General features: G+C 51.4%; 34 protein-coding genes and 2 pseudogenes across 61 annotated transcripts in view; 17 read left to right on the top strand and 19 right to left on the bottom strand.

Annotated features, from left to right (window-relative positions):
* Positions 1-479: 479 nt before the first annotated feature.
* Positions 480-9,512, bottom strand: LOC121167720 (enhancer of mRNA-decapping protein 4-like). Its single transcript, XM_040997291.1, has 22 exons — positions 9,275-9,512; positions 6,129-6,285; positions 5,657-5,768; positions 5,280-5,379; positions 4,858-5,047; positions 4,621-4,768; positions 4,428-4,532; positions 4,043-4,152; positions 3,876-3,959; positions 3,697-3,792; positions 3,500-3,602; positions 3,212-3,392; positions 3,045-3,117; positions 2,853-2,944; positions 2,587-2,774; positions 2,381-2,511; positions 2,139-2,292; positions 1,411-1,844; positions 1,229-1,333; positions 992-1,144; positions 873-909; positions 480-749 (listed from the first exon to the last, which is right to left on the bottom strand). The coding sequence occupies exons 1-22, from the start codon at positions 9,354-9,356 to the stop codon at positions 540-542; spliced, it is 3,045 nt and encodes a 1,014-aa protein (XP_040853225.1). The 5' UTR covers positions 9,357-9,512; the 3' UTR covers positions 480-539.
* Positions 9,513-11,163: 1,651 nt separating this feature from the next.
* Positions 11,164-32,855, bottom strand: LOC121167707 (nuclear transport factor 2). Its single transcript, XM_040997272.1, has 5 exons — positions 32,601-32,855; positions 15,274-15,401; positions 13,426-13,497; positions 13,236-13,334; positions 11,164-11,679 (listed from the first exon to the last, which is right to left on the bottom strand). The coding sequence occupies exons 2-5, from the start codon at positions 15,370-15,372 to the stop codon at positions 11,566-11,568; spliced, it is 384 nt and encodes a 127-aa protein (XP_040853206.1). The 5' UTR covers positions 15,373-15,401; positions 32,601-32,855; the 3' UTR covers positions 11,164-11,565.
* Positions 32,856-36,386: 3,531 nt separating this feature from the next.
* LOC121167728 (THAP domain-containing protein 11) lies at positions 36,387-38,186 on the bottom strand. The gene has a single exon (XM_040997305.1). The coding sequence runs from the start codon at positions 37,961-37,963 to the stop codon at positions 37,049-37,051; it is 915 nt and encodes a 304-aa protein (XP_040853239.1). The 5' UTR covers positions 37,964-38,186; the 3' UTR covers positions 36,387-37,048.
* A 1,435-nt stretch (positions 38,187-39,621) lies between these two features.
* LOC121167755 lies at positions 39,622-39,751 on the top strand (annotated as a pseudogene).
* Positions 39,752-46,169: 6,418 nt separating this feature from the next.
* On the top strand, positions 46,170-50,985 carry LOC121167731 (centromere protein T-like). The gene is made up of 13 exons (XM_040997309.1): positions 46,170-46,282; positions 47,315-47,405; positions 47,531-47,618; positions 47,751-47,847; positions 47,948-48,084; positions 48,211-48,247; positions 48,439-48,581; positions 49,002-49,202; positions 49,437-49,556; positions 49,781-49,866; positions 50,274-50,518; positions 50,598-50,702; positions 50,790-50,985. The coding sequence occupies exons 1-13, from the start codon at positions 46,170-46,172 to the stop codon at positions 50,911-50,913; spliced, it is 1,587 nt and encodes a 528-aa protein (XP_040853243.1). The 3' UTR covers positions 50,914-50,985.
* A 120-nt stretch (positions 50,986-51,105) lies between these two features.
* On the bottom strand, positions 51,106-61,811 carry LOC121167741 (translin-associated factor X-interacting protein 1-like). Of its 2 annotated transcripts, none has more exons than XM_040997319.1 (16): positions 61,557-61,811; positions 58,426-58,525; positions 56,686-56,801; positions 56,435-56,558; positions 55,728-55,821; positions 54,412-54,608; positions 53,890-54,025; positions 53,359-53,528; positions 53,117-53,276; positions 52,910-53,040; positions 52,615-52,740; positions 52,350-52,502; positions 52,152-52,261; positions 51,830-51,956; positions 51,628-51,734; positions 51,106-51,452 (listed from the first exon to the last, which is right to left on the bottom strand). In XM_040997319.1, exons 1-16 carry the CDS (start codon positions 61,598-61,600, stop codon positions 51,212-51,214), a joined length of 2,136 nt encoding a protein of 711 aa, XP_040853253.1. In that variant the 5' UTR covers positions 61,601-61,811; the 3' UTR covers positions 51,106-51,211. The 2 variants fall into 2 exon arrangements, with proteins under 2 accessions (XP_040853253.1, XP_040853252.1); XM_040997318.1 differs by having other exon boundaries at positions 58,396-58,525.
* A 156-nt stretch (positions 61,812-61,967) lies between these two features.
* LOC121167742 (ran-binding protein 10) lies at positions 61,968-121,315 on the top strand. The gene is made up of 14 exons (XM_040997320.1): positions 61,968-62,460; positions 63,202-63,313; positions 84,401-84,453; positions 99,730-99,897; positions 106,309-106,331; positions 107,843-108,027; positions 113,112-113,224; positions 114,559-114,667; positions 114,769-114,917; positions 115,092-115,296; positions 116,395-116,516; positions 117,000-117,145; positions 117,432-117,543; positions 117,986-121,315. Exons 1-14 carry the CDS (start codon positions 62,226-62,228, stop codon positions 118,114-118,116), a joined length of 1,863 nt encoding a protein of 620 aa, XP_040853254.1. The 5' UTR covers positions 61,968-62,225; the 3' UTR covers positions 118,117-121,315.
* Positions 121,316-122,554: 1,239 nt separating this feature from the next.
* On the top strand, positions 122,555-162,798 carry LOC121167703 (glucose-fructose oxidoreductase domain-containing protein 2). Of its 2 annotated transcripts, none has more exons than XM_040997263.1 (3): positions 122,555-122,635; positions 152,673-153,015; positions 161,294-162,798. In XM_040997263.1, the coding sequence occupies exons 2-3, from the start codon at positions 152,757-152,759 to the stop codon at positions 162,190-162,192; spliced, it is 1,158 nt and encodes a 385-aa protein (XP_040853197.1). In that variant the 5' UTR covers positions 122,555-122,635; positions 152,673-152,756; the 3' UTR covers positions 162,193-162,798. The 2 variants fall into 2 exon arrangements, with proteins under 2 accessions (XP_040853197.1, XP_040853198.1); XM_040997264.1 differs by lacking the exon at positions 122,555-122,635 and adding an exon at positions 144,017-144,104.
* LOC121167701 (renin receptor-like) lies at positions 122,557-131,706 on the top strand. Of its 2 annotated transcripts, none has more exons than XM_040997261.1 (2): positions 122,557-122,635; positions 129,681-131,706. In XM_040997261.1, the coding sequence occupies exons 1-2, from the start codon at positions 122,592-122,594 to the stop codon at positions 130,876-130,878; spliced, it is 1,242 nt and encodes a 413-aa protein (XP_040853195.1). In that variant the 5' UTR covers positions 122,557-122,591; the 3' UTR covers positions 130,879-131,706. The 2 variants fall into 2 exon arrangements, with proteins under 2 accessions (XP_040853195.1, XP_040853196.1); XM_040997262.1 differs by lacking the exon at positions 122,557-122,635 and adding an exon at positions 128,054-128,828.
* Positions 162,799-166,979: 4,181 nt separating the features above from the next.
* LOC121167732 (uncharacterized protein C16orf86-like) lies at positions 166,980-168,268 on the bottom strand. Its single transcript, XM_040997310.1, has 4 exons — positions 168,179-168,268; positions 167,869-168,068; positions 167,489-167,667; positions 166,980-167,398 (listed from the first exon to the last, which is right to left on the bottom strand). Exons 1-4 carry the CDS (start codon positions 168,266-168,268, stop codon positions 166,980-166,982), a joined length of 888 nt encoding a protein of 295 aa, XP_040853244.1.
* Positions 168,269-168,778: 510 nt separating this feature from the next.
* Positions 168,779-173,644, top strand: LOC121167721 (enkurin domain-containing protein 1-like). The gene is made up of 7 exons (XM_040997292.1): positions 168,779-168,872; positions 168,962-169,156; positions 169,965-170,137; positions 172,571-172,696; positions 172,818-172,984; positions 173,064-173,200; positions 173,291-173,644. The coding sequence occupies exons 1-7, from the start codon at positions 168,788-168,790 to the stop codon at positions 173,449-173,451; spliced, it is 1,044 nt and encodes a 347-aa protein (XP_040853226.1). The 5' UTR covers positions 168,779-168,787; the 3' UTR covers positions 173,452-173,644.
* A 152-nt stretch (positions 173,645-173,796) lies between these two features.
* Positions 173,797-175,516, bottom strand: LOC121167706 (partitioning defective 6 homolog alpha). Of its 3 annotated transcripts, none has more exons than XM_040997271.1 (3): positions 175,454-175,516; positions 174,959-175,091; positions 173,797-174,682 (listed from the first exon to the last, which is right to left on the bottom strand). In XM_040997271.1, exons 1-3 carry the CDS (start codon positions 175,514-175,516, stop codon positions 173,925-173,927), a joined length of 954 nt encoding a protein of 317 aa, XP_040853205.1. In that variant the 3' UTR covers positions 173,797-173,924. The 3 variants fall into 3 exon arrangements, with proteins under 3 accessions (XP_040853205.1, XP_040853204.1, XP_040853203.1); XM_040997270.1 differs by having other exon boundaries at positions 173,797-174,679; positions 174,869-175,091; XM_040997269.1 differs by having other exon boundaries at positions 174,869-175,091.
* A 630-nt stretch (positions 175,517-176,146) lies between these two features.
* Positions 176,147-179,244, top strand: LOC121167705 (adrenocortical dysplasia protein homolog). 2 transcript variants are annotated; one of them, XM_040997267.1, is made up of 13 exons: positions 176,147-176,299; positions 176,379-176,515; positions 176,615-176,708; positions 176,801-176,877; positions 177,006-177,050; positions 177,166-177,200; positions 177,310-177,461; positions 177,558-177,654; positions 177,757-177,828; positions 177,935-178,278; positions 178,393-178,484; positions 178,561-178,633; positions 179,077-179,244. In XM_040997267.1, the coding sequence occupies exons 1-13, from the start codon at positions 176,201-176,203 to the stop codon at positions 179,161-179,163; spliced, it is 1,404 nt and encodes a 467-aa protein (XP_040853201.1). In that variant the 5' UTR covers positions 176,147-176,200; the 3' UTR covers positions 179,164-179,244. The 2 variants fall into 2 exon arrangements, with proteins under 2 accessions (XP_040853201.1, XP_040853202.1); XM_040997268.1 differs by lacking the exon at positions 179,077-179,244 and having other exon boundaries at positions 178,561-178,714.
* Positions 178,555-191,323, bottom strand: LOC121167704 (capping protein, Arp2/3 and myosin-I linker protein 2). Of its 2 annotated transcripts, XM_040997265.1 has the most exons (39): positions 191,183-191,323; positions 190,839-190,930; positions 190,683-190,733; positions 190,508-190,570; positions 190,277-190,401; positions 190,096-190,187; positions 189,847-189,917; positions 189,644-189,717; positions 189,443-189,518; positions 189,266-189,354; positions 189,080-189,174; positions 188,917-189,003; positions 188,710-188,822; positions 188,545-188,622; positions 188,374-188,450; positions 188,175-188,279; positions 188,009-188,078; positions 187,772-187,853; positions 187,584-187,680; positions 187,431-187,488; positions 187,138-187,310; positions 186,833-186,995; positions 186,647-186,748; positions 184,218-184,346; positions 184,014-184,127; positions 183,725-183,885; positions 183,559-183,646; positions 183,223-183,363; positions 183,055-183,121; positions 182,379-182,614; positions 181,538-181,638; positions 181,082-181,451; positions 180,890-181,012; positions 180,015-180,051; positions 179,801-179,872; positions 179,459-179,680; positions 179,228-179,308; positions 178,923-179,000; positions 178,555-178,841 (listed from the first exon to the last, which is right to left on the bottom strand). In XM_040997265.1, the coding sequence occupies exons 1-39, from the start codon at positions 191,220-191,222 to the stop codon at positions 178,726-178,728; spliced, it is 4,209 nt and encodes a 1,402-aa protein (XP_040853199.1). In that variant the 5' UTR covers positions 191,223-191,323; the 3' UTR covers positions 178,555-178,725. The 2 variants fall into 2 exon arrangements, with proteins under 2 accessions (XP_040853199.1, XP_040853200.1); XM_040997266.1 differs by lacking the exon at positions 179,228-179,308.
* Positions 191,324-196,231: 4,908 nt separating this feature from the next.
* LOC121167745 (transcriptional repressor CTCF-like) lies at positions 196,232-246,438 on the bottom strand. Of its 5 annotated transcripts, XM_040997323.1 has the most exons (13): positions 246,403-246,438; positions 240,838-240,951; positions 238,322-238,464; positions 217,263-218,052; positions 216,761-216,931; positions 210,834-210,967; positions 207,452-207,572; positions 206,857-207,006; positions 203,274-203,434; positions 202,616-202,798; positions 201,242-201,377; positions 198,775-198,939; positions 196,232-197,714 (listed from the first exon to the last, which is right to left on the bottom strand). In XM_040997323.1, exons 3-13 carry the CDS (start codon positions 238,325-238,327, stop codon positions 197,530-197,532), a joined length of 2,202 nt encoding a protein of 733 aa, XP_040853257.1. In that variant the 5' UTR covers positions 238,328-238,464; positions 240,838-240,951; positions 246,403-246,438; the 3' UTR covers positions 196,232-197,529. The 5 variants fall into 5 exon arrangements, with proteins under 5 accessions (XP_040853257.1, XP_040853256.1, XP_040853262.1 ...); XM_040997322.1 differs by lacking the exon at positions 246,403-246,438 and having other exon boundaries at positions 240,838-241,033; XM_040997328.1 differs by lacking the exons at positions 238,322-238,464; positions 246,403-246,438 and having other exon boundaries at positions 240,838-241,033.
* Positions 246,439-256,772: 10,334 nt separating this feature from the next.
* Positions 256,773-274,911, bottom strand: LOC121167713 (rho family-interacting cell polarization regulator 1-like). 2 transcript variants are annotated; one of them, XM_040997283.1, is made up of 22 exons: positions 265,848-265,866; positions 264,850-264,976; positions 264,583-264,735; positions 264,390-264,468; positions 263,743-263,766; positions 263,597-263,650; positions 263,308-263,460; positions 263,140-263,203; positions 263,005-263,048; positions 262,800-262,925; positions 262,210-262,358; positions 261,993-262,122; positions 260,136-261,908; positions 259,915-260,036; positions 258,952-259,084; positions 258,611-258,746; positions 258,357-258,518; positions 258,005-258,163; positions 257,696-257,892; positions 257,512-257,595; positions 257,304-257,394; positions 256,773-257,206 (listed from the first exon to the last, which is right to left on the bottom strand). In XM_040997283.1, exons 1-22 carry the CDS (start codon positions 265,864-265,866, stop codon positions 257,109-257,111), a joined length of 4,077 nt encoding a protein of 1,358 aa, XP_040853217.1. In that variant the 3' UTR covers positions 256,773-257,108. The 2 variants fall into 2 exon arrangements, with proteins under 2 accessions (XP_040853217.1, XP_040853218.1); XM_040997284.1 differs by lacking the exon at positions 265,848-265,866 and adding an exon at positions 274,870-274,911 and having other exon boundaries at positions 256,912-257,206.
* Positions 269,840-269,953, top strand: LOC121167756 (annotated as a pseudogene).
* A 14,959-nt stretch (positions 274,912-289,870) lies between the features above and the next one.
* LOC121167733 (60S acidic ribosomal protein P1-like) lies at positions 289,871-291,831 on the bottom strand. The gene is made up of 2 exons (XM_040997311.1): positions 291,820-291,831; positions 289,871-290,215 (listed from the first exon to the last, which is right to left on the bottom strand). Exons 1-2 carry the CDS (start codon positions 291,829-291,831, stop codon positions 289,871-289,873), a joined length of 357 nt encoding a protein of 118 aa, XP_040853245.1.
* A 10,851-nt stretch (positions 291,832-302,682) lies between these two features.
* LOC121167743 (agouti-related protein-like) lies at positions 302,683-303,420 on the top strand. Its single transcript, XM_040997321.1, has 3 exons — positions 302,683-302,812; positions 302,972-303,057; positions 303,238-303,420. Exons 1-3 carry the CDS (start codon positions 302,683-302,685, stop codon positions 303,418-303,420), a joined length of 399 nt encoding a protein of 132 aa, XP_040853255.1.
* Positions 303,421-304,140: 720 nt separating this feature from the next.
* LOC121167691 (V-type proton ATPase subunit d 1) lies at positions 304,141-339,054 on the top strand. Its single transcript, XM_040997246.1, has 8 exons — positions 304,141-304,336; positions 323,870-324,041; positions 333,047-333,225; positions 334,586-334,665; positions 337,786-337,863; positions 337,982-338,158; positions 338,251-338,328; positions 338,445-339,054. Exons 1-8 carry the CDS (start codon positions 304,207-304,209, stop codon positions 338,604-338,606), a joined length of 1,056 nt encoding a protein of 351 aa, XP_040853180.1. The 5' UTR covers positions 304,141-304,206; the 3' UTR covers positions 338,607-339,054.
* Positions 339,055-339,981: 927 nt separating this feature from the next.
* LOC121167692 (corticosteroid 11-beta-dehydrogenase isozyme 2) lies at positions 339,982-345,130 on the bottom strand. Its single transcript, XM_040997247.1, has 5 exons — positions 344,866-345,130; positions 341,160-341,372; positions 340,882-341,067; positions 340,649-340,786; positions 339,982-340,480 (listed from the first exon to the last, which is right to left on the bottom strand). The coding sequence occupies exons 1-5, from the start codon at positions 345,128-345,130 to the stop codon at positions 340,071-340,073; spliced, it is 1,212 nt and encodes a 403-aa protein (XP_040853181.1). The 3' UTR covers positions 339,982-340,070.
* Positions 345,131-361,393: 16,263 nt separating this feature from the next.
* Positions 361,394-371,955, top strand: LOC121167711 (palmitoyltransferase ZDHHC1-like). The gene is made up of 11 exons (XM_040997278.1): positions 361,394-361,440; positions 362,659-362,892; positions 365,657-365,832; positions 367,276-367,377; positions 367,675-367,799; positions 367,895-368,053; positions 368,265-368,377; positions 370,876-370,958; positions 371,180-371,273; positions 371,405-371,486; positions 371,596-371,955. Exons 2-11 carry the CDS (start codon positions 362,659-362,661, stop codon positions 371,877-371,879), a joined length of 1,452 nt encoding a protein of 483 aa, XP_040853212.1. The 5' UTR covers positions 361,394-361,440; the 3' UTR covers positions 371,880-371,955.
* Positions 371,956-374,311: 2,356 nt separating this feature from the next.
* LOC121167693 (tubulin polymerization-promoting protein family member 3) lies at positions 374,312-377,893 on the top strand. Of its 2 annotated transcripts, none has more exons than XM_040997249.1 (4): positions 374,312-374,437; positions 376,788-376,981; positions 377,097-377,250; positions 377,358-377,893. In XM_040997249.1, exons 2-4 carry the CDS (start codon positions 376,794-376,796, stop codon positions 377,544-377,546), a joined length of 531 nt encoding a protein of 176 aa, XP_040853183.1. In that variant the 5' UTR covers positions 374,312-374,437; positions 376,788-376,793; the 3' UTR covers positions 377,547-377,893. The 2 variants fall into 2 exon arrangements, with proteins under 2 accessions (XP_040853183.1, XP_040853182.1); XM_040997248.1 differs by having other exon boundaries at positions 374,313-374,427.
* A 1,557-nt stretch (positions 377,894-379,450) lies between these two features.
* LOC121167718 (leucine-rich repeat-containing protein 36-like) lies at positions 379,451-421,461 on the bottom strand. Of its 2 annotated transcripts, XM_040997289.1 has the most exons (15): positions 421,392-421,461; positions 413,729-413,856; positions 410,606-410,798; positions 409,721-409,817; positions 406,398-406,486; positions 398,692-398,817; positions 396,395-396,448; positions 396,306-396,311; positions 392,657-393,094; positions 390,813-391,114; positions 386,056-386,221; positions 385,053-385,198; positions 384,164-384,287; positions 382,068-382,182; positions 379,451-379,762 (listed from the first exon to the last, which is right to left on the bottom strand). In XM_040997289.1, exons 1-15 carry the CDS (start codon positions 421,459-421,461, stop codon positions 379,537-379,539), a joined length of 2,280 nt encoding a protein of 759 aa, XP_040853223.1. In that variant the 3' UTR covers positions 379,451-379,536. The 2 variants fall into 2 exon arrangements, with proteins under 2 accessions (XP_040853223.1, XP_040853222.1); XM_040997288.1 differs by lacking the exon at positions 396,306-396,311 and having other exon boundaries at positions 390,819-391,114; positions 396,395-396,440; positions 398,690-398,817.
* A 403-nt stretch (positions 421,462-421,864) lies between these two features.
* On the top strand, positions 421,865-448,370 carry LOC121167734 (BTB/POZ domain-containing protein KCTD19). The gene is made up of 16 exons (XM_040997312.1): positions 421,865-421,876; positions 423,305-423,601; positions 437,359-437,509; positions 438,076-438,267; positions 438,863-438,994; positions 441,084-441,294; positions 442,415-442,575; positions 443,549-443,652; positions 444,133-444,275; positions 444,445-444,528; positions 444,777-444,891; positions 445,204-445,831; positions 446,429-446,620; positions 446,780-446,934; positions 447,254-447,355; positions 448,110-448,370. Exons 1-16 carry the CDS (start codon positions 421,865-421,867, stop codon positions 448,221-448,223), a joined length of 2,793 nt encoding a protein of 930 aa, XP_040853246.1. The 3' UTR covers positions 448,224-448,370.
* Positions 448,371-449,100: 730 nt separating this feature from the next.
* Positions 449,101-456,583, bottom strand: LOC121167735 (puratrophin-1-like). Its single transcript, XM_040997313.1, has 20 exons — positions 456,136-456,583; positions 455,880-455,975; positions 455,681-455,804; positions 455,504-455,597; positions 455,322-455,396; positions 455,124-455,240; positions 454,866-454,964; positions 454,621-454,769; positions 454,336-454,474; positions 454,134-454,250; positions 452,585-452,767; positions 451,881-452,386; positions 451,560-451,806; positions 450,982-451,071; positions 450,680-450,901; positions 450,418-450,588; positions 450,147-450,324; positions 449,648-449,764; positions 449,319-449,555; positions 449,101-449,237 (listed from the first exon to the last, which is right to left on the bottom strand). The coding sequence occupies exons 1-20, from the start codon at positions 456,581-456,583 to the stop codon at positions 449,101-449,103; spliced, it is 3,546 nt and encodes a 1,181-aa protein (XP_040853247.1).
* A 3,755-nt stretch (positions 456,584-460,338) lies between these two features.
* LOC121167712 (sodium/hydrogen exchanger 5-like) lies at positions 460,339-478,898 on the bottom strand. 4 transcript variants are annotated; one of them, XM_040997280.1, is made up of 16 exons: positions 478,671-478,863; positions 475,996-476,298; positions 473,438-473,601; positions 473,259-473,337; positions 472,806-472,983; positions 472,031-472,251; positions 471,605-471,807; positions 471,293-471,382; positions 471,126-471,196; positions 470,345-470,474; positions 469,866-469,954; positions 469,588-469,714; positions 466,022-466,192; positions 465,456-465,522; positions 464,735-464,869; positions 460,357-460,838 (listed from the first exon to the last, which is right to left on the bottom strand). In XM_040997280.1, the coding sequence occupies exons 1-16, from the start codon at positions 478,861-478,863 to the stop codon at positions 460,357-460,359; spliced, it is 2,703 nt and encodes a 900-aa protein (XP_040853214.1). The 4 variants fall into 4 exon arrangements, with proteins under 4 accessions (XP_040853216.1, XP_040853214.1, XP_040853213.1 ...); XM_040997279.1 differs by having other exon boundaries at positions 465,456-465,525; XM_040997281.1 differs by lacking the exon at positions 475,996-476,298 and having other exon boundaries at positions 465,456-465,525.
* Positions 478,899-480,576: 1,678 nt separating this feature from the next.
* LOC121167698 (FH1/FH2 domain-containing protein 1) lies at positions 480,577-495,191 on the top strand. 4 transcript variants are annotated; one of them, XM_040997255.1, is made up of 24 exons: positions 480,577-480,842; positions 487,365-487,471; positions 487,822-487,886; positions 488,157-488,224; positions 488,297-488,402; positions 488,478-488,572; positions 488,784-488,895; positions 488,982-489,076; positions 489,169-489,312; positions 489,446-489,603; positions 489,798-489,977; positions 490,099-490,122; positions 490,498-490,551; positions 491,307-491,422; positions 491,517-492,145; positions 492,456-492,611; positions 492,823-493,005; positions 493,091-493,210; positions 493,289-493,450; positions 493,828-494,018; positions 494,109-494,301; positions 494,381-494,543; positions 494,631-494,822; positions 494,903-495,191. In XM_040997255.1, exons 1-24 carry the CDS (start codon positions 480,642-480,644, stop codon positions 494,983-494,985), a joined length of 3,597 nt encoding a protein of 1,198 aa, XP_040853189.1. In that variant the 5' UTR covers positions 480,577-480,641; the 3' UTR covers positions 494,986-495,191. The 4 variants fall into 4 exon arrangements, with proteins under 4 accessions (XP_040853189.1, XP_040853188.1, XP_040853190.1 ...); XM_040997254.1 differs by lacking the exons at positions 490,099-490,122; positions 490,498-490,551 and having other exon boundaries at positions 489,684-489,977; XM_040997256.1 differs by lacking the exons at positions 490,099-490,122; positions 490,498-490,551 and having other exon boundaries at positions 480,578-480,842.
* Positions 495,192-495,428: 237 nt separating this feature from the next.
* LOC121167699 (transmembrane protein 208) lies at positions 495,429-497,925 on the bottom strand. Of its 2 annotated transcripts, none has more exons than XM_040997258.1 (6): positions 497,796-497,925; positions 497,162-497,257; positions 496,169-496,228; positions 495,943-496,079; positions 495,698-495,782; positions 495,429-495,580 (listed from the first exon to the last, which is right to left on the bottom strand). In XM_040997258.1, the coding sequence occupies exons 1-6, from the start codon at positions 497,799-497,801 to the stop codon at positions 495,443-495,445; spliced, it is 522 nt and encodes a 173-aa protein (XP_040853192.1). In that variant the 5' UTR covers positions 497,802-497,925; the 3' UTR covers positions 495,429-495,442. The 2 variants fall into 2 exon arrangements, 1 of the variants encoding a protein (XP_040853192.1); XR_005885628.1 differs by having other exon boundaries at positions 495,462-495,580; positions 495,917-496,079; positions 497,796-497,901.
* Positions 497,926-498,001: 76 nt separating this feature from the next.
* Positions 498,002-509,786, top strand: LOC121167710 (F-box/LRR-repeat protein 20-like). 3 transcript variants are annotated; one of them, XM_040997275.1, is made up of 7 exons: positions 498,002-498,046; positions 500,862-500,963; positions 506,259-507,251; positions 508,199-508,414; positions 508,545-508,688; positions 508,860-509,074; positions 509,157-509,786. In XM_040997275.1, the coding sequence occupies exons 1-7, from the start codon at positions 498,023-498,025 to the stop codon at positions 509,323-509,325; spliced, it is 1,863 nt and encodes a 620-aa protein (XP_040853209.1). In that variant the 5' UTR covers positions 498,002-498,022; the 3' UTR covers positions 509,326-509,786. The 3 variants fall into 3 exon arrangements, 2 of the variants coding, with proteins under 2 accessions (XP_040853209.1, XP_040853210.1); XM_040997276.1 differs by lacking the exons at positions 508,199-508,414; positions 508,545-508,688 and having other exon boundaries at positions 498,018-498,046; XR_005885629.1 differs by lacking the exons at positions 498,002-498,046; positions 506,259-507,251; positions 508,199-508,414; ... (1 more) ...; positions 508,860-509,074; positions 509,157-509,786 and adding an exon at positions 498,070-498,198 and having other exon boundaries at positions 500,862-501,858.
* A 681-nt stretch (positions 509,787-510,467) lies between these two features.
* Positions 510,468-516,141, bottom strand: LOC121167708 (engulfment and cell motility protein 3-like). Of its 2 annotated transcripts, XM_040997273.1 has the most exons (20): positions 515,903-516,141; positions 515,730-515,770; positions 515,559-515,631; positions 515,312-515,362; positions 514,987-515,156; positions 514,800-514,899; positions 514,567-514,718; positions 514,408-514,486; positions 514,271-514,321; positions 514,060-514,182; positions 513,844-513,963; positions 513,657-513,758; positions 513,441-513,549; positions 513,196-513,332; positions 512,961-513,124; positions 512,747-512,859; positions 512,542-512,646; positions 512,360-512,442; positions 512,188-512,274; positions 510,468-512,103 (listed from the first exon to the last, which is right to left on the bottom strand). In XM_040997273.1, exons 1-20 carry the CDS (start codon positions 515,978-515,980, stop codon positions 511,891-511,893), a joined length of 2,151 nt encoding a protein of 716 aa, XP_040853207.1. In that variant the 5' UTR covers positions 515,981-516,141; the 3' UTR covers positions 510,468-511,890. The 2 variants fall into 2 exon arrangements, with proteins under 2 accessions (XP_040853207.1, XP_040853208.1); XM_040997274.1 differs by lacking the exons at positions 513,441-513,549; positions 513,657-513,758; positions 513,844-513,963; ... (7 more) ...; positions 515,730-515,770; positions 515,903-516,141 and having other exon boundaries at positions 514,408-514,464.
* Positions 516,142-516,911: 770 nt separating this feature from the next.
* LOC121167719 (transcription factor E2F4) lies at positions 516,912-521,854 on the bottom strand. Its single transcript, XM_040997290.1, has 10 exons — positions 521,716-521,854; positions 521,197-521,306; positions 520,917-521,078; positions 520,645-520,688; positions 519,962-520,023; positions 519,428-519,725; positions 519,092-519,298; positions 517,584-517,631; positions 517,381-517,425; positions 516,912-517,270 (listed from the first exon to the last, which is right to left on the bottom strand). The coding sequence occupies exons 1-10, from the start codon at positions 521,848-521,850 to the stop codon at positions 517,155-517,157; spliced, it is 1,227 nt and encodes a 408-aa protein (XP_040853224.1). The 5' UTR covers positions 521,851-521,854; the 3' UTR covers positions 516,912-517,154.
* A 3,043-nt stretch (positions 521,855-524,897) lies between these two features.
* Positions 524,898-530,195, top strand: LOC121167714 (exocyst complex component 3-like protein). 2 transcript variants are annotated; one of them, XM_040997285.1, is made up of 13 exons: positions 524,898-524,979; positions 525,184-525,359; positions 525,438-525,657; positions 526,799-527,411; positions 527,485-527,602; positions 527,703-527,828; positions 527,908-528,008; positions 528,218-528,328; positions 528,998-529,127; positions 529,266-529,388; positions 529,483-529,638; positions 529,735-529,859; positions 529,942-530,195. In XM_040997285.1, exons 1-13 carry the CDS (start codon positions 524,934-524,936, stop codon positions 530,132-530,134), a joined length of 2,238 nt encoding a protein of 745 aa, XP_040853219.1. In that variant the 5' UTR covers positions 524,898-524,933; the 3' UTR covers positions 530,135-530,195. The 2 variants fall into 2 exon arrangements, with proteins under 2 accessions (XP_040853219.1, XP_040853220.1); XM_040997286.1 differs by having other exon boundaries at positions 524,934-524,979; positions 525,199-525,359.
* Positions 530,196-534,026: 3,831 nt separating this feature from the next.
* Positions 534,027-537,364, top strand: LOC121167740 (uncharacterized protein KIAA0895-like). Its single transcript, XM_040997317.1, has 6 exons — positions 534,027-534,599; positions 534,684-534,827; positions 535,080-535,212; positions 535,939-536,244; positions 536,347-536,444; positions 537,200-537,364. The coding sequence occupies exons 1-6, from the start codon at positions 534,027-534,029 to the stop codon at positions 537,362-537,364; spliced, it is 1,419 nt and encodes a 472-aa protein (XP_040853251.1).
* A 1,516-nt stretch (positions 537,365-538,880) lies between these two features.
* LOC121167722 (nucleolar protein 3-like) lies at positions 538,881-540,012 on the bottom strand. 2 transcript variants are annotated; one of them, XM_040997293.1, is made up of 3 exons: positions 539,596-540,012; positions 539,116-539,430; positions 538,881-539,010 (listed from the first exon to the last, which is right to left on the bottom strand). In XM_040997293.1, exons 1-3 carry the CDS (start codon positions 539,878-539,880, stop codon positions 538,909-538,911), a joined length of 702 nt encoding a protein of 233 aa, XP_040853227.1. In that variant the 5' UTR covers positions 539,881-540,012; the 3' UTR covers positions 538,881-538,908. The 2 variants fall into 2 exon arrangements, with proteins under 2 accessions (XP_040853227.1, XP_040853228.1); XM_040997294.1 differs by having other exon boundaries at positions 538,925-539,010; positions 539,586-540,012.
* Positions 540,013-542,459: 2,447 nt separating this feature from the next.
* The window catches only part of LOC121167725 (heat shock factor protein 4), a 4,708-nt gene continuing 57 nt past the window's right edge, over positions 542,460-547,110 (bottom strand). Inside the window, exons 1-13 of one of the 2 annotated variants that reach the window (XM_040997297.1) lie at positions 546,982-547,110; positions 546,331-546,439; positions 546,115-546,242; positions 545,885-546,009; positions 545,572-545,647; positions 545,386-545,450; positions 544,783-544,885; positions 544,411-544,535; positions 544,047-544,274; positions 543,414-543,519; positions 543,240-543,305; positions 543,029-543,098; positions 542,460-542,784 (exon numbers count right to left, since the gene is read on the bottom strand). The exon at positions 546,982-547,110 is cut by the window's right edge and continues 57 nt beyond it. In XM_040997297.1, coding sequence (XP_040853231.1) covers positions 542,633-542,784; positions 543,029-543,098; positions 543,240-543,305; positions 543,414-543,519; positions 544,047-544,274; positions 544,411-544,535; positions 544,783-544,885; positions 545,386-545,450; positions 545,572-545,647; positions 545,885-546,009; positions 546,115-546,242; positions 546,331-546,439; positions 546,982-547,104 — 1,476 coding nt within the window. In that variant the 5' untranslated portion in view covers positions 547,105-547,110 and the 3' untranslated portion in view covers positions 542,460-542,632. Of the gene's footprint in view, positions 542,785-543,028; positions 543,099-543,239; positions 543,306-543,413; positions 543,520-544,046; positions 544,275-544,410; positions 544,550-544,782; positions 544,886-545,385; positions 545,451-545,571; positions 545,648-545,884; positions 546,010-546,114; positions 546,243-546,330; positions 546,440-546,981 lie in introns of both variants that reach the window. The other variant, XM_040997299.1, reaches the window with a different exon arrangement.

A 547,110-nucleotide genomic window follows, 5' to 3' on the forward strand; every position in this document is an offset into this window, starting at 1 on the left:
TGTGGCCACTTAGGGAGTGAACCAGGTAGAAGATCTTTTCTGTGTCTCCTCTTATTTCTGTAAAATCTACCTTCCTAATTGAAATAAAATCTTAAAAAATAAATAAATAGGGCCCGGCGCGGTGGCGCAAGTGGTTAAGGGCCTCGCCTTGCACGCCCGGGATCCCATATGGACGGCGGTTCTAATCCCGGCAGCCCCGCTTCCCTTCCAGCTCCCTGCCTGTGGCCTGGGAAAGCAGTCGAGGACAGCCCAAAGCTTTGGGAACCTGCACCCGCGTGGGAGACCCGGAAGAGGCTCCTGGCTTCGGATCGGCATAGTATGGGCCCGTTGCGCTCACTTGGGGAGTGAATCATCAGACGGAAGATCTTCCTCTCTGTCTCTCCTCTCTGTATATCCGCCTTTCCAATAAAAAATAATAAAAATAAATCTGTAAAAAAAATAAATAAATAGAAAGAAACAAAAAAACACACACCTGGAGTAGGTACCAGGTGCCATACTCCTCCCTGGACCTGGGGGGCTACCTCTCCCTCTGTCTGCCTTCACTGCACCGTGCTACCGCCCTCAAGGATACGTTCTTGCTCATGTCGAGTCTCCAGAGCTCGTTCCACAAGACCCGTGACCGTGTTCTGTAGGCCTTCGAGCTGGGCACACAGGCGCTGCAGCAGCTCTTCCTGGCTGTGCCGCAGCTCTGCCAGCTCTCTCTGCTGTTGCCAAATCAGTGCTGGCCAGTCCTCAGGGGGCTCTACCACCTGCCAGCAGTACTGACAGTTATGCGATGCCTGCCTCCCCCATTCCTACCAGGGAATGTTGCAGAGCCCTTCCCTACCCTTACGGGACGGGATCCCACAAGTAGAATGGGTGTTCACTCTCACCTGGTGTTCCGTAAGCCGCGGCCCCACAGCTAAATTCCTGCCATGGGTGAGAAGTATCTCAGGCCACGTCAGGGAGCCAGAAGACCACCCCACTCTCTGGCCCCTGGCTCCCTGCATACCCATCATCCTTCTTGTTTTTCCGCTTGAGCTTAGGTGAGGTCCGAGGGGACCCCTTGGTTTTCCAGTCCTTGACGGGGAGCCGTGGAGGGGGAACTTTGGTCCCAAAGCCTCCTGAGGCAGAAGCCAGGCTGGCCACCTCATCATCGTGATCACTGGAGGAAGCAGAGAGAGGTGTTGAATGTCTGCTCACTTGCTGGCCCTCCCTTGCAAGGGGAATGGTGTTGAGGGGTGCCCACCTTTGCTCAGCACTGGTGTCCTGGCTATCATGTTGCTGTAGCAGGTGGTAAGGTGGTCGGTGGAAGGCCAGGCTCTTGTGCTTTTCCTGGAGGCCATTCCTGGGGCTGGGGAAAGGGCCAGCTTAGCAGTGAGTAACTACCTGAAGCCCCTCCCACCACCTTCCCCCTTCTGCACTCCTCACCTCTCTGCCAGGGTGCTACAGGTCTCACGAGTAATATCAGGTGCTGTAGGCCAAACCTGACTGTCAGCAGTCACAACTTCCTGGCTCAAGGCTGCCTCCAGCAGGGAAGGAGTACTGTGCCGATCCCCATCCCCTGGGCCTCCATCGAGGCCAAGCTGGGGGCCAAGCTCGGGCCCTGGACGGGGCCGTGGAGAGAGCAGGTGTAGTGCTGAGGCAGCTGAGGCCATACTGTCTGGCTCAAGGGCTTCAGGGGCAGAGGAGCCAAAGCCACGGGACAGGGCCTCGGACGCAATCTCAGGAATGTCCTGGGACAAGGCAGTGGAAGCCGAGGAGATAACATCAGGGGAGCGGGTGCGGCTGGGAGAAGCCTGGGGAAGTCCCAGAGGTTCTACTTCCTGCAGCTCCAGGGACAGTGCAGAGGCAGCAGTAGGTACCTGAGATGGGCCAAAGACAGGGTATTAAGTGATGGGAGGTGCTGTGGTGAAGCACAGAGCTAAAACACCAGTGCTGGTATTGACAGGAGACAGCAGGGAAGGGGTACAGGTTAAACAGAGGGCCACAGTCCAGGAGGGCAGGGTGTGGGGAGGCTGGTATGACCTCAGAGGAAGTGGGCAGTACTGGAGGCAGAGTAGGGCCAGCAGACAAAGCAGAAAGGATGCAGCAAAGCCAACTGCTGCTACCTTTCCATGCTGCCATCCACCTGCTACCCTGCATTCACACAAACACACCTGCCCAGGTCCTTTGGGAGTCAGTTTGTCAGCTGGGCCTTGGAGAAGGCCAGGCAGGAGGCTGCGTGGGCTTGCCTGCAGACTGTTGCTGCCACTCACTGTCAGGCTGCCATCCAGCTGCAGCTTGGGGCTCAAGGTCAGCTCCTCAGGTGGCCTGGTGGCAAGGAGGCTGAGGTATTAGCTGCCACAGCTTGCTGTAAAATCAGCTCCTCCCATACTCCACCTCTGACCCTTCACCTTACCTGGCCAAGGAGGGGTCCATAGCTGAGGTGCCACTCATGGCAGACACGGCTGTGAGAGAGCTGCTGCTGCTGCTACTGCTGCTAGTGCTGCTGCTGCTGCTGCTATTGCTACTGCCAGGGGATGCAGCAATCTAGGGAGATGCAGAGAATAAGGGCTGTAGCCTGTGGGTGTGGCATTCCCATGTCCCCCAACCCTGGGGAAGTACCTGCTGCAGGGAGGCAGTGGGTGTCATGAAGGCGTCAGGTGTCATCAGCTTGGGCTTGGTCTCACTGCTCAGACTGAGGAAGTCAGCAGGTGCAGGCAGCTCCACAATGCGTCGGAGGTCAGGCTGGGAGCCATGAGAGGCTGACCCCAGGCCCTCAGAGCCTAATTCAGATCTAGATTCTCCAAATGCTGTGGGGAAAGCTGACATGAGAGTCCAATCTCTAGCCCCAGGAAGTTCAACTGGCTTCCCTCTTGCCCTTCACTTACCAAACTCCTCATGGGGAGTGTGTGTGGGGAGCGGGGCTATCACATCAGGGTTCAGCTGTGGCTGGAAGCGGATCTGCACATCTTGTAGAGCCCTGCAGAAAGAGAGCAAGCTTGACTGCTCAAACAAGACAGAGCAAGTAGGGGCAGAGAGGGACACAGACAAACAGCTGGTGGGTCTCCCAACACACTTACTTAGTATGCACACAGAAGAGCTTGATGAGTACACCGGCTGCAGACTCCATGGCACCAGCTCCGTGGGCACCATCTGAAAGGACAGCATGGATGATTCAACCCCTGGCCTTCTCTGTGCCTTGTCACCTCACAAGTCAACATACAGTCCCCAGCCCATGGCAGCTCACCAGCCCCCAGACTGTCATTCTCCTCCTCGGCAGGCAGCACCTCAGTGTGTCGCAACCGGCAGCGGCTCACAACCTGGATCCCAAAGCTCAGCACGGGATGGGTGAGGAGGAACTCGGAGATGGAGCTGAAGCAGGCGCGGCCCTCCTCCTGGTTCTGTAGCAGCTCCATCACGTAGAGGACCTGCACAGGTGACACATTCCCAGGTGAGCTCAGAGGCTGTGAGGGCAGCCTATGTGCCATGCCCCGTGCCCCTAGTGCTGATACTGGCTCTGCCCTCGGTAGTATACCTTCCGTTGCACATCGCTGAGAATCAGGTATTCTGCTGAAAGGTCCAAACAAACCTTGAGGCTTGGGGGAACACTCACTGAGCTGAAGATATCTGGGGAGAAGCTAGGGAGCCACAAAGCAGAGGAAATGATGCCATGCGTTCTGAGAGGCCACATCCCCAACCCTTGGATCCACACCCAGCAAGCAGTCTGCTCACCGGATAGTCTGCAGGCAGGTCCAGGACACTGTGCACCACATCTTCAGTTCCCGATTCTGGTCAGCTCCAGTAATGAGGAACCTCCAAAAAGGGACCCTGCAAAGTAGCAAGTGACTGGCTGGGTGCTCTGCTGGGAGCCCTGGCCAGCCCATCAGCCACTCGCCTGCCCACTCACTCACTCAGGATCCTGCTTCTTATGGTTGTCACAGAACAGCAGGCAGGAGAGAGGCCGCCCATCATGTGGCTTCCACTCATGCAGACACCTGTGTGCAGGCAAAGGAGGGGCTTGGGTGAGCAACTGGCTCTCCTGTCTCAAGGGGTTCTGGACCCTTCAGCCCTTTCTTACCTTGGCTCATCCTGCCCTTCAATGTAGATCTGCCAGAACTTGACATAGCCATCATGGCTCGCAGTAGCCAGGACAGTCCCATCAGGGGAGAGGGCACCTTCGCTGAGGCACTGGGAAGAACCCATTGAGTTTGGCTTTGCCATCTCACCAGAGGTAGGAATGAGCCCTCCCACAGAGGATTTGCACATCTCTGTGGCTGACTGAAATGGGGGAGCTTTAGACAGGACCAGATCCACAGGAAATAGCAGGGTTAGGAGGAAGTACCACAGGTGAGGGCTCCTCTGGGCTCAACAGCCCCAAGGGCGGAGGGCTGGTCAAACTGCCTAGGCAGCTGTGGATGCGGGGAAGAGACAAGGGCAGGGAGGAAGGTTAGCTGCAGACATACCGTGCTGTGGCCTTTCACCACAATGTAGCCCTGCTTGATGTGGCCAACATCCACAGGCCAGGTGCTGTAGCTGGAGCGGAGCATGTCCAGGTCCCACACCTCAGCCTGGAGCAAACAGGGAGGGGAGAGCTCAGCCCACACCTGCAAGATAGCTGCTCAGTCACCTCCCTGCCGTGGGGTCCAGTTCCCGCACCCGGTCTTCATGCAGCAGGGCCACGGTTGGGCTGCTCTCCTCGCAGCAGTCCTCACTCTCCTCAGGGATGAAGGGGCACCAGATGATCCTGCGGAAATGGTTCAGTGGCGTGCCCTCTGGCTGCCGGATATGGATCAAGATCTCTTCTCTGAGCAGGGTGTTAAGGGCTTGATAGGTAAGATGATGGAATGTATCCAAAAAGCCCTGCCCCCATGCCCCATGCCCAGAAATGGATACTGGATCTTGCCATTGACCAAAGCTAAACGCCAAACAAACAGGTTGCCTGCCTCATCTAGGCATGCCAGCTGTGGAGAGTTGAGGTGTGCGAAGGCCAGGTCAGCCACGCTGCCTGTGAAGCCTTTCAGCAGAGTTCGCTCTGAAGTGCTGACGCTGATCACTCTCACCATCGCTGAACCATTGTTGGCAGCTGCAATCAGGACAGCAGTGGGGCTTGACAGTGGACCCAGGCTTGGGCAGCACACACAGCCTTACCCTCACCTACTTTGCTGTCAATACCATGGCACGACCCCACTCCTAAGGCCTGGGTGGTCCAGACAAGTCTTCTAATGTGATCCCTGAGGTCTGAGTAGGCTGACACTGGCTCTAGATCTCTGGGCTTCAAGCAAAATCCTTTCTGCTCTGCCCTACCCCCTACTCACCCCGAATGGCATAGGCCAAAAAGGAGTTCGATACAGCGATCAGGTTGCCGTAGTAGTACTTCTGCTCCCAGTCATATTTGGCGACAGGCTGTATTTTCACCTGGGAACCCAAAATGAGGGAGGACACAGAAGTTGAGGACCAGGGAAGCTTCCCTTAGAACTGAAGGTGTTTCCAGCAACTCTGGGGATGGGAGAGGTTACAAGCACAAGCCATGCAACCCAGATTCTAAGAAGAGATTCCCATAGCATCTAGGTAGCCAACTCTGGCTTCCTGAAACTGGAGCACACGATCTATTTTCCAAGGTGCTCCTCATAAGAACTGGCACCACAGGCCCAATGGATAGGCTGGATGTATGTCACAAAACCCTGACACCTACCTTGTTGCTTCCCCGTGCCTTGCTCGAAATGCTTGAGTCGCTGCTGGCCACAATCTCCACCTCTTTGGCCAAAATCCCAATGCAGGTAGAGCTGTCATCCCCTGACAGGCAGCTGGGGGGAGGGGAAGCACAAATCTTGTCTCTTGTTCACCCAAAGGTTCAAGGGGTAGAGTTGAGAGGAGGAAAAGACACAACCACCCCAAGGCAGGTAGGTCTAGTCTCAGCTGCCAGCCCCCCTAGCTTGCCTCCTTCATTGAGAAGAAGCTTCCTTTTACCCTAACGCAGGTGTCCAGGTCAAACCTCTGAGCTTGTCCTCAGTCCTAACCCTAGTACAAGTTCAGGGTGGTTTAGGTCATGCAGGCAAACAAGCAGCCAAAGCTGCTGGTCCTTCCGGCCTCCCCATCTCATGCCTTCAAGTTAGCAGATGCCCCAAAGACACCCTCATTACCACTGCCACCTCCCAGGCACTCACATGACCTGTTTCTCCTGCAGGTTAATGGGCGGCAAGGTCCGGAGACCAGACTTGCTTGCTGCAGTACCATCACCTGAGCAGAGAGGATCTGGGACCAGAAGCCCATTGAGATCCCCATTGTAGGTGCTGGATGGTCGCTGGTTCTCTGGACTGGGGCCTACGGACAGAGAGGACCATGCTGATAAGGCTGTTTCGTTTGCCTATTAGCTCATCAGAGTTTCTTCCCAACACCAGGAAGTGCTTGGAAGCATTCAGCTACGCAAGGCGTTCTTATGGGAAAGAGGGCCTTTCCTCATCTCCTGTTTCACAGGCACCGATGTATGCCAGGAGCAAGGCTGAGCAAGAGACTTCTCTACTGGAAGAGTACAAACCATCAAGGACACGCAGAGGTCAATACACCAAACTCTAGGTACTCGAGGAATGGCATGGAAAGGGTCTGGAAAAGCTTCATGAGGAAGACACCATCAGTGCCAATGTGACCAGAATGCCAACGTGGGGAGGGCAGAGGGGAAACAAACTGCAGGGACCTCAGTTAATGATGTTGGGCTTTTGAGTTCCTTCCCATGAGCAATGAAAATCCCAAAAGAGGTTTAAAGGGAAAGATGTCATGGCTAGCTCTCTCCAGTGGGCTGACTGCTCTAAGGCAGCAAATTCAATGTTTGAGAATCCAATGACTGATAACTGAGCTTGAACCAAGGTAACAGCAAGGCTTAGAGAGGAGATGAGCACTCAAGGCCCAGAAGGAATATGTTCAGATGAGGAGATAAGAAAGGAAGGAGGGAACCCAGTGCAATAGCCACAACTGGCTGGTCCTCTGCCTGCAACGCCAGTACCCCGTAAGGGTGCCGGTTTGTGTCCCAGCTGCTCTACTTCCTGCTCCTTGCTTGTGGCCCAGGAAGGCAGCAGAAGGTGGCCAAAGGCCTTGGGCCCCTGCAACCACTTGGGAGACTTCGAAGAAGCTCCTGGCTTCAAATCGGCTTTAGCTCGAGCTGTTGCAGCCACTTGGGAAGTGAATCAATGGATGGAAGATCTTCCTCCCTGTCTTTCCTTCTCTCTGTAAATCTGGCCTTTCCAATAAAAATAAATCCTTCAGAAAGAGTGAGCCTGCCCCACACAGAAATAATTCAGAACAATCGACCACAGATGGAACAGATACAAAGGAGCTGGATAAAGAGGAGAGAAACAGCCTGGTGCTGTAGTTCAACAAACTAATCCTCCATCTATTAGCACCAGCATCCCATATGGGTGCCTGTTCATGTCCTAGCTGCTCCATTTCCCATCTGATTCCCTGCTTATGGCCTAAGAAAGCTGTAGAGGGTGGCTCAGGTCCTTGGGTCCCTGCATTCGTGTGGAAGTCTCAGAAGAAGCTTCTGGCTCTGAATTGGCCCAGCTCTGGCCATTGTGGTCATCTGGGGCATGAACCAGCAGATGGAAGATTCTCTCCCTCTATAAATCTATCTTTTGAATAATAAAAAAAAAATTTAAAGAGAGAGAGAAACTCAGAAGTAGGCATGGAGTCAGAAAAGACAACATTCCAGTTGTGGGCACCGGCTTGGTCTTGAAACACTCTCACAGGCTCAGTCATGACTGCCATCATCTTTCCCAAGTAGCAAGAAAACCACGGTTCCACACTCAGGATCTCTGTGAATTTCCAGTCACCCAACAGTCTGATGTGTGACTTGGTCCTACAGCCAGAGGAGATAAGCAGGCGCTCCAACAGTGAGACAGAGCATAAATCAAGAACCACCTTAGCGGCTCAGGAACAAGATGATACTCTCCTTCCCGGCCTACTACCACAAGGATAAAGCAGCAGCAGTCCCAGGCTGTTGGGGGTTGGCTGTGCCAGGCTGTACTGAATCTCAGCAGAGCCTGGTCTGCTCAGCACCTGATAAGCTCGAAAGCCTCAGGACAAGTGTGAAAGCTCCAAGACACACTTGCAGAAGAGGGAGCCCGCACTCCAGGCTTGGGGTGAAAGGCTCAGTGTTCTCTGACAGCAGACAGATTTACTCAGGCAGTAGTATAAGGGTAAGCCAAATGCACTCAGAGGGTGCAGCAGCACCTGCTTCCAGAAGCAGTCAGGCTGAACCTTTGTTCTTTCACCTGCTGGAAAGCTCAGCCTGACTGCTTCTGGAAGCAGGTGCTACTGCACCCTCTGAGTGTATTTGGCTTACCCTTATACTACTGCCTGAGTAAATCTGTCTGCTGTCAGAACAAGATCTGAGGAAACACAGGTTCTTAGCTGTGGCCACTGCACACCCATACCACCAACAGCATTCAGTCCCTCCAGCCAGCACAGATCCCAGAGCCTGCCAGAAAACTCTGGTCCCTTCCTGCTGATTCCCTTTTCCTAATGGGTAGCCTCTACTGGCTTGGATGTGTTAAGACTTCCAGCCTACACAGCCTCCACGGTCAGATCTGCTCTCTGAACCCTCTAACGCCCATTCAAACCCTAGTCACACCAATATCCCAAAACACTGCTCTTTCCATGACAACAGGAGATCACAACCCTTCCCCTCTCTGTGTCCTGGCACTCATTTGTAGAGCCAAAGGATTACTAAGAGCCCAAGTTAAACTGGAACGCATGAGAACAAATCAAGAGCTTGCAGATGCTTTAGCCTATTCCAATCGGGGCAGCTGTCTTCATCCCAGGAAGAAGGCCAACTGGGGGGAGCTGGTCACCTTTCTTCTTGGAACTCAGTTTTTTAATTAGCATTCCCAGAGAGAAAGGCACGCTGCCGAGGGGAACCAGCATCTCTTTCAGAGCATAGTTGGAATTGAGGCCCAGAACTCGGTACAGAGATCCCGAGCCATGCGAGAGTTCCCGACCAAAGCAGTTTCAGAAATAGCCGAGACCTTGAGGCCGGAAAACCAGAGGGACTCGGTGGCTCAGGAGAAGGGTACTTCATTCTCAGTCAAAACGCAGCAGGACGAGTCAGGAAGGCCTGGCGCGGGGATGGAGAGGAGTCCCCCACTCAGAGCCCTTCGCGCGCTAAGTTGAAAGATCGAGACTCCGACTCCCACTCACCCTCACCAGCCCCGAGGATACAGACTTGGCCTGTAGAAGTTTGCGGCCTGGAAGGGCGGTTCAAACCCACGTAGCCCTTTCGCCTGCTGGCCGTGGGCCCACACCTGCTCACCCCGCTCACCCGCAGCGGGCCGGTCCAGCTTGAGGATGTCCCTCAGGTGCTGCGTGGCGTCCTCGATGTCGATGCTCGCGCAGGAGGCCATGGGCCCAGCCGCGGGCGCCCCGCCCGCACGACGTTCGTTCTACTACCGCCGCGCACTGCCCGGCCTCGCCCCGCCGCGAACGGGCGAGACACCCGAACACAGGTCACTTCTCCGTCCACCCGCAGCTAGCAAACCGCCGCCCGCGCTGCGTCCGGAGCTCCGCCAACCCCACCAACCGCCTCCACTTCCGGTCGCTGTGAACCTACGCTCCCGGAACCTGAGAGGACTAGAGAAGAAAGGTTCCGGGCTGGGGAGGAAACCGTCGCCATTCCGCAATCCGTCTGGGAACGCCGCCTTCCCAGCTCTCTCGGTGCCAACGGGATCAGGGAAGTTTTTTACAGGGCGAATGCCCACGTATTGGGCCACCCTAAACCATCAGGTCCATGGTCACTCGTTTCTATGACAGTCAAGTCTACCGTTTAGAATGCAGCTGCTCAGCCCCAAAGGTATTCACTTTATTGACATTTGGGTTTAGGAAATGGTTCCAGGTAGCCTAAGGTCTGGGGGAACCTGCAAGACTATAAAGCCCGGGAATTATTGACAGGATAGAAGGTCTCACTTCAATGGTCTCAATTACTCCCTCTGTCCACCAGCCGTCCCTGGTCCCACCTGGCACTCATGTAGCAAGAAAGAAACCATGGTTTACAAACACCTTTTTATTGCAGACAATTCAGGCACAGGTACATGGAGGAAGCTGTATTGCAGATTTTATACAGGGTGGCTTCAGAGGTAGCAGGCATCTACCTCTCCCTCACCCCCACATACACAGCAACGTAAGAGATCAAGCCCCACTGACATCTCCTAAAGATGGCCTAGGCAGTGCAGTTTGCCCAGGGTAGCCAGGCAAGCTGTGGGGTCAGAGTCCTCAGTTTCCACCCAGAGTGCGGATGAAGAAAGGGTATCCACTTGCAGGCCAAGCTTGGCTGTGGTGCCCTCACTGACCCCAAGACCCTATCAGGACATTAATCCAAATTCTGGTTTTGGTTTACTGGCCTGCAATTGCTATCTTGCCCTTAGGTTTATACCTTACAGAGGTCTCAGGGCTAAATGTGCGCTGGGCAAGGCCTCTGTCCCCAAAACTAAGGAGCAGAACTACCCTAATAGTTAAGACTTGTGTGGTTTTCCAGACAGTGTGACTGTGTATGAGAGAAGAACAAGGAGGACTAGAATTCCCTGCAGGGGTTTGAGGAGTGATGGCATGAGCGCCCTCACACTCAGACTGCCGTCTTCCACAGCTCCATGTCTCTGCTCCAACCAAACGGGGTCTGTCTTGGTCAGTATGAAGGCTGCCTGTCAGGACAGATGGCACATGATCTGAGCTGCCCTTGGCTTGGAGGATGTGGGGTATTCAGGACATGATCAATGACCTTTGTGGAGAACAGAGTAGGTCCCTTCTTTGATCTTGTGGAGGCATTAGTCTGGAGGGTCCAAACAAGATGGCCCTTTTTGCCAAGGCCTCAGTGGCTTCAGCAAGGATACAGGGTCCTGTCTCTCATAAACCTGTCAAGCACAGAGGTCACAACTATCAAGCATCAGGGGTCACAACTGCCTGCAGAAGCTTCAGTGCAGGGGCCACTTCAGGCCAGACCTGAGCTCTCCCCATCTGCACTCCCAGGACCAGGTAGGCTGAGAATTCTGCCCCACAGGGCTTTGGAAAGAAGGAAGATGGGAGTGCTGCTTCAGTAGATTTTCTCCTAGCAACAGGTTTTTGCTGAGTCGCAGGCAGAGGTGGGAGAGAAATGAGACCATGGGGCAGGGTAGTTACTGATGCCCAGCCATCTAGTCAACTAATTAAAACAATTTGAACTGTTAAGAAAATTTTGTGGTTTTATTGTATCATGAGGCATTGAAACATCTGAACAAATCAAAATCTGGGCGGTGAGGCAGCTGCTTTCTCCTTCACTTCTTTGGGTTACTAGAGCAACTTGTCAGTAGATAAAAAAAAAAAAAAAAAAAAAAAAGACAACCTTTTGCATTATTTAAGTCTTTCCAAGGCATGCGCTGGTAAACACAAACTTCTCCTGTCAGATGCGACTAGTCTAGAGTCCAAACATCATGCACAACACGCCGGTGGCAGCAGCGCACTGTGCCCACTCCCACCACGGCCCTGCTCGTTTGTGTATGATATTTGGAGCATCTGGAGGAGTGTGAATAGTATCAGGAAGAGGAGAGAGGAGGAAACAGCGATGAGTGCCTTGCTGGGAGGAGGTCAGCCGAAGTTGTGCAGGGCAAGCCTGAACATGTCATTGGTGCAAACCCAAGCATCATTGATGTTCTTTAGTAGGAACATCTGGTGGAATCCCATGATAGGATCTTCATCAGCCTGTTGAGAAGAGAAAATGATTCAGTGAGGTGTCAGAGGAACAGAAAGGGAGCTTGTAGTAGGGGAATGAGACAAAGAATACCAACCTTGGGATCAGGCCCTATGGAATACTGTTCTCAAATCCTAGTACAGGGGAAGGGCACTGGTGACTGTGAACTACTGTAATACATAAACACCACACCAGGATACAGTAACCATGAAACAGCAGCTCATATTGCCATGTATGCTTCAAGCACAAAATAAATCACCACGCTAACAGGTGATGACACAGCTGCTTCAAGCCCATGTTTCCAGGCACAAGTGACCCAAGTTTTGAAAGAATCCCATAATACTTAGTACAGAATTTAGGAATATCAAAATGCTGTTAACAGGCTCAAAACACAGCATCTATAATGTAATCATAGCTCTATAGGAAAAAAGAAAGCTACAATCTCACCATCAGGTGATCTGTTTCCTGTCATCATACAACATCTGCAGTGGAAACAGAATGGTGAAAAACTAGCCAAGCCGTAGAAAATCATTATGAGGTACAGTCTGAAGCAGGTTGTGAGCTAACCTCTACTCTCTTAAGTCACCCATCTAGAATTAACATCAGTAAGGAAGAAACTAGTCACCTGGGGGATCCAAGCTCGACAGCAACACCAGGAAGAAACTGAAGCCTGGTGAGAAGGGACAGCACTTCTCACATCAGCTTTACCAATCTAAGTTGGTACTGAGTTCCCAGGAGACTGTCTGAATCCTGTGGCCTAGGTGGGAAAGGGATCTTGGACAACCAAGAGAAATGGACAGGCAAGTCCAGGCCCAAGGGAAGATCTTTCTGGATCCACTGCAGAGGCCTAAATCCTCCTCCCTCCACAACCACATTGATTCAGGAGGCCCTGCCCCAGCTTGCCCAGTGAGTCTCTCTAGGATACACTCACAAAAAGCTGAGACTGGGCCACTGAGACAAAGCAGCTTCTTGGAAACAGGCACTGAACAGTGGGTTTTGGAAGGGAGGGTATGAGGATCTACAGAAAGATTCTGAAGATGACATGTCATGAGAAAGGGAAGGGAGAAAATGCAAAAAGAAGCAGGAATTCCAGAAATCTGGTTGGTAGGTCAGGAGCCAATCTAGGGAACAGCAGCATGAGCTCCAGGAGCACTGAGCTGGGCCACCTGTGTATCAGACTGTGTGAGCACTCAGAGTCTTGGTACCACAACTTGTTTATACCTCTTGTCCCTTTTCCAAAAAGGCTCTAGAGCTACTGTTCTCCAGAACTTTCTGTAATCACAGAAATGGTCTCTACTAACACTGAATAATAGGTTGTTCCATGTGGCTTATTACAAACACTTAAAATGCTGTAACACAACTGAGAAACTACATTTTGGTTTTGTTTAATTTTAATTAATGCAGTGTAATAATTGCTCCATGTGGCCAACAGGTATTATAATGAACAATACAGCTTGACAGTTCCTCTGTGCTCCTGGATAATTGGGTCATACATGCAGCAAAGTCTGAGGCCCAGGGCTCTCCTCCATTTGCCCACCCCTTCCTAGGAATGCAGTAGCACTATTACCTTGAGCTGGCCCACAACCATGCTAATGATGCAGCTATCTGGCGTGGGCTGATGATCCTGTGCCGTGATGCTGTGCTGGATTTTTTGGAAGGGAAGGCTCTACAAGAGAAAGAGAGGTCAGTGGACTCCATGAGGCCAGAAAGGCTGGGGGGAGAAAGTCTCCTGCCTTGCAGCTCTGGCCCTTACTTACAGACAACTTCTCCACAATGGCAGCTTTCCCTTGGAACTGCTGTCCTTCCCATGTAAGGCATGATGCATCAATCTGAAAAAGACACGGCAAAGATCTCTAAGGCCAGCAAAAAGGGTCTTCCTTGGGAGAAATGAGTACCCACCTCAGTTTCCCTGTCTGAACTGAAAAACTGAGAGTAATTCACAAACTATATGCTGTCAATGCCTTCTTTAACTACAAACCTTTGTTCCAGGGTACACACTCTGAAAAGACTATACCAAAATATACCTACTGGGTTCATTTACTATTTTTATTCAAGAAGTCACATGGCCTCTAATATGCTTGTGTCTCAAAAATGCCAAAGTAGTGTGGGTTCAGACAAAAGTCAATCTACTATGTGGTAAACAAGCATCAATCCTTGAGAAATCTTCAGGACTAACTTGGAAATATTTCCATTCATTACCATCACCAGGGCCATTACCAAGTTCTACTGTGGGCCTTCCAGCTAGCCTTCAGGGTACTCACAGGTCCAGGGCAGATAGAGGCTGACCAGGCCAGCTGATACTCCTTGCTTGTACCAGACAAAATCCTACATGCAACCCACTAGGTAAGCTGTCCCTACCCCTCCAAATCTTCGCTTTCACAACCTTCAGGGTAGAACTCAAAAGGACATCGGTTGCTAACTAGTTGTGACATTATGTAAGTTACTTATTTTTCTGAGTCTCAGTTTCCTAATCTTCAAAGAGGAAACATGAAGTCTATGAAGCAATATACATACATGCAGTGTTCTAATTTTAGGATTTTGCTAACCCTCCTCGCTGGGTCAGGCCTGCTTTAATTCATAGACACTGAAGCAGATGTGCAGGGTATCAGTTGGATCAGTTCCAGTTTTTCAAAACACTCTGTTGAGGCAGCGTTAGCCACAGCAACTTAGGATGGCCACATCCTGCATTGGGAGTGCCTGCTTCAATCCCCAGCTCCCCTCCTTCCCATCCTGGAAGGCAGCAGATGATGACTCAAATACCTCGATCCCTGTTACCCACATGGGAGACCCAGACTGAGTTCTAGGCTTCTGGCTTTGGCCTGACCCAGCCCTGGCTATTTGAGGAATGAACTAGTGATTAAAAGATCTCTCTCTGTCTCATTAAAATATCAATTTTTAAAAATCCTCTACAAATGATCTTCAAACATTTTCTTTCCAAAAATTCTGAATGGATCCGTCCAGTCATGGGGTTGGGATCACATCTAGAAAGATCTATCACCCCCATTTTGGGCAGACCTGCTGGGCAGTCACCTATCAATGACATTCCTGTATCTAGACTTTGGGTAAGGGTCATGTTTCAGTAGTACTTGGTATAAAACAGCAAACAATGTCTGCATAGAGGAGTTTCTGAAAGGACACACTAGTGTCCCTAAGCTCATCTCATTTGTTTCCCATGATAATTCAAGAGCTTCTGAACCCAAAAGGAAACTGAACTTGGGACCTCTTGGAAAGCTGAGCTTTGCGCCAAAGATGCTCTTCTGCCTCCAGGGGGCACCATTATCCTATTTCTGCCTGCTGCTGTCTAACCTGAACAGAAGCCCGAAAGGAACGACAAAGATCCTTGACCAGCTGCTGACCACATGGAATGACAACTCTACAATATTCAGCTCAAGATACCAGATCTTCTCTCTTGTAGACCATAACAGCAGGAAATGTATGAACCAGGAGGCTGGGTCAGGCCTTGGCAACTTATTCTATGGACGGAAATTCAGAGATATGGGCAGTCCTGCAAGTGCTGCCAAAAGCACAAGTGAACTCTGTACACTGGTTCAATGTCGGAGTTGCCCTCCTGGAGTCTTGTTCTGGCCCTGGAGCTGGATACTTACGTAAATGGCGCCTAGCTGGGTTCTGTCATTATCAAATAACTGGTAGTAATGTTGAATGAAGCTGGATCCAATCTGCTCCCAAATTGGCTTGTCTCCCATTCTGGAGCGTCACCAGGCCTCGCCGAGACCTGAAAGACCAGAGTAACAGGGAAGGAAGCATTGGTAACCAGGTGCTGACCTCTTCCCTCTGGGTCCTCTGTTGGGGAGTCCTTTGCTGTGGTTTATCCCTCTGGGGATGTGTACGGGCCCTGGGGAATGGAAAGGAGACCCCATCCTAAGCCAGACCAGTGTGAGAAGCCCAGATTCACACCACATTCAGTCCCTTCTCTTGAGGAGCTCCTGGATGAGAAAAAGAGGTTCAGAGGGGCTGGGTGCAGGGCACACATGAGAGGTGCTTGGTCAGGCCCTTCAATGCCAAGAGGAATCATTATGGAAGAGCTAAGCACCTGCCCTCTATCTCTTCTTTCAATAACCTGAAAGATTCAATACTACTTTATTCCAACTTCACATTGCCATCTATGTGTGGAGTGTTTTTTGTCAGAGCCCTCATGACCCCAACTGTTGTAAGGCTTGATTGAGAGTGATAGCAAGGGGGAGATGGCTTCTAAAGGTCTCATTTCGGGAAAATGTGTCATGTGCAGGTTAAGCTATAGCTTGGTATGCCCTCACCCCATATTATAGTGCCTGGCTCTCTTATTGGAGCAATTCCTCATCAGCAGGGGAAGAGCTATCTGACTGGATAGGGTGGAACACGAGTTCAGAGGATCAGTAACAACTGAGGTACATGGAAAAGGGAAACAGAGGCTATGAGGAGGAACATAATACCTCTTAACATGCCCCCATACTGCTGTTGCCCTCATCACAACAGGCTGTCTCTTGTCTCTGAGACAGAGTGAAGCCCTACTCCCAGAGATATGGCTGCAAGAATGCTGGATGTAGAGCCAGCAAAGTTGTACGGACGGATAAGTTGTCAACTACAAACACCAGCATCCCACCTAATCCCTAGGTTCAAGTTCTAGCTGTTCCACCTTTTTCTTTTTTAAAGATTTTTTCCCCTGGAGATTTATTATATTTTAATTTAAAGGTAGATTTATGGGCCTGGCGCAATAGCCTAGTGGCTAAATCGTCGCCTTGCACACACCAGGATTCCATATGGGAGCCAGTTTGTGTCCCAGAGGCCCCACTTCCCACCCAGCTCCCTACTTGTGGCCTGGGAAAGCAGTCAAGGACAGCCCAAATCCTTGGGACCCTGCAACCATGTGGGAGACCCAAAAGAAGCTCCTGGCTCCTGGCTTCGGATCAGCTCAGCCCCCGCTTTTATGGCCACTTGGGGCGTAACCAGCAGATGGAAGATCTTCCTCTCTGTCTCTCCTCCTCTCTGTTTATCTGACTTTTCAATGAAGATAAAATCTTAAAGAGAATCAAGATGGCAGAATAGGGTAAGGACATGTTTAAACGGATGGAGAAACATTAACCGTAAGAAGGAGAGGGCACATTCCAGGAAACAAAAGTGGACAGAGCAACAGCAGAGGAGCACCTGGAGACTGACAGACACAGGAAAACAGCGAAAACAACGGTGTGATGCTGCAGTGACTGATACCCCAGCAGCATTCAGCAAGCGGCGATCTGAACTTCACTGGCAGCTCCACCAGTAAACAGGTAGGAAGGGACTTTCACTGGGAGCTTGGGAGATGAATCCAGACAAAGAACTACCCGTCCTGCTAGTTTGTTTGATTTGACCAGGAGCAGAGACAGAGCAGCAGGTACTACACAGGCGGTGTGGATTTCTCAGCCCAGCCCACCCTCCGAGGGCCGAATCAGACACCATTTTGTTTAAAGAGGCAAAGGAAAGGACTGAGCATACGCTGAGCTGGAAGTGAACTGCAACCACGTGGCATCGTACAGATTCCACTCAAGATAGGTCCAGGTAGTCCTCAGACCTGACAGCCAGCAGATTAAGAACTCTAGTAGTGGGCCCGGTGCGGTGGCGCAGTGGTTAAGGTCCTCGCCTTGCACGCCCGGGATCCCATATGGGCGCTGGTTCTAATCCCAGCAGCCCCGCTTCCCATCCAGCTCCCTGCCTGTGGCCCGGGAAAGCAGTTGAGGACGGCCCAAATCTTTGGGACCCTGCACCCGTGTGGGAGACCCGGAAGAGTCTCCTGGCTTTGGATCTTTGGATCGGCATAGCATCGGGCGTTGCGCTCACTTGGGGAGTGAATCCTCGGACGGAGGATCTTCGTCTCTGTCTCTCCTCTCTGTATACCTACCTTTCCAATAAAAAAAAATAATAATAAAAATAAATCTTTAAAAAAAAAAACTCTAGTAGTGGCACGTCAGGTGCCATTTTGTACAGTGTGGCAAAAGTTTTAGGACTGCAGGGACAACAGTGAGCTGCGCATGTGCTGAGCTCATGAGAACTCACTGAGCTCATGAATACTCACTGAGCTCAGTACATTGTACTGGTCCCACAAGAAAATAATACCAACTATGGCATCATACAGGTCAAAATAGGTCCGTGTGGCCCTCAGACCTAACAGCCAACAGGTTCCTGCAAGATTACCACCACCAACAATCTAGTTATATAGGACTCCTGGTATCTCCCTAATCCTGGGACCTGCTCCAGCCAGAAGTGGGAGAAAGGTTGTACAGACAATGGTGCAGCCTCAGCACAATATCACAGGAGGTGGAGAGTGGTGAACCAGGAGCTGGGGCTACTGGAAATCTAACATAAGAACCCAGACCTGGAACTCACTGGAGGGAGTGACACAATTGGCTGCAAAGAGCCGTGTACCAACTGCAATAAGTAAAACTGAACTGTAGACCTATGGGTGACAACAGAGCTTAGAAACCTGCCCCAAGGAGAAAATTCTGCTAACCAGAAGTACAATGACCAAAAAAAGCAGAAGAGACAAAAGCACAATGAATATTACTGAAGACTCCCCTGCAAAAGAGCAAAACCCTTTGCCAACCTCAGAGTTCACTGAGGAAGACATTGAGAAAATGGGGGATACAGAATTCAAAACACTTGTTATAAAGCTTCTTATCAACAACGAGAAGCATGTAAAGCAGGTGTTCAAGAATTTAAGGAATATGTCACATTGGAAATTAATCAAATGAAAGCTGATACATTAGAAATAAAAAATACAGTGGAACAAACTAAAAGTACAGTGGAGAGTCTCCAAAATAGAATGAAGCAAGCAGAAGAAAGAATCTCAGTATTAGAAAGGACCAAATTACCACCCATACAAATTACCCTTGAATGTAAATGGCTTAAGCTCAATCAAACATCATAGATTAGTAGACTGGATTAAAAAACAAAACCTATCTATTTGTTGCCTACAGAAAACACATTTCACCAACAAAAATCAGCGGAAACTGTATCTCATAGATTTTGATTTTTTTGTTGTTGTTGGTTTCATCTCTTCAAAACACTTTCTTCTGATTAAATTCTTCAATGACTCACAGATCATACAGAAGCATCATTTTCTTCAAGAAGGTTCTTGATTTTCTTTTTCATTTCTTCAGCGACACATTAGTCATTCAGTAGCATGTTATTTAACTTCATGGTGTTGTTAATTTCTTTTTTCTTCCTGTTGTTGATTTTGTTTTGTGGCTTTTCATTTAAGGGGATGTATAGTAACTGTGTAATGGAGACTCTCATATCTAGTAACATGTTATTTAACTTCATGGCATTGTAAATTTCTATTTTTCTTCCTATTGTTGATTTTGTATTGTGGCTTTTCATTTAAGGGGATGTACAGTAACTGTGAAATGGAGACTAACATATCCAGATGTGAGGATACAATGTAGTATGCATCTCTACTTCCAGACTAAAGATGGACTCCCAATGAAACTGTTTACTATATGACAATAGGATGATGGACTCTCTGCCATTGTCCATGCCCACAATAATGGACATATGACTGTGTATGAAGAGTTATACTATAGTAATGATATAGGGGAACTCAATTGGGCGGGGGAGAAAATTGGGGAGGGGATAAGGGAAATCCCAGGGGCCTATGGAACTGTATCTAAAATGATAATAATAGTAATAAGAAGTAAAAGATTGGTGTGGGTCTCAGGACGGGGCGTCTCATGCCTGGATCCCGGACGGCCGCCATGGGCACATGGTGAGCCGTCCTCCCCGGGCCTGCTGGGTTTCGGGGGCCGCTTCCTTCGGGGTGAGTAGACCGAGGGGGGAGGCCTCCGGGACTGGGCAGGTCCGGGGCCCACCCGCCGCCTTCATGGGGCGGTGAATGGGATTTGGGAGGGGCGCGACCTTGGGCCTGGGTTATTTAAACCTCCAGCTGCCTCCTGGCAGCTGGTGGGTCTCAGGACGGGGCGTCTCATGCCTGGATCCCGGACGGCCGCCATGGGCACATGGTGAAGTGCGCCATTGGTGCCAGGCTCCGCCTGCTGGCCGCCCGGCTGGGGAGCTCTGGGGATTTGGTTCTTTGAGTTGCTGCTTAATTAGCTCCAGGTTGAACCCATTGTGCTTCTTGGACCTGAAAGAGGCAGTAACTCTTCCTTAGCAAAACTTGTAATCACTAATAATTCTGAGCACCAAATACCAGTCATGCAGAAGCTATGGCTTGGGGCTTGCCCTGCACAAGTAGCTCCAACAGTTGGCCAATGTGTCAACTGGTAATGGAACAGAGTAGATTAGGCACGACTGAGCAAACCTTAGCCCACAAGTAAAACTAGAAACCAGGAGGAGCAGAGGTCATGCCAAGCTAGGCTCTTGTACCTGCTGGTCTGTGGGAGGCAGGGACGCTAAGCCACAGTGTCTAAGGCAGCGTTCGGGACAGGGGAGGGGTGTGCCAAGCTGAGTCAGAGCATCCATTGGCAGGCATGTGATCTATGGCTGGGAACGGACCCGGTTGGGGAGCAAAGGGGACAACCCTAGCTGGGCTGAGGTTCCCACCAAGAGGCGCGTGGCCTGGAAGGGGGCTGCGTTCTGATCTGGAAACAGTTGTAATCTCCCTTGGCACAAGTGTGGACTGGGATTGGATGCACCGAACTGGGCCGGACCCCGACTCCCCCTGGTGTTCTGGAGGACCAGGGCAGATGTGGGATGGACTAGGCAGGGTCTCAAACCCCTACTGAGCCATGTGTGAGCCATACGTGGGTATGGACAAACCATGGCTGGGCTGGAACATCCAACAGCAAGAACCAGATTGGGTTGAAGGCCAGTCAGGAAAAGCCACAGTTCCTGCTATGACAGGAGGTGGACTGAGTAGGGTTGGCTCATGGACCCACTGGTAAGCGTAAACCTGGCATTGGGAGAGGTTCTGATGGAGGAGCCTGGGCAACTCCTCTGGCAGGACACAGACCCAGCAGGTAAACGCAAGAAACATGATAGGAAACAGCCCAGAAAAGGCCATGGAAACCTACCCACTGGCATACAGTTGGCAGACGTGGGGGCAAGACCAGGCTGAATCTGTCCACATCATCCCCTGGCAAATCCAGGCACCAGTGTGGGTCGACCCAGGGTCGGTCGCAACAAAGACTAGTGCACATTATGGAATGCCGAGGTGAGGTTGCCTGTACCAGAAGGGACCGCAGCGCCCAACCAGCCTGAGAACAAGCAAGGAAGTGGGCAGAGCTGGCAGGGGAATAAGGGAGGGTTCCTTTGCTGGACAGCTACTTCCGCAGGAGAGCATGGGCTGGGATGGGGGCAGACCAGACTAGGCAGAGCTACCACACCTGTGCGCCTCATGTGGACTAGATCAGGGAAAAGCCAGGCTGGGCGGATTATTCCTACTGGTGCAAACAAAATTAAAGTGGGCGAGGTTTGTTTGGGCAGCATCAACTGGAATCTGGGAGTGGGAGAGGCCTGGGAGGGAAATAGTGGGCTCATCCCTCTTGGGTTACCACTTCCACAGGAGGACATAAAACTAAGACAGCGGCTGGGGTGGAATGGGATGTGGGACAGACTGGATTACTGCTACACTTACTGGCAAACCAGGGTAGGGGGTGGGCCTGGTTGGGGTTATTGTGGGTCGCTCCAACCTAGGCTACAGCTCCCGCTGGTTTATGTGAGGGCCAAGTGTGTGCTGGGCAGAACCAGACTGGACTGCAACACCCATTGGCTCCAGTGGAAGACGGGAGTGAAAACAGAACCAACCCAGGAATTGCAACCACCAGCTGATTGGAGCGATGGACGGTGCCAGGCCCGGTACTTGTTAGCACATACAAGAAGTTTCTTTGGAGATCTTCCTAATCTAAATGCTGGACTCAGAACCATAACAAAGAAAAGAGAGAAGACAGAACGGGTCAACCAACCATCTAAGCTATGATGGACTATGTCAATCAGTGGATTTTTCAAAGACCTCATAGTGCTTGGAGCGGCAAGATTGACAGCGATTCATAACTGTTGCAATATCAAAACCACTTGAGCAAGAACCTCAGAGCATGCCCTACACTTGGGGAGGGTGGGAAATTGGGTGGGCCTTCTCCCTTAATACCCCCCTTTTAAACATGAAGGTAACAATATGGAAAACATATTAGTATTATCCACTTTCCTGTAGCCCTCGAACCTTCTTACCCTAATTAACTATGTAAAGAATGTCAAAATAAAATTTATTAATAAAAAAAAAAAACTTAAAAAAAAAAAAAAAAGAAGTAAAAGATTTTTTAAAAAATGGTAAAAAAAATCACAAATGTTTTTATGTGAATATGTGTACAACTATGCATGGATAATTAAGAGATCAAAACTGCATAGAGGATAGTGTTTGGGATATTCATGATTTGAGATATTTTTAAAAACTTCCTTCCTTATACTTTGGATAAAAGTGTTTAATGGCATAAAATTTTAAGAATTCCCAAATAAAGCATTACAGAGTAAGTTAAGAAAATTTTAAAAATAATAATAAAAAAAGAAAATCTTAAAAAAAAAAGTAGTAGTTGCAAGGAAGTGAGAGACAAGAGCTCTTCCATCTGCTAGTCACTCCCCAAATGGCTAGGTGAAAAACAAGAGCTTCCTCTGAGTCTCGCACACAGGTGCAAGGCCCAAGTTGGGCCACCCTCCCATGCTTTCCCAGGCCATAGCAGAGAGTTAGATTGGAAGCGGGGCAACTGGAAAGTTGCCATTTCAGGCATTTGGGTAGTGAACCAGTGGATGGAAGATCTTTGTCTCCCCTTCTCTCTGTAATTCTGCCTTTCCAATTAAAAATAAGTAAATCTTGGGCCCAGCACGGTAGCCTAGTAAATACAGTCCTCACCTTGCATGCACAAGAATCCCATATGAGGACTGGTTCTAATCCCGGCTGCTCCACTTTCCTTCCAGCTCCCTGCTTGCTCTGGCCTAGGAAAGCAGTTAAGGATGGCCCAAAGTCTTGGAACACTGTACCTGACTTCAGATCAGTTCAGCTCTGGACGTTACAGACACTTGGGGAATGAACCAGAGGACAAAGATCTTTCTCTCAGTCTCTTCTCTCTTTGTAAACCTGACTTCCCAATAAAAATAAATAAGTCTTTTAAAAAAATAAATAAATCTTAAAAGAAAAAAATGAAAAAGAAAATAGGGGGATTCCTCCCAGCAACCTGACTTAGGGTCTGATACCTCTGCTATAAAATTGAGCTAGCAACCATACTGCTGCTGCCACTGGCTGAGGCTTCTCCAAGGCAATGGCAAAGCTCTCAACTTGACAAGGTAACTGCTAGCTTGCTTCAGACTCTGTGGCCTCATTCAAGCCCAGAAGGGAGTGACGGGAGCAATGCAGCCAATCCCACAGCCTATGACCAACACTCCAGCCAATGAGGATCCAAGAAGCTAAGCCAGTTTATTTTAAGTTACCTAGGAAGCAGTGAAACTAAAAATAGAAGTGCAGCACAGGGATGACTAAGAAATGTTCCGGAAAGCCTAAAACAGGCAGGGAAGGTTTGGAACCAGCCTTGCCTGCTACACAGGAGCATAAGGTGTTTCTCAGTTCACAACCTGCCACAAAGCCAATCAACAAGTGGGAAAAACATAGACTCAACAGCTGTTATGTTGGTCACCTCCCCGTGGGTCAGGCTGTGGTCATGCCCACACACAAACTGGCAGAACCTCCAGGAGACACAGCCTCCACTGCTGCTGTCTGCCCTGCCACAGCTCAAAGTGTCCAGACCTACACTGTCCCCCAAGACGTCCTGTGCAGCCCGAGAGCTCTGTGGGTATTAGGATAAGGGCCATCTTTCCCTTTAACCTGGGCAGACAGCAAGCCTAGGCAGCTGACGAAAACAGCAACATTAGTAAGAGCGCCCCTTTGAAGGATACCTAGTGGAAGTCTTTGACTCCTGGCTTCACCTCTGGTCTTGGTTATTGAGACTATTTGGGAAGTGAATCAATGGATAAAAAATCTCTCTCTAGGTCTCTCTCCATAACTCTGCCTTTCAAAAAAAGAAAAAAAAAATACTGTTCCTTTCAAAAAGAAAAATTTCTGGCCCAGCACGGTAGCCTAGTGGCTAAAGTCCTTGCCTTGAACGCACAGGGATCCCGTATGGGTGCCAGTTCTAATCCCAGCAGCACTGGTTCCCATCCAGCTCCCTGCTTGTGGGCCTGGGAAAGCAGTCGAGGACAACCCAAAGCCTTGGGATCTTACATCCTACAAGGGAGACTCAGAAGAGGCTCTGGGCCCCTGGCTTCAGATCGGCTCAGCTCTGGCTGTTGCAGCCACTTGGGGTGTGAATCAGTAGATGGAAGACATTCCTCTCTATCTCTCCTCTTTCTATATCTGACTTTCCAATCAAAATGAAGTAAATATTAAAAAAAAATTTCCAAAAAGAAAATTTCTAGTTCTCCCACATCAGTGGCAGTGGCCAGGTACTTGAGTTACCTTTTACTGCTCTTTCTGATTCTGTGCCTCTCTCCTTTTCAGATAAACAAAAAAAAAATTTTTTTTTAAAGATTTATTTATTATTATTATTATCTTTTTTAATTGGAAAGGTGGATATACAGAGAGGAGAGACAGAGAGGAAGATCTTCCGTCCGATGATTCACTCCCTAAGTGAGCACAACGGCCGATGCTATGCTGATCCGAAGCCAGGAGCCTCTTCTGGGTCTCCCACGCGGGTGCAGGGTCCCAAAGCCTTGGGCCGTCCTTGACTGCTTTCCCGGGCCACAGGCAGGGAGCTGGAAGGGAAGCGGGGCTGCTGGGATAGAACCGGCGCCCATATGGGATCCCGGGCGTGCAAGGTGAGGACCTTAACCACTGTGCCACCGTGCCGGGCCCAACAAAAAATTTTTTGACAAATTAAATTTAAAAATTGGGGACAGCACTGCGGTGTACCATGTTAAACATAGAAGTGGCACCTATATATGATATAGGCACCATTTCAAGTCCCAGCTGCTCCACTTCTGTTCCAACTCCCTGCTGATAGCCTGGGAAAAGTGAAAGATAACCAAAGGCCTTGGACACCTGCACACATGTGAGAGACTTGGAGGAAGCTCCTGGGCCATGGCTTTGGATTGGTCTAGTGGCTTTGGGCAGTGAACCAGCAGATGAAAGATCTCCTATTCTCTGTAACTCTGCCTTTCAAATAAAAATTATTTTAATTAAAATAAAGTAGCTGTCTGATTATTAATTCCAGTCCCAGTATTGTTTGTTAGAACTTATTACTGCACAAGGTTATCACACACATACATACTTATTTACAGCCTGTCTAACTGACTAGGGCACCCCTATTTTCCAATGGTACCTAGCCAAGCCCTCAATAACCACTTGTTGACTAACTGCATAAACATGTGGGAGCCAGGCCAAGAGGCCAGCCCTTCCTCTCTGGAGGAGGAGTGAGTTCTGGGCAAGCCCAGCTCAATTTAAGTGGCCCAGTGACCCACTTCCACTCTACCCATACTTCCATTCAAGCTGTTAGGAAACAATCTCTCATTCCAAAAGGAATGGTCACCTACTGGGCAGCTCTGGCTAAATAGCAGACCCACAGACACACCCTCAAAGACCTTGTCTGGTGGCCTGGTCCAGCCCTCCCTGTGATATAACCCTGTGACCTGCCTCCTCATCACTAATTGTGGGGATATCAGCAGGAAACCAACTGAAAGCTTCAGGCAAGAGCCCACTGTGCAGAGTTATCAGTTCCTGCATTAGCACTAAGTCAATAGTCAGGCAGAAGGAGAACAATTTCCCTCTGTGGAAGGTCTGATATACCTGTCAGACCTTGAACCAGGAATGGTAACTGCCTATCACTCCCCTGCCTCACCTTGGTAGCCACGTTGGCCAATGTCTGGGGTGTAGACAGCTGAGCAGCACATATTTCTTTCTTGAGGCTGACACCCAAGGTCTAGATGTCCCCAGCAGTGCAAAGACCCCTTCCATCCCTTCTTCCTTCATGGGCTGCACTGATCCAGAAGCTAAATCCTGAGACCCACATTCTGGCTTCTTTGCTCTGCATTCACCAAACAGCCCCTCCCCATTCCAGTCTGATTAAGGAGACCTCCAAGCCTAGTCCTAAAAACCTCCCATCTGATGTTGAGCCCCTGAGACATCGGACAGAAGATCTTCCTCTCCGCCTCTCCTCCTCTCTGTACATCTGACTTTCCAATTAAAAAAAAAAAGTTAAAAACAAACAAACAAACACACCTCATAAATTTGGCTAGGATTGAGTAGCAGAAAGCACATGAAGGCAAATTCACAAAGGGGAAGATTGGAGCCGTTTTTCCCCTTTCTTGAATCAACAAGCTCACAGGTTGGGAAACACCTAAGTAGGTCTAAACAGCTTTGTACCGTAAGAATGACAGAGGACTTAATTCTCCTGGCTTGAAACCACCTGCAAGCAGAACCTGTGGCTTCCCACACATCTCTGCAGAGGGCAGCAGACTATCCAGTATCTACTCTGGCTCTGGCAAGACCCTATCTAGGGCCTCGTAAGCATCTAATACCTTAAGAAACAAGCATTATGGGCCCGGCACTGTAGCCTACTAGTCTTCGCTTTGCATGCGCCAGGATCCAAAATGGGTACAAGTTCTAATCCTAGCTGCTCCACTTCCAATCCAGCTCCCTTCATGGAACCTAAAAAAGCAGTGGAGAATGGCTCCAAGCTTTGGGGCCTTGCACCTCGCAAGAGAGATTAGGAAGAAGCTCCAGGCTCCTGGCTTCAGATCAACTCAGCTCTGGCCATTGCAGCAATTTGGGGAGTAAATCAGAGGATGGAAGATCTTTCTGTATCTCCTCTCTGCATATCTGCCTTTCCAATAAAAATAAATCAATCTTGAAAGAAAAAAAAAAAAAAAAAGAACCAAGCATTCCAGTGCCAGCACGATGGCTCAACTAGTTAATCTTCCACCTACGAACGCCAGCATCCCATAAGGAAACCGATTCATGTCTCAGCTGCTCCACTTTCCATCTAGTTCCCTGCTTACAGCCTGGGAAAAAACAGAGGATGGCCAACTCCTTATGCCCCTGATCTATGTGGGAGACGCAGAAGCTCCTGGCTCCTACATTCAGATTAGCTTAGCTCTGGCTGCTGCAGATATTTGGAAAGTGAACAAGAAGATGCAAGATCTTTCTTTATCTCCTTCTCTGTGCAAAATTTGCCTTTCCAAAAAAGAATAAATCAGGAAAAAAAAAACAAGCAAGATTTCCAGAATCCCCCAGTTTATTGAAGCAAACAACACTCAGGTACCTGCAGACACACCTCTCTCAAGAAGAGGGGTTCTTCAGGCCCAGTGCTGTATCTCAGTGGCTAAAGTCACCACCTTGAATGCACCAGGATCCCATATGAGCACTGGTTCTAATGCTGGCAGCCCTGCTTCCCTTCCAGCTCCCTGCTTGTGGCCTGGGAAAGCAGTTGAGGACAGCCCAAAGCTTTGGGACCCTGCACCTATGTGAGAGACCTGGAGGAGCCTCTGGGTTCCTGGCTTTGGGTCTGCAAAGATGGAAGTTTGTAGAAGGACATTCAGAATCTTTGCTACAGTGGGAGACAACAGCCAGTTGAATCCCCCGGGGAAGGTACCAGGAGCAACTGATAAGGTTTAGATAAAGAATCTGGAGCCTGGCAGTGTGGCCTAGCAGTTAAGTCCTCGCCTTGAACGCGCCGGGATCCCATATGGGCGCTGGTTCTAATCCCAGCAGCTCCACTTCCCATCCAGCTCCCTGCTTATAGCCTGGGAAAGCAGTCGAGAACAGCCCAAAGCTTTGGGACCCTGCACCCGTGTGGGAGACCCGGAAGAAGTTCCTGGATCCTGGCTTCGGATCGGCATAGCACCGGCCGTTGCGCTCACTTGGGGAGTGAATCATCGGACGGAAGATCTTCCTCTCTGTCTCTCCTCCCCTCTGTATATCTGACTTTCCAATAAACAGATAAATCTTTAAAAAAAAAAAAAAAAGTCTGGTGCTGTTAGTAAGCTTTGGCTATTGACCATCAGTCAGTGCTCCTCCGTGCATCAAGTCCATCGCAGCAGGACAGCTGGACAGCGATAGAAGTTCTTCTCTGTCTCCCCTCCTCTCTGTATATCTGACTTTACAACAAAAAATAAATAAAATCTCAAAAAAAAAAAAAGGGGGTGGGGGGGTTCTTCATCTCTAGCCAGCACACAGCAACAAACAAGTATGGTTCATAGAGCTGATACTGTGGCAGAGCAGGTTAAGCTAGCTGGTATCCCCTATGGGCAACAGTTAAGGTACCAGCTGGTCCACTTCCGCTCTCTGCTATGTGCCACTAAGAAAGGAGCAGAGGATGGCCCAAGTACTTGAGCTCAGTACTTGGACTCCTACATCTACATAAAGACTAGGATGAAGCTCCTAGGTCCTGACTTTGATCTGGCCAAGCCCTGGTGGTTGCACCTATTTAAGAAGTGAATCAGCAGATGGAAGATCTCTCTTTCTCTCTGTAACTATTTCTTTCAAATAACAACAAAAAAAAAAAACGGAAACAGAAAAAGAAGGAAAGAAACCAGGCTCAACAAAGTGAAAAATTCTTGGTCACAGGTCATGGATGGCAGAAGCCCTGGAGCTCCATGAAAAGGACCCCTTTTGATCTTATATCTCTCTTCCACTTGACAAGGTAAGAGGGTGTCACACAGGCCCGTTGGCTAGGGCACTGACTAGAATGATCATGTGGTTGCTCAGCACTAACCCACACATTGCCATCTTTTTCAGGGAAGGATTCAAGTACTCCTACTGCCCACAAAGAATCACAGATTTCAAAGTTGGTAATGGAGCAACCAAATCAAGCCACAAATACACCAATGTCATTCTCAAATGAATGGTCTTTGGCAGTAGCTTATGTATATGAAAGTCCAGAAAAAAGTTTAGCTGGAAAAGCTGAAATTGAAATTTGAAAGAGACCAGCCAACATTATGGCATCGTATTTATAATGCTTCTGCTTACAACCTCAGCTTCCTATTTGAGTGCTGGCTGCTCTACTTCCAATCAAGTTCCCTGCTAATGTGCCAGGCTAAAACACCAATGATGGTCCAACTACCTAGGTCCCTGCCGCTGACCACCTATATGGCAGACCCAAAGCTCCAGGCTCCTGAATTGAACCTGGCTGAGCAACGATATTGTAGCCATCCAGGGAGTGAACCAGTGGATAGAAGTGTTCTCTTGTTTCCTCTTAACCACTACACACACACACACACACACACACACACACACACGTGTGTAACCAATATATATATATATATTACTGTTACATATTACATGCATAATATCTACATATGCATTACATATATGTAATGTATATTTTTGAAAGGCAGCAGTGTTTTTTTTCCTTTAAAAGATTGATTTTTACTGGAAAGTCAGATATACAGAGAGGCGAAGAGACAGAGAGGAAGATCTTCCATCCATTGATTCACTCCCTAAGTGGCTGCAACTACTGGAGCTGTGTCAATCCAAGCCAGGAATCCAGAGCCAGTTTCGAGTCTCCCACACAGTTGCAGGATGTCAAGGCTTTGAGGCTTCCTCGTCTGCCCTCTCAGACTACAAACAGGAAGCTGGATGGGAAGCAGGGCTGCCGGGATTAGAACTGGCACCCATGGCCCGGGGGCTGCGGCCTAGCAGCTAAAGTCCTTGCCTTCAATGTGCTGGGATCCCATATGGACCTGGTTCTAATCCTGGCAGCTCCACTTCCCATCCAGCTACCTGCTAGTGGCCTGGGAAAGCAGTCGAGGACAGCCCAAACCCTTGGGTTCCTGCACCCACATTGGAGACCAGGAGGAAGTTCCTGGCTCCTGGCTTCGGGCTGACTCAGCTCCAGCCGCTGCAACCACTTGAGGAGTGAACCAGAGGATGGAAGATCTTTATATCTTTCTCTCCTATCCTCTGTAAATTTAAAATAGGAGATAAAAAAATAATTTTTTAAAAAGCAAATAAACCATATTCTGACTACCCTACATCAGGCTCCACTCCCTAGATCAGCATTCCCTGAACAGAAGGCACACAAAGATCCCTTAGAACCCTATGGTTCTCATTCTTGAGAGGTCAATGGCCTGCCAAGTTCCAGAAATATCAGACTCCTTAAGGTGGCTAGCAAATTTCAAACAAGTTACAAGAAATTTACAGATTGGAGTAGGAGGAAGAAATCTGGTAGCCGGTGGGATGGCTCAACTGGCTAATCCTCTGTCTCCCAGCAATGCCTCCCATTTTGGTGCTGGCTTGTCTCTTGACTGCTCTACTTCCTATCCAGCTTCCTGCTTGAGGCCTGGGAAAGAAGCAGTAGAGGATGGCAAAGGTTTGGGACCCTGCACCCACATGGGACACCCATAAGATGCTCCTGGCTTTGGATCAGCTCAGCTTCAACCACTGCAGCCATCTGTGGAGTAAGCCAGTGGATGGAAGATCTTTCTGTACATCCGCCTTTCCAATAAAAGCAAAACAAATCCTTAAAAATTAAAAATCCAAACTAATTCACAGCCATGTCTAGTTAACCTGAAAGTTGTGTTGTGCAAAGCACCAACCCAGACAGACTAAAGAGGGTCCTAAAATAACTACTTCTTGTTCTAACAGATGTGAGCCGTATCATTTTTTAGCTAAGAACAAGTTTAGAGATCTGACCTCAGTGACTACGTGAGCTGTGGGTAGTCCTTCCTTACTGCCCAATCCTACCTGCAAAGGGGTCCTGATGTTGTCCTCCTAGGCCGGGAGGTGGACTACAGAAGTTGAACAGGCCCTGTGCAGCATCCGGGCCTGTTCTGGACCAGAGAGAATGCCGAGGCAGAGCAATTCAACTGCAGGGAAACTAACCAGGAGAAAGCACGAACGAGAACATTCCCACCTGGAGAAATGCTCAGGGAGGGTGCCAGCCTAGGTCGGTCCCCCTGAGACCTGCCCCAACAAGCTGCGAAGACCAGGTCTACAGTGACTCGGCTGTTTTAGTTCCCTCCAAGAAATGAGGCTCAGAGGACCCAACATCTGACAAGGAATTCATCCCCCCAAGTCCCAGTCTCTTTTCTGGGATAGTTCCTTAATGTACTAATCAAGCATGCCTTTAGAAAAGAAAGTGCTGGGCCCGGGGCCATGGCCTAGCAGTTAACGTCCTTGCCTTGAACGTGCTGGGATCCCATATGGGCCTCGGTTCTAATCCCGGCAGCCCCACTTCCCATCCAGCTTCCTGCTTGTGGCCTGGAAAAGCAGTTGAGGATGGCCCAAAGCCTTGGGTTCCTGCACCCACGTGGGAAACCCAGAGGAAGTTCCTGGCTCCTGGCTTTGGATCAGCGTAGCACCAGCCATTGCAGTCACTTGGGAAATAAATAATCGGACTGAAGATCTTCCTCTCCGCCTCTCCTCCTCTCTGTATATCTGACTTTCCAATAAAAATAAATAAAGCTTAAAAAATAAGTAAAAGAGTGCTACGGGCCTGGCAAGGTAGGCTAATGGATAAAGTCCTCGCTTTGCACAAGCCTTGGATCCCATGGGCACCGATTGGTATCCTGGCTGCTTCACTTTCCATCCAGCTCTCTTCTTGAAGCCTGAGAGAGAAGTAGAGAAGGGCACAAGACCTTGGGTCCCTGCACCTGCGTGGGAGACCTGAAAGAAGCTCCTGGCTTGGGATCAGCTCTGCTCCTGCCACAAGGGGCCACTGCGAAACAGACTAGCAGATAGAAGATCTGTCTCTCCTCTGTGTGTATCTGAATTTCCAATAAACAACTAATCAATCTTAAACAAACAAAAAAAACGTGCTCTCTGGCCAGATACAATCCTTTTCCAAGAACTTGGGCGGTGAGTGTCTGTGGTGTTAATTATCCAAAGCCCAACCAACTCCTTGCCTGTTCACAGGTAAGTGAAGGAACCAGAGAGAGGAAGATTGACTTCCTGCAGCTCCCAGCTCTAGGTCCACCATCTAGAGTCATAATCTGCTGCCTGCAGCTCCAAAGTGCCACACCCTAAGGTCCCCCCTTCGAGTTCAATCTCTTCTAGCACTAGGTTCATGAACCTCGGGCCTGGATTCTTTTTATTTTCTTCTGTGTATGAAACCCCACCTTATCAGCCCCATTTTTACGGAGTCATCCTCTCCTATAAAGAAATTTTACGTTGACTCCAGGAAGGGCACAGATGAGAATGGTGCTGTGCCTGAAACGTCTCATAAGGGCCTCAGAAACTCCCACACGCAACCTCACACCTCCCTGCTTTCCTCCCCGGCTTCCTCCATTAACAGCCAACCTCGAGGGACCTGGTCACTGATAGGGCAGGGCGGGGTTGGGCCGACCAGCCCAAAGCAGCCTCATCAAGTTCAAGTCTTCCAAGGTTGGCCAAGGGTGGAACCCCTGGCCTAGTGGAACCCTCTCTCCTGCCTCAAACGTCCTGACCTGCCCTCCATGTAGATAAAGCTATGCATGGGTTCTACAAAGAAAGCAGGTGCACCCCCAGCGGACAGCCAAGCTGGACAGTGTGCACATAGACTATTAGGATCGGCACCCGGGTAAGGACCCAAAGGTCCAGCTATGCCAAGTAGGAACCCTTACTTAGGCGGACTCCGGAGCGGGCCAGGAGGTGCCGCCCATCCCCCCGGGTGCTTCGCCGGCGATGGAGGAACACGGGACTGCCTGCAAGAGCTTGCGGGACTAAGAGGCCGAGCCAGGCTGGACCGGGGGGGGGGCACTGGGAGCCCCATCCGGAAGCGCCCTGCCACGGCGTTGCAACAAGCCACCGGGACGGAACGGTCCGGATAAGCTCCTGTCTGGCTCCCTGCGTTCCCCCGAGGCCGCCGCCTCAGAAGACCGGCGGGAGGCGGAGCCGCGCGCGACACATGGCCCGGGCCCCGCGCGGCTTCGGGCCGCCGGGAGGAGGGACGGGGAGGGGCCTCCCGGGGCCTCGCCGTGGAGGCCCCGGGCGGCCGAGAGCCCGGCTTCTGCGGCCCAGCTCCATTCCCGGGACGCGAGCCCCGACACTCACCCGAGGGGCTGGCACGATGGCGGCAGCGGCGGCGGCGGCAACCCAGCGCGGTCTGCGACCGACTGTCCCTTCCCCCCTGCCTTCCCTTGCTCGCCTCGCTGCACTCTGGGAAACGTAGTACCACCGCTTCCCTTTCCGGCCTAATTACGCCACTAGAAAACTACAGTTCCCGCGGTGCTAAGCGCAGAGGCCCTGCTACGGGCCGCAGCGCGGGAGGTGAGGCTTAAGTCTGGGAGGGAGGCTGTCCGGGCGAGTCCCTGAGAATTGTGGTCTAGCGGAAGCCTCTGGAACACTGGAGGTTGGCGCCAGGCAAGGCTTAGGACTTTGTTGCTGCCTGCTCCCAGCTGGCCAGGCCCCGCCTCGGCTGCAAGGCTGATAGAGAGCTGACCCCGCCTCCCTGGGAGCCCGGCCAGCCCCCAGCTGGCCCGGCCACACGTTCCTGGGCCTCTGAGTTGTTTTCTCTCCCCAAACTCCCTCCCTTTCGGGTGTCTGGCCTCCCTTTTGGCTCTTGGAAGCTGGCGGCTTTAGCCCACCCGGGTCAAACCAACAACTTCTGCTGCCCCAACATTGGTGTGCTCGGTACCGGGGCTCCTAGAGCCTCCCAAACTGGTTACTAGCTGGTGGGGCATGGCTGAAAAATGATTACCTTCAAACTTGGAGAAGTTCAGAAAGTTCGTAAGAAATAGAATGAAGGGCCCTGCGCCATAACCTAGCGGCTAAAGTCCTCACCTTGCACGCCCCGGGATCCCATATGGACACTGGTTCTACTCCCAGCAGCCCCACTTCCCATCCAGCTCCCCGCTGGCCTGGGAAAGCAATTGCGGATGGCCCAAATCTTTGGAACCCTACACCTGCATGGGAGACCTATTGTTCAGTTAGCTGCAAGCTACATGCCTTCCCAGAGATCTTAGCATTCTTGCTGTACTCGCCCCTACTCTGTCTCCTGAGAATCACTGGAAAAACCAGACCAAATTTCTACTTATTAAAGCCCCAGTCTGTTCATACTATGGATTGCCTGACTAGATCCTGCTCTGATTACTAAGATGATCATATTTGTAGTGTATCCATATCTGGGAACTCCCTTCCTGTGTGCTGGCTCCTCTTAAGCCAAAACACTGGACAGCTTGCAGTTACATAATATGCAGATCAGAGAGGACCCAGGAAGTGCTACTGGGAGCCACACTTCCCACCAGCTCCCTGCTTGTGGCTTGAGAAAGCAATGAATGAAAGCCCAAAGCCTGAGGACCCTACACTCACATGGGAAACCCAGAAGAGGCTTCTGGCTCCTGGCTTCAGATCGGCACAACTCTGGCCATTTTGGCTGCTTCGGAAGTGAATCAACGGATGGAAGATCTTCCTCGCTGTCTCTCCTGTGTATCTGACTTTCCAATTAAAAAAAAATTCTATATAAAAAAATGTTTTTTAATCAGGAGCTCTAGGCCTAGCACAGTAGCCTAATGGCTGAAGTCCTTGCCTTGCATGCACCAGGATGCCATATGTGTGCCGGATTGTGTCCAAGATACTCCACTTCCTATCCAGCTCGCTACATGAGCCCTAGGAAAGTGGTTGAGGACAGCCCAGGACCCTGAACCTAGAGCAGCTCCTGGATATTGGCTTCAGATCAGCTCAGGTCCAGCTGTATGGCTATATCGGGAATGAATCAGGAGACAGAAGGTATCTCTGTCTCTCTTTCTCTCTGTAGATCTGTCTTTCCAATAATAATAAATAAATCTTAAAAAAAAGAGAGAGGGGTCCAGGATGGCAGCCTAGTGGCTTAAGTCCTTACCTTGAACATGCCAGGATCCCATATGGGTGCTGGTTCTAATTCTGGCTGCCCTGCTTCCTGTCCAGCTCCCTGCTTGTGGCCTGGAAAAGCAGTTGAGGATGGCCCAAAGCCTTGGGACCCTGCATCCGAGTGGGAGACCTAGAGGAAGTTCCTGGCTCCTGGCTTCAGATCGGTGCAGCGCCAAACATTGTGGTCACTTGGGGAGTGAGTCATCACATAAGATCTCCACCTCTCCGTATATCTGACTTTGCAATAAAAAAATAACATAAATCTTTAAAGAAGAAAACAAGGACCCAGTACAGTAGTCTAGCAGCTGAAGTCCTTACCTTGAATGCACCTGGTAGCCTGGGAAAGCAGTCGAGGATGGTGCCAAGCCATGGGGCCTGCATGCACAAGGGAGACCCGAAAGAGCCTCGGGGCTCTGGGTTTCCAATTGGCTCAGCTCTGGCCATTGCAGCTGCTTGGGCAGTGATTCAGTGGACGAAGGTCTTCCTTTCTGTCTCTCCTCTGTGTATCTGACTTTCCAATATAAATTAAAAAAAAAAAAATCAGGTCTGAGCCATTTGTGCAGCACAGCTGGACACTGCTTACTATACTGCTGCATCCCATATCAGAGTGCCAATTTTCACCCATCCTTGCTGCTCTGCTTGTAATACAGCTGTCTGCAGAAGTGTCAGGGAAAGCGGCAAATAATGACAGTCTGGGCCCCTGCCACCCTCACGGGAGATCTAGGTAAAGTTCTGGGCTTATGGCTTTGACCTGGTCCAGTCTCAGCTGCTGGAGCCATTTGAGCAGTGAGCCAGTAGTTGGAAGATCTGTCTCTACGTCTCCCTGTCATTCTTTCAACAAACAGGAGCTTGGGTACCTCTCAGAAGGAGAGTATGGCCTTCCGTTTTCCACTCGAGAGGCACCCCAACTCCTGGATTTCTCTCAGGAGGTTCTTTCCCCTTCCCTCTTCTCCTCGTTCACCTGGTCACTTTTCAAATATACTTCTGTTTGCAAAAATAGAGACAGGAGCTCACACTGAAGATCATGGAGTCTAGGAAAAGCTTCATCTCAAAGGAAACAGAGTAGGGATATGTGATTGGCCTGATTTGGGCATGAAAAGCTGACCTCTGCTTCTGCCACCTATTTACTAGCTAGAACTAACTATAAGAAGGCAAAGACTGACTCCACTCTCAAGCAGGGTCAAAACTAGCCCTACTAAGATTGAATCCACTGCCCACCAAGCACCTGTACAACCTATGCTACACCCTCACTTCCCCCGCCAAACTTGTTTTGCAGCACAGTGTCAAGGGAAAGGAAGGAAAGCAGACACTAGTTTGGGAGCCATTCCTCCTTGAAGCCATAGGACAAGTTCCTAGGTATTTTGTCTACATAACAGCAAATAATTTTCTGGAGCTCAAGAAATGTCCATTTCTGTCTCAACACTATGGTAAACAGGTCTTGCTTTGAAGGCATACACTTCTTACTGCCTTTGAGCTACATTACTCAAAGCTATGTCATCCTCACCCCTCCTAGACCCAATCTGAAGAAAAGGAACAGCAGCCAAGATCGATCAAGAGCCACAAATCTCAACCCCTTAACACGCTCTGTGTAGAGCTCCTTCACACTGCAGAATCTTTGTATATTAAAGATCCATGGCTGGATATGGATGCGGTCTTTTCCAGGTTAGGTGCCCCAGCCACCGAGCTAAGCCCTCAGGGTGGAAATGCTGAGCAAATGTCAACTCCAGCTGAGAATTCAAAATCCTCAGCGATGGCTGTGAATTCAGCTTAGCTCACAATCACACCTCCTGGTTAAAAGATACAGGGATATGTGCCTCGGACAGGCTGGGACTGCTTGGTTTCATTTCCTGTCTCTTACTGGAATGAGCTGGGCCCACGAGGCTAGCAGCCAACATTAAACCGATCATGAAACCATGTGCACTCGCAGCATCAACCTTTGAAGCCTATTTCCCTAGGTTTCCCAGATAGTTAAATAAAATGGCAAAACCCAAATAAAAACCTTACTTTTTGTTTAATTTGTCTTGCCAAACAAACACAGTGAAAACTTTAGTCTAATTGTACAGAAAATAGAATTTGTAACCAGTAGCAAACATAACAGGATAAACCTAAGTCCCTGGCAAGCTGGATCTCCGTCTGCAGGTCCCCCAGTTCCCATGGTCAACGGCCTCCTGGAGAGGGAGGTCCTAGAAGACCCTGAGATCCACCAATCCCCAATAGAGTCACAGGCTGCACCCCAGAAGGAAAAAGTAATACGGGAACTCAGGTTCCTTGGAACTGTTATCACTACACACAGAAGAATCGTTTCCGGTTGCTGTCCAGCCTTAAGGAGAGGTTTTCCCAAACCCAAAGTCTCTGGAGCATCCCACCTGCAACCCTCAGGGGTTTAAGTTTCAAGTTCTATGGTTCTGAGGCCTCTGCTTAGCCAGAATCTGCAACACAACATGGGGAGGGAGGTTAAACCAAGTCACAAATGCTGGTGTCTCCGGCGCAGAGCTGGAGGCCGCAGACTCCTACTTTTAGAAGGAAAACAAGTGAGACTATCAGATCACCAGCCAGAATCCAGCTGCCCTAATCATCAGTACGGTGCCCCTAGTGCCCGAGGAGGCCATAGGAGGCAAGGGGTCCAGGAATCCCGCAGGCCAGATGGCTCACATTCACATTCCGTGCTTCTTGCGGATCACAGCCATGGCCAGGAGACGATCCTTCTCGCGCAGTTCTTCACGCAACTTGGCCTCGGTGAGCCGCAGGTGACGGATGCTGCCCTTCATTTCTTTCATCTTCACTTCCATCAACGCCAGGATATCCCGCTGCTCATTCAGCTTGCGCAGCAGCTCCTCCTCCGTGGTGCCTGACGACAGCGAGTACGAGTGGTCGGAGCCGGTATCAGGGAAGCCTTCCTCCCCAACCACCACCAACTGGGGACCCATAGGGCACTCGGCGGCCTCCAGCCCTGCCGTAGCAGCCTCGAGCTCTGTTGCAGCAGCCGCGGCAGCCGCGCCCTCTGCAAACTCCACTTGCACCGTAAGGTCAATGGGCTTCACATCTTCTCCATTTGGAGTGCTGGGCGCCTGCGGACCGGACCCCGGAGCCTGGTTACCGTCGACAGCGGCCTGAAGGGTGAGGAGCACGGCGGCAGAGGCCGACACCAGGTTGGGCTGCAGCTGGGAGGACTGGGCCGTGGAGGCCGTGGAGGACGACGCCTGCTGCTGCTGCTGCTGCTGTTGTTGTTGCTGTTGCTGCTGCTGCTGCTGCTGCTGCTGCCGGCGGCGAGCAGCCGCAGCTCCTGCAGGCCTGCGCGCTACTTTGCGCTCATTGACGCCGCGCAGCGGGAAGATGGTGGGGACTCGCACTGTGTAGGTCTTGCGGCCGCCCTGGAAGTGAACGCTGCAGAGACGGTGGCCCGTGGTGGGCTGGAAGGTGGAGAAGCACCCGCTGACGCCAGCCCGGGACACATTCTTCAGCCACAGGCGCCGTAGCTCAGCGTCCTTGGGAAACGTGTAGAAATGCAGCGCCTTGTCCCGGTGCGAGTTATTGTAGCAGCCCGGTACGCAGCACGTAAAGCCAGGCATGGCTGCGCCGCGCCGCCCCGCACGGCCCCTCCGGCCTTCTGCGCCCTTCGACGGTCAGGTCGGTCCCGCCGCTGCCCGGCAGCCCGACCCTCCGTCGGGCGGCGCCGCACGAGACTTTAAGACGGCCTCCCACTCGCGCCGCCTGCCACACCTGCCCGGCGGCCCGTGCCCACAAGACGCTTCCAGCCGGCCCGCGCTGCGCCGCTCGCCCAGCCGCCCGCCTGCGCTCGGGAGTCGGCCCCGGGGACGCCGCCAAGGACCGCCTGAGAAGAAGGACTACGCCCCCCACAATGCACCGCGCCACGCGGTGCTCACTTCCGGAGAAGGGGTGCGCTTCCTACCGCTTTTCAGAATTCCTCCGACAAATCTTTGCAAAGCAGTGTCGTCTTTCCCAGTCAGACTTGTCCCTGGAGGATGAGAGAGGAGTATCTGATTGGAACGCTGTCGCACGGACTGTCCCCGACAAGGACCCGGAATCCTGATGAGGTGGGGGTTGGGGAACGCTACCCTCTGCACTGCGCAAGCGCGTTCGGTGTGTGGCTATGGAGACTACAATTCCCGTGGTACCGCGCGTTGAGCAAGGTGGGAGGGGGACCAGAATTGGGCGAGGTTGTTCTCCCTGCCCTGAGCAGGTCTCCAAACCGGTACCTTTGAATCAGTGATATTCCTGTGGAAGTGTAGGGAGGGGAAACCTGGGCCCTTTTCACTACCTTGAAGACTCCCGAGTCAGCCACTACCTGCATCTATTTACTTCACTAATGTGAATCAAAACACCGATAAGCACCACGTAGTCTCAGAAAGCAATGAAGAGATTCTTCATTGAAAATGGGCGCCAGGGATCCAGAAAAGTCCTGGAAAGTCTAGGGTAGGAAGGAGACCTACTGAAAGAGGGGTTCAGCGACCTGAGGTGGGTGGGAACTATATGGAACGCAACCATATTAAAGGAATTGAGATTTTATCATACAGACAGCTGGACATCATTCTAAAGTGCCCTCCTCCCCACCCCCCACCCCCCCGCACTTTAAAAATAATTTATTTGGGCACAGCATGGTAGCTTAGCCGCTAGAGTCCTCCCCTTGTACGCACCCAGATCCCATATGGGCATTGGTTTAATCCCAGCAGCCCCTGCTTCCCATCTACCTCCCTGCCTGTGGCCTGGGAAAACAGTCAAGGATGACCCTAAGCCTTGGGATCCTGCACCCGCATGGGAGACCCAGAAGAAGCTCCTGGCTTCTGCTTTCCATTCAGCTCAGTTCCAGCCATTTTGATCAACTGGGGAGTAAATCAATGGACAGACAATAAATATTTTTTAAAAATTATTTGAGGCCCAGCATGATAGCCTAGTGGCTAAAGTCCTCACTTTGCACGCCCCAGGATCCCATGTGGGTGCCGGTTCATGTCCGGGCTGCCCCGCTTCCCATCCAGCTACCTGCTTGTGGCCTAGGAAAACAGCGGATGATGGCCCAAATCCTTGGGACCCTGCTCTCATGTGGGAAACTCGAGGCTTCTGGCTTCAGATTGGCTCAACTCCAGCTGTTGCAGTCATTTGGGGAGTGAATCAATGGACAAAAGATCTTTCTCTGTCTCTCCTCCTCTCTGTATATTTGACTTTCCAATACAAATAAATCTATAAAAAATTATTTGAAATCTGAGTGACAAGCTTTGCGCAATGGCAGTATTGTAGCCAATGAGGTTTATCCGAGGCACAATTATTGCTAATTGAAAACTTTTCCCAATACCCCACTGTGATGACTTGAAATATAGTCGGCATTGGCGAAAAAAAAAAAAAAAAAAAAAAGAAAGAAAAAGAAAGCTGAATGACAGAGGTTTTTCACTCCCAAAATGGCCCCCACATGCTGGAGACAAGACTCCAAGCTCTATCTGGATCCTCAGCTGCCATAGGCGCCTTTGCATAAAGTTGGATTGGAAGCTGCTTCCCACATGGCTTTAGGGATTGGCCAACTGCAGCTGTACCTGCCCCTTTGTGTAGTTCTTTGGCCTTCCTTAGGGGAAAATGATGCCTGAGGCTGTGAAAGGTGTGGGAAGAGTTGCAGGGCGCTACAGAAGCTGCTCAGGAGTGCTCCTTCTCCTGAGGCCTGCTGCCACCCACCTGCCTTTTTTTGGATCCTCTTCACCCATCCTCTTAAAAGTTCTCTCATTTTTCCTCCTGATAACAGATTATGAAAATGAACTCTTGCATATTTGTATTATTTTTATTGATATGAAAATTTAAAAAATATTGGGGCTGGTCCCTTGGAGGAAGGAGTAAGCAAGCTAAGCCTTGATTTGCAGTGCCAGCATCCCATGTGGACTCTGATTGGAGTCCTGGCTGTTTCACTTCCTGCCTAGCTCCCTGCTAAATGGCCTAAGAAAGAAGCAGAAGATGGCCTAAGTCTTTGAATCTCTGCATACATGTGGAAAGGTGTAGAGGAAGTTCCTAGCTCCTAGCTGCAGATCAACACAGCTCTAGCCTTTCCTGCAATTTGGGAGTGAATCAGTGGATGCAAGTGTTGTGCCCCGATTTTGAGATAACCAAGAGTCTGAAGTAAATCCAAGTGCACAAAAATGGTTTATTGAAGCTCAGCACATCCAAGCCTGGGATCTTAGTTGAGAGCAGGCAGCCAGCAGGGACCAACTTCCTTACCTGGAGTGTGGCCCGGAACAGCACATTCACAGGGTTTTTATAGGGGCAGTCCACAATAGCTTGAAAAGGGGCAATTCACAATAGCCTGCAAGGTGAGGAGAAATACCATACATTCCCTACCTATCTCTGCTGGACAGCTTGTGCCTCCAGCAACTACGGGAAGCACCCACTTCATTACTTGGAGCCACCTGTGAGATAACCAGATTTAGGTGGGCCTTGATTCATAAGAATTGGGACCCATCAGTGCTAAAGGTCACATAGGCTGCTAAAGGTTACATAGGCCTTTTAGCTTGCAAGCTCATACAGTTTCTTAGTAGCAATGAGCCATGAACAAATGGTTGGGATTTTGATACTGAGGTTCATCACAAGCTTTTTCTGTTTGTCTTTCTTCTCTCCAAAAACTCTGCCTTTCCAATAGCTAGATAATCTTTTCAAAAAAATTTTAAAGTGTGGGGTGACAAATTCCATGAGTGCCTTTGGAAGTCCCAGCTGCTCTACTTCTGAACTGGTCCTGTTAATGTACCTGGGAAAATAGTGAAGGATGGCCCGTCAACCATGTGAGAGACTTGGATAGAATCCCAAGCTCCTGGGTTCAAGTCTTTGCAGCCATTTGGACAGTGAAACCGCAGATGGCACATCACTGTCCCTCTCTCTCTGTAATGCTTCCTTTCTTTTATTATTCATGTTAGATGATGACCACCTCCCGCCCACCCGCTGGTGGAATATCGGCAAGTTGTTCAGAGTTGTAATGGAAGCTTTATTGGAAAATCTGCTCCTGGGCCCCCTTCGCACAGAGGGGAAGGAAGAGGGAGGCGAAAAGGGCAGCTGAGATACCTGTTGAGCAGTTTTATACCCCTCTAGACACGTGGGCAGGCAAAGGGGCTGTCTGTGCCCCAACTATGTAAGGAATGTCCATTCAGGTGTGCCATTGGTCAACTGGAATCCCTCCAGGTTGGTGACATAACTGGCTCCTGTGGCCCCTCCTGTTCTAGGCTGAAGCCTGGAACTTGTGCCGGGTCTGGAGCAGACCAGCCCCTTGTCTCCAGTGCCCTGGGCAGCCATCAATTTATTTTTTAAGATTTTTATGATAAAGTTCCATAGACTCAGGGAACCTCTAGTAACTGCCTTTCAAACAAATTAATATTTCAGTAAATAATAGCTTTCAAAAGAAAATAAAATGCTCCATGTTGTCATTATTATTAGTTTATGTTTTATCAGAAAGGTAACCAATGCTTTAAAAGCTTTAGAAAAATTACAGGACAATAGGGAAGGTATATTTTCTGGATCCAACACCCAGACAGTACCACTGGATTCTGTACTGACAATGTAGTTCTTGGTTACCGTGTGTTTTACTAATGGCCCTTTCCTGCACTCAGGTGTTGCTGAGGACCACAATCTAGACTGCAAATTCAGAACTGTGGGATCTAGTGTCTGGCTCACAGTGAAAAATGGGTTTTCATTTGGGGAATTATTTTGACAATAGTATGAATGCATGCAATGATACATGTCTATATTTTTATAAAACATATGTATACAGAAAAGTCAGCAAAAAAATCCTTGTATTTTCTATTGTGTATTTTCATTGTCATTACTGATATCATTCAACTTATATTCACCTTGCTTAAAATACGGTAGGTGGGAGGCCAGTGTTGTGGTGTAGCTAATAAAGCTGCTGCCTCTTATACCAGCATCCCATATGGGCATCAGTTTATGTCCTGGCTGTTCTGCTTCCAATTTGTCTCCCTGCTAATGACTGAGCAGAGCAACAGAAGATAACTTAGTGGTTGGGGCCCGCCATCCAGGAAAATCTGGATGAAGCTCCTGGCTCTTGGCTCCTAGCTTTTCCCTGGCTCAGCCTTGGGATTTGCAGGTATCTGGGGAAGTAAACTAACAGATGAATAATCTCTCAATTTGTAGCTCTTGATATAAATTTTTTTTAAATCTTTGAAAAAAAAGAGGTTGGACCCTGAGTGTGATGGCTCAGTGGCCAAATCCTTGTTTTGCCCACATTAGGATCCCAAAACCTTGGGACTCTGTACCCACATAGGAGACCCAGAAGAAGCTCCTGGCTCCTGGCTTCAGGTTGACTCAGTTCCAGATGTTGTTGTGGCCATTTGGGGAATGAACTGAGGATGGAAGAACTTTCTCTTCTCTTCCTATTTCTCCTGCTTGTAGATCTCTTTCCAAAAAAAAAAAAATTAACAATCTTAAAAGAGAGAGAAGAAAAAATTAACAATCTTAAAAGAGAGAGAGAAGAAAGAAAAGAAAAGAAAAGAGTGCCCGGTGCCGTGGCCTAGCTGCTAAAGTCTTCCTCGCCTTGAAAATGCCGGGATCCCATATGGCTGATGGTTCTAATCCTGGCTGCTCCACTTCCCATCCAGTTCCTAGCCTGTGGCCTGGGAAAGCAGTCAAGGACAGCCCAAAGCCTTGGGACCCTGCACCCGCATGGGAGCCCTGGAGGAGGTTCCTAGCTCCTGGCTTCAGATTAGCGCAGCACTAATTGTGCGGTCACTAGGGAAGTGAATCATTGGATGGAAGATCTCTTTGTCGTTCCTCTTCTGTATATCTGACTTTGCAATAAAATATAAATGTATCTTAAAGAAAAAATACATCTTAAAAAACGAGAAAACTATTCTCAGTAAAACTCTAATATATAAGATTTGTTTTAATCTCCGACATTCAAAGCATATCCAGACTGCATGGTTTTCTCCCCTCCCCACGCCCAGCTCACTCTATTTTGTCACCTTCCAAGAAAGACCAGAATCTTATCACACGCCTCACGGCTTTCCCTGTTGCCACCCTTTCAATCTTTTCTTGACATGACTGCTGAAGAAAATCTGATTTTGATATACTGTTGTTGAACTCCCCAGTGAATGCCTACAACATTTAGAACAAGGGTGAGCCAACAGCATTGTGCCATGGCAAGCTAAGTCTCTCTGAATTTGCCAGTTCAAGTCCTGGAAACTGTACTTTTGATATAGCTCTTCACTGATGTTCCTGGGAACACAGCAGAGATGGCCTAAGACTTGGGCCCCTGCACCCACATAGGAGTCCTGGAGGAAGCTCGTGACTCCGGGCTTCAGCCTGGCTCAGCCCTGGATGTGACAGCCATTTAGAGAATGAATCTTTAGATGGAAGATCTTACTTTTCTCCCTCTTTAACCCTTCCTTTCAAATAATAAAACTGAGCCCAGGGCTCAGCACAATAGCATAGCAGTTAAAGCACTGGAATCCCTATAGGCCACGTTTTTTTTTTGTTGTTGTTGTTGTTGTTTTTAAGACTTATTTATTGGGCCTGGCGGCATGGCCTAGTGGCTAAAGTCCTCACCTTGAATGCGCCTGGATCCCATATGGGTGCCAGTTCTAATCCTGGCAGCTCCACTTCCCATCCAGCTCCCTGCCTGTGACCTGGGAAAGCAGTAAAGGATGGCCCAAAGCTTTGGGATCCTGCACCTGTATGAGAGACCCAGAAGAAGCTCTTGGCTCCTGGCTTTGGCTTGGCTCAGCTTCAGCCATTGTGGCTGCTTTGGGAGTAAACCATTGGACAGAAGACCTTGCTCTCTGTCTCTCTTCCTCTCTGTATCTGCCTTACCAGTGAAAATAGATAAATCTTAAAAAAAAAAACAAAAAAAAACTGAGCCCAGTGTGATGGCTCAACTGCTTATCCTTCCTCTCCAACTATCAGCATCCTAGTTTGTGTCGTGGCTATTCCACTTCCCATCTAGTTCCATGCTTAGGACTTGGAAAAGTAGTAGAGGATGTTCCAATGTACCCATGTGGGAGAATCGGAAGAAGTTCATGGCTTCAGATGGCCTCAATTCCAGCCCTTGCAGCCATTTGCGGAGTACAACAGCAGATGAAAAATCATTCTCCCTATATTTTCTTCTCCACGTAAATCTGATCTGCCTTTCTAACTAAAATTAAGTACATATTCAAAAATTAATGAAAAATTTTTAAAAGATGAAAGCAAATATTTGCTTAAAAAACAGTAATACTGGGCCTGGTGTGGTGGCCTATCAGCTAAAGACCTTGCCTTGAATACACTGGGATCCCATTTAGGCTCTGATTCTAATCTTTGATCCAATGATTCATTTCCTAAGTGGCCGCAGTGGCTGGTGCTGCGCTAATCTGAAGCCAGGAGTTAGAAGCCTCTTCCAGGTCTCCTATGCGGGTGCAGGGTCCCAAGGCTTTGGGCTGTCCTTGACTGCTTTCCCAGGCTACAAGTAGGGAGCTGAATGGGAAGCAGGGCCTCTGGAATCAGAACCAGTGCCCATATAGAATCCTGGCATGTTCAAGGCGAGGAAGATTTTAGCTGAAAGGCTATTGCACTGGGCCCTTTCCAGTTCTTTTTGAGAAACATTAATACAATTTTTTTTTATTTGCTACATTTTAAAAAAGCAAAGATCTATCTATTTATTAGAGAAACAGTGAAGTACCCACTGGTTCAATTCCTAAATGGCTACACCAGCAGGTCTGGGCTGAAGCCAGGTACCGGGAACCCCATTCTGATCTCCCATGGGAGTGGTGGGAGCACGAGTGCTGTGGCCATCTTCTACTCCCTTCTCAGGCACAATAGCGTAGAGTAGCACGGGAAGGGAACAACCAGACTTGAACTACTGCTCTGACGAGGGAAGCAGGACCGTGGCGTGACACTGGCCCCTTTGCTCCTTTATTTTATTGGAAAGTCAGAATTACAGAGAGAGAAGGAGAGATAGGGAAAGAGATCTTTCCATGCGCTGGTCCATTCCCCAAATGGCTGCAATGATGGGAACTGGGCCAATTCCAAGTCAGGAAGCAGGAGCTTCCATTTTTTTTTAACAGGCACAAGTATGTCCGTGCCTGTAGAGTATCTGATACATGTGGCCTGGGAGCAAATTCTGTGAAGAATTCCATGAGAGACTCAGAATCCAAGTTCTGGTTCAGTTGCCAGGAAAACCGAAGACAGAAGTTCAGGAAAATGTGGTGAGCATCAACAGTACTTGCAGAGGTGAAATTCATTCCAAAATTGCCTTGTTGAGATTCCAACACTGGTTCTCGATCACCAGTGCCTCAATCACTAAAGCTGGAACCTGCCACGTAGTCTCTTCTGATAGATAACAGAACTGTTTTACTTTGCCAATCTGGCCAGGTCACACACAGAACGCAAGCGTCTTTCCAAGCCCAAGTGCCGCCCCTTTTCCCGAGCGAGGGAGATGGGAAGGAGTGATATTCTAAGAGCGACTTGCTGTTAATTGAATTGAATCTCTGCTTGTGCAAGAGCGAATGATGTATAATACATTAAATCATTACAAGCTCCTTTTTAGGTTTCTTTTTACTTTAAATTGTCACAAGAGAAAACCAAGACTTAGATCGCTTGCAAGCGCCGACTCAGTAGGACTCCTCCCTCCCCCTGCCAGTTTGTCACCACTACCCACCTCGCATTGTGCCGCGGTAGAGCGAGAACTACGATTCCCGTGAGGCTGTGCGGCCTTTGTCGCGAGAGTTATCTAAACCTGGGTGGCGGGAAGGCGGCGGCGGCGGCGTCAGCTGCCTGGACAGTTGGACGGCTAGTCGGTGTGAGAGGATGGCTGACGGCTACAGTCCGAACAGCGAGCCTACGACGCGCACTCTGCTGCGGCGCGTGTTGGATACAGCCGACTCGCGCTCCCCGCGGCGTCGCTCGAGTGTTCGGGCTGGGTACTGGAGGGCGCTGCTTGAGCTTCGGGCCAGGAGACTGGGTGGGATGGGGTTGGGGTAGGTTTCAGTGCCGCCTCTGCACTGAGTCTTGGGGAGCAGTCCTGGCCCGTGAGAGTGACTTCACTGCCCTCCCCGCCTCCGGGGCTTCCGGGCCGCCGAGCTATGCGGGAAGTCTTCATTCAGACTCTGGAGGGAAGGTGGGAAAGCAGCCGGGAGAGCCCATGCTTCGCGGGGCGGCAGTGGGTGAGGGCTTTGGCGAGCTGGTGGTGCAGAGGTCGGCCTCTGTCAGCCTTTAAAGGGAGGAGGCCGTTCCTGGTAGATTTTAGACCTCTAAGAGATGAGAAGCTGCTGAATCCGGCATTCTCTGGTTCTGGAATCTGAGAACTGGACTGAGTGCGACCCAGGTGGACCTTGGCATATCCTGACAAAGTACTCAGATCCCCTGAAACTGCTTAGATGTTTACCTTGGTTGTTTTTTTATATATAAAATATATACACAAAACAGCACACACATATATAAACATATGTTTATAATATATATATATGTAAAATATTTTCTAAAGGACAGGTAGTAATTAACCCCTGGCCTGTCTAGCCTTCACCCACTGACCCCTTTGCCCCCAGGCCCTACCTGACTCGCAGAGTCACTGATCTTTTTTTTTTAACTGATCTTTTTTTGTTTTTTAAGATTTATTTTTATTGGAAAGTGAGATTTACAGAGAGAAGGAGAGACAGAAAGATCTTCCATCCAATGGTTCACTCCCCAAATGGCTGCAACAGCTAGAGCTGAGCCAATCTGAAGCCAGGAATCAGGAGCTTCTTCTGGGTCTCCCACACAGGTGCAGGGCCCCAAGGCTTTGGGCTATCCTTTTCTGCTTTTCCAGGCCACAAGCAGAAAAGGATAGCCCAAGCAGGCCACACCTGGATGGGAAGTGGAGCAGCCAGGATTAAAACTGGCATCCATATGGGATCCCAGTGCATGCAAGGGGAGGACTTTAGCCACTAGGTTACTGTGCCATGTTCTTTACACAGGACCCAGAGAACCCTGCCTAAAACCCCTTTGTCTTGGAGGCTGCGCAGCCAAACCAAACCAACAACCAAAAGACGCTCCCATGGAACTAAGGTGAGTGACCAGCCTGCTGGCTGTTCTAGGGCCCTGGGATCCCACAAATCTAGCTTTACTCTGAGGCCTGCCTTGGGAAGAATTCCAAGGCCAACGGATAGATTGGTTGGTGCCTTCATTCACAGTCCGTGGGCAGGCCAGTTCATAGCCAAGCCAGGAGACACCTGGAGGAACAGACACCCCGGACTCTGTTCCAGAATATCTTGCGGACAGGTGAGCATGTGCGCAGGCAGCAGCCTGTGGTCATGCGGTCAGAGGCAGCAGCCAGGTCCACCCTGGTCCCCTGGGGTCTGTCCTGCTGGAAAGCCTGCTCTGTGGGCCCTACTCTCTTGGTGTGTTTTGCAGCCCCAGAATCCTCTATCCTGAAGCCAGAGTCAACAGGGAAGCCTGTGCCGGCACCCACAGCCGCCCAGCCCTCAAGACGGGAAAGCAGTCGGGGCAGGTAAAGAGTGATCTCCTGGTGGGCAGATCTGTATCAGGAGATTCTTGGGAACCTCAAAAGCCAGAGTTATGCTTCTTTGAGATCAGCTCCATCTTCCTAGCCTGGAACTGCAACTTCCGGAGCTTGAGCCCTCTACCAGTCCGGCTCCGGCTCTGCTGGCTCCTGGCAGGAGGAAGCAAAGGGTGCGGCTGTCCATGTTTGAACGACAAGTGGACCAAGGTCAGCCTGTTGCCCAAGGTGAGCCCTAAGCCTGGCTGATGCTGCCCTGTTGCTCCTCTCCTCCAGTCAGGCTGAGGCGGCCCGAGACAGGCCCCTGATGGGCCTGGGAACTTACTGGGGTTTCTTGTTTTACATCCTCTGCAGAGCCTCAGGAGACTGCAGATGCGTCCTCCCTCACCAGGTGATGTTCCTTGTTCTGGGCTTTGGTGAAGGAGACATTTGGGGAGAGAGGTGCTGACTGAGTTGCTTCTCTGCCAGGTTCAGCCTCCCAGCCCAGGGGCTGCATTGCAGTGACTGAGAACCGTGGGCACAGGTTCTGGGGAAAGCACCTCAGGAACCTGACTTCTTCTTGTGCCTCCTCCCTTCCACCAGCTCCCTGAACCTGACCTTTGCCACCCCTCTTCAGCCGCAGTCTGTGAAGAGACCGGGCCTCGCCCGCAAGCCTCCGCCACGCCGTGCTGTGGATGTGGGGCTCCTTTTGCAGGATCTGCAAGATGCCTCCTTTGCTCCTACAGGTAACCTTGAGCTTTCCCTGCCCTGGCTTTTGGGGACGCTTTCCTGTGACCTAGAGCAGGTTTTGCTGAGTCCAGGGCTGGAAAACACTGGGTGTAGAGATGAGCTAGCCTGTGGCAGCAGGTGCAGGAGCCTAATGTTAGCTTAAATTCCCCATTAAGAGGGTCCTGGCTAGAGGAGAGGCATGGGTGAGTGGCTCAGGGCTTAGGGAGCAGCTCTGGAGGCCTGTGAATGCCAGGCAAAGAGCAGGCAGGTGAGCAGGAAGCAGGAGAGCTGTGGAAGGGAGGTAAGAATTGGGTTGGAGTCATCTTTCCTCTTCTCTGGGCAGATCCTGGGGGTCGATAGCCCATGCCCTGGTCATCCTGGCAGCAGCAGGTAGGCCTTGAGGATACTGAGTGTCCGCCGGCCCTTGCTCTCTCTAGGTAACAGCCTCAGAACCTCTGTGACCACTGTGCCGACAGACATTGTGTTGGAGGACACCCAACCCTTCTCCCAGCCCTTGGCTGGCCATTCCCCTGGTGTGCCTCACTTCCTTCCCCATCCCTCTCACAATGAGAATGAAGATGCTGAGAGGACTACGTCCCACCGGACACAGAGCAGTCGGCTCGGGCTGCAGAGTGATGGTGAGTGTTTCGGGTGCAGATGGCCTGGTGCCAAGCTTAGCTCCATTAAGATCGGCACTTCTGGTTTTCCATCCTGAAGCCGTCATGGGTACTCTCTGGTTGTGGTCCCACCCTCTTCTAAGAGCAGAATCAATGTTGGACTAGGAGATTCCACACTGGTGCCCTGGTATTGCTCTGGACTGTCTTTCCTCAGTGGTTAGGTCTGGCTCTGCTATCCATCTTTACCCTTTCAAGAACTTCAGCCTTGGCCTGCTGCTACTCCAGAGGTGACAGAAGCAGTGGGATCCCAAGATGCAGCAGAAGCCGAGGAGCTGGATGTGTCTTCAGGAGAGGAGGACCCCTCCAATAGCACAGGTGAGGCCCCGTGCAGTGGTCAAGGCGAACGTGGGCAAGAACACTGTGTTCCAGCCCTGACATTGCAGGAGCTTTCCTGGTCCTGGGATGCATTTCTGGGCACTGGAGATGTTAGATGGACAAAAAGATGTTACAGGTCCCTTGTGGCACCAGAGCTGGGTGGGACCCTCAAGAGATAGGGCCTTATGGTCTTGAGCCTCCTGTGACCTGCCCTTCCTCTGCAGCAGGTCCAGAGATGGCCTCCAGCAGTCCCAGGTCTTTCCAAGCTGAGCAGCCTCCTCGGTTTGCTGAGCCACCGCGACTGCCTGATGCTACCCTGTAAGATCCCAGGACCCCACCTCCTGGTCCTTATGGAAAACGCCCTGGGCCAGGGAAGGACACTCCCTGGAGTGTGTCTGTCATCCTGGAGGGGCCTGAAAGGAACGTGGGTGAAGGGAGGTGCCAGGGCAGTGTGTAGAGACAGCTGCTGGAGATGGCCTGGGCAGGCAGCTGTGGACTAATGGGAGACAATGTCTGTTCTGAGGCCTGGGGGTCACAGCCTGAAGAAGCCCCAGAATAAATGATGAGCTAGACTAGGACATTGGGTCAAGACTGCAGGAACAGGACGCAGGGAGAGACCAGAGCCATAGGTGACCCCTTGACATCCCTGCCCCCCATATATGGTTGCAGTTGCTAATTTAGGTTGACCAAGGGGCACATGGTCCCCAGCCATAGCAGGAGCCAGCAAAGCTTGCCTTTGAATCAGGGCCTTTGCAGACAGCATTTCAGCCAGCTCTATCCACTCCTGCTCCCAGCAGACCTTCCCAGGCTGTGCCAGCCAGGCCTCCTCCCAGGCTCCGAGCTGCTGGCCACAGGCCCCGTCCAGATCCATACAAGACTGGATTGAAACATTACATAAAACTCTTCAACTTCTACGCTAAGATGCCCATGGAGAAGGCAGCCCTTGGAATGGTAGAGAAATGGTGAGCTCTGGACATCTGGGGTTGAGGGAGGAGCCCTCAGGTTGGTGACAGACTGTCTCTCCCCTGCTAACCTTGGCAGCCTAGACAAATATTTTCAGCACCTCTGCGATGACCTGGAGGTATTTGCTGCTCATGCTGGCCGCAAGACGGTGAAGCCAGAGGATTTGGAGCTGCTGATGCGACGGTGAGTGTGAGGAGGTGGAGGAGGGTGGGTGCTGGGTGAGAGAGGGCTGGCATGGTACCATCTGTCCCTTCTCTCCCTCTGCTGCAGGCAGGGCCTGGTCACTGACCGAGTCTCACTGCACGTGCTTGTGGAGCGGCACCTGCCCCTGGAGTACCGGCAGCTGCTCATCCCCTGTGCATTCAGTGGCAATTCTGTCTTCCCAGCCCAGTAGCACCGGGCCATAACACTTGTCCCCTTCCCCCATCTATTCTTCCAGGCCTCCTGGTATTCTTGCCTGCCCCCTAGCATCAATAAAGTATCACAAACGGAATGTTTCGTGTTTTGATGTATGTGCTGGGATAGCCAGGCAGGGACTGCCCCCAATCCGGATCCCTAACTTCTCCCCCGTCCCCATGCCCCACCCCTGATCCCTCGGGCACAGCCTGCAGAAAGGCTTGGGTCAGACAAACAGCATAATACTAAAACCTGGTTTTCTTCAGCCCTGGGGCACTCAGCCACCCATGCGGGCCCTAGCTGGCAGTCTCTTGCTCTCGAGGTCCCATGCGCTTGATGTCAGCTGCTTGCAGTTGTTCCAGGGCCTCTTTGAGCCCTGTCACGATGCTGTGCTCCTTCTCATTGCCCTCCTCTGGTAGCTCTGCCAGCGGCCGCTGGAAGGCCTGGCTTAGGTATGCTCTCAAGGTCTGCTTGTCCAGGCTGGGGTCGATGTTCATAAGGGCTACACGCAGCTTGTATAGGGTCACTTCATCACGGCTGGTCCCCAGGAAGAGAGGCAGGCCTTAACCCCAGATGCCAAGGTGCCTCCCTTTCTGCTGGGCTGCAGCCGTGTAGGGCATAGGGAGGTTCTAGGGCTTCCCATGCCGCCCTAAGGGACCAGCCCAGCCCATGGGACTTGCTGAGTGGGCCTGACAGCCCTACAGTCACTCACAGTTCCATGCCCAGCTCCTGCTTTAGTTCTTGCAGGTATGCATCCTTCTCATCCATGTACTGTTCCCACAGCTTTTGTACAAAGGGCTCACTGTGGCCCTCCTCATCCTGCAAGGGGTCACAAGGCAAGGGGAAGGGCACGCTGGCCAGGGTGCAGCCAAGGTAGGGGGTGGCAGGGCGGGTTTCTGGTCCCAGCCACCGACCTCTATAAATAAAGAGCGGTAGTTGAGCAAGTCTGCATTGCTGCTGTTGGGATGCCAGCCGCCTGTCTCCATCAGCTCCAGAATATGCTCTCCCGTCTTGAAGGGAAAGGTGCTCTTGAGGATGGAGCTGTGGGGAGACATGAAGGCCAACAGGGCCATGGCTGAGGCCTGCCCACCTGTTGCCCTGCACCCTCCTCTGCCAGCCACACAAGGGTTCAGAAGGCAGCAAACACACCAAGTGGCCCTTCCGCCGGCTCCCCTCATCCCTGAATATGCCAGAGCCTGGCCTGGGAGTCTGAACTGGTCTGGTCTGGCTTCTCACCTAAACTGCTCCATGGTTATGAGTCCTTCATTCTGACTGTCAGCATTTGTCATCTCCTTCAGCAAGTAGGCAAGGAGCTCCTTCTGATTGATGTACACACTCTCTTTCCTCTACGGGGAGGGAGGTGTTCACAAGCACAGAGCTGGGCTGTGCTGGTGGATCCCCAGCAGTGCAGGCTGGGATGAAGCTGAAGCTTACCTTTCCCATCAGAACTGCGTAGAACTGACTCATGACCTCATTGGAGCGGAAGAGCTTGATGTTTTCAAAAAGGGTGTAAGCCCAGGCTACAGCATCCTGGGGTCCAAACCGACGCTCCAGGAAACTGAAGAAGAAGTCTGGGAATTTCTCTTTCTGTAGCACGAAGGAAATTCCTGGTCAGGCTGTTCCAGGGTTGGTCGGCCCTTAAGGGGAGCTCCTGGATGACTCTGAAAGCCCACATGCCAGCAGGCTGGTGAACTCTGACCTTATCCCCCGCCATACGCTCCTTCCAGACATCCTTAAGAAGGCTAACCACGTCCTTCTTGGCTGGCTTCTTGTTTGGCACGGGGCCATCACATCGCAGGAAGGCGGGGATGGATTCTCCAAAGCCCTGAAAGGAGATAGATGGAGGGGTCAGCTTGTCTCCAGGGCCATCTGTGGCCTACTCCCAGGCTGGGAAGAGACCCGGATGACTCCTTTATGGAAGCTCAGCTCTCCTTAGCAACAAGGCCTGGCTGCTGCAATTTCACTCCAAGCTGTCTGCCCAGGGACTCTCCTACCAGCCCAGGAAAGAAGTCCTTCTCCCGGAGTAGGCCCTCGCCGATCTCCTCCAGGAGTATGTCCACCAGCTGGTCGCTGTTCTTGCCCTCGGCCAGCATCTGCCAGCGCTCTGGGCCCCCAGCCACCACATCTGCAGGTGAGGAAAAGAAGCTGAAACCTGGCCCATCCCCTTCAGTGGTCCCCAGGTTCCCTGAGGCCGACAGCACCTTCACACTTGGTCCAGTCAGGCCGGGGCGTGGAGGTGCGCTGGATCTCCTGCAGCTCCAAGGAGAACTGGTCACGTTCCCTGAGCGTGCTCATGTGCAGCTGCAACAGCATCTCATGCTCCTTGCGCACCTCCTCATAGTCAGCTTTCAGGCCATCCAGCTGCAGACAAGGTCTATGGTTCTGTCTCCCCGACCCGTTCAGCCCAGCCCGGCCCTGCCTGTCCCAGCCCGTGTTCCAGCACCTGCTCCTGAATATCCTTGTTGTTCTTTTCCTGCATCTCAAAGTCCCTCCTGGGTACCACATCACCAAAGTTGGCCTTCATGGTGTTGAGCTCCATCTGGGCCCGGGTCAGGTCTTGCCGTGCCATCTTCAGAGCCAATGAGAGCATCATGGGGTCCTCCCCCCAGACATCTGCAGGAAGCCCCACAGCCCATGTCACCCTGGTTCTGGGGCTCAGAGCCCAGGGCAAGGGGGGAACACCCTTGGGCCCTTCTGTCTTCCCTAGGACTCATTATCAGCTGGGACAACATTATCAGCTGAAAGGGGTTCAGGATACAGTGTATCTCCTAGACAGACTGTCCTTGGCAGTCTAGGTGGCCTAAGCCATTGGCAGTGTTCCTGCCTAACTTGGTCGCCAGGTGGTGGCAGAGGAAGTTCCCAAACAATTGTGGCCTGAACAGACTAGGAATGCTGTATGTAGATGGACAGTGGAAAGCTGCCTTCCCCATTCCCCAGTCCCTCAGGGCCAGAGAGCCACCTGGCTCCAGCTCACCTGGGGACTGGGCCAGGGACATGTCTTCCCGCTGGTAGCGCAGCTCGTTCATATCTGCGATCAGAATTTTGCGGGCATCTCGCTCAGTGAGGTAACGCAGGTACTCTTCAGCCAAGTTCTTCCTCAGTTTGGTCACCTGGAGGGAAGATGGCTGTGTGCAGGGGACTCCTGCATATGATTAGTCATCATAGGGGATGGGAGGGGTGTGGGGTGGTCCCCTCAGAGCCTGGCAACAGGAAGGCTTGGAGGAATCTTGCTTTTCCTGAGATCCCAGCAAGGTGCCAATGCCTCCTCCCATGGAGTCTGTGGCACTCGCCTCCCCCGCCCCTGGCTGGTGCTGAGTGAAGCTCTGGGGGTGGGGTGGAGGTGGCGGTTCTGTGTGTCATTCCAGATGCAAGGGGAGGGCAGGTTTGCAGGTTATGTGTCACCTCCGTGCCCATGGCCTCAGGGTTCCCTCCAACTACTCTGGGCATCTGTGGGGCAGGAGAACAGGGACAGGGTTGCCACACTGCTTGCGCTGACCTCACTCTGTAAGGAGATCTTTTCTTCATTCTTTTTGTCGATGAGTTTTAGCAGGTGCATCTTTTCTGTCTTGAGTGTGGAGAGTTCGTTCCGCTCTTCAGCCCTCATGGCCAGAATCTTCTCATCGCAACCCTCATTCACTGTGACGAGTTTGGCCTTCAGTGGCTCCAGAGCCCGGATCTTCTCCCTTTGGTGGGCTAAGCAGGGGCAGGTGGGAGAACTCTTTGGGGGCAGTAGAGAACAGCCAGGTGATAGGGCCCAAGGTCACACTCAGGTGAGTGGTTGTTTTGGTCTGTGTACTCAAGGGGCCTACATTGCCCTGAACTTGCTTCTAAGCCAGGGCCAGAGCCTGGCTGGAGACCAGGGTCTCTCCTATGCTCTTTCCTCTGTAACTGCTGGTGTTGCAGCTTGCCTGCAACTGGGCACCTCCTCACTTCCCAGAGGTACTCACTGTCTTCTGGGTTCACTGTGTTTCATGTGGAAACTGTCCCACCATGCTTCTCTCTATTTGGAAGAGTTACAGAGAGATCTCCCTCCACTGATTCACTCCTCAAATGCTTATAATGGCTCAGGTTGGGTCAGGCTGAAGGCATGAACTTGGAATTGTATTCAGAGCTCCCATGGAGATGGCAGAGGCCCAAATATTTGCTGCTTTTTCAGGTGCATTAGCAGGGAATGGGAGCAGAAGTGAAGCAGCCAGGACTTGAATGGGGGTGCTGAAGTCACAGGTGGCGGCTCAATCCTGTTCCAGCACACTGGCCCTCCTACTGTGCCTCTCAAGAACAGGAGGTGATTAAGTGTCTCGGATTCTTTATCACAGCACAGTGATGCAGAAAGACTCGGGGTGGGGGTTTGGTGGCCTCAAAGCCCAGTTAATAGCTGCTCTGGTCTTGCCCTGGAGCCTTGGATCAAGAGAGCAGGACCCTTGCAGGTTTTTTTTAAACATTTATTTATTTTTATTACAAAGTCAGATATACACAAAGGAGGAGAGACAGAGAGGAAGATCCTCTGCCCAATGATTCACTCCCCAAGTGACCGCAACAGCCAGAGCTGAACTGATTTGAAGCCAGGAGCCAGGAGCCACCTCCTCAGGTCTCCCATGCGGGCGCAGGGCCCCAAGGCCCTGGGCCATCCCCACCTGCTTTTCCAGGCCACAAACAGGAAGCTGGACGAGAAGCAGGGCTGCCGGGACCAGAATCGGCACCCATATGGGATCCCGGCACTTTTAAGGTGAGGACCCCAGTTGCTAGGACACCGCGCCATGTCTGACTCTTGCATTTTCTTAGCCCAGCCCAGAGAAGTAGATGCATTCTTACCCAGCATCTCCTCATAGGCATTCTTGATGGAAGACAGCAATGGCTTGTATGTTTTGAAGTCCTCTATGAAGAACTCAAAGATTTCTCTGTAAGGCTAGGAAGAAAAGGAATTTTTCTTGTTACCTTGCTGGGGACCTGTGTTTTTCCCTGCTGAGCTCACAAGTGTTCCAGCTTGCAGCTGCTAGGGAACCCTTACTATTGGACCCGGTCACTGCCAAGGTCTCTGTGCCACGGTGTTGGGCATAGCTGTCTAGAAGCCTCTGCTGGTGTCTGCCCAGAGGCTTTCTAGGCCAGTGAGAGCCAGACTTTGCACTCTGTGCCTGGGTCACCCTCTGGCTCTCAGGTCTGCGTCTTTGGCTTCCTGCCTTTCATACCCTGCGTCTCACAGCCCTGGGCAAGCAGGAGGCCACAAAAGGTTCTTGCAGCACATTGTGATCCATAGACACACCTGAGCCACCCGGGCCACACGTTCTGCGTTCTGTTTCTGGAGGCAACATAGCTCTCTGCAGTGACCTGGAGCTCTGGAGTCAGCCGTTTATGCAAATTCTAGCCTCCTTCCTGCTAAGGGGTGCCCTGCTAACTGGTCTTGTCACAAGATTTCCTTCAGAAAAGGGGACCCAGAGGAAAAAGGAGAAGTCTGGCTGCATGCCAGGTCCTGGTGGGTGGGGTTTCTCCCTGCCCCCCTTTCACTCTGTGGCTCGTCCGACCTGCAGCCTCAGCTCCTGGGAGTTGTCGGTGCCTAGGTCCAGCAGGAGGAGTTCCTTGCGGAGGTAGTTCTCTAGCTGCTCCAGGTACCTGGGCTTGACTGTGCTCAGCGGCTGCTGCTGGCTCCTACAGGGAACGCCAGGCTGAGCGGCATGTCCCCAGCCTAGCGCAGCAATCACCCCATTGCCCTGTCTCCTGCTCCAGCACCCCTCCATGCCTGCCCCACATGCACTGTTGGGCAGACCTGGCTTACCCTGATCGCCTCTGGTGGTCATCGGAAGAACAGGGCTTTCTATTCTGCAGAATTGTCTGCCCAGTGGCATGTGTGGGCCATGGGGACAGGTAGCTGCCCATGGAGAAGTGAAGGGGCTGCAGAGAAGGACAGGTGGGGTAACCATGACAACAGTGCTTTCCCTCTTAATGTCTGTCTCCATCCTTTCTCTATCCATCCAGATGCTTTTTTTTTTTTGTACCAGTGTGGCAGACTAGGAGGAGGTTCCAGGCTCCAGGCTTCGGATTGGCGTAGTTCCAGCCATTGCGGCCACTTGGGGAGTGAATCAATGCACGGAAGATCATTCTCTGCATCCTCTCTGTCTCTCTTCCTTTCTGTATATCTGATTTTCTAATAAAAATAAGATGAATCTTTAAAAAAAGAAATACACAAACAGGAAAATGGAGAAATCAAACAGAATCATCATGGGGGCAAATATATTTAGGCAGAAAAATTATCTTCTTGAATATTATCAAACTGTGATTTTTTTTGTAACCATGCAAAATAACCCTAACCCTAGTGAGTGAGTTATGTAGGTCACACTTGGGGAAGGCCAGTCCTTGTGTCCTGCCAGCTGTGTCTGCTGCAAGGAAACATGTCAGCCCTACTTTGATAGCATGGGGAGTGGAAACTTGGCAGGGCAGGGGCGCAGCTGGGAGGGCCTCTGGCCTCTCGCGCCTGAAGCTCTTTGCTCTCTGCTGCCCCCTGCAGGTGAAAACAGAGAGGCGGCCCCAAGAGGGAACAACAGGAGAGTACACCGCCTCCTGCTGGTTGCAGGTTGAGTTGTCACCACTGAACTTGAAAAATGATGGTCTAGAGGTCCACGTGATATAGCTCAATTGCTTAAATCCTCCCCTTGTAAGCACCTGGATCCCACATGGTCACCGATTTGTGTCCCATCTACTCCACTTCCCATTAAGCTCCCTGTTTGTGACCAGGGAAAGCAGTTGAGGACAGCCTAAAGCCTTGGGACCTTGCATCCATGTGGGAAAACTAGAAGAGGCTCCTGGCTTTCGATCAGCTCAGTTCTAGCCATTGTCGTCAATGGGGAGTGAATCATAAGATGGAAGTTCTTTCTGTTTCTCATTCTCTCTGTAAATATGCCTTTCCAATGAAAATAAATAAATTAGGAAAATCTGAACAATGACTGTCTTCTGATAAAATCATAACAATCCTTTGATCCTGTCAGGAAAAGCCTGGAAGCCCTTACTAAGACAAAGTGCCTTTTTGTGTAAAACATTACAGAAATAGAGGGCATCATGAGAGTCAACATTGCTGTTCTGTTCTCACACACCAAGTCCTAAGTAGTTATGGCATCCTCTGTGAGGCCTGGCCATTCGAGCCTTCTAGCAATCCACAGAGTGGTGGGAAGGACCGGGGCAGATTTGCCGTGGTCATCCCAGCTCCTAGCACAGCGTTTGGTACACAGCCGGCTAGATGAAGAGATGAGGTCCTTTCCAGAATGCCAACTGCAGCACAGGGCACGGTGGGCAGAGGCTCAGGCTGCCAAGAGACAGCTGGGAAGGTTTCTAGATGCAGAACAGCCCATGGCACCCCCCTCCCCAAGCCAGGTGGACCTGGGCCCTGCCAGCCACCGGCCCCTAACTGGGAAGAAGCTACTCTTGGTGGAGGTGCTTCTGCTGAGTGGATGGTGTACTTCAGGATACAGAGATGGGGAACGGGGGTTCTTACTTGAGGTTGCGGAAAGACTGTGCCACTCACCAGTGTCTTCTGTTTCTGAGAAAGTCTGTGCTTCTGGGTGCTCTTGGAGTCAGAGACAGAAGAGTCTTTCATGGCTGCCCCCGAAGGCTGTGGGCGTGTTCTGCGCACAGAAGGGCAAGCTGTGGGGGTGGGGAACAGCACCGAGTGCGGAGAGCCCCCTCCTTTCGATCCACAAGGCACAGTTTCCTCCAGCAGGGCTCTGGGTCCCTCTGGTGCCTGATGACACCCAGCAGGTCTGGGCCCAGACCCTTTCCTTACATTCCCAGAGCCTTTACACTCCTAGAGTCAAACAAATAAAACTTTCAAAACAGAAATGGAGACAATCTGAGTTTTGCTTTGCCTTTCTGACTAAAGTTGTTATGAAGCTTAAGAATAAAAAGCATTGGGGCCCGGTGTGACAGCCTAGTAGCTTAAGTCCTTGCTTTGCATGCACTGGGATGCAAAAAAGGAGCTGGATGTGAAGATGCTGGAACTGACAAGTGACCGATGGGGGATGTCGGCGTCACAGCTGGCCGGTAGCTTTATACACTTGTTCTGAAAGCTTGGGGTGTCACTTTGGTATTACAACAGATGTTTGACACCAGTCTTCTCATGGGAATGAGAAACACTTCTATTTATGCCTTTTACTGCTGGCAGGCACTGGATGTAGAAGCATAACAGGTGGTGGATTTAACACAATGTGCCCCAACAATGGCTCTGTTTTCAGTTTTGATGTCATAGAGAAAATAGTAAAAACAAAACAAAAGGGCCCGGCGCGGTGGCGCAAGTGGTTAAGGTCCTTGCCTTGCACGCCCGGGATCCCATATGGGCGCCGGTTCTATCCCGGAAGCTCCGCTTCCCTTCCAGCTCCCTGCCTGTGGCCCGGGAAAGCAGTTGAGGACAACCCAAAACTTTGGGACACTGCACCCGCGTGGGAGACCCGGAAGAGGCTCCTGGCTTCGGATCGGCATAGCATCGGCCGCTCACTTGGGGAGTGAATCATCGGACGGAAGATCTTCCTCTCTGTCTCTCCTCTCTGTACATCTGCCTTTCCAATAAAAATAAAACAAATCTTAAAAAAAAGAACAGGATACCTAGTGGAGCCCACACACTTGTTCAGAAAGCTTAGGGTGTCAGCCTCAGCTGTTACATTGTGCTTTCCTTCTTTTTTTCTTTTAAAGATTTATTTCTTTTTATTGGAAAGGCAGATATACAGAGAGGAGGAGAGACAGAAAGGAAGATCTTCAGTGATCTTCAGTGATCCTAAGTGACCACAATGGTTGGCACTGCACTGATCTGAAGTCAGGAGTTAGGAGCTTCTTCCAGGTCTCCCATGTAAGTGCAGGGTCCCAAAGCTTTGGGCCATCCTTAACTGCTTTCCCAGGCCACCAGCAGGGGCCTCCGGGGTTAGAACCAATGCCCATATGGGATCCTGGCATGTGCAAAGTGAGAACTTTAGTTGCTAGACTACTGCGCTGGGCCCTGCACTTTCCTTGTTAAAATGGATTGGGATCCTCTTTATTTTTTTTTTTTTTTAAGACTTGTTTTAAATTGGAAAGTCAGATTTACAGAGAGAAGGAAACACAGAGTAAAAAATCCTCTGTCTGGGGTTCACTTCCCAAGTGGCCGTAACAGCCAGAGCTGAGCTGATCTGAAGCCAGGAGCCAGGAGCCTCTTCTGGGTCTCCAACACAAGGAAGTGGAACAGCCAGGATACGAGCTGGTACCCATATGGGATCCCAGCGGATGCAAAGTGAGGATTTAGTCACCAGGCTATTGCGCCAGGCCTAAGAATTTCTTTCTTTCTTAGTTTCGTGGAGAATTGCAATTTCTTCAATCATGGCTCTGCCACATAACTATTCTTTCTTCACTCTACTGCTTGGTTCTCATAGACTAATTTTAGCTCTGGCCAAGATCATTAAATTGGCATTTCCTTCTCTAGGATAATTTTGCAGGCTTTATCTGTCACAGTAGCAGATCCTGGAAATTAGAATTTAGGGGTAGTCAGGTGTGTGTGTGTGTTGACTTACAAGAGGGAAAATGTATTCAGTTATAGCTTCCTGAATGCCTATGTGGTGAGAACTTACAGCCTCACTAAACGTGTGACACATAGGTATCCCGATGTTTGAGTTACAGGAATCTGTGCCTATAACTGTAAAGGCTTTTCTTGAGGCTACAACATGAAAAAGGTTGTAAAAGGTTTATCTAAAATTGTTGTCTAAACCCACACAGCTGACTTTCTTGATCAACGGGACTTAGGCAGTGCATTGTTCAGGCCCTGGAGGCTGCATCCTGCCCCTGCAGCTACCCTGAGGCTGCTTAGTGTTGGCCCAGAACTTCATCAAAACATGCTTATCTGGTGGTGGCGGTGGTGGCCTAGCAGCTAAAGTCCTCACTTTGAACCCCGGTTCTAGTCCCGGCTCCTCCACTTCCCATTCAGCTCCCTGCTTGTGGCCTGGGAAAGTAGTGGAGGACAGCCCAAAGCCTTGGGACCCTGCACTCGAGTGGGAGACCTGGAGGAGGTTCCTGGTTCCTGGCTTCTCGCTTCGGATCGGCACAGTTCCAGCCATTTCGCTCACTTGGGGAGTGAATAATCAGACTGAAGATCTTCCTCTGTCTTTCTTCCTCTCTATATATCTATATAATAAAAATAAATAAATCTTAAAAAAAAAAAGAAGCAACCAACAAACAAAAACATGCTTATCATTAACCTAGCTCGGGGGTGAAGGGTTCGAGTTCAGAAAGTTGACATCGCTGGGTTCAGATCTCAACTCCACTACTTACCAGCATATGCAGGTTAAAAACCCTTATCTTTCCAGACTCATAATCCCCTTCTCCCCGTGGTACAATGATGACGTTATTTATTCATTGAGTTGTGAGGGTTAACCGTGGCTTACAACACACTTGGTATGTAAGCATCCTCCGCACCAGCTGGAAGCAACTACTAACAGCAAAGTGCGTCTACCCTAGAGCTAGCAGGGCCAGGTCAGCCAGGCTCCAGGACACACAGTGTCAGCAGCGCTGATTCCGTCTGGGCCCGCGGCCTGACAGAGGTATCTCACTGGTAGGTAACAAGGGTCGGTCTCAGGTGCCATTTCCTTTCTGGACGTATTTTAAATCCTGTTATATATCCTCAGACCGACCAACGCCTACCTCGACACAGAGAAGCTGCAGCACCGCGCCTGCGAGGAGTCCATTCCTGCCTGACCCGGGCAGGCTGGCCACCAGCAACCCGCCGCCACGGTATCTCTAGTAGTGTACAGCCCGTTGTCGTGGCGACCAGGCCCCGGCGGCCCCTGCGGCGGGGGCGGGATCAGGGTCGCGTCACGCCTCCGAACTCAGCGCCCGCCTGTTGGGAGAGGGGCCAGGTAGCAGAGAGGCACTTTGACACGGGAACAGAGCGCTCCGAGACCCCTTCACTTACGGGGCCTTTGGGCCCCGGCCACCAGAACTGAAGCCGAACACGAATAGAAGCCTTGGAGGAGGGAGGGACGCTGAGGGGGCCGGATCCGCGTCGTTGACGGGAAGTGTAGTTTTTGGTGCCCCCAAAGTCTCAGCTGACCTAGTTCTCGACTGAGCAGGCTGTACCACATCTCCCGTCGTCCTCTACCATCCCCGCCTGGGCCGGCCTCCGCAGAGCTCTGCGTTGTGGGATATGAAGTCCCAAACGTGGCTCAAGAAGGGGCAGTGTCCAAAAAGAGGTGCCGGACTCGGACTCGGTTTCCCTGCGGCCCCGGGAGGCTCGCGAACCATTGGCTGAGCGGGGCGGATCTGGTCCTGTTCTTCCCCGCCCCCAGTGACACAATAGCAGCTCCCTCCAAGATGGCGGCGGCGACGGCGGACCCGGGAGCTGGGAATCCGCAGCCTGGAGATTCCTCGGGTGGGGGCACTGGGGGCGGGCTGCCGTCCCCCGGGGAGCAGGAGCTGAGCCGGCGCCTGCAGCGTCTGTACCCCGCGGTCAACCAGCACGAGACGCCCCTGCCGCGTTCCTGGAGCCCCAAGGACAAGTACAACTACATCGGCCTTTCCCAAGGCAATCTCCGTGTCCACTACAAAGGTATGGTCTTTGTGGCCACGGAGTGGGGATCCGGCCAGAGCATCTGCAGGACGGCTGTGACGATGCCGCCTGCCCCTGCCCCGTCGCGACCCTTTTGTTGCGGGGGTGCTCTGGGATAGGCCTTAGGCTCTGTGGGATGTCCGGTGCGGTGGGGCTGATCAGGTGGGCGAGTGAGGGGGCAGTCTGATTGTCTGCTCTGCCCTGAGACTCCCCCTTCCTTCTCCATGCCAAGAGAACTGCAACAGGTGCCCAGGCGCAGTGCTGGGCTGGACTTTCCACTTCAGGGCCTCCTGGCTAGTTTTGGGCTGCCTCCAACTTCAGCCCTGCCCTTTATCACTGTTGAGTTGTGGGAGTCTGACGAAAGGGCTGGTCACATCTTCACCGTTAGCTAGAAGTTCTTGGGCTTGCCCACTTGCCATTTCGTCCAGACTAGGTCAGGTCGAAGTTGAGTGGAGGGTCAGGGGGCATGTCTTCCAGACCTGCCCTCGACTTTCCATGGTTCTCCACGCGGACTGCCTGAATTCTAGAGAGATAGGCAGCAGCGCTGGGATGTCCCTCATATGCTCCCATATGACCCCTCCTTGTAGGTATGGGGGAATGGTGTCTTAGGCAGGGCTGCTGTTGTTAGGAGGAGGGTATGCCCAAGGCAGGAGCTGTGTGTGTTGGAGACTCTATACATTTCCTAGGGCTGCCATTTGCACTTCTTCCCCTTGACAGTTCTTCCTTGCCCTTTCCTGTTAGGTCATGGCAAAAATCACAAAGATGCAGCCTCAGTACGTGCCACTCACCCCATCCCTGCAGCCTGTGGCATTTATTACTTTGAGGTGAAGATCGTCAGCAAAGGAAGAGATGGGTAAGCCGATCGGTATACCACTCCCCCTTTCCCAACACTGAGGTGTTCCTGGTGGTGGTCAGGGTTCGAGGTCTGATAGCTGACATTGTGAGGCGCCGAGTCATGTGTGTTTGGGCTGCTGTGGTTCCTTGATGACTGTGGCTGGTCTCAGCATTAGGGCTTGAGAGCAGGTGGGTGTATTGTTGGCAAGGCAAAGTGGGGGACTTGAAATAATGATGTCATTAAAAGCTCAGAGATCAAGAAAACCAGTAGCAAGTTTGGATGAGCTATGAAGCATCCAGAGTTGGGTTTTTCCCCCAGGAGGTAGGATGTGTGTGTGGTTTCCCTTCTTTTCCACTCCTTTTTTATGGCAATTAGTCATGGAGAGGCCCCAGTTGGCTTCAAAGGAGTAGTAGAGTCTTTGCAGCTTTCATCAGAGCAGAGCTGGCCACCAGCCTGTCATCTCAGGGTAAACAGCACACACATGGTCAGCAGCAGGTGACCTGGCTGCCCATAAACTTGTTTTTCAGTCCAGGAACTTGAACACCAGTTGGACCAGCTTTAGGAAGGTCCTCATTAAAGTCAGCATCAGGGAGACACCCTGTTGTGGGGTGATGTAAGCAGACACAGGAAATCAGAAGGGAGGTTCTTAATTTTCGTTCCTCTTTTTCCTTCTCCTAGTCTCCTCCTTTCTTTTTTCTTTCCGGTGATGATGACCCAGCAGGTGTGTAGCTGCTTTGGAAAACACTTGGTTCACCAGAGATCTTTGTCCCAATCCTGTTTTTGTGCTTCTGCACATTAAGAATGATGCTTCTTTCCTAGGGATTATCCCCCTTGTGGTGCGTGTAGAATGCTCGGCCAAGGGACCATGCCATAGGCAGGATGGCTGGAGTCACAGGGTTTCCTCCTTGGGAAGCTTCATCTTGGGTAAATCCTGGGACTTCAGTCTCCTCCATGTTACAGGGAACTTGGCTAGCACCTAAGCTGCCTTAAGCTTAAAATTCTCTGATCCTGAAATTCCTGTTGTGGGAAAGTACTGCATCTTTCACTTTTATTTTCATATACAGCATTCAAAGGTAGGAAATTTATATTTATTGGAGGGATTTTTTTTTTTTCCAAGAAAAAAAGGCAGAGTGACAGTGAGAGGGAGCTAGGAGAAGGAAAAGGTGAGAGAGCAGGTGGGCACACATGCATAAGAGTGTTGTTTTCTGCTGGTCACTGCCCAGATGCCCAGAACAGCCTTTGTTAGGCTAGGCTAAGTGAAGCCAGGAGCTCCATCTGGCTCTCTCATTGAGTGGCAGGAACCCAAGCACTTGGGCTGTCATCCACTGCTCCCAGGTGTGTGGGTAGGAAGCTGGGTAGGAAACTCAAGAGCAGCTAGGAGTCAACCCAACACTCTGAAATGGAATGTGGCTCAACCTACTATACCTTCACCACTCCTGAAGGGCTTTTAAAAGCCGTTTATACCTTTTCATTTTATTTGGAAGGCAGACAAAGAGCTGTCTTCTGCCTACTAGGTCATTCCTCCAATGCTTGCTACAGCCAGGGCTGGGCCAGGCCAAAGTCAGAAAAAAAAACAAAAACCAAAACTATTCAGTTCTCTCCAGTGGGTTGCTGGGACCCAGGTACTTGAGCCTTCTTTATTGCCTTCCAGGATGCCCATTACCAGGAAACTGAGGAACCTGAAGCAGAAGTAGAGGGGCTGAGAGATGAACCTGACCCTTTGTGCCAAACACCTGACCTTACCAGAGGGTTTTGCAGCCCTTGTTTGGCCCTCCCACCTGATAAATGCACTTGGTGTCGTATGTGGCTTAGTGACGATGACATGTTCTGAGAAGTGTGCCATTAGGCAATTTCATCATCGAGTAAACATTGGAGTGTAGTTATGTGGACCTGGTGGTACAGTGCACACACACGTGTACCCTCTCTTGAGGCTGTCATCACACTTGCATATGCAGTCCTTCATTGACTAAAATGAACCAGTGTGAATGACAAAAGCCTCTTAAACACGTCAAAAATATTGATAGTGGTGATAGTGGTGACTGAAAGATTGATCCCAGAGTTTATTCTTCCCGCTGACATGGCGGGGAAGACATTTGTTAAACTGTAGGGGAGAGAAGTGAATGGCTTTCTCTGCAGTTTTTTTTTTTTTTTTTAAGATTTATTTATTTGTATTGGAAAGTCAGATATACAGAGAGAAGGAGAGACAGAGAGGAAGATCTTCCATCCGATGATTCATTCCCCAAGTGACCACAATGGCCGGAGCTGAGCCAATCCAAAGCCAGGAGACAGGAGCTTCTTCTGGGTCTCCCATGTGGGTGCAGGGTCCCAAGGCTTTGGGCCGTCTTCAACTGCTTTTCCAGGGCACAAGCAGGGAGCTGGGTGAGAAGCTGGGCTGCCGGGATTAGAACTGGTGCCAATATGGGATCCTAGCGCATTCAAGGTGAGGACTTTAGCTGCTAAGTTAATTGTGCCCGGCCACTTCTCTGCCGGGAATAACATAACATGAGCTAGTGAGACAAGATGTCTTCTCAGAAGGGGAGTGTTTAGACCAAGAGGCCTGCCTGGTGTCCTTCAGCAAGCTTTTGGCATTCACATTCTAAGTGGCTCTTGCTGGAAAAGGTCCTGTACCAGGTGAGATTGCCTTATGACAGAGGCTGTGTCCACAAGTCTGAAGAAAGGCGGGCCGACTTTCCTGGCCTCCATGGCCAGCATTTTATTTATTGGAGATGCAGAGAGCCAGAGAAAGTGAGCTCCCATCCTCTGGTTCATTTCTCAAATGTCTTCAATGGCCAAGGCTGGTCTGGGCCAATGAGAGGAGCCGAAAATTCAACCAGGGTTGGCTGTAGGAGCCCAGTTATTTGAGTGGTCACTGGGTGCCTCCCACTGGTCACGTTGGTAGGAAGCTGGAGTCAACTGGAGCTGCAGATGGAACCAGGGCCTCTGATGTGAGAGGCACCTGGGCATCTTAACGAGCATCTTAATTGCCAGGTTGAGCTCCCACCTCCATTCCTAGAGATTCTACACAGCGTGGCTACTGAGCTGATTTGGAAATCTTCATGTGTGATAATCTGTTTTATTGATGATAGACTGAGTGGCTGTCTCCCTGTGAAGGACTTTTGAAAGCCTTCTCATGACTGGTGTGGAGCCAGGGGCTGCTGTGGTTCACCTGTGGTTTTGGGGCGGCCAAGGGCGGTTACAGGACAGGCAGTTTGGCTGGCTGTGTCCCTCCCTCCCAGACTGCTGGGGGTGTATTCCTGCCCTCGTTTGACATGCACTGTAGCATTAGGCAGTTGTGTAGCTTTGCTATGTGACTGAGTTAGAGGGGGCTTGAAGCAGATGACAGTGTTCTCATTTCATGGGGGAGCCCTGACTTGTTGGGTACCTTTTCCTGATCCCAGTCACAGTGTCTGTGCTGCTGCTGCCCTTTCTCACTGGGGTGCTGGGGCACTCCTTCCTGGAAAGAGTGAAGAAGTCCCTGGCGGTGTGAGGGGGACAGGGCTGCAAGGGGCTTAGTGCTCAGAGGGGCCAGAGAAGAGTAACATGGCCTAGCAGGGCTTGAGCCACTTCCAGTCTGTTGAATCCACAAACCCGTTTTACTATAGTTTGGAGTACACCTTAGTAAAAGATGTTCTGGTTTTTAGTGTCATTTTTCTCCACAAAGGTTTTTGTTAGGGTTGCTGTCTTTTTTTTATAATGATTTCTGTTATTTGAGGGGCTGGTGTTGAGGTGTAGTGCATTAAGCTACTGCCTAGATTACCAGCATCCTTTATAGATTCAAGTACTAACAGCTCTACTTCATTTTTTTAAAAGATTTATTTATTTTTTATTGGAAAAGCTGATATACAGAGAGGAGGACAGACAGAAAGGAAGATCTTCCGTCTGATGATTCACTCCCCAAGTGACCACAACGGCTGGTGCTGTGCCGATCTGAAGCCAGGAGCCAGGAAATTTTTCCAGGTCTCCCACATGGGTGCAGAGTTCCAAGGCTTTGGGCTGTCCTCGACTGCTTTCCCAGGCCACAAGCAGGGAGCTTGATGGGAAGTGAAGCTGCTGGGATTAGAACTGGTGCTCATATAGGAACTTGGTGCGTTCAAGGCAAGGACTTCAGCTGTTAGGCCACGGTGCTGGGCCTGACAGCTCTACTTCTAATCCAGCTCTCCTGGGAATGCAGTGGAGGAAGGCCGAAATGCTTGGGTTCCTGCATTCATGTGGTAGATCTGGATGTGGCTCCTGGTTCCTGGCATCAGCCTTGCCAAATCCTGGCTCTTGTGGATATTTAGGGAAGGAATCCATGCATGGAAGCTCTCTCCCCCTCCCCACCTGCCTCCCTCTCTGTGAAACTTTGTCTTGTAAATATTTTGGAGCCTACATTGTAGTATAGTGGGTTGAACCACTGCCAATGATGCCAGCATCCCCCATGGTCACTAGCTTGAGTCCTGTCTGCTCCACTTTTGCTTCAGTTTCCTGCTAATTGACCTGGGAAAAGCAATGGAGATGGCCCAAGTAGTTGGGTCTCTGCTCCTACACGGGAGACCTGCAAGAAGCTCCTGCTTTGGTCTGGCTTCAGTCTGGCTCAACCCTGGCCATTACTGTCTTTTATGGAGTGAGGCAACGAATGGAAGATCTGTTTCTCTGTCCGTTCTGTCTTTCAAATAAATAAAAATGAATCTTTTCAAATTTTATTTTTAACATTGTTTACATAGTTGTAGGGATACATCTCCATGTGGGCTTCTGATTATAGTAGGGAGGGTCAGATATGGAGGAAGGTGGGTGGGATGATTTTTTTTTTAAAGATTTTTTTTTTACAAAGTCAGATATACAGAGAGGAGGAGAGACAGAGAGGAAGATCTTCCGTCCGATGATTCACTCCCCAAGTGGCTGCATGGCTGATGCTAAGACAATCTGAAGCCAGGAGCCTCTTCTAGGTCTTCCATATGGGTGCAGGGTTCCAAAGTTTTGGGCTGTCCTCGACTGCTTTCCTAGGCCACAAGCAGGGAGCTGGATGGGAAGTGGAGCTGCCGGGATTAGAACCGGCACCCATATGGGATCCACGCGCATTCAAGGCGAGGACTTTAACCACTATGCTATGCGCTGGGCCCAAGGGATGATTTTTTTTTTTTAATTCTCCTGTGTCTGCTGGGGAGGAGGGAAATGCAAATAAATCATTTTTTTTTAACGATTTATTGATTTTTTTAAATTTTGAATTTTATGGTACAATTCCATAGGGTCTGGGATTTCCGCCACCTCCTCCCCCCCGATTTCTTGATTTTTATTGGAAAGTCAAATTTGCAGAGAGAAGAAGAGGCAGAAAGATCTCCCATCCACTGGTTCACTCCCCAAGTGGCCGCAATGGCCAGAGCTGAGCCAGTCCAAAGCCAAGAGCCAGGAAGTACTTCTAGGCCTCTCACATGGATGAAGGATCCCAAGGCCTTGGGCCGTCTTTGACTGCTTTCCCAGGCCACAGGCAGGGAGCTGGATAGGAGTGGGGCTGCTGGGATATGGACCAGCACCCATATGGGATCCCAGTGCATGCAAGGTGAGGACTTTAACCACTAGGCTGTGTGCCCGCCCCGCCCCCCAATCTTTTTTTATTTTGAAACATCTTTGTTTTGACAGAGTATCTTTTGTGGAACACAGACTACTGTAATCAAAAAGGTTCTGCTTCAAAAGGTTTATCGAGTATTTGTTCATGCCTACTATGTGCTAGGTCCTGTGCTAGGTCCAGGGAAGAGTGTTAAGTAATCATAGGCTAGACTTACCCTCAGGGAGATGTAGGAAGGGCATTGTAAGGTTCTTGGCAAGAGAAGGCGCGGCCATGCCTGAGTGTGGGTGTGGAGGAGTTTCCCAGTAAATGAGACCCTTGGGACTCCTGAGTATGATTGGGAAGTAGCCGGGTCTCAGCGTGCTGGGTCTCCTGACTGCTCCCTGTGTGGGTCCGCTGGGGAGCAGGAGGGGCCAAGCTGGGGCTCAGAGATGGGTGCAGACTGATGTGCTTTAGCCACATTTTGCTGAGTCACCGGAGCTGAACCCAGTCCCTGCCAGTGGCACCAGGAGATAAGGGGCATTTGAGTTGATCTTGTCAAGAAGCCAGAGAGGTCCTCAGACTGAGGGTCTCCATTGGGCAGCAGCTTTCTTTGGCAGAGCCCATGGACCTGTGTGGGCGTCTCCAGTTCTTAGGGCTGATACATGGAGGGTGTGGCTGGCCTGGCTGACAGATGCTCCAGTGTGACCCTCAAAATAGACTGTAACATCATCGCAAGCAGTGGCGGCCTCCTGCCATGTGACTGTGGCTCTGCCCATGAACAAGCCTGGGCCGGAGTGCTGGATGGTGTGCAGTTGTGCTGTGAAGGGTTCTGGCTCTCACTGCTCTGCTGAGAGTGGTTGGGGAAGAGGAGACGGCTGCTCTGTGGAGAGCCCCACCAGGATGGGCTCGGTGGCGTTAGGTCTTTGGTGCCAGACACTGGATTCTCCCAGCAGTTGTCTCTCCTCTCTCAAGCCTGGCCTTTGCCTGGATACTGAGTTTTGGGAGAGAGATGGTGAAGGCTGGTAGTCAGGGAAGCTAGGATAGGAAAGGGACTGTGCTTGGACTGCACTTCTCTGGTATCTCGATTTTACCAGCGTCCACCCGAGGCAACACTGCCCTTTGGGTTATACCCAGGTGGCCCCTCTTGTGAGTCGGTCACCTGCTGCCTTCCTGGTTTGGAGAGCTGCCTGAGAGTAGGTCCTTGCAGCCACGAGACAGCCTGTGTCTAAGCTCTCATGCTGGCCCCTCCTCCCCCATTCTGGTCTCTGTGTACTTCACCTGCTGTTTAATTGTTTGGGGCTCCTCTGTGTTCTTGGAGGAGGTCTTGTCCTGCTTGCCCTGAGAAATGGGTGCTGTCTTTGCCCAGTGCAGATATAAGTGTTTAGTTGTGCCTTGCATTTCTTGCTAGATGCCTCCCAGGCAGTGCTCTGGGCTGTGGCTCTCCCCACGTACCACATTATGCTGTTAGTGGACACAGCAACTGTTTGGGAGCATCCTACAGTATTGCATGGCTTTCCTGTGTGGGCGGTTTAAGCTCCGGTCTAGTTGGGCACCTTAGGGCACAGCTTTACACAAGAGTGAGAACTGGAGTGTGTATGGTATCCACTCGTAGGTACAACCTTCTTGGTCGCTGAAGGCTGTGAACTGTGTAGGGTGTGGCTGCCTGTTTATAGGCGGGGCCTGCCTTAGTTGGGTGCTGCCTCCAGAGAAATCCCTAAATTTATAGCTCTTTTGCTTACATTGGGATTTCATTCTCTGGAATGCTTAGTTTTCCACAAAGGAGTTGCCCGCTAAGGGAGCTTATCTATCAGAGGGAAATGGCAGCTCACTGGACTGGGACACAGTAGGATGAATTTAGCAGCCCCAGTGGCAGCTACCCTGGACTGTTCATTCTTAGGATGGAACCATTGGGAAGGAGGGAAGGACCAAGTGGGTCTGTGTGCCAGTGGTCAAGTTGGAAAGAAGGCGCTTATCTCTGAGAGAAGGATGGACAATTATGTCTAAGTGCAAGAGTGTTCTGCCCCTGCAGAAATTTCAGAATCCATTTAAAGCTTCTTTGTGACGTTTTCTTCCTTCTTTCCTTTTTTATGCTTTTTATTAAAGGTTTCTTAATTTGCTTGAAAGGCAGAGTTACAAAGTGAGAAGAGACCGAGAAGAGATCTTCCATCTGCTGGTTTACTCCCCAAATGACTGCAATGGGGAGGGTTAGGTTGATCTAAAACCAGGAGCCTGAAGTTTCTTCCAGCTCTCCCATGTAGGTGCGGAGGCCTAAGCACTTGGGTCATCCTTCACTGCTTTCCCAGGGGATTACTATGGAGCTGGATTGGCAGTGGAGCAGCTCTGACTTAAACTGGTGCCCACATAGGATGCTGGTGCTGCCGGCCCCTTTAGGCCACAGTGCCACCTTCAGCATTATTTTTTTGTGACTGAAATGTGAAATTGTGACTGTTGTCAGAAACGAATCTTAGAGGACCTAGACAAGATCTTGTGTCTTGAAGAGGCCAGAAGAAGGAGGCGGGCTGAGAAACCCTTTGCCCTCTTCTTATGCTTCTCTCTCTTAACCACTACCTTGGGCTTGGAGATGCTTGGGGTCACAGGGGAGGGGGTTAGTGATGGCAGGTGTCCAGGGGCCAGGGTCAGATCAATAGCAGTGTTTGTTCTTTTCCAACGGGAACCCAGAGGAGCCTTGTGAAGGCCCAGCAGCAGCCTGGGCAGCTATCAGTTTTTGGTTGGGCTTTCCTCCTGAGGTGAAGGCGAGCAGTCCTCAGGGTAGAGGTGGCTGGAAGATGAGATGAAACCGACAGAGGAGAAGGGAAGCATGCCCAGATGGCCCCAGGGCTCAGCTTGCATCCTTGTGTGGGACAGTGCCAGGACAGAGCTGAAGCTATAGCAAAGGAAAAGGGTTGCTTCCCTGAGTCAGGCTGGCTTCCTCAGCCAAGTCTGATATCTGCATGGGCTAGTTTTTGTTTATTTTGTTTTGTTAAATTGAATCCTGTTTTAATAATAACTTTTTTTTAAGCCTTATTTATTTTTATTGCAAAGTCAGATATACAGAGAGGAAGGTCTTCATCCACTGATTCACTCCCCAAGTAGCTGCAATGGCTTTAACTGAGCCAATCCAAAGCCAGGAGTCTGGAGCCTCTTCTAGGTCTCCCATGTGGGTGCAAGGTCCAAGGCTTTGGGCCATCCTTGACTGCTTACCCAGGCCACAAGCAGGGAGCAACATGGGAAGCGGGGCTGCCAGGGCTGGAACTTGGCGCCCATATGGGACTGCAGCATGTGCAAGGCGAAAACTTTAGCTGCTAGCCTACTGTGCCAGGCCCTTAATAATAAATGTTATGCCATAAGTTAATAGTGGTTTTATTTGCTTTTTAAATTATCAAAATGTATTTTTATTCTCTCTGTAGATAATATCTTCATCCCTCAAAGCATACATAGGTTTTTTCAGCACCTGACACATTGTACACTTTATGGATAGAAAATAAAGACACGCAGGCGCAGGTTTAAACAAATACAAGGCTATTGTACATATGTTTTACAAGTATTAGTAGAGGTAAATGAAGGAAACAGAAACCTTTACAGATACTTCAGGCAGAAAATGGCTAATACATTAATGTTAATACATTAATGATGGACTTAGATGCTTGCAAAATTGTTGGGACTTAGAGTGTCCATGTGATGGTAGGGTGGCCCAGGTAACATAAAATAATGAAAGAGACCAGATAAAACGTGACAGAATGGCAAATTTAAGATTAGTTTCTGGATGAGGACCTGTAGCACTAGGATTAAGGAGATTGAGTAAAGCCATTGAGTGTGGCCATATCCAGTTGTGCTTCAGTTCTGTAATTACACAAGGCCAGAGAGGTGAAGGGTAGGGCCCAGAGCCTGCCACTTGTGGGCTCTGGATGGCATGATGAGAAACCTTGCTCGGTGGTTAAGAGCAGTGGTTTTGGTTTTTGAATGTGGCTTCTCTGGAAAATCCAGGTTTAGTACTTGGGACTCTGTCAGCCTTTTAGAAAAGGAGCCCAGATTGCAGGGCGTGAGTAACCTACCTCAGACCACCTCCATGGCTCTTCTCTCTGCTTCAGGTTGGTGAACTCTGGCCGCTTTGTTGGTGCTGGTAGCACTGGGTACGTAAGGGTCTCTGGACCCATGCTCAGAAGGATCTCTTGACCCTGTTTTCACTTTAGCACGTCATGAAGGCTTTGCCATATTGCTAGTTTTTCTATGCATAGTGCTAGGACCATGTCAGTTTGTCTCTGAAAAGACCCTGCTTTCTGGGTCCGGCATGAGGGCCTAGTGGCTAGGGGCCTTGCCTTAAAAGTGCCGGGATCCCATATGGGTACCGGTTCTAATCCTGGTGGCTTCACTTCCCATCTAGCTCCCTGCTAGTGGCCTGGGAAAGCAGTCGAGGACGACCCAAAGCCTTGGGATCCTGCACCCGTGTGGGAGACCTGGAGGAGGTTCCTGGCTCCTGGCTTCAGATAGGCGCAGCACCGGCCGTTGTGGTCACTTGAAAAGTGAACCATCAGGTGGAAGATCTTCCTCTCTGTCTCTCCTCCTTTCTGTATATCTGACTTTGCAATAAAGATGCATAAATCTTAAAAAAAAAAAAAAGGCCCTGCTCCCTGAGGGGCCAGTACAAAAGTGGGCCGAGTATTTGACTACATGATTTCTGGCAGAAGGGTTAGGGCTAGGGGATATGGTAGACTGGTAGCCTTGAGTAGACTCATCAGACTGTGAAAACAGTCTCCAATTGAGGGGCCAGCATTGTTGTGTAGCAAGTTAAGCTTTCACCTGTTATGCCAGCATTTCATATTAGCACAAGTTCAAGTCCTGGCTGCTCTGCTCCCAATGCAGCTCCCTGCTGATGGGCTTGCTCAGGCAATGGTTGATGTTTATGGTAGTTGGGTCCCTGTTATCTGTATTGAAGACCTGGATGAGTTACAGTTACAGGCTCCTAACTTTGGCCTGATTAGCCCTAGCCCAAACCATTGTAGCTATTTATGGGGGTGAATGAGCAGGTGAAAGATTCTCTTTGTCTCTCCCTTACTCTTACTCTTTCAAATAGAATTTTAAGATTTATTTATTTTTTTACAAAGTCAGATATGCAGAGAGGAGAAGAGACAGAGAGGAAGATATTCCATTTGATGATTCACTCTTCAAGTGACCACAACGGCCGGTGCTGTGCTGATCTGGAGCCAGGATCCAGGAATTTCCTCCAGGTCTCCCACACAGGTGTAGGGTCCCAAGGCTTTGGGCTGTCTTCAACTGTTTTCTCAGGCCACAAGCAGGGAGCTAGATGGGAAGTGGAGCTGCCGGGATTAGAACCAGTGTCTATATGGGATCCTGGAGCGTTCAAGGTGAGGATTTTAGCTGCTAGGCCTCTGCGCCATGCCCATAATAAATAAATATTTTCAGAAATCCCAATGGGAATATTAGCTTTTGCTTCAGACTTAAATGTCAGTGATTTTTCTGTACTGTCTCTCAAGGACCATTTTGTATCCCCTGTCCCAAAGATGCCCTGTTTTATAGAGGCTGTTGATTTCTTTATATGGGGCAGGTTCTGATAGGAGGAAGGTTGCCAGCATCCTGAGCTGTGGCTAAGGTGTTAGATGTCAAGATCAAGCTTCAGGTGAGATTCTATGGGTTCTGTTGAGGTCTGGGGTAGCTGATGACTAGCCCTTTTGCAGATAGGGTGGGCCTGCAAGTGGGTGTTTTCATCCAATCCCAACAGCTGTCTCAGTCCTGATCCTGAGTGCCTGATTTCTTCTCTGTGTCACTTCCCACCAAAGTTCTGTGGGTCTGGACAAATCCTGTTGATGGAGCTTAAGTTGAAAGTATTCAGGGCCAGCATTATTGCAAAGTGGGTAAAGCCATCACCTGCAATACACGGCATCCCTTATGGGTGCTGGTTTGTGTATCAACTGCTCAACTTGCAATCTTGCTCCCTGCTAATGGCCTGGGGAAAGCAGTAGGAAATTGTGTAAATACTTGGGTTCCTGCCACCTGCACAGGAGACCTGGAGGAAACTCTTGGCTCTTGGCTTTGGACTGGCCCAGCTGCAGCCACTGTGACCATTTGGAATGTGAATCATCAGAGGAAAGATCTCTCTGTTTCTGTCTCTCATCTCTCTTTCTCTGTAATTCTGCCTTTTAAATTAATAATAAAATATTTTTAAAAACATTTGAGTCTCATAGTCATTAGTTCATGTATTTTTTTAAGACTTCTATTTTAATTGGAAAGGTGGAACTACAGAGAGAAAGAACAGAAAGATCTCCCATTTGCTGGCTTACTGCCCAAGTGGTCACAATGGCTGTGGCTGAGCCAATCCGAACCAGGGACAAGGAGCCTCTTCTGAATCTCCCATGCAGGTGCAGGGTCCCAAGGCTGTGGGCCGTCCTCAACTGCTTTCCCAGGCCATAAACAGGGAAGTGAATGGGAAGTGGAGCATCTGGGACACGACCCGGTGCCCATATGAGATCTCAGGTATGCAAGGTGAGGTTTTAACCACTAGACTATTGCACAGGGCCTGGGTCATGTATTTTTTAAGAAAAGATTAATTTCTCTGATTTATTTTTTCCCAGAAAGGAGGATAATAAGAGACTTACTGTGCAACCCACTGTGTCATTGGTTGGAGTGCCAGGGAGCAGGAAGTCATACTGTAAATAAAAAAAGAAAAGATTAATCTATCTATCTATCTATCTATCTATCTATCTATCTATCTATCTATCTATTTTTTTAGGAGAGATAGAGCAATCTGTCTTTAATCCTCTGGTTCATTACTCTATAGCACAATAACCAGGAACTCCATCCTGGTTTCCAGCAGAAATTGGCCCAAATACTTGGACCCCTACCATCTGATGTGAGACCAGAGCACACTCAGAGTGTGTTCCCACTGGGCTCCATGCCAGGGCCCTACCTGTTTTGTTGGGAGAAGTCAGATATGACTCAGGCTGCCATGCATGGCTGTCAGGGTTTTCTTGGTGACTTTGGATGTATGCCAAAATATTTACAACAAAAAATATACCTTTTTAATCCCCTTCCTTCCTTCTTTCCTTCCTTCCTTCCTTCCTTCCTTCCTTCTCTTCTTTCTTTCTTTCTTTCTTTCTTTCTTTCTTTCTTTCTTTCTTTCTTTCTTTCTTTCTTTCTTTCTTTCTTAAAGATTTGTTTATTTTGATTGGAAAGGCAGATATACAGAGAGGAGTAGAGACAGAGAGGAAGATTTTCTGTCCAATGGTTTACTCGCCAAGTGGCCGCAACGGCTGGAGCTGAGCCAGTCCAAAGCTAGGAGCCTCCTCCAGGTCTCCCACATGGGTACAGGTCCCAAGGCTTTGGGCTATCCTTGACTGCATTCCCAGGTTAGAGGCAGGGAGCTGGATGGGAGGCGGGCTGCTGGGATTAGAACCGGTGCCCATATGGGATCCTGGATGTGTTCAAGACTTTAGCCACTACTCTATCGTGTTGGGTACATCCATTTAAAAATGGAGTTTAGCAGTATTATTTTTTTAAAAATTTTAACGTTTTTAAAAGATTGATTTATTTTTATTGGAAACGCAAATACACAGAGAGGAAGATCTTCTGTCTGTTGATTCACTCCTCAAGTGGCTGTAACACTCAGTGCTGAGCTGATCTGAAACTGGAGCAGGAGCCTCTTTCTGGTCTCCCATGCGGGTTCAGGGTCCCAAGGCTTTGGTTCGTCCTTGACTGTTTTTCCAGGCCACAAGCAGGGAATTAGCTTGGAAGCAGGGCTACTGGGACACGAACTGGCACATGTGGGGTCCTGGTGCGTGCAAGGTGAGGATTTAGGTACTAGGCTACTGTGCTGGGTTCTTTCTGTTTTGTTGTGTAGTTTTGAGTTTACCAATCTTTTACTTACTTGATTAAATTTTTTGAAAGTTTATTTTGTTTTTGTTTTGATTTGAAAGAGTTTTGGAGAGGAGAAATAAAGAGAGTTGCATTCCCTGTTGCTCTCTCACATGCATTAGCAGGGAGCTGGATTAGCAGTGCAGCAGCCTGGACACAAAGTGGAGCCAGTATGGGATGCCAGTGTTGCAGGTGGTGGCTTTACTTGTTACTCTGATGTGTCAGCTCTGGTTTGCTGCCACATTGAGTATTTTTACATCTGTATTTGTTAAGTGATATTGGTTTGTCATTTTCTTTTCTCTTGATGCCCTCTTGGTGACTTGAAAAAAATTTTATTTATTTTAATCAAAAGATGGAGTTGCAGAGAGCGAGGAGAGAGAGATCTTCCTTCTGCTGGTTCATGCCCCAAATGGCCGCAGTTATTGAGACTGGCCAAAACCTGTAGCCAGGAGCTTCATCCAGGTCTCCCATGTGAGTGCAGGGCCCCACGGCTTTGGGGCATCTTCTACTGCTTTCTGAAGTGCATTAGAAGGGAGCTAGATTGGAAATGGAGCAGCTGGGACTTGAACCAGTGCCGATATGGCAAGGCAGTACTACAGGAGACAGCTTAACTCACTGATCCTCAGTGGTGGCCCCATCTTGGGGATATTTTGATAACAGTGCAGGGTCACATCCACTTTCATTCGGCATTGTTTTGCCAATAGCTGAAATCTGTAAGTCAGAGCTGGGCAGCAGCTTGGACACTCTTTGGTTCAGCCTCTCCTTTTCTGATAGGGAACCTGAGATGTGGGTTGATATCTATGGCTCAGGTTCCTGAAATAGGCTGGAGTGCCTGGGACCGCCTGTCCAGTCCAGGTCAAGGGTTGTCTGTAGCATCCTGTGATTCACCCTGTGATGAATCGTTTCTATCCCTTTAAAACTCTTTTGAGAGTTTCCGTTCAGGTGGCTGGGAGCAATCTCCAGGTTTGTTGCTAAGGGATTCCCTGTGTGGGCGCTCTCAGCTCTTTGTTGAGACTGGATGAGAGTGCATAGAGCACAGCAAAGGGTGGGCTCTCCTTCTTTCTCCTTGCCCCAGCCTTATATGTATTTGGAGAGGTGAGAGTCAAGAACTCCTGGTCTCCGAGGTCTCGTTGCCAGGGCCCTACCAGGCAGTTTCAGTGAAGGGAGTTCTGCAGAGGCGGAGCCAGGTTCATCACACTGCAGGGCTGCTGAGCACGTGTGCCGTGTCTTGCTGTGTGAACTGGGGCTCGGTAGGGGATAGAACTGTTTCTACTTTCTGGAAATGTCTTCTTCCCATGCAGCCTCTGCCCTACTGGTAGCGCTCAGGGAGCTTGGTATACTGAGGAGCCGAGCAGAAAAGCCAGGTTCCCCAGTGTGTCCCACTGTCGCAGTCCTGAGCTGACACAGGGAGACGGATGGGTGAGAGGCAGCACCTTAGGATGTAGCCCTCTGATAACTCTTCTTCAAAGGGACTTTTTTTCCCTCTTTCTCTTTTCTTTTTTCTTTCTCTCTTTTTCTTCCTTTTTTTTTCAAGATTTATTAATTTTTATTGCTAAGTCAGATATACAGAGAGGAGGAGAGACAGATGATTCACTTCGCAAGTGACCACAACGGCTGGCACTGATCCAAACCCAGGAGCCAGGAACCTCCTCCAGGTCTCCCATGCAGGTGCAGGATCCCAAGGTTTTGGACCATCCTTGACTGTTTTCCCAGGCCACGAGCAGGGAGCTGGATGGGAAGCAGGGCTGCCAGGATTAGAATCAGTGCCCACATGGGATCCCAGTATGTTCAAGATGAGGATTTTGGCTGCTAGGCCATGCTGCTGGCCTGCCTGTCTGCCTGCCTTCCTTCCTTCCTTCTTTCCTTCCTTCTCCCTATCTCCCTCCTTTCCTCCCTCTTTCCCTCCTCCCTCCCTTCCCTTCTCTCCCTCGCTCCATCCCTCCCTCCTTCCTTCCTCACTCTCTTTCTCTTTGTTTGTCCGTCTGTCAAGATTTTTAGCATTTTTTATTGGGAAAAGGCAGATTTACACAGAGAAGGAGAGAGAGATTGTTTGCTGGTTCACTCTCTAAGTGACTACAAAGGCCAAAGCTGAGTCAATCTGAAGCCAGGAACTTCCTCCAAGTCCCCTCTGCTGGTGCAGGGTCCCAAGGCTTTTAGCTGTCCTCCACTGCTTTCCCAGGCCACAAGCAGGAAACTGGAAGGGATGTGGAGTAGCCAGGACATGAACTGGGACCCATATGGGATCCTGGCATGTGCAAGGTGAGGATTTAGTCACTGAGCCATTGTGCTGGGTTTAAAAGTGACTTTCTGTGATTTAAAAAAGTAATTGGTATTAGGGCTGGTACTGTGATACAGTGGTTGAAGCTGTTCCCTGCATTACAGACATCCTTGTGGGCACCAGTTCAAGTCTTGGCTGCCCCACTTCTGATTGAGCTCCCTGCTAGTGTACCTGGGGGAGCAGCAGGAGAAGATCTAAGTACGTGGACCCCTACCAGCCAAGTGGGAGACCTGGATGAAGCTTCTGGCTTCTGGGGACACAGCATCTATATGTCAACACATGGAAGATCTCTTTCTCCATGTTTATAACTGTGCTTTTCAAGTAAATAAATCAAAATTTTAAATGAGTATTTTGTGTCAATTATAGAAACTCTGAAGTTGAAAGACTCCAGACCAACCAAAGCGTGCTTCCTCCTCTCCACCAGCAGGATTTCAGCAGATTGCTGTTGTGGGCAGGACGGGCCCCTGCAGCTGCCAGTCCGTTCTCAGACAGTCTCTTTTCAGGACTCCCTTTGCTCCCCTGCCTCTTGCGGAGAATGGTGGGTGTTTCTGGGTGGCATTGCTGTGTGATAAGCTGCGTTTTTGTGGGTATGCTTAACTGGGAGCCCTTGCTGCTCACTTGGCAGTGCAGCTGCTCCTCCATTTTGCTCTGAGGTGGTCCAACAGTGCCCACTTTCTGTGCTCTTCTCTCCAAATCCTGGCAGGAGGGTGGAGTGACTTCTTGTAGCTGCACTTTCTACCATTATTCTGATAGTGAAGGATAGGAACTGGGAAGTGAGGCCAGCTTATGACCCTCCTGTCATGAGAGCTTGCCTCTTGTCCCTCTGCCCTTAACAGGCTGTGTGACCCCTCTGGCCAGTGATATTTCTACAGTAGCCATTTTCCTGCTGTAAAAAAGGAAGGAACAAATCCTTTCTTTCTTAATCCAGGGTAACTTTCTCCCCAAGTTCCTCAAATGTATCTTGCTGCCTGTAAGGAAAGCCCCAGGGAATGGACATGTTGGAATGCTCAGCTGTTCTGTGGATTCTGTCACCAGGCTGAGGAGTGGGAGTCCTTATTGTATTCCTCTAGGCAGCCTGTCAGGGTTCTAGCATAGCCTGACCCGTTATCAGCAGGGGGACAGATGCTCATCTTTTTTCTCATCCACAAAGCCAAGTGAACAGGCACTTTTATGCCTTCAGGAATGGCCTGTTTTGTTTCACCTGAGCTTGAAGAGCCTCCAGTGCATGAGTTAGTGGACAGAGCCAAGTTCAACAGCAATCGTCCACCATCAGCCCTGTCAGCCCTGTGCCCAGGTGTTTCTCATCTGATCCTGGTGATTGCTTGTCTTCAGGGCTATCCAGACTTGTGACAGTAGCTGACAGAGCAGACTCTGAGTGCCATGTGACGTGCCCTTGGGCACATGGTGAGCTCAGGGGCAGAGGTGAGATTTGTCCATGCAGGTATGTTTGTGTGACCTAAATGCCAGGGCTAGAGCAGGATAGGAGAGTGCTTGCTGCTGACTGGCTCCAGCATTTCCAACTGGGTCTCAGAAACTTGAGTCTCCTTTGTTGACTGGTTGTGCTGAATTAATTAATTAATTAATTTTAAATTTTAATTTATTTGAAAGGCAGAGGGATAGATGTCCAGAGCTTGGTTCACTTTCCACTTGCCCTTAACAGCCAAGTTTGGGCCAAAGCTCAGAGTCTTGAGCTCAGTCTGGGTCTTCTATGTTGATGAGAAGGATCCAGCCATTTAAGCTGTCAGCTGCTTTCTCCAAGGATGTGCATTAGCAGGAAACTAGAATCTATAGTGGAGCCAGGACTTCACCCAGGCACTTGGGATGTGACTATCCTAAGTGGCATTTTATGCAGTATATTCACCTCTTACTGTGTTATAAAAAGTATTGGTGGGTCTGGGCTGTAGCACCCAAAAGTAAGAACCACTTGGGTGTGGGCTGGTTGGGCAGGGTAGTGCTACTCCACCTGCCAGGACAGGAGGTGGGCCAAGTCAGGCTAGGCCAAGAACCCACCATTGTGCGTGAGATCTGCCACTGGAAGATGACCTAGTAGAGGAGCTCTTGGGGAACTCCTCTGTCATGACGCTGTCATGTGAGTGCAAGAACCAAGTCTGGGAGCAAACCAGACCAGGCCAGGTTATACCTGCTGATGTACATGAGTGTCAGGGTAGGCTAGGCTGCAGCACCCACCAGCATAAGCTGGGACTGGTGATAGACTGGGCCAAGCCAGGCTATAGCACATGTAAGACCCGGAGGGGTGGCAAGCCAGGTAGATGGTCTGCAAGGACTCCATTGCTGGGCCACTGCTGCCAATGGTAAGCGTGAGAGCTGGGGCTGGGTTGTTGGTTTGCATGTGAGCAGGTTTAGGGGGACAGCCAGGTTGGACTAAGCAACCATATCCACTGGTACATGCATGAGCCAAAGTAAGTAAGGGTTGATTGGGCTTTGCTGCAGCATCGGCTAGCAGGTGTTGGGACTGGGGGCATGTCCTGACAGGCTAGACCACAGAACCACCTGGAGAGTCTTGGACCTGGAGAGTCCAAGAGGGCTAGGAGTGCACGTAGTAGGGATATTGTGGGTACTCCTCTGATGGACTGCAGCTCCCACTGGTGAGCATGGGAACCAGGGTTGAGGGTGGGTCTGGCTGGACAGGCAGTGGCACCTGCCAGCATGAGTGTGGGCTGGATAGTGGAGTTGGTCAGGCTGAGCTAGGCTCCAAAATCCATTGATGTGTGTGAGAGCTGAATGGGATGCAGGACAGACTGGACCAATCTGCAGGAACTGGGGCTGGGGGAGGATCTGGTGGGAGTTATTTGGGATCACTCTGACTAGGCTTTAGTTCCCACTTGTGTGTGCATGGGCTGAGTGTGTGGTGGGCAGGGATGGTCTGGGCTACAAGCATCAAGATGGAGCTGGGCGCAGAACTGACCAAATTGCAACCACCAATGCGTGTGTAGTTTGATGTGGGTGAGTGACTGAGCTGGATCCTGCACTGGTTGGGACACTCAGGAATCAGGTCTGGAGTCACCTTTAGGGACCTTCCAACTGGACCACTGAACTTAAAACTCCAGCCACCGGAAAAAAAATCATAGGATCTGTGGTCTGTTTATGGAGTGCATGTGTCAAAACTGGGTCTCCTCGATTGTTAGAATCTGTGTAGTGGACAGCATGCCCAGTTTTTTTTAAATATATTTTTGACAATCTTTATATAGTTAATTTGGGTAAAAAGTTCAAGGGCTATAGGAAAGTGGGTAAGACTTATTTCCATATTGTTTCCTTCATTTTGTGTGAGGTAAAGGGGGATTTTAAGGGAGAAGTCCCACCCAGTCTCCCACCCACCCCAGGTCCCTGATGTGGGGCATGCTCCGAGATTCTTGCTCAAGTGGTTTTGATAGTTCAACAGTTATGAATTGCTGCCAGTCTCGCCACTCCAAGCACGATGAGGTCATTGAAGAATCCACTGATTGACATAGTCCATCATAGAGTCTCCGTTTGCCCAGTATTTCACTGCCAACATATAGCTGAGGTGGTTGATTGACTTGTTCTGTCTTCTGTCTTTTCTTGGTTAGGGTTCTGAGTCAAGCACTTCGGTTATGGAGATCCCCAAAGAAACTTAGTCTGAGGTGTTCCCAGACCAGATTCTTGTATGTACTAGCAAGCACAGGGCCCAGCACAATCTGTCGCCCCAATCAGCTGGTGTTTGCAATTGCTGGGTTGGTTCTGTTTTCAGCCCCAACTTCCACTGGAACCACTGGGTATTGTAGTCCAGCCTGGTTCTGCCCAGCACATACTCGACCCTCACATAAACCAGTGGGAGCTGCAGCCTAGTTGGAGCGACCCATAATAACCCCCATCAGGCCCCCTACCCTGGTTTGCCAGTATGTGTAGCAGACTAGTCCAGTCTGTCCCACATCCCATTCGGCTCTCGTACATGTCAATGGGTATTAAAGCCTAGTTCCATCTAACCAGCTCAACTATCCAGCCCTCACGGATGTTGTTGGGTGTCTTTCTGTCTAGCCACCCCAGCCCCATCCTAGTTTTCATGCCCTCCTGTGAGAGTGGTAACCCAAGAGGGAGGAATTTTATTTATTTTTATTGCAAAGTCAGGAATACAGAGAGGAAGATCTTCCATCTGGTGATTCACTCCCCAAGTGACTGCAATAGCCGGTGCTGCACCGATCTGAAGCTAGGAGCCAGAAGCTTCCTCCAGGTCTCCCACACAGGTGCAGGGTCCCAAGGCTTTGGACCGTTCTCTACTGCTTTCTCAGGCCACAGGCAGGGAGATAGATGGGAAATGGAGCTGCCGGCATTAGAACAGGTGCCGATATGGGATCCCAGCGCTTTCAAGGCGATGACTTTGCTGCTAGGCCATGGCGCTGGGCCCCAGCATGCCCAGTTGTTCATGAGGAACATGACATCCAGTTCATTGAGGGCTGCAGAGGATGTCTAGTGCCAGAGAGGGCAGAACAAATTGGACAGCTCTCCTGGCTAAGCTTTAACAGTGAGTGTCTGGATGCATGGAGACTCTAAGGTGAACTATGTCAGCTAATGGACCTTGGGAAGATTTCCTGAACCTTGGAGCAGTGAAATCAACAGCAACTCAGGACTATTGAAATCACCTAAGCAGTGCCCTTGGAACATACTCCGCTTCGGGGATTCTGGGATGACACTGGGCAGCCATCCCTCATCCCTAGGTACTGATGCAGTTGGACTGCTGGGAACGGCCTTCTCCCCTTTTCTCCCCACTTTCCCCAGATACAGGAAGAAAAAAAGAGATTGGAAACAGTTGTCTCATCTACTTTCCCCCATTCCTTAACCTTCTCCACCTTAATTGGTGGTCCTCAAGGGCATGCATCCCTCTTAATTATGTAAACATCATCAAAAATAGAATATGTTTAGTATTAGAAAAAAAAGTGTGGGATTTGTGCCATGGGAAAGCATTCTAAGCTTTTGCCTGTGGTGCCAGCATCCCATAAGGGTCTGGGTCAAGTTCCAGCTGCTCTACTTCCCATCCAGCTCCCTGTTTATTGTCTGGGAAAGCAGCAGAAGATGACTCAAGTCTACCCATGTAGGTTCACTCCCCAAGTGACTGTAATGCCTGGAGCTGAATTGATCTGAAGCCAGGAGCCAGGAGCTTCTGCTGCCTTCATTGGAGCCACGGAACCAACACAGCAGAAGCCGGGATTTCAGGTCACTTTCTGAGGAGCTAAGGCCCAGATTCATAGTTCCATACACAATTTTTCTTGGTTTCTCCAGCTATACGAGATAGTAAGGTGTTTTTATAAGGAAATAAAATGTAAAGATTCTCTAGCCAATTCTAATATGTTGAAAGTGCTCTTTATTCATTGCTTTCTGTCATCCTGTTTCATGTCAGTAACTACTAAAGAAAGGGAGCTGAGTAATCATTTGCTAACATTTTGTATGTGTGCTTGTTTTGAAGGTACATGGGAATAGGACTCTCGGCTCAAGGCGTCAACATGAACAGACTTCCTGGTGAGTCACTGTTCAAGCGAGCATTTGTTTTGCTCTGCTCCATTGGAGTCACAGTGGCAGCTGAGAGGCTGGGGAGGACTGTTTTGACTTTCCGTCTGCCTCAGGCCCATTGAATGGAAGATCCTGAGAGGTGGCCATTGGGCTGCGTGGTGTGGGTTTCTATTTCAAAAATTAATTGACAGATGATTGTTCCTCATGGAATTTGAACTATTTGCCAACAAAACCAGGTGACCCGAGCCTGCTCCCACTGGTGTTACACCTAGGTACTTCTCTCTCCTATTGGCTTTTGCTGGCTGGCTGGGGACTCAAGATGTTACCAAAAGGCGTGCACTGGCAGCCTGGACTCATTTGTTACTTCACCAAGTTAAAGATCAGACTCAGCATGGTTGAGGTGATTCCTTCCTTCCATTTTATTATTATTATTTTTTTTATTGGAAAGGCGGATATACAGAGAGGAGAGACAGAGAGGAAGATCTTCCGTCCGATGATTCACTCCCCAAGTGATCGATACTATGCCGATCCGATGATTCAAAGCTCCCTCAACTGCCTTTGGAATGGCCGGCGCCCATATGGGATCTGCATGCGCCACCGATCGGATATACAGAGAGGAGAGACAGAGAGGAAGATCTTCCGTCCGATGATTCACTCCCCAAGTGAGCGCAATGGCCGATGCTATGCCGATCCGAAGCCAGGAGCCTCTTCCGGGTCTCCCACGCGGGTGCAGGGTCCCAAAGCTTTGGGCCGTCCTCGACTGCCTTCCCGGGCCACAGGCAGGGAGCTGGAAGGGAAGCGGGGCTTCCGGGATTAGAACCGGCGCCCATATGGGATCCCGGGTGTGCAAGGCGAAGACCTTAACCACTGCGCCATCACGCCGGGCCCTGTTTTTATTTATTTGAAAGGCAATATGACAGAAAGAGAAGGAAGAAGGAAGAGATAAAAGAGAGAAAGAGAATATTCTATGTATTTCCCATTTACCTGTGAGAATCAGAGTTAAGTTCAAGGAGCCAGCTGCTTGAGACATTATTTCCTTGTAGAGTAGCTTAAAATTACATGTATGAAATCTGTTCCCTTTATATAAATACATAAGTAATTAAAAAGAAAAAAAGAAGAAGCCCAGACTAGCTGGGACTGCACCCAAGCCCCTCCAGCATGGAATGCAGGTGTCCCAAGAGTGATTTAACCTTTGTGCCTAATGTCCGTCCTGCATCCCTTCCTTTGCCTTGTGACTGTATTTTCCTCATAGTCTAGGTGTGATTATATCATTTTTGCTAATTAAAGTAGGTGCTTATTTTTAGAAATTTGTTCTAAGTTTTATTTACCTCTCACAGATTTTGATAAGTTCTTTTGGTTTTTCATTTTAAGGTGCTTGTATTTTATGCTGAATTAGGTTTACTGATTCAGGTTGTATTGACAGTGGAGGGCTGCTGTATAATTTTACATGATTGATTGAACACTATTTAATTGTGTTTAATTGTCTGAGTCTGGCAGCATTCTACCATAATTAGGAAATTAACAGAGAAAATTTTAAAAGTTAGTGCTGAATTATGTAATCAAGTTTGCTAAAATATATAGATACAAAGTTTGTTCCTGATCCATCATACAGTTTCCCAGACATGTATTTCTTATTGATTTATAGTTTTATAGTTTATTAAGAATAGAAAAATTTCAGAAATTATGTCACCTGGGGTCTCCTGCTGAGCCAGGAGCTTTAGATTAGAGATATGAACAGATATGACTGATAGCTGGGGTGCTGGGCAGGAAAGACAATAGGTGGGATTGTTCGTCCTTTCTTTCTTTCTTTCTTTCTTTTTCTCTCTCTCTCTTTTTCTTTCCCTCCCTCCCTCCCTTGCTTCCTTCCTTCCTTCTTTCTCCTTCCTCCCTCCCTCCCTCTCTCTCTTTCTTTCTTTCTTTTTTTTTTTTTTGGTAAGTTGCATTTATTTTGGGCCTGACACAATGGTTTAATGGCTAAATCCTTCCTGCAAATGCCAGGATCCCCTAAGGGCACCATCATGTCCTGGCTGCTCCACTTTGCATCTAGTTCCCAGATTTTGACCTGGGAAAGCAGTAGAGGATGTCCTTAAGCCTTGGGACTCTGTATCTGCATGGGAGATCGGAAGAAGCTCCTGGCTCTTGGCTTTGGATCAGCTCAGATCCAGCCATTGCAGTGAACTACAAATGGAAGAGCTTACTCTCTCTCTTCTCCATAAATCTGATCTACCTTTCCAATTAAATTCCCAAAAAAAGGTATTTTGGTTGGAAAGGCAAAATTACAGAGAGAAGGATAGAGATAGAGAGGTTTTGTATTTGCTGGTTCACTTCCCAAATGGCCACAATGGCTGGAGCTGAGCTGATTCCAAAGTCAGGAGTCACAAGCTTCTTCTGAATCTCCCTTATGGGTGCAGGAGTGCAAAACTTGAGCCGCCATCTTCTGCTTTTCCAGGCCATAAGCAAGGGTGCTGGATCAGAAGTGAGCAGCGGTACATAAAATGTCGTCCATATGGGATGCTGGTGTCACACAGGTTGAGATTAGGCTGCTACAAGGTGGCAGCCGCAATAGGTAGGATCTTTTTTCTTTCTAAATGTGTATTTATTTTTATTGGAAAAGTAGATTTAGAGAGAGAAGGAGAGACAGAGAGAGAGAGAGATTTCCATCCACTGGTTCACTCCCCAAGTGGCCGCAATGGCTGGAACCGAGCCGATCTGAAACCAGGAGCTAGGAGCTTCTGGGTCTCCTATGTGGGTACAGGGACTCAAGGCTCTAGGCTGTCCTCGACTGCTTTCCCAGGTCACAGCAGGGAGCTTAATGGGCAGTGGGGCCACCGGGACATGAACTGGTACCTATGTGGGATCCCGGTGGATGCAAGGTGAGGATTTAGCCACTAGACTATTATGCCGGGCTCAATAGGTGGGATCTTAATATTGGATAGGCCAAAACAAAGTGCAAGAATCAGGACCTAGGGAAGGTGGTGCTGCTGAGTGTGGGTACCTCGGGACAGGAAGTGGAAGTTCCTCTCTTGCCCACTACCTGCAGACATGGACGTGGAATGTTGGCCTGGCTGGTTCCACCTTTCCCATAGAGAATGGGGCTAGAGACTTGTCAAAAGTAGCGGAGTGCCTGAGGGATAGCTAGGAGGACAGTGTGGGTGCCAGCTGAGCTCTTTCCTGACCTCACCATACCTGGGCAGCAGGAATGGAGCTTTTGTTCTAATGGCCCTGGAAGGCTAGAAGCCTGTGCGTTCAACTTGACTTCACAGGACATGGGTCCTGCTGTGCCTGTTGAATTGTAACACTGTCTTGCTAGCCCCAGGCAGGCATCTGGCAATCTGGATTGTGTTTGATGGAAGCTGAGGAATCAAAGCCATGCTTTGGTTGGTGTTTGTGAAAGACAAGTTTGCACACCTGTATCAACAGGTACATAGTAGTGGTGCATGTCTGTTGCTAGTAGCTGGAGTACACGCTGATTTTTCTTGTTGTTTTTCCTTGCCTGCTGCGTTTGTTTCTCTGGATTTTTGGGGCTGCATGTTGCAGTGTTGAGTGTTCAGTGCTTGCCTTGTTGGCCTCCCACAAAGAAAATTTTAGAAGAAAAAAATGAACTAGTACTTGATCGATAAATCGATTGATCGATTGATCTTTTTCTTTTTTTCAGATTTATTTCTTTTTATTTGAAAGAGATACAAAAAGAGGGGGAAAGATGAAGAGAAAAATCTTCCACCCACTGGTTCACTTCCCAAGTGGCCTCAATGGGCAGAGCTAAGCTAGTCCAAAGCCAAGATCTAAGACCTTCTTGTTCTTTCCTGTAGTGCAGGGGCCTGAGGACTTGAGCCATCCCCGACTGCTTTCTCAGTGCATAAGCAGGGATCTGGATCAGAAGTGGGATGCTGCTGTTGCAGGCAGAATATTAACCTGTTGAGCCATGGTGATGGGCCCTTTCCTTGTGTTTTTGTTTTGCTAAGAATATGAGCATATCATTGTAGCTAGAACGTGGGTGTCAGTTGGGCCAGAGATAGGGAGGAGTGGGAGGATCAGCAGACCTTTTAGGAGGTAAGCCAGTGGAGTTGGTGTCCTCAGAGCAGTGAGTGATGGGGCTGCAAGCCCCTGGCGCTGTGCTTCTAGAGTGGTGGTGACTGTTTAATAAAGCAGCCTGGCGCTGGCGCTGGCACTGGCCTTTTTGGTGCTGAGTCTCAGAGTCATCAGGAGCAGGAAGGAGAGCATGAGTTGAGCAGGCTTCATCTCAGTCAGCCCAAGCAAAGAGGTTCATGCAGAAAGTCCAGCATGGCCTGCTCCTGCTGGGCCCTTTCAGCTCTGACCCCACACCTGTAGTGGCACTGACTACACTGCCTGCCTGCTACCCAGCTGTGTCCTTGGGTTCGGAGCTCCTTGGGGCTCAGAGCATATCTCTCTGTTAGCACTCGCCTGAGGCAAGCTCAGGGCTTGGCGTGATGCACATGGGATGCAGGATGAGGCTGGTTCCTGCTCCCCTGTGAAGGGCTTGTGTAATCCATGTGTGTTCCAGAACCAGTCAGGAGTGACATCCCGTTGGCCTGCAGACTGTCTTCAGCTTGAAGGAGCCTGCACGTAGAGCTTAGCTTCCCCTACTGATAGTGTTTGTGGGGGCTTTGGAGTGATCTGTTCTTGCTGTATGTTAGGGCTCAATGTCATTGAATCAGCTGTTGGCTTACATTTGGTCATATGCGGAAATGGGCCTTGAGGGCTCTGAACAGCCTGTGAAATAGTGTTGCTCACTGTTTAAAAATGTAAAATGGAGCCATGCAGTCTGCATTTGCATCCTGGTGGCTGTTTACCTTGAGTAGATTATTTAATTGCCCATGCCTCAGTTTCCCCATCTGGAAATGACACTTTGTAGCTTACTCATGGCTAGGGTGGCTAACAGAAGTAAAGGAGTTAATTCCTATGAATATTCCCTGACACAAAAATGAGGTACATAAATAATAGCTTGATTTTTTTTTCTCTCCCTGAAGAAGGAAGTACCTGAACATATTTAAAATTTTTATAATTTTTATGAATATTTGTGTATCATTGTGGAGTTAGCTGTAATCAGAATGACACATTCTCTCAAGTGCTTATATTTTCTGAGTTTGATGGACATGTTTAGTATATGTTAGCTGGAGTGGAATTGTGGGAGAAGATGGTACCACTCTTAAGATTTCCAGTGTTTTCTTGTCAGTTGCAGTGGCTCAGCAAAGACATCTTGGCCTCCAGGGCTGTCAGGGGCAGACTGGCAGGCACTCTGAGGCTTCACTTGGTCCCCAGGGCAAATGAAAGCAGAGAGCCCCGGAAGTGAGGCTGTGGTGCTCAGACTTTCCTAGGAGTGTATGGGTTTGTCTGAGCTTGCATGTCTGAGGTTTCTGTTGGAAGATAAGGATTTTTGATGTTTACCTCTCATGAGGTGTTTTTGGCCTCCTTAAGTGTAAAGGAACAGGTGTGGCACTCAACCAAGGATTTCTGAACCCTTAGCTGAATGGCTTGGTGGTAGGGCAGGGCGATCTGAGGCAGGTGAGTGTGCTGACAACCCCACCCTAACTTTGGTGAGCTGGCAGGGAGGGGCTGAGGCCAGGATCCCTGGATGGGAGCAGCAGTGAGAGAAAGGCAGGGCTGTGGCTACAGGGAGAGGTTTGGGTTTCTTCCAAACCTCAGTACTTTGAGGACGTGTTGATGCTGTGTCTCATACCTCAGAGCCAGCAAGATTCAGGCTGTGTTGGTAGGAAGCCCAAATACATACATCAGAGTCAGGGAGATTCTGGCTTCCACCTGGCCTCTTCTGTGGCAGAAGCAGCTGCTGGCACAGCTCCTTGGAGGAGAACCCAGGCCCACTGAAGCATCCCTGCTTTGGTTGTAACTGTTATATCAGACCACAGCTGAGGGTTAGGGGTGAGGAATGTGCCTCCTGAAGCAAGAAGTAACCTGCAACCAGGCCCTGGCCTATGGACTAAGGGATACAGGGTGGAGTTGGACTGTCTGCTTTCCTTTGGCGGGATCTTCATGAGTGATTATCTTTTTTTTTTTAAAAAGATTTATTTATTTTTATTGGAAAGTCAGATATACAGAGAGGAGGAGAAACAGAGAGGAAGATCTCCCATCCGATGATTCACTCTCCAAGTGACCACAACGGCCGGTGCTGTGCTGATCCAGAGCCAGGATCCAGGAACTCCTTCCGGGTCTCCCACATGGGTGCAGGGTCCCAAGGCTTTGGGCCGTCCTCGACTGCTTTCCCAGGCCACAAGCAGGAAGCTGGATGGGAAGCAGGGCTGCTGGGATTAGAATAGTGCCCATATGAGATCTTGGCACATTCAAGGCAAGGACTTTAGCAGCTAGGCCACAGTGTTGGGACCAAGTATTTTTTCTTCCAGAGCTTACCAAGCCTGTTGTGAGTGGTAGTCAAGTGCGTAAGCCCAGTTGGAAGCCACTTCTGGTTGGGATACAGTCTGCAAGCAGCTGATATTTTACATCTGCACATGCCATGGGAGAGGGACTGCTGATAGCAGGCATCAGGGAGAACTCTAGGGGTACATGCCAGGTTTACTGGAGGCATAAGATAGGCCCTGCTGGTGTGGCAAGCACTGATGACTAATAATAGGGTGTCCTCTGGCCTTCCTCCCTCTTTTCTTAGGGCTACTGCACAAGCACTGAAAAATGCTCATGTGCAGCAAATCCACTAACAGGTGGCTTGTGTGTTGAATGTCTCAGAGATTATTGGTACCCAGATGTGTTTCACCCGCTTGGTCATTGGGATGGATATGCTGTTGTTCTATCCTTGCCAAGCAAGGAGTACTCGGTCCCATTGCATGTAGGCTGGGCCCCTTGCTCTTTACATCTGATGAGCTCACATTGTGTCCACTATGAACTACGACACTTTTAGGAGCATCTTTCACTCCAGAACCTACAGTGTTTCCCAGGGTTGGCTGTAGTGTTGCACTGACCTGAGGGGGAATGTGTGTGTGTCTCTAGCTAGGTGAGTTTGGCATTCAGGCTGCTCAGTTTCTGGGTGTATCTGCCTCAGCCCTGTTAGAACACCTTGCAACAAGCCTGAGCTCACATGTCTGGACCATAAGGTAGTACAGCCTTTCCTAATCAATGTCCTGTCCCAGAACCTGGGAGAAGGAAGAAGCCATCTTGCTGTCACCTTAGTTTTAGCCTTTGGATACCTTGATGTGGCCTTGCTTAGAAATAGGATCAGGGTCCAGCATGATAGTGTAGTGGCTGAAGTCCTCACCTTGAATGTGCTGGGATTCCATATGAGCGCCACTTCTAATCCTGGCAGCCCCACTTCCTGCTTGTGGCCTGGGAAAGCAGTTGAGGACAGCCCAAAGCTTTGGGACCCTGCACCTGCTTGGGTGAAGAAGAAGCTTCTTCTTCCTGAAAGAAGCTCTGGGATCCTGGCTTCCGATCTGCTTAGCTCCAGCCGTTGTGGCCACTTGGGGAGTGAATCATCGGACAGAAGATCTTTCTGTCTCTCCTCCTCTCTGTATATCTCACTTGCCAATAAAAATAAATTTAAAAATCTTAAAAAAAAAACACCCAAATATCATCAGCCAGGAGATTTTTCTGAAGCCACTGGACCACTGCCCAACCCTGCACTGCATCTCCTGTTCTTTCTTCATTTGAGCTATCCTTGGAAGATAGCTGGAGCAGAGGAATACATGTTTAGAGGCCCTGTAGCTCTGGCAGGCAGTCCAGAATGGAGGCAGGCAGTCAAGAATGGAGGCTGTTTGACTGATGAGGCCCTAGGGCTGGGAGCTGGTCAAACCCCTTGGTAGTCCAAGCAGTGGTTGTTGGTGTCAGTGCCACCCGACCCACTGTAGTCCCTGTGCATGAGCTTATTTCATGTCTGAGGCTTCTGCTTCCTTGAATCTCCATCCTGGGTGCTGTGTCCCAGGTCCTGGGGCCAACCAAGCTTCTGTTTCTTTTGTGGTAGCCTCTTTGCTCACCTCCAGGAGGCCCTGTGTGGTCACAGCACACTGGGGCTGCTCCTCAGCCTTGTGAAGTTAGGAACTCAGATGGGAAATTACTATACTACAATTTATTACTATACAATAATAGAAATTACTATTTCTAGTCAATGGGGACTCCTTGGCTATAATGACTGTTTTCTTATTCAAAATACCTGTTCCCATCTCTGTTAAGCAAGGTAAAAAAATTCTGGACTTGACATTGTTTTTCAGGGCAAGTTAATACTTTTGAGATAAGAGGCTTCATCGATAGCAGAAGGGTCAGTTCTGAAACCTGAGTTTGTTGGTCTCTGACAACAGTGTCAGGTGTCCTGGTGAGGTGGTGGAGTGGGGACTAGCTACTGCCTTGGCCTTCTTAGTGCTGGGCAGAAGATCCCAAATTCACTGGGATATCACTCATGGGCCTCCTCTGGAGAAGGCTTTTGTGCAGACACATCTCTGAGAATCCTGTGAGGTATGCAGAGTCCCAGGCTCATATATTATTATGGTTGCCTGTCTTCTGTCTTTCCCCAGAGGTTTAAAAAGACCACAGAGGAAAGGGAAGAAAAGCTAAACCCAACTCTAAGAGATCCCAAGTCATGAGAGCTGAGATTGTACCTGTTTTCTTAGACTAACTGAGGTGAATGAGTCCTGGCTTGTCCAGTGGAGGAAAGCCTGCCAGATATGGATGCCATTTGAACCATGCTGTAGGCAGAACTACCTGGACCCATTTGGCTGCCCCAGGGACTCTTGTGGCCATTAGGAGTGACACAGGTATGAATCTGTGAGTGGCCCTTTCCCATGCAGGTGCTGGCTGTTGAATCACTTGCCCTGCCTGTAGCTGCTGACATTCGAGCTCTGTCTCAGTACAGGGCCTGGGTACCCATGGGAGGCTGTGCCTACCTGGTGTCAGCTCATGGGGTCATCCTGCAGAGATGGCCTCCTCTTTTAATGCCTGCTACGATAAAAAGAAGACCTGTACCCAGGGCACTACCTGCCCCTTGTACCTGCAGCTGCCAGAGGCATTACCCTAGGGTCATACGATTGTATTCCTTGATGCCAGGATTCTGGAAGCTCAGGGTAACAGTCATGGGAGTGCCATGGCAAAATGTGTTCTGATGCCAGCCACTGTTTGCTGAATGAAAAAAATCTCTTTGGGACAGGCATTGTGATATAGTGGTTAAAGCTGCCACCTGTGATGCCAGCATCCCATATCTAGTCTGTCTACTGTACTTCTGATGTGGCTGCTTATTGGTGGCCTGGAAAAGCAGCAGAAGATGACCCAAATGCTTGGGCCCCTGCCATCCATGTGGGAAACACATGGAAGCTCTTGGCTTCTTGTTTCAGTCTGTCCTAACCCTGCCCATTGGAGCCATGTAGAGATATCTCTATGTCTCTCCCTCTCTCTCCTTTGCCCCTCCCCTTCTTCTTTTTTTAAGGGTTTATTTATGTTTATTGGAAAGTCAGATATACAGAGAGGAGGAGAGATAGAAAGATCTTCCGTCCATTGATTTATTCCCTAAGTAGCCACAATGGCTGGAGCTGAGCCAGTCTGAAGCCAGGAACCTGGAGCTTCTTCTGGGTCTCCCATGTGGATATAGGGTCCCAAGGCTTTGGGCCATCCTCTACTGTTTTCCCAGGCTACAAGCAGGGAGCTGGATGGGAAGTGGGGCCACTAGGACACGAACTGGCACTCACATGGGATCCCAGTGCATGCAAGGTGAGGACGTTAGCTGCTAGCCACTGAGCCTGCCTTTAGCTCTGACATCTGACATTCAAAGCAATCAATCAATCTTTAAAAAGGGAAAGAATCTCTTTGCTCTTCTTTTTTCCTGATACCCTTTAAAAAAAAAAGATTTCGTTTTATTAGAAAGTCAGATATACAGAGAGCAGTAGAGACAGAGAGGAAGTCTTTGCATCTGTTGATTGACTCCCCGAGTGCCTGCAACAGCTGGAGCTGTGCAGATCCGAAGCCAGGAGTCAGGAGCCTCTTTTAGGTCTCCCACTCAGGTGCAGGGTCCCAGAGCTTTGGGCCATCCTCGACTGCTTTCCCAGGCCACATGTAGGGAGCTGGATGGGAAGTGGGGCTGCTGGGATTAGAACCGGTGCCCATATGGGAACCTGGTGCTTCCAAGGAGAGGACTTCATCTGCTAGGCTACCCTGCTGGGCCCTTCCTGTCATCCTTTGTAGAGCTGCATCAGGCAGTGGGTCTGTTAGAGTTATGATTTTTGAATCCTGGCTCTTGGCTTCAGCCAGGCCCAACTGTTAGCATCCCAGCCATTTGGAGAATGAGCTGTGGGTGGAAAATCTGTTTTCTCCCTCTTTGTCCATCTGCCTTTTGAATAAACAAAATAAATCTTAAAAAACAAAACAAGGCAAAACAAACCAGCATAGCTGAGACTTGAACCAGCACTCCTATATTCAGTGTGAGTGTGCCCCAAGTCACAGCTTAATCTGCACCACAATACCCACCACTCTGTTTTTACTTGTTGACATTCTGGGGAGAGTATCTGTGTGCCAGATTTTTGGGAGAGAGTGATTCTGTGTGAGTGACACCCCTCCCCACACCCATCATAGAGCAGCCCTGCCATGATGCCCACCATGGCACAGGAACTGTCTTCACAGCAACCCCTTGCTCAGGAAGCACCTTGGACAACATGGCCCAGCACCTTTCTCCTAGAGCCAGTGTGAAAGCCAGTGAGCATGGCTGTTGAACTGTGCCAAGTGCTGCCTCCCCAGGAAACTAGAGAAAAACCAGAGTAGAACAGGTCTGTGGCTGTCACTGGCAGGCCATATTCAAGCTGCTGATTGGGACAGGTGGGTATTGGCCAGCTCCAGCCACGCAGATTCTCATTTAGTCCTCCTGTGAGCCCTCAAAAGTTTCTCCAAGAGAGCTTGGCAGGTGTCTGTGATGTGATGGGATCAAACCCTTCTCTACATCTCTAAAGTTCCAAGGCTTTGGGCTGTCCTCTACTGCTTTGTCCTGTGACAAGCAGGGAGCTGGTTGGAGCATCTAGAATATGAACTGGTGCCCATATGGGATCTCGGCACATGCAAGGGGAGAATTTAACCATTAGGCTATTGTGCTAGGCCCTGCCTGAGTTCTCTCTGGAGATTCTTAGACATCGTCTGTTTCTGAGTGTGTATGTATGTGTTTTCCAGTTTCTGGAAGCAGCTTGCCTTGACTTATAGCCCTTCTGCTACTTCAAAGCCAGCAGTGTAGCAGCTTCTGTTTTAAGATGACCTTATGATTGCTTTGGGCCCATCTGTCAGATAATCCAGGATAATCTCCTAGATAATTTTCAGAGTTCTAATTTATCCACTTTTTAAAACTCCCTTTCATTGTGGAAAGTAACATTTCCCTAGACTCTGGGGATTAGGTCACAGACTTCCTTGGATGCTTTATTCAGCCTGCCCCATGTTCTGTGCATTTTTCTTCTTTTGTTTAAATCTGTATGGGTAGATAAATTCTATGGGAATTAGCAAAAAATTTCAGTGTTTTCTTTTTTTAAGATTTATTTATTCTTATTGGAAAGGTTGATTTACACAGAGAAGGAGAGACAGAAAGATCTTCCATCCACTGGTTCATTTTCCAAGTGGCCGTAATGGTTGGAGCTAAGCTGATCCAGAGTCAGGAGCCAGAAGCCTCTTCTGGATTTCCCATGTGGCTTCAGGAACCCAAGGCTCTGGCCCATCCTTAACTGCTTTCCCAGGCCACAAGCAGGGAGCTGGATGGGAAGAGGGGCCTCTGGGATTAGAACTGGACCCGTATGGGATTCCAGCACATGAAGGTGAGGACTTCAGCTGCTACCCCCACTGGGCCCTATTTATTTATTTTTTATTGCAAAGTCAAATGTACAGAGAGGAGGAGAAACAGAGAAGAAGATTTTCCATTTGATGATTCACTCCCCAAGTGGCTTCAACAGTTAGAGATCAGCCGATTTGAAGCCAGGAGGTGGAGCCTTTTCCGGGTCTCCTGTGTGGATGCAGGGTCCCAAGGCTTTGGGGCATCCATGACTGCCTTCCCAGGCCACAAGCAGGGAGCTGGATGGAAGTGGAGCCACCAGGATTAGAACCGGCACTCATATAGGATCCTGGTGTGTGCAAGGCAAGGACTTTAGTTGCTAGGTTACTGTATCGGGCCCAAAAATTAGTAAATCTTTAAAAAAGAAAGGAAAAGGAACCTTGGTTATGATAGCTTCATCTGCCTTGTATGCTTCTGTACTTTTGTGCCCCAGAAAAGCTTTTCCCACAAGAGCAAATGGAGTGGCATCTCCACCAGCAAAGAAAGGCCTCTGAATCACTGGGGCTGCCCAGCTTAGGAGTTATGTTCTCAGAGCAGAATCCTGCCCATGAGCTGCACAATTCCTGTGCCTCTGGGAAGTGGAAAAGGTGAGAACAGAACCTCCTTGTAGTGGCAGGCCTTGCCTCCCTGAAGCCAGTCCTGAGCAGTTCTTTTGCTAAATTTTAAATTGCAGTTGGGAGTTACCAGGGTTGGTGGGATGGGGAGACTACCTGGGCTCTGTGCCCTACCCACATCACCTAAAGCTGTTCAGCTTTGGTCTGTTCCCCTTGGTGGGCTCTGGAGAATCCTTTTTTACCCAAAGTTATCCTGACTGAAAGATGTGAAAACAGGGTACATGTAAGACTTGGGGCAGGTGTTGGGATCACGAGACCAGCTTGGCCTAGAGCTCACTGGACTAAAGCAGCCAAGTTTAGGGTCCAGGGTCTGGTATGTCCCACCTCCTTAGTCATGCCCTTCCTTTCCCTTGTCCGTCCTCACCACCAGACCCTGGCTCATAGCTTGCACCACCCTGTGCCCTGTCTGACCTGTACATGTAGTCTGTGAATGTTCCGTTCTGGCCATGGCCTTGACCCTGGGAGAGCTCCTACCCCCACCCATCTGTCATGGGGGAAGGGAGGTGCCGAAGAAGTTCCCAAGAGCCTGCTGAGGAGCTCTAGAGGGAGTAGATTTGCTCTTTGGGAGTAGATTTGCCTATCACGCCTATCCCGCCTGCCTTCATGCTTTTCCCGTGTGCCCCAGCTGGCCTGACCGCCTGCACTCGTCCCTGCTCTGTTAAGTCAGAGTACGTTTCAGAGTTCTCACTTCTGTGTCATCATTTATGCTCAGCTTTGAATTAAGGGGGCCTGGTCAGTGCAGCAAGGCATGACAAAGCGATGAAAACCAGCCGCACATGGTTATGTGCTATCCAATATACAGTAGTCTGTAGATTTAGATCCCTCCTCCCCCAGCCTTCTCTCCTGTCTCTGTCTCAGATAAAGCAAGAAAAATATTATTGAGGGCCCCATGAGTTAGTCTAGTGGCAAAAGTCCTTATTTTATTTGTTTTTATTGGAAAGTCAGATATACAGAGAGGAGGAGAGGCAGAGAGGATGATCTTCCGTCTGATGGTTCACTCACTAAGCCACCGCAACGGCTGGAGCTGAGCCAATCAGAAGCCAGAATCCAGGAGCTTCTTCTGGGTCTCTGACGCAGGTGCCGGGTCCCAAAATCCTGGGCTGTCCTCGACTGTTTCCCCAGGCTACTAGCAAGGAGCTGAATGGGAAGTAGAGCAGTCAGGACATAAATTGGCACCCATAATATGGGATCCTGGCACATGCAAGGTGAGGAGTTTAGCTGCTAGGGTACTGCACCGGGCCCTATTATTATGAGTGATATTTTAAAAAATTTGATATCTAATTTTTGCTATTGGATCTAAATATAATTGATTTGGGGGCTAGGGAATTAGGCCAGGCTTTCCTTTTGAGGTCTTGAAAGTGTTCCAAAATCATAATGATGGTTGCATAACTCTATAAATATGCTAAAAACTCCTGGCTTGTACATTGCTAAGTGGATGAAAGATTATTTGTGTATGTATGTAAACAAACAGGCATTTTATTTTTCATATTCTTGGTATTGCTGATCTTACCAGTTGGTAATGGTGAAAATTCTTTTTCAGATTCTTTGGGATTTTTATTAGTCTATCAATGATTTTATGATAAAGAAATGGCAGATAAGTTTATGAAAAAAATGGTTGTTGGGGAAATGCAAATTAAAGCCACGGTGAAAAACAGAGGTTTAACTTGGCAGTTAAGATGCCTGTACCTCCCATCAGAGCTCCAGAGTTCAGTTTCGTGATTGGACTCTCTTCCCTCCAGCTTCCCACAGTGATGGCTGCTCTCAAGGGAAAGTTGAGTTGAATTCTCAACTCCTGGCTTGGCCCCAGCTCAGCATCAGCCATTCCCGACCAGTTGTACAGTTAACCAGTGGTAGCTGGGAAATCTTTGTTTCTGGCTTGGTGATGATGGTGATAATATAGTAATAACCATAAGGATATTAAAACTGCCATGTGCATACTATAAAAACTGAAAAAGAAACACTGAGTATCTGAGAATATCAACTACTGGTGAGGATGTGAAACTCCTACATTGTTGATTGGAATGCAAAATAGCACAACCACTTTGAAAAAACAGTCTGACAGTTACTTATCAAGTTAAACATACACTTATCTTTTGACCCAGCAGTACCACTTCTGAGCACAGTGTTTACCCAAGAGAAATGAAGATCTATGTTTACACAAAGACCTCTATATAGATATTTGTTCGCTTTGTTTATAATAACCAAAAGTTAGAAGTAGCTTAAATGCTATTAGTATTAGTAAATGACTGAACCAACTGTTGTGTAAGATAGAATACTGCTCAGCACTAAATAATAATGGACTACCAGAACTCTTAACAAGGATTAATCTCAAATACTAGGAACAGGAAGCCAGATCCAGGATACTCCTTAGTTCAAGGTTTTTCATTCTGGAAAAGGCAAAATCAGAGAAACAAATCACATCAGTGTTGCCAGGGACTGCGAATTGGGAGGATGGATTGATTGCAAAGAGGCAGGAGGGAGCTTTTTTGAGAAATAAAAGTAATCTGGTAATTATAATAGTGGTGATAACACAGCTGTATACATTTGCTAAGATTTGTTTGAATCAGATGATCAAAAGGATAATCTATGTAAACCATCCCTCAGTTTACAAACGTTCCAAACAGTCCATCATGAAGCCTGCTCTCATTCTCAGGATTTCTCTTGTGATGAATTCTCTCCAGGTCCTTGATGGGCTGGAGTTCCTGCTAACCAGAGCTTTGGCTCAAGTCAGGGCTCACTGGCAGGCTATGGGTTTGTTGCAATCAGACCCTGCCAGCAGCTGGTTCTCTGAGAGGTCGTGAATAACTGAAGGGGGCGGGTTGGGGAGAGGGGCAGAGACCTGGGGGCTTTTGTGACTGGCTTCTCTCTCAAGTACTTCTGTTCATCTGTTGCTACTCTTTTCCCCCACAGGTTGGGACAAGCATTCCTATGGTTACCATGGTGATGATGGGCACTCTTTCTGTTCCTCGGGGACTGGGCAGCCCTATGGTCCCACGTTCACCACAGGAGATGTGATCGGCTGTTGTGTCAATCTCATCAATGGCACCTGCTTCTACACCAAGAATGGCCATAGCCTTGGTATGTACATGAGAGAGCTTGGAGAGTCTGCCCTGTGGAACCGCTTTGGTTGACAAATGGCTTGAGGGAAGAAATCAGACAGTGCCACAAACCCTCTTAGGAGCTCAGGGGTACTTCAGCCTTTCAGAAGCTGGAGCCTCTTAGGTATTGGGGGCGCAATTTTTATTAATGCATCCCTTCAGTAGCATTGAACGAGCCCTGGGTGCGTGGCAAAAGCACAGCAGTTGTCTCAGTTGTGATCCTGGCCTTTGTGTCATTTGTTGGAGGGAGGTGTGGTATTGAATAATTTTCAGGGGTCCAAGTACATGATTGCCTGTAGTGGCAGCAGTGGCAGCTTATACGTGTATGACCTGGCCAAGACTTTGGTCAGCTCTTGTGATGATCGTTTGGCTGGTTGCTATGGAGCAATGAAGAGGTTGTGCCACTACAACAGGTTAACAGGCTGGAGCTGGATGGAGCTGTAGCTCCTCTGACATGTTCCTGGATCATGGGCAGCAGTTGGGCGGAGTTCCATTGATAAGGGCTCTTCAGTGAACCTACAGAGGATGGACTGAACTAAAGGCCAAAAGAAGAGATAAATGGCCTGAGATGATTCATTGGTGATGGATGCAGAAGTGCATTCAAGCCTGGCAAGGCAGGGCTTGGTGACAAGGAAGTGGATTTGCAAGAAGGAAGAATGGGCAAGTGACTGGACTAGTTTTGCTATTAATCAACATAAGGGACCCATGGGTATGGACAGTCCTGGGTGGATGAGGGAGGTCTGTAGAATCCCATGGAGAACCAGTCCTGGACTTGTGTAGACATTTAGAATCCCATATCAGAATGTCAGTTCAAGTCCTGGTCACTCTTGTTTCCATGCAGCCTCTTGCTAATGCATTCTGAGAGGCAGTAGGTGATTGCTCAAGGGCTTGAGCTCCTGCTATCTGTGTGGTAGAACCAGGTAGAGTTCTGGGATCCTGGCTTCAGTATGGCCCACTCTGGGTGTTGTCAGCATTTGGGGACTGAATCAGCAGATACAAGATCTCTTTTTGTCATTTTTTATTTATTAAACAAATTTTTTAAAAAAGATTTTAATATTTTTAATTGGAAGAGTAGATTTACAGAGAGAAGGAGAGACAGAGAAAAAGATCTTCTATCTGCTGATTCAGTCCCCAAGTGGCTGAAATGGCCAGAACTGAACAGATATGAGGCAAGGAGCCAGGAGTTTCTTCTGTCGGGTCTCCCATGTAGACTCGAGCTCAAGGCTTTGAGGCATCCTCAACTGCTTTCTCAGGCAGGGAGCTGGATGGGAAGTGGAGCAACCAGGACATGAACCAGTGCCCATGTGGGATCCCGGCAAATACAAGGTGAGAATTTAGCCACTGAGCCATCATGCCAGGCTTTTTATTATATTTTTGTTTTTTCGCTTTTTATTATTTTTTTTCCCCTCACACACTCTGTTGCTCTGCCTTTAGGGAATGGATCAGCAGATGGAGACTGTCTCTGAAAAAATTTTTTTTTTGGATAGGAAATTTAGGATTAGAATTTCAGAGAAAGAAAGAGCACGAGAGAGAGAGAGGGAGAGAGAGAGAGAGGCAGGTCATGGCTAAACTGATGCCTTCCCCTACCTACTGGATTATTACAGTATCTGACTACCCAGGCCCTAAGGTGGTACCTAAGTGTTGGTTTGGCTATGTGAGTTGGTAGAAGTTTTTCATTTGGGTACACCTTAGTTCTCCCAGAATGGTATGTTAAGAAGAAGGCTTGGCAGAATCCTACCAGCAGGGCTGCCACATGCTTTATTTTAGCAGGAGAGAAGGCTGAGTGTTCCACTTTGAACCTGACTCCTAAGAGGCCTGCTTCCCTTGGCTTGAGGGGCAGTAAAAAAGGCTGGTGTCAGTATTTGGTATGGCAGTTAAACCTCTTGAGATGTCCACATCCCATATTGGAGTCCTTGAATATGCATCCTTGCTCTGCTCTGTATTTCAGTTTCTGCTGATGTGTACCCTGGAAGGCAGCCAACTGATGGCCCAAATACTTGGATTTCTCCTGTCCACATGTGAGAGCCAAATTGCTTTCCCAGCAGCCTCAGCTGTTTGTGAACATTTGAGGATTGTACTAACAGAGACAGATCAGTCTTTCTCTGCCCTTTCAAATAGAAATGTTCCAAAAGAATCTCTATTCTAGATAATAAAAATCTACTGGTCTTTGAAGGGTTGTTGCCACTTCCCATTATTCCCTCCATGATTTCTCTAGAGATGGAATCAGGGGAAACGCATGGGACTGGAGTGTGCCTGGTTCTTTGTCCAAGTGACAGAAGCAGTGTTAGTCAATGGAGGTCGTAGCCCAGAGTAGGCAGGAAAGCCTGGGGAGCTGAGTGGCTATGACCATTGATTGCTCAGACACTGCAGTGCCGGTGTCGGTGGGCATTCAGCAAGTGGGCATCCAGCAGCTGGAAGACAAGTCCAGAGTCTCAAGAGTGCTGCCCCCTCTGTTCTCCAACTCCAGTTACTTTCTTCTGCTCTCAGGGTGTCGGGCCACATCGTGGGTTCTCACTCTGTTCCCCCAATACTCATTTCTTTGGAACCACACTCAGTCTTGCCTCTCTTGGATACCTGTCCTCCCTGTCCTCTTCACCTCTCTGCAGGTTGTACACTTCTTGCTCAGAGCATGCCATAGCACCTGCTGGGAAATGCTAGGTATAGAGCAAACTTGACTGTCGCTTCGTACCTGCACTTCCCTTCTCTGGGCCCTAGCTGTGTGCTGTGAACTCTTTGTCAGTTAGGTCCCCAGCTCTACAGGAAGCTCCTGGCCGCATTAATGTCAGTCCAAACCCACAGACTATTTTTGAAAAATTCACCTCCCAGTGGGTCTTTTTTTTTTTTTAAAGGACTTATTTATTTGAAAGAGTTACAGGAAGCTAGGCAGAGACACAAACAGAGATCTTCAATCCACTGGTTCACTCCCCAAATGTGCACTACAGTCATGGCTAGACCAGGTGGAAGCCAGGAGCCAGGAACTTCATCCTAGTCTCCCACATGTCTGCAGGGTCCCAAGCACTTGGACCAATTTTTACTGCTTTTTCCCGACCATTAGCAGGAAGCTGGATGAGAAAAGGAGTAGTCAGGTCATGAACTGGTGTTCATATGGAATGCCAACATTGCAGGCAACAGCTTTAAGTGTTATACCGCAACACTGGCCCAAATCATGTAATTCATGCAAGACCTTGTAATTAAATTTCATTTAAGAATAAATTGTGTGATTCTTTTTAGCTTGTCTAGTCTTCTGTGGTCTTGCTTATTTTATCCCAAATATTTAGCATCCTTTTTTATGGTATATAGCACTAACCTGAAATTGGATGGAAACACTAATGTCTGTTTGTATGACGACATTGATGAAGTGAATTGGAAGAAGACAAGACTGAAATATGAGCCCTTCAGTGTTCAGTTGAGCTGGCCCAGGGAGTTCCAGCCTTTTAAAAATCACTGAAACTCAGGGTTCCATCTTATCTACAACTTACTAAAAAGTGGATTTGGCCTATCTTTTTTGTGGATCACAAACTACAGTGGAAAGACAGTGAAACTGGAATGAGAGACTGCCTAGTGAATCCTCTAAGGTCCCTGATTCCTGTTTTTTTTTCTTTAACTTCTATTTTATTCATCTGAAAGACAGAAATCTTTCATCCACTGGTTCACTCACTGCCTCATGGGCTGACCCAGGCCAAAGCCACGAGCTGGGAACTCAGTCTGCATCTCTCACATGGCAACAGAAACCCACCTAGAGCCATCACCTTCGCATTGCTAGTATGCACATTAACAGGCATCCAGAGTGAGGAATAGAATTGGGACTCGAATCCAGGTGCTACAGTGTGGATATGGGCAACCTGGGCAGCATCTCAACTGCTGTATAGCACGCCATTTCCTTTCACTGATATGCATCCTTCCTCTTTGGAGAAACAGAAGGATGTCTGTCACAGCACCATCCCCGTGTGCCATCAGTCATCTGTGTAGTTAGTCGCCTGCCATCTTTCTTGCTGCTGCTCAGTGCACTTTGAAGGAAGGCTTGGCTACTGGAAGGCCTTAGTAGATACTTGGTAGGAGGAAAGAGCAAGTGAAAGAAGATGGGAGGCTAGTCTTCTCTGCAAGGGCTGGATTTCCTTGCTGAGTCATCTTTACACAGCTCTGTGGGTCTCCCAGGCCTCACATTCTTAATTTCAGTAACTCCTGGCCATGTCTATTTAGTTTGAGATACTTCTTGTCAACAAGTTTGGCTATCCTATTTCCATCCTGGAGTTTTGCTTAGCCCTCAATCCCAAGGACCTACTCAAATTTTGTCCCTGTGGCCTTGCAGAGGCTTAGGGAGGAGGTGGAGTAACTTCTTCATTCCCTTGGAAGCATCTCCAGGCCTCATCCATCCTGGGTGCTAATTGTGAGGCAAAACCAGACCGTTGTGGTTAGATCCTCCCCTCCCTCACCCTGGGGACCAGTTACAGGCAGCCTGTGCCTAGAACTCAGTTTCTGAGTTAGCTTTTAGAGAATGCCTCATTTTCTCCTTCTTTGGGTTGAGGGGTTGATATTACCTTTTTTATTTATTTTTCTTTTTCCCAGATGGCCTCAAAGAGGTTGGGTAACTTGTAAAAGGTCACACTGCAAATAACTAATGGATCCTGTACTTTCCCTTTCCCTGGATGTTCAGGCCCTTTCCTTGAGCCCAGGAATGAACAGCATCTCAACAATTTCTGGATATAGATCTGTGGAGCCATCTGGGGAGTGAACCAGCAGATGAAAGACTTCTTCTTCTTCTTCTTCTTTTTTTTTTTAAACAAAGACCTTTATTGCAGCATTGTTTGAAAGGGGTTGAGAGAGGAATCCTGGGAAGAATGATCTGAATTTGTAAAAAAAATTTGTGACTGACTGAGTAAACAATGTATGCATTGGAAGGACTAGAATATAAGTATAAAAAAGTAAGTCATAAGCCTGGCATGGTAGCCTAGCAGCTAGAGTCCTGGCCTTGAACATGCTGGGATCCCATGTGGGCACTGGTTCTAGTCCTAGCGGCCCCGCTTCCCATCCAGCTCCCTACTTGTGGCCTGGGAAAGCAGTCAAGGATAGCCCAACTCCTTGGGACCCTGCACCTGCACAGGAGACCTGGAAGAGGCTCCTGGATTCAGGCTTCGGATCAGCTCAGCTCCAACCATTGCGTTTGCTTGGGGAGTGAATTGTAGGATGGAAAATCTTCCTCTCTGTCTCTTCTCTCTTTATATCTGACTTTGCAGTAAAAATAGATCTTTTTAAAAAAAGTCACATATGTGCATTTTTCTAGAAAGATATCTGTGATAAATTGTGCAGTGGAAGGAATCTGAATTAAATACAGTGGTTTTGTTTTTGATTTACAAAGATATTTATTACAGCATTGTTTGAAGTTAAAAAAAAGAGTCTTGGTCAACTCTGACAGCCAAAAATATAAATAAATCTTAGGGAAAAGAAACAAACAAACGAAATATCTAGCCCTAATTTCAGCAGCTCTTATGATTCTCTGTCTAATAAATTGGGAGGACTGAGGCCTTAGATCTCTACTGGCCCATTTTCTTCATCTTAGAGCTTGGGTGTCTGGTAGTTATACAGAGGCCACTTACAGTACTGAGGGTCTTGTTTCCCTCCAGTCTCACTTCAAGTTCAGGGCTGAGGTCTCTGGAGATACAGCCTCTTCTAATATTTATTTGAAAGAGTTACGGAAAGAGATTTTTTCATCGGCTAGCTTACTCCCAGATAGCTGCAATAGCTAGTGCTGGGCCATGCTGAAGCCAGGGGCTCCATCCCATCTGCAGATGGATAACAGGGCCTAATCATTTTGGCTGTCCTCCCTGGCTTTCCCAAGACATTGGCAAGGATCTGGATTGGAACTAGAACAGGCAGGACATGAACCAGTGCCCATATGAGATGTCAGCATCATAGGCATCAGCTTTACCTGCTATGCTGCAGTGCCAGCCTCCACCCCCTTCTCAAGGCAGGAAGGTTTGGAGGGGGCATGAACTTTGCCAACTAGGAGCCTCTGAGAGACTCAGAACAAGTCTACTCTCATCATCTGTGAAGTGGGATAAGAAAACCTATTCAGAGTTGGTGTGAGATCAACTCAGTTTCTGGCACACACTAATTCCCTTGACTACTAGCTGAACCACAGGAAGATCAGATCTGAATGGCCTTGGAATATAGATCAACAGGCTATCTGTCCCTGAGAAAGACAATTAACTTGAAAGGATGGAAGAGCCCTGGACAAATTCCTGAATATCTGATTTCACTGCTAGCCAGGCCATCCAGTAGAGGGAAAGCCAGGGTCTAAACTAGGCCCTATCATGTGCTTGGCTACTACCTCCACAGGAAACATGGGGCTGGTCCTATCTTTGGTCTGATGACTGTTCCTTTTCCCCCACAGGTATAGCCTTCACAGACCTCCCGGTGAGTACTTCCTTTGGGGTTTCCCCCTCCTGGGCTGTTGGGATCTGCCTGGGGTGGGGCGTGGTGGTCCCTGCACGGGCAGGGTGTAGAGTCTGGCCCTCTCCCCAACCAGGGATGTGTGCTGTGCTGTCAGCTTGGGGGTGCCACTAGGGGATACCTGCTGGTCTCCTCTCTCTCCAGCAGCGAGGCCTGGTCTTCTTCCACGACTCTTAGCAGGTGACACAATTTGTGGCATTTCCAATGGCAGTGGTGGGGGGCTGGGCAGTTGTGTAAAGAGGGTAGCTCCATGGCTAAGCTGCTCTATGCCTTCAGGGACCCAGTCTGCTGCCACTCAGGGTACCCCATGCCAGAGAAATAAGCTTTGTGCAGTTTTCTCTTCTTGGAAAAGGATGGAGTTTGCTTTGGGCTCAGTTAGGGCTCATCTTCATCTTATGTACCCCAGCCTTTCTTATCATGAGCCATCACAGGCTTTAGCACACAGAGGCCTGCACCCAGAATGCTGGGAGCCTGGCTTTACACTGCTGTGACTGGTTCTGGAAGGAAGGTATGCCTACTCTGGTGGCTGCTTTAGGATTTTGGACCCTCCTGGATTGCCCTAGGAAAATGCCCTGGTGTTCTGAGGGGCCCCTGAAGCCCAAACTACAGTGCTAGGGTCCTGTGTGAACCTCCTAAAGGATCAGAATCCTTTGCTTCTTGCTGGAGGCCTCAGAGAAGGGTTGGGGTAGAGCCTTGGGAGAGTCGGCCCTGGCTGGAGAACAGCCTGGTTGGGAGACATGACATAAAGTGACCAGGTATATGTGTGGACAGTGTCCCACCACATGCAAGAAAGAATGGAGGTGTCCCTGTGGGCAGTGAGGATCAGGAAAAGTTGTTGGCAGGGATGGCCTTGTCTGTGATACAGAGGATGGCAGCAGTTGGTCATGCAGGAGGCCCCCTGCCTCACTGGCCATGAAGACCTCCTTTGGAAGAGCCTGGGACAGAAAGTGGAACAGCCTGTCCTGCTTGTTCAGAGTCAGGGTGTTCAACCCACTTAATTCCTTTGCCAAGCTCCTCTGCCTGCTGCTTTCCTGGGTCACCTTATCCCTTCCTGCTGCCATAGGTAGCTCTATCTTGTGGCAAAGGGATCCTTGGCCCTGCATCTTTTCAAGAGGAGCCATTATCTGCCCCCACAGTTGACCTCCATGGGCATGCCCACAGGGTTATAGTGCCCAGCCCACCTCTGTGTGTCCTGACCGAATTGCAGAAGGGAGGCTGGGCACTTAGACCCCACCAGCCTCTGATGCAGGGCAGGAGACTCTCCACACTGAGCTGTGCTTGCTTCAGCTTTGTCCCACAAGTTCCGGGTTAGCATCTCTGGCGGGGGGATGGGCCAAACTCAGCTTTCTCCACCACCTCCTGCATTGCTGTGCCTCTCTCAGCCCTAGCTTTGGCTCGCAGGAGCTAGGGAGGTGAGGTGAGGCCCTGCTGTCCGCTGCTTCAGGCCTTGACTGACATTTCATTCTCCTCCTCAGGCCAACCTCTACCCCACCGTAGGCCTGCAGACACCTGGGGAGATTGTGGACGCCAACTTTGGGCAGCAGCCCTTCCTGTTTGACATTGAGGACTACATGCGAGAGTGGCGTGCCAAGGTCCAGGGCACTGTCCACTGCTTCCCTATCAGCGCCCGGCTTGGCGAGTGGCAGGCGGTACTGCAGAAGTGAGTGCCGTGCCCCAGCTCTTCCCAGGGACCTCACTCTCCATACACCCCTGCAGGCTGCCAGCTGCTCTTATGGATTGGATTCCAGCTGGGAATCCCCTTCTGGGAAGCACTCCCAGAGGGAGTCTACCCACTGCTCTGCACCCCGGTCATCCCCTGGACAGTTCTCGCTAACTTCTTCCCAGCTGTTCCCGCTGAAAACCTCTTGCCTCTTAGCCAGTTACTGAAGGCTTTTTTTCTTCCCTGGGTCATTTTGCAGAGAATGTGCTGGGATACCCCATGGCTGCTTCTTCTGTGGACTTCTTTCTACCATAGGAAGTGTCCATCCATCCTGCCATGACTGTGGCCTGAGGTCACCTCCTGGGGCTCAGCATGTAGCCAGGTCCCATGTGTCTGTGGCAGTGGTGCTGGGAAGCTTCCTCCCTAGGACTAGCCTTGATGGCTGCTTGACTCATCATCAGCTCCCAGGCTTTCCTAGAAGTGGGGGTTGCTCAGATTCCCAAGGGAGGCAGGTTTGGGTCTTGGCTAGCTTGCTAGCAGGAGGTTTATTAAGACAGTTACCAGTATCTGCTCTGCTGGGCATTGAATTGGCTCCAGAGGATGGGCAGATGGCTATAGAGGAAGAACTGGGTTACTGTCAACCCTGAGCACCGATGGCCAGGAGCCTTTGGGTGGGGTTAAAGTACATGCTGGGTTCTTTGTGCAGACTCCTTTTCGTGAGGGATTGGTCTCAAGGCAGGTTCCAAGGGAAACTGAGTCAGGAGCGAGGTGGTCAGACCCTCTGCAGGAAGAATAGTATTGCCTCCTCTTGTTTCCAGGCCCTTGAGCAGGTAAGTAAAGTGTGCTTTCTCAGAGTTAAAACAGGGCCACTTCCCAGCAGGCTTACAGGGATGGGCAAAAGAGTCACATGGGAAGGGATAGATGCTGCCAGTGTTCAGGGCCTTGTATCAGCACATGGGTGCTTTGTTTACATGTGTATATCCATGTGCTTATATGTGTTCATTTGTAGTTAGTTCTTAAGGCCTGCATTTAGTTTGTGTTCCATAGTCCTGTGTAACTATGAATATGGGAGATAGACTGTCCATAGACACTTTGGCTGCCTTCTTGTGATGGGGAATTCAGGTTATTTCCTCTTTTTGTTTGTATAGGAAGCCTTTTGCACTTAAAGAATTTTCTTTCTCTTCTGTTTTTTAGAATGCTATGTCATTCATTTTTGTTTTGTTTTGTTTTGTTTGTTTCTTTTCCAAAAGACCGCACGTATTTATTACTGAACCAACCCACTAGTCAGAGCCCTAGTCAAACGTGTCTGGCTGTCTAGACTATGGTGATGTCTTCAGCTTGATATAGTTAAGAATATAGTGATTTTTTTTTAAAGATTTATTTATTTTTTTTTGAAGATTTATTTTTATTATTTTTTTATTGGAAAGGCGGATATACAGAGAGGAGAGACAGAGAGGAAGATCTTCCGTCCGATGATTCACTCCCCAAGTGAGCAGCCGATGCTATGCCGATCCGAAGCCAGGAGCCTCTTCCGGGTCTCCCACGTGGGTGCAGGGTCCCAAAGCTTTGGGCCGTCCTCAACTGCCTTCCCGGGCCACAGGCAGGGAGCTGGAAGGGAAGCGGGGCTACCGGGATTAGAACCGGCACCCATATGGGATCCCAGGCGTGCAAGGCGAGGACTTTAACCACTGCACCACCACGCCGGGCCCAAGATTTATTTATTTTTAATGGAAAATCATATATACAGAAAGGAGGTGAGACAGAGAGGAAGATCTTCCGTCCGTTGGTTCACTCTCCAAGCAGCCACAATGGCTGGAGCTGAGCCAGTCCGAAGCCAGGAGCCTCTTCTGGGTCTCCCACATGGGTGCAGGGTCCCAAAGACTTAGGCTGTCCTCGACTGCTTTCCCAGGCCACAAGCAGGGAGCTGGATGGGAAGTGGGGCTGCTAGTACTAGAACCAGTCAGTGCCTATATGGGATCCCAGCACATTCAAGGCAAGGACTTTAGCTGCTATGCTATCGTGCTGGACTCGAATATAGTGATCTTAATATAAGATAAATATGTGTGCCACTCATTTCAAATACAATTCTTTATAGACCCATCTTGGTTCTTTCCCATTGTCTTCTTTTGGAGTTGGAGCTGTTTTTATTGCCACCTTTCATCCAAACGTCCAAGGAGGAATGGCACTATTTTATTTTTGTCTTTTGGCTAGGAATCTCTTGATTCTGAAGGTCATGTGAAAATGCATGGCAAAGAAGAGTCAGGTCTGCTCACCATGAGAAAGGAATGAAGAAGCAAGCTGCTTCCATTTGAAAGACAGAGCTACATGGGAGGCGTGGGAAAGCAGAAATCTTCCATGTGCTGATTAATTCTTCACATGGCCACAGCAGCTGGGTCTTGACCAAGCCAAAGCCAGGAACCAGGATCTCCAGTCTTCCTTCATGGGTGACAGGGGTCCAAGTGTCTTGCTGTACACATTAGCAAGAAATTGGATTGGATATGGAGCAGCCAGGACTTGAACTGGCACTTAAATATGACATATGGGTATTTCAAGCTGCAGCTTACTCTATTGTACTGCAATGCTGTCCCCTAGAGAATTTTTCATGTTTAAGATTATTTCAGGGTACGGTGCTGTGGAATAGCTGGTAAAGCCTCTGCCTTCAACACCAACATCCCATATGGGCACTGATTGAAGTCCCAGCTGTTTCACTTCCCATCCAGCTCCCTGCTGGTGACTTGGGGAAAGCAGTGGAGGAGGACCCAAATCTTTGTGCCCCCATGAGTATGTTGAGAAACCCAGAAACTTCTGTCTCTTGGCATTGGACCAGCTCAACTGTGGCAGTATGGGCATTTGGGGAGTGAACCAGCGTATAGATTTCCTCTTTCTGTTTTCCAAATAAATAAATATTTTTCAAAGAAAAGATTGGCATATGATAAGCTACATATAAAGGCAAACTTACAAAGAGAAGGAGAGACAAAGAAAGATCTTCCAAGGAGGAAGCTGGATGAGAAGTGAAGCACCTGGGACACAAACCTATATAGGATCCTGGTGCTTGGAAGTAGAAGATTAGCCAGTTGAGCCATAGCATCGGCCCTTAATTTGCTTCATTTTAACAGCAAACTACTTAGCAGGAATACCACAGAAGACAGGCAACATTGAGAACCTATATGTAGAACAAGTCAGAATATCCACTGTATGATACAAGTGGTATCCTTGAAAGAAGTGAAATTAATGGGCCCTGGCACAGTAGCCTAGTGGTTAAAGTCCCTGCCTTACATCTGCTGTGATCACATATGGGCATGGTTCTAATCCTGGCTGCTCCACTTCCCATCCAGATCTCTGCTTGTGGCTTGGGCAAGCAGTAGAGGACAGCCCAAAGCCTTGGGACCCTGCACCCATGTGGGAGACCTGGAAGAGGCTTCTTGCTCCTGTCTTTGGATTGGCTCAGCTTTGGCTGTTGCATTCACTTGGGGAATGAACCAGTGGATGGAAGATTTTTCCTCTCTGTCTGTCCTTCTCTCTATAAATATGAGTTTCCAATAAAAATAAAATAAAGTAAAAGTATTTTTAAAAAGTGAAAATTGGGGCTGGTATTGTGGCATAGCTAGTTAAGTTGCCATCTGGAGTGCTGGCATCCCATGTGGATGCATGATCAAAACTCAGCTATTCTACTTGCATCCAAGTGCCGGAACCTCTGCCACCCATGTGGGAGACCTGGAAGAGGCTCTTGACTTTGACCTTGCCCATCCCTGGTCCTTGTTGCCATTTGGGGAATAGACCTGTGGATGGAATCGCTCTTTGTCTTGCAAATAAAATAAGTAAATCCTTTTAAAAAAAAGATTTAGTTATTTATTATTGGTAGGTCAGATTTACAGAGAGAAGGAGAGACAGAGAAAGATCTTTCATCCACTGGTTCACTCCCCAAGAGGCCACAGTGGCCAGAGCTGAGCTGATCCAAAGCCAGGAGTCAGAAGCTTCTTTTGGGTCTCCTACGTGGGTACAGGATCCCAAGGCTTTGGGCTGTCCTCGACTGCCTTCCCAGTCCACAAGCAGAGAGCTGGAAGGGGAGTGGAACAGGGTACAAACCAGCACCCATATGGGATCCCAGTGTGTGCAAGGCGAGGACCTTAGCCACTAGGCTACCATGCTGGTCCAGTAAATCCTTTTAAAAAAAAAGAGTGAAAGTGAGTCACAGACACTATGCATTTTAATGACATGTGACACAGGAGTTCATCTGAACCAAGTTGTGTCAAAAATTTTTGCCTTCATGTTTTTAATACCTAATTCTGCAATGAAAAGTTTTATTTCTTAATTTCTTTGTCCCCTATACTTTGTGTGTATCATCTCACTTGCCCTTCAAATGTGGTGGGACACACTGGGACTCCTGTGCCTTCCATGTTTGGCAGTTAAAATACTGACATCAGATATTCTTTATTGTACACATTACATACAAAGCTTACCCTGTATACACATGTACACATGTGTATATGTGTGTGTGCGCACACATAGGCCACAGGGCACCAGGCTTCTCCAGGCTGTTTCCCAAAGGTAGTTTTTCCACTGGTTCTTCTAGTTGTGCCTGTTTCTTCCTGGCAATATCAGCCTGATATCATAGCTGCTCTGCCCTGATTTGTGATAGGTCATGGAGTACGCTCCAAGGGATGTGGGCACACCTCGGACCAATGCCCAGGGCAGCCAGCGGAGCTGTTGCTGCATTTCCAGAAGGTTTGGGAGGCTGCCACCCTTTCCTTCTGTTGGCTGAAAAGCCCATCAGCCATCTCTGGGCTTCTGCAGTTCACAAGGAGACAGCTGCTTCTGAGAGCTTGTGAACAGCCTGTCAGAGAAACTGCAGCTGCTTCTCCAGGCTGTGGGACAGCTTTGGGGACCAGCTAAGCCCCAGCCTGAGGGCATCAGCATGAGAAGCATTGTTTTGATGCAGCTCCTTTATTCTCATCCTGTGCAGGTTACACCTCCAAACTGTGTTTGGGATCAACCCATGGGGAGGTAGGCTGTCCCACTAGGTAGTCAGAGTGAGCAGTGAGTGCAGTTCTTGAGTGTCACCTTAAGTTCTTCCTTTCTTCTAGCATGGTCTCATCTTACCTGGTGCATCATGGCTATTGTGCTACAGCCACAGCTTTTGCACGAATGACTGAAACCCCGATTCAGGAAGAACAGGCGTCCATAAAGAACAGACAAAGTAAGGTTTATTCTCTTTTCCCTTTTCCCTTCCTTACCCGTTCCTAACTCTGCTCTATGGCTCATGCCAGGCCTGGATAAGCTTTTACAGACTCATTGAGCCAGCCCTAGTTGCATTGCTCTCTCTCGTTGCCCAGGTGGACAGTTGGCAGCCTGGGAACATCTCAGAGCATCCTGCCCCATACAGCTGCTGAAGGCCAGGCCCTGGTGTGGCTAGATCATACTCCGTGCCTTATGTCCTCCTCCCTGAATCCCATTCAACCTACTGTTCATGTTCCTCTTGATAGAAAATACCTACCTTTCCCACTGTTGACTCACTCTTAGTAGTTCTGCCAGACTGAGGCCTGAAGTGGTCAGACAAGACAAAGCTCATGCTTAGCAGCTGTATGGTAGTCCTTCTCTCTCTGTTCCCCAACCCTAATCTTGTCCTTTGTACTCAGCCTAGGAAGCTCTCCTACCCAGAGTCTGTGATAGCCTCTGTGTTCTGTGTTTGGGTTCTTTCGTGGCAGAAGGGTGTTGGGTAAAAAGAGAAGATCCCAAAAGGGAGCTAGAAGAGTATAGGCAAGTGTGTGTGTGGACATGTGTGTTTGTGTGTGCCTGCTTGCATCTCTGAGCTGGTGTCTTTGTGTATGTGCATGTGTCTGTGTCTCCCAGAGAAACTGTGTCCAGCTACACACACCGACAGGGATCCCAGAGTTGGGATCTGCAAATGAGAGAACCTCACATGCAAGACTCTCTCTCCCAGCAAGATGCACCAGGCCCCAGGACAAGAGGAAGCAAGCAACCACAAGATGCTGATGACCGGAGTGATGTCCACATCGTAGGTGCCAGTGCAAGGAGGATGACCTCTCTCCCAGCAAGGGAACATGCTACAGCTGCTGAAGATTGCCAAGATGTGGGCCTCTGCCCAGACAGTAGTGTGTTCCTGTTGCCACCTCCCTGTGAGGCCTAGGAAGAGAAGTCTGTCTGAAGAGGAATCCCTCAATCCACCAGCTGCCTGGGTGCCTATTTCTGGATCACTCTATAGCCATCCCTCCCAAGGGCCTTGGTGACCTGCATCCCATCACTGCCGGCCTTGAGCCTACCCTCCCATTGCTGGGATAGAAGTTCCCCTTCTCTGCCAGTCTTATTCTTAAGGACTATGGATATTTGGCCAAAAACAGATGGGTCACAGGGCTAGATGGTCAGGCTTTCCCTTTAATTTCTTCTGTGATTATCTCCAGCTGGACAGATGCTCTGAGGCAGCCCATCTGTCTCTTGGCTGGCCCCTGCTTCAAGGCATGTGGCTGTGAGCAGCATCTGCAGCCTTCTCACTGCCATATTCTTGCTTTCCAGAGATCCAGAGGCTGGTGTTGGAGGGCCGCGTGGGTGAGGCCATTGAAACCACCCAGCACTTCTACCCAGGGCTTCTGGAGCACAATCCCAACCTGCTCTTCATGCTCAAGTAAGTATTTGGTACTACCAGCCTTGGTAGAATTTCAGATGGTGGTGGGGCCAGATAGCCCGGGCCGAGCCTAGAGCATTGTTGCTCTGCTCCCTCTGCAGGTGCCGACAGTTTGTGGAGATGGTGAATGGGACCGACAGTGAGGTCCGCAGCTTGTGCTCCCGAAGCCCCAAGTCCCAGGACAGCTACCCTGACTCCCCCAGCCTCAGCCCCCGCCATGGCCCCAGTAGTTCCCACATGCACAACACAGGTCAGCCACTCTCCACAGGGCTCTGGGACGAAAAAAAGCTATCCCTTGTGCCCACCTGAGCCTGTCTGAGGGCCCACTGCCAGATTTGGGGGAATGGAAATGGGATTGCTGGGGTTATTCCCTAGACCTCACTTGATGGCAAGTTGCCCTCTTCTGGTTGTTCCCGGCTTCTAGGAGCAGACAGTCCCAGCTGCAGCAATGGCATCGCATCCACCAAGAGCAAACAGAATCACAGTAAATATCCTGCACCCAGCTCCTCGTCCTCATCTTCCTCGTCCTCATCTTCCTCATCCCCATCCTCTGTCAATTACTCCGAGTCCAACTCAACAGACTCCACCAAGTCCCAGCCCCACAGCAGTACCAGTAACCAGGAGACCAGGTGACTGTCCTGCTTGACTTTGTCCTGCAGCAACCAGGCCCTCATTAGTTTGTTGTTTGAAGCTGTCCTCTGCCCTTTATTCCCCTGCCCCCTCTCAGGCCTGTGCCTGGACTACAAGCATTGGCTCAGGCTTCCATCCCTACTCAGATTTAGCTGCCACTTCCCTTGACCTTGACTTTTTCCAGGGTTGTTAGTACTGCCAGGCTGAAAATGTGGCACCTCCCTGGGGTGGGCATTGTAGTACAGTTAGGTAAGCTGCCACTGGAGACGCCAGCATGTTATATCAGAGTTGTGGTTCAAGTTCTGGCTGTTCCACTTACAATTTATCTTCTGCTAATGTACTTGGAAATGCATCAAAGGATACTTCAAGTTCTTGAGTCCCTGCCACTCACATGGAAAACTCAAAAGAGTTTCTGGATTCTGGCTTCAGCCTGGCCTAGCTCTGCTCTTTGCAGGCAAACCATGGAATGGAAGAATCTCTGTCTCTTGTTCTTTTTCTCACTCCTTCTCACTTCCTCCATCCCTGTCTCTCTCTTAGTCCCTCCCTTCTGCCTTTCAAATGAACAAATTAAACAGAACAGAACAGAACATGATATCTTCCAAGGAGGCCTCCATTTTTGAACAGGCTGGGTCTGTCAGAACTCCCAGGGTCTATAATGAAGAAACTTTATTCTGTATTGGGCTGTGGGAGGCCAGTTTGGGTGGGCAGGTGTCTAGGCTGGAGGCTGCAGTCCCAAATAGCTGTCAGTGATCCCCAGGCATGTCTCAAGGCTGACCCAGTTGGGCTCCCAGTCAGGACCAGAGGGGTACCCACTGAGGACCGTGGGACCCAGACACGAGATGAGGGAGATTGTAGACGACAGGTGTCAACTCAGAGGAGGGACAGGGAGAGGAGAAGTGTGGAGGCCATCCCAGGACAAGAGTGGGAATCAGAAGGCTGGCCTTTGTATGTAGCTAGTGTCACACAGGGCCAGGTGTTGGAGCCTGGGAATCTTGGGCTGTCCCTTCATGTTTCCGGAGACCTTTGGTTTACAGAACACTTTGTAAAACTTGATTATTGGCTCCTTGGCCAACTCCTACCTTAATCCTTCTCCACAGCGACAGTGAGATGGAGATGGAGGCAGAGCATTATCCCAATGGTGTGCTGGAAAGCATGGCCACGCGCATTGTCAATGGTGCCTACAAGCATGAAGACCTGCAGACAGATGAATCCAGCATGGGTGAGGGCTGTGCCCTAGTGTAACCCAGCATCAAGGCCCTGTTGGGTCTTGATGCCCTGTTTCCCCTGGGAGGGAGCTAGGATGGGCATGCTGTGGCAATTTGAGAAGCTCTAACCAGGGCCCATGGCTTCCTCAGCCAGCTGGGGGATGTGTCCTTGAGGAAACTCCAAATAAGTAGGAAAGCATAGGTGTCCTGCCAGGGCTCCTGTCCTTACACTGGGGCCTAGAGAGAGTTTGAGAGTATGGGCACTCTTAGGAATGCCATGCTCCTGTGCACGCTCTTGATAAGGGAACTTGTGAGCCCTGCTTGATCCCTGTGTGTGAGGAGGAAAGATACTGAGAGCAGTCCCATTATGCTGCTCAACCAGGTCCTCCTAGCAAAAGTTGCAGCTCACCTAGGTCCTGCCCATTCCACCCTGGTCCTGCCCTTCTTATCCTTCTCTTCTCCCTCCTGACATGTTCTTTGCTGCACTCTGGGTGCAGATGATGGCCATCCACGGAGGCAACTGTGTGGGGGCAACCAGGCTGCCACAGAAAAGATTATCCTGTTTGGCCGAGAGTTGCAGGCTCTGAGTGAGCAGCTGGGCCGGGAATATGGCAAGAATTTGGCACACAAAGAGATGCTACAGGTATGGGACAAGTCAAGTTCTTCCACAGAACAGGGCCCCATGGTGCTGGGAGTAGGGTGGCTCTGGGTTGGTCCAAGGGACAGCAAGAACAAGTAGAGGTTTCTAATTGTGGGAAGTAGCTCCCTCGAGGAGACTGCCTTCTCCACATCCTAGAGTGGACACGTCCTTGCCTGATCCCACTTTCCAAGTATGTTGAGCTCTGGTGTGCGCGACACAGGGTCCTGTGATTTCTGGAGCCATGTGGACAAGTGTGCTATAGTCCTCTCAAAAGTGCCTTGTCCCGTAGGATGCCTTCAGCCTCCTGGCGTACTCAGACCCCTGGAATTGCCCAGTTGGCCAGCAGCTTGACCCCATCCAGAGGGAACCTGTGTGTGCTGCCCTCAACAGCGCCATTTTAGGTGAGTGGCTCTAACCAAACTGAGGGTGGGTCCATGAGTGCCTGAGGAGGTCCCCTCTGTGCTCTCCCTAAGGAGAGCTGGTGTTGGGCCAGTCAGAGCAGCAAGTTCTGCACAGTTTTTGTCTGCTGACTCATAAGACTACTGGATGCCAGGGGCTGAACCTAAACCCTGACCTCCCTCTGCTCACCTAAGTTGGCTGCTGGAGCATGTCAGGTTTTGGGCCATGACCATGAACTTGGGCTAGCCCAACTGCTGTGAAGAAAGCCAATGTCCTTGGGTTTCTGGCATAACTGCAAGGGCTGTGGCCTGGTGGCTGCGACATCCACCAAGACTAAACACTGTAACCCAAGAGAGTCCATTCCCTCCATTTTCCACCCCTAAGGGAAATTTGACCTATGCCAAAGCACTGAGCATGGCATGACAGCCTTGTCTCTCCCTACAGAGTCTCAGAATCTGCCAAAGCAGCCCCCTCTGATGCTCGCCCTGGGCCAAGCATCTGAATGTCTACGGCTTATGGCCCGAGCAGGCCTGGGATCTTGCTCCTTTGCCAGAGTCGACGACTACTTGCACTAGCTGACCGTGCTGGCTGCCCCACCTGGCCTTCCATGGGCCCCAGGACTGGAGCAGCCCTGCCCTCCATAGGCACCTGGCACAGGGACCTGGAAGCCATGGGCAGAGTCCACTCCTCCTGCCTGGCCTTTTCCTTCTACCTTTCTCTCCTTTCCCCCTCCCAGCCTCTTTTCTCCTCTGCTCCTCTTTCTTCCTTTCTTTTCCCCACTCTATTTCTTTTCCCCCAATCCTTTCACATGCAGCAGCCCATGACATAGTATTGGCTGGTTACTGTTGTGTAGCGCCTTTACTTGGAAAGAGGGTTTTGTTTTGAGGAGGGGTTGGGGGTTTTTTAATCTTTTTTTTTTTTTCCCTCCTGACTGAGCCACCAGTATTTATCTCTGGAGAGTTTGTGCTGAGCTGGTTTCTGCTAATTTAGTAAGGAAGCCTATCCAAATTGGTGATAGCTTATTATTTTCATAAGTAAAAAAATGAGATTATATATAAAAATATATATATTGAAAGAAAAAAGACACAGTATTTATCATAGTGTTAGTGGTCCAGCACCTCTTAGGTGAGGCTGTCCAGACGCCATATGTTTTTATTTGAGTCCAACTCGTTAAAAAGGAATTATCTTTGTTCCCTCAGCCAAGTGATCTGTTTATTTTAGGCTCCCCCTGTGTTGAGCTGCACGTCCATCTGCAGTCCAGGGAAGCCGCATGGTTTTTGGGGTGAGCCATTTGGTAAGCAGGGTCAGGCTAAGCTGGTTTGCAGCATGCCATGACATATATGTTCATAGACCCCTAAGAGCTGAACTGAGCTGAGAACTGCAGGCCGAGAGTCCAGCAAAGGGGTGAGTTGGCCCAAGGCCACACAGCAAAGCAAAGGCGCAGAGGGTCCTCGGCCAGCATGCTGTCTGCCACTCCACCCTCTCTCTGCCTGCTTTGCCCCTATCTCTTCTCCTCTCGGCGCCCTGCCTTCCTTTTTTTCGATGGCCAAATAATTCATTTACTTAATTGACTGCCTGGAAGCTACCTGCCTTTGACCTGGGAGCTGCTGTATGCAAGCTGCTGGAAGACTCCACTCTCAGGATGGAGGCCCTGGAGGACAGGGGCTGCTTTCTCCCTGCCTGAATCTTCATGTGCACACAACTCCGTTGGGATTGATGTTTTCTGTGGAGAAACTGGTTCCTCGTTGAGGCAGGTTTGTTGGCTAGCTGGAATGAGTTCAGCCTTTTGACATCCCTGGACCAGGAGTCACTGCAGCTGCGCCCCAGGCACTCACAGGAAACACTGTTAGGAGCATTGCCGACCAGACAGAGGGACTCCTTGGGCCTAACAGGTGGATCCTCAAGCTGGTGGAGTAAAGCAGTCTTCCTACTACAAGGGAATCAGGAGAGGAAGGGCTGGAATGGCTGTGCCCAAGAGAAGGAAGGGGCAGAGCTGCACCACAATGTGAGCAAGCCCAAACAGCCCCTGCCAAGAGCCAGGTCACCTATGCTGGGCCAGAAGGTACACATGCAGTCCCCACCTGGATCTGAGCTCCATGTCACAGGACATAGGAATGGTTAGTGTGGCCTGAAATCAGTCCCTGCCCAGCAACCTGAACTGGGCCCATTGTACAAATTTCCTGAGCAAGAAAAATGATCAAGTTGGACCAACTCCTGGTGATGGGGCCAGATCAATGGCCTGTGCTCATCCTGAGTTTTGCCCTGGGAGGTGATCCTGAGGCTGTTGCTTTTCCTTGGTCCCTGCTAGGATCTGCCTGGCAGCCCACAGATGTTGCCTGACAGGAGTTATTGTTTGTCTATAAAGGAGATGCATTCTTCTTCACAGGGCTGAGCTCCAATACCCAGAAGTTGGAAACATTAGGCTGTTCAAACGCTAATCATGTAACAATCCTGTTAAAACCAGTGGTGTTCACTGCTGCATTGGGGTTCTGGAAACATCTCCATCCATCTTTACCTTTTACAGTAAGGAAACAAGCCCCAGAGATGAAATTGTTTGGCTAAAGTTACACAGCAAATTAGTGGCAGAGCCAAGACTAACTTTGTATCTGTGCTTTTGGCACACTGTTTAGTCTTGAAGCTGAATGGCAGAGGAGGGTTTAAGTTGATGTAGCCTCTCACAGCATCTGAGTAACTGATCCCTTTAGGAGTTCGTTAGGGATGGGGATGGGTGCCTGGGTTTGGATTATGGAGTAGCTGAGAGAGGGTCCAGAAGGGCTCAAGACATTTGTGTGCTATATGGAATTGAGTGTCCCCCTGGTTCGTTCTTGGTACCTGTGGCCACCTCCCCACTTTCTGTGCCTTATCTCACTGTTTCAGCTGAGTTCAAGTTGTTTACTCTGTTCCTCTCCCAAGGGGCTCTCTGTCCCAGTTGGACCGTTCATCTTGGGGACATAAGCCTTTGCCTCACATACCGTGGAGAGGGCCAACACCAAGCTGCTGAGCCCGCTGCCTTGCTGTTAGGCCTGGTTGGCCTGCCAGCCCAGGGGCCCCCCAGATGCACACCTGGCCCCACCTGCCCACCTCCAGGCTGGATCTGACCCATGGGAGCTGAGAAAGACTTGGTCCTATTAGACTATCCAGCCCTTGCGGAGCAGCCTTCCCTACTCACCTTCCCTGTGTGGCACCATGTGGTTTCTTTGAAAGTGGAAACTGGCAGACCACTCAAAGCCAGAACCTCTTCTCTTGGCCCAAATGGGTCAGTTAGTGATGGGTATAGATGTCAGAACAGGGACACCATGTGGCAGAGAAGTAGTGACTTGCTGGCAACCCAGCGCCTTCATATCCCTTAAGCAAGCACAAAGGTGAGGCAGAGGACTGTTGGAGCTGAAAGTTCCTTTGATTGCTCACAACTCAGGTATGTATGCTGTGTGGCAGCTGGTCAGCAGAGGCCTGCCTAATGCCAGTCCCGGGCATCTGGACATGTGGCCAGACTGGTTCCTGTGGCTGTCTGTGGCACCCACCTCTTTGCGTGGGCTTCTTCTCTATTAATAACTACAGTTGAAACAGGCATCTTCCACATTGTGCACACTGGTTCTGCCTTTGTCCTTGCAAGTTGATAACTTGGCATTAGCATGAAATTTGTGGGCATGGGAGGGTTGAGAGAATTCTAACATAAAACATCCTATTAAAGTTGTACTTGAGAGATGAGAAAAAAAAAAAACTCCTGTTGTATTTTGACAGAATTATTTTTATTAAAATACACATCCATGAGCAGTCCTGTGTGTCTGGTCTTTGAGTTTTTCTGCAGCATTGTGCAACATGTCCTGTCCTAGAGGATTTGGATGCTCCCTGGTTCATCTCTTGAATGTGTAGGACCCTTTAGGTCTCCTCATGGAACACTCCTTAAAGCCAGATGTTTGCAAGATGTTTACTGTAAAAATTTAATTGAAAGGCAGAATGGGGCCTGGTGCAATATCTCAGTGGCTAAATCCTCACCTTCCAAGCACCAGGATGCCATATGGGTGCTGGTTCCTGTCCCAGCTGCTCCACTTCCCATCTAGCTCCCTGCTTGTGGCCTGGGAAAGCAGTGGAGGACGGCCCAAAGCCTTGGGACCCTGCACCCATGTGGGAGACCTGAAGAGAACCTCCTGGCTCCTGCCTTCAGATCGGCTCAGCTCTGGGTATTGCAGCCACTTCAGGAGTGAAGATCTTTCTCTAGCTCTGGCCTCTGTAAATCTACCTTTCCAATAAAAATCTTGAAAAAGCTACACAGTTTTTTTTCTCTTCTTTTAAAATATAATTGCATTTATTTTTGTTGGGAAGGCAGACTCAGAGGCGAGAGAGTCCACACAGGAACCTGAGAAGACAGGCCAATCATTCAGAGCTAGCAGTTTGGAAGTATAAGAGTTCATGAACTCTTCTTGAAAAGCAGAGATCTTACACCTGATGGCTCACTGTTTGCATGTCCCTAACAGCCAGGGCCGACCCAGGCCAAAGCCAGGTGCTTGGAGCTCCACCCAGGATCCCAATTGCCTGGCAAGGAACTGGATCCCAGATGAGGCAGCTCAAAGTCCACCAGACCCTCATATGGGATGCGGGCGTTACCTGCCCTGAGAACTGGTCTACAAAAACAGGTCATTGCTTAACGTTACATGCCGATGACGGCCAAGCACAATGCCCAGATGCTTCTCTTGATGCCAGTTGGTGGACTCTGCAGATAAGTAGCTGAGAAACCTCGGATCACCACAGTCAAAACCGCCAGGGTCGTCGGAATCCAAGGACCAACGCCTCTCAACAAGTCCAATTAGGCTCCGCCCCCAATAGCGAGCATGCGCAACTCCTGCTCTAGGCCCCTCCCACCACGGGCTCGCCCCTTGTCACCGAACATGCGCAGTTCTTCCTCCGGCCCGCCCCTCCCTTTTCCAGAACCCCCTGTTCCTTAGAAACGAGGTGGCGTGTTCCCGACGGCGGCGAGCTCGACCTCGGTGCCCGCATATCCTGCCAGCTTCTTTCAAGGCAGACAGGTGGTCCCCGAGGTCCGTCCGGACCCATGGTCTCCCGTACGGCGCAGGGTGAGCGATGCCAGCGTGCCAGGTGAGAGGCCGCCCGAGGCGGCGGGTGAGGGCGAAGGAGGGCATGGCGCGGCCGCCGGCTCGGCCTCCTGCGCCGCCGCCGGCACCCTGGGTCGCAGCCGTGGAAATGTTGGGCGGGAGGCTGGAGGGGACTTTTCTGACTGCTGGCGCCCGCGCTCCGTTTGAGTCTCCCTCCCGGTCCCAGAAATAACAGCTGTCCGTTTGCTCGGAGAACTGGAGGATTTCGGATCCCCTGAGGACCTCGGGCATGAACTTTTCCCTGTAGAAACAGGGCAGCCTAGGTTCCCCCGCCCGGTACGGAACAGACACCCTACCTGTGTGTGGAGGAAGATGTCGAAGATGCGGAAGCCTCAAACAAAGGGCTCGTACGGTAGCGGGTCCAACCTCAGGATGAGACGGGAGTGTGAGGGGGTGCATCTTTGTGTGAGACGCTGATGTTCAAGTGACAGGTGGGCGGTCGCCTCTGCCGGCCTCTAAGTGCCCTCGTGGCGCGTTTCCGTGGTCCTTGCCTGATTTTGAAGCTGAGAGAGGCAGCAGGTGGACTGGAGACAAAAGGTGAGGAAAGGTATACTCTTCGAGGCCTTAATCCATTTTGAATGAGAAGGGAGGAGGGGGCCCAGGAGATGAGGGGGTCACCGACCCTCCAACTATGGCAGGGTGGGAAAAAGGGGAGAGACTAGCCAAGTTTACCGCAGCATTGGGTGGTGCCAGAAAGGTTAGAAACCCGTGTGTGGATGCTCATTGTTCTGAGTATCCTGCCAGTTAGGATAGAAGGTAGTGCCCTCCTCAGAAAGGCCACAGCCAGGGCCAGCCCTCCCTGTGGGATCATCTGTGAAGGGGCACAAGGACAGCCCCCAGAAGCCGAGTGTGGTCTTTCAGCGCTTACAACCCGAAAGGGGAGATGCTTAAAGTGCTGGGAGTTAGAAGAGATGGTTGTCTTTGAGGCAGGAAAGCTAGATTCAGTCTTGATAAAGTCATTTCCTTCTGAAAAGCTACACCGGAAAACAGAAGAGTTTGAAGGCCATTCATTTTAGGGAAGCCTGGAAAACTCAGCCTGCTTTTAAGCTGGGAGAATCTGGCTGGACTCTGGTGGCCCTTTTCAGCAAGCCTGTTACAGATGTAGATCCTGTTGTGGGAGACATTCTCTTCTCACCTGGTTGTCTCATTGCCTCTGGAGAGTGACTGATCTATGGCTATTTTGATTTTCTAGGAAAATTCAGATTTAGTTTGATTTCTATAGCAGTATTAGAACCTATGAGTCAAGTTGTGGGCTTGATGGGACTCATTTTCAGGGTATAATTAATTTGGCAACAGGATATTTTTCTTCCTGCTACAGAGGAATAGAGAAGAGTGAAAGTATGATCATGTGAATAAGTCACATCACTCTAGGGAAGATAGCTCAGTCTTAGGCTCATAAATCACTGCCAGCCCAGAAGTGAAGATAACCACGGCTGTACATTTTACTGACTTGCATGTCTGAAGTCATTTTGTGTAAATACTGGAAGGGGCATAATAGGACGTTATCGAAAGTGTCATGTAATCTGTGGTGGAAATGTCAGTACGTTAAGTAAATTGTCAGGAAATCTTTATGACAAGTGTCACATTCTTTGTAGAAATCCTCTTTAGTGTCAAACTAAAGGGCAGTAAGACAAGTAGGCCCAAATCAAGGTCCGGTGAACAGGGAAGCAATTGCTGTCTATAGAACTTGATGAGATGCAGGAAGGTACCTTGAACGTAGGCTGAATCTGAGCTGTTGCAGAAGACATTGTTTAAATGGGGCAGCAGTATGTCCCATGGAGTTGTTTGTGTTTTGTGAGATGGGACAGCTAGAAAGATACTCTCAGAGAAGAAAGGTGGACTTAGAGAGAACTCTCAAAGTGTTTAGTTGCTATGTCAGTGAAACCTTTGACAAATAATTACTTAACATCCACTCCATTTTCTGGGTCAGTGGAAGATAACAAATCTGTCCTATAATGAAATATTCAACAGTATTTGATAAGGTCAGCCATGAGGAAGCTTTACCAGATAAACCGGTAATGCTCACAGGATCTGCTTTCACTGAACTGATTATGTAGTTTTACCATGAGAGAAGAAATTAGATAAGGATGCATTATCTTCTGATGAATCTGAAACACAGAGGTTAGTGTTAGAAAGCATGAGACATTGGGAAGACTACTAACTTTGAGAAGCAAGAAAAAAGTATCTTTCTGATGCTTGAGAACCCATTTGTACGTGTTTACAGTAGGGAATCTGCTTCTCCTAGAAAAAAAGTCAATGGGAAGTTTGTTGTGTGTGAGAATTTGTATATGATATATAATAGAGGGGTTGGCATTATGAGCTAGCAGATTGAGCTATTACACCAGCATCCCATTTGGGTGCTTGTTTGAGTCCTGACTGTTCCAGTTCCAGTCCAGCTCCCTCCTAATGCACCTGGGAGAGCAGAAGAGGATGGCCCAAGTTCTTGGCACCCCGCACCTATACCAGATGAAGCTCCTGACTCCTGTATTCATCGAGTATCAGCTCTGGCCATCATGGCCATTTGGGGAGTGAACCAGCAGGTGGAACATTCTCTGTCTTGCTCTCTGTCTCTCCTATTTCTGTAACCTGAATTCCAAATAACTAAATAAATCTATAAAATATAGAATGAAATATTTTTCTGACGCACAAAGCTGATACTTTTTTAAACAAAATAGGTATCTAGTAAACTTGAGTTTAAATGTCCAGATTACTTAAAAATTAGAAGTCGGGGTTTTAAAAAGTGAAAATGAGAACTACCTGAAGTACACTTAAGTTCACAGAATAGGATGCTGAGACAGACCTGCAAGTGATAAGACTTCCCCACACTCTGACGGCCCGCTTATGGATTAGGATTAGGTCAAGAATGAGCTCACTGAAGTATCTTCTCTTCCAGACAAAGGAAATGAAAAATTTCTGTCTCATGATGATGAGACTAAACAATTAGAAAATAAGGATTCAACATTAAGAAGAAAGACATAAAGGCTTCTGTCTAAATATACTTGAACCTTGCCTTTAAGCACTTGTCCTCTTTTTAAGATTTATTTGTTTAAAAGGCAGAGTGACAGAAAAAGGGAGAATAGACCTTGTATTCCCAAATAGCTATAACAGCCAGAGCTGGGCCAGGCCAAAGCCTGTATCCAGGTCACCTGTATGGAGAGCAAAAACCAAGCACTTTTTTTTTTTTTAAATCAAGCACTGCCTTCCCAGGGAGGCAGGCTCATTAAGAGGAAGCTGGATCAGAAGTAGAGGAAACAGGACTTGAACTGGCACTCCAGTATAGGATGCAGGCATTCCAAACTGCAGCTTAACTGGCTTTGCCACCATAGCCCCAAGCATTAGTTGTTTAGTTCCTGCTCTGTTGGTTCTCAGTGTGGCTTGGTAGTGTTTAGTTCTGTCCTAAATACTGTTGGTTCTAAGTGTAGCCATTGCTAACATGCATCCTGTTTGAGACACAGGCTAGTCTTGGGATTGTTGGGAGGCTAGCTCATTCTGCCACGCCACCTATCAGAGCTGTTCCCAAAAACTGTTTGTCTGAGTTTTGTGCTCTATAGTGAAGGATTAAGAGTAAAGGCTTTGGGGCCCGGCACAATGGCGCAAGTGGTTAAGGTCCTCGCCTTGCACACCCGGGATCCCATATGGGCGCCGGTTCTAATCCCGGAAGCCCCGCTTCCCTTCCAGCTCCCTGCCTGTGGCCTGGGAAAGCAGTCGAGGATGGCCCAAAGCTTTGGGACCCTGCACCCACGTGGGAGACCCGGAAGAGGCTCCTGGCTTCGGATTGGCACAGCACCGGCCATTGTGCTCACTTGGGGAGTGAATCATCGGACGGAAGATCTTCCTCTCTGTCTCTCCTCCTCTCTGTATATCTGCCTTTCCAATGAAAATAAAATAAATCTTTAAAAAATAAAAAGGAGTAAAGGCTTTGAAAAAATGGAGCTGAGTACTGAATGCAGTCTTCTTTCCTGGGCTAATACAGCTGTGCTACTTTCAGACTGGCAGTGTTCAATTTCTCATAAGCATAGATAACTGTAAAAATAGAGAAATCCAAAACATTTCTACTTGGCATTACTGTATCACTTTAAACTCAAAAACTTTTATTTTTTTTTTTCCCACATAGTTTACTTAGATGATACCTTGGGGAAATCATAGTTTTCTGAATCTTTTTTTTTTTTTTCAAAGGGAAAGAGAAAGAACTTTTATCCACGGTTTCACTCCCCAGATGGCCACAACAGCCAGGACTGAGCCAGGCCAAACCCAGGAGCCTTATCTGGGTGTCAGGGACCCAAGCATTTGTGTCATCATTCCATTGCTTTCCTAGGCCATTAACATGGAGTTGGATTAGAAGTGGAGGAGCTGGAATATGAGCTGGCACCCATGTGGGATACTGGCATTGCTTTATTCATTACGCCTCAATGCTGGCCCTGACTATGATTTCTTAGCCTGTATAATTTACAACAGAAAACAAAGTAAAAAGAATATAAGCATGTAATCTTAGAAAAATGAAAAGATGGCGACAGATGTTCATATATATATATATGTATATATATATACCTTTTTAAGAATTATTTATTTTTATTGGAAAGGAAGATCAGATTTATAGAGAGTGAGAAACAAGGATTTCCCATGTGCTGATTCACTGCTCAAATGGCCTGCAGTGGCCAAAGCTGAGCCAATCCAAAGCCAAGAGCCAGGAGCTTCTTCCAGGCCTCCCATATGGGTTCAGGGTCCCAAGGGTTTGGGCCATCCTCAGCTGCTTTTTCTGTCCACAAGCAGTGGAGCAGCTGGGACCTGAATCAGTGCTCATGTAGGATCCTGGTGCTTGCAAGGTGACGTGGTGGTCGTGGAGCCATTGTGCCAGATTCATAAATCTTCCTTTAAAAAAATAAGGGGGTGGGGAGTGTTAACTCAGCATACAAAATTGTGTATAAAATTTTGTCACAAATATCAAATAAATGTAAAAGCAAAACTAAAAATTTTAAAAATACTTTTTCTATAATGTGTGGATATTGTAAAAATAAACACCTTTAGAAGTTTCTCGCTGGTAATAAGTGATATTGAAGTGATGTTGAATCCTTCTTTTTGAGGATTTTCAGTTCACCTTTTCTTAGTCTAGTAGACTTGGTTTGTTAGTGGGGAAAACTATGGCAGGGACTATGTAGCACCAGTGTTTCCTGTCTCAGGTACAGAGAAGCACGCAGAAATAAAGTTACCTGGATAATGAATTTCTAAGTGTATAATTAAAAGGTGACTTACATATTTTATGCTGCTTAAGAAACTGCATTTTGTTTGGTGCTTTATGGCATTTTTTGTAAACTTCTGTTTGTTCTCATTTTATTTGAAAAGCAGAAGGAGACGAGGATAGAGATCTTCCATATACTAGTTCACTCCTCAGATGCCCGTAACATCCAGGGCTAGGACAAACCAAAGCCAGGAGTTTAGAACTCAATTGAGATCTTAAAATACTGGAGGTATAACCTGCTACATTAGCTGGAAGCTGGATCAGAAGTGGAGGCAGAATTAGAACCAGGGAGTCTGAAATGGGAAGCAGGTAGTGACTTAATTGTTGAGTCAGTACCTTTTGCCAACAGGTGGTTTTGATCCTGAGAGTCCCTTTGGTGCTGGTTAGTAGATAGCATCTCAGAGTATATTGAAATAAATATAGGATGTTTCATGTGTAAGTGGCTTCTGCAAGCTATGGTGCCTCTTGCCAGGCCATGTTTCATCCCTGTGGGTGCTCCTCTGCAGTGGCTCTGGGAGCATGTGAGGTGATGTTTTCCGGTCTGGCATCTTCTGATTGTCAGGGAGTGGGAGGATGCTAGAACAGTCATACCTCTTGTTAATTCTTGACCGTTCTACAAACTAAGGTGTCAGGGAACCCAACTTCTGTTTTGGAGCATTGGGGAAAATAATTTTATATAGCCTTCCCTATCTGTTGGTGTGTTCAGAATAAGTCAGTATACTTCACTTTAAGAGTTATTTGCAAGAAAAAGCACTCCCATTCTCTGATTTCACTCCCCTAATGCCTGCAAGCTGGGAACTCAATCTAGATCCACATATGGATTTCAGGGCCCCAACTATGTGAGCCATCACCACTGTCTCCAAGGGTCTGAGTTACTAGGAACCTGGACTCAGAAGCTGAAGCCAAGGATTGAATGCAGATGCTCCAGTGTGGGATGCAGGTATGCTAATTGGCATCTTAGTTGTGCTACACTACATGCCTGCCCCTAAATCTTACTTATTCATTAAAGATTTAGTTGTTGTTATTACAAAGGCTGATTTACAGAAACGAGAAACAGAGAAAAATCCTCCTTCCACTGGTTCATTCGCCAAGCTGCTGCAGCAGCCAGAGCTGAGCCAATCTGAAGCCAAGAGCCAGGAACTAGGATACAGGGCCCAAAGGTTTTGGGCCATCCTCTATTGCTTTCCCAGGCCACAAGCAGGGAGCTGGATGGGAACAGGAGTGGCCAGGATTAGAACTGGCACCCATTGGGATCCTGGTACTTGTGAGGTGATGATTTAGCCACTGAGATATCGCACCCCCACTCCCCATCATAATTAAATGGCCATTTTGGTTCCCTATCCCTGGGCTTGCTCCTGGTCATGTTAATTTCAGTTATGATTTTTTGTTTCTCCTTCCTTCAGTGCTTAAATTCTTATATTGTTAGTCAAAGAATTTTTTTGTTTTTTAATTTATCTTAGATTATATAAAAGGCAAAGGGAGAGATCTTCCATCTGCTAGTTCACTACCCAAATTCCTGCAACAGCTGCAGCTGGATCAGGTAGAAGCCAGGTGTTCAGAATTTAGCTGGGTCTTCCACATGGGTGGCAGGGACCCAAGCACTTGAGCTCACACCTTCTGCCTCCCAAGATGTGTATTAACAGGAATCTGGATTGGAAGTGGGGTAACTGGGGCTTAAACATTTACTCTTATGTGGAATGTGGCTGCCCCTAATAGTAGCTTATCGTGCTATGCCACCTGTCTGTCTCCAAAGAACATTTAAATAAATTTAAGTAATTTCTAAATTATATAGGAGAGCTGTCCCCGTGGAAGCGACGAAGGGACTGGCTCTGAGAGTTGGAACGAACTGGAGCGTGTCACCCCTTCATGCAGCAGTGGTCACTCGTGTCTCGTGGGCTTGCTGTGTTGCTCTGCACCGCTGCAGCTGCCGCAGCACCATGACTGTGCTCATCGTGCTCCTGTCCATGCTGGTCGCAGGTGTCGTGGGGAATGAGTTTAGTGTCTTAAGATCACCAGAGTCTGTTGTTTTCCGCAACGGAGGCTGGCCGATACCAGGAGAGCGAATCCCAGATGTGGCTGCACTGTCCATGGGCTTCTCTGTAGAAGACGACCTTTCTTGGCCGGGACTGGCAGTGGGTAGCCTGTTCCACCGGCCTCAGGCTACTGTTATAGTGACGGTGAAAGGAGTGAACAAACTTGCTCTGCCTCTGGACAGTGCTATCTCATACCCATTGGAGAATGCAGTACCTTTTAGTCTTGACAGTCTTGCAGATTCCATTCATTCTTTGTTTTCAGAAGAAACTCCTATAGTTTTGGAGTTGGCTCCCAGTGAAGAAAGAGTGTATATGGTGGGGAAGGCAAACTCAGTGTTTGAAGACCTCTCAGTAACGTTGGGACAGCTCCACAATCGCCTGTTACACAATAACTCCATCCTCAGTTCTCTTCCCCTCAATTCTCTGAGTAGGAACAATGAAGTTGACCTACTCTTTCTTTCTGAACTGCAAATGTTGCATGACATTTCAAGTCTGTTGTCTCAGCAGCAGCATCTAGCCAAGGATCCTTCTCCGGATTTGTATTCCCTGGAACTGGCAGGTTTGGCTGAAGTTGGGAAACATTATGGGGAAGACTCTGAGCAATTCCAAGACGCTTCCAGGATCCTTGTGGACACACTGCAGAAGTTTGCAGATGATATGTATAATCTTTATGGTGGGAATGCTGTGGTAGAGTTAGTGACGGTCAAATCATTTGACACAGCCCTTGTGAGGAAGACAAGAGCAATCCTGGAGACAAGACAAGAGAACCCAGCAACTCCCTACAACCTTGCATATAAATATAATTTTGAATATCCAGTGGTTTTCAACATGATACTTTGGATCATGATCGCCTTGGCCTTGGCTGTGATTGTCACCTCTTACAATATGTGGAACATGGATCCTGGATATGATAGCATCATTTATAGGATGACAAACCAGAAGATTCGAGTGGATTGAACTTGGCTTATTTGAAACTTTAAAAGGTTTAGAAATTGGTTGTTTTATTAAAATACACCTTTTAGTGTGGTTTAAAGTGGATAGTGTACTTTAAATTTATATATAAAAAAGCAAATTTTGTTTTGTGTGTGCCTGTGGGTTTTCTTAGAATAATAGTATTGGTATGAATTTAATTGTGTAATATAGATTCCATAATATGCTCAAATACTGTGACATAGCCACCTAAAATAGCTTTCTCCTTTAATAAAGTCTGAAATACACATTGAATGAAATGTGAAAGAGTGACCTTTATTATTTATGTTAGAAAATGCACTGAATTTATTAGAGAAGCTGAATTTATTAGAGAAACTTATCAGTGTTTAACTTCCACAGAAGATAGAGAAATTTCATGTTTAGGTGATTAAAACTGTGAGCCATTTGTACATGTCTTAGTTTTATGTAAATACTCCTGAAATGAGAGAAAAGGGTTTTAACTTAGTGCAGTCCCATAATATGGATGTGATTGTACAGTCTCTTTGTTCTGGAACTGTCTCTGATGGACAAGGTAGCTGGTTTTTAACTTTTGCATCTGTGATGAGACCAACTTTGTGGTGTTTAGATGATTGTAGTTACACACACAGAAACAGATCTTTGGGAGACAGCTTGAGGCATGAATATAAAATGTTTTCAGTAATTATTCACTTGTAATATTCCTGTGATTTGTGGCAGTTTCATTCTATAGAGTACTAAGTGGAAGTGAATGATTTCTACTTCTCCTATGAAAGTGAACCAGTTTCTGGTAAGAGTGACAAAGAATGATTCCAAAAATCAACAATATAGGACTGTTTCAAAAATATTTTGAAGTGTGAGTTCTTTATGTTGTAGCAGATTTCCCTGTTGCACATTAGTGAAAGCAAAAGCGTAGTGTGGCAAAGGCTGTGCTGAGACCAGATCATTTTACATGACACATTTAGCAACCAGAAGATTGCTAAGTCACAGCTGGTGGTGTGGTATATAGCCCTAATGGTAAGCAGTTTTCTGTGTACTTGTTTGCAGAAAGAAGGTATGCAGATGGAAGACTCTAGACAAAACCAGTTCCTGGGGAGGTGTTTAACCTCTCCAGTAGTGCCCAAAGGCCATGTGACAGAGAATTAGAGAATACTGATGGGCACCCTCAGAATACCATACCCTGGGCAGATATTTCACCTAGGGATTAGATGCTGGTTAGGATGCCCGCGTACCCAGGTCAGGGTATCTGACTTTGGCCCTCCCCCAGCCCTGGCTGTTGCAGGCATTTGGGAAGTGAACCAGTGAGTGGATCCCCACTCTCCCTCACTGTCTCCCTTGTTTCTTTAAAGAAAAAAAAATGAACAAATATCTTGCCTTAAATCCAGGAGGAAGGTAAATAGGTGACCCAGAGTGTTTTTTGCTGGGTTCAACATAGTGCTGAACTTTAAGGTGCCATTTGTGGTGCTGGCATTCAATATCAGTTTATCAGAGCCCCAGCTGTTCTGCTTCCAATAGAGCTTCCTGCTGATGCACCTAGGTAAGCTCAAGTGCTTGGGTCCCTTGGCACCCATGTAGGCAAACTGGATGAGGTTCTTGACCCAACGTTGGCCTCATTTAGCTCTGGTTGTTGAACTATTTGGAGACTAACCCAATGGATGGGAGATTTCACTTTGCTCCACTCCCCTCCGCTCCCCTCCCCTGTCCTCTGCTTCTGTTCCCTCTGCTCCCCTCCCCTCCGCTCTCCTCCTCTTCCTTCCCCTCCCCTCTTTTCCTCTTCTTCCCTTCCGCTCCCCTCCCTTCCTTTCCTCTCCCCCCCCTCCTCTCCTCTCCTCTTAATCTTTCCTTCTTATTCTTTGTGTTATTCTACTTTTAAAATAAGTAAATAGACCCAGCTGTCCCACTCTTAGGAATATGCCCAAAAGAAATTAAAACTACATATATGAGAAGGGGATCTGTAACCCTATGATTATAGCAGCAAAATCTACAATAGCAAAGACATGGAAAGATGCCAGGTGCCGATCCAAAGAGGAGTGGCTAAAGAAACTGTGGTACTCTACTCCATGGAATATTATTCAGCCATTAAAAAGAAGGAAATTATGCAATTTGGAACTAGATGGTCCCAACTAGAGACCATTATGCTCAGTGAAATAAATCAGAGAAAGAGAAATACCATATGTTCTCTGTAATGTAAGGAATCGATCATGCAGATTGGAATGTATAGTGGTGGAGTAATGGAGAGTATCATATCCAGATCTGAAGATACAATGCAGCATGCGTCTGTACTTCCAAACAAAAGATGGACTCCTGCTGAAAGTGTTGGATATATCTAGACAATGGAATGGATAATAGACTGTCTGACATTGTCTGTACCAGCAATGTTGGGGCACACTTAAATAACACACTGTTGGAATTGTAACTCCTTATGAAGAGTTGTGACATTATGGGAAAAATCAGTTGGGGGATGGAAATCAGGGGAAGGGGAATCCCAGACTATACATTATATATGCATTGTATATATTGTACAATAAATTTCAAAAATAAAAATTAAAAAATAAATAAGTCTTAAAAAAAAAGACGTAAATAAGCAGTGGCTAAGTCTTTGCCTTGCAAGTGCGAGAATTCTATATGGGTGCCAGCTTGTGTCCCAGCTGCCTGCAGCCGGGACGAACTGGCACATGTAAGGTGAGGACTTTAGCCACTAGGGTACAGCTCCAGGCCCCAGTAAATAATTCTTAAAAACAGAAACAAGGTGTCTTATTCTGCTAAGAAATGACTTTTTATTTTCTTTGGTAAAGATTTATTAGTTATTTGGGGTTTTTGTTTTTAAATCAAGAACCTTCTTTTTTTTAAGATTTATTTTATTTTTATTACAAAGTCAGATATATAGAGAGGAGGAGAGACAGAGAGGAATATCTTCCATTCACTAATTCACTCCCCAAGTGAGCATAACGGCCGGTGCTGTGCCAGTCCGGAGCCAGGAGCCAGGAACTTCCTCCAGGTCTCCCACACAGGTGCAGGATCCCAAAGCATTGGGCTGTCCTCAACTGCTTTCCCAGGCCACAAGCAGGGAGCTGGATGGGAAGTGGAGCCGCCGGGATTAGAACTGGCGCCCATATGGGATCCCAGCACGTTCAGGGCAATGACTTTGCTGCTAGGCCACTGTGCCGGGCCCAAGATTTATTAGTTATTTGAAAGGCAGAGTTATAAAGAGAGAGGTAGAGACACAGAGGTCTTCCATGCACTGATTCACATGCTAAATGGCTGCAATGGCCAGATTAGGGCCAAGAGCTTTTTCTGGGTTTTCCACATGATTGCAGCGTTCATCCTCCATTGCATTCCCAGGCACATTAGCATGGAACTGGATCAAAAGTGAAGCAACTGGAACTTGACTAATGCCCGTGTGGGATGCTGCAGGTGATAACTTCACTTCCTACATCACAGCACCAACCCCTAGGAGCAGAGCACTTACAACCATACCATAGGTGGGAAGTGCCTCCAGTCAAATAGGTTTGCCCACTGAAAATTGTTTCTCATCATAATAGCAACTCACTGTCTTCTTGGGACCACAGGTGAAGTCAAAATCTGTCACACAGCTCTCTCTAGAGGTAGCCACTTTCCCATGTGTCAGGGACTGGTGTGGTTTACCTTGTGAATGAAAGGCAAAGTAGAGTCTCTTCACCACTTGCCACCGTGAAGGATCGCAGAGCTCCATGTTCCCGTGTTAAAGCAGTCCTTGGTGTTCAGCCACAGGTGTGGCAAGAAGTGGAGACTGTCCACTCCATGGACCTCGTCTGTTTGGATTACTCCTGTGTGCCCCAGCTCCTGGCCTAATGCCTGGCTCATTGTGGCATTAAAAATACTGGGGAATGAACGAGGAAAGAACTCTGGGGACTGGATATTGTGCCATAAAAAGGATTGGAGGAGCACAGCAGGAGGTTCATGTTTAAAGAGTTCAGGTTGGGAGGAGCTGGTAAGTCACCCAGAGAAGAATTTCCAGGAAAGTGTGGAGCAGGGTGTGGGGACTGCAGGCAGGAGTTGGGAACTGCTGGCATGGAAGACGTGGTGAGGTTGACAAATGAGACAACATCACATAGGAAGTGTGTAGGGTTGAGACCAGAGTTCTCAGCTTGGTGTCACTGGTTAAGCAATATTAGAAAAATAAAATGTTGTTATTGTCATATTTTAAGGAACAGTAGACCTAATATAGTTTCCCCCATTACAATAATCAGCTAAAGCTTTTAAATAGGTACTTCTCTGGGTGTTAAATTTGCTTCTCTTTTATGACCCGATTTAGCTGGCTCTTTGGTAGATTGGCAGTTACGCTTCATGGAACAGGTCATTAGGCCTGTCATTAGTGTTCCTCATGGGACACTGTGTGGAGAGGTGGATGGATTGGGGGGGGGGGTGGAGCCTGTGTCTCTGCTGAGTCCATGGTGGCTACCTCACAGTTCACTGCCATGTCAGCTTGGAAAGATGGTGGTCAGCCTGTCTTTCATTGGTTTTGTATCTGTTTTTGTTCTCAGTGGGATGTTGTAAATCTGTAACCCTGTCATAGAGTTAGTGTAGAGACAATCAAAGTAAAGACATATTAGCAAAGAGCCAGATTGGAAGTGGGGCAGCTGAGATTGGCACAAATGCCCATATGGGATGCCAGTGTCATAGGCAACCTGAGGTTAGAATCCAGGAGCTTCATCCAGGTCTTGCACTTGGGTACAGGATCCCAAGGCTTTGGAACAACATCTATTGCCTTCCCAGGCCACAAGCAGGGCGCTGGGGGGAAGGGAGGTGGCCAGGATACAAACTGGCGCCTATATAGGATCACGGCGCATGAAAGGCAAGGACTTCAGCTGCCAGGCTACTGAGCCAGACCCCACAAACTGGTTTTTAAAGACATTGGGCAGCTGTGGTTTTTGTTACTCAAACTACCACTGTCAGAATTTTTATCATTATTCAATCCTAGAGTGTGTTTAGGGCCTTTCTCGCAAGCCTTACTAAGAAAATTTATTTATTTATGTATTTGAAAAGCATAATTACGGGGGGGGGGATGAATAGAAGGGAGGATTTACTCCCTAATGGTCACAACAGCCATGACTAGATCTCCTGCATGTGCAGGGGCTGAACACTTGGGCTATCTTTTTGCTTTCCTAGGTGCATTAATAGGGAGCTGAATTGCAAGTGGAGCAGGTGGGACTCAAACCACTGTACATATGGGAAGCCCACGGTACAGGCAGAAGCTTTACCTGCTATACCCCAGTGCTTCCCCACAAGGAACTTAATTTAAAAATATTACAGCTATGTCATTTTTAAAGAGATTTATTTATTTTTATTGCAAAGTCAGAGATACAGAGAGGAGGAGAGACAGAGAGGAGGAGAGATAGAAAGATCTTCCGTCCTAGGATTCACTCCCCAAGTGAGCGCAACAGCCGGTGCTGTGCCAATCCAGAGCCAGGAGCCAGGAACCTCCTCCAGGTCTCCCACGCAGGTGCAGGGTCCCAAGGCTTTAGGTCGTCCTCGACTGCTTTCCCAGGCCACAAGCAGGGAGCTGGATGGGAAGTAGAGCAGCCAGGATTAGAACCAGTGCCCATATGGGATCCTGGTGTGTTCAAGGTGAGGACTTTAGCCGCTAGGCCACCATGCCAGGCCCCAGAATATCATTTAACACAGCTATAAATAAAACTGATTTTATCCTGTTTCCTGTCCTTTACCTTTATAACATTTATCTTGGGTTGTAAAACTGCATGTAGAAGTGTTTATTTGATGGTCTTATCTCTCCTGGTAACTATACTCCATGCAAGCAGAACCTTACCAAAGTAGCCTATCTTTTGTCTATGTCTTTCCAAGTTGTATTTTTAAAACTTATTAATGAATCAATTTGCATGAAACATAGATATCATTTTTAAAGGATTATTTATTTTATTGGAAAGGCAGATTTACAGAGAGAAGGAGAAACAAAGATCTGGTTGGTTCATTTCCCAAGTGGCCACAACAGCTGGAGCTAAGCTGATCCAAAGACAGGAGCTTCTTCTGGGTCTCCCACATGGGTGCAGGGTCCCAAGGTTTTAGGTCATAAGCAGGCCGTAAGCAGGGAGTTGGATGAGAATTGTAGCAGCCAGGATATGAACTCATGGCTGTATGGAATCCCAGTGCATGCAAGGCAAGGATTTTAGGCACTAGGCTACTACACCAAGCCCAGATGTCATTTTAAAATTACATTGAGATGGAGCAGGCATTTGGCCTAACAGTTTAAATGCATACATCCCTCATTGGAGCACCTAGAGTTTATAGCTGGCTCCAGATCTTCGTTTTAAACATTTATTTGTTTATTATTTGAAATGCAGAATGACAGAAAAAGAGTGAGATAAAGAACTCTTCTGGGGCCCGGCGCAATGGCGTGGTGGTTAGAGGTCCTCGCCTTGCACGCCCGGGATCCCATATGGGCGCTGGTTCTGATCCCGGAAGCCCCGCTTCCCATCCAGCTCCCTGCCTGTGGCCCGGGAAAGCAGTTGAGGATGACCCAAAACTTTGGGACCCTGCACCTGCGCGGAAGACCCAGAAGAGGCTCCTGGCTTCAGATTGGCATAGCATCGGTCGCTCACTTGGGGAGTGAATCATCGGACGGAAGATCTTCTTCTCTGTCTCTCCTCTCTGTATATCCGCTTTTCCAATAAAAATAAAAAAATAAATCTTTTAAAAAAAAAAAAGAGCTCTTCTGTCCCCTGGGTCACTCCTCAAACGCCTGCAACAGCCAGGGCTGAACCGCACTAAAGCCAGGAGCCTGGATCTCCCGAGCACTTGGACCCCCTTCCCTGCCTTTCCAGGCCTGTTAGCAGGGATGCTGTCATTGCAAGTGGTGGCTTAATGTGCTGTACCATAACAAGGGCCCCTTGCTTCAGCTGCTGACTCCAGCTTCTTGTTGATGCTTATCCTGGGAGGCAGCTCTGATGACTAAAGTGATTGGGCTTCTCCCACCCAAACAAGAGACTTATGCCGAGTCCCAAGCTCTGCTGGGCCCAGCCTTAGTCCCTGGGCCTAGCCTTAGTCCTTATGAGCATCTGAAGAATAAGCTGGTGGATAGGAACTCTGTCCCTCTCTGTCTCTCCGATTTCTTTGCCTCTCAAAAAAATTAACAAATTTGAAAGAAAATTTAGCAGTTATTACAAATAGTAAGGTAAAATGTAATGAAGGACCTGAGTCACTAACTAGGGACCTGACCTCAACTCTGACCACAGTGTTGTATTTTAGCATCTCTTCTATTAGGATAGAATTCCTGGGGTGGAAGGGGGAAATTACCCACAGAAAAATGTTATTCCCAAACAAATATCTGCCTCTTGGTGAAAGATTTATTTATTTTTATTTTAAATGTTGAGTGACAGAGAAAGGGAAGAGTCTTTATCTGCTATTTCAGACCCCAAATGTCCTTAACAACCAGAGCTACACCAGGCTAAAACCAGAAACCTGAGGCTGCACTCACCCACATGGAGCTCCCAGGTGGGTGGCAGGGCCCTAGGCATTTTAGCCATCATTTGCTACTTCCCAGGCTTATTAGTAGAAAGCTGGATCAAAGACAGAATAGTTCAACTCAAACTGGCACTGCAGTATGGGATGTGAGCATTCCAAATGGCATTTTAATCTGTCGCATTACAGTGTCCAACCCCTAGACACTTCTTTTGATGCTGGCCTCTGCATATGTTCAAGGGGGCAGACAGACCTGATGGCACCTAAGAGGCAGGAGGGCTGCCCTGAGGAGTCAGTGACCTTGTAGGCTGCTGCTGCTGGGAACCAGGGCTAAGGGACAGGGCCTGTGGCTAGCCTCATAGAGAGAGGCCTTTGGGGTACTGTAGGGACTGGACCTTGTGTGCCAATCCTCATGCCTTCCTCCCCCATATCTGGATTCCCATCATATCTTGACTTAGAGCCACCATGTAATTTGCCAGCATAAGGTGATAGATAAGTCCTCCATGAACTCTGCCTTCCTCAGTATGAGTTGTTCATATGCAGTCAGAACTTTGTAACCCAACTAGTCACCCGAGGTGACATTGGTTAGGGAATTGCACCACAATCACATACCCTCAGTGAGTGGCAAAACTGCCTGTCCAGGCCACCACACCCTCACTCAAAGTTCCTTCCTCCAAAACTTACTTGATATCAGTCATTGTCTCTATGTTGACAATATTCCCAAGAGTAAGCTCAAATAATTTTTGTTTTGTTTTAAAACAAAAACTTCTGAAAATGAGACCTTACTAACATCTTTCTGAAACTGTTATTATTATTATTAAGATTTATTTATTTTTATTGGAAAGTCAGATATACAGAGAGGAGGAGAGACAGAGAGGAAGATCTTCCATCCAATGATTCACTCCCCAAGTGACCACAATGGCCGGTGCTGCACCAATCTGAAGCCAGGAGCCAGGAACCTCTTCCAGGTCTCCCACATGGGTGCAGGATCCCAAGACTTTGGCCCATCCTCGACTGCTTTCCCAGGCCACAAGCAGGGAGCTGGATGGGAAGTGGAGCTGCCAGGATTAGAACCGGTGCTCATACGGGATCCTGGTGTGTACAAGGCGAGGACTTTAGCCACTAGGCCACCATGTCAGACCCTAAAACGGTTTTTTTTTAAAGGTTTATTTTGTTTTGTTTGAAAAGCAGAGTTACAGAGAGAAGGGAAGAGAGATTTCATCTATTGCTGACTCACTCTCCAAATAACTGCAGTGACCAGGACTGGACCAGGCTAAAGCCAGGAGCCAGGAACTCCATATTGGTCTCCCAAATGAATGGCAGGAACCTAAGTATTACCTCTCGAGGCATGTTAGCAGAAACTGGATCAGAAGCAGAGCAGTCAGGATTCAAACTGACAGACATGGGGTGCCAGCATCATAGGTAGTATCTTTAACCACTATACTATAGCGCTGGTCCTTAAAACAAGAAACCTTTTGGGCTGGCATGATGGCATATCAGGCTAATCCTCTGCCTGAAGTGCTGGCATCCCCCATGGGTGCCAGTTTGTGTCCTATCTACTCCACTTCCAATCTAGCTGCCTGCTTATGACCTGGGAAAGCATGGAGGGATGGCCCAGGTTCTTGGCCTGTACACACAAGGGAAGCCTGGAGGGGATTTTCGGTTCCTGGATTCAGATTGGCCCAGCTCTGGCCTTTGTAGCCATTTGGGGAGTAAACCAGCAGATGGAAGATCTCTCTCATCTCCCTCCTCTTTCCTCTGTAAATCTGCCCTTCAAATAAAAACAAAAACTTGTCACATAACCATTTGGTTTGATTATAAGACTGAATTTGCAAGTTATGAATGGATTTTTTTGCCCTTGTGTATAACTCACTGTGATTAAAAACTGTAGTGTAATTTACATGTAATTATTTTATTATACCAATAATTAATGTATATCCAAATAAATGCACAGATGCTAAGTATTCCATTCAATGAGCTGTGACAGTTGTGTCAGCGTGTAGTCGTGGTGCCCTACGAGTCACTCTGGAATGTTTCCCTGGGCCCTTGCTGGTCAGTTTCTTCACCACCACAGGTCCTCCACCTTCTGACTGCCTCTCTGTTCATGTCTGCTTCAAGAAATAGAATCTTACCATATGGATTTGTTTATTTTTTTAGGATTTATTTATCTCTCTTATTTGAAAGGTAGATTTTTACAGTGAGAGGAGATATTAAGAGTGCAGGCACCCAGCTAACTCAACCCATGGCCATATGCCCATGCCAATAGCTAATTCACTTGTATTGTTTTACAATATTCTGTTGTATAATGGTACCATAATGGATTTATTCATGATGAACATTTGAGTTTGTATATTGATATATATTGACTTATTTATTTGAAAGTCAGTATGATAGAGAAAGTTAGTCCATCTACTAGTTCACTCACCAAATAGCTGCAGCAGCCAGGGCAAAACACCATCCAGATACCGCTCACGAGGGGCAGGGTTCCAGGCATCTACACCGTCTGCTGCTTTCCCAGCACATTAGCAGGAAGCTAAAGTCAGAAGTGAAGTAGTTGGGACTTGAACTACCTCAGCCCCATGCACCTAAAACTAGTTCCTAATAAGGTATTTTAATGAACAGAAATTCTTTTACATGTTGAAATCCAGTTTATTGGGGAATTAGGTTGTTTTTCTTGTGTGTGTTTTTGTTTGTTTGTTTTTGTTTGATCCAAGAAATCTTTACTTACTCCATGGCCTCAGAACTATTGTTTATGGTTCTGGCTTTTACATTTAGGCCTTTGATGCATCTCAAACTGATTTCTATACATACAGTATTAAACAGTTGTCCAGGTTCCAAGGTTGCCATATGGATATTCAGTTATTACAGAACCAATTCCTAAATTGAAATGGAAACTCCTTGGATTTGAGTGTCCACAAGTACATAAATTAACCAACAACTGCTTCCCTGCAAAATGTAATTATATCCCGGTGATAATTTCTACTGAAATGTAAAAGTTTATTGGCAAATAATTTTAAATGTTAAATTATCATTCATTGTTAACATTAAAATATTTTAAATATATTTTTTAAATTCCTGGGGTTGGCATTGTGGCATCAGGTTAAGTTATTGCTTGTTATTTCCGTGTCTCATGATACAGTCCTGCATGCTCCTGGGAGAGCAATGGGTAATGCCATCCATGGGGCAGATCCAGGTGGAGCTCCTGGCTTTAGCCTTGCCCATCCCTGGCTGTTGCAGGCATTTGTGGAGAGAGACAATGATGAAAGATCTCTCTGCCTTTTAGATAAATAAAGTCTTTTAAAAACTGAGCCAATCCGAAACCAGGATCCAGTTGGTTCTTTGAGGTCTGCCACATGGGTGCGTGATTTTAAGGCTTTGGGCCATCTTCCACTGTTTCCCAAGCCATAAATAGGAAGCTGGGGGAAGTGAAGTAGCTGGGGCATGAATCAGTACCCAATTGGGATCCCAGCACATATAAAGTGAGAGTTTAGCCGCTAGGCTGCTGTGCTGAGCCCAAATAAATCTTTTTTTAAAAAGATAATGTTAACATGTAACTTTACATCCAAAAATGAATAAATAATCATTATACGAAATACATTAAAAAGAGAGACTGAGGTTAGTGGGCAAGAGTAAGTACAGAAAAGTAGAATGGTCAGTTCTTACTGAGTTGTGTGCCCCTGGTTTGTTTGAATTGCTTTTCTAGGGCCTGAGAACCAGCAGGTGACCATGCTGTATTCCGTAAGCTCTAAGGTAATTGTAAGGTGTTGTGGAGCAGGGGAAAATGCCAGATGATACACTGTGCAACATTTCTAAAATCAGCTTATCTTACTTGTTTGAAAGAGAGAGAAAGAGAGATGTGTCTGCAGTTTTACTCCCTGAACACCTGCAGCAGTCAGGGGTAGGCCAGGCAGAAAGGCCAGCAGCTGGGGTCAGGTACTTGAACCTACTGTCTCTCAGTTGTGCGTTAGTAGGATGCTGTGGCCAGGAGCAGGGACCTGAACCTAAACATTAGAATAATGATACAGGTGTCATCAGCAACATCTTTTTTATAATTTGGTTATTTTTATCTGAAATGCAGATTTTTACAGAAAGGAGAGAGAGAAGGATCTTTTATCAACTGATTCACTCCCCAAATGGCTGTAATGGCCAGAGCTGGGCCAATCCAAAGCTGGAACCTAGAACTTCTTCTGGCTCTCACGTGGATGCAGGGCATCAAGGACTTGGACCACCGCTTCTCTGCTTTCGCAGTCACATTAGCAGGATGCTAGACCAAAATTGGAGCAGCTGAAAGTTCAACCAGCACCCATATGGGATCCGGTATCACAGGCAAAAGCTTAACTTACTATGCCACAGCATTGGCTCACAAGCAAGATTTTTTTTTAAGTTTATTTATCTTTATTGTAACGGCAGGTTTACAGAGAGAAGGAGACACACAGTAAGATCTTCCATCTGGTGGTTCACTCCCTAGATAGCCACAATAGCCAGAGCTGAGCCATTCTGATGCCAGGAGCTGCTTCTTCTGGGTCTCCCATGTAGGTGCAGGATCCCAAAGCTTTGAGCTATCCTCTGCTGCTTTCCCAGGCCACAGGGAGGGAGCTGAATGAGAAGTGGAGCCGTCAGGACCTGAATCGGTACTCATATGTAATCCTGGCACTTTGCGAGCAGAATGTTAGCAAATTGAGGCACTGCACCAAGCCTCACAAGCAGCATTATTAACAGCTGGGAAAAAACTCTCTGCTCCTGTACATTTTTATTCCAGTTTTTAGAAGGTGAGTAAAAATACACTAGCAGTGTTTGCGCCCTGATGCTAATAATTAGAAAACAGTAGAACATTTTGTCAAACAAATGATCCTTGAGCCCTTAAAAAATTGGTAAACATTGAGAAGAATATGGGTTTATAAAGGACATGATCTCACAAATATTTATTAAGATATAAATCTATTCTAAGTGCTAAAAACTATAAATATTTTGTTGTTGGCCTTGAGGAAGATAATGGTTATTTCTGGCTCTGTGTGTTAACAGTATGCCTTTGTTTTTGCCTAAGCTTGCTTACTTTTTCTTTCTTTCTTTCTTTTCTTTTTTTTTTTCCTTTGAGAGAGAGAGAGTGAGAGAGGTCCAGACCAGACAGAGAGATCATTCATCCCCTGATTCACTCAGCAAATGCCTGTGGAAACAAGCTGGGAATGGGCCAGGCCAAAGCCAGGAGGCCAAAACTTCATCTAGGTCGTTCATGTGGGTGACAGGACACAGCTATTTGAATAATCAGACTGCTGCCTCCATTGTGCACACTGGCAGGAGGCTAGGATCACAAGCAGGCCTGGTACTGCAGTCCAAGCATGTGGGCTGCATGTGCCCAAGTTCTGCCTTAAATACTACGCCAAACACCTACCCCATATTCAGCATGTTTTTAGTATGTATTTTTTAAGTTGGTTGTTCCAGAAAAGTGTCAAATATAGATGCCATTTATTCAGTTGTGAGTTGTGCATTTTTCAAATATTTATTTATTTACTTACTTACTTTTTATTGCAAAGTCAAATACACATAGTAGAGGAAGAAACATGGAGGAAGTTCTGTCCAATGATTCACTCCCCAGGTAGCCAAAATGGCCTTGAGCTAAGCTGATCCGAAGCCAGGAGCTTCTTCCGGGCCTCCCACCTGGGAGCAGGTTCCCAATTGCTTGGCAGTCCTCAATTGCTTTCCCAGGCCACAAGCAGGGAGCTGGATGGGAAGCAGGACAACCATGATCAGAACCGGCGCACGTATGGGATCCTGACATATGCAAGGTGAGGACTTTAGCCACCAGCCTACTGCACTGGGTCCGAGTTGTACATTTTTTTTAGAAGATTTATTTTTATTATTTTTTCATTGGAAAGGTGGATATACAGAGAGGAGAGACAGAGAGGAACATCTTCCGTCCGATGATTCACTCCCCAAGTGAGCACAACGGGCCGATGCTATGCCAGTCCGAAGCCAGGAGCCTCTTCCGGGTCTCCCACGCAGGTGTAGGGTCCCAAAGCTTTGGGCTGTCCTCGACTGCCTTCCCGGGCCACAGGCAGGGAGCTGGAAGGGAAGCAAGGCTGCCGGGATTAGAACCGGCGCCCATATGGGATCCCGGGTGTGCAAGGCGAGGACCTTTAACCACTTGCACCACCGCGCCGGGCCCGAGTTGTACATTTTTTAAAAAAGATTTATTTATTCATTTATCTATCTATCTATTTATTTATTTATTTACTTTTATTGCAAAGTCAGATATACAGAGAGGAGAAGAAACAGAGGAAGATCTTCTATCCAATGATTCATTCCCCAAGTGACTACAATGGCTGGTGCTACGCTGATGTGAAGCCAGGAGCCAGGAACCTCCTCCAGGTCTCCCACGCAGGTGCAAGATCCCAAGGCTTTGGGCTGTCCTCAACTGCTTTCCCAGGCCACAAGCAGGGAGCTGGATGGGAAGTGGAGCTGCTGGGATTAGAACCAGTGCCCATATGGGATCCTGGCGTGTACAAGGCAAGGACTTTAGCTGCTAGGCCACAGCACCAGGTCCCCAAGTTGAACATTTTTAAGAAATGATTTATTTATTCAGAAAGTAAAGTGACAGAGAAAGATTCCCACAGTAGTTACCCTATGTCAGACCAAGACCAAAAATTTGAAACTCAAGTATTCTGTGTGAGTGGCAGGGACTTGAGTACTTGGTATGTCTTCTGCTGCCTTCTTAAGGACGTTATCAGGAAACTGAATTGTAAGTGGAATAATCAGGACTTGACATGACATTCCAACATGGCACGTATGTGTCCCAAGTAGCAACTTAATCCACCATGCCATGACACTCACACCAAGTTGTGCATGTTATGTAGCCTGTCATCCTGTTGGGCAAGGGCAAGTAGGAACCAGGAAAGCTCTGTGAAACTGCAGTTACTTGAAATATTTAGTTCAGAAAATTTTGATGAGGGCCTATTTCCTCATCTAGAACATGAAGGTAATGTTACCTGCTTCAGAACTTTATAATAATTTAGAATTACACCTATAAAGCACTTGACATACAATGTATATTCAAAAATATGTGTATTAACTGTTAAAAAAAAAAAAAAAAACAAGGAAAATCCTGGGGCAGGAATTGTGATGTAGTAATGGTAAACTATTACCTGCAATGGTGATTTCCCAGATGATTGACAGTTCAAGCCCAGCTGTTCAATACTCTGAATCCAGCTCCCTGCTAATGCATCTGGAAAAGCAAGAGGGCAGCCCAATTGCTTGGATCTCTGACCCCCAGGTAGGAGACCTGCGTGAAGAATCTGGCTCCTGGCTGTGGCCTGACCCAGCCTGGTCATTGCAGCCATTTGCGGAATGAATTAGCAAATGAAAGATCTTTTTCTGTCTCTTTGCAACTCTGTCTTCCAAATAAATCATTAACTATAGATAAATAAATAAATGAAATACAAATCCCGACAATATGCCTGGAGATCTCTTTACAAAATCCCAGTATTGGGCCTGGCGCGGTGGCGCAGTGGTTAAGTCCTCACCTTGCACGCCAGGACCCTAGCTTTGGGACCCTGTACCTGTGTGGGATACCTGGAAGAGGCTCCTGGCTTCGGACTGGCATAGCGTCAGCCATTGCACTCACTTGGGGAGTGAATCATCGGACGGAAGATCTTCCTCTCTGTCTCTCCTCTCTGTATATCCGCCTTTCCAATAAAAATAAAATTAAAAATCAAAAAATATATATATAATTTTATTTTTTTAATAATATTTACATAGTTGATTATGGTGGGAAAGGTCAAGGATTAGGGGAAAATGGGTGAGACCATTGTTTCCACACCTTCCTCCTCTTCTCCCTGTGTGTGAGGGAAGAAGGAAGACAAGGGAAGAAGCCACACCAAAGCTGCCCAACCACCTCAGTACCTGGAAATGTTGAAGAGCCACCTGATGTCATTCCAGAGTCCCACTGTAGAGCATATTCTGAGGGTTCTGCTGAAGTGATTTTGATACTTCAAACATGCTGTCAATCTCGCAGATCCAGGAATGAGGAAATTCTGCCAAGGTCTGTTGATTGACATAGTCCACCTTAGAGTCTCCATTTACCCAGAAATTTGCTGTTGAGCTTCGCTGGGGTAGTTGACCAAATTGTTCTTCTGCCCTCCTTCCTGTCATTGTACCAGATGTCTTCTGCAGGCTCCAGTGGGCTGCCAAATCCTCCCCGTGCATCTGGGTATGCACTCGACTGCTCTATCTTACAGCTACTCTGCTTCTTATCCATCTCCCTTATGACTTAGGAAGGCAGCAGAAGGTGGCACAAGTGCTTCGGCCCCTGGCATCCATGTGGGACTCTGAGTTGAGTTCCTGGCTTCTGGCTTTGTCCTGGCCCATCCCCAGCCATTATGGCCAGCTGGCAATCAAACTAACAGATGGAAGATAATTCTCTGTCACTGTGCTTTTCCAATAAACAAATTTTTAATGAAGGGATTATTTATACTGGAGTGAGCAGTAAAGATAATCTAAAAGGGATGGTGAATCACCTAGGGACTGATGACAACAGCTGGTAGTGTAACCACTCCTAGCATAGTGGGGGAAGGGCAGGCCTTACTGGACTTAACAGCTATGGCTGTGGGACAGGGTTCCTTGATAAGAGATATGCCCGTGGTAAAGGAACATGCTTCTATCAGAACCACATCCTGGCAGAGAGAGAGAGAGCAAAGAGTAACCTTCTTCCGGCACTCAGATCTCTTCCTGTGCCTTTCTGTTTGAATCCAGAGGAAAGCCAGATGGCTGCAGTCCAGGCCCCCAGGGATTGATTTGTTGACTCCTGAGACATAGAGCAGGTCATAGAAGCAGGCAGGGAAGATGGTACAGACATGAGGACTGAGCCCACACACCTGTCTAAGTCCCGATCCCCTAGATTAGCACATGGTGCTATGAGCTCTGGCTCCTACAAGCCTTTGCAGCTTATCACCCTCTAAGTTAGGGCCCAACATCTCTTTTTATGTCCTATAGCCACTTGTTTATTTTTTTCTAATTTTTTTTTTTTAAAGATTTTATTTTTATTATTTTTTCATTGGAAAGGCGGATGTACAGAGAGAGGAGAGAGAGAGGAAGATCTTCCGTCCGATGATTCACTCCCCAAGTGAGCGCAACGGGCCGATACTATGCCGATCCGAAGCCAGGAGCCTCTTCCGGGTCTCCCGCACGGGTGCAGGTTCCCAAAGCTTTGGGCCGTCCTCCACTGCCTTCCCAGGCCACAAGCAGGGAGCTGGAAGGGAAGCGGGGCTGCCGGGATTAGAACCGGCGCCCATATGGGATCCCGGGGTTGCAAGGCGAGGACTTAACCACTTGCGCCACCGCGCCGGGCCCTCCTATAGCCACTTGTTAGGACCTCATTAAAGGCTGACATCTGAACAAGTCAATGTTGGGTTAGTGTAGGACCTGAGACAAGCGGTTTTAACAAACCAGAATGCAAGAGGAACTTTCCTGACTCACGTTTGTCACCAAGAGTGAAGGAAAAGCTGCTTCTACATGCACGTGTTCAAAATGATTGCTTTTATAGAGGCTCAAAGAAATGGAGTAACCTGCTCTAGGTTTCTTTCTCTCTCTTAAATATGTATTTATTTTTATTGGAAAGGCAGATCTGCAGAGAGTAGGAGAGACAGAAAAAACTTGTTTGCTGATTCACTCCCCAACTGGTTGCAATGGCCAAAGCTGAGCCAATCCAAAGCTAGGAACCTCTTCTAGGTCTCCCATGTGGGTTCAAGATCCCAAGGCTTTGAACCATCCTCTACTGCTTTCCTAGGCTACAAGCAGGAAGCTGGCTGGGAAGTGGGGTAGCTGGGACATGAACCGAAACCTATCTGGGATCCCAGAACATTCAAAGCAAGGATGTAGCCACAGAGCCATCACCCTGGCCTCTTGCTCTAGGTTTCCTACTGGTTGTGGCAGGTCTTCATCACACACTATCTGTGGAACCCTGGAGAAGTCCTCAAGCGTGTCTAAACTCTCATTTTCTCATCTCTAATGCAGAGTTACATGGAGACAGTCTGAATGTTGCCTGGCCTGTTACATTCACTTTGTGATAGCGCAGAACAGTAGCCCAGTACTCTAGTCATGGATAATATGTTTCTTTAGTTATTCCATTTTAGATGCTTACTGTTAGTTTTCCTACTTACTTCTGGTATTTGGTAGTGTTTTTTGTGAGTTAAGTAACCTTCCTTAAAATTATTTTCAGTAAAATAGAGTATGAAGAAACACACTGGGGCCAGTGTCATTTTGGCAGGTAGAAGTGCTGCCTGCAATGTTGGCATCCAATATGGGCATGATTCATGTTCCATTTGCTCCACTTCTGAGCCAGCTCCTACCCATAGCCTGGGCAAATCAGTGAAAGACAGCCCAAGGATCTGGGCCCTTGCCAGCCGTGCTGAAGACCTTGATGAAGCTCTTGGCTCTTCGTTAAGCCAAACCTACCCCAACATCATTGTAGCCACTTGAATGAATGAGCAAGTAGAAGATCTCTTTCTCTCTCTCTTTCTCTCTCTCTCTGTAACTCTGCCTTTCAAATAAATAAATAAACCTGGGGGAAAAAAGGATGACCTAGTAGTGACTGACTATGTGCCAGGCCCTATAATTCCTGCTTTGCAGATACCAACTTGTTTATTTCTCAAGCCCTTTATGAAATAGGTACAACTATCGTCATTTTAATGAGGAAATAAGTGGAAGCCTAGAATGATAGAAACTTGCCTGAGGTCACCCAGCCAATAAGCAGCAGAGCTGGGATTTGAACCCTGAGCAAAGTAGTCCAAGATTCCACGTGGTTCTCACTTCTTTGTTATCTTCACAATAACTTGTGGCCTTGTCAAATCATGAGTATCCAGTCCTACCTAGCCTCTCCCACCCTTCACCTTGACTGTGGTGTGTGTAGTTTTTTAGAATGCCCATAACCTCGGCAGGCTGGGTCTGGGGAGTTCTTTATAGGCATAGGCGGGATGTATGCAAAGATGTTAAGGACAAAGAGTGTACAAAGGTTTCAGGGATGAGAAAAGGTGACCTCTGAAATAAACAAGGACATGCAGCTTGAGCAAGAAGTGTGGTGACTGAGCCTGCCTAGCTTCATGCCATCTGGCTGTCTCAGAAGCAGCTGATGCCCCTTTGTGAGTGTTGATGAAGCCACCCTCTGAGTCAGTGGCAGGGAAAAGGATGTTATGAACAATTCCTCTAATGATCCTGCTGTTTCATGCCTCTGGTGCTTAACTATACAAACACCCAGGTATAACTAGGTTGAGAAGGAATGCAAAGTGATTTAAGAGGAAATGTGTTCTGGGCATGAAGTTGGAGAGGCTAAGGAAATTCTTGCTTAGGGTGCCCATGTCTCAGGCCCCTGGCCTGCACAGCTGTTCATAGTGAGTGATACACAAAACTTCACAGGATCTCACTTCTCTAAAGGAGACAGATTTGAGACTGTCAAGTTCCCAGAATAGCTATGACCTGCACATTGCCCAAAAAAATCCTATGAAAGCAGGAAGTCCTAAAAATAGCTGTGAAGGGAGTCTAGGACATGAAAATTACAGAAGGTGCTGTGACTGACATGTGCTCTCACCAGAAAGGAATCCTGTAAGGGCAAGAGAATTAGCAACGAGGAGAAAGAAGGATAGAGCCTCATGTGTTTCAGGCTGACGGTGTTTTATGGACTGATATGGCCGTCAGAGGCCAGTGATCCTTATGAGTGAAGGCAGCCAGAGGACACTGGGCCGACAGGGAGGTCGTTTGTCATGGAGGGCCCAGAGGATACAGACAGGAATGCTTTAGCATTGTGAGGGGTGCCGTGCAGGGAGTTCCTCAGTGTGAGTGCTGAAGGTCTGGAGGGATTCCCAGTAACAAGGTTTCATTCAGCCAGGAAGCAGTGGTGTGAGTATTTGAACCCAGAAACTGCTGAGGCCTTCAGCAGAGCAGTGGCACGGTGGTTTTCTCTCTCACTCTCTCTCAGATTTATTTTATTTTTATTGAAATGTCAGATTTATAGAGAAAAGGAGAGACGGGAAAAGATCTTCTATCTGCTGGTTTACTCCCCAAATAACTGGAACAGCTAGTTAGAGCTGAGCTGATCTGAAGCCAGGAGCCAGGAGCTTCTTCCAGGTCTCTCACATAGGTGTAGGATCCTAAAGCTTTGGGCCATTTTCTACTGCCTTCCCAAGCCAAAAGCAGGGATCTGGATGGGAAGTAGAACAGTCAGGACATGAACTGGCATCCATATAGGATCCTGGTGCTTGTAAGAAGAGGATTAGCCAATTGAACCATCATAGCTGCCCAAGTGGCTGCTCTCTTTAACGTTCATACTCTGCTGCTTCTGTTCAGATTTGGTCTTGATGGTTTTCTGGAGCTGTAGAACAATAAAGCAGAGATCATCATGGGGAAGGCGAATCCTCATGGGAGAGTGAAGCCCCAGAGAGAGAGAGCTGGGCTTGTTGCATATCTAGACACTGGTTGGTGTGTGTGTGTGTTGGGGTGGAGACAGGGGTGGAGATTGCTCATGTAGAAGGAGGGAAGAAGACACCAGTGACAAACCTCAGCGTTGAAGGATCCAGAGCAAGAGCAGAGATGCCTGAGGGTCACATTCAGAAGTGGACAAAGAGAAAAGGATGCAGTATGTGGCATTTAAAAAATTATGTTGGGGCCCGGCGCGGTGGCGCAAGTGGTTAAGGTCCTCGCCTTGCATGCCCGGGATCCCATATGGGCGCTGGTTCTATCCCGGCAGCCCCGCTTCCCTTCCAGCTCCCTGCCTGTGGCCTGGGAAAGCAGTCGAGGACGGCCCAAAGCTTTGGGACCCTGCACCCGCACGGGAGACCCGGAAGAGGCTCCTGGCTTCGGACTGGCATAGCATCAGCCGTTGCGCTCACTTAGGGAGTGAATCATCGGATGGAAGATCTTCCTCTCTGTCTCTCCTCTCTGTATATCCACCTTTCCAATAAAAAAAATAATAAAAATAAATCTTTAAAAAAATTATGTTGCAACCTTTTTTTCCTCTTTTTGTTGTTGTACCTTTTTGAAGATTGATCTGCTTATTTGAAAGGTAGAGAGGCAGAGAGGATGGGGTGGGTAGAGTGAGAGATCCTCCATCTACTTACTCCTTCTCAAAGTGCTTTCAACAACTAAAATTGAGCCAGTCTGAAGCCAGGAGTCAGGATTCAATTCAGGCATCCCTCATGGGCATCAGGGACTCCACAACGTGATCCATCATCTGCTTCTCCCAGCATGTACACTTTAGCAGGAAATAAGGATTGCAGAGGACCTGGCGCTGTAGCCTAGTGCCTTATGTCCTCTCCTTGCATGCACCAGGATACTCATTTGCATCGTGATTGCTCCAGTCCCTTCCAGCTCCCTGCTTGTAGCATGGGAAAGCAGTAGAGGATAGTGCAAAGCCTTGGGACCTTGTACCTGCAAGAGAGACCCGGAGAAAATTCCTGGCTCCTGACTTCCTATTGGTTCAGCTCCAGCTGTTGCAGCCACTTGGGGAGTGAACCAACAGATGGAAGATCTCCTTCTCTCTGTAGATCTGCTTTTCCAATAAAAATAAACAAATCTTAAAAAAAAAAAAAATGAACTGGAGGGCCCAGCAGCATGGCCTAGCGTCTGAACTCCTTGCCTTGAATGCGCTGAGATCCCATATGGGCACCGGTTCTAATCCTGGCAGCCCCACTTCCCATCCAGCTCCCTGCTTGTGGCCTGGGAAAGCAGTCAAGGACGGCCCAAAACCTTGGGACCCTACACCTGTGTGGGAGACCTTGAGGAAGTTCCTGGCTCCTGGCTTCAGATCAGTGCAGCACCGGCCATTGTAGTCGCTTGGGGAGTGAATCAGCAGATGGAAGATCTTCCTCTCTATCTCTCTTCCTCTCTATATATCTGACTTTGAAATAAAAATAAATAAATATTTTTAAAATTAAATTAAGATTAATTTGTATGGAAATTAGGTGGTTTATGTTTCATTTTTTATCTTTTTCTCCTGGGCATACACTCATGGTTAGAACCAAGGGATTTTAAATGCAAGAGCTTTGCATATCATTCACTCCTTATTTTACTGTTGCAGTCCTCAGGGTTGAATGATTTGACCCAGGTTCCAGAACAAATGAAGTTGCGGAATAGGAATTTGAACTCAACTTTAGCCACTTCATGTTGTTCTTTCTTCCCTGAGCTCCAGTCTATGGATGCTGCTGCTCTCTCTCAGCTCTCCTGGAAGATGACTCCTCAGCATTTCATTTCTGAGCAGTTCATTTATGCTCTGTTTCGGTAGGGGAGAACTTGTTGCTTCCAGTAGTCCAACAGTGTAGCTTCGACCAAGTTTGCCCAGCATTGCTAACCTGTGTGGTTTGCTATTCCAGGAGCTCTGTGTGACCAGGCCTTTGGGACCTCAGATCTGCGCTGGAGGCTCTTGTGAGGAGATGAGGTGGTGAGCAGAGGCCGGCATGAAGATGCTGCCAGGAGTGGGAGTGTTTGGGACTGGCAGCTCTGCCCGGGTCCTGGTGCCCCTGCTGAGGGCAGAAGGCTTCACTGTGGAGGCTCTGTGGGGGAAGACCGAGGAGGAGGCCAAGCAGCTGGCAGAGGAGATGAACATTACCTTCTACACCAGCCGTACCGATGACGTTCTGCTGCATCAAGACGTGGACCTGGTGTGCATCAATATCCCGCCGCCACTCACTCGGCAGATCTCTGTGAAGGCACTAGGTACGGGATGTCCCCAAGGGTCAGTGCTTTCCTCTGGGTCCGGGTGTTCATCCTTGGGTCTGTGTCTGCAGCTGGAAGCTCTTTGGGGCATCCCTCACCCCTAGAGCAGGACTGGGGAATATTGTTCAGTCTCATAGCACAGCCTTCACTACCTGCTGGTAGTAAAAGCCTGGGTCAAAATTAAGGAAACATGCTTACAGGCTTCCAGTGGAGAGGCTGAATATTCTGTTTGGGTTGTGGATACACAGTTTACACATGTGAGGTCTGTGTTCAGGGTCAGTATTACCCAGGCCCTGGGAAGTTGGCTGTGGTTGATGCTTTTGTTCTCCCATGCTGTGGTACACAGCCCCACAGGAAGAACAGGGGCTGAGTACAAGGCCCGGGTTCCCTGTGTGTGTCCACACCCTTCCTGCTGTGCTGGGCACTCCTGGGAGGATCCAGGAGACAGCCTGTTCAGGTCTACACCCCTCAGGAAGCTGTGGGCTCAAGCAGCTCCTATCCCTGACTGGGCATGGCCTGGCGAGCTGTTCTGTACTTCCTGTCGAGCCTCTCCTTACTGACAACTATAGACACATTCTGCTCGTTAGCCAATAGAATCAGAATCTAATTTAGTGTGAATGTGAGCCAGTCAACAACCCTACAGCAGTTCCTTTCTAAGCCTCCTGGATGCCAGGCATTGTCCGGACAGCATCGTGGAATTAGGGAATGGGTGAGATCACAGCCCTCCATGGCTGCAGATTTAACAGTCCAGTAGAGGAGGGAGAAAGCCACACACAGTATGAATGACTGAAGACTTCAGTGGCAGCTCAAGTAGCATATAAATGACTGACAGTCGTTCTGTAAGTAAGATGACAGGAGCCAGGAGTATCTGTAGTTAGAGATGTCTTGGTCAAGAAATTGAACTACCATTCAACCATGGCAAAGGACCTGGTGTTCCATGGGGGCTGAAGAAGATGCCTGTCCCTGCTGGGCCAGTGGATTGTGAAGGGTAAATGTTCAGTAAAGCGAGCAAGAAGAGGAGTCTGTCTGGTCGTTAATTTGGAGCATGATGTAAATTCTGGACAAAGCTGTAGGTGATTGCTCCTGCCACATGTTCTGCAGATGTGAGACATTGGTGACCGTACACTGTTGGCAGGGTAGATGGGGTTCCTAGGTCGAATCTATTTGTTCATGTTGAAACATGTAATTTAATTTGAAAGAGTAAGGACAAAAGAGATAAGAATGGAGACTGGACTCAATCCCAGGCACTCTAATATGAGATGCAGACTGTCCCAAGCGGCAGTTTAACTCACTGTACCACAGTGCCTCCCTCTCAGGTTGAATTTAGAACTAAATGTAGAGTGTCAGTGTAAGGGGAATCACTGGACTCCTTTCTACTTGCTGTGCCATGAAGGGGAAGACTGGTGGTGCCAGCTGGGACCAGCTAAGCAGAGCAAGGCTGTCAGTTTTTTCTTTCTATAGATTTTTTGCTGCAGGTATGTGACCCCAGGACTAAGTTGACCAAACCTGTCTTCAGGCACTGCCCACTCAGGCCCCTACTGCAACCAGGAAGTTCATTCCCCATGTGCTTTTACTTTTCTAGTGGGAATTTGAACTTGACTTCAGTACTAGGAGAAGTCCTCCAGTTTTCTCCAGGCCTGGTTGTGAGTGCATGAACTGGTGTAAGCAGAGCACCAGACTGACCTTGACAGCACCAGACTGACCTTGACGTCGGCCCTGGTATAGTTTTTGTTCTGTCACTCTTAGCATCTATGAGCCCCTGTGGGGGAAAGAAAAAAAAGCAAGTACCAATTCCTGCCCCATTCAGCCTTTTCTGTGTGTAGATGACTGCCCTGCAAGTGCTGACTAGGAAGGTCACTGGGCTCACAATGCAAGGGCAGGCTTGGCTTTCCTGTTTTACCAAGAGGAAGAGCAGATTTGTCCGTTTATGTTTAAAAATGAATGAACTGGGATTCCCCTCTGGATCACTGGGTAAACATTCACTTAGTTGAGCACATAGCCTGGAAATGAACCTAAGCAGTCTGATGGAATAAGGTATTGTTCCTGTGTAGCCCAGCCTGCTGATGGAAGCCAGGGGGTCTAGCATGGACTTGCAGCCCAGCGGAAATGGGTCTTGGGCAGTAGGCAGAAGTGTGCATCTACTGGATTTTCAACTCAGCCTTTTAGTAGCAGAAGCTTTTTATTTGTTTATTTATTCTTGAATGTTTGTTTATTTATTTGAAAGGCGAAAGTTACTGAGAAAAAAGAGCTCTTGCAACTGCTGACCCACTCCTCAAAGGGCCACAGCAACCAGACCTGGGCCAATTGTGAGCCAGGAGCTTCCTCAGGGTCTCCCACGTGGGTACAGGGACCCAAGTATTCAAGTCATTCTCCTCTGTACTCCCACGTGCATTAGCAGGTAGCTGGACTGGAAGTTGAGCAGCTGGGATACAAATAGGTACTGATCTGGGATACTGGCACCTAAGGTGACCACTTTACCCACCATACCACGGTGCCAGTTCCAAACGCCATTTATTTAAAGAGAGAAGGAAATTGGACTCACTGACTTCTGTGAAACAGAGTGACACCCTTCCGGGGCTACTTTCTTTCCCTGAAGTTTGGAATCATTTATCCCGTGTCAGAGAACCAGGGTGTGCGTACGCCCAAAGCCATGAACCTGCTCCCTGGGGGTGTGTGAAGTAGGGAAAACTACTAAGAAGCCTGCAGCTAGTAATAAAGTTCTGAGTTTAGAAAGACTTTTTACATTTTTCATTTATTAGTTCTCTGAGAAGAAAACCAACACTGCCAACTCCAAAGAATATATACTCAGCTCATATACACCATATACTTGTGCTAAAACTGGCTTTTTGGTAAGAGAAGAAACACTTTCTAACAGATGTGTAAAAATAACAAAATGACAACGTGGAAGAGTTTTTTAAAAGGAGAGAGAAGAAGTAGCCTGCAGCAGCAGTTAGCTTCCCCAGGCCAGGTTCCAGGTTCAAGGGCGCGTCACTGCTGGGTGTTCTGGGAGCATGAACTGACAAGGGACTACAGCTTGAGTTTGTTCATCCTGCAGAAAACTGACCTGAGAAAGCACTTGGCAAGTTTGGCATTCACTTCCTGGAAGCAAAAACTAGTTTCAGCATCTGTAATCTGTCTCTGGACTTCCTTGTGGGAAAGCTACCGAAGCTCCCATAAACATAGCTCAAGGCCACCCCAGTCTCTCTCTCTAAGACCTTGTGCAGCTGGCCTGCGGAATCCTGTTTAACTCTTAGTAATTCCCACCCTGTGAGATAACTGGGCCTTCAGTTCGGAGGCTCTCTTCCACTGTAGGCTCAAGGAGAGACGTCTCTTCCTGTCCCCTCACCTCTCATGGGATACAATGGGGATTTCTCATCCTATTTTTTTTTTCATCATCAAACTTTCAGAAGTTAAAAATCTTTTTCAGGGGCCTAGCACGGTGGCCTAGCAGCTAAAATCCTCGCCTTGAATGAGCCGGGATCCCGTATGGGCACCGGCTCTAATCCTGGCAGCTCCACTTCCCATTCAACTCCCTGCTTGTGGCCTTGGGGAAAGCAGTCAAGGACAGCCCGAAGCCTTGGAACCCTGCACCTGCGTGGGAGACCCGGAGGAAATTCCTGGCTCCTGATCTGCGCAGTACCAGCCATTGGGGTCACTTGAGGAGTGAATCATCGGATGGAAGATCTTCCTCTCTGTCTCTATCTCTCTGTGTGTCTGACTTTACTATAAAAATAAATAAATCTTTAAAAACAATATTTTTCAGAGGCCCGGCAAGGTAGGATCCTCACCTTGCATGCGCTAGCATCCCATATGGGCGCTGGTTCATGTCCCAGCTGCTATACTTCCCATCCAGCTTCCTGATTGTGGCCTGGGAAAGCAGTAAATGAAGGCCCAAAGCCTTGGATCTTTGCACCTGCGTGGGAGACCTGGAAGAAGCTTCTGGCTCCTAGCTTTGGATCGGCACAGCTCTAGCAGTTGTAGCCGCTGGGGAGTGAATCTTCCTCTTTCTCTCTCTTTTTCTCTGTATATCTGCCTTTCCAATTAAAATTAAAAAAAAAAAAAAAACCTTAAAAAGAAAAGTCTTTTTCAGGGCAGGCAGTGTGGTATTTCAGGTTAAGCCCCTGCCTGTAACACTGAGATTCCATGGATATATTTCAAGTCCAAGTCCACTTCCAATCCAGCTTCCTGCTAATATGACTTGGAAAGCAACAGATGATGGCCCAAGTGTTTGGGCTCCTGCACCCACGTAGAAGACCTGAAACAAGTTCCTGGTGCCTCGTTTTGGCCTGTTCCAGCCCTGGTTCTTGTGGCCATTTGAGAGTGAACCAATGGGCAGAAGATTTCTCTTTCTCAGCCTCTCTCTCTAATTTTACTTTCAAGTATATAAGTAAAACTTGAAATAAGTTAAAAATAAAAGTTCTTTTCCTTCTACAATGTACTTCCAACCCGTAAATTAAGCAGCTTCTGAGCCAGTGTAGCTGCAGCTGTCAGATGGAGTGCTTATCTTAAAGAACCTGATTTCCTCATTTCCTCTCTAGACAGCCACATGAGTTAAGCAGTCACACACCAGAATTCTTTCCCCGTGTTGTGATTCTCCTGTCCTTAATCCTAAAGTCCCACACAACCAGGAAAGTACTGGGAACCTTCCAGAAGCGTAGGTGACAACATTGGAGCTGTTTTTCTCTCTGGGCACCTGTGCCAAGGCCTGGCCTTCCTCTCCTACCCTCACTGTTCCCTGCCCTGGGTGTGACATCTGGCTAGCCAGTGTCCTATCATCTTGCCCTTACTGTTGTCAATATTCTGTTGTTTTTTAGAGAAAAGCAGGAGGTTTAATTATGTCATAGGCTGTTGACCCACCTGCTTGCTATAGTTTACAGTTCATTATCCTATAGGACTCACCTATGTATAGATAGCAAATGCTCTGTGGGGTTCTTGAGAGTCTGGGTAGTACTGAGCTAGGATGGAAAGTTAGGGGAGCTGGAGCTGGGTTTTGGTGCAGTAGCTAATAGATTAGAATGCCAATATTAGAATGCAATAGATGAGAATGCCCATACTCCATATCTGAATGCCTGGGTTCAAGTTCTGACTCTTGATTTTGCTCCTGATCCCATCTGCCTACCAGTGCACACTCTGGAAAACAGTATAGCTCAAGTTCTTGGGTCCCAGGTTAGACATTGTGGCATAGCAGGCTAAGCCACTACTTGGATTGCCTGCATCCCATATTGGAGTGTCTGGGATTGAGCCCTGCCTTGCTTTCCATCTGACTCTGCTGATATGCCTGGAGACAACAGATGGTGACTGAAGTATTTTGAGTTTCTGCTATCCACACAGGAGACCTGGGTACAGTTCTGGCTCCTGTTCCAGCCCTGGCTATTGTGGGCATTTAGAGAGTAAGCCAGAGACTAAGAGGTCTTCCTTTTTCCCTCTTCATCTGTCTCTCCACCCCATCACTCTACCTCTCAAATGGAAACAAAAAATCAAAATGGGTGGATCTCTGCCACCCTTGTGGATGGCCCACATGGAGGTCCTGGCTCCTAGCTACAGCCTGGCCCAGCCTCAGCTGTTGCAGACATTTGACAAGTCCCCATCTCTCTACCTATTCGCCCTTCCCTCTCTCCCTGTCTCTCAGAACAAAATAAGGTAGTGAGTGGAAAGGATTGGGAAGGGCTGAAAGGATTGTCAGAGGCCCCACATTATATCCTGTGGGCTCCCAAAGGGCAGGGCTGGGCCTAACAAGAGGCCCCAAGGAGCAGCGATTATCATAGGAAAATTCAGCCATGGCCACAATGGTTTTAAAAGGTCTTTTTAAAATACCACATTTTCCAAACACTGAACATAAAAATTGTAGCTGACAGGATTCTGGATGTGGTTTGAAGGCAAGGCCAGCAGGATTTGCTGAGGTGGGAAGTATGATGTGAGAGGTAACTGCCATGTTGGTGCCTTCAGAAGCTGAGTGAACAGAGTTGCTAAGAGCTGAGATGATGGCAAGCGGAAGCTCCACTTGGCATTTCACTCTCAACCTTCCCCTTCGTCTCTGCTGACTTTGTGAGGCCACAGATGACCTTGTGCCACTCCCCACATTACTCCTGAGCCCTGTGAAGTCACTCCAGTCCCCTTTCCTGCATGTGCCTGGGCCCCTGGGGCTCCCCCGACTCAGCCCTTCCCTGCCTTAGTGTCCTTGCACGTGCAATGCCCCTGCACTCCCTGTGATACCTGCTCCCTTCAGGAAGCCCCAGTGTCAGTTCACTGGGAGCCTTCGCCAATGCCACCGTCTCAGAGCAGAGTCACTCCGTGCTCACTAGCCTTGACCTAGTTCCCTAAAGAAGCCCAGCATGTCCTGGGAGACTCAGAGCAGAGGGGTTGGAGTTGCCCGCCATGGCAGGGTTTGTAGAGTGAGCACTAGCATTCCTGGGTGTCTTCGCTCTTACTGCTTCCTGAGCTGAGTTTTCTAGTAAACATCTTAGCACTGCAGGAATGCCTCAGGAGTTAGTGTCTCAGGGCGGTGCAGCCCCTCGCCTGGGAACTTTAATCTGGAGGCCCAGAGCATTGTTCACCCTTCCTTTCCATCTTACCAGGTGGAAACGGCTCAGGCCTCTCTCTCTGTGCTTTGCCTAGCTCTATTTTGCTCCCTTTTTTATTGTTAATTAAATGAGTGTGTGTGTGTGTGTTACTTAACACCAGAGACAGGTACATGGAGAAAGAGAAAGAGGGAGAGCTCCTACTTGACCATTCATGCCCCAAATACCCACAATAGCCAGGATTAGAGTGAAGCCGAAGCCAGGAGCACAGAACTCAATGCAGGTCTCCCACGTGGGTGGCAGGGACCCAAATGCCTGATCCGATGGCTCCTGCCTCCAAAGCTGTGTGTTATCAGGAAGCTGGAATTGAAAACAGAGCCCTAACAGAAACCCAGTACCCCTGGTACTGGTGGGAGTGTCCCAGATGGCATCTGAGCTGGCCCCCACCCAGGCTGTGCTGTCCCCGGTGCATTCCTGCTGCAGCGTTCCCAGAGTGTGCTGAAGGTGGAAAGGGTGCCTTCACCCCAGAGCGAAGTATTTCCTGGCCTCCCGAGCGCTTTTAACATGAGAGAACAATGTGCTGGGCCTCGAGGAGCCTCACGGAGCTCATGGAGCCGGCTCTGGAGTTGGGACTAGGAGGACACAACCCATCCCCTAGAGTATAGGTCAGTCTCTCGCCCCAAGCTGATAAATGGTGTCATAAATGCCTAGCCGTGCAGAGATGCATCAACGATCCACGTCCACCTTTGCAGACCAGCTCATCCATGTTCATCAGTGGTCACCAGATAAACAGAACTGATGAGGTGTTGAGGGAGATTTATTTTAAGGAATCGGCTTGTGCTTTGTGCAGGCTAACAGACCAGAAATTCCAACAGGAATTATGCTGCAGTCTTGCAACTGACGGCTGGCTGGGACTGAATCCCGTTTTGGAAGGACTGGGGTCTTGTAAGGTATTCCGCTGTCTGAATGCAGTCCACCAGCGTTAGGGAAGGCAGTCCGGTCTCCTCACAGTGTGCTGACATAAATGTTAATCACGTCTCACAAGCATCTTCACTGCAGCATCGGGGATGGGTCCTGATGAGTCAATGAATTTAGCTAAGTGGGCAATAAAATTAGCCTTCATACTGTCACGCTACTTGCAGCCATGATTTGTAGTTTTTGGCCTTTGCTCTTTTCATTCCATCTGGAGAACCTGCTCTCAGGCCAGCACAATGGCGCAATTGGCTAATGCACCCCCTTCGGGCTCTGGTATCCTATATAGGCACAGGTTCATGTCCTGGCTGCTTCACTTACTATACAGCTCCCTGCTTATGGCCTGAGAAAGCAGTAGAGGACAACCCAAAACCTTGGGACCCTGCACCCGTGTGGGAGACCCAGACGAACCTCCTGGTTCCTGGCTTCAGATCAGATCAGCTCTAGCCATTGTGGCCACTTGGGGAGTGAACCAGTGGTTGGAAGACCTTTCTCTTTGTTTCTTCCTCTCTCTGTAGATCTGCATTTCCAATTAAAGTAAATAAATCTTTTTTTAAAGAAGAAGTAGAATAAACAAAATACAAACCTGCACCCATTTGGGATGCCAGCACCACCAGCAGAGGATTAGTGTGCTATACCAACAGCAGCCACTCACTAACCCACATTTTCAGTCTAAGCTGAGTCTGTCTCCCTCTCATCCTTGGCCACCTTTTTGTCCCGTTGGAGGCTTTTCTGGGTCTGTGTGTTACAGAGAGACTTTGAGGTTTTCTGTTGTCTTATATTTGCAGGTATTGGCAAGAATGTAGTTTGTGAGAAGGCAGCAACCTCGGTGGATGCCTTCCGCATGGTGACAGCCTCCCGCTACTACCCGCAGTTGATGAGCCTGGTGGGGAACGTGCTGCGCTTCCTGCCCGCTTTCGTGCGCATGAAGCAGCTGATAGCCGAGCACTACGTGGGCGCCGTGATGATCTGCGACGCCCGCGTCTACTCAGGCAGCCTGCTCAGCCCCAGCTACGGCTGGATCTGTGATGAGCTCATGGGCGGCGGGGGCCTGCACACCATGGGCACCTACATCGTGGACCTGCTGACGCACCTCACTGGCCAGAGAGCCGAGAAGGTGCACGGGCTGCTCAAGACCTTCGTGAGGCAGAACGCCGCCATCCGCGGCATCCGCCACGTCACCAGCGATGACTTCTGTTTCTTCCAGATGCTCATGGGCGGGGGAGTGTGCAGCACAGTGACGCTCAACTTCAACATGCCAGGCGCCTTTGTGCACGAGGTCATGGTGGTGGGCTCAGCGGGGCGCCTTGTGGCCCGGGGCGCCGACCTGTACGGGCAGAAGAACTCGGCCTCGCAAGAGGAACTGCTGCTGAGGGACTCGCTGTCGGTGGGTGCAGGGCTGCCTGAGCCGGGGCCCCAGGATGTCCCCCTGCTCTACCTGAAGGGCATGGTCTACATGGTGCAGGCGCTGCGCCAGTCCTTCCAGGGGCAGGGGGACCGTCGCACCTGGGACCACACCCCTGTCGCCATGGCCGCGTCCTTTGAGGATGGGCTCTACATGCAGAGCGTGGTGGATGCCATCAAAAGGTCCAGCCGCTCTGGGGAGTGGGAGAGCGTGGAGGTGCTGACTGAAGAGCCGGATACCAACCAGAACCTTTGTGAGGCGCTGCAGCGGAATAACCTGTGAGCCAGCGTGTGCATGATCCTCCCTGGCATGGCAGGGGCCTGGGAGGGACCAGGGAACTGTGATGGGAGTGCAGCTGCACCCAAGACTGCCCCATTGGATGAGTCAGCCTAGCCAGGGTTGAATGAAGCCACAGCCGCGGAGGTCCCGTCAGCAGCTTTTTCACCCCTCGGACTTGCAGGGCACCTACCCTGCTCAGGGCTGGCCCAAGCCCCCTGCAGGCCTCTTTATGGTTATCCTAGTGAGCCCGGGCCAGCACGAGCCCGCCCTGTGGGCTCCTCTACCTGGTCTCTGGTCCCACCTGGCTGAGAACGCACAGCCAGGAGCCCACAGGGCTGCCTCCTGAAGCCTGAGGAGAAGCAACAGAAGCAGGCAACCAGGCCCTTCTTGGCTGCGGCGACATTCTCAGGCATGGCGAGGGCAGCCAGTCATCACTCAGGGAGCCACCCTGCCCTCCCATGCAGCGGCCCCACGGGCTCTCCCTCTTCTCCACAGAGACACCATGTTTTGTAGCTCTGTACTCCTTAGGAAGATAGCCTCTGATATGGCAGAAAGGAGACAAGGGAGTGCTCTAGAATGTTAGGAAATACCAATAAATCAGAAAATGCAGCCTCCTGGCATGTGAGGTGGTTTATTTCAATCATTATATCTTTTCTAATCAAAGCCTTCTTCATTACTGTAGATGATTTTCTCTTTCCTCGTGGCTGCACAGGGGTCCATCCAGATGTGGTGGGTCACACAGGTCCCCACCACTGCCCACCACCAGCTTCTCTCTGAACCTTGGTTCATCTCCAAGGGCCAAATCCCAGGAGCCCTCCACAGCAAAGGGTTTCTCTGGAGGACGAGACTCCAGGCTGGCGCGTGGCTCTTTGAGGCCTGTGGCAGACAGATGCAATGAGAGCTGAGGACAGGAGGGGTTCTGTTCCTAAACTGTGGTCTTGGCTCCGGGGGAGCCCCCCAGAAGGTAGGTGGGGTCAATCCTGGGAGCCTCTGGCTCCCCTAGCCTGCCCAGCTGGTCAGTCAGCTGCTATACTTACTGCTACCTGTGTTCCAGCCAGAGGTCACCTCCCAGCTCTGGCAGGGGAAGTGGGTGGGTGCCAGGAAAGGGTATGTCCACTTTTGTTTGTTATCCCAGGCAACCAGCCTTACTAAGCCGGGACCTGCCTCTACAGCCTTCTCTTACCCTCCTCCTTGCCCTGCCCTGGCTTCCTGTTCCTCCTGACACCCCTGCCAGAGCTACCAGGTTTCTGTGGTATCCTGGTTTCAGATGGCATCATCCTTGTGCATTAAGATGCCCAGGGTCAGCATTGCATGAGCTGTGCTGTGTGCTGAGCCTCTGGACAGACACTGCATATGTGTTCATCTTCATGCCACTCTGGGCAGAGACTGCTGTTGCTATATGCCCATTGCTCAGCTCAGAAAGCTCAGGCATGGAGGAACCAAGTTGTCTCCTGTCAGTCTGGAAACCCAGGAGCCTGGTCAGACCCGTCTGACAGCAAAGCCTGACCTTAAACCATGGGTTATCCAGCAGTGGGGCACTCCCTGCTCTTGAGGGCTCTGGCATTGCCTCTCCTTATAGCAGGAATCCCAGCCCTGCCTGAACTAAGGAGAGACTGCCAAGCAGGACATGGCTGCCAGCCTGCTGTCCCTGCCATAATAAGGCCAAGTCAGTCCAGCTCCAGGCCTCCTACTTGTGTTCACTGGGAAGTCAAAGTTTCCCCTACATTGGACAGTTGACTGGAAATACACCAGGTTTCTTGGACTGCTGCTATGGAGAATGCACTTGTGTTCTGGGGAGCTCTGTTTACTGAGTCACCAAAGGAGCTGGGGCAGGTGGCAGTAGGCCTAATGCAGAGCCATTTGATGAGGACCTCAAGTCGCGTCCATTGCCATGGGGTGCACCACTCATTATCCCTTAGATACCCCTATCATTCCGTCTCCTGGCCATGGGATGAGGAGGAAATATGGCCCTTTGATGCCCTTGGCAAAGGGGAGCCCAGAAGATTCTAGCCCGCAGCTGGTTCCAGGCTTGTCCTGTGGCGCCCCCTCCTGGAGGAAATCAGCATCGTCTCCCAGGACCTGATTTTCAAATCTGAGGATTCTACCCAGTTCTTCCTTGGGTCAAAGTTTTCTGTTGTTGTTTAAGATTTATTTTATTTATTTGAAAGGCATTAATTATTAGCGGGAGAGGGGAATACAGCTCTTTCATCTGCTTATTCATTCTTCAAATGACTGCAACGGCCAGTGTTGAGCCAGGCTAAAGCTGACCCAGCTGGAGCCAGGATCTTCTTCCAGGTCTTCCAAATGGGCACAGGGGCCAAGCACTCGGGCTTCTTTCCCAGGCCATTACCAGGGAACTGGGTTACAGGTGGAGCAGCTGGAAGCAGTGCCCATATGGGGATACTGGTGGCGGTATACTATACCACAGCACCAGCACTACAAGGTCAGAGTTGTTGTAAGCCAGTGCAAATTCCTCTCCATTTCTCTCCTGATACAGCAAGCAGAACTGAATCTACAATAACCAGGGACTTATCCAGTTTACAGTGAAATTTAGACCTTGTACCTAACCAGGGCACCTGTTCCACAGCTCCCTGGCCTGCTTTGCTCTCCCCACTCCTCTTCACCCTGCTGCCTGAACAACTGCTCCAAAAAGTCAGGCCAGCGTCACTACTTGTCCACACCTCTCATCACCCCAACTTTGCCCAGTCTGAGATCCTGCCAGCAGTGTCCTCTGTCTTAGCTATGCCATCTTTCTCCTCCTGGAAGTAACTGGAGGGCTGCCTCGTCACCACTTGTCACTTTGGCAAAGTGGTGGCCTTTCCCATCATCTGTGGCCCTACATACTGCCTTTGTTCCTAGTTGCATGTGTCTCCTTCAATCTGCCACTTCAGCATTCTCATGGAGTGAGATTCTGGGAGCCCCTCTGGAGCTCCAAGGGCCTACAGGCTAACAGGCCTCAGGACATGCACACCAGTTGTTTCTTGGACTTGTTTTCGCCTTCGGTTATGGGGAGAGCGGAAGCAGAGCTTCCCCAGCGAGGCTAGCCTCGTCCACACCTGCAGCCCCAGAGAGCACAAAGAAAGTAGGCGCTCTAGCCAGGCCTCAACCAGAGAGCCCCGGGCACCCAGACACTGCAGAACTTGGGAGAAGGGGGTCCTCCTGGCCCCAAGTGTAAAGGTGCCATCTCTCTCAAGGTCACTTGGCTGTGCTTCCTCAGCCAGAAGGTCGAAGGTTAAGTTCAGTTTCTACCCTGAAACGCTCTTAGATTATGTGTGCCAGGTTCTGTGGCCTGGATCTGATCCACCTGATCTCCTCCCAGGGACATCTGCAGACAGGAAAAGAGTGAGTGTCCTGAGCCTGGGGCTTGTCCTGGAGCCTGAAACCACCCGGGGAACCCCCAGGCAGAGGACGCAGCCCTGCTCACCTTACCCTGCGGCCTCTGGATGGACCTGCCTGTTCTCCCTCCAGCAGCTTCTTGCCAGGCTGCTATTCTAGAGCCCTACACATACATGGTCATGGACTTCTAGGATCCCAGCCTTTCCGATTGTGGCTGCTCCTCTTGCAGCTTCCTCCAGCCCTCATCATGGTCTCCTTATCTTTGTGGCACTTCATGGAGACCCTGAGCTGGATGAGTGCCATGCTGTGCTGTTTTCTGTCCAGTGTCATCAACAGATGCAGCCATGGTAACAGTGACAGGCAGATGCTGTAGCATAGGGTGCAGGAAGTCGAGCACCCTGTGGAGGAGTGAGGGAATGAATGCAGACCACACAGGGAAGATACTGGTGTGGGAATTATAGGGAATTATAGGCAGGCAGTTTGGATTTTTGTTGTTGTTGTTGTTGTTTACACTGAGTCACTCCCCAAATGCCCGCAACAGCCCAGACTGGACCAAACTGAAGCTACGAGCCCAGAATTATATGGGCCTCCCCTGTGGGTGACAGGAAACTACCTACTGGAGCTTCAAGTGCTGCCTCCCAAGGTGTGTGCATTAATAGGAAGCTGGAATCAGAACTGGGACTGGGACACAGGCATGCTGCCATGGGTATTCCAGACAACACCTTTACTGCACCGAGTGCTCAAGTGAGAGTGACACCATCAGGGAGCACCTGGGAGGGAAACAGGGTGTAGGAGTCTGGGCAAAGGGCAGGATGGGGGTCTGGCTTGATGGACAGATTTTAGGCCTGAACATGTGTAAGAACAAACTCAAGAACAGCAGGTTAGAGAAAGGCACTCTGTCTCAGCATTCCTTCTGAGGTGGCAGAACCATCAGCTAGCCTATCCCTGGGAAGCAGCGAACAGGACCAAACACCTGCTCCCCGGGCCACAACAGACTGTCTTTTCTTCTCCCCACACCCACCTTCCTCTTTAGCATCCACATAAGCAGAGGTAAAGTGGGGGTGGACAATGCTGGGGATACCTGGGTTGGCTGTTTGTGCTGCCAGTACCCTAAGACACAGCAAGGTGATGGCTCAAGTAGTGGGGTCTCTGCTACACACCAGATCGAGTTTCCAGCTCCTTCCTAGCTTTGGCTCCTGGCTTCGGATTGCGTCAGTTCCAGCCGTTGTGGTCTTGAGGAGTGAACCATTGGATGGAAGATCTTCCTCTCTGTTTCTCCTCCTCTGTGTGTATCTGCTTTTCAATAAAGATAAATAAGTCTTTTTTTTTTTTTAAAGGAAAGATGTTTATTTCCAAGGAACATGGCTGGGCAGGGCAGAGCTATCCTCCCCTTTCCACCAGGGCCTGGGCCCACAGGCTGCTGCCCCAGCTCTGGCCCCTGCACAACAGGACAGTCACTTGTACTGTGGAGAGAGTGGGGGCACTAGAGGAGCTGTGCAGACGCTCAGCATCTTGTCAACGTCTGCCTCGGCTGCCTTGTCCACCTCAGTCTTGAGGCAGTCACTCAAGTCTGCATCAGGTGAACCCCCAGGCTCCTCACCAGGAGGCAGCACGTGCATGGGGGTCAGCAGCACACTGATGCAGGGCATGGCGAGGCCAGAGCCCAGCTCTGCTGCTGCTGTTGCAGGTAGCAGGGCCTGCAGTGGCTCCACCCCTGCCTCCTCTGGGACCAGGCCCGGCTCAGAGTCTGGCTCAGCCTCAGCCTTGGTCTTGACCTCGGCCTTGGTTTCCACATCCTCTTCACTGGCCTGATTCAATTCAGGATTGCAGTAGTTGATATACTGGTACAGTGGCCGTAGGCGCTGGGCCTTCCCTGCAAGGACCCAGAGCAGCAACTGGAGTGCCAGGCCACAGGGAGCCAGCAGACAGGGAGACAAGGGAAAGCCCCAAGGCTGCCACTCACGCTCTGGTCCCAAGACCTCTGATGGAGCAGGTGCTGCGGAGGCAAGGAGCCCAGAAGCCCCCAGGCTCTTGCGCTTCTTTGCTTTCTTGTGCTGTTTGGGGGATGGCGAGGGCTCACTCTGGCTTCCCTCCGACTCCTCCCTCTGCAGTGACAGCCCTGGGGATAGCTCAACTTCGACCCTAGGATGAGCATGGAAACTAGCAGCCTGTCCCACAGCCAGGGACCGAAGCCCTGAGCCCAGGGACTAGCCCTGCCAGCCTGCCTGCCCTACCCTACCCCCTGCCCCAGCAGGTGACCCGTGGCAGGAGATGGGAGCCACCCTGGGAATCCACCAGGCCTCAGCCTGCAGCTCCTTCCCCAAGTCCCCTCACTTGACCGGCTTCCTTTTGGGCCCATGACCAGGCCTCACGGGAGTGACTATAAGCCTGGGGCCTCTCTCCTCTGGCACCTCCACCTCCAGCTTGGGCTCTTGCTCCTGGGTCTCAGGCTCCGAGGCAGGTCCTCTTGGACAATTGTCTTCCCCTGTGGTCCTGAAGACCTCGGGGGCTGGCACCAGGCTCTGAGCTTCCAGCACTGGACACTACAAGTGACATACAGGCAACCAGTGACAGAGTCTACCACAGAGCCCTCCAGGGGGTCCTCCTGGGTGCCATGGCCAGGGTGTGAAGAATACAAAACGTTGGTCATCACCTCATAGAGGTTACTGGACGCCAGTGTGAGCTGCGCCGGCTCCACGGCCACCTCCTCCTGGGCTTCAGGAGGCCTCCCGGCTGAGGTCATGGCTGTGCAGAGTCCACCCGTCCCCACCTGGCGAGCGGAAAGAGAGAGCCCCGAGGGGCTGCACAGTTTGGGACCCTGCGTTGACCCCAGAGACTGGCTGGGAGGCAAGCTGCGAAGATTAACTGGTGGTGTCCCCACCCACCCTCGGCTGGAACTACACGCCCCAGGAGGCTTTGCGGCGGGGTCACTGGCCCCTGACCTCAGGAACGAAATCCAAGTGTTGCTTGGCAACAACAACTCCCTCCTGAGCGCTGCTGCTGGCGGCAAACCTGCTGAAGTGAGCCGGGCTCGAGGAGTTACCGGGAAGTGGGCCGCGAACCCGGAAGGGACGTGGAGTAGCCTCGGGGTCGCAGAGGCCGCCAATGCGGGTCGGAGCTGGGAGGCGTGACGGGGGACTGGGAAGGGGCGCAGGACCGGGAGTGAGGCCCGGGTCTGTGTGTGGGTGGAGGGAGGGCTGGGCAGGGGGTCCCGGGCCGGAGGTGCACAACCTGGCCACCGTTGCAGGGCGTCGAGGACAGCATGTGCGAGGGCCCGTCCCGCATCTCGGGGCCCATCCCCCCGGACCCCACGCTCTGCCCCGACTACTACCGGCGCCCGGCATCAGGTGAGTTGGGGGCAATGCGGTGGAGCCAGGCCGGGGGTCTTCCTCCCCACCGCTGAGCTCCGCGCTTGGGGCCCTTTCCCGTGCTTCAGCCCAAGGGCGTCTTGAGGGAAACGCACTGAAGCTGGGCCTGCTGACCACCGACTGCAGCCTGGACGCCACACCTCCCCGAGGACCCCGCATCAGGCCCGGAGGCCGAGAGAACTTGGAGCGGGGCCGACTCGGCGTGGGTGACGTGCTGCTGCAACTTCAGGGCATCTCCCTCAGGCCCGGAGTCTCCCCCAAGAGTAAGTCCCCGCAGAAGGAAATCCAGTCCGAAGCTGCTGTGCCTTCCCTGCTCCCGGCCCAGGCTTTGGTCCATCCATAGAAGGAGGTGGACTTGCAGGAGGGGCCTGAGTGAGGTAGTGGCCAGGACGCATCAGCCTCATATATTCTTGTATCCAATGGCACCCTGGTCTTGCTGTGTGCCAGGCCCTAGCCATGCCAGGAAAACAGGGTTGAAGGCAAGGTGGGAAACAACAGGTGAAGTAAGTGGAACATAGGAGATGATTCATGGTATTATTATTATTATTATTTTAAGGTTTTTATTTATTTTTGTATTCAAAAGGCAGAGTTACAGAGAACAAAGGAAAGAAGCTTCCATGCGGTGGTTCACTTTTCAAATGGCCACTAGTTGGGTTGGTTGGGAGCCAGACACTTCTTCCACATGCCACACAGGATACAGGGTCCCCAGAACTCAGGCCCTGCTCCTCTGCCTACCCAGGCACGTAAGCAGGGAGTTCATGGGAAGTGGAGCAGTCAGAACTTGAACTGGCATCCATATGGGTTGCTGGCACCACAGGCAGGGGGTTAGCTTACTGTGCTGTGGTGTCAGCCCCTCATATTTCTTTATTGCTGTAGAAATAGACGATAACCAGGAGGTATTTATGTGTAGGGAAGGCAGCAAGGTGAGAAGATCCAGTGTGTGCAAAGGGCTAACATGCTTAACTCAGGCACAGGAAGATGTCAAGGACAGGAAGGGCCCTGTGTGTGAGCTAACGGAAGCCAACTGCATGGGCCCAAACAGGGCAAAGCCTGGGAGCATCTTTTCCCCAGGGAAAGACCCTAAAGACCACGAGAAGGAGAATTTGCGGCGAATCAAGGAGATCCAGCGACGCTGGCGGGAGCAGGAGCAGGGCCGGGAGCGAGGCCAGCCGCACCCCCTGAAGGCTCTGTGGCGCTCACCTAAGTATGACAAGGTGGAGTCTCGAGTCAAGGCCCTGCTACAGGTACCTCCCTCCAGGAGTCCTGTTTGTCTTTTTGGTGATTTGGTGGGGTGGGTGGGGCAAGTCCTAGGGAACCAAGGGACACCAGGTTCTGCCTCAGGATGGAGCTGCGGACGCTTCTGCCAAGTGGCCATAGCTATGCTGATCCTGAGTGGCAAGCAGGGATTGGCAGAGGGAAAGTAGGAGAAGGGAATATTCCAGAAAGAGGGCGGGCGTTTGGCCTGGTGGTGGAATCACTGATGAGGAAGTGTGTGTCTCAGCCAGGTTTGAGCCAGCTCCAGCTCTCACCTCCAGCTTCGACTGGTGCCTTTCTGGGGATGCAGTGGCCACAGTTCAAGGAGTGGGTTCCTGTCACCCCATGGGACACCTGGATTGAGTCCCAGCCTCCCAGCTTCAGCCAGTACAGCCATCTGGGAGATGAGCCAGCAGACAGGAGCTCTATCTGCATGCCTCCCAGGAAAGAAAGGGGAACAAGTGAGGTTTAATGAGAAGAAAACATTCTACAGGGTGGAACCATGCAGGTGGAAGTAGGGTGACCTGAGAGCAGAGTGACCGTAGGCAAGGAGATGCTGGGCACTCTGCCGCCAGTGTGGCTTCTGCTACAGGGAGAAGGCAGCTGGACCCGCATCGCCAGGCCCCTCAGACCACCTTTCTGCTTCCTTCGTTCTCTTTTCCCCTCCTTCTCCCTTCCTACTTTCTGAACCCGTTCAGTTTTCCCCCACAGAAGTGGCGGGAGCCCAAGTATTGGGGCTGTCACCACTGCCTCTCCATGTTGTCTGTGTCACCAGGAAATGAGGCAGGAAATGAGGGTTAGGAGCCAGAGCTGGGATTGGAACCTGGACATTTTGGTGTGGGACGTCTCTCTAACAGGCATCTTAATGTGTTAAGCCACCTTCTGAAAGCACACCAGATCTTTTTTTTTTTTTTTTAATTTTTATTATTTTTTTATTGGAAAGGCGGATATACAGAGAGGAGAGAGAGAGAGAGGAAGATCTTCCATCCGATGATTCACTCCCCAAGTGAGCGCAACGGCTGATGCTATGCCGATCCAAAGCCAGGAGCCTCTTCCGGGTCTCCCACGCGGGTGCAGGGTCCCAAGGCCTTGGGCCGTCCTCGACTGCCTTCCCGGGCCACAAGCAGGGAGCTGGAAGGGAAGCGGGGCTGCCGGGATTAGAACTGGCGCCCATATGGGATCCTGGGCGTGCAAGGCGAGGACCTTTAACCACTTGCGCCACCGTGCCGGGCCCAGCACACCAGATCTTTCATCCACTGATCCATTCCACAAATGCCTGCAACACCTGAGGTTGCACCAGGCTGAAGCCAGAAAACCACAGTTAAGTCCCATGTGGGTGGCAGAAACTCAAATGCTTGAGCCATCATCTATACCCTTCATAATGAATGTGAAGTAACAGGGAGCTACAATCAAGGGGAGCCATGTGACTGACACCATGGCACAGTAGATTTAGCCTCTGCCTTAACCTCTGCATGGGCTCTGGTTCAAGTTGCTGCTGCTCCACTTCTTGTCTAGCTCCCTGCTAATGGCCTGATAAAGCAGCAGAAAATGAGCCCTGCACACATTGGGAAAAAACTCCAAGCCTCATTCTGGGCAGTAGTCTGGATGAACACTTAGTGAGTCTTACTCGGAAGTGCCCCCTGGTGGCTGTAAGCGCCCACTGCCCAGAATGAGGCTTTATCACACAATATCCTGCCTCTCCCCTGGGGCCTTTCTTACCTCTGTCCATAGTCACATGTCACATCTGGAGGAACTGCCAGTGCCCCACCATCAGTGTCTTTGTTGCTATGCCTAATGCCTACCCCAAACCACTTTTGAAACCTTTATTTTAGGACAGTGGAAGGGCAGGCCTAGGAGTATCATGGTGGGAGTCTATCTTGGGTGGATAGTGGCTCCATTTTTCCATCCAAGAATTCAGAAGGATGAGCCAGCTTGTGAGAGAAGACAAGGTCACATGTGGGCGGATAGGAGCTGAAGCATGTGTGGGCCCGCCAGGGGGTGGGACCGCGTCCAGGGAGCAGATGGGCATTCAGGTTTGGATCCCAAATGAGACCCAGGCAGGACCAATAGTCAAGTCGAGGACAATGAGACCGAGGCAATGCCCTTCTGGATTTCAGGGCCTGGAGGCCAGTCGTCAGTGACCTTGGCGGGACCACAGCCAGGAAGCACAGCTAGGAAGGAGAGCAGTGATAGCTGGACCAGGACTGAGGTAGAAGGAGAGGCGATTATGTGTTCATGAAGCCGTGAGAGACTCTGTCCCCGTGCCCATTAGGAGCCATGCCCCTCTTCTCCCTCCCCCTGCCAAGGGAATGGGCTCACAGGCATGGGGCGAGAGAAGTCCCCGAGCGGCTGGTGGGACAATGCTTGGTGGCTTGGATCCTGTCCTTAGCCTGTCTGTCCTGTCTGCTGTGCCCTGCCTCCAGGAGCCAGGCCGTGCCTCTGGGACAAAGCCGGCCAACTTCCTGCGGGCGCACTCCCGCTGTGGCCCTGGACTTCCACCAACTCGGGCCCCCAGCCCCCAGCTGAGCCCACGAGATCCCCAAACTAAGGTGAGCACCATGCATAGGAACTGGGAGGTGACACGGACAGGGACCCCAAAGACAAGAGGGGATGGGGCGTAGGAGCACAGCACAGAGTCGACAGCCATGTCAGCCTGGCCATGTTCTACAGGGGCCCAGCCTGGCTGTGGACTTCATCAGTCACAATGCACAAGCTGCTACCAAGGCCCCCCGGCGGCGGCATTCCCGCTCACTGCAGGTCCTGAACCAGGAGCTGGAACGGCAGCAGCAAGCCCAGGAGCACTACAATGCCACGCAGAAGGGTCATGTGCCCCATTAGTAGGTCCTGAAGTCCGAATGGGGGTGGGAGCCAGCCGCTGTCCTGGGGGTTGCCCACCCAGAGCCTATTTGTCCACAGCTTGCTGCAGCGTAAGGACCTGTGGCGGCAGGAGGCTGAGGCCCGCCAGCGGAGCCAGCCAGACCCCAGCATCCCTGCTGGGCACACTCTCATGCCTGAGAGCCAGCGGCTGGAGACCCTGGACAGTCTGCTCCAGAGTGAGTACCCATGTGCACTGTGCCAGGGCAGGCAGCCCATGAGGAACCATGCACCTCTGCCCAGCACCCCCCTTCTCGGCTCCCCTGTAGGCCAGAGGCAGCTGCTGCGAGAGCTCATACTGCTGCCTGCGGGGGCCGACTCACTGAGAGCCCGCGGCCACCGTGCTGAGCTGGAACAGAAGCTTGTGCAGGTAGAGGAAGCCATTAAGATCTTCTCCCAGGCCAAAGTCTTTGTGAAGATGGATTCCTGAGCCCTTCTGCAGGGTAGTGGCCAGGAAGTCTGTGCTAAGGCTGGCAACATGGGTCCCCCCTGGCAGAGTGGAGGGCTGAGCACAGGGTAGGGAGTGGGCAGCAGCTCCAGGCATCAGTGACTGTGAAAGGGCTCCTTGGCCTTGGCACCTGTTTCTTGTTTCTTGAGATTAAACCTTTTGTACCTGGTGGAAACTTTTCCCTAAGAGCTCTCCTCACCAAGCGCATGTCAAGCCTGGCGGCCCTCCTGCTGCTCTTATCAGCCCCGCCTCACGTCTGGGAGCAAAAGCAAGCTTGTGGGACAAGGGAAAAGGCTGGCATCAGGACACAGAAGGACCAGGATGGCATCTGTAGAAAATTTTTAATGTCCCCTAGGCCAAGGGATCACCGTGAGCAAACCAAACACCCTGGTGGATGGGAAGTCCCTGCCCGGTCTCAAAAGCTGTGCCAGCCAAGAGATGGCACCATTGGCCTGTCACAGGCTGAAGCCGCTCCCATCTCCGCGCATGCGACTTCCCCAGCCCAAGCCAGCCTGCTGCTGGCCATCTAGGGAGGGCAAAGAGCTGTGGGCACCAGGAAGTAGGCAGCTGGCATGCAGGTCCCAGCCCGCAGGCCCCCGAGTCAGCCCATTGGAACAGGGAGGCTGGCGGTTCTCAATGACCAGGTCATTGCTGTCATCATCACTGTCTGGCTCAGCAGGCCCAGGCCCCACGGAGGAGGAGGGCCCCACTGGGCGCTTTGACACTCCCCGCACCACGTTGTTGCGCTGGTTGGCGGGTTTGACAGTGACCACGAGGTTGTGGCTGTTGGCGACCATCATGTCCGTCACTTGGTCCAAGGTCTTCCCAGCCACCTCGATGCCATTGACCTCAAGGATCTCATCACTGACAGCCAGCAGCCCCGTACTCTCGGCCAGGCCCCCGCGGACCAAGCGCGAGATGAAGATACCGGGGACCCGCTCCAGGCCCTGCGGGGCCACCCGGACGCTCACACCATCTCTGATGTAGAAGCCAAGGGGCCGGTCGGAGCCGTGCTTGTGCAGCCGCACCCGCCGGTGGGTCTCGGGCAGGAGATCCACGTCGATGACTGAGGAAATCTGGCGGAAGTCCTGGGGGAGGCTGATGAGCAAGGGGGGCCGGGCGCGCAGGGATGTCGCCGGCCGCAGTAGCAGCCCTTTCTTGCGCCGCTGCAGGGAGTTGGAGGCAAAAGCTAAGCCACTGGAGTCGGCTTCTGCTGCAGGAGAGAGGGGGTGTTGTGATCAGAGACCCCATCTCCCGCACGGGCCCTTGACAGGAAACAATGGCCACTTCCTACCACTTGGAGGTCAGGCCAAGGGCAGGCTGCCCTGGATATGGACTAACCCTTACACACCTGCGCTGCCCTGCCCCAAAGAGACCGCCCACCCTTCCCCAACCTCACCCCGCTTCTGCACCAGTAGGCGCAGCGGCGGCGGCCCACTGGCCAGGGCCCGGTGCAGGCTGTCATCGTTGGTGAGGGGTAGTAGATCACCGTGGGCATCCGTGTAGCCGAGCAGTACGTCCAGACCCGGAATCTGGTGCACCATACGCAGCAGCCGGGAGAACTCTTGGAAGCAGCTCACGGAAGCCCGGGGCAATGCGAAGCGTCGGAACTCGGCGTCAAACTGGAGGGCGGGGGTGGGGAGAGAGGAGGGGTCATCAAGGCGGAGAAGCAGGTGCCCTTTCCTCCCCAAGAGGCTGAGGGTGCAAATGAGGGGCGAGAAAGGACTGCCGCAAAAGCTGCCTGAAGCCCAGATCTCCTGCTCCAGTGGAGAGCCGCTGTCCAAGGTCTTTGCCGCCCGGTACTGCAGGTACCAGGGTCACAGAAGGGCTCTGAAGCCCGGCAGTGGAAGGGAGAAGGATGGATGGAGGAAGGAGAGGATGGGGATGGAGAAAGAAAGGTGATGGAGCGGGGGAGAGCGAGGCGGGGGAGGGACCTAGGAGCGCCTGGGGTCGAGGCCGCAGCCGGTACCTAAGAAGCCCTTACTTTGCTCTTCACCTCGACGATGCTGTCGGGGCTGCGCGCCGGGGTCCTCTGCGGCCTGGCCATGGCGGGGCCGGGCGGGCCGGGGACCGAGCCCCAAGCGGCCCCGCCGCGGCGCAGGTGCACAGTCCGGCCGGCCCGCCCGCGCCGCCCCGCCTCGCCCTCCCACCCGGGCCATGACGTCAAGTGGGCAGCGACGGAGAGGGGAAACGCGGAGTCCACGTTTCCTTGGAAACGAAGGGAGGGGGTGGCGGAGAGAAGAGGCTTCCTCGGCTGTTACGTCACGACGCTGGAGTCCGCGCGGCCGGGGAGCGAGAGGGAGCGAGGGGAATGACAGTATCGAGCGTTGTCCGTGTCCCCGCTTCCTCTGGCCTCACAGGACCGAGCATTTGGTAGATGAGGAGACTATTAGTAAATACTTGTTGAATCGCTCAGAGTTACACGGCAGAAGCCGCCGGGCCCCCGCGCTCCTTTCCCATCTGGTCCCTCCCTTCCCGGCCCCCACGGAAGTTTTGACGAGCAGCCCCAACGCCAGGCCGCTCCGAGGAACGTCCCCGTTAAGAACAAGCGGGCCAGCCCCCCTCAGACGTCCGAGCTGGCGAGCGGGGCCCTCGTGCGCACGCGCGGGGGCGGGGCCACGGCCTCAGGACCCGCCCAGCCACACGCGCTTCCTCTTCCGCCGGGAGGCGGGGCCGCGGCGCCCGCGGGAAGCGCAGATCGGTGCCTGCCGGGCCGGCCGTGTTCACGGGGATGGCCGGTGGTGGTGCCTTGGTCCTGAAGCCGTGGATTCGAGAGCTGATCCTGGGGGCAGAGTTTCTCTCGAGTCCGCGGGCCGGGCAGCTGCTCAAGGTGAGCCATAACTCGGGGAGGCCTGGCGGGCGAAGCGGGAGCTCGGGACGGTTGGTTTGATGCCGGTGGGCGCCGTTAGGTATTGCAAGACGCCGAGACCCCGGGCCCATCCCGTGCTCCCAACGCGTCCTACTCGGAGGCCATGCTGCTCGTGTCCGACGGGACCCACAGTGTCCGGTGCCTGGTGACGCGGGAGGCCCTGGACGCCTCGGACTGGTGAGCGACAGCCCAATTTGGGGAGCGCGCGAGATAAAGAGCCCCAGGTGGGTGGGTGGGTCCCGGCGGGCCGGGCCATGACAGTCACGCTCGCGATAGGGAAGAGAAGGAGTTCGGGTTCCTTGGAACCGAGGGCCGACTGCTGCTACTCCAGGACTGCCAAGTCTGTGTCCAGGTGTCTGAAGGCACCGCGGTGAGTCTGAAGGCCTGCTCGGGGTGGGCATAGAGGGTCTGGGCCGGGCTCTCCACAACGCCTGAGGTCCAGCCCAAAACTCCTTCTTGCAGCCCTCGGAGTTCTACCTCCAGGTGAATCGCTTTAGCCTCCTGCCCTTGGAGCAGCCCCGGGCCCCAGTGATTGATTGGTAGGTAACGCCTCCACCCTGCACCTGCCAGCACAGCTCTACCGCCCACCTTCTGGGCTCTTCTAGGTGGGAGGGTTCGGGCCTCTGGAGCAATTGGCTGCCTTTCACCTTCCTTTTTCTCTTTCCAGTAACCAGGACTCTGCTGTGCAGAGAAAGCTCTGTGACTGCCTCGCGTGAGTCTGGGGCTCAGGTCAGGGCTGAAGGGGTTCTGTTTAGGGGACGGCAGACACGAATGGATGGGGACTGAGGATGGGCCGGGCCCTGAGGCCATCCATTCTGTTCTTCTAGGGACCACCTCTCAGAGTCCACTCCCTCGAGCACAGGTGCGAACATGGGTTGAGCCATTATCCCACGGGATCCTTTCCCCAGCCCTCACCCCTTTCTGCCCACCTTCCCTTCTCTGAGTTTCTGCCCAACCTGCCATGCCCCAAGGCCTGACCCTGACCCAGCTGCTGGAGGAGGTGCAAGAGGACCAGGAGCATCGGGTGGGTTTGGTTCGCCTGGCTGAGAGCTGCCTGGTGTTGGCAGACCCCTGCCCAACTCCGCCTCTGAGCCACTGGGCCGCTGCCCGCTGCGGGGCCACGGTCAGTCTTGGGGGCGGGGGAAGAGGGCCCCGTGGAGGCAGAATCAGGGTGGTGGGGGATTGAGTTAGGGCCAGACTGAGAATTCACCACCCACAGGAAGGAGTTGTGTACAGTGTCCCCAGCCATCTGCTGCACATCTCTGAGAATGACCTGCAAATGCTAAAACTTTTGGGCCTGGGTCAGAGGCCACAAGGTAAGAAGGACTGGAGAGAAGTCAGCAAGGGGGATCTGGTGATTGGGGAAGGAACTGGAACTCAGAGCCCCCAGAGCTGCTAAGCTTCCCTTGTATCCCCAGACCCTGAGCTGCCCCCATCAGAGCCGGCTCCACTGGACACATCTCCAAGCCTGCTCTCCTGTGCTGCCCCAGGTGAGGCTTGCTGGGCTGCACCTGCTCCCTGTCAGACTCCTGCTGGAAGTGGGAGAGGATGCACGGTGAGCAGGGCGGAGCCTACGGTCAGTTCCCCCTTTGCCAGGGACACCTGTGTTACCTGGCCCTACGCTGCTGTCCCAGGAAATTGAGGCCGGCCCCAGCCTTCAGCCTGCTATGTCAACTCCAGACTCAGCACAGGGCATCAGCTGCCAACTTTCGCCAGCCCCCTGCTCGGCCCTCTCTAACTATACACCCAGCCCGATCCCCTTGAATTCTATTCCCAGTCTCTCACCCCTTAGCCGTGGCCCCCACCTACATCAGGCCCATGCAACCAAGGCCCGGAAACCTAGCCTGGAGTTTAAGGAGTTAGGTTTGTCCTGCAAAAACCAGCAGCCTTCTCTCAGGGCTGAAGCCAGCACAGGTACCCAGGAGGTCCATCCTGCGTGGGTGAGTACAATGCATCACAGCCAAAGGGGCAAATGGGGTAGGGGTGGAGGCTGTGGCGGTAGACCAGGTAGGGGATACCTGATGGACCCTCTGCAGACACTGTGCCCCTTGTAGGACCCACCAACAAAGCATCGTGATGGTTCCAGCTTCCAGTATAAGTACCAGCTGCCCTGTACCTCCCTCTGCACCCAGCTCCAGGCAATCAGGTAAGTCCTGCACCTGCCTCTCTCCTCCAGGGCGGCCATCCAAGGCCACCTGACCCACAGTCCACTCTCCTTCCAGGCTCCCCCCGCAGCTCATAGCCTGGGCTTTGCATCTTGTCATGGAGTCGCACACGGAGTCAGAGCTAACCCAGGTGTGACGGGGGCTTCCGGGCACACAAAGTGCTACACTGTGCTTCCATCGAGTTTTTTAATAAAATAATCTCATGCGGCAAGAGAGGAGGGGTCAGAGGGTGGGGCCGCCGCCTCTTTGGTCTGTGGCTGGGGAGGGGGGACTTGGCTCAGGGCTGGGGGAAGGCTCCGGGGATGGTGGGGGCCGAGGCTCCGTTCCGAGACTGGGTCCTGAAGGAGAAAAGGGAGAGAAGTGGGGTCAGGGCTGCCCAAGGCAGTCAGCACTCGTGTCTCACCCCGGCCCCCTCTCACCTAGGCTTGGGGATGGGGGTGCCTCCAGCTTCGGCCTGCGCTTGAGGACAGGAGAGCGCTGCAGCCGCAGGGGCCGGTCTGAGGGGCCACAGGAAGGCTCGCTTGCTGGCCGTGCCCATCCCTTCTCCCCACCTCTGCCCCACATGTTCCTTAGGAGGTACAGCCAGGACAAGCCCACCCAGCTCTTGTCCCCAGCCTCCCAGCTCCCTGGAGCCCACGCTCTGCTGGTGAGGCCTTCTAGAAGCAGAGGCACCCAGCACCTTCCCTCTCCCGTGTTCCACCCTGCACGGAGGCATCTCCCTCACCAGCAGGGGCCTGGAGCTGGTCCTCATGCACAGACACTGCTCGCCGCCCTGGCGACAGAGGCCGCGGTCTCAGCTGGCCATCTGGGGGAGGCCACAGGGTCAGAGTGTGTGCTCAGCAGGCCCCCCACCCTGCCCTGGGCTTTGGCCTTCCCCCCTTCTTTCAGGGTGCCCAGCAAGGCCTCCTGCAGTGCCTGACCCAAGATTAGAATGGAGGCTAGAGTGTCTGCTGACCTTCATTCCTGGGGCCCAGACAGGGGTCCTCTGGGAGGCCTAGGCTGTCAGGAGAGGGGCTGGCTCTGCGGGGGCTTAGGCTGGGGCAGGGGGATGGGGGTCCTGGGCCATCCTGTTGGCCCCAGCCGCGGCCCCTGAGCTCTGCGTTCAGCTGCTGCCCCAGTGTCTTCCAGGAGGCGGCCTCAGGCCCCTGGCCCCCTGGGCTGGGTCTGCACGAGGGGTCTGCCAGGAGAAAAGTGTGAGCGAGTGCCTGGGTGAGGCTTCAGAGCAGAGTGAGCAGGGTCTGATGCCCACCACACTCCCGCCTGTCCCCATATCACCTCCACAGTGGACCTCGCTCACCTGCAGACACCGAGTGGGTGCGGGACTTGATGGAGATGGGAGGGGCTTCTGTGGAACTGTCCATTATGTCACCTGCAAGGCAGGGCTGGGCGCTCAGGGGACAAAGAAAAACCTGCCCTTTCCTACCCCTCCCCCAGGCCAGCTAGCACCTTGGGGACTTGGAGGATAACCTCCTCCCCATGAAAACAGGGTCCTACTGCAGCTCTCCCCTTACCGTCTGAGCCAGCCTTCTTGATCTCGCCATCTTTGCTCTGTAGGAGGGAGATAGAGGAGTCAGACCCCAGCCCAGCTCCCCTTTATGCCAGCCTTGGCCTTTTGTTCCCTCTTGTCCTTTAGAAGACAGAACTCCCATCAACTGGTTCACTTGCAGACATTGTACTGGTTGGAGACAGGACATCAAGCCAGCCAGGTCCCTTGCTGCCTCCCGGGGTGTGCAACAGCTGGAAGCTGTTCCTGGACCCAAAGCCAGCATTGTGCTATAGAATGGGGTTGTCCTACAGTACCAAATGCTTTCCCCACTCTTGTTCTCAGTCCAGCCCCAGGATGGCCACCATGGGGTGAAGTGAGAGCATGGCAGAGAGTTCCCGGTGCAGAGGTGGGGAGTTGGCTGCACACAGCAGTCGCATGCACAGATGACATGATCTCCACCTCAGGATCCACCTCCCGCACTATCACATTTGTGAATCTGAGCCAAGTCTTACTCTGTATGTTTCTTCCTGAAAATTATTAAACTCTAGTTCTTAACAGTGATCATGGTAGGGGCTCAAGGGGCGGGGAGGGCGGAGGCAGCACTGGGCAGAATTGAACAGCACAGGGCTGAGGCCTGCCCCCGCTTCTGAAACACTCCAAGGAAGCCCCTGAGGGCCTGCTCTTTGAGGCACAGGTGACCTGCTCTTGGGTTGCATCTGCAGAGAAGGAATTTCCTAGGTACAAGGAGATCCCTGTGGCCTGGTCAGACCCACCCTAAGCAGGACAAAAATCTGACGAGTAGCAAGAGGAAGGGGCAAAGTAGGTTAATGAGGCCTGCTATTTCCTAGTTGCCTCCACCTGGTTTTAGTCACCCAAACTGCCCAGTGTCCCCCAGCTCACCTGCTTCCTCTTGCCTTCTGCACCCCCGCTGCTACGGCTCACACCAATCCTCTGTAACATCACTTGCACACGCTGTTCAAAGGAAGGGGCCAGCTCTGTTTCCCCCCGCTCCAGGGGCCGCCTCTGGGGACAGAGATGCCTGTATCACACACAGTCCAGCAAAATCCCTGTTCCCCACATACCAGGCCTCACCTTGTCAGGCCTGGCACTCAGTGCAGCCTCCTCCTCTTCCTCCTCAGCAGGCAGTAGGATCATGGAGTAGGCCTTGCTATCCCTTGTGTATCGGGGCCTGCTTCTGCGGGCAGGGTCAGGGCTACTGGTACCCCCCTCAGCCCCAGCAGGCTCCTCCCCACGGCCAGGACGGGCTGGTGGCCGGAGCAAGTCCCCAAGTGTGGTCTTTCGGAGACGAGGGGCTGCCCCAGGGCTGGTCTCTGGATCAGGCCGTGGACCCCTCGTTGAGCGAGGCTTCTTGAAGGCAAAAAGGGTGCCCAGCTTCTTTCTCAGTGTTCGGGGAACAGGAGTAGTTCCCCCCTCTGCGGCCAGGTCCTCCCCAGGGGCCCAGCTGTAGGAACAAGCAGCAGTGAGTGGAGAGCCCTCGGCCTGGGCCATCCCTGTCCCGCCTGACCCCAGCAGCTTCCCCTTGCTCACAGACGCTCCTGCTGGATCAGCCTCTTGGAGAAGAACTCCTCTACACCTTCATCCACGCGGGCGCTGAGCCCATTCCCTTCCTGCGGCAGGGCTGGGGGCACCTGGGCGACACCACAGGATCAGCCTGAGCCCAGCTGGCTTCTCCCCACCCCCACCTGTCCAGCAGCATGCCCCAGCCCCACCAGCTGTCCAGCTCCTGGGTGAGCAGACACACCTTGGCCCCCATCTCTTCCGGTCCCAGGGTGCACTCTGTGCCTTGCACCATCCGGTCACCAGCAGGCTTGCACCCACGCACCCCTGGGTCACACTGCCACTTGCCACTTCCCCTGTTCCAAACAGTTCCCTGCAGTACCCCCGCCCCCACCCCACCCGGTCTGCTGCCGCCTCAACGACGCCAGCTGCTGCGTCAGACCCTCTGGGGGGCCTCAAGCCAGCTCCTCCCTCCCTCGGTCTTGGGCCGGTGCCCACTGCCCTTCCCAGTACCCAGCCCACGCACATCCCTCCACACAGACACCCCCAGTCATGCAGCAGATACAGTAGTGCACCCCCCAACTGCCCAACATCTTTCAGAGGGAGGATGAAACGGACACCCTTGACCGCACATCCACCGCAGGCAGGGTGGACATCAACATTCAACATCCAGGGTCCTGCATGGGCACGGCCTGGGGTGAGGGGTGGCCGGGAAGAAACCAGGACGCAAACGTGGCCATGAACACACAACCAAGAGAACCTAGGCTCCTTACATCCTACCTCCCTGTCTGCCAGCACTTGCGAGGAGCGACAAGGCCACCCACGACCCCCCTGATTCCGCTGGAGTTGTGGGGGGGCAGAGAGCGCTCACCTGGGGGCCCCCCGGTGGCGGACGGTGGTGGTGCTGCCGGCGAGGCCGCGGCCGGGCCCGGGTCGGATGGCGCAGGGGCTGCCCGGAGGGTGGCAGGTCCATGCGAGGAAGTGGACCAGCTGAGGGGCCGGGGGCCGCGGGGCTCGGAGAGCCGCGCGCGGACGACCCCGCCTGCGGCTCTGCATCTTCCCCTGGAGCCGCCAGCTCGGGCTCTGGCTTCGCTTCCTCAGCAGCACCTGAGGGGAGAGCACCAGAGCAGCACTGAGCGCCGAACCCGAGGAGGTGGTAGCAGAGGCGCTAGGGCGGCGGGGACCCGCCCAGGGCGTGGGGAGGGGCCCGGCTGCGCCGCCCCCCCCGCTGCTGTCCGTGGTGCTGAGCGCGTTCCCGAGCAGCGCGCCGCCGCCAAGCATGCGCATCCTGGAGGAGGGGGTTAGACGGGGGTGGAGGCAGCGACTTGAGCTTGGTGACCTGGCTCTGGTCTGGCCAGGTCCCCTCCCATGCTGACCACAGCAGACCTCAGCTTTGCAGGCGGCATGAGGGGCCTGGCCCTGCCCAGCCTTTTGTCAGGAAGCACCAGGGAGAGGGCTGAATGAATGTGCCTGGCACCTCTGTCCCCAGATCAAAAGGTGCTTCAGTCTACCTGGGCAGACTCCCTTCCCTCAAGACCCCGCCTCACCCCGAGTGGTGGGAAGCAGGTGAAGGCAGTGGCTGGGATCCGGCCATTTCCGTAGGGTACTGGCATCCTGGGGGGAGGAGGGTGTGTGAAACTCAGCAAGGATTCAGGGAGCATAGCCCAGGAAGAGGGGCTCCTCCTCCCACACTCCAGAGGAAGGAGGGCACTCACCTCTTCCTCCACCTCCTCATCATTATCAGGGAAGAAAAGATCATTCAACTCCCTGGGCCCAAAGGGGCTGGGCACATCTCCATCCAGTGCCGGCAGGGCAGGGGCCATGACCACTGGGGCAGTCTGAGCCAGACTCTCCATCTGCAGGATCCAGCAGTCCAGGGATGGAGCAGATGGGGCTTCAGCCACACGATCCCATCATGCTAAGCCCCCAACCTCCTGAAATAGCCCTGGTATACATGACCCGAGAAGACCTTGCAAGGTAGACGTCCAGGCCACCCTGCGTGTGTGCATGTGTGTGCGTGTGCAGGCAGAGGTGTGCCCAGTACCCCTCACCAGCCGATCCCGGGCAGCACTCAGACCCGCCACAGCCTGAGCCACAATGCTCTCTGCCAAGGTCCTCGTGACAGACAGCCGCATGTCCCTGAGAACAGGAGAGGGTGGGGATTAGAAGGCTGGCCCTGCCCTGCCCCAGGCACCCCACCTGACCCACCCAGCTTACCTGAGCCTGGTGAAGGCGTCCTGCAGCAGCTGCTCCGGGAGCAGCTCCGGGAGGCCCCGGGACCCCACCAGGATGCCCTCGAGCTGCTCCTTCCAGCCAGGTGCCTGCAGCATCTGCAGGCAGAGGCTCCTCGTTGTGTCCAACGTGGCCTGTGTGAAGTCCTGGGCACAAAGGTGACAGTGCACCCAGACCGCTAGGTTTGAGGGTCCAGCCTTCCCCAATCCCCTTCCTCCCCAAACATGGACTTAGCAGGCCACAGCTGGGGTCTGGCACAGGAGCCGCGGCTCACCTGGACGTCCTGGCGGCAGACCTCTCCCACCTGTCCCAGCAGGCCCTGCAGCTTCTGCCGGAGCTGCCAAGGATGGCTGGGGGAGCTCCCAGCCTCATAGAGAATGGGCAGGATCTGGGACCAAGAAGGAAGTGAGAACTGCAAGTGGATGCCCAGCCAGGGAGGGGCAGACCCTCAAGAAGGGGGGAGCAGGTGGGCACTCACACTCAGAGAGAAGTTGGCATTCTGCACAGCATCCTCTGCCTGGCGCACAGCAGCTTCTGCCTGGGGCCCAGCCCCGCAGCCCAGCAGCTCCACATGCTCCTGTACTGACTGGCACAGCTCATTCACCTCCTGTGGGGATAGGAGGAAGTCAGGCCCAGCCAAGCCTCCTCCCAGACTCTCCCCCAGCGTCTCTCCAATGGCCAGTCAGTCACAAGAGACCCCTAATCTTTTCAAAGATGAATAGCAGCATCTTTCCTGTCCCTCCCAAATAGCCAGGAGAGACTGTGTGCGCTCGTGAGAGACAGAGTAACAGGAGCCAGAGTTAGATGAGGACAAGAGAGGTGACAGGATTTTGGGGGGGGGGCATCTAGAGTATGAATGAGGAGGATGGTGACTTGACTGTGGGCATGAGTCTGGGCTGGCTGCAATAGGACCACAGGTTTCTGGAACAAGATGTAATCGCCAGAAGGTGTGCAGAGCGCTAAGCTCCTATACCATGTCTGCATCAAGGTGCCAGGCCTTCAGGATGGGGCTGGGGGCTCAACAGGCCAATCTTCCACCTGGAAGCCCCAGCATCCCATACGGGTATCAGTTTGTGCCCCGGCTGCTCCACTTCCCATCCAGCTCCCTGCTTGTGGCCTGGGAAAGCAATGAAGGAGAGCCCAAATCCTACATCCATGTGGGAGACCCGGAAGAAATTCCTGGTTTTAGATTAGTTCAGCTTTCAGCTCGCTTCAGCAGCACATATACTAGATTAGTTCAGCTTTCATCTTGTGGCCATTTGAGGAGTGAATGAGCACATGGAAGATCTGTCCTTCTCTCTATAAAATATACTCTTCTAATAAAAATAAATCTTTAAAAACAACAACAAAAGGCCTAGCACAGAATCCTAGTGGCTAAAGTCCTTGCCTTGCATGTAGCAGGATCCCATATGGGCGTTGGGTTGTGTCTTGGTTGCTCCACCTCCCTTCCAGCTCTCTGCCTGTGGCCTGGGAAAGAAGTGGAGGACGGCCCAAAAGCCTTGGGACCCTGCATCCGTGTGGGAGACCTGGAGGAGGTTCCTGGATCCTGGCTTCGGATTGGCACAGCACCAGCCGTTGCGCTCATTTGGGGAGTGAATCAGCAGATGGAAGATCTTCCTCTCTGTCTCTCCTCCTCTCTGTATGTCTGACTTTGTAATAAAAATAAATCTTTAAAAAAAGTTTTTTTTTTTATTTATTAAAAAGACAGATATCCAGAGAGGAGGAGGAACAGAGATGAAGATCTTTTATCCACTGATTTCACTCAACAAGTGGCTGCAATGGCCAGAGCTGAGCCAATCCGAAGCCAGGAGCCAGGAGCTTCTTCTGGGTTTCCCACACAGGTGCAGGGTCCCAAGGCTTTGGGCCATCCTCAACTGTTTTCCCAGGTCAAAATCAGGGAGCTGGATGGGAAGCAAGACCATCAGGATACAAACTGGTGCCCTTATGGGATCCCAGTACATACAAGGCCACAAGGTTACTGTGCTGGGCCCCAGAATAGCTCTTTCTATCTTTTCTCTGTGTAAATCTGACTTTCCAATAAAAATAAATCTTTAAACAACAAAAGATGCTTGGCCTTAGGAACAACTCCATGGAGCAACAGGCTAAGCTGCCACCTGCAGCACCAGCATCTCATATGGGTGCCCGTTAAGATTCTGGCTGCTCCATTTTCCATCCAGCTCCCTGCTAATGCTTCTAGAAAAATAGCACAGGATGGCCCATGTTCTTGGGCCCATGGACCCACATGGGAAACACGGAGGAAACTCCTGACTCCTGGCTTTGGTCTGGTCAAGCTTCATTTGGTGTAGCCATTTGGGGAGTGAACTAGCAGACGGAAGATTGCTTCCTCTCTCTGTAAATCTGGCTTTCAAATACATAAAATAAGTAAAAAAAAAAAAAAAAAAAAAAAAAAAGTGGGCTCTGCAGGGCCAGTATTGTGCCTCAGCAGGTGAAACCACAGCTCACAGCACCAGCACCACATTCTGAGCGTGGAGCCCCAGCTGCATCACATTCCCATCCCATTCCCTGCTCATCTTACCACCTGAGAAAGCCGTGACAAACAGCGGAGGACTTGGAGAGAGAACCAGAGGATGCAGATAGGAGAGTGGAGAGGAAGCAACATCTTAAATAAAGAAAGACAGTTGGAGGGAGATAAAGGTGGAGAAAGGGCTGCTGGGTTTGAAGGTACAAAGGTCAGTGTGAGCGGGCCAGGGGTCCTGTGAAGCCAAGGAAAGTCAGGGAAACTGTAAGACACGCTTAAAGGAACCCAGCTCCTACCCCGGGTGCCGTTTCAGGAGCGGCTGGCTGTCTCCATTCCCAGTAGTGGGACTTGCTTGGCCCGCCCCTGCCCCGGAGGCTCCCGGGCGCTCCCTATCCCCTACCTCCCAGGGTTGGGGAGGAAACCAGGACCTGCTCCGAGGGCAGGGAGACCAGAGTCGGCGGCTGACGACGGGACGCGCGGTCGGAAGAGCCGGGGTCCGCGCGGTTGTTCCTCAGAAGGCAGGCTTGTATCTGCAGGCGAGGGCTCGTGAGACAAGCGAGGGCAGGTGGACCTAGGCGCGGCCGAGAGCGAGGGTCGGGGAATCGGCAGCCCACCTGGTGGACCGCACGGGCCGTCAGTTCCGGGCGGCTGCGCTGCGCCTGGGCCACGTCGCTCAGCGGCAGAGGCATGTCCTTCAGGCTGTGGTTCTGCTCCAGGGCCTGCGCCACGTCCAGCAGGCCCAGAGCAGACGTGTGGTTCCGGTCCCAGACCACCGACCTGGGTCGGGCAAGACTTCGGTCCCGAGCCGAACCCCGCAAGGCCCCAGCTGCCCACCGGCCTGGCCCGCCAGCTGTCCCATCATGGCAAGCTCCTCCCACACCACGCCCCTCCCCGTCGGCCCCACCCTGGCCCCGCCCACCGGAGTCTGGTGTTGACCCGCAGCGCCTTGGCCAGCATCTTGGCCCCCACGTCTCCCATGGCGTTGCCACTGATATCCAGCGCCGTCAGGTTAGGGTTGGTGCCCAGGGCCCGGAGTAGGACGCTGGCGCCCAGCTTCAGGCGCGACTCAGCCACGGACAGGGACTGCAGAGGCTGAGATTCAGAGAAAGCCCCTGATGGATGGGGTCAGGGAGGAGGACAGGTCCCCGGGTAAGAGAGGCCAAGGGGCTGTGCTGTCCAGCCCCAAACACACACAAGGGCCCGGGAACTTACACAGTCGTCGTCCTGTACGAGCTGGACAATCCGGTGCAGGACATCATCCAGGGTCTCCCTGTGGGTGGGCGGGGCCGCGTTTGGAGCAGGGTGGGGCGCACAGGGAGGAAGGGCGCTGGTTGGGAAGTTGGGAGGCCGGGCAGTGGGGCTCACTTGCAGCGGACGTTGAAGTTCCTTCCGAGCGCCACGTGTCTCAGGGAACGACTTCTCCCGATGGCTAGCACCAGCGTCACCATGTCTGAGCCGAAACCTGGGTCACGGAGAACCGGGATCACGCACGAGGCGAGGCTCTGGTGTGGCCTGGATGATGCGAGGAAGAAAGGGTCCCTAGTGGGTCTCACCATTATCCGCCAGATCCAAGGAGCTCACGGCGCCTGCGTCGCACACCAAGTCTTGTATCACCTGGGCTCCCGCGGAGCGCAGCTGCAAGTGGAAGGTGGGGGCACACTCAGAACCCCCAGCCCTCCCATGTTGGGGTGGCGGGGATGGAAGGAGCAGGCGCTCCAAGGCCCGGTTCACCTGATCTCCCAGCCCAAAGGCCACCGACAAGCTCACAGCTCTGCTCGGAGCTGCCTCACCTCGCAAGCACTCAAGTCCAGGTGCAAGTCGTGGAGGTGAGTGTTGAGCGCAAGGCCATCCCAAAGCGCCCTGGGAGGGGATGTCATAGGGGGCGTCAGGAGCTGGCTGAGGAGGCCAGGGGTAGGGGGGTGGGGAGGCTGTGGGTGCGACAGGGGCGACCCTGACCTGAGCGCGTCTGGCGGCAGCTTGCAGCCGGCCAAGCGCAGGTCCTGCAGCGTCCCCGCGCGGCTGAGGAAGAGCTGCAGCGCGGCCGGAGCGGCCCGGGCCTTCCTGAGGTAGCGAGCAATGGGAGAGGTGGACATTGGGGCTCATGGACGAGCCCCACAGTTTCCCTGCTCCCCATTCCTCACCCTGCCTCTCTTACGAGCGGGAGAAGACGTTCCTGGAGGCGTCCAGGTGAGATAGGTGGGAGCAGCAGCCTCGGGCCAGAGCAGCGAAGAGCTGTGGCAAGGAAGGAGAGGAGGTTGGCCGCCATGACCCAACCTGGGGCGGCCCGAGCCTGACCCGCCCCGCGCCGAGCCACGCGCCCCCTCACAGTGTCCAGGGCCAAGTCAGTCCCTGCGAGATTGAGGAAGACCAGAACATTGGGACGGCTCAAGAAAGCGTAGAGGCCCTGGTGGGAGGATGGCAAGAGGGGGTGTCACTAGGAATGCTTACCTAGCACACCCCCCAGCCTGGAAGTCTGAACACAGCCACTCACCCCACTGTCCTCGGACGCCCCCAGCGCCCCAGGGTTCCCAGACAGGTCGAGGTGGGTCAGAGCAGAGTCGAAGGCGGTATTTGCGGCCAGCGCCCGGCCCAGAGTTCTCATTCCTGGTAGTGGTGGTCGTGGCAGGGGAACCCGGCTGAGCAAGGAGGCCCAAGGCCAAGCCACCTGCCGCCCCTTCCCCGCCTCCGCCAGGCCCACCTCTCGGAGTCATCCCTGTCTGTGCCAGGCTGAGTCTCCGCAGGGCTCCCTGCCGGTGCTCCAGGTGTCTGCTGAGCGCAGCTATGCCTGAGGGGTTCTCCACCATGAGGCTTCCTACCTCCAGCCCCCAGCCCCAGGGTTGCCCAGGTGTGGCCGGCCATACCTCTATCATCCAACAGGTTCCCTGCCAGGCTGAGCTTGCGAAGCCCAGATTTGCCATGTCCTGCCAGTGCCTGGGCCAGCCGTCGGACAAAATCTCTGGGGTGACCAGAAACACAGCTATGAGATAGGGATCTGCATGCCCAGGCCTCCTCTGGCCACAGACTCCCATTTCCTGGCTCAGCCTCACCCTTTCAAGCCACAGCTCTCCAGTACCAGCTCCTCCAGATGGGACGACTGACTCATCATATGCAGAATCTGCTCTGAGACCTCAAGGCTCTGGCGGACCACAGGGTGGGGGGCAGCTCAGAGAACGTGGGACCCTCTCCCTGATACCCATGGTCTCTCCCCGCCACTCCCCTCTCACCAGCTTCATGTCCACACAGGACAGGCACTGGAACCACAGGTTGTAGGACAGGGCAGCCACACTTAAGGCCAGGTCCCTAGGTGGGGAAGACTGAATGGGTGGAGCTCTGCGCCTGCCCCCCTCCCTTATGGCCAATCCCAGGCCCAGCTGAGGCCCAGGAAGGCACACACTGGAACCTCCCACCTCTCGCAGGCCACTCACCGACTGCCAAGGTGGGTAAAGTCTCCCAGGCGGAAATGGCGGCAGCCCTGTTGGTGATAGATGGTGTCCACGTCCTGGATGGAGCAAAGTGTAGACCAGGGGCTCAGAGCTCATAAGGGGCCGGGAAGGGTGTGGTCAGTGCATGAGGGTGACCAGATGTCCATCTCGAGAGCACTCCACCCTACCCAGGGCCCTGCTCTTACCCACTGAATCTCCTCTCGGAAGGGGAAACCATTGTAGTCACACAGAGCCTCGTAAGTCTCCAAGAAGCCTCCTGGGGGTGTGGGGTGGGTGCCAGGGGTATGGCAGAGGGGAGCAAAGAGACTACATATCAGAGGCAGGAAGAGGACCAAGGGGAACCCAGGCTCGGCTTGGGCGCCCCACAGCCCCAGGGTTTGGGAGCTACCAGTTGCAGGGGTAGCAAGGAGAGGCTTTGGCTCTGCCCGACTCACCACAGGGGCCGCCCTGGGCAGTGGGCTCCACAGGGCTGTTCCTCTCCAGTCGTGCCAGCATGGAGGGAGGAGTGGGCTTCCGGAACAGCTTCCTAAGGAAGGCAGAAAGGAGAAGGAAGCAAGGGTCTCCCCTCCATGTGAGGGGAGCCCCTAGCCGCCCCTTCAGGCTACCAGGCCTCACCCCAGGGTAGAGCGAGGGAACACCTTCTTGATGGCTGTGGCTACATGCTGTGCCAGCTCTTCCAGGGCAGCCACCCCAGGCAGCTCCAAGACCAGCTCGGGCAGAGACTCCAGCTCAAAGATGACCTGGGAAGGGAGGGAGGAGGGCTGGGCTGGCTGTGTTAGGCCTGGGCTCCAGGGATGGGGAGGCAGAACAGGCTGCAGGCCCTGGGAGCAGGGGACCACATCTCACCTGTGGGGGTGTCTCCTGTAATGCCATGGCCTGGACCTCCAGGTAGCTGAATGTACAGTCCACCTGGGAAGGCGCTGGGGTCAGCTGGAGCCAAGTCTCATCCCTAGGTATCTGCCCAGGAGTTGCCACCGCCCTGGATGGTGGGGGCAGAGGGTGACCCAGCCCTGAGACTCACCCTCAGCGGGAGGGAGGTGTGCAGCAGGTAGGCCCTCCACCGCAGCAGCACCTGGGATGGGGGAGGGAGGAGACAGTGGCACTCTGGGCTGGGCACAAGGCTCTGCCTTGCTGGATCCCTGTGGTTCTCCTGGCCTTGGCCCCTTCCCCACCATACCAAGACATGGCTTCGCTCAGCACCCTGGCTGGGTAACCAGGCTTTCAGCAGCAGCTCTGCCTCCTTGGGCCACAGGAACCTTGTGATTTCACCTGTGGAAGGCAATTGCTTGGGTTTTAATGGGGCCTACTCGTGCCCACGATGTGTAGCAGCCTGGGCGCCTGGGCTCAGCTCTGGGTCGGCCAGGAAGGAAGGGTGATCCAGGGCGTGGTGGTGCGCCAGAGGAGCAGAGAGAACCTCCGGCGATACCTTCTGGGCGCTGGGTGTGGGGTGGGAGGGGTGTCTGGTTTAGGGGCCCGCTCTACTTCCTCCCCGCCAGGTGGAAGGGAAGGACTAGCGCTTACCTCGCAGCTCACAGGATATACCGTCGGGGGTCTGGGCCATGGGGCCGGTCAAGGCCGGCCCAGGGGGCCCAACCAGCTCTGGCGGGAAACCGTAGCGGGCGGGCGCGCACACAGGAAGCCTGGGGCCCAGTCCCGTACAGCAGCCACCTGCTCCTCCTGCAGCGGAAGGTACGTGCCGCTTCCTGGCAGGCCGCCCCCGGCCCGGCTCCTCCCCACCCCGGAGCCTCGCCTGAGGACAGGGTGTGAGTGTATCCGGGTGGTGGGCAAGCGAATTCTAGCTGTTCGGTCCGTTATGCGGGAGCACCTTCGCCAGGGTACACCAGCGATGTGGGGGACTGGTGCAGCATACAGGGTCGCGTGCTTTTAGCGGTCCTAGTCCCCAACTTCCACACCCCCGTGCCGCAGTGCCCGCTGCAAACACCAGGGGGCGCTGCCCGTCAGGGCATCCCTGTGGTCCACCCCGTGCCAGCCCCTCCCAAGCCCAGCCTGGGGAGGAGGGCCAACCAGTCACTCCCCATATCTGAAAATATTCAGATCTGGGGTCCGTGATCCTTTAAGGGTCCAAGTAAGTTTTGGAGTGGCGGGGCAACAAACGCCTGATGAGCCCAAAACCCTTCCCTGGCAGAGGGATCCTTAGCTTCATTGGGTTGGGGCTGGGTCAGGGCCAGAAGGTAGGGGGGCCACGAAGGACCTTTCAGGGATGGGCCTAGTGTGCTAAGACTTGAACCCCAAAGACTCCAGGTTAGGGTGACTTATGAGCAAAGGGAAGACATTACTGCGAAGTTTAGGGGGTGGGAGAACCTGCCCGCCCGACAGAAACAGCAGTCTCTTCCAGGCAATCAAATTAAACTCCACTTAGGAAATGCAGCTGGGCCCAAGAGGACATGACCACACCTCCTCACATACAGGTAATGGTCCCTTGGAGCCCATCCTGCATCCTGTCCCCCTCTGCATCCTGGTTCACTTACACAATAGGCACAGATATGACAACTACGGGCTCACGGAGTGGGATAGAATGCTGTTGACAGAGGGAAGCAAGGGCCTGGCTGGGGCTCAGCAAGATAGCCTAGTGGCTAAATTCTTGCCTTGTATCTACAGGAGCCCATATGGGTGCTGGTTCATGTCCCCGGCTGCTCCACTTCCCATCCAGTTCCCTGCTTGTGGCCTGGGAAAGCAGTTGAGGGCAGGCCCACAGCTTTGGGACCCTGCAGCTGCATGGGAGACCCAGGGGAAGCTCCTGGCTTCAGCTCAGTTCAGCTCTTGCTGTTGCAGCCGGTTAAGGAGTGAACTAGAGGATGGAAGATCTGTCTTTCCTCCCTGTAAATCTGACTTAATGATTAAAAAAAAAAAAAAAAAAAAAGGCCGGCTGTCTGCCAGATGGAACCTTCTGGAGTTCCAAAGAACTGTCACAAACTTGAGGGTGACACTTCAGTACATCTCATACTTAGAATGACTGAGTGTCCTAGAAGCCAGAATTTTCTCACCCAACCTCTTTTTAGCCTCTCTGGTCTTGCAGTTTCTCTTTTTGTAAATTGGAGCTATTAACCCACCTGGCAATGCTCCTTTCTCAAGATTAAGAGCTTATTAGCAGCCCTGCACACAACAGTGACTGGCATTTCAGGCACATTCAGGCTTGCCAAGTTTACCATGGCAACCCAGGACAGCAGAGTGACAGAAAACTCTCTTCCCTGCGTTTTTCTGTTTAGAATGACAAGGAGCAGGGACTGGTTTTATGGTGCACTGGGCTAGGCAGCCTGCAATGCTGTGTTGCTCTTCCAAGCACATGTTCAAGCAGCTGCTCAGCTTCTACCCCAGCTTCCTGGCAGCAGGGAACAGTAGCCCTAGCATTTGGACTCCTGCCACCTGAACACCAGGATGGAGTTCCTGCCTTGTGAACTAGCCCTGGCTGTTGTGGGTGTTTGGGGAGTGAAATTAGTAGATGGAAGACATGTTTGAAGCACCATTAAACAAAACAAAACCCAAAACACCAAGAACAAAGCACGGGAAGGAAGGATGCCCAAGGGCTGGAGCTGCTCAAGTGGAGGGCCCCAGCAGGCTGGCACAGCGTTGGAAGGGGCACTGTCGGTACCTAGAGCTCATGGGGGGGGGGGGAGGTAGGGCTGGCTGAGGGAGTGATGATCTGCACCAAGCTGAGGACAGCCATGCAGGGCTGGCCAGCAAACTTTCTTGTGTACAGGGCTGTGACAACAAAACAAGCCCAACTGGGATGCAGGGAGCACCTGCCATGGACGACTCAGCAAGATGCCTTCAGCTTACTGCAGTTTGGGCCGGACAGCATGCCACCCTGTACGTGCTTGGGAAATGCTAATGCTCACAAAGGGGACCAGAGGCTGGCTGGCTGGAGCCAGGTGCCAGGGCTGGGGATCAATCCAGGCATAGCCATGTATGAAAGTGCTAAACATTCACCACCAGGTGGTTTTACACTTGACCTTAGCTGAAGGGCCAAGAAGTGATCACCTCCAGGTGGTTTTAAAGATAAGATCCTCACCCAAACACAGAAGGCGTATGCACTTGGTGAGCTGGGTGGCAGCAGACAAGAGGGGATGCCAATGCAGGAAGGGTCAAAGGAGTTGATAACTTTACTCCAGTGTCACTTGCAGCCGAAACCGGAAGCACCGCTGGGACAGCCCACAGGTTTTCAGTACAAACAATGGGTGAAAAGTGGCTGTGGTAGCCACTTACTTGGTGTTTAATAGAGCCGAGCAGGGTGCCTGGCAGGTCTCTACTCAGCCAGCCCCAACACAGCCGAAGCCTCCTTTCCCTTCCCAAGCCAAAACAAATACACTTGCATATCATACAGATATGACCAGTTATGTGGAAGAGACAGGTAAACTCAGTCTCATTTTTCTGTGAAGATTTTCTATTATATCCACCAATTTACTAAAGTTGGGTGCACACATAAACCAATTTTTATTATTTATCTAAAAGGCAGAGTTTGAAGAGTGAGATCACCCATCCCGATTCACTCCCCAACAGGCCACAACGGTCAGAGCTGGGCCAGGCCATTGGCAGGCAGCTGGATCAGAACCGGAGCAGCTAGGATACAGACCAGCGAGATGTCAGTTCGCAGGCAGCAGCCTGCTGCACCAACACTGGCTTAACGTAAACACTTCTCGCGGAGTGGCTAACCCATGGTTGGGATGGAGACCTCATGCATCTGACCACTGCCTTTCAACCCAAGCAGTGGGCTGCCAGGCTCACAATTTTGCAGTCCAAGAAGGCCATGGATTTCCTGGAACCCCAGATGGCGTGGACAGCTTAAGCAAGATGAAGCCCACAAACAACTGGAGCTAGTGTGATGGTGTGGTTAAGCTGTTGGGTGCAATGTCAACATCCCATATGGGCACCAGTTCATGTCCTGGCTGCTCCACTTCAATCCAGCTCCATGCTGGGAAAACAGTGGAAGATCAAGTCCTTGGGCTGCTTCACCCACATGGGACACAGCAGCTCTTGGCTCTGGATTGGCTCAGGCAAGGCAATTTATGGCCATCTGAGGAGTGAACCACTGAATGGAAAATCTGCCTGCCTTTAAAAAAACACCACAGAGCTTGTTTTTTGTTACTTCTCATTGAAAACTAGAAACTGGGGCCATAATATGACTTAACAGATCACACGGCTACCTACAATGCTAACGTTTCATGAGTGCTGGTTTGTCATCCAGCTCCTTGTTGATGTGTTAGGGAAAGAAGATAGCTGTGCACATCCCAGGCTCCTGCTTCCGGATGTCCCAGTTCTGGCTGTTGCGGCCATTTGGGGATGGAAGTGGATGGAAGCTCTGTGTTTCTCTCTCAGCCTCTCCGTTCCTGCCTTCCAAATAAATCTTTTTTTTTTTTTTAAAGATTTATTTATTTATTGGAAAGTCAGATATACAGAGAGGAGGAGAGACAGAGAGGAAGATCTTCCGTCCAATGATTCACTCCCCAAGTGAGCACAACGGCCGATGCTATGCCGATCCAAAGCCAGGATCCAGGAACTTCTTCCGGGTATCCCACATGGGTGCAGGGTCTCAAGGCTTTGGGCCATCCTCGACTGCTTTCCCAGGCCACAAGCAGGGAGCAGGATGGGAAGTGGAGCTGCTGGGATTAGAACCAGCACCCATATGGGATCCTGGCACGTTGAAGGCGAGGACTTTAGCAGCTAGGCCACGCCACCAGGCCCTTCCAAATAAATCTTAAACAAAAACAAAAAGCAACCAAAAACACCAACCTAGAGAGTGGCTTTCCTGTTAAGCCCTCTTTGATGTGGGGTTGGTATCTGCTTGTGCAGTGCAGACACTGCTTGGGATGCTGGGGCAGAGCCTTAGCTCTGCTCCTGACCCCTATGTGCACCCGGGAAGCAGCAGATGGCTCAAGGAATTGGGTCCCTGTCACATGAGAAGACTTGGATTAAGCTCTCAAGTGCCGGCTTCAGCCTGGCCCAACCCTGGCCAGCTGTCCTGGGCATCTGGATTTTGAGTTAGTGGAAAGATCTGTCGGCTTTGCCTTTCAAACTGTTAAAAATTTTAAGAAAACTCCAAAACCGTACCATCAGTGGCTGAAGCTTCCACCTGACACGGCTTGCCAGAGCAGTCAATGCAGATGCAGCCAGCAGCTGCCAACTCACTGCACCCTGCTTTCCGTGTGCTCGCCAGCAGCCACATGTCCAAATGGGCAGTCTGTCTCTTCAGATGAGCTCTCAGGGGACAGGTTGGGCCCAGTTTTTCTGTTTACTGTGCCTGCCTAAGCCTCAGGGTTGGCCCCAGGACCCCAAAGATAGGGCTTCCCTTAGCTCCTCCTCGAGGCAGCTCTGTGTACCAGGCACCACTTACGAAGATCTCAGAGGCCAACCACTGCCCACCCCCTTGCTTCTCACTCACGCTCACTCTGGGGATACACACTCTTTGCTGACATCTGTCAACACCATCTTCTTCTGCCAGAGAAAAAGCTCTAGGGACACAGGCTGCTTCCAACGCACAGCCTGCCTGGCCTGGAGCTCCAGGACAGCCCCTTGGGCCCCCAGCAGACAGGAACCACACCTGAGTCTTGCAGCCCGTGTTAATCCGTTATGATTTATTAGCTGTACAGCAGTAGATCCTCCTCCCAGCTTTCAACCCCATTACAGATTTTATTACAGGTCTCATGTTGGCGTCCTAAAATAATGAAAAATATCACACAGTACAGCTAAGTACAAAATGCATCAACCTAGAGTCTGACAGCTAACTGATGGCTCTCTTAAAAAGCAATACACAGAAGAAAAAAAGGGCTTGAAATCAGCGAGACTGAGGCCTTCTAAAAAATGCATTTTAAACATGTGACAGTTCATGTGCAAGAATCATTTTTGAGTTGGTTTTGTTTCACATTATTAATTGTTTTTGAAGACCCAAAGTCTAAATTACTGACCTAGTGATCATTTCTGGCCCAGCCTGTGGGGACTGCTGTGACCCACTCCGAGTCAGCCTCTGGCTCGGATGGGGATTCATTATAAAATGCAGCACTTTGCTACAAACACAGTAAAGAAAATGTTGATGGGAAATCATAACTGGAGGTTAATTGTACGAAGTTCAAATGCTGGCTCCGTGGGCTGGGAATCCTGATCTTCCACGTGGAGGTCCGTCACTAGCGGTGGCAGTTTGGGTGCCAATCTGCTACATGATTGTGATCCAATTCCTTCAATAATTACACACTACCAAGTCTCTGGTAACTTAATTTGCAAGTAATTAAAATGCTGGGTTTTCTCACACTGCACTTCTTTTCAACCTCTTAATTAATGGAAAAGATTAAAATGTAAAAAAAGTTATTTACAAGCTTGACCATACCAGAAACTCTGCCAGAAAGAGGCAAAGCGTTCCGGACAGGAACCGATAGTAGCATGCCGGACTACTGGTGTGCAGCTGGCTCCGCGCAAAGGGAGCCAGGAAAAAGCAAAAGCAAAAAACAGGTTAAAAGTCTAAGGCCTCCCCAAGTCTGCATTTACAATTAAAAACTCTCTTGGGAAGAAGACCAGAGAACTCTGGGAAAGCCGGCGGCCATTCGGGAGCGGGTCACCGTCCTGCGAGGGTCAGTGTGTCTCTGTTCCCATCCAGGAGAAGCAGGCAGGCGTCGGCATGCTCCTCCGCACTTCCCAGGAAACCCTCAGGGACTCTGAACATTCCATGATTGGTTAACATCAAACAGCAAGTTCTAGTTAAATCACATTTTTCTAACATCATCCTTGAAGTTTTTGTTCTCTGTTTGGTAAAATGGTGTAAAAATGATGCTTTTCCCAAAGCCAAAAGGAGAAAAGAGAGAGAAATTGTGGGCCGTTTAAACACAGCCCAGAGCAGTCCTGTGCCCAGCACGGCCCTGCCATCACCGGTCCATCATGCTGAGGATCATCTCAGGCGTGAGGTCACCGTTAGGGGCGTCTGTGGCAGCAGGCTGTGCCTCTTCTTCCTCCCCCTCTGCAGGTTCAGCATCTGGCTCTTTCTTTACTTCCACTATAATATTTTCAATTGCACCTGTATTCTGATCTTCAACCTGGATGATCGCTGTTGCTAGCAAAAAGGAGCACAAACAGAAGAAAAGGTACATTAAAGCCCTCTGGCATACAGGGCTTGTGGCCCGGCCGGCTGCCAGTGCAAGGCAGGACAAACGGAAGCCGTCACAGTGACACAGAGGCCAGAAAACAGACTCAGACATTGAGCATGCACGTACACAGAATCGCAATTCTCTAGAAAGCAGCTGAGCACAAAAGGCTGACATTCAGGCTCACACATCTCCCAGGTGACACATTAATATCCGTGGTTGAGATCAAAACTGCAGGCTTTCTGACGGCACAAGAGGCCAGTAAGATGCAGGCAGCACATGACTAAGGATACTTCACGAATAGATGACACAGGTGACATGCCTACAGCAAGGGGACATGTTTGATTTGCAGTTCTCTCATACCACTGCCTCCCACCAGATTGTTCTCTACTGTGTGTATTGGCAAAACAAGAGGGCTGCCTCCAAAATCCACAGTTAACTTCTTTTCTCTAGCAGAACTATTTCTGGGACTTAAGGAGAACTTTTAAAGTAACAACAATCAAATTGAAACCTGCAATTTTCAGGGGCTGCGTTCTAAGCATTGGGGGGAGGCCTATGGGTGACAGAGGAAGAACCTGTGCACCCCTGCCCAGGCCCGAGCCCCTGGGACTGCTTTCCCGTGGCATGTTCTGTGGGAGCGGCCAGCCTATAGCACAGAAATCCATTCCCTCTATGCCAAAAACCCTGGCTCTCCTACATCTGTCATCCTATCAACTTGGCCAGCTGACTGACACTGGTTGTTTTGTGAGGCCACCCCAACAGCAGCACCCATCTTGTGGAATACAAGTATCTTTCTCCTCTAGGCTGTACTGCTTGAGGAAGGCTTCCTCAGTAAAAACACCTCAAAAATCCCTTCCTGAAGAATCTCTTCCCAGTGTGATGTGACCTAACTGGTTCTTGTGGCTTTGTTCCTATCTCCTCAAAAAAAAAAAAAAACAAAAAAAAAAAAAATCAAAAAACAAGAACCCATCTGGCTCCCTCACACGCGGGGGAAGATGGCAGCCTGCCTAGCGGAGACCAGGAACTTACGCTGGTTTTGTTTGGACTGGTTGGTTCTGCCTGGGGGCCGTCCTCTCCGCTTCTTGGCAGGTGGCGGGGCTGGGGTCACAGGCTGAGGCTCTGGCTCTGGCTCAATCTCCACAGCAGGTTCCTCTTCATCCTCATTGTCATCCAGATCAGGCTCAGCATTTTCTGCTCAGACACAAGAAGCATAACACAGGCGGTAAGGCAGGGAGAAAAAGCAAATAAAAAACTACATATTATGTAGTCTTTGTTTTTTAAAAAGTTTTTAAAATTTTTATTGGAAAGGCAGATTTACAGCAAGAAGGAGAGACAAAAATATCTTTCATTTGTTGGTCTCCAGAAGAAAGAATGTATTCCAGGACTCCCAAACAGGTATAGAATCCCAAGGTTTTGGGACATCCTTGACTGCTTTCCCAGGCCATAAGCAGAGGGATGGATGGGAACTGCAGCAGCTGGGATACGAACTGGTGCCATTACGTGCTCTGGCGCATGCAAGGTGAGGATTTAGCCATGCGGCTATTGCACTGGGCCAGTATAGGTTATTAACAGTTTCGTTTTCTCTCCTTCTCCCTTCCTCTCTGCAAAAATAAGTCTTACAGTTCTGTGGATAAATGCCTGATCTTAAGAACCAAATGCTGTATTTTTCAAATGACTGAATTCCCAAAACAAAGTCTAGAGAATACCTTGGTGGGTGGCACTGTCTCAAGAACAAGATTTTTCCCCCTGTTGAGTTTATACAAGCCCCCTATTGCCTGCATTGGCTCAATGCCTAGAGAACTAAAACAGGGGAAGAAAGCACATAAAAGTTAATAGGGTCGAAGGCTTATTATTAACTTGCTGAGATTTTGGCAAAGACTGTGTACACAGCAGAACACTGCTGAAACTCGGCATGCGGAGAGGGCCACCAGGCAGTGCTCTAGGGGCCAGGGAAAAGGACTGAGTGGCTGCTGTCAGTGGGATACTGCCCACACTCAGCTCCTGAGGGCTCACAGAGAAATAAAGTCCAGAACCAAAGTTCTACTAACCAGTGGTGCAGGAAACAAAAAGAACTACAGACTGTACTAGGAATCATCTACAATCTCTAGCCTAAATGTATTTCTGTAGGCTGGTACAATAGCATAACCCTCAACCCTGTGGCGCAGGTATCCTACATGGGCACTGTTTTGTATCTCAGCTCCTCCATGTGATCCAGCTCCCTGCTTGTGGCCTGGGAAACCAGTGGAGTATGGCCCAAAGTCTAGGGATCTTCCACCTGTGTGGCAGACCTGAAAGAAACTGCTGGCTTCCCTTCCAGCTTTGGATTAGCTTAGAGCTGGTTGTGGCCATGTGGGGAAGGAACTAGCAGATGGAAGACCTTTTTCTCCATCTTTCCACTCTGCAAAATTTGCCTTTCAAATAAAAATAAATAAATTTAAACAAAACGAAACAAAACAAAAAAAAACCCCTGTTTGGAAACTGGTCTTGTTAGAGATGAACCACAGACATGAATGGGGTTGATCAGGAGCTTATATGGAATCCTGGAGCACGCAAGGTGAGGATTAGCCATTAGGCCATCATGCCGAGCCCCCTCCCAGCCAGGTAGGCAGGTATGCAGCTGAAGAGCATTGCCCAAACTCATTTGGAGCCCTCCCATTTAAGCTCTGCACATTCACAGTCCAAGGTGCCTTCTCACCAGGAGGACAGCAGGCTAGCTACCTGCACTCAATACTCCCACTTACAGCTGTGCCTGTGGAATCCAACATGGCTTCCCATTTACAAGACCCATTCTCTCTTACATGTTGGTAGACAAGCTGCTGCTTTTTTTTTTTTTTTTCATTTTCTTATTTTTATTGCAAAGTCAGATATACAGAAAGGAGCGACAGAGAGAAAGCTCTTCCACCTGCTGATTCACTCCTCAAGTGGTCACAACGGAGAGAGCTAAGCCAACCCAAAGCCAGGAGCTCGGAGCCTCCCTATGGGAGACCCCGAAGAAGCTCATGGCTTCACTTTGTATTTAATTGAACACTGCATGTAAGCTACTGTAAGCACTGGAATGCCTTGTAAAAAAAAAAAGAAAATTTGCTAAGAAAATACTAACTGCTGGGGTTGACATGATGACTCAATTAGCTAATCCTGTCTAGCAAGCACTGGCATTCCAAATGAAGGCTGACTCATGTCCCAGGTGCTCCAATTCCCATCCAGCTCCCTGCTGTGGGCTGGGAAAGAAGGAAAGGATGGCCAAGTCCTTGGGACTCTGCACCCACATGTAAGACCCAAAGGAAGTTCCTGGCTCCTGGCTTTAGATCAGCTCTGCCCTGGCCATTGTGTTCATTTGGATAGTGAAACAGTGGATGGACGATACTTCTGTCTCTCCTTTCTATAAATCTACCTAATAAGTAAATCTGAAAAACTACTAACTGCTGCTATAAACATCCATCATGGACCCAAAATAAGTCAAATCAAATGGAAACAAATCATGAAGTCTGTCACTTACCACTGTCAGAGGAATCCTCTTTTTTCGACCGCATCTTCCTTTTCCTGCCACGTTTACTTTTCTTTGTCTCTCCTCCATTCTCCCCTTCTACACCATCTGGACCAGCACAATTATCAGCATGCCTTGCCATGGTATTCTATAAAAGGAATAAAATCCTCTTTACACTACTAAAAAAGCTTAGACCAGACTGCAAGTTTTTGTATTTTAGTTAAATTTGAGGTGTCCATATTATTCCTAAAAGTTCTGCAAGAAAAAGCCAAAAGATAGAAAGGACAAAGAAAGGCGACACCAGCTGCTTGTCTTGTGCAAACAGGACAAATGTCAGCACCCTGAGCAGAGACTCAGGATGCAGTCAAGCAAGCCGCGGGACAGACCCAGGTCATACACACTACAGCAACTGCCTCCCATTAGCACACTCCTTCAGGAGACTCTCTTTCCCAGCAGAGATGTGTTGATGCATGGGCAGAGAGCCTCTAGAAGGGAATCAAGGCAGGAGGAAAGGAAAAAAATGAAAAACATTTGTCCTATCCTTCTTCCTTCATACCTCCATCCTTTCCACTCTAATCAGTGACCCACACAGGACCTTCTGAATTATGTGGACATTAAAAATAAAATAAATTTATTGGCCTGGTGCCGTGGCCTAGTGGGTAAAGTTCTCGCCTTGAACGCGCCTGGGATCCCATATGGGAGCCAGTTCCAATCCCGGCAACTCCACTTCCCATCCAGCTCCCTGCTTGTGGCCTGGAAAGGCAGCTGAGGACAGCCCAAATCATGGGACCCTGCACCACCCACCTGGGAGACCTGGAAGAAATTCCTGCTTCCTGGCTTCGGACCAGCACAGCACCGGCCATTACAGTCACTTGGGGAGTGAATCATCGGATGGAGAATCTTCCTCTCTGTCTCTCCTCCTCTCTGTATATATCTGACTTTCCAATAAAAATAAATAAATCTTTAAAAAAATTTTCTATTTATAGAGAAAGTATGGTAATCAAGAATTTGATAAGAATTCTAAAAGGAAAGTTTGCTTTTTCTTAAAAAGTTCTGAAGATCAACTTACTTATCTGAAAGGCAGAATTAAAGACAGAATCCTTCCATTCTCTAGTTCACTCTCCAAATGGCTGCAACTGGCTCAGGCTGGGGCGAGGCCAACCTTAGGAATCTCAAACTCCATCCAGGTCTCTCCCACATAGATAGTATGGGCACAAGCATTTTGACCATCTTTTGCTACTTTCCCAGGCACATCAGCCGGGAGCTGGGCCAGAAGTGAAGCAGCTGAGACTTGAACCCACACTCATACAAGAGGCCAGCATGGCAGACAGTGGCTTAACCCACTATACCACAAAGCTAGCCGCAAAATTGAAGCTCAAGCCTTACCCGTCGTGTAAATGTTTTCCCACACTTAGAACAGACGAAGGCCGCAGGGACAAAGTTGGGGTCGTGATAGCGCTTGAAGTGCATGTCGAGCAGCTGCTTCTGGCGGAAGGTCTTGTCGCAGTGGCTGCAGGCATAAGGCTTCTCTCCAGTGTGGGTGCGTTTGTGCATGATCATGTGCCTCTCCTACAACACATCCGAGGGAGGGGAAAGTCCTTAAGAGTGCGGGGTCACAGGCACATGCAGGCCACCCTCAACGCTAAGGATGCTAACAGCATTTCCACCAGGGTGCAGAACCATGTCCCCCAATTCTAACACAGGTAAGGTTGCTAATGTCTAGCAGATGATCTCTCTATCTTCTTACCTACGTATCATGTCCCAGGACCAGAGCCTTCTGTCTTAAGGCCTGGACTTAATTCCTACAGTTTTAAGAAGGTGGCAGTCTGTGTTAGGGGAAGGTAAGCTGCAACTCAAGTAAGCTGTAACTAGAGGCTGAAATGATACAACGCACAAACAGCATCACCCCTGAATTTGGTGACTCCCCTCATAAGCCATTGGATGTTATCTCTGGAAATGGCTCCCACAGTAGGTATAGAAACCCCTTTGCTAATAGGTCACACTAAAGGGGCATCAACTGCTTTTTACCTATGGTGGCCCCTACCTGTCTACAAGCGTAATCACACTGGTCACACTTAAAGCGCTTCTCATTCTTGTGTGACTTCTGATGCTGGATAAGGGCATAGCGCTCGTGAAACACCGCATCGCAGTACCGGCACTTCTTGCCTTGTTCAATATAGGAATGCTGCTTTCGCAAGTGGACACCTGACAGCAAAAGACAAAGCCCAGTCTGACTCATGAAAACACAAACAAGCAATACAATAAGAACACATTTCTTCTGTTGCTTAAAAAACTATTTGGCTGCTATACAGAAAGTTAATTCGAAAGAGGAACAATATCCACATGAAGACCAGGTAAGATTCATGGGAGAAGACAGTGGCTTGGACAAGGAGGGGCAGCAATGGGTATGAAAGAAAGGGAAACTGATGTGAAATGTTAGACAGCATCTGATGGCTGACTCACAATGAGGAAAAGAAGTGGCTGTCAGGAATGGCTTCCAGATTTTTGTCTTGGAAAACTAGGTGGGTAGTGGGGCTGATCACTGAGACAACGTAAGGGCAGGAGAGGGCGACTACTAAGCTGTATGTTAACTTAAGGAACTGTGAAGGGGAGTTTCTGATCTTCAGTTATGAACTTACTTACTTTGGATGCTTAAAACATGAGAAGAGGAACAGGGAGGGCAAAAAACAGACATTTATATAAGTTTAGCCCCCCAAGAAAGGTGTGTGATAGAGAAGGCAAATCTGGGAGTTAATGAGATTTGTGAGTCCTTGGGAGCTGATGAGATCTTCAAAGTAAAGTATAGAGAGACTGGCATTGTGACACAGGGGGTTAAACTTTTGTCAACAGTGCTGGAATCCCATTTGGACCCCACATTGAGTCCTGCTTGCTCCAGTTCCAATTGGGCTCTTAGCTCTGGACTAGCTGTTGTGGCCATTTAGGGAGTGAATCAACGAGTAGAAGCCCACTCTGTCTCTCCTCCCTTACCTTTCTCTGTAACTCTGCCTTTAAAAAGTAAATAAATACATTCAATGATCTTGGTAAGAGCCCAATTACCTGAGCAATGTAGAAACCAGACGAGAGGGAAATCAGAAGAAAGGAAGATCAAGAGGGCTGTCACTCCTCATGAAAGCCGTCTGGGAAGGAGATAGAGTGGAATTCTGAGGAAACTTTCTTCTTTTTTTAAAAAAAGATTTATTTGTATTGGAAAGGCAGATTTACAGAGAGAAGGAGAGATGGAAAGATATTCTGTCGCTGGTTCACTCAAGTGGCCGCAACAGCTGAAGCTGAGATGATGGAAGCCAGGAGCCTCCTTCCGGGTCTCCCATGCGGGTGCAGGGCTCTGGACCGTCCTCAACTGCTTTTCCAGGCCACAGGAAAGGAGTTAAATGGGAAGCCAGACCTCCAGGATTAGAATCGCTGCCCATATGGGATCCTGGAGCTTGTGGACAGAGGCCTGGCCAACTGAGCCATCGCTCTGGCCCCAGGAAAAGACACTTTCTAAAAGAAGAGACAAGTGCCATGTTTTGTGAAAGACCAAGGAGAACGTGGAAATGAAGATAAAGATGGTGTAAAGACTGCATAGAAGACAACAGAATGGGATTCAGGGCCAAAGCGAACAGATGGTTGCACATGGGAACATCGCTCCAAAAGCTGAAGGGCAAACAGACATGAATGCAAGTGTAAGCAGGCTAATAGGTTTGACAGCAAAGTTTAGTTTCAGTTTGTTGTATGTATTATCTGTTTTACTGTGAAGGAGGAACAAAAGTCATTCATTTACACAGGAAAGAAGAAACAGAAAGGAAGATTAGCAAGTAAAAGATAGCAAAAGGGGCAGTACTGTGGCACGGCAGGTAGTGCCATCCCACATAGGCATCGCTTTGAGTCGTTGATGCTCTACTTCTAATCTGGCTCCCTGTTGGTGGCCTGGAAAGTGAAGTGGAAGATGGTCCAACTGTTTCCATCCCTGTTACCCACATAGGAAACTCAGAGGAATATCTTGGCTCCTGGCTTTGGTCTGGCAAGCCTAGCTATTGTAGCCATATGCATGTGACCAGTGAATGGAAGACCTCTCTCTCTCTCTCTCTCTCTGGAACTCTTTTAATTAATAAATAAATGTTAAAAAAGAAAAGCGGGGGTGGGAGGGTAGGGGTAGAAGTGATTTGCCCAATTCTGTTAGCTCACAGTGCCTCCCTCACAGCTTGCATCTAAACCTTTTCCTCGCCAGGAAAATGGGTACACGTCTGACACATCTAACATAAAGGGCCAGACTGCCCAGTCACAAGTAAGGCATTTGGGATCATGAATTTATGGTGCTCTATCTCTGCATCATTAACATGGTATCTCACCAAACTGAATGAGGGTTGGTTCTGAGGAATGGAAATGTGGAAAGGGGATGGAGGACTCTGCTTTTTACCTTTAACAGACTTATTTATTTATCAGACTAAAACTAGGCCTGCTTTTAAAGAGAGAGGAAATGTATACTTCACTTGGATTGGTTTAGGGAACTTATTATTGGATATTAAAGAGACTCATACTGAGCTTGCTATGCAGGGTCTAAGAGGCATCACGTGTGTAATAAGCGGCATGCTTATTTACAATATTTTTAAAAAGGGATCATCCAGGTAGTGGCCATATGGCTCATACTGCTCATAAGACATGACTGGAATTAAAGTATAATTACTATTAAAAAAAAAAAAAAGAAACTCCCCCAACAAAATCACTTCATTTATCTGGACACTGCTTCTTCAATCTTTCTGAAATGAGCATTTGAGCCTGTGGGTCTTGTGTGAAACCCAAATCCAGTTTGCATTCTAGTCAATTCAGTCATAGTAACACAAAAATGTTTTAAGATACCAGATAAACTGCATAATTTCCCTCAAAACCTTTTGAGTAAAAACAATGCTGCAAAAAGGCAGGCCACGCTTACCCTGTGGCTGGGTGCACAGCTGCTATGGCCTGGCACTTAAACACCCCAGGGGAGAAACCGCTAGAGAGGACTCGAGGGCTTAAGTCCAGCTTTGACCTCCTAAGCAGCATTGTATGGTTTGGGAAAGACACCCCTCTGGGTCTCAGGGTCATCACCTATAAAGTCAGAATAACATAAGACTTGATTTCTTCATCAGGTTGTTGTGAAGATCAAATGAGCAAAAAATTCAAACACAAGAAATTTTGTGAGTTATAACAATGTAAGTAAATATAAAAGTGAGGATAGGGTTCAGGCAGCAGTGTATTTTGGACAGCAAACAGAATGTGTAATACTGATACTTACCAATAAGATAGTCCAATTACTTACAGACAGTACAAATGTTATGAAAAAAATTGATATGGACTGACCTTAATTTGAATCATATTATGTTACTTCCCTATTTGAGAAATGAAGGCTACTAATTAAAGACACATTTTGTTTTCTTCAATTAGAGCTCCAATTAATTTAAAGATGAGCTCTGTTTAGATTATTACCTGGCTGCAGGAACAGAAGAGCTAAGGGAGAACAAAGCAGGTTAGCAATGCTTTTGTTAAGTGACAGACCATTCACATACACTGAACAGAAGAGCTGGAAGGAACTCCTGATTTCAAAATACATCAAAATATGGTGTTCATGTGCCTCTGGTAAATCTACTTACCCAAATCACTTTTTCGGGCTATTACAGTGTCACAGTGGGGACAGTGAAATTTGGCCACATTTTCTGTGTGCTTTTGTAAAATGTGCATCTTCATGGTACCACTCTGGGTAAACCGAGCATGACAAATATAACATTCATAAGGTTTTTCTCCTTAAAAAGAAATACAGAATGAACAAATTAGATAAAGTGAGCGAATGGTGTAATTTAATTGGAGTGCATCTGAGGGGAGAGAGGTCAGGCTATAGCCTCTCCTCTAGCTCATGGAGGCTGAGGCTGGCTAAGTCCTAAACCACTGCCAGCCACCTCTCGGCTTCAGGGAAAGTAGTTCTTTTAACCATGCTTACCTGTGCAGGAAGAGTATGTGGAGTTTTTGTTAGTTTTTCTTCTTAGGAAAAGACTGAACTTAAAAAAAGCTTGTTCAAGTTAAGACAAAAGTACTAATATGTCTTTAAACAATGAATTCAGAGAATTCAAAGAGTACTGTCAAATAAGTACTACTTTCATGCCAGTCTTCCATTCAGGTAAGGAATGGGAGTAACTGGTGGTCCGTGGGTCCTATGGGATATAATCCCATGAATATGAGGGGAGGTCTTACCTGAATGGGTTCTCATGTGCCTTTTCAACTTGTATGTGTCTCTGCTGGCATAACTGCACAAGCTGCACTGGAACGGCCGCTCTCCAGTATGAGAACGGATGTGACGTTTTAATTTGCTAACCTGAAACATGAAAGCATACGATCCTCTTATGTTTTCATTTATGTGCACTTAACACAGCATCTAAATCTAAAAGCTTAGATTTAGTGCAAAAAAGTCTAGAATCTAGAAACAAGGTCTGGAGGCTGGCACTGTGGCACGTCAAGCTGCTGCCTGCCATGGCATCATTTCATGAGTGCTTGTTGCAGTCCCAGTTACTCCATTTCCCATCCAGCTCCTGCTAAGGTACCTGAGAATGCAGCAGAGATGGCCCAGCTGCTTGGGACCTTCATATGGGAGACTATGATGGACATGCAGCCTCCTAGCACTGGCTAGGACAGCCCCAACTGCGGCTAACTGGGGAAGAGAATCAGCAGAGAGGGAGAATAAAAATTTAGACAGCACAGAAAAGTTGAAAAGATTTCCCCCCCTTTCCTTTATTTACAAACCTTGCTTTTCTAATCTTTATAATCCAAGAAAAGCAGGTAAACTGATAAGGGATAGATGAGTCAAGATCTTTCATTATTTTCATCATTAAAAAACATATATTTATATATAACATATATTTATTTATTTATTTATTGGAGGCAGATTAACAGAGAAGGAGAGACACAGAAAAATGTTCCATCTGCTAGTTTTCTCTCCAAAAAGCCTCAATGGCTGAAGTAGAGCTGATCTGAAACCAGAAGCCAGGAGCTCCTTCTGGGTCTCCTATGCAGGTGCAGTCTCAAGTCTATGGACCGCTCTCTACGACTTTCTCAAGCCATAAGCAGGGGGTGGGATAAGTGGAGCAGAGGGACATGAACCACTGCCCATGCAGGATGCTGGTGCTTGCAGGCAGAGGATTAGACAGTTGGGCCATCACACTGGGACCAATAAAATTTACTTAAAAGTTAATTCATTGTATATAAATGGAAGTAGAGCTTAACAATTAGGAAGTTACAGGTGTATGTTATATTGAGTGAATAAAGAAAAGTTTTATGAAACTATAATCCAATAATGAACTCTGAATAAAATCCTGTCAACTTGAGAACATCTTTATAGCAGAAAATAATAAATGGATTCGCTCTGAAAAATTAGAATTATTCACAAAAAATTATATGACAAGAGATCTATGAGTAGTATTGCTTAAATGATCAGCTTCTAGATATCCTAGCTAACAGAATACTAAATAAACTAAATTGGTTTCTTGAAGGCACAATGAATACCAGCTAAAACACAAAGCAGTGAAAATTCATTTGGTAGTCAGATGCTAAGTCTATAGAAATCTGTCACTTTCATGGTGTGTCGCAATGGCCAAAGCTTCCTACCTGTGAAGATGCCAGCATCTTATACTGAAGCCCAGGTTAAGTTCCTGCATTCTGCTTCTAACCCGCTGTCACTGTGCCTGGGAAAGCAGCAGATGTCCCATGCACTCAGGCCCCTATCACCCATCAGAGACCAGGACGGAGACTTTGGCCCTTGCCCTGGACCACCCCTAAGCAATGAGGCTATTTGGGTAGCAGAGGCCCAAGCATTTGACTTGACTTCTGTTGTATTTTCAGGCACATTAGCAGGGAGGTGGCCTGGAAAAAGAACAGCCCCCATGGTAAGCTGGTGTCACAGGCAGCACCTTAACTATGAGCCACAGCCCAGCCCCAGTAAAATCAGTAACTATACTGTACAGATTGAATTTACATATTGAAAAGCGCTTGGAACCAGAGTGTGTTTTTGTTCTTTTTTTTTAATTTAAGATTTATTTATTTTTATTGGATAGGCAGATACACAGAGGAGGAGAGAAAGAAAGGAAGGTCTTCCATGCGACAGTTCATTCCCCCAAGTGGCCGCAATGGCTGGAGCTGAGCCAATCTGAAGACAGGAGCCAGGAGCTTCTTCCGGGTCTCCCAATCGGGTGCAGGGTCCCAAGGATTTGGGCTGTCTTCTAATTCCCCAGGCCTTAAGCAGGGAGCTGGATGGGAAGCTGTGCCACCAGGATTAGAACCAGTGCCCATACAAGATCCTAGCATGTTCAAGATCAGTATGTTAGCTACTAGGCTACTGTGCTGGGCCCGAGGCACAATTATATTGCATTTTAAGATATCTGTGTATGTATATATATGAAAAGAAATACTTTTTTTTAAGGTTTATTTTATTTTTATTGGTAAGTCAAGATATACAAAGAGGAGGAGAGACAGAGAAGATCTTCCATCTGTTGATTCACTCCCTAAGCAGCCGCAACAGCCGGAGCTGTGCCGATCCAAAGCCAGGAGCCCGGAGCCATTTCCACATCTTGCATGCGGGTGCAGGGTCCCAGGGCTGTGGGCCATCCTCAACTACTTTCCCAGGCCAAAAGCAGGAGCTGGATGGGAAGCAGGGCCTCTGGGATTAGAACCGGCGAGCATAACGGATCCCTGCACTTTCAAGGCCAGGACTTTAGCCACTAGGCCATCACGCTAGGCCCTAAAATGAAATACTTTGAGGATGGGACTTAACCCTAACCACAGGATTCCTTTGTTTCTTATGAAATCTTACAAAGCCTGAAGATGGTTTTATACAATAGTCTTTGTTTACATGTTTCCGTGTTGTTTTTTATAAGATTTGATTATCTGGGACCTGGTGGTGTGGCCTAGCGGCTAAAGTCCTCGCCTTCAACGTGCCAGGATCCCATATGGGCGCTGGCTCTAATCCCGGCAGTGTCCACTTCCCATCCACTGGCTTATGGCTTAACTGTTCACAACAGCCAAGGCTGAAGTAGGTTCTCAGAAGTCAGTGAGTCTCCCATGTGGGTGAGAGGGACCTAATATTTGAAATATCACTTGCTGCCTCACGGGGTGAACATCTTGGAGTCAACAAAGTTCAGGTAGGACTCAAACCCAGACATTCCAATATGGGATGCAGGTGTTTCAAACTGTACGTTAATCACTGTGTCCAATGCCATCCTTAGACCTGTGTTTTGTGGGATTTTATTATTTAGACTTACAGTCGATTTTATTTATGTTAATATCCATATCCAGATTTTGTATTAAGATAGCTTCAAATAATGAAGCTGATGAGTCTTTAATTTTTAAATGTACTGGATACAGTTATTGCTTCCAAGTTGGTAGGACTTGCTGGTAGTAACCTGTGGAATTGGCACTTGTCCAACATATAAATGTCTCATGCTTGTTACTTTTCTTGAGAGAAGGTGTGTTGGTGAGGAGTTAATAATCTAATTAAGTTTCTCCACTTAAGAGTCTGGGTAGTTAGACGCTTCACTGGAATCATGATCTTCCTCACAAAGATACTCTGAAGGAAGCGAACACTTACTTCCACACTGGCGTAATCACACATGGAACACTTAAATGGCTTCTCGTGGGTATGTTTGTAACGACGGTGCCGCACCAATTCTCCACTGGTCACAAAGGCCATGTCGCAGTCTGGGCACTTGTGAGGACGAGTACCTAAAGAAAGGAGGACATAACAAAAGAAAGAACAAGATAAAGTACATAGATATTGACAGAAAGTCCAGTGTGTAACAGCACTGTAGCATGGTACTGGATCTTCGTCAATTCATTAAGTTTGCAGAGAGTAGCTCAAAAACTTACAGGAAAGTCCAACTAGATTTACAACAGTAATCCTAGGATACAACATGTGTCAAATATTCAGCTTCTGTTAATTATGCATTTGGACCTATTGCCTTTGATTATGAAATTATTCTATTTTCTGAATACCTTTTTTTTTTTTTTAATTTATTTATTTGAAAGTCAGATATACAGAGAGGAGGAGAGACAGAGAGGAAGATCTTCCATTCAATGATTCACTCCCCAAGTGAGCACAATGGCCGATGCTATGCCGATCCGAAGCCAGGAGCCAGGAACCTCGTCCAGGTCTCCCACACGGGTGCAGGGTCCCAAAGCTTTGGGCCGTCCTCGACTGTTTTCGCAGGCCACAAGCAGGGAGCTGGATGGGAAGTGGAGCTGACGAGACTAGAACCGGCACCCATATGGGATCCCGGTGTGTTCAAGGCAAGGACTTTAGCCACTAGGCCACGCCGCCGGGCCCTGAATATCTTGGTTATCATGCATTAAAAGAAATTTCAAGGCCCAGCGCAACAGTGTAGTGGTTGAAGTCCTCACCTTGAATGCATCGGGATCCCATATGGGCACCAGTTTTAATCCTGGCAGCCTAGCTTCCCATCCTGCTCCCTGCTTGTGGCCTGGAAAAGCAGTTGAGGATGGCCCAAAGCCTTGGGACCCTGCACTCACGTAGGAGACCCAGAAGAAGCTCCTAGCTCCTGGCTTCAGATTGATTCAGTTCCAACCATTGCGGCCACTTGGGGAGTGAACCTGCGGATGGAAGATTTCTCTTCCTGTCTGTATATCTGCCTTTCCAATACAAATAAATAAATCTTTAAAAAAAAAAAAAAGAAATTTCAGTATTTCAGCTTTTGCTAAAATTAGAATACCTTTCATTCCCTGATGCTTTATCAAGTTCAAGCCACAGAATTTCACTCTAGATCTCTCTGTTTCTCTAACACTTTGCTTTTTTTTTTTTTTAAAGATTTATTTTTATTATTTTTTCATTGGAAAGGCAGATATACAGAGAGGAGAGACAGAGAGGAAGAGCTTCCGTCTGATGATTCACTCCCCAAGTGAGCGCAACGGGCCCATACTATGCCGATCCGAAGCCAGGAGCCTCTTCCGGGTCTCCCACGCAGGTGCAGGGTCCCAAAGCCTTGGGCCGTCCTCGACTGCTTTCCCAGGCCACAGGCAGGGAGCTGGAAGCTAAGCGAGGCTGCCGGGATTAGAACCGGCGCCCATATGGGATCCCGGGGTGCTAGGCGAGGACCTTTAACCACTTGCGCCACCGCGCCGGGCCCCACTTTGCTTTTAAAACAAATAAATCGGGGCCCGGCACGGTGGCGCAGTGGTTAAGGTCCTCGCCTTGCACGCCCGGGATCCCACGTGGGCGCCGGTTCTAATCCCGGCAGCCCCGCTTCCCTTCCAGCTCCCTGCCTGTGGCCTGGGAAAGCAGTCGAGGACGGCCCAAAGCTTTGGGACCCTGCTCCTGCGTGGGAAACCTCAAGGAAGTTCCTGGTTCCTGGCTCTGGATCAGCAGAGCAGACCGTTGCGCTCACTTGGGGAGTGAATCATCAGACAGAAGATCTTCCTCTCTATCTCTCCTCCTCTCTGTATATCTGACTTTGTAATAATAAATAAATAAATATTAAAATTAAAAAAGGTGTTTTTTAATATACTCTCACATAGCATCTCCAGAACTTTTTTTTTAAATTGAGAGGCAGAAAAAAGAACAAGCTCTCCCACATAATGGCCTCACATGCCCCAATAGCTAGGGCCAAAGTCAAGAGCTGGGAACTCAATCTAGGTCTCCATGTGAGTGGCTTGAACCCAATCACCTGAGCTGTCACAACATCCCAGGGTTTGCAATGAAAGGATACTAGAGTTGGAACTAGGAACTGAACTCAGGCACTCTCATGTAGGATTCAGGCATTGTTTCTTAAGCAGCTTCACTTTATATACTATAAAATTCATTTATTTCAAGTGTACAGTAGGTTTCAGTAAATGTATAGGGCAACCATTTCTATAACTGAATTTTGGAATATTTCCACACCACTGAAAAGATCCTTACGTCCACTTGCTATCAACTGCAGGCCTGTTCCCAGGTTTGCTCAGACCAGGTTTGTCTAATTATTGTAATCCACTAAAGCCTTAGAAACCCAAGGCAACTCCCAAATGAAAGCCAGAACTAGGCTTGAAATCAATTTGAGCTGTCTATGTTCATGTATGTCATCCGGGACTCTAGGGTAGGAATTCCTACATCCCAAGCAAGTCAAAGGACATGTTATTTACACAGGCCAAAGCAGTAAGTGCTCTGTATCTGCCATCATGCATCTGTCTGTGTAGGAGGAGAGTGTGCCGCAAGGGCTGAGACCTGATGAGTAATGTGTATCCCAGACAGAAGGCCAGTTGGTTCATCTTTATGCAGCTTTACCAGCACCTAGAAAGTTACTGAAATCTCCAGCTTCACACAGCTATCCATGACAGCACCATCACCAAGTTCTCATTGCCCTGCTCATAAGGACAAGCAAGATGTTGGCATTTTAACCAGAAAGCTAACCATTCACTCTTCTGTATTAGAAACATCATGCACAGGTAATAATGTCAACACTATAAAGAGATACAGCTCACAACTCATACAGTACTGTTTTCACAGACCTATTCAGTAACTATAGATGGGGGCCCGGTGTGATGGCTCAAATGGGTAATGCTCCATTTCAAAATGCAGAGATCCCATATGGTGCTGGTTTATGTCCTAGCTGCTGCACTTCCCACCTGGCTCTGATTGTGGCCTGGGAAAGTAGTAGAAAATGGCTCAAGGACTTGGGACCCTGTATCCATGTGGAAGATCCAGAAGAGGCTCCTGGGTTTGAATTGGCTCAGCTCTGGCCATTGTAGTCATGTAGGGAATGAATCAAAGGATGGAAGATCTTTCTGGATCTCCTGTCTGTGAACTTTCCTTTCAAATAAAAATTTAAAAAATCTGGGCCTGGTGCGATATCATAGTGGTTAAAATCCTTGCCTTGAATGCGTGCCTGGGATCCTATATGGGCACCAGTTCTAATCCTCGCGCCCCACTTCCCATCCAGCTCCCTGCTTGTGGCCTGGGAATGCAGTCAAGGACAGCACAAGACTTTGTGAACCTGCACCTGCGTGGGAGACCTGAAGAGGCTCCTGCATCGGATTGGCTTAGCTCCAGCCATTGTGGCCGCTTGGGGAGTGAACCATCGGACGGAAGATCTTCCTCTCTGTCTCTCCTCTCTGTATATCTGCCTTTCCAATAAAAATAAATAAAATCTTAAAAAAAAAAAGCTTTTTTTTCCCCCCTTTTAAGGGGTGAGTGCCTTGAGAATGGATTCACAATATAGCAAAGGGACAAGTCTACTGCACAATGATTCTGTTAGAAGAAAAAGATTTCTGGAGAGACACAGGACTAGAATTATTAGTACCTAAGAAATTCAATGGATATGAATTTTCTCAATTTGCTATTTCAGTACCCCTAAGAATACCCTTTATGAAAAGTATATAGATTCTTGTGCTACAGAAAAGTGCAACAGTAAAGAGAAGGAAATCAGCATACAATTAATTCTGTTAGGACAAAATAGTTGGGAAGTAACTAGTGATGTAGGGGAGAAAAGGGAGCCAGCATGTGGTAAACAGCAAAGCGGCCATTCCTATGAGGCAGGAATGTCCATGAGGCTGTACCACATGACGTTCCACATCCCTCTGCTCAAGGCCCACGTTCACTGTGTCACCTTGCACTTGCTACATCTTGACATAGGCAAGGACACTTTCTAGAATGCAATTTTATGACCACATTTAGAAAATAAATCATTCAAGAATGTTTTTTAATTTCACAGATGTGACTAGTATGAAATCAATCCTGTCAAACCAGCCCTGGATAAGCATACAGACATAACTCTACATTTTCAAAACTAAGGACTAGGGGCCGGTGTTGAGGCATAACAGGTAAAAAAAAACACTGCTTGCCATACTGAGATCCTATTTGGGGGCCAACCAGTTCAAGCCCAGTGAGGCTCCCTCTAGTTAGTTGTTTCTTTTTTTTGGAGGGGATTAGGGAGCTTTATTTATGATCCAGCTCCCTGCTAATGACCTGGCAAAAGCAATGGAAGATGGTCCAAATGCTTGGGCCTCTGCATCCATGTGAAAAACTGGCTTTGTAACCATTTCGGGAGTCAATCAGCAGGTGCAAGATCTGTTTCTTCCTCTCTTTCACATACAGCAATCTTTAGAACAAAACAAAACTGAAAGGCACAGCACAATCGCCTAGCAGCTAAAGTCCTTGCCTTGCATGTGACAGGATCCCACACAGCTGCCCATTCTAATCTTGGAGGCCTACTTCCCGACCAGCTCTCTACTTGTGGCTTGGGAAAGCAGTCGAGGACAGCCCAAAGCCTTGGCACCCTGCACCTATGAGGGAGACCAGAAAGAAGCTGCTGGCTCCTGGCTTTGAACTGGCTCAGTTCCGGTTGTTGTGGTCATTTGGGAGTGAAACATTGGATGAAAGGTCTTCCTCTCTTCTCTCTGTATATCTAACTTTCCAAATAAAAATAAATAAATCTTAAAAAACAAAACTGAAAACTAGACCAGCACATTGAGTGCCCACAGGAAAGCATACTTACCTTGCAAAGTCCTATCATGGAACCAGCTTTTGTTACTTGGTTCTATGTTCTTGCAATAGCATCTTTAAAGCACCAACTAAAGCATATTACCAAGTGTCTCCGTAGAAACTAGAGGCCATAGGCTGGCTAAGTCACACCAGCAAAGAATACAAATGCACAAGTAGCCAACAGCTACCTGAACATGTTTATCTGAACTAGTACATCAAGTCAATTCAAGAGTTGGGGTCAGCACTGTGGTGTATCAGCTAAAGCTACCACTTGTGGTACTGGCATCCCATGTGGATGATAGTTAAAGTCCTGGCTGCTCTACTTCTGATCCAGCTCACTCCCTGCTAATGTACTGGGGAAAGCAGTTGAAAATGGCTGAAGTGCTTGGGCCCTGAACCCACACAGGAGACCAGGAACTTCCTGGTTTCTGACTGTGAGCTAGCACGATTCATGTTATTAACACTATTTTGTGTGTGAATTAGGAGGTGAAAGATCTACAATTTCCCCTCTCCCTGTGTTAAACTCTGCCTTTCAAATAAATGAATCAATAAATAAAATTTTAACTCAAAGACTAACATAATAAAGTTTTCAAGAATTCTCCCAGGCTAAGCATCACAGACTGACCTTTTCTGGATCTATAGCCTAAATTTGGATTATTTCCTCTCAATTTTCTTTCTTCTTCCTTTTTTTATTTTTGATAATCTTTACATAGTTAATTAGGACACAAAGGTTCAAGGGCTACAGGAAAGTGGGTAAGACTATTATTTCCTCATCATTTTTTTCCTGTATCTGGGGTAAAGGGAGAGATAAAGGGAGAAGCCCCACCCAGTCTCCCTCCCATTCCAGATCCCTGATGTGGGGCATGCGCCAAGGCCTTTTTTCTTTATATTTGCCTGTATTGGTGGATCTGCTTCCAATAAATGCCAACATTACAAAAAGTATACTGTTAGGAAACAAAATATCTAACTTCTTGCTGTAGTCAGCTTGGATGATACTTCAAATCCAAATTTGAACATTTGCAGCCCCCACCATTCTTATCCAGCACCTGTGTGTGTGTTAAGGTGATTCCTCAGGAGGGTGACTGTTCTGAACGCTCTACCACAGAGATGGCACTTGTGTGGTCTCTCATCAGTGTGGCTTTTCATGTGACGATCCAAATTTGAGCGCCGTGGACACGTGTAACTGCAAAGCTCACACTGGAATGTCTTCTTTACACCTATATGCAAAATAAAACACTTTCTGAACAGTTTCAAAGTGTTAAAATATTAATCCTGATCTTACATTTTCACAAATATTTCAAGTTTTTCCCAATGAAACTGAATATAAGTCATATTATGTCCTAATTATCTCACATCATAATAGATTTATTTCTTCTTTTTTAAGAGATACTAATTCTAGAAAAATCTTCCCTTAGGCAAGTTAAAATAAAGGTAACCTCATTAACATTTAAAAATCTATATATTTAATACAAAATAATATAGTATATACATTATATTTTTTGCTTTATCACAAAAGTTTTATGAGATAGTACAGGCAGACTCATTTACCTTTCTTTTTAATTTTTGTTGGCTTTGGAGGCTTCATGTTACCAACCACTTTCTCGGCATTAACCTCTGACAGCAGCCCCTCCTGCTGTTCTTCCTCAAAATCGTAGACAGACACGTCCACATCTTTGCCCTCTTCTGTGTAACGCAATTTGCTCTTTTTGGTTTTCTTTGTTTTTTTGGCTGGTGGCTGATAGTCTGGGTCTTTTTGCCAGCTAGGATCTTCCTGAGGCGGAAGTTCCCCTTGCTCTAGTGTCTCCACCTCTCCATTGGCCCCCACTTTCACGACCTGAAACCCTTCAGGCAAAGGTAAGGTGTGACATATCATGGGTTCACTCTCTGTAAGGCCTTCTTTAGACACTTCATTTTCATAAGCCCCCTGGAGTTCTTCCACTGAAGTGGTAGCAACAGGTACAGTTACAGGAACAGGTACTTGAACAAGCTGAAGTTCTCCTATGTTTATGGGCTGCTCCTCCATATTTACAACTTGCAAGGTTATGATCTGGGTATCGTCCACAGCAGTCTCTGCTTCTGGAGCCACTGCACCCTCCATTACTTCAGTCTTCATTTGAAGAAGGGTAGGATCCAGCTGCTCCATCATTACCATCTGCACACTGCTATTGACATCCTGGACCACCTCACCCCCATCAGTCTGGTTCTGGGGTAGGTGGCATGCATCTTCGTCCTGGCCCCCTTCCCGGCGTCTCTGGTAAGTCTTTCTTTCCTTTCCTTTAATGAAAGTTTCAGACTCTTCCACAATGCCTTCGACTGCCTCACCTTCCATTTCCTTTTCCTTTATTAAAGGAGAACAGAGACTGTTACTTAAAGTAAAATTTGTGTAAGTGAAAACACATTTTGAAATAAGACTGTTAGTGAATTAGTGTCAGTGGTTAGTATCAAAAATAAATAAATAAATAGACACGACAGACAGTACAAACCTGCGCAATAGCAGCAAAAACATACCAAACAGGAACCAAACCATCTTCCCTGAACCCCCTCCATTCTAAAGCAAATCAAGCCTCTGGCTCCAACAACCAATTAACAGGAAACTGGTGAAAGACGATGTTAAATAACATATTACAAGGAATGACATCAATGAAGTTTAGAAAGATAAAAATATTGCAGGATTAACTGATTTTTCTCTGGAAATAAACCTGAATGGGGAGGGAGGTGGTGGATAAATGGGAAAGATGGAGACTAAAGGTCAGTGATTCTCAATCTGAGTGTCTTTGCCAAGATATCTACTAAGGTATGCAAACATTTTTGGTTATTGCTACAAGTTGGGAGGTACTACTGGTATCTATTGGGCAGAAGCTGTGAGAGATAATATCCAGGTCAGTACTCTACCACAAAGAATTGATCAAGAATCAAGACAGAAACATTTCACCCAGAGATTAAGATGCTGCCACTCCCTACCGAAAGGGCCCAGCTCTGCTCGACTCCAGATTCTTGCTAAAACAGGACCTAGGAGGCAGTGATGATGGCTCAGCTCACTGTTCCTGCTACAAAGTGGGAGACCAAAACTGTGCTCTTAGCTCTTTGTATCAGCCCCAGCCAGGGCTGCTGAAGGTATTTGGAGAGCAAATTAGAAAACTTATCTTCCTTGGATATTGATTCAAACCAATAAATGGCTTGAGAATATGATGAGACAACTGTAGATCTCATATCTGGATATTCGATTTTTAAAAAAATGTTTTATTTATTTGAATGGTAGAGTTACAGAAATCTTCCATTCACTGGTTCACTCCCTAAGTGGCCACAACACCCGGTAGCAGAGAGGGAGAGCAGACTGAATCCAGGTTTCAAAGTGTTAAAGCACTCAGCTTATGTTTTGCTATTTCTTCAGGTGTAATAGCAGGGAGCTGGATCACAAGTGAGACTCAAACCAGTCTCCATATGAGATGCCTGCACATGGGCAGGGCTTTTATCTGCCTGTGATACCACAAAGTCAGATCCTGAATACTTAGTAATATTTTTTTTAAATATTTAAAAAACAAACTAGGTTAAGTCTATACATTTCATGATGGAGAAGTCTAATACAAAATTTACCTAGGTAGGAAAAGTTCAAAAGCTCAACAGTATATAACAAAGGAAGAACAGCTAATGATGTATACTTGAACATCCCTGAGAACAGATTTTACTTATTCAGTTGAAAGGCAGAGTTACAGAGAATGGCGGAGAGAAAGATAAACAGATCTTCCATCCTTTGAATCACTCCCCAAATGGCTATAATGATAGGGGCTAAGCCAAACTAAAACCAGAAGTCAGAAACACCATCCAGACCTCCCGCATGGGTTGCAGAGGTCCAAATAAGTGGCTCATTTTCTGCTGCCGACATAGGTATATTAGCTGGGAGCTGGACAGAAGGTGGAGCAGCTGGGACTCAAACTGGCACCATAATGAGTCACATTCTGTTGCCTCAGGGACTAACTAGCAGGAAACTCAGTTTGAAGTAGAGCAACAAGAGCTCCAACTGACACTAACATGGGATTTAGGTACCCTGAGCAACAGGTTCCTACTGCACCAGGTATAGCACATAATTGTGGATGCTTACTACTTCTTTTTAAATACTTATTTTTAAAAAAATTTATTTTATTTTATGTTTATTGGAAAGTCAGATATATAGAGAGGAGGAGAGACAGAGAGGAAAATCTTCCATTCAATGATTCACTCCCCAAGTGAGCGCAATGGCCGGTGCTATGCCAATCTGAAGCCAGGAGCCAGGAGATCTTCCAGGTCTCCCACACGGGTGCAGGGTCCCAAGGCTTTGGGCTGTCCTCGACTGCTTTCCCAGGCCACAAACAGGGAGCTGGATGGGAAGTGGAGCTGCCAGGATTAGAACCGGTGCCCATATGGGATCCCAGCGTGTTCAAGGTAAGGACTTTAGCTGCTAGCCTACACTGCTGGGCCCAGATTTACCTATTTTTATTGCAAAGTAAGATATACAGAGAGGAGGACAGACAGAGAGGAAGATCTTCCATCCATTGATTCATTCCCCAAGCGGCTGCAATGGCTGGAGCTAAGCTAATCCGAAGACAGGAGCCTGGAGCTTCTTCCAGATTTCCCACATGGGTGCAGGGTGTGAAAGCTTTGGACTGTCTTCAACTGCCTTCCCAAGCCACAGGAAGAGAGCTGGATGGGAAGCAGGGCTGCTGGGACACAAACTGGTGCCAATAGGGGATCCCGGTCCATGCAAGGTGAGGACTTTAGCAATTAGACTACCATGCTGGACCCAGATTCTAAGCGTTTTCACCATAAGAAAAAAACAAAACAAAACAAAAAAACCCTGTGCTCTCTTGATTGCATGAATCTGTTGCTCTCACACTCCGACTCGTGGCCTCCCCAGTAACCTACTTGCTCTCTGGCTTCCCACAGACAGACTGCAAGGAGAGGTAGCCCTTGAACATGGACCCTGTATGTTTATATTCCTCCTCTGTTCACTGGGCCTGTAGGCGAAGAAGCAAATGCTAAGATGCTTTGTATTTCAGGACAGATGAGGCCTAGCAATAATGCAATGGGGACAGAGAAGCCAGGAAAAGGTGAATGTTTATAACTTTGTACGCCCAGGTTGTTATTTGTCTCTTAGGGCAACTTATATTGCTGGGGAAGCTGGAACACAGATCTTCAGTTTAATGGAAGAATTTCACAGTAATGATCATTTATCCCTCTCAAGGTTTTGATCGACTAGATTCCAACAGTGACTTTTCATTTGCTAATTTCAAGTGGGCACTGTTATCACCAAGCTTACTTAACATACTTAACATACTTAACAACCACAAAAACCTGCGGGAGTATGTAATCAGTATGATTTAGACATTTAACAATGTGCACATATTCAAAACATGTACTATAGATAAAGATTTTTGTCAACAGACCCAAACCACTGTGCAAATGTCTATCTCAAGTCTTACTATGCATAAACTAAATTCTACTTTTAAAAACATGCTTTATTGGGCCCAGCACAGTAGCCTAGCTGCTGAAGTTCTCACCTTGCATGCACAGGAATTCCACATAAGCACTGGTCGGTATCTCAGCTCCACTTCCCATTCAGCTCCCTGCTTATGCCCTGGAAGAGTAGTTGAGGACGGTCCAAAACCTTGGGACCCTGCAACCTCATGGAGACCCAGAAGAAGCTCCTGGCTTGAGATCAGTTCAGCCCTGGCTGTTATGGCTACCTGAAGAGTGAGCCAGCAGATGGAACATCTTTCTCTCTGTAACTCTGACTTAACAGTAAACATAAATAACTCTAAAAAATATGCTTTATTAATATTGTTTAAAAGTGTTTTTATTTAATGGAGCCAGCATCCCACATAGAGGGTTACTTTCGGGATTGGTTGCTCCACTTTCTATTTAGCTCCCTCCTTATGTGCCTGGGAAAAGCAGCAGAAGAGGACCCAACCAAATATGTGGGCCCACTTCTTACAGGGAGACCCAGACAGGGTTCTAAAGCTCCTAGGTTGGGCCAGACCAATCTTGGCCTCAGCAGTTGAGGCCATGTGGGGAGTGAACCAGTAGATGAAAAAGCTCTTTCTCACTGCCTTTTCCTGTGCTACTCTTTCAAATAACCAAAAAATCTTTAAAAATTTTGTGCTAAAATTGCATATACTAAGTTATACGTTTTGATGAGTTTTGACATGTTTATGTCCTTAATACTATATGCATCATGGCAGTTAGAAAAGGTTTCTTAAATGAGACTGTAAGGAAGTATAAAGATCACAGAGATAGGCAAAGCCTGGTTCTGCATTTCAGATTTTATTAACAAAAAGGACAAAATAGGTACACTGTTCAAGGTAAAATTATACAGATTTAGAAAAGGATGACTAAATGGTTGTGTTGGTGATATTTCTTTAATGTGGAGTTTGAATAGAACACTGAAACATATCAAGACATTTAAAAACAGTGTGTGTGTGTGTGTGTGTGTGTGTGTGTGTGGAAGGGCAAAGGTTGAATCAGTAAAATAAATACATTTGGGAATTAATTATAAGAAACAATAAGAATCAGTGTAGAGCACAGGACCAAGGGTGTTTGTGCTATAGCTCGAATGGTCTTAAATGACACAGTATAAAGACTGCATCTCATCAAGTTAGTTGTAAAAAACTACTTATGCTTTCTGAGAGAAGAAATTAAGATTCACTTAATGGCTTGATTTCTTCAACAAGGTATATCTTTGCTTTTGCAACAAGTTTTTTTTTTTTTTTTTTTTTTTTTTTAAAAAAAAGCCAAGAACCTTTCTGGCTTCTAAGCCTGTGACAAAGAGAACATTCAGTTTCTGTCTTGCTGGTTTTCCACTTGCCCACTTAGTCAAGCTATCTGGTCTTTCATGAGAACACAGCTGTCCTTACTAGCATCTCAGCATTCTGCTCTTTATTTTAAGTCCTACCTGCATCTCTCAGATCCTGCTGATCCTAAGCACAACAAAGCCTTCTTAAGTTCTTTGGCCTTTAACTTGCTCTGAATGTGTTTGCTGATAAAAATAACCACACAATTTCACACTTAAATTTTTCTCAAAGTGATCTAACTTCCTAGCTGGAAAATAAATGTAAATATTAAGAGCAAAAATGAGGATTGACACAATCTACACTTTGGGACAGGATCTGTACACCCTACCATTTGCATGAACAAAAACAAAAAGTCCTAGGTTGCTCACCAGATTGATTTGTTCTGTCATTAACTACTTTCCTTAGTCTCCTATTCTCAACAACCCCAAAAAAGCTGTATCATGCAGCCCAAGGCTTCCTACTAGCTGCTCAACAGTGCAGGCAAGCACAACAAAGTATCACTGCAAAAGGCTGGGCGAAAAGGACACTTGCACAGAACTTTGTGACTTGCCCATCAACTTAAAATGTCTGAATATTTACCTGCTAGTAATTTTTCACAAGACATCACATTTCTTATTCTGAAAAAGTACTTTAAGCATGATCCTAAACCTAGTTACTTTTGTATAGCCAAATACTGTTCAGATGGCCCATTTTGGGGATACAAATGCTTTATGCTATGCTATCAATTCAAAATACAATGTAGGACAGGCATTGACACCAGCATCCCATAGCCAAATCACTACATTCCAATCCTGGCTCTGCTCTAATTCCAGCTTCCTGAAAATGCATGCCCTGGGAGGTGGCAGTTGATGGCAATATACTTGGTACCTAGCACCTACAGGAGAGACCTGGCTTGAGATCTTGACCCTTGGTGCTGATCTGATCCAGGCATAACAGCTACTTGCAGGCATTTTGGAGTGAACCAGTGGATAGAAGATGTCTGTCTCCTTCAACCTTTCAAATAAAATACATTATATACTATATACTATATAGACACGTACATATATGCTACATATGTATTTTAGATTTACTATATTTAAATAACTTTATATATTAAAAATGTAAAATGAAACAGGTGAAGTTAATTTTAGAATCCATTTTACTTAACCCATTATGTCCAAAACACTATTCAAGATGTTTTATACCTTAGTTGCTAAAAGTATGGTCTGAAAGCCAGCAGCACTGGTATGCCCTTGCAGCTTGACAGAAACATAAAACGTTACACCCCTCATCTACAGAATTAAAATTTGCAAGTTAATATTACTCATCATCTTTTTTTTAAGTCTATCTAATAATTTATTTATTTATTAGAGAATGACAGAAACATACAGATCTTACATCTGAGCTGGGGCCAGGGTGCTACCAGAAGCCAGAAACTCCATTCAGACCTCTCATGTGAATGGCATGGACCCAACTACTTGAGACATCATGTGCTGCTTCCTACGTGTCTGTTAGCAGAGATGGGTCAGAGGCAGGGATGGCACTTGATCTGAGCCTCTCAGATATGAGCTGTGGATGTCCCAAATGGTGACTGAACTCACTGCACAACAATGCTGGCCACTCACTGTTTTGTTTTCCAACCACAAAGATTCCGAAGGTAGTATACTGGAAAAGAGGATGATAATCTCAATGCATGAGATTATCTGATAGAGACGAGAGAAAAAGCCTTTAACTCTGACACATTCTCAGAAAAAAACACCAAAGAAGAAAAATGTTACTGTTACAAATGCTAATAATGGCCTTGTCATAAAATTACTGCCCAATCCCAGATTCCTGCAACCCAAATTCCTTAAGATGCTGGTTCAAGTGTCCAAAGTTGTGGCTTAAATGTTTCCTATTCAATTTCCTGCTTAAGTATATCCCGTGAAGCAGCAAATGATGGCACAAATGTATGAATTCCAGGTGGCAACATTACAGCACAGGAGGCTAAGCAGCTACTTCCAAGCTGGCATCCTATTACAGAGTACCATTCAAAGTTACAGCTGCTCCATTTCCAATCCAGCTCCTTACTAATATGCCTGGGAAAGCACTTGGAGCTTGGCTACCTACATGAGACCTAGCTAGAATTCAAGGCTTCCAACTTTAGCTTCAACCAAATCTATCCCCAGCTACTGAGGCCATTTGAAGAATACAACAGTAGATGGCCATTTGAAGAGTACAACAGTAGATGGAAGACATCATTCTCTCTGCTTGTTTTAAAATTTAGTTCTTATTTATTTGAAAGTTACAGAGAAAGCAGGTGAGAGAAAGAGAGACAATCATCCATCCGCTGTTAATTCTCCAAATGGTGGGGACTGGACCAAACTGATGCCAGGAGCCTAAAGCGTCTTCTAGGTCTCACCTGTGAGTGTAGAGGTCCAAGCACTTGGATCATCCTCCACTCTTTTCCCTGAAGCATTAGTACAGAGCTAGATCACAAGTGGAGCAGCTGGGTCTTGAACCCCCAACGCAGGAAGAGGCTTAGTTCACGATGCCCCAGTGCCCTCTCTCTTTATCCCTCCCCTCTCCCTGCTTCTTCTTCTTCTTTTTTTTTTTTTTTTGTTCTTCTTTAAAGATTTATTTAGGGCCCGGCGTGGTGGCGCAAGTGGTTAAAGGTCCTCGCCTTGCACGCCCGGAAACCAGTAACTGAATTCCTGTCACCCACATGGAAGACTGATATCAACTTCATGGTTTTGGCAAGGTCCAGGCTTGCTGTTGCTAACATCTGGAGTAAATTAGGGGGAAAGCACATGTTCAATTTGCTCTTTTTGCCTCTTAAATAATATTTTTAAAAACAGGATGGAGAGGTACTCGCTCAGTAGCCTAGTGGCTAAAACCCTCAGTTTGTACACACCGGGATCCCATATGGGCGCAGGTATTTATCCTGGCAGCCACACTTCCCACCCATCTCCCTGCTTGTGGTCTGGGAAAGCAGTGGAAGACGGTCAAAAGCCTTGGGACCCTACACCGGCGTGGGAGACCCAGAAGAGGATCCTGGTTCCTGGTTTCAGACTGGTGTAGCTCTGGCAGTTGCGGCTGCTTGGGGAGTGAATCATAGGATGGAGGATCTTCCTGTCTGTCTCTCCTCTCCATGTATCTGACTTTTCAATAAAAATTTAAAAAAATAAACCTTACACAAACAAACAGGATGGATGGTCCAGTGGGATAGCCTAGTACCTAAATCCTTGCCTTGCACGCACCAGGATCCCATATAGGTGCTGGTTTGTATCCTGGCTGTGCCACTTCCCATCCAGCTCCTTGCTTGTGACTTGGGAAAGCAGTCAAGGATGGCCCAAAGCCTTCGGACCCTGCACCCACATGGGGAGACTTAAAAGAAACCCCTGGCTCCCAGATTTGGATTGGCTCAGCTCCGGCTATTGCAGTCACTTGGGGAGTGACCCAGCAGATAGATCTCTCTGTCTCTTCTTCTCGGTGAATCTACCTTTCAAATAAAAAAAAAAAAATTAAAAAAAAAAAAAAGATGGACCTCTAGAGCTTTTACAGAACAGACCATGCTGGTCTTTCTCATACTGCCCAGCATACTGATGCCAGACTAAATTTTCCTAAGTAAAGTTCAAAAAGTTGATGCTTACTGAATCAGTTACAAACTCCCTGGCTTAACTCTCAGAGCTCTGTACAGTGTGTTTCCATTCCTTTCACCAACCAACCTCACCTCTGGATACTTCCTGTTAGGCCTCTTGCACACCAGAATCAACAGTCTTGCTGCCCCCTTCCTCATGTTCAAGCCATGTTTTATAACAAAACCACCTTGACCACAAGATGCATACCAATCTCAAGTTCTAACTACAAAATAACTTTCTATGTTTTGTTTCCCCAAATAGAAAACAGCGTTTATTTAAAATTCTGTGTTCGGATTACCAATGTGGTGGTGTAGCTTGTGATAATCCTACACCTGTGGAGTCAATTCATGTCCTGGCTGCTCCACTTCTGATCCAGCTTCCCGTTGAAGGCTTGGAAAAGCAGAGATGCCAAATCCCTGAACCCCTGCACCCACATGGGAGACCAGGACTGGAAGAAGCTCCTGGCTCCCATTTCAGACTGGCCCAGCTCTGGCCACTGTGGACATATGGGTAGTGAACCAAAGATTTGTTTTTCCTTCTCTCTCTTTTTAAAGATTTATTTATTTTTACTGGAAAGGCAGATGTACACAGAGGAAAGATAAGAAAGATCTGTCTGCTGGTTCACTCCCCAAGTGGTCACACGATGGCTGGATTTTAGCAGACCTAAAACCAGGAGCCAGGAGCTTTTTCTGGGTCTCATATGAGCGCAAGGTCCCAAGGCTATGGGCCATCCTTGACTACTTTCACAGGCCACAAGCAGGGAACTGGATGAGAAGTGGAGCAGCCAGGACATGAACTGGCACTCATATGGGATTCTGGCACTTGCCAGTTGAGCCATAGTGATGAGCCCATAAATTTTTAATTGTTTAAGAAGCAGCTTTGTGGCATAGCAAGCTAAGTCATTGCTTATGTGTTAACACCACACAGCAGAGTGATGGTTGGAATCCGAGTGGTTTTGTTTCCTCTCCAGCTCCCTGCTTAATGTGCTTGGAAAGGCAGCAGGTAACAGCCCAAATATTGCATACCTGTCACTCACATGGGAGACCAGGATAGAGTTCCTGGCTTTTGTCTGGTCCAGACCTGGCTGTTGTGACCATTTGGGGAGGGAATCAGCAAATGGTAATTTGTCACTTTGCATTTCAAGTAAATAAATTTTTAAAGTTCCGTGATTGAGTGGGTAACAGCTTTTTAAAACTGTCACTTTTGGTGATTAATTTTAGAACCAGAGACAAAAAAAGAAACGGGTAAGGAAGGGGGAGGAGGAAAGAAGAGAGGAGCAGGAATGACAACATCAATTTCCTATGAGCCATCCATTCTGTTTCTGCCCATATCAGCTAAGACATGGCCCGTCCATGTGAGTGCCAAGAATCCCATTATCTGAGCTATCACTATTGCCTTTCTAGGTCTGCAGTAGCAAGAAGCTGGAACCAGGAGCTAGAACAGGGTATGAAATCCACATACAGGACACATACACCATCAGCCAATGTCTTAATCCAAGAACCTAAATAGCCTCCTTTGATATAGCTTTATTTATTTTGAAATCAAGTTACAGAGAGGGAGGGAGGGATACACAGAAACCTTCCATCTGCTGCTTTGCTCCCCAAATGGCTGCAATGGCCAATGCTGGGCCAGATCAAACCCAGAAGACTTATCTAAGTTTCCCATGTGGGTGGCAGGGCCCCACTTATTTTCCCAGGCATTGCCTTTCCCAGGCATCCTCGGTTTCCCAGAATCTGGACTGGGAACCAATCAGCCAGGACATGCTCACCACCACATTGGATGCCAGTAGGATGACTTTGATTAATTAGCCTTTTAAAGGCAGGAACTATACCTGGTACTTCTATAGCCTCTATAGCAATAAATACAAAACGTTGTCATCTAAGCAGATGATACTCTAATATCAATGTCATTTTAATGTGAAATAGACATAAATGATTCCCACATAAGGCAAAATTGGGATGGGGACACTAAAAGATAAAGTATATTTATATATATGAAGTGAAAATTCAACTGTATGAATTTACTTTTTTGTATTGCTTTTTAAAGAAACAAACAAAAAAGAATCCTAACAAGCTAATTACAGGCTGGCATTAAAAACCATTAGTGGTAACTGCTACAATGGTTAAGACAGCACTTGGGATACCTGCAATCCTCAGAGTGCCTGGCTTCAAATCCCAACTCTGCTTCCAATTCCAGTTTCCTGGAATGGAATGTACTCTGGAAGTCAGCAAGTAATGACGCAAGGTCTTGGGTCTCTGCTACTAAAGGGGACCCTAAGTTCTGGGCTCCCAGCTTCAACCTGGCTAAGCACAGGCTGTGGCAGGAGTCTGTGGAGTAAACTAATCGATGGAAGATCTATCCATCCGCCTCTGTGTTTCAAATAAATAAAAATTAAAAATGAGGGCAGACAATTGGCACAGTGGAGGTCAGGAAGTGATGATGGCTCAAGCATCCATGTGGCAGATCTGGATTGAGTTCCTGGCTTTTGCCTGGCACAGTCCCAGCTCTGGCTTTCAGGAAGTGAACCAGTGGATGCCAAGATCTGTCTCTTTCAAGTGAGTACATATTTTAAATTAAATAAATTAATAATTAAAACATAGTACTAAGAAGATAAAAACAATTCGCCATATAAATATAGAAGAACATGCTAATTTTTCAAGATGTTAAAATTATATGGGTATATAGTATGTAGATCAGAAAATTCAAGGGAAAACAACCAAAATAACCTTTTACACGCAATACTGCTGAGTTTATTAATGTAGGGAAACTGGTTACTATAAAATATACACGTAGTAGTCAACATGTTCCTAAGAATAATACAGTAGAGATAGACAATTTCCCGGGGTTTGGTTTATAAGTAATGCCACAACATATTTAATTTCACATACTGTTGCCCTCTATAAGGGAACACTGATTGCTAAAAGCCAATTTATTTCCTGGAGATGGAACTGTCTACATTTATCTTGACAAGAAACAGAACCGCCACAAGCCTACCTATGCTTTCAGAAAGGATAGTAATTCCAAAACACCCTATCATGAAGGTCACCTAACACCTAATCAACATTGTGCTAATCAACATTAACCATTAGCCATCATTCTATGACAAAGAGGAACCAGTGAAATAGCTCAATTTGCTAATCTCCAGCCTTCAAGCGTCAACATCTCCCTACAGGCACTGGTTCCTATGCTGGTTGCTCCACTTCTCATTCAGCTCCCTGCTATGGGCTCGGAAAACAGTGGAAGATCATTCAAAGCTTTGGGACCCTGAACACACACGGAAAACCCCAAGGGGCCTTCTGGCTCCTGATCAGCTCAGCTTCAGGCAGTGAATCAGTAGATGGAAGATTGGGGAAATTTGCTTTAGCCACTGAACAATGGGATGGAAATCCTTTGTATCTTCTTCTGTCAATCTCTTTCCAATAAAAATAAATAAATCTTAAAAAAACAACAACAACAAAAAAAAAAACAAAGAAAAAAAGTTAACCAAAAAGCATCATCCAATGTATTTTTTTTTTAAGTCTTGTTTCTTTTTATTAGAAAGGCAGATACAGAGAGAGGAGAGACAAAGAGAAAAATCGTCCATCCACTAGTTCACTCCCCAAATAGACGCAACAGCCAGAGCTGAACCAATTTGAAGCCAGGAGCCTCCTCTAGGTTTATCACGTGGGTGCAGGGTCCCAAGGCTTTGTGCTGTCCTGACTGCGCTCCCAAGCCACAAGCAGGGAGCTGGGTGAGAAGCAGAGCATCAGGGACAAGAACTGGCATCCATCTGAAATCCCAGCACATGCAAAGTGAGGACTTTAGTCGCTAGGCTACCGTGCCAGGGTCCTTCATCTAATATTCTGAATACAGACTGATAGCTGTTATAACAAGGAGAAAAATGGAATTAAAAATAATCAGAGGCCAGCATTGTAGTGCAATGGTTGTTAGGTTGCCATCTACAACCCAAGCAGCTTATATTAGAGTGCTGGTTCAAATTTCAATTGCTCTGGGACCGGCGCAGTGGCGCAAGTGGTTAAGGTCCTCACCTTGCACACCCGGGATCCCATATGGGCGCCGGTTCTAGTCCTGGCGGCCCCGCTTCCCTTCCAGCTCCCTGCCTGTGGCCTGGGAAAGCAGTCGAGGACGGCCCGAGGCTTTGGGACCCTGCACCAGCGTGGGAGACCCGGAAGAGATTCCTAGCTTCAGATCGGCATAGCATCGGCCGTTGCGGCTCACTTAGGGAGTGAATCATCGGACAGAAGATCTTCCTCTCTGTCTCTCCTCTCTGTATATCCGCCTTTCCAATGAAAAAATAAAAAAAAAAAAAAAAAAGAAAAGAAATACAAATTTCAATTGCTCCACTTGTGATCCAGCCCCCTTTTATAATATTCTTGAAAAGGCAGTGGAAGCTGGCCCAAGTGCTTTGGTCCCTGCCCCCATGTGGGAGCCAGGTTGGAGTTTCAGGATTCTGGCTTCAGCCAGCCACTGTAACTACTTGGGGAGTGAATCAACAGATAAAAAAAGCTTGCTGCCTTTAAAATAAATAAGTAAATCCTTAAAAATAATCATCAGAGATGGGTTTAGTGGCACAGGGTATTAACCTGCCATTCCCAACACCAAAATCCTATACAACAGTGCCAATTTGAGTCCTTGCTCTCTGCTTCTGATCCAACTTCATGCTGATGAAACTGAGAAAGTAGCTGAAAACACCACACAAGCACTTGAGCCCTGACAGCCACAAGATACCTACACGGAAGTCCTGGGTCCTGGCTTTGCCTGCCTGTGGACAGAATTACGAAGTCAATCAGTGTTCTAGCTGTCTCTTCCTCCATTACTCTTTCAACAAAAAACAAAACCCACCTAGAATATATGAGTCATCAATTTCTCCTGAGAAAAAAAGGAAAAATTTTTACTAGATGTAGGACACTAGCTAAAATGAATACTACTTATTCACTTATCTAGGACAAAAGCTAGGGTTTTTTTACTCAAAAGGCAGATGCAGAGGGAGAGGAGAAAAAAGGGAAGGGGGAGAGATCTTTCATCTGTTGGTTCACTCCTCAAATTACTGCAATTGTCAGGGCTGGACCAGGCCAGAGCCAAGAACCTAGAACTCCATTTGAGTCTCTCTTGCAGATGGCAGGGGCCCAAGTATTTGGACCATCTCCACTGCTCTCTCAAATGCATTAGCAGAGAACTGGATCAGAAGAGGGCAGCTGGAACTCTCACTGATGCTCACATAGGATCCCAACATCACAGATGGTAGCTGCAGCACAATATCAGCTCTAAAAGGAGGTTTAAGAATCAATCAGGCGGGCCCGGCGCGGTGGCGCAGTGGTTAGAGGTCCTCACCTTGCACGCGCCAGGATCCCATGTGGGTGCCAGTTCTATCCCAGCGGCCCCGCTTCCCTTCCAGCTCCCTGCCTGTGGCCTGGGAAAGCAGTCGAGGACGGCCCGAGGCTTTGGGACCCTGCACCTGCATGGGAGACCCAGAAGAGGCTCCTGGCTTCAGATCAGCATAGCATCAGCCGTTGTGCTCACTTGGGGAGTGAATCATCGGACGGAAGATCTTCCTCCCTGTCTCTCCTCTCTGTATATCTGCCTTTCCAATAAAAAAATAATAATAAAAATAAATCTTTAAAAAAAAAAAAAGAATCAATCAGGGAGGTCCGGCACGCTGGCTTAGCAGCTAAAGACCTCGCCTTGAGCGCGCCGGGATCCCATATGAGCATTGGCTCTAATCCCAGCAGCTCCACTTCCCATCCAGCTCTCTGCTTGTGGCCTGGGAAGGCAGCCGAGGACGGGCCAAAGCCTTGGGACCCTGCACCCACATGGGAGACCCGGAGGAGGTTCCTGGCTCCCGGCTTCGGATTGGCGCAGCACCGGCCATTGCAGTCACTTGGGGAGTGAATCATCGGAAGGAAGATCTTCCTCTCCGTATATCTGACTTTGTAATAAAAATAAATAAATCTTAAAAAAAAAAAAAAGAGCTGGGGGTCCAGAACTGTGGTACAGCATATTATACCATTGATATGGGTGGTACTTCTAGTCCTGGCTGTTCCACTTCCAATCCAGCTTTCTGGTAATCTGCCTGAGAAATAAATGCAGAATGGCCCAACTGCTTGGGCCTTTGCACACCCCTGAGACCCAGAAAAATTCCTGCCTCCTGGCTTCAGCCTGGCCCTGCCCTGGATATTACGGCTCTTTGGTGAGTGAACCTGTAGATAAAAGACCTCTCCCTAATTCCATATATTAGAAAAATCAAATAAATTAAAACATACACAAAAACAAAATAACCACATTTTTCTGCTCTTTCTAAAAGCACACATATCACAGTACTGGACTAAGTAGAAAAATATCAGTGACTATCTTGGTTTTCAGGAACAAAAGGCGAATGCACCTAACGTGATACATTCTTAGTCACTGGTACAGCTCTAATTTTTCTCTTCTTTGATATTAACTTGAAAAAAATCAACCAGGACTTTTTTTTTTTTAAAAGCAAGTGGGATCAGGAGTTACAAAGGCAAATAGGATTACCTCTCTTAATGTAAAAAAGAAAAAAAAAAGAACATATAGTGCACAATATGAGTATACTATTGTCCATTTTCAAAATGGACAAGATGGGGGGGGTCACTGCCTGAGATGACTGTAACCCAACCCAACCCAACCCAACCCAATCCATATTGGAACATCAGGTTTCTAGCTCCAGATGCAACAAGTATTTTGTTAACAATTCCATTACCCATTCATTAACACTAAAGAGTCCAGGAAGCTATAGTTGTCTAATGACTACTTGAAACAAATACTGTTCAAGCAGCTTTGAAATTAGGAAATATATACTAATAAAATGCTGGTAATGGCAACAGCAAATCTACTACAAGTGTGTGAAATGCCCAATGATGTATAAGAGATCTCAGTGGGATGTGGTTAAGGTCAGACATACTTCTAGTGGGGACATTGGACCGAGCTGGAGATCTCAGTGGGCAGACTGTGTACTGCACATGTGAGGGGTGGGGCGCTGGTCCAGTGGGGGTTACTGGGAGTTGATCTGACTGGGCTGTAGCTCCCACTGTGGTATGTGAGGTCTTAGTGTTTGTTGGGGAGGGCTGGGTTGGGCTGCAGCACCCATTGGTTTACTGAGGATGGAGGGCAGAACAAACTGATCAACTACCCCAGTGAAGCTTGACAGCAAATTTCTGGGCCAATGGAGACTCGGAGGTGGACTATAACAGCCAATTGACCTTGAAAGGATTTCCTCATCCTTGGAGCAGCAACATCATTAGCATCTCTGAACTAGGGAAACCACATAAGTCAAACTCTCAGAAAATGCTCTACAATGGGGGACCCTGGGATGAAATCGGGTGGCAGCTCCCCATCCCCCAGGTCAAATGCAGCGGTTGGCAGGCTGGACGTGGTTTCTCCTCTTGCATACCCCCTCCCCCATACACAAGAAGAAAAAGAAAATATGTAACCAATGTTTCACTCACTATCTTCTGATCCTCAACCTTTTCCACCTTGATCAACTATGTAAACGTCATCGAAAACAAAATTTAAAAAAAAGAGTAGGTGAAAGAATTCCATTTGTTACAATGTAAGTGCAAAGCTAGTAATTCTTTCATTAAAAGGTGTCTCATGCTGGCCATAGAAATAATTTACTTCCCTAAAAAAAAAGTTCTAACTGCTTTCTTTCAAGTTAATGGGTGTAATAGGATATTAGGTTGCTGTACACGAATGAGCACAGCGGACTGTGAGAGAACAAAAAAGCATGAATATACAAGAGGCATTTTCCTGTCGACAGTGGCAGAGCACCCGCTCTCAGGGAAGCTTTATTTCCTGCCCAAGGCTCAGATCTGAGAGCAAAGATGGACAGAACAGCAAACAGTAGCTAGGAAAGTGTGATGTGCTGTAACGGGGTCACCAGACATGAGTGAAGAAGGGTTTCAAGGAAAGAAACTATGTTGGATCTTAAAAGATGAGATGGACACTGGCAGGCAAATTATGAGAGAATAATACATGAAGAAAACTTAAGACACCGGTAAAATTAAAGACAAATTGTGTACAGAAGAGAATCAATGTAAAGCAGAATGGCTGTGTTCTAGCCCTTCCTTACAGGTAGCCTGTTTATTTCACTTATCAAACATTCAAAATGGAAAATAAAACAAGAGAAATGCATTTCAACGAGAAACAAAAGCAATGCTTATCTGGGAGTCAACGCTGATGTCACAGAATCAACCAGACAGGCTCACAGCCCATGTCTTCTCTCCACTCTCCCAAGCCTGAAGGGCACACATCCTAGCAGGGCACTCATTGCCTCACTGCACCCTGCTCTCCCACAGGTAGCTACTACAGGGACCCCAAGACATCTCCTTGCCCCAATCCTGGAAGCAGTTCAGACCCACCTTGCACTTAGAGCAGTCCTAGTCTTCAATACTTAGAATTTCTGAGAAAGACTGAGGAATGAATAGGTAGGAGGAAGAAACCATCTCAACACTTGACACTCAAGATTCTCCCCCAGGCTTGTAGCAGCCACCACCTTACTGGTGTTTCCCAAATCTAGTTTTGTATCAGAATCACCTGGTGAGCTCTACAAAGAGTAGGCTCCACAGATTCTGATTCAGCAGACTTGGAGTGCTGGACCCTGTACTTTAAAAGGCCTCCAGGAGGGCAGGGAATCTAGCAGTGCCCGGGTCGGTCTCCTGGCCTAGGTTCTTGGCCCTTACTTGTCCAGCCCTGAATGTTGAATCCACTTGGGGAATAAACCAATGGATGGAAAATCTCTTTCAGTCTCTCCTTATCTGTAACTTTCAAATAAGTAAGTCTTTATACAAAAGCCACTCAGTAGAACCAAGACCACTTTTATATGGTAAAGAGAACATCCTATACAATTAACACTAAATCAGAAGCTAACAAAGGCTGAAGCAATGCATATCTGTACCAAACAGGGTAATGGTAACAATAAACAGTATCTTTGACAAAACGAAAAGTTGCCAAAAACAACGGGGGGGGGGGGGGGGGACGGAAGGGACAAATAAGTTACCTTGAGTGAGTAAATAGAATAGTGGAGTACAGATGACAGCTAAAGCATTATTCAACAGAACAAATAGTTAAAAAACAGCAAAAAAGATAGACATGTAGAGTACACAGTAAATGTGGAAGTTTAAACAAAAGAAACAAAATGCTACTTTGGACTAAGATTGTTTTTACAAATAGTCTGTCAAATTGGTTACTTCATAATCAAATGGATACAAATACTGAAAGGCAGACAGTGGAAAAAAATTAACCAAGATACTGGAGGAGGGCAGAACACATTTACAAACCCCAAAAGCACAAGAACAAAAGGGAAGGAGCAAAAATCTTGTCTGCAAGGAAAAAAAAAATTAAAATGTTTTTGAAAAGGAAACAAAGAATCACTACTCTTTTATAGTCAACCTACATTTGCAAAATTCCAACTGGGAATAGAAAATTTACAAGATACAAATCAAGGCATCAACATGGTGGCCCAGAAGGTTAAGCTGCCACCTATGACACTAGCTAGCATCCCCTAAAATTGCCAGCTGCACCCATAAGTCCCTGCTGTTCGGCTACTAATCCAGTTCTAGGCTAACGTGCCTGGGAAAGCAGCAGCAGATGGTACTAAAAGAGACCTACCTGTACAGAGGACTAGGCTCCCAGCTTTGGCTTCAGCCCAGACCTGACCATTACGGTCACATGGGGAGTGAGCCAGAAGATACAACATGGAGCTTTTTCTAACTTGCCTTTCTAATAAGCTTTTTCTTTTTTTCCCCAAAATGGATACAAGTAAAACAGAAACCCAAGAATACCAAAAATAATTGTGCTATCCATTGTCCATACTTGCAATGTCAGGATACACTAAGCAGCAGAATTATGGACTTATGAATGTTTCTGAAGGATTATACAACTGTAATGATATAGTGGAAACCAGTCGAGGGGAGGAGACTTAACAGAAGGGGAGGGGAAATCCGAGAGGCTATGGAACTGTAATATTAATAAGAGAAAAGAGAAGAAAAGAAAAAAGAGAGAATTAGGGTATCCTCTATTATAGTCCTATAGGGGCTAGTACTGTGGCACAGCAAGTTAAGTGGCCACCTGCAGTGCCAACAATCCCATATGGGCACCAGTTTGAGTCCCAGCTGCTCCAATTCCAATCCAGTTCCCTACCTATGGCCTGGGAAAGCCACAGAGGTATGCCCTAGTCCTTGTGCCTCTGCATCCACAAGGTACACCAGAATGCAGTTCCAGATTCCTGGCTTTGGTCTGGCCCAGCCTTGGCCATTGTGACCAATCAGGGAACACACCAATGGATAAGCATCTTTTTCTCCACTGCTCCCTCTCTGTAACTCTGCTTTTCAAATAAATAAAGATAAGGTTTTAAAAATAGAGTTGGGGCTGGCAGAGTGGCTCAACAGGCTAATTCTCCATCTGCAAATGTCAGCATCCCATGCGGTGCCAGTTTTAGCCCCAGCTGTTCCACTTCCAATCTGACTCCCTGCTTATGCCCTGGGGAAGTAGCAGAGGACAGCTCAAATCCTTGGGTCTCTGTATCCACGTAGAAGACGTGGAAGAAGCTCCAGGATCCTGGCTTTGGATCAGCTCAGCTATGGCTGTTGCAGCCATTTGGGAAGTGAGCCAGTGGATAGTAATGTGTCTGTGTGCAATTTTACCTTTCCAAATAAAAAAAATTATCCATAAATCTCAAGAATTTTTACGCCAAAATAAATATTCTTGAGACACAAAGAGATCTACTTTGCTGGCTTACTCCCCAGATATGTGTGTGTGTCTGTGCGTGTGTGTTTGAGAGAGAGAACATGCCCATTCACTAATTCACTTCCCAAATGAAAGTAGTGGGAAGGAGACTGAGATAGAGACATGTGGCACCCATTCTGGGAACAGGTTAGAGTCCTGGCTGCTTCACTGCCAACTCATGATGGTCCAAATGCATGGGTTCCTGCTATCTATGTGCAAAATGTGCGTGCATCTCCTGACTCCTGATTCAACCTAATCCAGCTCTTGCTAGTGTGGCCATTTGGGAAGTGAAGCAAAATACAGAGAATCTCTCTTCTCTGTAGCTCTGCTTTTCAGACAATCATTTAAAAAACAAAGACAAATAATGCTCCCATCCACTGGTTCCCTCCACAAATATCCACAAATAGGCCACAGACTTAAGCGCTGAGGCCTCATCTTGCACACTTTCGGATCTATAAAATGCTGGCTTTAATCCCGGCGGCCCCACTTCCCATCCAGCTCCCTGCTTCTTGCCTGTGGCCTGGGAAAGCAGTTGAGAACAGCCCAAAAGCTTGGGACCCTGCACCCATGTGGGAAACACAGAAGAGGCTCCTGGCTTCAGATCAGCACAACTCCGGCTGTTGCAGCTGTTTGGGGAGTGAATCATCGGACGGAAAATCTTCCTCTATGTCTCTCCTCTCTGTATATCTGATTTCCCAATAAAAATAAAATAAAATCTTAAAAAAACTAGTTGAGGGCCTGGAGGCATGGCCTAGTGGCTAAAGTCCTTGCCTTGAACGTGCCAGGATCCCATATGGGCGCCGGTTCTAATCCCAGCAGCTCCACTTTCCATCCAGCTTCCTGCCTGTGGCCTGGGAAAGCAGTCGAGGATGGCCCAGTGCTTTGGGACCCTGCACCCGCATGGGAAACCCAGAAGTTCCTGGTTCCCAGCTTCGGATTGGCGCAGTACCAGCCATTGAGGTCACTTGGGGAGTGAATCATCGGAAGTAAGATCTTCCTCTCTATCTCTCCTCCTCTCTGTATATCTGACTTTGTAATAAAAATAAATAAGTCTTAAAAAAAAAAGTCCCAACCAGAAATGTGGAAACCCTGAGTTTCCTGCTCCTGGATTCAGGCTGGCCCAGCCAAACCTGTTACATTTGAGGAGCAAACCAATGCTCTTTCTCCCTCTTCTCTTTCAAATAATAAATAAAACAAATACCCTTTTAAAGGGGGATATTTAAAAAAATAATAAATAAGTAAAATAAAAAAACAAGTTGAGGCCTCAACCCAGGTCTCACATGTGGGTGCAGGGACTTACATGTTTGAGCCATCACCTATTGCTTCACAGAATCCACATTAACATGAAGCTAGAATCAGAAATGGAGCCAGAATTATGAATCAAGAGCCTCCAACATATGCTATCCCAACCAGCATTGTAAACAAGGGTCCAATCACCTACCCCCATTTTCCACAAACTTTCTGTTTGAAGTATCCTTATATTGCAGATACAGCACAGGCACAACTGGGTTGATCCAGCTCAGATCATTTCAGAGAAAGTCACACTTCAGTGTATTTAGAACCAATTAGATTGAAGTATAAAACCTGCATTCAAAGAACAGGTACTATCAATACAGAAAATGTTCCACCTACATTAACAGTTACTTATTAGTAATAACATTTGGTACTCATACTTCTAAAAAACACAAAAAATTGTTGTATACATAGCTACCTTTAAAGAATTATCTTTAGAGTCACAAGCCCTAGCTTAGAATTCAGCAATTACAAGAATTTTTAAAGGATTTGTTTCCATTTATTTGGAAGGCAGATAGTGAAATTTTCCACCAGCTGGTTCTCTCCCCAAATGCCCACAACAGCTAAGACTGGGGTCAGGCCAAGGCCACAGCCCAGAACTTGAAATCCAGGTTTCCCAAATGTTTGGCAGGGAGTCTCCCACTGTGCACATTACCAGGAAGCTAGAATTAGAGCTAGGACTCAAACGCTAGCACTCTGATCTGGAACACGAGGATCCTAAGCAGGGTTTTAACCCAAGCCCTGTATGTTTAACACCAACTCCAGAATTCAGCTCTTTTAAGACATTGACTACTTAACTTCAATTGGTGGCTCATTCCTTCCTCTTTTCTTTTAAATCACAGTCCTTTTTTCAGTGAAATGATCTCGACAATACTCCAGTCATTAAAGCTCCCTACCAATCTGTCCTGTACACACCAGGGGCAGAGCAATTATGTATACAAGTAGACCTTATAACATAATTTGTGTGTTTCACACAGTACTACTGGGACAAAGTAACAAGTTGTTCTGTAGCTCATTCTGCTTCTCAGTGTTTCCACTGCGGCTCTCATTCAAAGAGCAGGGCCTTCCTCAGGGTACTCAGACTTCATTCTACTCAAGATCAGTGTTACCTTCTCATGTACTTTACATTCTGTCCCCCAAAAAAGTTTATTTGTTTAAATCAAAGACATTTAAAATTACCTCACGGTAAAATTACTTAACCCACTGCCCTCTGAATTGGCATAACTGAGACTCCAAGATGGGTTATGCTTATCTTCTGGCTTCAAATGCCCTGGAAAGAGGATGACCATTTAGCTTAGTGGTTAAGATGCCTGCTTGGCAGAGCAGAGTACCTGGGTTTGATAACTGGCTGCATCTCCTGACCCCAGCATTCCTGGGAGGCAGTGGCGGTAGCTTAGAGTAGCAGAGTTCCTGCCACCTGCATGGAAGACTTGTAGTAGCTCGAAGCTTCTGGCCTCAGTCTTGAGCTACAATCTGTTGTAGGCATTTGGAGAAGTGCACCAGCAGACCAAGGTTCTCATTATCTGTCCCTCTGCCTCATGCACACAATAATCCTATCATTTTTGTGCCCTGACAGCACAGAGTGACAAATAGAAATCTAAATAACGAATACTTTTAAGTACTAGCATCACAGTCTCCTTCCAGCAGTCTCCTTCCAGCAGCTTTCTATTAAGAAATGTGTTAACATTTCTCAAAGGACTTGCAGGGCACAAGTTATTTCTGGTAGAACACAACCATACAGACCTTGTTCTTTCCATTAAGAAAGAGACCGAGCTACCTGTTTGGAAAATAGAGATCTGAAGAAAGGTAGATTTTTCCTATTCTCTTCCTCTTTTCTATCTGCAGCAGGCGTAACTTAGTCACTTAACGATTCATTCCAATAACATTATCTAATTTTAGCATTTGTAATTTCCACCTCTATTCCTTTTTGCTGCTACACAAATGCAATTAAATCATTTTCATTTGGGGGGGGGGATAACAGATGTGTTTTTTGATAGCCTGAGATTATTTTTACACCCAGATTTCTATTTATGTATGAAAGCCCGAGTAGACCCCAACATGTGTGAGGAACTTATTCCATATTCCCTATGATGACCATTATATTTTATAGCAAAAATTGCAGGCAAAAGTAAATTGGTAACAACTGTTATGCACACATGGGCCATCAACTAGGCTATCTCAAATTAATAAAACACAACTTTCATTCAGGATACCAGCTTCCTCAAGAAAAGGATTCCATCTGTTCATCAAAATCAGTTTATCACAGGCCACAGACTTCTCAGGCCATTTGCGAACAGTCAAAATATACAGTTGAAGGGTTCCTATAAAAAAGCAGCCCCAATTCCCTAGGGTCTTTTCTATGTGCATGTTCAGAATCTTGCTTCCTACTTCACACACCTGCTCAACAACAGTCTTTATTGATATCATCATCATCACCCAAAGGAGGACTGTGGGAATAGATAGGTTAACTCATCCAGTATCACCCAGCTAGGATGCAGCAATGCAAAGATTCAAACACAGAACTCTGACTAGATGGGTAAAACCTGTAGGTCCTCAATCACCTGACAGCCTGCAGCCCTTACACTGAGGAACAGGAAGCCAAATCCTCACTGCCAGAGCTCTGCTACTCAGTTTTTAAGAGAAAGAAATGGAAACAGTAGTTACCTCTCCGTGGTTGCAAAGTTACTTTGAGGAGGGAAAACAGAAACCAGCTCTCCAGCTCCAGGTCAGCAATCTGTTCACTGCATCTTGCTCTTCGGTTCCTGGTCTATGATCATTCTAAAAAAGAAGCACCATTTCATAAAACACTAAATTCACACAAATACACAAATAGTACAAAAAAACGAAACCAGGGGCCAGGTGTGATGGCTCAATCAGCTATTCCTCCACCTCCAAGTGCCAGGATCCAGTATGGGCTCCTGTTTGCATCCTGGCTGCTCAACTTCTCATCCAGATCCCTGTCTGTGGCTTCAAAATACAATGGAGGATGGCCCAAAAACCTAGGGTCTCTATCTGTGTAGGAGAACCAGAAGTTCCTGGTGCCTAGCTTCAGACAGGCTCAGCTTCAGCCACTGTGGCCATTTGGGAAGTGAATCAGCAGAAAATCTTTCTCTCTCTAAATCTGCCTTTTCAAATAAGTAAATAAATAACCCTTAAAACAAACAAACAATAACAACAACAACAAAAACCAGAAGCGGACATTGTAGTGTAGCAAATTAAGCCACTGATTGAGATGCCAGCAGTCCATTATTGGTGGACAAAGTTTGAGACCCAGATATTCCACTTCCTATCCAGATCCCTGATACTGTGCCTAGAAAAACAGCAGAAAATGGCTCAGGTGCTTGAGTTCCTACCACCCACGTTGGAAGATCCAGCTGGAGTTCATGGCTCCTGGTCCTAAGCTGGCCCAGCCCTGGCTGCTAACGTTATTGGAGCAGTGAACCAGTGAATGGAAGATTTCTCCACACATAGTATGGAGCATGCAAGCGTGTGTGTTAAGGATTATCTTATGGGGCCAGCTCAGAGGCATTGCAGGCTAATCCACACGTCCCATATGGGTGGAAGTTCAAGCCCTAGTTGCTCCAGTTCTGATCCAGCTTCCTGCTAACAGCCTGGGAAAACAGCTGAGAATGGCCCAAGGCCCTAGGCTCCTGCATCTACGTAGGAGACCTACAGAAGTTCTTGGCTCCCAGCTTGAGACTAGGCTATTTCTACCTACTAGAGTTTCTGGGGAGTGAACCAGCAGCCGCAAGGTATCTCTACCTCAGACTTCCAATTAAAATGAACGTTTTTTTAAAAAGTGGGTCTTTTTTTTTTTTAAGCTGGATAGGGAGTAGACAGAAGAACAGGCAACCACTTGGAATATCAACACCACAGGTGGCCACTTTACCCATTCTGCTACAGCAATGGACTTTTAAATAAACAAACAAATCTTTTAAAACAGCAATAATGGTTCAACTAGCTAATCCTCTGCTGCCACAGTGGCCACCCCGTATGGGGGCTGATTCCTACCCAGCTTTCTTTTTTTTTTAAAAAAGATTTATTTTTATTATTTTTTATAATATACAGAGAGAAGAGACAGAGAGGAAGATCTTCCGTCCGATGATTCACTCCCCAAGTGAGCGCAACGGCCAACGCTATGCCAGTCCGAAGCCAGGAGCCTCTTCCGGGTCTCCCACGCGGGTGCAGGGTCCCAAAGCTTTGGGCCGTCCTCGGCTGCTTTCCCGGGCCACAAGCAGGGAGCTGGAAGGGAAGCGGGGCTGCCGGGATAGAACCGGCGCCCATATGGGATCCCGGGCGTGCAAGGCGAGGACCTCTAACCACTTGCGCCACCGTGCCGGGCCCGTACCCAGCTTTCTTATGGCCTAGGAAAGCACTGAAGGATGGCCCAAAGCCTTGGCAACCTGTACCCATGTGGGAGACCTGAAAGAGGCTCCTGGCTCCTGCTCAGCTCAGCTCAGCTCCAGCCATTGTGGCCATTTAGGGAATGAACCACAGGAAGGAGGACCTTTCTCTATCTTTCCTTTTTAGTCATGTTTATTTAACAGGTGAAGAAATCACCGAATACATTTAGAGATAGAGTGGGCAGAGAAGGGGAACCGGGGAGACAGTTCTACATCTTGTGTCAACAAGGAGAGTGCCCCTCCCTGCAGCCTGGCTTCCCAGGAGCCTGGGAAGGGGCGGGGCTACCTGATTCACCCTCCAGCCCCTGGTGAGGGGGAGTATAACCTAAAAAGGGGTCACACTGACAGGAACTTTCCTTTCCTTTTCCTTTTAATACCATCACCACAGGGGGCAGCTTCCACTGATCTGTGAAAAATCCCAGAAGCACAGCAATAAAATAGTTTTAAGTCAAATAACAGAATACTGTGTTTAGATGACATTTTTTGTTCCCTAAATGACAAAATGAACCGTCAAGTTTCAAGCAACAGTCAAGTGGAATTTGCCTCTATTGAAAGAAAAATCAAATAAAATGAAAAAGTCTTATGCCCTGAAAATTCTAAGGGTGACCTCAACTGAAAATTAAATGTGTAAAAACACACTGCTACTCAGGAATAGGCTGTATGTCAACAGTCTATATGTGTGTCATACATTTGCGCTCAAATACTAGATCACTGAAAAAAACTGGCAAGGAAGACAAAAAGATATCAACTAGAGACAGTTTACAGATGTTGCTTTAAAAAATCTAACTTTTTGGAACCACAGCTTTCAAAATTCCACATTATTTGTCATTACTGTTTTATATGTGTTCTTTTTCGAAACCTTTAAAACATGGCAAATTTTAGTTGCTTGAAGGAGGATCTAAATTTTGGCAAAACAACCTGAAGTCATCTGGAGCAAGACAGGCAAAAAAAGGTGCACAGAGAGTCAAGGGGGTTCCTGCCTTAACCAAAAAAAAAAAAAAAAGGGGGGGAGGGGGCTGAGCCCATACAGCAGGTGCTGTGGGATGGGATGGGATGTGATGTTGGCAGCACCCCTCAAGCCAAGAACAGTCCCCAGAGGTAAAGTTCTGCTAGCAGGCACCACTGTGCCCTGGACTCCTCCCGGGGCCTTAGCCAGCCACAGGTGGCCTCTGCTCAGGAACTCCCAGGTGAGTGCCCTCACTTCTTAAAACCAAATCCCAAACTGTTTCGAACCTTAATGCATTCAAAGACAATGTTTACTTCTCTCAAATCTAATGTAGCAGGGTGAATGAACCTTTGAGGGGGTAGTTGCAACTAGCTGCTCTTAAGCAGTATTTTCTTAGTGACAAAGCATCTTGTAATCTACACACAGCTGCTATCAAGTCATCCTCAATTTATTTTCTATGGATTTAGTTTGCTAATGCAAATGGTGTGATTCCAGACAAACAGAAATCTCCAAAGAAAGAGGTGGTGTGGAGAAGGTCTCACAGCACATGAGGTATAAAATCAGGAGGATGATGATCACATATAAAACAACCAAATTGAAGAAATAAATTTTCCTATGGAGCATAACACTAACCTGCAAAAGCAAGCTTTACATCTGGCTCAATTACAAACCTACTCTACTTTAATTTTTAATCTGTGTGAAGCACCCACATTTTTTTTTATTTTTTTTTAAAGATTTATTTTTATTATTTTTTATTGGAAAGGCGGATATACAGAGAGGAGAGACAGAGAGGAAGATCTTCCGTCCGATGATTCACTCCCCAAGTGAGCGCAACGGGCCCATACTATGCCGATCCGAAGCCAGGAGCCTCTTCCGGGTCTCCCACGCGGGTGCAGGGTCCCAAAGCTTTGGGCCGTCCTCTACTGCTTTCCCAGGCCACAGGCAGGGAGCTGGAAGGGAAGCGGGGCTGCTGGGAATTAGAACCGGCGCCCATATGGGATTCCCTGCGTGCAAGGCGAGGACTTAACCACTTGCGCCACTGCGCCGGGCCCGAAGCACCCACATTTTAAAGGAAAACTAGGTAGCAAAAAAAACGAATTTGTCCATGGGGACAGACTACTGTGAAGACCTACAGATAGGACAGATAAGACAGGACAGCTCTATTTAGCACCAGGAGATTTTAATTTACTCATAAATTTAACATAGCTTTCCTTCTGTTAAAAAAAAAAAAAGTTAAGCCAGACTTTCTTCTCTCCAAAGCATCCGAGATGATTTACATTAAGTGATGCAAAGTTCTATATTAAGGCACTAGCACATTTAAGGGAAAAGCAAAAAGAAAATTCTAGCAACTCAATCAAGGAAGCTTTTTAATGATGTAAGATGATTTAAGCACAGTAAATAGATGCCAGGCTTAACTTCTTTCCCCGCCTGAGGGAGAAGGTGGAATTTTAACTTTCCTAGTCGACCTGAACTCAAAGAGAAGTGTGAAGGCTATGTATGCGAATGTTTACTTACTGCTGAACTCAGGGCTACAGGAAGTCCGCCACTGAAGAGCAGTTACATTAGGCATAGATATTTATAAACCTTCTGCAGCGAGTGACCCAGGATTCAATTACAACATCAGCCCTCATATTTCAGAGTATGGGTAAATTAACAGTCAAGAATAAATTCATTCTGACCTACTGGCGTTTTAGACCGGGTTGCACAATCCCGGGGCAGAAGTGCCTTCGCCTAGCCCAGAGCATCAGGTACTAGGCTGGCTTCAGGACGTTTTCAAGGCGGGAGACAAACTCAAGGGTCACCCGAACTAACTCAGTCTCGAAATCCACGAGTTTGTCACGTCACTTCAGAGTGAAACTACGTTTCGGTCCCTTTGAGATCTCTGAGCGCACAAAATCAGGCTGCTAGCCCAAACAGGGGCTGGGGGAGTCCAAGCCCGGCTGCAGGGGAAAAAAAAAAAAAAAAAAAGACACGATGTCTAAACTCGCGTCTTCCCCGCCCCACCATAGTGGACTGCTCTGGTCTGGCTGGGCGAGAAGCCCCCGGTGCCGAGTTCGGGGGCGCAGCGGGGCCCGGCGGGGGCGGCGAGCGCGCGTCCCCCCGCCCGCTCAGGCGGCGGCGCCGAGGCGCCAGCAGCTCAGCCAGCCTTGCAGAGGGAGCTCTCGGCAGCTCTGGGGTCCCCCTCTGCTGGCAGCCGCAGCAGCGCCGCCTGCGCCACTCGGCGGAGACGGAGACCAGCGGCGGCCACGAGCGCATGGGGAGCCACTGCCAAGCAGCCGAGCGGCTGGGGACGCGCGCGGGGCGCCAGGGTAGGTTCCGGGGCTCGAGGAAACCTGCAGGACGGGCAGCCCGAGACGCCTCGGCGCGGCCTGACACCCGCATGGCTCCCGGGAAGCCGGCTGGGCGCAGCGACGGCTGCGGCCGGACGCCCGGAGCCAGGCGGGCGCCGAAACCCCGGCGAGGGAGATCGCCGGCTCGGGCTTGGGGCCACCCGCCGCGGGAGGGGAGGAGGAGGGCAGAGGGCGGGCCGCGGCCGGGCGATCGCCCGGGCCAAGAACCGGCCTCGAGGGCAGAGACAAAGGAAGGAAAATGGAGTCGCCGGGGCGCGCGGGGCCTCTGTTGTCGCCGCCGCCCTGAGGCCTAGCGCGCCGCCCAGAGGGAAGCCTAGCGGACGGGTGGGGTAGGAGGGGAGCGGCCGCGCCGCGGCGTCGGCGGCGACGGGCAATGGCGGCGGCCGCGCCGCAGCAGGGACGGTAGAGGGAGACAAACACCCCCCGGCGGCGGCGCTGGCGCCGGGCTGCAGCCAGCGCCGACCGGAGCGGCCCCATCGTGACACCTAGAGGCGGCCCGCGAAACCTCCTCCACCCCGGGCCCCCTTACCTTCGCGCCACACCCCCCGCAGCGCCCGCTCCGCCGCCGCTCCACCGCTCCGGCCACCCGGCGTCCCCGGCCAGCTCCGCGCGCCCGCCCCGGCTCACCGCCGCCGCCGCTGCCGCCAAACAAGCAGCTCCGCGCACGGTTTAATCGCTCCACAGGCTCGGACACAAAATGGCGGCGGCGCGGTGCAGTGCGCCTGCGTCGGCGCTGCCGGGGCCGCGGGTGCTGATAAGGGAAGGGACGGGGAGGGAGGGGGGCCGGCCGGGCGGCGAGTGGAGGGCGGGGGGAGGAAAGGTGAGGGGAGGGGTTGGCGCGGGGCAGCATGGGAGGCGGCCCCGGGCGCCAACTTTCAAAAGCGGGCGCGATGGCGTCACGGGGCGCGCTGCGAGTCGCGTCGTCACGCCGCACGCGCCCTTCCGCGCCCTCGCCCGCTCGCGCGTGGGCTCTGCGAGCGCCCGGGCGCTGGCGGCGCGGCCTGGGTGGGGCTTCCTGGGCGGAGGCCGCCGCCGCTGGGCGGGCCCGGATCCTAGGCTGCTTGACCTGGTTTTTCTGGCCGCTGCCTCCGAGGTCCCTCGCTCTCGTAAAGGGTTGGGGAAGCCTTGCGGGGGGGTGGTGGCTGGAGGAAGCGCGCGCGCGCGGGAACCAAGCCGTGGGGGCCCCCGGCGGCCTCTGGGCCCGGCCCCGCCTAGTCTCCACCCTAGGCGGGCCCGATCCTCCTTCGGAGCTGAGCTCAGCCGCCCGCCAAGGGGGAAGGCCGGCTGAGGCCCGGCGCTCTCCTGAGCTCTCCGGACACACAGTCCAGCGCCCAGGAGCGGCGGCGAAAAGGCTGTCCTTGCCCAGCGGCGTGGGGTGATCTCTCTGCCCTACAGGGAGGGAGAAGGCCAGTTTCTTGGGCGGGGCGGGGGAAGGTGTTCCCCAAGCCGCTTCTGCCTGGAGAGACAGCCAAACACCAGACTCGATGCTTTTTGAACCAGCAGCAGTCTTCTTTTTGCCTTTAAGGACTGTACTTGACGCGATCTAAGTCTGTACTTTCGCGCGTTTCTCCTCTTGGCCGGAGAGCTGTGCTCTGTAGCTGCATTCCTTTCGGCCTCTCCCCGTCCCCAGGAGGCCAGCTGCGCACCCTTACACATCTCGCAGGAAAGTGGACAGGGTTGGCTGCAGAATGTTCCCGTGGCTTCAGGAGGATGCCGTTTGGTGCTACATGGAATATGACTCAAGACTGTATCCCCAACCCCCCTCAGGCAGCGCCTAGGGAGCAGCCCAGTGCTTTTTTTTTTTAATTGGAAAGTCAGAAATATACAGAGAGGAGGAGAGAGGAAGATCTTCCATCCGTTGATGCACTCCCCAAGTGGCCACAACAGCCAGGCCTGAGCTGATCTGAAGCCAGGAGCCCGGAGCTTCTTCCGTGTCTCCCACACGGGTGCAGGGTCCGAAGGCTTTGAACCGTCCTCGACTGCTTTCCCAGCCTACAAGCAGGGAGCTGGATGGAAAATGGGGCCGCTGGGATTAGAACTGGCGTCTGTATGGGATCCTGGTACATACAAGACAAGGACTTTAGCCACTAAGCTACCACACTGGGCCCATGCTGGCCCAGTTTTAACAGATACTTTGTTTCATTCCTGGAAATAATCAAATCTTTTTTTTTATGTAAATAATTAGATTTTTAGAGATTAATTTATTTGAAAGTTAAAGACAGTTTTTCACATGTCTCTGGCAACTTGGGCTGGGCCAGGCAGAAGCCAGGAGCTTCATCTGGGACTCCTACATGTGTGGCAAGGACACATTCACTTGGACCATCTGCTGCTTTTCTCAAGCCATTAACAGCTGATTCAGAAGCGCACCACTGGGCTTCTGATTATATGAATGCCAGCCTACGGCTTCAGCCACCACACCACAATGCTGGTCCCTAAAATCCAGATTTTTAGACATTGCAAATAAAGCAGATGTTTTTGTTTTTTAACTGCCTGAGACAATGAAACTACGCATGTAGCCTGTCAGTTCCTAACCTATGATGAGGAAAGAGTAAATAGGAATTCTAAGACGAAATCTTAACAATATCCCAACATTTAGAGATAGGATAATGGTCTGACTGCTGCCGAAAGATGATAAACTTGGACCACAGTTACGGCTACTGAATTGCCCAACGTGGAAAGCATTGGAGAATGTCTTCAAGTGACCTTGGCTTGATTGATGTGAGTCAGTCAGGGCTGCAGAGCTGTGGAGAAGGGGCTGAGATTGGATAAGAAAGGAAGGAAACAGAGACAACCCAGATGGGGCTCTGGAAAGCAGCCTGAGCGTGAAGCAGAGCAGTTCGGGAATAAGCATAGAAAGATGTGGGGTCAAGGCAGGAGAGATTTTAAAAGTGGGGAGGGGGGCTGAGAGGATGGATGTAAAGCCTTGTGTTTACAATTCCCACATCCCATATCAGGCCTGCATCTGCCTCCTACCACCAGCTTTCTGTGTACAAACCCTGGGAGGCAGTGGCGTGGCTCCCATGCTGGTGTTCCTGCTACTCACACTCAAGACAGGGACTGTTCTAACCTAATCCAGCCCCACCCACACAGGGCATCTGGGGAGTGAACCAGTGCATGTGAGTTCCTGTCAATCAAGTTTTTAAAAATTTTTAATTATACTAAAAGATGAATGGATTCAAGAGCATGTTTACAAACCACTGGGAGTACCTGAAAAAGAAAGCTGAGTGATTCGGGGGAAAGAGGACTTGCTTGACCCAGATCAGCGTGAGACCCATGAATATAAGAAAACAAGTATGATTAACTAGGAGTAAGAACAGGGGTGCCGGGTGTGACACCATTGCCTAATGGCTAAATCCTCGACTTGCACATGCCAGGATCCCGTTGTGGGATCCTGTTCATGTGGGCACTGGTTCATGTCCTGGCTGCTGCGCTTCCCATCCAGCTCCTTGTTTGTGGCCTATGAAAGCAGTCAAGGATGGCCAAAAGCCTTGGACACTTGGCACCCAACTGAGAGACTCTGATGAAGCTCCTGGCTCCTATCCATTGTGACCATCTGGGGAATGAACCAATGATTGAAAATCTTTCACTATAACTGTGACTTCCAAATAAATATATTTTTAAAAAGCCTTATTAAATTTTTTTAAAGATTTTTTTTTTATTGGAAAGGCAGATATACAAAGAGGAGGAAAGACAGAGAGGAAGATCTTCCTTCTGATGGTTCACTCCCCAGTCGGCTGCAACGACTGGAGCTAAACCAATCTGAAGCCAAGAGTTAGAAGCTTCTTCCGGGTCTCCCACATGGATGCAGGGTCCCAAAGCTTTGGGCCATCCTCGACTGCTTTTCTAGGCCACATGCAGGGAGCTAGATGGGAAGTTGGGCTACCGGGATTAAAACCGGCACTCATATGGGTTCCTGGTGCATTCAAAGAACTTTAGCTGCTGTGCTATCATGCTAGACCCTACAAGATCATTTTCAAGGGCCCAAACACTGCAGCCTCGTGGCTAAAGTCCTTGCCTTGCATGCAGCAGGATCTCATATGGCGCTGGTTTGTATCCCTGATGCTCCATTTCCCATCCTGCTCCCTGCTTGTGTGCTGGGAAGGCAGTCAAGGATGGTCCAAAGACTTGGGATCTTGCATCAACATGGGAGACCCAGAAGAAGCTGCAGACTCCTGGCTTCAGATTGGCTCAGCACCGGCCATTGCAGCAGCTTGGGCAGTGAACCAACAGATGGAAAATCTTTCTCTCTCTAAATCTGGCTTTCCAAGAAAAAAAATAAATCTTTAAAAAAAATTTTTTAAAGTCGTAGTGTATAGTGTGGGCAGATATGAGGGACTTAAAGTTAACAGAAAATGGTATTGAAAATGTGCATTTTTTGGGGGGAATACTAAAAAAAAAACTCTGTGGACCACAGTTTTTTTCATGATATGAATTGTGCATATATTTTGATAAGCTTTTACACCAAAATGAGTACATTTAAATTTATTTTTCTGTGAATTTTTGAGGTATCTCCATCTAAGTGGGTTTTTTTTTTTGTTTGATTGATTGATTTTTATTGGAAAGATAGATCAGATTTTTGGAGAGGAGCCAGAGGGAAAGGTCTCCATCCACTGGTTCACTCCCCAGTGGCCACAACGGCTGGACCTGACCTGATCCAAAGTCAGGAGCCAGGAACTTCCTCCAGGTTCCCGTGCGGGTTCTGAGTCCCAAGGGTTTGGGCCATCTTCAGCTGCTTTCCCAGACCACAAGCAGGAAGCTGGATGGGAAGTGGAGCAGCTGCGACATGAATCAATACCCATATAAGATCTCAGCTTGTGCAAAGCAAGGATTTAGCCACTGAGTCATTGCGCCAGGCCCCAAGGTAGTGTCTTTAGAAAGAAAACCTCAGCTATAGTCACAGCAGATGAACTCCAATACATCAGTTAGAAGCTAGGAATGGCATCCATATGACCCCCTTAGTCTGTTTTCTTAAGACAAGGACGGTGCCATGTGCCTCTCACACTAGACAGAGGAAAGCTGAGGATTTAAAGGAACAAAAGGAAGCATATTCTTCTCTTTATAGGAAATCATGATGTGTCCTACTTCATGGAATTCTCTCCGGGGGCCAAAGAATAGAAAGCCAAATGAAAAGGATGGAATGTTTCAGGCTGGAAAGAAACGAGCTGAGAGGGAAGTGTAACACCAGGAGAGTGTGTGTGTGACACTAGGCTGTTAAAAATGGCAGGTTTAGTAGGCCTGGCATGAATGTTCAGTGAGTGAATCTTTGCATGCTTTGGGATCCCATATGGCTGCCCAGCTCCCTGCTTGTGCCCTGGGAAAACAGTAGAGGACAGCCCAAAGTTTTAGACCCTGTATCCACATGGGAGACCCGGAAGAAGCTGCACTGTGGCCACTCTGTAAATTTAAGTTTCTAATAATATGTATTTATTTATTTATTTTAAAGAACAGCAAGTTTGCTTCCTGGAGTTGTAACACAGACAATCCCACCTATAACTGGGGACCAACTAGATGATAAATAAATGGTAGCTTTTTGATCATTATCCCAAGAGGTGGAACAAACTAAAAATATGCCTGCATTTAGTGTTGGCAAGGCAGAAAGGTTACAAGCATACCTCCTCATTTTTAAGGCTGTGAGCAAGAGTTCCTCCTAGGGAACATGCCCTGGGTTTATGGTCCAGAGGAATGTTGAGGGTATTATGAGCAAGAGGTGGTCGGCTTACCCCATGGCAGCAAAGTCATCACATTCAGATCTGGACGACAACCGCACAGGTGTGACCAGAATCCCAGTGGGGTCTCTATCCTGAGAGTGAACGTCTTCCTTGGGAGCTTGCCAGGTGCACCAGAGCTTGTCAGCAAGGCGGAGTGCTGCTTTATTAGCTGGCAAGGGAACCAGTGCCTTCCTGCTGGCCAAAGGATGTGGCTGCCCTAAGGGGGAGTATTCCTGGGACACCAAGATACTAGAAGGTTCTTGATGAACAGTTAATTAGATGAAGAGGTGTTAGTTATATAACTTCGCGTTTCATCTCATCCTCGGGCTGTTGGAATCAGATTGTCCTGGTTTCAGATCTTGTCTCGGCTTCTGATTAGCTGTGTGATCTCAGATGAATTAGTAACAATCCAGCTAGAGATTGCTCCTCCGTAAGATGAGATGATAATTGTTCCTGACACAATGGAAAGGATTAAACCAGAAAATGCAGGGAAAGCCTGTGGGATAGTTCTAGCTCAAGAACAAATATCAACTGTGATGACTATTTTAGTGCTTCCCGTTAGGTGTCTGCACTCCCAACTCTTGCCTTGTGATAGACATGATCTTTTTATTTTATTATTTTATTTTTATCCTTTTAGAATCATGAATAGAGTCAGTAAAGTTCCTGAGGAGATCATCCCCTCAGCAGGAGCTTTTTTTTTTTTTTCCTGGGAAAGGCATATTTTGTGCTGTGATTCTCAGAACATTTGTGTTTCCAAGATCTTCCTTGGCTCCACGTGCTGCCCCATATAAAGATCCCAGTGACTACTGGTGTTCCCCAACACTGTTTGGTAACCTTTTAAGCAAGAGAATAAGCAAAGGGAAAGTGTGTTGATTTTTAAAGTAACAATGGGCAAGAATCTTCCTGCACACTTTTGGGGGAAGGCCTAAGTTACAAATGAACACTCCTGTTGAAAGTATTGGAGATATATGTGTGAAATGTGATTTAGTTGAGTAAACTTTGCCCACCTACTGTGTGCAGTCCCCCAGACCAGGCCCTAGATATCCAAAGATGATTCGAGATGTGTTTTCCTGCCTTTGAATTCAGGATTTTGCTTGTGAAGTTGGTTAAAAACAACCAGACCTCTCCCCACAAAAAAAAAAAAAAAAAGTAAAATGATAATTGGTATAACAGGAAGGAGTGAGCTCACAGATAAAGAAGCAAATCGTTCTCTGAGAGCATACCATCTCAGTTGCCTCTGAAGGGTTAAAAGGGCATTCACGAGGGAGGCACCGGCATGGGAGGTGAAGAGTGTGACCAAGGGCGTATCGTGCACAAGGGTGTTTGGCAGCCAGTCATCCCACACCAGAGACCAGGCTGAGGAGAGATGCAGGACCTCATAGACATTTGGAAAGCTCTCACTGCCGGCCAACATCAACTGCCAAGGCCAGCTATTTTCTCCTAGTATTTTAAAGACTTACAGACCACAGGATTTTTTTTCCTTATTAATATCTGCCTTCTTCAGAGTCATATGGGAGTTTATGAATGTGTGTGTGTTTACACCTCACCTCTCAAATGATTGATCTCAAAAATGTAAAGGACTGAGCCAGCGCCATGGCACGTAGGCTAAGCCACTGCCTGCAGCACCAGCATCCCATATGTGTCAGTTCAAGCCCTAGCGGCTTCACTGCCAGTCCAGCTCCCTGCTAAAGGCTTTGCCCCAATACCCAGTTGGGAAACCCAGAAGATGCTCTCCAGGCCTCCCTGCTGCCTGACATTTGTACAAGCTGTGTGTGACTATGATCGTCAAGTAAGAGTTCTGTTGCTAAAACAGGTAGACATACTATTGCCCTACCCCAAAGGAAGGGCTTTAAAAATGGAAAATCCAGGCACTTGCAAAGAGAACAGAAGTTTTTGGTTTTTTGTTGTTGTTGTTTTAAGATGTATTTATTTTGGGCCCTGGCATGGTAGCCTAGTAGCTGAAGTCCCTGCCTTGTACATGCCAGGATCCCATATGGGAGCCGGTTCTGATCCCAGGGATCCTGCTTCCCATCCAGCTTCCTGCTTGTGGCCTGACAAAGCAGTCAATGATGGCCCAAGGCCTTGAACCCACGTGGGAGACCTGGAGGAAGTTCCTGGCTCCTGGCTTCGGATCGGTGCAGTGCCAGCCATTGCGGTCACTCAGGGTGTGAATCAACAGACGATCTTCCTCTTTCTCTCTGTATATCTGACTTTGCAATAAAAATAAATGAATCTTAAAAAAATAATAATTATCACAGCTGTGAATCCGGAAGCCTTTTCCCTCAGGCCAGTGAGCTGCTTTATTATTATTATTATTATTATTTATATATTTATTTGAAGTTAGAGTGACAAAGGACGGACAGAATCTTCTATCCATTGGCTTACTCCCCAAAAGCTGACACCAGCCAGGGCTGGGCCAGGTGCAGGCCGGGAATCAGGAACCCTGTGGATGGCAAGAACCCAAGTACTTAGGTGATCATCTGCTGCCTCCCCCGTGTTTTGGCAAGCCCGCCATGCCTGGAGCCAGTGCACTAGCACGAGCTGCAGGTACCCTGAACTGTGGTTTAACCTGCTGCACCACAGTGCTTTCCCCTTAGCCCCTTACCAAGAATGGCGTCATTTTCTAAAGGATAGACGGTGCCTCCATAGCAGTGCAAAGGCGGCACTGGAGTCCTTCCCAAGCTCACCCTCCAGTGTCACCCAGAAAAGCTGGGCCAAGCAGCCAAGCCCAGAACCTTCTATCCATGGGGGAGAGACAGCCTTTACGGAATATTCCAGGGCTAACTGGGGAGGGAAGGGGGAGGAGGGAGCATGTCATATGCCTGTGGTTCAGCAAACTGTACCCACACAGCAGGCATGGAGACACACAAGGAAGGCACCCCCACTCCGTGGGCAACTGAGCAGCAGTCCTCTTCCCACGCACCAACCCATCTGCTCCTGTGCCTTCACAAACATGCCTTTCTCTCTCTTCTTTTTTTGGTTCTCTGCAGCTTTGAATCCGCAAGGAACAGACGTAGGAGACGGAGAAAGGTAAGGTCAGAAGAGGGCACAGGACAGTGGGGAACGGGAGGCGGCTCCCGGGGGTACCGCAAAATAAAGCACATCCTGGACCACTTCAGCTTGACTGTTCGCGTACTTCAGTGTCCTGCAGGCAAAGTCACGGCCCAAGGACAACTGTGGCCTTAAGGGACCAGCAGGACACTTGCCTGTGTGTCACAGGACACGGACACCCACTCTGTCCCCTTGCAGAGGTTGGCATAGGCCACTAGACGTATTCCTTGGCACTTTTGATTCCCTACAGCTCATGCCCCCATCACCTAGGACAGTAGGCTCCCCAAAGCTGCATGACCACAGGCCAGGAAGCTGTGGGCTCAGGAAGGGTATACATGGGGTGAGGGTGAGTTCTCCCTGCCCTCCATCCCCTCACAGAGCTGGGGCAGGGCCTAGACAGAGGAGGCCAGCCAGCTTGACTGCAGTCACTACTGGGAAAGCTTGAGCAGGTGGGCTTAACAGGCCAGGCCCTTTTTTTTGGTCTTGACTGTTCTTTCCCTGGAAGTGTTCACTGTGCCTTGATCCTGCCTGCCAGTCTTAGCATCACACCCATCCTTGGTTAGAGCTAACTACCAGGCTCTGGCCTCAGGCTCCTCCCTGCAAAGCAGTTATGGTCCTGACCCAAACCAGCCCCAGTTGATACCAGGCCCCGCTCCCAGCTGCGATGACATTTCCGTTGCCCCCTTCACTTCCCTTCCCCCATTTTTTGCTGGGGGTGGGGCCTTGCCCTCTCTCGAGGATTAAGCTATCAGTTCTGCTGGCCCAGTCTCTCCAGCTGCACCTGCCAGGACCTGGTCAGCCACCCATGTCCTTTTCCCATTGCACAGGGTACTCTTGATCCAAGTGGACAGTCCTGTCCTTCCAGGGGCCCTCTGTGGGGCTCCTGGGCCGGGGGTGCTGGGAGTACAGTGCCTGACAAAGCAAGCCCAAGCTGCAGCTGGCTTTGGGGGTGGGCTTGGCCTCCCACTTGTTTGCCTTCTTGGCCCACAAGCCCTCTCCCACCTTCATAGTTGCAGACATTGTGCCAACGTGCTGAGGGCTGCCAGCCTGCCTCCTCCCCGCCCCCACTGGTCTGGAGCAAGCCACCTGCATCCACAGGCAGGTGTTTCCTGTGCTCCTTCCTGTTGCTGGGTTTTAGGTTTTTTTTTTTGCTTCTCAACGTGGCTTCCCCAGCAGGTGGTTGAAGCCCCAGCCTAACCTCTTCACACACAGCCTCTACAAAACACTGGGGGGCAGGGCTCCCCAGGGATCTGGGTCACCCCTCCCCAGCCCCAGAGTCGGGACAGTTAGCTCACTGGTTCTTCCGGGGCGTGGGCACACACATTCCACAGTACAGCTCTGTGCACAGGGTCATGCGCTGTGCTACGTTGCAGACACCTGACTTCTGAGTGGGCTGGGAAGTCCGGTGGGCCACTCCCAAGTACCATCTCCCTTGTGTCTGGGTGATGCAGTTTCAGAGAATGAAGGGAAGGGCGGTGGAGGCGGTGGATTGGTGCCTCTTGCAAGTAAGCCCACCACCCTGCAGTCCCACTTCATCCTCAAGTCCCTCACAGAGGGGTTGCAACAGTCACATGTCTGACAGCTCTGGGGCAGGTGGCCTCCCCTGGGAGCCACAGGCTGCAGCAGGTTTGTTATTAGAGAGAGGCCGTTGGAGGAAGGAAGAGACTTGCTGTTTTGGGTCACAGGTGGCCATCGGGGTCTGCAGCCTCCCAGTCCCCCTCCTCCCACTTACTACCAAGCCATCTGTAGGAAGTCACCTCCCTTAAAGGGAGGATCAGGAGCCTGGCATCGGCTAATGAGGTTCTGCTGCCCCCTGGTGGCCACAAGTACAGCCACACCAGGCCATCTTTTTTCTCTGCTTCTTTAACCCCTGGCCAGGACCATGCCCAGTCAGGACTTGGCACCCTGTGGGGCATCTCTAGCTAACTCTACAGTTCAGCTGCACCCTTGGCCTGTGGTTCCCAAGCCCAGCATGCAGACTGAGCCTCTGTAGCTACACCCCACCCACCCTTTCCCAAACCCAGTTGGATTTGCTTCCACCCGGATTTCCAGGGCAAATGCATGTGCTGTTCCCACGGCTGCAGTGTGAACAGAGCCAAGGGCATGTTGGAGCAGAGGGTGAACAGCAGACCAGGCTGTGTAGGAAAGGCAATTGGCTTTTTTTTTTTTTAATTATTATTTTCTGTAAAACTCTGTAAATAAAATACAAAACCATGGGAAGTGGCAGGGCAGAGGCTGGGTGCTGGGCCCCAGTCACTGATGGTGGCTGGGACGTGCCACACTGAAGCTGGGAGGCACTTGACTGCAGGTACCCTCTCTGCCAACCCTTGGGGGCAATGGGAGAATATATTAGATTTTTCACTGATAGCAATCTGTAGGGGAGGAGTGTCCGGAGCCAGCCCTCACCCTCCCTGCCAGTGCCTGGCAAGCCCTGAAAATAGGAGGAAGGGGCCCGGCAAGCTGGTGGGCGGGGAGTCTAGAACGCTGTGCTGGCCATGCTTCCGGGCCCAAAGATGCGGGGCAGGGCGTCCAGGGACTCCTCCAGCCGTCGATGGGCCGACTGACCTTCCTCCCCTGGAACACAGGCAGACAGGGTCAGGAGTGGCCCGAGCCTCATCTCGTGCTGCTCCCTCCAGACGGAGTGTCCATCCCAGCCAGTCTCCCCTCTTACCGCACTGTTGCAGGCTCTGCCGGGCGGCTTCCCTCACGGCTTCTGTATCTGTTTGGCACAGGTACACCAGGGGCTCAATGCCCTCAGGGGCCTAGGAGGGGAGAGAGAACATGGAGGTGGGCCCAAAGGAGCAGGTGGGAGGAGCCTGGGGGGCAGAGGTGTGGGCAGGGGAGCAGGGAGAGAGTGGCTGGCTAGCTGTCAGAGTCACCTTGATACAGCCGAGGGCCAGGCAGCCGGCCACTCGGGTCTGCACATCCTCATCCTCCAACTGGTCGAGGAAGCACAGGAGGGCCTGGGAAAGGCAAGGCAAGGCAGAGAAAGAAGACTTAGCCAGCCACCAGGAGCCCAAGACCCCAACCCTCGCCCTTCCAGGAGCTCTATCCAACTCTCACCCTCTTCCGGAAAGCAGGGCCCAATGACAGGCTCCGGAGCTGGGTACTGACAGCAGCCATGACCTTGTTGTTGCCATGGACGAGCAATGAGCTGAGGGCCCGAAGCCCATCCCCGCGTAGCCTCCCCTCAGGAGCCAACCTCAGGGCCTTCAGCACAACAGCCTGGTCGTCAGAGTTCAGATTGCGCACAAGTAACACTGAGGGGAGAGAGAGAGAGGGTGGGGTGACACAGGCTGGCAGGACAAAGAACCCCTTTAGGTGGGAGGTCCCATCCTCAGAGCCACCTCTAAACTAGGGCCACGGCGTCACCTTCCTCAGCAGTCTCAGTCACATAGGCATCGAGGGAGGGGCTCTCCAAGGTCTCCACGTGGCTCCAGAACTGGAAGATGGTGAGCTGTTGCCCAGGGCCTGGCTGGGGCCTCCTAGGCAGCTTGTGTCCCAAGGCGTCCTCCAAGAACTTCACACACACTGTGTGGGTAGGGGGACAGGGCCAGGGCCTCAGAGCTGGGGCAGGGAACACACCCATCCCAGGTGTAGGGCCCGGGGGACTGGGGCCCCACCCATACCCTACCCACCAGGCTCCTGTTGTAACGTGTGCTTCTCAGTGGATCTGTCTGGCCTGCCCTGGGGTCCCTGTAGGGCAGGCCGGTGGCCTACTCACCAGCCTCAGCTAAGCCAGGCTGGCGCAGGGCGAGCCGAGCACCATGTTGGCCACAGAAGGTGAGAAGCACGCGCTCCACAGGGCAGATGAAGGGGCTAAGTCCCTCTGTGCACTGGTCCCAGAAGGGCAGGAAGCCGGGCCGAGAGGTAGAGAACTGCACCACTACAAGGGGTGTGGGAGAACCGTCAGCAAGAGAGCAGGTGCAGAAGATAATGGAAGGGGCAGAATGGAAGAGGGAGAGCCCTGGCCTTTACCTTCCTGGGCACAGGTGATAGGGACATCCCACAGCCTGCTGAGCCCACACACGGCCTCCAGCACCCGGGCCTCCCGCAGCAGCCGCTCCAGGGCCCATGCCTCCTGGCAGCGCAGGGGCCCGAATGTGCCCAGTTTCTGGAGAACAAGGGAGTGTGTAGAACTTAAGTCCCTCAGACTGTGGTTTTGGGATGCACTGTGAGAGGAGAGATGAGCCAGAGTGTGTGTGTGTGTGGGGGGGTCCTCCAATCTAGCCAAGAGCCAGATGCCAGGGGTATGAAGCTCAGTGAAGGAATGGGGCTCTCCAGGGGTTAGGGTGCAGGGGAAATACTACAGGCCTCACCAGCAGGAGGCGACTGCAGTGATACAGGTGTTGGACCAAGGCCGTGTCCAGGGCTGCACACCCTGTGCTGAGGGGGCGAGCACTAGGTGAGTCTGGGCTGTCCTCAGCCCCAGCTTCCAGGCTGCCAGGGGGCCTGAGAGAAAAATGGGGCCCGTCGCCCCAGGAACACGCATTACCATCTGGTCACCAATGCTTATTTATTAAGCTTCCCTACCCTACCCAGAATGGAGGAGTAGACAATATACATAAAACAGACAATGGGTAAGTTCACGGAGGACTTGCAGGAGGAGGAAGGGGCTGGGAGCAGCAGGTACAGGAAGAGTCAGCCCTGTGCCACCTCCAGCTAGGACCGCCGGGATTGCCGAGGCTGGGATGGGCGGGAGCAAGGTTGCGGGCGAGATGGTCTGCGAATGGTGGACTGTAAGCGGTACGGTGCATGGGGTCGGAACCTAGGCAGCAACAGGGGGAGGACGGGCCGGGCACGACCCTCCACTGGGACTCTACAAGGGGCACTCCGGGACTGGGCGCTAAGGGCCCGGGGCCTCCGAGAGAGTCTGAGTCGAGACAGAGGCAACCGGTGCTCAGGGACCCAGTGCGTACGGGAAGGCACGGGGAGACTTCCTTCCTGGGATAGGTCCAAGGTCAGGCCAGGGGGCAGAGGCAGGGATGGAGGCTCATGGGCTGACGGGGCCTGGCAAGGTAGGCAGGCATTGAGGAGGCCAGGAGAAGGGCGATCAGAAGCACTGGGGACACAGACGGGGTCAGAGACATAGACATCAGACACAGGAGGTGGACACGGGAGGAGTAGACACAGGTGCACCTGCCATCAACGACGCCGTTTTATGCCCTAACTGGCCCCAGCTCATCTCTCCCAACTCACCTGTTCCTCTTGCACTGCTCACTTCCCCCCAGCAAGCTTATCTCTTCCTGCTCCCCTAGCCCATTCCCCCCTGAGCCCCTCACCTGTCCCCAGAACCATGACTGTCCTCCTCTTCATCATCATTGAGAAAGCTGAAGCTCTCCAGGGCATGCTCCACAGTGATACTGAGACTGGACGCACGGCTGAGAGTCAGGCCCTGTCTCTGCTGAGGTTATGAAGGGGGGAAGAGAGCTGCTGACCCTGCCTGGCTGCCAGGCCCCTATCCCGTCCCTCCCCTCCCACACATTGGCCCAGCCCTCCTCACCATAAGCAGACTCTCCAGCCGGGTCACCTCTTGCTCCAGGCCCTGGAGCTCAGGGAACTGGCCACGATAGTCATCTAGGGCAGCCGTCAGGGTGCCCAGGGCCTCCTCTAATTTCCTGTCCTCAGCCCCTCCAGCTTCCCCAGGGCCTGGGGCCTGGGCAGCCGGAGCCAGGCGAGGTTCTGAATGCTGGAGTGCAGGGGCTGAGGGTGAAACAGGGGTGCTTGGGGTCCTCAAGATGGGCTCAGGGGTGTCAGCAGCAGGGCTCATGAGGGGTTTCCAATCAGAGCAGATTGGACTTGGGTGGGAGGTGCTGGGGGTTGTGGGGTCTGCCTGAACACTAGGAGCAGACACTGGCTGACCACAGGGCAGAGAGCTCGTGTCCAACAGGGTCGGGTCTGCATGTGCAGAGAAGCTGGGGAGCAGAGCATGGTCTGGAGAAGTGGACAGGTTTGACAATACAACAGTGGGGCTTGTAGTGGGCGGAGTTGGGCTCCCAGCATCAGGGGTAGGGACTGTAGTGGTGGGAGTTAACACAGTAGCATTCTGAGTGGGGCCTGTGGTAGGCTGGGCTGGGCTCCCAGCACTGGGAGTAGGACTTGTAGTGGTAGGAGTTAACACAGTGGCATTCTGGGTGGGGCTTATGACAGAATGGGTGGAGCTTGTGGTGGGTTTGGTGGGCACCCCAGCATTGGGGGCAGACCTTGTAGTGGTAGGAGTCAATAAACTGACATTCTGGGTGGAGCTTATAGCAGAGTGGGTGGTGCTTGTGGTAGGCAGGGTGGGATCTACAGCACTAGGGGCAGAGCTTGTAGTGGCAGGAGTTAACACACTGACATTCTGGGTGGAGCTTATGGCAGAGTGCGTGGGGCTTGTGGCAGGCAGGGTGGGACCTACAGTACTGGGGGCAGAGCTTGTAGTGGTAGGAGTTAACACAGTGGCATTCTGGGTGGTGTTTATGGCAGAGTGGGCAGGGCTTATGGTGGGCTGGGTGGAGCCTATAGCACTGGGGGCAGGGCTTGCAGCAGGAGGGGTGAAGCTTACAGTAGTGTGAGTAGGCTTTGCAGTGGGATGGATGGGGGTTGTGGTATTCAGGTCCAGGCCTGTAGTGCTAAAGGTCGAGGTGGGGGGCTTGTGGTCAGAGCCAGCAGGTGTGACAGTGTGGCTTGGAGCACTAAGGGTGGGGCTTCTTGCACTAGAGGTGGAGCCTGCAGTGGTGCAGGTGGGGCCTGACACTTCTGAAGGGCCAGCGTCTGTGGCTTTGGGAATCGTGACTGGGTGTGTAGATGCAGCAGAGTCCGCAAGTATGGAAGCAGGGTCTGATGCACTGAGGGTGGGGCTTGTGGCTGAATGGCCAGAGTCTGGGGTCAGAGGAGCAGGGCTGGGGTGGTCCCCAGCGGTGGGATCTTGGTGTACAGGCAGGCTTGGACCCTGGGTCAGGCTTTCTGGGCCCACAGCCTCCATGGAAGCCTCAGCCAAGGCAGCATCCACACTGGCCTCACTGATGTGGCTCAGAGTCCGGCTGTAGGGGGCATGCCCATTGGCCAGAGCTGGGGCCACGGCGCCCTCCTCATTCACAGGCCTAGAACTGGGGGCCTCGGGCCTACGGAAGGCAACCTGGATGGATAGGGGCTCAGGCTGCTGCCTCAGGGGCCTGGGGGCTGACGAATGGCGGGCAGCGCCTGAGAGCTGTGGGCTGGAGGAGTCGTCTGAGGATTCCGACGACAGAGACCATGCTGTCCCATTCTCCAGCTCCTCCTGCCTTCGCAGCATGTTCTGGGGAAAAGGACAGGACATGTGAGAACCACCCCCAGAGAGCCCCCTGGGGAGGGGGAAGGTGGGAAGGCCTGGGTGACTCACATAGAAGGCCTGCTCCCGTAGCGAGGGAGTGTCTGGTGGGCTCTGGCTGTAGGTGGAGAAGCGCTTGGTGACCGTGGAGGCCTTGGTGACTGTAGAAGCAGCAGATGGCTGGTCATCCTTGTCAAAGGGGCTGGGGGGAAGGGAGATGGATAGAGAGAGTATCAGCAGTTGCCACAGCCCTCCACACCCTGTCCCCAAGCTCCTGGGTCCCACTGACCTCCATGTGACTTCTAGGCTGAGCTTGATGGTACCGAGGTCATTGATGTCCACGGCCACAACCTGGGGCAGGGCAGCAAATAGGTCCTTGGTCTCGCAGGAGACACTGCCCACAACCACGTGATTGGCCAAGCCCTTCAGTTCTGTCACCTGCAGCCAAGAGCACACAGTGGGGTCACCGGGGTAGGAGGCTATGAGACTGTGGGTGCTCAGAGGTCAGAAGATGGTCCCAGGGTCCCAGAGCCAGGGGGACGTGGGAGTGGGGGTATCATGGCATCAAGGGGACCTGAAGCAAGCAACCTGGGAGCATGCGTTGGGGTCTCTGAGATCACAGCCCCATGGGAACTCTGGGGGTCAGACATTCACAGGGTAAGACCATGAAGTGGTCACAGGGTCAGAAGACCATAAGATCAGAGAAGTCAGCAAGATTGGATGGCGAGCATTGGAGGGAATCCCAAGGTCATGAAGGGCACCAGGTCACACATTTACAGGTTCATGGAGCCATGAGGGGGTCACAGGGTTGCTGGGAGTTCTCAGGGTCTTGGGGTCCTCAGGCCCATGCTGTCCTGCAGAGCTGGGAAGAGACGTCACCTTGATAGACAGGAATTCCGTGAGCAGAGGAAGAAAGACGGTTTCTTCGCTGTCCCACACCTGCTTTCCGCTCCCCTCTATGCGGCCCCGCAGTTTCCACCGCTGACGCCCATATTTCATACAGATCTAGAAGAACAGCTGGGATGAGGCAACCCTTGGTGTTGTGACCCTGGAGGTCCCAGCCCTTCCCTCTACCTCCACATACCTCATACTGGTCACCCACACATAGCCTGGCAAAGCCAGCCAGCCCTGGGAGGAAGGGGAAGAGGCAGATGCACTGTCAGGCAAGAGATTCTGAATATACTCCCTCTACCCCACCCAGCAATTCCCACCACAGCACCTTTCATCCGCAGATGAAACTCGCCCAGCTGTGCCTCCAGCTCGCCCTCCAGCACACACATGCTCTGAAAGGGAGGGCCAGGACGAGTCAGCAGGCAGCTAGCTCCCTGGGGCCAGCCATCCCCACCCTGGGCTTCTGCCTTCGGCCTTGTGGACACCCATCCCTCACCTCTGTGTACTCGCGATGCCCCCGGGAGGCCTCGGCCAGGCTGTCCCGAGCCTCCCGGCTCCCTGGGGACCCGGTGCTGTAGGCACGGACCATGTTGTAGGCACCGTCACGGAGGCGCCGCTGGACACAGTACGCCTCATAGAGCTCATCGATCTGGAAGGGTGAATGGGATGACAGAGTGAGGGCCTGAGACCACCACGAGAGCTGCTCATCCCCAGCTCATCACCAGCCCTATCTTTCCCATGTTATCCACGCCCAACCCTGCTTGCCAGGCTTTCTGCCCACCTACCTTGCTGGCATGGAACTCGAGTCGTCGCAGGAAGCGTTCGATGGACTTGACTTGCTGGGGGAAAGGTAGGTCAGGAGGCGCCTGAGGGCCAGGGCTCCTGCCCCTCCCCAGGAAAGCCAACCCCTTTTTGCCATTCACACACTCACCTTGTCCAAGTCATACAGGAAGCCCTGCAGGGGGCAGTAAGAAGGGGCACTTAGGATCAGTGGAAGAACTCCAGCAGGGGCTCCCCTCCGGATCCATGAAAGCCCCCTCTGGGCAGCCTTCTTGCCTATCTCCCCACAGCTGCAGGGGGCTGCAATGTTGCAGCCCGGATGAGTGCTGCCAACGCAGGTCTGGTCCCTTGCAGCCCTCTGGCAGCCCTGGCCCCCTTCTCCCCTAGGAAACAACCCAGGGCCTGCCTGGGTACAGTTCCCCCTGCCAGGGCCTCCCACTGAGCCAGCAGAGGTGTTCCCTTCTTCAGCAGGGAAAGCTGGGATTCTCCCACTCCCATCATGTGACCACAGTCTCCTGGTGCTCAGCCCTTCCACCCCCATAGTAGATGCTCCTGTGAGCAGGTGCAGGAAAGTAAGCAAAGTATGCATAGTGAAAGTGGAGCAGCCAGGACCAGAACTGGCACCCGTGTGGGATACTGGCACTTGAAGATGGAAGATTAGTTTGTTGAACCACCACACTGGCCCCCAGTCCCTTTGGAACTCATACCCAGACCAGTTCACGCACACCACCTTCGCACCTGATCCTTCCCCCACTGTCCCGTGGCTGAACAGAGCGTCCACAACTCCAGATCACTCACCAGGCGTGAATTCCTTTTGGACTCCTTGATCTGCCCCTGGAGTTTCTCCTGCTCCTGCTGGTGTACCTCCAGGTAGGCCCTGGGAGGAAGGGCAGCAATGACAACAAACTCACCCCTCCAGCCTCAGGCAGCCCAGAAACCCTACCAACAGAAGGGAGGAACAGAGGCACAAGGGTGTAAGGGAGCTGCTTACGTCAGACCTCTCTTGAGTGCGGCATACACCAGGTCCAAACGCTCGGGCTGCGGCACCTTGGGTGCCGGGTGGGCTACGGAAAACATCCTGGACACGCGGGAGAGCGCGGGCGGCTTCCGTGGGGGCCCCGGAGGGCTGAAGACCTGGAAGCTCCTGTAGAAAGTGCTGCCCTCAAAGACAGGCAATCGGGAGTCCCCCCAGAGCTGCTGCACCCCAAATCCTGACCAACCCGCCTCCCGTGACCCTGGTGACCCTGTTAGCCCCTACCTGGGCCCCCGTTCGTGGCTGCCAAGGACACCGGCGAAGGACTGGCTCCTACTGACCCGGGCGCTGAGCAGGCGGCGCTGCGGCCGCACCGACAGGGACATCATGGAATGGGTCCGTGCGGGGCTCCCTGGGGGCGGCGTGAGGGTGGGAGGAGGAGGTGTCCAGCACCAGTTGGGCCCCCGGGACCTCCTTCCCGCAGCCCGATCCCAGTGCTGGAGCAAGTCCTCGGTCACCAGGGACGGCTGCCCGAGTGGGCTCCAGCATCTGGACTCAGCCCTGCCAGCCCCCAGGGCTAATGACAGGGCCGCAGCAGGCGACTCGGCCTGGGACTCGGCCTGGGACTCGGCGTGGCCTCAGCTCGGCCCCCACTTCCTGCCAGGGTGCGGGCTCCGCCTGCCGCGAGGCAGGAAGGGGGGTCGCGGGCTCCGGGACCCTCCTCCAGCTGGGAAGGGGCAGGAAAGGGGCGGGCCGCGTAAAGAATGTGCGGAAGCGCCTATTTACTCGAGGGCGGGGTGGCTGTGCAGCCCTGCCCCCAGGCCGCCCCCCACCAGGGCTCAGGTGCCCCCACCCCGGGAGGCCAAGGGAGGTCACGGGGCGGGGCAGGTGCGTGCTCCGAGCCCTGTCCGACAGGCCCGGCCGGCGCGGGTTGGGCCGAGGCCACCAGCCCAGGGAGAGCTGCTTCCCCCAACGCACTCCCGGGGCTCCGACGCCAGAGCCCTCCCGGCGCCCAGCAAGCAGGGGGATTCCCAGGGTAGGGGGGCAGTGCCGAGAAATGCCCCGCCCCCTGCACCTTCTTGCGGTTCCAACCTGGAAACTGAGTCACAGGCGCACACCTTCAACTCTGCCCTTGGTAGGAAGGGGTCTTCAAGCAGAATCCCCCACCCTGCTCCGAAGTACGAACCCCCAGTTCCCAGATTCCGGCATGCACCGCCCCCCTTCTTCTCCCCAGCAGCCTGCGGCCAGCTTCAGAGCCTGCACAGCCCCAGGAAAGGTCCTACCTTTCTTTTTGGAGTTCATGGTAGGTCCAGGACGGGCCCCGCCCCGCTCTCGCCCCCCCACTACCCCACCGGCCCCTGGACACTAGGTGCCGGCCCCGATGGACTTCACGCTCGCTCCCAGCGGCTCTGGCTGGGCTTGGGCTCCTCTCGGCGCCTCCCTCCCGCCCAGTTCCTGCCGCCTGACTCAGCCGGCCGGGATGGGGCGGGACCCGCTGGACTAGGGGGCGCCAGGCCTTGGCACCACCAGCCCTGCGAGAGGAGTGCCTGAAGGCTCTCCACCAGGCAAGGACGAACTGGGGTCTTCTCCGCGGGGCTGGTGTCAGGAATGTGTGTAAACAGGACGGTGAGCATTGAGGGTAGGAGGGGCTGCGTGGGGACTGTGGCAATTGGGGGTTCACAGTGGCTGTTGGGGTGTATAGACCGAAAGGTTCAAAGGATGTGAGGGGTGGAGAGTGGGTGCTGACAGAGTGCAAGGAAGGGCTAGGGTGCCAAAGTGGAAGGGTCATGCTAAAGGGGTCTAACACACAATTGTGTGGCTGCTTCTGGAGAGATGCTGAAAAGGCCCCAGGTCCCTAGTATCCCACAGACTCAGGCCCCACTCCCAGACAGGGTGCTCAGTCTGGGCACCCATTGCCCAGTCAGAGTCTCCTCTCTAGCCAAAGCTGCTTCCTTGAGCTGAGGATCTTCCCCCTCTCTTCCCACGGGCTGCTCAGCACCTCCCATGGGGGGTCCCTCAGCGCTGAACACCCTTGCTGTCAGCTCTCTCCCACCCAGGCTATGTCATCTTTGAATAGCCCTTGTGTGCCTCCAGCCTGGACATAGGTGACCATGCCCAGGGGCCGCCGAGCGTCCCTTCCCCAGTCCTCCGAGGGGCTGCATGCTCCCAGATCGCATAAACATCCCTGCCTCAGTTCTGTCGCAGTGTGCTTACAGTCTCCTCAAACCCAGGGCAGGCAAAGGGTCTGCATGCCCAGCAAACCTACTGATCCCACTCCCCTCCCCCCACCCCGGGGCAATCAGAAGCAAGGGATCCAAGGACCACTTTGAGAATTGCTATTTTCGCCTGACCCCCCCTTACACACACACACAGGCCACCTCTGTATTCCCGGGATCACCTCCCCCAACACACACTAGCCTCTCTTCCCTTCAGTCATGCCCCCCCACCCCGCCCTCGCCATGGGAATAGTCTTAGTAGCTGCCTCTGGAATGGATCCTTTGCAAATTACAGCCACACCGATCACATCGTTCAGGCACTTTCCATTACCTCTCTCCACCTGCCCTCTACCTGGAGCCTCCCTGGTCCCCTCGGTCCCTGATTTGCTCAACCATTCACTGAATGGCAATGCTGGGCCAAGCACGTGCAAGGCACTGGAGCAGCAGCCTGGAATGTCCCAGACACCGCCCCGCACAGAGCTCCCAGCCCGCCTCTGCCCTCCTGGTGTCTGCCAGCTCCCTCCTTCCTCCTCGTCCCTGCTTTACCGGCTCTGCCTCCGCCCCAGCCTAGAAGCTCAGCTGTGTCCGCATACTTGCCTGCTACTGGTAATATCAGCCTGGCTCCCACCAGGCAAAACCAACCCCAGGCAGCAGATCCCCAACTGCCCCAGCATTACACCTGCAGACAGGCTGGCAGGTGCCACCAGAGATTCAGGCACAGCAGCTTCACTGCATACATGGAGCAGCTCTCCATCTCAGCCAGGCCCCCTCACTCCCACCCAGCACACTCTAAGAGCTGCTAACCATCTCTGCTTTCTCTTAGGCCCTCAGAATTGCTGTTCTCCAGGGGGCCTCAAACAAGCTCAAGTCACTCCCACACAACAAATGAAAACAACCCTAGAAACTTTTATCCAAATGGCCAGTGACAAATAGCGGAACTTTGCTACATGGCACAGTGGGGACTGTAACTCCCTGTGACCATGTGGATGATTGTCCAAAGATAATGTTCAGTGGAGGAGGCAAGGCATAAGTGGACATTCAAGGACACCTTAAAATGTTCGTAGAAAATTTAATTGAAAGATAAGTTTATTCTGGTGCAAAAAGATTTTTTTGGGGGGCCCGGCGCGGTGGCGCAAGTGGTTAAAGGTCCTCGCCTTGCACGCCTGGGATCCCATATGGGCACGGTTCTAATCCCGGCAGCCCCGCTTCCCTTCCAGCTCCCTGCCTGTGGCCTGGGAAAGCAGTCGAGGACGGCCCAAAAGCTTTGGGACCCTGCACCCGCGTGGGAGACCCGGAAGAGGCTCCTGGCTTCGGATCGGCATAGTATCGGCCCGTTGCGCTCACTTGGGGAGTGAATCATTGGACGGAAGACCTTCCTCTCTCTGTCTCTCCTCTCTGTATATCCGCCTTTCCAATGAAAAAATAATAAAAATAAATCTTTAAAAAAACAGTTAAAAAAAAAAGATTTTTTTTGAGAGGCAGGTGTTGTAGCACAGCAAATTAAGCTGCTTTCTGGGATGTCCACATCCCATACTGGAGTAGTGCTTCTAGTCTGCCTACTCTGCTTCCTAACCAGCTTCCTGCTGATGTACCTGCGAGGCAGGAAAGGCTGCAAAGGGGACACCTGGATAGAGTTCTGAGTCCTGGTTCCTGGCATAGGCCTAGGCCAGTCTCTGATGGTTGCAGGCATTTGTGGGAATGAACAAGCAGATGGATGATCTCGCTCTGTCTCTCTGCCTTACAAGTAGATGAAATTAAGTAACTTCCAAAAGGGGGGGCGCCTGACACTGTGGTATGGTAGGTTAAGCCACCACCTTTGATATTGGCATCTCACAAGGGCACTGGTTCAAGTCCTAGATGCTCCACTCTTTCTCTTTCTTTTTTACTTTTCATTCTTTCTCTTTCTTTCTTTCTTTAGATTTGTTATTTTTGTAATTGGAAAGGCAGATTTACACAGAGAAGGAGAGACAGAGAAAAAAATCTTTCATCTGCTGGTTGACTTCTCAAGTGGCCCCAACAGTTGAAGCTGAGCTGATCCAAAGCTAGGAGCCGGGAGCCACTTCCAAGTCTCCCACACAGGTGCAAGATCCCAAGGCTATGGGCCACCCTCTACTGCATTTCCAGGCCACAAGTAGGGAGCTGGATAGGAACTGGAGTAGCCAGGACACGAACTGGTGCCCATATAGGATCCTGATGGTTGCAAGGTAAGGATTTAGCCACCAGGCTACCGCGTAGGGCTCTGCTCCATTTCTGATCCAGATCCCTGCTAACAGTCTGGAAAAGCAGTGGAAGATGGCCTAACTGGTTGGGACTCTACAATCATGTGGGAGACCCATAAGAAGCTCCAGGCTCTTAGCTTCAGACTGGCTCAGCTCCAGCCATTGCAGCCATTTGGACAGTGAACTAACTGATGGAAGATCTCTTTCTGTAGTTCTCCTTTTCTCCCTGTAAATCTCCCTTTCAAATAATAACACTAATTTAAGAAATCTTTAGCAAAAACCTGCTTCTTAAATACACGCATACAAGGGATACTCCAAAAATTTAGGAACTGAATATTAGGTAAAATGTGTGTGTGTGTGTGTGTGTGTAAGAGAGACAGAGATAGGATGGCTTTCAAAATCTCCTACACCAAAATAAAACATGTATTTTAATTTCCTTTTCTCCATAAACTTTTTTTTAAGGATTTATTTTTTTATTGGAAAGTCCCATATACAGAAAAAAAGACAGAGAGGAAGATTTTTCATCTGCTGGTTCACTCCTCAAGTGAACTTGGCTGGAGCTGAGCTGATCTGAAACCAGAAGTCAGAAGCCTCTTCTAGGACTCCCAGCTGGGTTCAGGGTCCCAAGGCTTTGGGCCATCCTCAACTGCTTTCCTAGGCTACAGGCAGTAGCTGGATGGGAAGCAAGGCTACTGGGGTTAGAGCCGGTCCCCACATGGGATCCTGGTGCGTGCAAGGATTTTAGCTGCTAGGCTACTGTGCCGGGCCCTTCTCCTTTAAAAAAGATACTTTTTTAAAGTACCTTTGATCAAAAAATAAAATTAAATTGAAAAGTACTCTGTGCTTGCTTCGGCAGCACATATATTAAAATTGGAACGATGAAGAGAAGATCAGCATGGCCTCTGCGCAAGGATGACATGCAAATTTGTGAAGCAAATGACATGCAAATTTTATTATTTTTAAAATAAAATAATAAGTTAAAATTTAAAAATACCCTTGATCATGAAGTTCAAAAACAGGCAAGGGCCCGGCGCAATAACATAGTGGTTAAAGTCCTTGCCTTGAACCCACTGGGATCCCATATGGGCGCCAGTTCTAATCCCAGCCACCCAGCTTCCCATCCAGCTCCCTGCTGGTGGCCTGGGAAAGCAGTAGAGGACAGCCCAAAGCCTTGGGACCCTGCACCCACATGGCAGACCCAGAGGAAGCTCCTGGCTCCTGGCTTTGGATTGGCTCAGCTCCAGCTGTTGCAGTCGCTTGGGGAGTGAACCATCAGACGGAAGATCTTCCTCTCTATCTCTCCTCCTCTCTGTATATTGGTTTTTCCAATTTAAAAAAACAAAAACAAAAAACAGGCAAAAACCTAATCTGTGATGACAGCCATGAGATGAATCGTGGGGTGCTGTACCTAGAAGGGGACACGGAGGACTGTTTGATCTCCGTCTAGAGGAGTGTGTGCCTTTGTGACAGTGTCCTGAGCTGCAGGCAGAGAACACACATTCCTTCTGGATTTATGTATCAATTTAGACTTGGCTCTCTGCCAGTGACTCACACATGACTCCCCCTGCGGACCCTGTGTTTCTCTCCAGTTCCCCTCTCCTCACCTGATTTCTCTCTCCTCCTTTCAGAGCCAAATCGTTTTTTTTTTTTTCCCAGAGCCAGATATTTTAAAAATTTCTGTTTACTTATTTGAAAGGCAGAGTGATAGACTGTGGTCTCCTATCTGTTGACACAACCCCCAAATGCCTGCAACAGCTAGGGCTGGACCAGGCCAAAACCAGAAGCAAGGACCTCAGTTTGGGTCTACCACATGGGTGGCAGAAACCTAAGTACTTGAGCCATCACCTGCTGCCTGCCGGAGTGCACATTAGCAGGAGGCTGGGATCTGAACATGGGCACCATACTGGTGTCCCAGGTGATCTTTAGTACTGTATGCCAAATGCCTGCTCGCAAAGCCAGGTTTTCTTGAAGAGAAGTTTACCCCAATCTCGTGGTACCCACTCCCTCCTCCCCCCACCTGCTCGGCCTTCTGCTCTGGTCACGTCACTGACTCAGCAGCACCTCCCAGTGGCGGCACTCAGTGTGCAGTGTCCATTCTTACCCCGATGCATTTCAGGGCAGCGCCCGATTTGGGGGCTCCCTTTCTTTCTTCTTTAAGCCCTTCCTTCCTCTAACCTTGCTCCTGGGTCCCCACCTCCTTTGGGCGACTCACCTCCCTTCCCCCAATGGGGCCGCCTCCTCTCCTCCCTGTGCATCTCCCACAGTCCAATTTCATCTAAACATCTTATCTCCCCCTGGCTGAAATGGCTCCCAGGAGCTCCCAACTGCCAGTACACGCCTCTCCAGAAGCCAAGTGACAGTGCACAGTGGGCGGGGGGCGGGGGTGCTGAGTGTGCAGCCTGCAGACTGAATCACCACTTTCCTCCGGGAACCCAAACCTCTCACAGCCCTGCCATCTGTGTATCCAGAAAGTGGGAGACATCCTCAACATCTCTGCCAGTCGCCCCCATGGCCACTGCATCACCCACTCCTGCCAGACCTAGCTCTTAAATATCATCCTCGTCCACAGAGCTGGAAATCGGGTCCAAGCTGCCACCAATTCAACCCAGGCCCCTGCAGCAAAATGGCCTTCCTGTCTCTACCTGCAACCACCAGGCTGTATTCAAACTGCCAGTCATTGGCCCGTGCCAGACCCCGTTCACAGGTGCTTCCTATAATGGCCAGCGTCATGCTCTGCAATGTCATCTATTTAATTCTGGCAGCAACCCCACAGGTCAGGAGCAGGGAGCACATCCCAGGTCTGCAAAATTATTTTGTCTGGCCCTGCCAAGGGTGACCACAGCTAGGACTCAGAATTCAATAAATCTAGAGCAGGCATGCTTTGAGGTTGTATAATATTGTATGGCTCATGCACTGATAAATATCCTAGAGCCCTTGGCAGAGGGAAAAAAAAAAAAAACCCAAAAACAAAAAGGTCCTGTTAGCTCCATCTCCCAGATGAGGATCCCACAGCTTGCCGACTGCACCATCTCAGGACGGAAGACCATTCCTAGGCTTTGCCGCACTCCAGGTACCCGTCTGGGAAATGAAGATAAGGACTATTTCCCAGACAGCGGTGGTGAGGAGGGGAAGCGGGGAGGGGGAGGATGCTGGGGGAAGGGAAGCTGTGGTGGACACACTTCACTGCATGGCTAGTTCACAACAAACATTAACTGCTCTTATTAACAATTATTAATCGGCCTAAGATAGCGCAGCTGATAAGTGGCAGGGTCAAGATTCACACCCAGGCTTGCTGCCCTAAGGACTCTGAATCTCCAACATTGCTACTTTGACTCTTGGGACACCTGCAGAGCCCCCAAACGCTGAGCCCAGACTCTATATCTCCCTGTCCCCTGCTCTCCACCTCAGCTGCAGCCCCTCTGCCTTTTGGGGTTCTCCAGTCCCACGTGTCCCCACGACTCTCAGCTTGCTCATCTTCAGCCTTATTCTAACCTCTTCCACCAAGAAGCCTGCCTTGGTTGCTTCCTCCTTTCTGGTGCCCCAGCAGCTTCCTGTCTCTGATCCCTGAGACCACAGAACTCACTTGTCAGTTCTCCTTTAGGGCCTATCTTCCCACCACACTGAGCCTGGTGGGGGTAGGGACCTGTTTGTACTTTCTGGGCCCTCAACCAGGAAGGTGTTGGAATGAGGGAGCTGGGCAGCGGGCATGGGGTGTCCAAACCTAGCCACAGCAAATCCTGACAGCTTGGAGCACACTTTATGTCTGTGTCCACTCCAGGTCCCCGACCCCACTTACAGCTCTCTACCCTGCAGGGAAGAGCTTGGAATCTGTGGGATCTGGACCCAGAGGAGACTGACTGTCACACTCATTTTCTAGTTAGGCTTCCGCTGTCACCAACTCCCTGGGCCCATGGGAACTGGGATGTGTAACTCTTGGTGCCCACTCTCCCGGCCCCACGAAGGACAGCCAGGGTGGCCATCTGGTAGGGGGTGCTCAGGTCAGATCTCCCCTGCTGGAGGGAGGGGGGAGCAAATGGCTGAACCACAGAGTTTATGCAGAGGGGCAACCTGACTGACCAGCATATGGACATGCAATCTGTCCCAACAGATCCCTAACATTTGCGTGGCTGGGGAGAGGAACCCTGGGGTGGCCCCAGATCCCAGGTCCTGCCACTCACACTGTGTGGTGCTCAGGGCAAACCAGGCCAGCTCCTCTCCCAGGAGTCCCGCCCCCCAGGGCCACCCCCCAACCAAGGTAAACATGCTAAAAATAACCCTGCAAGGGAGGAGGGGTCCCTCCTGGGCCTGCCCCTGTCTCCAAGGAAACTGCCCCAAACCCATCTGCTGACATCATTCCACAGCTGCCCAAGGAGTGGGGGGCGGCGGGACTTGAGACCCCCCCCACCCCGGAACCGGGCGGAGGCGGCTGGGTGGCCTCACTTCCTGCCGGCCTCCTCCCTGGTCAGCTGGTCACATTCCCTGTCCGGCAGTGCCGCTGGGATCCCGGCGGCCTCCCGGGGCAGGTCCTGGCTGGGGAGCCAGCCCCAGAGGCGGCGGAGCGGAGCGGGCGCCTGCTGTGACTCACCCTTGCCCTCCCCTGCTGCATTTCCACCTGGGCAAGACCCAGCCAGGCGTCCCGCGTGCTCCCCTCCCCCCACCCAAGCACAGATCCGTGGGACAGCTCTAAGCTTGTTGCCTTGTCCCAGCTGCTGCGCACAGTACCCAGGGGAAGGAAGGGGTGGGAGAGGGGCCAAGAGTCCTCCGTGGCCCTCTGGGACATTTTGTACGGCAATCCTGAATTCCCACCCCCAAGTCCCATATTACATACTAGGCAGAGAGTGCAGGAGTGGACATTCAGCTCCAACTCCCACTTCTCTCTAAACCCGCTGTGTGACCTTGAGGCTATTACTGAACTCTCTGGACTGTTCGTCATCTGCCAGTTGGTCATTACCCTCCTCAGGAGGCTGTGCCTTGGCGGAATGCTGCAGGTCCAGCACGGCCCCTCGAGAAGGCAGCCAGAGCACCGTTATGGCTACCTTAGACTGCACACAGGAGATGCTGGCCCACCAGCCTGGATACGCGTTGCAATTGGCTGAGAAGGGTAGGTACTGGAGGTTGGACTCTACCTTCTCAAGCCTGGAGGAGGGTGGGGGTGCCCTCTCACTGGGAGAGCAGCCCCTTCCCCAAACCAGTTCTGCAGGGTGCTTAGGTTGGGGCTGCCTGCAGAGATCTCCCTCGCACCCCCGCCTCCTTCCTCCTCCCGCACGGACCCTCGGTCAGTCCCATTTCCAGGGACTGGGTAAGTCCCCCGACTGCACCAGGGCTACACCAGCTTTGGGCAGACAGCACAGCCCCAGGCCAGGCTCTGTCACCTCGGGCCAGGACCCAAAGCGGCTTAGCGTGTGGCCCGTGCGGCCAGCAAGATTAGCTCATCTCCGCAGCCAGCCTGCACCCCTCTGTCGCCTCCTCCGCATCTCCCGCACAGCTTGCCCCGCAGCGAGGGCAGCGGGGCCTCCCCGTGAGCGTCCGTGCCAGGTCCCAGGCTGGCGCCATGGGCCCACCCTCCGGCCTGGTCCACCCCTGAGCCCCGGGGCACCGGCCGCTGGGGCCTTGCTCTTGGGAGGGAAGCAGGCAGCGCCCGGCGCGGCAGGCCTGGAGGCGGTGGCTTTTGTGGAGCAAAGCCGCGTCCTCCGCGCCCGGAGGGGGGGGTGGGGAGGGAAGAAAAGACGGCGCGCGGCCGCCCGGGGTCCCGGGGATGGTGGGAGGCGGGACAGGGCCGCAGCTGGGGCCGCAGATCCGCGACTCCCGGGACCACGCCGGCATGGGGAGACGCCGCCCCCCGAGCTCCCCGAAACCTCGCGGACACTCACATGGCTGCGCTGGGCTGCGAGGTCCTCGCGCTGTCCGGCCTGGTCGCGCCGCAGCTGCCGCAGTCGCCGCCGCCGGCGCCTGCCCCTCCCTCCGGCCCGCCGCCCGCCGCGCGCCCCTCCCCTGGCCCGCCGAGCCCCACCCCCGTGCTCCCGCGGCGCCCGCACCCCCTGCAGGCGCCCGCCACTCGCTCCGCCCTCGGTCGCACGCGGGTGGCCGCCGAGCCCACGGGCCAGCCAGCAATGGAGACCCTGGGCGGACGCGAGGAATGGTGTCTTGGGGAGAGGACTGCGTTCTGGGAGCCCCGCACAGGCTCTAAGACGGCCAGATGGTACAGGAGCGGTAGGGTACCAGGGGAGTGCCCTTCTTAGTCCCTCGGGCTCCCCGGACGTGCTAGTCCCGTCAGTTGCAACCTGAACTAGTTCTTGAGAGCTGCCACTCTTGCGGTGGGCTGACTGGGGGAGCGTGAGGGGGTGGGGAAGCCAGCAGCCACCGTCCCACACCTGGCCGACCTGAACACCTGCCTTCGTGCTACTCATTGAGCGCTTCAGGCTTCCGGCAGGCTCAGGCTGTATTCCTGGGGCCTGGATGAGAGCTCTGGCAGGGTCAGGGGACCCAGGCCTGGGACTGGTGTTAATGAAAGTCAGGGCTGCGGCCCCACGTGGTAGCCTGGTGGCTAAAGTCCTCACTTTGCACACCCCAGGATTCCAAATGGACACAGATTCTAATCCCGCTTCCCATTCAGTCCCTGCTTGAGGCTTGGGAAAGCAGTCAAGGAAGGCCCAAAGCCTTGGGACCCTGCACCTGCGTTGGAGACCCGGAAGAGGCTTCTGGCTCCTGGTAACTCTGGTCGTTGCTGCTGCTTGGGGGAGTGAATCAACGGATGTAAGATCCTCTCTGTCTCTTCTCCTCTCTGTATATGACTTTCCAATTAAATAAATACATCATAAAAAAGAAAAAAAAAAGTCAGAGTTGAGCTGAGGTGGAGCTAAGAGCTGACCCACAGTAAGGACAAAGGGGCAGCTCCACTCCCACCCCGTTAAGCAGACACCTGCTGCCTTCACAGTGCTGGCTGCTTTGAGCCCCCTCCCCTTCCAGATTTCTCTGGACCCTGCACCTTGCAACATCTCCTGTCTAGAGGTCAGCTGTCCTAGGGTGGGCCCTGAATCTGTGCTCCCCACCTGGGTCCCAAGGGCTGATGTTAACAACCCAGGGATAGGGGTGGAGGCCAGAGGCCCTGGCAGCCTCCTCCTCTTCCTGGCCCTTACAGACATGGCCCTCAATCTCTCCCTGTCCTCTGCCTCCCCAGTCCCACCCCCTTCCCCATGCCTTTCTCTGTAGCACCCTGAGGACCTAACACTTGGGTGTTGCCTCTGGGGAGTAGGTTTTTCCTTGTTCCTCTGGTCTTAAACTGTTGCCCAGTCACAGGCCACTCATGACCTCCCCATCTCTGCTGTGTCCCAAAGTCCTGGCGACCTCTCTGTTGGTGACCCAGCAGTCCCTGTGGAGGTCCCCAGGTACGCTCTTTGTCACTCATTCCCATCCCTTCAGAACACCACTGTCCCCCCCTGACCCCCGGGGCACTCTCCAGACCTCGCACAGCCACTAGCTGTGGGTCTCCCAGCCATGAGGGGGAGTAGCCACAGAGGTCCTTGTCACCACCACCCTGACTCACAGAGTGGGAGAAATATTTGTTGAATGAGCTGGTGAAGGGACGGTACATGTGCAAGTGCTTGGCCTCCTCCTTTCCGCCTTCACGCAGCAGCACGGCCCTCACAATCCCACCTGCTGAACGCCTTTTGAGTGCATCCCCTGCCCCAACTGAACACCCTCTCAGTGCTATCTCAGTCACTCATCCAGCAGGCGCTCCGGAGCACGGAGGGCTAGGTAGTGTGCTGGCCTGGGCGGGGGTAGTGGCAGAAGCTGTCCCTGTGGCATTACTCAGGTCCATATGGACCACTGGAATTCTACTTCTAGAAAATTCCCCTTGGCACAGGTAATTCGCCTCCCTTTCGTGGTTAGCCAGCCACATCTCTCCGGGGTTGCAGTTTATATCTGGATCAGAGTCACCACCTTCCTTGTCCTCCTGACTTATGCCCCACCCATTGTAGGGGCTGTTTGGCCTTCCACGACATCAACCTGCCTGCTTACCCCGCACATGGTCCCCACACTCTGCCCTCTGCCTGCTGTTCTCCTCCCCCTTACTCACTTGGAAACCAATTCAAATGGACCCTCCCCCAGGAAACCTGTGTCCCCTGAATCCTCAATGCCCTGCAAGCCTGAATCCTGCACTCCTAACTAGCGTCTAGGCCTGAGACCACAGGTGGGTTGTGGCTGCAGTGAGCAGGTTTATTTGTTTATTATTTTTAAGTTTTTATTTTATTGGAAAGGCAGACATACAGACAGAGGGAGAGACAGAGAGAAAAAACTGCTATTCGCTGGTTCACTCAGCCCAAGTGGTCATAACGGCCAGAGCTGAGCTGAGCCAAAGCCAAGAGCCAGGAGCCCCTTCCAGGTCTCCCATGCTGGTGCAGGATCCCAAGGCTTTGGGCCTTCCTCGACTACTCTCCCAGGCCACAAGCAGGGAGCTGAGTGGAAAGTGAAGCAGCCAAAATTAGAACCACTGTTCATATGGGATCTTGGAGCAAGGTGAGGACTTTAGCCAGTGAACAGGTTTATACCCAAGCAACCATTGGCTTGCTCCCATACCCAGCAGATATGAGGAAAGGGCAGTGCCAGGGGACCATGGTGCCTCCCAGGCCTGGCAGAGAAGCACACAGCTGCAGGCCACCTCACCTGGGGCTCTGTGACAGCAGGAACATTCCATGGTCACACAGGACATACAAGGGCCGAGCTCTGGCCCTGTTCCCTGAATCACAGCTCAGGTCTGTTCCAGGCAGGTGTTACTGCCGGGCACCCCACGGAGAGCCTTGGCCTTGGCCCCCACAGCTCTTATGTCATGTTCTAAGCCTGAGGAAATTGCTCCAATGGGGGCCAGAGGCAGATAGCCAGGAGAGCCACAGGACTGGGGCCTCACTCAGGTGCAACAGGTTTTTTTTTTTTTTTAAGATTTATTTATTTTTATTGAATAGTCAGATATACAGAGAGGAGGAGGAGAGACAGAGAGGAAGATCTTTGTCCAATGATTTACTCCCCAAGTGACCTCAACAGCTGATGCTGCACTGATCTGAAGCCAGGAGCCAGGAACCTCCTCCAGGTCTCCCACGTGGGTGCAGAGTCTCAAGGCTTTAGGCTGTCCTCAACTGCTTTCCCAGGCCACAAGCAGGGAGCTAGATGGGAAATGGAGCTACCAGGATTAGAATCGGCGCCCATATGGGATCCTGACATGCGAATGCAAGGTGAGGACTTTAGCCGCTAGGATAAAGAGGACGCTTGGAGGTCTGTGACGGCCTGGACACACGGTTCCCTGCCACCCTCGTGGGAGAACACCAGATTAAGCTCTAGACACCCAGCCTCTCTGTCGGGCCCAGCCTGGGGATTCAGGGAAGCAAACCAGCAGATGGAAAAGCTCTCTTTCTGCCTTTCAAATGAATACAAATACATTTTTAAAAAAAGAGATTTACCTATTTTACTTGGAAATCAGAGTTATAGACTAGGAGAGGGAGATCTTCTATCCACTGGCTTACTCCTCAAATGGCCACAGTGGCCAGAGCTGAGATGATCCAAAGTCAGGAACCAGAAACTTCTGGGTCTCCCACTCAAGTGCAGGGTTCCAAGGCCTTGGGCCATCTTCTGCTGCTTTCCCAGAATATTAGTAGGAAGCTGTATTGAAGTAGAGTAGCCAGGACTGGAACCAGCACCTATATGGGATGCTGGAACTGCAGGTAGAAGATTAACCTGTTTTGCCATATCACTGGCCCTATAAATTACTGATTTAAAAAAAAAATGTGTCCTAAAGAATGAGTTGTTCAGGTAGGAAGACATGGTTGGTCACTTAGGACTGAAGGGATGACCCAGTCCGTCAGTGGGGGGCAGACGGTTCAGGCGGGCCCGGAGATGCTCTGTGGCCACAGAACATGGACAGCAGACATAGGTCATGCTGGTGCGATTCTGGGCAGTGGGCTTTCAGTGACAGTCCAGACAGGCAAGGGCCTCACTGCTGTAGCAGTTAGATTCCAGTCAAAGGAAGCAGACAGCAAGCAGTACGATATGTTCAGAGACATGAAAGAATGATGGGGACTGACCCTGTGGTGTAGTGAGTGAAGCTGCCACCTGTAATGCTGACCTCATGTGGGCACCAGTTCAAGTCCTGGCTGTTCCACATCTGTTCCAGTGACCTGTCAATGCACCTGGGAAAGCAGCAAAAGATGGCACCAATGTGGGAGACCTGCAAGAATGCCTGACTCTTGGCTGTGGTTTGACTCAGCCCTGGCCATCGCAGCCATTGGGGGAATGACCCAGTGGATGAAATATTTCTCTTCACCCCACCCCCCACTGCTGCTGTTCAGATTAAAAAAAAAAAAAAAAAATGAAGGAACCAACCCAGGATGGTAAAGCTGATGAGTCAAGCAGTGATACTAGAGCCGAATCCTGAATGATGAGAAGGGAAAAGATGGCTGCATCCAAGGAAGAATGTTCCAGGCAGGGGGTACAGCGAGGGGGATGGCTAAAAGGTAAGGACGGACGGGCCATGTTGGATTCATGAGGCTTGGCGGGAGGAGAGGGCGTAAGGTCTGAGGGATGGGTGGGGTCGTGTCAGGGTGGGCAGTGAGGGTTTCTGTCCGAGCACATTAAGCAGATGCAGTGGGGAAGCTTCCAGAACAACCAGGAAAACAGGAGGTGCCTTCTCGAGCCATCCTGCCTGGGCCCTGTCCTTCCCCTTGGTTTTCCTCTTTGCTCTGACACAAAGGACAGTTTGCAGGGGACACAGAATCACTCTCAAGAGCAGCAAGGCGAGGACTTGCAGGAGCGTCTCCAGACTCACCAGGCTGCTGTGGCTTTCCTGGGACCCCCACCCCAGTGGCCCCTTGCGCCTCGGAGATGCCCCCCGCGCCGACCCAGCTTCGGCCTCCAGGGGGAGCAGTGAGAAGATCCGGGCTGGGCTGAGCTGGCCCGGGCCGGGGGTGGGGTGCCTGCGTGTCCCGAGGGCTGGGCCGGGCGTCCTTCCTTCCTTCCTGACCCCTTTCTCCTAAGGGACAAGTAGGAGGCGCGTCCTTGCCTCTCCCGATCATGCGATGAGCGAGTCCCCTGGGACCCTGTCAGGCCTGACCCCTGACACAGGCCGCCAAGTGTGGTTTATTCTTGGAGTTCCTACCGCTAAGAGGACTGCTCTGATAGGGACTTGGAGGACACCTTGATGGGGATGGCACCTCCCATACTGACCTGGGGGCTCAGGACCCCCACACTGGTCTTTGCTCGGCTCCAGACCAGACGAGCCCGGTGAGCGGAGTTGGCCTTTGCCGCCACCGTGTGGGGAGAGTCTGAACTGCATTTAGGACCACAGAACGCGGCTAACTCCTACCTCTTCTTCAGGATTTCCATCTGCTTCTTCAGCGGTGCCTCTGCATGGCTCCTGATGGTGCAGGAGCTTCAGTGGGCTCCCGCGGCAGGGGAAGGGAAGGGTCAGGGCTGGGCCCCCTTGTCCCCAACTTGATACTTGTTTCTGCCCTCACATGAAGCCTCAGTCCCCTCTAGCTCTGACTTCATCCACTCCTCCCACTTCAGAATAACAAACTCAACTCTATCTCCAGTCTTCTCCCTCCTTGGTTCTCGTACAACCTATTCCCTGACACCCTATCAGCCACCAGCCACCCCCCACCTCCCGCCCGCCAGCCTTCTCCAGAATACCCACCTAAACTTCCCACCTGGCCTCTTAGTGCCCTTTCACCCTGCCTGGCCCACTCCCCACAGGGCAGCTGCAGAGCCTCTGTACAGGCCCCTATGCCCCATCTCCTCCTCCGTGACCCTCCTAGCGGGCCCTGGCTCCTTCTGTCCCTTGAAGGCTCCCGCTGCTATCCCTGGCCTCAGGTTGGGGTCTGAAAGCATCTCTCCTAACAATACCTACTGACTGGCTCACCCCTCAGCTCTCAACTCAGGTAGCACTTCTTGGGGGAGTTGCTTCCCCAAGCCCCTTGCTGGCTCAGGACCCTCTTCTGTGTTCTCATCATAGCTTCTGCCCCCCCGCCAGCATTGCCCTTGTCTGTTTTCCATTCTGAAAAGGCCACCTGCTCCTGCCCAGGGCTGTCCACTCCAAGGCCATGTTCAAGGTGCGCTGGCCAACTGTGCCCAATTCCCAGATTCTAAGGTCCCAGATCTCAAAAACAGTTGGTGTTCCAGAGAAAGTGAGGCCATGCCTGAGGGGCACCCTGGCAAGCCAGAACTCTTACCTTCCCTTCAGGGGCTCCCTGGCCCCCTCAGTTGCCATCATGAGCTGAGTCAGGGTCCGTGAGGACACAAGGGGTCTTGATCCGCAGGGAGGTGGCAGACTGCTGTCTGACAGGACAAGCAGCCATCTGCCCAGGATTCTGAGAGTCCAGGGTGCCAGTCAAGGCCGTCCCAGGAAGCCAGGGCCTGGGTGACCTTAGGGCAGCAAGTGGGAGGAGGGCAGGACTTAATGAGATGCTGTTCTGCCCCAGGGCTGCACGGCGGGAGTGGGGAGTGTCCGCTCATGTGGGGTGGGCCCAAATTCCTGGAGGGTGTTGGTGGCAGCTGTTAGGGTCTTGGGGTTAATTATCTCTGACGTCACACAGAAGGGAATGTGCTGAGGTGGGACCTCACTTGCCAGCCCCAGGGTCCCAGGCCCTGGCTCTCTCCAGGATTTGTCCTGCCCTGTTACATGTCTGAAGAGTGGTCAGACCTGCCTGCACCCCAGTGCCCACCCCACTGGGGACTCTGTTCTGTTTCTACTCAGCAGGATCCCACCTGTGGGCTCCTATCATACCCTCTGCCAACGCCCTGGGTGTGGGCCCCGCCCATGTGCTCAGTAAACACTGATGAGCCTGAACTGCTGGGCAAATCAACACAAAGCGCCAAGCAGGCTCCCTGGCACCAGGAAGATGCCCCAGCCACCCTGCTAAACAAACAAACAACCCTGGATGGAACGGGTCCGCCAGCTCTTCTCTTGTGCCTCTGTGCCCAAAGCTGCCCTGTGCTCTGTGTAGCCTCTACTTGGCTCTAGTCTGCGCAGGATGCAGGAGGGGGCTTCATCCACGTTCCGTGGCTCTCCCTGAATACAGTGGGGACCTTGGCTGCGAGGGCTGTGTGGCTGCATCTGGGGAAGTGTTTCCTACTCACGCAGGTCTTGTCTCCTCTTTTTGGGAAGCCAGGTCAGGGCTCCCATGTCTGGCCTTGCTGACTGATCTTTTTTTTTTTGTTTTTTTTTTTTTTATCTCCTACAGGGCCTATCACCAAAACTCAAAGTGGGATTGTTTCCACCCCCTCCGCCCCCCCGAGTTGCTCACAAGGGGGTGAAATCTCAACATAAATTTTGGTGGGGACATTGAAACTGCAGCACTTACTCTAGGTGTCTCAAGAGGTCACAAGGGCCTCACACGCCAGAACCTTCCTTCTTGTCCCTCAGCATGCGGGTGGTGACCTGCTTGGTGGCTGGGAGCTGTGGGCTCAGGGATCTCATCCACCGTGCCTCATGCTTCAGGCTTGCCTGTTGGTCGTTCAGTGGCCAGTGGTCCCAGGGACTGCGCAGTTTCCCTGCTGAGCGGGTCCTTTGGGGGTTGGAGGATTCTAAGTTGCTGGGGGCATGGGCTCCCTCACAGGCACCACCTGCCTCTGCCCCATCTCTTTCTCTCTCTGTGATTTTTCTCCTTCAGTTCCCAGGAAGGCACAGCAGCTTGACAATGCCACACAAACTGCACACTTTCCCTGAGATGCCTCCTCGCAGCTTCCTGGAATCCACTCCCCAGCTCCTTGGCTCCGGAAGCCAAAGCCGGTGACTAACTCACCCAGCCAGGAGGCGCTTCTCCCTGGAGATGTCTTGCAGGAAATGTGAGAGCAGCAGGGACTTTGTTTTTCACTCCACCCCCTCCTGGCCCAGCTTGTCTGAAATCTAGGCAGTGGAGTTGCTAGTTGGTCCCTGTCCCTAAAAGTAGGACCCTGTACTTCTTCTAGGTGGCTCAGCCCAGGATTTTTGCAAGGCTAGAAGGCTCCCAGCCTCCAACCCCTGCTAAGACACAAAGTCATCTCCACTGATGACCTCTGGCTCTCCCGGGAAATCTCCATTGGAATATTACTAATGTGCTTTCAAGATGCTAAGCTGGAACCATTGCTGTGGTGCGGTGGTTTAGCTGTAGACTGCAGCATCAGCATCCCATGAGGGCACCAGTTCAAGTCCCAGCTGCTCCTCTTCTGACCCAGCAACTTGCTAGTACACCTGAGAAAGCATGGGGAAATGTCCCAAGTCCTTGGCCCCCTGTCACTCACATGGGAGAAGAGGAGGAAGTTCCTTGCTCCTAGCTTTGGCCTGGCCGAACCCTGGCTATTGTGGCCATTTGGGATGTAAGCCAGTGCATAGATGATCTCTCTCTCTCTCTCTCTGTAACTGTCTTTCAAATAAGTAAATCTTTTCTTTAAAAAAAAAAATGCTAAGATTGGCACAACGTGATGGCCTAGCTGCTAAAGTCTTCCCTTGAACCTGCCGGGATCCCATATGGCCACCGGTTCTAATCCTGGCAGTTCCATTTCCCATCCAGCTCAAGACAAGATGTGGCCTGGGAAAGTGGTTGAAGACAGCCCAAAGCCTTGGGACCCTGCATCTGTGTGGGAGACCTGGAGGAAGTTCCTGGCTCCTGGCTTCAGATAGGCACAGCACCGGCCATTGCGGTCACTTGGGGAGTGAATCATTGGATAGAAGATCTTCCTTTCTGTCTCTCCTCCTCTCTGTATATCTGGCTTTGCAATAAAAATAAATGAATCTTTAAAAAATTTAAAAAGCTAAGATATCTTGTACTTTCTAGCTATCCAAAAATTACACACTCATCCATTCACCCCCACAACACACACACACACACACACACACACACACACACACACTTTCTGATGATCAGGACTTCAGAAGGTTCAGATACAAGTTATAGACTCCACAGATACCCTGCCAGCTTTCCTTTTGGGGGCCCTGGATCCTGTGGGATTTTAGGAACTTTGGGTAACAGGGAGCTGGATTGCAAGAGGATCAGCCAGGACTTGAAGTGGCAGTCATGTAGGATGCTGGTAAACAGCCACTTAACCCATAGTACCACAACACTAGTCCATGAAGTGACATTTTTAAAAAGACTTATTTACTTTTTATTGGAAAGGCAGATATACAGAGAGAAGGAGAGACAGAGAAAGATCTTCCATCTCCTGGTTACTCCCTTAGGGGCCACAGTGGCTGGAGCTTAGCCATTTCAAAGTCAGGAGACAGGAGTTTCTTCCAGATCTCCCATGTGCGTGCAGGGTGCCAAGGCCTTGAGCCATCCTCAACTGCTTTCCTAGGCCACAAGTAGGGAGCTGGATAGGAAATGCAGCAGGATACAAACCAGTGCCCATATGGGATCCTGGTGGATGAAGGTAAGTACTTTAACCACCAGACCATTGCACTGGGCTCCTGATGTGGCATTTGATAGTGGGTATGTGTTTGTGTTGAGATCCTGAGGACCACTGAAGATTGCTTGTATAGAAGAGGCTCTGCAGGGCTGGGCATCTGACGTATCCCACACCAGAGTGTCCCGTTTGAGTCTCTTCTCCTCGCCTTCAAAGCCAGCTTCCTGCTAATACACACCCTGGGAGGCAGCAGCTGAAGGCTGTAGCACTTGGGTCCCTGCTACCCATGCGGAACACCTGAATGGAGTTCCTGCCTCTGGCTTTGGTCTGGCCCAGCCCTGGCTATTGCAGGCGTTTGGGGAGTATGCCAGCGGGCAGAAACTCTGTTTATCTCGCTATCTTTCAAATACAACACAAATAAATATAAATTTAAAAATAAACTGTTCTGCAGATGTGTGAATGAATCACAGCTGAATGATGGCATGTGAGTAGTGGATTAACTAGGCTTAAGTGAAGTTGGAAAAACAGCTGTGGAGTTCACTCATTCTCATCTGTAGCATTGGTCACACACAGTGGCAGTGTCATTTTTGAGGACTTCCATGCTAGGCCCAACCATCACTCTCTCCCCAACCATACACACACCTGAAGTGTCAGGTTGTATACAACTTGAAGGCTGTCTTGTCTCTCATGGTTCCTTTGCTTGCCCTGGTTCTAGAATACTTAACCCAGGACAGAATCTGTGGGATTCAGTACAGAAAGAAAATGCAGAGTGCCTTGTTCAAAATCATGATGAATTCCAGGATGGTGACGGCAGAGCACACATCTGATTGTGGAAGCATAGAGCCTGTGTGACTGTGGCTTTGCTGAAGGCAGGCCAGCGAGGCTGGCCACACCTGCCACACTGAAGTCAACCAGATAGCTAATGTGACTGTTGATGAAGAGTCCACACACTTGTCCTTCCTTGGAAGGTAGGGGTGTACTATCCAGGGGCTCTCTCTGGGCAGTGTGTCTGGTTGTGTTTGAGAAAGAGAGAGATTAGTTCAAGGGCTCCATGTGTGGATGTGTCACTGATGTTAGCCACCTGTGCAGGGACCTGGCTTTAACTGCCACCGAGCCAGGCTCCAGGAAGAAGCACCAGGAGCCTGCTGGGAGGAGTGAAGCCTCAAGCCCAGCACAGGGGTTTTCAGAGATCGGGCAGGCAGCCCTGAGAGGAGGTCAGAGCCCTTGGACCATAACCAGAACAGCATTAAAGAGCTCAGAGGTTCCAAAAGGACAGCGGAAGTGCATACTTTAATAAAAAATTTTTTGAGCCAAATTTTTATTATTTTCTCATTATGTAAGACATGTGTGCTTGTTACAGAAAATCAGGAAATACAAGCAAGCCAAAAGAGGAAACAGCACAGATGAATGATACCCACAAACAGCAAATACTTCGTGACAGATTCATTAACAGTGGGTATGCTTGTGTTTGCTTCAAAACTTTTCCAACTTTACTGCCCGTTTAAAATTTAGATAGGGGCCGGTGTTGTATAATGGGTTAAGTTTCCATTTAGGACACCAACCTACCATACCCTGCCACCCATGTGGGAGACCTGGATGAAGTTCCTGGCTCCTGGCTTCAGCATGGCCCAGACCTGAATATCTGGGAAGTGAACTTGTGGAATGGAAGATCTCTCTGTCTCTCCCTCTCTGTAACTCTGACTTCTGCATAAATATATGCATCTTTTAAAAACAAAAAGATCCTCTTTTATACTCCTATACATGTGACTATTTACATATTTTTAATTTAAAAGTGTGGTTGAGTATAACAGAAAAGCCATGTGTCATGATTTACACTAACTGAGCACAGATTCTTATAACCAGCATTAGGCCCCAGCTGCACAACTTCCGCTTTCTTAAAGTATTTATACCCAAGGGTAACTACTAAGCCTAACTTCCAGCAGCATAAATAATTTTTGTCTGTTTAAAAACTATTTTTAAGAATTCATTTGTTTTTTATATTTTTTAAAGGGGTGGTCCAGTACATTGGCTCAGCTGGCCTATTCCCCATCTCCAAGTGTGGCATCCCATATGGGTGCTGCTTCATGTCCTGCAGTTCCACTTCCCATCCAGCTCCCTCTTTGTGGCCTGGGAAAGGCAGTTGAGGATGGTCCAAGGCCTTGGGACCCTGCACCCATGTGGAAGACCCAGAAGAAGCCCCTGGATCCTGGCTCTTGGTTTCTCATTGGCTCAACTCTGACTGTTGCAGTCGCTTGGGGAGTGAACCAGCAGATGAAGATCTTTCTCTTTGTCTTTCCTTCTCTCTGTAAATCTGCCTTTCCAACAAAAATAAGTAAATTTTCAAATAAAAAAAAAAAAGGAGGGGGGAAGAGAGCGGAATAGGGCACTAGAGGGAGAGGAAAAGAGAGAGGGAGAGAGAGATCTTTTGTCTGCTGTATCATTCTCCAGATATATCCAGCAGCTGGGACTGGGCCAAGCGGAAGCCTTATGCTCGAATTCAATCTGGTTCTCTCATATGGTGGTAGGGACTAAAATAAGTTTATTTTTACTTATTTAAAAAAAAATTTAAGTTATTTATTTTAAGGGAAGAGTGATAGAGAAAATGAGGGAGAAGCCTGGTGCAATAGCCTAGTGGCTAAATCTTAGCCTTGGATGTGCCAGGATCCCATGTGGGAACTGGTTCATGTCCTGGTGCTCCATTTCCCATCCAGCTCCCTTTGTGTGGCCTGGGAAAACAGCAGAGAATGATTCAAGGCCTTGGGACCCTGCACTCACATGGGAAACCAAAAACAAGCTCCTGGCTCCTGGCTTTGGATCTGTTTGGCTCCAGCCATTATGGCTCTTTGGGGAGTGAAGCAGCAGATGGAAGGTCTTTCTGTCTCTCCTTCTCTCTGTATGTCTACCTTTCCATTAAAAAAATATATATGTAAAATAAAATAAAATAAATCAAGAAAGAAAGAAAGAAAGGATCTTCCATCTGCTGACTCATTTCCCAAACAATCACAACAACCAGGGACCTATTCTGGTGCTGGACACTTAATTCCTGGGGGTTCAGGATTTTCAAGTATATCCACTCAGGTGTCACTCTTTCCCTGTCATGGCATGGGCTCTACTGTGCGGGACATTCCAGCCGGGAGATGGGGAGGTGCTCATGAGTCCTCTCATGGAGCAAGCAGAGACTCCAGGGGCTGGGAGGGCCTGCGGTAAGACCAGGTGTTTAGGGGGACCCTTCAGATGGGGCAGCTGCTCTGTCTGCGCAGCTGCACTCCTCTGTGGGCCTTGTCTTTGAACTGTTGAGATCTTTACTCCCCTTGCCAGCTAGCAAAGAGGTTGGTCCCATGGACAGGGAAGGTTAATGCCAGCTTCCCTTTCTCTCATGTGCCTGTGAGCCCCACCCCCTCCACCTCCAGGCAGGTGCACCAGGCTCCAGCTAGCAGCAGGTCCTCAATGACTACTTCCTGGATGGAGGAATGAGCTCCTTAGTGAGTTCCAAAGCCCAGTGCCCAATGGGCGTCCCCTGGGGCCTCCGACTCTGGCACTGCCATTGACTACATCCCACTTGTTGGCCCCCAGGTGTCAGCCACAGTCATTTTGCTGGACAGCTTTGTATTTTGGAGTTGGAAATGGGCTCAGGCCCATTGAAGTACCTGGCAGCTGGGCCCTGCTGTAGGAGTTAATGATTCCTGTCTGGGCAAGGGTTGCAGCGACATCCTCACGGGTCCCTGAGTGAGTCATCCTGCTGGTTTGGGCATCATATCTGAGGAGAGTGGTTGTTTGGGCACACCCAACCGGAACACAGGCAGTCCTGCTGCTTTCCTGGACTTTACCTCTAGGGGGCGCTCGATTGGGCGAGTGTTTACAACCCTATCTGTCGTGAAGCACCCGGGGACCCCAAGCTCACTCTGGCAGACAGTTGGTGAGAAGATTTGGCATTGAGGTTAAGTCCCTGCTTGGGACCTGGATTCCATATTGGAGTGCCTAGGTCTGAGTCACACCAATTTCAGATGGCTCACGAACTTGGGTCCCTGCCACCCATGTGGGGGACTTGAATGGAGTTTTTGGCTCCTGCCTTTGGTTTGGCCTAGCCCTGGCTGGTGCAGGCATTTGGGGAATGAATAAGCCAAAGACACATTCTCTCTCTCTGCCTCTCAAATAAGATGAGAATTTTAAAAAAGAAAAAAGAACTGCCAAAAGTTATTTTCCCAGCCTCCTTCCCCACAATGATCCTCCAGGCTCCAGGATTGGATCCATAGCGGTGCTGGAGACCTACTGGGTGTTTTCCTGTCATAGATGGACCCTGCCTCCAAGGCACAAACTCTCCACCTTCAACACACACCACAGCAGGCTCCCCTCCCTCCTCACCTCTCCATCTTCGTGCCATTGCTCTTTAGATCCTTACATAACATCCCTGCAATGCCATGCTGGTCACAAGACCTCCTACCTGGGAAACCTGAACTGGGTCAGGGTCATGCCACTGTTTTGGACTTCAGTTCTTTCTTCCACCACATAGGGGGCAAATCCACCACATTCTGACTTATGGAAATGCAGTGAGTGTGGGCACTGTGGGGCTGGGCATCATGAGGGCTCTGGGAGAATGGAGAAGGGCATTATAGACCCACTGCTCCCAGCAGGCCTCCTGAAGGCAGGCGGTGCTGCCATGGAGAACCTTCTCTCTGATTTTCCCTTGGACATCCCTACTGGGAGCATGGAATATCTCCTTTCTCTTCTTTCTTCCCCCTTCCTTTTTAAGTGACATTTACCATCACATATGGTTTCTCAGGGATCTGGGTGGTCTGACCCAAGCCGCCAATGAAATTGCTGTCCAGAGGGGGTGGGCATTTCTCACAGCAGTAGTCACGACTCAGGACACCTGCATCCTGTCTTGCAGTGCCTAGGTTCGAGTTCTGGCTCTCCTTCTGACCCAGTTTCTCGCTAACATGCACCTTGGGAGGCAGAGGTGACAGTTTAGGAAGCAGAGACAATGTCAGCCAGGCAGGACGTGTGCTGGTTGGAATTTCTGGCTCCTGGCTTCTGCATGGCTCAGCCCTGGCTGTTGCTGGCAAGGAGTGAACCAGCGGATGGAACACCTCTCTAGCTTTCTTTGTGTCTCGCCTTCTAAAGACGAACAATAACAACAACAAAGAGCCAGGTGTGTTGGCTCAATAACTAAATTCTTACCTTGCAAGCAATAGGATCCCATATGCGCTCTGGTTTGTGTCTGGGCTGCTTTATTCCCATCAAGCTCCCTTCCTGTGGCCTGGGAAGGCAGTCAAGGATGGCCCAAAGCTTTGGGACCCTGCATTCAAGTGGGAGACTTGGAAGAAGCTCCTGGCTCCTGGCATTGGATCGGCTCAGCTCAGGCTGTTGCGGCCATTTGGGGAGTGAACCACAGGATGGAAGTTTTCTTTTCTCCATATCTCTTTCTGTCTGTAAATTTTACCTGTCTTTCCAATGAAAAATAGTTTTTTTTTACAACTTGTTATTTTTATTGAAGAAAAACAGACTTAGTCAAGAAAGCCTGAAGCCCATGTTGTCATCAGACTCCTCAGACTCTAGCTTCTTCGCTTCCACTTTCTTCTCAGCTGCAGCAGCGGCAGTGGGTGCAGGGCCTTCCGCTGGGACAGCATCTGCTGCCAGGGCCAGTCCACCAGCCCTGACGTTGCAGATGAGGCTCCTGATGTTGACATTAGCCAGGACCTTGGCGAACAAGCCAGACCAGAAGAGCTCTACATTGATGTCAGCTGCCTTAATGAGGGTGTTGGTCTTGTCCTCCGTGATGGTCACCTTGTCGTTGTGCAGGATGAGGGCTGAATAGAGACAGTGGCCATGGTGCTTGCGGGTACAGGGCTGGTGCTGCCGAATGTGGTGCTAGTTGCTGGATGAAGTGAGGGCTTCACCCCAATGCAGCCTTAGCTTCCGTAGAAGGACTGAGCACCTTGTTGGCAGCTGGGGAAAGGGGAAAATAAATGTTTAATTTTTTTTTTTTTTGGTGGTGGTGGTGAGCTCAGCGTTGAGCTCAGTGTGGTACCGTAGCAGCTGAAGTCCTCACCTTGCATGCACTGGGATCCCATACAGGCGCCGTTCTAATCTTGGGTATTGTACTTCTCATCCAGCTCCCTCTGATATGTCTGGGAAAAGCACTAGAAAATGGTCCAAGTGTTTGGGCCCCTGCACTCACATGGGTACCTGGCAGAGGAGAACTAAAGTTGTCCCTTCTCAGGGGAGAAACATGCAAAGTTCTGTGGACATTATTTATTTATTAATTTTTATTGCAAAGTCAGATATACAGAGAGGAGGAGAGACAGAAAAAAAAAATCTTCTGTCTGATGATTCACTCCCCAAGTGACCCCAAAGGCCGGAACTGTGCCGATCCAAAGCCAGGAGCTTCTTCTGAATCTCCCACACAGCTGCAGAGTCCCAAGGCTTTGGATCGTCCTTGACTGCTTTCCCAAGCCACAGACAAGGAGCTGGAAGGGAAGCAGGGCCACCAGGATTAGAACTGTTGCCCATATGGGATCCTGGTGTGTCAAGGCGAGGATTTTAGCAGCTAGGCTATTGCGCTGGGTTCCTGTGGACGTATTTTAAAACCATCACCCTTCCTGTGTTCCTTTCAGGCTGGGGATGGAGTTTCTTTCCAATCTTTGCCAGTCTTAAATAATCCACTATATCTGCATTGCAGAAGATTGACTGATTGATTGGAATGCCAAGTTACTAATGCAGGGAGGAAGGGAGGGAGGGGAGAGAGAGAAATTTCTTTCTGCCAGTTCACTCCCAAAATGCTTGTAACTGGCTGGGCCAGGCTGAAACCATGAGCCTGGAACATCCTTTGACTCCTCCCGTGGGTGGCAGGGACTCTTCGATTTTCCCAGGCACATTAGCAGGGAGGTGGATGGAAAAACAGAATAACAGGGACTGGAACTGGCACTCTGACATGGGATGCAGGAGTCCCAGGCAGTGGCCTAACTCGATGTGCCATTGTGCTGACCCCTAGGTGATCTGTATAAACCACAAATCTGACTGTGTCTCCCCGTTTCAAACCCTTCCAGGGCTCCTTCCCCTGTCTCCCAGTAAAAATCCCAAACAAATCCTGGCTTTCTGCCACTTTGTTCTTGTCTCATTTCTTGAAGATTTATTTATTTTGACTGAACAGGTAGATTCACAGAGTGAAGGAGAGACAGAGAAAGATCTTCCACCTGCTGGTTCACTCTGCAAATGGCCGTAACAGTTGGAGCTGGAGCTGATCCAAAGCCAGAAGTCAGAAGCTTTTTCTGGGTCTGCTACATAGCTGCAGCATTCCAAGGCCTTGGGCCGTCCTCCACTGCTTCCCCAGACCACAAGCAGGGAGCTGGATGGGAAGCGGAGCAGCCAGGACACGAACTGGTACCCATATGGGATGCTGGTGCCACAAGACGGAGGATTAGCCTGTGGAACCACCGTGCCAGCCCCTTTCATCTCACTTTTCCTGCCATGTCCTGTTTGCTTTTGGTGCGCAGCCAGCTTCCTGAACTGGCCTCTACCCTCCCCCTTCTCCTGACAAGGGTTGCCAGATAAAATATAGAACTCTATTTAAACTTGCAATTCAGGTAAATAATGAATAGCAGTATCTCTTCAGTACTGCATGGGATATGAGTACACACACACACACACACACACATATACAAGTTGGCTTTTAAAGCAGAGAGACAAAATCGAGTGAGGTCTTCCATCTGTTGGCTGCCTCTCCAAGGCTGGACCAGGCCAAAGGCAGGAGTTGGAACTCCATCGAGATTTTCCGTGTGGGTGGCAGGGACCCCAGCTATCATCTGCTGTCTCCCAGGGCGTGCCTTAACAGGGCAAATGCAGCTGGGCTTCATTTGGAATGTGGCTACCTCAAGTGGCATCTGAGCCACTGTGTCCAACATGCCCACCCCAAAATATTTGTGGAATAGCTGAAATTCAGATTTTGCTACAGACTCCCCACTCTTCATTGCTATGCCAGGCCACCTGACCCAGCAAGAGCTCAAGCTGCCCTGCCTTTTCCTTGGCTTCCTGCAAGGCTGACTCCCTTTCCTGAGTCAGCTCTTAGACATGACCTTCCCAGGAAGGCGGCTCTCAGGCGGGGAACAGTCCTGTCCTTGCTGTTGTGGAGTTGTGCCCAGGAGGCAGGGTGGGCTCTGTGGTTTATTCCATTCAGTAAAACTCCCAAGTCCTGGGGCTGGCATTGTCGTACAGAGGGTTAAAACCCAGGCTACAATGCTAGCATCCCACATAGGTGCCAGTTCCGCTTGCCAACGTGCCTGGGAAGGCAGTGCAAGCCGAAGCACTTGCCTGAGTATCTGTCACCCACTGTGACACCCAGATGAAGCTCCAGACTCCTGCTTTTGGCCGGGTGAAGATCTCTCACTCTCTCTCATTCTGCCTTTCAAATAAATAAACAAATCTTAAAAGCAAAACCTCTGGGCCCAGCACAGTAGTTTAGTGGCTAAAGTCCTCATCTTGCATGTGCCAGGATCCCATATGAGCGTTCGTTTGTATCCTGGCTGCTCCAATTCTCTTCCAGCCCCTGCTTGTGGCCTGGGAAAGCAGTCAAGGACGGCCCAAAGCCTTGGGATGGCTCAAGTCCTTGGGACCCTGCACCTGCGTGGGAGACCTGGAAGAAGCTCCTGGCTTTGGATCAGCTCAGCTCTGGCCACTGCAGCCACTTGGGGAGTGAGCCAGTAGATGGAAGATCTTTCTCTGTGCTTTTCCTTCTCTTTGTAAATCTGACTTCCGATAAAAATAAATAAATCTTTGGGAAAAAAAGCATTTTTTTAAACCTCCCTAACCATTAGCAGTTTCCAGCACCAGGTGGCCACTCAGTAAATCCTGGTTAGAGTAACAAGTGTTGCCCTTGGTCCTAACTCCAGGGTCCATACAGCTGACCCAGTTTTCCACTTCTAAACCCAAGGCCCCCACTGAGGAAAGTAGAAGATAGTTTTCTGCAAACAACCTACTCCAAAAATCAGTGACTTAGAAACCCCAGCAATGCTGGAATTTGCTCACAAACCTGCAATAGGGGCAGGGCTCAGCAGGGACAGCCTGTCCCTTCCACACACAGAACCAGCTGGGGCTGCAGGTGCCACCTCTGAGATGATTCACTCCCTGGCTTTTGAGTTGGTGATGTCTTGTTTCCTCTCTGTGGGGTGGCTCGGCCTGCCTTCTCCTGTGCTGCCTGTGTTCCAGGAGACAGGAAGTGGCAGGCGCCGTATTTCTAAGGCCTGAATTCTAGATGCTGGGACAGTGTCACTATGTCCAGTGCAGTTTATTGGTCAGGCAGTTAGAGAGTCTGTATTTGAGGAGTGGGGAGCCAAGACTCCACCTGTTGATGAGACAAGAGCTAAGGGACTTTGCAGCCATGCTTGACAGTGTGTTCTCCCTGGAGATACAAACAATGGCTCACCAGCTGCAACCAGCCTGGGCAGGTGTTTACAGCAACAGACACTGATGCTATATCCCCTTCCCGGGGGCCTGCTTTGTGCAGATGTCTGTCCATGGGATGCATTCCCACACGCCAGTGGATAGCAAGGGATCAATACTGTACAGGATAGCTTTGGATAGGATAGGGGAAGAAGAGAGAGGGGAGGGAGGAAGACAAGAGAGAGAGAGAACTTCCAAACCTCTGGTAAAAGCCTGCACACCTACAACAGCTGGGGCAGGGCCAGGCCAAGTCCCAGAACCTGGAACCCAACCCGTGTCTCCCACATGAGTGTCGGGGATCCAAGCATTTGATATGTCATTTGCTGCCTTCCTGGGTGTATGTCAGCAGGAAGAGGCATCTGCAGGGGAGTAGGGCATGAACCTAGCTAGGGACTTTGATCTGGGATGCAGGTGCCCAACTAACATCTGTTTTTTTTTTTTTAAAAAAAAAGATTTATTTTACTTTTATGTGAAATGCAGATTTGCAGAGAGGAAAGATAGAGAAATATCTTTCATTCACTGGTTTACTCCCCAAATGGCCACAATGGTCAGCTCTAGAGCCAGGAGTTTCTTCTGGGTCTCCCACACGGTGCAGTATCCAAAGGATTTGGGCTGTCCTCCATCACTTTCCCAGGACACAAGCAGGAAGCTGGATGGGAAGTGAAGCAGCCGGGACACGAACTGGCAGCTGGATGCAGGTGCTTTCAGGTGGATTAGCCTGTTGAGCCACTGCTTCAAGTCTGTCCAACTATCATCTTAACTGCTAGGCTAAATACTGCCCCTGGAGACATTTTTAAATTACATTTTTTTTGTTCAGAAAAAAACCCCACGAGAATTTATGTATTTAAAGTGCACAGTTCAACGGTTTTAAAAATATTCACAATGTTACGTAACCACCACCACTGCCTAATTCAACCTAGTGGTTGTTGCAATTAAAGGAGAGGGTGCTACTGACACCTAGTGGTCAGAGACCAGAAATGCTGCTAAACAATCCTTCCATAAGGAAAAACCCGGCCCCAAACATCAACAGAAGTGAAATCGTGAAACTTTACACAATTATAACATCCGCAACAGCGACGAAATCCAACAGCAACTCAGGAGTATCCACACCTGTCTCCAGGATGTCATTTTATCATCTTATCATATTCTAGAAGGTATTTTGTTATGTCTCCCTAATGTCTTCATACAGGTTGAGTAGCCCTAATGCAAAACGTTTGGAACTAGAACTGAGATGGATTGTGGAATATATTCGTATGCCGCATGAGACATTTTGGGGGAGGAGACAGAAGCCTAAACAGCAATTTTTTTAAAGTCAGAAGCTCATATACAGAGACAAGGAGAGACGGAGAGAAAGATCTTCCATCCGCTGGTTCTCTCCCCAAGCGGCTGCAATGGTCAGAGCTAAGCTAATCTGAAGCCAAGAATCAGGAACTTCTCCCGGGTCTCCCACGCAGGAGCAGGGTCCCAAGGCTTTGGCCTGTCCTTGACTGCTTTCCCAGACCACAAGCAGGGAGCTGTAAAGGAAGTGGAGCAGCCGGGATACAAACCAGGACTCATATGGGATCCTGGCGCATGCAAGACAAGGACTTCAGCCACTAGGCTACCATGCCGGGCCCTAAACAGTCATTTCTGTTTTATATGCACCTTTTATACACAGTCTAAAGGCAATTTATACCACATTTTATTTTTATTTATTTTTTATTTTAAAAGATTTACTTATTTAAGGGAGAGTTATGGTTGGGGGGGGCTGGGAGGAGAGAGAAACAGAGAGAGATCTCCTATCAACTGGTTCACTCCCCAAATGGCCACAGTAGCTGGGACTGGATTGTTTCCAAGCCAGGAGCCAAAAGCTTCATTCAGACCTCCCATTTAGGTGCAGGGGTTGAGCCACCTGGACCATCTTCTGCTATTTTCCCAGCATCTTAGCAGAGACATGGGTAGGAAGTGGAGCAGCCAGGACTTGAATTGTTGCCCATACCTGATGCTGGCACCACAGGTTTCACAGCATTATACCATAGCACTGGCTGCAATTTTATCCAATATTTAAAAAATAAGTTTGTGCATGAAATGAAAGCTTCATGGTGTGGAATTTTTCACTTATGGTGCTATGTCAGCTTTCAAAAGTTTTAAACTGTGGAATATTTTGGTTTATTTTTCATTTGGGATGATCAGGTTACATAGGCTATTTTTTTGGTTGTGCATGCCATGGGTTTGTAAAGGGCTTAGGTCAGTTTTCTAGCATCACTGTCTTCCTTACAATTAGATTATCAGGGCAGGCATTTGGTGCAGTAGATGATACACAGCTTGGGACCTGCCGTGCCATGCCATGCCTCGAAGGACCTGAGGTCTGGCTGCCCTGCAATCCTCAAACACAGTCACGTGCCCTTCTCTGCACATGGATGGACAGGGACATTTGCAAGCGGCCCTCACTGATTTATAATAGCTTAGTGGATGACTTGGTTCAAGTTAATCATGACAAAATCCACTCTCCCCTTAGTGAACCTCCATCATGGAAAACATCCTAAGGTGCCTCTTTTTCCTTCATGTGAATTTTTGCCACAGGAAACATGCTTAGGAGAGAGAATCCTGACTCCAAACAGAAATATTATCAGAAGAGCTGTTGTAAGTGCTTACCATGTGCCAAGCTGGGACCGCTCCTGAGGACTGGGGAAGGCTGGAGTGCGAGTGGGTCTCAGGCGGATGGACTACCTGACCCACCGAGGCAGATGCTTCTGGTCATGGGGAGAGTAAGATGGAGAGACTGGGCATGATTACCATCACTCCCCAGAACAAATTCATACGAGCTGGGCCAAGCGAGAATGCAGTAGACATGCGCTGACGGCAGGGAAGAACAAATCAGGCACCTGTCCAAGAATGAGAAGACAAGGAGGTAACCATGCTGACTTAGCAGGGACCCTGAAGAATGCGGACAGTGTGGCTGGAGCAGGAATTTGCATCTTGAGGCCTGTGAGGCTGAGCCAGGGGAGGAGGAGGAGGAAGGTTTGGAGGGGATCTGAGATCTGACTTCTTTGCATCTCCCTGATGTTTGGGGCTGTATTGTATCACCCTGAAATTCATGCACTGGAGCCCTAACTCCTAGTACCTTGAACATGGCTATATGTGGAAATAGGGTGGTTCAAGAAGTGATTGAATTAGGGTAGGTCTAATCCTGTCTTAAAAGGGGACATTTGAATATACCAAGAGACCCCAGGGATACATGCATACCAAGGAGAGGCCATGTGAGGACCCAATGAGAAAGTCTGTGTTTATAAGCTAGGGAGAGAGGTCCTAGAAGAAACCAAAACTCCTGTCACCTGATCTTGGACTTACAGCCAGCATAACTATGAGAAAGTCAACTTGTGGTAGCACTTCAAGGCAACTCTACCAGATTAACACATCTAATAAGTGCCTACACCTTGATCTCTTGATGAGAATGGGAACTGTGAGTCAGGAATTTGTTTACCACAGCCCACTTGGAGCCTCGAAGGTGTGTTCGAGAGGCAGCATTATGGGTTAGGAGGATGTGTCTAGTTCTTCACTTGAAGGGCTCCAGGAGGGTTTGTAAAGTCTTGTTCAAACTCGGGCCCTTGGGGGCAGGAGTTGGTGCAGTTAGGTTGCCACTTGGGTCACTTGTGTCTCATATCAGGATGGCTGATTTGAGTCCCCCCTTCGACTTCAGATATAGCTCCCTATTAATGTGCACCTGGGAGGCAGCAGGTGATGGCTCAAGTGTTCGAGTCCCTGATACTCATGGGTTAACCAACACTACTCACTGGTGCATGCATAAGCTAGAGTGGGTAGAGGCTAGTTGGGCTTTGCTGCAGCATCAGCTGGCAAGTGCTGGGACTGGGGGCAAATTCTGTCAAGTTAGACTACAGAACCATCTGGAGAGTGCAAGATCTGGGCCTGGGAGTGGGTCCAGTAGGGAAACTGTGGGTGCCTCTCTGATGGGTTGCAACGCTCACTGGTAAGCATAATCAGGGCTGGGAATGGACCTGATCAGATACGTGGTAGTACCCACCAGCATGAGTATGGGCTGGATAGTGGGGTTGGTTGGGTTGAGCTAGGCTTCAATGCCCATTGATGTGTATAAGAGCTGAATGGAAGTGGGACAGACCATGTGTGTGTAGGCTGATGTGGGTGACAGACAGAGCTGGACCCCATACAGGCAAGAACACAGAAAAGTCAGGTCTGAGATCACTTCAGACAAGGTTTCTTTGGGGATCCTTCCAACTGAACCACTTAACTCAGAACTCCAACCACAGGGAGAATTGCAGGTTCCGTGATCTGACTGTGGAGTGCATGTGTCAGAGCTGGGCCTCCTCAGTGGCTTAGATGGAGCAGTGGATGGCATGCCCAGATGCACATGGAGGATATGGCAGTCCATTGGGGCCTGCAAAGGACATCTGGTACCACAACAGAGGAAGGAAGGCAGAACAAATTGATCAACTACCCCAGCCAAGCTTTGACAGTAAGTATCTGGGCGAACAGAGACTCTAGGGTAGACTATGTCAGACCTCGGAAGGATTTCTTCATCCTTGGAGTGGTAAAACTGACAGCATTTCAGAACTATTGAAATCTAACCGGAACCGTCAGAACACGCTCCACACCGGGGACCTTGGGATGACATCGGGTGACTGTTCCCCTTCCCTGGGTACTGAGGTGGTTGGGAAGCTGGATGTGTTTTCTCCTCTCATCTTCCTCCTTTTCCAAGACACAGGAAAAAAAAGAAAACTGTGCAAACAATGATTTCACTCACTTTCTTCTAACCCTTGACTCTTCCTACCCTAATCAATGATGGAAATATTATCAAAAATCAAATTTAAAACAAACCAAACCAAAAAAAGAAACCACAGGAGTGCCCCCTTCCAGCTGTTCTCCCAGTGCCATGTACATACTTCTCCTACAGAGAGGGAGCAGAGGAGAAAGACCGACACTAAGATTTATGTAAGGCACTGACTCATGTGAAGAGGAAGGTCCGAGAGCCCAAGAGCTGATGGTGTAGATGCAGGCTGAACGTGAGGCCTCAGCCCCGGGGCGCCCGCGGTCACTGTGCACCCCAGGTGCACGGCCGTGCACAGCCAGCTCAGCCTTCCTCTGCCTCATGGTTCTGTCTAGGCCCACTCACAAGGAGGAGGGGCCTCAGCCTGCTAATTTAAACATTGGTCTTCCCCCCAAACACCCTCCCACACACACCCAGAAATAATATGCAAGCATCTCTCTGCCCAGTCGAGTCGATACATGAACTAACCACAGACCTCTCTGGCTGAGGGCTGAAGACACTGGCCTGGGCTAATCCCCACTCCTCCGCAGATGACTGAGAGGCCGTTCCTGCCATCTGGAAATCTAGAGATGATCCATGGCAATCCTGAGGCTGTGCTGCCCGGCCGCGGTGGACTATGTTGGGATTCGGGTTTCAGCTGCGAGATGGAGTAAGGGCAGCCAGGGTGTGCTTACAGGACAAAGTAGAAACAGTATCACTGGGGAGGTGAGCAAATACTGTGGGAGGAAAGAGAGGGAAAGGGTGGGGGGGGGTTCAAGGATTGTTTTATGGGGGGGTAGGGGGACCCCTGGGACAGAACTTCCTCTCTCCTCTCTGGAGTCAGTGTCCCCCTGGATCCAGGTCTCCAACCTCAACAAGTAGCTTTACTTCCACCCAGAATGTGCTGCATTATTTCCACAGTCTTTTTGCCATGAGACTTTATCCTAGAAACATCATGTGGTTCTGGCCTCATAAAATCACCTACACTGTTGGAGGAAGCGAGCTTCCACGGGGTCTATGCGTAGACACCAAATGCAAGCATGCAAGAGTAGATGGGGGGGGGGTCTGGTGCCGTAGCCTAGCAGCTAATATCCCATATATTAGCTTGAACGCGCAGGGATCACATATAAACTCTGCTTCTAATCCCAGTGGCTCTGCTTCCCATCCAGCTCCCTATTTGTGGCCTGGGAAAGCAGTGGAGGATGGCCCAAAGCCTTGGGACCCTGTACCTCTAACCCTAACCCTGGAAGAAGCTCCTGGTTCCTAACTCTGGAGCAGCTCAGAATCCAGCCATTGTGCTCACTTGGGGAGTGAGTCACCGAACAGAAGATCTTCCTCTGTCTCTCCTCCTCTCTGTATATCTGTCTCTCTTCCTCTCTGTATATCAATAAAAATAAATAAATTTAAAAAAAAAAGAGTAGATAGGGTAGGACAATGATGCCCATGAGTCCACCACCAGTTTCAGCCACTTCCAAATTATAATAGTAATAATTTTCATTTATGCAACCTATTACCTTCCTTTGGATTATTTTGAAAGAAAATTTTTCATTATAATAATCAAAAAGTCAAAGGAAATTTTAAAAGTATATTCAAAATCAAATTTAAATTTTTTTTTAATTTTGAATTTTATGATATAGTTCCACAGAGTCTGGAGTTCCCTCCCTTTCCCATCCCCCCCAACTGCAAAATCATATTTTTGTTTGTGTAACTGTATCAATGTGATCCTAAAGAAGGACATGTTTTTAAAACAGTATAATCACATATGCCATTATCATAACTAAAAAAAAACTATTGCTTAGCTTTATCAAATAGTGTTTATAGTTCTCTGATCATCTTAGAGGAATTTTTAAAAATTACTTATTTAACTGAGAGGGTACGTGGAGAAAGCTCGTATCTGCTGATTCATTCCCCAAAGGGCTACCATGCCAGGAGCTGGGAGCTCATCCCAGGTCTCCCATGGGGATGGCAGGAACCCAATTCCTGCAGTCTCCCGGGGTCTGTGTCAGCAGGCAGGAGGCAGGTACGGAGCCCAGGCACCGAGACAAACACAGCGGGCCTCTTGGCCACCAGGTGACACGGCTTGCCGTTCACTGGGTCTGAGTGATTGGGTTTCCTATCTCTCCAGCTGGACATGACCAAGGGCACATGCTGTCCCTGTGAGGGCTTTTGTCCTTGCCCATCAGTTGGAAGGGCTGACTCACTCACGGGCATCCATCCAGGTGACAACGGTCACTCCTGTGCAGGTGGGCAGACAAGCGGTGTGTATGGGCAGAAGGTGGCCTCATCCAGAACATGAGGAGCTGCCCTTGGCAGGGGTGCTGATGAGACCCAGAGCCCTCACTTGATCCCATGTGCACCATCTTGAAATCCACATGCACTGCCTGGGTTCCCTCCCACCCCGACCCCTTCAGCCAGGACCTCCAGGGACATGACCAGGGCAGGGTCTCCTGTACATCTGCCTTACTGAACCCCCCGAAGGCGTAGCCAGGATTGGGGGCCCCCCAGGTAACTGAGACCTACATTCTGTACCATCCTGAGAGGAGAAAGCACTGAGGTGGGCTGCCCTGTAGGCCCAACTCCAGCCTCTCTGAGGGAAAGGCCAATGCCAGCTGCCAGAAGGGCCAGGATGCCAGATCTGCTTTGTGACAGTCACCTACACAGCAGCCAACAGAACTGCTACAGGGAGGAGGGGACTGGCCTTTTGCCAGCTGTCCCAAAGGCTCTACGCAGAACTCCTGAGGATTCATTCCTCCCAGGGGTTGGCCCTGATTTTCCCACCCCCTCCTGGGGCCAGACTAAGAGACCCCCTGAGACCCTGGGATCGCTTGCTTTGAGATGCCCACATAACTGCCCAGTGACAGCGCATTCTGGGAAGCAGCCTGCCTTGGATGCACCAGTTTTGCGTGCAGCCCTCCTGATACCAACCACTGGTCCAGGACCAGAGGCTGTCAGATGGCAGCATATGGTGTCCACCACGGCCGGGCAGATTTCCTTGGAGAGACCCTTCCTCTTCCTCCGGCTGCTACCTGGGGTCAGCCAATTTGCGAGGAGGGGCCTGAAAGCTGACAGGGCCTGCATTTCCTTCCCGCTTGGGCCCGAGGGGGCCTGACAAGCAGGACTCCAGAGGAGGAGGGAAGGCAGGGATCCAGGGAGCCCTGTGTGTCCTGCCACCCCCGCCAAGCCTTGTGCTGATGAGAGAGGGTGTGGGCAGAGGCCTGACACACGGGCCGGATGGGAGCAGCCATTAGCACTAATGAGGCAGGCGGCCTGAGAGCATTGTACTCTGGAGCCGCTTGCCCACCCAGGGAACAGTCCGTTCTGTTGCTTTGGTTTCCAGGAACCCTAGGCGGGAAGGGGTCTGGGGACAGCAGTACAAGTGGGGGGTCTTGGGAGAAGTCAGGAGAGAGAGACAGGAGGGGGGCCAGGGTCCGGCATGCTGCCAGGACAGCCTGGATTTGGCCATATGGGCTTCTCTCCTTCACTCAAAGACATCTGGGGTCTGCCTGTGCATGCCCACCCCTGCCCCACAATGGTTACAGGTCCATCACCCCCGTCCACACCCTTGGTCCAAGTTCCTGGAAGCAAAGCAAGCAGCATGCCACGTAGCGGCTGAGTGAGCATCTCCGGGGCCACAAATTAAATCATGCTCTAAAGGCCACCTGCTTTGTTCTTGCTAATGGCTCCAGTCTGGTCCACCTCTAGATCCCCATGCAGTGGAAAGCGGGGACCCTGGGCACCCTAGCTTGTTTCCAAACTCTAATTGGCTCTCCCTCAAATTGGAGATGGGTACACCCTCTTGTAGAGTCTGAAGGTTCAGGGTTGCAGGGAGGAAGGCTGGCCACAGGCGTGTCCCCGCCCTGTAGGGGTTGGAGGGTGGGGGGCAGTCTCTCCCTGCCAGGGGCAGTCACGTGTGGGTTCTTCATTATTAGATCCTGCCATATAAACTGAACGCCTGAGGCAGCAGGGCACTCTCAGCAGGAATACAGCAAGCAGAAGTGAGTCCTTGAAGTGGACAGGGACTCCTATTCTTTGGGGGGCCTCTTGTGGGGGTGGGGGAAACCCCTAGAGGGAACTCTGAGCATGAGGGGGGACTAAGTGGTGGCTCTTCCTGCCATACCAGGCCATGCTGATTACAGCGCTGCTGAGCTGTGCCCTGCTGTCGGCACTGCCTGCCATGCACGGGGCCCAGGTGGGCATGCCTCCTTTGGCAGGCATCAGAAGGCTCGGCCAGGCCCTGTTCCCAGAGCTCACAGGTCAGTATGCACAGGCACAGGGCTGCCTGGGGGCTGGATATTCTCTGGCCATTAATCAGCTGCCTTGCTCAAACCCTTCAGTCCCCTTCCTCATCCCAGCCTGGGGGGTGGGGTGCATGAAGGAGGAAGTCTTCCTTCCACCTGCTCTGCCTGCCCCAGGCCTGGGCTTTCAGACCCCGCTGAGGAGGACGAAGGTGGAGCTGGCAGAAGAGGATCTGCTGCCGGAGGCTGAGGCGCTGGCAGAGGTAACGGTTCGGGGAACGGGGAAACCTGGCAGATCTCTGGAGGGGGCATCCTTCTCCCCTCTCCCCTCCAGATCCCCTGACCAGCGGCAGCACTGCGGGCCACTCCTCCCCCATGCGGTGGTCCCAGGTCCCAGTCCTTGAACGCAGCTGCCAATGTCCCCGCTTCCCCCACCTCTGCAGGTGTTAGACCCGCAAGCCCGGGAGCCTCGCTCCCCTCGCCGCTGCGTCAGGCTGCACGAGTCCTGTCTGGGGCAGCAGGTGCCATGCTGCGACCCGTGTGCCACGTGCTACTGTCGCTTCTTCAACGCCTTCTGCTACTGCCGCAAACTGGGCACTGCCAACAACCCCTGCAGCCGCACCTAGCCGGCTGGGGCAGATGACGTGGGGCTGGGGCGGGGGGCACAGGGGACGCCAATAAAGGATGGAAACAACCCCAAAGCTGTGGTGCTTTTGAATGTATCGTCGAATGGGGACGGTGGTGGTGGTGGTGGGGGGGGTGAGTTCATGGCTGACAGGGGGCGTGTCACCAAACCAAGAAACTACATATACGCACACACTCCTTACCCCAGCGTCTGGACCAGGCATCTGAGCCACATATGCGTGCATTTTTTAAGGTGCCGGGCGCCTTGGAGCTGGTGGGGAAGCTGAAGAGAGCCGCGCTAAAGCACATGAGGGTGTCACAATCGCGGGGAAGGCCAGGAATAGCGTGCGCTCCAGTGGTCTGTGACATCCAGCGAAGCCCAGCTCTGAGCAGACCTCACTTCCCTCTCTGTGGGGAAGCTTCCTTGGCAATCTGAAATCTTCTCCAACTATAAACACCTCCCACCGTTTCCTTAGCGCGGCAACCGGGAGGGCTAGAGAGAGCGCGTGCGCCTCACGTACGCCTCGCAGCCACGGGCGCCACCAAGCGGCCAACCTCGGCCATGTGCGCGCCTCCTCCCTTCTACGCGCAGGCGCAACGGGTCGGCCAGCAGGCACCCGGAAGCTGGACGCCTCCTCAAAACTCCGCCCTGTTGAAGTCACGTGAGCGCTCGTGCGTCACCTGACGCACTTGACAGCCCGCGGCCGGCGCCGCGTCAGCTGATCTTGGAGTGGCGTTTGCGTGCCGGCAGGTTGGGGTTCTCCGGCCTCGCCATCCGCGCCGCAGCCATGTCGTTCTTCCCGGAGCTCTACTTCAACGTGGACAATGGCTACTTGGAGGGGCTAGTGCGCGGCCTGAAGGCCGGGGTGCTCAGCCAGGCCGACTACCTCAACCTGGTGCAGTGCGAGACGCTTGAGGGTGAGCCGCAGGGCTGGACTGAGGGGTTCTTCGAAGGCCACGATGGAGGCCGGCCTGGGCCTGAGGGTTCGGAGGTTCTGGGCGGAGAAGCCGGAAACGGGCGGTCTTTGAGGATCTGAGAGGCCTGTCTGGGAATCCCGGGACTGATGGCGGGCGAGGGGCGGGGGCAGGCGGGAAGTGGATCTTCCTGCTGCAGTCGACATGGGCTCAATCATGACTTTAAGAATTGCAGTGGTTCGCCTTGGTTTGGGCCAGCCCATCTTGCGTTATGCTAACCGTGTAGTTTGGGAGGAGGATGTAGGAGCCTCTTTAACCTGCTAAGGCCAGAGATCTGTCCTGTGGTCAAGCTTAGGGAAGCTAAACGCAAATGCACCATCCCTCCACTTTGCCCACACATATCCTCCAAGGCCTTTGGGATTATTGTGACTTCGCCGTGGCCTCCCTGGGCAACTGCTGAGCCAGTGAGGGTGTTGGCGGGGCAGTGTCTCCTGAAGGCAGGGCTTAGGAGAGCAAGGGATGACCAAGAATCCAAGTGTCTGACCCCAAATCCCAGGCCAACAGTGGCGGGAGGGGGTGGCGTGTATTAGGACACTGTGTCTTGCACAAGAATGGTGAGAAGTTGAGTTCTGCTTTCCTCCCAGTACCCAGCTGCAAAGCAGGTGGATGCCCTGAGGGCCAGCCACAGGTGTACTGAGGTAGAGCTGTTGTGCTGGACTTGCCTCCCTCCTCCAAGATGGTCGTGAAGGGCAGCCTGGCTGGGGTGAGTCCCCATGGGATCCCTGGAGCAGAGGGATTGATGTAGCCTCGGGATTAACAGCTCAAAGGGGAATATGGCCACATGATTCAGCCACAAGAGGAAAGTGTCTCGCCAAAAGCTTTTGATGTTAAAGAGGAGCTTAATCTCGTCTTGTTTCTCTTGCAAACTAGACCAGAAAAGTGGAAATACATACTGTTAAAGTAGAAAATGTACTGTAAAAAATTTATTTATTTATTTATTTATTTTCGGCTTATTTGAAAATTGGAGTTACAGAGAGCTAGAAAGGGAGAGAGAGAGCTTCCATCTGCTGGTTCACTCTCCAGATGGCCACAACAGCCAGGGCTGGGCTAGATCAGAGCCAAAGCTTCTTCCAGGTCTCGCATGTGGATAACAGGTGCCCAAGATCTTGGTCCATCTTTCACCACTTCCTCAGGCACATTAGCAGGGAGCTTGGATGGGAAGTGGGGCAGTTGGGACTCAAACTGTAGCCCATCGCAGATGTCAGCCTAGAGATAGTGGCTTAACTTGCTACATTATTTGCTTATGAAACTGAAAAACAGTTATTGTAGATATGGGCCCCACGTGGTAGCCTAGTGGCTAAAGTCCCCCCCCTTGCACACACCGGGATCCCATATGGGCGCCAGTTCGTATCCTGGCTGCTCCATTTCCCTCTTATCTCCCTGCTTGTGGCCTGGGAAAGCAGTCAAGGAAGGGCCAAAACTTTGGACACTTCACCCACGTGGGAGACCTGAAAGAAGTTCCAGGACCCTGGCTTTGGATCAGCTCTGCTCCAGCCATTATGGCCACTTGGGGAGTGAAACGGTGGACGAAAGATCTTTCTCTGTGTTTCTGCTTCTCTCTGTAAATCTGACTTTCCAATAAATAGATAAGTAAATAAATCTTTAAAGAAAATAATTATAGATATGGCTAACATAAATCTGTACGGAAGTTCTTAGCTCCCTGTGCGAGTGGCAGTGGGAAGGAGAGGAGAGGGCTTTAGGGCACCGTGTTGTAGGAGTCTGCCAGTAACTTGATTTACTGTAGGGAGACTTCCTGGAGCAGGGCCTGGCACACACTTGGTGTGTAGTGTGTTTTGTGGGCTGACTTGGACTTGAGGAAGATCTTGCTGAATCTAAAGGGGAACACCAGCATCATCAGCTGGAATTAGGTTGAGTGATTGGTTTGAGAGGCCAACTTACAGAGAAACAGAAGATCTTCCGTCTGCTGGTTCACCGCACAAATGGCCTCAAGAGCCAGAACTTGGCTGGTCCGAAGCCAGGAGCCAACAGCTTCATCTAGGCCTTCCATTTGGGTGCAGGGGACCAAGGCCTTGGGCTGTCTTCTGCTTTTTTCCAGACATGTGAGCAGAACTGGGTAGGAAGTGAGGTGACTGGGACTTGAACCAGCACCCATGAGGGATGCTGGCACAGCCAGGGGAGCAACTTCCAATTGCTATACCACAGTGCTGGCCCCTGTTCCGGGCTTTTCTTTCTTTCTCTGCCCGCCCCGCCCCCCCAATAAAAGATAAATAAATCTTCTTTTTTTTATATTTGTTTTTTTAAAGATTTATTTTTATTATTTTCTTATTGGAAAGGCAGATATACAGAGAGGAGAGACAGGGAGGAAGATCTTCCGTCCGATGATTCACTCCCCAAGTGAGCGCAACGGCCGATGCTATGTCGATCCGAAGCCAGGAGCCTCTTCCAGGTCTCCCACGCGGGTGCAGGGTCCCAAAGCCTTGGGCCGTCCTCAATTGCTTTCCTGGGCCACAGGCAGGGAGCTGGAAGGGAAGCAGGGCTGCCGGGATTAGAACTGGTGCCCATATGGGATCCCGGGCGTGCAAGGCGAGGACTTAACCACTTGCGCCACCGCGCCGGGCCCTAAATCTTCTTTTTAAAGATTTATTTATTTTTATTGGAAAAGCAGATATACAGAGAGGAAAAGAGGCAGAGAGGAAGATCTCTTGTCTAATGATTCACTCCCCAGCTGGCCAAAGTCCCTGGAGCTGAGCTGATCCAAAGCCAGGAGCCTGGAGTCTCTTCCGGGTCTCCCACATGGGTGCAGGGTCCCACAGCTTTGGGCCATCTCGACTGCTTTCCCAGGCCACAAGCAGGGAGCTGGATGGGAAGTGGGGCTGCTGGGATGTGAACCGGCACCTATATGGGATCCTGGTGGATTCAAGGTGAGGGCTTTAGCCACTAGGTTTATTGTACCAGGCCCTGTTCTAGGCTTTTCTAACTCCTGCTTCTACTTGTCCTTTGTAGAATTCTAGGGGTCCAAGATTTACATCTGGCCAGGAGGCCCTCTGTCGTCCTGCAGACAGTGCTGTGCTGGGTGGTCTTCCTGTTCAGTGCACACTCCCCAGGCCCCTTGTGGGATACCATGCTGGCTTTTCCTGGCATTCAGAATCGCGTGCTTTTTCAGATGTGTTCATCATATAGAAGCCAGCCCCGCCCGCCCCACGTGGTGCATACCATGAGGCAGATTGAGGAATTCGGTGAATCTGGGCTTGAGTTCCAACACTGAAAGTCAGTGGATTTTCTTAGATAAGTGATTCAGCACCTCTGAGAGCATCCATTTCTTAGACTTTGAGTCGCCCACGAGCTCTGCTGCCTGCACAATGTGGAGCGCCACACCAAGGGCAGAGTAAGCTCTCGGCAGACCTTGGCTCATGTTTTCAGTGTGGCTTGTGCTTGCCTGCCTGCTTCCTGTTTTCTTCCATGAGGCCCAGTCCTAGTGCCACCTCATCCTTGAAACTGTCTGTAACCCTGCTAGGTTAGAAAGTTGCCCTTTCTGGTGCAGTGGCATATCCGGTCAAGCCTCCTCCTGTGGTGCTGGCATTGCTTTAGTTTGCTAGTTCAAGTCCCAATTGCACCACTCTGATTGACCTCCTTGCTAATGGCCTGGGAAAGCATAGAGGATGGCTTAAGTGCTTGGGCCCCTGCACCCACACGGGAGACCCAGAATAAGCTTCTGACTGCTGGCTTTGGATCAGTCCGGCTGCTGCCATTGGGAGCCTTTTGGAAGTGAATCAGTGGGTGGAAGATATCTCTCTTCTTTGGACAGGCCCAGCTGTAGCCATTGCAGCATTTGGGGACCGAACCAGGGGATGAAAGATCTCTTTCTGTCTTTCCTTTGCTTTCTCTCTAACTCTGCCTTTCAAATAAAAAATAACATATATTTTTTCTTTAGAGAAAGTTATGCTTACAAGAGTTTTTGACCTATTTTTTTTTTTCATTTTAATGAAGGAGAGGCACAGAGTGGTCTTCGTTTTGCTGGTTCACCTCCTAAATACCTGCAATAATTGTGGTTGAGCCAGGTGGAAACAGGGAGCCCAGGACAGTCCAGGTCTTCCATTTAGTAGTAGAGACTTAGGTACTTAAACTATCATACTCTGTAACCTAGGCATTCCTTAATTGGAGTTGGAGAAGCAGAGCTGGGATTCAAACCAGCCACTCCAAGGGGATGTAGGTATCCCAAACAGCTTCTTGACTGCTGTGTCAACCCTCCCCCACTGGCCCTGCCCTTGCAGAAGTATCTGTAGGTAGGATGTCAGATTCAGGGGACCTCGTATGCTAGAAATGCTCAAGAATTTCAAAGTTTGGGGATAACCAGGAGCAAGAGGCAGTGACCAGAAACCCCATGTATTCTCTGTGGAAAGTGCTCTTCTTCTGCAGGTGACATGGGGTTGGCATCTGGGCCACCATTGCTGGGTATTTTGGTCTCAGTGTGTCTGGGGGAGTGGGGTGGGGAAACCACAGAAACCTGTGGTTTCTAGTGAGATCGGTAGGTGGGTTCTGGAGTGATGAGCTGTCCAAGGAACATGTTTCAGGTACTGGGCATTTCCCAGAAGGCACAGGACATTGGCCAAGGGTATTCATTTGATCTGCAAGATGGGGCAAGTATGGCCTCCTCTCCACACCCTGGTTTATTTGGCTGGTTCCAGTGCAGAAAGGTCCCTGCCATGGACCTTTCCTGTGCTGAATGTGGGGCCTCTGAAGCCCAGATTCTCTTCAGGAACAGCAGAGGGAACCTGGAGTGGCCATTCCCTTAGATGAGCTGAAGGGATAGATCTGAGTGGATACAAAACTGTCCAATCCTGGGCTTTTCTGGGTGTGTTGAGTACCATCTGGGAGGGACTTGCAGGGAAGAGGAGACAGGCCAGAGATATATAAAGAGAAATCACAAGATTTATTTTGAATGTTTTCATTCATTCTCTTTCTTGCTGAACACCTTTAAAAACAAATAAATTTAGGGCCAATGCTGTGGCACAGCAGATAGATGCCAGTATCCCATGTGAGCACTGGTTTGAGTCCCAGCTCCCTGCTAATATGCCTGGGAAAGCAACAGAAATGACCCAAGTGCTTGGGCACCTGAACCCTCATGGGAAACCAGGAAGAAGCTCCTGGTTCCTAACATAGGACTGTCCCAGTTCCAGCCTTTGAAGCCCATTTGAGAAGTGAGCTGATGGATGGAAGGTCTCTCTGTCTTTCCTTGTCTTGCTGTAACTCTTTTTTTTAAAATTTATTTATTTATTGGAAAGTCAGATATACAGAGAGGAAGATTTTCCGTCCGATGATTCACCCCCCAAGTGAGCACAACAGCCGATGCTATGCCAATCCGAAGCCAGGATCCAGGAACTTCTTCTGGGTATCCCACACGGGTGCAGAGTCCCAAGGCTTTGGGCCGTCCTCAACTGCTTTCCCAGGCCACAAGCATGGAGCTGGATGGGAAGTGCAGCTGCTGGGATTAGAACCAGCGCCCATATGGGATCATGGTGTGTTTAAGGCAAGGACTTCAGCCGCTAGGCCACAGTGCTGGGCCCTCAGATACATTGTTTAAAATCTGATGAGTCTATTTAAATAAAATCAGAATGTATCAGCAAGAAATAGGTTCCCACTCCTGGAGCGTTCCAAGCTGAGACCTAGGTTGGTGAGCTTGGGGCGCACATCTTCTAGATGTTGGCTCACAGCATTAATAATGTCTGGTCTGAATTTCTGGAAACCCCCTATAAGCCCTTTTTTTTTCTGCACCTGAAAACTCAGTAGTCTGTGGGGTTCCTAGGGCCCAGGCTGCACTATTGTCATGTGGCTCAGGTTAGAGCTCAGGATCCCTGTCCATAGCTTCCTTGGGCAGTTCCCCTTCACCTCGCCACTTTATCTCTTTCTTTTGCCTCTCCCCGGACCCCCTGAAAGTGATTCCATCTTACACTGGTACATATGTTAGCTCGATTTTATCTGGGCAGCTGTTTATGGTCAAGTCAATAACAGTCTGCTCAGGGAGAGATAACCCCTGTTTCACAAGCCTTGTCCTGGGAGGTAATGTGTTACAACTTGCTCTGGTGAGTGATAACATAACTTTTTTCTTGGATTTGCTCAGCAAGTTCCTGGGCCTGGTTTCTGAGTTGGAGCCAATCCCTGAACCCATGCCTGGACCCCTTTTAGATCTTCAAAAAAAATAGGCAGAAGCCAGCCGTCCAGGACCCTTTGAAGGATAGGCTTTGTGGATGACCAAGGTTGCCATGTGGCAGAGAGGAAAATGCCTCCTACCTTATTGTTAACACTTTGCATGAAACTCACTCATGGCTCTAAGTGGCACACTGAACACGATGGAGAATCTGCCTCACGATAGGGCTGCTAGACTTGGAACCTGGAACTCTGATATGCTTTCCCGTATTGGAGTGCTGATTCACATCTCAGTTGTTTGGCCTTTTTTTTTCTTATTTTTTTTTTTTTAAATACTCATTTCTTTGAAATTCAGAATCACAGAGAAAATGGGAGAGAAAGAGAGATCTTCCATCCACTGGTTCACTCCCTAGATGACAATGACCAGGGCTGGGCTGAAGCCAGGAGTCAGGAGGCTCCTTTTAGTTCTCCCCCATGGGTGGAAAGGAGCCCAAGTACTTAGGCCAGATTCTGTTGCTTTTCTAAGGCCGTTTGCTGGGTGTTGGATCAGAAGTGGAGCAGCTGGGACACATACGGGTGCCGGTGTCAGATGCTGACACCACTGGCAGCACTTGACCTGTTACGGCACAATGCTGGCACCCAGCTGCTTTGCTTCTGATTCAGCTCCCTGCTGATGCTCCTGGAATAGCAGCAGAGGATGTCCCAAAGACTTGAATCTCTCCCACCTATGTGGGAGGCCAGAATAGAGCTGGCCATTTGGGGAATGAACCAGTGGATGAAAGGTCTCCCTTTCTGTCACTTTGCCTTTTAAATGAATGAATAAATAAATCTTGTTTAAAATGGATGGATGCAAGGACATGGCATAATGATGATTTAGCTTGTGGATGGCCTGTGTCTGTTCCGGGTCAGACACAGGGGCCTCTGGGTGCACAGAACCTTTATGTAGAGTTTTTTTGGGGGACCAGGCATCAAGAAGATCAGAGCTCCCTTTCTGGTTAGCTGTGTAAGACTGAGTATGTCTGTCCACTTGTAAAATGAAATAGAATTCACCTGCTTGAAGTGAATTCTTCAAGCAGGCATAGCCCTCTCTGGAGCTCAGTGTTTATGTGAATGGATGAGTGGGCCATGGGGAATTAGAGAGGAAAAATGGAGGGCGCCGTCCCAGGGGTGCACCATGTCACAATCCTGTTCCTGCATTGCTGTGTGCTTGATTTTGTTAGGCATACACTCATCACTTAGAGATGAAGGGGTAGACAGTTGGAGAAAGAAAATGGAGAGCTGGGAGGGTGCAGCTTGGCCCAGGGCTATAGAGGGCTGCAGATACCCAAGCTGCCTTCCACATTCTTCAGCCTCCCCCCCCTCAGAGGGCCCTGTTTTTCTGACACAGGACACACTGGCTCCTCCTGGCCAGAAGCAGGCCCACAGCTCTGTGTTTTGCTTTCCCAGGCTCACATGCCCCTCGGGCCTGTTACAGTTCTTTATAGCACATTCCTGCATGGCTTTGCTGGTATCTGTGGCCCCACTCCCCATGTGGACTGATGGCTGGGGGAGGTGCAAAGATTACTTGGGAGGGAAGTGTTGTGTTGAGCAGGGATTGAAGTTGCAGCACCCTCCTCCTGCCTCCTTTTTGATGATGTCATCCTCACTTTGGCCACAAGAGGGTGCACCAGGATCACTTGCTGCCCTAGAGCCTGGTCAAGGGGGGTGTGGCTGGACCCACCAGGCTAGCCAAGCTGCCTAGCCAGTGCTCCTCTGCCTAGCGTTTGCCTGCAGCTGCTGAGCTCTGCCCTGAGCTCTGCTTCCCTTGCTTCCCTTGCTCAACCCCCAGTTAGTTAGCCTTCTAAGATTAGGCAGGCAGGGCTCAGAGCTCTGGGTCTCCTGTCCACCCTCACCTCCTCATGCTTTAGCACAAGCAAGGGGACAGTGCCTGAGGCTTTCTGCTCTGGGGTTCAGTGCAGGCTGTTCTGGTCTTGATCACCAGCCCCTTCTCATGTGAGCCCGCTTGGGCCATGTTGGCAACTCTCCAAGTCAGAACCCGCATTCCAGCCCAGTGTGCTAGCTGTGAGCCCAAGAGTGTGGCCCACAGTTCTTGGACACCCAGCAGCATACCATTCCCCAAGGGTTCTCACCCTTGTCCTGCCACCTGGGCCCTCTAAGGAACATACACAAGTGTATGTGGCAGGTGATGGCACACGTATCCAGGGTGACTCCAGGAGAGGAATGAACCAAGCTCCCGACCCCAAGGAGGTCCACGCAGTCATGTTGGGAATAGAGTTGTTTAGAAAGCCACTAGGAATTGTCCTTCTCCATGTACAATTTTTGTTCCTTTCCATTGGCCTCCCTGTCCTCTGCCTCATCCAGTCCCTCAAGCCTGACTGATTTAAAGGAAAAACTGTCTCACATCGGCGTGTTGGCCTTCTTCCTATTTTAGAGATGGGAAAACCAAGGGTCCCAAAGGCTGCTGGCTAGGCTGCTCTGCCTGTGCACCGCTGGCACTCTGTAGCTCCTCCCCAGGACTGTAGAGGGCGCTCAAGGAGCTAGACCGGGGCCCCTGTGAATGTGAATGGGGTTGATCTTGAGGACAGCCAGGTAGACCTGTAGCAGGGAGATGGGGTGCAGGGGTAACAGACCAGCCTGGCTGTTGGGCACCACTGTGTGGCTGGCCCTGGGGACTTGCTCAGACCTTGTCCCAACTCAGATACTTAGGCAAGGGGTTTCAGGCCTTGACCTCAGCTCAGCTGAGGCTTGTTGTTGGGTTGGCAGCTGGGGCTTTCCCCAAGGAGTCACCTGTGGTGACCTTGGTGCTGCAACTGAGTCCTGGCTGCCCGTCCTGCCTCTGCTCTGCTGGCCTCTCGTATGCCGGCCCAGGATGCTCAGGCCTCTGCTCTTACCCAAAGCTCCTGGGTGGCCCTCATGGGATTGGGTTACAGAGGGCAATGCAACCTGGACCTGACTGGGCTACAGCAGTAAAGCAGGATCTAGCCAGGCTTCTGGAAGGAACCTTAAAGAAGTTTTTCCTGTGATTTGGAGTCTTAGGTGAGACCCAATGGCTTCATGTTGTCCCTGTCCCTCCCCTCAACCTCCCTTTCATGTGTTCCTTATTCATTCCTTGATTTGCTATTCAAGGCTGCCTGGACTATGCCTCTGAGTACCCAGCTCCCATCTCAGGAAGGGGTAATGCGGGTAAGAAACCCTGCCACTCCCTTGGCGTAGCCAGGTATCTGGCTCAGAGCTTAAAGGGATCTAGCTTGAGGATCAAGGGATCAGGTAAGCTCAACCCCTGATCCGCCCCCACAGAATCCTGACACTCACGGGTTTCCCTCCCCATCTCCACCCTTTCTGTTTTAAACTGGATCCCATGTGTCTCAGGCCTGGGGAGACAGGGCCCCTCAGTGATCTCCTTCAGGCCTTGTTGAGGCGCCTTGCCTCCCACCTCCCTGGCAGCTGTCATTATTCAGAGTTAGCTTCTGCTTCAAGTTTCTTAAACAGATGATACCTCCCTCTCAGGGGCCAACCAGGCCCCCAGCACTGATCACACTCCGTCTGGTAGGTCCCACCAGGCCCAAAAGCAGGGCAGTTGGAAGGAGAAAAGAAAGGAAGGATAGGTGAGGAGTGCTGGGGGATTCTGCCCAGGACTGGCCTGGCGCATGCAGCTTGGTCCTGGAGCTTTGGGGAATGGCTTCTTCCTGAGGCAACATGGCCTCCTGGCTCCAAAGGAAGCTCCAGCCCATGAGCACATCCACAGGGCCTAGGTGGAAGCAAAAGGAGGATTGTTGAGTTCTTTCTTTTTAGCGGCTCCAGGCACCATGGAGTTGGCAGGATGCTGCAACCAGGATCTGGCCTGACCTGACTCAATTTCACTGAGAATGGCAGCCCCTGGGGAAGCCCAGAACTGCCCTTCCTGAAACCCTGTGGGAGCAGGTGCCAGCTTTCCTTCTTGTCCTTCCTCCAGAGCCTTGCGTGTGTGGAACAGGAGCCCTTGCATCCAGGACTGGCGTGATGGCTCAGGTGTTGCGAGGCGGCAGGCTCTGGAGCTGGCGACATGGGCTTGGGCCAGCTTTGGAGCACAGTTCACTGCCACAGCTGACTTTCCCTGCGTTGCCTGGCACTTGGCCAGCCCAGACCACTTTACCAGTCTTATTCACACCCAGATAAGCTCAGATCTTTGGGAGAATGAAAAGCAGCTCTCCTCCCAAGCTCTAGATGCACTCTGTAAGCTGCAGGTTGCCTAACCGGGTGACAAGGCTGGAGAAGAAAATGCTTGCTCAAGGTCAAAGTGCAGGGTAGCAGCAGAGGAGGCAGGCGTGGTTTCTGTGTCCAGGGTGAGGCTCCGTTTCTTAAATCCCAGGCAACGCCGTGGCCCACGAACCTAAGGAAGCTATACTTCAAGCCCACTTTCTCCTGGGACAGCCAGTCTGGTGGAACTGGAGGGCCTGTGTGGGGATGGTCCAGTGAGCTGCTGTCCAGTTGGATCTCTGCTCAGCCAGAGGAGAGCTTCTTGGAACTTGCCCTGGGTGCAGCCGCAACCAGTTCTGCCCCTCCCTTTGGCACATTGGACGATTGCCTGCCTGGCACCCTCTTGACTCTCGGATGAGTTGACTTCCTCATGCGGCGTGAGTGATGCTTTCATTCATTCAGCCGCAGGGACGAGTTGTTCCTGAGAGTAATTAAATGTGGGTCTGTCATCACCTGCCACCTGTCCTGGAGCAGAGAGTGGGGTGGTGAATTTGAGGCAGACATCCTGCTGCCTCCTGGACATGGGGCAGAGGGTGCCGCTCTCATCCAATTTGTGTATCTGATACTGGGCAGTGCCAGTGACCTCTGCTGGCTGCTGGGGCACCTTTGCAGATCTTGCCCATTCCCCTGCTGTGAATGCCTCAGTTCATCAGGAGGCCTCCGGCCTGAAACAAAAGCGGGCCCAGGGGCTGAGGAAGGAGAACTTACTGTCCTCTCCCTGCAGAAGCTCTGCTTTGTGCCAGCTGAAACCTAGTAACTTGCATATGCCTGAGCCAGCAGCTGACTCCAGGTTCTTCCCAAGATAACTGGCCTGCCAGCTGGGGCTTCCCGTGTAGCAAGAGCTGCTCTTGGCTATGCTGCCTCTTGCCTGCTCCTAAGACCCCATATCTGCAGTTCAGGGTGTTGTGGATTGGTCAGAGTTCACTCCTTAGCCTCTGTTGTCCAGGTTGCCAGGACTCCAGAGCTTTATATGATCTTTAATGGTAGTTAAAATGAAGTGTGGGTGTGGGGATGGGTGCCCTGTGTCATCAGCCAGCTATGTATCTCTTGTCCCTGGAGATCACAGAATGAATCCTGTGTGCTTGTATGTTGTTCGCTGCCCAAGGTTCCTTACAGGCATGACATGGAGGAGGACATGCTGGAGCCTGCGAGAAGGGTTGGGACAGACCATGGAGAAGAAGGACAGGGGCTTCTGTAGAGGACAAAGTAGGGTGGCCTGGGCATGCACCTAGAGTCAGGGGCACAGACTGAGTCTGGGCTGTACTGTGTCTCATTCTTTCGGGATTCCACTTTATGTTCAGTGTCTGTGTGCAGGTGCCTGCACTGCAGGGCCTTTCACCAGGTGACGATGGGCCAGGAGCCTGGGTCCAGCAAAAGCTCACACACTGGGTGGGGGGTAGGGTGGAGGGGTAGAATTGAACCCCAGAGACCTGTGGCTCCAAAGTGCAGATTCTCTCTCGTCTGCCTCAGTCACCCAGAGTGACATAGTGTATAACCATTGTGCAGGTAAAATGGTTCTGCAAAGGAGGACAGAGCAAGGCATGGACCCAGCTGCCAGATGGTACATGAGCCTGCACTAGCCAAGGAAATGGACCAGGGATGCCCAAGTGGGGATGGGGTACCAAAATTCTGGGTGGGCCATGACAGGTGGCATGTGGAAGAGGGGAGGAGGAGCTGGTGTTGGATAGAAACAGTTGGAACACAGGGTTAATCAGTCAGTTGGCATTTGGTGAGATCTACAGGGAGGCTTTGGCAAGCATTGGCAGAAGCCTGAGCCCTAAAATGTCACTCTGTGTTGCAGGCTGCCAGTAAACCCAGGGTTAATGGTTTTCCTGCCATAGTTTCCACTACAGAGAGTTCCAGATGTGAGCTGTGACCCTGCAGATCCAGCCAACCAGAGCATGCATCTGCTTTGGAGCTGATGTGAGGAAGAGATCTTTCCCCCACCCTCCAGCACATTTCCCAAGGAGGGGCAGAGGGGCTGTGGTCACTGGGGGCTACCAGCCTGGCCCCGTCTACCATCTGTCTGAGTTTCCTTGCTTTGAGTCCCTTGGAGTTGTAGCATTGAAAGGAGAGCCCAAGTCTAGTCTCTTCAAAGTAGACTCCTTTCCTGGGTTCCAGAGAGTGCTAGTACAGACTCTGAGGCTTTGCCACCCATGCCAAGGACAGCAGGGTGGGCACGCCGGGCTCTTGGGGACATATGCTCACATCTGGTTTCACTCAATGGGCCGTGATTCCTGAAAACCCCTGAGCTCCCCAGGAGAGTGTCATTGAGTAACCTCTGGAAAAGCAGAAATGAAGTCTGGGAACACACTGTCCTCTCACACTCTGCTGTGGCCAGCTGGCCAGCAGGGCCCCTCTGTGGGCCATGAGGCCATGGGTGACTGTGGAGCAGGGGCTGCTCCACCTAGTGTGGTGGGCCAGGGGCTGCCTCCATCTTGCTGCACCCCTGGGACCCATAGGACCAATCCACCGCCTCTCTGAATCCAGCACAGAATTTGTTGGAAGAGCCGTGCATTACCTACCCCTAGGAGTCCCAGAGGGACTGAGAGATCCCCTTCCAGGCTGGAAGGATTTGAGGGAAGGTGCCAGAAAGTAGGCAGGGGCAGGACTGCCCAACTGCCTCCTCTCCAGGCCTGGCTGGGTCTGGCTGCCAACCCTATACTTTGTCCTGCACACAGGAGAGAATGCTGGCTAGGCCGGTAGTCCTCGTGCCCTCCTGTTAATCAGGAGCTGGATTTGCAGCAAAGGGTTCCAGCTTGTGATCAGGGCCCTTAGGCTGAGGAGTTGTGGCCCAGGAGAATGGAGGTTAAGGGAAGAAAGGTGTGGTGTGGACAGGTTTACGCCATGGGGCCAGCCCGAGTCTGGTGTAACCTAGCAAGCCCTGGGAAAAACAGCCATTGCAGGAGGGGTTTGGGTGGCAGGTGCCTCTCAGAGAGCTGTGTTCAAGCCAGCAGCAGTGGGCTTTGACCTAGCAACCTCAGGGTGCACAGGGCTGCCTGGTGGAGGAAGGGTGGCAGTGCCCTCCCTTACTTCCCAGCCTGGGGCGTGTCTGCTTCCCAGCCTGGCCTTTGTGGCTGGGCCTGACGAAGCAGCTGTTTGCTGCCCCTCAAGAGCACAGCTGTAGGGTAGTTGTCAGAGAAGCTCCCCAGCCTCCCTGGAGCACTTGCTGAGAGGGGGCTCCAGCCAGGGAACAGTACTGTGCAGCTAAGGCCAGGATCAAGGGCACAGGCCTCACAGACTGTGGGAGGAAGCAGAACACTAGCTCCAGGACCCTGGAGACTTCTGGGTAAAGTGGACAATGACATGTTGGAGTTTAAGGATAACATTTTGGTAGTGGTACGGAGAGTGAACTTGTGAGTGGGGTAGCAAGATGTGGGATGGGACACTTGGGTGGGCGCCAAAAGATGAAGTTGGTGGGAGAGTGTCTGAGAACTTGGGGGTAGAGGTGTGGAAGGGTCTGTGGGGCTGTCAGGGAAAGCTGAGGAGGAAGTCCGAGGTTGTGGGAGGAGGCAGAGACACTCGGAAGCACGTTGGTCTGCTTCCTCCTGAGTCGGGGTTGGGCTACACTGCAGAGAAGACATCTTGCTAGCAACAACATCTCGAACATGTAAAATCAGCTTCTGAGGAAGTCTTGCTGTGAGAGCTCCCAAGCTGGCCAGACATTCCTGGTGCTGGACCATAGATAGGAGGATTTGGGATAGACAGCTGGGCTTGTGGGTAGACCAGACCAGTCCCCCGAGTCTGCTAACCAGAACACTGCTCAGGCCTCTGCCTGTGTCTGGGCCTCTCAGGGGCAGTCACCAGGGCTGTCGGGCTGCTGAGCCTGGAGCAGAACTAGCCCAGGCCTTCCTGGAGCCTCTGCCGTCCTCGGCTGCCCTCAGGCTGGGCCAGGACTGGGTGGCTGGGTCTCCCACGAAGCTGTCTACAAGTTCCAGGCCTTTTCTCCTATGCACAGACCCCACCCCCAGTCACATCCCCTGCTCTGCAGCCCTCAGAGAGAACAGGAAGTTGGAGTAGAGGGGGTGTCCTAATCAGCCTTGTCCTGGCCCTGGCTGGGACCGTCTAACGAACTTGGGTCTGCCAGCCACTGGGTCTGGACGCCTCCAGCAGGGTCAGAGCTGGTTTAAAAGCCCTGTGTGGTCCCCTTGTGGGCGAGCTGAGGGATCAGCTAGCCTGCCTCCCTCCAAGTCGCCTTCTTGGCTGGCAGGCTGTCGCTTTTCCTTGGGTCGCAGGGAGATATGGGGCCCAGCCAGGGAAAGTGGTCTGGAACGGCCCTTTGACATCGTCTCTGGGGGCTTTTAAAAATGAGTTTCCTGGTATGGAAGACTCCTCAGGCCTTGGGCAGGGTTCTCAATAGAGTCTCCCCCGGGTTTGCTCTGATCTGACAAACGCCAGCAAAAACCAGCATTGCTCAGAGCCATAGCTTCCCAAGATGCAGTGTCAGCAGAATGCTGAGGCCCTTGCTAAGCCCTAGGGGTGGGGGCATGCAAATGAAAGCCCTGGCCCTCCGCAGTCCCTCCCACCCCACACACCCTCTACTTACATGCATCTGTTCTAAGCTTCTCCGGGAATGACTGATGCCGCCACTGATGCCAGAAGGACTTGTCGCTGAGTTATGACACAGTCCAGGCCAACGATGGTCAGGTGAACAGTGAGGATCCAGGCTGCCGCTAAGGTTGGAGGAAAGCATGAGCTATTCTCATCCAAGCCTGTGCCACCTGCCAGCTCTTACGGCACTACAGGCAGCACGGGTAGCCAAGTCCAGATCTGAAAGACCTGTTCTGGGCCAAGAGCTGTGGAGGGACATGGTTGAGGAGGTGCAGAGCAGGGGAAGAGACACCAGGGTTTGGGGTGAACAGAACCCACTAGCCTTGCTCTTCAGCCTAGTTGTGGGATGCTGGACAGATGTGTGGTTCTGTCTGATTTTTCATGCCTGCTTCTATGAAGTGGGCATGGCTGAGAGACACAGCAGGCAGGTTGCTCTGGGCGCACGACTGAGTCCGCCCGCCATGTGGCACATGTGTTTCCATTTAGAATGGGTCTGGGTGGGCTGAGGACTCCCACCCAGAGTGGGAGAGTTGGTATTGGATGGAGAGACCCATGGTGCTGGAGAAGGGAAAGGGTCCTTGACAGCAGGGTAGTTGCTGAGCCTTCCCAGGGAGAGGAGCCCTGTGGAGCCCAGGCGGGGCCTGGACCTGAGAAAGTTTCTTACTGCTGGACTGCTGGAGTTCTCCTGAGAATCCCCAGTGGGAGTGAGAGATACCCCTCCCCCCAGAGTTTCCCAGCAGCACATGCCAAGGCTGGGAAGGGCAGGGCCTACATGATGCCTGTGGGGTGGCGGGAGGGGGGCCACCCACACGGTCAAGAGCAGGAGGCCAGCGCAGGATCCAGGGCCAAGCTTCTGGTTCCAGAGCAGAGCAGGGTCGCTGACATGAGGGGCCCTGGTCCAGGAGACTGGGTTTGACCTTGGGACCCTGCCAGTGTACCTGACCTGGCCAGATGAACTAAAGAGCGAGAAGTCTCCTGTCCTGAGAAAGGCTGTCAGCTGGCTGCAGTGACTACTGGGATAAGAAGATAGGTTGGTTTGGCAGCAACCTTGCCAGACAGCTTGACCCAGAACACCATATTCCAGTGCTGGCTTCCTGCCACCTGTCCACTGTGCAGCAGCTTTCCCCAGTACAGACTTCAGCATTTGCTGGGTGTTGGTCAGAACCCCAGCTCAGTTTTTTTTTTTTTTTCTCAAGTGTCAGTGATTATTGATAGCCATAGTAGGTTACATTAGGGCATGAACATGTCTTGATAAATTAAGTAGGCTTTATTTCAATATGCTAATAAGGCCCAGTTTATATTCTCAGCATTTTTTAAAAAAGATTTATTTATGGGCCCGGCGCGGTGGCGCAAGCGGTTAAGGTCCTCGCCTTGCACGCCCGGGATCCCATATGGGCGCCGGTTCTAATCCCGGCAGCCCCGCTTCCCTTCCAGCTCCCTGCCTGTGGCCCGGGAAAGCAGTCGAGGATGGCCCAAGGCTTTGGGAACCTGCACCCGCGTGGGAGACCCGGAAGAGGCTCCTGGCTTCGGATCGGCATAGTATCGGCCCGTTGCGCTCACTTGGGGAGTGAATCATCGGACGGAAGATCTTCCTCTCTGTCTCTCCTCTCTGTATATCCGCCTTTCCAATGAAAAAAAAATAATAAAAATAAATCTTTAAAAAAAAAAAAGATTTATTTATTTATTGGAAAGTCAGATATACAGAGAGGAGGAGAGACAGAGAGGAAGATCTTCCGTCCGATGATTCATTCCCCAAGTGAGCACAATGGCCGATGCTATGCCAATCCAAAGCCAGGATCCAGGAACTTCTTCCAGGTCTCCCACATGGGTGCAGAGTCCCAAGGCTTTGGGCTGTCCTTGACTGCTTTCCCAGGCCACAAGCAGAGAGCTGGATGGGAAGTGGAGCTGCTGGGATTAGAACCGGCGCCCATATGGAATCCCAGCGTGTTCAAGGCGAGGACTTCAGCCACTAGGCCACACCACCGGGCCCCTCACCATTTGTTTTATACCACACACACACACACACACACACACACACACACACACAGATCATTTCAGGAGAGTAAACAGCATCTCAAAGCCTACCAATTTTGTGCAAGTAAGCCACATTTCTTTTTTAAAAGATCTGTGCACTTGCCCAAACTTAAGAATGTTAAAATCTAGCACTTGAAGCCCGTTTCTAGAGGTAGAAATAGAGGCAATACAATAGTACAGAACAGCCATCAGTTATATTTAATAATTCTTTTATAACAACCAAGTGATCAAATGCTGCAATAGGCTAAGCATTACCGAGGAAAACACTTTTATGGCAGCAATAGTTGGGATTACCAGATTAGGGTGAGGATGGGAAAGACATAGCCCAGGTGGGGCATGTGGCAAACACACAGCTTGTGATAAAAATACAGCCCAGCATATAGATAAAGCAGCAGTGGGGCCCAAAGGTAAGGCGTGGCTTGTCCCTGCCTTTCCCTCTCTCCTGTCCCAGTATCCCACATCCCAGGCCACAAACAGGGAACTAGATAGGGAGTGGAGCAGCCAGGTTATGAACCGAACCCCATATAGGATCCCAGCAGATACAAGGCAAGGATTTAGCCACTAGTCTACCATGCCGTGCCTGTCTGTCTTTGTAGCACACCAATCTCAGGGCCCAGGAGCATTCTGCCCTGGAGAATCACAGGAAAAGCTACCCTTAAGCATGAAGAACAGTTGCATGCCCTCCCCACAACCTCTCTCTTTAAGCATCTCACAGTAGTGAGATCCTCTGGACCTCAAGGACACAAGGGAGGGCTTGGCCAGGAGGGCAGGGGAAGTTGTCACAAGTGCAAATCTTCCTGTCATCTCCTGGTCCACCTCCCCAGGGGACAAAGAAGCTTGTTGTCTCCAAACAGCAGAAACCAGCCCTGGCTGGTGGAAGCATGGTTGCACACACAGGGTTTCCTTCTTGGCTACTGTCCTTGGTACTGCTGCCACAATCATAGTGCCATCATATCAAAGTCCAGAGGAAGACCCTCTCACTATCCATCCTTCATTTTTCAGTTTCTACTGAGCATGGATATGCCAGTGCTTGCTCTGTTCTCTGCTTAGCATACCACAAGGACCTGGACAGTGTCCTTGTCTTCGACAAACATGTGTATTACAATGGGTGGAAAAACTGCTGTCAAAAAAAAAAAAAGTGACACAAGGGTGAGGGTTACATGATGATGGGGCAGAGGCCTTGGAAGAAGTGGCATTTAGGGAGCAATCTGAAGGCTGGAATGGGAAGAGCCAGCAAGCCAGGGGTCACTCAGCCCTGAGGTGGGGATGGGTCAGCCTGGGAAAGTTTTTTGTCTTCTTTTTGTTTTTGGAGGGATGGGGAGGAGGTATGGCAGGAACAGATGTTGGGCAGCAACAGTGGGGCAACACATGGGGTTAAAGTATGAGGGACATAGGAACGCAAGAGGGTTTGTGGTCTGGCGTATGTTTGAAAAACATCACTTGAAGGGCTGGTGTTGTGAGACAGACTAGCAGCCCATAGAGGAGTGCCAGTTGGAAGCCTGACGGCTCCTCTTCAATCCAGCCAGCTCCCTGCTCATGCACTCGGCAAAACAGTGGAAAATGGCCCAAGTCCTGGGCCCCTGCCACCTACATGGGAGACCCAGATGAAGTTCCAGGCAGCCTGGCTTCTGCTTGTCTTAGCCCTGACCATTGTGGTCATTTAGGGAGCTAGACAGTGGATGGAAGGTTGCTTGCTCATTCTGTCTCTCCTCTGTTGTAACCCGGCCTTTCAAATAAATAGATCAGTCTTTTAAACAAAGCAAAAGATCTCTGCTGTGTGGAAGATAGACTAGGAGACCAAGTCAAGGATGAAAACTGGGAAAGTGCTAAGTTGTGGCAAGGTTCCCACTTCCCCAGGGTCCTTCTACTCTGTCTTGCATAGCCTTTTCCCTCAACCCATCCTACAGTGTCATAGGAAAACCCCTACGGTTGTCCTGCCTACCTCTAGCCACTCCTAAGGACAGCCCAATCCTTACTGCCAGCCTCCTTTCCCCTTCATGCCACTCATTTGTCCTTCAGAGCCCTTTCACTTACACAGGCCTACCAGCTGTTCCTTTGTTGTGGTGCCCAACATAGCAGGACCTCATCTCCAGCCTGTTCTGCTGCCCTTGCCTTTCTATTCCCATGGCGTCTCCTTTATTTCATATTCCTTGTATAGGCTTGAGGTCTGTGGCTTGCTCCTGAGGCCCTCGAGGGCAGTATCTGTGTTGTATTGTGCCTTAGGTTAGGGCTGATCTTGCATGTAGAAAGCCCTCAAAGGCTGTGGGTTGTAAATGGGACCTTGTATGAGCTTCCTTGTCATTTCCAAGCACAGTTGTTTGATTCAGAGTTAGACTTGGATCCTGGGTGCTTTTCTTGCAGCCCAGAGATCTGAGTCACTCCAGAGCCTTAGCATGACCCCACTGTGGGTCATGGGGAGATGGAGATCAGGGTAATAGATGTGAGGCAGAGCTGCAGGGGAGAGGCGGGACCTAGAATGGGGATGGGGCCTCGGGACTTCAGGGGAGACTTAGCAAGACCAGTCCTCACCCTCCCACTGTTGGGTTTCAGACTTGAAGTTGCACCTGCAGAGCACAGACTATGGCAACTTCCTGGCCAACGAGGCATCACCTCTGACAGTGTCAGTCATCGATGACCGGCTCAAGGAGAAGATGGTGGTGGAGTTCCGCCACATGAGGAACCACGCCTATGAGCCACTTGCCAGCTTTCTGGACTTCATCACGTGAGTGTCTTAGACCAGCTGCCTTTTGTGCCTGTAGACCGTTAGAGCCAATGATAGTTCTGCCAATCCAGCACTGCCCTCGGAGTCCTCTTGGGCCATGTGGACAGGTTATTTGGACAGCTTTGGACTACTACCCCTGAAGTGGGGTCACCAGCAACCTTGGGGTTGTGCTGTATGGTTGAGAGTGTGCCACATGACAGGACTAGGAGGGAGCCCTTGTCCTATACCTGAGGAGCCCCGTTTCTCACCCTGTAACATCCATAATGACCACTGTGTAGGACCCCAGCCCTATGTCAGGGTCAGGGGTCAAGGGATGGACTGAACCTGGGATGACCCATTCATGTCCTGTGGTTCGGTCTGGCCTGAGCCTTAATCTCTCTCCATTCTGACCACTACCCTGGATTGTGGGGAGATTGCAGGCAGGGGTAAGGGGTCCTGAATGCCCAGCTGCTTCTCTTCCAATGCTGGCCCAAGCCCCCGGAGCTCAGAGGGGAAGGCCCCCAGCTTGGGACCCTGGGCTATCCCAGTTTCCCCATCACGGCTCTTTGGGGCAGCTTTGCCTACCTTAGACTCCTGGAGAAGCTGAGTGGAGAAGAGAACCCTGAAATATGTAGGTTGGGAGAGGGTGTGGGGCCTGGGCAGTGTGTATGCCACATGGGTCTGGGGAAGTGGGGGAGGCCCTGCAGGTATGTCCGTGGAGCCATTAATTAGGGCCTGGTAGCTAAAGACATGGGCCCAGCTAGGTTGCTGCCCACATAGTGGGAAGAGGCCTAATAAATGGCTAGCTTCTGAGTGTGTCTGCACCACAGAGACTGAGGTGGCATGGGAAAGCATTTCGCCACATTCTTCTGGGGGCGTTGTCCAGTTTTCTCTATTCCCCAAGTATGGCACTATCACTTTGCCCTTTGGGACCTGGTATACCTGCCCCACTTGTCCCTCCAGAATCGGGTAGCTAGCTGTCTGACTTGATTCCTTCCCTCAGACAAAAGCAGGCATTTTCTTTTTTTTTTTTTAAAGATTTATTTTTTTATTATTATTATTTTTATTGGAAAGGCGGATATACAGAGAGGAGAGACAGAGAGGAAGATCTTCCATCCGATGATTCACTCCCCAAGTGAGCGCAACGGCTGATGCTATGCCGATCCGAAGCCAGGAGCCTCTTCCGGGTCTCCCACGCGGGTGCAGGGTCCCAAAGCTTTGGGCCGTCCTCGACTGCTTTCCCAGGCCACAGGCAGGGAGCTGGAAGGGAAGCGGGGCTCCCGGGATTAGAACCGGCGCCCATATGGGATCCCGGGCGTGCAAGGCGAGGACCTTTAACCACTTGCGCCACCGCGCCGGGCCCAAAAGCAGGCATTTTCTTAAGTGGGGTCTATATCTGGAGGGCTCCATTCCCAGGCAGGCGCCACAGGCTGGAGTATCCACAAGGAACCCTGGAACTTGAGTGGCCACATTGACATCCAGACATTCTGTTGGCCACAGGCTTCTTTCCCCCAGGTCCTCCCTATTGACCAGCTGGGCCCACACTCATACTACCCTGGTCTCGGTCATGGATTCCCTTCAGACAGGGCGTCAGAGATTGGTTGTGTTGTATGCTGCCACACCAGTGTTACACAGCAACACTGACATGGGCCCGTGTGTCCCCTGCCCCAAAGCCAGGACCAAGGACATACCAGGAAGCAGTCCATTTATTGTTGGAGCCCAACCTTCACCTGCAGTTTGTTTGTACAAGGCTCCTCAGCTTCCTGGTGAAAGTTCCAGCCTTGCCAGCTAGGCTGGCCAGAGAAGCCCTGACCCTATGCCAGTGGTCAGGGGACATCTGCCATCCCTCCTGCTCTGTGTTCCCCACCCTCCTGTCCACTCCCTGGTCCCCAGACTGTGCATCTAACCCCTGGCCCAACTTGGTCTCAGCCTGCCGGGCCATGAAACTGGAGAGGCCTCTGAGCGTGACTGAGGCCCAGCGGCCGCCAGCTCTTTGCTCGAGGTTGGCTGCAGGCACCGGCTGTGCTTTAGGCAGCCAAGTGTTAGCTTGTGGCAGGCTCTCTAAATCCACAGCTTCCCCGCCCCTTCCATTCATGGGTGAATGTAGCTTGTAGGCCTCCTGTCCTCTCACTCCTGCCCTCACTCTCGGGAGGAGCTCAGCAGCCACGTGTCCCTCCGTCTGAGCTGTGGCTGCTCATTCCGTGACCCACTCCTCTGCGCCTTTGTGCCTCTGTGCCTCTGCTCTGCTTCAGCCACCCCCACTGATAGCTGCCCAAGGACATGTCACCATCTGGAATAGCTCCACCCCTGAAATTGCTGAATCAGGCACCCCCCACTCTACCCACAGCCTTCAGGCCCTCCAGCCCATCGCTCAGTCCCTCGTGGGACACGGGTTCCGGCCTCAGCAGGACATTGGGCCCTGCTTCCTCCCCTGCTGCCTCTGTGTCTTCATTTCCAGCTCTCCCCAGCTGAGGTTCCCCGGTCCATCATTCAAGCACTCCTCTGCCAACATCCGCAGTTCACTTGGCCGCCCGACTCGGAGACCCGCCCGGCTGGCAGCCCCCCAGCCCTGGAGGAATCCCAGCAACCTCCATCCTGGAGTCGCCTCCCCCCACTTCCACTGCCAAAAGCAAAGCTGGGGAAGCCGGCCACTGAAGCGGTGCCGGTGGGGGGCGGTGTCCCACTGCTGCCAGAAGATCATGCTCCCCGTTCTACTAGCCTTGGTGTGTCCCCACCTGTGGCCTCTTGCTCTCCCTCCTCAGCATCTGCAGCCCCCAGGCAAGGCTGGGAAGGCCACCTCTCTGTCTGAACGCCCTCCCTGCCCCCAGCCCTGTCTCTGGGCAGATGGCCCATGTCCTCCTCCACAGATAGAAGCCAACTTACCTCCCAGGCCTGTGTCTGTGCCCCGCCCCCCGGACCCTGTGCCAATGGTAGAAGCAGCCTCCTTCTCTCTTGGATCCTTTTATGCCCTGAGTCCCTTCCTCCTCCTCCCTGGATTCTGAATGGCCAATTAGGCTGCACTCCTGTCTGGGTAGCCCACCTTCCCTTCCAGATTCTTCCCATCAACCTGTGATCAATCTCAAATCTCTGACAGTTCTTTTGTTAAAAGTCCATCTCATGGGGACTAAACTGCATGTGTTCTCTCACCTGGCCCACATCCTTTGACCTTCCAGGCAGTTTCTGGTCCTATTTCTCCACCCCAAGGCCCTAGCCAAGGTGACCCCGTGGAATAGCTCCCCCTTCCTGACAGTGCTGTTTTAACCCCTGCCTCCCTCGCTGTGCTCTGCCCCAACAGGTCCTCCTGGGTGTGAGAAGAATTCCGCAGGGGCCCTCTCTAGGCTAGGCACTCATAGCTAACTTCCCTAAGGAGGGGGCTGGTTGGCTGAAGACAAAGATGATTAAGAGAAGAATTGGTAGAGGAGGAGGGGTCATTCTAGGTAGAGGGAGTTCTACATGTATGCTGCTCATGCTGGGAAAGAGAAAGCTCTTCTAGAAATGCCCAGAGCAGACTGGGCCTCATGGTAAACCTATTGAGCTCCAGTTCTGGATGACTCCATCCCATATCAGAGTGCCTGGGATCAAGTCCCACCTCTGCTTCCAATGCAGCTTTCTGCTCATGTGCAGCCCAGGATACAGCACATGATGATTCAAGTCCTTGGGTCTCTGCCACCCATGTGGGAAATCTGGATGAAGCTTCCAACTCTTGGCTTTGGCCTGGCTCAGTCCTGGATGTTGTGGGCATTTAGGGAATTCTTTCTTTCCCTTTCTTTCTCTCTGTCTGTCTTACCTTTGCAAATAATTAAAGGAAAAAGAAAAGAGAGAGAGCTATGGAATCAACCCACGAGATTGCACTCTTCTAGGTGGTGGCCCATCCTGGGCAAAGACTAGAGGCAACAGTGCCATTACCATGCAGACACAGTTGGTCCAGCTAGGGACAGAGGTCAGGGATTCCACAGAAATCACCTCAGGTCCATCTCTCAGAGGACCTCTTTAATGTTCTTCAGAGTTGGCTCAGGATGGCTGAGATGTGCAAACAGAAGCTGGCCAAGGCTGACTAGCCTTTAGCCAAGCCATGTAACCACTGCCTGCTCTTGAGCAGCCCCAGTGTCGGGGAAGATGCCTACACATAAAGAGATGGTGTAGGTGCAGAGATGGGTGTAGGTGCAGAGATGGGTGGTGCAGACAGCACCCAAATAGACCTGGGGGCAGCTGCAGTGAGAGGGGACCAGGGCCAGAGGCAGCTTCGCAGTATTGGACAACTCCAGGGTCGAGTAGAGAGGGAATGGGTGGCTGGAATGGACGCAGCTGCCTGGTTTGGGGCATGCAGCCTGGATAAGATCAGTTCTCCAAGGCAGACTTTAACTGTGTAGTCTTGATGCTCTTACTGCTATGACTGCATCATGTTGCTATGTCACTCTCCCAAAGGCTGATTTCAGGCCTAGCCATTGACCTGCTGCTGGATGACTTGACCTAAATAGCCTTAGGAAAGATCTGAATATCAGCAGTCTATGATGATGTCTTACAGGAGAGGCACCCCAGGAGAGAAACTGGGAGTTGCTTATCAGAGGAGGGAGCCTGGTCCCTGACAAGTCCCAACTGGGCTCCAGAGGCCCTCGTCTTTGTGCTCTGTGGAGGGGTCTTCCCTAGTGGGCAGCACTTGGCTGCAGCCCAGCTGCCTGTTGGGAGAACCTGGGCAGGGCGTAGCCTGCACCATCTGGGTGAGCTCAGAATCCATGTTTGTCTTCTGCTGGAGGGAGCATCTGTATCAACCATCTTGCCCAGGACATGGTATCTCATTGGGCCCTGTTGGGTCTCAGGTGTCCCTGGACCTCTCTACCCTGGCCCTTCACTGCTCTCTGTCTACCACGCTGTTTCTGGGGTATGTGGCTGATCCCTCCACAGGACCTGGCTACTGCCTTAGAAGAGGGCCATACCTCATACTTAAAAAAACTTTATTTTTACATAGTTAGGATGGATGTCTGCCCATGTGGACCACTGATTAGGGTGGGAAGGGTTGAGGTACGGGAGAAAATGGACGAGACAATTGCTTCTTCTTTTTTTTTTTTTTTTTTTTTTTTTTTAGGAATAGGGAACATCACTTGATGTCATCCTAGGGTCCCCAATATGGAGCATGTTCCAAGGGCACTGTTAAAGTGTTTTCGATAGTTCTGAGACACTGTTGATTTCAGTGCTCCAAGGTCGAGGAGATCCTTGTAAAGTCCATTGGCTTACACAATCTACCTTAGAATCTCCAGTGGTCCAGATGCTCACTGTCAATGCTTGACCCAGGAGTTGTCCAATTTTTTCTACCCTCCATCCTCTGCCATGGTACTAGATGTCCTCTATAGGCCTCAATGAGCTGTCATGTCCCCCATGTACATCTGGGCATGCTGTCTACTGCCCAGGCTTCAGCAAGGAGGCCCAGTTCTGACACATACATTCAATGTTCAGACCACAGATCCTGTGATTTTCTCCATGGTTGAAGTTTTGAGTCCAGTGGTCCAGTTGTGGGGAGTTCCCAAAGAAACCTTGCCAGAGGTGACCCCAGACCTGACTCCTGTGTGTGCCAGCCAGTGCAGGGTTTGGCTCAGTCCATCACCCACATGAGCATACACATACATTGGTGATTGCAGTCACCCAGTTAGTTATGTCCCCAACCCCATCTGATATACAAACCAATGGATGTTTCCACCCAGCCTAACCCTGCCTACCAAACACCCAGCCCTCACACATATCAGTGGGAACTGCAGCTTAGTTGGAGCAACCCCTCAACAAGGCCTACCCCAAACCCGATTCCTACACATGCCAGTTTGGCCATACCTCATACTGCTCATACTGGTTACAGAGTAAAACTAAGCTTGAGGGGTACTGTGTTGAGGCCATGGTGGACATTTCTGTTCACTTGCACTTTCAACAGAACTTTGTCACCTCAAATGTGCTTGTTACCAACTGTTCATGGGAACCACTGCTGGGAGCTGCTGATTTGCTAGGCCTGTAGGGGTACTGGCTTCCTGGCAACCTCACCAGGGTCAGGCTGACCCAGGGGCTGAAAAACCTTGCTATTCCATCCAGTGACACCAGAGGGCGCCAGAAAGGACAGGGACTGATGCTAGGGTTCTGAGGGCTTCTTGGAGGAAGTGGCTTTCTAAATTGCATCCAGATATTTCTGAGGACCCAAAATAAATTTTGAAGGCCCAAGGCAAAAGAGGGCCTCTGGGCAGAGGAATACAAATCACCCTGCCCCCAGCCCACAGGGGCCTCTTTGGCCTAGCTGGCAGTGGGCCATCCACTCCCCAGCTGTCTTCCCCTGGAGGGAGACGCTGACCAGCTGGAACCTCATTCTCTCCTATTGAGGCCAAATGAGGGGAAGGATTGTAGAGCGGTTTTCTGGGGGCAGGGAGGCAGCTGCCGAAGCCAGGCAAAGAGGAGGATTTCCTTGCCTGCTGAAGGCCCTAGCCTTGGGAGATAGGTACGCAGCTGAGCCAGCATCAATGCCAGGCACTTTCCCCAGGGAGGGATTCTGACCCTAACTGGCAAGGGAGAACAGCAGCAGCCGCTGCCACAGCGATCTCAGCACCAGGGGCAGGGAGTTGCTGAGCTTGACACAAGCTTGTTCAGGGCTGACCCAGCCCTAGGTTACTAAGAGGACCTTGGACAAGGCTGAGGTGGCGTGATACTAGGGACCCTGACTTGGTTCAGCATTTTTCTTGGTGCACAACTAGGAGTCAGCAGGAGAGGGCGGGGAAACCAAGGGGTGCTACCACTGACTTGCGCATCTGTCAGGGCTGAGAAATGAGTCAGAGCTGGCCTGTTCCACATCACTGGAGGGACAGCAGCAAAGATAGCCGGCAGCATCTTCCCCCGAGACTCTCCCCCAAAGCCAGGATAGGACCTAGGGAGTGCCAGGGCCCCTCCCCGGGCGCTGACCCCATCCTATCCCCAACCCAAACAGCATTTGTCGTGAGCACAGGGAGGGGGAAGCTCAAGAAGAGGAGAGTGTCCTGTGGGACTCGCTCTGAAAAGGCCAGACCAGACAGGGATCGTAGAGCCAGATGTGGGTCCTCGACTTGATCGGCACATATGTAGCCAGGGTTGGGGTTAGGGGATGTGGAGCTTTCCCTTATCGTGTGACAGGATCTGGCACTGGGCACCTCAGGGTCTCATTTGCTCAGACAGTGGCTGTGGGATCACTTGGATAGTGTGGGCCCAAGAAAGTGCTGTTCTCCCTCTCCCAGTCCAGAGGATGTGAAAATGTGAAGAGCGCATATAGGCTCCTGGGCAGGGTCTCTACATGGTAGGCTGGGTGGGGCGTTGGGGGGGGACTGGGTGTCACCTGGACCCCGGGCTCGGTGATATGCTGGAGACGGTAAGGGTCAGTAAGAGACTGTGCTTCCCGGCATAGACAGAATGCAGACTGGGCTTGAGGCTTCGACATGCAGCTGTGTCTCTCCAAGATTCCTTCACTCTACCAGCTCCAAGGGGTCCAGAGCAGGAGGCTGACCGTTTGGGTCTCTTGGCTTTCAGCTGCAGTTTAAGCCTGTCCGAGGCCCTCAGTTTGGAAAGAGGGGCCTGTCTCTTCTCAGTCCACATCTAGTGGCTGACCCAGCCAGACAGGGTGGAGAGAGGGCAGCTGTCTGGCCCTGGGCCCAGGAGAGCAGAGGTCAGAGCAGAGCGCCAGGCCGGGTTGGAGCTGGGGGAGTGTACAGCCTGCAAGGGGAGTGGGGGTCAAGTCAGGACAAGAGCTGGGGCCTCTCCGTCCTGCTGCCTCGCCAGAGGACCCTGTGGGAACATCCCCAGTGGTCAGCCCGCAGGCCCTGGGACGCCGCCTTGCTTGCCCTCATCCCTACCAGCATCTTCTCTGAGCAGTCTTCATACTGAGCATTGCAAGATCCTGTCACAGGTCTGAGGCTCAGCTTGGGCTCACCCACAAGATAGCATGGGACCTATGCCTGGGAACAGCCACTGCCAGCCTAGCTTCCCCTTTTTATTCTGTCACCCCGTAGGTGGCCACACAGAGCTCGTTGCCCCTACTCTTCAGTGGCACAGCTGCAGGCAGAACCTTGTCGCTTGCCCAGTCTGCCCAGCCCAGCCTAGCTCAGCACCACAGCCTCCTCTGCTGCTCGTGCACCTTCCAGAGCTGGCTTTGGCAGGCCCCCCAGGTGGAGGCCTTCGCCTGAGGCTGACCTCAACCCAGGCTCCTGCCTGTCCAGGTCTCTGGGTGTTATCCAGGCTGACCTGGGCTGTTGCCTGGCCTGGCCACAGGCCCTCGAGGAAGAGGGCAGTTCTCTCTTTGAAGTATGGTTGTGCAGGTCAGCCTGGCCTGGGACCTCATTCCAAGGGGGCGTCCCACTGACGCCTGCTCTGGTCTTCTCTGGAGAAGCTTATCTCCACCCTGTTCCTCAGCCTTCCCTCCCTTCTTTACCAGCTTTTCCTGCCTGTGTCTCTCTGTCCCCATATGACTGCTCACATCCTGTCCGTGGATGTCTCGTGCTCAGCATGAAATTGGCACACTCAGCCTGGCCCATGCCCAGCCTCCAGATGCCCCCCTGCTCCCGCTGTGCCAGGAGCCATGCCCTTTCTCTCCTCCTGCTGGTCCTGACAGGGCTCCGTTCCTTGAATGTTCCCATCACTCACTGCATGCCTGCAGGCCTTTGCACACACTGTTCCCTCTTGCAGAACACACTCTGATTTGCCAGTCCCTGTATCTCAAGCTGCTGACCACACCCACCCCTGAACTGAGCTGCTGCCTGCTCTGTGTGTGCTCATAGCCCCCTGCTCCTGTGAGAACACTCCACACTGTGGGGTGAATAGCACTGTCTAGCCTCTTGGGAGGTGTGACCCTCTCCCCAGCCCACAGGGGAGAGGCTGTACCTGTCCCATGCTCCCTGTGTAGTGGTAGTGTAGTAGTCGACTAGTCAGGAACTTAGACAGAATTTGGGCTGAGAGGAGAGCAGCTGCCATAAATGGGTGCACACTGTTGGGCCTGGGGTCCTGTGCTGACAGGCTGCCTTGCTGTTGTCCCATAGGTACAGCTACATGATCGACAACGTGATCCTGCTCATTACGGGCACGCTGCACCAGCGCTCCATCGCCGAGCTTGTGCCCAAGTGTCACCCGCTTGGCAGCTTTGAACAGATGGAAGCCGTGAACATTGCACAGACCCCTGCCGAGCTCTACAACGCCATTCTGGTGGACACACCCCTAGGTGAGCCACTGAGCCGGGAGCAGGACGCGGGTTGTGGGGTTCATGCCAGCAGCACCCGCGTGCCCCCAGGAGGGGACCCTGAGCTGGCACCAAACACCTGCCCACTGCTGCATACTCTGCTCTTGCCCTCTGGATCCCCCATCCTCTCCTCCTCACCTTGTTGCGTGCTGCTTCTGCACCCTTCCCTCGTGTTCCTGCCAGGCCAGGTAGGTTGCTCACAGAGCCTACCCAGACCACTTGGCTGGTTTCTCAGTGCCCAGTAAGGCTAAACTCAGGGAAGAGAAAGAGAAACTTGGGTCCTTGGGGGTCATGGGGCCCTCACAAACTGTGGCCCTAAATGGGAGCCCACACAGGGGTGTGCAGTGGCCTCCCCATTAGCCTGAGGAAGGGAGCAAGCAGCTCCATGTGCCTCCACTGAGCAGCAGCCAGGTCAGACACATCCAGTAGGCAACAGGCTTCACATGGGAGGGCCAGCAAGGGAAGGAATGAGGACCTTAGGCACGGCTCCCCCAAAACAGGTCTGGCTCCTGCCTGCCCAGGAGGCTGAAGAGAAGGCATCAAGGCCTGAGAGGAGTAAGAGTAAATGCTCTAATCTTCCAGAGTTCTAGGCCTCAGGACCCCAGGATACCACCCAGGTTATACCACAGGGATGTGAGCTGCACTAGGTCCTGTGGGAGAGACCTGTGTGCTTCCTGCTCACCTTGTTCTCTGTAGACCCTCCCAGTAGCTGAGACACTTGTCATATCTTGTAGCTTCTGTGGGGTTCCCCCCACCCCCGTCATTTTTCTGAAAAAGAGACATTCTAAATGAGTTTATAGACCCTCATGGGGGCGTGCTCATTCCTGCTGTAGTCTTTCCTTCCATCCCCACAGGGGCTCCCTCCCAGGTCCCTGGTCCATGCCCACCTACCTGGCAAACTTATTCTTTGTCAGAGGAAGAGGCTGATTTTCCAAGCATGGTTGCCAGGCCTTCCTGGGAGATGTAGAAAAGTGGGCACCAGGCCCCAGATCCACAGCTGCCCCTGGAGAAGGGAGAATGTCATGGCCTCTTATGCAAGCCTGTCTTTGGCATGGTCTGAGCTTGGGTCAGCCCCAGCGCTGATTAGATCATGTTATGGCTGGCCGCCTCCTTTATAAATCAATTTTAGAAGCAAAGAGGCTGGAGACACTCAGGTCAGTGCGCGTGGCCGAGTATTGCCTCTGTCACTTCCAAGGTAATAGCTTAGACTGTGAGTCAGGGGGTGCCCTCCCCCACCATACCCAGCCCCATAGGCCTCCTAAGTAGGGGTCCTCTTTGCCCAGCATGGTTTTTGCCCAGGCCCCCTGCCCCACCTGCCTCACGCCTTGCCTTCCTTCCTCAGCGGCTTTCTTCCAGGACTGCATCTCAGAACAGGACCTGGATGAGATGAATATTGAGATCATCCGCAATACACTGTACAAGGTAGTGGCCTGCACCGGCTGGATGGGGTGGGGGGCAGGGAGGGCTTCGCTCGTTGGGGTATGGCTGTTGAAGGCTATGGGGGCACCTTCTGGGGTGATGATTGAATGTGAGGCATGCACTAGGACTCGATGATGTTCTCACACCAGGCTCCTATCCTAGGGGTTTCTCCCCTCTGTGAACCCGTGATGGGTAGAAGGCTGCATGGAACAGGTTCTCCATCCTGTGGCGCCCGCGGCAGACTTTGATAAGATCAGCAGGAGTGGCTGGTGTTCCACCACCTGGCTTGTCAGAGCTGGCTCCTGGATGGCCACTCCCCCAGCATCCAGGAGGGTCACGGGCCACCACCCAGGCCATAGCCCTTGGGCCTCCTTCCCCTGGGCTGTGGCCAGCAAGGACAAGCACTTGAGTGAAGGCAGTGGTGTTTTAGTGATGGTGGGGGGTCGGGAACCAGCCAGGCGTAGCCAGGTCCTCATGTCCCTTTCAGGTTCCCAACCACCTTCCTCTTCCCCCAGTTTGTGGCACAGGCTGACTGACTCCTGGGGATAGAGAGGATATACTTGGGGTTCCTGGGTCTGTACTGCCCTGATCGAGAGAGGTTAAGAACCAGCAGCCAGTTAGGGGCATGTGGGACAGATTAGGCTCTGGCTGTAGTGAGGGTTTCAGCTGCGGTGTCCCACCTGCTGATGGACTGACAAGGACCACAGAGCAGCTGGGGAAGGCTGTGAAGGGGGTTTGAGGACAGCTTGGGCCCAGGGCCCTGCTGATTGAGCCCTGAGGGCCTCAGTCTTTTGGGTCTTGGAGCCCCTCTCCCATTGGAGATGGAGCTGGGTGGCTGGTGCTCAGCCATAGCCAAAGCCTGGGCCGTTGTTTCTATAGGGGCTAGGGCCAGACCATGTGGGAGTCCGGGTGGTAGGGGAAGGGAGAGCCTGCCCAGAGACTGATAGTACTGGCAGGCAAGCAACCCCAGGCCAGGAGGTCTGCTGTGGCTGTGCAGGTTCCAGATGGACAGTTAGAGATCTGAGGGAAGCGCGTCAGGCCAAAAGTCCAAACTTTATTTTGCGGACAAGGTCAGCAGTAAAGCTTTGCAATAAAGCGGAGGGTGCTCTGAGAGGCTTGGGTGGCTATGATGGGGAGGACAGATGAGATTACCCAAAGTAGGAAGGTGATCCACCCCTTGCATCCTTGGGATTGCCCTGGGAGCACAGGAAGTAGGCCAGCCAGACTCACATAAGTGGGGCGGTTGCCTTAAGCCACACAGTATGTCACCAACAATGCACAGGATCACACGTGGTTTAGCCTGTTTGCCAAAGCGAGTGCTCTCATCCACCTCGCGTATCGGGAGGCCAGCCAGCCAGCCAGCCGAGTGAGTGCACTCACACACACTCCTAGTACTCCCTCCCTCTCAGCTGGCCCATTGCCGGGTTCCCTGCCCCGAGACAGGGTGAGGGGTGCGGCTGCCCCCCCCAAAGCCTCACCCACACCCTTACCAGGCCTGACTGGTTCTAGCTGGAGTCACTGACGAGGGCTGCCCAGGCACCAGTTTATAAACACCAAGCCAACACTGCAGGCCTTGTGCCAGAACTGCTTGCCTGGTGGGCGATGTCCCAGCCTAGTGGCCACAGATGGGAGATTAGGTGGACCCTCAGCTGCCTGGTGGGTGGGAACCATAGGCAGCCAGTATGTGGCTGCGGGCTGGCAAACTCCAGGGCATAGGGTGGGGAGGTGACCTTGATCTCTGGACCTGTCACCTCTGGCCTCCCTGACCCTAGGATCGGCCCCTTTAGGGATTGGCACCACAAGGCTAAGCAAATGGGTGAGTTGCAGGGCATGGAGCCCAAGACCTAGATGGTGGCTTCCTCCACAGGTACCAACTAGACCCCTGGGGCAGGCCTTGGCAGAGTTTGGGTGGCCACAGGGAAGGAGGTGACTGGGAGACTCCCAGAGGGAATGAGGAGCCTCACCAGGCTCAAGGTTAGCAGCTGTCACTGTCCCCTCCCACCCAGGACTTTCTGAGTCCTGGGGATTCCCTTCCCCATGCAGGCTTTCAATCCCCTGACTTGTCCTAGACTTTGGCTTCCTGAGATCCCTGTGGTCACCCTCAGGCCTTCTCCTGAGTTTGCCCAGTGTTGTTGGTCATCCCCAGCCTGGTCTATTGGACTCTGAGGGCTCATCTTGTTGCTGTGGATGTTAGTAGCCCCTGTGGGCCCATCTGCCCCAGGGTTGTAGAAAAAAACTTGATCCCATGGGATGCCACCTCCTGCATCACAGTGGCTGACATCGAGTCACATCTCCACTTCCCAGCCAGCTTTTTGGTCACTTTGATGGCTCTGAGTGCAGTGGGCTCCCAACAGGGCCTGTGAGACCATCTTGGGCCTGGACAAGGTGTGGGGAAGGAAACGTGGCTGATGTTGTGAGCAAGTGTTGGGAGAGAACTGGGGCCTGGGCTGACCTGTCCTCTTCTCATGCCCAGCAGATCCAATTTGCCTAGGCAGGAAGTTCTTGTTCCCGCTGGCTGCCCACGTCTCCAGCCGTAGCACTAGGAGGCTGACGTGGAGTAGGCAATAACCATCCCTCAGGAGGAGCTAACCTGACAATTTGGTTCCTGCTGTGTCATGCCTGGGGGTTGTCTTGGGGGTGGGAGAATGTGTTCTGTCAAGTGAGAGACATCTGGGGGCCAAGGGAATTCAGTCCATGCTGTCACTGGGACCTTCCTTCATTAGCCCATGGGCCCCTGGTTTTCTCAGGTTAGAGAGGAAGGGGGAGGGGAGGAGGCAGTACACAGAACGAGCAGGGGAAGGGGAGATAGGCAGATCAAAAGGGGGAACACAAAAGTCCCTTTGAGTCTGGCACTCTGGGGTAAGGGATTGGGTTCCTGCGCCTCAAAGCTAACCGTGAAGCAAACTGCTCTGTCCCTGCAGGGTGGGAGGTGGCAGACTGCTGCTGCTTGGCTAGCAGGTGCAATCTGGATGTTTCAGGGACTTTGCCATAAGGGCTGCCTTGGCCAGAGCCTACCTTGAAAGGAGTTGGGGAGGGAATGAGTGCAAGCAGCTGGCTAGGCAGACTCCCCTCTCCTTTGAGGGTCCTGCTGTCACTGAGCAAAGTTCACTGCTCTCTGCCCAGGCCTACCTGGAGTCCTTCTACAAGTTCTGCTCCCTTCTGGGTGGGACCACTGCCGATGCCATGTGCCCCATACTGGAGGTGAGTGCCTGCCTACCTTTCGACTTGCTGGCTACCACTGGCCCTGGCATGGGGGGAACACACTGCTAGCTTCCTTCCCCTTCCTGTCTCTCTCCTCACCCACACACTGGCCCCACAGTTTGAAGCCGATCGCCGCGCCTTCATCATCACCATCAACTCCTTCGGTACCGAGCTGTCCAAGGAGGACCGAGCCAAGCTTTTCCCACACTGTGGGCGGCTCTACCCTGAGGGCCTGGCCCAGTTGGCCCGGGCTGATGACTATGAGCAGGTCAAGAATGTGGCCGACTACTACCCAGTAAGTGGCCTGGCCGGTGGGATGATGGGCGGGCATGTGGGCAGCACCTGACAACACCCTCCCGCTCACCCTTCCTACCACTGCCCCGGCAGGAATACAAGCTGCTTTTCGAGGGTGCAGGCAGCAACCCTGGAGACAAGACCCTGGAGGACCGATTCTTCGAGCACGAGGTGGGTACAGGGCTCTGGCAGGGGCTACCCATTAAAGGGAAGAGTGAAGAGTAGATGGCATCAGGCTTGCCTGTGTGGCCATGTCACCTGTATACTTCACCTGCCTCTGCCCACAGGTGAAGCTGAATAAATTGGCCTTCCTGAACCAGTTCCACTTTGGCGTCTTCTATGCCTTTGTGAAGCTCAAGGAGCAAGAGTGTCGTAACATTGTGTGGATTGCCGAGTGCATCGCCCAGCGCCACCGTGCCAAGATTGACAACTACATCCCCATCTTCTAGCGTTCTGATCTAGGGCTCCCCAGCGTGCTATGTGTGTGTCTGTGTGTGCTGTGACAAAGCCCAGGGTCCACCCGCTGACCTAGGGGACAGCACATTGTCCCAGGGCAACCCAGCTCCCCAGACCTGCCCCTGCTTCGAGACTGATCTTAGCCCTGCCAAGGGCTGGGTACCTCTTTCCTGACCAAGGATGGACCAAGGACCCCCCCCCCCCCCCCAGAGTAGAGGATTCCTCAGCGCCATGTTTACAGCTGCTGGCATAGTTGAGAATCACATGGTCACTTTCCTGTTCCTCCTCCAGTCTGAGACTCCCTGGGTGTGGTGTCACTCCCAGAGCTGCAGGCCCAGGGGAAGGGTAGTGTGGGTGTGTCCTCAGGGCGTAAGGGAGATGACGGCAGCCCTCCCCCTCAGCTCTGTCCCCCCTCTGAGACAATAAAACTGCCCTATCTTACTCCACTGCTTGCTATCTCTTTGGGGCCCCGGAATTCCCCAGCTTCTCCCATGTCCCCACCTTCATCTAGTCTGCTGCCTAGGCCTTCTGCGGCTCCCGTGGTGGGTAGGTGTGATTCCCAGCCAGGGGCCTCAGTGGAGGAGAAGCACCTTTGCTAGACACAGAGACAGGTCGTGTAGCTGGGCTTGGCCTGGAGGAAGGCCTCCTTGCTTTCCTCCTGGGAATCCTAGCCTATGATCAGGGTTATTACCCCCACTTCATTATGGTGAAACCCAGACCCAGGGATAAATAATTTGCTGGGGGTCAGCAGAGGACAAGAAGGTGGGAACCAGAATCTTCTAGGCGAGCCCAGCCAGGTCTGAGTACACACAGCGCTGGGCCCCCCTCCTCAACCACCACCATCCTGCTCTGCCTCCTCCCTCTGCAGAGCCCTGCCAATTCTCCAGGCAGTTCCCAACCTCTGTCCCACAGCCACACCTTGTCAGGCAGGTGGCCAGGCAGTCTTCCTTCCCAAACACACCATCTCCCTCATTGTAGGAGAAATAAAAATGTATCTTTATTTAAAAAGTAGCCATCAGACAAGTAGGGAAGGCAGCATCCCTGTGACTTGGGAGGGGGTGGGCACTGGGGCCCTAATTCTTGAGCCAGTCAAGAGATAGTAGGAGTTTTCCCATTGCAGCACTGAGGCGCTGTTGCCCAGAAAGAATCCTGAGGGAGGTCCCCAGCCCACCCAGTTGTCCCTTAGTTTGCAGAGTTGCCAGTTGGCAGAGTTCTGCCAAAGGCTCCAGTGAAGTTGTACACCTTACTCTCCATCCAGCCGGGATCTCGAAGCTGCAGCGGGGAGCATTGTGCCCCAAACCAGCTGCACAGGCTCATGAAGCAGAAGGGGGACCCAGCAGCTCACTGAGAAACAGCCTCGCCGGGACTGGAGTTCTTTAGACCAGGCTCTAGGGAGTTGTCGTGCCCAGGGGAAGGGCAAGGGCAAGGGCTCATAGGACCTCCCAAGCTGGGGCAGCTCATCGAGCTCCTGCCAAGGAAGGGTCTGGGGTGGGATTGGGGTTGGGGTCCTGAGTAGGGGTAGCACCAGGCTGGCCAGGCCGCAGTGCACGAGGCAGGCAGGGGTTGATGAAGAATGACTGCAGGAAGCGGCGCCGCAGGCTCTCTGGCAGGTAGAAGTGGATGAAATACATGAGCCCCAGGCCACGGCCTGGGTAATAGCGGCGTTGTGGCCGAGTCGCCAGCAGCGCGTCAATGATGGCGTCTACCACGGGGCTGAGGTCAGGCACCGCCAGGCGGAGCGAGTGCAGGAACTGCCCGTGCAAGTGCTCGACGTAGTCCTCGCCGTAGGCCTGCAGCAGCTCCTGGGACATGGTGGCCAACAGCAGTTGCTTGCGTTGTTCCCAGTTGCTCACATTTTTCACAGACTCTGGGGAAGGAGTGGCAAGGTGAGCGCTCTCCCTCAGCTAGAAGCAGAGCTGAGCACGTTTATTCCACCCTGGCCATTGTCCAGCTAAAGCCACACATTACCCGCAATCTGACCCCAACCCCATAAGACTGTGTTTATTTCTGGTTTCCCATCCTGTCCCCACCTCACCTGTTTTGAAGTAGCCAGGTTGGATGATGCTAACCTTGACCCCCCAGGGAAGGAGTTCACAGCTGAATGCATCCATTAGCAGTGCCATAGCTGCCTTGGAGGTTCCGTAGGCTGCCAAGCATGGATAGGGCATGTCTCCTGCGAATAGATTGGGGTGAGGTGGCTCAGCCTCAGCCAGGGACCCTCTGAATCCCCTCCCTGCTTTTCCCCTTGCAACCAAGTAGGGCACTCACCTGCAGGGCTGCCCACGGTCACAATGCGACCCCTGGAGCGACGCAACAGCGGCAGGAGGCCCTTAGTCAGCTCAAGGGCACCAAAAAAGTTCACCTCCATGCAGTTACGGAATGTGGCTACAGGAGACAGCTCCACATCTGCCACTATGTCATTGAGGCCTGCATTGTTGACTAGACCCCACAGACCTGAGGGCACAGAGCCGGGCAGGGAGACCTCAGTTAGTGGCAGCCCCTCTCTGCCCACCTGCCACACTCCTTAGGGAGCTGTGCTCACTGACCTGTGCTGGTGGTGTGGTCCTTGGTGAACTCCAGCACCCTGCTGATGTCTGCCGGCTTGGTCAAGTCCATCTGCAGCAGCTTCAGGCGAGAGGAACAGCAGGCACGCAGCTCTAGGGCACCAGGCCCATTCAACTCCAACACGGTAGCCAGCACCGTGAAGCCCATGGCATCTAGTTTCTTGGCTGTCTCCTTGCCAAAACCAGAATCACAGCCTGGCCAGAGAAGGAGAGCCAGTGAATTCTCATGGTGGTCCAGCCAAACCTGAGATAACACCAGGGTCGACATGCCCCCTGGACACACAACCCACACACAGCCAGCAGCCTTTACTCCTTCCTTAATGCTCAGTCTGGCTCGTCTGCCCCTCTGGCTAAGCCTTGAGCACCAACTCTGACTTCATTTAACTTTGCCATCAAGCAGGGTTCATGGGACCCACAGAAAAAGCGAGACCTGATCATGCTAAGTTGGTCCTTAAAGTCACTCACTTGTCATAGAGTAGGTAAGGCTAGGGCTGTAAATGAGGTCAACCTGAGAGCCAACCTCATCCCTGAGTCCTTCTATCAGGCCTGGTATTGGACCACAGCTCCCAGGTAGGCAATTAACATCACAGCCATGGGCCCAGTGCTGTGGCCTAGCAGCTAAAGTCCTTGCCTTGAACGTGCCGGGATCCCAGATGGATGCCAGTTCCAATCCCAGTAGCCCTGCTTCCCATCCAGCTCCTTGCTTGTGGCCTGGGAACGCAGTAGAAGATGGCCTAAGGCCTTTGGACCCTGCACCAGCATGGGAGACCCAAAGGAGCTCCTGGCTCCTTGCTTTGGATCGGTGCAGCACCAGCCATTGCAGTTACTTGGGGAGTGAATCATTGCATGGAAGACCTTCCCTTCTGTATATCTGACTTTGCAATAAAATAAATAAATTTAAAAAAAAAAATCACAGCCTCCCTTCCTTTCCGGCAGCCTGTTTCCTAGACTTCTTCCTTCACCTGAACACTAAAACCATCCCTGCTTGTCCTGTACCCACGCCACCCCCAATCCATTCTCAATCTCACCAGCCAGATGAATCTTTGCAAAAAATGGTAAGATCACTGTGCTGGGAACACCTGGCCAAGGTTCACTGCAGCCCTCAGGAGGCAGCCCCAGGGCTCAGAGCCCATCGCTGGGGCCCCTTCCCAGCCTGACAGCCCTCCAGCCCCCCAGCCCCCCAGCCCACCCCATCTGTCACTCCAGGCTTGAGGCAAGCTGCAGGCCCTTTCTGCCTCACCTCTGACCTCTCTGCCTTTGGAATGTGCGGGTATTTTTCTAAGCCGCAGACGATTTGCTCCCAGGACAGGGGCCATGATGGATGGAGAACAGAACAGACCTGCCTTTAAATCCCTTCTCACACCCAGCCCATGGAGGCCTGGGGTCAGTTACCACTTTTGCAGACTTTTGATTTCCTGTCTTGGGTCTGCAGAGAGAAGCACCAAGCAGAGCTGGGGGCAGGGGGCCCTGGTCCTGGGAAGATGGTTCCCATTCCAAGCCTGGCTCTGTGGGTGGCCAGCCAGGGGAGCCGCAGGGCCAGGGAGGTAGTAGCTCACCCAGCCCCCCCCCCGCCGTGGGCCTGCTGGTTCCTCACCTCCAGATGCTCAGCACCCCCTCTCTGAAGAGGCCAACAACAAAACTAGGCAGGGGGTTTTGTGTGACTAGAGCCCACCAGCCCATGCTGAGGGGTGTGCTTCCAGAACAAGTTGACCTGGGGGAGGGGAGTGTATGGTGTGTGTGTGTGTGTGTGTGTGTGTGTGTGTGTGTGTGTTGCATGCCTTGGCTTCCTCCTACAGCAAACAGGCCCCTCACAGTCTCCCAGAGCTTCAGCCCTGTGGTCCCAACACCGACCCCCCCCCCAAACACACACACACACATACACACCCTCTTGTCTGTTTGTGTACACTCACAAGTATGCAGCCACTCAGCCCTGACCTAAATCCTGTGGCTTCCCCGCTTCCCAGTCCAGAGGTGCCCCTTTACCGCTATGAGTATCTTCGGGGCAGAGTGGGTGGTGGGCACAAAGCACAGCCTACTTGGCAAGTGGGACAGGACCCAGTCAACCCATTTGTCTCACAGTTGATGGAGAGGAAATCCCAGCATGTCCAGGCACTGGGCAAGGCTCACTCTTGCCACCCTCCTTGCCCTGTTCCCCCAAGACTTTGCAGCCAGAAGTAGAGAAACCCAGGTCACAGAAGGCACCTCTCTTCTCCCCTTGCCCTGGGGCTCAAGGCCGGGAACAGCAGCAAGAGCACAAATGGCTGAAGTGAGACCTGGAAGGATGGAGCGGGGGACTGCGGAGTGGGGCCACTGTGCCTACAGGTGGCCTGGGTCCTACTGAGGTCTTCCCTGCCATTTCGAGCAGAGCCTAGGAACAGAACCTGTCCCTGTGCAGAATTTTCCTTCCTCCCACACCGCATGCTGGCTTCACACTGAATCCTAAACTTGTACAGTCTGAACCCTCCTGTCAACCCTGACTCGGGGAATGCTGGCTCCTTACCCGACATCCTTGTCTACTCTCAAGGAAACCTGGCCTCACCCCTGCAGCCTGGCCATTTACCACCTGCCCTCTACGTGGCCATGCTTATTCCCGCCTTAAACTTCCCCATTCACTAGCCTGCTTGCTATCCCTTCTCTGATCCTTTGTGCCTTAAACATCCTTCCTCTTTCCACTCTTGCTGAGTCTGGGCTCAAGGAAATTCTCAGTCCCTCAGGATCATGCAGGGCCCCCTACTGGACCCAGGGCTCTGAGAAGCCAGTTTGCCCACTGTCCCCAACCCCCAAACAATGATGGTGGCAAAGCTCAGAGCACCTGTCCAGAGCCATGGGGGTTGGGAGAGAGGCTAGACTACCATTTGCATCCCCCCATGCAATGCAGCCAGTGCCTCCTGGCCTTTCTCCCCCTCCCCGCTTCAGGCTAAGCCTTAGTCCTCCTTCCCCTTCCACTCTTTTGGTGACAGATTTATTCCCTGCTTCAGACAAAGGCAGCTCAGCCAGGGGTGAGGGAACCTGAGCCCAGCCCTCCAGGACTTCTTTCCTAGGCACTGTAGTCAGGGAGGGATGGAGGAGGGGGGCTGGATGCCAACTCTCAGCTCTGCTTGCTCTGTGCTATGGGGGTAAGGGGACCAGGGGACGGGCATGGGAGTGTTGGCTGGACCTGAGGGACAGTCTGATGCCCAACTTCCCTATTGAAGACCTCCAGCTTTCGTAAGGGATCCCAGCCAAGTGAGAGGGGGTGGTCCCCCATCCAAGGTCCCACCTCTGGTCTCAGGGCATAGTGTCCCACGTGGGGCTGTTGGAGTGACATCTTCCTCATCCCAAACCCTCTCAAGTCCTTCAGAGCCCCAGTTCTATGCTTTAAGCCTGCTGCTTACAGAGGTGTACACACAGCGTGAGCCCCTAAATTCCAGGAACCTCCCCCCACCCACCCTACCCTTTTTCAGCCACCTATTTGCTCTGTGCACCTGCTTTCCTCCAACACTCTCTCGGCAGCAGCGGCAGGTAGTGAACCCAGACTTGGGGAGGTGCCCAGCCATTCCCACTTGGCTCTCTCTCTTGCACGGGGTGGGGGGTGGGGGGGTGGGGGGGAGTCTCACTGGTATGCTGGGGAAGCCGCCTTGGCAGTGGCTATGGGATTCCCTCGGGAAATCGAGTCCCACCCTGGAGTCTGGAGTCCCCGCGCACTCACCGGTGATGAGCACCGCGCGAGTGGCCACGGGCAGGCGTGGCGGGCGCGCCAAGCGGGACAATGCGATCCAGCCGGTGGCGGCCAGCACGGCGAGTGCGGCTGGCGGGGGTAGCAGGCGCTGGCACAGCCAGTCGAGCACGGCCAGCAGTGCCAACACAGCCAGTAGCGGGCGGCCCAGACGCAGGTCTGAGCGCAGCAGCTGGAGCACCGCGCGGGCAGCCACGAGCAGCCAGGCGCCGCCCGACGGCCAAAGCCAGAGCTCCATAGTGACCGGGCTGGACCGGGCTAGGGAGCAAGGCGAGGGACTCTGGCCGGGGCAAGCGGCGCAGGGTTGCAGAGGAACACCAGCCTGGGGGTGGGTGGGATACTCGCTTTCTCTGCTCGCCCTCCGGCCGGACTTATAAAGAGCCCCAGGGGCGGAGGGGGCGTGAGGGCGGGGCGGAGGCGGGACCGGGGGCAGGGCTTCCCTTAACTTCTTTTCCCGGCACCCCCCCCACCGCCAGGCAGGTGCCCACACCCCCCTCACCCTTTCCCCTCCTACCCCGCCCCTCGACCAGATCCGCTTTCGAAGAAGCCGGAACAAAGTCCCAAAGTTGCTGTTTCAGGGGGAGCCGCTTCACCGCCGGCCACTTAGGGAAAGAGGTTGGTGGGTGATCCCCGCTGGGGCTACCTGCAGTCACTCCTGCACCCCCACCGCGTACCCAGGGCTGCACTGTTGCTGCTCGCAGGAGACACACCTGACGCCATGCACCACCTTCTTTGCAGATGCCATCTTGCCAGGAACCAACCCATTTTGGCCTGGCCGCTGGTTCCCTGGTGTACATGCCACAGCACCTGGCCCACACCTCTGTAGCTCACACCCTCCAAGCCCACCTGGGACCCAGACTGTAGGAGCAGGGTAATGGCCTGGCTTGCTGGGAGCTGATACCTGGGCTTTTGCAGTCCCTCCAGTACCCAGTCCTTGTGGATGCACAAGTCCACCTCCATAATTATGGGTGAGAGGAACAGGGGAAGCCTACTTCTAAGCCCCAAGAGACAGGCTGATGAGGATACCTGGGGTGGCTGTGAAGGCAATCTCTAGGACAGGGTGGTCCCTGCCCTGCTGAATCCCTAAGGAATGAAATAGAGAGTGTGGGCGTAGACACATTGCCCTGCCTGTGTGTGTGAAGGTCCTTGTTTGTGTGTGGCCCAGCAACCCCCCCACCATGTCCACCCCCGTGTTTGGCACCCCGTGCCTGGCATCTATGCCAGGGTTCTGCCAAGCTCTGGGAGTTGCTGCCAGTCCCTGGATGCCAGGCCCTATGTTGAGGGGAGTAGGTGCAGCCACAACATGGGGGGAAGGGCCTCTGCTTTGGGGGGGCTTGCCTCAAGGTCTGCCCTTGCGGTGTCCTAAGAGAGGGCACCTTTGTCATACCTCCTAGCCTGCTGCTCCTTCTCTTCTTGCTCAGGACCCATGCCAGGACTTCATGGCAGTGGTGCTTCCAAAGCCAGTGGCCGACTCCCCTCTGCCACCCAGCACAGGAGCTAGAAGCCATACCCACTAAAGGGAAAAGGGCTCTCCACCCGGAGCCACTCCTGTACCTGCACCTGCTCCTCCTCCTATAAGTACAGGTGTCCTTCTCAGCCTGGCTTAGTGAGGCAGGAGTGGCCTGGGAAGGGTGTGTGTGCCTGACCTTGGAGACATGACCTTGGGAGCCTGGGTTTGTATGCACCAGAGCCCGTTTGGCCACATGACCTGTCATTACCATTTGACTATGTTCCTCCTTACACCATAACTCTGCATGTACAAGTGAGCACATTGGTGTGTGTTCTTGGTAACTCCCTCTTGGTCTGGGTCACCCCGCCTCTGAGAATTTCAGGATCACATTTATTTTCCAAACGCACCAATTCAGCTATGGACATCGCACTGTGGCCTGGCTTGCTAATTTGAGCCATGGACCCTAGATTGGTTGGGTACTTCTTTCCTCGGCTCTCTTCACCCTACCAGAAGTCTGACTGTAGTTTTTCCATCTTGGTCCATTAGAAGCTGGGGGTGCTTTGAAAGTCGAGGCCGCACAGGTGCCAGCAATTGCCAGAACTGGAGTTGAAGGTCAGAGGGATAGGAAGGGTATGCAACACTGAGGATCAAGACTGAAAACAATCTTCTACTGTACAGGATCTTGACTTATCCTCTGGAAGCTTCCAGTATGAAGACTTGCCTGAGGTAGGTGGCAGGACTTAACTCTGGCTGTGGGGTGTGGGATGGCTAAGACGGGGAAGGTTTTTGTTTTTGTTTTTTAGCCCAGGTTTTGGGACACTGCCACCTTGGGCAGAACCATTCATTTGTGTTCTGGGACTTGGATCTCCAGGGCACTGTGGCCTCCTTAGCCACTGACCCCTTACCCTGCTAAGGTGGAGACATTGGGAGAAGAACAAGGTGGTTTAGGCAGTCAAGCCTGGGAGGGGCTGGCCCAGCCCTGTCTGAGGCTTGCTGCCAGATCATGCCTGCCTGGGGGCAGAGAACCAGCCTCTGCCAGAAACGGGAGTCTGGGCTGGCAGGGGCCTCCAGGGAAAAGAAGGGAAGGGAGGCAGAGGGCAGGAGCCCCACTAGATAAGGCAGGACCTGGCAGCCCAGCGAATCGAAGGGCAATCAGAAGGAACCGAGCCCCGCTGCCACCCTGCCCTTAAGCTCAGAGACAGGTGTCCTTTGTCCCACCTCTCTGTCTGCCTCCGTGGGACACAAGGTCCGGAGCTTTGGAGGACTTCAGGGAGGGGGCTGCTGCAGTGCAGTCGGGCAGCTCATTGGCTCCATCTGCTGGCTGTTGGGAGAGAGCGCGGTGGTAAAGAGCTAAATGCCAGGTGACAGGTGGGTTTGAGAGTGGGGTAACTCAAGTCCCTGAAAGAGGAGGTGCCAAGAGCCTTCACGCCATCTCCTCTGACTATCCTGGGGTGTCTGGAGCTAAGAAAGCACTCACCACCTCTTCCTTTGAGGGCCAGTTCCAGGGCGGCCTAGCCCCCAGGAGGTCCTGCCCTGCCTTTTGCTCATGCCAAGACACCCTCTGTTCCCTCCCCAACCCTAGTATCAGCAGGGCCTTCTTCCAGTTGGTGCCAGTCCATCCACTCAGATTCTAAACTCAGTCTCCGGGAAGCTCTGGTTGACTTCTTACAGTGTGCCAGACCCTGTGCCCTGTGGCTGCCTGCACTGGTCACCTTGATTCTACAGGCCTTCTTCAATATCGTCCTTGGCTCTCCCCCACCCCCGCTCATAGCCACAGCCCTCTGATGTCATCCACAATCGTAATCACAGTCCTCTGACACCATCTCCACTATCTCCATCTCTACGCCAGCCTGGGGTCAGCTCCCTGCCCTGACCTCTCCATATGTAGGCAGTCCTAGACCTCCTGGTCCTCAAGCCCCACCTTGGCCTACAGCTCCTTGGGTCTCTGCTCTGCTGACTACTCTTGATCACTCCAAACCCTGTCTGCCATGGCTGTTGGGTGCTTCATCCCTCCATGCCTCTTCCCAGCATCCTTCATGGGCTACTCTTCCATGTAGGAAAACCTATAGCTGGGGAGACCTCTCACATGCCCCTCCCCAGTCATGAGTGTATATCTCCTCTTATATGCTGGCCACGTCCTTGTCTGAGCTCCAGCCTGGGTCTCACTCCTGATGGTCTCACTTCCCTTTGGCCCACATAGATCACTTGTACGACCCAGAACTGGTCTCACCTTCCATGGTGCAGGAGGCCATCTACTCCACACCGCCACATCGCAGCCTTCATTCCTTGCGTGGGCCTCCAACCCTGCTGCTTGGGCCCCAGCCCTGGGTCGGGTGCAGAGGCCTCACAATAGGCTTTTGTATAAGGTCTCACTATCACCAGTTTACATTAGTAGGAATCGAGGTTTCCAGAGGCTGAGAAAAATCTCTCAAGGTCTCCAACTCAAGTACACTTGAGCTGAAATCTTTAGCCAGCCCCAGCAAGTCAAAATTCATGGGTAACAGGAGGAGCCCAAGCCTGGGCTTTTGAGGACTGTGTCTAAACAGGAACACATCTACCACACGTGACCTCTTGGATTGCAGGGTGAGGGCTCAGGAAAGCAGGGACTGGTCTTGAATGAGTCTGAGAGCATGGTTCTTATTGGCCGGGAAGCAGGAAGAAGGGGAGGCGGGAGATTGGGGCGGAAGGAGTAGGTTTAAGGCAACAGAACCCAAGGAGGTGTTGGTGGACATGTGAGGGCTGGGCCCAGGATTTGCAGCCCATCCCTGCTATGGCCTGAACATGCTGGAGGAGGCTGACTGGGCCCTCGGGGCTTTAGGTGAGCTCAGCTATATCCCCATCTGGACTCTGCGCCTGGCAAGAGGGTCCATGAGTTACTGGAGAAAGGATATACTAGACCCAGGAAGCCGGGCAGCATCCATCTTTGAGGGTCTGGCATCCTCCTCTGAGGTTCCTTTATTGTTTCCAAGATTGAAGGCAGATGTTAGGGAATGTGCTCCACAGGGTTTTCTGGATTTGCCCCAGGGGAAAAAGAGAGACCCCAGGGAGAAAGCTTGGCTGGCCTGGGTGAGATCTGAGATCCAGCTTGGATCCCTCTGGGCACTCCAGGGTGCTTTGAGATGAATAGTCCCTCTGTCCCAGTTCATGTGTGCTTGCTGCAAACCAAGCCTTGTGCTCAACTTCCTTGTACTTTAATTTTATCTCCCAACTTTACATTGTTCCTTGCAAAGGAGGTCTTGTATTTCCTGGGTATAGGAAGTGAAATGACCTACCCTAGGTCACACAGCCACCCAGACCCTCTGGTTCCAATTCTCAAGCTGCACCTTCCCCTGGACTTTAGTCTAGGGGGTTGACATTGTTTGTTAGGCCATACCCAGGTGAAAGCCTATTAATCTTTTTTGTTCTTTTTGCTTCTGGATGAGAAACATGTCTCCCAAAGGCAGAATTAAGGCAACGTGATTATTAAATATTAATTCCAAAACTTGCTTCCTGCAGCTTCCATTATCCCTGGATTCAGGCATTTTCTTGGCAGAACAAATGCAAAAGATATGAAAATTAGTTGCTGTTGGCCGGCTAGTTTAATTTATTTGCATATACATAATTCAGCCCCACCCCTGGTGGCTAATACCCCCTCCCCTGGGGGAGTTGTGGCTGTTTTCTGATTGCGGTGGGGAGGCATGTGTGCACAGTTTTTTTTTTTTTTTTTTTTAAATAAACTGAAACCAGATGGAGAATGGTTCTGTTCACAGCCTTGCCTACAATTTTCTCCAGTGAATTCCTTGAAAAGTCAGCCACCTATGAGTGGTGCCTGGGCTCCGCGGAGGTCCCTGGCCGCTGGTATGCAAATAGTGAGTCAGGCTGGTATTTCTGAAAGTGAAAACAAAAGGAGGGGGAACAAATACTTTGTTTTGGCTCAAGAGCTTTCTGGAATTTGGGGTCATCTAGTGGGGTCCCAATTCCAGGTCTGCACACAGCTCTTTGCATCCTCACATTCTATGCCCTCCCTGGCATTGTCCATGGATTGAATGGGGCTTGGGAGTGGGGGCGGTGGAGGTGCCGGCAGAAAGAACTTGAGTCAGAATCGCCTGCATCAGGTGAGAGTAAATTGCAGATTCCTAGGGGATGGTCCAGTGAGGGTTATTGGGGTTCACTCTGACTGGGCTTCAGCTCCCCCTGGTGTACATGAGGGCTGAGCATATGGTAGGCAGGTTGGCCTGGGATGCAGCATCCACTGGCTTGAAGAGGAAGGAGGGCAGAACAATTGATCAACTACCCCAGTGAAGCTTGACAGCAAACGTGTGAGTGAATGGAGACTCTGAGGTGGACTATGTCAGCCAATTGACCTTGGAAGGATTTCCTCATCCTTGGAGTGGCAATATCAACAGCATCTCAGAACTATTGAAACCACTTGAGCAGAATCCTCAGAACATGCTCCACAATGGGGACCCTGGGATGACATTGGGTACTGGGGAGACTGGGTGTGGTCTCTCCCATTGTATTCCCCACTCCCCTTGACCTTTCACACCCTGATCAACTATGTAAACATCATGAAAAATAAAATTTAAAAAAATTTGCGGGCCCGGCGCGGTGGCGCAAGTGGTTAAAGGTCCTCGCCTTGCACGCCCGGGATCCCATATGGGCGCCGGTTCTAATCCCGGCAGCCCCGCTTCCCTTCCAGCTCCCTGCCTGTGGCCTGGGAAAGCAGTCGAGGACGGCCCAAAGCTTTGGGAACCTGCACCCGTGTGGGAGACCCGGAAGAGGCTCCTGGCTTCGGATCGGCATAGTATCGGCCCGTTGCGCTCACTTGGGGAGTGAATCATCGGACGGAAGATCTTCCTCTCTGTCTCTCCTCTCTGTATATCCGCCTTTCCAATGAAAAAATAATAAAAATAAATCTTTAAAAAAAAAAATTTGCAAATTTGCCCTGTTGTTGAGTCTAGCTGATGCCCCTGCAGCTAAGCTGATTTTTGATGTCAGTAGAAGGGCTGCCTCATCCTAGGTAAGGAGATTATCAAAATACTTTTACCTGCTAGCCAGGTCCACGGGCTGGTAATGTACCAGGAGTACTCTTAGTAAGCAATTCTTTTTTTTTTTTTTTTAAAGATTTATTTTTATTATTTTTTTCATTGGAAAGGCGGATATACAGAGAGGAGATACAGAGAGGAAGATCTTCCGTCCGATGATTCACTCCCCAAGTGAGCGCAACGGGCCGATGCTATGCCGATCCGAAGCCAGGAGCCTCTTCCGGGTCTCCCACACGGGTGCAGGTTCCCAAAGCTTTGGGCTGTCCTCGACTGCTTTCCCAGGCCACAGGCAGGGAGCTGGAAGGGAAGTGGGGCTGCCGGGATTAGAACCGGCGCCCATATGGGATCCCGGGCGTGCAAGGCGAGGACCTTTAACCTCTTGCGCCACCGCGCCGGGCCCAGTAAGCAATTCTTAGTTGACAGATGAGCCCAGGACACCTGCTGATCACCATGACAGGGCGTTAGGATCTTTCTTGGAAATGTGAATTGGTCAGTGACCCCGTGTCCCTGTCCCCCATGCCCTTCTGCTGACGCGGGAGGCTGGGGGACACTTTTTCAATTGCACCCTTCCCTGCAAGCTCAGGATACTGCTCTCTTGGATTCCAGAGCCTTTTTAGAGAATTGTGTCAGGTTACATAAGGGTTGGAGATGGGAGCACTCCAGGGAAATTCTGTCGGGAACAGGCGGTCTAGAACCTGCTTTCAAGTATTCGAAGAAAAATTTCAGCTGTCTCAGGCTTGCACACTTGTGAAGGAAGTCAGAAGAGCCTCCCAGCTTCTGCAGGCATTCTCGTTCCCCACAGAAATGAGCGAGAGTAAAAGGAAGGATTCCAGGCTTAAAGGAAATGCCAGGCTGCACCGAGCGCAGGCAGGGCTGGGGAGGTCAGGACCGTGTCACTGTTAAACAAAGAACGGGCTGCTGGGAGCCCCCTGGAAGCCCTCCGGAGCTCCCGATGACTTCTTTTCTTTAATTTAATTTAATTTTCTTCTCTTCTCTCCTCTCCTCTCCTCTCCTCTCCTCTCCTCTCCTCTTCTCTTCTCTTTTCTTTTCCCCTTTCTGCAGCAGAGGTAGCACAGGTGGTCAATAGAAGCTTTCCATTTTCCAAGAAACACGAATCAAAAATGGGATCGCCGGTAGGAAAGCTGAAAACCCTTTGGTTCCAAAGACTCTGGAGGGCACATTTGCCACACACCGTGACTCTAGTTTTGTTTGCCTCTGAGGAACATCCCTCTGACAGCTCTGTTGCATAAGGTCTGTTTCCAAACACGTTGTCCCCAGCTAGAGACATGCAGTTAGCTTAATCTGGGACTGAGAAGTTCTATACGGGTGACAACGTGTTCTGAGCTGCACTGCTTGGAGTCAGCAACGGGGAAAACTGCCTGGAGCCTCTCACCAAGGAAGCCTGAGGAGAATACTTTAAATACCAACAGGCACTTTTTTTTTTTTTAAAGCATAGACTGGTCATCAAGTCACTTAACAAGGCCAGGTAGGAAGAAATTAATGAAGAACATGACTTGAATATGGCCAATACAAATTTTTTGCAAGGGACATGGAATAAAACCGATTAATTCAGGAAAGTCCGTTTTTATACAAAAATAGTTTGACAAGTGGCTATTCGATTTACCAAAGACTTTGGGGATTGAGATGTAGTAGGTTAAACCTCTGCCTGTGGTGTTGGCATCCCATAGGGTGGCTGGTTTGTATCCTGATTGCTCCACTTCCATTCCATCTCCCTGCTTTGTGGCCTGGGAAAGCCAAGGAGGCTAGCCAAGTCTTTGTCCCTGCACCCACGTGTGAGGCCTGAAACCCTTTCATTCAATCCTCCTTTCTTTCATTCACCTTGCATTTATTGTTTACTAGGTGCCAGGCCCAGAGAAGCTACCATCAGCAACTTAACCCCTCCTTCCTTGGTGAGCTCCGTGTCTGGCTGGAGACATGGGCCTTTATGGATCTTTGCAGCACAGTCAAGGAACCAGACTGAAGAAACTGTAGAGAAAAGTCCTGGGGGTGCTGTGGGAGCCGGAGGTTGGGGACATGTGGGTCCTCTAAAGTCCTGAGCTCAGAGAAAGCTTCCCTGCAGGGAGTGCTCCCCTGGCGGTGGGGTCTCCCTGCAGGTTCGGTGGGTTCAGGCCCTGGGCAGTGCCTGCTCGGGAGTCTCCATGGTGGAGCCACGGAAGGTAGCCCGGGACGAAGGGAGGCGCCTCCTTCCAGGAAAGGAAGAGCAAGTAGCGGCTGGTGGGGCCTCCGGGGTCAGCGGCGGTCGGGGGGCGCTGCTTGAGAGGCTCCGGCGGTCTGCGGCGGCCGTGCTGCTTTTGGTTTCAATTTCATAGTGTAGGGCAGCGCTTCTCTCCGGGGAGCCGGGAGGTTCGGGAGGGATACCAGCAGGAGGAAGAAGAATCAAATTGGTGTGTTTAGGTATTGTTGGGGCGACAGCCAGGGCTTGATGGACAGTGTGTGTGTGTGTGTGTGTGTGTGATATGAGGATGTCAGGAGGTCTTGGCCAGAGAGTCCCCAGGTCACAGGGGCAAGCCAAGTGTCTGAGCTGAGTCATCCAGGACCTGCTGGAAAAGTTACCTGACCCCATGGAGGGCTCTAGAGGGCAGCAGCTAGGTTTGATTCTACTACCCAAAAAGCATCATTTCCTGCTAGTAAGAACAGGAAAGTCTAGATTATCTGTCCCAATAATTAGTCCCCTTGGAATATTGTCTGTGCGTGTTTTGTTTGTTTCTTAAACTAAGTATTTATTTATTTGATAGGTGGAGAGAGAGAGGAGGGAGAGAGAGAGAATGAATCGTCATCCATTGGTTTATCCCCCAGATGGCCACAGTGTCTGTAGCTGGACCAGTCTGAAGCCAGAGCTTCCTCCAGATCTCCCATAAGGGAGCATGGGCCCAAGGACTTGAGCCATCCTCTACTGCTTTCTCAGGCTATAAGCATGGAACTGGAATGGAAGTGGAGCGGATGGGACATGAACTGGCACCCAAATGGGATGCTGGTGTCCCAAGTGGGGGCTGAACCTACTGCACAAGTGGCAATTTAACCGCCTGGACCAGGACATTAGCACCCTGTCTGTGTGGCTATATGCATGGTCACCATTTCCGGCCTCACCACAGCCCTGATCAGGAATTGCTGGTCATTTCATATCTCAGCAAATTGAGATTTCAAGATGTTGAAGGAATTGACTGACGGTAGCAGGGCGTATTGGTCAACAGAGATGACAGGTTACAGGAAGACTGGGAGCGCAGTGGCTTTGCCTGAAGGCAGATGGGTGGCTGGTTCTGGCCCTGGGCAGGATGAGGCAGCTTGCTGGCCCGTGAATCTCCTAGGGCAGCTCCAAGCACATGTGTCAGCCCAGAATCTTCTCACGTGTGAATGTGCAAATCTTTTATCTGCTATCTGGGTTCTTCTCCCCTCAGCAGACCTACTGTTTGGGTTCCAGGCAATAGCTTTGAGCAGGGACAAGTTCTGCCCGTGGGCCTGACCTGTCCCAGAAAACCATATCTTACATCTCCCGTTTTCATAGACCTTGGGTGTTGTCTGGGGTGGGGAAGCTGGAACAGCAGTTCTGGGAGAGGGTTCCCTGTGGGAAAAGACCTGAGGATGAAAAGCTGCTTCAGATTCCAGAACAGATATGTCCTGGGAGGCAGATATGTCCCAGATCTAGAAGGTTCTGATCCTTCTCCCTGTGGAGATAGGTGGGACTCAGCCTGCACCTTGAATTCTGGGTCATCTTTGACTTGAAATTTTTCCATTCAGATAAGTTGAGGAGTCAGCTTGGTATTTTCTAAAGCTGGAGTAATCTTGGTATTTACTCCACAGTTTATTGGGCCCCAAAACAAGACTAAATCATCGAGTTAATAGCACAAGAACCTACGCTGACATGTTAACAGAGCAGGCGCTGGCCATGGGGCTCCTGTGGTATGTCTGGGACTTCTACACATTAGAGGCAAAATCAGTGGCTGCTTCCCGTCTGGGGACCTTGGAGATGCGATTGAATCACTTGCAGAGGATGAAAACTCCTCCCCTCTCTCCAGAAACTTCAAGCTGTGGGAGAATTCATTCTGAGTATCCCCAGGGAGAAAGGGTGGTTGGCTTGGGAGAGCCCTCAGTTGGGGGGGGGAGAGAAGCTGCAGGGGAGGGGCATGGACAGTGGATGGGGTTCCCTGGCAGCCCCAGTGGGGGATCGGATGAAGGTTTAGCAGGTGGGCTCCCGGACAGCCCAATTCTGAAGTCCTTGTGGGCTGGAGTGGGGGCTCTTCCTGCGGCCTGGAGGTTTCTTGCTTGGAGGCAATAATGGTATCCTGGGAGCCCCTGGGTAAGACAGTTTCTCATTGGGCCAGCGTTGTGGAGGATTCCAATAGGATTTTTGTGTGATTTTATTATTATTATTATTATTTTAATTGGAAAGTCAGATGTACAGAGAGGAGGAGAGACAGAGAGGAAGGTCTTCCATCCATTGATTCACTCCCCAAGTGGCTGCAACAACCGGAGCTGAGCCACCTGAAGCCAGGAGCCAGGAGCCTCCTCTGGGTCTCCCACACAGGTGCAGGGTCCCAAGGCCTTGGGCCATCCTTGACTGCTTTTCCAGGCCACAAGCAGGGAGCTGGGTGGGAAGTGGAGCTGCTGATGGGATTAGAACTGGCACCCACATGGGATCCCGGTGCGTTCAGGATGAGGACGTTAGCCACTAGGCCACCGCGCTGGGCCCATGACTGATTTTTGTAAATCTGTCTCCCCTTGACCCATTACCTTCTTGAAGAACAAGGAGCTCAATATATTTTTTCTTAGAATTCCCAGGGCCTAGCACCTAGTCTTCCTACAGCCTGCCTGTTAATCAATTAATGAATCGGTTAATCAAGCAGTCTGAGTGGTGATCTGAGGGAAACCAGATGGCAAGCTTAGAATTTCAAGAAGGGGAGAAATCCGCTTTTCTAGGAGAAAGTTAAAAAACAAAAAAACAAAAAAACAACGTAGGGGCTTAGTCAGGCTGGCGCGTCAAGGATGGGGGCGTTTCACAAGCCCCGCCCCGCGCTGGGGTCCTCCCGCCAAGTGAGGCGGCGCGGTTTGGCCACTGTGCGGCGCCGTAGCCCGCGCCGTTGCCAGGGGAACGGGCCCGCGCCGGACGAGGCCCAGCCCGCCTCGGTCTGGACCAGCCTTCCAACCCAGCCCGCCGAGCTGGAGCCCGAGGACTTGTCCACCCAACCTCTGTCCGGAATGGGACCCCACGCCGGGGCGCGCCACTTGCTGGTCCTGGGGACCGTCTGTGCCACCCCGGCCTGAGCCGCGGCCTCCTTGGGAGGAGTCGGCGGCCAGGCGTGGGGTCCGAACCACCGGGCTGACCTTGACCCGGCCGATCTGGCGCGGCCGCCGTGATGCGCAGGTGAGGAGCCCCGCTGCGTTTGTCCTCTGGGAACCTGGCCTGAGCTGCCAGTCGCGTGGCTGCTGGCGCCTGGGCTGGGCCTGGAACCTGGCACTCCAGGAGGGTTTCCGTGCAGCGCGGGGCTTCCTTCTAGCAGCGCCGAGCGCCTACTGTGTGCCAGGCTCTCATAACAGGTGCTGGGCCACGGAGAACTCTACTGATGCTGCTGGGCTCCCAAAGCCACTGAGCGTTCAGGAGGGGTGGGGCGCAGGTGCCGGTGCACGACTGAGAGTGACTCCAGGTGGGGTTAGGTGTCCTGGTGAGGAGATGGGGACGGTGGGAGGCAAGGCCTTCACTGCAAGGTGACTTCGAAGCTGACACCTCCAGGCTAGAAAGGAGCCAGCGGCGTGAGCAGAAGAGGAAAGGAAGTATGGAGAGGACGAGAGTTCCAGAGCCCCCCCCAACCCTCCCCGCGAAGGCCAGGGTTAGGAGTGGTGAGGGGGGGTGTGTTTCAACCTTATCCCAGCAGGTGAAGGAAATCACTGAAGGATTTTGATGATTTAGAAGTATGGACAAACCTCACTGACTGCCATGGGCTGTGATATAGTGGGATAAGCCTGCGCCTATGGTGTCAGCATCCCATAAGGTCACTGATTTGTATCTCGACTGCTCCACTTCCGATCTAGCTCCTTGCTTTGTGGCCTGGGAAGGCAGTGGAGGATGGCCAAGTGACAAGCACACACAGGGGAGACACAGGGGGAGGAGACGGCACTGTCTCCGTTGTGCCAGCCTGAGCACGAACCTCATCGCTGAGCCTCCATGACCTCCTCTGTGGAAAGGGAATGCTATGTGTGTTGCTTGTCAGAGGGCCAGTGAGGGCCAGCCACCTCCGAGACCAGTGACCAGAGAGACCCTTGAGATGTCGCCAAGTTGGAAGGGATAGTCGTTATCCCAGAGTGCTTTTGGAGGGGTGAGTCGCTGAATTCCGCAAGAGCTGGCTGGTCAGGCAGTGCTGTGGCAGGGCGATGCGGGAGGCAGCAGCAGAGACAAGCAGGCTGGAGGGTGGTCCCTGGGCTTTGGGGGCACTGGGGGTTCTCTGTGGGAGATGAGATTTGTAAACAGATAATCACCCTTAAGATGCAGTAACAGCAGTGGCTTAATTAGCCAGGGTTGTTTTGTTTTTCCCCTTTCATTTTTGTTTTTGTTTTTCTTAGTTTGTTCTGTCCCAACTTTGTTCTTAATGACTGTTTCTGAGTGGGTGTTCCCCAGGGCTTGCTCCTGCAGTCCTAGGAGTTGATTTCCTGGCTAACATCAACAACCATTGCCCCCTTGGAGTGTCTTGTAGTTCTGTTCTGTGCAGGCGGCTCCCTCTTTCTCGTCCCCTCTCTTTGGCGTCCCAGACAGTGGAGAAGGGCCGGTGGAGAAGGGCACAGAAAATGTTTGCAGACATTGTCAACTCAGGAATGATGGAGGTCTCAAGCTTTTCTCACCGTAGCAACAGACTTGGTGCATATTGTTTACAGCCGAGAGAGGGAGGGCCCAGCCAACGCCCGACCGGAGTGACCAGGCCTTGGGAACAGCTTGATGTGCCAGTTTGTTTTCTGGGGTTGGGGAGTGGGAGTGGGAAAGATAATGGTATGTGCATCTAGTAGCTGAATGATTGCCCCTGCTTAGGGAGCCTGGTGCCATAATGTAGTGGTTAAAGTGCTTGCCTTGAATGCGCTGGGATCCCATATGGATGCCGCTTCTAATCCTGGAGGCTCTGCAGTAGAGGACAGCCTAAAGCTTTGGGACCCTGCACCCGCATGGGAGACCCTGGCTTCGAATTGGCTCAGCTCCAGCTGGGGTGGCCGCTTGGGGGGTGAACCATTGGATGGAAGATCTTCTATATCTCTCCTCCTCTTTGTATATCTGCCTTACCAATAAAAATAAATAAATATTTTTAAAAAGAATTTTAAGATCAGGAAAATACAACAACAAAAAATAATTTTAGGACTAGAAATTTCTGTGGTACCTCTGAGGGAAGTTTTACTAACCAAACACTTTGTCAGATCTGATTTTTTAAAATTAAAGATTTATTTTTATGAAAAGCAAATTTACGGAGAAAAGGAGGGGACACAGAGAAAGATCTTGCTTCTGCTGGTTCGCTTTCCAAGCCAGGAGCCAGGAGCTTTTTCTGGGTCTTTCACACAGGCAGAGGGTCCCAAGGCTATGGGCCATCCTCCGTTGCTTTCCCAGACCACAAGCAGGGAGTTGGATGGGAAGTGGATTAGCCAGGATATAAACCGGTGTCCATATGGGATCTTGGCGGATGCAAGATGAGGAATTTAAACACTAGGTTATCACATGTGCCCCATAAATGATTTTTTGCACTGTGAAACAATGTGTACCATGAAGTTTTTTTTTTTTTTTTAAATGTATTTACTTTTCTTGGAAAGGTAGATATACAGAGAGAAAGATCTTCCGTCCTCGGGTTCATTCCTCAAGTGGCTGCAATGGTTGGAGTTGAGCTGATCCAAAGCCAAGAGCCAGGAGCTTCTTCCAGATCTCCTGTGTAGGAGCAGGGTCCCAAAGTTTTGGGCCATCCTTGACTGTGCCCCCCACAAATGCATTAGGGGTACATGAGCATCCTCTAGTACCAGGAGGATGAGGGGTGACATCTGCCCACAGTTAGGATGTGACATACTGCTTTTATGATGTAACATCCTTTCCCCTTTCCCGAAAGCAATTACCCATGATCAAAAAAAAAATAATAATAATAATAAAGAATGAGCAATTTCAAAGTTTCCCCCTCAGACATTGGGGTGCTGCCCCATGTTTTCTTTCTTGCGTTTCCTTCCAAAGCGTCCATGTCTGTTCGGTCCCTTTGTATCTGCCCCATAGTTCCCTCTGCAACTGTACATCTTGCTCTTCTACTTCACCGTTTACTCAAGATCAACCTGGGCCCTTGATGTTTTTAGCCCACCATACAGATGGGCCACAGTTGTTGGTTTCTGTCCTGTGGTATTACGAATAGCACCACATTGGATTCTGTGAGTTTACACATGAAATAGATACCTAGAAATGGAGTGTTTGAGTCAAGGGGTTTATATGTTCTAGTGTGGGACATTGCCAGTTTGTCATCCAGCCTGCTTTTTAGAAAGACAGGGACCCAGAGGCAGTTGATCTATGGAATCTGCCCCAGGTTCCGGCAACGTAGGAACCAGAAACAGGCTGTCTCTGGGCCTGCCCTTTCACTGGCTCCAGCCTGCCTCTTCTCATTGGTGGCTCAAGATGCCAGGCCTGTCTGCTTGTCTCTGATGAAGCACCCTACCCTTCTAGCCTTCTTCCTTCCTCCCTCCCTCCCTCCCTCCCCTCCTTCCTCCCTCCCTCCCTCCCTCCCTCCCTCCCTCCCTCCCTCCTTCCTTCCTTCCTTCCTTCCTTCCTTCCTTCCTTCCTTCCTTCCTTCCACAGCGCCAGTATCCCATATGGGCGTTAGTTTGAGTCTTGCCTGCTCCACTTCTAATCCAGGTCCCTGCTAGTGCATCTGAGAAAGCAGCGGAGGATGGCCCCAGGACTTGTTCCCCTGCACCCAAAGAAGAAGCCCCTGGCTGCTCCTGACTCTTGATCAGGCCAGCTCTGGCTATTGTGGCCATTTGGGGAAGTGAACCAGCCACTGGAACATCTCTTTTTTTCTCTCTTTCTGTCTCTCCTCTCTGCTCACCCCCTCCAAAAAATACACACACACACACACACACACACTTTTTAAAAAAAGATTTATTTATTTATTGAAAAGTCAGATATACAGAGAGGAGGAGAGACAGAGAGGAAGATCTGTCCAATAATTCACTCCCCAAGTGAGTGCAACAGCCAGTGCTGAGCTGATCCGAAGCCAGGATCCAGGAACTTCTTCTGGGTATCCCACACAGGTGCAGGGTCCCAAGGCCTTGGGCTGTCCTCAACTGCTTTCCCAGGCCAAAGCAGGGAGCTAGATGGGAAGTGGAGCTGCCAGGATTAGAACCGGCGCCCATATGGGATCATGGCGTGTTCAAGGCGAGGATTTTAGCTGCTAGGCCACACTGCCGGGCCCCCCACACACACTTTTTAAAAGAAAACTACCTCAAGCAATGCTGTTGCTTTGGACACAACCATCCAAGGCTCTGAGAAGCAGTAGCCTTGGGAGGACAAAGCTGAGAGCTGTCCAAGGGCCATTGTAGCAGGTGCCACTGAGTTGGCACTTGGGGCTGAGGATTCACCTTCTGGGTTGCATCCAGAGGATAACACTCATGCCCCTCATCAGGCTGGTGCCAAGCTGAGAACCAAACCCAGAACTGTGAGCCCCCAAGCCCTGGCTCCTTGTCTCCATGGCAGCTTCCTGTGAGCGCCTGGGAGAAGACCAAGGTCATCCCACTTGGCTTTGAAAAGGTGACTACAGACAATGCCTGACCTGGCTGGCAGGCAGCACTGGGCCTGTGGTGGGCACAAGGACAGGGTGGCTAAGAGTGAACGTCTCGGATCATGCTCTCTATTCAGTGGACGAAGCTGGTGCAGGGAATTGTTTGCAGTTGCGTCATGGGGTGAAGTGGGTGCTGGATGGGAGGACTGAAGGCAGGGCAGGGAGGGCCTCGTGGCCTTGGTAGAATCTAGATTTCGCACCACTCACTGTACTCCTGTTTCCTTTGGTTTCAGATGTTTTCAAGTCAGCAAACATTTACTGAGCGACTCTTGTGTGCAAGGTACAGTTCTGGGTACATGGGGAACTGTTGCGGTCCCCCCTCATCACAGTGCTGGAGGCGCCAAGGAAGACTTTCAGGAGGAGGAGACTCTGAAGATCGAATTTCATTTTCTTGGGATGAGAAGTGAAATAGGCATTCCAGGCTGCTGTGCAAGGGGTGTGTGTGTGTGTGTCACACCCTTGTCACTTAGATTCCTGGCCCACAGGTCAGGGCCTCTGGCAGGAAAGTCTAGCTACCAGGGTTTTGTCCGCAGCCCCCGGCATGCCCTCCAAGGGTCAAGAGCCACCCGCATGGGCTCTGCTTCCCCCTTAGACTCAGCCGTTCCTGGTCTAGGGGCTCTTCTTCTTGGCCTGCCCCTGCTGGCAGTGACTGTGTCTTTGGCTCCAGAAAAGCTGTTAGACTGCAGGAGGGCAGGTTGGGGAGGAGAGGCCTGGTTCCATCTGGAGGGTTTGGCTCTGGCTGAGGCCTGGCCTATCCTTGAGCTCCCTCCAGTGTCATCAACCCACGCTTCCGGGTTCACGGACCCTGAGCCTGTGTGTCACAGTGAGCAGGGTTTCTTGGATTTCTCCTCTCTCTGCTCTCTCTGTGGCTGGCTCCTCCCCAGTCAGGAAGCCCCAGGCAATGGTGAGGAGGGGGGGGCGGGGACAGGGACGGTGAGGCAGTTCTGATCCCCTGGTCTCAAAGGGATCACGGGCCTGTGCAGGGGCAGCGTCCACATCCCCCACCCCACTCTGAGCACTCCATTCTGTTTCTCCCAGCAGAGGATGCGGGGGCCCTTCTCCAGCATTGGCGCTTGGACCTCCGCACGGGGGTGACTAATGCTGACAGAATCAGCCTGTGTTCTCATCACTCTGGCCCCAGCCTGATATTGTTACCAGATGAGAACATGTCTTATTGGGTTTAGCTCTGATGATGGTGGAGACAGAGCACTTTGAGTAATGGGCAGCCACGCCATGTCCTGAGCAAACCCTGGGCTCTTCTGTCAAGTCCTGGGGTCAAGGCTCACATTGGGGCACTGGGACAGTCTTCCCCTGCCACCCTGTTCCCATTGTCTCTCTGTGCCATGCAAAGTCTCCCCACACCCTCCACCCACAGGCTTCCCCACAGAGGAGCTGGGAAATGGCTTGACATCCCAGCCTGCTCCACGCATAGCTAAAACCTGGCTCCAGCTCAGGCTGCCACAGGCTAATGTTCTCTCTGCTCCTTCCTCCTCCGGAGATGACCATTTGCAACAGACCCTCCAACAAAACAGCCCCCGAGAAGAGCGTGTGGACTGCACCCACACAGGCCAGCCCGGAGCTGCAGGGCCAGCGGTCCCGTAGGAATGGGTGGAGCTGGCCTCCTCACCCGCTCCAGATTGTGGCCTGGCTGCTGTACCTCTTCTTCGCTGTGATCGGCTTTGGGGTTCTGGTCCCCCTTCTGCCTCACCACTGGATGCCTGCTGGCTATGCTGTATCCTTGGGAAAGGTTGGGACTGGGGCAGGGAAGTGGGCGGTGGGATTGTGGGTAGACAAATAGACATGTCAGAGGCTTAGCGTGGGGGCCAGAGCCTTGGGAGTGCCGGGTAAGGCAGAAGAGATCCTGGGTACCCACTGGACCCCTGGCCCACCCTTCAGCCTCTTTCTGGCCCCATTCTTCTGACCGGGTGAGTGGACAGATGAAAAACATTGTAGAACAAGCCTTTTGAGCCTGCACAGATGGGAGGTCCCCGAGAATTGTCTTAGCAAAGGACAGCCTTAAACCCATCATAAGCTGATGGTGTCCAGAGCTAAACAAAGGGAAAATTAGGGAGTAATTATTTCACTTACAAAAGAATTTTTCACTTTTCAGAAACAGTCATGGTAGAATTGTTTTACATCATAAGTTTCCTGGCACATTTCAAGTGTGGTTTTATTTACAGACAGATTATTAGTCTGTGCCCAGAACTGTTTATGAGCTCATTGATTCTGTAAAATAGGGCCCTTTTAGGGGAAGCTGAACATGAGAACAGGGCTGGATAGGTCCTGGAGGCTCCTGGGTCTAGCAACACATGCAGACTTTGCCTGAGCTTTGTAGTATGTCTGCCCTGGCTCTGACGACAGTCCCTAAGAGCAGGGATATGGCTGCAAGTCTAGGAGCTTGGGGTGCCACAGGCATCTATGTGCCCAACCAAGTGAGCATTATGATTGGGAAAAAGGATCCCCAGGGAAAGGAGGGCTGGGCTGGTGTGAGCTCGGGGTGATCAGCAGGGAGGAGCCTGAGAGGTGGGAGCACAGAGGCAGCAGCCCTGCCTAGAACCGCTCGGCATCATAGGGCCTTTGGGGCTGAGCAGTTGCTGCCCAGCCTCCTCCTCTGTTGGTAGAAAGGGCCCAAGCAGCATGCTAAGATGCATAGGAACACCACAACATGTGTGCCACAAACAAGAACTTGCCCTCTTGTCAAGCCTGGGGCAGATGACAAGGGTGTGGACATGGAAGGGACTTGTGAGGAGGCTGTTCCTGGAGGCCAATGATGTCACTGCAGGTTTCTTGGTTCCCAGGAGCCAGGGCTTGCTTATAAGCTCTATTGATAGAAAACTAGACCCTCGGGCCCAGCGCGGTGGCCAGTGGCTAGGGTCCTTACCTTGAACGTGCTGGGATTTTGGGCGCCAGTTCTAATCCTGGCAGCTCCACTTCCCATCCAGCTCCCTGCTTGTAGCCTGGGAAAGCAGTTGAGCACAGTCCAAAGCTTTGGGACCCTGCACCGGTGTGGGAGACCCAGAAGAAGTTCCTGGATCTTGACTTCGGATCAGCTCAGCTCTGGCCGTTGCGCTCACTGGTGAAGCGAATTATTGGATGAAAGATCTTCCTCTCTGTCTCTCCTCCACTCTGTATATCTGACTTAGTAATAAAAATAAATAAATCTTTAAAAAAAGAAAGAAAACTAGACCCTCCCTGAGTTGGCCAGCAAGCCTAAGTGGTTTGTTTTTAAAGATTTATTAATTTTAAAACAGAAAAAAAGACAAAAAAGATGTATTAACTTTTATTGGAAAGGCAAATTTATAGAGAGACAGAGTGACAGAGAGAGATCTTTCATTTGCTGGTTCATTCCCCAAATGGCTGCAATGACCTGAGCTGGGCCAATTTGAAGTCAGGAGGTTGGAGCTTCTTCTGAGTCTCCCACATAGTTACAGAGTCCCAAGGCTTTGGGCCATCCTCTGCTGCTTTCCCAGGCTGTAAGCAGGGAGCTGAATCAGAAGTAGAGAAGCCAGGACTCGAACTGATGTCTTTATGGGATGCTGGTGCAGCAGACAGAGGATTAGACTGATATGACACTGTGTCAGCCCCTTCTTATTTGTGTTAAAGGCAGAGTGATAAAAAGCGAGGTGGGTAGAGAGAAAGAGATATCTTCCATCCATTGGTTTACTCCCCAGATGGCTGCAATAGCCAATACAAGGCTAGCCTAAAGCTAGGAGTCTGGGACTCCACTGGGGTCTCCCATGTAGTTGGGCCATCCTCTGCTGCTTTTCCAGGAGTACGAGCAGAGGGCTGGATTGAAGGCAGGACTTGAACTGGTGCTCTGAATGGGATGCCAATGTTACAACAACGTTGCAAGTGGCTGAGGTGCAAGGCTGGCCCTTACTGGTGACCTTTTACACTCAGATATAGTAGAGTTGTCATCATACTCTTCTGCAGTGGCTGCATTACTGAACAGATCAGTCTGTGAAGAACTGCATTTCAGTGCAGCGTTAAACCTGTTATTTCATCCCAGACAGTGGGTCCAGGGCTTCAAGTGCCTGCACCCCAGTCAGGGAGGTAGCAAGTGGAAGAACCTCTCTCTGGAAATGCTTCTCCAGCAGTTGTGGCTGCCCCTCTCAGAGCCAACTTCTCGTGAAGCAAGAAAAATAAGCTCCAAACTTAAACCTGAGGTCTCTGAACCTTAGGGAATGTCCCCTTTCAGTCTTACTTCAGTATTTGGAAAACCACCAGAAAGTGGCTTGAGGTGAGACTAGCCAGGGCCCTGTGGTTGGGCCACTAAGTGGCGGCAGCAGATGGTCCCAGCCATGAACTCCTTTGCTATGTGGTCCCTCTCTTCCCTCTGGGCACAGGGGTCTGCTGAAAGAGGGCTGCTGAGGAAGCCCTTGGGGACTCCTATTAGGAGGTGGTATAGGCAGAGTCTGCGGGGTTGCGGGGTGAAGTCCTCAGGTGGGGACCTCAGCTTGCAGAGTGTAAAGTGAGTCTTTAACCTGCTGGGCCAGTGCATGGGGGCCATCTTTGTTGGCCACCTGTTGGTGCATCTCACTGCCGTCTCCATAGACCCAGCAGATGCTAATGTGCGGGACAAGAGCTACTCGGGGCCCCTGCCCATCTTCAACCGCAGCCAGCACGCGCATGTCATTGAAGACCTGCACTGCAACTTGTGCGATGTGGATGTGTGAGTGCCCGTGTGTGGGTGTGACTGCATGGCTGTTTGGGGGCCATAAGGGTGTCAGCAAAACCACCTGAGGAGCAGGGAAGATGGGAGCATGCCATGTGCCATTCATCCTGAATCAGAGCTCCTGGTTCTCACCCAGTGGAGATTGTGGGTGCCCAAGAAGGCGAGGAGAAAGTGATTGAAAGCAGAAGAGGAGGAGTTGTGTTTCCAGTGGCTAACTCTGCCAGTGACACCCCTGGGTGCTTGTGAGCATCCTTAGGCAGTGCTGGGAGGGAAGGCAGAGCTTGCATACTTGAGCCTGTGCTAAGCACTGGGTTCGAGCACCATGCATGTGGACAGCCCAACCCCAGAAAGGCTGAGAAGCCTGCCTGAAGTCACACAGTGACTGAACAGCAAAGTCAGAGGCATGGCGCTGGCTGCCTGACCCCACCCCCACCCCCAGCGTACTCTGCAGGCTTCCTTAACCCATGAGAATTCTGAGGCCCTGAGAGGCCCAGGCACCTGCTGCAGCTCACACTGCTGGGGGTCAGACGGGGGAGGGATCAGAGTGAGAAGTGCTTAATCTCCTTGGCTAATTCCCACAGCCTCTGCCCCTACTCCTCCATCTGGAGACACCCCCTCCGCCTTTGGCTCCTAGCCTGAGGCGGGGATCAGGAGTGGGAGTGTGGTGCAGCTTCAGACCTCTAAGGCAAAGACATGTGCAGTGTGTTGTAAGGGCTCTGGCCACAGGAACGAGAGAACGCCCAGCATGCAGGCACCAAAGACTTGGGCTTGAGCTGTTGCCTGTATGTGCACTTGGCAGCGATTGCTCTGACAGTGACTATCCATCCCCAGCTCTGTGTTGTCTTTGTCCCCTCCTCTGCCTCCCCAGGATGCGGGGCGGTTATCTTGCTCATATTGTACTGGGGGCTAACCCCCTGCAGTGCTGCATCTCCCCTCCTCCCCTCCCCGCAGGGCTGTGTGCTCATTTTTGGCTTGCTCCCATTAGCCCACTCAGTACCTCAGCACGATTCCTACAGGATACAGGGAGGCAGGGACCTGGAAAATGGGGATGTCAGAAAGATCAGTGCAGGTCCACACCAGCCTCTTTGTGCAAGAAAAAACCCTTTTCTCATCTGATGTGGCCATCACGTAGTGCTCAGTCCAGAGAAGGTGTCAGAAAAGGTGCCACTCCACGCCCCATCTCTGCCCTCCCCTTGGGTCTGTAGTCCTTGGGAAGCATGGCCTCCTGCAAGGACCATTACTTGCAATGTCGCTAGAGGGCGTGCGTGCTCCTGGCCTCGCATCACTACCAGGCAGAGACACCTGGTGGGTACGTGGCCCGGCCTGGTGCTGTGGTTCCTCAAGGGGAAGTCGCTGGCAGGCCCAGGCTGCTGGGCCACGATGGGCTGGCCTGCGAGGGGCAACATGAGGGACCAATGGCTTTGCACCTCCCCCACGCAGGAGCGCTCGCTCCAAGCACTGCAGCGCCTGCAACAAGTGTGTGTGTGGCTTCGACCATCACTGCAAATGGCTTAACAACTGCGTGGGTGAAAGGAACTACCGGTGAGAGCAGACCTGGGGTGAGCGGTGGACGTGCTTGGAGGGCTGGGTGCTGCTCAGGCACATGGATGCTCTCAAGCTCCAGGAGTTGGGTGTGGGGCTTGCCCCTTGCTGGCCCAGAGAAGCCAGGAGTCCAAAGGCCACAGGTCTTCAGGGTTGTCCTGCACGTTGGGCTGCGGAGGAGGCGGGACTGCTGGGTCAGAGGTCTCCCCTGCATCCCAGCTTTGGGCGCTTCTAAGCTCCTGGCCCTTACCAAGCTGGAGGGCCCAGGCGCTGATAGCTGCCCGTGGCTGGGCCCAGGCTCTTTCTACACAGTGTCATATCCGCTTTACTGGGTGTTCTGCTCCTGGTGCTGGTGGCCACTTATGTCTTTGTGGAGTTCTTTGTCAACCCCATGCGGCTGCGTACCCACCCACACTTTGAAGGTCAGTTGGGGCTCCAGGCCCACTCCCACTCCTATTGTGCGCCTGTTCTGATCTCTGGGCCAGGCCCTGACTGAGTACACGGCCTGTGCTTGCAGTGGTGAAGAACCAAACTGATGTGTGGTTTGTGTTCCTGCCTGCTGTGCCCCTGGAGACCAGGGCTTCTGCCATCCTCGCGCTGACCGCCCTCCTCATCCTCCTGGGCCTGCTCTCCACAGCCCTGCTCGGCCATCTGCTCTGCTTCCACATCTATCTCAGTAAGTGTCTCCCTGACAGCAGCATGGCAAACAGGGGCCGCTTACCTGTCAGGGGTGGTGGGGCTGCAGAGCCTGGATACCACACCTTTTCCTGGGAACCTGGTCTCAGGGAGTGTGGGGACAGCAGTCTCCACTGAGAAGTTGGTGGCCACCCAGCTCCTCTGAGCTCTGTCGCACTGAGTCCTCTCCTCCCCCCTCTGCCCACCGCCAGTATGGCACAAGCTTACCACCTATGAGTACATCGTGCGGCATCGCCCACCGCAGGAGTCAAAGGAGGCCCACCGGGAGCTTGAGTTGTGTCCCCCCAAGATGCGGCCCATTCAGGTATCGAGGTGGCCCCTGGAGGGTTGGGGGTGGGGTGGGAGATCGGCCTGGAGGTGGGGGTGGTGGGGAGTGGACTGTGCCACAGCCAGCCAATGAGGAGACAAAGGAAAGGCAAGCATCACTGAGTCATGGCTGGACCAGGGGATGCTGGGAACAGGGGCAGGGTGAATCTGGCTTGCGTACTTGTTCACCTACTGAGTCAGCTGGGCACAGCCAGCCTTAGGGCCTGATGGACATGACTGTCCAGGCTCCATGCATGTGCCAGAGGGGGCGGGATGTGGGAGCCTGGACACAGGCAGGATGGGGCTGCTGCAGAAAGGAGTGGGATAGACCAAGGGCTGGAGCTGAAGCTGTGGGGGGACAAGAGGGAGCCATCTGCTTTCCCCATGCCTATATATGTCATCCTCTTATCCTCAGTGTAGCCCACAGGGCAGGTGCTGTTGCCCCACCAGTGTTGCAGATGAGCATGTTGAGGCCTAGGAAGGTTAGACAGAAGAAAGATGTGGAAATAGTTCAGGTCTCCTCACTCAGCTACAGGAATCCTCCAGCCCAGGCTTCAGGCTGGCCAGCCCAGCTGCTACCCAGCCTAGCCCCTTCCCATGCCCCTAATTTCCTGAGGTCAGCAGCTGGAGATGGGGTGGTCCAGGGCTCAGAGGCCCCTGGGACTAGGAAGTCAGGGGGCCCAGGCCAAGCCCTGAATCTTCATGGCAACAACACAAACACAGGCTGGTGGGCGGGTTGGAGGGGGGGCTTGGGACCCCACTTGTCCTATTCTCATTGCCAGAGTGAGGCTCTGCTCTAGGTCAGCCTCGGGGGTGGTGTGTGCTGGACTCCCTGTCCTGGAGTGGGCCATAACCCAGTGTCAACGCAGTGGGGGCCCTCCTAGGGAGGCTGGCAGTGCTCCCATTGCCCTGTGGAGAGATAGGCCAGGGTCTCTCTAGGCATCAAGGCCAGAGCCCCCCTGGAGGGGGCATAGACTGCAGGCTTTGTGTCGCTGTCATGCTTAGGCTATGGGCCAAGGGTGGCAGCAGCAAGGACATTGGGCTTCTGTTGTGTCCGTTTGCAGGGAGGCCTACCCAGGGCCCGTTTACAGAGCAGAACTGAGGCAGAGGTATAGCTCCAAGGGACAGCTGTAATGAGAGCAGGAGTGTCTGGAGTGGGCCTCCCTAGTGACTAGGGCTCCGGCTAGGGCTTGGCCCCATGGGCTTTAAGACCATTCTCTACTGCTGCTCTCTCTGTGCCCCACCCTTTGAGGTCCTGGGAACTGGGGTAGACTTTGGCCCTCTACTGGGCCAGCGAAAGATGCTGAGTGAACAAGAGTAAAAAGTTGGGGGGAGGGTTACCTTGAGGTGCAGGTCATTATGCCTTGTTTTTGACCTCTGACCCCAGGCAGAGGTCAGGCCAGCATCTCCACCCCCTTCCCCAAGGCTCTGCCAGGGTCTCTGCACCTGTACAGCCGGCCTGCTGTGGCTGGGCCCCGTTCCCAGGTCTGCCAGAGCCCCAGCAGGCAGCTTCCCCACCCCCACCCCGAGCAGGAATGCGGGAGGGGCCCCTTTCTGGAGCCGTTGCCCCCAAACATAGGCTTGTTTTAGAGACGGCGTTGCTGTTACAGTGTCTTCTCTGCATTAGTCAGGACGCCTTGGTCTCCATGGAAGCGACTGCTGGGCCAGTGACAACTGTCGGGGTGTTGCCTCTCTCCTTCCCTGCCGCCAGGGGCGGGGCCTTGCCGCCCAAGCCACGCCCACATCCTCCGCACCACGCCCTTCCCTGCTGGCTCTGTTCTGCCTTTTGTTTCCTCACCTGCCGCCCTGGTGGGCGTGCCTGGGGTGCACCCTCCTTGTTGGGGTGCAGGCCTAGGCCGCGAGGTGACCTCCCAGGTCCCTTTATTTTCGGGGCTTGCAATTAAACAAGACGCAACTCGCTCATAAATAAGCCTAGTCCCTGTTGCCAGCTGTGGCGCTGTGGGTGCCACCTTCCTTTTCCCGCTAGCGGCCCTTCCCCGCAGCTCGGGGTTAGGGTTATCGTTGGGTGCTCTTTGAGCATGAGGGGCACGCCCCGACTCAGCTTCTAGGAGCCGGCCAGTCTGGGGCCACCATCTGGGGCACACCCTCGGACCTCCCGGCCAGGGTACAAACTGGTTCAAACGCTGGAGCCCTGGGAGGGGCTAGGAGAAGGAGCGGGCGCCCTGAGTGGCCCTTGCCTTGCCCTGAGCTGAGCAGCTGTGAGCGCCTGTCCTGCTCGGGTGTGTTCCAAACTTGGGGAGCTGAGCCTTCCTGGAGGTGAGGGAATTAGACTGGATGTAGTGGGGACCTGCGGAGCAATAAGGTTTCTTAGCCCACAGAGAGACTTTGGGAATCGCATAGATGGATGGCCTTGGACAGCTGGGTGGGGCCTGTAACCTCCCTCAGGGGCCAGTGCACCCCTGGGCTGGCACATGACCCAGGAGGCTCCAGATGCATTCCTGACCTTGCAGCCTCCCTGACCCCTGCCTTCCACAGGAGATGGAGTTCTATATGCAGACCTTCAGCCATGCGCGCCCAGAGCCCCCAAGCCAAGCCAGGCCAGTGGCAGTGAATGCCAAGTGAGTGTGATCTGGGCATCTCCCACTAGCATGGCAGGGCCACCCAAGGTGGGAGAAAGCATGGGTCAAGGCCCAGACCTGGGTCTGGGTACAGCTCAGGAATGACTCAGATGGGTCAGCCCAGGGCCCTCTGCCAAGTAGAGAAGCTTGCATCAGGACCCCCAGCACAAAGGACTTTGGGGGACAGCCCCCCTGTGCTTAACCTTCTGCTACCCTCTCAGTCCTGCCCCATTTCTTACCACCAGGGGCCAAGGAGAGCCTCCACTGCCCTCCTCCCCAGACACTCTGGCCTTGCCTCCCAGGATCTGCCCCCAGGTAGGGAATACAGCTGGGCCCCCTTGGACACAATGGGAGAGGGCTTGGAAAAGGGCCGTTATCCTCCTGCACAACTCCACCTCCACCAATTTGAAGACTAAGCTGCCCTTAGACTTCCTCTGTTTCCATAGAAAAAGAAGAAGCGGCGCATGTATAAGGTACCGATGTCAGAGATCCTGAACTGGGAGGTGGCTTCGCTGCCCAGGCTGCGGGGTAAGCACCCGTGCATGTCCAGGTCCTCCCTAGCAAGCTCCAAGGAAAAGCAAGGCAGAAGTCGGAGCAAGCTGCAGCCCTCTGTCTCTTGTTTTTCCTCACCATGCAGGGTCCCGGAACACTGAGCACCATTCCGGCTCACTGAGTGATTCCACAAGAGCCAGTCCGAGGCCCACTGTTGGCCCTGCAGGCACCGACCAGTTGGCGTGGGCCGAGTCCCTGGATGAGATTCCAGTGGCACAGACACGCCTGGGCAGTGCTGCTCTGGCTACCCCTGGGGGCAGGGCTCGGGAGCCAGGGCTGGCGCTGCAGACGCGGGCTCCCGCTGTGTGTGTCAGCCCTTGGAGTGGTGAACTCAAGGCTCCAGATGCCCAGGACAGTGGCCTTAAGTAGCTGGACAGATAAGCCAGAGGGCCAAGGAGTAGCGGCCGGCCCAACTCTCTATGCAACACCCCACGCTTGCAGTCCCCAGTGCACTTTAGGAGTCCCCATGGCTGGCGGGATCGGCCTCCTTCCCCTACCACTCAGCAATACCTGCCCACCGGCTGTGATGCTCCAATAAATGTTTTTTTAATGCTTTTGCGAACTTGGTGTTTACTTTCTTTTAAAAAAAGATTTATTTTTTAAAAAAAGATTTATTTATTTTTAAAGACAATCTTTAAAAAAATTTTATTTCTTTATTTGTTTTTAAAATATATTTTACTAGTAGTATCCACTTTCCTGTAGCCCTTGAACCTTCTTACCCTAATTAACTATGTAAAGAATGTCAAAATAAAAATTTATAAATAAAAAAAAAGAAGCCTATGGGGCTTATGGGACACTATCAAAGAAAATAACATATATAAAAATAAATATAAAAAATACAATAAAAAATAATAAAAAAAATATTTTGACAACCTTTACATAGTTAATTAGGGTAAAAAGGGTCAAGGGCTACAGGAAAGTGGGTAAGACTATTATTTTTTCCAAATTGTTTCCTTCATGTTTAAAGGGGGTATTAAGGGAAAAGGCCCACCCAATTTCCCACCCTCCCCAGGTCCCAGATGTAGGGTATGCTCTGAGGTTCTTTTTTTTTTTTTTAATTTTTTTTAAAGATTTATTTTTATTATTTTTTTTATTGGAAAGGCGGATATACAGAGAGGAGATACAGAGAGGAAGATCTTCCGTCTGATGATTCACTCCCCAAGTGAGCGCAATAGCCAATGCTATGCTGATCCGAAGCCAGGAGCCTCTTCCGGGTCTCCCACGCGGGTGCAGGGTCCCAAGGCTTTGGGCTGTCCTGGGCCACAGGCAGGGAGCTGGAAGGGAAGTGGGGCTTCCGGGATTAGAACCAGCACCCATATGGGATCCTGGGCGTGCAAGGCGAGGACTCAACCACTTGCGCCACCGTGCGGGCCCTGAGGTTCTTATTCAAGTGGTTTTGATATTTCAACAGTTATGAATCGCTGCCAATCTTGCCACTCCAAGCATGATGGGGTCCTTGAGGATTCCACTGATTGACATAGTCTATAGAGTCTCTGTTTGCCCCGTGCCAAGATATAGCTGGGATGGTTGGTTGACTTGTTCTGTCTTCTCTCTTTTCTTGGTTAGGGTTCTGAGTCCAGCATGTTGATTTGGGAGATCTCCAATGAAACTTTGTCTGAGGTGTTTCCGGACCAGATTCTCGCATGTACTAGCAAGTACAGGGCCAGGCACAGTCCATCGCCCCGGTCAGCTGTATTTTTTTTTATTGGAAAGTCAGATTTACAAAGAGAAAGATCCTCCGTCTATTGGTTCACTCCTCAAGTGGCTGCAAAGGAACTGATCAAAGCCAGAAGCCAGGAGCTTCTTCCAGGTCTCCCATATGAGTGCAGGATCCCAAGACTTTGGGCCACTACTTTCCCAGGCCACAGGCAGGGAGCTGGATGGGAAATAGAGCAGCTGGGATATGATCCCAGTGTGTGCAAGGTAAAGACTTCAGCCACTGGGCTGTGGTGCTGGGCCTGGTGTTTACTTTAAGCAAGGATGGCATTCCCAGTTGGTCTAGAGGCAGAGGCCAAGGTGGGTTCCCAAACCGTGGTGGCTACTTGTCAGACAGTGGTATGTGTGGACCTGAAGCGCCCTGGGTGCGGGACTCGTGGTTAAAAGATCTGAAGAGGCAGTCTGGCAGTTGCTGTTATTATGATTACTGAACACTGGATTTGTCCTTGGAGATGGCCGTGGAAGGGGAAGTGGGAAGACTTTGGGTTCAGAAGGACAAGGTGGGAATAAAAGCAAGGGGACCGATCCCAGGGGACCAGGAGCTTTTCTTGGCGTCGGGCCTCCTTGTGGGAGTGCAAAATTCCACGACTGAGCAAACGCTGTGCACTCATCCAACCCTCCCTCCTCCAGAGAACGCGGGAGACGTCGCCAGCTGCAGCCCCTTGTCATTACAGAAACGCACCTTGCTCTGTCCCTCACCCCCTCGCCTACGCTCCAGCTCCCAGGCTGCCCCAATTTGGCGCTCTGGGAAGCTGGATTCGCCCAGGAGGGAGAGAACTTTTTGAGCAGAGCCCAGGTTGGGAGGCTGATAGCCCGTCGGGGGGGACTTCCGAGGACTTCTGCCCAGACCCGCAGAGGACCAGCTCTCATGCTGCAAAGATCGCGAGGCTGCCGGGGAGGAGCGGAATAAGACCGATGGTGTAGCTTTGCCGGCTCCCAGCCACAGCACGCAGGCGGGGTCTGGTGGGCGGAGCCAGCGTGACCTTGGTCACTCTCCCGCCGAGACAGCCTCGGGGGTGGGACTCGCCGTCTCTAAGGAGACCGAGAAACAGGGGATAATACGGAGGAGCCGCCCGGGCTGCAGTCCCGCCTGGGAGCCTGCAGGGAGCGAAGCTGCGGAGCAGCCTGGTGCCCCGCATCCGTGGGTCCCTTCCTGCGTCCTTCGGTCCATCTGAACGCGCGCTACAGGAGCAGCCAAGAGGTAGAAGCCGGTAGGAGACTGGGACGCCGATCACTCTAATCAATATCCTGCACAATGAGGAAGGGGGTGGATGGGAGTGGTCTGGAAAGGGTCCTCAACCCCCCTCCCCCGTACCAAGATGAGGACATTAGCTGAGCGGCCCTGCCTGGCCCAACCGTTCCACTTTCTAGCCCCAACCTCCTTGCCTCGCTGATTGATGACTCCAGCTGTCCCAGCGGGAGCCGGCGGTGGCCCAGTTCATGGGCGTGGTGCCTGCATCCAGGGCCTGCAGGTCAGGCTCCACCTGAGCAGCTGGGAAACTCCCCAGAATTCATCTTCCCGCAGACAAGAGTTTGTGCTGCAGGCAGGAGGCTCCCAGTCTCTTGGGACAGGTGCCCAGTGGTGCCCAAATCCCCCTTGAATTAAGTGCAGGTCTTTAGGTCTCTGGTGGTAGGGTGCATCTTGAGAGGGCAAAGGGGGAGCCTATTACAGACCCAGGGTTTGGTTCCTAGAGGCCCTGAAATGTAGCAGCTTTGGGTACTCATGCTCCCAGAGCTCACTAGGGTAGGTGGGTGGGGGGATGATTTCTAGTGTTCAGATCAGCAGTAGTGGGAGTGGGGAGCTGGGCATGGGCTCATGCTGTGGCCCCTGGAGGCTCTAGTATAAAAGGTGGAGCTAGAGGATGGTTGTTGGGACTGAAGTGTATTTAGGGGGTTGCAGTGCAGAGAGGGGTGTGGGCCAGCAGGGCTGGGGTGGTCTCAGTGTGGAAATCTGGGGTACCAGTGTATGGACAGGGACACTCAGGGGCTTTAATGCCAGACAAGAGTGTGGTGAGAGGCAGTGGGAATGTGGACAAAGGGGGCTGAAGGTGTGGTCCTGGGTCTTGATAAAGGTGGTGGGCAAAGGGGGCTGCAAGCATGGGTCTCAGGAGAGCTGCAGGTGTTTGTATCCACTTCCATTCTCTAGGTGGGAGGGGTGTGGATGAGGCCTCCGCAACGCAGGGCAAAGGGTGTGGTCATGGCAGCAAAGCTGTGTTCTGGGGAGGGCGTGGCCCAGGGGACCGCAGTGGAGGCTGTGTATATGGGAGGCACTTTTGTGCAGTGCTGAGGCTATTACTGTAGGAGGCCATCTTAGCAGTGAAGGGGTAGAGGATGGTAGAGATCTGAGCCCCAGGTTTCTGGGGTGAGTCTGGAAGAGGTTGTAGTAGTACAGGTTAGGGTGTGGTCACGACTCCATCGCCCAGGGGCTGGAGGACAGGGGCTGGGTGCATATGCATATGGGAAGGCAGACCAGTATTTTGGCCATCCTCAGGGCATGGCGAGGGTGGCCTCTATGGAAGATGAGGCACAGACAAGGCAGATGTGCCTCAGTGGATGGAGGGTCACAGGGCCACAGCCCCACTTACTATGTGTCAATGGCTGAAAATTTGGGAGCCCCATGCAGAGGGAGCCCCCAGTGTCCTGCTCCTACACGCTGCAGACTGGGGGGGGGGGGGTTTAGTCCCACTAGGTGACCAAGGGCCAGGAAGATGGTGGTGCCCCGGGCACAGGGAGTGTTCCTGTGCCCCACCCATGGGTCCCTGTTCCCCAGCTTAGCCCAGCCTGGCCCAGCCCAGCAGTTCTGGGAGCTTCTCCCTGCGCCGCCCTGACACCAGCCTGCCCTTAGCAACCTTCTGCAAGCAGCACCACCCTCCCATAGCAACTGTCTCCAGGCTTCACAAACTGTGGCCAGGCCAGCACCGAGCTCTTGCTCCCCCTCATGTTTTTGTTTAATAGCAAATAGTAACAAGGTCCCGGTTGGGCCAGCTGCACCCTTGCCTGGGGCATGCACCATTGCCCATGTTCTGGCTCCTTTCTCAAGCCCAGGGCTGGCTCTTGCTGGGTCTTCACAACCCTTCCAATGACACTGTCCTCACTGAATACATGCCCAGCCAGCAGCCCATACCAGCCCTGACTCTGCTCCACTATCCATGTGCAGCTTCCAGTTGGGCTGGGCCAGTGCAGGGGGACCTGCCTAGCCACCCTCGCCTCCATGCAGGCAGGCCCTGTGCCAAGACCAAACAAAGCCATTTCCCCAGCTGCTGCCTTCACAGCTTTTCTGGACAGTGCCATTCTGTTCCTGGTCTGATGTGGGCATCATGACTCCATCTTCTGTGGCCTTCTCAGAGCCAGGCCGGACACAAAGCAGTAGGCAGGACCTACTCTCTGTGGGCTCTGCCAGAACCCAGCCGAGTTGGGACAGGGAGTGCCCAGCTCCAGGCCTGAAGCTCTGAGGGTCCATGGTATGCATGCAGCCAGCTTGTAGGGTGGAGGAGATGGGGATTTTTTGTGGCTTGGGACAGTGCAGCTTGGCCGGGAAGTGACAGAGGTGGACCCCTGCAGGGTGGCATGGCGACGAGCACAGATGTCGCAGGGCTGGAGGAGAGCTTCCGCAAGTTTGCCATCCATGGCGATCCTAAGGCCAGCGGGCATGAGATGAATGGCAAGAACTGGGCCAAGCTGTGCAAGGACTGCAAGGTGGCCGACGGGAAGGCTGTGACAGGCACTGATGTTGACATCGTCTTCTCCAAAGTCAAGTGAGCCCCCAGCAGCCCCTGTTTCTCAGATCCCTCGAAGGTGGGGGGCTGGGAGGCTGGCACCAGGGTGGACATAAACATGGCTGGGACACTTAGGGTGCCTGCATGCCTGCAGGGGCAAGTCTGCTCGGGTCATCAACTATGAGGAGTTCAAGAAGGCGCTGGAAGAGCTGGCAACCAAGCGATTCAAGGGGAAGAGCAAGGAGGAGGCTTTCGATGCCATCTGCCAGCTGGTGGCAGGCAAGGAACCAGCCAACCTGGGTGTTACCGTAAGTGCCTGCCTGTCTGTGGGGGTCACTGGTGGGGGCGTGGGAAAGCTCAGGTCAGGCTTGGCTCCCTCACCGGGCACCTATTGCGGGGAATTCTGTCTAAACAGAAAGCAAAGACAGGGGGCGCTGTGGAGCGGCTGACTGACACCAGCAAGTACACCGGCTCCCATAAGGAGCGCTTTGATGAGAGCGGCAAAGGCAAGGGCATCGCTGGCCGGCAGGACATCCTGGACGACAGTGGCTATGTGAGTGCCTACAAGAATGCGGGCACCTATGACGCCAAGGTGAAGAAGTGAGGCCCAGGAAGGCCCTCTGATGCGGCTGCCCCTGCCAGGGGCCTGGGCCCACGGGGCGCGAGGAACAAGAGAACCCGGTTCCCTCCCTGCTGGACACCTGCCACCCAGAGCTGCCTGCCCTGCCCCAGGGTGCCGGCCCCCAGGCCTTTGACCCAGACTGCCCCCCATCCCCTGCCCCCTCCCTTCCCTCTTGACTTCTGCCTGGAGACAGTGCCTACAGCCTTACTGCCCCTCCCAGAGCCCTGGGCCCGGCTCACCTTCCTGCCTGCTTGCCTCATATTTAAGCTGCTGCTCTGGCCAAGTGCCTAATTCTTACCCAGACCTCAATAAAGAAGCCTTTTGTACCAGTGTGGCCTGGCCAGATGTATGACAATGGGGGTCATGGAATTGCACCCCACTGGCCACTCAGTGTCATCCCCTTGTCTGTCATGCCCTGTTCCCTGCCCCCTTGCCCACCTTATCCCTGTATTAGCCTGGAGCCAGATTGCTGCAATGTTTTTACGGGATGTACACAATTGCCTGCCTCGGCTCTGAGCCGCAGTCCCAGTGCCGCAGCCTGCCTTTCTGCCAGAGGGGCAATGAGACAGGCCTGGGCTGAGCCTGGGATGGGTCCCAAGGTTGGCCTTGGCACTTAGCTTCTGTGGGGGGAGGGGGTTACTCTGAATCAGAGTTGGAGTTCCTCAGTTTCACAGCTGAAGAAATGGAGCTGAGAGTGGACAGGCTCCCATGGACCTGTGCCCAGAATACACCTCTGGCCTCCCATGCTGGGCAACCTTGCACAGCAAGGTCCACAGCCAGAGATGGGGCCTGGCACCAGTACCAGCCTGTGGGTGGTAGGGTAGGGGTGAAGATCAATGAAGGAGTGCAGAGTGTGGTGTGTGCTCACCCCTCCCATCTGGTTAGCACATGAGCTTGGAGGAAGTGGGCAGGGTGTCTGTGGTCCTGAGAATGGACCCCTTGGCATTTCCAGCTGTTGTCATCTCCCCAAGGCCCTGTGCGTCAGACCAGAGTTAGGCCCAAACCTTGGGCTCTGGACCCACTACTCCTTCCTTCTTGGTATGACAAGGGAGATGGATGGGACTTGGGGCTGGGGCAGAGGGTGGCTCCCAAGGGCACACATTCAAAAATATTCTCCTCTGAGCCACATCACACAGGGAACAGTGGTACAGTGAGGGTATCCCCCACCCTACAGGCTGCTCTGGGATGTTGCTGCCCCAGTGACCTGAATCCTTTGGCAGGTGAAAGAAAGCACCTGCATTGTTTACCCCAGTCAGTCAGGGAAGTGGAAGCTGGGCTGGGTTGGGCATGCACAGGAGATGCATTCACCTGGGGCCTGGCCCTGTCCCCAGTCCCAGCTGTTCTTTGGTCCTCCCCAACTTCACATCATCTTTAATCTTGTCTTCTCACAGAGAAAGCATCTCAAGCTTCTCAAGTACAAACCCCTCACTTCTCTGTCTTCCCTTTAAGGGGAGGGGCAGCTCAGCTCCAGCTGCCTCCTTCACTCAGTCCCTCAGCCCTTTAGCTCCTCCCCACCTCACTGTCTGCACCCCTGTTTCTCTGAGCAGCTTCTCCCTACTGTGCTCATCCTGGGCCTGTGCTCTGCCCAAGTGAAAGGTCACCTGCTCAGGGGACAACTGGTGGCATCAGCCCACTCCCTGCCACCACCAACAGCAAGAACTGCTTCCTGGTCATAGACCCATGGCAGCATGTCCTGTTTGCCTCTGTCCCTGCCACATAACCCCTTTGAGGCGCTCTAGATTTTTCAAAATGGCCAGCCATGTATCTATAGGGCCGAGTGTCTGGGACTAAGAGCCACAGCTATTTCTGTGGGCAGGAGGAAAGAATAGCTTCGTGGGAGGAGACATGCAGAGTAATAAAAAGCAGGCCCAACACAATGGAATTGGAATAAGCATTCTTTTCATTGCCGCAGGTAGGTGCACTTTGTCTGGGGCAGTGGAGTGGGAGCCCTTGGTGGGGGCAGTGGTGGACGCTAGCTCCATAAGCTGGGCTCTGGGGCAGCATCTGAGACGCTTTGTATTAGGTATTGACCTGTGTCATGTGCCGCCGGCGAGGCAGAAGACAGTGTGCTCTTCCCAAAGGGTGATGATCTCCCCGGGTGGAGACCCCTCTCTGGGGGCAGAAGTGCTTTCCCGGAGTAGCCCTTCTGTTCTCTATTCAGCTGCTGCAGCAGGTACTCGTTGGTCACCACCAGAGATCTGAGGCCATGGGGAGAAAAGTGGTAAGTGACCTGAGTGAATTAGGTGCCACTCAGATCTGAGCTAAACACAATACAAACTCCAGTCATGACTGCAAATAGAAAGAACTGTCACCTGCAGAAGGGGGCTGTTTTCAAAGCTGATCCACAGTGTCTTCACCCCAAATCTGTTTAATTATGTTCCAGACAGCTGAAGCGATACTGTATCTCACATGTTATGTGTTGGATGTTCTAACCTCGTCAAAGCACTTTCACAGTGAGGTAAGAAGAAGCACTGAAGGGCTGGAAGCAGCTTGTGTCTCCAATCTCTATTCACAAAGAAAGCTTCTCTGCAAGGAGCCCACCATGCCAGTCATGACTCTGCTTCCAGACTCTACTGCAATCCACATATGAACCCACATATGGGCAAGTGGAACAATCAAGCTAAAACTGGTACCGTGTGTGATGATGGTGTTGCTATTGCTGGTTCTGCTTGCTATATCATGCAAGCCCAACTATTTTTATTGATTTAAAAGTCAGGGCAGGGGAAAAGACAGGGAGGGACAAAGGTTCATTCCCCAAGTGACCATAACTGCCAGTGCTGGGCCAAGGTCAAAGCCAGGAGAACTAGGTTCCATCTGGATCTGCCATGTGGGTGGCAGGGCCTCAAGTACTTTGGTAATCATCTAGTGCTTTCTCAGGCTCATTAGCAGGGAGCTGGATTGAAAGCCTGGCCAGACTTGAACTGGAGCTCTGAGATGGGATACCAGCATTGCAAAGTGGCAGCTAAAGCTGCTACACCACAGTGGCAGCCTCCCAGGAGGAAATGTGAAGACCACATGATGCTTTTTATATAATACAAGGGGAGCACATCTACACAGCCACATCTAAACACAACAGACAGATGAAAGAAGGGAGGGAAGGAAGGGATAAAGAAAGGAGACACAATGTTTCTGAATTTATCTTGTTTTGTCGAATTGATGTTGGGACCGATACATATTAGACAAAATTCTAAGAAGAAATCATAGTGACAAAAAAATTCCCTAAGAATCAAGACCTTATGAAGCCAGTGTACGTATATATTGAGTCGATGATCTCACAACATGCAGAATGATTTCCAGATTGTGTAAAACACAGTGAGCTGAATGTGCTGCACCCAAGAGCTACAGCTTTGTGTGACCTCAAGCAGCAGCCCCCACAGTGCAGCACCTGGAAGCTTATTGGAAATGTACAGGGCCGGATGCGTTAGCCTAATGGCTAAAGTCCTTGCCTTGAATGTGCTGTGATCCCAAATGGACGCCGGTTTATATCCTGGCTGCTCCACTTCCCTTCCAGCTCCCTGCTTGTGGCCTGGGAAAGCAGTAGAGGATGGTCCAAAGGCTTAGGACCCTGCGCATGTGTGGGAGACCCGGAAGAAGCTCCTGGCTCCTGGTTTTTGGATCGGCTCAGCTCTGGTTGTTGCAGCCACTTGGGGAGTGAATTAGCAGATAGAAGATCTTTCTGTCTCTTCTCTTTGCAGAGCTGACTCTCCAATAAAAATAAATAAATCTTTAAAAGAAAGAGAGAAAGGAAGGAAGGAAAGAAGGGGCAGCGGGTGATGGGTCAAGTACTTGGATCCCTGCCACTCATATGGCATGGAGTTCTTGATTCCTGGCAGCATGGCCTAGCCCCAGTTGTGGCATTTGGGAGCAAAGCAGCAGATGAGAGTTGCCTAGAATGAGTGTGGTATAACCCTCTGACTAGGAAGCTAGGTAAATAAAAATGGGGGTGAAAGTTTGGAGAGGAGGTGCTGACATTCACATTTCACTGAGGGGTCTAAGTAAAGGTGGGTTAGTAGAGCAACATTTCAAGAACTTCTCTGAACCCTCCCAGCCCTCCCCAGTTGACCCCAACTGAGGGAAGAGCTCGTTGCTACTGAGGGGCCGATGCTACTGAGTTCAAGAGAACTTTTACCTTCGGCTTCTTCCCTTGGTGTGCCCTGCTGAGTGTTCTTGATGTGTGACTGCCAGGAAGCAGGTATTTTTTCCCCCAGGGGAGCCAAACAGCTGATTTTAGGGGCACACTGGGACCAAAGAGAAGGAGCTGACCCAGACAAAGGCCTTATTAGAGCTAACAAGAAACTAGCTGCAGCCCACCAATGCCAGCCAAGACATTCAATCCGTTGTGTCCCGGTGCCTGGAAAGCTGAGTGAACGGGCCCAGGTGCAGGCAGTTTATGTACAGCGCGGACTTCACTTGCAAAGTGTACACAAGTTCCCAAGTGAAACAAAGGAGATATGTGGAAATAATATCTGCGGCCAGGGGCCAGTTAGGTATGCCGTCTCCTACCTCTGGCTTTCGTGGAGAAGGGCAACTGTGTCCTCCAGCTTTTTCAGCTGGGCGAGCTCCTGGTTCAGGCAGGCCACCTGCATGGTCAGCTGTTGGTTTCTGCGCAGAAGATCATCTGCAAACAGTACAGTGAGGGCTGAGCGGGCTCCACGGGCTGCTCGGCTTTGAGCAGAGCTTCGGTATTCAGACATCTTGGGAATTGGCAACAGAGCTGAACTAAGCTTCAGTTACTTCCTGGTGCCTGTGGGTTCGGATTTCCCCAGGGCCAGGAATCCTGCCCCGTATCCCTGATGAGAGGATCCGCTTGTTCTCACTTAGCACAACCCTGTAAGGCCCTTTTCTGTGTACGTCTGACTTGGGGAATGCGTGTTTGTCCCTCCTTATGTGGTAGGGGGAAAGGATGTGGGAAGTGTGTCAGGCACGTGGTGGGACTCGATGAGTGCTTGCAGAAAGGGACTTGGTGCCTGTGACCGTCAACTCTGGCTCTCCGAGTATGCATTCACTGCCTGTCAGGTGAGTGAGAGCACAGTCACTCTGTGCTGAATACAGGCAGGCTTCTAGAACAGTTCTGCCTAAACTTTTTAATCACACTGAGGCTGACCCTGAGGAATGACCTGGGATTTTGTTAAATGCAGATCCTTATTCAGTCGCTGTGATGGGGATGCCTGAGGAGCCACTGGTTTATCAAGTCCCCAGCTGAAGCTAATGTCGATCACAATTGGAGCTGCAAGATTTAAAAGGCTCAAGTGAGGGCTGCAGCAGCTGTGTCCACAGTGAGCCAAGCACCACGAGGGCCTCACGGTGGACTTAAAGTAAGACTGGAGAGGACAAAGAACTGTGTTTGGGGTAAGTGAAGACTGTTGTCTCTGTTATTCGGACTTATGAATATCAGACAGAGCTTAGATTTAACGAGAAAGGCAGGAGTTCCAAATCAGAACTTGCAAATCAGATTCCTCATACATATTCAAATGTCTGTAATTTGCTTATCGGTGCTTGTGCTAATTTGTCAAAAATGATAGCCCAAACTATGCTAGTAAAAAGATAGTGCAAATCAAGATAAATGTTATTTTTTACTAATCACAGTGGCAGCGAAGAAAAATACTCGGTGTTGGCAAGGATGGGGTTCAAAGGGCGTTTGAGTATGCATGGCTGCTAGGGGTGAAGGGCTGCAGCCTCAATGGGGATCAACTTGGCAGCATGCTGCAAAAGCCTCAAAGATGACCGCCTCCTTGGCCCCTCCATCTCTACCTCTAGGAGTGCCTCCTTGGAAAGCAGCCTGAGATGTCTGCAGACACTAAAAGCATGATTTACCAGGGTGTCAGCACTTGTACTGTGCTTCAGCCAATGGCGACAGAGTCATTTCAGAGAAGGGTTTTACTATGGATCTTTTTTCCCACTTTGGGTCTTCTGAATATCCAGATATTCTGCAGAATTACTTACTCTATATAGCCATTAGTATAAATAATGACAGGTTTCTCTATGATTGTGAACCTTAGAGGTAACTATCAGAGCCCTGGTTGGATGAAGGTGGTACATGCGTGGGACACTATAGGAAGTGCCTGTATTGATCCGTTATTAACACTGAAATGCAAACATCAGGTCGGTGACTTCCAGGGGGTGGAGAGTCAAGCACACTGACCACACAGGGGACCTGGGAACTTCCTGAAGTAACAGGGAGGTTCTGTATTTAGGATGAGGTCAAGAATCAGTTTTTATTTTTCATATTGATTTTTTTTTAAAAAAGGATCTAATTTTTAATTTGGGGTTAAAAATGTATACAGAGGCAAGGTAGAAGAAAATATTTCAAAAACTTGAATGGAAATTATTGATTGGTCACAGGTCTCGTATTTTTCAAACTTCCTATTTAGTATCACAAAAAGTGATGTTCTCGAAAATAATGGTGAGCACAACATTTGCATGTGGTTTACAAAGAGCTTTGGTCTGGCAATAACTCAAGTGACCTCTATCGTAAGGCGATGGTGAGGAGTTTTATGAGATGGGCAGCTGTGTTGGGACACACACACACACACACATTCACTCACTCACTCACTGCCCTCCCACTCTTCCCTATCTACCTCCCACTTCTCTGAACTTACCATAATTATGGGACTGCTGCCCACTCACAACTGAGAAGCCTGCACCTGCCTCCAACTGCTGAATTCTTTCTGACAACATGAGGTTTTCCTCCAACACTCTGACTAGTTTTTGCTTCAAACTTTCCTGTAGATCAGAAAACAGAATACAGACACAGTAAGAGGAGGAATACAGACATAAGTCCTGAGGAGCACTTGCCAAGGAGACCCTCCTGCTCTCCTGGTGTCCCGATGGAGGACAGACTGTCTCACTAGCGTTTTATTCGCTGCTAAGTGGGAGCTCCAATTTGCCAGAACACACTGACCGCCTGGGGCTGCCGTCTCTCCAGGGAGTCAGCCAGTGCTCTTGCAGAACAAGTGGCCGTTCTGTCGGAAGGCCAGCGTTCTGAGTCATCTACAGTCCATTTCTAGAAGTGAAAATCCTTGCGTGTTAAGCAACAGGCACAGGGACAGCTGCAGAGGCCAGCTCCTCCTTCCTCTCCCACAGGCCCCGGATTCCACTCCATCGGGAGGGGAGGAGAGAAGCCTAGAGAATGGGCCTTCATCCCTTACTGAGATCAAGCCACTGCCATCGAGAATATGGCCCTCAACAGTTCACACTAGCATTTTTGTTTGTTCATTTGTTTTGATTCTTCTTCAGTTCAAGGCTTCCTATAGAATTTTTGGACCAGGGTTAGGGTGAAGGAGTCAGCCCTGCAGACTTCCAAGCTGTGGCTGTCTTGATGGATTCTGGTTCTGATTTTGCTCAGCCTGCCTTTTTGTGTAAGTGTGGTTGGGGTGGGGTGGGGAGGTGGTTCCCTGGGGATGAGGACTGGTAAGGGTGCACAACTACCCCAGCCGGACCTGCTCTGCCCTTTGCAGGCCAAGGAGGAGGGGAAAGGCAGATGCTTACCATGTCGTTGGGGACCAGCAGGCCCGCCTCCTTCAGTTCTGCCTCTCTATTGCAGAAGGCTTTCTGGGTGTCTTCAGGGTGGGAGCGGCTCCAGTGCTGAGGTGGAGCAGGGACTACCAAAGACAGAAGCAAGTCTCGGGCAGGACCTGCCAAAAATTTAGGGTGGGCACATACAGGCCAGGCTTGCAAGCTCCAGCCCAGAATTCCTAGTCCCTCACTGCTGGCTTCTGCAGGACCCGCGGGGCCACCCCACATCTCAGCTCTGCGAGACTGTCTCCATGGCCCTCAGAGGGGACAGCAGCGCCACTGAAAGCATTGCTCCTGGTCTGGTCACTGCTCGATGGCTTCAAAGGACAGTTTCTCACAAATGGGAGCAAGAGGGGGCTGCACAGGAGGCAGCACAGCTGGGCTAGGATTGTTTCCAAAGTCAACAACCTTTACGTTTCTAGTTTGTACCTAAGCTTTCGTATCACCAATGTTTCTTTGAACTCTTTTTCTAGTAAACCAACAAATCAACACATGAATCAACATTCACTTGACTGTTGAACCCATGTTCCCCAGAAAAAACAAACAAAAAAAACCCCAAACAGAAAAGCCTAATAAGTCCATTTGGTCACCCTGAAAGCATGCATTTTTCAAATTAAAACTCAATTTTGCTTAACTTCTGATTTTCCCCTGAGGTTTTTTGGATCATATAAATTCAAATCATAATGTTTTAAGTCATCTAGAACTCTGATGGTCAAATCCCATTTCTTTTGCATTCATTGTTGAAAATTTCAAGCATTAACAGAACCAGTCTCTGTTTCACATTCAGTCACTCCATGTTTCGCCAAACACTTATACACACAGGAAGAACAAAGCAATGGGTGAGAGTGCTGGTAAAAAAAACAAAACAAAAACACAGGGAAGAAGAATGTAAGAAAAAAGCAGATTGGGGCCGAGTGACAGCGGAACACAAAGTGGAGCCCACACCTCTCCAGGAACTGCACATGCGTTCACTCACCGAGGAACTTCTTGTTGAGGAGGAGCGAGCCAGAGCCGTTCCAGTGCTTATCCACCAGCTCCAGGAGCTGTCTGAGGACAGTGGCCACGTGCGGGGTTCTGGCAGAGATTGGGGGACTGTGGTTTCCTGGCAAACCATGCAAACTGCCCAGGTCGCTAGAGAGAGGCTCAAGAAAAAAACAAAACCTCCAACCAGTTGTCATTCTTACATAATAGATGAAAAAGCCAGACATTTAAAATCTTACAATAGTTTTTTTAAGTTAAAAGTGGGTTCAGGGTCACATTCCAGCTCCCTGCTAATGTTCTTCCTTAGAAGTAGCAGGTGATGGCTCAAGGCGTTGGGCTCCTGCCACCCATGTGGGAGACCAGGATAGAATTCCAGCCCCCTGGTTTCGGCTTTGTCCAGCACTGGCTGTTGTGCATTTGGGGAGTGAACCAAAGGATGGAAGAGAACTGTCTCTGTCTTTCCAATAAAAAAGAAAGCTTTTTTTTTTTTTTTTTAAACTATGATTTTGGGCCCGGCGCCATGGCCTAGCAGCTAAAGTCCTTGTCCTGAAAGCGCTGGGATCCCATTTAATCCCAGCAGCTCCACTTCCCATCCAGCTCTATGCTTGTAGCCTGGGAAAGCAGTCGAGGACGGCCCAAAGCCTGGGGACCCTGCACCCACGTGGGAGACCTGGAAGAAGTTTCTGGATCCTGGCTTTGGATCAGCATAGCATCGGCCGTTGCACTCACTTGGGGAGTGAATCATCGGACGGAAGATCTTCCTCTCTGTCTCTCCTCCTCTCTGTACATCTGACTTTGTAATGAAAATTAAATAAATCTTTTTAAAAAAAGAAATATGGTTTCAACTTTCACCTTGAAGTTGAATAATATGAAAGTTATATCCCAGGAAAATATATAAGATATTCAAGGATACTTCCAAAGATAATAGTATCTTCTATTGCAGTTTTCCATGGAGATTTTTAGAATACATTTACAACAAAAATGTGTTAACACCCACACTATGGCTCATTATTTTAGGGCAGGTTAAAAATTTGGTGGGGAAACGGAATTGAAAGCTGGATTAATTTTGATGTGAAAGACTTTTGAAATCTATGCTTCAGTTTTTCTTACTAGATATTTTTCATGAACTTTTTGAAGACCATCTCTTTTTTTAATATTGTTTTTTTTAAAATACAAATTTATTTATTTGAAAATCAGAATAACATAGAAAGAAAGAGAGAGATCTTCTGTTCACTGGTTTACTTCCCAAATGGTCACAATGGCTGGAGCTGGTCCAGGCTAAAGCCCGGCACCTGGAACTCCCTCTGAGTTTGCCATATACAGGTGACAGGTGCCTAAGCATTTGGGTCATTTTCTGCTGCTTTCCCAGGGGCATTTGCAGGAAGTTGGATTGGAAGTGGAGCAGCCAGAACTCAAACTGGCATTCCCTTATAGGATGCTGGTGTCACAAGTGGCAGCTTAACTTGTGCCATAATGCTGGGCCCTAAGAAGAACATCCTAAAATCTATTATGTATAGTAAAATAAAACCAGCAATAATTTAATAAAACTGTAAGTCAATATGCTTTGAACATATATTAGTAGATAATGTCCTATAACATTTTAATTTTTAAAATTGTGTTCATTTTATTTAAAAGGTTTACTCCCCATGTGCTTGCAGCAGCCAGTGCTAGGGAAAATCTAGAACTTCTTCTAAGTTTCCCAAGTGGATGGCTGAGACTCCAGTTATTTTATTCATGGTCTGCTGCCTCCCAAGACACACATCAATAGGAATGCTTGATAATAATCCCAGTTGCCAGCATTCAATGGAGCATTCTGCTGTGTATGATATGTGATATATGTGATGATAAAACTGCTGAGACAAATGGCCGTCCCCATACCCCACATAATATTTTAAATGTTTTGTGTTAAATGTTATTATTGGTTCCTGTAGAAAATAAGCCTTTTATTAAGCAAGAATCCTATATAGAGATATACATATCCATACAGAAAATCCACAATTCTTTTTATTCATTCTGACATGACCCATCTTTCATCTGTTTGTGAACTTTTACAAATCTACCTACCAATCTTCTTTTCTGTAGTTTTAGGATTTCAAGAAAGGCTGATACATATTGAAAATAGCCAAATTGTTTCTTAATCTGGTTCTTTTGATGCAAAAAAAATATATAGATGATGAATTGGCTAATGCTGTTACACCTGATGGTTGTGAAAGTCAAAACCAGTGACATTAATGATATGAGTGGTCCAGGCTGCAGCCTATGAGTAATTACAAATGGAATAAGTATGTGTTCGGTCCCAGAGCAATAGCCTAGCCGCTAAATCCTTGCCTTGCACGCACTGGGATTCCATATGGGCACTGGTTTGTGTCCTGGCTACTCTTCTTTCCAGCCAACTCCCTGCTTGTCGCCTGGGAAAGCAGTAGAGGATGGTCCAAAGTCTGGGGACCCTGCACTCATGTAGGAGACCCAGAAGACATTCCTGGCTTCGGGTCAGTTCACCTCTGGCCATTGCGACCACTTGGGGAGTAAACCAGCAGATGGAAGATCATTCTCTTCTTCTCTGTAAATCTGCCTTTTCAATAAAAATAAAATCTTTTAAAAAATAAGTATTTGTTCAATGAATCTGCACTGAACATGGGCCCTGTGAGCTCTGTGTAAGGACTGTGGATGTTTGAAGAGCTGAATCCTGAGATTTATGAAGTTAACCACCTGCCTGCTGAGAGGGGATCACAGGTGATCCAATTATACCACAGTCACTCTAGCAGGCCTTCTCAAATCTGACTATGACAAATATTTACTGCCATTGGCTTTTAGGCATGGGTAATTTTGTGTGTATATCATAGAACAACTTGGAAACTTAAATATGCCCTTCAGCATTTTCATTTATTACAATTTGCTGAGTCTTTTGTCTAATTTTATTACTTCTATGGGTCTTTTAGTTTTCAGAAAATTATGTCTTAAAGCTTTTTAAAATAAAATTTTCATGAATTTTCATAAATTATTTAGACCTCTGAAGTCAGTTGGTAAAAAACATAATTAGAAAAAAATCTATTTGAAAGGTGGGATTACAGAGTGAATGGGAGAGACAGAACCCGTTTTATCAGCAGGTTCACGCTCTAAATGACTGCATGACAGAGGCTAGTCCAGGCTGAAGCCGGGAGGCTAGAACTCTGTCTGGGTCTCCCAGGTGGGTGGCATGGCCCAAGTGCTTGGACCATCTCTGCCTTTCCAGGTTCATGAGCTGGATGGAAAGCAGAGCATCTGGGAATTGAACTGATACTCTCACATGGGATGCTGGTACTACAAGTGGTGGTCCAACCCATATTAGTTCCTAATATCCTTTTTTTTTTTTTTTTTTTTAAAGGAATGAGCATTGAGCCTTATGGTTAAAACACCCACATACCTAAGTTTGATTCCTGACTCCAGACTCATGGCTCCAGCTTCCTATCAGTGCAGACCTTGGAAGTCAGCAGTGATGGCTCAGTAACTGGGTTCCTGCCACGCAGGAGACCTGGATCTTCCATCTACTGGTTCACTCCCCAAGTGGCCACAACAGCCAGAGCTGAGCTGACCTGAAGCCAGGAGCCAGGAGCTTCTTCCTGGTCTTCCATGCCAGTGCAGGGTCCCAAGGCTTTGGGTTGTCCTTAACTGCTTTCCCAGGCCACAAGCAGTTGGAAACTTGGAAATGTGAGTAGAGCAGCTGGGACTTGAACCAGCACTCACATGGGATCCTGGCAGATGGAAGTTGAGGATTTAGCCACTACGCTATTGTACCAGGCCCAGAACTAGATACTTTTTATCACATAACTCTTCCATTCTCTGATTTCATAAAATAATTGTTTGGATATGTGAGAACACTTACAGATTTTTCTGTTTGTTCTCTCAACCATTTTCAGCCCAAAATTCCTAGGAAAATCTAATTCATCTTCTGTTGCTGCTGCTTCAGAAAAAAGAAAAGTTGCACTCAAATTTATAGACAGCAAAGCCAAGCCCAGGCTTCCATGAGAACAGTTTCAAGTTAGCTGATTGTGGCTGGAGCAGAGGAATAAACATGATGAAACTGTAAACATCACCCAGGGACCCCTGCTACTTCCGCCTTCCTTCCTGTTAGTAAATCTGTCTATCACTTCTTATCAAAGCATTTCTCCACCCCATATTACTCTGGAAATAGTTCAGGGAGCTTTCTTCCTGTGACTGAAATGAGCAAACAGTGACTGTGGCAGTGAAGAGGTGGATAACTTTCCCAAGAGTGGACAAATCAAAGGCTGTAGCCTGGTTCTGGTGCAATGGCTCAATTGGCTCATCCTCCACCTGCAAGTGCTGTGATCCCACATGGGTGTTGGTTCGTGTCCTGGCTGCCCCACTTCCCTTCCAACTCCCTGCTTGTGGCTTGGGAAAGCAGTGGAGGATGGCTCAAAGCCTTGGACCCTTCACCCATAAAGGAGACCTGGAAGAGGCTCCTGGCTCCTAGCTTTGGATTGGTTTGGTTCTGGGGCTGTTATGGACATTTGGGAAGTGAATGAGTGGATGGAAGATCTTTCTCTCTCCTTCTCTGTGTAAATCTGCTTTTCCAATAAAAGTAAATAGTTAATCTAAAAAAGGTTTTAATCTGGCAGTATGAACCCCTTTGCATGCACGCAGTATTGGTTAGGTTAGAACCACCTTGTCATTCTCCCCTAAACCCCATCCCTCAAAAACCCCGTTACAGCCTGGAACCTGCTACATTTCTTATACCCATGTAAACAAGCCAACACTTGCCTCGCTGCCTGCAAGGTCCCTGAACTCATGCTTTGGGCTCAGGTGGGTGAGGACAGAGTCCTTCCGCTCGAATCCCCTTCGTGATGGGCTGGTGGACCTCTTGCTCCAGAACCCTCTATCTTCTGAGGCCCCTGGTGGCAGGAGCAGTGGAGCAGGCAGAGGGTTTCCCAGGATGGAGGCGGTTGTGGGGAAAGGACCACGCGTTGCTGAGTCGCCGCCGAGGCTGCTGGCTGATTGCTGGTCAACATGCAGGAGCAGAGCAGGGTCACTGCTGTAATGGGTTGTGGCGTACAGATCTGTTGGGGAGAGGTGGAGGAAACACAGTGGGAGATGAACCTACCCTGCAGCTTCCTGCTGACTCCCACTCATTCCTGGTCCAGAGGTCATGCATCATGATTCCTTAGCATGTACCCCCCAAGTTTCTGGACCCTTTCTCCCTCCCTCCCCATCTCTGGTAAAGCCAATAGTCCACATACTCTGAGCCTGCACTGGGGCAGTGGACTGTGGCCGGAGGACATGCAGCTGTTCTGACCTTCCTTGCTTTAAACTCATGGCACAGTCTTTTGTGTTCTTCATTCGAAAGGCAGCGTTAGAGAGAGAGGAAGGAGAGATCCTCAGTCCCTTGGGTCATTCTCCAAATGGCCACTAGAGCAAGGGCTGTGCTGGTCTGAAGCCAGGAGTCAGCTACTTCTTCCAGGTCTCCCACATGGTTACAGGGTCACAAGGTTTTAGAACATCCTGCTTTGCTTTTCTAGGCTATAAGCAGGAAGCTGGGTTAGAAGTGGATCAGCTGGGATTCGTACTTGTACCCACATGAGATGCCGGTACCACAGGCAGTGGCTCATCAAAATGTGCCACAGGGCCAGCCCCAGCACTGTCTGAGCCCTTAGTACACTCCCAGCCAGGATCAGTTTAGCTCTCTATTGTCTCACATGACTAACTCGCACCTCTTTCTCAGACCCCTGGCACCATGCATGCACCTGCTTCTTCTCAGGAGTTGATGCCCTTTCTTAAGCTGAGAAAGCATAGGTGTTGGTCGTGGAACCCCACCATGCAGCCTGCCACCTCACCTGGACAAGGCAGGTTACCAAAACATCACGTGTGAATCCCCGCCGCCAAAAAAAAAATTGTACCTGAATAAACGTGCCTCTTCATTCCATTTTGCATGAGTTTTTAGAAGCCCCCCAGACATTTGTAACCCTCAATTCTCAACTTTCTTTCTTACAGTGGATGAACAGTGTGCCTCTACCCATGTCTAAGTCTCTCCTGCAGACTGACCCCACAGGTCCTTTGGACGGATCTAGGATTGTTTCCTTGGAATTGTTCCTTTTCTCTCCTGTGTCATCAGTTTTGTTTCCTCTATCACATCATTTCCATCTCCTTGGCCTTACATCCCACTCCAGCTTTTATATATACTTTTTTTTTTTGGTCCCCTTCCCTGCCAGGTATTTGGCAACTCTACAGTCTTGCCTTCAAGTCTCTCCTGGATCCTTCTCAAGGAGGCCTTGACTGCCACACACCCCCAGAAGCTGTCTTCACACGTTTTCTGTATGGCCAAGCCCTAGGGTCCCAGCTCAGTCCCCAGTTCTTCCCTATTTAAACACACGACACAGAGTGACCACACACTGCACTCACTCGGCTCTCAGGAGCACATTCCCTCAGAGCTGTCGTCTCTCCGGTCAGATTTCTGGGAGTTCCCTGAACCAATGTTGACCTTGAAATACGATTTACAAAATGCTAAGGCAAATTAAGACATGCTAATTCCCATTTTCCCAGTTATACATTTTTGCTCTTTATGCCTATGGAAAAAGATGTGGAATCTGACAGGAAACTGATACCTGAACTAAGCTTCAAAAGTCTCCCGGTGCTGGCGTTGGAGTTTGAAAAGGAAGTCAGTAAGTCGCCGCAAGAATGGGATGCGGTGGCCTTTAGCTCATTTGAGGGCTTTAGGCTATAGTCTCTGTAGCTCTTGCTCCTCTGAGGTCTTTTACCAAGACTTCCGTGCAGAGACAGAGTTTGAGAATAATGACTGTCATAATTTTCCAAACCGACACTGGTGGGTAACTGACAGGGATGGATCTGGCTGGAATCACCCACATCCAGGCGTTTACCCGGTGAGGCATCGTGCGGGAGCTGAAAACTGTCGAGTTTCATCATGGAGTCCTTTTCTGGAGAACACGAAGATTTACTGTCCACAAAAGATACTCGGTACCCATCTCTAGTCATCTTCTCTGGGGATCGTGCTGCTGGCTGATGAGGAGAGTAATGTCTGAATTCTAGTCAAGGAAAGGAAAAGAACAAAACATAGTGAGATTTCTGCCTGGGTCACCTGAGGTACCAGCATTGTCCACCCTATCATGAAGCATTCCGGGGGGAAAATGTTTGATAATTTTTCTTTCTTTCTTTCTTTTTTTTTTTTAGATTTATTTATTTTTATTTGAAAGGTAGATTTTACAGAAAGCAGAAATGGAGGGAAAAGATCTTCCATCCACTGGCTCACTCCCCAAAATGGCTGCAATGGCCAGAGCTGAGCTGGTCCAAAGCTGGGAGCCAAGCACCTTTTCCAGGTCTCCCAGGTGGATATAGGGTCCCAAAGACTTGAGCCATCCTCTGCTGCTTTTCCAGGCCACAAGCAGGGAGCTGAAAAGGAAGTAGAGCAGCCGAGAAATGAACCAGTGTCCACATGAAATGCCAATGCCACTGGGCAGAGGACTAGCCTGCTGTGCTATTGCACTGGCTGTATTTTGAGCATTTTGATATATGGTGGCATAGACAGATGAAACAACCTCCACACAGAGCAACAACAATAAAGGGTATGAGTCACTTACATAAGCAGTGAAGGATCTACAACATTTAAAAAATATATTTATTTATTTGTATTGGAAAGACAGATCTACAGAGAAAAGGAGAGACAAAAAGATCTCCCATCCACTGATATATTACTCAAGTAGCTGCAATGGCCGGAGCTAGGAGCCAGTGCCCATACGGAAACTGATACATGCAAGGCAAGGATTTAGCTGCTAGGCTATCATGCTGGGCCCAGAATCTGTGGGATTCTAAAGATGACTTTCCTATTAATCACTTCCTCAGACTCTTTCTCCTAAAAGTGTGAAGCCTGAGTTTTTTCTTGGTCACCACTTTTGATATTTTGGGCCTAGCTTAGCATGCTACTTGGATGTTTGCAGGCCATACCGGAGTACCTGGCTCAAGCCCTAGCTCTGTTTCCAATTCTGGCTTCCTGCTAGCATACCTCCTGGGAGTAGCAGGTGATGACTCAAGTTCTTGGGTCCCTGACACCCATATGAGAAGCCCATACTGAGTTCCAAACTACTGGCTTTGGCCTGGCCCAATTCTGGATGCTGCAGGCCTCTGGGGAGTAAACCACTGGATGGAAGATCTATCTCTGTCTCTCTGACTGCCTTTTGAAACAATCAATACATTTATAAACCAAACTGGAAATTTTCTTATTTTAAAAAGTGATCCAAAAAGCAGACAGTGTGACACAGTGGCTTAAGCCACAGATTCAAATGCCTGCATCTTACAGCGCTGATTTAAGTCCCAGCGGCTCTGCTTCTGATCCAGTTCCCTGCTAATTCAAAATGGGAAATAGCAGAGGATGATGCAGGTACTTGGGTTCCTGCCACTCATATGGGAGATCCAGATGGAGCTGTGGTTTTCTGACTTGACCTGATCAGTGGGCCTGTTGTAAACAAAATCGGGAGAGTGGATGGGATTTTGCTCTCTCACTCTCTGCCTTTTAAGTAGATGAAAAGAAACTTGTAAGAAAGATTTAATTATTTATTTATTTTAAGAGTTATTTATTTTTGTTGGAAAGACAGATTTACAGAGAAAAGGAGAGACAGAGAAAAAGATCTTATGTCCGCATCCCAGGTCAATGACTGGAGATGAGCTGATCAGAAGCCAGGAGTCAGGAGCTTCTTCCGGGTTTCCCAAGTGGGTGCAGAATCCCAAGGCTCTGGGCCATCCTCATCTGCTTTCTCAGGACACAGACAAGGAGCTGGATGGGAAGTGGGTCAGCTGGGACACAAACCAGTACCCATATGGGATTCCAGTGCGTGTAAGGTGAGGACTTAGCCACTAAGCTATTTGCGCCTGGCCCAGAAACTTTTTTCAGTTAAAAAAATATATCCAGAGGATTTGAAAATGAATCAAATCAAATCTAAAGAACTAAGAAATAAAGCAACTGAAATGAATGATTCAACAGACAAACTGGGCACAGTTAAATATATATATATATATTAAATATAAATTAAATATATATATATATTTAACTGAACTATGTATCAAAAGGAATTAGCCAGAATTCAGACCAGCCAAAAAGATGACTAAAAGGACAAAGTGAAAACCACTGCCATATATTTATTAAACAAGAGTCCGAGATGTTTGGGAAACAAACAATGGGTCCCAGATAGTATTTGTAGTACTTGCTAGAAGTCATGAGACACAAACCACAGATTCAAGTATAACAAATACTAAACAGAAAAGAATGTAAAGAAATTTATGCATCACAGTAAAGCTGCATGAAACCAGAGACTATTGGGCAATCTCAAACAAGACAGATTCTTCTTGCGGGAAGGACAGATTTCCAGCTGACTTTTTGAAAAGCAACCATAAAAGAGAGTGGACACTGGGACTGGCGCCATGGCATAGCAGGCTAAGCTTGTGCCTGTAGTGCCAGTATCCCATCTGGGCACCAGTTCATGTCTCGCCATTCTGTTTCTGATCCAGCTCCTTGCTAATGGCTTGGGAAAGCAGCGGCGAGCCGAAGGCCTAATACAGTAGATTAGCTTCACCATTCTGAAACAAACAACTGCTTGCCTAGAAATCCACACCCAGGAAACATCCTTCCAGAATGCTGGGAAAACAGACGCCTTTTCAGATCACCCAGTACTACAGAGTTCATTGCTAAAAGGCTCACACGAGAAAATAGGCTAAAGGTTTTATGGTACATTGGAAGCAAATAATCTCAGAAGGGAAGGCTGGGATGAGAAAGGAAATGAAGAGCAAGCAACATGGCAAATGTCTGGATAACCCTAAATGAACACTTGACTATATAAATGTATCTTGTGTTATATAGGAAATTAAAATATAGGGAAATAAAATTCATAATAATTATAAATAGGAAAGAACGCAAAGGAGTAAAATACTCAAGTCTTTGAGTTATACAAGAGACAATTTAAAAATATTGGCACGTTTTAAAACTGGACAAGTTGAGGTCCCATATTGTTTTGTGGGCACTACTAAAAATGCAAAAATCACATTTAACTTATACATTAGTGGAGGGGGAAAGTGAATGGAAACGCTACAAACCCAAATGAGAGCAAGTTTACAAAGACGCAGAAAAATCAGCCAATACCAGAAGTCCAGAGGAGGCCAGAACGGTTACTCCTGAAGCAGGAAAGCCTCCCGGGTCACTAAGCACCCAGGGCACACAAGCAAATTAGGGAATTAGCTGGTCCCCCTAACCAAGGCCTTGGGACCAGCACATCTCCCTCTTCTTCCAAATCCGGTCATACTCAAAGTGGGGAAAATTAATCAAAGAACAAAGAATTTACCATCTTCTTGGTGATTGTCACTTGGCAGCTCCCTTCTTGTCATTTCCTGCATTTAAGAAAAAGTTTAAAAGTTTAGGTTGAAAGGCATCCATGGGCATTCAAATATGAGCTTACTAGATGAGCAAGAATTAGTGTACTTTTCTCCTAACTAGAAGTCCATCCCTTCTTGGGATGGTTGGCAATGGTTCAACCTAGGACAAGCTGTCAGAATATAAGGAGTTGCTCTGAAGCAGCTGACTCCTGGAAATCCTTAGCTAGAGGACTTACCAGCCCATGAAATGCTGTACTTCCTCTGTTTGATGGATTGATTCTTTTTTTTCCCCACTTCCTTTATTTTAGATAACTCAAGATAGAAATTAGATAGGCTACCTTTCCTGACTTCTTCTGTTTAGATCTTCCAACTGGAACTAGAGTTTGGCATAACGGTTAAGTCAGTGGTTGAGATTCCCGGTGACCAGCATGTGATGTCTGGTTTTGGCTTCTGACTCCAGCTCCCTTTAAGGAAAACACTGGGAGGCAGTTGGTGATGGCTCCAGTGGTTGGTGCCCGCCAACCACATCAGAGACTTGGGTTGAGTTCTTGTGTGCTGGCTGTGGCCTGTGTGGGCATTTGGCAAGTTGACCAGTAGATATATATGAGAGTGATTTCCACCCTCCTCCCTGATTGCCACTCAAGAAAAAAAAAAAAAAAAAAAAGGAGGGGGCTCCCCATGTTTTTTTTCTGAATATTGATTATGGTACTTGATGGAAGTTTTAATAGACTAAAAATTAATCTGAAAAACAGCTAGACAAAGATTGAGGCAAATTGGAAAACTATCTAGGATTTGTTTTTTAAAACTATTATTTTTCTGGTTACATGTCAAGAAAGAAATTCTATTTCCTTATTTCTAAAAAAAAGGATTACATAAAATCATTCAATTTTTTTCCCTGGTCATTTAAAAAAGCATTTTCAGACTTATTTTTAAACTGTGGTATGTTCTTTGTCTACATTTCCTAAAATCAATTCTAATTTTTTTTTAATTGTCAATTTTCAGGGCAGACATTTGGCCTAATTGCTATTTGAATCACTTATACCCCATATCAGACTGCCTAGGTTTGATTCCTGATACTGCTCTCAGCTCCATCTTCCTGCTAATCTGCATCCCGAGAGGCAGCAGGTGATAGCTTAAGTGCCTGGACCTCTGCCATCCACATGAGGGACTTGGCCTGAGTTCTGGCCTCCCGGCTTTGGCCGATCCAACACTGGTTATTGTGCACATCTCAGGGGTAAACCTGCAAATCAGAGCTAATTCTCTGTCTCTCAAATATGTTTTTGGAAGGATAAATGAGATAGTTTCCAAGTTGCCAAATACAAGTTCCAAAAACAAATAAGCTCATTAAGTGCTAAAATATCTTTTAAAAGATAGAAGTACCACATGAGAGCACTGCAAAAAGTTTATGGGAAATGAAGTTAAAATAAGTTCTTAGTGCCAAAAGTTTTTAGAATCCATGCAAAGTGTTTTTATAATATATGTATTTTCCATAACTTAAAAAACTCCTGTATAATCAAACTGAAAACAATAATCTTTCTATTAACATAATCTTGGTGGTCTAAATTGTGGGTTAATAAGAGTCTTTTGTTCTCGTCCTGGATACTTCTTATAATTTTGCTTTATCAACAAAATGTCAGATAGAGGAGATAGTGCCTACAAAGTCATCAGTTCTTCTCCTTGGATCATCACAAATAAGTCTTGTATAATGTTGCTATCCCAACCTCCATCATTTATTTAAACACTCTCAATTTCAAATTCTTCTCCCATTTGGCATGATCTCCACCTGCCCAGAGCCCACAGCTTCAAGGCCATCTTCACCCTCTAACTTTTCCATTATGCTGAGGAGGTGCCTTTAGGAAAGCTACCCTTAACCTGTAAGGCTCAGAAATTAAAAGGCTGAGGTAGAAAATGTAAGAGACAAGGCAACAAGAGATGGAAAAAATAGGTAGAAAAGATATTTCTAAACCAACAGAAAAAAAAAAAAACCTGCTAACAGAGTCCTGTTTTGGACTGAGATGCCTGGCATCAAATGTGTGAAGTTGTGTACTCAATAACAGGTTAATGTGGGAGTGGCCAAGGGCAGGCTGCCATTAACGGAGCAGAGAAGGTACTCTGTACTTGACCCTGTTTTTCCCTTTCAGAGGGTGCGAAATGCTTCCTCCGAACAAGTCCTCTAACGCCTTTATGAATGACCGAGAGCCCACTGAATTATCTGTACGAGCTCTGGACTGGTCAGCAGATGAACAGGACGGTGGATACTTTACCTGTGATCCCAGAGGAAAGGGGCCGGATTTCTGGTCTGGGGTCCCATTGCCTGGGGTGGCACAAGTGCTCGTGAGGGAATCCTTTATTTCCCGGTTAGGGAAGGAAATAAAGAGTCCTTTGTTGGAGTCTGTGTTAAAAGAAAAGACAGCGCAGTGAGGCTATGCCCACACCTGAGGCAGTGTGTCTCAGAGTCACTTTCCAGAAGGAAAGTCAAAACACCGAGTGCTCATTCTAGTGTCACCACCCACAAACCATGTGAATTTGGGCAGGTGGCTTAGCCTTTCTGAACCTTTTTTTATCATTTGTCTTTTATACTTTTAAAACATTTGTTTATTTTTATTGGAAAGTCACATTTACAGAGAGAAGGTGAGACAAAGATCTCCACCCTCTGGTAACAATGGCTGGAGCTGAGCCTATTCAAAGGCAGGAGCAAGGAGCTTCTTCCGGGTCTCCCCCGTGGGTGAAGGACCCCAGGGACTCAGGCCATTCTCCACAGTTTTCCTAAGCCATAAGCAGGGAGTTGGTTTGGAGCAGGAACAGCCAAATATGAACTGGCATCCACTATCATATCATTTGTAAAATGAGGATAAAGCTTAATCCCATCTCTCAGGGTTGAGATGAGGTTACAATCAGATAATGGAGATGAAATGCCTTCATAAATTATGAAGTGCTCCACAGGAATCAAGAGGGAGGCCTAGAGTATTTTGCATGCTGCCTTAAGTGGATAAACAATGAGCTCTGCCACCAATTCAGCAATCTGCAGCCCCAGCGGGAGACGCTGGGGACAGTCCCTGGCACTAAGTGCTCTGCACTGATGCAGCGTTTTAAACCAGCCTCCCTCTGCCTTGACTTGCCCGTGTGTGAAGAGAGAAAAGGCCTCCCACTGTTTGTTTTTGCCCATTAGACCAACTACTTGAAAATAAAAGTGGAAAACAGAATTTTGAGATTTGGGTTTTTTTCAGGGGGAACTTGGATGAAAATGAGTTTTGCAGCTGTTTGGATTAATCCCCCCCACCCCACCAGCAAGATTGTGTAAAATTTAAGATAGCGCTGAAAATTTTGGTGCCTTCTTCAAAAACCATGTCCTTCTGCCAGTTTCCACCTTGTGGTGCCTGTGAGGAGTGATTCGAAATCCCATCATTTCCTGCTTCCTCTTCCCCACAGCTCACAAAATTCAGTTATCGACCAATCGGATGTAAACTGGCGCCTTACCTGATAATCCTACTCCCCAGTTTCTGGCCCCTCCCCCTAGTCTCCACCCACCTACCTGTGGCTCGGATAATCTCAGTCACCTGTCCGTGTGGCCCACGGTCCCACCCCTTCTTCTTCCCCCTCTCTCTTCCCCTCCCTTCTTGCCTAGCTCTTCCAATTCCTTCTCCATCTTGTCATTTTCCTCTGCCCTGGCAGCCTCCATCCTGCCACCATGGCAGGAGACAGGTCCCTTCCATTTTTCTCCCCCCTTCCATCCTGCTCCCATTCCTACTCCACTGGAACAAAGAACTTCCTAATATTTCCTGGCGTATGGTGTTTCAGCTTGCGGTAAACTACTTGTGAAAAGAGGACTTGGCTGTGGGAATTAGCTGTGCGTAACAACATAAGAACTCTAGGAACTTTAAATGCATCTAAAACCTAACAGTGCCGCAATAGAAAGCTGTGGTGAGCTAGTGAGACGGAGACACCAGGTGGGACAAGGTGACCCCCTGAGAACGGCCTCCAGAGGGGCCCCCTGGGGTGCTAAGATGCTTCCTAATTCTAAGCTCTCTCTCTATCTATCTCTATCTCTCTCCTTTTCTCTGTAATGTTGACTTTCAATTTAAATAAGTAAAATTTTTTTAAATAAATCAGCACCTGCCAGGACTCTTGAGGGAAAGAGAGAGGAGCAGAAGACTCTTAGGAAGGGGGACCCCATCTGAAATGTGGTGGGACATTTTTCAAGCTTGTAGAATGTGCAACAACAAGATTTAACCCTAATGCAAACTATAGACCTGGAGTGACCAGGGTGTGTTGATGTGCGTTCATCAATGGCAGCAATATAGTGGGGCTGTTGTGGAACTCTGCATTTTCTGCTCAGGTCTGTTATAAATCTAAAACTGCTCTAAAAAAAAAAGCCTAGTTTTTAAAAAAATATTTTTACTGCTTAAATGTTTGCCCTTTATCTTTGCATTATTTTGCATAACTGTCATTGATCTGAGGCATAGCACTAAGGAGTTCACAGCTGCTCGTGCTCCTTGCAGGCACATCCCTTAATGGAAGGTCCACAGCTCTGAGGCTGAAGCCTTCTGCTTTGTATCATCCATCTGACATGTTCATATACACTGCCCAGCTTCTTTCTTAGCTCTTTACCAGTCTCTGCCCCCTCACCACCCACCTTTTTTTTTTCCTAGCCTTGTGGCAAATACTTCAAGGGATGTTTGCTTTTTTCTATTTCCAGAGTATTTGCTCCAGAAGATAAGTTACACGAGTTTATAAAACCTGGGGGGAAATGCCCTTGGTTGAGGAGTCCAGAAGCCTCACTATAACAGATGACTTGGAGCATCACTTCTTGGCCTTTTGGCTATAGATCAAGCGTAGATGGCTTTGAGCTGGGTCATGTAGGGAAAGGGTAGGATTTGAGTCAACCTCTCTAATCAGAGGGACAGAGGAAAGAGGAAGGAAGGAGAGAGTGATCTAGTTTGATTGAAGTGCTGGGCATTGTAGTTGGGAAAGAAGATGTGAGGTCTTGAATTAGGCTGAAGTAATGTGCCAGGTCCAGGAAGTCAGACTGAATTTAGCCGCCAAGTGGGAGCCATGAACGTTTTTAAACAGACAAGTGTAAAGTTCATAGCAGCTGTGTTCTCAGGGAATTAATTTGGTGGCAAAGTATAAAATGAAGGAAGGCGTGACTGTGGCACAGCAGCATGTAATGGTCAAAGGGACTTTGGGTGACAGAGGGAGCCCAGTTGGCATCCCAACTCTGCCTTGTTCTGCTTCACTACTGCAAGTTCCTTCTCTTTGGAGTTCAGTTTTCTCACCTAGAAAAATATCTGAGAGAATCAATTTAGCGGAATAGGGTGAGGACACATTTAAACAGAGGGAGAAACATTAGCCAGGGTGAAGCAGAGAGGGCACATTCCAGGAAATAGGAGAGGACAGACCAATGGCAGAGGGGCACCTGGAGACTGATGGACACAGGAAAGCAGCAGAAACAACGGGGTGGTGTTGCAGTGACCAGACATCCCAGCAGCATTCAGCCAGTGGCAATCTGAACTGCACCAGCAGCCGGAACTCCACCAGCAACCAGCTGGGAAGGGAGGTTCATCGTGAGCCTAGGAGATAAATCCTGACAAAGAACTGCCTGTCCTGCTGGTTTATTTGATTTAACCAAGAGCAGAGACAGAGCAGCAGATCCCAAACAGGTGGTGCAGGAACAGGACAGATTTCACAGCCCAAACCCCCAGCAGAGCCAAATTGAGTGCCACCTTGTATAGGGAGACAAAGGCTATGGAATGGAAGATGCACTAAGCTGGGAGTGAAACCACTTCAGGCTCAGTGAATTGCCACAATGTGGCATCCTACATGCTCCACCCACAAAAATGTTCAGGTTGTTCCCAGACCTAATGGCCAGCAGATCAAGAACTCCATGAGTAGCACATCAGGTACCATTTTGTACAGTGTGGCAAAAACTTTAAGACTGCAGGGACAACAGTGAGCTGCGCATGTGCTGAGCTGGGAGTGAACTCATTGAGCTCAGTGCATTGCACTGGTCCCACATAGAAAATAATACCAACTTTGGCATCATAAGTCCATGTAGCCCTTAGACCTAACGGCCAGCAGGTTATGACAAGATCAGCATCAACAACAACCTAGCTATTTAGGACACCTGGTGTCTCCCTAATCCTAGGAACTGCTTGAACCAGAAGAGGAAGAAAGGTTGTAGAGACAATGGTGCAACAACAGCACAGGATCAGAGGAGGAGGAGAGTGCTGAGCCAGGAGCTGGAGCTACAGAGACTGGAAGCTGGAAGTCTAATGTAACAGCCCATATCTGAAACTCATAGGAGGAAGTGGCACAAGTGACTGCAAAAAAAAAAAAAAAATGTGTACCAACCACAATAAGTAAAATTGAATTGTAGATCTGTGGGTGACACAGCTTAGAAACCTGCCCTAAGGAGAAGAATCTGATAACCAGAAACACAATGACTAAGAGCAAAAGAAGAGACAATGGCACAATGAATATTACTGAAGATTCCTCCACAAAGGAGCAAGCTCTGAGATAACTGAGGAATACATCTAGAAAATGGGGAATACAGAATTCAAAACACTTGTTATAAAGCTTCTTATCAACAACAAGAAGCACATGCAGGAATTTAAGGAATATGTCACACAGGAAATAGCAATACTGAAACAAAATTAAGCCAAATTACTGGAAATGAAGGACACAATAGAGCAAATTAAAAATTCAGTGGAAAGTCTCAATAATAGAATGAAGGAGGCAGAAAAAAGAATCTCAGAATTGGAAGATATTTTTTGTCACCATGGGGAAACAATCAAAAAGCTGGAAGCAGAGCTGAATCAAGCTAAAAAAAAAATTCAAGAATTAAGAGACACTATTAAAAGGCCAAATGTAAGTGTTATGTGAGTTCCAGAAGGTGCAGAAAGAGAAGCTGGGTTTAAATATGTATTTAATTCTGAGCCTCCTCATAACCAGCTGCACATGGAGGATATGGAGGTCTATCAGAACCTGCAGAGGATACCTGGCACCACAACAGAGGATAGAACAAATCAATCAACTACCCCAGCCATATGTTGGCAGTGAAAAACTGGGCAGAGACTCTAAGGTAGACTGTGTCAATCAGTGGATTCTGCAGCAACTTCATTGTGCTTGGAATGGCAAGATTGGCAGCAATTCAGAACTACTGAACTATCAAAACCACTTGAGCAAGACCCTCAGAGCATGCCCCACATCAGAGACCTGGGATGGGTGGGAGACTGGATGGGGTTTCTTTATCTCCCCCCTTACCCCAGATACAGGAAAAAAACAGTATGGAAATAATAGTCTTACCCATTTTCCTATAGCCCTTGAACCTTTTTGCCCTAATTAACTATGTAAAAATTGTCAAAAATAAAGAAAAAAATGGAAAAAATGTATTTAATGAAATAGTAAAAGAAAATTTTCCTAATCTGGAGAAAGAATTGGGAAACAACATCCAGAAGGGGCACAGAACTCCCAACAGGGTTGACCAAAAATGATCTTCACCACGACACATGATAATTAAGCTCTCTTCAATTGAACATAAGGAAAAGATCCTTAAATGTGCATGTGAAAAAAAAAAAAAAAACAACTGACATACAAATGGTAGTTAAACTCACAGCTGATTTGAATTAGAGTAGGCCTTGCAGTGCCCAGTTCTACTGAGACTATCTAGGGCAAGGTATAGAGACAGGAGAGTGAGAAAACAAAACCCAGTTGTGCTTATTTTGGGCGTGTGGGAAGAGCGGAGTCCTTGCAAGAGTCAAGGATTACATGGCAAGAATAGCAGAAAGATCTGGATCAGTGGTGGTTCCCGCCTACTCAGAATGACTGGCAGGAAGTCACAGTGGGAACTGGTTCTACAAAGTGTCCTTCCAGCCTGTGACATGGCTGTTAACAAGGTGTCACCATGTTAACCATATTGAATTGCCACTGGTGTTTATGGCCAATACTCCAAGGGAACCTGAGCACAAATCCAGTTTCCAGTGGAAAACAAAGCTCTTTAACGTTCCAAAGTCGCAAAATCAATTTGGTATAAAAAAAACACAGACAACAGCTGGCGATTGTTAGACTGTTTAGAGACGGCCTTCTGTCTAGTGGAACAGTTTGTTCTCAGCAGAACTGGGCATTGCAAGGCCTACTCTAATTCACAGCGTGGATCTGTATGATGGTGATGTGACAGACATGAAGTCAGAATCAGCTCATACAAAAAGGTGCAAATTAAACTTCAATGTGTTTTTCTCTGCAAGTGGCTATATAAATATATCTTGGGCAGAAAAAAAAAAACTGGGCTGTACATTGGAGGTTCCCTGGGATTCTCTTAGGGGATGGGCTTGTGGGTGATTAAAGTGCTATTATTCATGCTTTTTAGTGCTTTCCAAAACTGTTACAATCAAATTGCATCTATGTTAAAAATAGAAAAAACTTTATTCCATTACAAACTTGGACATATAAGACATAGAAGAGAGAAATTTGAGGCCTAGCGCTGTGGCCTAGCAGCTCAAGTCCTCGCCTTGAACACGCTGGGATCCCATATGGGTGCCAGTTCTGATCCCGGCAGCTCCACTTCCCATCCAGCTCCCTGCTTGTGGCCTGGGAAAGCAGTGGAGGATTGTCCAAAGCCTTGGGACCCTGCACACGTGTGGGAGACCCAGAAGAGGCTCCTGGCTTCGGATCGGCATAGCATCGGATGTTGTGCTCACTTGGGGAGTGAATCATCGGATGGAAGATCTTCCTCTCTGTCTCTCCTCTCTGTATATCTGCCTTTCCCAATGAAAAAATAATAAAAATAAATCTTTTAAAAAAAATAAATAAATCTAAAAAAAAGGAGAGAGAGAGAAATTTGAAAAAAAATATTTAAGAGGCAGATTTACAGAGAGAGAACAAAAGACACAGAAAGAGATCTTTCATCTGCTACTTTACTCCCTAAATGGCAGCAATGGTTGGAGCAGGGCTAGTTGGAAGCCAGGAGCCAGGAGCTGCTTCTGGGTCTTCCAGATGGGTGCAGTAGCCCATGGACTTGAGCTATCCTCCATTGCTTTCCTAGGTGCCTTAGCAAGGAACTAGATCAGAAGTGGAGCAGGTAGGACTTGAACCAGTGCCCATGTGGAATGCCAGCATCAATAGCATAGGCTTAAGTTACAATGCCACAGCACCAACCCCCAAGAAAGGAAATTAGAATCACTCCTCACTGTGGCTTATTTTACCCTGAAATAACATGACAATGACTTGTCAGTAAATGTCCATGTGGGTAGATAAGAAGTTAAGAAAACAGAATATTGTATTAGTTTTAAACTGAAAATCCTCAGTGGCTATATGACAGACGCAATCGGTTAAAGCTATTGTTGAGATTATAGAGATTGATTTTTAGAGCTTATGGAGGTTCTGTAGATCCTTCCAAGGACACAGTTTTCTCAAGTTAAAGAAAAAAGTCCCCTGACTGACCTAATGTGAGAGTGCCAGATTAATCCAGAAGGACAACACATTTCCAGCAGAGGGCTGTCTTCTAGCCAGTGGCATGAGCACTTTGATCTAATTGGATCGACAACAGTGCTTATGGGAAATAGTGCAAAGATGGGATTCTGCAATGGGCCTTGATGGGGAAGCCAAGGAGATTTAGGGCATGAACTGCTTTGTTGCTGAGGAGTCTTCAGTCTCTGACTAAAGCAATTACCTCGCCGATGTTTCAGAACCTGTGGCCCCTGGCAGCGCACTTTAAGGGTGTACAAAGGAAGCAAACTGACATCAATGAAACCGAACTGTTGAGTACAGCTTGTGCTTTGAAGGATACTGGGTCAGACCTGCCAAACATGGTCCTCCCAGGCCTGATGGCGGGAGAAAGCAGGAAAAACACAGCTGGAAAATCTTCAGCAAATCAGTGCTTTCATAAGGACTTTGCTACATCTTACTGAGGATGGGCTGTGACAGCTGAGACAACTGGCATCTTTGTTATTTGATGATGACAGAGAGAAAGCTCACCTGTTTCAATCCTGCTGTCAACATCAGCACCGGCCTTGGATGGAGAGCCCTCGTCTGTTGCACAGTTTTTTGTCAACTTTTCCCTAGAGCTGCCACACAGAACAATTTATTTAGAATTAAAACATTCTTATAATTTTCCCCAAATGCCCTAGAACATATTAATCTAACAATGTTTCACAAATATTTCAGCCAGAGCCATTCTGGAAGTCATAATATTTGCACGAGGAATGATGAGAGAGCTGGGTCCTGAAGATCCACCTTTGAATTGTGAAAGCAAGAAGATTCAGAACTTAGCCATAAACTTAGGTCTGAATTACGGAAGGAGAAAAATATTTTCCTTTGAATTATGATACTCATAGCTATAGCACAGAAAGAACATCTCTACTCCCCCAGATTACTGTGGAGCCAATTGTAGCCATTAATAGGAAAACAGACAAGAATGGTACGTACTGGGTCCGACATAATAGCCTAGCAACTAAAATCCTCACTTTGAGTGCACCAGGATCCCATTTGGGAACCAGTTCATGTCCTGGCTGCTCCACTTCCCTACCAGTTCCCAGTTTGTGCCCTGGGAAAGCAGTAAGAGGATGGTCTAAAACCTTGGGAGCGTGAGCCCACATGAGAGACCCAAGAGAAAATCCTGGCTTCAAATCTCAGTTCTGCCCTTGCAACCAATTGGGAGATGAGTCAGTGATGGACAATCTCTCTCTGTGTCTCTCCTTCTCTCTGTAGAACTGACTTTCCAATAAAATAATAAGTAAATCTTTAAAAAAAGAATGTCACATATTTGCATTTGACTAAGGTAGGTACCTTGAGAACAACAGTAAGCTCTGGAAGCTGACTCTGTGCCAGGTTCTTACATTTCTCATTTTGCTTACATACAAAATCCCCCCATTAGCTATTATATTATATTAGCTTATTATTCACTTAATAAGTAGGGAAACCGGACTCAGATTTAAAATAACTTCACCCAAGGGCAGACATTGTGGCGTAGCAGATTAAGGCCCTGTTAGGGATGCCTGCATCTAGTCAGTTTGCTAAAATTGAGTCCTTCCTCTTCATGTGCCTGGGAGGCAGTGGCTCCTGGGTGGGATGGCTCAGGCACTTTTGATCCTGCTGCCAACATTGGTTACCTGGATGGATTTTCTGGATCCTGGATTTGCCCTGGCCCAGACCTACCTGTTGTCATCATCTGGAGAATGGGCTGTCAACAAAAGCTCTCCTCCCTTTCCTTCTCGCCATTTCCTCACCTATTCTTGCCTCCTTTTCCTTCTACCCCTCTCTCTGACACTCTGCCCTTCAAATAAATCTTTTTTAAAAAATTAAACATTTAATCCTGGAGATTGGAAAGTATGAGGATATGTTCATAATAGCTTGTTAAATTAAAAATGTATAGGAAACAGATTCTTATAAAGCATACAGGTATATTTGTATATACATATAGCAAAACTAGAAGAGCATTTACATAATGTTTAAAAAAATCCATGAGTAAAACATAGGGAACTATATAGGAATAAAATAAAATAAAATTATGATTTATTTTATTCCTGTATAGTTCCCTATGTTTTCTAAATTTCCAACAATAAGCCTATATTTATTCATCATTAAAAAAATAGTAATACATACATCTGTTTATGTCTATAGTATGCAGGTGTCTAGAAGGATTACACCAAACATTCAAAGTGCTTAATTCTTTGTAGCGGGATTTGGAGTGATTTTTTAACATTTCTTAGTGTGATGATCTGTGTAATTATCTTTTTAAGAGGAAGAAAGTGCAATTGTCCTCTAGTCTTTTTATTTATTTTTTTTAAAGATTTATTTTTATTATTTTTTCATTGGAAAGGCGGGTATACAGAGAGGAGAGACAGAGAGGAAGATCTTCCGTCCGATGATTCACTCCCCAAGTGAGCGCAACGGCCGATACTATGCCGATCCGAAGCCAGGAGCCTCTTCCGGGTCTCCCACGCGGGTGCAGGTTCCCAAAGCTTTGGGCCGTCCTTGACTGCTTTCCCAGGCCACAGGCAGGGAGCTGGAAGGGAAGCGGGGCTGCCGGGATTAGAACCGACGCCCATATGGGATCCCGGGTGTGCAAGGCGAGGACCTTTAACCACTTGCGCCACTGCGCTGGGCCCTAGTCTTTTTATTTTTAAAGATTTATTCATTTGAACAGCAACGTGACAATGGAGGGGGCAGACAGGGATAAAGAAAGAGAGAGAGGTCTTTCCAATCACTGGTTCACTCCCACAACTGCCTGTGCTGATCCTGGACAAGGCCAGGAGCTTCTTCTAAATCTTCCACGTGGGTGCAGGGACCCAGTCCTCCACTGCTTTCCTAGGTAAATTCACAGGGAGCTGGACAGAAAGTGGAACAGTTGGGACTTGGTAACGTATGGGTTACCAGTGAAGGCATTGCAGTTAGTATAACCCACTACACCACAATGCTGACCTCCTCAAATCTTTCTGTTGCTGTTAATGTTTCTTTATTTTCAACTACTTGGGAGAACCACAGAGAAGGGGCTTCCTTCTGTTAGCTCACTCCCCAAACGCATCTGATAGGCATGGCTGGGCTAAGAGAACCCAAGAGCCTGGAATTCCATGTGGGTCTCCACGTGGGTGGTAAAGGCCCAAGCAATTGAATCATCATCACCTTCATCAGAAGTGGAAAAGCAGGGACTCGCACTGGCACTCTGACATGGAATGTGGGCGTACAAGTCAGTGGTTTAATCTCTTGAGCCACAACCCCAACCTCTCTGTGTACTTTAATTTGTAATGGGCCTCTATTTTTCAAAAATAATAAAACTACTTTTTTTTAAAGCAGAGTTTGGGGTACAAAATATGCTACCTCCTTTCAGTAGGATTTTAGAAACGAGAAAGGAGAAAAAAAAAAAAACTCCAGAGCCTCAAGATCTGTTTAATTTCTATTGATAGAGACATGCTTCCTCACCTTCTAACAACCTTGTCCAGGGTACTGTCATCCACCCAAGTCAACAGGAGATGACCATGTACTGACTGGTAACTAACAGGAAAGGTTGGTCAGCATGTACGGGGTCAGGTTATCTCCTAGCAGCTCTAGCCATAAGCCTTTGGAAGCTTTACAGCAACTATACCCAGAGCAGAGTCAATACTTCAAGAAAGCACAACAGGGGCCCACTTAGGGCCAGTCTCTCAGCCCAGAGGAAAATCTGGGGTGCACAATTAATACAACTATCCTTGACCCAGGGGGATTCTTAGAGCCTTCTGCTGCAAGTTGAAGAGTGGTAAGCAGGGAATCACCATTGGCTGTGTTAAGAACCAAACTAAAAGAGGATGTGAAAGTTGTCTTACCTTTTTTCCACCTCTAACAGAAAATTCTCACTGTTGCCCAACTGACTGAAATGCAGCTTAGCAGCTTTTCTCTCACTTTCACGGACAGTTCGGTCATCTGGAGGCAAAATTAGTGGTCTGAACACACGCCTTTTTGGAAGTGGCTCAGAAAAAAGATATTTACAGAGGAAAAGAATTAGGGAGCAGTCTGTGGGTGTCAGAGAGAGGTCACCAAATCATGCCATTGTGTTGTCCCTCGAGCCAGCGGTAACTCCGGGAGACTAAGGGATGTTGTAGCAACCACGGCCACACAGGTGTGATTACCCCTTTCAGGAAAGCAGAACTTGGACAGCCAACCACCCAGAGGGCCTAGCGAGAGGCTTGGCAGTCACACAGCTCAACTACTTTCCCCATGATGAGTTTCCTAGGGCTGTGCAATGAAATTTCATATCAGAAAGAGATGTAGGCTCAGCAATAAAATGATAAGGAACTGGAAGCCAGTTCATTGGAAGAAACATTTCTTGTTCTTAGTCCACTAAACAACCCCCACCCCTGTTCCCCAGAGAGCTACTGTACTATTTTCCTATCGTTAACACAGTGGGCAAGACTGAGGCACCTGGAAAAAAATACGCCTCAGTCTGGAACTTTTGCACTGAAGAGGAAGTGGTGGTGAAACCATCAGCTGAAGAAAACTAAAGCTGGAAGTAACTGATAAAATCGTAGGTTGTCATTCAGTAAACAATAAAGGAACTGGTCATACATCCTGCCAACACACAAGAGTTACATAAATATTGACTAATAAACAAAGAGATCCTGCAAGTGCACACTCCGGACCAACACCCAAAGGTTAAGAGGAGAGCTGTTCTAAAGGAAGATTCCGGGCGGGCAAGGAACAGGGGATCTCACCCAGTTTCTCCAGTGTTTGTAGCGTGTACACAGCAAAGAGCCTATAATCTGTGTCTTTTCTTACGACGGGATTGAGTCTCAAATCTAGTTCTTTGAGGAAGGGTAAAGGCTGAAGGCGCGATACCTCCACTAATGAAGGAATGTTGTTATAATATAAATTGAGGTCTTGGAGTGAACATAAATACTGGATGCCCTGCAAGGAAAAGACCACATTATGAAACTGCATGTCGGTGAGGACTCATTCCTATGCATGTTACCTTACTCACCCAAGAATGACCTAGTTTCCCTGCAGTTGCTTGTGAATAAGAGTCCTGGGCCCTGGGGAGTCTTAGATATTAAATAGTTAGATATTAAATAGTTTGCATATTCCATTCTCTTCTACAAAACCTAACAGCCAAGTATCAGCAATTGGCTATTTCTGTTGGCTCCCCCGTCATTCTCCCAATCCAGTCCTTTCTGGTGGGAATGAAGCTGCTTCTGCCTCTCTCCCACTTAACCACTCTCTCAATTCCCTAAGGATCTCAATTTATAAAAAGCAAGAAATTATGACTAATAGCTAGTTCTAGAGGAGGACACAATTGGAAAAAAACAAGTGTGTGTGTGTGTGTGTGTGTGTGTGTGTGTGTGGGGGTGGGCAGAAAGGATATCCTCATATCTTAATGCCTCACTTACAAAGTCAATGACCTATTTAGGGAAATAAAACATCTCCAAGTCTGCCTCCTCGGACCTGTTGGGGATCCCTTTGTCCTTGTTTTTCCTTTGCAGAGTCCCTGCCATCATGCAAACTCCCATGCTTGCTAGAAATGTTCTTCCCTGCTTAGTTTTCTCTATTTGTGTGTTTAGTGGTATACTGAGGAAAGCCACTGCCCATGAAGCCAGCCAGACTTACGGAAGCTACTTCATGTCCTGGCTGCTCCACTTGTGACCCAGCTCCTTGCTAATGGCCTTGGAAAAGCAGCAGAATATGGCCCACGTATCTGGGCCCCTGCCACCCATATGGGAGGCCCAGACAAAGCTACTGGTTTTGGCTGGCCATTGTGGCCATGGGGGGAGTAAAACAGCAGATGGAAGAGCTTTTTTCTCTCTCTGGCTCTCCTCTCTTTGTAACTGAGTTTCTTTTTCTTTCTTTTTAAAAGATTTTAAAATATATATGTATTTATTTTTTATTGGAAGGGCAGATTTACGGAGAAGTTAATATAGAAAGATCTTCCATTAGTTGCTCAGCCAGAGCTGAGCAGATCTGAATCCAGGAACCAGGAGCTTCTTCTGGGTCTCCCAAAGGAACTCAGGGAAACAAGGCTCTTGACCATCTTCACTGCTTTCCCAGGGCACAAGCAGCAGCTGGATGGGAAGTGGAGTACCCAGGACACAAACTGGTGCTCATTTGGGATCCTGGTGCATGCAAGGTGAGCATTTAGCCACTGAGCTATTGTGCTGGGCCCCGTGACTAACTTTCAAAATTAGTAAATTTCTAAAAAAGAAAACAAGAACTATGTCATTGAGCATTATTCAGGAAGATGAAATTATTTTCTAGCATGTATTTATAAGATAATGCTATTCTCTTATTTAAAATTACTATTTTCTCATTGCAAGAGTTCAGAAAAACTCAAAGAAATGTATGTAAAACATTCCTAAATAGAACCTCATTTATATTTTGCTATCTTTCTTCTGGTTTTCATTTTTTTCAAAAGCCAGTAATTTCCATATTATTAAAGGATCAGAGGTTAGAAATAATTATTGGGATTTTTGATCTTGCTCTCAAATGCATCATTGGATTGCCTTTAATTTATCTTATAATGCAGGTCAAGTAATCTTTAAATGTCTGTCAGTGTAAAAATCAAGGAAACAACTTTTGTCTTCCTCTCATTTTCACCAATTGGCATGAATCCAAGCATTCCTAAAGTTTACATGAGAAATAATTGACAAAATGTTCTTGTTCTGGAAAAATTAGGCAAAATGAATCTGATGTCTTGAAATGAATATGTGGAGATAAAAAACTGCCAAAAAGTGTAGAAAAATTAAAGTTTGCTGAACACTTCATCTGCCAAACACCATGTCTTATGTCATATCTGATTACATGAATTAATTAGGTTACTCTTCACAACAATCTTTTACCCAATTTACAGAAGTGGGAAAACAAATTATAGCAATGTCCACTTCATTTTTTTTAATCCTGAAAAGTAACAAACACGTACACATATGAAAAAAAGGAGACCTAGGCAAACTAATACTTCCGGAACCTAAGGAGCCAAATACAGAATCTAAAGAACTAGCTCAACTTGGAGCTGTGGCTTGTAATGTTTTAGTTGAAAGTTTAATCTTGCTTGGGCTTCCTTTGGGTGGGGGGGCTTTTGGACCTTGAGATTGGGTCAAGACAGCCTAGGGCATTGTTAACGGATCCTGGGCTATAGCAAAGTGTATCTGTCAGTCATCTTTGATCTCCCAAAGAAGGGCACGGACACTTTGAGGAACAGAAATGGGGACACATGAAGCAACACCCTTTGGGGGTCCTCCACAAAGGAGACAAAGGCCTTCTCTGAGTGTCCTCCTGTTTGCTGGCCCTTGCACACTGTGCAAGCTGCTTTTTCCCACTTTCCAGTCCTGCCCTGGTGCCACCATCCCCTGACTGGGACATTTTTCTTTTTAGACAGTCACTTCCTCCATCGCCTAAAAGAAACCCACAGTTAACAGCGCAGGCTAGCCCTTCTTCACGCTGTTCTGGGGGACGCCATCTTTGCAAGTTCTGGGATGTGTCCTCACTCCCCACCCAGACCTCCTAACTCAGGCCACCTCTCAGGGTAGGGACCACAAATCTGTGCTTCCACAAGAACTCATAATTTTTGAATACACACACAGGAAAGTTTTACTATTGCCCTAGGCAATGACAGCTTTCCATGTGATATTTTTCCATGGGTGCAGGAAGACTAGTCCCTGATATTTTATAATAAATAATTTTACACAGAGCAAAGCTGAAAGGAGGTTTTGATAAGTAATAAATTTAATTAAGAAGCATTTCAAAGGAAGACTCTATCCCCCAAGGCTAATATTGTTTTCTATCTCCTATTTCTTTCTAACAAAAAACAAATTGGACTGGTCTGATTGGTCATAAAGTATAGAATTTACCTTTAGGCTAGTGATCAAATTCCTTGATAAATCTAAGGATCTGAGATTTTTAAAGTTTCTGAAGGCATCACCGATGGAATGGATTTTTCCAGCGTAAGATCCCTGTAAGGAAAGAGACTCCACCAGTTCTGAAAAGAGATCATCAGTAGATACATTACAATCTCTGCTTAGATAACAGCAGATTGTCCATGAAAGTCACTCTTCTTTCCCCCATATCTCATTTGTAAAGCCTCTTTTCTAAAAGCATCAATTTGGTCTACCATCCTGATAGCAAACCTTAGTTTTGTAGAACCCTTCAGTTTCACTAATTATCTGGAGAATATAGTAAAAGTTTCTGAAAGTTCTTAAGACACCATTCAAAAAAAAAATTCAGCAATATCACTGCTAGGGTTTATCTTTACAGATAATACTTATACCATTTTCCTGGGATGTGTATAGGGCAAGGATGTCAATTTCAGAAAGATTTTAAGATAGAAAAAAAAGACGCAATCATCAAAATGCGCATCAGTAGGAGAACAGAAATAGCCTAAAGACACAAGAGTATGTGCTAGATCTCTGAGCATCGATTTCCTTATCTGTAAAACACAGATTATAACAGTACTTAACTCAAGGTGCTATAACGATTGAGTTAAAATGCATAAAAAAATCAGGATAATATTTGACACATGCTGAGTTAACACTGTTAACTGCTGTTATGTAAGCATTAACAAGAATGTGGGAGATTCGTAGATATTCAATGGAAAAATTTCCAAGATAGTATGATAGAAATACACACATATGGTATATAACTGTAAAAAGAAAAATGAGTACATACATGTGTATGAAAGCGGAAAGTCAGCTAAATATCTCACAGCACTGAAACAAAGAGAATTTGAAAATTCCCATTAGTGGCAAGCATGGTGGATCAAACAGCATAGTGCACAAAACTGGAGGGAGGTTCTATAGGATGCAGTTTGCAGGTGAGTGGCAGGGACTGCCTCTCAAGTCTGGGCCCTATAAGTCCTTCAGAGTTACAAACTGAAATCCTGTTGGAGACAAGGTGGTAGAGTCCACACAAAATGCAACAAGGACAGTAATGTAAGTGGAGAGGAAAGCAGGTGGCAGACGTCAGGCAGCTGTCCTATCTGTTAGTATTTGTGAACACGAAAGAGAAGGGAGCTCCAGACCTTAAAAATAGAAAAATAAGTGATCCCTCTTTAGGAAAACGCAAGCCAAAAGCACAGAACCACTCCATGCGTACCACCAAGGCTATAATAATAACAATCTTACAGCAAGGGGAAAGTTTTGCATTGGTGAGAAGGATGAGAAATTGGAATTCCCTTGCATTGCTGGAGAGAATGTCAACTGCTATGAAAAACAGCCTGGCAGTTCTTCAGTAAGCTAAATATAGAATTACCAGATGACCCAGCAATTCTACTCCCAGGAGAAAAGCCAAAAGAATGGAAAACAAATGCTCAAGCAAAAATTTATAAACAAATGTTTATACTACCATAAATCACAACATCCAAAGAAGAAACAAATGTCTAACAACAGATGAGTGGATGAGCAAGATGTAAGTATATACTCAAGACGGAATGTTATTCAGCCACGAAAAGGAAGGATTATAGAGAAAAGCAAAAGACCCAGAGTAATCAACATAATGCTGAAGAAGAAAATCTTAGGGGGTGCTCCTGCTCAACCTCAACTCGCATCACTGAGCTTCCGGAATCAAGACAATGTGATGATGCGAAAAAAAAGACAACAAATAGATCAGTTAAAAAGACTAGAGAGATCAGAAGTAGGTCCCCACCAACACAGTCCATTGATCTTCAACAAAAGAGCAAAGGTGAATCCAAGGAAAAAGGATAGTTCTTCAATAAGTTATTCTAAAATAACTGGATTTCCATACACACACACACTGAAAGTGTGTGAATCATATGGATGGAAGATGTGTCTCTGTCTTTCCCTCTCATTCTAACTAACTCTGACTTTCAAATAAATAAAGTAAATTTTGGCTGCTGCAAAGCCTGAATTGGCTAATCCTTTACTGTTAAGTGCTGCCATTCCATATGGATGCTAGTTCGTGTCTCAGCTGCTCCACTTTTTTTTTTTTTTAAAGATTTATTTATTTTTATTGCAAAGTCAGATATACAGAGAGGAGAGACAGAGAGGAAGATTTTCCATCTAATGATTCACTCCCTAAGTGATCGCAAAGGCCGGAGCTAAGCCAATCTGAAGCCAGGAGCCAGAAGCTTTTCCTGGGTCTCCCATGCAGGTGCAGGGTCCCAGGGCATTGGGCCATCCTCAGCTGCTTTCCCAGGCCACAAGCAGGGAGCTGGATGGGAAATGGGGCTGATAGGATTAGAACCGGAGCCCATATGGGAGCCTGGCTAGATAAAGGCAAGGACTTTAGCCATTAGGCCACCTCGCCGGGCCCCCAGCTGCTCCACTTCTTATCCAGCTTCCTACTTATGGCCTGGGAAAGCAGACAGGGATAACCTAAGTTCTTGGGACCCTGCATCCAGGTGGGAAACCTGGAAGGGGTTCCTGGCTTTGGATCTGCTCAGCTCTGGTCACTGTGGCCATTTGGGGAATGAGCCAGCAGGTGGAAGATCTTTTGCTCTGTCTCTCCTCTCTGTGTATCTGCCTTTCAAATGAAAATAAATGAATCCTTTAAAAAAAAAACCTTTAAAAAGGTGCTCAGTATAAATCCAGGACTTCCAACATATTTAAAAACACAAAATAAAACTGTAAATCTTCTAGAATATAGCACAACAGAAAATCTAGGTGACCTTAGGTTTGGTAAAAGTTGTTAATATAATATCAAAAGTGACCTGTGTGGCCTGGCACAGTGGCCTAGCAGTTAAACTCTTCGCCTTGAATGCACCAGGATCTCATATGGGTGCCGGTTCTAATCCTGGCACCCCACTTGCCATCCAGCTCCCTGCTTGTGGCCTGGGAAGCAGTCAAGGATGGCCCAAAGCCTTACAACCCTGCACCTGCATGGAAGACCTGGAAGAGGTTCCTGGCTCCTGGTTTCAAATTGGCGCAGCACTGGCCGTTGCAGTCACTTGGGGAATGAATCATCAGACAGAAGATCTTCCTCTCTGTCTCTCCTCCTCTTTGTATATCTGATTTTGCAATAAAAATAAAATAAATCTTTAAAAAAGTGGCACACCTGTGAAAGAAAAACAAACTTGAGAAGTTGGATGCCACTAAAATTTTAGGTTTCTCCCTAAAAGGAAAGACAGTGTGGAGAGGATAAAAAAATAAGCCACAGACCAAAAATATTTGTAAAACATATGCTGTGACAAAGAGCTAATATCCAAAATATACAAAGAATCCTTGAAACACAACAATAAAAACACAATCCAATCCAAAAATGAGCAAAAGATTTGAACAGACACTTCACCAATAAAAGACAAACACATGGTAAACATGAAAAAGCCCAACTTTGTAAGTCATTAGGAAATTAGAAATTAAACTAATAAGATACCACTACACAGTAATTAGAATAGTTAAAATCTGAAACAGTGACAATGTTAAATTGGGAGGATATGGGGCATCAGATTCTCTAACCTAATGCTAGTGAGAATACAAAACAGCTCTGCTATCTTAGAGGACACTTTGGTGGATTCTTCAAATGTCCAACATAACTTACTAGTTGGTCTGGTACTCGTGTCCCTTGGTATTTACAAAAGTGACTTGAGACTTTATGTCCATACAAAGACCTACATGCAAATATTTACAGTAATTTTATTTATGATTGCCAAAAGTTACGATCCAGTTCCCTGTTGATGGGTCTGGGAAAACAGAAGAAAGGACACCCATATAGGAGACCCTGATGGAAATTTAGGCTCTTGGCTTTGGCCTGGCTTGTGGCCATTTGGATGGAGAGTGAACTAGCAGATTTAAGTTTTCTCTAACTCTGCCTTTCAAGCAAATAAACCTATTTTAAAAACACATATGAGAATTATGTAGAAATATTACATATATTTAAAAATATTTCCTGCTGAAATAAACTCATACTTTTAATTTCGCTTTTCCCTGAACTTCCTGATGTACACTCATAAAGTGGTTTCACATTCTGAAAAAGGAAACAGTGAAAAGATCAGTGGCTGTTTGGGGGTTGGGATGAGAGAAAGAAGACATGGGACACTGAGGATTTTTAGGACAGTGTCTAAATTGTCTATTTGAGACAATGATGGCGGACTCAGCACCTACATTTGTTAGAATCCGTTGACCTGCACAGCATAAAGAGTAAACCCTAAAACAAACTAAGGGCTCTAGTTAATGTAGCAATATTGAATCATCAAGTACAGCAAAAGTACCATACTATTACAACGTATCAACAATAGAGGAAGCTGTGGGTAGAGATAAGGAGAAGATGTGAGAGAGGGGGAAAAGGATGTATGGGAACTCTGTACTTCATGTCCAAGTTTTCTATAGACCTAAAACCTTTAAAAAAAAAACTTAAAAAAAAATCTTTTTTTTTAAAAAAAGAATAAAGTATTGATTGTTCAACAGTAAATCACAACATCACCATCTTGCTGACTACCTGTCATTCCTAGCTATAGTTCAGAAGGTAGCAGGGCCTTTTCAGATAGAGTAGGACAATCCAGTTAGCAGCCTAAGGGCTTACTCCTAGAGACCAGCAACGAAATGTGACATAAGCGTCAGATCCCTGGCTCCCAAGCATGAAATCTTGGGCTGGCTGCAGCTGTGCCCACACTCCCTGCTGCCCAGGGTGGAAACCCTGCATCTGAGTTTCCCTAGTAAACTCTCATCTTCTTATATGGACCTTCCTTCTACACAGAAGGGGTTCCTGCTCAGTTCAGAGGGCTTTCCAGGTCTCACCCTGCTGACACTATGTTCAGAATGGATACATCTTGAAACATGATGGAGAAGGCAGATGGACAAGGACTGAAACTATGATTCTCCGTACATGAACTATCCAGAAGAGGCAAAGCCATAGAGACAGAAAGCAGTTCTGTGCTTGCCAGGGGTGAGGGGGCGTGGGAAATGAAGGATGACTGGCTAATGTTTAGTTCTGGAACTAAACAGTAGTGATGATTGCACAACACTGGGGATGTGCTAAGTGACTCTGAATCGTATACTTTTAATGGGTGATTTTTAGAGTATGTGAATTATCTTTATTTTTAAAATGCAACATATCTTTCAAACGTGGAGGACAATATGTTGTTGGTTCAGTGGTATGCAATGATCTAATACTCTGAAAGTCTGTTACCAAGTGACAAAAGCTAACGACAATCACATTTCCTTTCTCATGTCTTTTACTGTTGTTTATTTTGAGGAGGGGACATTGTAACTTTTATTTTTTTAAATGTTTGTTTATTTGAAAGACAGTGTGACAGAGAGGGTGGGGGAGGGCGTTCATCAACCTGCCTTCTCATGGTTTCCTAAATGCCTACAATAGCAGGGCTGGCCAGGTTGAACTGGGAGCAGGAATCTCTCAGGGGCCAAGCACCTGAGCCATCATCTAGTGCTTCTCCAGATGCCCAGGAATAAAAAACTGGATCAGAAGCAGAGACAGGACTTGATCCCAAGCACTCGGATCTGGGATGTAACCTGCCCAAGAAGTAGCTTAACCTGCTGTACCACAGCACTCCTTTCTGTAGCATTTTTAAAGAGAAAGAGAATTAACATTCACATGATAAAGGGCCACAAGGACAGATAAGTGGCTATGCATTTGGTTTCAGTGTTATAAAGAATGAAGACAGATCAGAGGACAAATCAAACACAGATGTTAAGAACAAGACAACGATTTTCCAATTTTTATAGATAAGGTTAAATAATCCCAAATAGGAAAATTTTTGTTCTATTCATGAAAATAAGCATTCTCTCTATACCAGTTACAATTCATTTGAAAGTTGAATTAATGACCTCTAATACAGCTGGCTTATGACAATGAAAGTTAGAAATAATTATAATATCTAGGTGAAAAAAAGCCTTTGGGAGTTAACTTACAAGAGCTCCCAGTAGTTAAAGTTGAAATCAGTTAGGCATTCACCATGACTATAAATGTAATGGATTAGAACACATGAGACATGTGTAAATCAATGAATTTACATGAGTAATCAGAGTGGGAAAACAAAACAACCCTCCCTGGTCATCTTTGAGGGAAGCTAAGAAAACAAGTGGCTATCTGCAAAAATGGCAAATAAAGTGGAAAAAAAAAAGTTAGGTTTTTATACTGTGTCCTTCACAAACTGTGTCTAAGGATAACCAAATAGTTGATGCTAGTAAATTTCTACACATAGAAGTACTACAGCCAATGAAAAAGAAAGCAATGATTAGAAAAGTACCATCTTGTACAACCTCTTTAACAGTCTATGTACAAAAAGTACAATCTCTTAAACAGTGTATACAGGTGATTTATTCAGTGGCTATTACAAAAGAAAGAACACGAGGCTTACATACTTCCTAGCAGGAGAGGTAAAAAGGAGGAATGGGGCTGACTTTACCCAGTATCACAACATGCTGTCATGCCACAGTCATGACAAAAATGTCAGATCGGTACAGGAAGACAAACAGAAAACTAAAACGGAGTTGGATATTAATATTAAAAATTCTTATACAGTGATATCACATATCGTGGACAAAAGTGAACTACAGATACATTAAAGGTGAAAAGCAGAACTGCAGAATTTCTAGGAAAACAAATTGGGAAAAGGAAAGAGAGAACTCAGAGTGGACAGGATGAAAGTTCTCTGCCAACTTACAGATGCATGCCTCCTGTCATTATCTTTAGTCAGCTCTGGGTAGGGGCATGTTCCAGAAAGAGCGGAAACATTAGTAATTAGTACCCTGATTATCAAACTTGTACTAGAGGATACAAGAGAGGTCTCTCTTTGTCACGCTTGGGGCACAGACCCTGAAACCTAAATCCTGGGTTTTTGAGCCCTTGGCTGTGTCATTTTGTCAGCTGTATCATTTTGGCCAAGAATCTCCACTTGATCTTGCTAATCTGTAAAATGGGGTCAATATCTGTCTAATAGGCTTGTTATGGGAAGGAAATAACGCCGGAGAAAGCACGGCAGTAACGAATGGGACAGTGAGCAACAAATTCACAACTTTTCCCTCTGTTGCTAACTTTCCCCACATGTTTACTCTTGGACTTTCAAAGGGCAGGTTAGTCTGCCAGAGGCACAGTAAAGCAGGGTCCGCAGGCACTCTTTTAGCTCCGGGTCACCTCCAGGGTGAAATCAGGACTTGGGACACTAGCAATTACATTAGCCCCCAACCCCTTAGAAAAGAAGCCAACCATCTAGATGGGTCGAAGACATGGTCAAGTTCTTGATGTGGCAGCTGGATGATAACAAGTGTCCTTTCCCACTTCCTCCAACCAGGAAAAGCGCTCCTGAGGAGGTAGCTTCTTGAACTACCACCATCAACGCCCTTGGGCCTCAACTCCTCCTGTGTCCCCATTCATAGAGTGCCCCTGTCTGCCCCCTGTATTCTGTGGCAGCCTCCCCAGACCCCTTCCCGCCCTGACTCCCGTTACTTCAGTTCCTCCGCCTTCTCTAGTGGCACCTCTGCTGCCTCAGTTTCTCCCTCCTTGGCCACACCGTTCGCCCCCTCCTCAGGACCGCACCTCCGCGGGTCCCCCACCTCCAGTTCTCATCCCAAGCTCCCTGCCGGAGACCTCCCTGCCTGGTCCTACCCGTCTGCTCCAGGCTCAGCGCCCCCAGGCGGCGGATGCCCTCCTCGTCCAGATCCCACTGCTCCGCCATCCCCGCCCACCGCTCACCGCCCCTGACGCTCCAAGCCCCGCCCCTCGGGCCAGGCCCCGCCCCCGGGCCAGGCCCCGCCCCGCGCGCGCCGCCGCGCTCCCGCGGGCCGTTAGTGGTCGGGTCGCGCGTCTACCCGCCGGCCGCAAGACCCCCGATATGGTACGGAGGCCACCCTGACGGGAGTGCCAGCAACACCGAAACAGCCCAGAGGGCGAAGGGGGGGCGCGTAGTGGGTCAGGAAGAGGGCTACATGGTTGGGGGGCCGGGTAACCCCAGCTTTGAGGGATTTGGGCAACCGAGTCTGAGGGAAGAATTACCGGATGAGGAGATTTAGGCCTGAGTTGGGGGCACTCCAGGGTCTGGGCACATGTGGTAATGATCTTCCTGTCTGCGTGCTGGGGGGATGCGGAGTCGGGTAAGGCTGTGAGAAGTTGAGGATGGGAGGGTCGGGGTGCTCCGGGTGTGCCAAGGCTGGGACGTCGGGCTCTGAGGCGGTGAGGTGCCGCCTTGGGAGCCTAGGTGTGGAAAGGGCTTGTTAGGAAGGAGCTCTAGGGGTAGAAGGATCCGTGAGGAGGGGACTGACTGAGGACTACGCCAGGCTGGGATGGCGCTGTCCTGACCGTCTTTCCGCTGAGTGCTCTCTGAGAAGAAAATTCTGGAAAGAGCAGCCACGCCCTTGCCCCTTCTCCCACTCCGGAAGACGCGTCTTGAGAGCCCTTGTGTGGAAGGAGGCTAACTCACTGAGCCCTGACTCCATCATCTTTGTGTTGTGGTACTCTATCCTTGGCAGAAAGAGGGCCCGAGATCAGAAATGGGTGTCGCTGTCAAGGACTTGAGCAACAGAAGGCAAAAATGGAGAGTTCCAGCATAGTTACAGTGAATCATGACAACACTGAATCCTCTTCAAGTGCCCTCTAATACTCTTGGCCTCAAAGTGGCAAATGTACTTGCTGCTCCTTCCCTTCTTCCTCTTCCTTTTTTTCATGTATTAATTTTTGAATATATGAGACAGGAAGAGAAATTCCACTGGTTCATTCAAATGGCCCCAACAACCCAGAATAGACCAGGCTATAGCCAGGAGCCAGGATTTCCACCTGAGTCTCCCCCATCAGGGGCAGGGGCTCAAGCACTTGAGCCGTGTGCTGCTGCCCCTCCTAGGTGCGTTACATAGGAGACTAGATTGAAAGTAGAGCAGCTAGGACACAAGCTGGCACACACCATATGGATATCGGTGTTGCAAACAGCAGGTTAACCCACTGTGCCACAGTGCTGGCCTCTTGCTCTTGTGAATCTGTAGACCAGCCTTACCGTAGAAGACATGGAGTTCACTTCTTAATTGCATGCAATTTATTTACCTTCCTTGGCAAAGTCTTAGATGCAGTTCTTATTATTTTTACTACTTAAAAAGTGTATTTTTATTGTGAAGTCAGAGAAAGGGAAAGACAGAGCAGAAGATCTTCTGTGTGCTGATTTACTCCCCAAGTGGTCACAATGGTTGACCAGAGCTGACCAAACTGAAACCAGGAGCCAGGAGCTTCTTCCAGGTCTCCCACGTGTGTGCAGGGTCCCAAGGCTTTGGGCCATCCTCTTCTGCTTTCTGAGGCCACAAGCAAGGAGCTGGAAGGGGAAGTGGAGCAGTGGGAACTCGAACCAGCACCCATATTGGGTCCTGGGCGTGCAAGATGATGATTTGGCCACTAGGCTATTGCACTAGACCCTTCCTGAGAATTTTCTATCCACACAATTATGTGCATGGCACACAGAGGTAGTTTTAGTTCTTCCTTCTCAATCTGGCTGCTCTTCTATTTCCTTTTCTTGCCTAGCTCTTTCTGTCTCCCCCTAGGAGGAGCCTGGTGGGCCTCAGGACTCGGCTGAGGACTTGTTTCACTTCAACGTTGGGGGTTGGCATTTCTCAGTGCCCAGAAGCAAACTTGCTCAGTTCCCAGACTCCCTGCTGTGGAAGGAAGCCGCTGCCTTGACGGCTTCTGAGAGCCAGAGGCTGTTCATCGACCGCGATGGCTCCACCTTCCGGCACGTGCACTATTACCTCTACACCTCCAAGCTCTCCTTCTCCAGTTGCGCAGAACTCAACTTGCTCTACGAGCAAGCGCTGGGCTTACAGCTGATGCCTTTACTGCAGGTAAGACGCCCTTCTCCACCACACAGGGTTTACATGAAATGTGTGTGTCTTGGGTATCATATGGGAGGGGACCCTCTATATAGGCAAGTGTACCAACTAATACCTTGGAACTGCACAGGATTTCATCCTGACCCTGCTTTATCTGTCTGCATCACCATGGACCCAGTACGGGCCCATCCCTTGAGAAGGTGCCCGTAGTGCTTAAAGCTCCGGTAGTCTAAGCTGCTGCTTGTTTTGTTGTTGGATTTTAAAAGAACACTTTCGAAGTATGATTTACCATGCACACTATGCTGAGATTTAAAATCTAAAATATTCATGAGGAGTATTACTTTCTCATTGCACTGATGAGGCCCACAGCATTTATTTACAGCAAAGCAAAAGCATTTCCAAATTCTAGAATCTGTCAGTGGCTCTCAGTGCACCACCAGCCCCCTTCCCCAGCATCTCTTAGAGGAGAATGAAGGTGTGGCAGGGGCCTGGAGGAAGGAAAGCATCTCACAAACCTTGCTTTTATGGATGCTCCTTATTGAATAGTTCAGTGCTTCCTCCTAAAGTGTGTTCCATATTTGGAAATCAAAAACCCCTACCTTACTTTATTGTAATTTGTGACATTGTTCTTTTCTCTTCTTTTGCCCCCCTGCCCCCTCCAAGCTAACCACTTAAGTTCAAAATTTTTTTCCACTGCCCTGGGAATGGAGAATTGCTACAATTGCTTACAAGTAGCTTCAAATCCACTTGAATGGTCTGGCCCATCAGGACTGCTGATGGCTGTATGCCAAGGCACCATTTCATGAGGAAAGGGAGGGAGTAGCTTGCTCATTACAGAAAATGGAAGCGATCAAAGCAGTTTTTAGAAGAACTGTGTTAATACAAGCCTTATTATGCAAACCGCTTATTAAGTCCTTTAACCCATTTGCTGTCTTCATGTCCCATATTGAAACAAAATATTTCTCTCAATGGAGGCAACAACACAGTGGCCCGCAAGTGGGAATGGTTCTGAAGTCATCAAATGGGTGAGCAGCAGAATTGGAAGAATCGTGTAGATCTGTCTCCCTGCAACAGACTGTGAAACAAGTGCTCTTGCTCTGCAAATGGTATTTTCAAAGAAATAAACATTTGGGCTGGCCCCACTGAAGTGGTGTTTACTCACTGAAGCTGAGTGTAAATACAGCTGGGAACCCACAGCCTCCTCAGGCTAGCTCATCAGCAGCCTCACACATTTCCTCTGCATTCCTCTTCCGCTGCCTCTCCAGATAGCCAGGTTTTAGACTAAATGAACACTTTATGAAAAGAAACAGGAGTTTGCCGATTCTTAGCTTGAAGACCCTCCTCAGACTAGGTTACTGCCTTTAGCCAGTATTTCTTGGGAAAACTCTGAATTTCAGGTATTGTTCTTATGGGCCCCAAGGAGAAAATGGGATTATCTAATCAAATTATAATACAAACTGTATGAGTCACGTGCATAATTTAAAAAATTTCCCTAAGATTGATTTACTAGAGTTAAACAGAGAGGAAGAGACAGAAACAAACAGCAACATCTTCCACTTGCTGGTTCACTCCCCAGATAGCCACAGTGGCCAGAACTGGGCTGTTCTGAAGCCAAAAGCTTCTTCTGTGTCACCTACATGGGTGCAGGGACCCAAACACTTGGGGTATCCTCCACTGCTCTTTCAGGTGCATTAGCCAGGAGCTGGATCAAGTCAGGTAGCATTTAGGATGTTGGTACCACAGGAAGCAGCTTCACCCTCTGTGCCACAGCACTAGCACCAGTGGGCATGTCTTAAATAAAAAGGAAAAATAGAAAGTAAGGTAGGCCTTTGTCCTAACAGTTAAGACACACCCACATCCTATTATTAGAGTGCTGGGGTTGGAGTCCTGGGCTTCCTGCTAATACAGATCCTGGGAGGCGGCATGTGATGGCTCAAGTAGCTGGATCCCTGCCACCCATAGGAGAGACCATGTGTTCCCAGCTCCTGGTTTTGACCTGATCCAGCCCCAGTTCTTGTGTACACGTGGGGTTCAGAGCTTTCTTTCTGCCTTTTCTCTCTTCCTGTTGCTCAGTTTTCTAAAAATTGAAATTAATTTTTTAAAAGATTTATTGGAAAGGAAGATATAAAGAGAGGATGAGGAGAGAAAGGAAGATCTTCCATCCATTGATTCACTCCCAAAGTGGCCACAATGGCCAGGCTCTGCTGATATGAAGCCAGGAACCCAGAACCTCTTCTGGGTCTCCCATGCCGGTGCAGGGTCCCAAGGCTTTTGGACTGTCCTCAACTGCTTTCCCAGGACACAAGCAGATGGGAATCAGAGCCATCAGGATTAGAACCGATGCACATATGGGATCCCAGTGTGTGCAAGATGAGGTCTTTAACCACTAGGCTACCACATCAGGCCCGGTGAAATTAATTTTAATAATATATTTTATGTAATCCTGTATATTTAAAGTGTTTTGTTCATCTGCTTGAAAGAGTCATGAGGGGTGGGTGGAGAAAGAGATCATCCATCCTTTGATTCATTCCCCAAAAAGCCCAGAAGAGCCAACATTAGGTCTAGCCAAAGCTAGGAGCCGGAAACACCATCTAAGTCTTCCATGTGGGAGAATGTCTTAGCAGGAAGCTAGTTTCAAAGTAGAATAGCTGTGACTCAACTGGCACCCCCAACAAGGAATGAATATGGGTGACGCAAATGGCAACTTAGCCTGCCTTTACCACAATGCCTGCCCCAAAGGATTATTTTGATGTATAATCAATATTTAAATTTCAAATATATATTTATTTTCATTTCATACAAAGTCTTCAAAGTCTGATGTGTGTGTTTTGTTACAGCACATTTCAAATTCAGACTATCATGTTTCAACAATAGCTACATGTACTCTGTGGCTCTTGGACAGCTCATATCTATTTTTTATTTGAAAGGCAGTGTTAAAAAGAGACAGATCTTCAGCTTACTGGTTCACCCCAAATGGCCACAATGGCCAAAGGAACTGGGCTGGACCAGGCAGAAGCAAGGAGCTAGGAGTTTCTTCTAGTCTCCTATGTGGGTACAGGAAACAAAAGAGTTGGTCCGTCTTCTGCTGCTTTCCCAGGTACATTTGCAGGGAGCTGGATTGAAAGTGAAGCAGCCATGACTTGAACCAGTGCTGTGCCACAGTGCTAACTGGACAGCTCTTATATAAACTCTAAACTTCTAACTTGTTGGTGCTTGGGACCAGTACTGTGATACAGCATGTTAAGCTGCAGTCTGCAGAGCAGGCATCCCATATGGGTGCAGGGTCGAGATCTAACTACTCTATTTCTGATCTGGCTCCCTGATAATGTGCTTGGGAAAGCAGCAAAAGATGGCCCAAGTGTTTGGACTTCTGCAAGTCTGAGTTTCAAATAAAATAAATCTTTAAAACCAACACATTGTTAGTGTTTCTCATCAGAGTCCAGATTTTAACCTAAACAATAAAAATGGGACCTATGTCCCAATAAGTAAAGTTAATATGAACTCAACAAGTTGCATCTTACCCAGATTATCTGCAGGCTTTGTTGGAAAGCCATGTGAAATGAGCCAGCAAGTAGAATGAGTTAGGAAATTTGCAGAGGGCAGGCTCTTGGTTTCCTACTCTGGTGCTGCTCTTAACTCCTCCCATTTCCCAAATCTCTACTCCTTATTTCTCTGCCCTCTACTCCACCTATCCCACTTCCATCCATACTCTGCTGCTTTGACCTCCAAAGCATATGCTTTATGCCTATTATGATCTTGATTTTAGTTGTAATACTTTTTGCATATTGAGCATCGGACATGCCAAGCTCTGAAGATGTAGGGCTGAGCCATGGAACTGTACAATGTCAGGAGCAGTACGTGCTGTGAAGAATAGTAAGTAGTACTCCCTGGTCATAATGAAAGAGAAGGGAGGTTCTGTGTCCACACTTAGAATTTCAGATTGTTCTTTTTTATTCTATCAGTCTTTAAAAAAAAAACACTTATTACTCTATTTTTCTAGGATATCATTGCCTCATTGTCCTTGTAATATTGGTATTTGGTTGAAAGAATGAGCCATTTACATCTAATGTGTGTGGGTTTTAAATATATGGATGGGTAGTATATAATAAGCAGTGTAAGGGTAAAGAGATAGCAAGTGATTGAGATCAGGGAAATTACTTGTTTAGAAAGACTGGTCAGAGATGGCCTCACTGGCCAGGCAACATTTGAGCAGAAAGTTGAATTAGAAAGGGGCAAGTCATGCAGATGTCTGGGGAAGGAACTTCCAGGAATTAGGAATAAGAAACAAATGCACTGAGATTACACTGGCTGGCTAGCGGCCAATATGGAGGCTTTGCAAGGTGCAGTATGAGGGAGCATGATGCCAAGGGTAGAAGGTGAAATTAGAGAAAGCCAGATCTTGCAAAATTCTGTAGGCCACAGTGAGGACACAGGATTTATTCTACACGTTACAGGTAGTTTGGGGCTGTTTAAAGGCAGAAGTAAAAGGGTGATATGTAAGTTTTAAAAAGCTCATTGGGCCTTGGGTTAAGCAAAAGCTTATGGGATATAGCAGCAGAACTTAGCAGCACAGGCTCACACAGAACAGCGTATGAGTTGTTTACTGGTAGCCATGGCTCCCTCCACCACCCAGCATTGCAACAGATTAGGATATGGTTTAAAATCCAAAGTTCAGTTTCTACTGAATGTGATTACTTTTACACCAATGTAAAGTCAAATTTTAAGTTGAATCTTTCTAAGTCAGAGACTGTAATAAAGCAGGTCATAAATGATATTAAGGATGTGGGGAAACTAGAACCCTGATATACTGCCACTGGGGATGTAAAATTGTACAGCCTACTTGGAAAACAGTGCAATTTCTCAGTAGTTGCTTAAAAAGTTAAATATTGAGTTACCATATAACCCAGAAGGTTCACTCCTAAGTAAATACCCAAGAGAAATGAAAACTTATGTCCGCACAAAATTTTATAGATAAATATTTATAATAGTGTTATTCACAGGAATTTAAAAGAAAGTGGAGGAAAAAAGTGGGGGGGTCAGCATGGCTTTTTAAAAAAGATTTATTTATGTATTTTTATTTGAAAGATTTACAGAAGGGAGAGAGAGAGGAGGAGAAAGAGAGATCTTTCATCCATTGGTTCACTCCTGAAATGGCCGCAAGGCCAGAGCTGAGCTAATCTGAAGCCAAGATCTAGAAGTTTCCTCCAAGTTTCTCACATGGCATAGGGGTCCAAGGACTTTGGCTATTCTGTGCTGCCTTCCCAGGCAATAAGCAGGGAGATGGATTAAAAGTGGAGCATCTGAGACATGAACTGGCACCTATGTGAGATGCCACCACTTTTTGGGAGAGGATTAGCATGCTATCCCACCACAATGGCTTCACCAGTATTGTTTTGCAATGGATTAAGCTGCTTGTTTATGACACCTGGCATTCCACACTGGAGGGCTGGTTCGAGTCCTGCTGCATCACTTCTGATCTAACTCCCTGCTAATGTGCCTGAGAAGGCAGCAGAAGATGGATCAGCTTAGGCCCGGTCTAACCATGTAAGAGACCTGGATGGAGTCCCAACCTCCTGCCTTCATCCTGAAACAGATGTGGCTGTTATGCCCACTTGAGAAATTAACAAGAAGTTTCATTAGAGTCTCATGCAGTGCAGGGGCCCAGGTACTTAAGCCTTTTGCTGCTGTTTTCTCAGGCACATTAGTAAGGAGTTGGATAGGAAGAGGAACAAATGTAACTTGAATTGGTGCCATATGGGATACCATTGCTTCAGGCAACAGTTTAACCTGTTGCACAACAATGCCAGCCCCTGTTGCTCTGCTTTTTAAGTACATAAATCTTTTAAAAATTAAGGGTACTATGGGGCCTGGCACGGTAGCCTAGCAGCTAAAGTCCTTGCCTTGCACCTAAAGTCCTCGCCTTGCATGTACCAGGATTCCATATAGGCACCAGTTCATATCCCGGCAACCCTGCTTCCCATCCAGCTCCCTGCTTGTGGCCTGGGAAATGGTCTTGTACCCTCATGGGAGACCCAGAGGAAGCTCCAGGCCCCTGGCTTCAGATCGACTCAGCTCCGGCTACTGTGGCCACTTGGGGAGTGATTAACAGAAGATCTTCCTGTCTCTTCTCTCTGTGTATCTATCTTTCCAATAAAAATAAGTAGATATTTTTAAAATATCTCAGGCTGCAACACAGAGCTGAGTGGATGAGCTGACAGGGACCATGTGGCTAGCAAAGCCTAAAGTACTGCAGTCTGGTGCTTTACAAAAGAAGTTGCTGATCTTTGGCACAGACCCTAGCAGGGAATAGGAGGAAATAGGGAAACCAGTTAGGAGTTTCCTGTATAGGGCCATCTTGTGACATAATGGCTTAAGCCACTGCCTGCAACACCAGCATCCCCTAAGTGCTGATTCAAGTCCCAACTACCCGACTTCTGGTCCAGCTCTCTGCTAGTATGCCTGAGAAAGCATCAGAAGATAGCCCAAGTGCTTGGGCTGCCACTACCCTTTTGGGAGACCTAGAGGGAGTTATGGGTTCCTGGCTTCAGCATGGAGAAGTCCTGGTCATTGTAGCCATTTGGGCAGCAGACCGGTAGACCAACAAATGGACGATCTCTGTCTCTCCCTCCCTCTCTCTCTTTCAAATAATAAATGAGTAAATTTTGAAAAGAAGGAGAGAAGGAATAAAGGAAGAAAGACAATACAGGGAAAGATAATAAAGAAAGAAAAAAAGATAATAAAGGAAAAAAAGGAAGGAAAGAGAGGAGGGATGAGCTAACATTGTGGCTCAACAAGCCAATCCTCCACTTGCAGGCACTGGCATCCCATATGGGCACCAGTTCATGTCTCAGCTGCTCCACTTCCCATCCAGCTGCCTGCTTCTGGAATGAGAAGGCAAAGGAGGATGGCTCAAGTCCTTGGAATGCTGCGTCCATGTGGGAGACCCAGAGGGGCTCCTGGCTTCAGATTGACTCAGCTCCAGCTGTTAGGATCCTTTGAAGAGTGAAACACCAGATAGTAGATCTGTTTCTCCTTCTCTCTGTAAATATACATTTCAAAAATAAAAATAAATAAATCTTTTAAAAAGAGAGAAAGGGGCCCGGCATCATGGCCTAGTGGCTAAAGTCCTCGCCTTGGCCTTGAACGTGCCAGGATCCCATATGGGCACCAGTTCTAATCCTGGCAGCTCCACTTCCCATCCAGCTCCCTGCTTGTGGCCTGGGACAGCAGTGGAGCACAGCCCAAAGCCTTGGGACCCTGCACCTGCGTGGGAGACCCAGAAGAGGTTCCTGGTTCCCGGCTTTGGATTGGCACAGTACCAGCCGTTGCGGTCACTTGGGGAGTGAATCATTGGATGGGAGATCTTCCTTTCTGTCTCTTCGCCTCTCTGTATATCTGACTTTGTAAAAATAAATAAATCTTTAAAAAAAACAAAAAAGAGAGAGAGAAAGGAAGGAAAGATAAGGGAATGAGGGAGGGAAGGAGAAAAGAAAGGAAAGAACAAAATAAAAGAAATAAAGAGTTTGCTGTACTATCCAGGTGAAAGCTAATGGTGCTTTGGTCTAAGAGGGTGAGAGTAGACTTGGAAGGACGCAAACTCTGGACGTGTCCTGGTGGTGGAACTGACAGAGTTGACTAACGAATTGCATGTAGGGTGAGTGAAAGTAGACCATTCCTTTATTCTAATCACTTGGAATAGGGGATTATAAGGAATGTGGAGAGTTAAGAAGAAAAAAAGAATCAGTAGTTAAGATTTGAATATGTTACATTTGAGAGGCAATGAGAAGAACCAAGTGCAAATGATGAGGAGATGCTGCATATTCAGGTCTGGAATTCACCAGCACCTTCAGAGCCAGAAATACAGACCGAAAGTCATCCAGGCTGATGCACCTGGATGCTTGGGAGTGCTGTGTGTTGTTCACAGGGGCAATAGCAAGTGGTCATGGCAACTATGCACATTACTATCACAGAGCTTCCTGGCACTTACCTTCTAATTTCAAAAAGCTTCTTTACCTTGGAGTGAATGGCTCTCAACCCTTCACAAAACATTGTCCTGGTTAGGAATCACAGCTGCTGCAGCGGAGTGTACAGTTTCCCTTCAGGGTCACTCAGAGGGGCTCAAGGTTCCTGAAAGACTGTGGGATTCCCTTTACCTGCCTTCCGAAGTTCTACTGAGGACATAGTGCATGCTAAGTGTGTTAGCTCTTTCATTGCTTTCTGATGACTTCTAAGTTTGGGACCTTAAATTGTTCCACTTGTCAGCATTCTGCTCCCACTAAGGAACCCAAATATGCTTGTATTCCTTGTGCTCAAGAGAGCTTGGGCATGTTACATTCATCACACAAATGGTGTCTAAGAAAATAGACTTGTGGCAGACTTCTCACATTTCCCATTATTCATGATGTGAGGACAGATTACTACTGTAATCTTGGAAAGAAAATAAGGTCTATAAAAATAGCAAATATTTATCCCAACAGAGTGGCTTGTCTATGGGTATGAGTAAATGGACAGCTCAAGTATAAAACTTTAATGTGACAGTGGTCATCTCCTAGGCTGGCCCTTCTGCTTGTCCTGGCTCACAGCCCAACACCTACACACACCTGGGTGTATGCATGGCCTTGTCCATTCAGCCACACCCCTCAGCAGCCCACCTGCTCTCCATGCCTCTTCACTTACTGTGTCCTTTTTCTAGAATGCTTTCCTTTTAAAAAAATTACTTTTTACTTTTTATTGAAAAGGCAGACATACAAAAAGAAAGACATACAGAGAGAAAGATCTGTCTGCTGGTTCACTCTTCAAATGGCTGCAGTGGCCAGAGCTGAGCTGATTGGAGACCAAGAGTCAGTAACTTCCTCCCGGTCTCCCATGTGGGTGCAGGATCTCAAGACTTTAGGCTATTCTCTGTTGCTTTTCCAGGCTGCAAGCAGAGACCTGGATGGGAAATGGAACAGCCGGGACATGAACCAGGGCACATATGGGATCCAAGCACATGCAAAGTGAGGATTTAGCCACTAGGCCAGGCCCAGAATAATTCTTTTATTTTTGGGTCCGGCGCAGTGACCTAATGGCTAAAGTCCTCGCCTTGAACGCACCGGGATCTCATATGGGCTCTGGTTCTAATTCCGGCAGCTCCACTTCCCATTACTTCCCATACAGGTCTCTGCCTATAGCCTGGGAAAGCAGTTGAGGATGGCCCAAAGCTTTGGGACCCTGCACCCACGTGGGAGACCTGGAGGAAGTTCCTGGCTCCTGGCTTTGGATCGGTGCAGCACCTGCCGTTGCGGTCACTTGGGGAGTGAATCATCAGACAGAAGATCTTCCTCTCTGTCTCTCCTTCTCTTTGTATATCTGACTTTGCAATAAAAATAAATCTCTAAAAAAATTTTCTCTTTTTAAGATTTGGCCTAGGGCTCAGTGCAATAGCCTAGTGGCTAAGGTCCTCTCCTTGCATGTGTTGGGATCCCATATTGGCGCCGGTTTGTGTACTGGCAGCTCCACTTCCCATCCAGCTCCCTGCTTGTAGCCTGGGAAAGCAGTCAAAGATGGCCTAAAGCCTTGGATCCTGCACCCTCATGGGAGACCTGGAGGAGGGTTCTGGCTCCTGGCTTCTGATTGGCACAGTTCTGGTCGTTGTGGCTGCTTGGAGAGTGAATCAACAGACAGAAGATCTTTCTCTCTGTGTCTACTCCTCTCTGTATATCTGACTTTACAATAAAAATAAATAAATCTTTAAAAAAGATTTGGCCTACATGTGCCTAGTATGACATATTTTTTGTCAGCTTTCATTATCAACTAATTTCTCTATCAGATCAGTATTTTTCTGTTAGGACTGTGTATTCCTATGTCTTTCTCTGTCACAGGACTGGACTCTATTCATATTTGCATTCCCAGAAACAAGTGCTGTGAGAACCCAGAGAGAGGTACTGGAGATGACCAAGAGGACTGGCACCCCTTTGCAGGGGCAGGTTTGAGATGGAACTGTGGGCAGCTCACAGCAGTCTGCACATCCTTTTCTGTAAGCCATGCTGGTCCTTGTTGTCTTTACAGAGCAGCCTGGGGTAGGTTCCACAGGCTCCCTTACCAACACGCTCCTAATATCAGAGCATGGAGCATCTCTGAGAACTGCAGCTGCTGCTGCTGCTGTGGGAAGAACCTCTGTTAAGTCCCCAAAGCTGTGCCAGCAGAGTGTGCCTGTCAGCATCTTTGATGGCAGACACACACACACACACACGGCTTCTGATGGACACGGTTTTTTGCTTTTTTTTTTCCTAATATCTAGGTCAAAAGCAATGTCATTGATCCTTGTGTTGGCAATGAGCCATCTGAATTCAGGTCTGTATTTCCTTAAATAAGTTCTCCCTCCACTGTGTTTCCCTGTTGTGACATAAAAGGAATGAAATTCCTAGAATGTTCAGGCAGATGAAAGCAGGCTTGAAGTCAGTCCGTGGAGGACCAGCCGCACTCTGGGTAGCAACTTCAGTCAGCAAAGCCGCAGAGAAGCTGGAAGCCCAACTGCTCTGAAGTGTTCTTTCTTTGCTTACTCATCCATTCAATTAAAACATCCTGAGATCCCACAGGCGTGGTTCCAGTGTGCCACAAATACAGCAGAGAGAGCAAAGCAAGTGAGGTCCTGGAATTATTGGCAAGGTTGTGTGTATCAGGAAAGTGAAGACTGCAAATCTAGTGGGTGGCTGCAGAGTGCTCACTGCAGTTTTTTTTTTTTTTTAAACCACACCCAGTAGCTTCCTATAAAGTACAGATCTTGTTTTTCTAGGAATCAGGGCGAAGCTTGGTCAAGGAATTCAGAATACAACCTTAGTCTACGGCCATACCACCCTGAACACGCCCGATCTCATCTGATCTTGGAAGCTAAGCAGGGTCGGGCCTGATTAGTACTTGGATGGGAGAATACAACCTTATTGGGATTCCTGAGCCTGGTATCACACCTGTGCCTCAAGACTAGCCTGCTCCACTGGCCTTGCTGGGAGGGATTGTAGTCTTTGTAAATTTATTTTCCTTTTTCTCTTGTTAAAAATAATTTGATATGGGCCTGGTGGCATGGCCTAGTGGCTAAGGGCCTCACCTTGAATGCACCAGGATCCCATATGGTTGCCAGTTCTAATCTCAGCAGCTCCACTTCCTCTCTACCTCTCCTCCTCTCTATATATCTGACTTTGTAATAAAAATAAAATCTTAAAAAAAATAATTTGACAAGCACAGAGAATTAGGAAATCAGTTGGGGTCCTCTAGTGGATGGCAGGGACCCAGCTAAGTGAGCCATCACCATAGCCTCCTAGGGTCTGTGTGAATGAGAAACTGCAGTCTGGAGCCAGATCTGGGTCTGTGGAACCCAGGCACTCTGTTGGTGGGGGATGAGGGCACCTTGGTCAGAATCTTAACACTCCGGCCACATGCATGCCTCTATTTTTTTTTTTTTCCTATTCAAGATGTGTTGCTGTTGAAGGACAAGAGCGAAAAGAGAAACAGGAGATGAGACTGCAGAGGAAGCTTGGGACCTGAGCACTAGGAAGAAGGAAAGCAGGATGTTAGTTCCTTTAATCTTTCCAGGGACATCTTCCAGATCTGACTGTCTTCTTCTCTGCTTTGCAGTTGAGGAGGCTGAGACTTGAAAAAGTTCTGGAACATCTGGAAGGCAGCTGGTTGAGAACTGTGGTCACAACCTGGGCTGCAGAGTCCTGGGTCCATGCCGGCCATCTGCATTTGCAGGAATGGGGCCCCTCAGGATAGCTACCTGCCTGCTTGCTATGGAAGCCGAGGCTGCATGCAGCCCCCAGCAGGGCGAGCAGGGCTTCTAACACTGTGAAAGAAATCTCAGGATTCTTGAGATCCAGAAAATTCATTACCAACATGGGTTGTTATCTCAGTATATGTAGACTAGTGGCTTCTGGATCTTTCTTTTCCTTCAAGCTAAGAAGCATGGTGGCAAGTAGCCATGTCTTTGGTAAGATACAAGGGGTATATCTGAAATTTTAGATTCTCTTTCACTATTCTACCCACGCACCATCTTCCCCATTACTCAGTGCTTAGAAAAGCATTCCTCATGGCCCCACCACTGCCCACACTTCCCACAGTGCAGAAGGGATTTGATCCAGAAGGGATTTGGTCAACCTCTTTGCAGACCTGAAGCCATTATGGGGATGCAGTTCACAGCTGTGACCACCAGGGGACTCTTCTTAATGCTCAAGAAGGAAAATCAACTCCACAAGGGTTACAAAAGAAGCGGGTTCTTTTGTTCATTTCATATCTGTCCCTCATGAAGCACTTAAAGAAGAAAGTTGGTCATGAGATGGCTTTAAGGGGCCACTTGTCCTGCTGTCTCCCCAAATTTCTTGGGAAAACCCTGTCTTAGGAAAAACAACAATTAGAACCGGGCTTGATGTTAAAAAACTGCCCTCTGCAGGACTTTTGAGGGATAGCTGGTACTTGGGTTCAGTTCCAACTAGCTGGTAGGCTTCACTGCAGGCTCCCCACTGCAGGTCACCTGCACTTGGAAGATCTCTCGGGCAAGTCACAAAGTATTTGACCTCCACTGGCTCATCAGGATAAATGTGTGTTCAGGAGCTTTGGAAAATGTAGACTCTGTGCCAATAGCAGACAAGACAATTTTATCCTTGATCTCATCGCTGAGATCACTTCCCAAATTAGGATGAACCCAGTCAGTAAGTAAATCACAATGGTTGTAATAGGTCCAAGAGGATTGTTTCAATTATTAAAGGGAGAGGTGGGCATTTGGTACAAGCAGTTAAGACACTGCTTAGGACACCCACATCCCAAATCAGAATGCTAGATTTGAATCCTAGCTCCCTTTCTGATTCCAGCTTCCTGCCAATGTGCACCTTGGAGGGCAGCAGTAATGGTTCAGGTAATTGGGTCCCTGTTACCCATTTGGGAGACCCAGATTGAGGCCCCAGCTCCTGGCCTCAGCTGGCCAAACCTAGGCTGTTGGGAGCATTTGGGGAGTGAAGCTGCCGATGGGAGATTTCTCTGTCTGCCTGTTTTTTGTGTCTGCTTTCAGGTAAATTTAAAAAAATAAATTATTGAGGCCCAGTGCAATAGCCTAGTGGCTTAAGTCCTTACATTGCATCCAAGATCCCATATGGGTGTCGGTTTTTATCCCGGCTGCTCCACTTCCCATCCAGCTCCCTGCTTGTGGCCTGGGAAAGCAGTTGAGGACAGCCCAAAGCCTTGGGATCCTGCATACCTGTGTGGGAAGCCCAGAAGAAGCTCCTTGCTACTGGCTTCTGATCAGCTCAGTTCTGGACATGTGAGACCTGGAGGAAGCTCCTGGTTTCTGGCTTTGGATCAGCTCAGTTCTGGCCATTGTGACCACTTGGAGTGAACCAATGGACAGAAGATCTTTCTGTCTCTATCTTCTCTCTGTAAATCTGACTTTCCAATTAAAAAAAAATAAATCTTTGAAAAGATGTTGAAGAAAAATGATGAGACATACCAAGTTTTAGTGATGAAATAAATTTGCTGTTTAGATTATGCAAGATAAAATTACTACTACTCAACATAAAATTTCAGCGTAAAAATTGTTTCAGCACTCTGAAGGGACATAGTCACAGGGATTTGGCATATCAGGTCATTCCTGTAAATGCTACATTTTAACATAAGATGTGTAATGACTAAATTATTCCATGATGCTTTTACCAAAGTAAGCTACATATTATTTTTTCAGGCTTTCATCCTATAAATGCTAGTTACTTGGTTTCCATTTTCAAGGCAATCATCATCTTTTCTAACAGACTCTGGATAACCTAAAGGAAGGGAAGCACCATCTCCGTGTGCGGCCTGCAGACATACCTGTGGCTGAGAGAGCGTCTTTGAACTACTGGCGCACATGGAAGTGTATCAGCAAACCCTCAGAGTTTCCGATTAAGAGCCCAGCCTTCACAGGTAGGGTCAGGCACATGGTGGCCCCTCTCCTCACACTAACAGATGAGTCCTCCATCTACAGGGCACTCTGATGCCTGAGCCAGTAATGGATGACTTCTCTGCTTGTCTGTCATCTCTGTTGGCCTTGTACCTGCTAAATGTCCTGTCCGTGGCTCTCTGCCTGCCAGAACTAAGCACCTTCCTCTGCGTTCATTTTGTACTGGTTGCACCTGAGCAAGGCTAGACTGCCTTCCACCCACTCCTGGAAATCAGAAAATGCCTTTCAAGTCACATGTCCCAACATAGCCACTGTCTGACAGGTGCCTTGAAACATAGGTTGGCCTATCTGGGCCACCAGAACAGGGCCATTATTTTTATTGATGGAGTTAGAGCTTCCAGGAGAATCAAAAGCATGTCACCTATGGGTCACAGGAGTTGGTTTGCTCAGTTGGAAAGAAGCAAAGGAGTAAACAAATTTCATGGCATTAATGTAAATACCTAAACCTGTGTCCCAGCAACTTCCACTGCCGGACTATGGAGGTCCTGATCTCCAGGAGGCAATGACATCCCCATATATTCTTCTCTAGGCCTGCATGACAAGGCGCCTTTGGGGCTCATGGACACACCACTGCTGGACACGGAAGAGGAAGTGCACTACTGCTTCCTGCCCCTAGACCTGGTAGCCAAGTATCCAAGCCTGGTGACTGAAGACAATCTGCTGTGGCTGGCTGAGACTATGGCCCTGATCGAATGCGAGTGCAGCGAGTTCCGCTTCATTGGTGATTGCTCTGTCTGGGGTGGTGTGGGGGCCAGGGCGCAGGGCTGGCTGAGAGAGCCCCTGTCCCCGCTGTTACCCCCACTCCCCACCAGACCCAGCTTGATGCTCAGGAAATTAGGGGTTTCCTTGAGCAGTTGGGGAGGAAGCATAACAGAGCCTTCCAGGAAGAAGTGGATTCTAGCATTAGCTCCCAGTGGGCTCAAATGGGATGGCCTGGTTGTGATGGGGCCCCAGGAGCAACCTGAGGTGGTGTCAGGACCTGGTGGCATGAGTAAACACTGAGCTAGACTCCGAGTTGCCCTGAAACTCGCTCTTTTGGAATGGTCTGCTCTTGGGTAGACATTTCCTGGCTAAATTTTAGGGCAGCATGCTCACTTAGAGAGTCTGGCATAGGAGGCCAGCCCATGGACCCAGACACAAGAAAATAAAATAGTCTGAAGTCTTCACCTGGAAAACAGCAAGCTTAAAATTGATGTGATCAGGTGTGTTCAGGATTGTTTCAGGACAGGGAGAGCTAGGGTTAAGTACAGTACCTAAAACCTAGAAATCCAGTAAGTCAGAAATAATTCGCTCCTTGTCTCCCATTGCTTTTCAAGTGAATTTTCTCCGCTCACAGAAGATTTTACTGCCAGACAATTTCTCCAACATAGATGTGTTGGAAGCAGAAGTAGAAATTCTGGAAATCCCTGAGCTCACTGAAGCCGTAAAGTTGTACCGGATGAACATGGGTATGTGGGCCAGTGAGTTCTGGCCTCTTGGGATATTTGGGCCAGCGCAAGCATGATTTGGAACATCCAAGAGCAAACAACTGCTTTGGGTTTAGTAGGGTGAGAATAGCAGGTGTTCTGGCTGCCTTAGAATCCAAGAGGAGATTTTAGCCCAAAACTCTGTGTGCCCTCCCTTTCTATTGTGTGTTCACTGAGTGGTAGCCAGGGTCAGCCAGCCAGAATCGTAGGGCGCACAGGCCAACCTGGGGCATCAGAAGCCCAGCCCCAATGGAGAAGCCAGACCAGCAGTCCTGGGGAGGGAACTGAGCCTAAGGGCAGGCTTCCAAGGGCAAGACTGGGCTGCCCTGCTTGTGGAAGGGGCAAACAACTGAAGACTCTCAGCGTTCACTTGCCCTCCTCTCCCTGGGCACAGCTGGAGGGGCTTAGGGAATGTGTGATTTACCACCACTGCTTCTGCTGTCCCACCCACCCACATTGCCCTTACCCTCTGCCTTGCAGCCCTAGCTGCCATGCCTGTTGCTGCCTTGTCCTGACCTAGGTAGGGCAAGCTTCAGGCTCCCAGTCTGCCTTTTGCCAGCTCGCCCCTTCCTGTTTCGTTTTAGTCTTTCCTCATCCCATTTTCTAATTCCTACACAACCACGAAAGCTGCTGTGTACACTACAGGGAGCTAGCTACTGCACAGAGCCTTGACTGGCATTCTGAGAGGGTGCAGAGCCTCCTGGAACATGAGAGGCTAAACCTGGGCATCATCAGGCATTGATCCTATGAGAATAAGACCCTTCCACATTTCCAGGCCCCACTTTCCTAGCCTTTACCTAGGCAGACAGGGTCCCATCCCCTCTGGGGGAGTAGTATTGTGCATGGGCCTGAAGCCTGTTGGAAGGTCCTACAAACTTCTTTTCTTGAGTTGGTGTGAGTCCACAACCCCCACCCAAAGGCTCCTATCCTCAGAGAACAGGATCATGGTGAGATGGATATACTAGTGTCTACTCCATGACCTGCAAAAGTGGAAGAAGGTGTATAGTGGGCTCTAGGAATTGGGTAGCCCTCCACAAACACAGTGTGGCATAGCCCTTTAGATAGATAGGTAGATAGGTAGATAGATTGATAGATAATTTTTTTTAACTTGAGGGCCTGGCACGATAGCCTAGTGGCTAGGGTCCTCACCTTGCATCCGCCAAGATTCCAGTTCATATCCCAGCTGCTCTACTTCCCTTCAAGCTCTCTGCTTGTGGCTTGGGAAAGCATTAGAGGATGGCCCAAAGCCTTGGGACCCTGTATCTGCATGGGGGACCCAGGAGAAGCTCCTAGTTCCTGGCTTCAGATCAGCACAGCTCTGGCCATTGTGGCCAGTTGCAGAGTGAACCAGCAGACAGAAGATCTTTCTGTCTCTCCTTCTCTCTGTAAATCTGCCTTTCCAATAAAATAATCTTTAAAATATATATTATTTATATATATTTTGTTTATATATATTTATGTTTTGTTTATATAATATATGCTTATATATTTACTTGAAAGGCAGAGTTAGAGAGAGGAGGAGACAGAGATCTTCCATCCTCTGGCTCACTCACAAAATGTTTGCAGTAGTAAAAGCTGAGCCCATCTGAAGCCAGAAGCCAAAAGCTTCTTTCAGCTCTCCCATGGTCAGTACAGGGTCCCCTGAGCCATCCTCCGCTGCTTTCCCAGACCATAAGCAGGAGCTGGATCAGAATTGGAGCAGCCAGGACTTGAACCAGCACTCATATGTAATACTAGCATCACAAGCAGGAGCTTTACCGACTATGCCACAGCCCAGTTCCAGCTTAGCCTTTTATACAGCATCATAACTAAGGCCAACAGCTCCACTGACCTTGGAGAGAGACAGAACTGAACTCAAACCCCAGACCTGCTCCTGTCTAGCTCCTAGTTTAGAGAAGAAGCACTTCATCAGTCCCTTGGGCAGTTTCTGTGTCTATGACCCAATAGAAGCTAGGATCATGCCTCTCATAAGGTTACTCTGAGGACCAGAACTGATCCATGAAGACCCCCAGCAGCTTGCCCACCAGTCCCCAATGCTCTCCTCGATCCTATGGGCTTTTCTCCCCAACAGGTGGCTGCTCCCGGACCTCCTGTCCTCCCCCAAGCCCTGGGAAAGGAGGCCGCACAGCTGGCCTGGAGTCTGGGAAGCCGCTGTACATGATGGCCCTGGGTCTGCTGGTCAAGTACCCCGACTCAGCACTGGGGCAGCTGCGGATTGAGAGCACGCTAGATGGAAGCAGGCTGTACATCACAGGCAATGGGGTCCTCTTCCAGCACGTCAAGTAAGGCCTCTGTGGGCAAGGCTCAGTTCCATCAGGCTGGACATGGCCCCTGTTAGGGATAGCCTGGGCTCTTTGCCACAAACCACAGGGTGAGAGTGTCCTTAGGGCTAGCCTGTCATTTATTGCTGCTCCCACCATACCAGCCTGGAACTTCCAAGGACAGGGCTTGTGCAAAGTGTGCCAGTGTCCCAAGGTTCAAAGACTAGCTTACTTCATATCTCTCATGTTGTCCATTTCTCTGGGGCTAGCCCTGGGTTAGGTCTCAGGCAGCCAGATCACAGACTCTCAGGATGCCAGTTACCCCCTTCCCATGCAGACCCCACTACAGAGGTCCTTCTTCCTTCCATTGGAGGCACCTGGGGCAGGTTGCTTCATGAGAAGGCAGGGAAACTTCCAAGCAAGGGGGTGCCTGATCCTTGCCTTGAAGGATGAGATTAGAATGTCCCCATTTATCCCAGGAGTGTAAGTTCCAATCTTGTTTTACAGAAGGGTAAACTGCAGAAAAGTGCAACAACCCTTAGGGTCACAAAATCCATTGATACAAAAACTAAATGTGAGATGAGTTTTCCTGAGTCCCTGAGGAAGAAGGCCCGCTGACCCTGACCACTGTCATGCCCCTTAGGCCTGTTACTCATCTCTCCTGGAGATGTCCACTCTAGAATCACATAGTACAAGTGCCTTGGGAAGGGGAGGAGGGAGGCAGGAAGGCAGAGCAGATCAGACCTGGCTGCATTCCCGGGGCACACAGTGTGTTAGTAATCTCAAGATTATAGAAGGATGTCTTGGGCAGATGCCTGGGAGGGTAGTAAAGGAACAGCCAGGCCTTGGGCTGGCTGCTGACCCCTGAAACAGGGCCTGGAGCCTTGACAGGAATCCAGCTGCAGGACTTTTCTGAGACAGACCAAGCTGGGTTCTGAATGGCTGGGCTGGCCTCCCGGCTCATGCACCTGTGAGGTGTCTATCACCAGATTTCTGGTTAACTCAATGCACTGATGGGTCCTCCTGGTGCCTGATTTGAGACTGTGTTATAACCAGGCATCCCAGGAGCAGGAAGTTTACATGCTGTGCTCTGTGGGGTGCCATGCTGAGGCTCTTTGTGACATACCTTTCCTCTGGGCAGGAACTGGTTGGGCACTTGTCGGCTGCCTCTGACGGAGACCATTTCTGAGGTGTATGAACTGTGTGCTTTCCTGGACAAGAGGGACATCACCTATGAGCCCATGAAAGTGGCTCTGAAGACTCACCTAGAGCCAAGGACTCCAACACCGTTGGATGTGCTAAGTAAGGAAGCTTCTGGCTTTTACTACAGTGTTGGGGTGGGGCTGGAGGACTAAAGAGAAAAGATGATGTAGTGGGACCTAGAACTGAGGCCAGAAGAGGGAGGGAAGCCAGACTGACATGTGTGACTTCTTGCTAAAGAGATACCCTCCCTAAGACCACAATTTGTTTTGAGCAGAACAAGACTGCCACCTTGCCTCTGAAGCCCACAGGTTCCAAGGAGATCTCTGCTTGCCCCCAGGTGCAGAATATATAATCTAATTATACACCCTGCCCTCAGAACAAAGCTCAGGAGAAACTGGTCCCTTAGGGACCAGTGTTATGACAGTGGCATCCCATCCAGCTGCCGGTTCATTTTCCAGCCACTCCACATAGGCAACAGGAATCTCCCATGTCATGGTCCTTCACATGAGCCACAGGAGTCCAGGTACTTGGGTCATCTTCTCTGGCCTTCAAGATGCCACTAGCAGGAATTGGGCCAGAAGTAGAGCAGCTGGACTTGACAGAACTAGAGTATTGAATGTCTGCATTGCAAGTAGCAGCTTAACTTGCCACACCACATCAACAGCCCCAACCTTACAATACTTACCAAACAATAAGCCCATCTATAGGAACTCCTAGCTCCAGTGTGACCTCCCAAAAAACTAAACACTCGGGATACTGCAATCCAGAAATCAGAGGCAGCTGGTAGCTGGATAGCACCACCAGCTTTGCTGATGGAGGTGGAGAGAAGCAGTGCCCTTGGAGTCAAATTCTAGGACTTTGCCCTCTCCGCCCCCAGGATCACAAGCTGACCCTCCAGGTTGCCATTCCAAGCCTGTTTCACTATCCATGAAACAATGCTGAGCAGCAAGGAAGGCTGGTGTGGGCATCTCCTCTGCATGCTGTTTAATGAGCATATTGAATGACCAAAATAAGGCTCCACCTCACTTCCTTTCTTGGCCACATGATGTGTCCCTGTCATTGGTTTCCACAGGTGATGAGTGGACAGCAGAAGTCACTGTATATTCCCCACAACAGATCATCAAAGTCTATGTTGGGAGCCACTGGTACGCCACCACCCTGCAGACCCTGCTGAAGGTACAGCAAGCCCCACCACCCTTCTTGCCCTTAATTTCCCTGCCCAAGCCGCTGTGGGGCCTGTCACCCAGCCCTCACAGAGGCCGCAGCATCTGCTTGGAACAAGGACTGTCTCCAGCCCCACAGCCTGGAATACACTTATCTGGCAAGCAGAAATGGATCAAGCAGCATGCTAGGAAGGCCCTCTGGAGGGTGGTTAATGAGGAGGCTGTTTCTCAGGGGTCTAGGCTGAGAAGGAGGTAGGATAGAGTTCCTGGGGACTTGAGAAGGTCCTCCAGCAAAGCTGAAGCCGAGACAACGTGTGTCTCACTGCATGTGCTGCTTCCCGTGGTGGCTTCCTGTGGCTAACAAGACTAGGAGTTGGGAATCCCAGAGCCTTTGCCCAGAAGGGTTGGGGAAGTGGAGTGAGAAAAGCCAACCTGTGCCTTCCTGAAGACCTAGCCCTTGGGACTAAGTATACCTGGTGCCAACCCCTTCTAGTACCCAGAACTGCTGTCCAACACTCAGCGTGTGTACTGGATCACATATGGGCAGACCCTGCTCATCCATGGCGACGGCCAGATGTTCCGGCATGTCCTCAACTTCCTGAGACTCGGAAAACTGTTTCTACCTTCTGAATTTAAGTAGGTGAAGCAGGGAATAAAGATGTCCCCAAACCTGATCTCTCCCTTTGCGATAGGGAAGCCCGACTTGGTGGCCTTCTGGGAGGAGGTTTTCCCATTGCTGTTTCCTGGCTCTGTGTGCACCCTCCCAGCTCAGGTGCCCCATCTGACATCTTCATGTTGTTTGCAGGGAGTGGCCCCTTTTCTGCCAGGAGGTAGAGGAATACCATATCCCATCCCTCTCAGAAGCCCTTGCACAATGTGAGGCATACAAGTAAGAAAACTTCATATGAGATTCCAAACCTGGCTTTGTGCTCCACTTGGAGAGTGGGACCCATTCTCGGGATTGGGGTGTGGGCAATGCAGCAGGCCCAGTGCTGGTCAGAGTCCTGGATGAAAACTGTTCAGATCCCCTCCTCTGCACTTACTAGCAGGAACTCTCAGGCCAAGGGCAGACTTGACCAACTGGTCTATGAGCTGATGGAAGTTCTATCTGTTAGCCCAGCCCTTTGGTTTTTACAGATCATGGACCCAGGAGAAAGAATCTGAAAATGAAGAAGCTTTTCCAATCAGAAGGCTGCATGTGGTGACAGAAGGGCCGGGGTCACTGGTAGAGTTTAGTAGAGATGCCAAAGAAGTAAGTCACAGTTTTCTTTATTTGGCCTTACCTCAAAGACCACTGCCACAGGGCTGGGGCTAAGAGCCATGGAGGAATGAAGGCACACAACCAAATGTGTTCATAGGCTGACTAGCCACTTGGGGGACACTGATGATATCTCCCAATGACATTTAAGAGATCCCTGGGTTGGCACCATCCCCACTCAGGTGATCAGTGTCAGAGATGGATTGCCCTGGGCAATCAGAACAATTAGGCCCAGCTAATTAGGTCTTGGGCAAGATTCTGATGCATGATATGCCCAGAGCTGCTCTTTTGACCCTCCCTCCCCAGGCCACAGCCTGCATGCCTGGGGACTTTGAAGACTGTAATGACAGGACTCCATGGAACAAGGCCAAGGGGAACCTGGCCAGATCTGGCAAGATGGAGGAAGCTGAGCAGTACACTCGAGCTATCCAGATGTCCCTGTGCCGAAACGCCAAGAGGGCAGGCAACCCTAGTGCTTACTCACACTGCTCTGGCTTGTGTGCCAACCCCAGACACTGGGGGGGCCACTCTGAGAGCCCCCCTAAGAAAAAGAGCACCCCAATCAACCTTACACAGAAGCCTGAAACCAAAGACCCTCCAGTCACACCCATGCAAAAACTCATCTCCCTGGTGAGGGAATGGGACATGGTCAATTGCAAGCAGTGGGACTTCCAGCCATTGACAGTGCCCCGGGGCAGCCCCTTGGATGAGACTACCCTGCAGCTCCCTGTAGCCAATGAGGCTGCTGTCCAACCCAGCACCTCAGCTGCCTGGAAAGCCCATTGCTCAGCCTCAGAGAAGGATCCCAGCCCCCAGGCTGGGGCCGGGGCCATTGTAAAAGACAAGGGACAGGAACCAACTTTTAAGCCTTACCTCCCTGTGAAACGATCTGTCACTGTGAAGGACTGGGGCAAGCACAGGACAAAAGAGAGAGGTAAGTCCTTTTCTGTCCTTGACCCAAGTCTTACAGAATACAACAAGGTAAATCCCTCAGCCAAGCCCACAGAATTAGTGAAAAGCAGGGACTAGAGCCCCTCCCCAAGCACAGTCTGCTCTGGGCCAGGCAGTAGATAGCAATGACTGGAGCAAGAGAAGAGGGAGACTCGGGGAGTAGGAATAAGAGGTGGTGGAGCACCGTGGCATGTGCAGAAGCTGAACAGACAAGCCCAGGGCAGCCATGGAGGCACAGGACATAGGTCTAGCTGAAGGCAGGGCTTCCCATGCAGACAGATGGGAGGCAAGGCTACTGACAGGAAGCTCAGGTCCTAGGGACCAAATCCAGGCTGGGGTGTCCTGTTCCAACCCTAAAGGGAATAGACAGATTTTAAACATGGGGTTATATGGTCAGGTGTGGACTGCAGAAAATGGTCAAGGAGTGGTGGAAATGAAGCAGGGGGCGGGGAGTGCTCGAAGCCTGGAGTCTATTCTAGAAGGGAAGCAGCTGGTGGGGAGTTAGGAGAATCAGCAGGAAGGGGCCAGGTTTCTAGTTCAGTCACAACAGGACAGTCACCTGCCCATACTGTTTTCACAGAAAGCCCTGTCCCCGAGGCGTCTCTGCCTGAGGCCCCTGAGGTGGGCAGCCCAGGGATCATCCTCAGAGTGACGCACCCCCCAGTGGTGGGTAGTGATGGCTCCTGCATGTTCTTGGAGGACAGCATTATCTACACCACGCAGATGGAGAACCTCAGAAACACGCCCCCCACAGCCTACCCTCAGCCCCAAGGTGAGGCCTGCAGACAGCCGGGCCAGCCCCACCCTTCCTTGCATAAAGGCCTGAGCCCCCACCCAGGCTGTGTGAGGGACAGTGGGTCCCTTGAGGACCCTTGCCCCACCCATACTGTCTTTGTTCAGAAGTCCCATACCCACTCCTCTTCCCCCACAGATGTGAGTTTTCTGAGTTTCTCTCTGTCCTGGGAAGAGATGTTTTATGCACAGAAGTGTCACCGCTTCCTGACGGATGTCATCCTGGACTCCATCAGACAAAAGGATCCCAAATCCATCACAGCCAAACTGGTCTCCTTAGCCAACCAGCTGTGGGTATGTGTGACAGGCCCCAAACCCGGGAGTACCTTGTACCTTCCCACCTGTCCCCTAGCCCTACAGAAAATGGTTCAAGGCCAGAGGATGCAGGCAAGCAGAAAAGAGGGTGCAGTGGTGGGGGAGGAGGTCAGGGCACAAGGATGTCAGAAGGGCAGGGCAGCACCATCTGGACTGAGCACTAAGCAAAAGGCAGATGTAGAGTACCCCCCATGTGACCCCAGGGGCACCTGCAGGCCTGGAAAGTCCCTACTCCTGCCTCCCACTGAGGGGCTGGGAGGTACTCCCAGCCCTGCCTGACCAAGGGTTCTCCTGGAAGATGCTGCACATCAGCCCCAAGCAATTTGTGGTGGACCTGCTGGCCATCAGCGGCTTCAAGGATGACCGGCACACCCAGGAACGCCTCTACAGCTGGGTGGAGGTGAGGGCCACCTGCACCCCGTAGGGAACGGACATCTCACTGTGCCTCACTGCCTGGAGGTCACAAGACCGGGCAAGCGAGCAGCAGGCAGGTCCCTGTTTGGGACATTAACCAAGCCACAGTAGTCAAAAAGCAGTCTTCCTGCTACTGGTTTTTCATTTTCTTCCAATGATACCAACTGTGCCTTCATTACTAACAGCCTGGCACCCTCAGGTAAGCACAGCATATGAGCCTAACCAGGGCTACAGAGTTCCCGTTTTGCCACAATGTCACCATTTTAGTCATTGATATTTAGGCTGCTGTAAAAGCATTCTTTACAAAGAAAGCAATAAGAACAGAGGGATGACCAGGGGGTCCCTAAGCTAATGTGAACATTGTAGTTGATAAGAAGATTTCGCTAATATCTCATTAAACAAGTACATTCACCATAAACACATGTGCTCAACCACTAGCAAGACTCTGTTCTAAAGGCCAAAGCCCTGTCTGTGACTTTTAGAAAGATGAAATCAGCATCTATGGCTAGAAAGCAGAAAACCAGTAGCAGGAAACATTTTTGACTCAGGTCATTCTGCTCACTTCCCTAGTGGCCTCTCTTAGCCACATCCCTGCATGATGACTTTGGGCATATCCGAGCCGCAGCTCAGAGGCCCCCAACAATAGGGCATGCCTGATGGGAGGGGAGGGGCCCACCCCCATGGAGTTAAAGTGGGTGACTGGCCAGGATAACAAGGCTAAGACCAGCCTTTCCTTGCAGCTCACACTGCCTTTCGCCAGGAAATATGGCCGCTGCGTGGACCTGCTCATCCAGAGGGGCCTGTCCAAGTCTGTCTCTTACTCTGTCCTGGGCAAGTACTTGCAAGAGGCCTAGGGAGCCCAGAGATACCCCATGCACGCCCCCACCTGCCAGGGCTCACTTAAACCAAAGAGGTCCCCAGAAATGAGTGCTCACTCGCGAGTACACATTGGTGTTTTTTTATTATTATAAGTAAATCACAAGGCAAAGTCCTACCACACACCTCCTCTGAACCGCCAACCACACTCGTGAAATAATGGTAGAGAACAAAGCCATTCAAAAGGCAACAAGACAAAGTAACAAAACTGGCCCTGGGAAGCAGAAGACAGGCTTGGAAATCAGGCATGCAAAGGGTAGGGCCCAAAGGCTAGGGCCCAAAACAGATGGGCTGGCTTCTGTTTTGGTGACCTTAGAACCTACCTGTGTTCCCCTGGGGGCTAGGCACAGCCCAGTCACTGCTCAAGGCTACATGGTACCCCACCAACCTAGAGCATAGAGACGCACTCCACCCAAGCTGATACCCAACCCCAACTGGAGGTGGGAGCTGTGGAGGGGACAGATAGGGACACAGGGCCAGGGACACAGGGCAGTCACCTAGGAACAGGATACTCATCCGGCCCAGCTGCCAGGGTACCCTGGAGAGGCCCTGTGACAGTCAATGGCCAGAGACATCAGAAAGAGTGATCAACAGTACTGCCTGAATGGGTAGGAGGCGTCACAGCTGCCAGTCACAGTGGATCCGGGGGGGCATCCATGGAGGTACAGACTGCTGGATCCATTGCTCATCTTCGAGCCCAGGCTCACACCTGTGGTGCCAGGCCAGCTGTGAATGTGTTTCCCTGGCTGTGGGCCCAAGGGAGTCTTGGGGGAATGGCTGTAGTCTACCCACCCCCAGTTTCATTCCAAGGAGACAGTCATAGACCCCCACAGTGCTGGTGAGGGGATGGTAGGGTTAGGGCAAAGTGGCACTCACACAGGATAAGTCCTCAAGACCCCTGCCCAGGGTCTGCCCTGACACACAGCTGCTATCGGAGCCACTGGAGTCACTGGCTGATGGGCACTGTGAGGAGACCTCCGAGTCCTCAGGAGCTGAGGAAAAGACTAGGTGAGCTGTTGGGGAGGATCCAGCCCCTACACCATGCCCCTGCCTTTGGCCAAGCCCAGACATACTCAGGGAGGGCTGGCTGCCCAGCTCCGCTTCAGCTTCCAGCAGTGCTTCCTCTGGGAAGTTTGGGGGATACAGGGGCCAGTGGGGGCTCTGAAGAGCTGGGTCTCTATACAGGTGCAGGTTGAGGGGCCCCAGGACAGAACAGGAGGCAGGATCTCCGGGTAGGGTGCTCGAGGCCCCCATATAGGGGCTGTCGTCATCAAACGGGGCTACAGCAATGGAGGCACGAGAGCGAACTTCTGTAGGAGAGAGAGGGTCACTGGGCCTGCAGTCCCAAGGAGAGACACCCATGGCCTCCCACAGCCAATCATTCCCGCCCCCTGCCTGCTACCTCGGCACTTGAGGACATAGTTGATGCTGCGGTTGCTGATGGCTTCCTCACTGGGGGCGATATCCCGCAAGGCCTTGTTCCCCACACCCATGGACAGCATCTCAGCCATGCGCACCTCTGGATGAGAGAAGGCATCAGTGGGGCCCCTCTGAACAGCAGCATGTCCCTCAGGCCCATCTAACTCCTACTCCCTTAAGTTCACCCTGTCCACCCAAACCCAGCAGACAAGCCACTTGGGCTTCGCTGGTGCTGGCCTCTCTCCTCGTAGTCAGGAGGAGGTAGAACTTCCTTTTAGAGATAGGACCTCTGATGCTCAAAGAGGTTAACCCTGCATCCAAAGTCAGAGAAAGTGACAGCCCATGACCGTGTGGCACTCTTGCTCCGGCACTGGCTATTGTTCCTGGGCCTCCTCCTAACTCCCTGTGTGTCTCCAGGAACTGGGGCCTTCCGTGTGAGCTGTGCAGACAAGGGGTATGAAGAGTACAGGGTATGGACCCACCCTTATTGTGGACGGCCTGTCTCCAGAGCAGGCGTGAGATGTCAGCTGTCCAGGCCTTCTTGGTGGCCAGGTCGGAGGCCTGAAGCACAAAGGTGTCCCTGGCCTTGCGCCGGCGGAACCAGATCTCAAAGCGCAGGTTGTGATTGCCACAGCACTCAGTGAGGCCAAGGTCAGCCATCTATGTAGCCAAGGGAGAGGTACATGGTGAAGCGCATGGAGAATAAGGGGACAGCCAGGGCAAGGGGCAGGAGCCAGGACCCGGCATGAGTACCTTGAAGGAGCGCTTGTACGTAAATGTGTCAACACCTGCAGGCCCCCGGCGAGGCTTGCTGAACAGCAGCAGCTCCTCAAAGAGGAAGACACGACGCAGGGACTTGTGGCGCCCAGCACGCACCATGAACTCATCCTGACGCACTAGCTGCCCCTGCTCTTTGAGGTTAACCTGCAAAGTTGGGGCCTGATGGGTGCCCTGCCCCTTCAGCCTCTTCTCCCACCTGCATGGCACCCACCCACCACAAGCTGGAATGGCTCACGTCGCAGCCCTGGATGGCATCCATGGCCAGCAGGTCGTTGCCATGACGCAGCTGGAAGTGTATAAGGCTCTGAGCTGCTCGCAGGGCACTGAGCTCCTGCAGAGGTCCCCCACAGGCCCGTGCCAGCTCCTGCAGCAGCAGCGCGTACTTGGTCATGCGCTGGATGGGCTTCAGTAGATAGGAGGCCAAGTCCAGGTGGTCCCCCAGTGCTTGCTGCTTGTCCTGGGGAAGGGGTGGGAAACCACTGGGTGGCTTCAGGTATTCCCCTGCCCCAACCCTCCTGCCATTTCAAGCTCACCTACCTTGAAGAAGGCATGGCCATAGCTGGTCATCAGGGCGTCTGAGCGAGGTTTATTCTTGCTGTAGAGTGCATACATCCCAAACTGCACCCTCTGTGAGGACACACAGCTCAGCCCAGGTGTAGGGGGTTAGACGCTCCCAAAGGCTGTCCCCTGGGCCAGACATCTCTCTGCTTTAAAGGGCCAAAGAAAGTGCTAACCACAAATGGCTCCCAGAACACCTCCTCCCCACATCCAAACTGCTCTGCTTGGAAGGAGGTGTGATCTGGCCCCTGGGGCAGACTCCCGCCCCTTAGACAGAGCCTTGCATTCAGCTGCTGCTCCCATAGCCCCAAGAACCTTCCTCTGGTTTCACGCAGCTCAGAGCCCCCTTCACTTGTTCACTGTACTCGGTCAGGCTCACCATGGATAGAGCCCTCCCTGCCCTTGCCCCTGCCCCTGCCCCAGTGCAGACACAGGTTGCTCTGCTCCACCTGCTTGCTCTCTCTAGCTAGCGGACACCTCTGCTCCGCCAGGAGCCCACAGCATCTCCTGTTGCTTTTCCTCCTGACTCTGAGCTCTCTGGAGCAGGCAGGGCTTACGTGGCGCAGGAAGGCGTAGGCCACGCGGGGTGGGTGCCGTGTGCATGCTTCTAGCTCGCGCAGGAAGAAATGGCAGTGGAAGTCCCGAAGCTTCTCCAAGTTGCCAAAGAGGTGGGCACGCTGACCACGCAGGCCCTGGGGCACATCAGGGCGGTCCAACTCCGGGAAGTAGTTCTCCATGGTGTAGTCAAGAGCCCGGACATACTCCTGCTCCGTGGCCACCATCTCTGCCAGCACCATCTGTAGCCTGCCAGACAGGTGGAATCAGGACCCAGGACACTGACTTGCCACTACCCTCCCTGCCCTGCCCACTGGCTGTACCTGTTAGGGTTCCTGGGGTGGTCACAGCCAGGGCCTGGTAGAGGCAATGTGGATGACTTGGGCTGGCCACCTCCTTCAGCCTCTGTCCTCCGGCAGGCAGGGACAATGGCCACACGGGGGCAGTAGTGGCCAGGCTCACTGAACCGTTTCCCCAAATTCTGGTCAAAGCTGTAGGCTTTCCTCAGGGGAGGGACGGCAGGTACAGTGGAGAGCCGGCTGGCACCCAAGCTAGCTGTGCTGTCCATGGGTGCTGACTTCAGCGCAGCCTCTAGCTTCTGGTCCAGGCCCAGCCATGTGTCCTGGCAGCGTGTCCAGGCCCCACGGCACTCCTGGCGAATGCCCTCTGAACCCAGCCCTGTGGCCAGGGCCCACATCTTTCGGAAGTGGGCAGGAGGCAAGTCAGGGTGCTTGGTCCAGTGCTGTTGCAGCCGCTGTAACACGACCCCTGGGTGCTCCTGCTCCAGCTCAGCCAGCACCTGCTGTCCCTCCTCAGCCCACGTCGAGGCCTGCAGGGCCAAGGCCAGACAGACATTAGAAGCTGAGCCCAAGGTCGCTGAGCCTTCTGCTATTCTGCCCACCACTGCCCATCCCCAGGTCATATCCAAGGGACTGGATTGTGGGGTGAGACTAAAGACACAAAGAAGAGCTGAACAGCACCCATGTAGCCTTGCTGACCATACAGTGGAACAGGGCTGTGCACTCACCTGCTTGAGGAACTGAAACAGCCTCTCGGCATCTGCCAGCCGCTGGCGCCGCTGGGCCAGAGCCTGTGAGAATTCACTCAGCTGGGCCCGCAGGGCCAGAAAGCGTGCCCCTAGAGGACCCAGGTTGCCCGCCTCACAGCCAGCCAGCAGCTGCAAGAACTTCTCCCCTTGCCTGACCTGCTCCTGGAGAGACAGAGTGGGCTCAGCTACCCCCACACTGTAACCCAGCCCTGAACACACATGCAGCTCACTGACACCTGCCCATCAGCCGTCAGGACTCTTGTGGTGGTGCCTTCTCTCCACCCACTCCCCCTGGCTCTTGAGTGCATCTCAATAGCACTCCGCCTTACCCCAGGGCTCCCCGCCTCCTCCCGACTCCCCCTCTCCTTTGGCAGCCCTTCCTCCAGCTCCCCTTCTCCCCTGGGGCCATTTAACACTGGGATTCCTGAAAATCATGTGCTTCTCTCCTGTGTGACTACCCTGTGTCACCCACACACCTACAGCCACTGAATGACTAGCCAGACCCCTCCTGATCTTTAGGACACCCAAAAGCACACCCATAACTGGACTCACAAATACCCATACCCCTGAGAGGTCTCAGTTGTCAGTCCTCAGGGAACAGCACCCACTCATTCTGACAACACCCCCCATCAACTCTTTCTGAATTTTTAATTTTCTTTTTCAAAAGGCAGAGGGAGGTATGGGCATCCCGTCCACTGGTTCACTCCCTAAATGTCTGCAGCAGTCAAGGGCCCAAGGCAGAAATCCAATCCAGACCTCCTGTGTGGCTGGCAGGACTCGGGTTCCTGGAGCCATCACCTGGGCGCTGGCTCCGAGAATCTGAATCACCAGAGCTCTGGAGTAAGAGCTGAAGCCAGGTCGTCAAACCCAGATAACTCCAACATAGGATGTCACTGGCTTATCAGGATCTTCCCTGCGAAATTAACTGCCTGCCCCCCTCCCCTCTGTCTCCCTTGCCACAGAGGAAGGCACAGCCAGCTCTCTGTGTCCCATGGTTCTGTATGCAGGTGTTCATCAGCCTGAGGGTAAGATGCTACACTGCAGCTCTGATTACACTCCAGGGCCTAGGGACTTGGCCCGCCCATTCTTCCAGCCTCCACTCCTCACCTTATCCCACTCTCACTCCTCTGCTCTGCAGTTCAACTTCACTGGCTTTGCGGCTCCTAACCCTGCCACAGGATCTGTGAGCCTGCTGTTTCCCCAGGCTGGGATGTTGAAACCCCATCTCCAACCCTCTTCAGCCTGACTGACACCAACTTGTCCTTCAGCTCTCAGTTCAAATGTAACTCAAAAAACAAGAATCACCACCACCTTGGCTGACAGGCCTTCAATCCTGCCCTGCTTCTTGCCAGGACTCCTACCTTGGTCTGCAAATACATTCATAACTGTGACCCTTTGATTAGAACTCAAAATCCTCAGCTTTCCAAGAAGCACAAGGTTTCCATCTGTTTTCACTCACTCCTGACTTCCTAGTGCCTGGCCCAAGGGACCCCCAACACCTGCAGCATAAACAAGCAACCAAACTTACTTGAGCCACTTGGTCCAGCTCCTGAAAAGGGCCTTGGGCCTGCAGCAGCATGTCCAGTGAGGGCTCCCTGGGCTCCTCCAGGGCTGGCCAGCCCACTTGCTGTAGCCATACTTCAATCTGGTGGGACACAAGCAGGAAAAGTTGAAGAGAGCTTTGGTAGGGGCGTCAGGGGATCAGGCCTGAGAAAGGAAACAGGGCCTACCTGGTGCAGCCTGCCCTCCTGGGCCTCCAATGTCTGTATCAACTCCAGGGTCTGTATTCGCTGGTTGCTCTGAAGGGTCAGCTGGTGCAGCAGTCTGTCCACACAGCCATAGAGCTCCTCAGCCTTGTCCATAGCTGGCCTGGTGCACAGTGGTACATGGTCTTCCTCTGTGCCCTACCAGTCCTCTTGCTCCACTCCACACGCCACCCTGTCCTGAGACCCTGAATCCTGACCGAATCTGGCCAGCAGCTCAAGTCCTTGGCATGGGAAATGGTGGCTGCCTACCTGTAGTCTGGGCTCAGGGTCACGCCTGGGCCCTCGTGCTTCAGCCATGCCAGCTCCACAGCCCCCTGGCATTGCAGCCAGGCCAGCTGTGGTGAGTCTAGCACCTGCTGCATCAAGACCCTCATTTGCTGCAGCAGGCCATCAGCTTCCTAGGATGCAGGACAACAGATAGTTGGGTGGACAAGGCAGAGAAAGGGCAAAACAGGGAGCATTCTGGAAGAAAGGTGCTGACAGGGGACACTCACCCCAGACTCCACAGGCTGGGGCACAGCCTTCACGCTCTCGATGGCTCTCTGCAGTGTGGCACATACCCCCTGGCAGCTCTGCACTAGGGCTTCCAGGCGCTGTGGGCAGAAGCAGATATGACCAGAGCAGTGCATGTGTTGCTGGCAGTCCTCCCGGGTCCCTGCCAGCCACATGCTCACTGGAGCCAGCCCAGAACACGCTCCGATAGAAGTCACTGCATCCCTTCCCTTCCCCTCACCCTGCCCCGGTGCACTGACCATCCGGAAATCCACCCAGGCCTGGTGGGAATACGGCAGGCACCCTCCCATTGCAATGGGAAGCCCTGCAGAGGGGAAGTGCGTCAGCAGGCTCTGGCGGGAGGGCACCTGCACCAGCTGTGGAGAAGGCAGCAAGATGACCGGGACCTGTGTGGTGGGGTATTCCACCTCCATCCCCCCAGCACATTCGGTCAGTACCCGCAGCTCTGATGGCGCCTCCTCTGGCATCTTTCCTACTAGCAGTACACGATACACGGACCCTGGGATTGTATCCTGAAAGCAATTGCAATCATCAGCTCAGCCCTGCACCCATGCAACTCCACACACGTGGAACGGGGCAGGGGTAGGGTGAAGGGCTGGGGCCACAGTCCCACACTTACCTGTAGCTGGCTGAGTCCCCAGAAGAGGGAAGAACTTGGGGAACACATCCGAGCATCGATTAGCACCGTCAGACCCAAGGCCTGCACATGGGGTCTAAAAGGGATAGGGATTTGATTCTCAGATCCTGACAGCTCCAAAGTGGGGCTCAGTCCCTCAACCACCAACACCCCTTAAACCTAGGGATGCTCTGCAAGTAGAGCAGGAGGCGGGTGAGTTCGTGGCTGCTGCACTGGGGGTGACTCCAGGTGGGGGTGTGGGCACTGAGAAGCAGCACAGCTCGGCCTTCTACATCCCGGGTCCCTGTGGGGATTAGGAAGTCAACTTTTGCCCAGCTGGGGTACCTCACTCCCACCCCCTCCAGGCCCGCCTGACTACCTGGCAAGGCTGCCATGCCACTGGCCAACAGCTCCTGGGTCAGGTCTTGGGCCAGGAGGCCATCAGGAAGCTTAGCAGGACCGGAGTCACTGGAATCTTCGAAAAGGAAATGACTGCGTCATTACTTCCCCACCTGCCCAAAGACCCCCTTCTCGGACCCTCTTCGGCTGAGTAGGGACAGACAGCACCTCCAGGGTCTCCACACCCCCCCTCCAGAGCATCCCCACTCCCTTTCCTTGGGCCCCACCTCCCTTACCTGCCTCCAGCAGCTTTGGTGAGGTCTCTACCGAAGGGTCGCCAAGGTCCACAGAAGCACCGTCCAATACCCCAGGGCCCAGGCCAGCTGGCACTACCCTGACCTGGCCTGAGTTCCCTGTCCAGCCACTCTCGGGGCTGGCACCCTCACCCTGTGCCAGGCTGAGCATGGATGACATGGGGAGTAACAGGCTCTCCACGCCCGAGGGAGCCGGCTCTTCTGAGTGGCCTGAAGCAGACACTGTTTGTTCTGGGGGTAACTGAAGCCCTGAGTCCAGGGCCGCCTCCACCATGGTTCTTGGAGGAATGGGGTCTGGAACCTGCATCTGGAGAGCAGGTGGTTCCTCCTCCTCCCAGGCTTCCCCAAAACTGCACACAGCAAACCTCCAGTCAGTGGCATGACCCTGGGCATCTGGGGACTCACTTCCATCCTGCACCGACCCCTCCATCACCCCGCTAAGGTGGGTCGGCTCAGGGCAGCCGGTGGGGCAGGGCTGAAGCTCTGTGTGGAGGCCTCAGCTCACCCAGAAGCCGGGATGCCGGATGAGGGTCGAGTACGAGGCCGTAGAAGGTGGTTAGACGTCAGGCCAGACCACCGGTCGCCCCGAGACGCGGACCTGGGAAGGAAAAAGCACGTCACGCCTTTCCCTTCCTGCCCACGCCTGCGTCGCGCTCCCGTGAGCCTCTGTGGGTGGGTGCCGCCCACCGACGCACGGTCGCATCGTGGACGCACGCGGGAGGCGCAGGCTGCAGCTGCCCTCTGCCTCGGTCGGCACAGCCTGGCCTTGGCTCCTTGGTGGCTCCGGAGCATGCCTTCCCTCTCCCGCAGGCTGTACTCACCACCCTCCTTCCCGGGGCCGTGCCACAGGAAACCGAGAGGCTCCAGTGGCAGCACTACTGAACGAACCCTCAAGTGAACCGACGGCAGCCTCGACGGCGTCCTCGGGCGCCGCCTCCCGGCCGCAGGGCAGTTAAGGCCAAGATGCAGAGGACGACGCCCCGCCCCCTACGGGCGGGAGTAAGGAGCTGCAGGGCACCTCACAGCTGCCCACCGAGGCGAACGGACCTCCCGGGCGGCCCGATGGATGGGTAAGGAAGCCGCCCCGCTACTCTCCTCCTCTCGCGGGTCACGCGGCTCGCTCCACCCTGCCCTGCCCCCCGGAATCCCTCAGTGGCTTGGCGCGCCCTACCCTCGGTGTCTCGGCCTTTCTGGGGTGCACAGCCACCAGGCCGTGCCCTCTTCCAGCTTACAGCCCGGAGGGGGACCCCTGAGATCCCTAGGGTGAGTGTACTCTGCCGTATATGGGAAGGAGGGGTTGGGAACAAGGAGCTGACCCCAAGGAGAAAAAGTGCATATGAGGGAGGGACTCCCTAAACCCGACCAGCCTCAAGCAACTGGAAACCCAAGGGGAATCTTCGCGCAGGGTGAGAGTGAGGGGTCCTCCAGCGCAACCCCATCTTCCTCCAGGTTTCCTGGCTCAGGCACTCACTGAATGAGGCTGGTCTCCGGGCTGCATGGTGGAAGCTGACCCAGGCCTGTCAGGACCAGCAGGCCAGCCCCTCCACCCACTTGCAGCCATGGCACCTCTTTCTGCTTTCCCTGCAAAGTCCCATGAGGAAGCTGCTGCTGAGGTTGGGGTCCGGGAGCGGGATGCACCAGCCCAAGCCTGGCTCCTGTACTTACCTGCTGCCGGGTTCCAGATGATTTTGTCTTTGGGACTCACCTGCCCAAAAAAAACAAAAAGTTATTTTCATCTCAGCTTGCCATAAGGACTAGGGAGACCCCACATGTGAACCCCCTGCTCACTGCCAGTGCTGGTGGTATTCCTACCTTGCCCCCTCAATCAGGACATCCTGCAATGATGGAAGGGAGCCCCTGGGAGAGCAGTGACAGACTTCCCAACTCTGGTGTCTGGAGGCCCTCTGGGACACGTGGTTCGGGTCTGACATTGGCTCCTAGACTTGTGGGGAGATTATGAGAAGGTGGGATGTGTAAACAGCATCCTTGGGCAGCAGGGAGGAGAGGAAAAAGTGGATGGGCTAGCTTCCCCATACCCTAAGATGGAGGAGTGGCTCCCATGAACCTGAGCATGACGAACGGGCCCACCCAGGCTAGCACCCAAAGTCTAAACTCCCTGCTACTGAGGAGCCTTCTTCATGCACAAGCCTGGCTTTGAAGGAGTGACTTTGGTGTTGTCCTGCTGCATGTCCAAGCCCCAGCCAGACCTTCCATCCTACCCTCCTCTAGCTTCAGCGAGCACTGGGCCCAGCCTTGGCTTGGTCCCCAGCTCTGTCCCAGGGCCGCCCCCACTGAGTCACCACCTCCTGCCCTCTCCCCTCCCATCTGCTGTTCACCCCATCCTTTAGCCAGCCTTCCTCCCCCACCCCCTCAGACACCCTAAGAGCTGGGGCAGACCTACTGGCAGACACACATACCCATCTCAGTGCCAGAGGCAAAGAAGAGGCCTCAGCTGCAGACCATAGCTTACCCTGGCACCTGTGGGCACAGCAGGCAGGTTCCCAGGGGGCTACCCAGACACACCAAGACAGAGGCAGGGTTTGGCCTGGGGCCCTCTGCTCCACATAGAATGTGCATCGTAAGCTTCATGGAAACAGATTATATGTTGTCCACTTCTGTCCTTCCAGCACACAGCACATGGCCTGCCACAAACCCTGATGAGGGAAGCCTGAGGCGCATCACCGCACCCCTGCCTTCCCAGGGCTCCCCATCTGTGAGTTCATAGAAGCCAGAATCACCAAAGGAGAGACAGAGAAGATGCTGAAGGCTACAAAGCGCACAGACCTGAACCCAGAATGGCTGAGGTACAGACAGAAATGGGGACAGACTGAGGCCGGGTGGAGAGCCCCGGGGGGGCTGGGCCCAGGGCCAGCCCACAGCGGTTGACCACAGCGGGCTGCACAGGCTGAGCTCGCAGGACTGAGCAGTGACTCATGGAGCCCATTGTCGGGGCTCTGCTCACAGTAGGCTTTTCCACTGAGCTCATGAAGTGGGGCTGGGCTTTGCTACCATGTCCCTTCCCCGAGCCTCCCTCAACCCCCTGTCCTTGGCAGCACGAACCTGAGCAGAGATAAACAGGAGCTGCGGGCCTGCTAATGAGACCTGCAGTCATTCCCCCGAACCAACAGTTGGCATGCCACACCCTTCTTTAGGATCGTGCCAAACAGTAAAAAAGTGATGGACCTGTGTTGAAACAGCACGGGCAAGGCACAGAGGCTGAAGGCCCTCAGCCCACTACCCGCCAGTCCCTGTCCTGGAAGTCCTGGGCAGCAGCTGGAGGTTTCCACTCCCTCGCCAGATGCTCTTGTTCCCACCCAGGAGCCCACAGATACACGGACACAGGACGCCTGTCCATCTGAGAGATGTTTAATGGAGCCTAGGTTCAAAGTACAAAACACAGGGCAGGTGGCAACCCCAGGAACATCACCTGCCACTCAGTATCCTCCCTGACCCTTACCACTGTGGCCAGGCATCCCAGCCCGCAGGACAATGGAGCAGCAGCCCTGGGTCCTTCCCTGTTTGGGGACATGGGGGACCACCTCTCCTCAGAATACACAGCCCCAAGCATCAGGGCAGTCCAGATCAGCCTCAGAGTAGCTGATCCCTATGGGTCCCCTGGCTGAGAAGCACCCCTGCACTGAAGCCTAGCTTAGGCTCCTGGCCTCGGGCTAGAGACAGGAAGAATTGCTGCCCCAACACCTGACAACACAGGGAAGGGCTGACGTAAGAAGTGGAGGCAAAGAGCTGTACTGCCCTGAAAAAACTGACTGGGTACCTGACCCTGCATGAGTAGCCAAACATGAGGTTGAGGCCTGCTCTACCTCCCATCCCCCAGTGCCATCTAGGGCCAGCTCAGCCTCACTGCCACGGCACTGTCTCAGACATGCTGGCAGGAGGCCATGTGGAGAGTGGGGCAGGCAGCATCTGTTGAGGAGTAATATCTTGGTTTGGGGCCTGGAGCAGCTGCCTACAGAAGACCCTCTGAGGAAGGGCCATCAGTTACCCAAGTCTCTAACCTCAGCCCCTAGAAGTTGTGGCCTGGCGAGGAAGGTGGGTGCGTTTCTAAAATGAAAGGTGGCAGGGGTTAGGATCAGGGAGGGTTGATGAGGAGGGTCCCCATGAGGACCAGCCCCAGAGAGGCCCCACATCAGGCTGAGGGGCTCCCTTGGGAACTCACCATTCATCCCTCCCCGGGGCCCTGGGCTACAGCAGGCCACCTCTGCTCAGCTGGATGCACCAGTGGGAGTTCGCAGTGCCTGGGCTGAGCCGAGTGGGATCCTTGGGGCCCATGAGGGGCTGCAACTCCTGCTGCTGGGGGATGTCAGCGCTGCTCTCACTGCGGGAGCGGCCAGCTTTGGCCAGGCTTGGGGGGAAGGCGAAGCTGGGGCGAGGATCAGAAAGCAGGTCCAGTGTGGGCTCCTCGGCAGCGGCAGCAGCAGCAGCCAGGGGCCAAACAGGCAGGCGAGGCAGAGGTGGGGCCTGGGTGCAGGGCGGGGATGCCAGGCTCTCCAGGGAAGAAAGGCTCTGGTCCCAGCCCATCTGCATGTCCACGGGCACGATCTTGGTGGTTTCTGAGGACACATAGACTGCCTGGTCCCCCTGCCCGCTCTTCCAGGGCAGCTCCTTCTCTGCACAGGTTGGAGATGGGGGGATGATGCGTGGGCTGGGACACACCTCAAGGCTTCCTGGGGACAGAGAACACACAGGAGCTCATTAGCAACACAGCAGTATTTCTTCTAGGTGAGGCATATTCTCTCTCTATTGTAAGCAGATTAGCCCTGTGGTCCCCATGTGACATTCCCCTAAGTGTTTGATGAGTGCCTGGCTAGGGGAGGCACCATGACTGGCTTTGCCCTGTGTTGTCATCCTCAGCACCTCGCACCAGGCAGGACACAAAGCAGCAGCTCAAGAACTACCTACCAAACAAGGGAAAGTAACCACAGCAGGCAGAAACAGGAGCCAGCCAGGAAAGCAGCCCCAACTTCAGTCACCTGCACCCAGTGTGCTGCATCCTGCCAAGCCCAACCAGGCTAGCCAGCCAGTCAGTCAGGGAGAGGGACAGGAGAACAAGGCTATAGGCTGGAGGCTTTGCTGTGTGACTGCCTGAGCCCCACTCTCAAACAGCCCTCTTGTGGAGACAGAGCATAAGTGAGTGCCACATAGGGGTTGACATGGTGTAGGCAGGCCCTAACAGGAGACTCCCACAGCCACAGGCCACTCAACTATGAAAGTCAAGTTCTCAGAGAGGAACCTTGAGGAACTGCTTTGTCACCTGCCACCCCCAGCTGGCCAGTATGAAGCACGGGGCCTTGCACATGTGTTTAGCATGGCTAAGTTCCCAAGCAGTCCAGTTAACTTCCTGACTGAGCCATGGTTAAGCATGAAACCAGAGAGACCAGCATCATGGCCCAGCAGGTTAAGCTACCACCTACAATACCAGCATCCCATATGTGCGCAGGCATCCCTGGCTGCTCTGCTTCTGATCCAGCTCCCTGCTAATGCACCTAAGATAGTGGTGGAACAGACCCAAATACTTGGGTCCTTGTACCCATGGGGAAAACCCAGATAAAGCTCCTGACTTCTCAGGACTGGCCCAGCCCTGGCCATTGCAGGCATTTGGAAAATGAACCAACTGATGGAAGATTTCTCTCTCCCTTTTTGTCTCCATAACTCTGCCTTTCCAATAAAAATAGATTATTCTTTAAATTAAAAAAAAAAATGTATTGGGGTTGGCATGGTGACTAAGCAGGCTAACCTTCTAACTGCAGTGCTGGCATCCCATATGGATGCTAGTTCAAATCCCAGCTCTTCCACTTCCTGTTCAGCTCCCTGGGAAAGCAGTGGTGGATAGCTTTAGTCCTTGGCTCCTGTACCAATATGTAAGACTCAGAGAAGGCTCCTGGTTTCAGCTTAGTGCAGCTTTGGCCATTGCTGCCATTGGGAAGTGAAACAGCAAATGGAAGATCTTTTCTTTTCTTTTTTTTTAAGATTTATTTTATATTTATTGGAAAGGCAGATGTACAGAGAGGAGAGGAAGAGAGGAAGATCTTCCGTCTAATGATTCACTCCCCAAGTGAACACAAGGGCCGATGCTATGCCAATCCGAAGCCAGGAGCCTCTTCCGGGTTTCCCACGCGGGTGCAGGGTCCCAAGGCTTTGGGCCGTCCTCGACTGCTCTCCTGGGCAACAGGCAGGGAGCTGGATGGGAAACAGGGCTGCCAGTATTAGAACCAGCGCCCATATGGGATCCCGGGTGTGCAAGGCGAGGACCTTAACCACTGCGCCACTGCGCCAGGCCTGAAAGATCTTTTCTTTCTCTCTCTGTCTCAGTCTCTCTTTCTCTCTTTGTAACTGTCGTTAAGATACAAATGAATAAATATGGGCCCAGTGTGATAGCATAGCGCCTAAAGTCCTCCAGGATCCCATATGGGCACTGGTCCTAATCCTGGTAGCTCCACTTCCCATCCAGCTCCCTGCTTGTGGCCTGGGAAAGCAATCGAGGATGACTCAAAGCTTTGGGACCCTGCACCCACGTGGGAGACCTGGACGAAGTTCCTGACTTTTGGCTTCAGATCGGCACAGCACCAGCCATTGTGGTCACTTGGGGAGTGAATCATCAGATGAAGATCTTTCTGTCTCTCCTCCTCTCAGTATATCTGACTTTACAATTAAAAAAAAATTAAATAAATCTTTAAAAAAAGATAATACATAAATCTTTTTTTTCTTTTTTTGTTTTTTAACAAAAGAAGGATTTATTGGGCCCAGTGTGGCAGCCTAGTGCCTAAATCTTCACATTGCATGTGGGCTCTGGTTTGTATCTCGGCTGCCCCACTTCCCATTCAGCTCCCTGCTTGTGGCCTGGGAAAGCAGTAGAGGGTGGCCCAAAGCCTTAAAACCCTAAACCAGCGTGGGAGACCTGGAAGAAGCTCCTGGCTTTGGATCGGGCCAGTTTCAGCCATTGTGGCCATCTGCAGAGTGAACCATTAGAAGGAAGATCTTTTTCTCTGTCCCTCTTCTCTCTCTCTCTGTAAATCTGCCTTTCCAATAAAATATTTTTAAAAGGATTTATTATTTGAAAGAGTTACGAAAATGAGAGACACAATCTGCCATCTACTACTTCATTTCCCAAATGGCTGCAATGACTAGACTTGAGTCAGTCCCAAGCCAGGAACCTGAAACTTGTGGGTCTCCCATATGGGTGCAGGGACCCAAGGACTTGAGCCATCCTCTACTGCCTTCCCAAGTCATCAGCAGGGAGCTGGACCAGAAGTGCAATAGTCAGGACCTGAACTGATGCCTACATGGGTACCAGCACCACAGGCAGACACTTAGCCTACTATGCCATGGCACTTATTTTAAAGACCTAGAAATTTACTCCATGCAAGTGCCAGGAGCTCCATCCTTGTCTTCCACCTGGGGGTATCATCCCAAGTACTTGGACCGTCTGCTGCTGACTCTCCAGGCCCTTGATCAGGAAGCTGGGTCAGAAGCAGAGGAGCTGGCCTAGCAGGGTATGCCAGTGGTATTGCAAGCAGTGGCTTAACTTGCTGTGCCACAGTGTATGAATTTTATCTAGATTGTCATTTGGACAGTCCTACTAAAACTGGGTCCAAAATTTTCCTCTCCTCATTCCAACTTGCAGCTACTGTAGACCCTGGGAGGCAGTAGTGATAGCTCAAGTCATTGGGTTCCTGTCCCTCCATGGGCGATCTGGATTGAGTCTCTAGCTCCCAGCTTCAGCCTGCTCCAGTCCTGCCCATTTTGGGCATTTGGGGGTACAAACCAACCAATGGGAGTTATTTTGTGTTCAGCTGTCCCTGTGATTCCCAAATCATGTAAATAAAAATCCTTTGGATATGTGCTGAAGCATTTATTGATGAAGTACCAAGATGTTTGAAATGTTTTGCTTCAAAAGCATCTAGTAGAATGAGGCACCTTGGTGAGGTTATAGATGAAATAAAACTGGCTGTGAGAAGGTAATTAATGAAGGAGATTCATGAGCATATATTTTTAAGTTTCCTGAAATAAAAGTTTTTTAAAAAGACATCTGAAAAAAAAAAAGAAAAAAAAAAAGACATCTGAGTTGCTTGAGCTCACAACCAATGAAGTCTAGCATTATAAATGGATTATGGCTTCACCACATGCATACAGGCCTATTACTGCTTAAATCTGCAATAATTCCATCTTGATTGGTTCAGGCTCCACCCCCAAGTCCAGCTGCCCCAACTCGGCCAGGAATGTATCAGGGGACAGGTGCCCCGAGCATGGTCGTAGCTGAGCCTGCTGTCAGGTCTGCTCACCAGCATTGGTGGGAGAGGCAGTGCCCCACTGTGAGCTTTGGTGTTGGCCCGCTCAGTTACAAGTCCTGGTTGGGCTCTGTGACGCTGAGCAAGTCACACACCTTGGCTCTTGTGAGGATTGAATCAGCCCCTTTTGTGTCAGCTTCCTCCCATAAAAGAGATACTTGATAAATGCTGGGTGCTGAGTACACTGGTCAGCAGGAGAAGGGAGCTTTCTGGAGCAGAGACCATGAGGGAGGAGGGCAGGAAGCTGCCAGCTCCAGTGGGGAGGAGGCCGTTACCTGAGACCTTGCCCTCTTGGAGAACTTCACTGGTGGCCCGGGCCACAAAGATGATCCCCTCATCGTCTTCCTTCTCTGTCTCTGAACTGTCGCTTTCCTCCTCCTCCTCCGACTCCACAGTTAGTATCACAGCAGCTGAACAGGGACAAGAGCAAGTCAGGATGGCTAGCATGGTGGCTGTCTCAAGGTCACACATACCCCAAGCCTCTGTCATCTGCAGCAGAGCCCACACTAACAGGAGCACCTGCCTTCCCTTCTGGCCCCTGAGACATTGCCTGGGGGACAAGAGGTTTGAGAGGAAGAGAAGCCTACAGAAGCCAGGCAGGCAAGCAGAGGAAGCAGTGCTGGGCACAGCATCCCATTGGCAGATAGTTCATCCAGAACTGGCTTTGCAGACAGGACCCTTGGCCCAGGGCCACCATGCTTCAAGGCTGTTCCAAGTTGTCCTTTTGCTGTGACCCCTTTTCCAAGTCCTCAGGGCCTGTAACCCCATAGTTGGCAAACAGACTCATCCCACCACACATGCTGAGAACTGTTTTGAGAATCTCAGCCTTGAAGTGCAGGGTGCTCATCTAGTCCCCGAGGAGAAAGCACCAACTCCTGGTGCTGCATACACCCTAGAGGAGACCTTCCAGGATTCTGGTGGCTGGGGTCCGCCTCTGCCCTTCTCCCTCCAACTCCCCATCCCCCTCCCCGAGTTCCTTCCCTGTGTTCCCCTTGCCTGTGTCCTGAAAGCTCAGGTCTCGAGGCGGTTTCCCATTTGTAGCTTCAGCACTAGCCACACCATCCTTCTGAGAAGCAAGAAAAAAAATCTGAGCCTCTGGCCCCGGCTCCATGCCCCCCACCACCGCCCTGTCATCTGGTAGGGTCGGTGGGAGGACAGGTCTTCCTAACTCAGCAGAAGGGATCTGTGTCAGTCCTAGTGGTCCTACCATCCCTTGGCCAAGCAGGCAGTAACTGTGGAGTCTGAGAAACCCACCCCACAAGCCCATTAGGCTGGGCTGACTGAAGGCCTCATGGCATTGTCCCTCTGAGAAATCCACCTTCTCCTACCTGGTAAGAGGTCCCGATGTCTCCCAGCAGGTAACCACATAGCCAGGAGGCCTGCCTGCCCTCTGAGTGACACTCTACTGTTGAGGAGCCACAGGGAAATCTAATAGGAAACCCCAACTGCTACGGTCCTGAGACCTCTAAGAAACCCTGTGGCTGAAGTCTAACACTTGAGGGTTCCAAGCCGGGAGCTGTCAGCCTCCAGCCCCACAGAGGAGTCCCAGGGGAAGGACGTGCCTTCTTGCGGCCAGCCTTGCGTGGTCGGGGCTTGCTCTTGGTGAGGCAGATGTTGTGCTTGGTGGACTTAAAGGACTCCAGCCGCCGCTTCATGTTCTGCTGGAAGACTTCCTTGTCCTGCCGCTCCTGTGCATCCTTGGAGATGAAGTGGCGGCTGCAGCTGGCTTTGTACTGGCAATGACAGCCCCACCCTGCTGTGAGGTCGGGTGCCTTGGCCTGTCGCAGGAACCCCAGGCTATAGCCCAACATGTTCACAAATCCTGCCAGCCCAGCTTTTCCATCACTAGCTATGCATTGAGAAACAAAACAATCCAGTAAGAACTCAGCCAAGGGCTCTGTATTCTCAGTTCATTGCAGGAAACCTTCCCTTCATCTAAGAGCTTATCCCCTGCACCTGGCCTTCCCTGTCCCTGGTGCCCATTCCCCGGTTCTCTAATTTGAAGTAGATAGGAGATGGGAGGTCCTATGTCTTGTACCCTGGGGCTGTCAACAAGTCCAAGTGGAACATTTCCTTCTTTCTACTTCCATTTCTACAATCATCACGACACCCAGGATCACAACCTCTGACACCTGGAACCTTTCAGTCCCAGCTGCTTGTGCCCAACTCAGAACCACCCCCATCCACTCTTTTTAACTTTTTCCCCAAACTGCACCATCTACACATTCACCTGGATTGCCTCCAATTCTGCCTTTGTCTGCATAGCAACCTTTCCATTATCTGGTGTTAGCTAATCCCTAAAGTACTGCCCAGAGTTCCAGATCCCCAGCATGGTCCCTGTCCCCTAACTCATGATTTCTGCTGCTCCAAGAGCTCCACCTGTCTCTGGGGATAAGAGGGTCCTCGCTGCCTCTGCTTTGCTCAGCTCCATGCTCCCTGTTTATCCTTGCTCTGGCTCTTCCCCCTTCCCTCACCACTGCCCCTCCTCTCCTGCCCTGATCTTGAGGGAAGCCTTTCTTCAGACGCTGTGAGTCCTGTAGATGCCGCACTTCCAGCTGTGGACTCTGACACTATTCCTAGTCCAAGTTCTTTGTACAGCACCAGCAGTGCAGTTCCAGGGTCCACACCTGCATGGCTCTGCCTTTTCCTTGGCTACCAGTGCTCTGGCATTGGCATGGCATCCAGCCACCTGCCCCAGGCCTGGGACCATCCACTACTGCTTCTCCAGGAATTGTGTCTCTTCTCTTCTGCCTCATCACCTTTCCCTTCCACACTCCACAACGTTCTCCTTGGCCCTCCTTTACTTGCCCTTGCCTCTACAAGCTCCTGGGAGAGAACTTTTTCTCCCTCTTGGCTCTAGCTGGCCCGGCAATATTGCTCTGGGACCACAACACCAGCCATAAGACCAGCTGAATTTGAATCACCTGGAGCCTGGTCCAGCCCTGTACTAGAGAAGCTCCAGGAGGTAAAAACAGGAATGTGTAGTCTAGAATGCTAGTGGACCCTGCTAAGGAGACCCCTGCTGTCAGTTACTTCCAAATCCTTGATTTCCAGGCCTATGTTTCTTTCCAGATCATTGAATCTTACCTTTTCAGCTGCACACTAAGCACTCTCTCTCTCTCTCTGTGATGGTGTTTCTACAGTGCATATGAGAAAGAATGGGTTGTGATTTGTTATAACTAAGTAGATTCAGAACTGATTGAGTAACCATACCCCAAAAATGCTTGGTCCATGTCAGCCTGGAAGAAATTCTTAGTGGCAGGCCACAGGGCTGTGTCCTCAGCTCTGTCCTGTTCAACATGTTTATGTTGATTTGGATGAGTACAAACTTAACAGGCTTAGCAGATGGTATGACTCTGAAAAGGAGACAGTTGGTGGCAGACATGGGATCCACAGGCGATGGAATGATGGGCTGAATCAAATGAGATGATATTTCACAGGATAAGCACAAGCTCACTCCATGGAGGTTTTGTTTTGTTTTTTTGTAACTGCACAGGAACTGATGGGAGTGAACCCACTAACCAATCTTACATATATGCACACACACATGGGTGTACACACACACACGAGTACACACACATACTTTTTCCTGGGACACAATAAGAAATAGAAAGTATAACTATTGAATTCCCATTGATTTGGGCCACTAGATTTAGTTACCAGCAAGTATTCACACAGAGATGAAGGAATATATTAAACACCACTGGAATATAGTCAGCAAAGATATAAATATCAAAAGGGGTAAGGGGAGGGAAAGGAATGATTTTTTTTTTTAATGAAGAGACATATTTCTCAAATACAAAATTTGGACTTTATTTGTATCCTGATTTGGACAAACCAGCTAGAAAAACATACTTCTTGAATAATGTGTGCATGTTTATTGTTATTTTGAGGATAATGAAATGAGGGTTTTAGTTTTGAGTTCCTGACACATCAAGAGACACAGACTGAAATATTTAGAGATACTGTGATATGATGTCTGGAGTTTGCTCTAAGATAGAATGGGTGGGACATGATGTAGCTAGAGAATATACAAAATTAAATATTTGTAATTACTGGGACAAATGGGTTATTTCATTATCTACTGAAATTTTGAATAAGAAAAAAAGTTTTAGAATTCCCAGAGTTGGATAAATAGGGTTTGACAGCTGTCACCTAAGAAAGACACAGGGGTCTATGCAGCAGATTGTAATGTCAGCACAGAGTCCCTGATGAGCTGGAGGGACCTTGCGCTGCAGGAAGAGAGTGCAAACCCAGATTTCAAAAAGTGAGCACAGCCCTCTGCTCCCCCTGGCCAGCCTAGCCCTTTGCATTGTCTTCCCCATTTCTTACAGCCAAAGAAGACACAGCAGGGACCAGAAATATGGCTGGTGTGGAAAGAAGCCAGTTTAAAACCTCTGAGACTTGTCCTGCAGATTTAGACTCAGAACAGGCTCAGTGAGGCCAAGTTACAGGAAGCTGGCTCTGTCTGTGTAGTGAAAAGAGACTGGACTGTTCAACTGTCAGGACAGGTGACTGCTAGCTTCCCGGTTCAGAGATTCAGGGTAATGACTTGCTGCCCCCTTGTGGGTTGTGAGGGACTCTCTTTCAGTGGGTCAGGCCTTTCCAGCCCCAGAGCTTCATGATCTGCATTGCACTCATTCACATTCCCTAAATTAGACGTCTGCCTTCCCCATGCTGAGCTGGCCCTGCAGGCTTCTCACCATTCCCACCTCTGTCACTGACTCCGTCATTCCCCCAGTGACCCTCAAGTCCTCTCCACCCTTCTCCCTCCTCACTGTGACCCAGTTCGAATCTGGAGTGTTCCACACCAGCTGCCCAGCCGCCTTTCCTAGCTTCTCCGTTCACCCGCCCCCAGTATGATCTGCTTCCTGCTCCCAGGGAAGGCATCCTCAAATACTTTTATCAGGTCAGCCCTTTCTCAAAAAAAGAGAGGGAAAAAAAAGCCAAGGTTTCTTATTGCTGACACAATGAAACCCACACTCGTTAGCTGGGCATCTGCAGATCTGCAGCTCTCCTCAGACTGGCACCTGCAGCCTCCCAGGCCTCTGAACGCAGCCTCCCCAGATCCCCCCCCCCCGCTCCCACCTCTGCCCTGGTGTGCTGCCTGCAGCCCGCCTGCTCTCACCCTGCGCCGTGGCTTGTACAGGCCTCCACACAGCAGGTGATGCATCACAGCATCCTCACGGTCACGGCCACTGCGCACTGTGTCAATCACCTGCAGATCCAGGCATGCTCCACTGCCACTCTCCCTCCTGCAGGAGCGGGGCACACCAGCACTGGAGAGGGCGGAAGGGGTACAGGCCCCAGGAAAGGAGAAAGCAAAGGCACTAACAGAAGAAGGAATGGGGGATAGGGCAATGGAGAGGAGGATCCGGGGGAAGAGGAGACAGCCCACAGACTCACAGCAGGTTGGTGACAGAGGTCTCTGCCACGGAATTGCGGCTAGGCATAGAGGGCAGAGACAGGCCTGTGGAAGACAAGACATGGCCTCCCTGCAGGAAGCAATACCAAGGTCAGAGGGCAGTCAGACAGAAGGTGACCCAGACTGTCAGAGGGCACTGACAAGGGCAACAATAGTTAGCACTTATTTTGCTCTTTCGATGTGCCAAGAGCTATGCATGGCATTTTGCATGTGGAATTCACAAAACCTAAGGCATAGGTATTCTTGTTTCTGCTTTCCGAGTCTAAGTGACTCTCCCTGGGTCCCAGCTCCACTGCTGCCTGCCCAACTCTGAATGTCAGCCACAAGCCGAGCCATCTCCTGGAGCTGCCACATTACAGCACAGTGGAGCCAGCTGGGAACTCCCAACTACTTGTGAATAAGCCTGGCTGCCTGTCACCCCTCTCTGTCCTGTACTACTGCCCAGCTACCACAAGCCCACCTGGTCCACAAAGCTGATGGCATCCCGGATGTTGAGTCTGTAGTACACATCCCAGATCTGGTCCCGGATGCGGTAGGCTGATCGCCGCATCAGCAGCTGACTCAGGTACTTCTTGTCAAATTGCTCCCACCTACAGAGGATGCCAGAGACAGCCCTAAGTACCATCTCCACGGCCTGGCCAGCAGGTCCTTCCTCGGACGGGGCAGGAATGCTGCCAGCACTGACCTGGCTTTGTGGCTTGGGCCTTGGCCAGGAAGGATCTCTAGGTTCGTCCCTACCCTCTGGGGAAAGCCTAGCATTAAGGGATATTTTTACAAATAACTGTAGAACAGCAACCATGACAACTACAAAGGCTAATTACAGAGCATGAGGAGGTTCTGTGCTAGTCAGGAGGTCTCCCTAGGAGCTTGTGCCGATGCTGAAATCGGCTGAGTGAACCAAAGAAAGTGAGAGGGAGGCGAGAGGGAGTGTTCTGTGTCCTAGCAGAGAACAATGTATGCAAAGGTTCCAGTGGCCAGGCTGGGGGAACATGGTCGTTCCTGAAGCTCTGAAACAGCAGACAGACAGTCAAAGAAAGTGCCAAGATCAATGAGGCTTGAGTCCACACGGGGCCTGGCAGGCCACGCTGGGAGCCCTGTCTTCTATGAACCCTGGGCTGCCACTGAAGAGCTCCTGGCAAAGGCCTCCCCGCCTGAACTTGACCATGTCCCTTCTCCCCCATACTGCCCCGGCTGGCAGGGCTGCTGCTGCTGCTGAAGGAGCCTTGGGGCAGCTCCCTCACCTGTCCCTCCAGTAGTGGTAGCCATGGTGCCCCACAACGTCCTCCACTGCAGCCAGAATGTGGTCAAAAGTCTAGAAGGGGGTGGGGAGGGGGACTGGATCAGGTCTCTGGCCGAAATAGAAGAAGGGAGAGAAGGGCGGGTGAAGGGCTAGGGTGCTGGTACCCACGTGCTCATGCAGCTCCTGGTTCAGGGTGGGTTTGTGATGCTCACTCCTTTTCACCTTCAGCCACTTGACTAGTGGCTTGATGGTCAAGCCCTACGGACAGGTAGGAGGTGAGCCCCACCCTTTTCCATTCCTGCTGCCTTTTTGACCCATCCCCAGGTCTCAGCTTCTGTACCCCGACCCCAGTGCCCTCAAGGTGTGGGAAGCCAGGGCCCCCCATCCCCCAAAAGGAAGAGGAGACTATCCCATAAGCTCCAACATTCTCCCAGCACCTGCCAGCCCTTCCTCCCCACCTAGCCTCCCAGGCACTCCCACCTGCACGATGACTGTGAAGAAGACCACCACAATAGTGGTAGCCACAAAGTAGTCTTTGGCAGGGACCTTGTTCCTGTCCAGGAGGATGACGAGAGCAAAGGCCACAGCCCCCCGCAGACCCCCATAGGACATCACCACCTGGTCAATCTTGTCCAGAGGGACCAGCCGGAACTGATTGAGCACCCACGTCTGCAGGACCACGCCTGCAGCAGGAGGGAGGCCAGCAGGAGCAAGGCGTTGGGAGTGGACAACACTGGGAGTGGATGGCACCAAGTATCTGGGCCAAGAACTGACAGGGGCTAGGAGAGGCGAGCATCAAGCGGGGCTTAGGAAGTGACAAGGATGTGGGCTCAGATTGGGAAATGAGTTGTTGGGGGGGAGGGAGGACAGGAAGGAGAATGGGAAGGCAGGAAGTGCCAGCAATACCGAGGGCTCGGAAGAACAGGATGAAGAAGAGGGTGCCCAGCACCAGCCCAGAGTCCCAGGCCCACTTAGAGGAATCCACGGCTGAGATGCCAAGCAGCATGAAGATGACGGTCTCGGCGCAGCTGGCTAGGGTCTTCATTGTGTATTTGACAGTTGTGCGGGATTTGTGGGAAATGTTGGCCTCCACATACTTCTTACAACCCAGGCCACACATGGTCACCCTGGGAAAGGCACGAATAGGACAAATGAGGAGGTGGCCCAGGCAGGGCTCAGCCTCTGGAGTTTCAGCATCCTATAGGGTCGGTGCTGCTGACACGGGGTCAGATGCTGGGAAAGGCATGAAGCCTGCAAGTTACCAGTGCTCCTGAGGAGTCGAAATCTCCAAACTTCCTCCTAGGGCAGCCTGGATAGAGACAGGAAGGGCTTGGGGGAAATGGGCTGTGTGACTTGCAGACTCTTGGAGGCAAATTTTGAGGCCTGTGGCCATCAGAGACAATGACCCTGGGGTTGGAGATCCACTTGCAGCTCCACATCCCAGGGAGCAGTCAAGGCAGAAAGAATCTGGGTTTTGGGGTGCCCAGGATAGTTCTGGAGGAAGCTTCCAGAATATAACCTGAGGTTAACTGGCTTCCTAGGAGGATCAGACTCCTGCTATTACAAGGGTTCAGGGAAACCTATAGATTCTTCAGGGTCCTGCTTCAGTCCTCATGAGAGCCATTTGTCTCCCATGTCCCCTCCCAGCTGCATGCCTGCATGCAAGGCCCCCGGGACTCACGCAAGTATGGCAGACAGCGAGGCCATTTCAGCAGTGAGGTAGGCTGCATAGGCGAGGAGGAACACCAGCAGTGGCTCGATGATGCGGACCCGCTTGGTGAAACGTGTGGTCAGGGCCAGGAGGAAGGCAAAGACTAAGCCCACGGCTGCCCCGCCCAGACTGACCACAAACAGGGAGGCTGGGAGAGGAGTGGGCGGTCAGCATGACCCCTGACCCAGACCCCAGCCGGGCTGATGAGACTGCTGCCTGGCAGGGAGTGGGGGCTGATGGCTGCTGTACCCCCAACAAAGTTTAGGAACCCAGGACAAGCCCCTCCCAGACCCCATTTCTCCATAGAGGAGGGGCACAAATGGCAACTGGAACAGTTGCCTGTGTCCGGATGTCAGGTGGGTAGGCCTCCGCCCTCAGGGGAGGCAGATGTCCAAGGACAGCAGGGAGGGGGCAGATACTGACCGACACCCTTCAGGTAGTCAGTGGCCTGCACTCTGGCAGAGCCCATCTCCACAAAGGAGTTGCAGACCTTGTACAGCACCTGAGCAAGGAGAAGAGAGTCAACCTAGGGCGGCAAGGCACTGGCTGCAGGGAGGGACCACAGCCTGGGACCTGGGGATGGCAACCCACCCAGCACTCACCACAGTGACTGCATCATTGAGCAGGGACTCCCCGAAGACGATGATGAAGAGTGTCTCGTTGACATGCACCTCCTCAAAAACAGCCAGCACGGCCACGGGGTCCACCGCCGAGATGAGGCTGCCAAACAGCAGGAAGTCCAGCAGGCCAGCCCGTACGCGGGAAGCTGTGGAGGGAGATAGGCAGCCAGAGACAGGAAGGCTGGCCTGTCTCCTGCAGCACTCCCAGAGGCTGTGGAGGGTGTGTGCACACCTGAGGCCACCCCCACTGACACGTGGCTCAGCCCAGAGGAAACCTTGGAGCCTAGGAGAGCATTGGCGGAGGCCTGGAGACTTGGGCTGAGACATCTCTGATGCAGACCTGGCTTAGCCTCTTACCAGCTGTGTGGTGTTGGTAGTTTTGTCACCATTACATGACTTCTCTTAGCTTGATCTCATCATCTAGCTACCTCACAATATTTACTCCAAAAATCACACCAGGGGCCTGGCGTGATAGCCTAGCAGCTAAAGTTCTTGCCTTGCATGTGCCAGGATCCCATATGAGTGCCGGTTTGTGTCCTGGCAGCCTTGCTTCCCACCCAGCTCGCTGCTTGTGGCCTGGGAAAGCAGTTGAGGATGGCCCAGGGCCTTGGACCCTGCACCTGTTTGAGAGACTTCGAAGAAGCTCCTGGTTCCTGGCTTTGGATTGGCTCAGCTCCAGCCATTGTGGCCACTTGGTGAGTGAATCAACAGACAGAAGATCTTCCTCTCTGTCTTTCCTCTTCTCTGTTTATCTGACTTTCCAATTTAAGAAAGTTAAAAAAAAAAAAAAAACAGGAGATGATTGAAAGCTCTAAGTAATCTGACAGGCTAAACTGGCACTGGCAATAAAAACTGCAGTAGCAGTAACGGTGACAACCAGCAGGCTGGAACTGGCTGATGACTGGCTTTGTCAGGGAGAATGACAAAAGCACTTTGTTGGGGCTATTTTGTTTGACACCTTTAACTATTGTTGGAGTGCTGGGTTGAGTTCTGGCTCCTCCCCTTCTAGACCAGCTCCTGCTAAATTGCACCCTAGAAGTCAGCAGATCATGGCTCAAGTGACTGAGTCTCCATCACCCACATGGGAGACCTGGATGGGGTTTTAGGTTCCTGGCTTGGGCTTGGCCCAGCCTTGGTTGTTAAAGGCATCTGGAAAGTGAACCAGTAAATGGAAGAGCTTTCTCTGTTTCTCCTCTTTCTGTGCCTTCACATGAAAAAAAAAAAAAAGAAAGAAAAATAATTTTCCTGAAAGGACACTTTCTCTACCTGTCTGTGGCTCTTGCCTGGGACTTGAAAATGTCTTCTAGCTTCTGTGAGCTCAGTCTCCTCAGGTATAAACAGGGAATAGCTCCCCACATCAGAGAGTTTTTTATTTAGCCAGTACCTAATACGAGCTAAGTACGCCCAGATACCCAACCTTAGGATTCCTATGGTCATTATCGGCTATCAGCCTTTCTTCCCTTCCTACCCCAAACATAGTTCATGATTTCAGTATGGAAATCAGACAGGTGTTCCTGGTGGGAACTGAAAACCTCTCCCTGTACCTTTTTGTTTTTGAAAACCAGAGTGACAGAGTAGAGGAAGAGAATCTTCCATCCTGCTGGTTCACTCCCCAAATGGCTACAACAGCCAGGGTTGGTCCAGGCCAAAGCCAGCAGCCTGAAACTCCATCTGGGTCTCCCACAGGGTGGTAGGGATCCAAAGTCTTGGACCATCATTCAGGGCCTCATAAGAGCATCAGCAGGATGCTGGGTAGGAAGCAGAGCAGGCAGAACTTGAACCTGCACTCTAATAGGGGATGCCAGTGTTGCAAGCAGCAGCTTAATTGCTATACTCCAATACCAGTCTTTCTCCTTGTACCCTGGAAAAAGTCTGAATTAGCAACATTCAGGGTTGCCAGGTGTAGTGGGAGAGGATGGGCTAAAGACAAAGAACCTCAGTAAAATGGACTTCTTGCTAACCCCAGACCTGATAGCAGATGAACTCGAAGGACTGTATTTTCTCATCCATTAAGTGAGTCAAATTATAGCTGAACTAAGTTCATATGAAAAGTCAGTGGAATAAGTAAGGAGAGGAGACCTAGTATAGTGGCATTTTGTGAATCTGTAATATACACTTGTTGAAGAAAAAAAGAAACCACCCCGGCATGACCTGGCAGACCCAGAGCAGAAGGGGGCTCTTACAGGAATAGTGAGCTGTGCCTCAAGGGAGCGAAGCTGGCAAATGGCAGCGCGGTAACCGAGGGCAGGAGGCATGAGGGTGCAGACGCAGGCTCCCCAGACTCAGCAGCCCACACACAGCTGGGCACCAGACCCCTGCTCAGCTGTCACGCCGCAGTACAGACACCACTGGCAACTGGCGGAGACTTAACTGGGAGCTGCTTCCATCTGGAGCCTTGCCTTGCACTCCTAGAGTGGGAGGGACCTAAAACAAAGCTTGCAGGGCCCCGCTCTTGCTTGCTTCCTGGATAATCTGGAGATAAGAGTAAGGTGCTAGCATCCAGCAAAGCCTCCCTCTGCCCAGGTCTTAGGATCACTCACCCACAAGTCCGGCCTGCTGCAAGCCCCAGAGGGCAGCGCCGGTTGTGAAGGCATTCCAAAGTGTGCCCACGACGGCATAGGTGAGGATGGCACCCAGGTTGTCAAAAAACAGCCGGCTAGGCATGAAATAGCCTGAGTCCAGCACAATAGGGGGCAGCAAGAAGAGGAAGAAGGTGCCGGGCTCCAGCTGGTACTCTGCTTTCTTGGCCACAGCCAAGACAATGCCCCCTAGCACCAAGCCCAACAGAATCAGCAGGCAGCTCTCAGGAACCAGTGATGTGACCTTCCGGGATAGATGGAACACTGCAAAGCAAGAAGAAGGCAGGAGATACCAGTTTACGGATGTCCACCTAGACATACACTGGCCCATAACCTCTCAGTTTTAGATGTTCCAAGTAAGGATTTGAGAACAGCAGAAATGCAGCACTTCTAGAACCACAGGTCTCCAAGGTTACAAATCCTCCCTGCAACTCAGTGTTTTCTTTCTGGGTCAAGCATTTGACGTAGCACTGAAGTTACTACTGGAGACGGTGGCATTCCATATCTGAGTGCCTGGTTCCCATCCCAATTATTCCATTTCCAACTCAGCTTCCTGCTAATGTACACTCTGGGAGGCAGCAGGTCCCTGCCACCCACATGGGAGACTCAGATGGAGTTCCCTGCTCCTGGCATTGGTCTGACCCAGACTTGCTTGTCTGGGACATTTGGGAATTGAAATACTGGCTGGGGGATCTCTTGTCTGTGTCTCTGCCTTTCAAAAACCAATGGGGATGGAGGGGGCTTTAGGCTTAGCCATATCTTTGGGTCATTTGACCTAATTGCTTTCTCAGGCAAAGTATCTGTCTGATTTTCAGTTTCTCCTCCTACAATATGAGAAAATCACCCATCACAGTGGATGAGGATAAATTGATATAAAGTGTGTGGATGTGCCTAAAATGCTGTCAGACACATGGCAGCTTTTCAGCAAATGTTAATTTGTAGGGGAAAATATCAGCTTTGTCTCCAGGAAAAAAAGGGTGCTAAAAAAAAAAGGATTTTCCAGTATGGGTGCCACTCTTACATCTGTCCTCTAAAACAAACTCTTACAGCCCTGCAGTATCTTGCTCCACAAAATCCCTGGGTGTTGGTAGAGAGGCAGCCATGTTGTCTACCTGGGATTAGTTCTTTTTGACAGCTGTGCCCAAAGGACTTAGGACAGCACCTGGCACACGCGGGCTCTACAATAGTATTTGTTGCTTTTAAAGGGAGAAATGGTGGGATTATAAAAACCTCCTTGCAATGAAGCTGTGGCAAAGTGTTCCAGAATATTCCACCCTTTCTTTTCTGGCTGATGAGGAAGCTCTCCTCCCGCATATCCATTGGAGGCGTCATCCAAACTAGAAAAAGCACCATGACATACACTTGCTGCTAAAACCTCCAGTAAGAAACTCCTCTGCCGCCCATAGGCTTCTCAGCAAACCCAGTTCCCGACCCGGGATAGGAGGCTCCTCCCACCTTGCCTGAAACTCCAGTTGGTAAACCCAGGCATTCTTGTATACCTTCCCCATACACACGGAAACACACTCATTCCTACCCCTGTTCCTCCTTTCTTCTCCTCAGGGACCCAATCTCCTCAGGGTGCCCCAGCCCTGCATTCCAGGACCCATCACAGAAGCCAGTGCTCTGGCTCCCTGCAGGCATTCTGGGTACCACTTCCCAATATCATTCTCCAGCTGCCACTGCAGAATGGTGAGTTCTGTTTCTGCCCAGTTCCCCAGTACCCCCAGCTGGGTCCCTGGGGTGGGGAGGGAGGACAGTGGTAAATTCTAGGCTGTGTAGTTCCTGCGTGAAGGCTGCATTGGTGAGACTGGAGTACAAGCTGTGCCAGCATAGAAGGGGAGTGAGTAGCAGCACTCAGCTATAATTAGTCACCCCCACAGCAGAGGCTGCACACAGAGAGGAGGAGGAGGGTCTCTGATGGGAGGAGGGACCACTGGCTGCTCACAAATGAGGAGGAAGGGGCAAAGGCAAAGAAAACCAGCCCTATGGGGGATAGGAGTGGGGGTAAAGCCTGGAACACAGCCTTCCATCTTGGGAGTCCTGAAGAGGTGGGATGTGTGAAGGGACCTAGGGCAGGCAACCCCAAGCAAGCCCCAATATGTGGGAGCTTTGTTACACTCTGAGATGGGGAGAATTTGAGGGCCTTCGCCCTAGGTACACGAATAGGGGATCTTGAAATGAGGGGCAGACGAAACCTAGAGGAAGAAGAGAAGGCTATAGTATCTCAGGGGAATGGACACGCGGACATGGGCTCCTCGGGACCAGGATGCCCAGGGTTCACTAGAGAACTACCATGGACTCCGCGTCCTCACCGCTAACAGAGGCTTCTGGGAAGCCGGGGGTTGGTGCCGGAGAAACCAGACAGGGGAAGCTGTGCTGCCAAGGGAAGGGAAAACCGAGAGGGCAAAGGCACCTAAAGATGGAGCTGGAGAGCCCGGGGGCAACCCCACAGCAAGGCAGAACCTCACGGCTCCCGGAAGGAGTGCAGAGAAAGCCACGGGAGGCGGCGTGGTACCTGCGTGGGAGTCTAGATTTGAGGAACCAGAGTCTAAGTCCCGGCACGGTAGGAGACACCAGCCCAGATCTGGGGAGCCGGGGCTTGGGGGCGGGCGTGGTGTACGCACACACGCACTTACCGATTTTGGCCAGACTGGCCACCAGGATCCACAGAGCCACCAGATAGGGCGCCTCTACCTCGTGCCACTGCCAGCGGAAGAGCGCCAAGCCTGGGGGCGGCTCGCCAGGCGACCCCGGCTCCCGGGTGGGCTCTTCAGTTGTCTCCGCTCCCGCCAGGGGCAGCCCGAGCAGGGGTAGCGCGCCGCGCAGCATCCCTGCAGCCTGCCCAGCCGCCCTCCCGCACCGCAGGGCCGCCGGCCCGCGTCGCCGCCGCCGCCTAGCGGGCGCCCCCGCGTCACAGGCACGTGGGGTCCGCTCCCCCCAATCCCGGCTCCGTTACCCCCAAGCCACGTCTGGACTCAAAAATCTTGCCCGGACGCCTGCAGTGGGCACTCCAGCCTCCATCCCCTTTATACCAGTGCCCGCCCCCCAAATACCCAAATACAACCCTCCCCTAAGTCTCAAAACCTCTTCTTTCAAGTCCGTCCCCAAAACCTTCCCCAAACCACCACCCTCATGGACTCCGAGGTGAGCAGCCACCGCCCTCCTTGGGAGAGGCGGGGTCCTTGGGAAGTGGGGACCCTGCGCGAACGGTGCGGCTTCCCGGCCGGTGCTCTTGCCAGCCAGCAGCCAGGTCCCGAGGCCGCCGCCTCAGGCCCCGGCCCGGCAGGTGTATTTGGCAGGGGGGCAGTGCGCGCCGGCTCTCCGCCTTCAGCAGCCTGGGACCCCCTCCGGCCCCCGCCCTTACACGAGCTGCGCACGCGCACTGAGCGCTCCCAGAAAGCGTGACGGACGATACTGCCCCCACCGACCCTAGAAACTCCAAGCCCAGAATGCGCCAGTTTATAGATAGAGGAGGATGCAGTTCTTTATCTCGCAGTGTGGGGAGCACCCAGGCCTACCCTTTCCTCAAACTGCAGGGGACTCTCTCTACCTTTTTCATGATGCTAAGAGGAACCTATGGAAAACCCAGCTTATTTTCTTCTAACTAAAAAGGGTCCACCCAAACGAATCCCCAAATTCCCAGGGCATCCCACTCATCTCTTCCCAGCAGTGATCTTCACTTTGCATCCAAACTAAGAGGCACCCATCCCACCTCTAATCCCAAACTCAGAAGAATGTTTTTAAAAAGATGTATATATTATATTTTATTAAGAGACATTATCCATCTTCTGGTTCACTCCCCAAATGGCCACAACCTGGAGCTGAGCCATGTGAAGCCAGGAGTCCGATGCTACTTATGGGTTCCCCGCGTGGAGTGCAGGAGTCCAAGGGCTGAAGCCAGTCTCCGCTGCTTTCCCGGGCACATCAGCAGGGTGCTGGATGGGAAGTGGAGCAGCAGGAAGTGAAACAGGCGCCTTTATGGGAGGCGTTAGTTTAGCCTGATATGCCAGGCGCAGGCCCCAAGGGAAGAACATTTTCTGCCTGACCTCTCCTATTCTTCCCCCCAACCGCCGTAAAAAACCTGAACTGATCCCACCCTTTCCTTCAAATCGAAGGCAATCCCTCACCATTTGCTCCAAACCGAAAAGACACCCCTCTCAACTGCTCTCCCCAAATGAGGGAAGCACATCTATCCAGCCCTCCAAAGGAAGGAACTAAGGCTATTTCGTTGCTGCAGTGAAGGAGAACAGGCCGGCGACTATCTGGAGAAACTGGCCCCCTACCTGCCCTCAACAGCCCTCCGAGAGAACCTCCCTACCTCCTCCAGGCCGGCAGAAAGCCTCGCCCCCTGCGCGCGCTCGCCGAGGAGGCGCGAGCTCGAGCTTTCCCGCCCTCCTGGCCAGTGAACTAACGGGATCCCCACCACGCCTTCTGAGTGGCCGCCGCCGGGCCCGCCCCCCGCGCCGCCGGGGCCGCGTCTTGGCTCCACCCGCTCCACTTCCTCGGCCCTATCTCCGCCCAGCTCCGCCTCCAGGGCGTCCGGTCCGGCCCGACCCAAACTGCAGGGATATCCGAGTCGAAGCTGAGGCGGGGCCGGTGGCAAAGCCATGGCCGGTGGGGAAGACCGCGGGGACGGGGAGCCGGTAGCGGCGGTGACCGTGAGGGTGCAGTACCTGGAAGATACCGATCCCTTCGCATGTGCCAACTTCCCGGAGCCGCGCCGGGCCCCCACCTGCACGCTGGACGGGGCACTGCCCCTGGGTCCGCAGATACCCGCGTTGCACCGCCTGCTGGGGGCACCGCTCAAGGTGAGGGGACCGGAGGCCAAGAAGTTAGGGCGATCCGGGGTTGTGGGTCGTCTCCTTGAAAGCCAGTAGGAGGTGCCCCTCGATGAGAGGTTGGAGTGAGGAATCGCCTTCACAAGAGTCGGCCCAGGGTCCCGGGGTACACAATGCTTCGCCTGCCAGGCACCCCCTCTGAAGTTGAGGGAGATGGGAACTTGTAGTCTGCGCGCCCTGATTGCTCCTCCAAGGGAGGCCCGCGCGGGGAGATGCTCGAGCCCCACGCGCTGCCTGTCCTCCAGGAGAGCTGCCCAGAGCAGGGAAACTGTAGGGAGCTCTTGAGACTGTAACGGATCCTGGATGAGAGCGAAGGAGGGACCTGCTTCCACCTGCTTTAGGTGAGGTGGAGGCGGGACCACGAGGAGGGGCGGGACACGGGTGGCATGGGGGTTTAAGAAGTGTTTGGGGCTCGCTTGAGTCCTGCCACTGGGTCTTGGGAGTGCCGTCAGAGCGCTGGCTCCCACTGGATGAGGGAAGTCCCCGGGGAGCTGTTGGGCCCGGGATACGCGGAGCGTGGGAGGCTGCACGAGTAGAAAAGCCCTCGAGTCACCGCCCCCACCACCCGGTGCACCCGCCGCCCATCGGCCTGCGCCTGGAAGGGAGAGGGCGGGCCAGGCTAATTTTAAACCGTCGGCCTGCCCATTTGCCGGTGCCCCGGAGCAGGGAGCAGGGTGCACGGTGCGGGGAGAGGCCCTTCTCCAGCTGGCCCGGCCGTGCCTCCCCTCCGGTTCGCAGCCTTCAGCCCCCCGCAGTCAGCCCTTTCCGGCGCTCTGCTTCCGGGCCGTGTTCACTACCATCCCCCGGGTTCCCTCAAACAGCCCCATCCGCTCCAGCTCGTGGTCAAAAAGGGAGAGGCAGCGGGGGCGCCACCGCCCTCCCAGCCTCAGCGGGGCGCCGAGTTGCGTAAACTTGCCCCCTGGGCCCGGGGTCTCCTGTGGAATGTGCTGGGGCGCCGGGCCCCCAGCTTGCATTCCTCTCTCTGCGGCCAGCCCCGCCTCGGAGCCCTAGCGGGAGGGGTGGGGAGATCATTGTCCTGAGAAGTGGTGCTTGTCCAGGCAAGGTCCCCACCTCAAGACCACAACTACACGGCTGCAGCCAGCAGACTGCCCACCGCCAGACTTCTGATAGAGTCCCTTGCTCCCCCACTATCTTGTCATTGTTTTAGGGGGCAAACCGAGGTGAGCCTCAAACCAAGCAAGAAGTCACCTCCTGTTCAGGATGGAAACTGGGTGCTGTACTGAGGGGTTCCTACCCCTGTCCAGGTCCAGAAATAAGGTTATGGCATTTAAAAGGTTATGTGAGTTCTCCCACTCCCTGATTATAGGACAAGACCTCCCACGGGAAGGGATGGGACCTCTCACCAGCCCTGCTCACCCCCACTTAGACCCTGTACCTGTACCTCACCCCACCACAGGCTTCATCAGCCAAGGACCCCATGGCCCTGGAATGGACACAGGCACCCTAGGTTACCACAAAGCCCGGGTCAAGGAGATTGGCCAGCAATGAGCATATGTACTCTGATGTGCTCTTCCCAAATAGAAACTATGACCACAGACCCGAAATAGAAGGTTGGAGGAAGAGGGATGAGAAAAGGGCAAGGGCAGGGACATCACACAGCTGGGGGCAGGGCTTCCCCTGGCAGGAAATGTCAGCAGCTGGTTTCTCCCCTCGGCCCGTAAGTGGTTGATACCCCAGAGGCCCCGACATGACTCAGGTCTGCAGAGAAGGAAAAACCCAGAACACGATGTAGGGAAGAAATAAGAGATGGGCGCTTGGCCACTCGCTGCTCCATTTTGTGCGGTTGTCCAGCTGGCCACAGGACACGACCAAGTGAGTTGTGCTCTCTGAGTTTGCCACTGGCTGGCACAATCCCTGTAGTTCCTGCCTCTCTCTTTGCTGATAGAGTGAGGCCAGCCTACTTTCTCCCTAGGGCCCTGCCCCAGCATCCCATTGGGCTGTACCTAGCCCCAGAGCTCCCCTGAAGGCTTCCTTTTTTTTTTTTTTTTTCACAAGATTCAGAGTTTGCTGGTCTGAGAAAGCCTTGCTCATTTCCTCCATGTCTAGGAGGAAGCTCCTGGCCACAGCCTCTGACTCATCTCCTGGCCATAGTTGGTGGGGGAGAGACTGGCAGTGCCCTGGGCCAGGCCTGGTGTCCCCAGGAGAACTCGGGAACTCGGCAGTGTCTTTTTCACCCCTGCAGATACTCAGGGCTCTCCCCACCCCTGCCCCAGGGAGAGACCACAGCCCTTTGGCCTCCTGAGCCATGAGTGCGCAGTGTCCCCTGACCCCCAGCTCCTGGGAGGGGCCTCTGGGAGCTTTTCCCTGAGATCCAGCAGCTATGTCATGTCTGAGGCAGCACTGACTTCTCTTCCCCCCACTCTCCCTGCTCCAACCAGGGGCACCAGGATGCTTCTCTGACCTTGCTGCCATGGCCATGCTGTGGGGCTAGCCTTGGACATCTGCTCAGGACTAGTAACTTTGTTTCCCTGACTGAGGCTAAAAATCCAAGCAGACAGTGTTCCCAGTCCACCTAAGAGTCTGTTTGCCCTCCGAAGCCATCACAGCCAGCAGGCTTAATTGTGAACCTAAACCGCTGAGATACAGACCACTGGGAGGTCCCCAAAGATTCCAGAGAGGTTGGCAATAAACCAAACATTTTTGGTTCCTGCTATAGGAGTCTATTTGGAAGATTGGGGTGTAGAAATGAATGATGGCCTCTTTCTGTCCTTCTTATCTAACATGTCATATCTGCTGGCCATTTTGGACAACAGTAGCTGGGCTGCAGCCTGCTGAGGGATTCTAGAATTTAGGATCTTGCAGGGGTAGGCACAGCTGACCTAGTGCAGATCATGTGTGTCATGTTCTCTTGCTGGGATTGTGAGGACCAGTTGAAGGTATTCACAGAATCCTGGAAGTTGAAGGACAGTCTCCAACCCTTGACAATATCATGGGCTCCAGCCCTCACTCCACCACCCCTCCCGGAATCACTCTCCAGGCACAGCCAACTCTGCTTCTGTTCCCAGCTGTGCTATCTGCGGTCACTCATTGATTTCCTAAGTTTTGTTTCCCTCACCTGTAAACGATTATCAAGAGGCTCGAATGAATAAGCAGCAGAACTAGAGAGAGAAGGTATCGATCTTCCTTCTATTGATTCATTCTCTAAGTGGCTGCAGCAGCCAGGTTGGGCCAAGTCAAAGCCAGAATCCTAGAACTCTGTCCAGGTCTCCCATGAGAACAGTACTTGGGTCACCTTCTGTTGCCTTCCCAGGCACATTAGCAAGAAGCACCTGAGACTAAAACTGGTGCTCTGATATGGGTTGCTGGTAGTAACTCACTGTGCCACAGCCCTATCCCCAGAGGATCTTCATAGCCAGGATGCTATTTATAGGAATCCAAAGATGTAGTCAACCAGTTATTTCCTAAAGCAAGAGTCCTTCCACATATACCTCTGCCCGCTCTTCAATCTTTCCTGTCCCATGCCTCTGGTACCTTCATTTTCAACTGATTACGTGGTTGTAAAAGTATCAGAGAATGGGTATTCTGGTCCCTTAAACTTGACTTTATATGCAAAACCATTTATAATTTATAGTTGATTTGGGCTGCCAAGAAAGTCAGGCACTGGAGGCTGCAGTGAGGAACCCAGCCTGGGAAGAATGGGGGAGAGACTCCACCCAACCCCTAAGATGGAGACCAAAGAAGTGAGGAAGATAAGAGGCAGCAGGGAGTCCAGAATGTGGCCCCCTTGTTTGTGCTGGCCCTAAGCACCCTCAGCAAGAACCAAAGCCTGGGCTCACTCAGGCCTGGCTGAGCCCCAGGGTGTGAGAAATAAGGTCCAGAGGTTTGGCTCTCAAAATGATGTCCACAGGAAGAGAGCAGTAGTGTGAGAAACAAGTGCCATCCTGTTGGCTGGAAGCCTTCTCTCTGGGCTGCCTGACTGGCTCTAGCCCAGTGGCCCTCCACCTCCTCCCAGTCCCAACAACTGGAGGACTCTGAGCAGGAGCCCTGGATGGCTGTCTCCTTTCCTTAGAAATGGCACTCTGGCGAGACTGGGCAGATGAAGTGGCTTGGGGAGGGGCTGAGCTGGGGAGGCAAGGAAAGGTGGAGCACCTGGGCTTCTGTGTCCTGCCCCAGGGGAGGCAGGTATCCCAGCATCATAGGACAGGGTCATCCTGTGCTCTCCGGCAGTTGAAGCATGCCAGTGTGCCTGCGGGAGGAGAGATAGTACAAGAGGCCTAGCTTTGCTGTGGAAGTGCTACTTTGGACTGTGCATAATGGTAGCTGACCATATACCTGGGTGTGTTACAACGGTGACTGGATATAATACTATTACGGCTCTGATGTTGGCAGTGATTACAGCACCCCGCCCCTCTTCTTAACTATTACCCACTGGAAGTTGGGTGATCTGATATTTAGTTATGAGCTGTTTCTGAGTCAAGCCTGTCTGCTTCCCATACCAGGCTGGAAGGAAGGCAAAGCAGAAACAGCATCTAATTCCTGCCATGTTCTCTGCACCGGTTCAGGAATGTTTCAATGAAAAAGCTGATATACACGTGGGGGGATTCCCGAGGGGGACTGTGACTCCATGGGGAGGGATGTTTCTCAGCAGAATCCTCCAGTGCCTGGAGGAGGGAGATGCAGCAATGCCTGGGCAATGCCTGGGCAAGGGTGGGGTAGGTCGCTGCTGAGTCACCATGAGAAAGACAGACCAGGTAGGCTATGGGGTTGCCCTCAGCTGAGCTGGCCCTGGAAAAGAGCCCCCTTGAACAAGGCCCGGGGCACCCCTGGAGCCTGCCGCCCCCTCAAAAGCCTGCTTCCAGTGATTGACTCTGCCCCCAGGCAGTGGCAGGAGACAGGACCCGCCCAAGGCCCACAGAGGAGGGCAGGCAGCCAGGCAGGAAGTAGGACAGAGAACAGGCTGGAGTGTTTGTCCCATGTCCCATGTCCCATGTTCCAGGCAGGGGGGTCACCCGAGGGCCCCACAGGACTACACTGCCAGTACAGAGTCAAGGCAGACCCTGAGGCATTGGCAGGGGTGCTAAACAGGGACCAGAGGAGGAACTAGATTCCCATTCTCCCTGGGGAGCATAGGGCAGCTAGAAGCTCTGGGCCTGGGTCCGGAGCAGGACAGGGCTGACCAAAGATCAGGACAAATGCTGGATTAACTTCCTCAGCAATGCCTAGACTGGAAGACCATCCCCACCCCCACCCCCACTACACACTGCAGCAAGGAGGGTTCTCCTGGGGCCCGAGACACTCTAGTTGAGAGAACTTTGTGAGCCCTGCACAAGGCACAGTGCCATGGGGAGGTGGCTGGGAAGGGCAGAGTGCCACTCTCAGACTCTAGTAACCTCCCTCAGGCCTCTCAGCTCCAGGGGCCCGGGGCTGTGGCTGGTGCTGGGTGGCAGCAGACCCCAGGAGGGGGCACCCCGGCAAGTGGACACACACATGGAGCATGGGCTTTCTTCCTACAATGGCAGGCTGTAGTGTCCCACTGTGGGGCTGACTACGGGCTACTCACCAGCCTCATGGGACCCCTGAAGTCCTGTAACTGTACCCCCTTTGGAGGGCCTAGAGAGATTGGGAGAGGAGTTATGAATCAACACACACACACACAACACCACCCCCTCTGCCAGTCAGGTTTGCACCCTTTCTGCTTTCTGCTTGGTGACTTTAGCTGGTCACATTCCCTCACACACGTTCTCCAGGGCTGTGAACTTCCTTGAAGGCAGGAACTTCCTCCCCATCACCTCTTTCTCCCCTTCCTCATTTATGTTCATTGCTTGGATGAGCCTTTAGCAAGCACTTACTCTGTTCCAGCTGCTGGGCTAGGCTCTGCAGATACGGCAGCAAGGACGGCAGGTGCCTGACCCAGAGACTAGGTAGTGGGAATTTCAGCTGGGTTTTTTTTTTTTTTAACAGTTTATCTAACCCTAAACCTAAAAAATAGGTAGGCATTAGTCAACGGAGGAGATGGTACATACAAATGACAAGAAGGCCTGATGCCTAAGACAGACAGGCCTTGCATGCAGTCAAGCGCTTAAGAAACAATGGCTGTGGTCAGCGTCATGGTGTGGCGGGTGAAGTCACTACCTGCGACTCTGGCATCTCATATGGGCACTAGTTCTAGTCCCGGCTGCTCCACTTCCAGTCGGCTTCCTGCTGATGCATCTGGGAACACACCCAGATAGCCCAAGTGCTTGGGACCCTTCCACATATGTGAAAGACGCAGAGGACGCTCCTGGCTCTCAGCTTCAGACTGGCCCAGCTTTAGACATTGCAGCCATTTGGGGAGTACATCAGCAGATTGAAGTGCTCCTCTTTCACTGCTTCTCGAAAAAAATATTTTTTTCATAAAAGAAAGGAAGAAGTGACTGCTAAGCTTCAGTGTGAACCCTGTGTGCCTCTCTGCCCTGTGACCCTAGATAGGAGGTCACAGGATCCCCTCCTGCCTCTGCTGCAGCCTTGACAACTGTTCCCTTTTGTCCCCAGCTGGAGGATTGCGCCTTGCAGGTGTCTCCCTCTGGATACTACCTGGATCCCGAGCTGTCCCTGGAAGAGCAGCGGGAAATGTTGGAGGGCTTCTATGACGAGCTCAGGTCAGAGCTGGTGGAGCCCAGGAAGTGAGGCTGGCCCCTACCCAGGACTGGCTCAAATGCCAAAGGCTAAGACACCAGATCTCTAGCCTGGGCCATGGGTCACCTGCTGCCACCGGCAGGAGCTGTGCCAGGGGAATCCCAAAGCCTGGCTAGTGTTACCTGCTGCCTGAGATGAGGGGGGAAGGTGCTCTCCAGCATACCTGAGATGCCTGCATTTGCACAAACCCTCTGGCCCGGCCAATCCTCAAGCTCTCCTAGGAGCAGCAAGGCACTGGCTGCCCAGGCTTGGTGTGGGGGGAGGGCCTCTGGGGGGATGGGCGCGAGTTGCTGACCAGGCTGTTTGATTCCAGCAAAGGCCGGAAGCCCACGCTGATCCTGCGAACTCAGCTCTCTGTGAGGGTCAATGCTATCTTGGGTGAGTGTGTGAGGGCAGCCCTCTTGCCCCCTCCCACTGCACAGCTGGTCAGGTTTCTTTCTGGCCTGTGTTGGACAGTGGATGGAGCAGATCAATGTTGGGATGTGTCCCCTTCTTTTCCTCCCCTGAACTGTCCTGCCAAGATCAGGGTTGGTGGTGCCACAGTAGCCAGGACCAAGGAGGGGTAGCAATGCAGGAATCCTGGAATTGCCTGTGGTGGTGACTTGTGGTGAAGGGAGATGGCATCCATGTCCCACCCACCCCTTGCAGAAAAATTGTATGGCTCCAGCGGCCCAGAGCTCCGCCGCTCACTCTTCTCACTGAAGCAGATCTTCCAGGTGAGGCCCAGAGGCGGCCTGGGGGTGGATGTGTGTCCCGGGCCTCCCTAACTGTCCCCCTGGCACCTCTAGGAAGACAAGGACCTGGTGCCTGAGTTTGTGCACTCGGAAGGGCTGAGTTGCCTGATCCGTGTGGGTGCTGCTGCAGACCACAACTACCAGAGCTACATCCTCCGAGGTCAGCCCCTCCCCTAGCCCCCCATCTCTGTACTCCCCCGTACCTCGACTGACCTCTTCCCATTCCTGTCTGCAGCATTGGGCCAGCTGATGCTATTTGTAGATGGGATGCTGGGGGTGGTGGCCCATGGAGAGACCGTGCAGTGGCTGTACACGCTGTGCGCCAGCCTGGTAAGCATCCCTTCTCCTGGCCACAGGCCTTCCTTTAGTGCCTCAGTGTCCTCCTCTGCACACAGGGCTGGAATGAGTGAGTTTGAGGTCCCACTAAGCCTGGGAGACTCTTAAGGGCCTGGGCCCACACAAGGAGTTTCTGCCCAGACTCTCAGATCTGGGCCAAGCCCCACTCACAGGTGTTGACCATCCCCTGTCCCCCTCCCCCAAGTCCCGACTTGTGGTGAAGACAGCCCTGAAGCTGCTGCTGGTATTTGTGGAATACGCGGAGAGCAACGCGCCACTGCTCATCAGGGCAGTCACTTCAGTGGCCAGCACCACAGGTGAGAGCCCAACTGTCCCCTACTCCTGTCTCAGAGCGCCCCCCTCCTGCCCATCCCCCGTGACTGCTTCCTTTTCTGTGTTCCAGGTACTCTTCCCTGGGCCAACCTGGTGTCCATCCTGGAGGAGAAAACTGGCACCGACGCAGAGCTCTTGGTGTACACGGTCACCCTCATCAACAAGGTACGGGCGGGACTTGTGGCAGCCTGGGCCCCAGGCCCCTGACCCGTGGGCCTTACCAGCTTCAGCCTGGCCTTGCTCTTCCCATGCTCCAGACGCTGGCTGCGCTCCCTGACCAGGACTCTTTCTATGATGTGACCGATGCACTGGAGCAGCAGGGCATGGAGGCCCTGGTCCAACGCCTGCTGAGCACTGCAGGCACAGACGTGGACCTGCGCACTCAGCTCCTGCTCTACGAGGTGTGTGGGGGGCAGGGGGAACACAGATAGGCAGGTTCTGCCTGGGGCGTAGAAGGGCAGAAGGAGAGATGAGGTGCTGGCTCCCAGCGCCCTGCCTCTTTGCTTTGCTCATGTCTCTGTCCATCTCCTCCAGAGCGCCCTGCGGTTGGAGGATGGAGACTTGGAAGAAGCTGCAGCCACTGCAGCTGCAGGTGGGCGGCGGGAGCGACGGAAGCCGTCTTCAGAGGAGGGCAAGAGGAGCCGCAGATCTCTGGAAGGCGGGGGTTGTCCTGTGCGTGCCCCAGAACCTGGGTAAGCACGTGCTGGGTAGATACGGAGGGATGGATCCTCCGTCAGGCGTGACCCTGCACACTGACGTGCCTGGTCTCCAGTTCCACAGGCTCCGCCTCACCGACAGGCTCCTGCTCCTCCATCACTGGCCCCACCCCACCGACAGGCCCCACCTCGCCAACAAGCCCCTCCTCCATCACTGGCCCCGCCTCTAGCTCCACAGGCCCCGCCTCACCAAGAGGCTCCTCCTCCAGCTCCACAGGCCGCTTCTCGCCGACAGGCCCCGCCTCCAGCCCTGTGAGCCCTACTTCTGGATTCCGAACCTCAGTGAACCTGTTCCCTACCATTTCCGTGGCACCCTCAGCCGACAGCTCTGGCGAGAGGAGTGTCTACAAGTAAGGAAGGAGATGGAGGTCGCCGTCAGAGCCCTCTTTCTTGACTGTCCCTTGGCTTGGCACCCCTCCACAGCCCACAACCTCCTCTACCCAAACGCGTGCTCTCTCTCTCTCTTTCCAGACTTCACCAAACTGCTCCCATTTGGTAAGTGACTGCTGGGGGTGTGGGGCTCGGCTGAGATCGGACCCCCTCCTCCCACGGCTTCTCTTGGTCTTCACCCAGTGTTCTACCTGCCTCTGCCCATCCTCATCTGCCTCCCTAGCCCTGCTCTGTTTCCTCATCGCCCTCTTGGTCTGCTGCCTGTTCTTGCCTGCAGCCCTGTCTGACCTCATGTCAGGGTCTCCACTTACTGTTTCCTTTTGTCCTGCACCCTCAGCCCTCATTTCCACCCCATCCCTTACCCCGACGGTTGGGGAGGAGCACTTGGTAGCACTGTCCAGCTGTGTGTGGATGCAAGCCAGGGGGCCTTGGGGTGCAGCCAGCACCACAGTCACCTTTTCCTCTCATCCCCCTACCCAGCACCCCTGAGAGCCTACCTGTCCCCCAGCCCCCTGCTGGGCAGGCCAAGCTGGAGTAAGTACAGTGGCCAGCTGGCTACGCCTGCCATGCGCTCAGGGCTTCAGCTTCGCTTCCCCAGCGGGGGTGCCAAATACTCCAAGGCAGCCAGAGCTGGGGGGGCTCTCCAGCTCCGTCCACAGATGTAGGCCTCCTGGCGGACCCAAGGAATAAGCTCTGGGAAGCAGTCACTGAGGCTTAAATCCGAGCTGGAAGATGTGGGTGCCTAATCTAGTGGGGGGGTCCGAGGTGCTGAGCTGTGTGGGGGTCAAAGAGCAATCTGTGGCTGAGGAAAGGGGCAGGGACAGAAGCCAGGGGTGCTAAAAAGCAGACACTTGATCCCATTTATTATTTCAACATGCGTGATTGCCCATCACTTTGCCAGACCCATTTCTGGACATAGAATGCAGCTTGTAGCAGCTGCTAGACAAACCAAGGGCGGCACAGCCTGATGTGCCCACTGGGAAAGTTCTCCCCATTAACTGTTCTCATGGTCCTTATGTACAATCAATGCAATAAACTAAACATGACCAGCACTAAGGTTACAAGCTAGGTATTGAGTAGAAGTCCCGGGGTAGGTTGTAATTCTCTCCAGAGGTGAGGACTGGGCAGGAGCTGGCCTTAAGGTCCCCAGTATGCCAGTGCATGGTCTGTTTCCTGGACATCCGAGTGTGCTTACAATTGGGGACAGTACGAAAGGCTCAGCAAAGCGTGTGCGCTCTTCTGGGCCGTGGCTGTGTCACATACCACGACTCACAAGCACTTTCCCTCAGAGCCCGGTTCCTGGAGAATGTGGCAGCAGCGGAAACAGAGAAGCAGGCTGCTTTAGCCCAGGGCCGGGCAGAAGCACTGGCTGGGGCCGTGCCTGATGAGTCGGATGGGCACCTAGGTAAGAAGGTGGGTGGGCAGCATCTCCCCCTGAGCCTCGTTGCTCTGTTGCTTCACAGCAGGCGTGGAAATGACAGCTGCTTCCCTTTTGCCAGGTTCCCGAGAACGACAGGACTCTCGCGAGGTAGCCCCTCCACCTAGAACACCCCAGAGCCCTACCCCCCGGGCCCTGCTCCGGGTCCAACGGAGCCTGGAGTCAGAGCCCAAGGAGCCCCTGACCCTACCAAGCCCCAAGGACGAGCCCTTCCAGGCATTCCCTGCCCGTGTCCCCAAGCTCTGTATCGGGGACCTGGACTTCTCAGATTTGGGCGAGGATGAGGATCAAGACATTTTAAATGTGGAGTCTGTGGACGTGGGGAAAGGCGTCCCACCCCCACCCCTACTCTCTGGAGGCCCCCCACCTCCTCCCCCTCCCCCTCCCCCACTCTCTGGAGGCCCCCCACCTCCTCCCCCTCCCCCACCCCTCAAAGGCTCCTTCCCACCACCTCCACCCCTGACTGCCCCGCCTCCCCCCTCAGTGCCTGATGGCCTAGTCCTCCCCACCAAGAGGAAGACAGTGAAGCTCTTTTGGCGGGAGCTGAAGCTGGCTGGGGGCTGCAGGGGCTCTGGCAGCCGCTTTGGGCCCTGCCCCACCCTATGGGCCTCCTTGGAGCCCGTGTCTGTAGACACAGCCCGGCTGGAACACCTGTTTGAATCCCGCGCCAAGGATGTGCTTCCCTCCAAGGTGAGCCTACTGACCCACAAGCTAATCTCATGAAGGGCGGGAAGAGCTGAGCCATTGGAGCTCCTCACTCAGTTCCACTTGTGGAAACTTAGGCAGAGACAAGCAGAGGGACTTTCCTGAGACCCCTTAGCTCAGGAACAGGTCAGCAGAATCCTAACTGGAATCTTGGCTCATCTGAATGCTTCACATATCCCAGTTCCCCAGTTGTGGGATCCTCTGGCTTTTCAGGAGGGCCCTGGAGCAGCCCCACAGATGTCACCCCAGCTAATCTCTTCCCCATGGTTCCACTACCCTTTACCTAACTTTGCAGAAAGCTGGAGAAGGCCGCCGAACGATGACCACAGTGCTGGACCCCAAGCGCAGCAATGCCATCAACATTGGTCTAACCACACTGCCACCAGTTCATGTCATTAAGGCTGCCCTGCTCAACTTTGATGAATTTGCTGTTAGCAAGGATGGCATTGAGGTGGGTATTCACAGTGATGGGGGTGAGTGGTCTTGTCATCTGCCTTGGTAGGTACCTGCTGTCCCTCCAGTGGTAGGCATAGCCCTGGCCTTCTTGCAGCACAGTCCCCAGACCCTGGGGCTTCCCTAGGTGACCCGGGGAGGATCGGAGTGATGCCTGAAGCATCAGGTCAGCACTGAGAGGCCCACTGGTGCAATGGCTGCATCCTTAGAAACTACTGACCATGATGCCCACGGAGGAAGAGCGGCAGAAGATTGAGGAAGCCCAGCTGGCCAACCCTGACGTACCACTGGGCCCAGCTGAGAATTTCCTGATGACTCTCGCCTCCATTGGGGGCCTGGCTGCCCGTCTCCAACTCTGGGCCTTCAAGCTAGACTACGACAGCATGGAGCGGGTATTTGGCTCGTGGAGTGGGACAGGTGGTGGGGACAAGTATATATGATGAACATGTAGCCTGAGTTCTTGATACCTCCCACCAGGAAATTGCAGAACCGCTATTTGACCTCAAAGTAGGAATGGAGCAGCTGGTGCACAATGCCACCTTCCGCTGCATCCTGGCTACCCTGCTGGCTGTGGGCAACTTCCTCAATGGCTCTCAAGTGAGTTAGGGCATGTGGGGATGAGGATGGCAGGACTTTGGAGCCAGGCAGGCTCATACTCAGCCGGGGTCCTTTCAGAGCAGTGGCTTTGAGCTGAGCTACCTGGAGAAGGTGTCCGAAGTGAAGGACACGGTGCGCCGGCAGTCACTGCTGCACCATCTCTGCTCGCTGGTCCTCCAGAGCCGACCTGAGTCCTCTGACCTCTACTCAGAAATCCCTGCCCTGACTCGCTGTGCCAAGGTGAGCACCAGCTCCACAACTGACCGAGACTGCTGCCAACTGTCTCCTTCCCCTTGCCCCTACTTCCACTGACAGAGCTTGCTCAGGCTGCGGGTGTGTGCTGCATCCTCAGCTGGAAACACTCTCCCATCTGTCTGGCTGTACCTGCTCTGTCTTTGAGTCTCAGCTTAACTGTCACTTCTGCCATGAAACCTCCCTTCCTCACTGGAGCTGGATTTGTCTGCTTCTTGCACAGACCAGGAACTTGTGGAGAGTAGCACATGCACTCAGTTTGGTGTGTTCCATAAGGGCCCACACCAGCCAGCTTGAAATTGCCTCCAAGTAGGGGTTTATTTGGGACAGCAGGGGAGACATCCTGAAATCCCTTTACTTTTAAGGTGGACTTTGAGCAACTGACTGAGAACTTGGGGCAGCTGGAGCGCCGGAGCCGGGCAGCTGAGGAGAACCTGCGGGGCCTGGCCAAGCACGAGCTGGCCCCCGCACTGCGTGCCCGCCTCACACACTTTCTGGCACAGTGTGGCCGCAGGGTTGCCATGCTACAGGTGGTACACCGGCGTGTCTGCAACAGGTAGAGGCGTGGGCTAGGGAGAGGCAGGATTACCCCTACCTCCCCCTCCAGCTCTTGGTGGGACCACCCCTCCCACTTCAACCTGCCCAGGTTCCATGCCTTCCTGCTCTACCTGGGCTACACGGCACAGGCAGCCCGTGAGGTGCGCATCATGCAGTTTTGCCACACACTGCGCGAGTTTGCACTTGAGTACCGCACTTGCCGGGAACGGGTGCTGCAGCAGCAGCAGAAGCGGGCCACGTACCGTGAGCGTAACAAGACCCGGGGACGCATGATCACAGAGGTGGATGCCCTTCCAGGTGTTGCCCGCAAGCCCTGTGACTGCCTCTCCTCCGCCCAGCTCACCCGTCTCCCCTCTCCAGACAGAGAAGTTCTCCGGCGTGGCTGGGGACGTACCCAGCCACCCATCTGTCCCAGTGGCCGTGGGCAGCGGGCCTGGCCCAGATGATGCCGACAGTCATGCCAGCATGAAGAGCCTGCTGGTCAGCAGGCCTGAGGACACCACGCACAACCGCCGAAGCAGAGGTGGGGCGCACAGCTGCTCAGGGGTGGGAGCTGGTGCAGGAGTTCTGGGGTGGACTTGGCATGACATCTCTCTTGGCCTCTCCTCAGGCATGGTGCAGAGCAGCTCCCCAGTGGCACCCACAGTGGTGGGATCACCCACTGCACCTCCAGAGGAACCGCCAGGCTCCAGTGACCCTTCAGATGAGATCATGGACAGGCTGGTGCAGTCAGTAACCAGGAGCAGTCCGCGTGTCGTGGCTGCTAAGGAGCGCAAGCGTTCCCGTGGCAACCGCAAGTCCTGTGAGTATGCTCTCAACCCCAACCCAGTGTGCTGCCCTCGTTAACCTTGTCGACCCCCTCTAACTCTGCCCTGTTTACAGTGAGACGGACGCTGAAAAGTGGGCTGGGAGATGACCTGGTGCAGGCACTGGGACTCAGCAAGGCTTCTGGCCTGGAGGTCTGAAGGCACTGCCTCCAGGAGATGCATCGGGACTCTTGCCTGTTGGAGGTCCTGGCTTGCAGGAGCGAGGAAGGCCCAGAGCATTATTCTGGCCCTAGGACTCTAGGCCCAGGGGCCAGTACCTTGAGCAGTATTAGCCGTGTGTGTGTGAATGTGTGTGTGTATTCACGCTCAGAACTCACAGGCCAAAATAAAGTTTTCTTAGCTAATATAAGAGCATTTTGCTTCCAGGGTCCCCACAGGCCTGGGTGTGTAGCAGGAGGGAAACACCAGAGAATTAGCTGCTCTGGCCCCGTCCCTTCAGTATCACCCACAGCCACTGCTTACATTCAGTTGTTTATTCAACAATCCTACACTCCAGATCTCCATGAGCCCTGTGGTCCTCTCTGCTCCAGGCATGGGGGCCAGGCAGCTCTCTAAGAGCCACCCAAGGGTCGGCAGCTCATGACCACATTCATGGCTACAATCGTTTCATCTGCCGCCGCTCCTGTCGACGCTGACGCTTCTCATTGTGCTCTGGTGCCGGGGCACCACTGTCTGCCGTGAACCAGGGGCCCAGCACATTGACCCACAGGAGGTAAAGGGCCCGGCCTGGAGCCTAGGGGAGAAAAGGTAACTTGAAGCCTTGTGCTAGGAATGAGAGAAAGGGAAGGGTCGATGCCCAATCCTGGAGCCTCCCACCGCCATTCCCTCCACTACCCCTCAGCCCACATACCAGAAGCCAGAAAGCCCAGATGTAGAGGGAGAAGCAACTGAGCACTTGCACGATGGCTGTCAGCAGGATCACGTCCTTGAGGTGCCTGGGGAAGGAAGGGAGTCTGTTGAGGACAGCAGATGGGCCCCAGTCCAGCTCCCTTCTGCCCTCTTCAAGGTGCAAGGAGCTGTGGACCATGGGCTATAGGGGTCCCAGCGCCCCAGCCTTGGGGCCGCTCACCTGGGCTGGCGGTGGGGGACACTCACTCTGCCATGCCCTGTTCCATGTTGAGGTCCATGCCACCATCCACCAGGGCCCCATCCTCAGAGAAGGCTGCCCGTGCCATCGAGCTCATCGAGTGGTAGCTGGCCCCGTAGACTGCCAGACTAAAGGCCAGAGCCATCTGCAGGGCAAGAGGAATGGGGAAGTCAAGGCCACCAGTCACTCACCCTATGGACACTGTGCCCATCTGCTTCCTGGAAGGACACTTACCCAGGCCCAAAATGAGGCAGAGGAGTAGAAAAAGACCAAGGTCACAAGGCAGTAGATGGCCTATAAACAAACACAGGATCAGGCTGAGGTCAAAAGCTGCCAGCAGGTGGGTCTTGGCACTTCCAAGTGCCTGTTGGGACACCTACACCCTATGTTGAAATGCCTGACTGCCACCAACCCAGCTTCCTGCAGATGCATAGCCTGGAGAGCAACAGGTCACGGCACAAGTAATTGGATTGTTTTCAGCTCTTGGCTTTAGCCTAGCCCAGCACTGGCTGTTACAGGTATCTGGAGAGTAAAGTGGTAAATGGAAGTTTTGTCACTCCAATAAATTAATAAAGTAAAAAGCTACCCCAAACTATGGGCCTCCCTCAAATCTAATCATTCAAGTTGGCCATAGGAAGAAGCTGTTCTAGGGTTTGGAGAAGGGCCCTATTTTGAGTTCCAAGTATCCAATCACCCAAGTCAACCCAGAAAAAAATTCTTATATTTATTCTTCTCCTTTTATTATTTATTTGAAAGGCAGAGAGAGTTCTCCCCTCCACTGGTTCCTTCCCCAAATGCCTTCAGCAGGCAGCCAGGCTGGGCCAGGTTAAAACCAGTTGCTTGGATCTCAATCTGGGTTTACTCAGTGGGCAGCTAGGACTAACTGCTTGGCCATCATCTGCCACTACCCAGGGTGCCAACAGCAGGATGCTGGAATGGACAGCAGAGGCAGGACTTGAACCCTCTGCTGTAGAAGAGGTGCCTCCCAAATGGCAGCTTGAACGACTGTACCAAATGCCTACCCCTCAAGAAACCCTGTGTTTGGGGGTGGACAGGTTGCTCAACCCAACAAGACCTCATGCCCTTCATTCCGTCTTGTTTGTGTTCTGGTGTTTCTGATTGCTGTTCTCTGCTGTGGCCTTGGCATCGGGGTATCACACCTCACCAGACAGCGCCCAGGCCTATGGATCTCCAGTCGCACACAGAAACAGGGAGGAAGGTACTTACATTGGCCCCCAGGATGATGCGCAGGTAGAACTTGAGGGTCTCTCTGTTCTCTTCAAAGATCTGCTTCTTCCCTCTCGTGCCCACTTTGCCCTTGGGCTGCAGAGATGAAGTGAGACATCAGGCCTTTTCACCTTGGTTGTGCTCATAGCCCCCACCACCTGGGGTTGGCTCACCAGTGCTCCATCGGCCCCTCAGTTGGGTCCCTTGGCGCTAAAGCCGAACACGATCCCTGGAATCTCCAGCTGTCCCTTATTGCGTCCACCCCTGGAGAGCTGACACCATCTCCCCTACAACCACCCCAACCCCCACCCCCAGCTGCTGTGGCTGCGTCTTCTCGCCCGCAGACAGCCCATTCCCAGGCTAAACTGGACAGCCAGTTTCAATTAGGGGCTGATAACTCCCTTGGGGACACTCTGGCATGGAAATGAATGGCGTTTCTCAGATCTCTGCTGCTGCAGCTCAGCTCCAGCTCGGAAGCCCACCTCCCCCAAAAACCCCAATTCTGGTACGGTCCAGCGCTGCCATCTGCCCTCCCCTCGCTCGTTCTAGTACAGTCTAGCAATCGGAGTACGCCCTTCCAGCCTCCCGCGGACGCTCTGCCTATGCAGACCACGTTCTCCTCAGCCCTCCTTACCGCCATGATGCGAAGCAAAGGCCCGGCAGGATAAAGAACCGAAAACCAACTAAGCTGCAGTCAGTAGGTACCACATCGGCAGCGCATGCACTTCCGGTGCAGAAAGAACTCGTCAGGCTCCTGTACGGAAATGGGGGTCCACTTCCTTCCCAAGCACCGCCTCCAAGTGCAGGCGGGACTACATTTCCCAGAAATCCCCGCGCGGGGGCGGAGGCGGCGGGGATGCAATGGCGGAGTCGCTGCCTCTGGAGGTGAGAGGAAGCCGTCCTCAGGCCTATGTCCGGACAGTCCCCGCCTTCGGGGTCCCGGGCTTCGGGGGAGGGGCTGTAAGAAAGCTAAACCCGGCCCCTCCCTCGTGGCGGTAATAACACGCCAGACGGATTCCGGGACCTGCCAGCTTTCGGTAACGGCCCCGTCTTGGGGCCACTCCATCCCCTTAGCTTGGGGGACCATCCTCTCCTTCCCTCTCAGCCCCAGGAGACTGCCCTGTCACCCTAGCAAAGACAGGTGCTCTGGCCATCCCCTTCCCTGGAGCTGGCCGTCCCTTCCCCTCATTTCTGGAAGATGTCCTTTCCATGCCGTCATTCCCGAAGCGTAACCGGCCTCCTCCTCATTGGCCCGTGGGGATAGGATAGTCGGCCAGGGAGAGACGCTGCCTCTTCTCCCTGGCAGCGTGGAGCAGTCTGTTTCAACTCCGGAATTGATGGCTGAGGACTAAAGTGAGGACAGGCCTGCGACGCACTCTAGGCCCCTAGTGATGGCATCCTGTACCCCTCTCCCCCCACCACGGGATGTTTGTAAAAGCGCTCTGCTCGCCCCAGCTGGGAGATAGCGGCTTTGGCCCTTGGCTTTTGGAATGCCTCTCCCTCCCTTACCCTGAGGTTTGGCAGCCTGTCTTGTCTGGGCACAGGACACCCTTTCCCATCAAACCTGGAATGATAATTACTGCCCTTAGCAGAAAATAGACCTACTCCCACTGCACGGAGGCCCCTACAGTGGCACCCCTGGACTGCTTGGCCCTGGAGGATAACCATGTATCTGCATACATCCTCTAGTAGCCCCTTGGGATGGGGTTCAGTGGGATAGGCACTTCATCATCAGCCCTGCCTTCAGTTTGGAAAGATCAACCCACTACCCCCCCACACCCTTCCCAGCTTAACGAATAGTTTCCCAACTTCTTCCAATGGTAACAGCTTTGCTCCTGGGGTGGGTGGCTCAGCCCCTACAAGACAGGCTTTGCTGCTTGGTCAGTCTCAATCCCTCTCAATCCCCATCAATACTGTCCTCCCCAAACACCCAGCCCCCTTGGCTCCAAAGCCTGTTCTCCCTGTGCTCCTCAAAGTAATTGCCTGCTTCATCTCCCTGCCCCTTCCTTCCCAGAGCAAACTTTTGGTGAAAATAGAGGTAGAGGATTGTCTGTCCTTGTTTTAAAGCAGTTTAAGTATTGACCAGGTACCTCCTTTCTGCTGGAAGGAGAGGTGAGAATGGGCTTGTGACATCAGGGTTCAAGAAAGGCATGGCAGGAAAGAGGCCCATGTAGGCCAAAGGAAGCAGACATGCTGTGTAGAACAGTAGGGAGACTGGATCTGGCCAAGCATGGAGGCCTAGCAGTGCTGCCGCCCAGGAGTGGAGATGTTATCCTGGGAAATTGGGGAAATCCTGGAGGTTTTCATCAGGGATGTGTTGCAATTGGAGAAAAAAGATATTTTATTGAATGGATTATCAAGGATGAAATTGGAGACCAAAAAGTCAGGTGGGAGACTGTGGGAGGAATCTGGGTCTGGAGTGATCAAAACTTGACCACTAAGGTGGTAAGATTGCAAAGGTAGAACAGTAACAGCAATCCATTGGTCATTTGTGAATTGTCAAGCATTGTGTATACAATATGCATACATGATATATTTATATGTATAAAGTTGAAGCTTGTCATCTGGATTTTTAAAAAATGTATTTGTCTTGCAAATATGGAAACTAAAGCTCAGGAGGGTCAAACATCTTGCCTGAGGTCACCCACCTATGAAGTCCTAGAGCTGGGGTTAGACTGAATCTGGCAGAAAATGAGATTAGCCTGTTTGAATACCCGTGCTTTGCATGAATATGAAGAGTCAAAAATACTCTGCAGACCTTCAGGTGGGGTGCACCACTGGCACTGAAGGGGGAAGTTGGGAGGAGGGGCTGTTTTGAACTGAGCCAGAATTTGAATCTCACTTGAGGTTAGGGGCATGGTAAAAGCATCTGGGTGACAGATTCAGTGGATAATTGATCAGTAATACTGAACTAGCACTTAGATAATAGAAGAATATGAGACTATTAAGTGTTATTTCTGAATTGGTAAACAGAAAATCAGAAGACCCAGATCTGAGCCCTGGTAGCCACAAAAGAATCCAGAAGCAGGGCAGTTGGAATGCTGGGTGAAACTTTAGAAAATAATCTGATAGGTTTCAAGGAAGGAAGATTCCAAAAATAGTGACTAGTAAACAACCTTGGCCTCACAGCCATCTCTGTTCCCAGGCCCCTTTAGGACTTCCAGTCTTAACTACCTGTAGCCTTGCACCCTCTTACATAGGTGGAGGGAAGGCCAGCACCTCCTAGCCTGGGTCTTACTAGAACTGAATCTTATCAGCTGGTTGAGAAGGCAAGTTGGCAGTGGAGAAAAATGGGAAAGGTGTGTATGTTTGTCCCAGACCTTGACCTGTAAGGACAGGAAGTAGAGCTATAATTTCCTGGGAATCAGAAAAGGAACACCTAACTTGCTCTACAAGCTCTTTTACTACATTAAATCATTTTTATAACAACTCATTTAAATCTATAGTTGCCATTTTTAGAGAAAAAAGGTGTAATTATAAGACCCCCTGCACAAGGTTTTTCAATCCAATTGGGTAGGATGTCTGATTGCTGTTAGGTGGGACAAGTTTCACCCAGACAGATGTCAGGAAAGGTTCGTTTTCCACAGATACCTTGAGGCTGGTGAGAGGAGGTGCCCTCAGACCCACAGTGCTTATCAACTGGAGTAGGTGCCAAAAGCCACTCTTCTAACAGCCCCCAACACCTGTCTTTTTCCATCAGATGCTCACATATATTCTGAGCTTCCTGCCTCTGTCAGATCAGAAAGAAGCCTCACTCGTGAACCGGACTTGGTACTGTGCAGCTCAGAATGCCCTCCGGGAGGTAAGGCCCTTACCCCTACCCTGCCCATCCTCTGTTATCTTCCCAGCCTGTTTGTTGTCCTGCTCATATATCATCCATCCATCCATCCATGCCCATATGTACGTACTTACATACATGTGTACACACAGGACTTGGGGTTGCAGTGCTGGGGTTCAACACATGAAGAAGACACAGTTCCCCAAGGGGGGCCCATCGACTGAAGGAGAAGACAAATCACAGGAATGATTGTGCTGCAGCACTGGAATGAAAGGGTACTAGGTGGGTCATAGAGAAGGGTGGCCACAGGACAGCGACAGCCTTACAAAAGGCTTCCTGGAGACATAGGGTGAGGGGAAAGGTTGATCTTCCAGGACTGATAACAGCACTAGGAAGCCCTCAAGGGGTAGAATGGTTCTGGCAATGACCTTACAAGTTCCCTGTGGCTGGAGCTAAGCTGTGTGTGTGGGAGAGGTGGCAAGGATGAGGCTGGCTGAGCCAGAGCCTGGGCTTTCTCTTGGTCACTGTTGTGTTGAGACAGGCTAGTGACAAAATGCGTTTTGTGCCTTAAAAAACCACAGTGCAGAATGGACTGAATCTAAGGAAGCTGCCCAGCTGGGAGATAAATGCAGACAAGGCAAGCAGTGGTAGCTCATTGTTTTCATTTTGATTTCTTTGATTGTTAATGAAGTTGAAGAGTTCTTCTCATTAGTTGGCCATTTGTAGTTTCCTTTTTTTGTATTTTCATGTTCTTTATCCACTTAACTATTGTCTTGATTTTTTTTCAATTTGTATGATATGTTTATATATTAAAGATATTTATGTATTTGTTGAAGTATATTCTTAGTATATTTTTCTTTTGACTTACAGATGTTTTTATTGATGAGATACAGAAATTAAATCTCTAAGTTGGTGATTCTGGGCATCTTTTTTATTTGTTTCCTTATTTCTTAAACATAAAAGACCCTTTCAGAAATTTCATAAATATACATTCATATTTTTCTTCTTTTGTTTTCTTTAAAATAGACTTTTTTCTTTTTAAAGGAAGTGTTACATTTACAGCACAATTGTTTTTTCTGTCTTCTAGTCTGAATTGTGTTTTTTGTTTTGTTTTGTTTTTTCATTTCATTGGTGACATTTATTTTGATAATGTGAAGAAGCTAAACTGATTTGTTTTCAAATAGTCACATCACCATTTGTGTTTTATCTCCCCTGGCCTGTTAATTTGAAAGTCATGTGTTGAATGAGTGGATATAAAGAGGGCCTGCTGTTGAGTTCTCAGTGTCATTGATGTCGCTGGCTAAAGGAGTTTGATTTTAGACTTGTGAGTCATCTTTGGTGACATCCAGGATTGTTGGACTTCTGTGTGAGAAATTCAAGAGAATGTTCTGGGTAAAACATAGATATGAGTGTTTTGAAAAAATGGATGGATGTTGAAGCCACATTGCTGAGCAGCTTCTCCCAGAGAATTCCCCAGGGTGGGACACGGGTGCAGGGTTCTGGGAATGGGGAGCTGCCTAGAGAAGGGGTGCTGAGGAGAAAGAAGAGGCAACAAAGTCAAAACCAGCAACAGCAACAACCAGGAAAGCCTGTAAAGGACTGAGCGGACAGTGGTAAGTGCCACAGAATCCAGCAAAGTAGGTAGCAGCTAATGTCCATAATCTGCGATTCCAAAAGCTTCTGGAATATTTAGCATGGGGAGAAAGCCAGGAGGGCAGAGGGCTTGAATGAGAGATGAAAGGAAATGCAGAGTGACTTCACTCGCAAGGAATTTCCTCCTGGGAGGAAGGAAATTAGTGGGACAGAGATGAGGGGAGGGTGTTGTGACCAAGCAAATTAGACCTCCACTTGGGATGCCTGGGTTCAAGCCCTGCCTCAGCATCCAATCCTGCTTCCTACTATTGTGTGCCCTGGGAGGCAGCAGATGATGGCTTAAGTCCTTGGGGGCCCAGGTACCCATGTGTGAGACCTGGTGGAGTTCTTGGCTCCTTGCTTCAAGCTGGCTCAGCCATGGTTGTTTTGGGCCTTTGGGAAAAGAGCTAATGGGTAGAGATAAACACACACACTCTCTCTCTTTCTCTCTGGCTCTGCCTTTCAAATAAATAACCTTAAGTAGGGCAGAAATGAGAGCTTTGAGGTGGGCTTGACAAAGGGATCTTGATTAGGAGAAATTTCAAAATGTGTTAAAGTGTTTACAAAAGAGGCACTAGAGAAGGGATGAATGTACAGAGGAGAGGGGTCAGGAATGGCAGGTGCCACCTGAAGTGGGGGCGGAGACAGGCTTCGGTGCACAGAGCTGACTTGGGGAGGATAGGGAGGATGTCACCTCTTCCTGAGGAAGCAGGGGTGGGAATGCAGAGTTGTTTGTGGAGGAAGTGCTTCGGAGCATCCACTTCCTCAGTGGCCTCTTTGTTTGGGCACTTTGGAGGCCAAGTTGTCTCAGGATAGTGGGAAGAGAGGTGGCAGTCAGGGCCTCAGCAGAGAGCCTGGGAGTGGTCACAGGACAGAAGGAAGATGGAAAATTCCCAGAGACACACAGAGAGGCTGTGGACATCCAGGCTTATCGTCAATGCCTGATGCTGTGCAGGAGCGGGGTGCAGAGTGGGGGACAGCACAGAGGAAGACACAGCGCTTAGGAATCTGTAGTAGGGAGGGTGGGGAGCAAGCAGAAGCTAAAAGGAGTCTGGGGTCTTGCATTCAAAATCTACACACACATGAGGCACATTGGGAATGCAGGGAAAACATTTAGGAAGGGAGTGTTTGGCCTGAGCCTGAGCCAGGAACCAATGTCTGCCCAACAGAAAAGATTGCTGAGTGGAAGCAGGCAGCATGGCACATGAAACTGGGAAACAAAGAGAATGGGCATGGCAAGAGGTGGGCTGGAGAAGGATGCAGGGCTTTGGAGGGTAGCCAGGAAACCTCACCATACCCTGTGCACATGGGGCCCCAACTGAGAATGTGAAGAGTATGGTCTGATTTGCCCTCTGGAAGGCACGTCCTGGTGACGAGAGCAGGGTGAACTGGGATCAGAGAACTGGAGGCCAGGACCTAGAAGAGGATGCTGTGATATGCCTAGTGGAGCACATGGGACCGTACTGAGGCGGCAGGGGAGGGCAGCAGAGGGGCAGGGAAATGGCACGAAGGGACTTTGGGTGTTGTGGACGTGGGCATAGGGTCGATTCCAAAACACCCAGATTCTCAGCACTCCCTTCAAACCTCCCTGGAAGGTGTGAAGATTTTTCAAGAAGGAAGATAAAACAGTTAATTCAAATTTGGGCATGTTGTGTTGATATTACCTAGAGTGACTTCAGAAAGCAGTTGGTTCCCACAATTAAGTGTGTCAGAAAGAAAGCAGAGATAAGTATCCTGGAAGGGCTTTTCCTGGGCCCTTGCAGTTTAAGTCCAGGTGATCTCAAGAGCAGGGTATAGACTTAGCTGCCATCTCCACCCCACCAAGCAAAATGATGGCAGACCAGGGTGGTCGCCACCTTCCCTGGCTCCCTTCCAGTCGTTGGAGCTCCTTTCAGGCAATTCTTGCCTGTTTTTCAGATGGCTCCATGTGGGCAGCCAGCCATGGACTTGGGCCCTAAGGTGCTGCCTCAGATCTGCCTGTCTACTTTGGTCACAGGGAGGCAGCGGAGTGGGGAGCGCATTCCTGGCATGCATGTGCTCATGAAAGATAGGCTAAGCACCTGCCATGGCTGCAGTTGCCAGAGCAGGGGCTGAGGGGCTCACGGGCTCCCCATCTGTGAGGGGAGAGGGCAGGCATGGCCCTGCAGCCAGCTCCGTCACAAGCATTTCCTGTGTCCAGGATGAGACTGACTTACCTGTCAATCAGGGATGGTGGCAGTGGCTGGGTGCATGCCGTTCCTTCTTTTTAAAAGCATTTGCTCTGTCCTCATCCTTCTCTCCACCCTCACACCAGGATCCACCCCAGCTCTCCTTGCATGTGGGAGTTGAATGGACCTTGGAAGAGCTTCCATGACCCCAGCAGGAGGGGAGCTGTGGCGAACACTCCCCTCGTCAGGAATGACCAGAAATGGGGGCCCCTGATTTCTATGAAAGAGGCCAGAAGCTGGCTTCTGTCCCTTCTCCACACTCCTTTTCATCATGGCCGCTGTACATGGCTGCAGCTCTCTCAGGCAGAAACCAGACCAGTTTCTCCCCTAGGAACGGATTCCATGTTTCCTGGAAGAATCCTATTGCTAAGTAGCTTGCCAGAGCACATCCTGTATGCTGTCTGATTCCCTGTGTGTGGATATAAGCAGGGACTTCTGAGACTTGCCCTGTTGCAGTGTGTTCACAGAAATGGGGGGCTTCTCCTTCCTTCCTTCCTCAGACTCAAAGTTGTCTGGTTCAGAAATGTGTTGCAGGGTCACAAACACATTTACATTTTTTTAAATTTTATTTTTATTGGAAAGATATATTTAGAGAAGAGAAACAGAAAGGTCTTGCACCCAATGATTCACTCCCCAAGTGACTGCAAAGGCTGGAGCTGAGCTGATCCGAAGCTAGGAGCCTCTTCCAGGTCTCCCACACAGATGCAGGGTCCCAAGGCCTTGACCCACCCTCTGCTGCTTTCCCAGGTCACAAGGAGCTGGATGGGAAGTAGAGCAGCTGTACATAAACCAGTGCCCATACAGGATGCCAGCATTTGCATCCAATTGGACCATCACACTGACCCCCACAATCACAATCACATCTTGAACTCAGGCAGCCAGGGCACAATCCTGGGTAGTCTGCATCTTAGTTCATACGTGTGCGTACATGCGCACACACACAATGAATCTTGTGAACATTCATGTGCCTGAGATATTCTCAGGCCACCAGAGGACCTAGGACTTGCTGCTTTTCCCAGTCCCCTGGCTCTTGGGCTGTAGAGTTGCAGTAACACCTGTCTTGCTTCTTCCTGTCTTAAGTTCCCCTGAAGGCATTGAATGGGCTCCTAGGAAGTGAGTGGGCTTGCCACTTAGCTAATACCAACTCCCTGGCATAAGACTGAGTCAATGAAACAGCCTCTTGAAAGTCCCAAAAGTTGGGATCTGGCTTGCTGTGTTCTGGACTCTGGGTCATATTCCAGCCCCCCTATGCTCAATGTGCCATTACCCCACTGTGTCCCTGACCCCCTCTCTACCTAGCATCCAGTCATGTCCATCACTAACCTTCCCCTACAACCTTCTCTCAGTGTGACAGATCCTGAGCTCCACTCCCTCCCATACCCCTGCCCACCCAACCACATGACTCCACCCACTGAGGTGGGTTTCACTGTGGAAGGGCCCTGGGTGGAAGACTGACCTCAGGCCCACTGCTGCCCTGTAGATCAACGTGCGGTACAACATTCCCGTGTCCCCTGCCTCCCTCCCAGCCATCAAGAGACTGGGCCTCAGGGCCATCTCCTGCATTGGCCTCATCAACCTGGATGCTTCACCAGCTTCACAACAGGTACTGCAGTCTGTTGCTCACTACCTAGGCCCGCATCTGCAGAGCTTGTGCCTGGGTGGAGGCAGCCCCACGGAGGCCTCCTTTGTGGCCCTGATCCTGGGCTGCCCAGCCCTGCGTATACTTGACCTCAGTGGCTGCAACAGCCTCTTCACATCAGGCACACTATTGGCCCAACCCGAGACAGCACAAAGTGTCCGGAAGGCTTTGAGTGGCCTCCGAGAGCTCCACCTGGCTGGCCTACGGGACCTGGCTGACCCCAGCTTCAATCAGCTCAGCAGCTGTGCACCCAGCCTGGAACGCCTCTCTTTGGCCTACTGTCACCTCACCTTCGAGCCAGGCCTGGCCCGGGGCTCTGCTGGCTCCCAGGACTACCCCCCTTCCAAACTCTCCTTCAGCAACCTGCTCCGATTTGTGAGGGAGAGAGCCAGCAGGCTGCGTGCCCTGGACCTGGGTGGCACTGGCTTGCAAGCCGAGGCCCTCAAGGCCCTGGGCCAAGTGGCTGGGCTGCAGCTGCAGGAGTTGAGCCTGCACAGCTGTCGAGATCTCTCCACAGAGGCCGTGGCTACCCTGTGCCGCCAGCAGCCAGGCCTTACTTCATTAGACCTCAGTGGATGCTCAGAACTGACTGATGGGGCACTCTTGGCCGTGGGCCGGGGCCTGCGACACCTGCAGCGCCTATGCCTGGGGAAGCTGCAGCGCCTGACAGATGCAGGATGTACAGCCCTGGGGGGCCTGCAACACCTGCGGAGTCTGGACATGGCTGGATGCTGCCTGGTGAGCGGGCGGGAATTGGCCCAGGCTCTGGGCCCTGTGCATGGAGTGCCACGCCCCCTGGCCTCCCTCATGCTGGCCTACTGTTCTTCACTGAAGGTGAGCCCACTGTTCTTGTCCTTCACTCTGGGGGCTGGGTCTGGGAGGGACCACAGGCTGGCAGTGAGCCATGAAACTTGGGCTCACAGCCTGGAAGGACAGAAACCTCAGCAGCTGCTGCCAGCACCCCTCCTGAGGCTCTTGGGGGTACAGGGAGAGGGACATTCAGCCCAGTACTCCACATGCCAAGTACCCACTGGGTGCTGCAGGCTGGGGGAGGGGCACCGTTGGGGAGGCAGGGGTGCAGGAAGGGAATGGGGTGAAGAAGGCACACAGTCAGAGCCTCAGGAGGCAGTGGGAGCCGCAAGGTCATTTCATGGCATAGGCCAGCTCCTAAATCAGAGCTCAGGCCTGCCCCTCTGTGCTGCAGTGCTCACCCTGTCAGTGCAAACAGGGCATTCCCAAGCTGAAGCCTCGCTCTCTGCCTTCATTTCCTCCCTGCCCCTCTTCCCACTGGCCTCTTAGCTGCTCTCTCTGGACCCATATTCTTGTGCCTCTGTGGTACCACACTCTACAAACCAGCTGCCTGTATGCTGTCATTGGCTCCTGCTGCCATCCCATAATTATATAGGAAACATCTCATTGGCTCAGCCAGAGCCAGCCGGCCACCTCTGGTCCAATCTGCCCTGGTCATAAGGCTGCCTCAGCCCACCCCTTCAACAAGAAGGGAGCAGATGGGGCAGCTACCTTAGAATTTTCCATGCACATCCTTTGTGCCCCAGCCATAGGCCTGGTCTTTGTCCTCCAGCAACCTCCTCCTGGCTTTCCACTGGCAGGGCCCACCCTTTTCATTCTGATCTCTTGCTACCAGTACAGGAGGGATTTTGTTGCTTCTCTCTTTGGGTCATCTAATAGTTCCTTGTTGCCTTTGGGGTGGGAAGCAGACCCTGCCAAGTCTGCTGGCAGAGGCCCAACCCGCTGCTCATCTGTCCCCATCACCCTCCTAGGACGCCTCAGTGTTCTCCATGATCCCAGGGCTGAGCCCGAGCCTCCGGGTGCTTGACTTGTCCTCCTGTGTGTCCCTCACCAACCAGACCGTGCAAGCCATCTGCACCTGCCTCACCCACCTCTCAGTTTTGCGCCTGGCTTGGTGCAAGGAGCTCCGTGACTGGGGGCTTCTGGGGCTCGGAGAGTCAAGTGAGGAACCCACGCATAAACCCCAGGTGCAAGACCCTCAAGGCTGTGGTAGGGGGTTGGAGGTTCCTGGGCTCAGCTGTCTCCTGAGTCTGTCTTGAGGAACATTTGAAAGCCAGCTCAGAAAAAAAGCTGAGCAGCAGGAGTTTCTACCCACAGCTATTTCCTGGGCTGGATTTTCCAGACTCAGGTCCTCAGGAGCCGTCGCTGGAGCCCCAGGGCGCCTCCCTGCTCTCGCTGCAAGCCCTGCAGGAGCTGGACCTCACAGCCTGCAGCAAGCTGACCGATGCCAGTTTGGCCAAGGTGTGGGGCTGAGGACCCCGGGCCTTCCAGCATTTTTCCAAGAAACCTTGAGTTTGTCTCACGAGCTTCTGCTCCCTGTTTTCATGCCCCTGGCCTGGGGTGGAGGAATGTGGAAGGGCCCCAGGCTCTGGATTCCCCATGGCCCACTCCATGTCACCCCCATTCCTGCAGGTGCTCCAGTTCCCCCAGCTGAGGCAACTCTCCCTGAGCCTGTTGCCAGCACTCACTGACCTGGGCTTGGTGGCCGTGGCCAGGGGATGCCCCAGCCTGGAGCACCTAGCGCTGAGCCACTGTGGCCGCCTCAGCGATGAGGGCTGGGCCCAGGCAGGGTCCTGGCCCAGGCTGCAGCACCTCAACCTGTCCAGCTGTAGTCAGCTCACAGAGCAGTGAGTGAGGGGAACACAGAGCAGGGGCTGGGCTGGGTTTGGCTAGGGCAGGCCAGGCCCTTAGCCATTGGCTTCCCTGCAGAGCACTGGACATCATTGGGCAGGAGTGCAAGCAACTGAGGGTGTTGGATGTGGCCATGTGCCCCAGCATCGACATGGCCGCCATCAGGCGCTTTCGAGCCCGACTGCCCCAGGTGACCTGCATTCAGTCCCGTTTCGTGGGAGGGGCTGACCTGACCCTGACACTATAAGGACAGATGGACGAGCAGCCTGCAGCTCAGCTTCCTCTACTCCACCACCCCCAACTCTGCCTTCTTGGTCTGGAGTTTGACTCAGTACCTCAGCACACCCTTTGTCCAAAACCAGGGCTGGGGCTGGGGCAAGCCCAGGGCTCCCTGAGAACTTCCTGCTCTAGTCTGCCCACAGCCCAGCACATGCACTACTGCAGGTCCCTGCAAGTGCCAGCTGTGTTGCTGCCACAGGCTTTACTCTCCTTGCCCTGGATGCCTTGATCAGATGGTCAGGCCTGCAGTGGGCTGGTTCTGGTAACAGCAGAAGCAAGTCCTGTGCCACTTGCCTGGGCACTCCCTCTTCCTACGGGCACTATCCCAGCCCCTGTAAGCACTGAGCTTTAGCAATGCAGTCAGCCTGTGGCCTCTTGTAAAACCGGACAAAATTAAAAATTCTACACCTTACCTTCTTGTCCCAAGTTTTCAGACTAAAGAATTGAGCCTCTCCCCTATCTTAATTGCGGAGGACCCAGCTCAGGATGAGGGAAGACCTGAACACATGAAGGGTTACAGACAAGTGCTGCCTCACATCTGATCTGAGCCCCACAGGCTGCTCCACAGCCTGACCCTCAGCCACGTCCCAGCTCCACGTGATAAAAGACTTGGGAGGTCTCTCCCCTGTACCCATAATGTGCCCTGTAACAGGGACATACCACATGAACCTGTCTCAGCCAGATCCCAGGAGACAGAGCTTGATGCCTGAACCACTAAGAGAGTGGGAGAGAGGAAAAGAGGGCAGGACCTCTGGCAGGCGAGGTTAACAGAGGTCACTTAGAAGTCCAGTGCAACTTCCTAAACAGTGTCAGTGACTTCCCAACAGCAGCTCCAGTACACTGTCCAGCTGGCTTTCCAGGTATCTCCATACTTGCCTGACCTCTGTCCACCAATTCTTAGAGCAGGTGGCCAGTGCTAAGTGCCTGCAGGTACTGTGCTTCCTGTGGGCATTGAGAGGGGCCAAAGCTCTACCAGTCCCTAAACCAGCCAGGTAGGCAAACAAGTCAACAGGCAGGGCAAATTCAGTGTGCAGGGAAGAAAAATGGACTTGGCCCGAGAGATAAAGAAGGAACAAAGTGGAGAGGAATGGACAGAAGGGAGGAAAGTGGGCAGTCCAGACAGAGGGGACCCTGTTGGGTGCACATGATCAGGCTGGAGCTAGAGTTAGAGCTGAGGGGATTGTAGACCCAGATGGCGTGCAGGGAAGATGCCAGCTTTCCCCTTGCAAGCCATGAGCACCCATTTGTGGTTCAAAGCCCACATCTGGAGCCTACCCAGCTGGACTCCTATAACCATGACTGTTAACTTAGGGGTAAAAGGGAGACATTGAAGAATATAGGGTGTGTGTATATAATCAGATCAGATTTGTTTGTGAAAGCAATTGGAGTAGCTGGTCCTGGGAGGACTGGAAAAGCAGCCCTGGAAGGTGGTAACTGGCAGGTTGTTGCCATGATGATGGGGTGTGGACACAAACTGAGCACACCCAGGAGGAATTGGTACCAATGGCAGCCTAACCACATCTGGGATCCCTGCCCCCCCCACCCTGAATTCAAGGGCAGGCCATTCAGAGTGGGGTGGGGAGCCTCAGAGCCCAGGTGTGGACCCACAGGATGCTGGAGGCCCAAGGATTCCAAAAGTATGACCTCACCAGAGAAGGTGTCATGTTGTGTTTTCAGGGTAACATGATGACCCATCCACAGTTAAAGCAGTATTTGCAGAGGCACCAGCACAGCAAGAAAGTGGCATGCAAAAGACAGAAGGGAGAGATGCTTTCTACATGTCCTCCTGAGCCTGTCCTGCAGCTGGGCCCAACACCTGTTGCATTGGTCCTCAGGCAACTGTCTGGCTGTGGCCCCCCTCTCCCTGTATTTCCAGGTTAGGGTCTCATCAGAATGTAGGACTACACAGAATTTGCTGTGGTCAGAATCAGCAGCCTGGGGGACTCTGGGGGAAAATATAGCCTGCCCTTCACTTCTCTCCTTTCTTGCTTCTCACCAGAGAGGCCTGCGTGTCCCACAAAGGATATGTCAGGGCTAAGTCGAGTTGGGGTCTGAGGTCAGACCACCAGGAGCTTTCTGGAAGCATTGCTGATAGACTGGGCCTCTGAAATGCTGCCCAGAGAAGCATCCATTTAGTGCTATGTGTCTCTGCCACTTCTTCCACAGGCAGCAGCCCCAACCTCTCACTTGACTGTAGGCCATGCCTCTCTTGGTAGGCACTTGGGGAGGCCGAGGTTTCCCCTTGAAAGGGGAACAGGTCCCCCAGAACACCTACCCCAACAATTGTTGCCCAAGTTTGCTGTCTTGGCCTGATTCCTGCCTCATTCACCAGCTATATCTGATGGCGAAAGGGGCAGACTGTTGCTGTCACAGGCTGAGCTCACAGGGTTCAGAGCTGGCTCCATGCATACCCAAGAGCCAAGCCAACTTTATTTCTGCTGCAGGTTCTGCTGGTCAGTGCTTATATTTCTCTCCCTCCACCTTTCATGCCTACCACAGTGGTGGCAACTGTAGCCCTTAGCCAACCTCAGTGTCAAGGTTCAGCAATGCTGCAGTCATAACAGAAGTTGAAGTTGGTGGGCGGTGGGGGTATAGGGGGTGGCTGCTCTGGGATAGGCACGTTCTCGAGTTCCAACAAGCGTAGCTTGGTCTCCATGGTCAGCAGCTGCTCCAGGTCCAGCCGTGTCTGCTCACTGCCCATGGGGCTGCCCAGAAGGGCACTCAGCCCATCTATCCACAGGTGGAACTGGGGATGGAGCCAGCTCTGTGAGGGCCTGTCCACCTGTACCCCATGCCCATCTGCCCAGCTCAGTCTAGCCCAGACACTCACCTCCCGTTTAGAGGGTGCAATGAAGTTGAGGTACGCCTCCTCCTCCCCACGGTCATAGCTGATGGAGAAAGCCAACTCATAGAGGTCCTGAGGAAGCAAGGGAATACAGCTCTAAGCAGAGAACATGGCAGACAGGGAGGTGGGGAGGAGACCCTGGCCCTACCACACTTACCTTGTTCTGCTTCCCAGAGCCCTTCTCCCGGATATGGGGACAGTCCCTGCCTGTCAGGAGTCCCCTGATGTCAGCCACAGGGACTGCAAGGAAGGGGAGCAGAAAAAACTGGCTGACTCCTGGGGGTGCCATGGGATCATCTGGAGAAAGCAGGTATCCAACCCGTGCCCCATCTGCCTTACGTTGCTCAGACAGGCTCTCTGTAGGGGGTGGCGCTGTACCCTCCTCCACGTCCCCGTACTGCAGCACCTTGTGGTTAGGGGAGAGGCAGCAGAACCACAGCTTGTCTGTTGTGGGAAGAGGGGTGGAGGGGAGCGAGGGAGTGGTGAGAGACATCTGGACCCCAACCCACCCCCCCCACCTACCCCTCCTCTGCCAGTCAGAGACCCTGGCGCCGCCGATTGCTGATCTTGCGAAAAAGTGTCCCCTCACAGAGGCGGAGCAAACGCTGCTGGCGAATCAGGCCCATGAGCTCCGGCTTCAGCTTCTCCCTCAGCTCCCTGGGGTGGAGTGGGTACCACTGACCAGAATGATCTGGGTGTGGCCCATGGGGGCAGCAGAGGAAGTGGGGCTGTGACAGTGGACCCATCCGGACACTCACAGTATGGGAGGGGCCAGAGTGCCCTCCTGATGCAGCCGTTCAGTCTGCCGCAGCCGCAGCACCTCCCCGTATGTGAGTGCGTTCACCTTCGTTCGGAAGAGCTCCAGGGAGGTCGGTTTCAGGGCCAGTGTACGGGCCAGCTGCTCCCGCACCACCTGCATGACCTGGGGCCACCCCAAGTTCAGCTCTGTGCCCTGACCCTGGGCCTCCCTCCCATCCCCCCTCCCATCCCTACCTTGTCAAAGTCCTCCTGTGTAGCCCGCATCTCCTTCCAGGTCTTATTCAGCAGTTGGATGGCCACGCAGTAGAGCTCATGGAAGCTGTGGTCCTGGCTGAAGAACATGGGCCAGAAGTCCTGGGCCGTCTCGGAGCCTGGGGCAGGGGGGCAGGAGGGGCTCAGGGAGGAGAGACATGCAACCCCTGGCCCTCTCTGCCCTTCCGTCCCTGGCCCCCGAACTCCCCATGCCCTGCCCCACTCACAGGGCTCCCCAACATGCAGCAGCTCACACAGCAGCACTGTCAGCTGGATGCTGCTCCGGGCGAAGGGACACTCATGTCTATCCTCACGGCTGCTGTTCTCCAACACAAACTGGGTTGGCAGGAGCAGAGAATGGGATGGAGTCGCAGGGAATTCCTGGGGGGACCCGGCCTAAATAGGGAGGTGGCCTGCCGTTGGCCCCCTGCCCGCTCACTGACCCGGCTGTATGCACTGGGTGCCTGTCTGGAGAAGTAGAGCATGTTGTCCAAGGCCAACAGACCTGGGGGCACGCGCTCCAAATCCTGGGCTGGGTTGCTATTCTGTGGGGAGGGGACATAGGGCAGCTCAGGAGGACCCCAGCCCTGGCTTGAGGCAGGGCTGGGGAGCTGGGGAGGGGTCACTCACAGTGAAGCCCAACTTGCGGAACTCTCGGGCACAAAGGGAACGGCGACGATCAGCACTCAGGGACTCCCCCTCCGGCTCAAAGGCAGCCTGGCGCAGGGCCTGCAGCTGCTCCCGCTGCTCCTGGGGTCATTGTTGGGGGATGGGTCAGAACCACAGCTCCAATGCTAGACTCCAGGCAAGCTCAAGCCTTGCTCCTCACTCACTAAACACACACACCTGGCTGTAGGGGTCAAGCGGCGTGCGCATGCGCGCCTCCAGCAGCCCCAGTGTGAGGGCCTGAAGTACATACAGGTGATGCGCCATCTCGTCTCCTAGTGGGGCTGCACTGTGAATGATGTTCTGGAGAACAAGCAGGCCGTGGGCGTGAGTGTGGGCTCACTGGGAGAGAGGGTTCAGGAGGGGGCAGTCTCTGGCTAGTTCTTCCTACCTTGTAGATGAACTGGCGGAAGTTCCTCTGCCACAGGTAGTCTAGCATGTGCTAAGGGAGGCAGGAAGGGGGCACAGATGATGGAGCCACAGGGCAGGACACAGTACCCACCATCTGGCCACTGGAGGGACACTTACCTTCCGTTCTGAAGGGTTGGCCCCCTGCAGCAAGGCTGTCAGCAATGCCATGGCTTTGGTTTGCAGCTGCTGGTTCATCCTATGATGAGAAGAGGGGAGGATGCAGTCATACAGGCAAGCTCCCTACTCGCCCTCTGTCTCCCAGGTCCAAAGACTTACACCTGCAGGTGTACCAGCAGTCGATCCAGTGGCACCTCACTCTTGACCAGCTGGCCCAGGGCAGGGCTGCTCAAAGTCACACTCTCCAGCAACCTAAGGGCCAGGGGCTGCACTGAGGCATCCATCAGGTTCATGTTCACGTAGCTTACCACCTGGTGGATGGGAGCCACTGTCACCTTGGAAGGTCAGGTCCTACCACACCCTACCTGCAGCCCGGGGAAAAGCAAACCCACCTTCCCGACAAAGGGGATGCTGAGTGTCTCCCAGGACACCACGCCATGCTCCATGAGCTCCAAGAATGCCCTCAGTCCAAGGGCCAGCACCTCCCCGAGGCTGAGGGCGACAGCTGGGACTGAGCAGGAGCCGGCCAGGCCCCTCCAGCCCCTCATGGCCCCCAGCCCACCCCAGGCCTGTGCTCACTCGTCCCCATCCTCAATGATGCTGCCAAGTCTCTGAAGACCGTCCTGATTGATGACCTCGCGGGCAAAGGTCAAGTCAGAGGCTAGCAAGACGAGGTGCCTCAGTGCATCCCGGCGCCCCTCACGGCTCCCACCCTGCAGTGCCCCCAGTAGCCGCTCCGCCTCAAGGTCCTGGCAGGGGTGGAAGCAGGAGCAGAGGTGAGAAGGCTGGGCAGAGGGAAGGGAGGGAAGTGGGAACACGGGGACAGTGTCTATGAGGTAGGACACCACTGGGCAGGACCCAGCAGGGGACAGGGAGGGATAAGGTGGGCCGGGAGGGGCGTTACTGGGGCAGTGCTGAGACACAGGATGCTGCCGTTCTTGATCTCCGTACGGTTCTGGAGAAGACAGCAGAGAGAGGCAAAGTCAGGGGTGCCTTTAAGACCGGCCAGTTGGGTTGGGCTGTCAGGATTTGGGGGTCCTTAAAAGATCCCATTCCAGACAGGGAGTGGCAAGTCTGCCAGAATCAGGGCTAGCTAGGTGGGCTCCAGGGGTCAAAGAATGTAGGCAGTGGCTGGGGGAGTGGGGACTCACAGTCTCGGTGATGTACTTCCTGTGCCCATCGGCAAACTGCAGGGCATAGCGCTCAGAGTGAGTCAGGCTCCACCTGCAACCGCCCAGGCCAGGCTCAGTGAGGCAGGTAGGGACGCCACCTCCCTCGGGCCCTGCCCCCACCCTGGCCCCAGCTGGCTGGCCAGCACTCACGCGTCACACAGCTCCTTCAGCACAGTGCTCAGGGGCTTTGCCTGCAAGTGGAGCAGTCACTCAGGGGGCCCAAGAGTGGGGAGGAACCTGGGGGAGGGGGTGGGCTGGGCTGCTCCGACAGGGGCAACCTGGAGATAGGCAGTAAGGTGGACAGGTGGGACAGGCTGAGTGACCTGATCCAGCTGGATGAGCTGCGGGATGGCCTCACGCATCTGGACGGCGATCTTCACCACATTCCGCGGGGGAGCCATGGTCCAGCCGGGCCCCCAGCACAGCCCACAGGCCGGGAAATGTGGCACCGACGGCGCACCTGGTCTGCGACCCCAGGGCACAAGGACGGCCCTCTATCTGCAACCTGACCCCGGCGGACAGCACTCACGGTCCGGGTTCCCACTCCTGGCCAAGCGCCGCGGCCTTCCCAAAGGCGTCCCGGCTAGTTCCGGGTTGGAGTCCGGGGATGGGAGGGCACTCGGTCCGCCCCGCCCCATGGAGCCGGCCCCGCCCCTCCCCAAGGTGCAGCAGGTGGGGCGGAGCCGACCGGCTGTCGGCTGCCGGCTGCGGCCCTAGGCCCTCTTCCCTGCCGGCCACCTGCAGTTGCCAGGGGACCCACCAAGTCCCACCACTACTCCGGCCAAGCTTCAGAGAAGGGCCCCAAAAGAACCAGGTCAGAAATAGCCTTAGGCATGGTCTTTATTCACGTGGACACTGTACAAATATTACAATTTCCTTTTGCTGCAAAAAGTATAAAAATAATCTTTATATAGGAATCCATTCGTTACTGTAAATCTTTCTAAATCTCTGCAAATGGCTCTAAAATGAGGGCAAAAGAGTAAGTGGAAATGCAGAGGCAGCTATGGGACAGCAGGAGGTTGGGTCAGTCCTCGGCCCTAACCAGGAGAGCTCCAAATGAGAGAGCCCTGTTCCTTCTTGTCAACACCCACCACCTGCAGGGGCTCAGGACTCAGGGCCCAGAGGGGGCAAGTGGGAGATCAAGGAGGAGCCTTAGGCAGTGGGCAGGAAGCAGCAGAGACGGCTCTGAGGGGTGCTGGTATACTCAGTACCACTGGTGCTTCTCTCCCATGGAGCCAGGGGGTGGCAGGGCAAAGGGGGTTGGACAAGCTGCCCGAGGCAGAGTGGGAAGAAGGCCAATGCCACTGGGTGGCGGTAAAGCCAGGGCTGGGAAGGTTCTGGAAAAGGAGAAGTGATCATCTTGGCGCCATGGCGTAGGGAGCGGAATCCCTTTCTCCTGCTGTGTAGCACAGTACAGGTGCCAGTGCAGTAGTGGGAGCTGTGGCCAAATCTGCAGGGGATGGGGCCTGGGGGAGCCAGGAGCTATGTGGGGTGGGGTGGGGTGGGGGTGGGGTGGGCAGAGGCCCCAGGTCAGCCAGCCCGGGACCCAGCCACACTCAGCACATCCCTTGTCAGTCAGAGGTTGAGCACAGGCACATCAAAGAGGTCACAAACACCTTCGCTCTCGTCCAGGTTGTAGATGTAATCGTGGTCTCCAGGGGGCGGAGAAAGACGGAGGAGGGGGGCAAACACTGCAGAGGGCACCAAGATGACACGTGATGTCCCACCTGGGCCAAAGCTCCCAGCAGCTGGCTGGCCCTCTGCCCCACCCACATCCACAGCCACCTTCTACGTCACCCACCTTCTGAGGACATAAGCTCCTCCAGCAGCTCTGAGCTCATGCATTCTGGAAATAAGGAGAGCTCAGTTGTATCTCAGCTCCCGCCCCTGACCTCTCCACCCACCACAACCCTTGCAAGGGACCCTCTCCAACCAACTGCAGTTTTTCCCCTTGCCTTGGGGCCTAGGCACAAACACAAGATCTTCAGGGAGGAGGGCACCTACCTCGTGTGGGATCAAAGATCTCCGACAGCTCCTTCGGAAGTTCCAGGACTGAAAGACAAGGGCAAGCTCCAGGCGCTGAGGGCCAGCTTGGCCTCCCAGCAACCCTTAGCTTCCATGGATCCTAGATCCCTGGCCTTGGAACTCCACACATCTTAAGAGCTACAGCTCTAACTCAGCCAGGCTGGCTCTGCCTGCTATCCCCAAATTCCTCAGTGCTCGCCCAACGACAAAGGCACATGGCGGGTAACAGGTCCACCCTTACTTAGGTACTGCCAACCGGCAGCAACACACCCATCCTTGGAATGCACACCATGCGAGCTTGAAGAGGGCTCTCCATCCCCTCCCTGGCTATGCACCTGCCCAGAGTGAAGTCACATGGCAGAGGTTGTTAGTGCTACAGGGTGACAGCTTCATTCTAAAGCTCTAACAGGATGTGCATGGCATGTGGAAAATGAAACTGGAGGAAACCAGGAGGGACATCATTGTGTCAGGCTCAGAAACCCACAATGTATCCACCGGGCCTTAGACAGCCAGCAAAAAAGAAAGGCCACACCTAGCATACATTTCAGGACACTCATTCTACCAGTCAGGATAGAGGAGGATGCCAAGAATCTAGACTCCAGATGCTCAAGAGTTCCCCAAGTGCTGAGGGAGCCAGAGGAGTGAGAGAAGCAGGCTGGAACAGGCCTCGCTAGCTGACCTTGTGAGGAGAGGGGGTGAGTGGCCACAAAGTGGGGAGGGGAGAGAGAAAGGGAAGGAAGGAGGGAGGCAGGGAAGAAGGTAGTGAGGGAGGGAGGAAGCCAGGAAGATTGACCTGGAGTGACACCAGGTGTGAGGCCTGGCTGACTGCAGCAGGCCTGAGGATACAAAGTGACGAAAAAGCAAGTTCCAGAGAAGGGGTAAATGAACTGCTGGGGCCATGTGGGAATGAAGTATCCATTAGGCGTGCAGGGACAGGCATGTGGCTTCTTGGGCTTGCAGAGGGAGGCAAGGCAATCTGACTGTAGCTCCAGACTAAACAGAGGCTCAGGGTCACAGCATGCGAGATGGAAGAGCAGTGGTTAAGGCAAGAGAGCCAAGTGCTGCTCTGAGGGCAGGAGCAGTATACATAGTAGCTGCTGGCTGCAGCCAGGAAGGAAAAGCAAGGAAGAGCAACGCTGTATGCTCTGCGGCGCCAGTCAAGAGCCACAAGACCACAAGACCACTACCATGCGTGGGTTGCAGGAAGGAAACCACGGAGGCGAGAGGGCACACAGAGGAGCAAGTCAGTTAATGAGGTCTTAGGGGGAATCTGCAGGGTGGCAGGCAGGGTGTTTGGGTCAAGGGGATCTGTGAGCCCTGAAGGGCAAAAGGGACATGTCAACACCAACCACTGGACATGCGCACCCAGGCCTGGTTGGCAGGAAGCTCTGGGTCAGATAGGGTTGACAGGAGAGCTGGGTCGTAGCCTAATACCGCGTCTGATCCCAGCCTGGGTGTGCCCTGCCACGAGGCAAGCAGGTACTCACCGCCTGTGGGGTCGGCCTTGATTGGCTCGAAGGAGGTAGAAGGGTTGAGGCCGGATGAGCTGGAGCTGCTGCTACTGCTGCTGCTGCTACTGCTGCAGTCTAGCAGAGCCGAAGACTGCAGGGGCCGAGTGTCCAGCGCTGTCGGGCCCAGCGGGAGGGAGCTGAGCTCCCCAGGGTCCTTGTTCTCGGCTCCAGGGCCACCACTCACTAGAACATTCCCCAGGAAGCAGGTCACTGCACCTGGCTGTGCTAGACTGCATCGCCAGGAGGCCCACAGTCCTGATGCCCAGCCTCCAGGTACATTACAGGCCCCAAAAGCTGTCCATTGTGTCTCACCTGTGAGCTCAGCTGTTGGGTCAACCACAACCTGAACTTCGGTGCCGGCAGAGCCAGGGGTGGGGACAGGTAACTGGGGACTGCTTGGACGTGATACTTCCTGGGGCTGGGCCGGGGCAGGCTTGGGCAGAGGTGGAGGGGTAGACAGAGCAGGGGCACTCTGGAGCAGATCCTCAGGCGGTGGCACAGGCACAGCCACGGGAGGTGAACTCCACGCCTCTTTATTCACCAGCAGCACCTCGATAGGGCCACTGACACTCTTCAAGTGGATTTGGTACTTCTTCTGCCCATTGAGGCCCTGGGGGAGTGGAGAGGATGGCATGGGATACAGCACATGTGGCATTGGAAGCAGGGCTGGTTCCATCCTGACCTTGAGTCAGGGCCAGTGTCCTCTCCCATCCAGGCTGTGCTGCCCACCCTCCCTAGATAACCCCACACCCTGGGCCTCCCCCTCACCGCCCCACCCGGGACTTATCAAACTCCACAGCCAGCACCCGCCCTCAATCGACCCTGCCCGGCTGGCCTGGCACCCACCTCTGGAATGGGTACCTCCAGGCTGGTACCTGATGGGGCCCGGATGGCCAGGAGGGTGTCTCCTAGAATGACAAGGAACCTAGGTCAGGGCCTATGAACTCAACTTGGGATGGAAACGGGGTATCTTCCCATGGAAGGGAGACAGCATGCTGAGGGATAGAGCTGGCTTCACCCACACTCCACAGCAGCTGGGACAGAAACAGCTTTTCTCTCTTGGCGGGCCCCACGGCAAAAACCAGGACATCTTGGTTCAATCCCATGAAGTTTTGGAAAGGCTGCCTGTTGTTTATGGGCACTGTATTCATCCATGGATGGGGGTGGTCCCTAAGTACAGGTGTGATGACCAAGGTCAGAGTTCCTTCCAGGACTGGACTGAGAGGAGACTGGAAAGGAACAGCTGCTGCATCCACAAGATGACTGAACTAACCGCAGAGAGGAAGCAGGTGTCCTTGGCTGTGCACACACCTGCGCACACATCAACTCTCCCAAGAAGCCACAGGCAGCAGACAGCACAGATGGCAGCAAACTCAGGGACCCACCCCAAGATTCTTGTACCCCCAGAGCTGACCTCTAGAGTCCCCTGGCCCCCAAGTTAGTCTCCTCCTTAACTCATTTCTCTTGGAACAGGACCGAGGGACATCAGCTCAATGCAGCCCCAGCCCCCTGCCCAAGGCGCCACTCACCAGCAAAGCACCTGCAGATGTCTTCGTGAGTCACATATGCCAAGGTGTGAGGGTTAAGGAAGACGGCTGTTGTGCTGCCTGGGGGGCCAGATGCCAGACTACGGAGAAGCCTCCCTCAGCAGCAGAGGACCGACCCACAAAGTAAACAAGTTGTTGGGCTTGGGGTCCATAGGCCAGGCATGGGAGGGGGGCGGGGTGTTGGAGGCTCGGCACTGGCCAGGCACTGGCCAGGCTCCTGCTCCTCTACAGCAGGCTCACGCCGCGGAGGATATCAGGTGTTCTGCATGTCCTCCGTGACGTTGCGGACACTCTGCTGCACCCACACCTTGTGCTGGTCCAGCTCCTGCTCCCGCTGCTGCAGCTCCTCGATCTCAGCCTTGAGCTCGATCAGTTTGTCCGCGATCTCCCGGGTGTTGCAGCCAGGCCCTACGCCCCTAGGAGAACCACCAGCAGCTCGAGAACCCCTGCGCCCATCCACAGCCCGCCCCCCTCCCCCAATCCAGGGAGAAGACCCTGCTGCCCTTCCTGCCCCCAGATGGATTCCCCACTCACTTCCACTGGATGCTATTCTTGGATTTCTTCTCTATCAGCCCAATACCTTCCAACACGTTGGTGATGTCATAAATCCGCCGCTTCTGGCGCACGGCTAGGGTGTCGGCTGCCTGGCAGGCAGAACAGAGGGGACGATGCTCAGTCTTGGTCTCAAGGGCTTGCCCCAGCTACGCCGGATTCTGGCTGGGGCTGCTCTGGGTCCCGGCACTGATCGTGCCCTAAGCAGCCGAGGATAGCGGGCTGGAAAGGGATCCGGCACAGCCACCAGGCCGGGTCCTAACTCTTCTCTCTCCCTGCCCCCATCCGGGCCAGCCAGGGAGGCCACGAGGACCTGCACCTGCAGCCCAAGAGTGGTCCCGGCTGAATGAATGACACAGCTCTCCCCTCGGCCTCCTCTCGGGAGAAAGCAAGAGGCTCTCGGACGGCTCCGCGGGGACGCCCCGGGAGCTCCCGGCTACCGATCTAGACGTAGTGCTGCCCATCCCTGCCTCCGGTCGTCCCCCATGCCCCCGGCCGCACCAGCTTGAGGTCAAGCACGCCGTCCTTGGCCTCTTGCAGCAGCGACACGAACTTTGTGGTGAGAAGCCCCAGGCTCTTCTCGTGGCGGCTCGGGGTGCCCGGGGGCGGCGGCGCCTGCGGCCCGGCCTCAGCCATCGCGCCCGCCCGCCCGCCGCCTCCCCGCAGCCAGACCAGGCCGGCGCCGCCGCTACTTCCGCTTCCGTCCCCGGCCACCCGGCCACCGGAGCGAGTCACGCTACTTCCGCTTCCGCCTCGCGTCCTGTTGGGGAACCCTTGGCAATTCCTACCTACGGAGAGGGACGCAAAACTTCGGGGACCATCAGCAAATTTCCACCCGCGAAAGAAGACGAAAACAACCTCATGAGGGAATGGAGGGCACGTGAACTATACTAGCTGGGGATGAATGTGGAAGAGGTCAGCGGGCAGTCCCGGCCGTGGAGAGAGGAAAAGCATTGGAACCTTCCTTGTCAACGTGTCCCCAAACGCCACTAATTCCCAATATGGGAGAAAGGACACCACACCACTTGATAAACCTAGCCTGTCCTCCTGGCCCAGCCCAGCGGGGACCCAACCTCCTCCTTGTCTTACCTCCACATCCACACCACGGAGCCCTGAGGCTCTGACGCTCCCAGAGGGTCCCAGGCAAGGCACAGGAGCAGACACCTGCAGACACCAGAATGTCCTGGAGCAGCACCCGGCCGGAAGAAAGGATCCAGCACCTGCTGGTACTTTCTTTCATGTAGCCATTATTTGTTACTATTTGGGTTCTGGTTGTCTGGGAAACAGGCTTTGGGACAGAGGTTTGCCTGTTTCTGAGGGTGCCATGCTGTGACACTGTGATGGGGTATGGCAAGTACACATGGGCTAAAGTCCTCACCTTGTATGCGCCGGGATCCCAGATGGGCACCGGTTTGTCCCGGCAGCCCTATTTTCCATCCAGCTCCTTGCTTGTGGCCTGGGAAAGCAGTCGAGGAAAGCCCAGAGCCTGGGAACCCTGCACCATGTGGGAGACCCAGATGAGGCTCCTGGTTCCTGATTTCAGATTGGTGCCGTTGCGGTTGCTTAGGGAGTGAATCATCAAACAGAAGAGTTTCCATTCTGTATCTCCTCCTCTGCATATATCTGACTTTCCAGTAAAAATAAAATAAATCTTAAAAAAAAAAAAAAAAGATATGGTGGCCTCAGCCTGGGAGACTGGGGTGGCCCATCTGAGTGACTCACATCCAGGGACCTGGGCCTTCAGATGCCAGCTGAGAAATCTCAGCCATTGCAGCCGGAGGCCTGAGCAGGTCTATCCTGAGGGCAGATCTGGCTCCTGCACCACGTGCACACATCGTTACTGTCCTGTGGTTCCCGCCCCCCCCCCCCCCCCCCCCCCCGTGCCCATAACTCACAAGTTTAGCACCCTCTCCGCAGCAGCCTGGGCCTTTCCTTCCCCTGAGGGGCCCACCAGTTGTCTGATTTCTCTTTTGCTCGTTCTTTCTCTCTCTCTCTCTTTCTTTCTTTTATTTTTTTAAGATTTATTTATTTTTGGGCCCGGCGCGGTGGCGCAAGTGGTTAAGTCCTCGCCTTGCACGCCCGGGATCCCATATGGGCGCCGGTTCTAATCCCGGCAGCCCCGCTTCCCTTCCAGCTCCCTGCCTGTGGCCTGGGAAGGCAGTTGAGGACGGCCCAAAGCTTTGGGACCCTGCACCCGCGTGGGAGACCCGGAAGAGGCTCCTGGCTTCGGATCGGCATAGTATCGACCCGTTGCGGCTCACTTGGGGAGTGAATCATCGGATGGAAGATCTTCCTCTCTGTATCTCCTCTCTGTATATCCGCCTTTCCAATGAAAAAATAATAAAAATAAATCTTTAAAAAAAAAAAAAAAAAAAAAAGATTTATTTATTTTTATTGCAAAGTCAGATATACAGAAAGGAGGAGAGATACATAGGAACATCACCCTCCAAGTGACAACAGCCAGAGCTGTGCAAATCCAAAGCCAAGAGCCAGGAGCCTCTTCCAGGTCTCCCATATCCGGATGCAGGGGCTCAAGGCCTTTAGCTATCCTTGACTGTTTTCTCAGGCCACAAGCGGGGAGCTGGATGGGAAGCGGGGCTGCTGGGATTAGAACTGGCACCCCTTTGGTATCCCGACACGTGCAAGGTAAGGACTTTAGCCGGTAGGCTGCTGTGCCAGGCCCTCTCTTTTATTTTTAAATGTTTATTATCTGTTTACTTGAAAGGCAGAATTACAGTGAGAAAAAGGAAAGAGAGAGAGAATGAGTGATCGTCCACCTACTGGCTCACTCCCTAAATGGCTGCATGCCAGGCCTCCCATTGGGGTGGCAGGGACCCAAGCACTTGGGCCATCTTTTACTGCTTCCCCAGGCACATTAGCAGGGAGCTGGATCAGAAGCAGAGCAGCTGGGACTCGTCTGGGATGATGGCTATGGCACAAGCTGTGTTGCACACCCCCTCCCCTGACACACCCTGCCATTATCCTGTGATGTCTGCTCCTAGTCTGTGCACTTTGTCCTTCTGCCCTGGGTGGAAGCACATATGCCAAGAGGTCTGGGTGGGCTAGGCAGGACTGGAGGACCCCAAAGGGAGTATACCCTTCCCCCACTGCCCCAGGGAGTGGCACCTAGACTTCCCACCCCACCAGTTCCTGTGTGCTTTCCTGTTGGGAATACAGGGCCAGAGGTTCACTTCCTTCCTTTCTGCCTGGGAGAGGGAGGGGCTTGGCTGGTGGGAGGAAGGGGCTCTTCAGCTGGGAAGTGGGAGAAAAGCTTCCTTGAGGAGAGGCCTTTTGCTCCATGCCCGGCCGGCTGGAGTCATCAGGCAGGCAGGCAGGCGTGGGGAGTGAGTGCCCAGCAGGCTGGAGTGACCAGGCAGGCGGGCAGACGTGCAGGCGTGGAGAGCGAATGCTTAGCTGGCCAGAGGAGTTGGCAGTTCTCAAGGCTAAGGCTGCTCGCAGAAGAGGGAGACCTGGATGTCTGGTCAAATCTGGTAAGTTCTCAGTCCTGGGGCCCTTGCAGCAGGAGAACGAATGGAGGCCCCCTTACCAAGAAACCCAGTAGGCAGGCAGAGGATTGCCAGGTGCCTCCCCCATCACCCCCGCCTCCCAGTGACTTCCTGACAGGGCTGAGCCAGAGCCTTCCTCTGCGAAGCACTCTTGCGCTCTGCCTGTTCCAACCCAGACCCTTGTGCCTCCTCCTAAGTCATCTCACGCCTTCCATGGACTCAGTGGTCAAGGACGAAATGCAGCCGGCCCTTCCCCCAGGTAGGATCCCCACTGGGGAGACTGGGAGCAGGAGGGTGGGAAGGTGGTGGTGGGGTTGAGCCCTCCCTGCCAGCTCTGATCGAAGCTCAGGCGGGCGGGTGGGCAGTGAGGGGCGTGCTGTATCCATCCATCCTGGGCAGTGGCTGAGCCACAGGTCCAGCAGCCACTTTCTGCAGGCTCTCCCTCATTAACTCAATTACCCAGGCTCTTCCTGCCCAGGGCCGGAGTGGCCAGAGCAGGAGAGAGCGGAACAGCTGGCCCGGGGTGCAGCACTCAAGTGGGCCTCGGGCATCTTCTATCGGCCAGAGCAGCTGGCCAGGCTGGGCCAGTACCGCAGCCGCGAGGTGCAGCGCACCTGTTCCCTGGAAGCACGCCTAAAGGTGGGCAGGGGCAGGATGGCAGCAGTGCTAGGGGTGGGCCACGGGGCTGGCCACACCTCACGGGCCTCTCTTCCACAGACAATGGTACAGTCGTACCTTGAAGGTGTGCAGACTGGTGTGTGGCAGCTAAACCGGGCCTTGGAGGCGGTACAAGGAACACGGGAGGCCCTGAACCAGGCCCATGGGCTGCTGCAGGACTTGGCCCGAGCCTCCCAGGCCCTGGAGCCCCTGCGGGAGCAGGTCTCCCAACACAGGCAGCTGCAGGCCCTGTCACAGTTGTTGCCCCGGCTGCAGGCAGGTGAGTGTTCAGGGACCCTGTGTCTCAGCTTACAACAGTGGGTCCACACACACCAATGTCACTGACTAAGAGTCTTGGCCTGAGGTAGGGGTTGCATGGATGGGCCAACCAGGCCTCTCCTAGATAGTAACCTAGACTGCAGGAGGCACAGGACACAGGCTGCAGGATTAGCTCATACTGGGGTTTCCAAGAATGGGACATTGGATTCAAGACAAGTACCGAAAGGGCTCCATGGTATTGTATGTGTGTGTGTGTGTTTTAAGATTTGTTATTTTTGTTTGTTTGTTTGAAAGGCAGAGTTTCAGAGAGGGAGAGATAGATCATCTCTCCCCAAATGATCACAATGGTTGGGGCTGGGCCAGGCCAAGGTTGGGAGCCTAGAACTCCATCTGGACCGCCCACGTAGGTGGCAGGGACTCAACGACTTGGGGCCTTCTCCAATGCATAAGCAGCAGGGAGCTGATGGGAAACAAAGCAGCCAGGACTCGAACCAATTTTCCTATAGGATGCTAGCATTGCGGATGGCAGTAATGCACAGTGCCACGATGCCAGGCCCACCCTGGTTGTTAATGCACATGCTTCCTGGCAGGATGGGTGGCCAGTCACGAGCATGGCCTCCCAGTTCCTCCCTGCTGTCCCTCATGACCCTCCTCTGCTTTGTGTCTCATTGTTCCAAGGTTGACACCTGACTCAATAGGCTTCCTTTCACGCTGACCATTGCACTTCTCTACTGAAAGCTAGAAGATTTTTGGTTTTTTGCAGATTTATTTATTCAAAAGGCAGAGTAATGCAGACAGGGAAACAAAGAGAGAGTTGTAGTGATATCTTCCGTCTGCTGGCTCCCTCCTCAAATGGCTGCCACAGCTGGTGCTGGACTGGGCTTGAAGCCAGCAGCCAGGAACTTTTCCCCATGGGCTGGTGGAGCCTCAAATCCTTCAGCCATCAGTTGCTGCTTCCCAGGCACGTTGGCAGGGAATTTAGATTGGAAACAGCATTCAGGCCTGTGATATGTGATACAGGTATTGCCAGCAGAGGCTTAGCCCACTGTACCACAGCACCTTGGTTATGAACTGTTTTGTACTTCACCTGTGCCTCAGGTAGGAGGTGACACCCAGAGCTACCCTCTCTTCTCTCTTGCTAGTGCCAGCTGCGGTGGTCCACACACAGAGCCTGATTGACAGCCAGCAGCTCTTGGAGGCATATGTGAACCTGCGGGAGCTGGAGCAGCTGCAGGAGGAGACGTGGATGCCCCTGGGGGGCCTGGACTTGCCAGTTTTCCAAGGACTGGGCTCTCTGGCTGAAGCTCTTGGCCAGGCTGTGGAAGCCGCTGCAGGGGCTGCAGGACAGCTGGCAAAGGAGAACCCAGCCCTGCTGGTGGCCGCTGTGCGGGTAGCAGAGGGAGAGGCTGGACGTACAGCCTGCCTGGGGCAGGCCCCCCGGGACTGGCGGCAGCGCTTTCTGCAGGCACTCCAGCACGGCCTGGAGCAGCTCTACTTTGCACCATCTATGTTGCCTGGACCAGGGGCCCTGGCAGGGTGGCTGGAGGCCCTGCGGGTGGCCCTGCCTGCTGAGCTGGCCACAGCAGAGGCGCTGGTGGCCCCCTGCTGCCCTCTGCACTACAACGTGCTCCAGCTGTGGGCCCGCACGCTGCACAATGGACTGCGCTGCAGCTTGCAGCAGCTCCTTGCGGGCCCGGAGCTGGGAGCTGCAGATGCCTTCGCCCTGCTGCACTGGGCCCTGCACGTGTACCTGGGGTCAGTGTCCTAGTGGCTGACGGGGGTGGGGCTAGAGCAAAGGCTGTGGGCTCTTCCTGACAGCTGTCTCCAGGCAGGAAATGATGGGGAGCCTGGAGCTGGGACCTGAGGCTGATATGTCCCAGTTTGAGCCCCTTCTGACTTCTGAGAACATTGAGCAGCTGGAGGCAACATTCGTGGCCCAAGTTCAGGTGTGCAGCGGGGGCCCCTGGTGGGAGGAGTATCTGTGTGTGGCACAGTCGGTTGGTCAGTGCTCTGTTCATCCTGACATTCCTTGCCCCTTTCTCCCAGGCAAGTGTAACTCAGTGGCTGCAGAAGGCACTGGATGGGGAGGTAGCTGAGTGGCACCGGGAGCAGGAGCCCAACACTGACCCATCTGGCTTCTACCACTCCCCAATGCCAGCCATTGTGCTACAGGTGAGGAGGAAGGAGCCAGGGATGGGAAGGAGACCAGGGCGAGGGGTGGCTGCTGACAGCTGCTCATCCCTGCTCGTAGATCCTGGACGAGAACATTCGAGTAGCCAGCCTGGTCAGTGAGTCACTGCAGTGGCAGGTGCACAGCATGGCACTGGCAGAGATGGGCGCATTCCTCCGGAGGTGTGCCCAGGCCAGGCCTTGTCCCCCAGGGAAGTCTAAAGGTGGTGGTGGGGGGACGGCGCTCTGCAGATTGAAAGAAACACCGGTGGGAGAGGGCTTCCTTGGGAAAAAGGACTTGGGTATTACAGAGAGGCCAGAGTGCCCAGGCCAGGGGTCTTGAGGGCACTAGAGCCAGCAGCAGGTGCCAGCATCACCTCTGTCCACTGCAGCTTCAGTGATGCCCTCATCCGGTTCTCCCGGGACCACCTCAGGGGAGAAGCCACGGCCCCTCAGTATGTGTCCTACCTCCTTGCTGCCCTCAACCACCAGTCAGCACTCAGGTAATTGGGAGCTCCTCGTTCCCTCCAACCCACCTCTCCTAACCTACTACCTAGTACCCCCTGTCTGTGGATGCCCCCTGCCCACTCCTGCTCTCCCACTCTAGAGTTTCAGATCCACATAACCCTGCAGCTCCAGTTCTACCCTGGCTGGCTGCCTGTGTGAGTCCCGGTGAGGTGGACTACAACCGCATCTGCTTTTTGCTAGCCAACATTCCGTGGGCAGGAATGGAACATTCTGAGAATCACAGGAGATAATGGAGATGGAGGATGTAGCCCAGAGCCCCACAGAGGTGCCCATTATTCAATTCATTGTGCAACTAGTTATCAATCCCTTCTTCCCTGCCACCTACGCATCCAGGTTACAGCTGTGAACAATGCAAGCTCTCTTCCTGTTGTAGGAGAGCAGGGAGGACAGTTACGACTTTTCACTCCCTTCCTGGCCCAGACGAACACCCTCCCAGTGACAGGCAGGGGCAGGGAAACAGAGTAACTTGCTCAAGGCCACCGAGGGAACCCTCCAATCGCTTGCCCAGCATTTCCCCAGCTTCAGGAGCCGCGGTTCTCGCCTCCGCCATAAGGGGGCGTCCGAGTGGCCGGTCTGCGGAGGGCTGAGTCCGGGGTGGGGAGGCCTTGGCCCTGGTCCTGAAGCCAACTTTTCTGTCGGTCCAGGTCCTCGGTGTCGGTGCTGCAGCCCGAAGTGGCGGCCCCGGGAGCCCTGGCCCCAGTCGAGGCCGCGCTAGACGAGCTGCAGAGGAGGATCTGTCGCCTGGTGTTGGAAGCGTTGCTGCTGGAGCTTCAGGTAAGGCTTCCTTTGGCGTCGGAGTTAGGATGGAAGGGTGTGTGTGTGTGCAAGAGGTTCTCTGAGGGAAGCTTCCGCGTCTTGGGGACTTGGGTCAGTATTTTTCCATGCGCGTTTTGACCCCCACACCATCTGCAGCCCCTGTTTGCGGCTCTGCCCTCTCGCCAGTGGCTGTCGAGCTCTGAGCTGCTGGATGGTGTCTGTGAGCGCACAGCACGTTTCTGTGGGGAATTCGGGCACGTGCGGAGCCCCGAGGTCCAGGTGCGTTGGCGGAGGGGGCCTCGAGAGGGGCAGTTCGGTGCAGTCGGAGGGGGACCTGTCCTCAAAACACCCGCTTGCCTCGCCTTCCCCTCAGCTGCTGTTGGCCGAGGCCGAGCGCGCCGTTGTGTTACAGTACCTGCGCGCGCTGATGCAGGGCCGCCTGGTGTGTCGCGGTGCGGATGAGCGCGCCCAGGCGGCCGAGCGCTTACGGCACGATGCCGCCCAGCTTCGGGAGCTCTTCCTAGGCTTGGTAGGAACTGGTCGGGCTGGCAGAGGGGCAGGGCATCTCAATAGGCGGGGGACCCATCCCCGCGGGCCACCCCTGACTCCCCAACGATGCACCCAGGAGCTGGAGGAGAGCGCACACTGCGCGCCCGTGCTGCTGCAGCTTGGAGAGCTGCTGAGCCTCCGGGACCCCACGCTGCTCGGCCTCGAGGTGGCCGGACTGCGGCAGCAATTCCCAGACGTGAGGTGCTCAGGGGCTGGGAGCCGGGAGTAGCCCGGGAGGGGTGCGGGAGGTGCGGCCGGGAGCTCACTCGTCTTCCCGCTGCAGCGAGGACCATGTCTCGGCGCTCTTGGACCTGCGTGGGGACCTGACGCGAGAGCAGCGTCAGGCGGCGCTCAGCTCCCTGCAGGCGGGCCCGCCGCCTTCGCCGCCCGCCAGTGGCCGCCGGGCACTCTTCAGCCTCGTGCCTGCCCCCACGCCCTCGTCGCCATCCTGTCTGCCCTCGGGGTCCTGCGCCTGACGTTAGGCTGCCTGCGGACGTTAGCCACGGCCACCCCTAGGCTGTTGCGCGTGTGCGTGGGTCTGTGTATGTGTGTGTGTGTGTTGGGGAGAAGGGGATGAAATAAAAGTGCCCGTGAAGGCCGGGGCGTCCACCTCTCCAAGCTGTCTAGGCTCCAGTCCTCCACGTGCGCCCCCTCGCGTTTCTAAGAGCCTGGGGTCTGCAGAGCCGCGGCCTGGCCAAGGGGGCGGTCCCAGGCGCCCGCAGGCCACGCCCCGGTCTCCTGGCCCCACCTCCTCAGGGGTCTCGGGCGCGCGCCCGCGCGGAAGCTGACGCGAATCCTTTCGCCTTAAGAGCGTGCGCGCCCCTGAGGGCGTGCGTCCTTTGCGCCGCTGGCGCTGAGAAGCCCCGCTCCATTGTCTTCTGGCCCCACCCTCCATTGGGCACGCCCTCAGTTCTGTTCTCCGTCGCTTATTGGCTGCGGTTCACCAACCTCCTCTATCTCTCGGTTCTCATTGGCTCTCCTGCCACGTTATCTTCTCCCAGGATTTCTCATTGGCGCAGGCCGCACCCTCTCAGTTGTCACCAGGCCCCGCCTCCAGTAGGCGCGGGCTCCTCCTCTGCCATCCAGCTTTCATTCATTCTGCATCTTGCACTGGATGCTTGGGACGGGAGGTGAATCGAACGCGCCCCTCCCTGCGCGAGTTAAGGGGATGGTCGTGGTGTGGGGGACCCGGACCTAGGCTTCCGCCGTGACGGCCTGGGGTGCTCCCAAAGCCGCAGAGACACTAGGACCCTCTAGACGCTGAGGGGGGCGGCTACAGCAAGCCCTGAGGAATGGTTCAGTGTTGGCTCCAGGCTGCTGATGGCAGGGCCGATCTTGGCGGAAGGACCTGAGATGTGAAAGCAAAACAGTCTCATTCTGGCCACTGCAAAGAGGTAGGTGGAATGAAAGCAGGGGAGCTGGTCCAGGTGGCCCTAGACCAGGGAGGAGTCCAGGACGTGCAGTTAGCTGAGGGGACTGAAACCTGAGGCTGGGACTCTTTCCAAGCAGATAGTCCCCGGGCAGAGTGGAGGGGAGTGGCGGGGTGGGAAACAGAACTGGGGCCGCTGGGAAGGAGAACCCACAATCAGGTGCCCAGAACTCATGGGAAGGGAAATGCAGCAAGCCCTGCACCATGAGAACTGCTGCTGAGGGCCAGAACAGGGGCGGGCGTGGGGAAGGGGGGAGGCTGTCCACTTTTCAGGGGGTGTGCTGTGGAGGCTGGTCTAACCGCATGGCCCTGGTGGAGAGAGTTCAGGAGAGGGAGTGGCCCATGCAGTCATGGAGAAAGGGCAGGTGGGGGGAGGAGCGATGATGCTCAGACAGAGAACCTGCTAAGCCAAGATGCTGCAGTGAATCTGGCCGTGACGGCCTACGGTTTACGGCTGGAGTCCGAGCTGGAGTCTTTAAAGTTAAGTTTTGAGAGCTTAGATGCTGCAGGGAGAGGGATGGCTGGCAAGGAGGACCAGGGAGGATCAGCCATGAGGTAAGAAACCTAGGCAGGAGGCTGCTGGAAAGGCCAGGCAGTGTGGAGAGTAGGTGTTCATGATGACTGATGGACCATGGCAGGTGCTGCCGGTCAAGGTGAAATCAGCAGTGACCTTGGACAGATCAACTTCTTTTTTTAAAGATTTATTTTTATTGGAAAGTCAGATGTACAGAGAATAGGAGAGACAGAGAGGAAGATTTTCTGTTCACTGATTCACTCCCCCAGTGGCCAAATGGCTGGTGCTGAGCCAATTTGAAGTCAGGAGTGTCTTTTGGGTCTCCCACGTGGGTGCAGGGGTCCCAAGGTTTTGGGGCCATCCTCGACTGCTTTTCCAGGCCACAAGCAGGGAGCTGGATGGGAAGTGGGACTGCTGGGACATGATTAAGTGCCCATATGGGATCCCAGCACATGCAAGGTGATGATTTTAGCTGCTAGGCTACTGCACCATGTCCACAGATCAACTTTTTAAACAGTGATTTCTTTGGAAGGTAATGTGATGGGAGTGGGGAGAAGAGAGGGAGGGAGAGAGATCTTCTGGGCCTGGTGCGGTAGCCTAGTGGCTAAAGTCCTTACCTTGCACGTGCTGGGATCCCATATGAGCACTGATTTGTATCCCAGCTGCTCCACTTCCTTCCAGCTCCCTGCTTGTGGCCTGGGAAAGCAGTTGAGAACAGCGCAAACCTTAGAACCCTGCACCCACATAGGACACCCAGAAGAAGCTTCTGGCTCCTGGCTTTGGATTGGCTCAGCACTGTGGCCTGTTGGGCAGTGAATCAGTGAATGGAAGATCTTTTCCCTCTGTTTCTCCTTCTCTGTGTAAATCTGACTTGCCAATAAAAATAAAGAAATCTTTAAAAGCAAAAAGAGAGACTTTCTACCCACTGGTCTGCTCCCAAAATGGCTGGGGCTGGTCCAGGCTTCAGCCACGAGTGAGAAATCCATTCTGGTCTCCTACATGAGAGGCAGCACCTAAGGACCTGGGCCTTCTTCTGCTGCTTTCCCAGGCACACACCAGGGAGCTGCATTTGGAAAAGGAGCAGCGGGAGTTGAACCAACGCTCCAGTGCAGGATGCTGGGGTGGCAAGCAGCAGCTAACCCACTGAGCCATATTGCTGCCTTGGTCAAATCTATTTTGAGGAGAACAGGGGATATATGCCTAGTTGGGGGTGAATTTAAGATAGAGCAGGGGGCTATTGTGGTGCAGCGGGTTAGGCTGTTGCCTATAATCCCAGCATCCCATGAAAGTGCCAGTGTAAGTTTCAGCTGCTCCACTTCTTACTCAGCTCCCTGCTAACGTGCCTGAGAAAGCAATAGAGGGTGGGCCAAATGCTTGGGCCTCTGTACCCATGTGGGAGACCCAGCTGGGATTTTAGGCTCCTGGCTTTAGCTTGGCCTAGCCCTGAGCTGTTGCCATTTGGAGAGAGAACCAGCAGATGGAAGATCTGTCTCTACGTGTCTGTAATTCTGCCTTTCAAATAAATAAGCCACTCTTTTAAAAAGAGAGAACAGGAAAGAATGGAGGCTGGGTCTAGATGACTGGAGGTCCAGTTCTGCAGAGAAGTGTAGCCAGAGGGAGATACCAGCTGTGGAGCTGGAGCCAGACAGGTGCGGCCTCAAGAGATGATTTGATTTGGGCAAGAGGGAGCAATAAGAGCCTGTGTTCGTGCTCACAAAAAGAGTCCGGGGGACAGAGAGACAGTGATGGGGGCCAGAGGAGGGACGCTCCCTGGGGTCCTGTGAGCCCCAGCAGCCTCAGGGGACTGAGGTAGAAGTACTTCAGATACGGGCCAGGGGTTCGCTTGCATTTGCTGAAGCTCCCCTCTGCTCCCCAAGAACCAGATCTGATTTCAGCTTTGAATGGATGGTCCAGTGGAGGAAGGGTACCCCGGGTAGGACAGCGTGGGCAAGGAGAGCTGGGCACATGGGCAAGGAAGCTGTGTGTGTTTGGGGAGGTTGAGGCCCCTTCCCCTGTGGCCTATCAAGGTAGTTGAGCCTATGCTATAGCAGTTTTAGAGTGAACCCAGAGATCAAATGCGTGGGTAGGGACCAGTCCTTGCTCTTTGGAGCTTATTGAAGCATCATCCAGGTGGGTGTGTGAGATCCTTCTTCACCCCTCCCCCGCTAGCCTGCCTGGGAGAATGTACTAGAAGAAAGAGATACCGGACTGAGAGGGACGGTTCAGCTGCTCAGAGCTCTGGCTGCCAACCAGCAGACTCCAAGCTCAGTAAGGGCCCAGCTCAGGCAGCATGGAGCTTGGAGCGCTACGGGGCCTGTGGAGCTTCTGGCCACACCCACTTATGCCATGATGCCCTTTTGTGTGTTTAGACGCCGATCCAGTGGGGAGCTGGAGCCACCCGGCTGCATGTGACCATCAGGACAGAATGGTGCTGGACTCAGGGGCTCAGGTGTATGAGCAGGCCCCCACCAGCCCCCCAACGAGCCCCTCATCTTCGCAACCTAGGCTGAAGCCCCCTGAGAGAGATGGGCCATCCCTGTACCCCTGGCCTCAGACCCTGGCCTTGCCCCTTGCTCTTGCTGTCCCCTCAGGACTCCAGCAGCCTCAGTCCAAGCGGCAGCCCTTCTCCAAGCTGCACCTGAGTTCCCGGAGCCACATGTGTCGTAGCGAAAGCACCCACTCTGTAAATAGTGCAGGCCGCCATGGCCGCAGCTCCCAGAGCCAGGCCCCACCCCGACGGGGACGGGACTCCGGTTGGGGTACCCTGAGGCCTGCCGCTTCCTTGCCTCACATTGCTAAGATTCGAAGGGACATGGGCAGCGGTGCCAGCAAGAGTCCTTGCATGTTGGTGGCCCTACGACCCACCAATATGGACCGTGAGCGGGACAAGTTCTTCCAATCCCATTACACCTATAACCCACAGTTTGAGTACCAGGAACCCATGCCCACAGCTGTGTTAGAGAAATACTGTGAGGCTTCAGGACAGTTCATCCATCAGGTGAGTGTAGCCCATACCCCTCCCTTCTGACCCGATCAGCCCATGGCCCTCGCCTGACCAGCTTGCTGTGGCCTCTGTGTGTAGGCAGTTGGCATCATCGAGGCTGTCCTGGAGAAGTTTGGCACCTATGAGCACTTTGAGGCGGCCACAGGGGGTCAGCTGCTGACCAAGTGCCAGATCTGGTCCATTGTGCGCAAATACATGCAGAAAGAGGGCTGTGTGGGGGAGGTGAGTGTGCCCATGCCGGGCTGGGCGGTCCCAGGGCCTCTCTGCACCTGCACAGCTGATGACCCTAGACTGTCTTGCTGCCTTTGCCCTGGTCAGGTGGGAGCTGGCTCTAAGCAGAAGTTTCTAGGCCCCGAAGTGGGGGAAGAGGAGGGGGTCCTGGCCAGGTGGCCAACCAGCCAGGCTCTCCAACCCCAACCCTGCCCACTGGCCCCCCTGGTGCGTGGCTGTGACTCCATGCTTTATTCCCTCCAGGTTGTGGTACAGCTGAGTGAGGACCTGCTGTCCCAGGCAGTGATGATGGTGGAGAACAGTCGGCCCACACTGGCCATCAACCTGACTGGAGCCCGCCAGCACTGGCTGGAGGGCATGCTGCGCCACGAAATAGGTTGGGGGGGACAGGAGCTGGGGTGGGCAGTGGTGGGGCAGAACCCCCCTCCCTTGGTGAGCAGTCACCTCCTCCATCTCTCAGAGGTGGGTCGGAATGTGCCTATCCACTCTATGGGCTCCAGCCTCATCTCTTGCTCCATTTGGGGACTTTTCTCTCTTTCTCTCTGCTCTCCCTTCCTTGGCTGTGCGGGACCACAGGGAGAGCACACAGTGTCCAACCAACCCAGGCAATGCTCAGGCCCCTGGGGATGAAGGAAGGCTGGATCCTGGGGTAACATGGGGCTAGAACTGGCTAGAGGACACACAGCCCAGTTCCCGAGGGCACAGGCTAGGCTGTGGAGGGAGGAGACTACATCATTGTTCTTTTCCGACTGTCCCTCCTCAGCCAGAATCCTGTTGCCATGGGTAAAAGGTGATTTTTGCTGAGGCTATGAGTTTGATTGCCAAAATGATGGGTTCATCCGGGGGTGTGGGGGGTGTGTGTGTGTGTGTGTGTGTCCGGCCCTAAATGTGCGGGGCAGGAGTCACCTGGGGGCCCCAGAAGCGAGTGCACCCTAGGAGGGTCTTCACACTGCCTAGGGCTGGGTGAGTATGGCTGGTCTAGGGCCACAGAAGCCCCCAATGCAAGTCTACATTCGAGCGCGTGAAGATACCAACGTCACCACTAGAGGGTGCACCAGGTGGTGTGCCGGCCGCCCCGCCTAGCGCCGTCTCCCCGCTGCAGGTACCCACTACCTGCGGGGCGTGAACAATGCGCGGCAGCCGTGGCACAACGCCGAGGGCCGGCAGCGGTACGGGCTGCGGCCGGCCAACCCCACGGAGGAGGGCTTGGCCAGCCTGCACAGCGTGCTGTTCCGCAAGCAGCCCTTCCTGTGGCGTGCGGCGCTGCTCTACTACACCATCCATCGCGCCGCGCACATGTCCTTCCGCCAGCTCTTCCAGGACCTGGCGCGCTACGTTCAGGACGCCAACGTGCGCTGGGAGTACTGCGTGCGCGCCAAACGCGGCCAGACTGACACCTCCAAGCCGGGTAGGCCGGGCAGGGGTCTGAGCTATGGGTAGTGGGGGCCGGGGTTGTGGGACTCTGGGGAGAGGATTCAGTGTCTGCTCCCGCGCATGCTCGCGCTCCCAGGCTGCTTCAGCAAGGACCAGGTGTACCTGGACGGCAGTGTGCGCATCTTGCGGCACCGACAGACCATTGACTTTCCACTGCTGACCTCGCTGGGCAAGGTGAGGAACTGCGGCCCATCCTGACCACAGGAGTCCCTGAGCCTCACAGTCGTGCTGGGCTGCGGGCTGGATGCCAGGCCTTCTTGGTGGGAGTGGAGCTGAGGGCAGGAGGTGAAATGCTAATCTGGCATTCAGTAGCAAAGCCTGCAGGTGTGCAGTTACTGCTTTTCAAAAGAGGCTAGGAGGTAGGGCAGTCCCAGGGAATGGGGTGGGCTAGGGCCCAAGCCTCTTTCACTGGACACGAGTGCCAGAATACATGAGTGTATTCTGGAATGAGGAAAGCGAAGCCTATTGGAGGCAATGTGGAACTGGCAGAGTGTGAAGCAAAGGGACAGCAGAGGTGTTGCCTTTAAAAGGTTGTTCCTGGTTGACCGCAGGAAGGCGAATGGGAGTGGCTGAGAGGGGAAGTGAGTGTGGGGGCAGGAGGAGGAGGGCACCTGTGTAGAATGAATGGCGAACCTGACAGGGACCACACCATGAGAGAGGAAGGAGCAGCTGTACCCGGAGTGGGAGAGGGGCTCCTTCTCTGGACCCTGACCGAATCATGGCGAAGAGGGTAGGGCTGACGTGTTGGCAGCCGGGAGTGTGGTGTTGGCTGGGGAAAGCTGGGCTGGAGAAGGGGCTGAGGTTCCATGCCATGGGTGTGATCAGAGTGTGCAAGGAGTCTTGGCCTGAGCCTGTGCCTCCAGGACATAGGCAGTGCATGGGGCAGGGGGATGTCCATGGTGAGCTTGCACCCCACTTCCTGCCTGTAGGTGTCTTATGAGGATGTGGACCACCTGCGGCCCCACGGAGTGCTGGATAACACCCGGGTGCCCCACTTCATGCAGGACTTGGCGCGCTACCGGCAGCAGCTGGAGCATATCATGGCCACCAACCGGCTGGATGAGGCTGAGCTGGGCCGCCTGCTGCCTGACTGATGTGGGTGGACAGTTCTCACACTACCAGGGTGTGGCCCTGGACAGAGGGCACCCCCCCTCCCCCGTCTGGGCAGCTCCCAGAACATGATGCTCTGTTGGTCCTGTGTGTGCTTTTGCAGCCTGAGTGCTTCTTGGGGGTGTTGGTGGTGGGTGGTGGCGGGGAATGTGTGTGACAGGAGCAGGACCATCCTGGGAAGGGGAGTGATCCTGTCAGGTTGTGCGTCCTCTGACACCCTCCCTGGGCCTGAGGCCGGCCTGCCTCCTCTCTCTGTCGAGCAGATAGGGGACCTGGGGCAGAGAGAAACTGAGTGTTGATGAGCATTGGGGTGATCTGAAAGGACAGACTTGTTATTGCATTAGACAACAGTGGGGCTCCAAGGTCCCCCAGCATCTCTCTTCCCTCACCTGGCCCCTCGGTGCTCCTCCAGCGTTTGTGCTGTCTACCTCTTATTGGGACCCGGTTGGGGTTGGGATCCATCTCCTGCAGAGACAGAACCTGGGTGCCTGGGAATGCCCCTCTTCCAAGCCTGAGCTGGGGTTTGCATCCCAGAATCTGGCTCCACCCTGGTCATGCATTTATTCCGTGATGACTTGCTGTACCTCTTGCAGCTGGGGGACACACTCGGTGGTAGACCAGGACACCCCTGGTGGGCATGGACTGTTCTCACGTCTCATGCACGTGTGTACATACACTGAGGTCTGGGCGCTGTGGGTGCAGCCTGGAACTCCACCAGCCCTCCCCGCTCCACACCCCGTCCCTTTGGCCACGACCTCTGCTGCTGACTGGCTGGCTTTGCCTGTGCCGTCACAGCTGGTCTTTGGCAGAGCCTGGCATCCCCTGGGAGCAGCCTCAAGGAAGCCTGAGGGGCATGGCCCTCTTCCTCCAGCCCAGGGCTAACTGTCCCCTGAGCCCACCCTGGGACCAGGAGAAGGGTACAGAGGTGACCCAGCCATCTCACTGCTGTGCTTGGCTTTAGCTTGTTCATCTATAAAACTCACGCAGCGGGAAGGCTCTCATTTAGTTACTCAGTATGCATAGAGCGCTGTGTGTGTCCCTGTGGCCCATCAGAACCCCTTCCCGCCCCCAGGACAGAGGGAAGCTGGATGATTAAAACAGTAATTTCAGTGATGTGTGTGGCTTCTGTCTACTCAGTTCCCTCCTGCCGCCTTATCTAAGCTCACTGCCAAGGGCTCTGAGCTCTGAGGAAGTCTGCCTTGCTTGGGTCCCTGCCCCTGGCTCAGAGCTTCCACAGAATTGCAGGGGCTGGGGTGGGATGGGGGGGGGCACATCACGTCCACCTGGTGAGAAAAGAGACATGGAGAAGGACCCAGACCCTGCTAGGAACCCAAGTCTGGAACCTCCCAGGGTGTGGCTGGGGTTATGGAGAGCAGAACAGAGCTGTGAAATGGGCTGGGAGGGCGTGTGTTTTGGGAGGTGACTCAGGTGTGTACCCCACCACTGCCACCCTCAGTTTGTGGTCAAGCAGCACAACCATGGAGAGAACCCAGGCCGAGGCCGGCTCTGGGGTTTATTCACTGGCAGCTTAGTAGGCCAGCCTGCCCGGCAGCACTCCACGAATCCCAGGCTCTCCCACAGCGTGGGCTACAGCAGGGAGTGGTGGCTCAAAGCTCTGGCCTTCAGGAATCTATACAGGAAGAGGAGGGCGGTCAGTAAGGTGGGGCTCCCACTCCTCCTCCCTGGCCATGCCCACCCTCCTTCCCCTTCCCTCCCAGGCTTTGCTTGTTCGCACCTTCGGACTCCTCTGCCTCCTCTGCCTCCTGGAAGTCGGACTCTGGCTCTGGCTCAGGTTCTGGTTCTGGTTCTGGTTGCAGTTCTGGCTCAGGGTCCAGTTCCGGTCCTGGTTCTGGGTCCAGATTCTCTTCAGCCCCTTCCACTTCTGGCTCTTCTGGGGTCCTGGACTGCACAGTCTCGGATCCCTCAGGATCCCCAGCGTCATCGTGGTCCACCGAAGCTCTGGGCAGCCCTGGGCATAGGGTGCCAGACCCGGGGGCCTCAGGCGTCCAGTGGCCTGGGCATGGGGGATCGTAGCTGCGGTCCCGGTAGCCTGGGATGGGAAGGAGAGGGTTTCAGGGCCCTTGGGAATTCTCCCCAGGACCTCAGCTCAGACCTATGGGGGGAAATACCAGCTCCGTCCTCCCAGCGGCCTGCACCCAGCACTGTGCCCGCTCCCGGGGGGGGGGTCACCCCCGGCGCGCTCACCCGGGCCCACGTGCTGCCAGTCCCAGGCCGGGTCGGGCGCACGCGTAGTTTGCTGGGCACAGCGCAGCAGCTCCTGGCAGGCGGCTTCGCCCTTGCTCTGCACCACCAGCAGCAGGCGGCGCATCCGGCGTTCAGCGTCGGGCAGGGCATCCAGAGCCTCATACTCGGGTCCGGTGAGCACGCCCCGCGCCAGGAGCGCGTCCAGCAGCAGCCCCGAGTCTGCCTGCAGTGTCTCCACTAGGCGTTTGCGCTCCCGGTCGATGGTCTGGGAGGGTCGTTCCTGCGTGTTACCCATGGTGGGGGCTGCAGGAAAGAAACAAGCCGTGCGGGCTGGGGCTGCTCTGCCCCTGACCTTCCACCCAGAGCCCCAGTAAATACTTGAAGATGCGATCTAGCCAGAAGGCCCCGCCCGGAACTTGTCCTGTCTGCCACCGCGGCTGCAGCTGTCCTGACTCCTTCGCAGGCTCCTCCCCCTCGCGTCAGCTGTGGGCGCCTGCCACCTAGGACAAAACAAACCTAGCACTGACCACGATACTGCCTCGCACTCCACTGGCAGTCACGGCCCCTCCAGTTGGTTTCCCCAGTTGCAGTACCCCTGCAGCTTGTCCCCTGCTGCAGTACCTGGGACCCACGGCTCCACATCTCCACACTCTTCCCCTCCCATCCACCCCTGGGTCCCCAGAAAGCAGTGCCCTCCCTGTTCTTCTCACCCAAGTCCACCTGTCTGGGACAGGCTCTACCCTGGTACCCTCACCACCCCCACCCCTGCCTGCCATGTTGCGGCTCTGGCTTGGTTTCCCAGCCCACACTAGTTCCCTGGCATCTGGGCAGAGCGACCTGAGTCCTCCCTCTGGCCAGCATCTGACATCCCCTGAGACTTGGCTGTCTCTTGCTGCCTGGACCTGACTCCCAGCTGTGTCCTTCTGGATGCTGAAGTGCCCCAGGCTGGGTGCAAGAAGGCCAGCCCCAACTGCTTGCTGAAGGCCCAGCGTTTTCTCTGCAAACTCCTTATTTTGAGCATGTTTACCAAACGGGGTGGTTCACTACAAATGAATGCATGGATACTTTTTCCATTTATTGCCAATGTGCTCAGGTGGCTTGGCTCAGCTGGTAAGATCCCTAGCCCTGAAAGGCCAGGAGGTCCAGCCTGGGCCACCCCCTGCTGGGGCTGGACCACCTGGACTCCTCCCATCTCCCCATTGCCTCTGTCCTTGGTGACCCCCCATTACCTGGATCCCAGAGGCTGGGTGTCCTCAGGAGAGAGGATCGAGTCCCATCCTCATCCTGCCTCCCAGGCCTGCCTCGGTATCCCCTGGTGTCACACTCTGGCTCCTGTGGTTGTTTCACACCCCCAGGCCTCCTGTGCCTGCTCCCCTGTGGAGATGCCCACTGTTCCTTTCCCACCATGTTTATGATAAAGGCCACCCCCCATGGCAGGGAGCCTCTGGGACCCCCTGCCTATGGCCCAGAGCATCATGATCTTGTCTGTAACTGTCCCCTCTCCCCCAGTGCCTCCCCCTCCAATTCCCCCACCTGTACAGCACAGTGACCTTGGTGACCCCTAGGCTTTCCTGTCACATTTTACAGCTGACCACACAGGCTCAGACTGCGTTGAGGACTGGAATACACAGCTCCAGCCTGAACTGTAATGTAGTTGGCTGTCCACCCCTGAGGAGTCCAGCTGCGTGGTCTGGCTGCTCTAGGTCTATCCCTCTGCCTTGGACAGCCAAGCTCTTGCGTGTTTCCCTTCGCCATTTGGTGCTGGCACTGGCAGAATTCACTGTGTTCCCCCAGCACCTTTGAGCCTTTGCTCATTCTATTCTGCAAGCCTGTTGAGCCCTTTCCTTTGTCCTCCAAGACCCAGATGTTGCCCAGGATCCCAACCTGGTTCCTGCTCCTGTGTTCCCTGAGATGCTGGCTGCTCTCACAGACCCGACATTAACAAGGAGCTCCTGTCCTGATCAATCCTTCAGGAAGGGGTCACAGGCCAGATGTTTGCCTGGGCGCCAGGCGAGCAGCCGGCTTCCTGAGCCCCCCGCGCCGCCTCGCTGCACCTGCTGTTTTCTCGCTAGGCAGCCAGGGTCGTGGGAATCAGAGGATGCCTTTGCGCATGTGCGTGCTCCAGGCTGCACTTCACCTCCTTGGCCCCCCAGTCTTGTGGCCGGGCGGGGCTCACAGACCTCCTCGGAGCTCAGCTGCAGGTGGTGAGGCTGCTTCTGCCCAATCTGCTTCCCTTCCCTCCCCTCGCCAGGAGGAGCGGGAGCTCTGGATCCGGCCCGTTTGGGTGGCCCCACTCCCGGGTTGGGCCTCGGTGGAGCGGGCGGGAGATGACGGTGCAGAAAGAGCCCGGCGGGGTGGGGGCGGGGCGGCCAGGGCTGCTGGGAATGGGGGGGGTGTTCCCTCACCCCCACCTCCATCCGGGCTCCACATGGGGACACCAGGCTGTCCCGGGAGCACGTCCGGGAAGATGAGCTGGGGAGAGGGTAGGTGGGCCCGCACCCCACGCGTCCCGCGCCCACTCTGGATCTGCCAGTTGCCAGGCGCTTTCCTTGTATTCTTGCTTCACCCTCTCTCTCTCAGAAGCCAGGCTCAGAGAAGGGGATGAACTACTCGTGGTCACAGTAAGCCGCATTGCCGTGCTGGGTGTGTCTCTGAGGTGGCTGTGGCCAGAGGGGAGCCCTGGATGTGGGCTCTAAGCAGGAGGGTCCACCCTGTACCCACCATTCCCCAGCACCCCTACCTTCTAGAGACTCATGAAAGCCTGAGGACCTGACTGCTTTTAGGAATGGAAAGCCCTCACATCCCTCCCTCCGCCGCCCCCCACCCTGCCCTTCCTCCCCAGGACTGTACGGAGAGAGGAAAAAAGAGCAGAAACACAGAAAAAAAAATGCAGTTTATGTGTGGGACTTAGGGTGCTGAAGAGAGGCCGGCACGGCAGGGGGGCTTCGCTGACCATCCCCTGCTGCCTCCAGGTGGCGCCATACAGCCAAGAGTGGTGCTGGGCTGTGGACTGGGCACTTAGCCAGCCCAGCTGCATGGACATTCGCTCACGTGGAGGGACTGGCCCCTGGGCCCAGGTAGGAGGTCCGGCCCTCAGGGCTGCTGTAAAGTGTTAGAGCTCCAGGCAAGCTGAGGGCTGGGCCTCCCAGGGCCGCCTGGACGTCCAGCAGGAGTGGGGCCCCCAGAGGGGCCTCCTTCCCTAGGGAAAACAGGGCTGCATTCAGCAGTGGCAATGAGGCGGGTGGCCAGTGGCCATGCCTGCTGCTGTGGAACATTTCTAATCTGCCCATCTCACTTGCCCAGTAGTGAGAAGATAGGGGGCCGGGAGGGAGGCTGTGCTGGGGGGAATCTCCCTGCAAAATAACATCCCCTCCCCAGCCCATCAGAGTAATAACTAGTTCAGCTACGGCCTCCTCCGGGATCCTGGGTCATCCCCGCATTACCTGGGCCGGGAGAACTTAGTGCCTTGACGGCCAGCTCAGTTTCATCCCTCTCTGGACCCAAGGGTGGCATCTAGGGGACAGAACCCCAGAAAGCAGTCAGGGTGGGGAGCTGGGGCACCCCCCCCTGCAGACCTGGGTTGGGCTTACCAGCCAGACACACAAGGGTGAGATGCTACGCCCGACCCCATGCCTACCCCCACCTTCATCTTACCAAGGATAGCTCCATGTCCAAGTCCATCAGGGTCCATTCCCTGCCTTGCAGGCTGGGGCCCAGCACCTGAGGGGAGAGCTCCATGTCAGAGGCTCTCTTCCCCAAACTGGACAGCAGGCTGAATGCTCACAGAGATGGTGTCTCAGGCCCCTGCCCTGCCCTGGGGGTACTCACATCCAGGGGCGCTCCAGGCTCCACGCCCTCGGGAGGGGACCTAAGCAGCAGTGGAGGGAGCAGACTTTCTGGGCTCCGGTCACCCCTTTCCAGGCTCAGAGGTCCCCTGTGCACAGAGAACTGCTGTTGGCCTGCCGTGGCCAGCCCACATTAGGTCCCTGAGGAGTCTGCAAGCATCAGGAATGAAATTCCCACGTTTGGGACAGTGGTGGGATGCCCTTCCCACATTGAGGGGACACTGAGAGTGCCTCTGCCTGGGCCAGGCGGTTTGGGTTAGGGGGCTGGAGGCTAGGGCGACATCTTCCCCCTGTGCAGGCATGTCAACGCCCGGGGTTCTTTGACTTGCGTGTATTTTACAATTATTTCAGTGGACTCATTGCAGTGCAGGTTGCTGGGTCCCACTGTGGTGCAGCTAAGGGACCTGCCTGAGAATGACCTTGGGTGCTGGTGTTCCATGGAACACATGTGGAGGAAGTGAGTTGGTCAGTATTTTGAGATCCCATTGCCCTGTCTCCCCATCAGCCACAAAAGGGTGGACACAGCTGAGAAATCATGTCTGCCCAACGTGGTGCCAACCCACCTGCCCAAGTGGCCTGCCCCCGAGGCTTGGGGCCAAGAAAGGGCTCTGCTCACCTGTCTGGTACCTCCCTGGGACCCCTTGGTTCAGGCTGTTGGGCACTCCTGGGCCCCTCTGGGCTGAAGCTCCCTTTCCCTTCCAGGATGGCCTGTACCACAGCTACGGGCAGCGGTGGGGGGGCTGTCACGCAGAAGTCACACTGGTTTGGGGCCAGGGCCAGCCTGGCCTCGCCATCCCCCCCTGGACTGGCTGGCTCTTCTTTGAGCAGCGCCAGGCCCTTCTCCCTGTACCGGAGAAAAGCTTCAACCAGACCCTGACACTGACCTCTCCCCCTGCCCCCGCCCCTACAGCCCCTGGGCTGCCACAGCCCCTTCCTTCAGGCCCTCTCTGGGACGTGGCAGTGGTCCCTGTGGCTCTTACCTCTCGCCGCTACTGGAGGGTGACAGCCTGGGTCCTTCAGGGGATGGTGCATCTTCTGGGATGTCAGAGATGATGGGGCCCCTGGCCCTGTGTGGGCTGAGGCCCAAGGTGCTCTCTGGCAGGGGCTGAAAAGAGAAGGCTAGACCCAGCCCTTGACCTCTAATCACAGGGAGAGCCAGAGGCTGGCCACAAGCCCATGGGGACCATGTCCCAGGGAAGCTGTTTGAGACAAGCAGCTCTGAGCTGGGGTTAGGGGGAGAAGCGTGCCCCTCACCTTCTCTTCCTTTGAGGGGATTGTGGGTAGGAGCAGGGTCTCCTTCCCCTGCTGTGCCCGAGGTAGGGGTAGGGGGCAGGAGGGAGAAGGCAGCCTACCGACTGGATGAAGTAGGGATCTTGTAGGAGGGCACCTGCAAGGGGGCAGGGGCTGAACTTGGCAGGTGGTGGGCACGCATTCCCTTCATCCAGCATAAGAGACCTGTGCGGGGGATGGGGCCAGGCCAGGGGGCAGGGTCAGCTGCCACCCCCTCTGCCTGCACTTCCCTCCCTCCCTCAGGCCCCAGCAGCACAGTCAGCAGAGCTGAGGCCTGTTGCCAGGGCATCGGTCACATGCTGGAGGTGGAAGGGGCTCCCCCCAGGGAAGGGGGCCCCTTGGGGGCAAAGGGGGAGGGAGGAAGGGAGCCCAGTATGGACTGTCTCACCCCCAGGCCTCCTGATGCTGGCCTGGTTTGAGGGGAGAGGAGGGGGCTGCTGGGGTAAGAATTGGGAGACACCATAGTGGGCATCTAAGAGTGGAGACCTTGGTGGTAGAGCTAGGGGCAAATGCTGGGTGGGCTGAGGAAGCCTTCTGGGCACGTGTGCTGTGGGGGGATGGTGTCAGCAGGAAGAGCAGACACCCTGACTGGGGGTGTCTGCAGGGGGTAGGGGACCGGTCCTGGAAGGGGCAGGTGTCTCCAGCATCCCAACAGCCTCACTCACAGCTTCCTCTTGGCTCCTGGGTTGCTGGGTGCAGCCTGCAGGGGCCCAAAGAGGCACTGGATCAGCTGAAGAGAAAGCAAAGAGTTAATTTGTGTCATGCCCCCCCAGAGCCTCTACCCCAGCAAGCAGGGAGAGGGCTAAGCCAGGCAGAAGGGTGCGGGTGGGAGGGGCTGGTAAGAGGAGCACCTTGCCAATGACCCGGTGCTGCTGCCCGTGGCTCTGTCGCAGCGTCACCACCTCCCGCCACAAGATCTCGTTCTGCCTGGGGGATGGGGGTGGCAGGGTGCGGTGAACTCTGCAAGTTTGCCAAGTCAATCCCTCCAAGCTCCTCCCCCCCCCAATGGCCAGATTGGGACCAACCAGGTGATAGTTCATGGCTTGACCCATTTGGAGACACCAAGACCCAAGACAGTGAGGAGGGAAGGGCTATCCAGAACTCCCTGGTGGCCAGGATCCCCAAGGACCCCCGCCCCACCCCATCTCTGTGTGCTCTGCGCACTGCCTGAGCTCCCGCAGCCGCGCCTCCGTGCTCTCTTGCACTCCCCGCAAAGCCTGCACTTCTCCTAGCAGCCGGCTCAGGTCCTCGGGGCGCCAACGGCCCTCCTCGCAGCGCAGCGCGGGCACCTGCGGGCAGAGGCACCAACGTTGTGAAAGGCAGACGGCCCCCATCCCACCTGTCGCGACTTGGAGGTGTGACCTACCCCGCCGTCTGCCACCAACCGTCCCCACCTTGCGTCGGACACGCTCCAGGAGCTGCTCGCGGCCACGCACAAAACTCGGGTGCTGGAACTCGACGTGGTCACGCTCGGGTCGGAGCAGGCCTCCCTGCTCGATGCTCACCACCTTGCGAAAACCATCTGCCAGTGGGGCGCATGGTGGGAGGGCGTGAGTCAGGCCTCTGTCCATCTCCGGCGACCCGCCACACCCCCTTCCCCTGGCACTTACACATGTTGAGTTGGCGCACGAAGCTCGCCATGTTGCTGTGCTTGAAATACTGGGGCAGCACTTCCTTGGCGAAGCGGCTCTGGTCGCTTACGAGAAAACTGGTCCCACTCTACCGAGCAGTGCCCCCCCGCCCACCGTATGGGTTGGAGAGGAGACCCGCTGAGAGGTGCCCACCCCCACCTGGTCTGACCCACTGCTCACATTTGTTTACCCGGTTGAGCATGGAGCCAGGCCAGAACCAGCCCTGAGGGACCCCAGGGAGCCCCCCCAACCTGACCCAGCCTCCATTCAGTTCTCAGAAGGGAGGGATAACAGTGGACCCAGCTTCCATTCCTGAGTCCCAGGTCCCCCTATGTGAAGCTAGAGGCAGCCCTGCCCTTCTTCTGGACCTTGCTTCCCAATTGGGTGGGCAGAGAAACAAATGATCTCCAAGAGCCGTAACCCCTCCTCAACTCCAAGGGAAAGCCCCCAAACCCCATCTCTCACATCCCCTCCTGCGTCGCAAAATGGGTGCGGCGGGTGGGGGTCTCTACAGCTCAGTCCCAGGCAGGGGGGCTGGGTTGGCTTGGGTGTTCACTGACATGGAGGGACCCCAGGACAGACCTGAGCGGGGATGTGGGGAGGGGGAGATCGAGGGGCCCCAGCCCTCACCGGGCTCCAGCGGATCAGGTGGTCGGTGCCTGGGTCGCCCACCAGCGCCCATAACTTGCCAAGAAAGGCAGGCACGGGGCTGGGGCCTGGCTCCGTAGGCAGAGCGGCGGGCGCTTCCTGCATGGCGCA

Source organism: Ochotona curzoniae, unplaced genomic scaffold, assembly GCF_017591425.1.
Source record: "Ochotona curzoniae isolate NIBS_2020 unplaced genomic scaffold, NIBS_Ocur_1.0 patch423, whole genome shotgun sequence".
Lineage (NCBI taxonomy): Eukaryota > Metazoa > Chordata > Mammalia > Lagomorpha > Ochotonidae > Ochotona > Ochotona curzoniae.

Excerpts from the sequence above, each read along its gene's own strand:
- LOC121167720 (XM_040997291.1), bottom strand. The coding sequence starts at position 9,356 with ATGGCCTCCTGCGCGAGCATCGACATCGAGGACGCCACGCAGCACCTG. Across the intron at positions 5,048-5,279 it reads TTTGGCCTATGCCATTCGGG|CTGCCAACAATGGTTCAGCG; the intron begins GTGAGTAGGGGG and ends TCCTGATTGCAG. Across the intron at positions 2,775-2,852 it reads CACTCCCCATGAGGAGTTTG|CATTTGGAGAATCTAGATCT; the intron begins GTAAGTGAAGGG and ends CTTTCCCCACAG.
- LOC121167707 (XM_040997272.1), bottom strand. The coding sequence starts at position 15,372 with ATGGGAGACAAGCCAATTTGGGAGCAGATTGGATCCAGCTTCATTCAA. Across the intron at positions 13,335-13,425 it reads CCATTGTGGAGAAGTTGTCT|AGCCTTCCCTTCCAAAAAAT; the intron begins GTAAGTAAGGGC and ends TTTCTCTTGTAG. Across the intron at positions 11,680-13,235 it reads TGGTTGTGGGCCAGCTCAAG|GCTGATGAAGATCCTATCAT; the intron begins GTAATAGTGCTA and ends TCTTCTCAACAG.
- LOC121167728 (XM_040997305.1), bottom strand. The coding sequence starts at position 37,963 with ATGCCTGGCTTTACGTGCTGCGTACCGGGCTGCTACAATAACTCGCAC.
- LOC121167731 (XM_040997309.1), top strand. The coding sequence starts at position 46,170 with ATGGCTGACGGCTACAGTCCGAACAGCGAGCCTACGACGCGCACTCTG. Across the intron at positions 48,248-48,438 it reads GATGCGTCCTCCCTCACCAG|CTCCCTGAACCTGACCTTTG; the intron begins GTGATGTTCCTT and ends CCCTTCCACCAG. Across the intron at positions 49,203-49,436 it reads GCTCGGGCTGCAGAGTGATG|AACTTCAGCCTTGGCCTGCT; the intron begins GTGAGTGTTTCG and ends TACCCTTTCAAG.
- LOC121167741 (XM_040997318.1), bottom strand. The coding sequence starts at position 61,600 with ATGGACTCCTCGCAGGCGCGGTGCTGCAGCTTCTCTGTGTCGAG. Across the intron at positions 54,026-54,411 it reads AGATCTCCTTACAGAGTGAG|GTGACCAAACTGAGGAAGAA; the intron begins GTCAGCGCAAGC and ends TCTTCCCTCCAG. Across the intron at positions 52,741-52,909 it reads AGGACTTCTTTCCTGGGCTG|GGCTTTGGAGAATCCATCCC; the intron begins GTAGGAGAGTCC and ends ATCTCCTTTCAG.
- LOC121167742 (XM_040997320.1), top strand. The coding sequence starts at position 62,226 with ATGGCGGCGGCGACGGCGGACCCGGGAGCTGGGAATCCGCAGCCTGGA. Across the intron at positions 62,461-63,201 it reads TCTCCGTGTCCACTACAAAG|GTCATGGCAAAAATCACAAA; the intron begins GTATGGTCTTTG and ends CTTTCCTGTTAG. Across the intron at positions 114,668-114,768 it reads AACCTGCTCTTCATGCTCAA|GTGCCGACAGTTTGTGGAGA; the intron begins GTAAGTATTTGG and ends CTCCCTCTGCAG.
- LOC121167701 (XM_040997261.1), top strand. The coding sequence starts at position 122,592 with ATGGTCTCCCGTACGGCGCAGGGTGAGCGATGCCAGCGTGCCAG. Across the intron at positions 122,636-129,680 it reads GAGCGATGCCAGCGTGCCAG|GAGAGCTGTCCCCGTGGAAG; the intron begins GTGAGAGGCCGC and ends TAAATTATATAG.
- LOC121167703 (XM_040997263.1), top strand. The coding sequence starts at position 152,757 with ATGAAGATGCTGCCAGGAGTGGGAGTGTTTGGGACTGGCAGCTCTGCC. Across the intron at positions 153,016-161,293 it reads GATCTCTGTGAAGGCACTAG|GTATTGGCAAGAATGTAGTT; the intron begins GTACGGGATGTC and ends TTATATTTGCAG.
- LOC121167732 (XM_040997310.1), bottom strand. The coding sequence starts at position 168,268 with ATGACCTCAGCCGGGAGGCCTCCTGAAGCCCAGGAGGAGGTGGCCGTG. Across the intron at positions 168,069-168,178 it reads CGTCCAGTAACCTCTATGAG|TGTCCAGTGCTGGAAGCTCA; the intron begins GTGATGACCAAC and ends TGTCACTTGTAG. Across the intron at positions 167,399-167,488 it reads AGAGGTCTTGGGACCAGAGC|GGAAGGCCCAGCGCCTACGG; the intron begins GTGAGTGGCAGC and ends GGGTCCTTGCAG.
- LOC121167721 (XM_040997292.1), top strand. The coding sequence starts at position 168,788 with ATGTGCGAGGGCCCGTCCCGCATCTCGGGGCCCATCCCCCCGGACCCC. Across the intron at positions 168,873-168,961 it reads CTACCGGCGCCCGGCATCAG|CCCAAGGGCGTCTTGAGGGA; the intron begins GTGAGTTGGGGG and ends CCCGTGCTTCAG. Across the intron at positions 172,697-172,817 it reads CACGAGATCCCCAAACTAAG|GGGCCCAGCCTGGCTGTGGA; the intron begins GTGAGCACCATG and ends CATGTTCTACAG.
- LOC121167706 (XM_040997269.1), bottom strand. The coding sequence starts at position 175,516 with ATGGCCAGGCCGCAGAGGACCCCGGCGCGCAGCCCCGACAGCATCGTC. Across the intron at positions 175,092-175,453 it reads TCGTCGAGGTGAAGAGCAAA|TTTGACGCCGAGTTCCGACG; the intron begins GTAAGGGCTTCT and ends CCCGCCCTCCAG. Across the intron at positions 174,683-174,868 it reads CCTACTGGTGCAGAAGCGGG|CAGAAGCCGACTCCAGTGGC; the intron begins GTGAGGTTGGGG and ends TCTCTCCTGCAG.
- LOC121167705 (XM_040997267.1), top strand. The coding sequence starts at position 176,201 with ATGGCCGGTGGTGGTGCCTTGGTCCTGAAGCCGTGGATTCGAGAGCTG. Across the intron at positions 177,051-177,165 it reads AAGCTCTGTGACTGCCTCGC|GGACCACCTCTCAGAGTCCA; the intron begins GTGAGTCTGGGG and ends CTGTTCTTCTAG. Across the intron at positions 177,462-177,557 it reads CTGCCCGCTGCGGGGCCACG|GAAGGAGTTGTGTACAGTGT; the intron begins GTCAGTCTTGGG and ends CACCACCCACAG.
- LOC121167704 (XM_040997265.1), bottom strand. The coding sequence starts at position 191,222 with ATGGCCCAGACCCCCGACGGTATATCCTGTGAGCTGCGAG. Across the intron at positions 189,004-189,079 it reads GAACCTGTTGGATGATAGAG|GCATAGCTGCGCTCAGCAGA; the intron begins GTATGGCCGGCC and ends AGAACCCCTCAG. Across the intron at positions 179,001-179,227 it reads CCAGCTCCAGGCCCCTGCTG|ACCGGCCCCTGCGGCTGCAG; the intron begins GTGAGGGAGATG and ends GTGGCCCCTCAG.
- LOC121167745 (XM_040997323.1), bottom strand. Across the intron at positions 216,932-217,262 it reads AACAAAAATTAAAAAGAAAG|GTGTAAAGAAGACATTCCAG; the intron begins GTAAATGAGTCT and ends TTTTGCATATAG. Across the intron at positions 203,435-206,856 it reads AGCCCGAAAAAGTGATTTGG|GTGTCCACTTGCGAAAGCAG; the intron begins GTAAGTAGATTT and ends TTTTGCTGTCAG.
- LOC121167713 (XM_040997283.1), bottom strand. Across the intron at positions 263,204-263,307 it reads GGCATCGCGAGTACACAGAG|AGCATGTGTGTGCTGGAGGG; the intron begins GTGAGGGATGGG and ends CCTCCCTTTCAG. Across the intron at positions 263,049-263,139 it reads GTTTCATCTGCGGATGAAAG|GGCTGGCTGGCTTTGCCAGG; the intron begins GTGCTGTGGTGG and ends CCTTCCTCCCAG.
- LOC121167743 (XM_040997321.1), top strand. The coding sequence starts at position 302,683 with ATGCTGATTACAGCGCTGCTGAGCTGTGCCCTGCTGTCGGCACTGCCT. Across the intron at positions 302,813-302,971 it reads CCTGTTCCCAGAGCTCACAG|GCCTGGGCTTTCAGACCCCG; the intron begins GTCAGTATGCAC and ends TGCCTGCCCCAG. Across the intron at positions 303,058-303,237 it reads AGGCTGAGGCGCTGGCAGAG|GTGTTAGACCCGCAAGCCCG; the intron begins GTAACGGTTCGG and ends CCACCTCTGCAG.
- LOC121167691 (XM_040997246.1), top strand. The coding sequence starts at position 304,207 with ATGTCGTTCTTCCCGGAGCTCTACTTCAACGTGGACAATGGCTACTTG. Across the intron at positions 304,337-323,869 it reads GCAGTGCGAGACGCTTGAGG|ACTTGAAGTTGCACCTGCAG; the intron begins GTGAGCCGCAGG and ends GTTGGGTTTCAG. Across the intron at positions 337,864-337,981 it reads CCATGTGCCCCATACTGGAG|TTTGAAGCCGATCGCCGCGC; the intron begins GTGAGTGCCTGC and ends CTGGCCCCACAG.
- LOC121167692 (XM_040997247.1), bottom strand. The coding sequence starts at position 345,130 with ATGGAGCTCTGGCTTTGGCCGTCGGGCGGCGCCTGGCTGCTCGTGGCT. Across the intron at positions 341,373-344,865 it reads TCGCGCGGTGCTCATCACCG|GCTGTGATTCTGGTTTTGGC; the intron begins GTGAGTGCGCGG and ends TTCTCTGGCCAG. Across the intron at positions 340,787-340,881 it reads GACCGTGGGCAGCCCTGCAG|GAGACATGCCCTATCCATGC; the intron begins GTGAGTGCCCTA and ends ATCTATTCGCAG.
- LOC121167711 (XM_040997278.1), top strand. The coding sequence starts at position 362,659 with ATGACCATTTGCAACAGACCCTCCAACAAAACAGCCCCCGAGAAGAGC. Across the intron at positions 362,893-365,656 it reads GGATGCCTGCTGGCTATGCT|TGCATGGGGGCCATCTTTGT; the intron begins GTATCCTTGGGA and ends CTGCTGGGCCAG. Across the intron at positions 367,378-367,674 it reads GTGGGTGAAAGGAACTACCG|GCTCTTTCTACACAGTGTCA; the intron begins GTGAGAGCAGAC and ends GGCTGGGCCCAG.
- LOC121167693 (XM_040997249.1), top strand. The coding sequence starts at position 376,794 with ATGGCGACGAGCACAGATGTCGCAGGGCTGGAGGAGAGCTTCCGCAAG. Across the intron at positions 376,982-377,096 it reads ATCGTCTTCTCCAAAGTCAA|GGGCAAGTCTGCTCGGGTCA; the intron begins GTGAGCCCCCAG and ends GCATGCCTGCAG. Across the intron at positions 377,251-377,357 it reads CAGCCAACCTGGGTGTTACC|AAAGCAAAGACAGGGGGCGC; the intron begins GTAAGTGCCTGC and ends CTGTCTAAACAG.
- LOC121167718 (XM_040997289.1), bottom strand. The coding sequence starts at position 421,461 with ATGGCGGAGCAGTGGGATCTGGACGAGGAGGGCATCCGCCGCCTGGGG. Across the intron at positions 409,818-410,605 it reads ACAAACACTGGAGAAACTGG|ATGACCGAACTGTCCGTGAA; the intron begins GTGAGATCCCCT and ends TTTTGCCTCCAG. Across the intron at positions 391,115-392,656 it reads ACTTTTGAAGCTTAGTTCAG|ATCTGTACGCCACAACCCAT; the intron begins GTATCAGTTTCC and ends TCTCCCCAACAG.
- LOC121167734 (XM_040997312.1), top strand. Across the intron at positions 423,602-437,358 it reads AGCTGATGCCTTTACTGCAG|ACTCTGGATAACCTAAAGGA; the intron begins GTAAGACGCCCT and ends CTTTTCTAACAG. Across the intron at positions 443,653-444,132 it reads CCCTGCAGACCCTGCTGAAG|TACCCAGAACTGCTGTCCAA; the intron begins GTACAGCAAGCC and ends AACCCCTTCTAG.
- LOC121167735 (XM_040997313.1), bottom strand. The coding sequence starts at position 456,583 with ATGGAGGGGTCGGTGCAGGATGGAAGTGAGTCCCCAGATGCCCAGGGT. Across the intron at positions 452,387-452,584 it reads TGTTTCAGTTCCTCAAGCAG|GCCTCGACGTGGGCTGAGGA; the intron begins GTGAGTGCACAG and ends TTGGCCCTGCAG. Across the intron at positions 449,765-450,146 it reads ACAGGCCGTCCACAATAAGG|AGGTGCGCATGGCTGAGATG; the intron begins GTGGGTCCATAC and ends TCTCTCATCCAG.
- LOC121167712 (XM_040997279.1), bottom strand. The coding sequence starts at position 478,863 with ATGCTGCGCGGCGCGCTACCCCTGCTCGGGCTGCCCCTGGCGGGAGCG. Across the intron at positions 466,193-469,587 it reads TGTACAAGCCACGGCGCAGG|TACAAAGCCAGCTGCAGCCG; the intron begins GTGAGAGCAGGC and ends TGTCATTGCCAG. Across the intron at positions 464,870-465,455 it reads CCTGAGCTTTCAGGACACAG|CTGCTGTGATACTAACTGTG; the intron begins GCAAGGGGAACA and ends GTCCCTGTTCAG.
- LOC121167698 (XM_040997254.1), top strand. The coding sequence starts at position 480,642 with ATGGCCGGTGGGGAAGACCGCGGGGACGGGGAGCCGGTAGCGGCGGTG. Across the intron at positions 480,843-487,364 it reads TGCTGGGGGCACCGCTCAAG|CTGGAGGATTGCGCCTTGCA; the intron begins GTGAGGGGACCG and ends TTTTGTCCCCAG. Across the intron at positions 493,211-493,288 it reads ACTTCCTCAATGGCTCTCAA|AGCAGTGGCTTTGAGCTGAG; the intron begins GTGAGTTAGGGC and ends GGGTCCTTTCAG.
- LOC121167699 (XM_040997258.1), bottom strand. Across the intron at positions 496,080-496,168 it reads CTGCCTCATTTTGGGCCTGG|ATGGCTCTGGCCTTTAGTCT; the intron begins GTAAGTGTCCTT and ends CTTGCCCTGCAG. Across the intron at positions 495,783-495,942 it reads ATGGAACAGGGCATGGCAGA|GCACCTCAAGGACGTGATCC; the intron begins GTGAGTGTCCCC and ends TTCCTTCCCCAG.
- LOC121167710 (XM_040997275.1), top strand. The coding sequence starts at position 498,023 with ATGGCGGAGTCGCTGCCTCTGGAG. Across the intron at positions 500,964-506,258 it reads CTCAGAATGCCCTCCGGGAG|ATCAACGTGCGGTACAACAT; the intron begins GTAAGGCCCTTA and ends GCTGCCCTGTAG. Across the intron at positions 507,252-508,198 it reads CCTACTGTTCTTCACTGAAG|GACGCCTCAGTGTTCTCCAT; the intron begins GTGAGCCCACTG and ends TCACCCTCCTAG.
- LOC121167708 (XM_040997273.1), bottom strand. The coding sequence starts at position 515,980 with ATGGCTCCCCCGCGGAATGTGGTGAAGATCGCCGTCCAGATGCGTGAG. Across the intron at positions 515,771-515,902 it reads AGCTCATCCAGCTGGATCAG|GCAAAGCCCCTGAGCACTGT; the intron begins GTCACTCAGCCT and ends CTCCACTTGCAG. Across the intron at positions 512,275-512,359 it reads GCTCTGGGAAGCAGAACAAG|GACCTCTATGAGTTGGCTTT; the intron begins GTAAGTGTGGTA and ends TTGCTTCCTCAG.
- LOC121167719 (XM_040997290.1), bottom strand. The coding sequence starts at position 521,850 with ATGGCTGAGGCCGGGCCGCAGGCGCCGCCGCCCCCGGGCACCCCGAGC. Across the intron at positions 521,307-521,715 it reads GCGTGCTTGACCTCAAGCTG|GCAGCCGACACCCTAGCCGT; the intron begins GTGCGGCCGGGG and ends TCTGCCTGCCAG. Across the intron at positions 519,726-519,961 it reads TGGAGGTACCCATTCCAGAG|GGCCTCAATGGGCAGAAGAA; the intron begins GTGGGTGCCAGG and ends CCACTCCCCCAG.
- LOC121167714 (XM_040997285.1), top strand. The coding sequence starts at position 524,934 with ATGGACTCAGTGGTCAAGGACGAAATGCAGCCGGCCCTTCCCCCAG. Across the intron at positions 527,603-527,702 it reads CATTCGTGGCCCAAGTTCAG|GCAAGTGTAACTCAGTGGCT; the intron begins GTGTGCAGCGGG and ends CCTTTCTCCCAG. Across the intron at positions 529,128-529,265 it reads CGTTGCTGCTGGAGCTTCAG|CCCCTGTTTGCGGCTCTGCC; the intron begins GTAAGGCTTCCT and ends CACCATCTGCAG.
- LOC121167740 (XM_040997317.1), top strand. The coding sequence starts at position 534,027 with ATGGTGCTGGACTCAGGGGCTCAGGTGTATGAGCAGGCCCCCACCAGC. Across the intron at positions 535,213-535,938 it reads CATGCTGCGCCACGAAATAG|GTACCCACTACCTGCGGGGC; the intron begins GTTGGGGGGGAC and ends TCCCCGCTGCAG. Across the intron at positions 536,445-537,199 it reads TGCTGACCTCGCTGGGCAAG|GTGTCTTATGAGGATGTGGA; the intron begins GTGAGGAACTGC and ends TCCTGCCTGTAG.
- LOC121167722 (XM_040997293.1), bottom strand. The coding sequence starts at position 539,880 with ATGGGTAACACGCAGGAACGACCCTCCCAGACCATCGACCGGGAGCGC. Across the intron at positions 539,431-539,595 it reads CGGCCTGGGACTGGCAGCAC|GCTACCGGGACCGCAGCTAC; the intron begins GTGGGCCCGGGT and ends TTCCCATCCCAG. Across the intron at positions 539,011-539,115 it reads GGAGGCAGAGGAGTCCGAAG|ATTCCTGAAGGCCAGAGCTT; the intron begins GTGCGAACAAGC and ends CTTCCTGTATAG.